The sequence below is a fragment of the Ambystoma mexicanum genome, chromosome 2p (genome assembly GCF_040938575.1).
Source record: "Ambystoma mexicanum isolate Mex_15411 chromosome 2p, UKY_AmexF1_1, whole genome shotgun sequence".
In the NCBI taxonomy this organism is placed as follows: domain Eukaryota; kingdom Metazoa; phylum Chordata; class Amphibia; order Caudata; family Ambystomatidae; genus Ambystoma; species Ambystoma mexicanum.
Window position 1 is genome coordinate 663,638,870 of NC_090923.1, and position 576,716 is coordinate 664,215,585.

The window sequence follows — 576,716 nt, forward strand, 5'->3', positions numbered from 1 at the left end:
CAATAATTGCCATTGAGGAAGGCTGCAGAGTGACTGATGTCACTGGTGAAGATTTGTTTGGAGATGACAGATCTGACGATTTTGTGATATTTGAAATGTGCATTACTTATTGGGTTAAGGTGATTAAGAGAGAGGTCCCGCAGAGAATGATGCTAGCAAAGAAGCATCCTCAATATTTTGATGAAGATATGGCAAAAGTGCCAATTTCATTATGGACCACTGGCCCCCATGGCGTAGGCTTATTGAAAGGTGGGGAAGTGAAGATTACATTGAAACCAGGAGCAATTTTGCCTCAAGCACTGCAATATCCTATGTCTCGAGACGCAGATGAGGCATTTTCAAGACAATTTCCGCCATGATGGACCAAGGTATCTTAGTGACGTCAGAGTCACCATGTAATACGTCAGTTTATCCAATTAACCAATGAAAGCGGGGGGTCTTGGAGACTAAAGATTTACGCCCAATAACAAAGATTGTAGAGGCCGAGTTCCCTCTTGTCCCGAACCCATTTACGATTCTATGTAATATACCTTTTGATGCCCAACATTTTACGGTGATTGACTTGAAAAATGCATTTTTCTCCATCCCATTGCACAAAGACTCACAAGATTTGACATTGTTTACTTTCAGACAAGTGCAATTAAAAAGCACAAGGTTGCCTGCAATACGTAGATGACATTTTAGTTTTCAGAGTGCAGAAGAAGAGTGCAGATGCAATTCTGTTCAGCTAATGATTATGCTTGCTGACAAAGGATATAAGGTTGACAAGGAAAAGTTGCAATATTGTCCACAAGAAGTGCTGTACATAGGCCAATTGATTTCACAGGAGGGAAAGAAGGTTACCCTTGAAAGAGCTGAGGCCATTTAAAAAACAGCTAAGCCACACATGATAAATAAAATGCAGATTTTTTTGGGGCGATGTAATTATGTCAGAGCATGGGTCTTTGACTATAGCTCGTATACTAGGTCGCTTTTACAAGCCTTGAAGAAAGCACAGGCAACGCAAGAGAAAATCGTGTGGACTGAAGCAATGGAAGAATGGTTTGATGAATTGAAAAAAGCCATTTGCACGGCTCCAGTTCTAGGGATCCCCAATTATGCAGAGGAATTATTTTTATTCTCGCACACGGATTGTAATTTTATGACTGCAGTACTCACACAGAGAACTACATTGGGATACAAACCTCTTGCATATTACAGTGGAATTTCGGACCCAGCAATGAGAGGTCACTTTCCATGTGAACAAAGTTTGGCAGCCGCCGCGTTCGCCATAGAGAAGGCTACAGGCATAGTGATGGGATGCCTAATGACGTTATTTGTTGAACATGCATTATTTGCAATTTTAGAAAAACCAAAAAGGTACGTTAACCACTGAAGGGGCTTCTGCCTATGAGGTAATTATATCGACTCCAGCGATCAAAATAGTTTGATGTAAAATAGTGAATCCAGCAATGTTTATAGCTGAGTCTATTACCAATGGAGAGCCTATACACGATTGTGCAAACTATGAAGAATTCTGGGATGAGCTCCCTAGAGTAAAGGAGAATGCACTCGGAGGGGGAGAGATTGTCTTTATTGACGGCTCTTCGAGAATCGATCAAAATGACGGACTAAGATATGCAGGCGCTGCGGTAGTGAAATATTTTTCAAATGGAGAATTTCGAGTGCTTGTGTGTACCCAATTGCCATCGCATTATTCAGCGCAGACTGGAGAATTATTAGCGTTAATACTCGCAATTGAGAATCACGCAGATCAGGAAGTAACAGCGTACAGCCTATGTGACGTAGTTGGTGCACGCAGGATTAGCGCACTGGAAAAGGAGGGGCTACCTCCAAGCAGACGGTACGCCAGTGCAGCACACAGCCTTATTGGACAGGCTCATTAAGGCACTACAACTCCCAGTGGGCATTGCAGTCATCAAATGCGCAGCTCACACAAAAAGGGACAGATTTTATTTCACACAGAAATCAAGCAGCAGACGCTGAAGCCAAGCGCATAGCAAATACAGAAATAGGAATGATGAATATTGAAACCATTGATGTGAATGAAAGAATGACTGACGACGAGTGTGGATGAACCATATAATCATATGCACAAATAGTGGAGCTTCAAGGAGAAGCACTGCAAGAGGAAAAGAATTTGTGGAAATTAAGAGGGTGTTTTTTAAACCCCTCTTAAGCATTGTGGTGACAAGACAGTACTGGCAAACCAGTAATGCTTATAGCCTTATTAAGGGTAGCGCTAGATCAGCTACACTACCCCGCGCATACAACTAGGGAGAATCTTGCTGTAACCATTGCTAAGGATTGGTTCGTACCAGACCTAATGGAGCATGTTGCATTTTTTATGGTAAATTGTATTATTTGCCAACAGTTCATGGCTGGGCATACACTGTGCATAGTGAGGGGGGTCATCCCAAGACCCAACAGCCCTTTTCAGCACTTACATATCGACTATGTCGACATGATACAAGTTTGTAATGGATTTAGATACCTATTGGTTGTAGTATGTCCTTTCTCCAGATGGATAGAGGCAGGTCCATGTACACACCCAGACTCTACCTGTGCAGCCAAGTTCTTGGTCTGCAAAGTGTTTCCTAGATGGGGAGTGTGTGAAGTAATGAGATTGGATAATGGACCTCACTTTGTTAATACAGTTTTCGAGTAGATCACTTCGCTGCTTGGTATAAAACACAAGTTTTCTTTGGCTTATCATCCGCAAGGAAACGGTATCTGTGAAAAGCTTGACAGCCTGTTAAAAGAAAGAATAGCTAAGTTGAAGCTTACTTTGAAAAAAGGGTAGTTGCACTGCATACCACTGGCATTGTATTCAGTAAAGAACCAACCAGGTTCCGATCACCATCTTACGCCACACGAGATTGTGACAGGCAGGCGAATGAGGACTCCTTTAATGCCTCCATCCCGAGTTAGAAGTGATGCTCAGCCAACATCAGAAATCTTACGACTTGAATTGCAAAACTATTTGAACTGTTTAACATCTAGTTTTTCTGTGATTTCAGGACAGTTGCAGAGACGAGGGTGTAAGGCAGTACAGAACACAGAAGGAGATGCTTCAACAATCCAAACTCCCGAATTTCTACGTACAGGAATCTACCCAGGAGATAAAGTCTTGATTTGTGATCACACAAGAAAAAAGTGGGACGAGCCCCGCTTTAATGGCGTTTCATTGTTGAAGACGTAATGCCATCTGCTGTCAAATTGCAGGGTAGGCGAGCTTGGATCTTCCGGGGAGATATTAAAATCTACGCTGGAGAGACTCCTCTGCTTACACCCCACCGCGAAGAAGCTACAAACATCGGGAAAGAACCACAGCATGTGCAGACAAGATCCATGATGAGGAAGAAGGACGCATAACCTGAAAAGTGGAAAGCGTGAAGAACTCTTTAGCTGGACTGTGGTTTGAATTGGACTCCCCCCTTTTGAGCTATAATTAAATGGGAAAAGGACACATTCAAACACTCTGTGCATCCTAGTTGCAGAGTAAAAGAAGATCTGTATGCTTAAAAAAGCCACAGTAATTATTGAGGCACACTTAAAGCCTTGATAAGAATAAGGATACGTGGACACAGCAATTGGAAAAGGATACAGTACCCAGATTACTTTTATACAGAGCTCTTGAATTGTCCTTACTCATGGTGTTACCCAGCGATGACCTTTGTAGGTACATACTTACGTACCTCGAGTGGGTGTTACGTTCTTATCCGTTGCTGGTGGGGAGAACTTGCTGCATTCCAGATTTTATTGGTAATTGTGGCAATGAAAAGATCATTAGAATATTGCTCATAATCATCACTGAAGATTTTTTGAAGTTGCCCGAGTTCAGTGAGGAAAACACGAATGCCCCAATCAACCGACGCAGCACATAGACTGGTCAGTGTGGTGTTCTTTCATCTAATTGAAGGATATCCGCATCTCGTCGGAAGACACACGGATGTGGTAACCTTTCTGAGGGATCCAAGAAACACTGCACATTTGAATGTGATCCTGGAAGGAATCATCATCCAGGTGGCAATCTATTCTGAAAGAAATTACAGAGCTGTGTAGAAACCTTCCTCCGAGGGACAGATCGAGGAATTGAATGAAGGACAAAACTTTGTTCATGCTGACTGGGAAGCTACAATGTCATTTGGACTGAAGCAGATTCGAGGCATTGATTGTGAACTAATAAATGAAGCAGATTTTGTAGAGGCCCACAGAGAACATTCTTCTTCACGATAAAGGAACATTTGCACCGCAACTGGTGAAGGAATTGGTTCCAGAAAGCAGCTAGTTGATCAAGGACGAATGCTGAAAAACACAGCAGCTTCCAGATGCAATCTAAAAAAAATACAATGTCATTAAAAGGTGTTTTTCCTTCCTTAGCATCAAATGATCGAGATGGGGAACCAAAGCAGCAATTTTGTGTTACCCCAAGAGGACAGGCGTACATACTGTCCCAAAAGCAGATGTTGTAGACTCACTTACCACTGCATAGTTTACACATGTATTATATTCATACTCATATTGCTTTCACTGACAGTTAGAACTGCATTCTATATAGGAGCACATGCAAAAACCCCTGTATATGTTTCTGAGCAGAAGGAAAAGGTGAGCATGGCAACTACGAAGCAGCCACGGCCATACATAGTCATTCCAGTCCCTAGAAAAAATTGGCAGATACCTGATCTCGAAATGCATGTTATTAGTAATACAGGAAGCAAAAATGAGTGCACACCACTGGAACATTAATCTCCTTAATGTCCTTATTACTTGGTAAATGGAGTCTCTGATGTATAATTCTCAATAGCAGGGTAGTTTGCTATGTGCAGGAGCCGGCTGTAAAAGACTTGGAGACACCCAAGTAAAAAAATAACAGTAGAAGCAAGAGACTAGGTGCAATACCCAGTCATACAGCCGCTCTCTGAATCCCAATCCGGGTTTTAATTAGTTACAATGTTGGTAGACAATTAGTGTAGAGATTAGAAAAAACTCAAAAGTAATGTTTTCTCAATGATGATTTTATCTATCCAATCCAGGTTCATATGCAAAAAATATAATAATGCGTAGTCACTAATAATTTTTAGTGAAGAAGAGTTCTGCCACAAATCACTTTTTCAACAGACTAAAATTGTGCCAATGCATTTCGGAATACAAATTCCTTCATCAGGGCAAGTCTAAACAACATAATCATAACATATATATATATTTTTGAAAGTAACAATAGCGTGAATATTATGCAACAAATTCAAGCCCAAGGATATGACAATTATGTGAAACATGCATGAAAATATGTCGAAATAGAATTAGCATCCAGTTAAATAGCATATGAAAATAAAATGAAATAAAACACATACCCAGCAATAATGTTTGTAGAAGTAGGAGGAGGACCAGAAATTGAAAAAAGAATGAAAACAATCAAACAGTGAAAAGTCATGCCTTCATAAAGTATGGCCATACAAAACGGAATATTGTCTGTTACCTGAATGAAGTAAATTAATGTGGCAACTCAACTAAGGGGCTGAGATCGTCAGAAAAACGAACCGCTCCCCAAATCCAATGTAAAGCAGTCTCTGTAAACATAGACACATCTTGTTGAGATTCACAACGTTCGTGGTAAAGAGTAAAGAATAAGCTTACCGTCACAGAGAGTATAGCGGTGCTGTTCTCTCTATGTCTGCCAGTAGCAGACTGACCGTGCTGCATTGGAGTGTTGCTTAGCAACCTAGCTAAATATGGCACGTGATCGCGGCTCCTTGCTAGAGGGCGCGATGCAAGTATCAAGGCTGCAATCAAGCCAGTAGGCTTGAATAAGAATGATTAAACTATTTTTGGAGACTAATGGGCTCATAACTAGAGAAATAAACCGATTTAGAAAATAAAATAGAAGTGAAAATCATAGAAAGTGAAGAAATACTCAACGCCAAAATTCCGGGTAATGTAACAAAGAAGATAGTAGCACATATAAGAGGGACAGAACAGAATTATGAAAAGAATAATGAAAAGGATGTAGTCATGTCAATATTTCACATCATGCATCAAATCGTAAATATATAGATAGGTGCTGCCAGTGGTGTCGTCATCAAGACGGCACCTTGGGTCCTGGATAAAAATCCAGGATATGCAGCATGCGAATCACACCTATGGGGAGTGTTACAAATATGGTTGGTATTTTGCAATTTTACAGACAATGTGGATTTATAAGTTTGTGTTAACAATAGTTACATGTAAATCATGGTGCCACTAGTACATGGATGTAATTCTAAACAGTCCATCCAAACAGAAAATAACATACAATCAGAGAAAACAATGAAAATTAATCTCCTCATTTAGTCCATTAGGTACCAAACTGCCAAGCCTGTCTATCCAGTAAGTTTCCCTGCGATTTAAACGTTGGCTTAGATCCTCATGAGGATTGTTCTTGGTAAGTACTTCCAAAATCACAAATCTTATCTGTGTCACATTATGTCCATTAGCCACCCAATGTCGTGCCACAGTTGAATTGGTGTTCGCATTACGGATACAGGACCGATGCTCACTCCACCTTAGTTTGGCTGTTCTTGTCGACTGCCCAACATAGAATTTCCCACATGGGCACTTCATCCCATAAATGAGGTTACTGCTGTCACAAGTCCCAAATGTCTTCAGCAGAATCTTCTGTCCTGTTTCCGGATGGTTGATGCTGTTGCCTTTGATAACAAAGTTACAATTGACACAATGAAGGCAAGGGAATGTACCAGTATGTTGGGTTGTAGGTCCTTTTATTGCTGGTTTAGTTTGCACCAATTCGTCCCTTAGGTTCCTACTACGTTGATATGCAAAAACTGGTTTTTCATTAAACAGATTCTGTACTCTAATGTCATTTTTGAATATCTCCCAGTGTTTCATGATAGTTTTCTTGATTTTATTACTTTGAGTTGAAAATTTGGAAACGTATACTGGTGACTTCAATTCTCTCCTTTCCTTGGAGTTCTGTACTGATAATAGAGTCTCTCGTGAAAGGGCATTGACCTTGTCAGATGCTACATCCAGCTCATCCTGCTTGTATCAACGGGCCAGAAATTTCTCCTTCATCTCCATCTGTTGCATTTTACAGTCTTCAGGATCACTCACTATCTTCTTTACCCGTAGTAGCTGACTGTATGGCAGGTTTTTGAGCAAACTTGGCTGGTGAAAGCTGAGGCGATGCAAGAGGTTATTGCAATCAGTGATTTTCCGAAACAGAGAAGTAGTATAGCTGTTAGTTTGCTTTCTGACCTGGACATCTAGGAATGTTATGGTGTCATATGAAGTTTCCTTAGTGAATTGTATCCTTTGGTCTATGCTGTTAAGATATTCAAAAAATATCTCAAAAGACTCTTTGGTCCCCATCCAAACTCAGAAGATATCATCTATGTATCTTGTCCATATCCGAATGTCCTTAATTCCATTCTTGTCTCTTCAATACATGGTCAGTCTCAAATTTGTGCATGAAACTATTGGCGCATGAGGGTGCCATGGTCGCCCCCATTGAAGTTCCTGCAATTTGTAAGTAGAACTGATTGCCATACTGAAAATAAGAGTTTTCTGCGATAAACTGTAGAAGGGCCAGTATAAATTCCTCTGGGCACGTATTTCAGGTGCTTCAAGCAAAAGCCATTCCACAGCTTCTATCCCTAGGTCATGAGGTATAGAGTTGTAGAGACTCTTCACGACAATTGTGAACATCAAATCTTCTTGTAAAGGTGTCAAGGAGTTGAGTTTTTTAAGGAAGTGGGGGTATCACGAGTGTAAGTACATGTTTTCTGGATTAGAGGCTGTAGGAAAAGGTCGATATAGATCCCTAGAGGTTGGTTAATGCTCTCTATTCCTGCGACGATTGGTCTGCCAGGTGGTTTAGTACCATCCTTATGGATCTTTGGCAGCGTGTAGAAATTTGGTATTCTCTGATGACTTTTGGAAAGAAATCTTTGTGTATGCTCATTGACCCATTCCAATTCTAGTGCTTTAGCCAAAAGGCTCTTCAAGTTCTGTTGAATAGAGAGGGTTGGGTCATGATCTAAAGTGGTATATGTAGTATGATCTTGGAGCTGGCTAATACACTCGGCATCATAGTCAGTTGTATTCTGGATGACTAGAGCTCCCCCCTTGTCTGCCGGACGGATGGATCATAAGAAGTATGTAGGAAGATGCATCTATTGCAGTCCAAGTGGACAGTGCATGCTCATGATATGGAAGGATGAGCATGTGAAGTCAGCTGGATGCTTGAAAGGAGTCATAAAAATATGGATCCCTAAGAGGCATTTCTTCAGACCAGGATGTCTAGGTATAGATGATGATGTGAGAGTGGTTGATAAATCGCCCAGAGGGGGGAGCCAAGTACCCCCTCTCCACCTTCCCTGCCTTTCTTTACCTGAAACGTATGAACCAAAGTATGGGACGTATACTGAACAAGTAAACCAGCCAAGAGAAGATAGAGGTCTCTGTGCAGTACCCATAAGAATACCTATACCTAAGAGAATATGGGAGGTGAAGTACCCATTGAGGAAAACATACTTGCATCCAATACAATATGATGTCCATTTGAACGAGATTCCTGATGAAGCAAAGAAACTGAAAGACCAGGATGAATGGTGACGTTATACAAAGAATCGACACCTAGATAAAACGATAACCAGACCAGAGAGGCAGACGATTTATAAAGAATGAAGAAATACCAAGGATAAGTGATATCTTGGGATCAAGATAGAGAAACTAATACCATAAACATGATGAAGATAGTTAGCTAGTTTAAACGTGTACAGATGTAATGGAACGCAAGCAGCAAAGCAATCATGAAGCTAGCCAAATGCTTTTAAATAGTTACATAGCGGCAAGCGCCAATATTATATATATATATATGTATATATATATATATATACACACATATACATACACATACACACATACCTCATAGATACATAAGGATTAAATAAAGAATGAATGCTTCCACTACGTATAAAGCAGTCTTGAGCAACAAGGAAGGCCTCAAGTCAGTGTTGCAGTTACAAAAAGCAATTGAATTAAACAGCAACTGGAACTGGAATTGGCTGATATCGGATACAATTTACATGAAACAACAGAAACTCTTATTCAAGAAGGTCAAGCAGAGTAAAGGACGTTAGAGGACTATTGAAGAATAAAATCAAATACACGAAAAGGCTCCATTCATGGTGTCCAGTCACGTGATGGAAGAAAGTTGGCCGCACAAGTAGATCACACCTGCACACGAAAGCCAGAGAGTAGCCATACTCCTTAAAAAGTCACAGAGAACAGTACAGACTCAAGGCCAACTTCAAAGTGCTAATTGACACTGAACCATTGAGGTGATGATGGATTGTAATCTTAATTGGTGGGAAGCTGGTATCAGGACAAGCTCACCCGCACATGGTTGTTCGGTCTGCGTGGTGCTCACGTAGGTGGAATGTTACTGACGGGGGTTAGAAGCCAACCATTTGTAAGGGACTACGTAGTTGGGGGTCCTATAGTTTGTGTAGCCAATGGGACGTCGTACATTTAGGGACGTTCATAGTGGCCATTTTGAAGGGAGGGCTTATTTGCCCCACCTTATGTTTAATATCCAATACTTTATCTCCATTACTCCATACAGATATAACACCTATACTTAGTTATTCACTTAGAACCAATCCCGCTTCCCGATAGGTTTTAGTAGTTTGCCACGTAGGATGATGTTGGTAATGACGCAGGTCAACACGTTTTTTATGAAATTATTGAGAGAATATCGAGCGATTGCTGATGTTCGTTGTGCTCCCTGATTTAAATACTTTCATTAAAACAGACAAACCTTTGGCAAGCTATTTGTGTCATCTGAATTATTGATGTTTGATTAAAATCTGCATCCCCATCTATCTCCAGGGTATTGCTACTCATCTTAAAGTGCTGGTAGACACCAGTTCAATGTTCCTTCTCTTTAACTTGGACTATGTCTTCTAGTACCACCTGTTGCCGTTTATGAGCCTTACCCCAGGCTACAGATTGTTCGATAATGACCTCCTGTAGTAACGCCTTCCCAGCATCCCATACCATCCAAGAATCCAGTTCCCCATTATCGTTATCTTGGAAGTAATTCCCTATAGCTTTCTCAATGTGGGCCCTCAGAGCGATATCTGTCTGTATAGAGTCGTTAAGCCTCCATGGGAGCTTATGCTGAGGGGTGGCCTGAAACAATCTAGTCTATGCCTAAGAGGGGAACGGTCCGACAGAGCCTTCGACAGAATTTCTATCCCCTTGACTACCGGAATGAGAGTGTTGGAAACCAAGAACATATCTAACCTAGGGAAATCTTTGTGGTCAGCCGAATAGAAGGTATAATCTTTTTCTCCAGGGAGCGTTCTCATAGTAATGTTGTCATGGCGTAAAAGTTTCGTTTGTCATTAGGGGTAGGGGCTAGCTATGTGTCCATGCCTGGGTTTACAACACAGTTAACGCCCCCCCCAGGGTAATTCCACCTACTGCAAACTCAGCCCGAGTATTCGAAAATCCTGCCAAGAACTCAGCCTGTTCATCATTCGGACCATATATGACTGCTAACATAAGCTTGCGGTCGTTCATGAGAGTATTAAGCAATGGAAATCTCCCCTCTTTGTCCTGCAACACCCCCACCACCCTCAAGTGCAAGCCTCTACGGAGCATGATGGTGACTCACCGCTTTTTAAGGCCGGTGGTGGCGAAATATGCCCTCGGGTATAACCTATTACACTGCCGCTTTTCATCAGCTGCTAGTGGGTGGGTCTCCTGCAGGAAAACCAAGGCAGCGTCCAAAAAGGAGAGTCTATGAAACAGTGCTTTACGTTTTATTGGCAAGTTAAGACCCCTCGCGTTCAGGGTCAAGCATAGAAAGTCAGGGGACGCCATCATGCTCCACTTCGGCGCAATATTCAACCAGGCAAACAAAATCGTTAGATACAAGCTTACCTTTAAAGGAGACTTGCGCGCTATTTATTACCAAGATTTTTTGTGTGATCAAACAAAAATAAAAGATGATAACCCTTTCATGAATAGTAAAATCGCAACAAGGCATAATAAACAATTCCTCACACATTTGTAATAACTTTGAATTGGGCGTAATTCCCTCATGACATCTGTTCACCCCTTCCCCTCCCACACCGTGCAACAAGAAAAGGAAAACAACATATGTTTGCCAACCTTGGCCGCTTCTAAGTGAAATTTAGAACTGATACCCTGTCAAGAGTATCAAAACCTCAGAGTATCTGCCCAGACATCAGGCATCTAACACTCAGATTATCAGGTTGTGGGATCGTGGGGAGGGCCCTAGATCAGAGTCAGTCAAGGTCTTTGCTGAATCTCTCCTTCTTCTAGGTTTCTTGAAGATATTTCTGGGTTCAGGACATTAATGAGTTTTCTTCCCTGCCTCCCCCAGGTCAGTATCTGGGGTGGCGTCCATTAAATCTGCTGCTTCTTCCTCTGAGCTGATAGTATATTTTTGATTCTGGAACTCAAATAATAGTTTTCAAGGAAAGCCCCAGTGATATTTAGTATTGTGGGACCGTAGCTAGGCCGTAACCAGATGAAGCCTCCTCCTGTTTGCGAGTGTCCGAGGTGAGAGGCCTTGAAACAAAGAGAGCTTTGCTCCTCGAAGCACCACAGGCTCCTTTTTTCAGGCCGCTATCATGATTTCCTCCTTTAGCTGAAAGTAATGGACCTTTGAGAGCACATCGAGAAGTATGTTATGCCGTTGTTGCATTGAAGAATAAACTCTATGTGTTCTATCGAGCTCCAACACTGCGGTATCCGGTAGGTCCAATATGGATTGGAACAGGTCAAAGACATATTCAGTTAGGTCTTGATCTTGTATATGTCGAGGCACTCCACATATGCAAACATTGTTTCTCCTTGACCTGTTCTCTAGGTGTTCCCGTTTAGCCCAGATCAGTTCTAGTTGCTCCTAGATGCCCACCACCCTGTTTGATAGTTCTGCATGGTCATGCACTTGCTCACACAGCATATTTTCCCGTCATTCACTCGTGATTCAAGGCCCATTAGGTGCGAATTAAGGTCTGCAACCGTTTTGACCAGTGCGCTTTTCGTAGATTTGATCTCCATTGTGAGATACTGTTTCAGGGTGGTAAGCATGTCCATTATATCTTCCTTAGTGACTGAGGGATTTCTTTGGGCAGCCCCAGGAGGCAGAGAATGGACCTCGGCACATCCCCTGGCAGCCCAGATTCACAGTGCTAGATTTATGACCCTGCAAGGCACCCACCTACTACCTCGAACCCGGGATCCTCTGGGGCACTCCTCAGAGCTCTTTGTCTTATTACTATGCAACAACAACTGATCTGGGTTCTGCAATGGTAATGATCTCATTTAGATGGATTATGGCCAGAGCACATGCACACTGTGGAAGGCCCGGAACCTCCTCAACTGCCCCCAGTGCCAACCTTCCATCAAAAGTAGTGGAGGAGGTATTCCCATAAATGTTGTCAATGGCAGTGCATTCCTTGGGGCTGCAACCCCTGCATGTAGGTAGTGGCAAATCAGATGACTTGAAAATGGCCTCCCAATTCAGGTATGATCGAGTGGTGGATTCTATGTAGTCAGGGCCATCACTTGCAATGAAGTTACCACCCTAGCTCCTAGGTAGTATTCAGAGACCTGGGAATCCCTTCAATAACTGTCAGTGGGAGAAGTATGCCAATGCCCTTACAGTACTGGGTGTGCCGTGCATACTGCAGGCATAATTCTACTGATTTGCTGGGCCGGGTGGAGCACCATCATTCATTCACCGCCTAACTGTTGCACATATCAGGTCTTCTCCAGCTTGCGAAATGCCGTCTCGGGTCTCTTTGATCCGGTAATAGCTGCTCTCTGCCTCCTGCAGGCCGGCCCCTATTCACACAACCCCGGGAGGCACGGGACCAACCTGCAAGAGCACTCCTTCATCTGCAGAGCATCAGAGGGAGGGGGGAAGAGATGAGGAGCTCAGACTCCAAACTGGATTGTTTGTATTATTTCCTGTTTAATCTCAGGGGATGGATCCCGTCTAAGTACCTGATAGCTTTCACTATCCTCCAGTAATTCCAAAACCAAATAATTATATTGGATCGTATTAAAATGACTACTCCTCCCCCCCTTGTCAGCTGGTTTAATAATTTACCCCTGGTCAGCAATAAGGGTTTGGAGTGCCTCCCTCTCAGAGGTCGAACTTATCGACCTCTGAGAGGGAGGCACTCCAAACCCTTAACTTGACATGTTATTTGAGTCTCAAGAGTATAAAATCATTAAGGACACATTTCTCATAAAGAATTATGTCGACCAAGGCTTCTCATCACTTTTTGCCAAGCATTTATTATTGCAAAATGTATTCTCTTCACTTTTTTTGTTTAATAAAACGAACAAGCATATACAACATGATCGACAATTGCTTGATATAACAACATACAATGCTTAACACAACACAAAGGACAAAAAAACAAAGACAATTAATCTAATAATTCAAAGAAAACACTACTAGCAGAAAAAAAGGACAGAATGGGGTCACAAGCTTCCTAACTAACTAGCTACATGTAAATGCACAAAAAAAAATCCCATTGACAAAATCAAGAACTTAGTGGAGCTACCCATTTTTTATCTTTCGGGTATTGACCGGATTCCTGCCTAAATACAAGTTCTAGCTAAAGGTCTATCATTCGTTCCTACAAACCAAACTGATTGGTTCATGGCTGAGATGGAATTTAACAAGTTCTTTATGAACCTCAGATAGAAAGCATTTTTTAGAGATCAGGAACCACAAGAACAAGGCACTGGATTACGTATAGCATCGTCTTTCCACTCCCATGGACAATCAAGTCCCCAAGGATATCATTCTTTTGGAAACATGTGTCCTTAATGATTTTTAACACTTGAGACTCAAAAAACAACAATTTAAGTACAACGTATCGGGCTCTAAGAGGTAGGCACTCCAAAACCTTATGGCTGACCAGAGGTTAGTTAGTAAACCAGCAGACAAGGGGGAGGAGTAGTCATTTTTAAAAAGGTCCAATATAATGATATGGTTTTGAAATTACTGGAGGATAGTGAAAGCGGTCAGGTTCTTAGACGGGATCCATCCCCTGAGATTAAACATGAAATATTAGAAACAACCCAGTTTGGTGTTTACAGGGGTTGGGTCACTAAAGAGGAATTTGAGTTCTTGAATTACTTAAAATGCATAAGGATGCATCTAAGCACCCTGGAATATAAATATTGTGGGGCTGTGTAAATTTGTGGATGTTTTCCTGGAAGTCATTAGCAGATGAATGCCGACATATATTAAGAACACAATGGCAACCAGCAAACATTTTGAAAGTCTTGAATTCGACAGTAGCTCTAGCCTTTTGTTCACCGTGGACATACAACAATGTATACCAGGTGAATGGGTGGTCAGCGGAGAAATGGAAAAGCCTGCATAATGCTGCTGAATCCAGGAAGGCAGAGAGCAAGAGGAGCTCAGAACTCAGAAGAGGACCATACCAAAGCCAAGCCAGAAGCTGCATGTTGGCATGCACAGGAGCAGACGCCAAGAGCACGTCAGTCCAGGACTGGAAGAACCGATGCCAGAAGCACGGTTCCACACTAGCCCTAGAGACTGTCCTCCACAACGATCACTGCTGCCGGATAGCAGATGCGCTGCACCAGTCGCGGAGTAGATGGAGGGCGATGATGCTCCACCTAGAGCACACCGGGCTGAGCAACAAGAAAAGCCACAAGGGGGGTAAGAAACCCAAAGAACCATCCTACTGGACTTGCTGAAGGCATCATGAAGCAGACACAGACAACAGATATGTGGTTTGGGTAAAAAAGTATTAAATAATAAGGGTTGGGAAAAGGCATATATTGCCCTATGCCAAGGTGGGATTTCCCTACCTAAAGAAAACTAAGTATCGTCTATTTCAGGAAGTCCAAAGTAATACATGTGTCTGTGTCCAAAACATATAGTTGCCCACCCAATTGACTACATGTAATGTGTATGGATGACAGCATCAAAAGAAATAGAGTTCAAACAGAGGTTTAAAGTTTCTTCCAGTTCTTGGCTTAGACTCAGTTTCCTCTTCCAAAAGTTTGTAACAGTTCCAAAAAGACCTCATGGTTTCCTTCCCAAGATTTCAATACAGTTTACGACTTCTCTGGATTACATTCCCCAAGAGTTCAACTTTTCTAGCTTTCAAAACAATATCAGTTCAAATCTTTGGACATCAAGACTTTCCAATAATTCACTTTGGTTTTCAACAAAGTTCACAATGTCTCAGGGTTCTCTTCCCCAAGCTCAAAATAGTTCACAGAAAGAAGACACTGGGGGTCCCTTCCCCCAGTTCGAAACAGTTCACTTTTCAATCAAAAACCACTCAGGGTCAACTTCCAAGTTCAAATCTTCCAGCTTTCAATATTCTAGTAGATTAGTAGTTCTTTCGTTCATGGGATTTCCAGTCTATGCGCAGTTGTTGGACCACACGTCCCACACATTACAAGTCACACAACTGGTATCCCCCTCTACTTGGTTTTCCATCCGAACCCGTTTCTCCTTTACACTTCAGTGGCATATCCTTTGGTAGGTACCCTCGATCTAGGCACAGTTGTTGGACTGCGCGGTCCACCCCTCACAGGTCGGGCAAACAACACACCTCTTTCTCTTCACTTCTTGTATGCACGTGATTACTGTTCAACCTCACAGTGATACCTGGTTTCCTTATCACTTCTTGCTTGGCCACTGTTCAATTGTTCCACTTTCACAAATTCGTATGGCTCTTGCCAGTGCTTGTTTTCCAGTTTGCAACTTTTCTTCATCAGTTAGGGAAATCCAGTTTCCCAATTGGCCCTTTTTGACTTCTCACAGGGTCTTTTTCAATTCTTCAACATTACTTTGCTATTTTTGTTTCTGGTCGGTATTCAAAAAGTACTTAGTTACTTCTTTTTATCTTTGAATGTTGCCTGTATCATCTTCAATCACACTTTCATACAACTTTGTTCGGGTTCAAGCCTTCTCTCAATATGTTTGGCGGCTCACCGGTTTCTTCCTGGCATATGCGGCGGTGTCGCTGCTCTTGTTCTGCAGCGTGTGCCGGCTTCGATTCTCCGTTCTCCGACTTCAGTCGGCAAGGGAGGCTGCTCACGCTGGTCGAGGTTACCCCTCGAGCTTGCCCTGCGGTTACCTACATACGCCAGGAAGCCTCTTGCTTGCTCCCAATGTCTCTACAGTAAGTCGCTCTCTCTGCACCTGTCAGTTTGGCGGGGCCTCCTACCTCGCCACTCCATCCGGCGCTAAGGATCTTCTGCATGTCTCCCACGGAGGCGACTTCCCCGTTTGCCACCAAACTGCTTCTCTTCACTTCTCTCATCATGCCGGGTTTTAAAGTTCCCGGATCCAATGATTGTGGGACAAACACTAGACCGCTCACGGCCATTGCTACAGCCTGTCTTTTCTGTCAGTCACATCTTCCTTGTCCCAGTACTAGAGTGGTGTCTGTCAAATTAGGCTTTTCTCAGCTCACAGACTTTGGTGGCTGCTCTCTGTATGTCAACTGCACCTCTATACGGTTGAGTAAGTTCTGCACACTTTACAAATTATCAAAATCAATGTCTTTGTCAATGGGGCCATGGGAAAGGGACTGGAAATAGCCCATAAAGGCATGGTGAATGGAGGGTTCATGTTCAAAGGGAAAAGGGGATACCATGTTTCACCCAAGGGTGCCTAACCTCCTCCTCCCGGGTGATCCACACTGGCATAGCTGCCCCCAGGGTTGGGATCCAAAAGCGATGGCCTTTCCCAGGCCATCCTGAGAGGAGGATTTAGGGGAAAAAGAAGTGAGGAAGCACTCTGGTTTCTCACATACCCTTCCCCTATGCTCCTGACCTCCCGTACAAGGGACATGTTTGAAGGGCGATTATGGGTCTTTGGAAGATAGATTCCCTTGTCTAGATGACCACTCCAAAACTACACATAGGTGTGGTGCTTATTTTCAGTCCACCAGAATGACAGAAAATGTGTTGGTCGTCCTTTGACACTAGGTTAAGAATACAAGTGGTTTCACGTTGAGAATAAGAAGGACCTTTCTTACAATGCTCAGCACATTGGCAAGGAAACAAGCTGGGTAAGTGTGCTTAGGTGCTATAGCAAAGATATAATGGGCATATACTGTATGTTAATTATGGCTCCCTGTAAGAGTGTGTACTTTGTTACAGGTTAGATTCTATATCTGCGAATTCATTTAAATCCAAGGTTAGTTTTACGTGATTTATCTTTACTATAGGAGCACGTTACCTTTGAAAGGTTAATGAAATAAATGACAATATATTACCTGTTGTAGGTTACAGATGAATGTACAAGATTTTTAAACATTTATGAAAGGACAGCTTATAGCCCTGAAGATGGATAAAATGGAATATCTGAAACGAATTGGCATTTAGATTTGAAATTTCATTTTTTTACATTTTCTTTATTAAGCTGTATTGTTGGTTTAAGTCCTTATAGGTTTGTTTACTAGCCTTTGAGTTCACAATTGCTCCTAAAAAACTGTCCATCTAACAGCAACATGAGCCCAAGTATTAGATATTTTGTTTAATTATATTTGTTTATGAGAGTTTGATTAAAATGATTAATTATGATATGTATACTATTCTGTAAAGATTTCTTTGAAGGACTCAGTCCATTATGAGTGCATGTGGGTTACCCGCTGGAAACAACAGGCTGTTCTATATTGTTCACAAGCACATGTCCCCTCAGGCCTGGGGTCAATACTCACGTGCACCTGAAATTAGAGTAAAGTTAGTACTTAAGAGCGTTGGGAGTGCTTTACAGTTACATTGATTGAAATTAGGCAGTTGCTCCTGCGCTCCACTTCTTGACACTCCCAAACTGGTCTCTTTGGTTAAAATGGTTCTTCTTGCTAACTTCTTATGGGAGTTTATTTTGGAATTTGTGGATTGACTTCGTGGATTAATGTGGATTGACTTCTTGGATTAATGATTGTAAACTAGGGAAGTCAGTCACTATAATGTTTTATTCCAGGAGACCTGGGATGATGGTTGTGGGGAAAAGGGTGGTTTTTCCTTGAATGGGAATGGGAATGGCTACTTTTCGGGTAGATTTCTTGGTCCCCATGAACACATGTGATTTTTACCAAAGGAACATTCTTTAATTTCTCAGTGTGAACCAGATCGGCTCTCACCGATGTTTGTTTACTGCCTGACTCTCCCAGGGCTTGTACAGGAATACCATTTACTAAGGCAATTTCATTCGTACATTCATTTGTTGTTCCGCAATAACAATTACTTTGTGCTTCAATGCCATCATATGGGTATGGTTCTTCCCATTCTTATCCTGTCATACATCCAATTTCCATAGGTTCTTCTTTTTGTTTTGTCTACAATTTCTGGCTAGATTTCCAGGTTCTTTAGAAGAGAAACATATGGGAATCATCGGTTTAATGGGTCTACTTTGCCCCCTCCTTATTTCCTCTCGTATCCTAATTTGAGGTTTTCTCTCCATCTTCTCTTTTGCCCCATTATACCGATTAGGCCTAGTGACAATATTACTCCTTTCTTTGGGTTGGACATTAGGACAAGGGGCCCTCGATTTTCTTCTCCCCAATGTAATAATTGGAAATGTTTATTAGCATCTGCAAAGTTTTGGGCAGTTTCAATGGCTAACTCGATAGTAGGTTTATTTAGGTGCAACACAGCTCTTTACAGAAAGGGAGGTAATTAACTGATAAATTGTTCAATATGCAAGGCTTCTAAACTTTGTGTACAGTTTTTCCTTCCTAACCACAGGGACATGGTGTTCTAACCCGCTCTCCCAATGTTATTGGTGTTTCCCCGGGGTTTAATTTAATGTTTCTACATTTTTGTCAATAAAAATTGCTTGTTTGCCCTATGCGTTGTAAGAGATCTTCTTTAATTTCAGCTAAGGTAGCTATTCCTGGGAGATTGAATAACTAATGGGAGATTTTTAGCTCTCCTTATCATCCCCCCCATCTGAATTGGGTAGCTAGCCTTTCAAAGTTGAGGAAAGAATTTCCTAGGTTGTCTCCTTCTTTAATCCGTTGGAGAACCCCTCTCGGAATGGTAGGCTTTTCCTGGGCGGCAATCAGTCATTCCCATCCTGTCTGGAACCTATTTTCCGCTTACATCTGATGTTCCATCAGTTTTGTTAGTAGGTCTTCTACCGTGTCCATGGTGTCTGAAGAAATAGGACTTCTGGATGGAAGCTCTTCAGAATCAGAGGGGGAAAAGAGGGAAAAGAAATCCGAGTCCTCTTCTGTTTCGGTATAAGATTCTGCTTCAGTTCCGACAGTTAAGGATAACCTCTTTTCCTGTTTTACCACTGTTAGTTCTTGAGATGTACTTGGTAAATTTAGGGGGTGGATTCGTTTCCTTGAAAACATTTTTTAAAGCCCCGGACTGAATGAATCCTTGGGGTTATCTAAACTATTTGTCCTTCTTATTTTAAATGGTACATTTCAAATGTAAGGGTATCAAGGAGGAGTTGAGAGTTATATATTAAATCCTGACACTTAACAGGAATCTGACATTGAATGGCTATTAAGGATTTGATTTTTGAAACTCTCTTCTGAGGCTGGACCTTTACAATGGTTTCTTTTCCTCAGGGGTGTTGAACAATAAGGATTATCTTATGTATTCCCCAATTTATATCAATTGAGAGCATACCATTACTGACACCATTTGTGAAGGAATCATGAAGCGCACACAGACAACAGAAATGTGGTTTGGGTTAAAGACTTTATAAAATAATAAGGGTTGGGAAAAGGCCCATCTTGCCCTATGTTAAGGTGGGATTTCCCAACTGTGAGGAATCTGAGAGCGTCCTCACGTCTTCTTCCCCAAAATCCTCCCCTTAGGTGGCCAGGATAAGGCCGTTGCATTTGTATCCTGACGCAGGGGGCGGATATGCAAAGGAGGATCACCTGGGAGGAGGAGATTTAGGGAGAGGATGGGAGGACCCCTTGGAGGAGACATGGTATCCCCCCCATTTCCCTTTTACTCTGAGGATAATACTTCACAAACCTTCATGGGCTATTGCAAATCCTTCTTGTATAATCCCCATGTTAAGGTACTTAAACACCATTATAGTACTGGGACAAGGAAGAGGGCCTCAGAGGAACACCATTACATACACCAGGCATGTCTCACTAACATGTCTAACTATAGTCAGGCAATTGAAGGAAAGGATTTACACCTGTAGCTTTTTAACAAGCCACAGGTATATAAAAGCTGGGAGATCAGGAGAACTGAGAGAAGGAGGGGAGGTGCTGATGGGGAGCAACCTGATGAGTGCTGAGAGATCAAAGTCTGTGAAAGCTGGTGGTCCGGATGGGTGTGGCAGAGGAGGAGCAGGAGCTCTGTGGAGTTGGTCTTCCTTCCAGAGAAAGGAAGGGGGCAAGCAAAGGGGCCCTCCTTTCCTTCAAACAGAGGAGTGCCCATTCTCCAGTGGTGCTGCGAGAGCATAGGAGCGTCTGAGGGGCAGATGTAAGGAACTCATGGTGGCAACAGTAAAGACACACACAAGTGATCACAGTTCAAGGCTGTTTATTAAACTGTCTACGTAGGTTGGAAAAATGCCTAATGTAAACCTAAATCTAAAATGGCAACAAGCTACTACCATCAAATAATAAGGCAGACTTAGTGGCATCTTGTCAAATAAAAGGACCTATACTAAAAAGCTATTGCCAATCCTTACAGCTAAATACAAAGAGTGTGGGATAGGGTTCATAAGAAAGAAAGAAGTGTTCACAAAATAAGTCAGGATGTGGTAGCCGTGGTCTCCCTTCTCCATGTTTGAGCACGGAACAAGGCGGGACTCCTGAGCACAGCACACTCTTGAGCTTTCCCAGCACAAGACTACAGTTCCCTTCTCAAGTATCAGGATCTTCGCTGGTTAAGTCTCTTTTATCCCAAAAAAAAGTCTCTTGCCTTCGAGGACCTGATGTGATCAAAATAACCAAACAAAAAGTTCCTTTCTGAATGTACGTTGGGTGATGATTTTTCACCCCTCGATCCCCCTCTTCCAGGTTCAGACCCTTCTCGACTGTTAGCCTCTCTCTGTCGGGTTCACTATGGCTTTTTCCTAAACAATTTCACCTGTTGCATTCACAAGTCTTAATGTCCTTTTAGACAATCCACTGTGGACATCCCGCTGTCAGGTTCACTCTTGTTAACAGAATGTTCATTGGGGCATCATGCTTCGCCCCGTTCTGCAGGCATACCTCAGTTGGGTTCATGTTTGCCAGCCCCACAGTTCCTTCTACTTTCGCACTATGCGGAATTCACTTCCCTTTGTTTTCCAATTACTTGTCGGTCAAAGACTTTCGACTGTATTGGGGTTTTTTCTAGACCCGTATATGACCATTTTGATCTTTTCCTTGCGGCTCTCCTAAGGCCTTACGGTATTGGTAGTTTCAACAATAAGGGAATCAACCGGAGTCTCTCGAGTGAGCACCCGCCTGGTGCTAGACAGCTCTGCAGCTGGTGTTCCCCTGAGGTGTTGATTTCCCCTTAATTTGCCATTCACAACTTTCTTTCAACATAGTTTGGTTTCTTATTGGTTCTCCTTTCGACTCACCAGATGTGATGAACCGCTTGGCTTTTCTTGTCTTTGGAGTAAAGGATGGTACCACAGTAGCAAGCATCTCTCCCTGTCCAGGTTATCAGTGTAGGAGGGCTCAGTGTACCGTCGACATCTGCTGCAAGACATGCTGCCTATTGTTCGCGGTTTTATGATTCCTTTCATAGAGGCTTCGTGGATCTGGCTCGAAAAGGGCAAGGTTGCTTCCCTCCTTGTCGCCCCTTCAGTTCTCACTGCCTTGATCCTCCTATTGAACTGCCGCCCTGGGATAGCTATCTCGTCGTGCGGTCTGCCTTGCTCGTAGTGTGCTCTCGTGCTCTACTTTTATCCGTGTGGGGAAGGGAAAGGGCTGTCAGGTGTGTATGGTTCTGGTCAATTGCCTGACCCTTGTGTTGGGACATGTCAGGTTAATGGCTCTGGTGTTAGTCCGTTGTATTTTGTGTCATGAGAAAGTGTTTGTGTCAGGAAAGGGGGCTGGGTTGAGTTTCTGAGTATCCTAAGTGGTAGGATGGGGAAAAGGTGTTATAAGAAGGGGTATACTGCGTCTCACCCCTCAGTGTCTCACTTCCACTCCCCAAGGACTCCCCATCCAGGTAATCCTCCTGCACTTGTCCACTCTCAGGAACTGGATCCAATAGCGATGGCCGTGTTCTGGACACCTGGATGACAGATCCCCGGGGACTAGTCAGGGAGGTACCTTCAGGTTTCTCACATACCCTTCCTCCATGCGATGTAGCTACATTTGTTTCACAGGGTAACCAGGAAAGAAAATCTACATTTCTCTGGTCTTTTCCTTTTTGGTGCTCCACAGTGAAACAATAGTGTTGTAGGTCTAGAAACCATCGTATGACCCAAGGGTTGGAGTCTTTGCATTGGCTAATCCAAACTAGGGGCGAGTGATCTGTGACAAGTGTGAACTTTCCCCCCCCAATAGGTAGTATCTAAGATGGATAATGGCACACTCGATGGCCAGGGCCTCTAGTTCCAACACAGAGTATTTTCTTTGATTTGGGAACAGCTTGCGTCTAGTAAATAATATGGGGTGTTCAATCCATCGCAAACCGGGGACAGGACAGCTCCTTACCCTGTAAGGGAGGCGTTTGACTAATACAAACTCCATAGAAAAGTCAACTACCTTCAGGATTGGGTCCTGGCACAGAGTCTGTTTCAAGGTTTTTAGAACATATCTCATCCACGTCATTCCAATGAAGTTTCTGGGGTTCGGCATTCTTAAGTTTGTCGGTTAGCCGAGCTGTTTTGTCCAAAGATTGGGGATAAACCTACGATAATATCCTATTAACCCGAGAAAAGCTCCAAGATCTCTTTTGGTGTTAGGGGTTGGTGTATCTAAGACGGCTTTTACTATTTCACGTTGAGGTTGTACATTCCATTCCCTACAAAGAAGCCAAGGTATTTTACAGCCGACTGTGCCAATCTGCACTTAGCTGGATTAGCAGTTAGGCAAGCGCTTCTGAGGACTTTCATGATGGTACAAAGATGGAAGAGATGGTCCTCACAAGTCTTAATATAAATTACAATGTCGTCAATATAAGCTTCACAGAAATCAGAATAGGGTTGTAAGATTTGATCCATGAGATGTTGGAAAGTGGCTGGCGTGCCGTGTAAGCCAAAAGGAAGGACTTTGAATTGGAACAGTCCTAGATGCGTTGAAAATGTGGTATTTTCCTTATCAGGCCCATACACAGGAACTTGCCAGTATCCTTTGGTTAAATCTAGGGTAAATAGAAAGGTGGCTGGTCCGAGTTTATCAATTAGGTCATCGATGCAAGGCATGGTATAGGCATTGACGTCAGGTTTAGTGACCAACACGATAGAAAGGACACAGGCTTGAAGAAGGCTCGCTAATATTGGCTTTCAACATTTTATTGGCTTCCTCAATCACTATCTGTTTACAGGCTTCTTGGAGTCTATACAGTTTAAATGAACCACTTTATCTTTAGATGTTCTAATATAGTGGTAGGTGCCTTTTACTCTCCCTGTCTTTTCTGAGACTACATGGGGGAATGAATCAACTACATCTTTTAGATCTTGTTGTTGTATAGATAGCTCGGGAGGAATTAAGTTAAAGTTATCCATCTCTTTGGGAACCAGACAGGCTACTACTTAAGCATCGGTAGCTTTCAAGAGATGCACGTGATATAAATGGCACTCCTGTTTTCTGTCCGGTTGGGCTACTTTATAAGTGCAGGTTCCCGATCGTTCTACTATCTCATAGGGCCCGTGCCACTTGGAGATAAGTTTCTTTTCTGAGGTGGGTAAAAGGATTAATACTTTTTGTCCTCTGGAGAATGATCTTAAGTTCACCTTTCTGTCATAAGTCAATTTTTGTTGGCTCTGGGCCTTTTCCATACGAGTACAAACTAAGCTTTGAACCAATTTCATATGTTCTCGCATTCTGGTGGCGGTTTGCAAGATGGGAAGGGAGGCCTCCTCTCATTCTTCCCAGGTTTCCTGGAGCATGTCCAGGACATCTCTGGGCTCTCTACCATAAAGAAGTTTGAAAGGAGAGAACCCTTTGATCAGCGCAATTCACCTACCTCAAAGGGGGGAGGCAGCAGCAGCAGGCACAGCCACGAGATGATCCCAGAAGATGGAAGGGTAGAACAGGGAGGAGAGGGAAGGTGTACTATACACGACTTGTGAAACCCAGAACGTTATTTATACCATCAAGTGTCTGTGCGGATTAACATATGTAGGACAGACTAGCCGGAAAGCACGCATAAAATGGAATGAACAGAAGTCAAACATTAGGACTAATAACTGGCATTCACCAGTTGCAAGACATTTTCAGGAATACAAACACCAACTTGCAAAAATCGGTTTCCAGATAGTAGATCAAGACCAAAGATCTCCAGACAAATTTGACAAAGAAGCTTGAACAAAGGGAGGCCTTCTGGATCCACAGACTTCACACCGTCTCTCCAGCGGGCCTTAACGAAGAACTTGATTTATACTGTTTTTTTGTGATGATTAACATGTCTAGGTACTACGTATTCCCAAATGCCTAACAGATGGAACGTAGAAGGACCTTTCACCACAGGGATGAGCAAAGGTTACATACTACACATCCTCACTTATCAACACTGGCTGTAGAGAGTTTTGTATGAGGAATGACACAATAGGTACTAGCATTCAACCATTAGCTGATCACCTACTTTGGTGTTTAGGATCATGAGTACCCAGTCTGGTTCTCTATCAGAAACTAGATCATGGCTGTAGAGATATTTGTACGAGTAATGATATAATAGGTACTAGCATTGAAAAGCTTCCACCCTACAACACAATCCCGGGTTCTTTCAGTTAAATTAGTCGTTAGTCGTTACAGTTTTAGTTGTTCAAACCTCTACCCAGATCTCTACATGTTAGATTAATTTGGATTAACAACCCACTACTATTAATAAACCATTTCTTATTGACATTATTCAACGAGCCAGGACAATGGACTCTGTCTGAATTATTATATGTAATCAATGAGTCTATTATAGCTTCCTTCACACTTGGAAGATAGGATACATGCAATGGACTGACTCACATGAGCAACAGTACACATTACCCGACTGCCCGGGAGCGGAGTCTATTTACAAGAATAGAGAATAGAGACACTGTAAACATTGTGCAGTCAGTGAACTCAGCAGCATTATCACAGCATTAACATCTCTATCCATCAAAAAGACTCTTCAGTCCGGGTCCGCGAGTATACTACAATCCCCATCCTTCTCTGCAAGTACATCGACATGCCACCAGGCTTGGTGATGCTCCCATACTTAATCTTGAGTAGGGTTGCGGAGTCCCGTTGTCATAGGCAACAGCTGTTGCTGCAGACGCGGAGACGTCGCTAGACCATCTATACATGCAAGGCAGCCCGCTTTACAGCAAGCGATTTTAGTCATTTATTTCAGCACAGCTTCACCGTTATGAATAGTATCACTACACTATAGACACTGACGTATTCTCTCCTTAAATAGGACGAGGGAGATTTCCTCTGTTCCCAGACAACACTTTCTCTACAGCAATACATGCCGAGTAATTACTTAACGCTCATAGAAGGTAAGCAAACCTCTATGTAATTATAACAACACAATCGATTACAGCAAGTAGAATATTATTTGTGCACTGATGTGTAATGACAAGTACGGCACATTTACCGACACGTGCCCTTTCCTTTGTGTGTCAAGGTGAAGCAGCATTACCTCCGATCCACCATATCACAGCTGCCATACAACTTACCTCCAAGCATAAATCATATCTCACAGAAGGTAAGCACTTCATATTAGATATGCTACAGCATATTTTGTTACCAAACAACGAGCGACATCAGTGAAAGGAGGTCATACAATGTATTTTAGTATACAGCATTTCTCACTTCCAGTAGGCATACCAGAGAGTGAAGGTGACCATCTTTATACATTACATTCTTAGCAGCCACGGTTTTCTACATCTAAGCACTAGATACAAGGTCTGGACAAAGACTAATATAATAAAAGTGTCATGTAGCGGGTCTTTTACATGTACATAGATTGGCACCATGGAATTGCTATTCTGTTTTCAATAAGCAGCCTGCATACAAGGATGTCTGATTAATCAAGACTAAGAATATTTTAAGGATATTGGATTTCGAAAGACTTATAGATAGGATTTCTAACCGACAGGCATGTTTTTTTGAGAGTATTGTTAATTTCTTTTTGTTTGTGATATACGACATTGGGATCACGAGTAATAGTGGTTTAATTAACCTCTTATCCGTTATTATGTTTTAGAGTCTGCCCGATGATGGGCAGAGAGTCCGAAATGCATTGGCTTGGGCCTCTGCTGATGAATTTTGAATAAAAACAAATCTGAAAACCCAAACAAACAATGTGAAGAATTTTTTTTTCAACCACGCATGGGTGATTGGAAAATCTACTTATTTAAAAAAAAAAGAAAAACAATTGGACATTAATGATTTAACTTTAGACATAGTATTTACTACACAATCGGGCGACTCCAAGCTCAGTGAGAGTCGCGCTGAGCAACCCCCTGCCTGAAGGTGTACTATAGACCCATGGCCTAATGGAGTATCATGACATCCACTCCCCAAGCCCACACGGTCCTTAGCATTGCACAGAGGCAAATCGGCCCAGAACCCGAGTTCCAAACATCTTAAGAATTTGCTGGAACACCCACGGATGCAGCTTCCTATGATTATAAAGGACATGCTCTGCACAGAAGGCATGTCCCCACATTGCCCAATTTCGTTGATATGCACTGATTTGCATATTTGAGGGAAATCCGGTTGCACTACGCACACTTAATTATCTCCTTCGCCACCATGTTCCAGGATTTTTAATAGATTCCCCCTGCTCTTTCACATATGCTATTCCTGACCTGTCCCCATTATTACAGACATTCCCTGGATAATTTGAAGGAGTGGGAGAGACTAAGTGCTTGCTGTGTTGAATAAATGCTCAGATACAACTAAATATAGTACTTTTATTAATCTCACCTCAGTAACGACCCCCAGCTGGAGGAATACATCTCAACTGACACCATGTAGAATTTGCAACTCACATGGCTGAGGATCCACATTCCACATTGAAAATCAGAGAACATTATGACACGCACTATGACACATAACATGCACTTTAAAACTATATACATATTAATGATACTATTTACAGAGGCTCAGAGCAAGCCCCTCTAATACCTCCCTTCTCATTTTTTCTCAACAAAAGGTCCACTCCTTCTCAAAATAGCCACTCTCTCTTTATACCAAACTTCACCTCTTTCAACAAGAATCGAAAAACCTAAATCTTTAATCACCCTCGGGTTCAGAATATAAAGAACATCCCTTCCTTACCATAGTGGGTAATTTGATCTTAACACATTCACCTGGTTTCACTTCCAACAATTCCTTTTGTTATAATGTATCTCAGACCTATTACCACTGACTGTCATTCTCTCGCTCACTCGCTCAACGTCCAACCCTACACATTGTGACCTCCCCATCCATCCTGTACACAAATGCAAATTGGGCTTTCTTCCCCTTCAATAATTCAAATGGCAAAACTCCAGTGACACTATGGGGAGCTAATCTGTACTGAAATGTCGTCTCCATCACTGCGAGTAACCAGTCACCACCCGTGGCAACCGCAATTCTGATGGCCTCCATTAGAGTCTGATTAAAGCGCTCCATACATCCATTGCCCTGGGGATGATACAATGATGTGGTGATTTGCTCAACACCATATCTTTCCAAAAAATCCCTGAACTCTTTTGACACCAATTAAGAACCATTGTCAGAGAGACATCTTCTGGGGAAACCCTCCCTCCAAAACAGATGCTTCAAAAAACATATAATACTGCTGCTAGAAATGTCTTTTAAAAACACATACTTAAGGCCACTTTGACAGCAAATTCCTAATCAGCAGCAAATACGAATCTCTCGACCCTCTAATATTGAATGGGCCCAAAAGATCTAATGCTACCTCATCCCACAGATCTTTCGGACTCTCCCTCACAACCATGGAAACCTTTTGTACTCTTAGTCCCTTGTCACCTTCCACACACTCCGAGCACATCTTCACCAGCTCTTCAATATCCTTGTCCACTCATGGCTACCAAAAATCGGCCCTCACCAAACATTTAGTCCTTGCTAATCCTAAATGTCCAACATGTGCCAATTCCACCACAGCCTTTCGCATCTTCATCGGGACAACTAATTTGTGACCTCTATACAAATACTCACCCTTGACACAAAGCTCTTCTCTCACTTTACCATATCCCTCCATTGTTACCTCCTTCCCATTTATGGCATTTTCAGCAACTATCACCACAACAGACTGATACAGTGCATCTTCCAAACAGGCCAAATCCCACTCAGACTTCTTTAAGCTACTGTTTACTTGAAAAACTGCACCCACATCTTCCTCCTCTTGTACCATGCTACCACTGCTCTCCACCGCTTGCTCCACTGACCTAGACAATGCATCAGCAATAACATTGCTTTTACCCTGCACATGTACCATCGAGAACTGCAAACCTTGCAGTGCACTAACCCACTTTATGATGCGTCTGGACACACCTTCCAGACCAACTTTAGAGAAAATGCTAACAAGGGGTTTATGGTCAGTGCAAATAATAAAATCACGGCCCCATAAATATCTCTTACATTTCTCAACACCCCAGACACATGCCAAGGCTTCCTTTTTGACAACAGAATACCTACATCCGCCTCTTTCAAAGTCCTTGAAGCAAAAGCCACTGTGTGTAGCTCAGAACCATCCTCCTGCATCAAAACAGCTCCCAAACCATAATTGCTAGCATCCACAAAAATTAAAGTCCTCTTCAACTCCTCAAGACTGATTAAAACAGGTGCATTAATGACAGCCTTCTTGACATCTTCAAATTCTCTTATGCAATAACCATGCCAAATGAACGACACATCCTTACGGGTGAGACTTCTCACTTTCCATAAAACTCCACTAATCCTAGAAACAATAACACATCACTCTTGCACTTAGGGGCCTCCATATTTCTTATGGCATCAACTGCATCTTCCTTCAGTTCGACTCCTTCATGCGAAATTTCATGTCCCAGATATATAACTTTATTTGCTCTGAACGTGCACTTGTTCCTAGCAATCGTCAAACCCGCTTCTCCAGTACTCTTCTCAATTGTACATCATGCTCATGTTCATTGCCCCCACAGACCAACACATCATCTTGATAGCATAAAACTCTTTCTCATTACCCAACAATGTATGCATGGCACTTTGAAACACACACGCTGTGGACACCAACCCAAACAGCATCCTCCTACATCTGAACAAGCCAATTGGAGTGATAAATGCTGTCAGATCTCTCGCGCTCTCATGTAATTCTATCTGATGATAAGCTGACTTGAGATCCAATATAGAAAATACCCTTGCTCCTGCCACCCCCACCAATAAGTCATCGATCCTTGGCAGCGAGAATCTATCTGCAATCACCATACTATTCAAATGTCCAGAGTCAATGCACATCTGATCGATCCATTCGATTTTCTGACAATAACAATAGGACTTATCCATTCCGATGTCTCCACCCTCTCAATGAGTGGCCATGGTGGCCCGACTTCACATGATTTCCCTGCATTGCAGCCCAATCTCTATTATTGCGATGGTGGTGGCGTTGGTTCTATCACCCCACTGTGCTTCTACCACTATTCTTGCAACTTGCCCATTTTCCGTACATGCCTGGTGCAGTCATTCGTCAACTTTGTGACATAACATATATGAGTGCTGTGATTCAGCTAGTGGTGCTTGAGGGGAAGCAGGGTCATGGTAGGTGTATGATAGTGTGTGTGGAGGTCGGTGATGCCACAAACGCAGCAGGCACTGCCCGAGGAGACCATTCACATACTCGGGAATTGCAATTTTAGGCGTTTCAGGATAATGCAGCGAATAGCCAGGTTTTGAGGAGAGGTTTTTCAGTGTGACGTATGTGCAAAGCGAGAGTGTTCCAGATCATGGCTGCTAGGGCAGAGAACGCAGAGCTGCCAACTCTGGTGCTGTAACGCTCACCTTGTATCTGCAGGGAGGCCACTTGACCTGGCTGGATTGCTTCCGACTTGGATCCGCCTTCCTCGGGTAACTGTTCTGCCAAGGATCTATTCTGGAAAACAGGAGTTCAGTTTTAGCCTACAATCTCCTTGCCTCGGGGCCCACCTCCCAGATGCTCCCAGCGACCCCTCAGAGTCTTCCTCACCTTGTGTTTAGGTAAGATGCGCCCTCTGTCCTGCCGTTCTGTGCAGGGGTGCGTTGTGGCTGGGCACCTTGCTGCCAAGTTGCTTCACTGGCGCTGGCCCTAGAGTCCACACCTGCTGCGACTCCGCTCTTGAAGTAAATCTATAGTTTTTAAGTAGTGTGTGCCCGTAATTGTAATTGCCCTGGTTAATCTCTTTCACTTGTAGACGCAGAAAGGATGGTGACGACATCGAGCTGATGGAGAGGGCAGTGCTCGAGATGGTAAGTGAATGCGCAGAGCACGGCGCTATGTGCGCTTTTGTAGTCGGGCTAACCTGTATTGTTCTTCCCTTGCAGGGCACCGTCATGTCCTGGATGAAGTGCGGTTGGAAGGACGTTGAACACAGAGTGGAAGGTGTCCGGACCGCCGTCGAGTACCAACAGCGCTTTGCAAGGTAAGCGCGATTCCGCAAGATGTTGGAAATGGAAGGCGAACGCTTACTAATGTTGTCCTCTTCTCTCTTGTCCCCAGGATGTTGCTTTTGGGCGAAGATGAACTCCAGAGATGACACGAACACTCGAGGAGCTGGATTGCCGGACAGGTAAGTATGGGTAATGGTGTTCTTCTTCTTCTTTGCAGGTGCAGGCCTGGAATGCTGCGGGCAGGTCACGGTGAACGTCACGCTGCGAGTGGAGAGCAACGCGAAGCACGTGCTGCAGCTCGGGCGTGGCTTAAATAGCCTACAGGTATCCCAGGTGCCTTCAGTGTGGACCACGCCCTACATGCTAGACCGCATGGTTCAGTTCTGAACTGAACCCAGTGGGGGCAGCCATGTTGATCCATTCCCCAATGGGAGCTCCATCTGCCATATGAGCCTGATGGCAAAGGCCAAAGGCGCCAGGGCTGACTCTAGGAGAGCCGAGAGGGGCATGATTGGACCCTTGGAGCCCTGTAGGAATATTGTGGTGCGGCCCAGAGACCCCGGGTCCCGAGGCCGGGGCCATGGTCACGACGGTGCAGTGGCGCATTGGAATAGCCAGGAGGAGGATTGAGTCTGATTGGATGTTTCTGGGGGCTGGTAGTGGATGATTTTGTTCTGAAGGAACTCTGGTTCCGTATTATGGAGGGCTCGTTGTGTGAAGCACCTGGCTTCGAAGGTTACTCTTAAGTTAAGTGGCATCCAGTGCAGAAGTCTGAGTGCAGGGGTGATGTGTTCTCTAGGCGAAAGGGCAAGGAGCAGTCTGGCTACTGCATTTTGGATATGCTGAAGTTTGCTGAGATGGCGTGTAGAGACGTCGAGATAGAGGGATCTGGTTTAGTCCAGGTGAGAGATGATAATGGCCAGAATTGCAGGGACTTTTGAGGGTAAGAGAGTTAAGGAAAGATTCATTTAAGGGTGCGCAGGTGGAAATGGCAGGTTCTGGATACAGAGTTGATGCACTTAGAGAGGTATACGTCTGCATCCATGGTGCATCCAAGATTTTTAACTGAGGAGGTGGCGGCAGGTGGGGCTCCAAGGGCAGCCAGCCACAGTAAAGATTAGGGGATCAGAGGCGCTGTGCCACATATTAGGATCTCTGATTTGCCTGGGTTGAGGACTAATAATAATAACAATAATTTTGCATTTATATAGCGCTACAAACCCTCAGGTATCTGAGCGCTGCTTATTATTACCCATGGTGTGTGGTGCTCATTTATCGACCTCGGAAGGAGGTCGGCTGAGTTTGGCCCTGCCGGGATTCGAACCTGCGTTAGCAAGCTCTGCATGGATGTCAAAGCGAGCGCTCTTCTCGCTGTGCCACTTGACCGGGATTATGTGCTTGTTAGTCATCCAATGGTCGATGTCCGAGACACAGGAGGTGAGGAGGCTTACATCTTGGGGATTTTGAAAATTACCTGCATATTATCTGCTTAGTTGTAGCAGGTATGGTTGTGTGAGAGGAGGAGTACTGGTAGTGGGCTTAGGTAGAGGTTGAAAAGGAGAGGTGAAAGGAAGGCTCCTTGCAGTACCCCTTTTGTGACTTGGCCCGGGGCAGAGAAGAAAGGGGGAAGGAGAATGATTTGTGAGCTATTGGAAATAAAGGAGGTGTTCCTCTAAAGGGCAGAGCCTTTGATGCCTAGGGTGAGAAGACGGTTCCTCAGAATTGTGTGGTCAATTGTATGAAAGGCTGTGGATAGATCCAGAAGGATGAGTGTGGCACACCCTTTTGAGACTGCAGTTCTTTTTAAGTTGTCCCAAATGGAGACCAGAGAAGATTCCGTTCCACTGAGGGGTCGGAACCCTGATTGGGCTGGGTTGAGGAGACTATTGGCTTCAGTGAAAAGGCCAAGTTGCTAACATGCAGCACTGTCAATTAGTTTGGCAATGAAGCGGGTATTGGAAATTGGACGGTAGCTTGATGGAGTGAGTGGGTGGAGGCTGGGGTTTTTGAGAAGCAGTTTTACATGAGAGGTTTTCAAAGCCTCTGGTAAAATGCCTGATGTAAGTGAGTTATTTACAATGGAGCGTGCTACGCTGCTGGCAAAGGTGGAGTTAAGGATCTTTTTTAGAAGGGTCAGTGGGCAAGGGTCTCCAGACGAGCCCAAGGGCCCAAATTATTTTTGTCCTTTTGAGGCCATGGCACATACTGCGTTATCCCTACTTCTTTATGTATTAGAGGCATCTGCATATCAGTTTTGTTTTCTAGCCCTTTAGTATTCTTCTGATCTTGAACTACCATGATTAAATCTGGTCTATTTCCTGGTCTGTCCCTCCCCACTGCCTCTTCTGGCAGGGACGGGTTTCTCGCCACCTCTTTTTGCCCTGCCTCTTCATTATTTCTACCACCTTGAGCTTCCCCTCAATTATCCCTTGCTTGTTCTACTTCTTGTCCGAGGACTGTCCCTACGCTCTGCCCATCATCTTTTTCAACACACATTTCTTATTGCCCCAGGGTTTAACCTGAACAAAAAATCTCCTGGCTTCCAATCCCCCGTTTTCTGCACCGGTACCCTTATTTCTGGTGATACTTCTTCAGGTTCTTGTAACCTGACCAATCTTTCCTGCAATGCTCTTAACTCGCTGTCTGTCTACTTGTGGACCCTCTGGGTACACCAATGCTACAGGCATATTAGAGCTTGTGGATGGGTTATATGAAGGTGCAAAAGCTCTCATGTCCCCCCTCCAAGTTGCTTATCCTGTTGACACTCTCTCTAACTCCTGGGACTTATAGATTGGGTTTTTATACCCTACTGCAGGTTTAGGCATTAGGGGGTATAAACCCCTTACATTGGATCTCTTTTTCACCTTCCTGATCTCCCATTTCCTCAACTAATTTACAGAGATCTAGAATCTCTTCTCTTTTTTGGGACTTGTTCATGCTGCAAAGATGGACATTTTTTCTAGCAGTTTCGGTTATGGGAGCCCTGCTCTGGTCAGGAACAGGACGTTCCTCCTCCTTTTGTTTCTACTATCAATTGTTTATTTATTCTGTCACAATACAGTGGCAGAACCCTATGCATGTATTTTATTGGAGTTTCTTCCTCCATAATATTGGACGCGTCCCTAATGCTTCACTTAAACCCTACTGCTATGCTGCACGTGCTTCAAAAATACAGATCAACCCACTTTTTTCCACCCCCTTTTACACTTTATTCACTTTGATTTCACCCACACGCACACCGCGACTCACCCACCTTCCTTCCTTTTTTACCACAAAAGACAGTAAGAGAAAATATAAAAAATAGAATACGATCCAGGCCCATTCCTTATACCGAGCCACTACGTAATACCACTTACTGCTTTTATCGTCATAAGAAGAATAATGTATGGTACTACCTTCGCAACCTGCTTATAGCAGCTGAGGATCCCTTACCTCCCAGTCCTTATAAGCTGGGGATCCCTTTCCTTGCCTTTCCATTATAAAAAGTAGAAAAACAAAAATACGTGACAATTTCAATAAATGACCCACTTTTTATCCAATCCTATTTCTTATCACCAAAAGTCCTATTTTATACTATATTACCAAAATTAATACTACATTACCTATATCACATATTACATCACCTATATTTGGTGGTATATAACTATATCACCAAAATTAATACTACATTACCAAAAAGTCCTATTCCATCTATTCCACTGACCTCGTATATCACCATACCATATACACATACATGTTCCCATTTTGTTATCACATGCAAGAGTACACTCATGTGGGCGTTGTTCACTTGAGTTTCCCTCTGTTACGAAGTCCCCATGCCTGTCGTTCTGGAGCCAAGCCCTGCTCCAGTGAGCAGAAAGGATTTCTATTAAAATGGCTTCCACTAAAGTCGCTCAAAATACATGGGTTTTTGAGTTAGGATCTTGATCACTACAGTTGGGCACGGCTGACCTGCCTGGGGCTTTGCAGAGTACAGATGAAGAAAATAAGGTCACGTCAAGGGGTCACCACTGAATGCAAACTCCAATTTACAGGGGTGCCCCTTAAATTATTTGGGGTACCCCCTGATCACCCTCAAATCAGAGTAAATGCACCCCTGTAGAGAATTAAAAGCCATGAGTCTATCTTGCAGGCGAAAACAAGACTAATCTTTACAGATGAGGATTGGGGAAATTACATGGACTCTGACATTTCAGGCCAGCATTCTGTCATTCTGACTGGCTCCCAGTGCCTGAAGACTGGTGCTGGACCTGGGGTTTAAATACTCTTGACTTGGTCACTGTATACCAGCAGAGCCCCTCCAAAATTGTCCTTCTTGCCATACAAGGGATGCTGCAGAGTCTCCAGTGTTACATGGCCAGGTTCCGTTGGGACAAGCTACATAACATTATGCTACAGTTCTTGGCTAAATGCAAATCCAACAGGATTTTACAAATGCACTAAATGCAAAGCCTGCAAGTATGCCCTAAATAGAACAAATTACACGCATCCAGTTACGAGACAAGTAATTGAATTGCAAAATTACATCACATGTAATACGGAGTTTGTGGTCTATGGACTCTTATGCCCATGTAACCTTTGGTACATTGGAAGCACTATCGGCAAATTGAAGCTGAGAATTTTACAACACATGCAAGCCATAAAAAACTCAGACCCCTCCTATCCTATGGCTGTCCATTTCAAAGATGTTCATCAGGGCAAACTGGACTGTCTAAGTTTCCTTGGCCTACATCATATAAAAGCCAATCCACGGGGAGGCAATAGAGAACTTGATCTGCGGAAAAAAGAAACCAAATATATTTTAGACTTTGAATCCAAAAAACCCAAAGGACACAATTTAGATGAAGAGTTATACACCTATTTGGGAACCTAGAGCCACAGGACCGATATAGCTTATCTTGTTGGGTGTATTGACAAGTGCTAAGCTCTCCATATGAAGTCTGTTCGTCAACAAAAACATCTTTTTAAATTTGTGTTGTGTTATATTGTAAAGTTTTATTCACTTAGATGGTTCTTATCGCCAGTTCTTCAATTTATGGTTGTCCAGTCAAATAGTCGAATTGAGAGGTTAATTTTTAAACATAGTTATGTCCCCCACATTGCATAATTGTTCTAAATCCTATTGTACTATAATGGTGCACATTTTTTTAATTGGTTTTATCGCTTTTGTACTGAGTGGTTTATTTTAAATATTCATGTTTGCATACTTAATAGCAGAAATTGGTTTTAGCCATATTTTGCACTTTATGCATTAGCACTTTACCTTTGTTGCTTTATATAGCAATAGATGCACTTTAGCACAGGACACTTTTAAGCACTTAGCACTTTATTACTCTGCTTATATTCAATCAGCTGCAAACATTTATATCGAATCATAGCCTGTCAATCGAATTCTTCAGGCATGTGCACTGTGCAAGTAAAAGTAAAAGCAAAAACGAAAAATGAAGAATTTTAGGATTATATATTTTCTATTTTAGAATTAATAACTTCTTGACTAATGTGCAATTTTGAAAGGGACATTGGTTTTAACCCTGGCAGATTTACAAAAGAGTTAACCCACTCGGGTTATAATTGCCAGAAATAAACCACCTTGTTAACATGGTTTAGGCTATAACACATCCATTATACAAGGCAAATTTGCCACTTACAAAACGGCCGCCATGTTTTTCTCTCCATTCACTGAAGCTATATATATAGCCGGTACTAGAAAGCGACAAAGGGCAAATGGCACAAAGAACCATAGAGACTGGTTAATTGTTTGTAAACCTATATTTACACAGTTGGTTGTGGGTTTCACTTGTACGTGAACAAGCTGCGAGTAGGCGGCGACGCGTTGTAACGTGCACTTTTTAATCTGGCAGATGCCTAATAAAACTGGATAATGAACTTAACCCTACACTGCATTGGTTTTTGATTCGAGGAAGCAACTGACACAAGCGGTTTGTGTATTGCGACGAGTGCCATCCCTCCCTGGGAGAACTGGAAATTCTTTTTCCTGGCTTTTGGAAACATTATGCTGCATATGCAGGAATACTTTGTGCTCTTACTTAGCATCATTTGCTCTGTTATAAACATTCATACATAAACACATCTTCACGCCATGCTCTCAGTACTTATCTCAAACTTATATTTGATCTGGTCCAGTAATTCCTACAAAAAAACCTGTTTTCCCATAGTATTCTGTCGTGCCTTGAATCTTTTTTAGTCTCCATTGGCTTGTGATTGACAGGAACAGCTGCTCAGCCACTTTGTGCTCTATACCAGCCTGCCTATAATCTAAATTGAGCACAGCCTGACTTTACTGTGTGCGTTGAGCAAAGCTAACTTAACAGTTTTACAAATTAATTCAACTAATAGTTAGGGATGAAATATAAAATGCAAATAACTATCTTTATTTAGTGACTGGCCACGCCTCCGTGTTATTATTTCTGCATGAAAAAAGCTTTCCCAGTGCTATAGTGCTTATAAGTGTTGCCTAATTGTAAAGCGCTTGAGGGGTGCAGGAAGGTGCTAGTCAAAGGCGCTAGCTCCTCCCCAACATTCCCCCCTTCTTTACTTCTACAGTAACAAACTCATCCCAACCCGACATATCTACAACCCCAGAAATATTAGTTTGAGTTTCGCTGTTTATTGTATGGCAAGGTGCTTTAGGTCCCCCAATTGATACCATCATCTTTGCACTATAGGAACACATCATCGGAGACCCCATTGGCACATGCAGAAAAGAACCAAGAAGAACATGATCAGAGGAACCAGTATTTTTACTGCTGTCCCCCCAGCCATGACAAGACCTAATCAAAGGCAAGCAATAGCCAATCTGTGTTCTGAACTCCAGCTTCTTTCTTCATTTGAACACCTAGAGATTGTGCACCGCCTTCATGACATGGGATAGTGACCCATTCTCAGCATCCTGCGGGGGTAGAAACGTGCAGCAGCTGCTTGTACCCCAGGAGCCAAAAAAAGTCTCTGCTGAGCTAAAAAGTCAATACTTGTCAGGTATTCCTCTGAGCAGAGCGGAACAGTCTTGACAGTTTGAGCTTTTCTTTCTTCCCCGCCGTTCAAATCGTCCTTTTTCTGGCAGCATACCAAATTCTGTGTGATCTGCGAGCTTCTTGCTAGAGTGGCTGTTGGCACCTCGATTTCTTCTCCCTTTAGGTGTTCATACAAGATTACTAGTAGCACTGAGTGCAGGGTGGCCAGTGAACACTTGCCCCTCCAAGATGGTAGGAGTTGCAAGTAGGCTTATCGGCCACAAACCCAGTAGTAATCAATCACTGCTGCTGTACCTTTTGTCATACCAGGGATCACAAGAGTGTGGTTGCACTGTGTGTTTGCGCCACCAGAACTGTTCCTTCATTGCTAAAACAAAGTTCAACATGTTTGGCCCTATCCATTCGCACTGGTTTCTTCATTGTTGCAATCCGTCAGCCTTCTGATGTATTGGGACCATACTGCGCACACATAGTCTCTATTTGGGATATTGCTTCTCCGGTGTACTCAATCAGCCCATCTGCCAGGCACATCACTGTGGTGCCCTGCCATTTGTCATTGTCATTTGAGTCACCTCCCAAGGAGAAATATGGTCCTTGTAGACACTGGCGGTATTTTGTGTTGCCATTGCATAATGCTGGGTCTAGATCAATGCTTCTCAACTGCACACTATGTGCCTGGAATGTACCCTTTATCACTTATAGTGCAAGATGTACCCAGCATTGTGCCTCTGTAATTAGGACTGGATGTGGACCTAAAAACCTTAGGAGCCTCTGATGTGTGCGGAATAAGTGCACACACGTAACATCTTTCATTGATTTCCTTCCTGCAATGCGCATATTAGAGTACCAGCTATTCAATGTTTCTACATTCTGGAAGTCAGAAATAGTGTCAAAGCCCAACCCCTTATGTAAATCATACGTCATTCATACTTCCCGTTTCATTTGTCTAAGAAAACTTGTAGGGGTGGCTGGCAAAAAGTGAGACATTTTGTATTTCCTTTTTTATAGAAATATTAGCATTTTTTTACCAACTGTCCAACCCCTTTGTATGGCTACCCCATATAACAAACATCCCTTCATCCACTCCAACAACCACAACCAGTCATACAAAACATAGTACTTTATTTTTTTTAAATGTATTTATTGCATTCAAATTGTAAAACAATTTTTTAGCAATAACATTTTTTTTACAATGTCATTCAATTGTAAACTGTGACAAACAGAAAAGAAGGAGAAAAACAGAGCAAGGAGGAGAAGAGTAGGAGGAGGGAAAAAAGCAAGAAAAGGAGAGTTAAAATAGAAGAAAAATTCACAGGATCATGAAGAACCGACGAAGAAAACTGTTTGAACCAATCAAGTAAGTGTGCCAGAGTCAAAAGATAAGCGCTCGAGGAATTGAACCAGGGCTATAACGTACTTGATTTTCGCACCACCAATTAAAAGTGACCACCAAGATTGAGGGTCAGAAGCAGTAAAATCAGAAAATAAATGCCTGAAATAAAATGCAACAGAATCCCTCCTGTACTGATGTTTATTTTCACTACATCCCAACCGATCATCCACATAGGGGATGATTTGTGCTAAGCACCTGACTTCAATGTAATCTGTACAGGGGTCACAGCTCTCAGTAACTGTCACGCTCACCTGGGTCTCTGTAGGAGCAATGGAGTCCTCCGGATCCTTCCCATCGTAACCCCGGGACTGAGAAGCAGACCTGCCAAGAGAATAGGTGGTTAGAGGGGTTTTGTGAATAGGCTCTCTAAACCTCCCTCCACCCTCCCTGTGTCCCTGTGGAGGGTCTTCCCTTACTGGGGTGTGGCGCACCTTTTGTATTAGAGTGGCACGCTCTCCATCCTGCATCTGCAGGGGCGCTGAAGTCTGGGATTCAGAGCTAATTGCTCACTAGGTTCAAGCAGTTGTGCGTGTGAGGTGCACTTTCCAGAGTTCGCCAAGTTAAAGCACTGGGTATGACCGTGAGTTCAATGAGGGAAGAGCCCACAGGTAAGTCCAACTGTGAGTGGCAAGTTCAACCAGTTGCTTCACTAGATTGCGTGTGCTTTTTTTTGTAAGGTGGGCGGTTGATTGGGGAAAAGCTGAGTGTTGTAACGCTGTTTATTGTCTTTTAGAGGTTTCAAAGAGGGCTGCTAACTGGTTGCGGGCGTAGAGAGAAGAGTTCCGCTAGCCTAGCCTCAAAAGGTAAGTTCTGTGGTCGCAAGGGAGACTGAGGCTTTATCTGCATGCGCGCTTGCTTGTTCTGACTTGTTTTCTTCTTTCTTCCGTAACACGGAAGAACTGCAGAGCGGGTCCGGAGCGCTGGAGAACTGAAGACCGGGTCCGGAGAGCAGGAGAACTGAAGATCGGGTCCGGATGCGCAGGAGAACTGAAGATCGGGTCCGGATGCGCAGAAGAGCGGAGATTCACCTGACCGCGAAGAAAAACAGCCGACGGTGATCCCAGGATATCCAAGAGAGGAAACAGGTAGGTTCGCTCCAAGCAGCAGAGCGGCTGAAACCGGCAGGAATCCGGGCGGCGGTGAACGTGTGCAAAAGGCAACAGAAGGCACACGAAGCATGGGCCAATTCTTGGGTGTGGCTTATATAGGCAGCCACACCCAAACACTAGAGCGTGCCGCAGTTTCTCACAGTTCCTGGATATCCCCAGGCATCCATGTTGGGAGCACAGGAAGTGGCTGGAAAACAAGGCCTATAAAGGTGGTGTCCATATTAACAGTTCCACTGTGCATGTTTTGCTTGCCAGGCTTTCACCCATCTAGCCCCTACTTGTGTCTCAGGCTTTACCCCATGTGTTTGTGTTCCCATGCTGGTACCCATGACAGTCCTCCCCCTCAAGGCCCCACACAATGGTGTTCTCCCTGGTCCAGGTTTGGTGGGGTTATCCCGATGGAATCTACACAGTAAGAGGGGGGCATGAATGTTCTCACTTGGCTCCCATGATCTATCCTGTGGCCCATATCCTTTCCAGTCAATTAGATAGCATAGGGACCCCTTTGTTATCTTAGAGTCCAGAATACTTTTGACTTCGTCACCTTCTACTACTATTGGGGCTGGAGGTGTCGATACTCTTTAGCATTGAAACGTGAAACACCGGATGTATATGCATGCAGGGTGGTGAGGTTAGCTTCATAGCGACTGGGAGATTACAGCTTCGATTGTAAACAAGCCTAAGAACTTAGGTTGAAATTTCCTTAGGCCTCTTAGCGCTATATATTTTGATGCCAGCCACACTGAATCTCTGATCCGATAGTTTGGGGCCTTCTCTTGGTGTTGATCTGCATACCTTTTTTGTGTTTCTTTGGCAACTTGTAATTGTGTCACTGCCTCCTTGGCGGCCTGGGTGATATGTTCATGTAAGGTCTTGACCGCAGGCATTGCAAATGCTTCCGATGGATCGTATTTTGAAGTGTGTGGGTTCCGTCCGTATAAAGTATAGAATGGAGTCAGTTGAGTAGAGGCATGTGTTGAGTTGTTGTATGCATATTCTGCCAGCCATAAGATCTCCAACCAAGCATGGTTTGTTTGGTGTAGCAGACAGCAAAGTTATTGCTCCAGAGTTTGGTTCGTGCGTTGCGTCTGCCCGTCGGTCTTTGGGTGGCGACTGGTGGATAAGCGGATTTCTACTACTGCTAACGCACAGCATTTCCTCCAGAATCTGGATATAAATTGACTCCCTCAGTCAGATATTACCACGGATGGGAACCCATGCAATTTCACTATGTGGTATAGGAAGTTCTGGGCTAAAACTTGAGCCAAAGGTATTCCTTTTAATGGTACAAAGTGGGCCATTTTAGAAAAGAGGTCAACTACTACCAGGATGGTGGTGTACCCAGAACAGGAAGTTAGATCTGGGACAAAATCCATCAACACAGTTTGCCAAGGAGCAGGAGGTATAGTCAGGGGTTGTAGCAAACCAGCTGGTCTTTGCCTTGAGGCCTTATTTTGAGCGCATATCCCGCATGAGTTCACAAAATTCAGTGTGTCATTCCACCAGGTCGGCCACCAATAGTGTCTCTTTACTTTGGCCAGCGTCTTAGCCCCTCCCGGGTGACCTTCCAGCAGCAAACTGTGGTAACTGGTTGAAGAGCACGTGTAGGTAGGTATAGGCGTCCCTTGAAATAGGGGAGTTTGTCCTGTATGGAGAAGTGAGTCCCCTTTTGGTCCCAAGTCCTTAGCTCTTCAGCGGGAATGCTATTCTTCACTTCTTTCTTGAGCGCATCCAGCGGTGAGAGAGTACTTTCGCAAATGCCTAGGATCTTTTCACCGGGGATTATGTCCACTGGATCTGGATTGTTGTAGGCCTCTTCTCCTTTGCCGATGCGAGATAACGCGTCTGCCTTGCCGTTCTTGACTCCTGGCCGATAAGTGATTACAAAGTCATATTCAGTTAGGAACAATGTCCAGCGAAGCTGTTGTGATGACTGGGCCTTAGCTGAGCGTAGGTATTGTAGATGCCGATGATCGGCTATGATTGTGATAGTGTGCTTAGCGCCGAGTAAATAGTGCCTCCACTCTTTGAGAGCATCCTTGATTGCAAGAGCTCCTTGTCTGTAATGGCATAGTTTAGTTCCGCTGGAGAAAATTTCCTTGACCAGAATGCCACTGGATGTAAGTGGCCTGTTGCCGGATTCCGCTGAGATAGGACAGCTCCCATGGCTACACTGGACACTTCTGTTTCTACGATGTAAGGGAGATCTGGTTGGGGGTGCTGTAACACAGGGGCTGAGGTGAACCTGTCTTTCAATGCACGGAAGGCCTCCTCGGCAGCTGGCGTCCACTCGAACTTTCGGTGTTTACGAAGAAGTGAGGTAATCGGATGCACCAGGTGTGAAAGCCGGGTATGGAGCGTTGATAGAAATTTGAAAAGCCTAAAAAGCTTTGTACCCCTTTTAGAGATGTGGGTGAAGGCCAAGTAAGTATGGCCTCAACCTTTGTTGTCCATCCTGATGCCTTGAGGAGACAACACAAACCCCAAGAATTCCACCTCCATGACATGGAACAAGCATTTTTCAAGCTTGGCGTAAAGATGGTTCTCACGCAGTTTACAGAGTACTGCTCGCACATGCGTGATGTGTTCTTGCAGGTTGGACAAACAGATGAGAATATCGTCGATATACACTACAGCACACGTCAATTAACTCCCGTAAAACATCATTCATGAAATGTTGAAATGCCGCCGGAGCATTACATAGCCCGAACGGCATTACTTTCGTATAAGCCGTACCTGGTGCGGAACGCAGTCGTCCTTGCAAATGTAAGGACAATATTGTCCCTGCCACCATCTCAGGTGGCACCATGGGTCGGAAAATAAAATCTGTAGGTACTTGCCAACACTGTCACAATTTGAGGCACTGCATTTGCTAATACCGTGATACCATAGAAAAATAAATATATCTAGGACCACAGGAACCCCATGGACTACTGACTCCCTTGCTATTGCATTGATTATTACCATTGCTTGAGTTACACACATCCCTGGAGTGGAACACACTACCCCTTGATCTGTGACTGATACATTTCTATTTAGTTTACTGAGCAGATCCCTACCCAACAAGTTCACTGGGGAACTCTCTGACTATAACAAGGGGGCTCGTACTACTTCCCCTCCCACTTTTATATCCAGTTCCTCAGTCTATGGAACTCTAGAAATAACCCCAGAGAATCCCTGCATGTATAACTGAAGGACACACATGAGCAGATTCTTTGTCTAGGGTAACAAGAGCTACTTAAACTTATAAAAACTGCTCTTATAAGAGCAAGCACTAGCCTCTGCAAAGGGTGGCAAAGAGCACTATCTTCTACCCGTCTCCTTTCCACTCCTCTCCAACTTTTCTATCCCTTCTCTACACTTTCTCTCTTATTCCCTAGATCAAGCATGGCAGCCTAGAAGTCCAGGACTCCCCACCTCCAGGACACTGAGGAAGAGATGCAAGATATGGAACTAGTCTGTCACAAGCAGAAGAATTATGCAAACGCATCACCAAGTTCAACAAGTTGGTTGCACCATCCGTTGCAGGCGTGAGCACCAGCAACAGGTATGCTGCTCTAGAGCATGAACAACAGAGCACAGAATCTGGCGACGCGGCAGGCGTTCCTCCCACCCAAGAAGATCCGGATCCCAGTGCTTGTAAAGAGCCTGCAGACGCACATGGACCTGGTTGACTTGCTCCAAGAGCTGTGCGCTGAACCAACCTTCACGACCAAGCCTCATGGTGAGCACATGAAGATATCACTCACCACAGTGGAGGACTACAGGAGCGTGACGGGCGCCTTCAATGAACAGGGCCTGTAGTATTACATCTTCCCACTGGGGCAAGCGAGGTCCCAGAGGTTTGTGATCCTTGGCTTCCCAGCAAACACCAGCATTGGAGACATCTCAGAGGAACTTGCAGAGCACTAACTCCCAATAAAGAGCGTTGTAGAGCTAACCTCACCAGCGGACAACAGCAGGAAATTCCCTAGTTTGTTGCCACACTGAAAACCGCCGACCTGACGAACATCACATGTCTGTGCAGCTGGACAGTCACCACAGAAGCATAGTCTGCCACACATCCGCCTTCTGCCACCAGGAGCCACGCTGCCTGCGATATGGGGAGAACCACACATCACAACACTGCCCTCGAGACGGAACACATTAGGAAACCTATGCTAACTGCAAGTGACCACACCCTCCCAGCTACTGCTGATGCCCAGCCCCGACAAGAGCAATGAGCAGCAGAGGAGTGCACCACGACTACTGCAAGCACCACAGAACCCAACAACCACTGCACATGACTTGCAGAGGAGCAGCAGAACCACCAACCACACCAAGGCACAGCACATCGCCAGGACTCAAACTGCCATGCAGAGGAACAACCCACCTCGCCTGCCACCAGGCCAAGGCCCAGCAAAGACCCAGAGGACAACCCACCACATCTGGTGTGAGCTACGCCAAAGTCCTAAATCCACCACCCAACCCGCTGCAAGCTGCCATCCAAGCGCAGGAAGAGGCAACAGCGAGCTCCGTCAACTGGAATACCATCATTGTGAAGATCGCAGCTTTTGTTGCAGAGATGAACATCAACCCCACCAAGACGATGGTAGCAAGGCTCGTCCTGAGCCTATTCCCAGGCGAATAACAAACCTATATGGCATCTAAACCCAGCTACGCCATTGTGATGCGGAATGCCAACAGTATCCAGAAGGCAGGCAAACTCCTCCACCTGATGGAAACGAGAAAGATGAGTGCTGCCTTGCCGGAGACCCACCTGCAAGGAAATCAGAAGCGGAGCCTGGGAAACCACAGAGTGTACCGGACCGACCAACCTGCAAGAGCCAAAAGGAGAGGGGACAGCAGTGATAGTGAAGACGGCGATCAACCACCATGAAATTGCACTCCCATCTCTCAGAAGCATTGAAGCCTCTTGAGTGCCAGACTGCGACAGGATCACTCCGGCTGATTGCAACTTACCGCCCTCCGAAAGCAAAACTGGACCTTGGAGACCTGGATTCCACTGTTCTGACAATCATTGGAGGAGACCTCAACGCCAACATCGATGCTGGAACTCCAGCACTGCCAACCAGAGGGGACGGACACTGCTGGCGTATGCCAGGAAGAACGACTGTGGTAGCAAGTGTATGGGAGGACTGGTCCAGGAGACCCCCCCCCCTCCCATGCCTCTTCTCCCCCGGTGAGGTTCATGGTTCACCGGGTGTCCTTCCTGCCACCACGGCCCAGGTGGTAGGTGGGGCACTGGCTGAAGACATTGACCAAACCTGTTCAATTTAGCTAGGCCCTGGAAACCATTGTGTATAATAAAAATGGCTTGAGCCCTGCGCACCGCTGCACGGCCCCCACCCGTGGAGAGTATCACTTATCCCTGTGGCCACAGCTCCCTGGCAGATCCGCTAAGAGCCCGTTCCCACGAGCAGACGGACATTAGCTAGTGTTAGATACCAACACTGTAACATTTCACCTTCCGCAGTGTATCGCTGTTTCCAGCATGACCCGGCCAGCAGGGCCTGGGTGGAAAAGAACTGTACAATGGTCCCTTGACAAAAACAAAATCCCCAAATACTAATGAGCAAACCACCTGTGATGAAAGCGTTCTCTCCACAACCTCACTGACTAAAAACCTGCAAAATATATGAAAATGGAAGGATGGGTGCTCATATGACATTAGGGATGAAGCACCCACATCCCTGTAGCTATGCGCAAATGGTAAAAGCGTCCCGGTGGTTTTTCATGTTATGAGTGTTATCGAGAAAACTGCACCCCACAGTCCCACGCCAAAACTGAACTAATGCTGCTAGAGTGCAAAGGAAGACAAAATGCAACCATACTGAGGGCTAATGTAAGGGGTGCACGAAAATGCACCATATGTGTGTCCGAGCCCAATATGTGCCACTGCCGCCAGTCTCAGTGGCGGGTTGTTCCTGCGCGCTCCACCAACCTTACTACTACCTCACTTACCGTGTATGTATAAGCATATAACAAAATGTTGTAGTTGCTAAAAAACATAATGTACAAGTAATGTGCTCAAATTGGCCATATAGATGGCACTAGCAATGTCAAAAACGTGAGCTTTCAGTCTTTCCAATGAGTATTGTATATTATATGAATGTTTATGTCTCTTCCTCCTGAAGTCTGCAACACACAAGGAAAATACCTTTGTGAACACATGCAAGGCCATCCCCCCTGCCCTCCAGTGAAGCCTACCAGACGAAAAAGCGGAGGCCTGTGCCGCACTGCTCTACCTCCCCCAATTCGGCTGGAGCCGCTTCAAGCATTCGCATTCCCCCGCAGCACCCAAGGCCACAGCCTGCCACCTGAATTATTTACAACCCAGCAGTAAACCCTGGCCTTAAAACACAGATCCAAAGGCGCCCTTTCTTAGACTCCACGACCCGCTGGCCCACCCTAGGTTAATGGCCCCTGTAAAATTAGGACACCCAATATTATGGCAACATCACAAGAACACATCCATAATGACTTCTAACAAGACATGATAACATAGACCGCCTGTCCCATGCCCCGAGACCCAACCCCACGACCTCTGATAACCGGTCAACAGGATGGTGGTAACCATGTATTGACGAATCGCCAACAGACCCCACTCCAGGTGCATTCCTCCTGTGTTGCATTAACCTGTAGAATAACCTATTGGAAGATTTACCAGGGAAGATAATATTGCAATGTTGAATGACTGCGGTGTGCGTGGCCCTAGGGCAGAAAGTCAGGAAAGACATTCATCTCTGACACTGATCACGGTTGGCACAACACCACCGCCCGGATGAGCCCAGCTGACCTGCCAGGCCCAGCCCAACCCACAAGGGTATCCAGTGACGTCCTCCCGCCGCGGCAAACCACATCGCAGCAGCACCTATAGCTAGTCGTCGCCACCCAATCCCCACAAACTTGTGCCCCCTATAGCATGTAGGTTCTTATGATGTTTTTTGTAAATATATATGCCTGTCTTTGCTATTGTCAGACAGAGCGCTCTCGGAGTTTGCAGAGTTCTTTGCATGCCCTGTTTGATTGATAAACTCCCATTTAAGCTCACCCGCACTTTGTCCTGGCCTTATGCCCATTCTGGGAGAGTCCATTATTGTCTCTCATTGCGGGGAGGATCGTGCTATTTGGGGACGCTTGCCTTCAGTGGTGACCCCGAAAGCGTGATTTTAACATATATATATATATATATATATATATATATATATATATATCTCCCTACCGTCCCCTTTGGCACGAAAATCTCCGGTCGAAAAGGGATACGCACAGTGCGCCGGCTTCGGGAGGCTGCCCGCCAACGGCGACCGGTACGCTCAGAAGTGCGCACTCACCAGAGAGGGTACGGGATCCCGGTTGAAAAATCCCCTTTGAGTACCGCTCGCCGGAGCCGGGGCTGACCGTTGAGCAAACGGCAACACTGCCGGGACGGACCCAGTTTCGGAGACTCTCGGTTCAAGACGGGCACGTGAGTATTCAGTGCGAGAGACCTTAAAGGGAGAAGGGGAGGACATATAGGACGGGGAACGAGGCTGGTTGAAAGGGGGGCACTTTTGGTCTACTAAGGACCATCCTAAACTTTCTTTGCTTTTTCTTTGCATATGGCCATTAGGATTAAGAGGTGAACAGAGATAGAAACGGGAACCTAGCTCCGCAAGGGGGTGGAAGAAGTGCCATTTGAGATAAAGGTGTCTGGTAAAGGAAGACACGGAAAATACATTAGTGACTGCTACTATTTCTATTTTTCTCTCTGGGTTTACGGGTAAATAAAAGCGGGGTAGTACAAACAAAGATAATATAAGTAGAAAAATAATTTTACATCAAACCTAGAAAGACAAATATATATATATATATATCGGATTAAGACGGACAGGGACAGTTGAAAAGGGAGGAAAGAGAGGACAAACTGGGCTGTGAATAGAGTGCTGCTTATGAGTGTGTATGCATCGTATATGTCAGAACATATTTGATATAATAAGTGTGTAAAGGTGGTGAGAAATACGTAATTATGGTATGGTTACGGTAAGTGTGGCCAGGAGAAACATCAGAAAAAAGAGTGTAATGTGGTACAGTGAGTGTTCATTTCTTTGATCTGCTGGGTTCAATTGTCACAGTTATTGATGGTTCGCTCTTGTATGTGCCCCCCAAAGAGTATAGAATAGAGGCTGTGTGCAGCCATTCTCATACTGTACAGGTGACGGGAAAACGCGCCAATGCTCAATAAGACATAAGTACGAGAGTTCACATGGTGACACGCTCAAAGTAAGAGACAGACATACATAGAGAGGTACATTAGCATCCAGTAAGTACGAAATATGGGGGCAGAAACACCCTTATCACATATTTGTAAGAGCCTACCTGGGTACGCAGAACGGATTAAGAAATAACATGACCAGTGGATCACAGAGTTGAAGGGAGAAGGGTTACCTCAGCTATGGCCAGAAGGGGGGTCATTTGACAAAAGCGTCTTAGATATGGTAGCCACATGCATTTGTTTGAAATATAAGGGGAAGCAACTACACAATAGGAGGGAAATATTAGACTTATGGAGACTGTTTGAAGAAATACCCCCTCCTAAGAAAAGGGAATCAGATACTGACCTACCATCTACTACTGACAACCCATTGCTGATACCAAAAGATGACAAGGTACTTTCAGAAGAGAATCCACCGATTGAGGTAACTAGGTTGTACCCAATGCTAAATAAGCCAGTGCCCGCAGAAGGATATAGCGACTCAACTTATGTACCCCCAACGACAACCACTACCACTCAAGGGCCAACTGCACCACCACCATATGAGAGTCATAGGGAACGAGAGCAGGTAAGTACGCCAAGGGTGGATATAGAGAAATTGACAGGGGATCTAGAATCCAGACTCTCTATAGCCAAAGATGAGCTCTCGAGAATTAAAAGCATATGTGAGCGGACTGCAATCAGCACCGCTAGATCAGAGCCTGCATCAGGAGCGCAGAGTGAGAATAGGACATTTGGAGAAGGATGGAAAAAAGGAGAGATACTGTTTAGGATAGAAGAAGAACCAACACGGATAATTGAACTAGAGGGAAGTGAGGGGTGTACTGGTGATGAGGTAAGGACCACAGGAGGCAGAGAGGAGCTATTGTGAGATATAGGGGATGACTTAGAAGAAGGTGAAAGGCTAAGTGTAGCAATGGGAGGGGGAAGCGAGGAGTTGGATGGCGCATGCTCAATGAGAACAATGGACGAGGAGTGGACAGGGCGACTAAGGAACAGATTGGCCATTAGGAAAATCGGGAGTAAGGATGAGTACAGCTACAACGACAAAGGGAAAGCTACAACTCCCGTTGATACATAGAGGAGGAGGGAGGCCGAATTACATACCCTGGGCTCAGATGGACAAGGCCAATTTGCTAAAGTTATTGCCCCCGCTATCAGGAGGGGCAAGCAAGTGGATATATGCCTTTGAGAAACACACAGCCGGGGTACCTCTAGCAATAGGTGACGTGAAGAGTTTGATAGTATCAGCAGTTGGGGATCAAGCTGACAGAGTATGGGTAAAAGCTGGCTTCCCGGGAGTAACGTTACACTGCGATCGTCATGATGGTGCCTCTTTCAATACAGTACTTGCCAGGGTGTGGGATGCCTTGCGGGAAACGTTCCCAGATACCCCAGATTTACAGTCAGTAATGCAATGTACAATGAATGACGGGGAGGAAGCTATGGATTACATTTTTCGAGTCCAAGAGATGTGGAGAACCGAAACGGGCACGCCCTGGTATCAGTCAACATCATTATTTTATTTATAATAAAGAGGGGGCTCCCAAAAGAGGTGCAAAAAGCACTTGACAAAATAGCAGGTATTGAAGCAAAAGGTTGGCCAGAAATTCAGAGCATAATAGTTCACCACTGTAAACGAATAAAAGAAAGAGAAAAGGAGGTGGCGCAGAGAAGATTGGCAGACGAAGCAAAACTAGTACAGACAAAGCTGGTGAAGGTCGCCGCGGCAGTAGCCGCGCTCCCACACAGCAGGGAGGGAGACGACGAGGAGGAGGGGCTGGTAGCAATACAAGGGAGGATGGCAACGAATTGGACAGGAACAGGACAGAGGCAGTGGAACGAGCAGGAGCAGAACGGAGGTCCGCAGTGGCAAGAGTGGGCCCCTCGAGGGGGACGAGGTGGGTACAGGGGTCGAAGAGGGGGTGGACAAGGGTATGGGGGAATGGGAGGAAATGGATGGCAGGGTCCCAGGGGTGCACAAGGAAGCTGTTGGAACTGCGGGAGGTAGGGGCACTTTTCAAGAGAGTGCAGAACGGGTTTCCGGAGGTAGAACACTATGGCCATCCTCATCCGGGGAGCCCATATGGTCTCCCAATGGGACAACAACAAAGGGACCCAGGGCAGGGGTACCCTGAACAATGGCAAGGACACCAATACAGAACACAGAATCACCCGCAAAACAATGCCACTATGCACTACACCCCAGGCAACCCTTTCGCGACAACAGCAAATGGAGCCCGAGCCCCAGCACCAGCCCCCTATAGCGGTGTATCAGTAGTTTCAGGGAGTGTGTTCAACCAAGGGGGGGGGGGCGGGGGCTATGGGACGCCCCGCATAGGACAGCCCACAGAGAACACTTGCGTGTCCTGCCCTATCTACCACCTACGATGCAGCAGAGGAACCATTGGTAGGGGCGCAGATAGGAGACAAGCAGTTCATATTCATGGTGGATTCGGGAGCGGAGAAATCATGTATTAGGGAGGGCCGGTTCCCGTTATATAACCGAAAGTTAGAGACGCAGGGGTTCTCTGGGGCTGTAATTGAAGTTCCTTATACAGAAGCTTTGGACGTGACAGTGGGGGGTAAAACTAAAAACACCCTTACTGTATTACGAACAATCGCCAATAAACTTGCTAGGGAGGGATCTTCTTAGCAAGCTTAACATGACAATATCATTCACAGAAAGAGGAATAGTGTGTTCAACACCAGGAATCTGCCCATTACGTGTAATGCTGGTAGTACAGGCGCAAACAACTGCTCTGGAAATACGTGGCCTGCCAGTGGATGAAAGAATGTTTATTGAAGGTTTGAAACCATTGGCCCAAGTAGTTCCTGAGCTACAAATGCTGGATTGGAGAATACCCGCTGAATTCATCTTCCGCCCAATAGTGCACCCAGACATAGCACCAGGGTCAGTGGTATCATTAGACTTGCATGCTGTACAGGTATCAGCAAAAAGGATTGCAGTAATTGGGATGGACATAGATGATGTGAATGGCGCAGTGTGCTGTGCGACAACGCCAATCTTGCCCTACGAGACTTATCTGATGAGGATCTCTTCTCTGATTCAGACAATGATGGTGAAATAATAATGGAAATAGCAATGCCCTGTGACATTTTGATTCAGGCTAGGCAAATTCCCATTCAATTGATGGCAGTAGTGGGAACACCACCGTCATTTTTTGACGATGACATGCGACTGGTGCCAGGAAATTTGTGGACAACAGGCCCCCATGATGTGGGGTTGTTGCATGGAGTGACGCCAGTGGTCATAAAACTCAAACAAGGGGCAATCCTGCCCCGAGTAAAGCAATATGCATTGTCCCGCGAGGCGGAGGAAGGAATAAAAGAGACAATAAGTACATTATCAGCTCAGGGAATAATAGTGCCTTCAAACTCACCATGCAACACGTTTATCTACCCAATTAAAAAAGCAAAGGGAGGGGCTTGGAGGATGATCCAGGATTTGCGCCCCTTAAATGATGTCATACAGAAAGAGTTCCCTTTAGTCCCGAACCCTGCTTCAATATTGTGCAGTATCCCAAAAACGGCATCACATTTTACAGTGGTCGATTTGAAAAACGCATTCCTCTCCATCCCCTTGGCTGAAGAAAGCAGATACCCGACAGCATTCACCTTAGGGGGAAAGAGATACGAACATTGCAGATTACCACAGGGATACTGTGAGAGCCCAAGTATATTCAACCGCATACTACACGAAGACCTGGGTAATTTATCAGTTGAAAGCACAATATTCAGTATGTAGACGATCTGCTCGTCTGCGCACAGAATGAAGAAACATGGAGAAAAGACTCAATAACACTCCTGTCACTGCTGGCAAACAAGGCGTATAAAGTGGACAAGGAAAAGCTACAATACTGTCAGAAAGAGGTCCTATACTTAGGGCAGCTGATATCGAAAGACGGAAAGAGAATAATCCCTGACAGGGTAGAAGCCATAAGATCAGTAAGAGAAACCACGACAGTGAAGGAGATGCAGAAATTCCTGGGAATGTGCAATTACTGCAGAGCATGGATACTAGATTATGCACCTTACATGAGACCATTACTGCAAGCACTCAAGGATGCACAACACGAGAACAGGAAAATAGAATGGTCAGAAGAGATGAGTGACTCATTCAAGTCACTAAAAGAATCGATTTCGAGTGCTCCAGTACTCGCCAACCCCGATTATGAACGTGAGTTTTTCCTATTTTCACATTGTAGGGGAACACTCATGACCGCTGTACTGACACAAAAGACTTCTCTGGGACACAAACCATTGGCTTACTATAGTGGCACCTTGGATGCGGTGATGCAAGGACACTTCGCGTGCGAGCAATCTCTCGCCGCTGCCGCGTTCGCCATTGAGAAAAGTGCCACAATAGTAATGGGATGCCCTGTCACATTGTTTGTGGAACATTCATTATTTGCAATACTTGAAAGATCAAAAAGTACACTGACCACAAAGCGAGCAACTGCCTATGAGAATATTGTCGAGCGCCAATATCAATGTGGTACGATGCAGGACAGTGAATCCAGCAACATTCATTACAGAAGCATGCACACTGGAGGACATGCAGGAACACAACTGTGCAACTTACACAGGGGAAACAGGGGAGGACACGGTGGTGTGCGAGAATGCCCTGAGCGAGGGGGAGGTGTACTTTGTGGATGGGTCAGCATCAATCGACATGGACACAGGAGAGAAACATGTGGGGTTGGTGGTGGTGAGGTTGGAAGAAGGCGAGTATGAGACACTAGTGCAGTATCGCCTTCCATCCCATTTCTCAGCACAGGCAGCGGAGCTCATTGCCCTAATAGAAGCACTACATGCCGCTAAAGTTTGTGCAGTAACAATATACACAGATTCAGCTTACATGACGACAACAGTACATGGAGGTCTGGCAAGATGGGGGCGGAGGGGGTTTCGAAGAGCAGATGGGACTCCAGTGCAGCATGCAGAATTGCTGAAGGAGTTAATTGAGGCCCTAAAAGACCCAACAGTGGTAGCAATAGTGAAGTGCCAAGCACATACGTCCAACACAGACGTTGTGTCTTTGGGGAACGCGGCAGCAGACGCTGCTGCCAAGGAAGCTTCATACTTTGAAAAACATGAAACAGGTGAATACATGCTGCAGCATAAGATAAACGAAGAGCTCCCAGAAGGATACAATGCGATGTCCATATCACAAATACTAGAATTACAGGAAGGAGCAAGTGGTGATGAAAAAATGATGTGGGAAAAACGAGGGTGCAGCCAATCAGCAACAGACTTACTCTGGCGACAAAATAACTCAGGAAAAGTGGTAATGCCAGTAAAACTATTAGAAATAGCATTTCAACAATTACACTTCCCAGCACACAACACGAAACAACACATTGCAGCAGAGATACAAGAGGAGTGGTTCGTGCCCGGTCTTCAAGAGCACATATCTAGATTGACAATGGAGTGCACAACATGCCAGATATACAACTCTGGAATGACATTATGTACACTCAGGGGAACAATTCCAAAACCTATTGGGCCATTCAGAGAGCTGCACATTGACTACGCAGACATGGGAGAAAGGTGCAATGGGGCACGCTACATGATTGTGGTTGTATGCCCCTTTTCGAGGTGGGTGGAAGCAGGCCCATGCGCACGACCTGATGCTAAAAGCGCTGCAAAATTCCTAGTAAGGGAAGTATTCCCGCGCTGGGGGATTTGTGACGTAGTTCGCTCACTTTGTGAACGAGCTCTTCAAAGAAGTAACGACACTATTGGGAATAAAACATAAATTGTGCTCGATTTATCATCCTCAGAGTAATGGCGTGGTAGAAAAGATGAACGGCCTGGAAGATTATCGAAATTATGCTTCTCATTAAAGAAGAACTGGATTTACTGTTTACCCCTTGCGCTGTTTGAGCTGAGAAATCAGCTGAGAAATCAGCCAAGCAAGGACCACCATTGGTCCCCGCACGAAATAGTGACTGGGAGGCGAATGCACACAGCACATTCCCCACTGCGCCAACATTCAGACGCGCTGCGATATTGGGAGATGAGTTCACCGACTACCTAAAAAAGCTAACTAGGGCAGGGCGCACAATATCAAAGCAGCTCTCCCCACCATTCACAAGGGAAGAAGGGAAGACAACAGAGTCTCTTACGGAACATGAAACACCGGTACAACTGGTGCCGGGAGAGTTTATTTATGTCCGGAGCTTTGTGCGTCGGTGGAATGCACCACGGATCATACGAAGTGGTATTTTGTACTTCTACGGCTGTAAAAGTGAAGGCCCTTAAATATTGGATACACTTGACGGATGTACGAAGAGCATATAATAGTGTGCGGGAGGAGGTGGATGAGGGGGCACAGACAACAGCAAACAATACAAATGAAAATAATGAGTGAATGTGAACATGTGTGTGACGGAAATGCACCCGATTGAGAAAGTTGATGACGAGAACCATTACATTTAAGGGTATCTATAAAGATGAAAAGATTGAAAACAAAAAAAAATAAATATATATATATATATAGACTTATGCGTAAATACTAAATGTGATAAAAATGTATAGTGTCTGCTCCCTTGTCTGTACATCCCCAGCCCCCTACCCACTTCAATTCCCCTTCCATGATATCTTGGCACTGGTAGTGCCAACAAAATGTTTACATGCATGCACTTAATGCACTTTTATATCTCAAACAGGAAATACGATGGCAACTAACGGGCAGCCTGCAACGGATAGATTTATTAGATATAGAGAATTTTTAGCTGAGAGATGTAGATATTCGTATGAGTGTGGATTGTCGATATGCATTACATTATTTTTTACAATGATGGTTGGCCTGGTTACGTATTGGTTCATAGCGTTCATCTCTACCGAGATGAACGAGGGGGGAGGGATCAACGGGACTAATGTGACAAATCAAACAGCAATTGTAAATACTAAAGAAGGTGATTTTTTGGTATGGGACGGAACTAAATTGGTATGGGGATATTACACACCATTCAATGTTGATAATGAAGGTCTGCAGGGAAAAATGCAAAACAGCACACTTTCCCCGCCAAAGGTATCTAATTACAATGCCCGCAGTCTAAATAATCGTAACCCCTCTGCTATATCCTGGTTATATAACACCCCCACCAGCAGGACCACTCCTGTTACCAAAAACACACTGCCAGATAGCATAAAGAAGGAGAATGAAGAAATGACAGTGAGATATGAACTATTATATGATAATTGGGCAAAGGGGGGGGGAGGGGAAGAAAGGGGGGCCCACACTGTCCATCGCCCACGAGGCCGGGAAATACCTTAGAAAAAGGAATAACAGGCGGAGAAGGGAGGCGGGGAGGAGGAAATATGATGAATATTATGGGTTAGGATTAGACAAAATGGAAGACCCACGACACCCCCACCAGACAAATAAATGGTATGCGGATATGAGTGCAACGGCTAAGCAAACAACAAACGAGAGCTGTTATGTCTGCTCCCTCATTCCCCATGCTTCAGGTACACCCAAAGTATTGTTACCGAAAGAGTTGCCTATTGTCGATGCCCAGTGTCTCCTTCATCTCACGTTGTGCAGAATTAAGAACACCTTCCAGGCACATGAGGTAACTTTCAGGATGCTGCAGAACGAAAAGACCGGCTACCCAAAGGCAGTAGGAGTGGTCTGTTTGGAGGAGCCATTTTTCATGATACAAGGGACACTTTTTTCGGTCAACAAGTGAAAGGACGAAGAAATAATGTGCAAGGCTGAAGCACTGCGGGGTGTGGCACCGGAGAAACTGCAATGGATAGAAGAGACATGCACACCCATTTGGAAGGAACACATCTCAAAATTGACTTGGGTAACGGCCATCGAAAAACCCTTCAAGCTGCAGAAAGAGATAAACTATGAACTGTGTTTCAAGGGAGACGGGAGAACCATCATGGGGGCAAACAAGAACTGTAACAAGACCCTCACCATCCCAGATATAAGAAAAGGGACAGCGGCCCTAATGGATACCTATTGGGTATGTGGCAACCAAGCATACCTACACCTCCCACAATCCTGGGGTGGCAGCTGTTCATTGGCCACCCTGCACTCCGCGCTAATGGTAATACCGGAAAGCCACATTGATGGGGGCAAGGAGACGCGAGGAAAATCTCAACAGAGTGGGGCCCCACCAACTGCAGAATCACAAGTATATGCCCTGTCCTCTGGAAACAAGGAAGGGGCGCTGTCCCGAAACAGACGGTCATCGAACTACATATCAAAAGCATCATCAGAACTGCTGGCACAGATCCCAGATAGATATCGATTATTCAGCTCTGCAGAAACGTTCTTCGCCTCACTCATCCCAAGCATCCAGGCGCGAGCAAACGCAAAGTGGCTCCAAATCACACGTTGGGAACTGATCCAATTGGCAAATGATACTGAAGAAGGGTTTAACGTAATAAAAGTAGAACTACGAGCACTGCAGTTAATGACCAGTTAATGACCATGCAGAACAGTATGTCTTGGACGGAGGTGTTTGCCGAAAAATTGGAAGTGCCTGCTGCACTTTCGTACCTTCTGAAGACGCAGATAACAGCTCCCTGTCCCATGTGATCGAAGCAGTACATAGCCTAGGAGAAAGAATGAGAATGGAAGGTGGAGCAGAAGAAAGTACATGGTTCGACAATATCTTCTCCTGGGTCCCATCATGGCTGGGAATGACTGTCAAGCTTTTGATGCCGGCTGTAGTGTTCCTCCTCTTCATTTTCTGCCTATGCCAGGTGGGTCTTCGATGTTGTGCCAACGCAGTGCCGAATGGTGCAATGATGATGGTGACAATGGGCAACGCACACGGTACAATACAAACTATGCAGGAAGCACAGGTACAAACGGGTACAGATTATACGTCAAGATTCCAGATGGTGCCCATGTACCATGACAAGGATATAGTAGATAAGCTATGGCACACGACAATTAAAGAGCCCCGGGTACTCTAATGGTACGAGGAAGTGTGGGTGGACCTAGAAGGGGAAAGCGGTTGTATATACCTGACCTGTACCCCAGATGAATATGCTAGGAGAGGTGAAAGCCTGCGAGGGGTGTGCAGGGCATGGATGCCCATAAAAGGCACCCCTGCATGGGATGACGCAATAGCTGATGAGGAAGAGTGCAAGAGGTTGGAGGATTTAAAGTATTCGTTACCTAAGTAACGAAAGGGAGGAAATGCATGGGAGGACTGGTCCAGGAGACCGCCCCTCCCATGCCTCTTCTCCCCCGGTGAGGTTCATGGTTCACCGGGTGTCCTTCCTGCCACCAGGGCCCAGGTGGTGGGTGGGGCACTGGCTGAAGACATTGACCAAACCTGTTCTTTAGCTAGGCCCTGGAAACCATGGTTTATAATAAAAATGGCTTGAGCCCTGTGCACCGCCGCACCGCCCCCACCCGTGGAGAGTATCACTTATCCCTGTGGCCACAGCTCCCTGGCAGATCCACTAAGAGCCCGTTCCCACGAGCAGACGGACATGAGCTAGTGTTAGATACCAACACTAACATTTCACCTTCCGCAGTGTATCGCTGTTTCCAGCATGACCCGGCCAGCAGGGCCTGGGTGGAAAAGAACTGTACAATGGTCCCCTGACAAAAACAAAATCCCCAAATACTAATGAGCAAACCACCTGTGATGAAAGCGGTCACTCCACAACCTCACTGACTAAAAACCTGCAAAATATATGAAAATGGCAGGATGGGTGCTCATATGACATTAGGGATGAAGCACCCACATCCCTGTAGCTATGCGCAAATGGTAAAAGCGTCCCAGTGGTTTTTCATGTTATGAGACTGCACCCCACAGTCCCGCGCCAAAACTGAACTAATGCTGCTAGAGTGCAAAGGAAGACAAAATGCAACCATACTGAGGGCTCATGTAAGGGGTGCACGAAAATGCACCATGTGTGTGTCCCGAGCCCACTATGTGCCACTGCCGCCAGTCTCAGTGGTGGATTGTTCCTGCGCGCTCCACCAACCTTACTACTACCTCCCTTACCGTGTATGTATAAGCATATAACAAAATGTTGTAGTTGCTAAAAAACGTAGTGTACAAGTAATGTGCTCAAATTGGCCATATAGATGGCACTAGCAATGTCAAAAACGTGAGCTTTGGAAAGACTCAATGAGTATTGTATATTATATGAATGTTTATGTCTCTTCCTCCTGAAGTCTGCAACACACGAGGAAAATACCTTTGTGAACACATGCAAGGCCAGCTCCCCTTCCCCCCAGTGAAGCCTACCAGACGAAAAAGCGGAGGCCTGTGCCGCACTGCTCCACCTCCCCCAATTCGGCTGGAGCCGCTTCAAGCATTCGCATTCCCCCGCAGCACCCAAGGCCACATCCTGCCACCTGAATTATTTACAACCCAGCAGTAAACCCCGGCCTTAAAACACAGATCCAAAGGCGCCCTTTCTTAGACTCCACGACCCGCTGGCCCACCCTAGGTTAATGGCCCCTGTAAAATTAGGACAACCAATATTATGGCAACATCACAAGAACACATCCATAATGACTTCCAACAAGACATGATAACATAGACCGCCTGTCCCATGCCCCGAGACCCAACCCCACTACCTCTGATACCCGGTCAACAGGACGGTGGTAACCATGTATTGACGAATCGCCAACAGACCCCACTCCAGGTGCATTCCTCCTGTGTTGCATTAACCTGTAGAATAACCTATTGGAAGATTTACCAGGGAAGATAATATTGCAATGTTGAATGACTGCGGTGTGCGTGGCCCTAGGGCAGAAAGTCAGGAAAGACATTCATCTCTGACACCGATCACGGTTGGCACAACAACACCGCCCGGATGAGCCCAGCTGACCTGCCAGGCCCAGCCCAACCCACGAGGGTATCCAGTTACGTCCTCCCGCCGCGGCAAACCACATCGCAGCAGCACCTATAGCTAGTCGTCGCCACCCAATCCCCACGAACTTGTGCCCCCTATAGCATGTAGGTTCTTATGACGTTTTTTGTAAATATATACGCCTGTCTTTGCTATTGTCAGACAGAGCACTCTGAGTTTGCAGAGTTCTTTGCATGCCCCATTTGATTGATAAACTCCCATTTAAGCTCACCCGCACTTGGACCTGGCCCTATTCCCATCCTGGGAGAGTCCATTATTGTCTCTCATTGCGGGGAGGATCGTGCTATCTGGGGACTCTTGCCTTCACAAGCCCGAATGAGCCCACGCACTACCCAGGTGTAGCAAGTCACAACCCAGATGTGCTGGACATCGTGTTACTGAAGGTGTAGCAAGTCACAACCCAGATGTGCTGGACATTGTGTTACTGAAGAACCCGCAACACTGTGGAGCTGGAAACATGGCAGAGCTGGCCTCGGGACCACAATCCAGTGGCATTCACTGTGGGAGATAAGATGGAAGCCTACCAGCAGGCTGAGAAGTAAAACTTCAGAAGAGCCGACTGGAGAAGCTACAAGGATGAGCTGACCGCAAAGTCACACCAAACCCGCTGAGCACCAAGGAAGACACTGACAAGGCTGTTGAACACTTGATAGCAGTCCAGCAGGCAACCAAGAGCAGCGTTCCAAAGCGGAAGACAAAACAGATGTTCCATCTACGACCTATCGACAGGCATCCAACATTCAATCACTGACAAAAGAACCAGGCCCAACACCAGTGGCAGAAGTTCCACACGCCTGATCTCCTGCAGAAGTACATCACGTTCACAAGACTCCTGCAGGAGCAAATCAAACAGGACCGTGGAGAGAAGTGGGAGGCCGCAACAGCCAAACTGAAGGAGGTGGACAACTCAGTATGGAGAATGACTTGTCACCTGACTGTGAAGGAGCCAAGCCCACCAATCCAGGGATGAACACACCTTGCATGCAGCAACAAGGACAAGGTAGAGGTCCTCGCCGAGACACTGGAGGCTTCATTCACCCCGAACAAGGCAAGTAGGCTCTCAGACGGAGTGGAGGAAGAAGTTGAGACACATCTTGCAGATAACCAAACCAGGATGGAGCAGACGATATCAAGGAGTGCACAAGCTCAGAGGTAGCAGGACTTGCAGGGAGGCTGGCGAACGGCAAGGCACCAGGGAGCAACAAAATAACCAACCTGGCAATCAAGAAACTCCCGCCGGCATCAATTGAACACCTCACATATCTTCAATGCATGCATGAGGCTCCAGCACTTCCCGAGATCCTGGAAGGAAGCAAGGGTCATCGTTTTCCCAAAGGCCGGTGAAAGAAATCTACTAGCAAAGGAACAGTTTGGATTTCAAAAAGGAGCATGCAACGACCCATCAGCTGCTGAGAGTGGTGGATATCACCAGCCACAGATTCAACATCAAGAAGTCCACGGGAATAGTCTTCTTGGATGTCGCCTAAGCATTTGACTGAGTCTGGCACAAGGGACTGATGTACAAGATGATTGGCCTGGGATTTCCGAACTACCTGGTGAAGACAATTGCAAGCTACCTGTGAGACCGCACCTTCCATGTCACCATGCGGTCTGACTTGTCCTCTTTACTTTAATGGATTTATATAGTGCGCAATGGACCCATAGGCATGAGGGCGCTTCACATACATAAAAGACAGCAAGGGGAGCGGCGAAGAGACCAAGGGGCAAGAAATTGGTCATCACATCCCATCCGAGCAGGCGTGACCTCTGACCCTTCCTGTTCAACATCTTCACCAACAACATCCCAACAGATCTCCACAAGACCAACCTGGCAGTGTATGCGGACAATGTTGCAGTCATCTCCCAGTCATTGAGTGAAAAGGAAGTAGCAAAGTACCTGCAAGATTCATTGGATACCATCTTGACATGGTACAGCGACTGGCAGATAGAACTCAACACCAGCAAGACTACTGCAATGCTACTAACCAGAAAGATGATCAAGGAGCACCCGCACATCAGCCTCAACAGGCAGACCATCAAGTGGGTGAGCAACAGCCGCTACCTCAGTGTGACCCTGGACAGCAAACTCAACTGGGGAAGCCATATCGAGAATACTCAGCAGAAGGCAACAGGAAAATGGCGGCGCTGTATCCACTCCTGAAGACCAAGTCCATGCCCCTCCAGACAAAGATCACTGTCTACAAGGCGATCATCAGACCTACCCTGCCTCCCCAGCATGGATGAACTGCCATGAGCAACACCGGAAGAGTCTTCAGATAGTCCAGAACAATGCCCTGCATATATCGTCTGGAGATCCAATCTTCACAAGGATAGCTGACCTTCACACAGAACTGGACATCGAGATTTTGGAAGAACATCTAACAAAGCTGAGTAAGAACTTCTGCCAAGGACTGGATCAGAACCTGAATCCTCTGATCAGAAGACTCACTGCCACCACTGCAAACCCTTTCGACCGCTACCCGCGGCACATCATGGCAAAGACCCTGTGAAACCAGCCCTACTGTGACAAGTCCACAAAGACCAAGAAGAATCCTAATCCACGACTTCATACACAACCTGAGAAGATGGCGCAATGAGGCTCAAGCCTCGGTATCCAAAAATGACTGCTGATGGATAAAATCTATCAGCAAGAAGAAGACAGAGCTTGTTCTCTTTTCACAGCCTCCCCCACACAAAGTCCCACCCTCCCACACCCATTTTAGGTAGAACAAGTGGAGCAAAGGTTGGAGTTCATTGTGTAGGACCATGGGATTCCATTATGGTATATGGTGCGTAATGTAATTGATGCTAACAATTTATTTTCCAGCAGATTGCGAAGTTGTGTAAAATAATGAATCAGTCTTGATCAGAAATGTTTACGGTTTGCTAATTTTTCTTTTTTGTCACAGGCGGAGTTAGGGGCCGTCCAAGCCGGGGAGGAGTTTGATGCTGCGGTTTCGGCCGTGGCCAGTTTCCAATGGCCAAATTCCAGCCAGGTTCTAGCAACGGGCACAGAGTCCCTTACGGACAGTTGAGACTCCTCGTCAACGAGATTCAGTGGTCCCGTGAAATTACTGCTTGTCAGTTGATAATCAGAAGCGGAAGTCCACTACTCTGCAAACTAGAAGTCCCTGAGAAATATAATATGATAAGCCAGACTGAACAAATGGCCACCGTAGAAGTCTAAGGATATGTTGCTTCACTTATGTGGCTGGGACCGACCCTCAAAATTGGTGCAGGACTAATCAATGATCTTGTGGTGCCAAATATACACTAGTTGTAGAATGTAACTATTGCACAGATGTGATAGTCCCTGGGTAGGGTTTGAGGGGCATAATGGGGGATAGCCCCACTAAACGAAAGAAAATATTTTGCTGGGTGGGAGAGGGGCTTGGAGAGCACCTGCAGAATTTTAGGTAGGCATGAGTGGATGCAAGTGCATATCTCAACTCCTGGTTTACACCACACGAGAGTGCTACGAAAAAAAAAAAACATAATGCTGAAGCCCGTTGGCAAAGGCATAGCATCCATCAACTACATATCTTCCAGGCCAAAAAAAAGATATTTTCAACAAACGTATTACGCAAGCAGATTCGAACACCAAAGAATTGTTCAAGATTCTGAAGGAACATGAATCGCCTACTACTCCCCCCTGACTCCTGCACTAAAGACAGCAAATGGTGCACAAACATACACAAAGCACTCTTGGACAAAATTGCTACCCTCCAAGTTAAAATCAAAACTAAGTAAAATTGTCTACAGACAGACCAGAGACTGAATACCCTCTTGAGCGCTAACACTCAGGCCACTCCTAACATAAAACCCTTCAGCTTCTCTCCACTCACTATCACTGAAGTTGAATGCATCATTAATAAAATTAAATCATCCAATTGTCAGGGTGACTCATGCCCATCCTCCATTATCAAGGAGGCTTCCAATGATCCAGCCCCATTCATTACTGCCTTTATTAATTCATCCTTTAAAACAGGTATAGACGCCTGGGTCATCCCTCTGCTCAAATAACCTTCCCCCGATCCCAGCCTACCAACCAACTATAGGCCCATCACCACTGTCCCATTCATGCTCAAAATACTGGACCAAGCTGCCTACCTTCAGATCCTCAAAGCTAACAATCTCCTTGGCTTAAAGCAATTTGGCTTCCGGCCTAGACACAGGACGGAAACCGCCCTCATTGACTTATAAACTCAGACTGAGGTGCTGAAATACAACGGGAAATGAGCTTTGCCATTATTATTAGATCTCTCAGCTGCCTTTGTTTTGGTTAACCACCAAATCCTATGCCAGCACCTTTTATCAGCTGCCCACTTCTCAGAATCTGCCACCGCCTGGATCAGATCCTTCCTAAGCAACAGATCGAGGCAGGTCTTTTCCCAGTCAGCATCTGCTGAGCCCGCTCCCATTCGCTGCAGTGTACCCCAAGGTTATTGTGTGTCACCAACACTTTATAATTTGTTCACCAAACCATGGTTTGATGTTCTTGACTATCTGGGTGTCTCGTACACCAACTATGCCGATGACACCCAGATACTCATCCCCATCACGGGTGATTATGCAGTGGACACTAAATCCTTGAATGACGCCTACATGGCTATTCAGGCATGGATGGCACAACACGAGCTCTGCCTCAATGACGATAAAACAGAACTCCTTATTCTGGTTTCCCCATCAACGTCTTAATAAACTTGACCCTTCCTTCAAGTCGTTCATCATTGATGGCAACGTCATTAAGGTTTCTAAGGATACCAAAACTCTAGGAATCTACCTTGATTCCACATTATCATTGTGTAGACAAACCAATGCTGTTAGCTCAGCTTCTGCCTATTCATGCAAACTTATTACTGCCTACAGACCTTTCCTGACCACATCCAAATGCACCATCCTGGCTAGAACACTCGTCATGACTAAGATAGACTACTGTAGCGCCCTTTATCTAAGGACTAGCCAATCCAACCTTAACAAATCGCAAGTCATTCAGAATAATGCCATCACAGCGGCTTTGAAAATACCTAGAAACCAGCACATCTCTAACCACAGACGTAGCCTACAATGGCTTCCTGTTAAGCATAGAATCCCCCTGTAAACACTTGCCCTGGCTCACAAGTGCTTGTCCAACCAGGCCCCCCCATTTACTTAGCCAACCGACTCTCACACCTCCACTCGGCCTATGAGAGCTTCCCAACCCCATAGTCTATCCCTACCTAGATTCAAGCTTAAAAAAGCTGGTGGAGCAAGCTTCCCAGTCTTGGCCTCTAAACTCTGGAATACCCTTCCTAATTCTATCAGAGCTGAGCCTTCTTTCCAATCCTTTAAGAGCAAAACCACACTGTGGCGCTCAGCACAAAACATTTGATATTGGGCGCTTTATTGCGGACACTGCCCCCGACTATTCCATTCTTCTGTATAGCTTACTTGTATATAATGTTTTTTATTCTTCATTGTACATATCTTTTGTATTTAGATAAATTATCTGCTTGTGTACCTCCAATTATCATTGCTTGTACTTTTAGCGCAAACTTTTGTATATCTCTCTTGCCTGTACTTGCTTTATTGTATATTATTTTGTACCTATACATGTCATACTGTAGCTCTACCCCATGTTGTATGTAAGCTGGTAGAGCCACCTATTTTTCCTGTATGTAATTTGCAACTCTGTATCCCAAGATATGCCCCCAGATGCCTTTGGGCGCGGACCACTATATAAACAAAATACAAATACAAGTAAGTAGGCGATGCACCCTGAAAACATAGCATTGTAATTAAAAAGATATGCAGTCAAAGCAATGGCAGCAAAATATAGCCAGTTTTCCTTTTTAGGCAAGTACACCACCGTTTTTTTTTAGGAGAATTGGCTTATCGAAGCAGTAAAGTCCCTTCTTGCATTCAAGTACATTGCTCTATACTACAAACTACCAACAAAACGGAAAGAACTCCAGGAAGGCACTGATAAATAAACTCATTTTTTTTCGGACACACTGCACAACACCGGTACTGAAGCACAGGCAATACAGCTGAATGTAGTCGCTTTCCAACCCCGCCTCGCAGTGAGAGCATCACTTGGCGGTAGCTGGCATTTGCACCAACTAGAAGTATAGCTGCCACCTAACGCACCCTGGCACCAATGTATTGTAAACAGTGGATCGCATGACACCACCCCCCCTTCCACCATACATGCCAACCCCCTCGATTCCAAGAAAACAGCTATGTCAACAAAAACAGCATGGGAAGGTAGCACTGCTTTGGTCACCCTCTGTCGGAGTCGTGCAAGGTTCAAGCAGCAGAAAAAGTAAGCAAGGACAGAGCAAAAGAGCAGAGGCAGCAACGGCAGCCCGGTTCAAGGGAAAAAAAGCAGGCGCTGTCCGTTACACGCAGCAGTGGCCCTGTGCATCCACCATTTTGCCATGGCCAGCACAGGCATGGCTGTCTGTAATGAGCATTTACTCTGACAATCACAAGTTCAGGACTTCTGGTCAAGCCACACCACCCCCACTTCAGCCACCCATGCTGGCTGCCATCCTTTGTGAACTGCTTCAGCCGCACAGTCGCTCTCCTTCCTCGGACAGCTGAGTTCTACACTTGCCGATCTGAAACCTGAACAGATGGCAGCACTGGGGGGGTGGGGTGGGGAAGTTTACTAAACTTGCTACATATTCTACCCCCAGGAATCAATGTCTTATTTGAAAAAATGTATACAGAATTTGACGAGTAGTGATGTCAGTATGGAAGGTTATCGTGGAACCCTGTGTGCATGAGTAGAATGTTGTGTGGTTGGAGTTCTGACCTAGGCAGTTGATCAAGATGTAGCCTGGGTGGTGGTGGGAGCCAGTGGGCTGATGATTACCTGATGTAACCTGATAACATGATGTGGCCCTGAAGAAATAAACCTGTGAACTACACTACTGAGCAAGCTTGGGTTATTATGAAAACTACATCAGAATAGTCATTCTGTGTATGCATTAATAAGTATTCATATATGTAGTTTCTATATATTTCTAACCTCGCCTCTGTTCTTCTACAGTATATTGATGAAAAGTGCTGCTTATTGGTCTGTTTTTGACACAATTTTAAAAGAAACTAACCTTTCCTTACAGTTTCCCCCCCAAACAGAGACACCTTCCTCGCTTTGCACTAAATGTATAGGTGTTCTACACTGCCACTAGGCCACAGGCAGTTCGCAACTATTGCTCTGCAGTTCTTTGTACAATGTCATGCCTTCATCCACCCCATCATAACCTCACAGAACAGCTGAGGGAAAGCATAGCAGTGTGTAGCTCTTTGAGCTAAGCACAATATCCCAAGTCAAAAAGGAAGATCTTCCTGGAATCATTCTGCAGTCATCCGGTGACTCCATTCTAGAGTCATCCATGGCTAGTTCAAAGGGATCATCCAAAACCATACCATCCTGCAGTATGTGTATAAAACGCAATATTTAAGCGAGGACTCTAGAGTTATCACAGAAACTACTCCAAGATGAGTTCTGATTACTTCCAGTGATTATCTTGTATTACTCCTGGATGACCCCATGACAACTTTAGGATGGGTTTGGAATTGTGAACGATTATTGCAGACAACTTCAGGAAGAGTTATTTTGTGTTGCTTCCAAACGATTTAGGAAAAGGGATTTGATTCCTTGTGTGTAAGACGGGTGGTATTATTATAGGGCGAGTCTAGTTAGACTTATGGATAGTGTACTGGAAAACCTCAAGGGAATTTGCAGCCGTTACTTTCCATCTTTGCCTTCTTTGCTAGAGCACTCAAATGTCATTAACTAAGTTTGCTGATTTAGCATACAAAACTACAAATCCAGTCTACAATGTCACAAACCAACCTGTAAAGTCCTTCATTTCAGTTCTCAACCCCTAGCTAACATGCCATCACACCCAATAAAATCCCACAATTACAAATCACTGCACTAAAATACACACTTTGTGACCTAAACAGAATCCGTTAAAGGTCTACCTGCATGACAGACTGCCGATCACTTCACCCAATATCACTATGAGCAGCTTGCAATTAGTTCGACCATTCACCACACCCAAGAAAAGACAAGCACCCCCCCAACAGATAGCACAAAACATGTACCATTTAGAAGTTGGCACCAACCTACAAACTCACCAGATCAACTATATAGTTCTACACACAAGAGCACTTGCATCTTAAGTTTCACAGAGCAGCGTGCAAGCTACAATTACATTGTCGATTAGTAGCAGGAGCGGACGTAGCAACCAAACTCAGTTGTGGGGATGTTCCAATTCCATTGCTTTTTTAAAGACCGTAATCTGAATGATTGCGCAGCTGTGTGGGAACATGTAGGTGTCACTTCTCTGTCCAAGCAGGCATGACTGTAACAAGGACACACTGTTGAGAGAGTTGAGCTTGTAGATCTGTCCAACAAAACATTTGTAGCAGACAATTGACTGTTATAGTCCAATATTTTGTAGTTGTTGCAGTTCAAGATGTAGCTGCGCAACATTACACAGAAACATCTGCTGATTCTATTGTCCAGCGGAAGTAACAGAGGCGGGTTCTGAAAAAGGAATGAAGAACACAAGACACCCCTGCCAAAAGAGCTCGGTTTTTCAGCTTTTGTGAACGGCCATAAATACTTTTTGGTATAGGCAGTTTCCACCCATCAGCTTTTACAATATAATTCTCTTGTTGTTTTACTGCATCTTCATGTAGTTCACTCCACATTCCACCAGTAGTGTTTTTGTTCCTTCTCTACCTTTCTTTTTAAAGACTCCGTTACCCCTGCATGACAATAAGTTTTCTGTGTCTTAAAACTGTTTCTTCGCTGCGGGTATGAAAAAGGCAAGTTTAAAATTCATAATGTGACCATCAATACAACAAACCTTTTTCTTGAGCCGTATACTGCGAGAAGCGACTCCCCTACAGCACGTTCCTATCCGTCTCCTTGGTTTTTTGCTTATTCCTGCTCTCCTTGGCGCTTTCCCTCCCCATGAAGCTACCCACAACTCAGTTTAGCTGCACACATACTGTGACCTGGACTATGGTCCCCGAGGGCGTTCAACCCATAGCGCTTTGCAAATAACTTTAAAGTATACTGATTTCTCTTGAGAGTTACTCTAGAGGAAAGAGATGCTGAAAAAGAGTGGTGGGCATTGTGCAGCACTCATCTGTATGTGTGAAAAAAGCCAATGCCTCCAAATAGGGACGTCTCACCAGGAATTGCCAAAGACTCAAATTCACCCATCCTTTCAAATACACAGAATTGTCAGAATCAAAGAAAAGCACAATAAAGAGTGCCATGATTTGAGTTATTGCCTAAAAGAAGAAATAAAAAAAATCACGTAAAAAAAAAAAAAGTACATTTAATATGTATTTGTGAACCAGGTCTGCACCCAAAACCATTAATTTAGAGTGGGCTTGCTACAGATGTTCCTGCCCGACGTGTCTCGATTTGTGAGTGAAGCAGACTTTCTACCAGCCTCAATGGGCTCATCCTGAACCTTCTCAGCGAAAACTCTAGTGAGAAAGAGGGTGTTCCTCTCCATGGTGCTTGGGTTGACCTGTCCGAAGCATTTGACCTAGTAGATAGATCACTTCTGTGGCAGAAACTCCATAGTTGGGGGGATACCAGCTTCTCTACTAGCAATGCTTATGGAATTGCATAGGAACACCACCATAAGAATGAGGCTGGATGATCTGGGTAACCCGTCAGATAAAATACAGGTCTTAAAGGGGTGAGGCAGGGTTGTCTCTGAGCCCCCCTGTTCTTCAATTTATTTCTGTCAGATCTTGGCGACTTTTTGGCATCTTCCTCAATGGCCAGCCCGAGGCTAAATGGGAGGAGAATGCACTGGTTGGCATATGCGGACGACTTAGTTCTCTTGGACAGTTCGGCGATGGGTCTACAGCGTCTTTTGTCCAAACTAGGGGAATATGCTACACAAAATGGGCTGCTAATCAACCCTTCAAAATCCAAGATTCTCATCTTCAAACATCCCAAAAAAAATCTGGGCTCTAGAAAATGGGCCTTGGACGGAAAAAAAATAAATAAATAGTCCCCCGGGTTGAAGAACTTACTTACCTTGGCTATGTAATCCTAGCTTCCCCTTCTCAGAACAAAATGTCTACAATCATTCTGAACAAAGCCACAAACATGATTTCTCAAATGAAGAAATTGAATGATAAATTCTGTAAATTCTCACTCCTTCCACTCGTCAAATATTATGTGGCCAAAGTAGTCCCGGTTCTCTTATATGGACTAGAAGCAAAGCCTCTTCTCTGGCATTACAACTGGGACAAAGTCGAGGGGCTTCTGTGGGGGGGGAAAGAAAAAAAAAAAAAAAAAAAAAAAAAAAAAAAAAAAAAAAAAAAAAATCACTAAACCTCCCCATGTGTACCCCACTAGTGAGCCTGAGTTGGGTCAGACTTCATTGGACCGTCGAGCCGAATGGAAACTCCTTTCCTTGTATCGTAAAATTATAACAGCCGGTCAGTCCACTCTTTACTTCGATGTAAATGAGCATCTCAAAAAAGCAAAATCAAAGCAACTCAACGGACTGAAGAATAAAGTGTGAGGCATTTTGATTAGGCTTGAAACAACGCCAGAAATCCTTATCTGTAACCCAATGAAAGTAAAAAAGCTTTTGGAAACGAAAGTAAAAAAGCTTTTGGAAACAAAAGATTGGATCACTACCATTAAGAAACCTTAAACCTCCAAACCTTTTTCTGAAAGTAGATAGAAAATTGGGTTCTCTTCCTCGTTACATCCAAAAGTATCCAGACAGAGCCATAAGAAGTAACTTCATGAGATTAAGACTCAACATCGCATATTTAGGAGAAGTACTGGCTAGAAGAAACCAGGGTGACAAAGCTATTAAACTTTGTAGACACTGCGATCTTCCAAGCCATCAAGCCCTCAAACATCTGTTAATGGAGTGCAAGGGCACATGCGAAACAAGATTGTTGCTGCTCAGAAGATTTGTGGCGAAAGAGGAGAGCTTAATGTATGACCCGTTTTGGGACAGACTGATCGCAGCCCAAGAAATTATGCTCACGGCTACAATAGTAAAAGTCTTGGAAAAATGTTCCATACTTTTGAGCTCAACAGGTACGAGCCAGCCGTAAGAGCAAAATGAGTGAGAGCCTTGGTGGGTCTCAGCTAGGTCACCCTTGGTTACTGCTGGTCATCTTTGGTTTTTATTCTTTGTTTTTGTACTAAGGAGATATTTATTTTTTGTAAAGGTTTTTCATTTAAAACAAAAACAAATAAATAATAAAATAATAAAAAAAATGTAAAAAAGTGAAGCGTCTCTTGGTGCTTGGTAATTTCTTCCAAGACTTTCACCCATTGTGGCATCAACTAGGTGCATCAGCTCGTTAATAAAATTAGAGGTGGGTGTTCTGGAGAGGCAATACGTTCCTTCACTGCAGAGCTCTTGTCCCTAAAATGCTGCAGCCATTTTTGTGTGTCCTAAGACACGCACCCGTTTCAGTTTCTTAAATGTAAATATCAACCATATAGAGTCCCAGCTTGCAGACAGCAATATGTACAGGAAATTATAGGCACCAGAAATAGGAGGGTATGTAGGGACAGAACCCAGGACCCAAGTGATCCTTACTGGAGGGGGAACAAAAAGTAAATATTACACCTTAGCAGGAAGGCCTTTGCTAATATGAGCCAGGCACTGTCCTCCAGAATGGTCAGAAGTCTTCCCCCCGCCCCCATTCGCTACTGTGCCCTAAATTATGCACTACAGCTGAACTAGTGCAGCGCTCATAGCGGTGGTAAAATCCTGCAAAAAAGTATACCAAGCCAGGGGTTAATGTTGGAGAGGCATGGTTTCTCACACATGCACCACAGCCTAACACATGTAGATAACTTACTTATTACTTAAGAGGGTCGGGTGTACCTATCCGAGGAAGCATGGACCTATTTGATTGTGGAGGCATTGGAGCAGCAACAGTGTTCAAGCCAGGGCGGGGTAGCCAGTAAGAGCATTTATCCCATACTTGGCAACGGTTTGAAAGTGATCAGCCTGATCAATAGAACAGTCATTGTGTGGAACTGGGAAGGGAAGGAGCCGCCCCACCCACGAAAAGGGGGCCTCTGTATGCTGAACAGCTAGGGTGTCTTAAGGCAGTGGCCTTCAAACTGGGGGACCCAAAGGATGCCCGGCGGTGGGGGGCTTGAAGGATTGTGGTGACCACCCACTTTCAAATAGCAAAGCAATTAACAGCACTCCTTTCACGCCCAGGTCAGGAAACTCCCACTACTGCGCCAGTCCTCCGATACACAAGGCTGCTGAATCCAGAAAAGAAAGAAAATGGCTCCAAGCTCCACAATATCCAACAAGAATGAACTGGTCCCATCACTAGAGAGGAAATAAATAAATAACCATCACCATTAAAAGCATTCACCAGAGATCATCATAAACAATGAACAAAAAAGATGTTTTCAAAATTAATGACAGTGATCACCAGCCCTAGCAAGCATTCAATAAAGTTTACAGGCAAACTATCTTCAATTAACTGCTGAGGTCAAGTGGTTGGAAAACCCAAACTGCATTGAAGGGGCAATAAAATCCCTGAGGAACCTCATCAAGGTATATATAGAATGTGACCTAGGTAGAACTAGAACATGCAGTAATCCCGAGTCCCTGAAACATACATTTGTATATTTTAAATCATGTAGTGATTCCGTTCAAGTGTTGTTTGTTTATTTGGATTGCGCGCCAGACCAGAGGGTATCAGGTTGCAGGGGTAAAAGAAGGCTTACAACTTAGTTACATACAAGGTTGGGGTACAGTGCATAAAGAATACAGACATAGGATACATAGACGATAGGGTTAACCAAGGTAAGTAGAGGGGATTTGTTAAGGGTGAATTTAAATAATATAATGCAATATAAAACAAATGTGTCCAGAGTATGTGACTAGCAACAATTATACATACAGAGATGGTTCTAGTTTAGAAGGTCGGTCGAGGGGTGATTTGCTGGTTGCAGTTGTAGTAAACACTATTCCAGAGATAGTTACTAGTCAGACTCTTTAACCCACTTAGTGAGGTTCTGCCTAAATTTAATGTATTTTTGGTCAGCTCGAAGAGGGTGTGGTAGGGAGTTCCAGAGCAACACTGCTTTGACTAGGAAGCTGCTGCCGCCTACTTTGGAGAGTTTGAATCTAGGCACAGAGAGGCAGTTAGTGTTCGGTGTTCTAATAGGCCTGGACGAGGCTTTTCTATTGATTGTCTCAGTGAGGTATTGCAGCACTGCATTGTTTAAGCAAGTGTGTGTGGGAGAGGCCTTTTTAAACTGTATTTTCTCACAGGTAGATAGCCAGTTATGTTGTCTTCTCAATGCTGAAATGTGTTCTTTTTTGGGAATATTTAGGGCGCTCTAAGGGAATTGTTCTGGAGTGTTTGTATTTTTTTGCTAATGTATTTGTTGGCACCAATGTAGAGAGAGTTACAATAATCCAGTTTGGATAGGATTAGGGCTCTAGCTAAAGTGATACGGCCGTTTATAGAGAGGAAGGGTTTACCTGCTCTGATAGGTTTGCATGCATACGTGGTGGAATAGGCCATGGAGTTTACTTGTTTGATGAGTGTGAGCGTGGAGTCGAGGTAGAAGCCTAAGGTTTTCACCTCCTTGGCAACTTTAATGATGTTGCTGTAAAATGCTGAAGGACATGTAGTCGGTGCTGAGTTTTTTTTAGGCTGGATGTGGTACTCAGGATGATAAGCTCAGTTTTATCATCATTCAGACATAAGTCATGCATGGCCATCCATGCCTGAATGATGTAGACTCTATTCACCAAGTCTGAGTCCTTGTTATGATCACCTGAAAGCGGTAGGAGAATCCGAGTATCATCAGCATAATTAGTGTAGATGATAACAAGGTGGTCCAGATTGTCGAAGAGGGGCTTGGTGAATAGGTTATTGAGTGTCGGGGAGACACATGAGCCCTGGGGCACTCCACAGGTGATGGGGATGGGGTCAGAAGCAGCCGATGGAGAAAAGACTCATCGTCCTATCACTAAGGAAGGATTGTATCCATACAATGGCCTCCCTGGAGAAGTGTACTTCTGAGTCCGGATGGTTGCATAAGACCTTGTGGTCTACCAGGTCAAAGGCAGCTGAGAAGTCAAGTCGAGTCGAGGAGGAGGAGGAGTAGGGCTGATTTACCATTGTCCCTGAGCTCATCAATTTGGGCTTTAAGATCGACGAGTGCCGTTTCCGTGCCATGCTGAGGCCGGAAGCCTGATTGACAGGTTCTTAACAGGTGGTTGACATCCAGATATTTTTGGATCTGGAGGTAAGCCACATTATCTGGCGATTGGCCTATAGTTGGTTGATATAGATGGTCTAGAGTATGTTATTTAAGGAGGGACTGTACCCAAGACTCCTTAAGGTTACTGGGGATGGTGCCAGATGAGAAGGAGGCATTGATAAGTTTGGTGATGAAGGGGGCTAGGTCACGTGCTGCATCTTTGACGAGTTGGGCCGGGCATTGGTCGCCTTGACAGTTAGAGGGTTTAATGGACAGTATAACTTTTTCCGTGTCAATAGTTGAGGTTTTGGAGAAGTTAAAACAGTGCAATGGTCTGGGAGGGGGTGTGGAGTTGTCGGTTTGTATCGGGTTTGTAGTAGTTAGAGGCTTTTTTTTGTTGCAATTTTGTCTTGAAGGGTGGCGACTTTGTTAGATAGTGCACCCTGGATATATCTTTAATGCAGTTGTCTTGTACCAGGATAGGGGACTCCAGCTCTTTTAGAATTACGAATAGTTCTTCCATACTAGATTTCGCTTGTGATATTCTATTGTTATAGATTTCTTGTTTTGCTAGGAGTATGTTTTTTTTTGTATTGGGAGGATATGTTTGTTAGGTTTATTTTGTTTTCATCGGATGGATGTAATCTCCATGAGGTTTCGCATTTCCTCTTTCAAGTCTAAGGTTTTTTAGGTGTGGTGTAAACCAGGAGTTGAGCTGACTCTTGGGTTTACTTGGTCTCAGTTTTAACGGTGTCAAGGCTAGTGGTCATGATTTTATTATATTAGTCTTTGAGCCGGTTGGGCTCTAAATTGTCCTGTAGAGAGTTGAGGGTGGGTAGGATGAGAGGTAGAAGTTTATCAACAGTGATGTTCTTTTTCGTTCTAGTTAGTGTAGGTGGTGCAAGTGGGGTTTTTGTGGTAGTGGGCCTTTTAGTTACTAAGGCAAAAGGTGAGGAGGTGGTGATCTGTCCAGATTTGAGGGGTATTGGCCATGATCATGGCATTGCAATTATGGTCTGCCACCCAGTCGAGTATTCTCCCTTTGCTGTGAGTATGTGATTCTACTCTCTGGGTGAATCCAAGATTTGCAAGGGTATGAGCCACAGAGGTGGCTTGCACGTCATTGGGGTTGTTAAAAACTAGGCTAAGGTCCCTGAGCAGTAGGACTTGTGATTCATTTTTTAAGTTGTCCGATAAGATAGTTGATATATCTTCATCAAATGAACCTATGCGGCCTGGTGTAACGCTCACCTGGTATCCACGGGGACATCACTCAGCCTGTTCTGACCTCTGCTCTGACCTCTAACGACCTCAAACCCTTCCCTGGAGTCTACTGGAGACTGGGCCTGAAACACAGGATTGGTAGAGTTTAACTCCCTATTGTCTGTGTGCTTGAACCCCTTCTTCCCCGGGGTCCAACCCTTCCCTTTGATCCACAGCTCACGTTGTTTTCTTGGAAAGTGTGCTCTCCGTCCTGCTTTCAGCGCAGGGGCGCGTTGATTGATTGGGCTTGTTGCTTCCCAGTTACTTCACTGGCAAGAGTCCGACAGGTAAGTATAATGAGTCTTTTGAACAGTTCTCTAACTTCGTTCCTTTCCTTCCTTAGATGATGGCCGGTGTCCGGGGATGGTGACGCGCTGCTGAGATGAGTAGCGCTGAAGGTGAGTGAGAGAGCGATGCACGAGTAAGCGCCGTATGCAGCGTCTCTAGATGTTTCCACGCTAACCTGGAGTGTCTTTTCCCTCTTGAAGATGGATGAGAAGTTCCGGAGACAGCGTTTCCCCCAGAGCGGCTGGGATTCAGGTAAGCGTTTGAAGCTCGTAGAGTATTTAAAAATAAGCGAAGATTTGCTGAATGCTTACTAATGCCTTTTTTCTGCCCTTTTCCCTAGGAAGCGGCGTGCCGGGATAGGAATGACACCGCCGAAGATGCCGGCAGAACAGAAGAAGCGATGAATGATGGGCAGAAGTGCTGCAAGATAAGGCTGTTCCCAACGGTGTTCTTGTTCTTGCAGGAGCGGAGCGCAGAAGAAAGATGCAGGCCTACTGGAGACCGATCCGGACACGGCGAGTGTCACGCTGCAGGTGCAGAAAACACAAAGCATGCTTCTCAGCATGGGCGTGGCTTAAATAGTCTCTGGGTATCCCAGGTGTCTCTGGGCTGAACCACACCCAAAAGACTAGACTGCACATGCAGTTCTGGGAACCGAAATATGTGGGGGCATCCATCTTGTCCCCATCAATGCACAAGTCCAATCCCCAATGTTATCCTATGGGAGTGAGTGAGTCTGGTGCCATAAGCGTTAAGTCTGACTCCAAGTGGATCTTTGGAGGGATGGAGAGGCCCTTGAGGGCCATGTAGGGGATCGTGGTATGGCTCCAGCCTGACATCTTGGAGGGCTGGCGACATGAGGGGCAGGAATCATGACACCTGGTGGTCTATATATCAGGTGTATGGTAAGAGTTTGGGAGTTGGCAGTAGGTAGTTTAACTGTCAGGGTTTCACAGGAGGTGACATCTGAGGAGTGGGCTAGTCTCATGCTAAGGTCCATTTTAAAGACGGGGGCTATCCCTCTTCCACGTGCTTCAGGTCTGTCTGTTCTCAGGATGGTATAGTCAGCTGGGACTGCTAGCATAATAGCTGGGCCTGCTGCTGCATGCAGCCAGGTTTCTGGGATGGCCAGAAAAGTCAGTTTTCTGCCGTGATAATGTCTGCTATCTCTGTAGCGTGGGCCACTAAGGATATAGCATTTATTAACGCTCCCTTAAGGTCTGTAGTAGGGCTATTTGAGGCTGGGGGGATGGGGAGGGGAGGACTTAGGCTAGTAGTAGCTTCGACTGTCTGTGGACGGGGTAGGTTTTAGGATTTTTACTGTTTTTGAGCCAGAGATTTTGTGAGGCGCCAAAAATAAGTGTGGCATTTTTTGCAGTAAGGGTTTGTCTCATATGGTGGAAGCTCCGGCTGCTTGAGTCAATCAGGGCCCTGGCAGGTGGTTCAAATAGTTTCGGCAGTCTGACACGAAGTCTGATATTTCTTGATGCAGTATTGCAGGTGGTGTTGAACAAACTTAAAAGTACATGGAGGAGAGCAACAGTCTTGGAGGAAATTAGAGCACCGTCCCCTGCGCATAAAAGGCTGGCACAACTAGCCCTACTGTGAACTGAAAAGGCAATGGAAAATGGGGGTAAACAAGCCCTCTGTGTTCTTTAAAATAAATGGCGTAAAATGCTCTGCCTCACGTGTATAGCATCTGTAACTAACAGCAGTGAAAATAATATTCAAAAGCATTACAATACAAAATTACAGTCTTTGAATGCCAGACAGTTTGCTTTTTATGGGGGGGCAGCTTTACAGAATCTCTTTAGGGGTGCTTTGACCTTGGAACTTACAACAGAGTATCCATCCTGTACACTTTCCACATTACACAAATATCAAACTGATGCACATACTGTAAACAATCTTCCCCAGTTTAAACAGGGCGGAACGGGCGGGCGATGAGGGGTAGAGACTCTCCTTTAATGCAAATTCAGTTGCTGGACAATTAATGGATGCCACTTTTTTTTTAGTTGGCTGGTGCTCAATGGCTTAAGTGAAAGCAACGATCAGGTTGCAAGCATTAAGAGAAATTAATAGATGGGCAGGGGGGAGGGGCATCTGTCCACTGTTGGTTAGGGGAGCCTTTTTCTCTCACTTCTTAGTGAGAGCTTGGATGGCCAATATCTGCAACCATTCTCCATGCGCAGAATCACAACAGCAAATCTAATTTGCCCTGTGCCACCAGAAGCAGGAATGAAAGAACACATTCATCAGGGCATTTCAACCATCCCCAGCCTGAGACTACACCTGGCGGTGTGTGCAGCACTCCCCGTACCACACAGCAGCTCAAACAGTCTACCAGACACTTCAAAACGTAGCCAGCCTTCAAGCCAGCCAAACAAAACTAGGCACACTGCTTCAGAATTGAGCAATATTAAAGATGCTGCGAAAGTCACACAAGGTTCCCACGAGCTACACATCAACAATCCACACACAAGGGAAATCTATGCCAGCGGGTGTCTGTGCACCGGCATGTATCTGTCTGGGCAACTTAAATTACAAGCACCGTGCCCTTTTTATACAATAGACACATTCTCATCGGGGCTATGTGACACAGCAATGTTCTTAAGCAGACGACAAATTCAAATCTTGGGCCCGTGCAACGCCATCCTTAACAATAAAGCACTGGAATGATCTTGCTCATACCCATTGAAGGTGCGGTCATGTGTACGACGTGTATATGCACCGTACCATACTGTACACATTGCGGGCACAGCAAGCACGTGGATAATGGACCACTTTAAAAAGCAACCAGGGATTTTGCAAAGGTTTGTTTAGTACATTAAGCTTCTGCTGTTCAAGCCCAGAAACAGTTAACTTTCCGTTCCGAAATACACATACCCAGAGCAACGTCTGCACATAGGAGCACAGAAGTGAAGGAGAGCAAGGAAAGCAATGGAAACACTTTCAAAGTGTCAGGCTCACGGACCTGAATGAAAGGAAATGAAAGAAAACAGCTTGCCTGCATTTCAAATTGAAATGAGGCTGACATGAGCTGCAGTGCAGCGTAAGAGGGAATGCATGGAGAACTTTATATTTACCAAGGAAATGGGAGGATATGTTGCAGGCACAGATGAATGTTCAGTGGAGCCTAAAAACGTCAATGGGGGAAAAGGGCACAGAAAGGTAAGTAAATGAATTGGCTGTTAAATGAATGTATGTTCATGTTGAGCTTGTAGAAGTTTATTTAATTGCATATTTGTGTGGAGTAGGTACTGCCTAACATTTGTGTAGTTGCCGAAAGGGGCAGGGGAAGCACACCTGAAGTAAAATTAATTGGAACAGTGGGCAGGCATACCCAGACCTGAATCCACTCTAGAACCATACTCCTCCCACCCTAGCAACTTCCACAACCCTATAAAAAAAATAAAAATGAAACATGTTTAATTGAAGTACAAAAAATGTCAGCAACATTATTTTGCATTTTTTTGTACTTCAATTAAACATGTATCATTCATCTAACTTTAATTAAACAGTAAGGGTGTTCTAATAGATTTATAGACCTGCAGCAAGGGCCGTACCGGGCGTTATGGTCCCTCATAACTCGTTAAAGGCCCTCGCTTCGCTCAGGCCCTTAACTCGGTCTTCAGGGCCCATAACGCCCAGTACGTCCCTCGCTGCAGGTCTATAAAGCTATATTGTTTGCTACAGAGGACTCGACTCAATTTAGTGTTGGATATTTATTTCCTACAGTAATGTTTGACATGTAACAATTTGTTTCTGAAGTACAACAACTTGATATCAATGCAGTCACTTGCAAGTTGGACAGAGGCATACTGGAGAACTAGTGCCTAGATTGGTCCTGTCTTTCAGCAGGCAGCCTGTCACTATTGGGTTCAATTTGCCCGATATCGAATCACAGCTTTGATTGAAGGGCTGCAAGTGTTGATAAACCAAGCTCGCAAAAGGTATGAGGTGCTGAAAGGTAACAGTACATTGACTGCACATTTGGATAAAGTTGGAAACTCTTCATTTTGCCAATTGGCTCACCAGTAGGCGGTCACTTTGAAGCTCCACTAGTTCCACCTGGAGGTGTATTGGGAGGTGGGCCCCTACGACTGCTAGGAAAGGCTGAAACGCTCTTGTTGATGCTACAATTGTTCTCCGGAAAGTGTGGGTGTTAGGCCTCAGCTAGTAAGTAAAAATTGGAAACCAGGACAGAGTACACAGTGCACTGTAAATGCAACTCCCACACGAGACATGAACTTTTATTACCACCCCAAACTGGACATGAGAAAGGAACAGCCTCAAAAATAGGTTTGAAATCCCAGATTGGGTTTCCTAACTATACCTTTAAAATCCCACAGCAAAATACAGTCATCATTACCCACAGCAAAAAACAGTCATTTATAAAAATGGCATTCTTACCGTCGGCAAGTAAAATTACAAATCTCAGGATTTTTTATGGTGCCATTGCTGCTGTGGACTTTGCTGTCCAATATGGGATGATAGAGCCAATTTGTGTTCCTGCAACTGTGCAACTGAAAAAGTACAATAAAAAAGGATTAGACTTACCAGATTGACCGTACCAATATTTGCGCACTACACTCTACCAGTCGGCTCACATCCTCCCCCGCACACAAAAGGGACTTAGGGTGCAGAGTCCTACCGGGAAATCTCCAAAGTTCACCATAGGCCAGTCCACTCCAGCTGACAGAGCAGTCAGAGCACATACCTGAAAATGTGACTCATATTCAAATCACAGGGATAAAAAAAAATGATAGAGCGAGAGAAAGAGCATCAGCATGTTATATTTTACCCTTTCTATTCCCTGCCTAGAATAGTTGAGAAGTCCAGGCTGCTGGCATTCCAATCATTCATCTACATATCTTACATAGAATCTGACACTGTAGTTCTTAACCCACCAAGCTAACTTTCGGAAACATCTGAGTAATAGCCATGTAGCTTTTACTGCAGCTCAGTGACGGCGCTGAAGTAGAAGCAGACTGCTGCGGCTACCGTGCCAGACACGAGGGCCCTGGGCTTCTCTGCAACATATGGTGCCCTATTCAGGCGAAGGCCTGGCACCCACAATCACTTCTATTGCAGTAGTGCACCCAAAGTACTGTTGGTAATGCAGTGATTTTAGTACATCAAGGGATGCACAGACTCGCTCTATAGTAGATGGCTACCGTGGTAGCTCAGCGGATTGACCGATCATTGCCGAGACCTTATATATGCAAAATATATTTATGTGTATTGATATATTGTTGTTGTGTTTAAGGTTGAACTTAACCAAAACAATATATGCAAAACTTTATTGAATGACTTTTTGCAATTACTTATAAAAAAGGAAGTGCTATAAAATTGACTAAGGGATGGGTTGGGCTATTTCTGCCTATGTAAACTAAACGTTGGCACCCATGATCCCAGTTTAATTTCCTAATAACTGCTGTCAGCACAACAGAAGCATTTATTTGTGATTAACCAGTTTGATAAACATAACATCTTTATAAATATAACCTGTGATAAAATGCAAAGCAAGTGGCACACAAATTACAGAGTATTAGTGTGGTACTCCGACAGCCGCGTTTTTTGAATTTGGAAATTACTCTTTTTTCTATGAACGTTTAAAATAATGTGTCCAGCATGTAGAATGCCTGCTTTCAACAGTCACCCCCACCGCTCCCCGCCACAGTGATGTGCATGGCCCATTGATTCCTGTGGTGTCCCCTTCAGGACAGAAGAAAACAAACGGAATGAGCAAACAGAGTTAGGAAAAGCTCAAGTGGCGGCTGGGGCAAGGAGCACGGCAAAGATTAGGTCACCAAGCCCCCAGCTTCCCTCTGCGAAGCTGGGGGCTTGGTAAAGCCTGGTCATATCTGAGTCAGGCTGGGTCCCCAGATCCGGCCATACATCTGATGCCGGACCTCAGACTCGGCCAGAGGGGTGCTAAGGTAGAGGGGCAGCCCAGGCAGGGGGGCCGGTGTTGTATAATCTGCCGTGGGGGAAGCCAGATATACAATACTTACAATGCATGCTTCTGTCCCTGCTCGCCTCCTCTCCCCCGCGGCACAGAGGGAGAGGGAGGCCAGCATTGCAGTGATCCGACCCACCTTGCTCATGTCCTCTCCCCACGAATTTCGCCTTCATGAGTCCAAACAGGGGGAAAGGCAAGCAGAGGGACCGGCAAAGGCCTGAAACGCTTGCTTCCTGTCACTGCTCCAATTGTGGTGTGGGGTGCTGAGCCCGAGAAGCAGCATCCCTTAACAGGCAAGAAGACGCTGGCGGAACCAGCAGGAAGCAACAACGCAGCGTGGACGTGTGATCAAAATGCAGGAAAGCGCATGTTCAGGCGGAGTTTTATTTCCCGTTTCGTGGCCACAGCACAGTGACTGAGCATGTGCATGGGGAGTTTTAAGCGAGACCAAAAAAAAGTATTTCCTCTTTTCTCCCAGTCCTGGATCACACGCCCCACAGATTGAAGACCTCCTACGGTATGGCTATTTTTAAGGCGAAATACTTAATTGTTATCTTGCTGGTAAGACTACATAGGAGTCTGCATTTTCATTGTATACTAGCAAAGTATACATGAACATGCAGGCACCTAATCAGTAAGGCAATGCAGGGAAAGAAAGGAACTCTGTCCTATACACAGGGCTTTAAGTGGGGTAAGAAATAGAGGGGTCCCTCAAAAAATACACAAACCGTAAGGTGTGCACACAGATATATATATATATACATACACACACGTTATATATTTGTGCGTACCTTATGGTTTGCGTAGTTTTCAGGCCATCTTTTTAAACATTTCGGGGTTTTATAAAAGATGGCTTGAAAAGTACACAATTCAAGCTCTCTTTTATAAACCTCGAAATATGTCGAGGAATCCCCAGGTTTGCCGAGGGTTAAAGACGCCTCTGCCACCTATGGAAACAAAGGGACAGTAACTGCCTCTGGTGACCCCTCATCTGAGTTACTATGACCGATGGAAGTGGCAGCCAGTCACAGCGTTGCTGTGGCTGGCTACCACTTCTGTCAGCTTGAATGACTTCATGGCGGGCGCATCTCCCGTAGCGGCAGGATAATGTGTCCCGCCAATGTTGCTGTGGGACCAGAGGGCCCTGGCTCAGCCCCACTTTTTGGAGACTGCCAGAGCCAAGACCTGGCAGGCCCTGGCCCACTTAAAGCACTGTCTATACAGATAGTGGAAGAAATTGGGGAAGGAGTTTAATCAAGAAAGACATCTTGTGGTACACACAGAGTCTGGCCGGTACAGCTCAAATGGCCGCACTGGTTAGTAAAGTTAGGCACATCTCCGTGCAATGTTTAAATCTCCCCCAGCAGCCCCAGATGCATCCAAGCCCTTGCGAGCCTGTGCAGCAGTGCATAAAAAGAAGCAAGCAGCAGTGGTTGTAAAAATGGAATCGCCATGGGGCTTACATTTCCAACTGGGTGAGCTCATTGCTGGTTTAACAGTTGAAGTCGTGTTGCGTAGATAAAGGTTAAGAAAGATGGAATATAATCCGACCTGCTATTGGCAGCCGAATTTGGGGAAAACATCTGCCCTGAAATCCCTCAGCATGCACGGCACGATCACAAATCACTTGTGTTTGGGGGCGGAGTGAGCCGGTATGGGGAGAACACTTACCAGCCAAGAAGACACACAAAGATCTGCTGTTGCTGCAACCAAAATCAAAATGGGAAAAACAAACCCACCCGCACCTAAATATACCTAGCGCTTTGAAACATTTCCAAGATGTATAAGCGCCCTATAATAAATACACAATAAAAAATAAATACCTGCCCGTGCACAGCATGGAACAGAGCGCTCATTCCTCCGTGATTCTCTCCCTAAGCACGTACAGTACAGACGTCCTACGTATAAACGTCAGGAGGACTTAACAGGAATACGTGAAGGGCGTCATGACGACGTAAAGGCATTTTAGAAACTATCGGCTAACTTTTAAAGAAACAATGCTATCGGGTCTCGTAGGAACTTTAAATGTGTGATTAATAATGAAAGCAATATAAGGCCTCCCTTTACGAAACGCTCATATCCTGATTCCAAGCTGCATCAGGTGAGTGCATGCGATCTAGCTCTTGTATGAATTTTTATATGCATTGCCTTTAGCATCCGTTAACTTGGACATTCTCAACCCTTTGTTACATTGTTAAGAGGAGCCCTTTTGCAACCTCTGGAAAAGCACGTTGAAGCTGGAATTCGTTGTATTGTACTTATCACATGTTGAAATTTAACATTGTAAGGACGTGACTTTCTAAACATCTGGTTTGTGTAATTACACAAGGCAGCCTCTTGTTGTTGGTATAGTAAACACAGTAGCTGCTCCGAAGCTCCTTTGCGGTACGTTCCAGGCTCTGGAATGCTCGCAGACACAGTAACAGCTGTGCAACTACTACACAGACCCTGCTCTGGTGTAAGTGACTACATATATAATAATCCCTGCGCAGGCTAATGATGCACACGTGTACTGTCTCTAGTTTTAGTGCCTACTCTGAAAGTTTTGATTCCCCACGGCTAATGGCTGCAGATCCGGTAGTCTTATGACCTTTCCGTGGAGAATAAATGTAGGCACAGTGCATGTTCTAGGTTTAATGGCTGCAGACACAGAAACAACACCCTGATGAATATTGGCAGACACTATCTTCTCTAGCCCTAATAGTGAAGGCCCTGGCTGGAGCGAATGAGTGCAGACACAATACCTGCTCTGGAACTAATGACTCCCGATTCAGTCCGTCATACCTGCTCATCAGCTATATCTGACAATACCTGCCCTGGGGCAAATAATTACAGGCACAGTACCGGATCTGGGACACCGATTCCAGACACAGTATCTGCTCTGAAGCTAATGGTATTTAACATAATACCTGCTCATGAGCAAATCTGGGGTTAATGACTGCAGAAACAGTAAAAACCCGTGCACCCTTTTCTTCTCGTGTGTCCTTTCCCAATCCTAATTGACACCTCGAACCACACTTTCTGAAATGAACTTACAGCGTAAAGAAGTGATCGGTAGGGATAAACCACGTGCCTCGATTTTCAAAACGTGTTTGCAACTGATGGGATGCTCATTCACTTCAATTGTGCCAAAAAAGTGGTGAACTATGTATCATAGTTGTGCACATTGAGGTGCTAGTTTCCCACCAAATTCACAACTGCGCGAGGCAGAGGGTGGAAAGAGGATCCTGGGCATTTCCAAGTAAATCCAGATTTTCATAAGAGATGCACTTTTCAAAGAGCAGGGGGGGACATTTCCCTGTGCCTATTTGGAATAGGTGCAGGGGGATATAAAATGTAGGGGTAGATCACTTATGGCCCTCTCATGCAATGAGTGAGTGAATGCTTTGTGTGAATAAACGAGTGAATGTTGAATCAAATAATGTAGGTGTGGGTGTGCTCATGCTGGCACAGGGAGCTGATGGCTGCACAGTATCAATGCACTTATAAAAAATATATATATTTTATTGCCATTTTTTAACAGTAAGAGCAGATGTAACCTCCCTTCTCGTTCCACACCTTCTCCCGCTCTTGATCCCAACGCATGTAACCAACAGCGCTTCCGGTCCAAGTTTCTGTGAATGGCTAGCTCTCTCGCCAGCCGTTGTACAGGCCCTTACACCATTTGAGGACCCCCCCATAGTCCTCATCTCCCTAGAAACTTCAGCCATATCTCCTCCCAGCTTCCTGTGAAGGCGTCCTCCCCAAGTGGAGTGAGTACTCACACCAGCAATCTCATTTTCCTCGGGCACCATGCAGCCCGCGAGTCCCGCTTCAGTTAATGCAGGACAATGTCCCAGTCTGAGAGAAACCTTTGGTGATCCCCTTGAATCAAATAGGTCACCCATTCCAGTGCCACAAAATTCCAGATTTTACTAATCCATTCGTGTTCTGTGGGGGCAGCTTTTTGTTTCCATTTGTGTGCCACCACAAGCGTTGCCTCCACTATCAGGATGATTTATGTCTTTCTTTGAGCTTTCAAGGATAGATTTTACTGAACCCCACCCATTCCCAGGATGTCCATCCCTATGTTGTCTGGCATCTGACTCCCAAAAACACTATTAATTGCTGCACAGGTCCTGGCCCAATAAGGCTGTATGACTGGGCATTCCCACCAGATATGGCTCCACAATCCCAGTTCCCCACATCCCCTCCAGCAGAGCGCTGACACAGTTGTTTAGAATGTATGTAGTTTTTCTGGGGTGAGATGCCATCGGACCATTATCTTAAACCACATCTCCTGAATCTGCATGGCCTGTGTGAGCTTGGGGATATCTGCCATAACGGATCCACTTTTTTTTTATTAGTTTCAACTTAATAATCATACAATATAACAACAATTATGCATCACAGTTCTTGTGTACAGTTTCCTATTGCTTCTTGCCTACCCCACACCTTAGTTCCACAACCCTTCCCCACAGGCCTTTATCCCTCCTCTCCACCTGAAGGGCTGTCTTCTTCTGAACTTGCCCAGTCGGACACTGATAGTGTAGCTACTATCTGTTTCCAAGCGATCAACGTGTCTGCCCCCCCCACCCCTCTCTGTTTGCAGCTTCGTTCCACACCATTGTCTCGGCATTGCCCATTTCTGGAGATCATGCTTCTGCTTCCAGTCCCCTACTCGCTTTCCAACTCATTGCTATCCTACGTTTAGCAAGTATATACGCCAGGTCTTTGAGTTTGCTCACATGTTTAAGTTTCCGCGGCCTGGGGAACCCTCCTAGCATGCATGCCCACAGCGAGTTCACATCCAGGTTTATCCCTCTTCTTGCTATGAGATGAGCCACCTCCCTCCAGAATCTCATTATTTTGGGGCATCCCCAGAACATATGTATCATTCCTGCATTCACCTCTCTGCATTTCGAGCATGCCTGTGTTCCAGCGTTTTCGTTTTTGAACTTGGCTATCTTCTTTGGTGTCACATATGCTCTGTGGGTGACGTATAACTGAATCTGTTGTAACCTCACGTTCCTTGATAGTTTCTCGTGGTATCCCTGTGCCCTGACCCACAATCCGTCTCCCATTGATTCCCCTGCTTCCTCTTCCCTATCTCTTCTCGTCTGGTTCACCTCCTTCTCAACTCTAGACATCAGTAGTTCATATATTCGGGAGACCTCATGGCCCCCGTCCGACCTGTCAAAAAATGTTTCCATGACCGCGTCGGACCAACTCTACCTCTGACCACGTACTCTTTATCAACTTCACCAGCCTAATATGTTATATATTGCCTCGGTGTAATCCTGCGCCTCCACCAGCGTGTCAAACTCTATTGCCTTCCCGTCTTGCCACACATCCCGAAGGTCGCTATGCCCACCGGTTCCCAATGCCCTCTGATGGTCCTCCTCATGTGCACATCCAACCCTTCTAGTGGCATCTGTGGGAAGCACGGACTGGTGTTCTCCAGTACTCGGCAGGCTCTCCACCACATCTCCCCCCCCCACATGTCTAACAGTCTCGTCCCCCTTTCTTGCTGCATTTTCGGCAGCCACATCCATTCATTCAGAAAATAAGGAGTACATTCGGCTCTCAACAGTTTGGACTCCGATGTAGGGGCCTCTGATATTCACCTTGCTACATATTGAGCTGGCTAGCCAGGTAGTATATTTCGAAATTGGGCAATCTGATGCCCCCCTGTTCATACGGGTTCTGCAACTTCCATAATGCTACTCTATTCCTGGAGTTGTGTCATATGAACCCCCTGCATACACTCTGGATTTAAGTAAAGAATCATTTGGGTATCATATATGGAATATTCGCGAAATAGTGTAGTAACGTGGGCAGTACCACCATCTTTAATAGTGCCCCTTTCCCCATCATGGTCACCGGTAACTTGGCCAAAAAAGTCATGCTCTTTTGGATTTTCGCCACAGCCTTCTCTGTATTATGTTTGTGTTCAACCTCCACTTTATGTCGCGCTATTCCTAAATATCTGCCCTGGGGGAATATGCTTGACTTCTTGGGGTTAACCGTTATACCAGACAGAGTCGCGTACCACTCCATAATCTCTAAAATATACTGTAGATTCTCTTCAGGGTACTTCAAGTACAACAGCATATCATCTGCATACATCGAAATAAAGTGCTGTCCTCCCTTCATCCTGATCCCCACTTCTCCGTATTGTTGCCTCAAGTATATTGCCAGGGGCTCAACTGCTAAGATTAAAAGCATTTGGGGACCTTGGACATCCCTGTCTGGTGCCGCTGCCCAATCTCCATTGGTCTGATATGGTCGCCCCGGTTGTAACTCGAGCCAATGGTTCACTGTACAACAGTTGGGCCCACTTCGTATGCACGTCAAAGCCATATTCTTTTAAAACAGCCATCCGCCAAGGCCACTTAACCAAATCAAAGGCTTTCACTGCATCCAGTGAGATTATTGCCACCTCTTGGGCGCTCCCCTCTGTTTGGTCTATCACGTGATGGAGTCGTCTAAGATTGTCGGATATGCTCCTTCGCGGGACATACCCCGTCTGATCAGGGAGTATACGTTTATTTATGACCGATCTAAGCCTACTAGCCATCACTGCTGTATTATTGTCCTGATTGAGCATTGATAACGGTCAGTAAGAGCCACAGTCCATGCTCGGTTTGTCAGGCTTTAGGAGCAGAATAATAATCGCTTCCCTCAGGGACTCTTGCAAACTGCCTTTGTCGAATGCCTCATTCAACATTGCTAACATCGGGGAGAGCAATTCTACTTTGTATGTTTTGTAGAACTCACTCGGGAGTCCATCTGCCCCTGGGACTTTATTCGTGGGTAGTAGTTTAATCACTTGTTCCAACTCTTCTAACGTGATTGGGGCCTCCAAGCTCTCTCTCGTTAAAGAGCACCCAGAGAACCAGTAATCTGGACCCCCATGTATCTAATGCCAGTTTCTGCCCATCTATAGGTTACTAGACCCCGCAATTCCTGAACCTTTTCTGAGGGTGCGGTCACGTTTAATAACTCTGACTTGTGGGCATTTTATTTTTAGCCCTGCCACACTCCCCAAAGAGAAGAAGTTCCTGTGATATCCCTGGAAATGAGGTGTCTGGCTCTGTGATCAAGAGGAGCATTTCATCAGCAAACGCTGTGACTCTATGCTCCTCACCCCCAAAGGGAACCCCCCCAATATCCGGGGAGGCCCTAATGCTGGCCAAGAGTGGCTCCAGGTGGATGGTGCATAAGAGCGGGGAGAGCGGGCAACCCTGCTTAGTGCTTCGTGAGACTGTGATCCTCTGGGAAAGTTACTTGTTGATTGCCAGGCGCAAGGAGGGAGTTCAGTAGTTAGCTCCTACAATTAAAAGGAATTTAGAACCGAATCCCATAACCTACATGGTATAGAAGAGGAATGGCCATTCAACCCAGTTGAATGCCTTCTCTGCATCCTACGCTCGTATAAGTAAAGGGGTTCTAGATTTATTATTTTTTCAATCCGATGACAGACCCCCAAATGTTATCTGAGGTCTGCCTATGCCTAATAAATCCCAATTGGTCGGGATCAATCAGTTTGGGGAGGAGCTTATCCAGGCGTGAGGGCAGAACCTTGGTGTAGATCTTTGTGTCTAGATTAATAAGGGCATTTGGCCGGTACAAATAGTGACATACTTACCCGGCTTTGGGAGCAGCAGAACCATAGCTTCTTCCATTGTCGGGGTGATACACCGTGCCCCCCCCCCAAAAAAAGAGTTGAAGAGCTGGACTAAGCGCGGTACCAGTGTCTCTAAAGGTTTTGTAGAAGCACGCTGGAAAGCCGCCCAGGCTCCGAGCCTTTCCTGATGGCTAGGCAGCTAAAGCCGCCCTTTTTTCTTCAGGAGTAATGTCTCCCTGAAGTTCTTCCCGTTCTTGAGGAAGGATGTTAGGGAGAGGGCACTTGGACAGGTATTCCCTTTGGGCTCCCTCCTCAGGGGAATCTGATGTGTACAGGGATGAATAAAATTCTGTGAAGGCCGAACCTATGTCAGGTAGATCAGTGCTTTCTTGCCCCCCGACCTTTATTTTTAGGATTGTCCTTGACACTTCTTTTTTTCCTAATGAACCTCGCTGACAGTCGATCCGCCTTATTGACTTTGACACAATACCTCTGTTGAAGGTGGGGCAATGAACGCTCTGCAGTTCTAGTCTGCAAATCATCTAATTGGCCCCTAATCAGCCGATATTCCCTTTGTAGCGTACTCCCAGTGTTATTTGCCATTTACGCCATTATTTGTTTTAGTTTAGCTTCCAGTTCCTTCTGTAAGAGACCTAGTTGTTTGTCCCTCTGGTACTTCATCGCAATAAGCTCCCCCCTCAATGTAGTCTTAAAAGCATCCCACAACACCTGGTCCCGTACACCCTCTGTTGTGTTAAGTGCAAAGTAATCCAAGATGTTATTCTTTATGTCCTCACATAGGACTCCGCCCTTAAGGATATGGCTAGGGAACTTCCACTGCTACAGGCCTGGTTCGTTCTGCCCCATATTTAACGTAATTGATATGGGCGCATGGTTTGACAAGGCGATCACTCCTAGCTCTATCCCTGTGACCCTACCCAATAGTGACCTCGAAATCCAGGAGTAATCTATCCTTGAGAAGGATCTATGAACGTGGGAATAAAATGTGTAGCCCCCCTCAGTTCCCTTCAGCCATATACCAACGCCAATTGGGCCATGTGTTCGGTCAAGCAGGTAGATGGCACTACCTGGTTGTGGAACACCCTTGCGCTCCTGTCTTCTCTTGGGTCTCAGGACAGATTAAAGTTGTCTACCAATATTATCTGCCCTTTGGCAAAAGTCTCCAGTTTGGCCAGTGTCGCCCTCAAGAACCTATCTTGCCCCGTATTGGGGGCATAGATTGGTGCCACTGTATATTTCCCCCTCTCCCATTGGAAAGAGGCCGCCAGATACCTGTCCCCTCTCTGTAGCTATGACTTGGAAGCCTTGGATGTCACGAATAACACCCTTCCCCCTCGCCTTCTTAGGGGCATTGAATTGGAATAAATGGAGGTACCCCTTGATTTTCAGCTTATGCCCGTCTCGCCTCCGAACGTGTGTCTCTTGGAGGGCTACAATTCCTGTGACTTCCCCCGCCCCAAGAATTGTTCTAATTTCCTTCTCTTAACTGGGGAATTAAGCCCCCTGACATTTAGGGCGGTGACCCGAAGCACTTCCCTCTTTCCCATGGTCGTCTTACCGTGCTGCTCACACTAATGACTTGCTGCCGTTGGGATCCCACCCCCTAGCTTCCCCGACCCATCATCTCTGGAATTGACCCATTGTAACAACCCAGAGTAAACCTGTGCAGGTCCCCCTAGACCCATGTAGATAAACCAAGACATGCTGTACCACCCACCTCCTCCCGGTACCGTTGCCCCAGACTTCAGTCTCGATGGGCGTGTGGGCACCTTCCACTCCTACCCCCTCTTCAGGGGCGGGGGGAGTTTAAACCGGGCCTCTTAGGCCCCGTTTATTTTAGTCCCTTATCGAAAAACTTTGTCAACTCTCACATTTACCTCTTGAGCAGTTCTCTCGCTGGTCTTTGTTCCTGCCTTGGTGACCCCTGTCCTCAATCTTCAGTACCCTCGTACCTTCCTTGCAGATGGTGACTCAATGCTGTTTCCCTTCCCATTCGAACAGTAGTCCAAAGGGAAAGGTCCATTTATAGTGTATGTCCGCTCTCATTAGGGCACACATCACTAGGCCCATCATCCTATGCTTCACCATGCTGGTCTGGGCTAGGTCCAGCAATAGCTGAAGTTCCGAGCCATTGTAGCTGATTGATGTGGCCCTCTTGGCAGCTGCCAGCACCTTCTCCTTTAGCACATACACGTGTAAGGCCACCCCTACATCTGTGGGTCTGGCCCCTGGCTCTTCCCTTCTTTGACCCCACTCTGTATGCGTTCCAGCTCTATTACAAACCAGTCTTCCACCTCCAGCAGGTCCGCAAACACTTGCTGCGCCATCGTGTAAAGATCCTTGTCCATCACCGCCTCAGCAAGGCACTTTTGAAGTTGGATCTTCTCGGGCGGTTTTCAAGGTCTTCGCTCTGGGTCTCGAGGTTCTGCGTGACCCTTGCTAATTGCTCTACCAGCTCGTCGATCTTTGTTGAGTGCGCTCAACCTCTTGTATGGTGCTCTCCCCTGCATCTGTCCACTCCTCTAGTTTCGTTATGTCCCCCTTCACCTCTTCCAACGATTGGGACAGTTCCGCTCCCATCATGCTCAACTGCGACTGAAAGGTGTTCGCTATCTTGTCCCCAAAATCCTGAAAACATTGGTGAAAGACCTCCTGGTTGACTACTTAATATTTTTCAGTGCCTGCCAGCGCCACCAAATCCTCTCCTGCCGTGATCTCCCCCAGCCGGTACCTTGCTGTCTCTGCACCAGAGTCTCTGCAGATTGCCTTCCTATGGTTTCTTCAGACTTGGGGACAGCTTGCATGTCCTTCCCCTTGTTTTTGGACATAGTGCGTAGGAAGGTCTGATGGGGGCGAGCTCTGCCCCTCCTATTCTCCCTGATGTTGTTGTGCATCCTTCGGACCTCTTTTGGACATTTTTTCAGGGCGTAGGAACCTCTGCCACTTTGTGGGTCCTCCCTTGACTGTGCAGGGTGGGGGGGTTGGAACTCCCCTTTAACTGTGCGCAGGTGAGCCATTGTTTGTCCTCCCCCTGGTCCCCCGACCGCCCCTCGGGTTTCAAATGACCTCCTCCTGGCCCTAGTGCCAGGATCACTCTGCCCTGAACTCAACCACATGGCCTCTCCCTTATTCTTCCTTGCCCACCACGGATGTAGATGGACTTTTTAGCCTTCTATTCCGCCTCAGGATTGGCCAGGGCCCCACCGGTCACTGTCTCCTATACGTGGTGCGCCTCTTGCTCCCTCGTCGCCCATGCTTTGCTTCTGGTTGTGGGTGTGCTGGCTGAGGCACCATATGCAGCTCCAAAATCACAAATTTACCTTAAATGGACCTCCAGCCACCCCGGCTATAATACCACAGGGCATCCCCTGGTCTTCTCTGTAAAGTGCTGGCTTCAAAGCTTGGGCAGGGGCCCTCCCGCCACGCTCCCTTACTCCTCAACGTCACTCTGCTCAAAGCTGGTGATCACTGCCTGCTGATCACTACCTGCACTGGCCAGCCTCTGCCTGCCTGCACACTTTCCTTGGGCCAGGGCGCACGCTGACCTGTGATGGTTCTCCCCCATGGGGGGGCAGAGGGGAAGTTGTGCCCCTCATGGTCTCCACCATCCTGCCTCTTGATGTTCGCTGTGCGGCCCCTGCCGGGCCTCTTGGCCGTTCCAGGTACTTTTCTCCGCTGCGCAGCCCTCAGCAGTTGGCTACAGGTATGGCCCCTCTTGATGCTCCTGATCTCTCCGATGAGTCACTGCTTCGCCGGCGCGAGGGTGGCTTGGTCCTGCCTCGATCATCGCGCTGGTGCTTGCCAGCAGGGGAGCCCCTGCTCCACGAATCAAGCCTCGGTGGGCCTCCAATATCGCAGGCAGCTCCTTCCTGATGGGCTCCTCCGCCGTCCGACAGCAGCTGCTTTCTGCCACGCAGCCTCGCAGCAGCACTGGATCCTCAGCCGCCCTGGGTCTCCCAAAGTGGTTCTTCTTGCTCAGTCTGTGAGCGTGTCTCTCAGCATGGCCTGTAATGGCTGCAGGCGCAGTGTCCCCGCCCCTCAGACACCACGGAGACGAAGGCTGCCCACCCACCTCTGCTGAAGTCCCCCATCGATCTGGGATGTTGCACTCCACCACTGCAGTCTGCATTGATAAATCTCCAACTGAGGAAGGCTTTTGTAATCTCTTTGTCTTTGGTCCTGGGGGCCAGGGGGGGAGTGAGAGCTTCACGCTGCTCTCCCCTCGGTGTCCATCTTGGAATCACAATCATGATGCACTTTTGAATGGGTATCTATCATAGATGCCAGTAAAAAAAATGCAGTTTTTTTACATTTTATTTATTTATAGAAAGGATGATCTGTGCTTTTATGTGGCTGCACTGGTATTTTGGGGTACCCAGTCTAGCCATTCTTTTCTGTGGCATTTTTTTTCTTTTTACTGGGATTCTATGACAAAGCAAGCATGATGAGTGGTATGTGTCTATTTTATTTATTTGTAGAGCGCGCCAAGCCCTGAGGCATTTGGGTGCTTAGCTTACAGGTTACATAATTACATTTTACAGAGTTGTATGTATACAGTTACATTTGACAGGACATCGGCCAGTTATGTATGTACAGTTAAAATGTAACAAAAATAACAGTGAGGTAGTTGAAGAATGCCAAGGCGAACTTGACAATCACAATTGCAAATTTACAGTAGTTATGTTGAGTGCATGTCTGTACATATAATTACAATGTCACAGGAAAGCTTTACAGGGTGGGCAAAGTTATTTAGATTAACTACATTCTTGCTCGTGCAGCCAAAGCTTGACATCTTTCCTGAATAAATGGTAGGAGGGTTTCGGATCTTAGTGTTATGGGGAGCTTGTTCCAACGTTTGGCTACTAGACCAGGGAAGCTAATCCCTCCTGCTCTTTGTTGGTTGAACCAGGGGATCTAGATGCAGTAAGTCTGGGCAGTTCTGGTCGGGCGGGCTGGTATGTTACGTATGAAGCTGTTGGACAAGAATTGAGGTGCCAAGTTGAGTGAGATTCTTTGCTTGACGGTAAGCCAGTTAAGGTTACCTGTGGTTTCCGAGATATGTTGTGATCTCGGGATATTCAGTGCTGACTTGATGGTGTTCTTTTGAATGACTATTTAAGTTCCTTGAGTGGTGCCTAGATATAGTTTATTACAATAGTCACGTTTTTAAAGGACTAAGGCTCTAGCTATTGTGATTTGCCAACGTTATGAATGGTCTGCAAGCAGTGATTAATTTACAAGTATAGGCAGAAGAGGAGGCAATAGCATTAGTTTGTCTAGTTAATGAGAGGGGAGAGTGGATATAAATGCGTAAGGTTTTTACATCCTTTTGATTATGTTTCTGTCAATATTGAAGGAGGTGAATTGTTAATCTAGTTTGTTCAATTCAACAAGTGATCCAAGGAGGAGCCGCTCTGTCTTATGATCATTAAGACGGAGTCCATGCTTGGCTATCCAGGCTTGTATAGTGAGGTAGATGCTATTGAGTATTTTGCTGTCAGTGGCATAGTCACCAGTGATGGGGATGAGTATTTGGGTGTCATCAGCATAATTAGTATAGGTGACACCCATATAGTCAAGGTCATCAAACAGTGGCTTTGTGAACACATTGTATAGTGTTGGCGACACGCAGGAACCTTGGGGAACACCGCATGTGATGGTTGTTGGTTCTGCGGAGGCTGATGGTGCAAAGACCCTCAAAGATCTATTGTTGAGGAAGGGCTGGATCCAGACGTTGGCTTCATCAGAGAAATACGCAGCAGACGTAAGATGGTTGCAAAGGACTTTATGGTTCACAAGGTCAAACGCTGCTGACAGGTCATGTAGGAGGAGCAAGGTCAGTTTGCCTTTCTCTTTGAGGACTTCAATTTGGGTCTTGAGGTCGATCACGGCTGTTTCAATCCCATGTCTGGGTCTAAACCCTGATTGTCTGAGACCAAGAAGATTATTGGATTCAAGGTGATGTTGAATCTGCAGATAAGCTGCTCGGTCCAGAATTTTCAACAGAAAAGGTACTGTGGTGATGGGTCTATAATTAGAAGGATTATTTGGGTCTAGAGTTGGCTTTTTTAGGAGTGGGAGTACCCAGGCATCTTTTAGGTTATTAGGTAGACTAGCATTTAGGGCAGCCAGTCAAGTCATTTCTTACTGTGGCGTGGCTTTTATCACTGGGTATCAAGGGTAAAGCAAACTTGGTAAGCATTATTACCCATCTAGACTCTCCTGCATTGTGCAGCCAGTTTGGACATGTTTTCTTGTGACATTTTTAAAGGCAAATCCAACAGTAGTGTGAGGCAGAGCCATGGTGGGCATGTGTTCTTATAGTATCATTACTGGCATTGTTATGTTCAGTTGATTTGTACCGCACCATTACCACCGAGGGGCAGTCTCCAGGTGGTCGCATGGATCTCCAAAAAAGTGGGGTGGGAACATTAGTGGGGGGAAAAGGGTGAAAAGATAGGTTCAGAACCAGGATGTGTGTGTTTTGCATGTGGTCACTTGTGAGCCGCCTCATTGTAACCGTATGGGTAAGATTCCATCCCTCGGGTGTGTGGTAGTGTTTTGTTTTGGTGTTAGTGTTGTGTGGTTATGATGGGTTTGTCGTGTGCACTGGTTAGTGTCCATAAGGGATTCATAGTCGCAGGTGGTCGTAGCTGTAAGGTAGTCCGGCATCTTGGTGCAGAGTTGCATGATAAGATCTTTGTTTTGCTCTGAACGCATTTTTTGGTATCCCCGATCTTCTTGCTTAAGTAGATCTAGTCACAAAGCCCATAACTGCAATTTATCATTTCCTTTCTTTTGGTTGCAGATCTTGAGAACATAAGCAACAGACTTTGCTTCTCTACAACCGGTCTTCTGAAAAACAAGTGTGTGTGTTCTTCACCAGCAATTTCAGTTTGTCTTCCAGAGAAAAAAGTAAGTTTTAAAAAAACGTTTTACTGCAATAAGAATGCATAGTAAGGCAGCCTCGTTCCTTTGCGGTGCTGGAACTTGCTTTTTAAGCAAGATTCTTAATGATGAGAAGGCATCTCCTTGAAAGTAGGTGGCCATGCATGGGGCCTTTATTTGCCAATGTTTCCAGTGATAATGACGCCGTGATAATGGCTGCCAGGTGGAAGAATGCACCCTCCTGACAATGCAGCACTTTTCCCCAAATATTCTAGGATTGGAGGTAATAATATATACACCTCCTAGAATATTTGTGGAAAGAATTTTAGAGGCCAGGAAAAAAGTCGTCTACCTAGGGACTACTTCACAGCGACATTATCACATGGAACCGCTTGCTGGTAGTGGTTGCCTCTAAATTCTTTTGCACACGAGTTTGCATCAATATTTCTATTGACTATTCTGGGTGCACTTGGGTTCTGAATTTGATCATTCAATTATTCGTAGTGTATGCAAGAATGCAACAGTAGTTCTTTTTCCTAAATACATTGTTGAACTAAACGGTTAATTCTTCTTCCCGCAAACACTGTTTTCATGTCTTCTTGTTTTGTAACAAAAATCAAACTTCTAGAAAGTGGAGCAATACTGACTAAAGGGCCACATAAAGACATATGCTGCAATTCTACTGAACACTGTCTTTGGCCATGGTGCAGAATTATTTTTTATGGTATGCATTGGACCGTGAGTCCTGCAGAAGGGGATATCCTGTGCTTGAACCATACCAGAGCAGGTACACAGGTACTTTACATTGGCTGGTTTTACTCACTTTCCAGCTTTTAACCTCTCCTCCTTCAACTACGTTCCTTTAGATTAAAACTCATTTTCTCCACTCGACAAAAGGACTTACCGTCCGTCTATCTTCTGAAAATGTGAATAGGTTATTGTAGCAGTATTTGTATTTTTTTAAAGCATCCTTTTGGATTTTTACATCTTTGTTTTGTTTCCTTTTGGGAGGCATTTTAAATCATTTAAAGCTTGCACATGTTTGCCCTGCCCCCTTCCTCATACTTTGTGCTCTTCTTTTTGTTGAGAGTATCACATCAGATTGATAGACTTCTTTGTTGTGCATATCCAGTTGGTAGTCCTTTCCACACAAACTCTTTCAGTTGGTCAACAACATTTGCAGTGCTCTCATTTTGACACTATTTTGGTTTAATTTGCAAACCGTTTTACAATTTGTTTAGGAACGATGTGGCTAGAAGTGGGATTAGTCCAGTGTCCCACTTCATGGTGGGTTGCACGGCTACATTGGCCTGTTAGGTGGCAGCAGTGCGTCCAAATGATCTGGAGGCATTACAGCGTACTGCCATGAGATCCTGCCCTAATGAGGTCCCCCATTTCTCAACCGATTGCCTCCCCCAACTAATTGTGTAGTTATGGGTCACCTTTCTTTACTTCCCCCTCGATCTATTCTCTCCTCTCCTATGCTACAATGAAGTCCCACAGCCAGCTCGATTCTGAGCTTGCACGGTTATTCTCATACAGTTGCCGGTGAGTGGCCTTGGTTATCTGAATGAAGAAGTGAAATTTGTTTTCTGTACCTGAAATGCCGAAGCCTAGCAATGTCTTCTCAAGTGACAGGGGAGCATGGAAAGCCATACTTTTAATTTAAAGAGCTCGTCTTGCTTTGGTAACTTTATTTATTTTTTAAATTTATTTATTGAATATAGTTGAAATTACATCAACTTTTTCAATTTATACAGATTAAAAAAAAAAAATCATAAGCATAAAATCCAATTAAGAAAACCATATAAATTCATAACATACTGTACAATCATCATCATTCTAGGTTCAAGGCCTGTAAAAAATTAATCGTTGCAATTCTTATACTCATACATTCAGTGGCTGCCAAGGCGACCCATCTATTTTTTGGATCAAGTTGTGCAAAGTATGCAAAATGATTAACAAAGTGCAATTTTCTTAATATTGGAATGTCCGGCACTTAAAGTACTAAGTGTTGAAGAGATTCTACAATCATAACATTTTTACAGAACCAACACCAGTTAAGGTCAGAGGAAATTTGTTTCCTTCTTGTTTTAACCTCACAGGTGGGCCAGATCTTAAACCTCAAACGAAGAATGGCAGTTCTTAAGGCAGCAGATGGTGCTAAGCATAAATAAGAAGCAATGTTTTTAAAACGTTTTGGGCCAAAGATTGTAGAATCAAAGTCTTTATAAGTTAGACACTGAGTTCTGGTGTCAATCCAGTCCATCATATACAACTTCTTCTTTGCTTGCTCTGGATGAGCAGTAAGGAGTTCAAGTGATATGTCGGCATGCACCATGATTGTTAATATTTTCGTAGACCAGTATTTCGGAAATATTTCTGTAGAATTGAGCAGATAGCTTGAAATGGTGGATAATGTGGAGTTACCATATGTAGATAACAGACAATAACGTTGGGCTGCCCTCAAAGATAAGGCCCAAATATACATAATTTGGTACCGTCTTTAAGGGAGTCCCCTCGATCTGCCAGTTCAATAAGTGTTTGCGTGAGCCTTTAGGAACATATGCGACAATTTGTGTTTTACTCGTGTTTACTACCAATTCATTTTCTTTGAAATAAGAGCATAGGGATGACAGAAGATTGTGTAAACCACGTGAAGTTTTTGATACCAACACAAGATCGTCCGCATACCATAAGGCACAAATTTTTACATTGTTCAATTTAGGAGCATCAGCGATTACTTTGCAAAAAATGTCACGTACATCATTAATGAAGAAATTGAATAAGGCAGCCGCTAAAATGCACCCCTGTTTCAACCCTCTATACATTGGAATTGGGGTTGATAGAAGCCCCTCAGAGTTTAGCCTTAAATAGACCTTGGTTTGTGAGTGGAGGGCAAAAATAATGTCAATAAGAGTGGATGGGCAGTTCGCTTTGATTAGCTTATCTATAAGTTTTGGTCTTGAGACTGAATCAAAAGCGGAATGAAGATCTACGAACGCAAAATATCTGGCTTGCTTCTTATGAATTGCTTGTTGTTTTATAGCATTTAAAGTAATTAAATTAACACCCGTGCCTAGACCTGCCACGAAACCAGTTTGTGCTGGGTCACGTTGATTTACTTTATTCGACCAAGCATTGAAATCTCTTAACACCAATCTACAAAAAAATTTTCCCGGCACGTCTAGTAACGTTATTGGACGAGAATTTTTAGGATTCATTCGATCACCTTTTTTATAGACCGGAATGATTACAGAAGAACGCCATGATTGCGGAATATTTTTAGTTTGGTAACTTTAACACACGGTCTGTACAATGCATTTGCCTAAGGTCATACGACTGCACCCCAATAAATAAGTGCTTGAGGTTTTCTTGTGTGTGTGTGTGTATGGAAAAAGCACAGGAAGTGACAAATTTAGGCTTCATCAACATAATCGAAAAGTTTGCTTTGCTAGATTTGATTTACTTTGCACTTAACAGATCATTAATTGTGTTTGTCTTGATATATGCAAATCACATACATTTTCTGATACAGCCACATGAAGCACCCATATAAATCCTCAGTAAATAAATACATGTTTATATATTTTTTGCTTATCAAGTGACTGCGCAGTTCAGAAGAATCTGCAGTCTAGTTTTAGATTGTCTCTAGATTAAGCTGGGTGTTCCCTTTCTTCTCCCAACAGTCTTTTGCGTACTTGTGGGAGGTTGGCGGGTTGGAGGGAAGAGGAGTGGACCTGTATTGGAACTGTACCATGATGTCTCCACAAGAAAGGAGAGCAGGTGGGGTGGGGGGGCAAAGCTAGCTGGCCATGGACTTCAAGACTAATCCCCATTTCTGGTTTATGAACGTGAGGTGCTGACTGGTTAGACTCAAGATATGTGGCCTGTGTTTTGAACTGCTCTGCAAAGACCAATGGGTTTCATGTGTTTTTGCTAACTAATGTTTCAATGCACATTTTATGGCATATTGTTTTAATGCACTCATATACTCCGATTCCTCTTATCGAGGCTCACGCCACAGTGATTGAAGCAGTGACCGGTATCTGCCACAGATAGGTGAACCGATGGGACATGACCATTGAATGCTACTGTCAAACCTATCTGATGTGCATTCAGAATTAAGATTCAAGATCTACACTGGAAAAATACAATAGATGCTGACTCTGGCACATATGGAGTAATGACGCCATCGGCTTAACAGCTACTAGCCAAGTACAAGTCTAACTCGGGAATTAACATCCCAAAGGTTCAGAACCTAAGACACCTTACCTCTATAAGAGTTTAAAAAGCAGTCCATAACAGGACGTTGAACCAAATAATGTACTTGTGACACCAGACAACCTGCGATCATAACTTCAGTAAAAGAAGAATGTGCTTTTTCTACATTGTTGGAACTCTACTCATTGTGGCTCCTCCTGATGAAGGTCCTGTAACAATCCCGAGGACAGAAACATGTTGATTCTTCCCTCTAGTGATAATCGACTTAGAAGTAGAGATTTAGACTAATTTAGGGTCAGCACAACAGAAAGATGTGTATCCTCTTGAATGTTGTCTTACAAAAGAGTGGATGTATTTAATACCCAGTCTATACTGTAGAAGTATTTGTTGTCACTTTTCTTAATATATATATGTTTTAGAGTTTTTAATGAACTTTTGTATTGTGTTGTCATCTCAGTAACGAGATTTGTATGAATAGTCTTAATAAAATATTGAATTGTTATGAATTGGTTTTCTTCGAGGTATAACTGCTGCCATTTGTGTAGTAGTAGCAATTTCTTTTTCCAAAGTTAAGGTAGACGATCACTGATGAGTGATCATTTGGGTTTTCCCTTTTTGTATTAGTATATTCTTTTTTTAATGCACATATGTTTTTCTTAGAAATAGGGAAATTGGGAGAGCAACCCTCTACCTTTCCCTTGCCCACAAATATTGTGTCACTCAAAACTACCATTTACTTTTTGCAGGAGGAAATGAGCATTAAAAAGATGCAGTAAAAGAAAATATTGGTCTGTAAGAACCCTGGTTACTGGTCCAAGATGATAGAGGATTGGGGTACATGTGGCTCTGCAGTGAAGGGCCAGAGATGCAGAGCGGGGATCCTGTTCTGAATCGTGATTTTGTGCAATGTATTGTGAATCCCGATAATTGGCTGTATGCAAGTCAGGGTGCGTCATGGCCATAGACATTGTGTTTTAAGGTCAATGGCACCTAAAATATTGTGTTTCCTACTTACCCCTGTTTGTAATGGTGCCACAATGGAACTAAAAGAATAAAGTAAAACCCAGAAAGACTTCTAATGCAATAAGAAGAGTACAGTGTGTAATCAATACCTCGAATTGAGTTTAGAAAGCACTATTGTGGTACAAATAAGCGTTGGATAATTTTTTATTCCGATGTTTCAATCTACCAAGAAGCTGTAACATTCCTATACACATTGTCTTTTTCTCGAAGAAAAGCACTAGCCACGATATCGGACGGGACCTAAGCTTATTGTATACTGCCCCTTCTTGTGGTTTTCTTAAAGGTTTGATACCTGTTCAATTAGATACTGGCTGCTTCCAAATGCTCGTGTTTTCACCATGTTGTTAGCAACAGTCCACTGAAGATCCAAAACACAAAGTTCTTAAAGTGCCGAAAAGAAAGCCAATGTATTTCTGCCAGATAGGGCCCTTCCCTTCCCCAAGATTTCTCCGGCTTTTCATTGTGGCTTTAATAAATGTCCACGTTTTCAAGGGGGGGGACCCTTGCCCTGAATTTCCTTCAGTTTAGCAGTTCACAAGTGTTCACACTCCAAAGGAGTATGGTTCTTCCTCTTTGCTCTGTTCACCTTCAGTTTAAATGCAGGGGACTCTTCCTCTCTTTTCCAATGCATGGTTCTCTCCTGCCAGGGCTTTTTAGATTCAGTTCAATAATGCCCATTCGGCAGATGGTTCCCCTTTGTTCCCCAATGCCTGGTTTACTCTCTTGGCAGGGCTTTTTCAGTAGTCACTTTCTCTTGCACCCAGTTAATTATAATGTTCATACACTGAGTCACTGACCCTTTCTAAGCAATTCTTAATGTCCCATCTCCCTTGTCTGGGCTCCCTTGAGGTGTTAACGGTACGCAGCATTCTCCCTGAAGCACCCCAGTGTCCCAAACTCCTTCTCTGGGTTTACCAGTCTCCGTTGGGGGCTTCGGAATCCCTATTGTCTCACCGTTCTCACTGTAGCCTGCTTGCTGGCTGAGAGCGCATTCCGTCTGCTCCTCTGTTCCTGTCTGGTCACTTCCTCGCTTGTCCTCCCTCATGTGGTCTTCCCACAGATAGCCGCCCCCAGGGTTGGAGTCGGATAGCTTCTGCCTTTCCCTGGCCACATGAGGGAAGATTTTCCCCCAACGAGTTGGTGACTGCTTCGCTAGATTTGTCACAGTGGGCAACATGACCAGCTCTACTACCCCTATGTACAAGCAACGTTCACTCACTGAGAGATATTGGTCTTGTACAGTGGAATTTAACTTGTACGGAGAGCCGGCTGCTGTTGAAAGAGTCCACTGTTCAAAAGGGTTCCGCAGACCCACTGTGTCTGAACCGATGGAGGAATGACCTGAACAGGTGTGCGGCTTCGGAACGCCGGATCTACAACGCACAGGGTTGCCCCCACAAATTCAGGAAAATATGGGACAAATGGCTTGATGCACAGTAAACCCCGCCGGTCGATACAGCTCAACATCTTGATTAACTTTATCTGCCTGCCTTGACCTGCAACTGTCCTTGGCCCTTGGCCCTGCGATGTCCCTCTTGCCTTTGATATTGTCTTTGATGCTGCTATGCTATGCCTTTCTCATTTGTTGTATGCCGATGATTCATGTTTCTTATTATGTTGTTATGCTTTAAAACTCAATAAACAGAGTTATAAAATTTTTTTTAAAAAAAAGCAGTGATAATCGACGTCGGAGAGTCTTGCGTAAATTCTATCCCTGTAACTCTAAAATTCATAACTATGACATGCAAAATGAACAGAGGCAGTATGAGGCAAAAGGTAATTCATGTTTTTAATGAACAAACTTCTATGAAATTAGCAGAGGACAAACCTGATGGAAGATTTTACCCCATGCACGGCTCCTTACATTTTATTTAATGAGCCACCAGGAAGACTTGCAACACCCAGCGGTTGATGGGTGGGCTACCTTTCTGGTCAGGGGAGGTACGAGATTAGTTTCTTGATCTCAGGAAATATTTGGTTAATCTCCTGGTGGAACCATCTGTCATGGTACGCAAGCTTGATGAATACAAGATTTTTCTAATAGTTACCATGCTACTTCAAGGGTATAGGGTCATGAAGGGTGGTTTCTGCAGGGTGGAAAGATGTAAGGTGCTGGCCAAGATTAATTTCCTGATTGGTGATGTGTAATCTCAGGTTATTGTCACTTTATATGTCAGGTCCCTCTGGGACTTTATAGGCAGGGCCTACAAGCGGATTGTAGGGTTGTGCCTTCGAGACATTCAAGTCCCACTCTTGTTTCTTCCTCTCACCCACTGATGCTTCTTTTCCTGTCGCTCCCAACTACTCTCCTTGTTCCAACTTCTTCTCTCCCAATACTTCCTCTGTCTGACCCTCCACAATGTGCCTTGTGCTCCTTGGAGGTTCTACCCTTATCCTTACCCTTATCCTCTGATGTTACTCGCGCCTACTCTTTCATATGACTCTCCCCAAGCCACTACTACTCTTACTCCCTTCTCCCCGCTTCTCCTCCCTCCTCCCCCTCCTCTCTCCTTCACACTACTACCCAGTAACCTTCCTTTCACTCTCTAAACTTCTCTAACATGCTCACTCACTTAGCTTACATGCATATTCCCCACACAGTACCACTTAATATGGTTATAGGTGATAGGATCTAAAACAAAAGGATTGAATGCCTTTTTTTCGACACCAAAAGGAGCGAAAAAAAGGGTCGTATATTTTATTTATTTAATGGGGGGGTTCCCCCCCAAATCCCTGTTTTCTTTTTTTTTTCGGTCCTTTTGGTTTCGGGAAAAAAAGGGGCATTCGATCCTTTTTTTTTTTCGATCCTTTGGCTGGACACCACTTGATATCTCCAACCAATACCTCACCTTTTCTTTAAAACGCCTCAACACTCCTCCCTCCTCGTCCTCCTCCGACCTCACCCGTATAACCAACATGTTCTGGTTTCCTGTCCCTCTTCTTATCCTCCCTGTTATCTCCCCATTGGTTTTTCTGACCCTAGCCAATCTGGTTCTGTCCTCCCTGCTTTGGAGGTGTTACAGGGGTTATCATTTACGAAAAAGGGGGCTAAGCCTGCCCGGAGTGGCCGTACTGTGACAATGGTGGCCCGTATTGGTGAATGTCCCAGTTCATGGTCAGATGGCGGAAATCTCACGTAAATATTAGAAAATTAAGTTTTGTGGTAAGCCCCACTGCCGCACAGTGATCCGAGTCTCTGAGCGTGCCCGGTTTCTGCTTACGGAGCATGACGTGCACTGCTGACTATTGAAGGTGCACCACATTCCCCAGGACTGTATAGATCTTCTGTCTCTCCGCTCGCTGGTTCTCTCTTCTGGCGGCGCATAGTACTCTGCTGGCTGGATCATTTGACTTGGAGACTTTGGTCTATGTTTATGCAGGTGGTCCGCACTGATTTCTTAGGCTTCAGGTTGCCTGCAATGAAAGAAATAAGACTGGCACGCATGTGTTTGCAGAGATATGGAGTGATGTGAAATGGTGCCATTTAGATGCTCATTAGGCAGTTGGGGCCCACTCATTTGCCACATCCCATCCTGGGGTAGGACTGGCTCTGGCTTCTGTCCTGGTAGGCCTTCCCTCCCATGCTGATAGGAGTTCCTAACCCCTCGTGTCAAGGCCAGATTACTGTCCTTGTCACAGAATTGAGATGTTTTATCACTGTGCCCGATTCATATCCTGACAACCTGCTATTTTGGGAAGCATAGATTCCTCACGCGTTGGTGGTTTTCTGAGGGTGTGCGGGAAATGGGCGCAGCAGTGGTTTAGTGAATTTGGGTGCCAAAGGATTCGGTGTCGGTGCTCTCTCAAGATACTTTTCTGGAGTTTTCAAAACCCAGTAGCACTGCGAGATTTTCTTTTTTGTATGTGTGCTTTTTTTTTTAGTGATAATGCTTGTTTTTCTGTGACCACACTGCAAGTAAAAAAAGATTCTTCAACTTCCGTATGACTCCTACGTTCGATTTAATCACTTGTTTGTGTCTGTCCAAGAAGAAGGCGGCAGCCCAGCTGTCCGCGATCCCGTTTCCCTAGAAAGCGACGCTTTCACAGTTGTCGGTGTTTGGCTGCTGCTCGGCGGCTGTGCGAGCAGATGGCTGTGTGCTGAAAGCTTTAGTCACACGGCGACTTCCACTAGTGGACAAGAATCGCAATGCTAATCCTTTAACCTCTACCTGGCAAGGATCCAGCGTTTGGAAAGTCGTTAAGGCACTGTCCTCTGGTTCTGATTTAGATGGCTCTATTTGTTGTTTGTTTCAGTCCTAGTAAACCTTGCTTGCGTTAATCAGTTTATCCCTGCTCTGCTGATTCTTGGCCAATATCCACTTCATTGAGAGGATGTGATGTCTCCATTGCGTATGATCCGCGCATGCACTGGGTGCCTTTGTAAAAACTCATACCGCAGTGTTGATCAAGGCTGTACAATGAGAAAACCATGCTTAGAAATATTCGCATGGCGGGGCTGGAGAGGGGACCCAATCTGTGGTGCTTTGAATACTGTATATCGTTTACTAGAAACTTGGGGAGCTTTGTCCCATGACGCGGCAGTGTAGGCGCTTTAGTTGTGGGTGTTTCCCACTGCTTGTATGCATGAACTGAGGGGAATTTGGAATGTTCTCCCAGGTTTATTCCAGAGAATGTTCAAATATTGAGCAGACGACCCTGATCTATGATTAATTCACCTCTGTGTCATATGCTTTTGAATTTAGTATACAGACTCATTCTGGCAAACTGCTGAACACAATTAAGGATTATGGTGGAGACTTTCCTTTATCTTTGCATCTTCTGTGCTTGTGTTGAGTAGGATTTCTAAAATAGACCGAACATTTCAGAGGAAAATGTCTCCTGTGAAGCTTTGGATTTTTGACTGGGATACCAGCCAACTATATTTGCGTTCGCGCCCACTTGTCCGTCGGTATTACCTCTGGATCACGGGTTGGCCGCTAAACATTACTTTTTCAGCGCAATTTCCGCTTGTTAAAATTGCTGGCAGTAACTGCGCTGAAAATTGGCATTTTCCTGTCGTGTTTACCGCCAGCTGCGAGCTCTGAGCTGTGGGTAAACACGCCAGACTCAAGATTGGGCGGAGCGGTTAATGCGGCGGTAAAGCTGTTACTGACGCATTTAAGGGCTACCGCCCAACTTGTGATCAGGCTCTTAGTGCCCACTGCTGCCTACTTTAGTTGCCATTTTATGTACCCCTCCAAATGCTAATTTGTTTGGAACAGGGCCTTGTTTTTCTGCTCTATTTTCTTTTTATAGGCACCTCATTTGAGATTTTTCCTAATATTCACTGGAATACATTTTGCTTTTGTTGTTAATCTAAGTTGTGCATCATCAACCCAGCACTGTGGAAGGAGAATCACACATTTTGATGAGCTTAAACTTTAGACTATGGCTCCAGCTATCCATTAACCAAAAGCAAATATGTTGCTGATTAATTATACTTAATCTATGCGTCATTAACCTCCACATTGTCACGGCTCCTCTGTTTTTTTAATTTACCCTTTTTGGTATTCGTGTCTGTTCCTTTTTTAATGTTAAGTTTTGTATCCAAGTGTATTTCTTGTTCTAGAAAGGAAGACCCCATTTTTACTACTCTACTCTGCTTTGTTGCTAGCTAGCTTTGGGCTACACACATTGCTGACCCTGGTGCTGGTTCTGGTAATTGAAGGGGGGATGGGAACTGGCCCTTCATGTTGGACCCTGGCGAGGGGTCATTGGTGTGGCGGCGGGTAGAGCTGGTCCTTGGTCCCAGCTTTGGTCAGAAGGTGGCTGGTGCCAGCCACGCACAGATCTTTAGATTCAAGGGTCATTCTCAGCCACCTGTCAGAATGGCAGCGGGCAGTGGTGTTGATCCGAATGGTCGAAATTGGTACCCAAAGTCTCAGTAGCAGGAAGCGGTCTACGGTTCTGTTGACTGGGTGGATTACAATGTCGGTATTATGAATTTGACGATGTCAATGTGAACAGCAGATAGTATGAGTCAGCAGCCTAGAAAAGTGTGCCTTCTGACTAAACAAGGGTTGGGACTGAGCCAGTTCAGCAGCACTGGCTGTGACGGGCACATGGACCTCTGGGCATGGTACGGCTCTGGCTATATCCGCAACAATTGAACACGAAAGGACAGGAGTTTATGGGCAAGATTCTGTGTTCAGTTCGTTCGCCCCTCCTACTCCCCTCACCGTTTGGGCAATACTCGGTGCCTGATGCGACACTCTGCGTTGCTCAGGTGGGTCTTATGAAAGTGTGTGTGTGTTTTTTAAGGTGATGGGGACGACATTTATTTTTTTGTTGATGGTAGGTTGCTTGATTTACAGTTCTTCAAAAACACAATCGTTCTAACTTCTAGCATGCTTGGAAAACCCATAAGTCTCTTCGAAGTACCAACTACCCCATAGAGATTTCACTGCAGCAAAGGAAATTCTGTTGACCATAGTGTGGGGGCCAAAATAGTGATCGAGCATTGCGGATTACATTGCTGGCATTAGGGTGGAATCTACATCGGGGTGCGACAGCCAAGCAAAGGAAACTAGGGCGAGATGAATGGGCTTGTTTCTCCAGATCACTGTGTGTTTGATGTGAAATGCAAAGTTCTTTCGAAGATGCACACTGTTTGATGGGGAACCCGTGGAGTCAGTTGGTTGTGTCATCCCTGCGGAGTTTGGTGAGCTCTACCAACTCCAAATTAAAGTAATTGTGGACACGGCCATCACTAGATTACCAATACAAGGATCCTGGGCCTGTATCTAAAGGTGTATTTATTTAGAACTTCGCATGATGTGAGCAATGGTTTCCTGTGTAAATTCCCATGTCCATGGAGGCGTGCGCATTTTCATGTTCTGCCCTGTTGTTGTTGCCCATGCAGTGAACACTTGAAAGTTGTTTTTGCCAGAGCGCAGCTCTGTCTTTTCCGGCCTGATTCCATCCCAGTAGTGCAGACCAGACTTGGCTTTCTCGGCATGTTCCACACCACTGTCGAGGACACGTGACTGAACCGTCCGTGCATCGTGGGCATGTGCCAGTGCCTTGGTAGCGCAGACATATGTGGCTTTACTTTGTTCTCGGCAACGTGGAGCAGCTGATTGAGAACAGTGTTCGGCTGCAGCTGTTTCGGCGAGTGGCCTGGACTGTGTGGGTCTGACAGAAGCGCGCAGGTGGCCGCAGAGACGGCTGGCTCCCTTGGTGTGTGTACCGACGTTGCTTGTGGTGGTGTGAGTGACTTGGGGCAGAGATGCCCGTTGTGTGAATGATGTCTTTGTTTTGAAAAAAGCTCTCTATCGTGTCGTATATACTCTCAGTTCAGGAGCATTGTGTTTGTTGGTAAGGTTTAGGTTTCAACACTACGAATTGTGCAAACTCATCGAAATAAACAATCCTGTTGTGCTAGGTGGTGAGAAACTACTGCAAACACCATCTTATGTTAAAACGGTAGGATGTGGCGGCGAGGGGGGTGGCAATTGTACTGGTTCTGCAGAACATTTTGGATGTGGTAGCACATCACAAGTGGCCGGTAGTGTGCGCGGTTCCAAAGGGTGCCGCGCCCATCTCTCCTCTCCCCGTTTTTTTGTAACATTGTTGGCACGTGGCATTTTAACGCACAGCACAAAACATATCAGAACTATTGGACTATTCTCCTTGCAGGACACTCATTCTGTCCCCAGGCCCTGTGGGGGTGATATGCAAACCTCTTAAATTGCAATCTGTTCAGACCACAGAAGTGATGTCACAGAACAGGGCATTGCAAGGATCATCGCCACTCTTTGATATTTAGTGGCACCATGGGATGTGGCATTACAAGAGGTTTCCGTGAGTAAGCTGAGAGGCAAACCATGTTGTGGTAAGAAATGCATGAATGGTCACTGTTCTTATATAGAAAGCAACTCTATAGTCCAGTAACCATGAGTGAGGCTTTTTCTTTATAATAGCATATAATACCATAATAACATAAGCTATGAACTGAATCACTTACAGGGACTCCACATGAGACCCAGTAAGATTAAATGATTTGCCCAAGATAACACAGTGATTAAGTGGTGAAACCGGGATGTGGGCAGTTTTAGCACAGGACCACATCTTCTCAGGTTTAGTTTATCAAAATATTTATTATGGTTTTGGTTTCATGTGCTTTAATAATGCTTGGTTTTATAGCAATGTCTTAAAAAGAAGACATTATGTAACAAGCTAGCCTTTCGTAATAGATAAACTAAACTTATACTTTATTTGTCATAGAAACATATTGAGCAAAAAGATTATGACTTAACCTTTTATTTTCCACATCCTGAATGGAAGGTCACAGTAGTATCATGCAAAGTAATAGGAGCCAAAATAAATCTCCCTTGGGGTTTTAAACCTTATTCATTATTTCACACATTATGCAGTCTTCCAATTTCTCATCCACCATTCACTTTTCTTATCGGACAAAAGTCCCTGCTAATAGTCCTTGTCCCTCCCATCAATGTCTAATTGCTCCCCATTTACACAGAGGAACATGTTAAAATGCTCCACAGGCCCCTTGGAAAGCTGCTGTGCTGCACTGAGCTCGAACTTTAAAACTGGAAAAACTTTGATCAGGTCTGAAGCAAAGCTGGGATTACCCCCTGTCCCGGTGATGTGTGCAGGACGTGGGATACAACCTATCAATTCGGCACCGTCCCGCAAAATACGGAAGGGTTGGCCACCCTAGTACAAAGACTCATGAGCTTTGGAGATCAATGCAACCTTCTCTCTGTCTGTCTCTGTGTCTCTCTCGGAGAGAGAGGTTGTTAAAGGCGCTTCACACCCCCTTCAGAGGTGTGTATTCATCCTTTTCCTCTGTGCGCTGTTCAATATTTACATCTCTTATTCGAGATGCTGCTGAGTCGAAAGCAAGATCAGGCACTGCGGAGCCCATTTTGAATTTGGAAGTATTTACCTCGGATAATAATGTCAAACTAGATTACCATTATCGCAGATGGTAATTACCGATCACCACTGGTTACTCCCCATTTTTGGAGTACCATTGGGTTCCATTGGTGATATTCCTGCGTGCAGTAATACCACCAACCATTACTGCCCATTTGACCTCCACTCATAAGCAGGTGATTTTACTAGGTTTGGGTTTCTAAAACCCAGAAATTGGGTGGAGTGGTAAAATGGGTGGTATTTCCAATTACCACTAACTCGTAATATAGTACATAATGTGGGTATTACTTAGTGGATTCTTCAGTACTTCTCGTCCTGCTCCTCCTCTTCGTGGTCCTTGCAGCAATGACGACTAGTTGCCTTAGCCCCAAGTGATGCAAAATATTTACTTGTATGCCTTTCTTACATCCAGGCGTAAAATAGCCGCCTTACCCACAATCCTCCTGTGTAGTCAATCCAAGACTGAGGATCAGCCACTCTGCCACCCCCCATACAGGGTGTAATTATGAGGGAAAAGGAAGAGTATGACTAGGAGTAAGCAATCCCTACATTACCCCCATTCATTGAGAGAGCGATGTCCACAATCCTCTTAATCCCTTTTTAAAGCGTCTGGATCCAATATTTCTACTGAAGGGGGGGGTGGAGGGGGCGGGTATGAAAATGTTTGAAAACCACTGACATAGTGGAAGTGTTCCTTTATGTGTGCCTCTGCTATCTGGATAGTCTCACGTGTTGTGACTGCGCATTGTGTAGTGGAAGCCTCCTTTAAGCTCTCTGCTTTGTTGGTGTGTTGCTAAGCTTGGTTTTGTTTCATGATGGGCTGGCCACCACAGGACAGAGGGGATTGTTCATTCCAAGTTCTAATAATCCTCCTGTTGATCCCAGCTCTTTAGAGGCACCGTTGTAGACATATGCCAGATCTCGAAAATAGGTTACATGTGCAGGCACGTGTGATTTGCCTTTCACAACAGATGCAGATGTATACACTGGATGAGGGCGCTCGGCCAATTAGGTGGCTGGGGATATTGGGCGGAATCTGGCAGTGGCACCCTTTGCTCTCCCAGCCGCTTGATTGCCTCTCATAGGTGTCGCGTTTTTTTTTTTACCTCCTTTTGGAGTGACCCCATTTGCGCGGATCCCATGTTCACCATCCCCCCCCCCCTTTTAACACTATTAGTACCCACGGGGCGCAAACAGCAATAACTACTGCTGTGGTGCGAGGTTGGGCCTAGTAACATCCCTGAGCCCTTGTGACCCCCTCGGGTTGTGTTACCAGTCCCCCCAGTTCCCCATATCGATATTTATCGTTATAGTCTTTTAGGGCACCATGTTTGCATTTGTCATGTTTTTTTGTCTTTCATAATGCACACATCATAAGCATGGTTCAAAATTGACGGGAGATGGGAGCTATTTAGCTCTTGCTTCTAGCCTAGGAGAGCCTGGTTACCTTGTCCCCAACAGAAACAGGGAGCTGCTGTGATGGGTCAGAAATAAAAGCCGGACACAAAGTTGTTGTATTTTTGGCTGTAGACTTTTATGCAACTTAAATGGGTTGGGAAAATGCCTCTCTGACCCCATTCTAAAGAGGAGTTTCCCTACCTAAGAACCAAAAACGACATAAATACTGTATATATGTAAATGCTAGAACACATCTAGGCAACATTTAAAGCATAAGGACAAAATGATAAGTTTGCCATCTTAATGAAAGTTAGGTTTGTGGAACACTATGTACTACCTCTGTGCAAGGCATAAATTAGTTTTCCAAAATGTATTAGCAGAGTTTGCTAATTAAAGTATTTTTGATTAGCAAATGGACCCATTTGAATAGCAATTTTGTACTAATATTGTTAATGTCACCAGAAGTTGTGTACCCAGGACATGAAATGGGCAACAATCCAGCAGTTTTGCGTATCGCTGAAATAAGATATTAGCGAGAGGAGTCAGACCTTACAAATTCTTTAAACTTCAACTAGACCTGCAGGTCAGGTAACTTAGTTTACCTATTCAACCTAAGAGAAATGCACTCGGCCCATAGCAATGGAGGACAACACATTTCAAATGCCATTTCTGTAAAATGGTGCATGTCACTACAAATCTACTTCATTTTGCACACTGCTGCCACCCAGAGGCCAGCCATGCACAGTGAAACTTTTATTTTACATTTACTGCAAACAAAGTAAATGTTAAATAAAAGTTAAAAACATTTTTTGTACATACTACTTGTCCTTCATAAAATCTACTCGACTATGCGAGTGGGTAAAAAGACTATGCAAGCTGTAGATGGTTTCTGTAAAATGTAAAACGGTATCTGCACGAAATGGACACAGATATGATAAAAAAGGCTCTGCAAACTATTCGGCCAGCTATCTCCTGTAGTTGGTAATAGTATAATACAACCATAATCATAAGCCAAAGTGAGCCCTGGAGGCTAACTACAGTGTTTGGTATTGCAGTAGAAAGTAGATGTACAGACTGGATGGAACTATTGATCACTACTTTGCATAAACAACTAGTTTGCTTTGTATTGCCATCACGTAAGTGGAGAGAAAGAGACTAAGCAGAGGGGATTGCCTAGCAGTCCCACACATGCCTTTGACACTTAAGAGTGGAGGAGATGATTACTGCTGCATTTTCTCACCATTAGCGGTTGAAGTGAACAGAGAAGAGGGTGAAGCGAGTAATTGGGGCAAGAGAGGAATGCAGGGCAAGCTGTGCTTTCATTGAAGAGGGCCGCTTAAATAGCTAACTTTGCTACACAAGTGTCCATTTGATTAGCAAACTTACAGAATTGCATAGCAAATTGCTATGTGACACTGCTTAATGTATGCCTTGCCTTGTTCCTCATTAGTAGCTCCTGGTCACTGGTTAATGCTGGATACCCAGGAGGTGGCTTTAGCTCCTGCTTAGCTAATTTTAATTTTGATCGCTCCCGTAGTGGTCTTAAAGAGCTCAGCCTCCTCAGTGTAGAGGTGAATGGTGACCCTGCCCAGGGTAGAAGGTTTTAGCTAGACTTTGGTCTTTGGGTTGTAAAGGGAACTGGGCCAAGGGTATCGTGAAAGGGTAAACGTGCAAAAAGTCAGGTAGACAATGCTTACCGACGTAACTTGCAACATGTAGGGAAATGAAAACATAATGCCCCTGATTCATGGATTATTTGTGCCAAAAAAAACGAGATTTGTGCGCCATTCTGCCCGCAAATCCCTGTGTCACTAATGGGGATTTGCGGGCAGAATGGCGCACAAATCCTGTTTTTTTGGCGCAAATAATCCATTAATCAGGCAGTAAATATTAAAAGTATGTGACCAACGCAATGAATTGTTAGTGCTGAGCAGTGCACTTACTCTACATGTAATATTTTGCATCACTGACGGCTGCCAGTTTCAGGAAGAGATTTTGGCCAGAAAGCAGATGCAAGGAGGATTCTGTCTGGCACACAGCTGGCATGATTGCTGCATGTGCTTTAACTGGTCTATTGGATGTTTAACATGGTGGGGAGGGGGCAGCAGGAGGAGGTTACCCACATGATTAAAGTGGAGATGGGGACTCTCCATGCACCTCTGTCTGCTGAGAGAGTTACTGAGAGAGTTACATCTGTGATTAAGCACCGCCATTCAGGTTCAAATACAGGGAGTGACTTGTTTTTGGTGGAAATTTGCTGAGAGCTCTTAGATATCCTGCCTTTCTGCCCCTAATTACTCCAGTGGGGCCTCTGATTAGAATATTTGCCTCAATCAATGAGTTCAATAATATTTGGCTATTGCCCAAACAGTAAAAGATAGGCTTGAATTTCATCTACCTATGATTGACCTAGAGCTATACATTCTCATTAAAATCATCCTAGCAGAGAGCCTCATGGGTGAAAGCAAGCTATTCTCATGCACATCAGTATAATTCCATCCAGCGGAGGAATAGAGCCATGAATTTACTCAGGATTTTCTTGATTCTGGATAGGACCAACCAGGGAAATGGCGGTATCTCGACTTGATGCACATTAGGCCTTTGACATGGGCCATTGTACATTCGTGGAGGAGTTATTACAACCATTAAGGTTAGTTGGGACCATCATTCGTTGGGTGGAATACTTAGCCCAGTAGCCACAGACAAAACAAATGGTATGTTTGAATGAGAATGTGCTTAACATTGGAGATTGTGGGGTGGGATGTACCTACCCTCAATAACTCAAGCTTCACCATGGCCAATTCATGGTGAGATGAGCAATGCTTTTAACGACTTACCACTGCAGTGTCTCTATTTCTCTGTACAGCTGTTGTGAGGTAGACATTTCTTACGATGCCGAGGCAACTGAGCAATATGGGCTGTTATAACAGGCTTAGCACAGTAGATGTACTGGCTAGATGTTTGCATATAGGTTGGAAGGATAGCAGGTGAGTTTCAGCACAGAAACATTCAGGTATTTGGCAATGATGGTCACAGAGGAAGAATACATATTTTGTGCGACAAAGCTACTATGGCCAAAAATACATTGAGCTTAAGCAGAATTCAAGACACGCCAGTCTTCTGAAAGATATAACTGTACAGCGTGCCTTTAATATTAAACTCTAAAGACACAGCAAACATGTTATTTAGAACTGATTTCTAAATCTGATAAGACTGAGGTGGGTCCTTCATACCAGTAGTTATGAAAGTTATTACACAAGCTTCTTGGCAAAGTATTTGTGTGGTCGACTCTGGTTGGAGTGCTTGCTACATGGCTATTTTTTAGATCTATGGTGCTGCAAATTGTTTTTTTATTTTTTTAAATAAAGGTAATTTTCCCCCTTTTGTATTCTGGGACTTGTAGTTTTCCTTTCCCATTTAGGAAACCTACCTGAACAGGTAAACTCTGGACTCTGAGGTCTACTTTCCAGTTTTAGAAACATCGGACTCACCTCTGCAATGGATACACATTTTAATAACAGTTCGTATTATTGCACACAAAACCTCTTTCCTTGCAAGTACTTGTTACTCCACCAGTTGGCAAGCTGTTCCAGTTACGCTATTGAGAAATCAGTGTTTCAGTATCTCTTCTGCAATAGGGCCAATATGGATCAATAACCCTCTAATCTCTTCTCTGGACAGAGTTCCACAGCTCTGGTGCTTCACCGGATGGAGGACCTATGGAGAGCAAAAGATAGAGAAATCTAGGACTATCCTACACTATCTCCCAAGCACATGTTCCTGTCTGTGTTCTCCTAAAGGACCCCTCCAGCCACTGTGTTCAGGCACACTTTCTGCTTGCCTTTCGAACCACCTTGATCCTGCATTGGACAGCAGCAATAAAAGTTTCTCCCTTTCTTTTCCTGCCCCATACTCCCCACGTGCAAACAGTTGGTGCCCGCCTAGTCTTGACCCCCCTCACCTTACCCTTGTGACCCTTTATTTAAGACTGTTTTCCAAATATTGTTGAATCTATCAAGGCCTTCGGCTGTTTATTCTTGTATGCATGTTCCAGGAACTGAGATGGGCAGCTCTTGCTACCTCAGAATGCAGATGCTAGTACTTGGTCTTCTAAAACTGAGTTGATGGTATGTACGTGCTGCTGTGTCATGCTGTTCATTAATACAAAATGCATGCTGCACAGGTGTAGTTGTATCTCAGTTCTGACCATACCAACTTGGCTCTGCCTATCGCCCATAAACTCAACCGCATAAGACACTTACATTGGTTACCATACATGTAATTCTCTACCAACATAGCCAAGACCATCCCCTGCATGAGATCCAGACCTCAAAACTCCAGTTACATGAAAAGCTGGGTCCCTTTCAGGCATCCGCTGCTTAAATATGGTACTATGCAATGGTGTGCATTGCACATTGCCTTTGTAATATGTGTCTCTGGAGGATAGCTTGGGGGCAACGTGCTCGCCCTGGAAATAAGATGACACAGCAACACAGGTCCGATCCCCAGGTCCTTGCTTAGAAACCTCTGGGTATTAAGAGCATTATAAATAACCTATCATGTAGAGTTATGTGTTGGGATCAGCTGCAATATGGTTAAACAACTCCTGAACTGGGGCTCTACGGAAGGGATTATTTTTTCCTCCCCATGAGAACTGCCCCCCTGCACCATATTGCCAATCCGGTGCAGAAGGCTCGGGCAAATGAACAACCGAGAAGCTTTCACCCAGGTTGAAGGAGACGAGAAAAAGCAATGTAACTGCAAGTAACCTCAGAATTAATAACCTTATTCCCCATCTATCCCCTTCTCCCATATAGCTTACCTGTAGACAGTCTTAATATCACGGTCTTGATACCTAGGAAGGGAGACTTGATGTGCCTGAGAAGTCCATCGACCAAGCACCCTCCGGATGAATAACTAAGCGGAGCGGGGGCCTGACCCGTGCAGGCAGCACATGGGCGCGACTACTGGAGAAGGAATATAAAGTCCCAGAAGGTGGCTCAAGTAGGGGTCGATGTAAACCTTTACAAGTCCAAACATCATCAAACAAAGTTCCAGAGATGGGAAGGGTATCCCAATTTCGGCGAATTTCAGAAATGGGAAGGGTAAAAAAAACAAAGAAGAAGGAAGAAGCCCAGCCTTACAATCAATCCTAAAGCAATGCACGGACAGGCAGTAGTTGGGAATAACCAGGCTAGATAAAACCGTCTTAAATGGAATCCACGGGCAATGCGGAGGTAGCACGAGTCTGAAGAAACAAGCGGGTCAGAGTCTGCAGGGAATCTGGTGCAGGCAGCCCAGGCAGCCGTCAGAAAAACATAGGGATGAAGGGGAAATCCGAAGGTAACAGCAGGCCATGGTCCTAACGTCAGGGAGTGAAAGCAAAGCAACATGATTCGGAACGCTACTCCAAGCAGATCTGCCTTTCACCCCGTTTTGTTACCCAGTGTGCATTTTGCTTTCTCTTGCATATTACCCGTTACGTCCACAGTGTTGGGTTTTGGTAGTGTTGTTTTATTTAGTTATTTTTCCAAATGGTGTGTTTAATTAAAGTAAACATTTTTTTTAGTTGTTTTTTTTGTATAGAACCTTAATTGGACATTGCTTTATTTTGTTCTGTCGTACTTTGCTGTTTGGGTGACCGCTGTTTCACATTCACACCCTTCTTAAGAGTCTAACTTGCCCTGTGACCCTTTGCCACAAAAGGCGTAGCAGATATATCTCTTACCTATGCATGTATCACCTTTTATGATTAGAATTGTTCTTTTATAACGTGCTTAGTATTAGAGATTGGGATTCGATTCTGTGTTGCACTGTGTTGTCTTGCTCCCAAGACAAACACGTTACCCCTGAGCTACCCCACCTCCCTGGCTGATCGCTCTGGTTTTGTAGAAGTGTGAGGGCTGAGTAGGCAGTTTCGCCACTGCTCATCCTTGTACTACTGTGGGCAGACGTAATTTCATCACACTATCCCAGCGCAATTAAATACATGTGCACGGTATTCTGTGCTGCCTGATCCTTGAACCAGTGCTCTGGGTTGGTGTGGGTCGGGTGATGAGGTACTCTGACTTACCTGCGTGTTCTTTCATGTGCTGGTGATATTCACGTGTGTGGCTGCTCATGACTCCCTGCTGAGCCTGGTCTGAACTGTCTGTCTTGTGGCACATTCCATCCTGCGACCAGTCTCTTGCAGCTCCTTCATTTTCTTTTACGCTTCCGCCAGCAGAGGGAGAGCCATGAGCATCTTTAACCCGCGCTTTCTATTCATAGATCTGTCCCAGTGCATAGACACAATCGTTTCAGATCACTCTCAACTTGCCTTGCATTCATCCCCAGCGCTTAGCTTTAATTCGAAGGTGCTCTAATCGATCGCATCGATTATTTGCAATTCCCTGGGAACAGACCTAGCACCAAATCCCAGATATTTGATGCACTGCAAGGTATCACCGTCGGCAGTTTAGGCCATAGGGCTTTACGCCAAAATGCTTTAAACTGGCGCTGCTACAGAAATGCCTCCATCTCCACATTGCATCCATCAGCTCTATATTGCCTTGTCTGCAAGTGCACTACACAGGACTGCTTGGTACCGACCCACTGCTGCACCGCAGATGCGAGTTGGGTGGCGGGTGGGGCGTGTTTGGTAGGCCTTCATTAAATAGATAGGTTGCTCTGAGATTAGCAGTGCTGGAAATGGAACTCATTTACTGTGTGATCCCACCAGCGACTTGCCTCTCAGAAGATTAATCTTGAACACAAGCAAGCAAATGATATTGCTGCATTCCTTTTGGTTGCAGGTGAGCGCAAGAGGTCTCTTCTGAGAAGACACTCGGGTGGCACCTATACATTTGAGCACAGTGAAGAGAAACCACAGAGCAAGACACATACCGTCCAATATTAACATAAAGCTTTTAATAATGCTCATAAACTTTGCAAACACTGGCCGTCTTACCTCCAGCACCAACCGTACTTTCTGAGGGGATTGAACTAGCTCTAACCAGACTTATTTCCCCTTGACCGCTTACTGCTAGTGCAATCCCCTCAGAAAGCAGGGATGGCGCTGGAGGGAAGACTTCAACCAACTGGAGGCAGCAGAACACGGGGGCTGTTTTGGCAGAACTCCAGGAAGGGCTTTTATAGATTCCATGCTCTGGCTTCTCTGGGTTTTCAATGATTGAGGAGCCGCAACACGTTCATCAATCTCAGTGGCCATACATGGGAATCCGTCTTTACTTCTTATCCATGTGCTATTCTTCTGGGTGCCAGATGAAGTGATTGGGAGAATAATCCGCTGTCTCTCCCAGGAGATGAGCTGTCCGGGATCTTTGGGGTTCGGGGGGGAAGAACGTCCCCAAAAGCACACTAGAGGGAGAGTTGGCATAAAGTAAAATCTCCAATACTGAAGACCAACTAGCCAAGACGCTGCTTTCAAAAGCGTTTAAAGCTCTTGGCGCGAGAGACTGCTGCCCGTTTAGAAGTCGCTGCTTTGAGTTAGCTTTGTGGTGCGCTGTGTACTCGCTCCTGGTTCCAGAGCGGTGGCTGCTGCCTACTTGGTGAAGTCAGACACCCAGGAGCTGGTTTTAGCTGTTGATCATTGAATTTGTGTTTCGAACCCTGTCCTATTGGTCTGTGTACATGTCCAGGTGCAGTGTTTGGGTGGGTATTTTCTGGTCTGGAAGTTGGGTGCCCTCATCTGTGTTGTGGTTCTCTTTACTGGTGGTTTGTGATCTTTTTGTGTTTAAAGTTGGGTTCGTCTCATGTGTTCTGTTTATCTTAAGTCTAATAGTTATTTGTTGCTGCTTCTTTTTTCTCTTTCGTATGCATTTTATTTGATCATCTATTTCCCCTTCTCAATTTGCTGATATGTGTCTTCAGTACACATATTAACGTTTTGATATATTTTCATTATATCCTCATTTGGCTGGTCTGCCATTAAGAATATATCTAATTTATTCCATACAAGTTCTTTGAATTCTGCTAAGCAGTCCATTGGGGTTACCTTTTTTTGTAGGGGATTCGGGGGATATGGGAGGGGTGTTTCAGGAATGGAACTTTGCAATTATACTAGGTTGTTGTCCCCAATTATTATTTTTTGGGGTGTTAATTGGATTATTACCGGCTCAGTTTGATATACGTGTAAATGCATAGATGTGTAAATCTGTAAATGGTGAGTATGATTGTATCTGAGCCTCCTTTTTATGTTTACACTTTGATCATGTATCTTGTCATTTCCTGCTATTTTAATGTTGGTTCAGAAAAAGCAAATTGTGGCTTGTACCAACTCTTGTAGCACTATGTGTGGAATGTAAAATACATTTCATACTTTTTTTGGGGATAGTCGGCTAGCACTAGTACTTATGGATTATTCCTCATTACTGTTTCTTTAAAAGATGATCAATCTTTTTTCACGTTTGGCTTCTGCAGAGTAGTCAGTCTTCCAGCTTACTGTTAATGACCCCTGTGTTTTTCTCTTTCTCTTTCTCTTTCCTCCTCCATGTTTTTATTTTAGTAGCTTTGTCCAGCACACGCATTTTTTTTAGCAGTGCCTTTGTCTCGGTTCGTTAAGTACTTTGATCTCTTAAGCAGTGTCTTTGTGTGAGCTCTTTTAGGCTCTTTTAGGCTGTTCCTATAAACGTCTATATTGTAGTGTTCTGTAGGTGCATGGTTCCTTCTCCCTTCTGCTCTGCATTGTAGGGGGGTGCATTTTTCCTAGTCTTTGCAGCTTAATTTGCGTTCATTTTCTTCTTGAATCATTGCATTTCAGCACACCTTTTATTTAGCTGCCAGGTTATGCTTTGGTCCTCCATCTGTTAATATGGTGCAGTGGGCATGGGGTGGGGGTTGTTGGCAGTGTCTTTGTGTTGGGCTGTTTCCTGATCTTTTCTCAAGTGATGCCTTCATATCAATGTATTTGCAGCTGCTCTGTTGCATTCTGAGTTTGAGAAAATTAGGTTGGCAGAAGGACGGGAAAAAGAATAGTGATTTGAAATTGTCCGGCAATTTATGGTGGCAAAGTGAGCTATTGTACTTTATGTGACGAAAATCCTAAAAGTTGTGGTAAAGTCAGCAATAGGCTTGTGGGGGGAGGGTGGTAAAGCCCTACCAAGCAGAGTGTCCAAACACTCATCAACAGGTAACTGCAACAGATGTGGCATGAGTGAGGGCCAAAACCATTCTGGCCATAGCTATATACTACACATGAAGCAGCCAAAGCCTTTACTTTTGTGTTCAAAGCATTAAATGGTTTGTACCTCCCCAAGCTTTAGCATGCCTGCATAAAGCTAAATATCCTCACACCCGTGTGAGAATTGTTCCCTAGACACACTGGACTGACAGAATGGAGTGTTGAGGGCTGTGAGACAGGCCTGGTATCATGAGATGGACACAAGGAATCAAGTTTCAAAACCAAGTAGAAGAGGGATTCCAAACGGCCTAACGTACGCTATTTCTACAATGGGAGTAGTCTCGACCATTAAACTGATGTCAAAATTAGTCCAAAGTCTAAGTGAAAATAATAAAACTGCCTGTGTCAAACCTATACTTGCCCTCACTTTCTCTAGAACAATAATGAGTATGTGACTGGATTAAAGTAAAAGCGTGGGTTGACAGAATATCAGGATGGCACTGGAACTGATCCACAGCTCCCTTCCCCAAGCTTGAGCTACTCGCGACTTCACGAAGTTCTGGTTCAAAATGTTCCTTCCAAACCACACAGGTTCTTTCAACAGTTCACAAAGTTCCTTTTGATTCAAAAACAAAGTTCCTTTAGGTGAGAAGAGGGTTTCCTTTCCTACAGACTCCAAAGGCCCTTTTGTCACCTCTCACAGGAATCGCACAAAGTTCAGTTTACAATCCTTCACTTTTGCAAGGCTCTCTAGCTCTCGTTTCCTTGATACTTTTGTTTGACTTATTCAGCAGTGGGGGGGTTCCCTTCACTCTCGGAGACTGCCTCTGTTCTTTTAGAGCCTTTTTCACAACATGTTAACGTACTGTCATGCCCGCGCAGCTGACGCACGCATTGGCAACCATCATGGATTACTTGGTACTCATTCATCCTCCTAATACTCTTTGAACAACTCCTATTCACGCCTTGGTCTTTAATTTCCATTTGCTCGACTTTGGTTCTTTCTTATTTTATTCAACTAACTACATTTACCACAATGCACCTTGCTACAGTCCTCAATTCCTGGCTATTCTCATTCATCGTTATTGGGACCACAATCCCCAGAAGCCCTAGCGGCCAGTGCTGCTTCCACCTGCTCAGGACCAGAGAGGGAGGAGGCAGATTGTCTTCAGGTGTGCTGCTCCAGGTGCTGTCAATAAGCCTGCCTCAGAACAGGGCATGGCTGTATGTAAGCAGCTGCCTGCAGGAGCACAGTGTCTTGCATCTTGAGATCTCCCCGCCCCTGTTTGCCTTGACCCTTTACTTTGTATGCTGTTCCTGTTGCTGCATTATCCTGTTTTGATCCAATGCCCTTTCCGGGCTCCTTGCCTTGCAGCCTGCCTCACTCCGGCTGCCTACAGTCCTTGTCCTCTGGGCTCCCTGCCCTGCAGCGCGTCACTCAGGCTGCGTACGGTCCTTGGCCTCTGGGCTCCCTGCCCTGCATCCTGCCTCACTCCGGCTGCCTACAGTCCTTGTCCTCTGGGCTCCCTGCCCTGCAGCCTGCCTCACTCCGGCTGCCTACAGTCCTTGTCCTCTGGGCTCCCTGCCCTGCAGTCTGCCTCACTCCGGCTGCCTACAGCCCTTGTCCTCTGGGCTCCCTACCTTGAAGCTTGCAACCCTCTGCTGTCTCCAAGCCCGTGTCCTCTGGGCTCCATCCTTGCAGCCTGTCTCCCTCCGCTGCCTACAGCCCTGCTCCTGTGGGCTCCCTACCTCGCGGCCCTATTCTTTTGGGCTCTGTCTGTCGCCTACTACTAATCTCTCTGTCCTGTTCTCCTGGACTCCCTGCCTTGCAGCCTACTACAGTCCTCCGCAGTCCACTACAGTTTGCCTGCATCTAGTCCCACTCTTGACTGCAGACCTGCGTCCTACTTTGCAACCCTCTGTTTTCCTGACTGCTGCTCCCCTGTTCTCTTCCTTGAGTCCTCTGTACTCCACCTTAGGTTATCTACTTCAGTCTAACTGCCTTTCCTTAATTTCCTTCTGCTAGATTGCTCATTGACTTCCTTTTCGCTGGATATATCTGTTCTTGTCTTCTCGTGTGTTTTATGTAATCCCTTTGTACAGAGCTCGCCTGTTGGTTTCCGGCAGGCAACCTCTGCCCCTTCCCTTGTCGTGTTTTCAGTGTTACAGACACCCACTGCTGTTGTTCCCAGCCATGAGCATACAGCGTGGGCCTCTGTTATAGCAATCTGTGCAGAAGGCTGGAGTTTCCTAAGGTTCGTGGAACACTCTTTCCCATTTCAGCATACACCCCAAGAGGGAATCCAGTTTGTTTGTACCTTTGTATATTTTGCCCCTTTTGGCTCACAGCTACAGTTTCCTACTCTTCTTTCTTGTTGAACTTCTGCTGTGTGTGCTTATCTGCTACCTTACTTCAGCACAGCCACCCAAAACCTACCTGGGTACCCTGTGCCACTCTTGACAGAGTGCCATTCCTGACACGTACACACGAATGCTCGTTAATTTGTTTCTCTCGTGTTACATTTATTGTCTCCACTTAAAATTTCCCACTGGCCAATTGAAGCTTTCTCTTTAGCGTGTCTCATCCTACGCGTCCTTGCAGTCAAACAAATCCATGCAACAAATTATCTCTCGGCTTTCACGTCTCATCAGCCGGGTTCCCCTTGCACTTTGAACTCACCGGTTGTGATTTCTTTAGCAAAGCTTTGGCGATCTAATGGAGGCTCAGGAGATCCTCGTCTGACCGTTAGACTCTTCTGGGCTGCTTCTCTGACCCAGGGGAACTAGCACCCTTTCACAGATTTTTTTCTGGAGAATTAGTCTGCATATAACTCTTTTGGCTCCTTGGAGACATGGCTCCCTCGCCACACATTCCTGAGCCTTTGTACACCACAGGCCCAGCGTCTTGGCGCTCCGTTCTCCACCAGCAGGACTCGGGTTGCTCTGGCATCCCAGCTTGCCTTGTGCAGCTGTTCTCCGTCTTGTATTCTTCGTCGGGTTCCAAATAGTTCTGAGAGTCTCTGTTGGTTACTCCTTTTGTACACCTGTGGAGTACTAACAGGTCTCGGGTGAACCCAGACTGTGCTCAATGCCTGACTTCGCCTGTCTTTGTTTACAGAACTTCCATAGAAATTAAACATTGCCTCTGACTGCAGTTTCTTCGTGTTGGTGACTGTGTTTTTTTGGATCTACAGCATACAGGGGAGCGGGACAGTCGGGTGTCAAATATGCAGAGGAGATGTCGGGTAGTGGGTTATTGGAAAAGTGGGCATACCATGTCTCGCTCTTGGGTAATCCCAAAGGACCCTCTACACAGGTGGTGATCCCTCGCTTGTCCGCCCCCAGGGTCAGGGTCCAAAAGAGATGGCCCTTCCCTGGCCATGAGAAGTAGGGAGGGAAAACATTCTGGTTTCTCACAGGGCTAAAAAAAAAGGTTGGGGAGGAGATCACAAAAAGATAAAAAAATTGCAACACAAGTGAATGCAAGAGCAGATAACCAAAGAAAGCAGGTAGGCTGGGCGAGGGCAGGGGTGGTTATTGGGTGATCACTGGTGACTGCTCTCGTGATTTAACCCCACAGCCCTTTTAAAGCTGTCTTTCAACGCGCCCTCCTTCCCCACAAAACGCATTAGAGGCTGACTTGACCCCCGACTGAAGGCAGATTGTCTTGGTCTCTTCCAACATGTTTATATCTTGTTAAAGCTATGGTCTTGGCAGTGGTTGATGAAGAGGGACATTACAGTGAGGTCGAAGCTATTCAAACTTAAAGCAATGTGGCCTATATGGAGCGAAACACTGACCTGATGTTGCTAAATGGTTCCTGTTTGAGCTACTAAAGCGTATGGTAATCGGACTGTTAATGGCTGTTAATGATTTGTAGGATCTCTGCCTACCTTATCATAGGGAATGTGTTAATGTAAATAAACCGGACCGCTTCAGGAAAGGAAAGCGAGAGCCAATCCAGAGCCGGAGGCGATCCGTTAAAAGCTGGGGTTAGTGGCAATAGTGGCGACGTTTGCATCTGCTGTCATCTCACCCGGCCAATGGGAAAACCCTGGGTCTACACCTGGGAGATGGCATTGCCTGCCATACTGTAGGTGAAGCAGACCGTCATCTCTGCACTTGAGTGGAGTGATTGCCTTCCCGCAGATGCACCCCTTCAGGTCCTGCTCACCCCAGCAGGGTCCAGCAGAGCATTTCTCTGCAGTTCCTGCTTAACCATTGGACAGGCGGGCATCACGCAGCCCTACCAATTTTCTTTCGTGGCAAGTGTGAGTAACCTGTGCAGTCGTCTTGATATTATATTCTGGGGCAACTACTGCTCCATATAAATGGGGAAAGCAAAACTACAAACCCCTGTATGTAAAGGACTTTTTTATTCAAACATGGCTTGGGACAACATGTGCAATGTGCATTTCTGCAGCATCCCGCCCCTTAGTCTATGCTGTAGAATGCATTCAGTGCTGCACCTTATCCGATAGGACACTAGAGTGGCATCAGTGCGCATCCAGGGTGGCCATATGAGTCATTGACAGCTTTGCACCATGGTTCCAGAACTGGTCAATGGTATCCGGATGACAGCAGCCATCTGGCCTGCATTGCTGCACTGCTGGAAACAAGAAATCCAATCAACACGTCCCTGCAGTAGAACAGACGGGGTCTTCTCAGTACCAAGTTGTCGAGGTTCTCATGAAAACATGTCCCTGCAACGTGTGTGTGTGTGTGTGTGTGTGTGTGTGTGTTAGTGTCTGTGTCTGTCTCCCCCCCATATCCATGCACTTTGTGCGTTGGGCACTCCAGGAGAAGAGCCGACCAGACTGCATGTGTGGATGTTGGCCTGGGCCAGGTGACCCTTGTCTGCTGGGGCTAGGCGGGGTATGCACAGACAAGACTTCCTCCCAGACTGTCTGTCAGGTGCACCCAGGAGGTGAAGAGAAGGAGGAGGCACCCAAAGTCCACCATGCCACATTGTGCGGGTCGGTTAAGCAAATGTTCTGTGCCATACACGTCCTGCCAGGCCAGATGAAGAGGGGTGCTCTGGCACGCCAGCCAGAGATCCAGGGAGTACACGGCCCGCCCCCTGTACCACACTAGTGCAGTGAACAGAAGGGCTGGGGACTGCACAGCAACTGGGGTGCTGTGGGAGCGGCTGTGATTGACTGTGGCATCTCCACGGCAACAGGGACACCACCAGAGGAAATAACGCTCCATGAGGTGTGGTGGTGATGTGGGCAGCCCCCTTGTGACCATCACAGACTATCTGAGTGCACTGCGGGTGCAGCAGTGAGTTCGGTGTGGTGGTGGTGGTGGTGGTGGTGGTGGCGATGACGGCCACATGGGGCAGCCATAATGAATATCTTGGCTGCTGCAGCGGTATGAGGTGGCTGACTGGAGTGCTTGAAGGATGTTAATTGGAGCCTGGGGCACACGTGTGGATTATTGTAATGGACTCTACATTGGGGCAAATAAACAGACCATCCACAAAATCCAAGTCCTCCAGAACAATGCCTTGAGAGCAGCACTCAAGATTAACAGAAATGGGCATATATCTTCTATAAGAAGAGAATATAAATGGCTCTCCACCGTTGATAAAATTCAACTCTAGATCTCCTCCCTCACCCACAAATACCTCAATAATAAAGCTCCACCCTACCTCATGGACAGGTTATGTAAAAGAACCTCTTCCAGACCAACTTGAACAGCTAAAGCAAACTGCCTCCAAGTTCTGCGCTTCAAACTCTCCAACTCTCCACTATAGGAAGAAATAGCTTCCCTGTCAAGGCTGCGCAGTTATGGAACACCCCCCCCCCCCATGACCTCAGAGAACCTCAGCCTTTCGCCAATTGTAGACAGAACCTGACTAGGTGGCTGAGAGCCAATGACAGCTAACTACTCTAACCTGCTTGACCTGATATGTCACTCTGTACATAACTGTATATTACTATCCTATGACTATGCAGGAACATGTACCTTGTTCCCCTTGTTCCTTGACCTTTCCTTGTACATACCTGCCTGCTGCAACATTGTTGATGTCTGTATTTTTTTTCCTACTTCCATGTACTTGTAACTAAGTTGAGCATATCTGTAACTAAGCTCAGCGCATCTCTGTATTTTTTCCTACTTTCATGTACTTGTAACTAAGTTGAGCATATCCTTGTCTGCTTGCGCCCTGATGCCCCTGGGTATGGCGCGCCATATACATAATAAACTAAACTAAAGGTGTGGTGAAGTAGAGGAGGGTGCACCACCGACAAGACTGCAGTGGAACAGTCCCATTTCCCAGCTTGGCCAGACTCCCTACACAAAAGGCAGCACCACTACAGGTACAGGAAAGGGACGACTGCACCAACCACCCTTATGTAGTTAAATATATTTTTAGGTGTTGGTGTTTGGAATCTATGTAAATGTGTCTTTTTATGGTGTATTTAAAAGTGTAGGCTTATAGTTACAAGGAATAAGATGATGCATCTTATTAATTAAGTGTGGGTTTAGAGTTAGATGGGGGGGTTAGGTAATGGGATGTATATAGATTTGTGTAGGAGGGTAGGTAAGCTTTGATCTAGAAAATAAAGTGTTAGGGAATCCCCTTTCCTGTATCATTCTAGGGTAAGTCGCAGCCTGCCAAAAGCCGTCTGGGGCACCGAGCTACCCACTGGGGCCGTCTCTTGGCTGTTTCTCACAGTGGGTGGTACCACGTAGGAAGTAGGAGCCTGCTGAAACAAAGGCAAATGAGTGAGGGAGCATGCTAGAAGATGTGAACGCGAGAAATAGATGCTATGAACACTGTGGGGGAAGTATGAAGCGAGGAAGAATGTTTTGTGATGTCATGGATGTGTGTCAGTCCTCTTGGGTGAGCTGTGGTTCTGCACATTGTGGAGCCTGAGTGTGCTTGTGCCCCTTACCCCCATGGCCCCCATGAGTGTGCTTGTGCCCCCCCACCCATCCCCATGGCCCCCCGTGAGTGTGCTTGTGCCCTCCACCCCCATGGGCCCATGACTGTTTTTGTGCCCCCCTCCCACCCACATGCACCTTGTGATTGTCCTGGATGCCCCCTCCTTCCCCTGACCTTACCTCCTCCTGTTAATTTCAGGCACTTCATTAACTGCTGTTAGGCATAGTAATCGTAGCCGCCTGTCTTTCACAGCCACCTTCCCCTCTCCACCTTGCCCGCCACTTTTTTTTGGTCCATTAACACTTACTCCTATCATTTGTCCCTTGGCCTCTGATAGCAGCATGTCTGTCCCCCATCCCTCCTTGTTTTCTCCTCCCAGCACTATTCTTAATCTTCATCTCACCTATTATGATAGTCACTTGTTTGTTCCTCTCCTACTCCCTCTCGCCACACCCCCCTGGTCCCCCTCCCCCTCCTCTTGTTGTTCATGCACTACATCAATTGTCATCAGGCATAGTCATGTTACTGCTGGTTTTGTCTCATTCTTCCCCCCCACCCCTTTTCTCCTTAATTGTTCCTTGCACTTGCACTATCTGAAATGTCGCCAGGCTGATTATGATAGTTATTTTTCACATTCTAAATTGTTTTCAAAGACTTTTAAGAATGTCATTGTATTCTCCCATGTTCCTTCCCTCCTTGAAGCGCTTTGAAACACATTGTGTATAGGTGCTATACAAATAATCAATCAAAAGGGAGGAGGCAGATATGTCCTAAAGTGTTGTGATAGTTGGGTTGTGTATCAAGGCACATTTGGTGAATTGTCGGTTACTACACAATGCTAATGCACAAATATCGGATGGTAAGGTTTACTGATGGCGGTGAACTTGCTTGTTCACGCTTGCTGGCTTCTGAGACCCTAGTAAGTGTAGGTTTGATAGACAAATGTACTATTTCCAATTTTGTCTGTTACAATAAACTTGTTCTGTTATTGTTGACTATAGATTTCTCTGTAATTCTTCTTTTCACGCTGTTTTGCACAATAGTATGCATGCCACTCAGCACACCACCCACAGGTTGTCCTAGCTATGCCCGTCCTATCTATGCCATTAATGGACAGTTTAAATAACATGCATGAAGCTGCTTCCACAACCTATCCATTTGTCAAGGATATCCCGTGGGTGCACAATACCTGAAAGACCGAGAACGGCTTGCTGACCTCTGAGTTGGGTAGGGATTGCTCGTTAGCAGGATAGGCGATGGTGAGGTCCCAACCCTTTTCCTCCTTGTGGTAAAAACAACCAGGACGAGACGAGGTCAGGCTCTCCGCACGACAGATGCGCCTCCCAGTATTTGCACGGTGAGGAGACAGTGCAAGCACTGAACTTGGAGGTGCAGATCTTGTAGCAGAGGGTCATAATGGCAGAGTGACAAGCAAGTCCAGGGAGTCTAGCTGGAGGGCTGGCGTAGGACCAGAGGATAGCAGTTAGCAGCTGGAACGGGTCAGGACCAAGAGCCAAAGGAAGCAGAAAGGGGGCTAAGAGAGCAGGCATGATGGAAAGGCAACAAGGAGTGAGTGAAAACACTGTCTGGGAACAACTCACAGAGATCGTAGAGATGCACAGTGCCATGACATTGCGTTGCGCAGGGAACCAGCTTGTTGATGAGCACGCTGTTATGGTAGTGTACTGCGGCAGAAGTTACAAAAGTAATCCAAAAAGGAGTGTGCAAGAAGTAACGCAATTTATTCTGGGCCCAGTCGCAGCTGGAACAGCAAGATTCATACAGCATGGCGGAACAGAACTGCGTGAAAGGCGCTGTCAGAGACCGCTCCTAAAAACAAAAGCTTTTATAATCATACAAATTAATTAACATTAAAACATTTTGCAACATTATGTTAGTCCTCCATGCAAAGCTAATTGGTGGGGCTACGTCATTCCTCTGTGGAGGCACATACATTACAGTTCAATAATTGGATCCTGCAAACTTCGCCCCACTACCCTCAACCACTTTTCTGTCGTCACAGATGAACCCACAATTCCCACATCAACCGCGCCAAAACATTGAGACATTTGAGATGATCAGCAGATCTTTATTCATCTGCAGTTGGCAACCGCCATCTGTTTCTCATGAGAATATTGTCAATCATGACACTGAAAGAGCCTTGAACCATTGAAAAATTACCATTCTAATGTTCTGCGAAACCCTTCCCGTGCCCACATGTGCCAAGGGGCAATTTGAAACTGCCATGGGACACTTTGAAACTGCCAGTAGACCAGTCTCACAAAATAATTAGCCAAATTCTAAAATGGTTGTGTATTCACTGCCCTTCCCGGCACGCATGAGCTTTACTTTCTGGCCTTGAATATATCGAAGTCTGTTATTTCTTGTCGTATGATCCTGGGAACGTATAACTTGCAATGTGCTGTCAACCTTTACAGCTACTGAGCACATTGGATATGTGAATTTTTCCCAATACAATGACGTGATCTGAGGCCTGTTTGCAGTGCCTCTACTTTGTGTTAAACCATGCAGACTTATCCATAGCCCATATGAATCACCTATACGTTAATACCTTTTCACTTGTGTATATGGATTCTTGGTGCATGATCATTTTGGGCATTCTTCAGCCTCATGCATAGAATGATAACACGCGGCTATGCATGAAACCCCATCCCATGTCAGCCGGCTATTCCGCAGCGGATAAGTTTGTCACTTTTTTACAGACAGAGCTTGCATTTTCACAACCTTATTCGCTCCTCGCAATCCCCCCACATTGATTGATCTATCAATCACTTAACTCTTTTTCCTTCTTCTTGTCCCCACTATTATCTTTTTAGGGATCCACACTCTTGTTTACCTTCACAGGATACTTCCATCTTCTTCATAGTCTTCCAATGATCCCTCTATGAGCACACGCCCCTTTCAATCTTTAAGGCATGCTATCCCAAAAACATCATAGTTGTCTGTATTTTCTGGTGGTACTGTGACTCAGTCAGCTTAATTATCAATTTTTCGCCCTTGGTTAGTTTGTTAGGGGGCTTATTTTTACTCTTTAACCCCAGGGGCATCATATATTTTCCACCCTTTTTGTCAGTGTAGAGCCTCAGAAGAGTTTTGCCGATGCAGAAGGTGACCAGCATGAAGACCAGTGCGAGGACAGTCAATTTAAATACTCCTGTGAGCCAAGCAGGTGCCCAGGCAAAAAGGATATTTGCCCAATTGTTCGATTGCACTCCATTAGCTTCATTTGTCATCTTCTCATGGAGTGTCTGTATTTCGTTAATAGCTTCACTCAGTGTTACATTGGATGCTTCTCCATCGGGGACCACGATGCAACAGCTGCTCTCTATATTTGCACACACTCCTCCCCCCATGGCAGTGAGGAGATCTAAAATGTACCTGTTTTGGAGTGCCACTAAACGTAGTGCCCTCTGCTGCTCCTTTACCGCATACAGGCCCTTGGCAGTTGATTTAGCCAGCTGCTGCAATTCGTACCTAGTGAGCTGCAGCCATTTTAGCATTAGCTGCAGTTTGCACACCTGGAAGCAGTAAGGACATGGAAAAGGCGGTTACCTTCGAAACAATCTGTATTCTGCAGGAATGGCTACCCGATTGTCTGCACTCTTCTCGGACCAGTAGCCATTTGCTCTCTTCTTTCTATTCAGCACTTCTTGCATTGTTTTGCTCTTTGTATTGGTCTACCACTTTTTCCTTCAGCAAGGTAGACTTTTCATTTGGCAAAGGCCCCATGCTGGTTTGAGGCACCACCAAGACGGGGCTGTGCAGTGTAACAATTGCACAGATACCAATGCAATATGGGAGAAGCTGGACATAGGCCTTCAATCCACAGGTCAATGATGATGTCAGAACGGCTGTCATTACTTTACTGTCTGAGTGAGAGACCAAGTGGAACTTTTCCTTGTTATTGGGCGTAGCCAATACTGGAGCAGATGGCAGCTCATTTTTGAGCTTGGCAAAATTTTCATTCACCACAGCGGTCTGTTTTTATGTTGCTTTTGTTTTCTGAGCTTCCTTTAGTGCCTGGAGGAGTGGCCTGTGTATATGGAATAATCAAAGAACCATGTTCTGCAATAATTGCTTAACCCAAGAACTGTTGGATCTCTTTCACTGTCTTAGGTTGAGGTGTTTTATGTATTGCTTCAACCCTTTCTGGTGTTATTCGTCTCCCGTCTGCTGATACCATCTGTCCCAAATACAATACTGCAATGTTTCTTTGTCAACTTTGTACCCTTTGTCAGCCAGCAAAGTTAGTAGTGTCCCTGAGTCCTCCCTGCACTGAGTTGTGCTGCACACTGAAAGGTCATCCACACTCCATTTCTATTACTCTGCTGAATATGCTGGGTCCCTCACAGTACCCCTTGGGCCTTCTTGTATGTTAAAATATGGTTCCCGGATATGTAAACGCAGTGAGTTGTCTGGATGCAGGGAAATGGAGAAGAACTGCAAAGTAGTGTGCCTGTGCTGGGATGCTGCAAAAGATTGTCGCATGATTCGGAGCTAGTGAAAATTCTGCTTCGATGATGTGCTTTAGTGGGTGGAGATCCTGTATAAATCTCCAAGCCCCACCCTTCCTTTTTGATCGGATATATTGCTGTATTGCATGGCGATGTAGATACTTGTATGATACCTTGCTGCCATAAGGCATGCAGCCTCTAATATATGCCCTTGTATGCTTCTCTGAAAGGGGGTATTGCTTCATCTGTGGCAGCAGTGCTCATTACTTTATCTTAATGCTCACTGCTCCCACCCCCTTCAATATTCCTACGTCATGGGGCCCCTTTGTCCATACATTTTCTGGTACTCTTTCTAAATCTTCCTGCATGTATTTTCTCTATTTTCACCAGTTATGCCATCTGGGGTACTGCTCTTTCCTTTATCTGCACCGGACAAGGTAGGCTCAACTGAAACACTATCGCGCCCTCCTTTTCTTCTGTAGTGAACAGATCCATGTCTATTACTCCTATCGGTGTTAATGTGGGATCAATACACAGGATTGTTCGCCACTCCATGTCGTCCTCATCTGTGCCACACAGTATAAACATATCTTTTCGTACTATTACCTCCTCTAGATGCAGCAATGTGTGTGTACCTGGTGTGATTGATGAGGGACATCTCAGTCTGAATACAAATTAATTTGATAGTTGAAAAAACGTTCATTTTATCGCTGGGACCCATCCTAGCAGGATTTAGACCCCGTACAGGAACACCTCCGTGTGGGTGGGTATCCCTCTGTGTGCTGTGAGCATAGTACTCTTGCATTTGTACTGCCACCCTGGCTGGATACATCCCAGGCGTGATACATACCATCCCTTTCTCTGAGAATGAAATTGTGGCATTCAGTTTGCTTAACACATCTCTTCCTAATCTGTTGATTGGTGTGCCTTTTGAGTACAATAGTGGTGCTACACTATGTTGCATCCCTATTATTAGTGGTAAATCTTTGGCCAGTGGAATAGCTTGCATGGTCCCCGAAAAGCCTTGTGTGTCCAATTTCTTGTTGGATAACGGGAACCCTTCTTCTTTGATACAGGATCTGGTTGCTCCGGTATCTATTAGAAAGGAAAAGTACCTCCTCTCTATTTGAACTGCTACCTCTGGCTCCTCTTAGGGGTCTTCCATTACTACTCAGTTACTGCTAGGACTGGACACACTTGTACTTCCCATGGGCACCCCTATTGGGAAAATATGTTGGACAAGGAAAATATGTTGGACAAGGACGTGAACGGGTTTCCACCCACCGCTGTCACCCCTGTGTAATGGGCACCTCATTTTGTCCCAATATTGTCACCTTCTCTTGTTCGTGGATCTGTGCTGGTGCCTGTAGTATGCTTACTGTACCCTGTCTTGTTGTCATCCCCCCTTGGGCTGGTACCTGTCCCTGGTGCTGCTTGTGTCTGTTGAGGTTGTAAGTGCATCTGTTGTTGTGGAATTATTTGCATCTTCTGAGGCTGTGTGGATACCTGCATGTGTGGCTGTTGCTGCTGTACTCCTCCTTGCTGCCCTGCTTGTTGACAGAATGGGCATGATCGGGCAAAATGGCCAAAATTACTGCAAATGAAATTCTATCCATGGAACCGGGGCCCATACCCCCTATATCCATATCCCTTTCCCCCCTTGCCTGATATCCTCTTCCTGACTAATATGGCCCTATGCATGTATTCACTCCCCCTGCATTCATAATTCCGGGCTCCTATTGCATCTGTAGTGCTCCCCATTGTGGGCTAAATAGCATTTGGTTGTATCCCCCTTGCTGTGGTGCGGCTGCTACTGGAAGTCCCCCCCCCCCCTCCTGCTGGGCGAGTGGAATGCTCACTGCCACTTCCATGTCTATTTTGGCCAGTTTTTTTCAGTATTAACTTATTTTCGTCTTTTGTCGCGTTTTACTGTCTCCCTATCTTTTTCCTGTTTTCGTTGGGCCATCCTTTTGCTTTTATTCCCACTATTTTTTTCTAGGGAAGCCTGCACATCTGTATGGAGTTCGCTTACTAGAATGTGATAGAATTAAGGTATTTTATCATCCCATGTCTGTTTATTTTCTTGTGTCCACATCTCTTGTAGTTTTCATATGTATTATGCAGGGTCCTCATCTGGCTTCATTTTGCGAGCCATTATTGACCCCGTATCAGTTGTGTCTGGGTATAGCTCTCTCTAAGCCTTCCATACATGTGCTTGATAATTGTTAAATGGTGCCCTGTCATGTATATTTTCACTCAATTTTACTCCTGCATATTTTGCCTGCTGCAAACGCTTGTCGCTTCCTTCCCCTTCCAACACGGCCAATAAACTCTTGATGTCCCCTATGGCCAGTGGTATCCCTGCTGTCTCCTTCTCGAATACATATATCCACTTGCTGGCCCATGCAATTAGTGAAGGTAAACGGTGGAACACTCTATCCGTACTTATTGTCTGCCAGGGTACGTAATGAACTGCCCCCTTTCGCCTGTGCCGCTGGGACTGCACTCCATGTTTAGCCCCCTGCCGTGGTCTTTTGCTACTGCCATCCTTGTTTTCCTGCTTCAGAGCCTATTCTCCCAATTACCTGCCTGTTCCTCACCCTCTTCATCTCCCTATTTCCTCCTCCTTCCTCTACACACGCTTGTTAAATTGGAAGGGGGCATTCGTCATCCCTTCTGTCATCGTCGCTGCTTTCCTCCCAGTTTGATGCAGTATTCTCTCCTTCTGTCATATCTAGCTCTTCTTCCTTCCTCATCCTGTCCCCAATGGTCAATTTTACATTGTATATGTCCTGCTGTCCACCCCTGCTGGTCCTTTCCTTTTCCCTGTTCCTTTCCTTTTCCCTGTTCCTTTCCTTTTTTATGCTATCTCTTTGTCCACTACCTTTTCAGCTTCTCTGAACTTTGAGAAAAACCTAAGGGTTTTCCCTCCCTACGCCCAAGGAAGGGCCATTGCTTTTGGATCCTGACCCTCGGGCGGACAAACGAGGGTCAGGATCTGGGTAGAGGGTCATTTGAGATTGGGGAGGGATTACCCAAGGGCGAGACATGGTATCCCCCCCCCCCCAATTCCAATACCCCCCCACCTGACATTCCCTCAGCCTATATGGCATCTGAATACCCCCTTTTCCTACGCTGTATATACAAAACACAGTATCACTAACATGCAGAAACTACATTCAGAGGCACTTTTTCATTTCTATGAATGTCCTATACACAAGGACAGGTGAAGACCGGCATTGGACGAGGATTGTGTTCACCTGGGACCTGTTAGTACTCCACATGAATACAAAAGGAGTGATCGCCAAAGACATTCAGAACGAGTTGGAGCCCGAGAAAGAGCACAAGTCGGAGAGCGAATGCACAGGCAAGCTGGGACGCCTGAGCAACATGAGACCTGCTGGCGGAGGATGGAGCGCTGAGACGCTAAAGGCCTATGGTGTGGAAGGGCTAGAGAAAGCTTGGCGAGGGAGCCATGTCTGCAAGGAGGCAGAAGAGGATTTTGTGCAAAGCTGTTCTCCTGAGATAAGTCCTTGAGAGGGTGCTTGTTCCCCTGGGCCAGAGTACAGCCCAGGAGATTCTTGAGGGGCTGGCAAGGAGTCCCTGACCTCAAACTGACAAGACCACCAAAGCTACGCTAAAGAAATCACAACCGGTGAGAAGGGAGCCTGGTTGGTGAAAGACACGGAGTGCGAGAGATGATTTGTTGCAAGGATTTGTTTAACTGCAAGGACAAGCGTAGGATGAAAGACTCGCTGAAGAGAAAGCTTCATATGTCCATTGTGAAGTATTAAAGCAGAGACAATAAATGTAATTTGAAAGAAACCGAGTAACAAAGCGCTCGTGTGTATGTTAACACGTTGTGAAAAAGGCTCTAAAGAACAGATACACTCTCCGAAAGTGCAAAGGAGTTGTGCGAGGTTAGAAGAAAGAGCAAAAAGGAAGGCAAGTAAAGGGGGACTGCGCTAGTGAGGAAAGGCGAGCCGAGACCCAGAGAAAACTTGATTGTGAAAGTAACAGTGCCTGGGTTACAAACTTGTTTGTCAATTGTGATACAGTGCCAGGGGCACGATCCAAGAGCCTGGGTATCAGAGTGGTCCCGCACAGGGATGTAATACTGTGCATTGTCGAAAGTCTCTGATATGAAGAGGTGTGAAAGTTGTTGAAATATTGGGTAAGGAAACCACACTGCTGCTTAAGTCAACCAACATATTGAGGAAACCTGAGCAAGCGAGCCTTTGAGAAAGTGAAGGATTGTGAACTATGAACTTCCTGAGAAAGGTGACAAGGAGGGCTTCTTACCTAAAGTAACATTGTGAACTTTTTATGCACTTTTTGAACCTGAGGAACTTTGTGAAATCACAAGTAGCTCAAGCTTGGGGAAGGGAGCCGCTTCAGTGTCATCCTGATCTTACTTTGGTTGTATACGAATTATTCGAATTACAATTGACCTTTGCACAATTGACTGAATTGTGAAGGTCAATTGTTACATATATGTGGGGGGAAACCCCCCGCAACCCTCCATTATGGTTTTCCCCCCGCATATATTAAACAATTGACCTCCACAATTCGTTCAATTGTGCATAGGTCAATTCGGACCCTTGACTTTCGGTCAATTAGGTAATTCGAACAATTGTGTTCGAACAATTTGGGCAATACCCTTACTTTGACTTACCCTTTTACTTTTATCCAATCCTGTACACATTATTGTTCGAGAGAAGGTGAGGGCAAGCAAAGGTTTGACACAGGCAGCTTTATTATTTTGACTGACATACTTTTGACTTCAGTTTAATGGTCGAGACTACTCCCATTTTAGAAATGGGGCAGGTTAGGCAGTCTCCATCCCCATTTCAAGTTAGTAAAGGTTTTACAAACTTGATTCCTTGTGTCTGTGTCTATCGCATGATACCATGTCTGTCTCGCAACATAGTCCAGTTGCTGTCATGTGCTTTCCTTAAATGTCCGATTGGTTTTGGGCTCTGCACTTCCCTTCTTTGTTTTCTCCTTGTCCAGAGATGGGCGCCTAGGATTTGTATGTCCTGCAGCTGGCATTAATAATGGAAATGATCCATAGGGAGGGTGCGGGCCCTAGTTTTCTACTCTTCCCCCTTCTCCCTTTTTGTCTCCTCGTAAAGTTTCCAGAGAACCAGGATGTCTTATCTGGTCCTTCTGCTATTATCGCAGCCACATTAAACATGAAGCACAATAACCTCACTTCACCAAAAGCAACTAATGCTGTTTCAACAAACACCAATGCATATGCCCCTTTTTCACTTTCTACGCAACTTCAAAACCCCATAAACCATATACAAAAAATTATTACTGGTTATCTATAATAAACCAATGCTTGTTAAGTGTCATTACTTGGCTAGACTGGCATTTTGGGGAAGCCAGTCTAGCCATTTCTTACTGTGGTGTGGTATTTTATTCTGGGAATCAAAGATAAAGCAAACAGTGTCAGTACGTGTCTAGACAGCACTCTACATTGTGCAGCCAGTTTGGAAAGATTTTTTTATTGTGGCATGACCTTTTTAAAGACCAAGCCAACACGAGTGTGGGGATACTGCCATATATTGGCAGTACCAGTGTGGACACATTTGCTTACTGACAATATGTGCAAATTAAACCGGACTATGTTCTGGTATAGGAATTCTGGCATATATTGATGCATCCAGCGTGGCAATGTATGGGCACAACCAGTGTGAGACATACTGGCATATATTCTGGAAAAAGGAATCATGAAAATGCATTGTGAAATGCTCCTGTGCACTGTTGGTGACTTGCATTTATTGCATTGCAGGTACCCTACCCTACAAAACCAATTGCTAACTGTTTTGCTTTTTACTCTGTGTTTCACAGATGTGTTCTGTAGTATAATGCACTATTTTATCCCAATATTAAAAATAATTCTCTGCACCTCGCTCCCTTGTCCTCATGATCTTCCCTTGGCTGTTTGGGCTCCCTCGCTTCACTCTGTCGCTCTGGAATATTTGTGGGAAATATTTACGTCCCTGCAATTTAAAAAATCACAGACAGCTACTGGCTGTGGCACCAGCTTTATGTATGTGATTTGAAGTGTCTATTAGTGGCATAGGTAGGTTGTCCCATCTATGCCAGTAATGGTCATTTTATTTTTTTAATTATTTTTTTAAATCTCTTTATTAGTATGTCATTAAATTAAATCACAGAAGAATCAAATATAGAAAGGAATAGAGAACCAGAGAACACAAATCAAAATTATTCAATTAAAGAACATATCAATAAACAAACAGCATAATCAAATGATCCCTCCAACATACTAAGAACATTTCCATTTTTGTAAACCATAAAAGAGCAAAATACACCAATCAATAAAAACATTTAACATAGAACATACACACAAACACCAACAACACACAGATACCAAACCAAATCCCCCAAAAAGTATAAAAGTGAGAAGAAAAAAAAAAGAAAAAATATTATCTTTTCCCCTTCCCTATCTCTTTTCCTTTCCTATTCCTTTTCCCACTACACCATTTCTACCCACTCCTCATACAAATCTGCGTCCTATATAGTCAATCATACAAGGCATTGAATGGACCCCAAAACAGATTGTACACTTCTTCCTTGTCTTTCACTCTAAATGAGAACTTTTCAAAATTCGATAAGATGCGCAAATGAACTAACCAATCTTTTAACTGTAGGCTTCTTCCTAGTTTTCCAAACTCGAAGGATCAGTCTTATGGCCACCAATAAAGCCTTATTAATCCAACCACTATATTTCAAAGAACGCCTACAGCTACCTCGATGTAGAAATAAGATAATGTTCCCACCTGATCTCTGTAAAGCTACATCCAAAATTAAATCAATTCTATCAATCACATCAGTCCAGAAAGTCCAAACTCTAGAGCAATCCCATAGAAGATGCATAAGGGTGCCAACATCATTTACACATCCCCAACATAGATTATCAGTTTGTAACCCCAGTTTATACATTTTAACTGGTGTCCAGTACACCTTACCCACCACCTTCTGTCTAATCAGATGCAAGTTCAAATCCGTACCCACATTGGCACTTACCCTAAGAATATCCTTCCATTACCTGTCCGTAAAATATATATTTAGATCATCCGACCACACCATTCTCAATTTATCCCACGCCGCAACATGTTTATCTTCCAATTGCATAAAGCTCATATATGTAGTCACAGAATATTCCTGTCCTGAAAGCAATTGACACAGTGCAGGTTTGATTCCCAATGAGTTGCCAATCATCCTTTTCCTAATATAGATTAGGGAGCTCAGGTTTTCATATTTTTGTCTTTCTCTTTCATGCAACCCATATTTCCTCTGTATGTCCCCAAATGCCAAAAGATCACCACCATCCAATATATCACCTATTGTCAAAACCCCCTTCCAAACCCAATTTTGCCAAATCAAACATCTATCGTTTAATTGTAAAACCTCATTGTGCCAAAGAGAAGCATCTTCACTAAAACCATACGACTGGCTATTCTCTCCAAACCATCCCTGCAAGGCTTGCCTGGTTGCCACTATAGACTTCAACTTTAATCTATTAACCAACATATTGCCCATGGTATAAAGGCTATTTAAACGATACGGATTGCAAACCCCTCTCTCCATGCGTAGCCATATAGCACCTGCAAAGTCATCATTCGTATAATAATAAGTACCCTTCTGGAGCAGGAACGCCTTACAGTATTTATATAAGTCAGGATATCCAAAACCTCCTTCATCCACACTTTGCATCGGCATAAATCTAGGGATCCGCGGCTTCTTACCCAACCCCCACAAGAAACATTGAAACATCTTTTCAATTTGCATAATCTTTTCAATTTGCATAATCTGTTTTTTGGAAATCAATAACTGAATCGACTAGATTATATATAACACTTTTGGTAATAAAATCATCTTTATCACATTTATCTTTGCCCATAATGATAAATGAAGTCTCCCATTGTCTTATTGGATATATAATTTTATCCACCAGTTTATCAATATTATATTGCATAATTTTCCTCAAATCACCAATGATATACACACCAAGATATTTAACATACTCGGGTAATGGTCATTTTAAATCATATGCTTGAAGCATGCCTTCGTGTATGTAATTTAAAGTGACCATTGCTAGCATAGCTAGGTTGTGGCAGCCTCATGAAAATAATGTGAAGTGCTCCTGTGTAGTGAACTGTTAGTGACACAACTTGAGTGATGCAAATGAATCGTATTATTTTTGTGTTGCTTTAGAGCACTGTATTGAAAATTGATACTTTGTTTGGTGCATATTTGCAAATGTTGCAAGTGCCACATTTGTAGGATACATTTGGTGTAGCACGTTTGTCATCTTAATTTTGTGAAGTGACTCGGACAAAGTGTGTAGCAAAGTGCTTTTTTAACCTTGTGTGTGTGATCTTGGGATTCTCAACTATATATACTGATTTGTTTTTAGCCCAGTTCAGACTCTGCCAGTGTCTAGAAAGAATTGCTGTTTAAAAAAAAAAAAAATTCACATCGCTTTTATAAATCTGACAGTACTTTCCTTGCTCAGTTTTTAGTAATTTTCTTCTTACCTTTTTTGGACTTTCTTTGGGGTTTCCAGTAGATTGCTCACAACCTTTTTCCTTAAACCATCTTCAGCTATAACATAACAATTAATTAATTCCGGCATTCATTTCCCTTTGGGCTTGTTCTTGATGATACTGCAGTGGTTGCTGCTGTAAGAATATAATATTGCATTTACTGCTATTGCTTTCTGGTGAATTTTCTTGTATGGTTTGCTTTCCACTGCTGCTCTCCTCTCGCCACCTGCTTCTATCCTCCTCACTGTTCTGAAATTAACCTGCCTACTTCCGCTCCTGACTTCCTCACTCTTTGGGTGTCTATGGTCCTTTATGTAGGGTACCAGGTCTGTTACAGCCGTTCCTAATTGTGTAATTGACTGCAGCAGAGTCGCCAGGCCTCAAATTGGCCCAATGTTGTTTGAACTGGTGCACTGAATTTCATTCTACATAGCAGTGCAGGTCTGTGGCCCAAGCCTTCATCGTATCTGCCCTGAGTCATCACTGGTCCTGACTCTGTGGGTGGCTAAATGGGGGAGGATCACATGGGAGGGGACAACCTCCGGCCGGGAGTGGTGGTTTCCACGGATGAGACCTGGTATCCCCCTTTCCCCTTGCAGGATGAATCTTCCATACAAAACACACTAATGGCCTATTGTGATTCTTTCCCTAATGCATCAAAGGAGAGTGCTGGATTTCTCTCAATATAATCTACAGAAAAACTCTCAAACACTGACTTGCCCTCGGAACTTGTTAAAACAATTCCTCCAATGTTTCCGTGCAAGTTAGTTTAAAGAAACTACTCAAGTTGTTGGGAGCGTGCACCTGTGCCCGGGACGTTTAAAACCGGATCGCCAGAGGGAATAGCAGACTGCTGTTTGGAGCGGGTTGCTGCTCTTCGTGCTACAGAAGTGCTGTGAGAAGGACGTTGGAGCCAACTCACAAATCGACCACAGGAAAGCTGCACAAAGAAGATTTCACGCAGGAATGCCAGAAGCAAATGCAGGGCTCCTGGGCATTCACTGGTGGAAACAAGCAGCAAGATACTCACTGGAGACCCGTGAGGAGACGCAAAGCCCAGCTGGAATCACAGGAAGCAGGGAAGCTGAAAGACGAGCAGCCACGAAGAGCTGTTGAGTCCCCGTTGGGACAAAGGGAACACCAGGGCTTATTGGCGAGCACAGCGCTTGTTAAAAGTTAAACCACCCAAAACTGACATGGAGAAGAAGCTGTTTAATAAGTGGGGAAGTAGAAGTACATTTACCACAGAAGGGAATCTTTTGAAGCTTACCCCTTTGTATGAAGAGTAAGAAACCGTACAAAAATTATATTTACTGGACAATGTATATTGGCCAAAAAAGTTAACGTGCTAAATTATCAAAAGTCGAATTGCAGAGACAGATAATTACAAGTGTGTGAACACAAGAAGCTCTGGCAGGAGAGTATACCAGGCAATCACAAGTGTGTGAATGAATGTAGGGGAGAAAAACCCTGCCAGGAGAGTATGCAAGGTATCCTGACCACTCAAGGCCAAAGATAATTATACAATTATCCATGACTTTGGTATTGATCAAGAAGAAAGACGAGAAATGTTATTTTCTAGAAACCAATCCAGGGGAAGGGAGACATCCTCTGGATTAAGGAGCAATATCTTTGAGAGACTTTTTATTGGAGTTATTTATTCCCATTCCCATTTGAACACTTTTGAAACACTGACAGGACAGGCTTGGATTTGATTTTATAAAGTGCAGAGTTCGCCCGGAGGCATCTTGGCGCTCCCTGTGGGACAGTGAAAAATAAAGTCTAGAAGGGGAGTGTTTTTAGAGCTTTACGAAACTCGCTGTGGGCAGGGATGGCTCTAAGCAAGAGAGAGGGAGAGCGTTCCAAGGAATAGCAGCAGCCACTGAAAAGGAGCGGCCGCCAATACCTCTATACCTCACTGGAGGGATAGTCAGCAGACCAGCATTAGGTGACCGCAGAGCTTGGCTCGGGATAGAAGGCAGAAATGTATCCCGATGATACTCTGCGCCTTGGCCATTGAAGGCCCGGTTGACCAAGCATTCCGCCTTGAACTGGATAGGTTTGGTCACTGGTAGCCAGTGACGTTTGCGGAGGAGAGGTGAGATATGGCAGCCACGTGGAGTGGAAGTCACCCACCGAGCTGCAGAGTTCTGAAGAACATACAAGCAATAGAGAACATATGCAGGCCTGGATAAGATACAGGGCATTACAGTAGTCCAACGACTGTGACCAATGCCGAAATTACAGATGCCTGTAGGTGAGCCGGAATGAAAGGAGTGCCCTGTCGCAGGAGCCTAAGCTGTATATGGCCCAGTTGACAGACCGAGTTTACCTGTGGCTCACTGGTAAGATGAATACTTCAGTGGTGTTTGGGGATCGGGCGAAAGCACAAAGGGCTGGGGAGATTGTAGCTAGTAAGAGCAGGTAGACGTGAGTTTAACCCGCAGGTCCTTAACTGTGGAGACTGGTTGAGGGAAGGGGCCCAAGGCGGCCGGCCAGAAGGCAGGTGTCCATAGAGAAGCAGCTGCAGGCTGGTCCACCACTAAGCCCTCAGTCTTATCACCGTTCAATTTAAGCCAATTATCAAGCATCCACTCCCCACGGTCTAAAGACAGGCATGAAATCTGGCAGATGTCTCAGGGCTGGAAAGATTGAAGCGAACCACGATTTGCATGTCTGCATATTAATAGCAGAGAAACCCGTGGGAGACTATCAGCCTGGTCAGGGGCTGAACATAGATATTAAATATGAACAGGGAAATGGCAGATCATTGAGGGACACCACCAGTGAGGTCCATGGCTGTAGAGAAGAAAGGATGAAGAGAGCAGATTTGGTGACTATCAGCATGGAAAGAGAAACAAGCCAAAATGGTCCCTGAGAGGCCAGACCCAGCCAGCGGACCCAGCAGGACATTGTGATCGATGGTATTAAAGGCGGCTGATGGGTCCAACAAAATCAGGGCACTAACGCTGCCCTGGTCACGAGTCCGTGTTGGGTTGTCCATGACTGAGACTAGGACACTCAGTCCTGCAGCCTGGATGGAAACCAGACTGTGAAGTGTGAAAAAACGAAGATTCCTCAAGGAAGGTAGTGAGTAAAGGACAGACCAGAGATTCCAGTAATTTCATCAGGAAAGGAAGAAGAGAAATAGGCTGAAAATTAGAGGGGATCAGGGGATCCAGGTAGGGCTTCTTTAGGAGCGGGATAACTGACGGCAGCTTCAGAGGAGCCGGGATCACTCTAGTCGAAAGAGACGTATTAACTGCTTCCGACAGCAAATGTACAAAATGGGGAAGGATATCCTTAATAAGGTGGCGAGAGACAGGATCAAGAGGGGAATATGTCCTAGGACTGATAACATCGGTGGTAACCTATGAAGCAGAAAAGGTCCGGACCACAGACCAAGATGCAGTAGGAAGAGGTTCAGGTGACTTCAGATCAGCAACAGGAGGTGAGTGAGAAGCCATAATGTGAGCTTGAATAGAGCTGATTTTGTCCATAAAGAATGAGGACAGGGAATCCGAGGGCCTGAGAGGTGGGAACCAACACCGCAGATGCTGTAGAAAGATTGCGAACCACCTTAAACAATTCGCTGAGATGATACAGAGGTTGAAATTAGAGACGTAAAATAAGTGAGTTTGGCGTCGATGATAGCAAGTTGATACTTGGAGGCAACCTAGGAATAAGCTAGCTTGTCCCTAGGCGCATAGGACCTCCTCCACTTACGCTCCATCTGCTTGCGTTGCAGGTGAAGAGCCCGCAGCTTGTTTGTGAACCACTGCTTGGCAGGGGGTGAGAACACTGTAGATTTTTTGAGAGGGGTGAGTCTGTCAGTGACTTTGTCCAGAGTAGCCGTAAGTGAACTTATGTCCACAGGAGAAGGCACTGAGTGATGGGCCTGTATAAGAGAAACCATATCAGTTTTGGATACTGAAAATCACCCGTGCCGCAGGATCAAGGGTACTGGGCATGCTGTATTCCAAGTAAAGGGGATGACAAAGTGGTCTGATCACAGGACTCGAAGAGCCGGGAAGACAGCAATCCTGGTCCCTGATGAAAAGATCAGGTCTAAAGAGTGGGTCTGTTCACTGACCAGCTGGTCATGGGAGAGCTGTTTGATAGAGGCCAGGAAATGTTGAACCTTTGAGTTCTTTACCTTATTCAGTTTAATGTTAAAATCACCCAGGATAAGGTGCGCATGCCTCGGAGGTAAATCTGCTGCAAAATCAAGAAAAGCATCCAGAAATAGGGGGTCCCGAGCTAGGGGGCGGTAGACCACTAATAGGTGGATGCAGAATTTGGAAGAGTGAGAACCGCACCACTATAGCCTCCATGCCTCCATGCCTCCATGCTTACATGGTGACTAATGGTAAGAAGTGAGCCACTATAACAGGTCTTAAAATTAATGGCAATTCCACCCCCAACCCCGCAACCTCCTTTTTGGGGGGGGAGGCTGGTCTACATGCAATATACTGTATTCAGGCGGTAGGAAGTGCCTCAGAACCCCTGATGTATCATGAAGCCACGTCTCGGTGATGCACACAAAATCAGAGGTGCAATTATCCACAGATCATAATGTGCGCAGTGCACCACCACTGAATGGGCATTTAGGAGTAGACACTTCAGTAGGGCAGCTCTGAGACTCCTTCCTGGTGTGTGCAGGTAAGAATAAATGACAGACTGACTGCCGGATCGAGCCCCGGCTGAGGTTATCCTTATCACCTTTTAGATTTAGTTCATTCGAATCTGAGGGTCAGAATAGTACTTTGGACACAGGACGGTTTTTGTTTTGGACATTCCGACACTGACAGATCCTTAGTTTTGAGTTTAGGTAGGGAAACGCCTCTAGTGCAGGGACAGCAAAGCATTTTCCCAACCCCTTTTATTTCTCTATTAAAGTCTTTAGCCAAAACAATGTCTAACTTGTGTCCGAGTTTCATTCATGATTCCTCACACTGCCATAGTTGTTTCCTTTGACAGTCGAGCATGCAAACTGTGTCACCATGGCACATTTCCCATCTCCTTGGCCTGTGCAGAGAAGGGGCGGGGCAAGAGTGTGGCACTCAGGTGCCATCTCCAAGAAACCATTCACTGACCGTTCCAGGGTTTAGCTTTCTGGAGACAATGGCACCAACACTGTGCCGTGCCTTTTCCCCAGTATTGAGCATGCCCACAAAACCCAAGCCTGGTCTCGGAAAAGTCCTTTTCGTACTGGTTCTGGATTTCTGCATTGATTGTTTTGAGAGGTGATCCATGTGCTTGTTTGCACAGCCCTGTCTATCCAGTTTCTCCATGGGGCGTTTTCAAATTGGAGGATGCGAGGGCCCCCCTCTCTTCTTCCATACCGTAGGAATTCTGGTCATTCCAAAGTCACAAGGGTTGGTTTATCAGTAGGGCTCCTGTCAGTGCTTGGTTTGCCAATCAGGGGTGCCTAAGGCTGATAGAGTTTGAATCGTTGTAGCAGTACTACCTAACAAACCCGGCTTGGAGAAAGTGAGGGTCCAAGTTGGCATTTCCCCCACTCAGAGGGAGCTAGATATCTGTGGCCCATCCTCTTCCCTCCCCTCACTACAGGACTTTCACTTCTCTGACAGGTTATTTCTCTTCTTGCCACTCCCTTTATCCCCATGCTTTTTATCTTGCTCCGAGTGGAATTAATCAGGGCCTGCGGTCCTGCCAGAGGGCCATGGGTTGAAAGCTTTAGGACAAAGACTGGTAATGGATCAGGGAACCTGGGTGATACCCCCATATACCGCCTCTGGGCCTGATGTCACAGAGTGAGTGGCGGCTCACAGGCCCCACTGTTTTCCGGCCCCATCACCCATCCTAAATTGTGGGGCTGTGTCACACATCACTTAACCAAAACAAAGGAGAATGCTAGATTCCTCCTCACCCCCAGGTTTGAGAAACCTTTCTCTTCTAGTGAAAATGGAAGGACAACCACATGCGAGCTTAAAAAGCTAGGAATTTCATTTGAGCTGCAACCCAATCGCTGGGGCTCTTTTGGTACGGTAAATGCATTCCTGGCAAGATCCTTTGACCCACTAAATAGAATAAATCTGCAAAGTGAGCAATGTCTCTCATTCTTCTGCCTCCTCCTTACTATGCTGAAGTGATCATTAGACATCTTAAACTTTCATGCTGCTCTGTGATAGGTCCCAGACTTATTCTGGGGCTTTCCAAGGGGACTATGGACCGCTCGTAGCAGGTGCATGATGACCTTGCGAGGGGAGTGGGGGAGATTGCCATGCCCCTTAAGGCATGTCACTGGGCAAGCGACAGTCATTCGCCGAGAAGACAATTCTACTGCTCCCTGTAAAGGACCCACAACCTTGCGTGGGGTAGTGCACCCCTCTACCCCCTACATCCCAAGCCAGATCTTCTGTGGAGTTGCAGCAAAAACCTTGATGCACTCCCCATGGGTCCCGCTGCAGTACACAGACGCCCGTGTGGACTTAACACAATCAAGGAATCCAAGATGGCGGACTCACTTTTTAAAGCCACTATACCCGCAGGGGAAGCAATTCCACAGTTACCAATGACATTGCCACCACGATAAGGATACACACAATCAAACTATATCCAAGACCATATCCAAGGGGAGGAGTCACTAGAGTATAAAAGGGTCGCTACCAGAGAGTGAGGTGTGAGGTGTGAGGGGTTTGGATAATTTTGTGGCATTAGTTAAGGAGCAAGTTGCTGATTCAGGAAGGTGAATATGGAAGGAGGGGGAGGAGGAGGCTGGAAACAAGTGGCAAAGAAGAGATACGAGGAAGTGTTAGGGTGAGGAAGACATCGGGAGGTAGGAGACATCAGGAGATGGTAAGATGAAGACTTCAGTGGTGGTTGGGGATCAGAAGAAAGCACAAAGGGCTGGGGAGATTGTAGCTAGTAAGAGCAGGAAGAAACAAGAGGGCACAGTTAGCTCAAGGCGGGGGTAAGGGTGAGCTCCTCATGAGAATAATAACTGGGTATGTGGCCTGTTGACTACGAGGGATCAGAGCAGGAGTAGAGTTTGCACAGAAGGAGGAAATCGGGACTCTAGAAAAGGGATGTGTTAAGGCCTCTTGATATCTTCTGTAGAAACTGGGATAGGCAAACTAGGCTGCCTCTGCAAGTCGAAGAGAAACTCCAGCAGCATCTTCCGTTTATGGGAGGGACGCAACATCTACAGCACCTACATCAAAGATCAGAGATGGGTTTATCCCACCAGCAATAGAGGGCAATCTGAAGAACATTTTAAGAGAACCCTAGAGACTGGTACGTGCCCCAAAGTCTTGTGGACATTAGAAGGTTACCTGTAAATGGTGAACCGTTGAACTGTTGACAAGGCTGTACTGAAACATTGCGTTTGATCCCAAAGATGAAGCCCATTTTACCTCGTATTAAGTTTGGATTCTTTGTGGACTTCACTCGGCTGTTTGGGTCTTCAAGAGACTTGACGTCCCTCGCATCTACTAGCTGCATTGCAGACCAGTGTGAACATCTGTGATGAAGCAAAACAAAGAAGCCAGGTTAGAGATGTGAAGGGTTCCGACAAACTGCTTCGGAAAGACCGAGAAGGAAACAAACACCTGAGAGGTCCAGCTTTGGTGTTAGTCAAAATAAATATTCCTTGAAAGAGAACACTGTCTCCACCCTCCTGCTACTAGAACATGTCTACAGATTGACATCTGAATGTTTACAATTCACCTTTGGAGCTTGAGGAGGACCTCCAGGTTGACACTGGTGTGTCTGTTGATGATCTGTGAGCCTGCTGCAGCAGAATGCCCTTTCTGTAATAGGGTGCCGCCTATACCAACACATCCGCTATCTGCTTTTTCCCTGTCATCTCGGCGAGTGGTTCTATGCCTTGCGGTGGCGCATCACTTAAGTGCGTTCTGCTGCTGTAAACCAGAAATGCCCCTAAAGTGTATGAAAGGCAGGATGTTTTCCCGCTTTCCTCTGGCATCTGCATTGCTGTTGCATGACATTGGTAAGCTGCTCTGTGCAATCACTTGCGTCTATCTTGGAATAGCTTTAACGGCCATCTACAAAATAATTCAAACACACACAGACACTCTGCCAAAAATGATGGACTTGCTGCCAAAATACAGTGACCTGCTTTAGAGCAATTTGGGTAGAAATCTGGTTTGGTTGCAGGCTAGAATACATGAACTCGCTCGGGGTGATATGAACAGCTAACTCAACCTATGTCCTGGCTGATTGTCTACAAATGCCAAACAACTTGAAAGGTGTGTATGCTAGCCAATATTGGCCTCTTGCTGGCATCCATCGTCTCATCCGTAAATATCTGTAGTGGGTTCATGTCATTGCTTGGCATGTAAATCTTTCAAACAAAGGTTTTATAGACCCCTTCCATTCTAGCCACTATTTGCCCTATCCCTATCCATCATTTTATCCCATTCCTTGTACATTGTCAGATTGCTGAAATTCCTTTGTGCTACAACTTACTTTGCTATGCACATTAGTTCCACATGGACATAGGAGCCTCCCCTTTGCTTAAACGTCACAGGGCAGACTCTGACCTATGCCAACTGTTGTCCAGGCTGTGGTTTCGGGTTGTGGAAAGATCGTGATCACTGTGAATCTTATCTTGAAATCCCCTCATGTGATTTTCTGATCAGTTACCGCTTAAATGGGACTGAATGCACAGCAGTGAACTCCAGCGAAGCATTTCAGCTTCTAGATGAGGAGACTATATTTCATCCTGTTTTTTGTAGCCTATGACCCAGTGGACTGCAGAATGCTGTGTTCCATCTCTCTGCGTAGAAGTGACTGATTGGGTATCACGGTTTTGCAAAGATCTCTTTCTAAAGCACTGTATACAAAAAGGGGCGCCTTCAGAGCTAGAACCCGCATGGTTGTGTGGTCACCTGGGAATCCAGTTTGTCTACAGCTTCGGCTAATGCTATTGCCAGACTGGCAATGCCATCTATTCGCTGGCACCCTAATCCAGCTCCAGATCGTAGTGGTACATGGGACCATGTCTAGGGGAGCATCTTGGCACTGCAGAATAATATACATCTCAATGGATTGCTTCTCAATAGGGAAAGTCTTCCAAGCCTCACTTCCTCCTACAGTAACTTGGACTCTGAACAAGTATTTTGCAGGAACCCATGAAGCCCTCAAAATGGCCATTGTCCAGATGTAAACGTGACCCCAGAGCGCCCTTCCTCTCTTTTGGTGACAGCTTGACAACTGAACACCTTGATACCTGGAGAATAGGTCAACTGCACTGCAAGACATGCCCCCAACCCTGCAAAATATTCTGCTTGACAATTATGCCCACTAACTATGGATCACTACAAACTATTTCCCACATTGAGAAAAAGTAACATGCCACTGTGCAAGCAAGCATAACCATTTTTAAGCAGTTTAACTGTGTTTTCCCCTTAGGGATTTTAAGCACATTCCTTGCAAGTGAATTGCCACATTAGATCGAAATCCATGCCCCTGACAGAGAAAGAATGTCCTCAGAAAGGTTTGGTTAGAAAGTACTTTAGATGCAATTGAGAATGGGGGCCATCAAGCCGAATCTACAACATTGCCCAGCATGGAAGAGATCTGTAATAGTTGTGAATGAACATAATGAGCTTTATCAGGATTAAAAATCTTTACAATTTTAAGCCACTCCTCTCAGTTTGTATTGTGAGGTAAACCCTAACCCCTCCTTCGTTAATGAAAGCCCAACCTTTATTGGCATATCCCTCTCCACAACCCCCATCAACGGGCCCACATGCACATCTCCTCACTCTGTGCAACCAATCACCCCAATTTTTCACACCTGCTTCTCCCATAGCCGTGATGGCAGCATGTGCTGTACAGGGCGGTCTTTCTAAATCTGTCACGCCCGTGTCGCACACAAGTGTGCGGCAGGGGCTGACCGGAGAAGAGCATCCTGTTCAGAAGCTGTCCAAATTGTATATATGTCTTGCAATTTACAGACCTTTTTTGTTGGGGTGAGTGAGTATTGTGACCAATGAAAAGAGCAGAGCAAACGGGTTTCTTGCTCAATCACCATCGGGCATATTTAAAACTGTGGGCATTCTAATGTTCCTAAAATACTCTTTGTTGTTATGCAAATCGCCAGTCTTGGGTGCCATCAAGAGATTCTGTGTTAGATGATCTGGCCTGAGGCCACAACGCCCCTAAAGAAGAGTGGATTCCTAGAGTACATTTTTTTCCATTTCTAGCATTGGATTCCCTGACCTGGCATGTTTGTCGATCTAGGCTCGATGTGTAACATATGCTTAATTTAGGCGCTGAAAGGTAACCTTGTTATTCAGCATCTCTGCTTGAGCAGTTACAGCCTTTGTGAAGTAATAAAAGAAAGAGCAAAGAAAACTTTACCCAAAAATGTTTTGCCCAACCCCTGCAGACCATTCGCTTGCAACAAATCCGTGTAAAGTAACATGGAAGTGAGATGGTAGTTAAATCCCATGCTGCATAGCTGATTTCAGAAGTTTGCACTTGGAAAATCTGAATGATGACACCATATGGCCAATGGGAGGTGCTGCCTTGCCTGTTAGGCAGAATTATATGCAGTACCCTTTGGGAACACCACGCACAATTAAGACTACAAGTGACAGTACAAATTCACCTTTTGTACAAGCCTGTACTACACAGTCAAAGTGGTAGCAGTAGCAGAGCAGCCAGACTTATCTCAAGAGTAAGTGAGCAGTATCAAATAGTTACAAAGGACAGCAATTACTATGATTCAGGCAAACTTTGACTCGAGGTTTTCAAGTAAAAGAATATACATTTATTTCACTCTTCAGTTGTATAATATTACACCATTATAAGCAGTTAAAAAAATCACACTCTCAATACACCACACCACTTCCCTTAAATTCCAGACAAGTTAAGCTCACAAAATGAAGTGAGAGCAAAATGGCACTCCAGCAATTTAAAAGGGGGGGAAAGACAAAGTTAATAGAAATTGAATCACACCAACAGGTAAGTACTCAGGGCAATAGAACAAGAGGAACTACAGTGATAGAATCAGGTAGAAAAAGCTTGGGGCCAAAGTCAATAGGACAAAAGTCTTTTGCTCAAGATCACACGGTTCAGGGTAGTTCGCGGTAAAGTTTGTGCCACAGATTTCGGACGAGGTTGGGTGGTAGAAAAGTTAGTTCGAAAAGAAGAGAAGGACAAGCCCTAGGATTGGAGAAAGATCTCACACACTTTCCCTGCGGCTGAACGAAACGAGCAACCAGGTTTGCACAGTACCTTTAAAACGGAGAGGAAGCTGTAGCTGAGGCGGATGTTCCTGGTAGTTCCTGCAGGCTCACGGTTCCTGAAGCGACTGTCGGACTGACACGAAGTAGGAAGACTGGAGGGTCCTGCACTACCCAGGGAAGAAACCAGCAGCAGAGCAAAGCAACAATAAAGGGTGCGCTCCTTAAAACCCAACCAGGGTCCCACCTTCCTGGCTATCCGGCCCACTGTAGCTGTGTACAGTGAATTCACCGGGCGGTTCAGTCATTGAAGTGGTCCTCTTCGGGCAGCTCCTCGTTGGTTCTTGCGTTCCAGTGGCGGCTCTGCCTTTCCAGTCCCAGAGACCTGCTTTTTATGCAGTTTTCCCTCATTCATTCAGCCTGGCTGTCAATCACACAGCAGGGTGGCTGGTCTGGCAAGGCCAGTCCCCTTAGCCAATCAGACAAGAGTGCGACTTGGGTTACCAAGGGAACTCATGGCAGGGGCCGAAGACCTGACACGAAGTAGGAAGACTGGAGGGTCCTGCACTACCCAGGGAAGAAACCAGCAGCAGAGCAAAGCAACAATAAAGGGTGCACTCCTTAAAACCCAACCAGGGTCCCACCTTCCTGGCTATCCGGCCCACTGTAGCTGTGTACAGTGAATTCACCGGGCGGTTCAGTCATTGAAGTGGTCCTCTTCGGGCAGCTCCTCGTTGGTTCTTGCGTTCCAGTGGTGGCTCTGCCTTTCCAGTCCCAGAGACCGGCTTTTTATGCAGTTTTCCCTCATTCATTCAGCCTGGCTGTCAATCACACAGCAGGGTGGCTGGTCTGGCAAGGCCAGTCCCCTTAGCCAATCAGACAAGAGTGCGACTTGGGTTACCAAGGGAACTCATGGCAGGGGCCGAAGACCCCTCCCTCACATCCTGCGTACCCAGACTTTCAGGCACCTTAAGCAGGGCTTCTGTGCAGAAGCCCGTGAAAAGACAGTCAACAAAGGAATCCACCCCGGTTTGGCGTGCAGAGAAGAACATGAGAAAGACTTTAACAAAAAGAAATGGCGACTAAACCCAGTCGGAGCCAAAATAAAATGTATTTGGTCAAGCGGGTTTATGTTCGAGGCTAATATAATTGCCTAAAACAATACCATGGTTGTATAAGATAACCGTAGTAGAAAAGTTAGGGTAGTTACCACTGCCACGCCAAGTCATAATATAAAGGGAGCAAAACAGTGCTCCAAGAGACAGACAAAAAGAGATAGGAATTAACCCTTTCCAATACTCCATGTAAGATGGGGTGTACTGGGTTTGTAGTTTAAAGAGACTACATAAAGTTAATGCAACTTTACAGGTTTCTGGGAGACGGTAGTCAGTCCCAGAAAAGTGGAGTAAGAGGGAAGTATAAAAGACAACCCTGTGTCACTGCACTGAAGGTGCTGTGTAACACACATAAAAATGATGCTCATGGAGTAGGTGAGGCTCCAGAGCCCAAGATCACACAAATGGTAAAAACACAGACCGCAAAACACAAGTGGGAAAAAGGCTCACACTCTTACCAGGTGAAGAAAAACAAATCCTAGGAATCCAGCAAAGCTTCTGAGGGACTCATTAGGTAAGGGAAATTAGCCATTTATCAGAATTCTCCCTAACACTGCCCATGTCCTGTTTTGGAACCTCGCCACCTTTGTGGAAGGAGTATAGAGCGGGTGGGGACATGGCCAAACACTGGCATATGTTTCCATTAGGTGCCATTCTCCTCTCTCCATAGTCGCATAGAATTAGTTTTTGCTCTTTTGGAAGCCACAGCATGAGCCACAGCTAACCAAGACCGTCCCGAACCCCTGACGGTTCCATGTAATCCTGTCCCCTCAAAAATATCACCATGCAAAAAAATCACAGAAAAATTGCTGTTTTTTTGTGGGGACATTATTACATGGAACATGCGGTGGACACCCCACACGCGCGCAACCCCGGCTGCCCCTGTCTATATCTATATCTATATATATATATAATATGGTCACCTATATAATGTCGCCACAACCTTTTCCCAGCGACACTATATACAGTGGATATATATATTTCAATGAAAAACCTTTGTTAAGGGGACGTTATGGGTAAGTTGCGCTACTAAAAACCTGTGAAAAAACGTTCTTAAAGGGACATTATGGTTCCAAGTAAAACCGAAAAACCCATGAAATTCACCAGTTATGATAAGCTAAGAAACCATAACTCGCGCCACCACCATGCACTGCTAAGACTAACACCCAGGACATCAAAGATGACATTGATGACCTCACTGATGACATCACATGTGTATTTACCTTTCATGAAAAGTCTGTTCAAGGGATTCTTATTGTAATGTTAATTAAAAAAGTGTCAAGGATCATTCGAATAAATATCATGAGGTACGTAGTGCATTAAGTAATGCGTTAATCCAAATATCATTGTGTTATGAAGTTTTTCCAATATACTAAGGTACACATGTAGTAACATAGGGATAGTGTGCAGCAGACATGATGGAGATGCAATATTAATAATCTTGCCATGTTAGATACTAAAATTATAAATGCTTTTTTATTAGAGTCTTGCATACTGTGAAACATTTAATAAGTACCTAATGAAACCCACTTACTACATTATTGCATTACTGCACACAAACAACAACACATACAAATAGAGCATATATAGGGAAAGTGAAGTAAACAAAAAAAAGCAGTATTACCTGACAATCTTCATAACCTAACTGATTATCTTCATGCACAGAAATGATTGCTGTGCTTCAAAGCTGCTACTTCCCTATGTATAACTATCACATATTGTGACCCTAAGGAAAGTATTGTAAGTGCAATGTGTACAAATATGAGCATATCCAGGGAAAGTACAGTAATAAAAAACAACATAACTATAAGACAGTGTTGATAACATTACTAATCATCTTCATACATAGAAAGCATTGCTGTCTTCCAGGTCTGTGTTTTCCCCTTTGTATATGTTTCATATGCTTTGAGTGGGCCCTAAGTGAATTACTGTAAGAACATATTTGAAGTATAAGTCTAGAAATATAGTACTTTGTACTATAGAGAATTTTTAGTTCCTGACTCTTACTTGCCTAGATATATCAGGAAAGGAAAAAAGAGTGAGCCAGACATGTGATGTCATCTTTGATGTCCTGGGTGTTAGTCTTAGCAATGCATGGTGGTGGCGCGAGTTATGGTTGCTTAGCTTACCATAAGTGGCGAATTTCAGGGGGTTTTCACTTTTACTTGGAACCATAACGTCCCTTTTAAAGTTTTTTTCATTGAATTTCATAGGTTTTTATTAGTGCAACTTAACCATAATGTCTACAAACATTTGACTTCATTGCAGACCTTCCGGAGAGTGCCACATGACCATATGCTGGCGCGTGGCATGATGACGTGTCTGAGAACCTGTACGCACTTCACGATAAGATCTGTGCTTCGCGGACAGTTACGAACTGCGTTTTCTACTGATCTAGGAACTTTCAACTTCAAAATTTCCCTTGCACAGCTCCAACACCTATTCCTACTCATCCATTAACAATCTAGTACACCGTACATACTTTCAGCAAAACTGCTATTTATCTTAAAATAGAATCAGCTAATGCCATCCCTCCTCCCTAAGAGACATCACCACTGCTATAATCAAGGAGCATGAGAAACACTGCCCCCTACCTTAGAAATAACACACAAGCAGCATTTTCGCCTGTCCGCCTGCCCCTCCATATTAGTGTTTGGTGCCTCTTCCCTTATTTCCCTCCCCACCTTTCGTTCTAAGCTCTCCTGCCAAAAAAAGATGCATCCAAAAACAAAATAAATGTTCCTTTTAGGAACCACCTTTCACAGTTAAAAAATGGAACTAAAAAAGAAATGTATAATCCATCTACTTTATATTTCTCAGTAAAGTACATAGACTCAATAAGATTTCCAACAAATCCCATTTGCATTTTGTGTAATGCTAATGGGAATATTGTGGCGTTCATCCTCCGTTCCAGGGACTAGAACGGTGGATACCGGCCCAACAGCCCAAGTTATTAGCCCAAGCGAAGCGAGAGTGGATAACAATGTCTGTGGACCATTATCCCCCCCCCATTACAGCCCCTGAAATGGGGGGATGAAGGCCATTAGCACCCTAGGTTCCCAAAGCGGGTACCCGAGGTGCTAAAAAATAGGATTTTTCTTCCAACACTGGGACGCCTGCGGTGTCCCTGTGTAGGAAGGAAAATCCTTTTCCAGGATGGCCACCATGGAAAGGGAAGGTGGGGGTTCCATACAGGGACCCTCTTCGCTTTCCATAGCAGCCTGCAGAAGGCAAAAAGAGAACCCTATGACCATATTACCACAAGCACATTTTTCTACCCTTTCAAATCTATCCTAATTTCGAATAACTTTACCACAAAGCCAGTCCCAGGTGGACATGGCCACTTTAATCCTATGTTTTGTCCCTTGTGGTCATGGCCAGTAGCCAGATTGTCCGGATCATGACCTTATTCCATGACCCGGACGATCTGGCCACTGCCCAGGGCCACAGCTACCCCTCAGTCTCTAAAGGTATACCGCAATTTTTTTGTAGCTACATTATGACACTTGTCAAATAATAAAACACTGCCACATTTGCAAAAACCATGCTTGTAGGTCCTTACCAATGCTCCTTACGCAAGTTTGCTGGAAATCCACTACTGTTTTATTTTTTAAAAAGTGTCAAATGTATGCACATACAATCATCATATAACCTAGCCCCCACTTGACAAAATCCATTCAGACTTTACAAAAACATCTTAATCTACATCTATAATCTTTTTGCAAACCTTTGTGTAGATTTGTCAAATGGCACCACGTTTATAAGCCTTTACAATATTTTGGGACCCCCCCCCTCTAATTTTGCCCCCTCCTGACAGAATCCCACCAAACTTTGCATACTCCCTCAATGAGCCCAGGAATATACATGCAAAATGTCATGCGGTTCCATTAAGTGGTGCCAAAGTTATAGGCCATCCAAGAACTGCATTTCACCAACCCTGTAATGCTGAGGTGTTCACAAACTTTTACAGGACTGTTCGCGAACATCCGAACTGTTTGTAGACTTTCGCGGCAAAAAACGTGTTTTTTTTTTTTTTGCTTCTTGCAGCCATATCCCCTCCCATCCTCATCACTCCTCACCTCCCCAGAGATTATTTGATAAGTTTGACAAGTGGAATGCGTGTTTTTTTTTTCCTATGTTTTTACCGTGATGTCCGCGGACATCAGCCGCTGTCCGCGAATCCAAGATGACGGGCGTTTCCAAAAATCTGACGCACTTCATGTTCCTCACCATCCAATCAGCGAACATGTCGCGTGTCCACGGACCTGACGCAAACCGATTAGGCAATCGGGACAATGTCCGCGGAGCGAACAGGGAAGTGTGTCCGCAGACCGGACATAGATATCACAAATTTTTTGTGACCTACTTTTTGGTAATTTTTTTAAAAAACGACTGGATGGATTTTCACCAAATTTACAAAAGCTTTCGGGACCAAGCCTCTGCTCCTGCCGCAAATTTGGTGAAAATCCGTCCAGCGGTTTGGGCTGTAGGCGTGAGCAAAGTTTCTTTTTCCCCCATTCAGTCTATGGGAAAGAAATACATTTTGGGACCCCAACCCTATAACTTTGACCGCCCCCCCACCCCGGACCAAACCTCACCAAACTTTGCAAAAAAATTCAGAGTGGGCCATATACTTTTTTTTTGCAAAGTTTGGTGAGGATTCGTCCCGGGAGAGAGTTATAAGCTGCCCAAAAAGTGCTCTTCCTATGGGATTAGCATAGATATATATATTCTCCTGATTAACCCCCCCAAACCCTCCCCTGACTGCATGTTCACAGAAGTTTCCCTGCCTAGGCTGCAATAGAAGGGTTTCTCTGAACATAGGGCATCCAATGTGCTTCCATTGTGCTCAGTGGCCATATGAAGGCATTACCCCTTAGGATATCAATGACCTATGTTTTTCTACGAGCAAAATAGCCATAGTTTTATTGTATGTTTGTGTCAGAAATATGGCACAGTTCTGGTTAGACTTCAGGTTTTCTTACTAGATGCTATGTTTACTGCATGTACTTTCAGTTATGTGATGAAAGAGCTATTTACTTCCAAAAGAAACACCACAGACTGGTAATAACACCCCACGCCTGCAAATTGCCCATCCTGAGAGCTTGTGCCCTGATTGGCTGTCCAAGGACACTACAGAGCAGAGTAAAAATGTCAAGTTGCGAATAACAAACCAGGCAAAAAAAAACGTGCCCACTCAATTCTCCACATGCACACAGAATACCATGTGTTACTCCCCAATGGCTAGTGGCGAGTGCACATTTTCAGGCCTGCTACGGAGTACTGCCTAACGCAATCTAACAAACCCCAGGGCCATAGTGTCCAGTGTCCTTCACCAGAGCGTGCGCACGCATTTCTATTTTGGAGTACTTGCTGCTTCCTCTCGGTACCAGAATCTGTAGAAAAGTTGGCCCTCGTCATCAGCTCGTTGGCGCTCGGTTTTTCCTGTGTACACCTGGTCATAGTCCGATCCCAGTAGAGAAGTTGAAGCTGAAGGATCTGAGCGTTCGGTTTGATTCTTGAAGGTCTTTTTTTTTAAACACCACATAAGTTGAGTGGCTAATGAGTCTTTTACTCCCCGAAGGGCTTTCATATGTACCGAAGTGTGTTGCGGTGGCAGGAGTGTTGCATGTGTGCTGAACATATGCTCTGGATTTTACACTCTCCTTAAATTGGGCGTAAAAATATGTTTTTTGTGAGTTGAAAAGTAAATGCCAGTTTTTTTTTTTTTTAATCTTAAAGTTCCTCTTCAAATCAGACGGTAATCATTCTCTGGTACTGTGTTGGTGTTCCCACGGATCTATGGAACGTTTTGCGTGTTCATGGAAGTTGTTGGGGGATGAGGGGTTCCCATGTGCCACGATTTTCATGTGTTTTTTGTTGTTGCGCGCGTAATTGTACTCCATTTCCTTTTTGGCGTATGTGCTTGTTTTTAGGTAGCAAAAGTGGCTGATATGTCTTTGTTAGGGCTGTGTTGAAACTATGAATTACTGAAGGTGTGAGTAATCGCGATGCACAGTTTGAAGATACTTTTCTTTCAATGCAGCCTGTATATCCAATTAATTTAAGCAATGATCTTGCATGTATACATTCCATTCCATACTAGTCTCTGCTTAAGGCGATAATCTGAAGTAGTAGACCACATTTTTTCCGTCACCAAAGGGCGCTTTCGGAAAGCTGGCTGTTGAGTCAGTGTTTTATCTGTTATGAGCCGCTTTTTGCCTTCGTGCTGGTCTCCTGCCTGTACAGACAGATTTGGCCATTCCAAGGTCATGCTCGACCTCGAAACTTCAGCAAGTGCAGCACCAAGCCATTCCTCTCTACGTTCTCAACATTCAGCCTAGGAGGCCATGTTACACCATAGCTCAACTGGCCACTTTCAAGCCCCTTTGTTAAATTCCAAGAGTTCCTGAAACGGTGCTCATGCCTCATTGCCAGATGTCTCGTGCACTGCGTTCCCTATGTCTGAGTTAAACTCCCTTTTTATGGGAGGATGGGAATGGTAAACTAAAAACACTATGTGTGCAGCCATGTCCCTCACCATGTTGTTAATTGAATGTCGTAAGTTAAGTGCCGTGCCCACAAACAGTCCACAGACCACATGTCCCTGTATGGTCGCATCATTAAACACAATAGGACACCTTTCGACTATCTGCATAGAGAGGAATTCTATGAAGCTGTTGCTCTTCATATTGCCATATCATTGACAGCTGTGAGGGTGTAGAAGGAGACTGACAAGGAGGGGTCATTCTGTGGGCTACACACTTTTTTTTTTTTAATTAAATCAACAAAGAAACCTATCCCTCCCTAATTCTAAGGGGCTTGCCCTGCCTCAACATAGGAAAACCATAGTGAGTTGTCAGAATGTCTGTCAAAATGTAAATGTTTTCATTCCTCCATCAGAAACCAACTAATCTACCCCTACAACTATAAACCTAAGTCGTTGACTAAAGTGAAGTTTGTGTTTCCTTCACCAGGTGAATGATTCCCTTCTCCTGGTTTCTTGCTTCCGTCTGATAGTAGAAGTAACGCCTTCAATGTTCCATCACAAAGGACCAGGGGAATGACTCCCTTCTACTGATCCTTCTATAAATGTTCTCCACAGTGGTCTTTAAGCACTCTTGCAGAAAACTTGATGTGTCTTTTTAACTCCTTCCAGGAAGTAGAAGAACTCCTAGCCTTATTTGGCTTCCATTTACCACTCTGATGAGGGAGATGGCTCCTGTGCCACTCTACTTGGGCAGCAGTATTGGGTAGATCACTGCGAGGGAGATGGCTCCCCATACACTCTGCTTGGTCAGTGGTATTGGCTTGGCCACTGCGACGAGGGAGATCACTCCCGATGCAGTCTGGCTCAATGGTATGGTTCGGGTTGTCGCCACTGTGATGAGACTCCTGATGCACTCTGGCTTCTTGGTTTGGCTTTCTGGAACCCTCCGGTCTTCCCAACAATCCTGCTACCTTGTTCTCTGGTGGGACATGGCTATGGCTTTTCCCAGGGTCGCAGGTTCCTTCCTCTGCGATTTCTGACACCTGCGCGACTCTGATGCAGGCTCCAGCTGTCGAGTCTCTGCACTGTTTCCAGACCTCACCGTCAACCTCGGTCGTACTCCTAGATTGCTTCTTCCATCTGGTGAGTATGCTTTCAGCTGGCTCCTGTGACTTTGTAGCAGCGTCACGTTCTGCCTCCGTCTGGAGGAACAGCTTCTCTGCGTCTCTGGTCCTCTCGATTTGAATCTCCCGGGCAGGAATTGTGTGTTGCTGGCTTCCACAATGAGAGCACACTAGTCCGTTCTTGATTTCTACTTCATATTGTTGACCATGCCCTTGCGCAACATCAACACCATCTTGGGAAGTCTCTTTGGCACTCTTCATGCCTCCAGTGAGCCACCTCATTGCAGTACTTGGCTGGCCTTGCATATGGCTCCTTCTCCTCCTTCTCCTTCTCCTCCTCCTCCTCCTCCTCCTCCTCACTTGGCAAAGACATCTTTAACCATAAGACCCTGAAACAATATCTTTTTTATCAAATTTAGTTTTTACCCAGGGTAACATTGAGACCCCTATTTTCCCAGTGTTAATATAGGCTTGGTCTAAGATTGGTAAATAGACCATTAGCCCACATATGGGGTAGAAGAACCATATAAAAAGTAAACCATACACTTCTGGGTACAAATGATTGTCATATGAATTTCTCTTTTTTTCTCTTTTTTCAACTCTCACTGTTCATTAACCACAGTATGAAATGTATGTTTTCGTTAGTCTATACTGCACACTGGATTGAAGATTAGGGCACCTGGCAGAGCCCTGAAAAACCTAGGTGGGTGTGCTTAAATTAACAAGAACTTCAGGGTGAGAGGTCACAAAGTTCCAACATTATAGCAAATATAATAGTCACTTCTTACTGCATTATTTTTCACAAAATGTATTTAATGACATCTGGATAATGTTGGTGGGGATAGAGCACCCAGAGATGTTTAGAAAAAACAATACATATAGGTATGATCCAGTAAAACAGGCTGGATCTCAATGCAATAACAACAGATAACTGCTAATTGGTTGATCATTTCAATTGTGCAGGCACAGGAATAAACATAAACCCACATCAATGGACATATATACAAAAATCACATTAACAATGCTTCAAATGTGCACTGTTCAAATGGTGATATTGTCGACACAAAGGTGTTTCGCCTCGAGGAGCTGTGTAGTGTAGCTTTATGGGCAGGCCTTCATTAGGACGTGTGTTGGAATGGATGGTCCCGGGGCCTCTATCTATGAACAACAAATGGGAAGGGGTAAGTGGAACAATGACCTCCAGTAAAATGATAATTCACAAAGCTCCCATCGGATGCTTCATTAAAAACAGGAGACTCCCTGGTAGAGGAGTCTAGATCTTACCAAAAACGTATCCAGTGTAAGGGTAAGTAAGATAATCCATCATGGGTATAGATATCTTTGGGGCATTCAATGTGTCGTTGAGGGAACAAATGTTTACCTGTAACGACATATAAAGATCTGTAAGAGTTCTATACAGATCGTGGTTTCATATGAGTGAGAGAAAATTGGGTAAAATCTTACTTCAAATGGTAAGATGTGTCTTCCTGGTTCAAAATGGTGGAGACACCCACTGTGAATCGTGGTTCCTATCCCAGATTGTCCAAACGTGACAGTATCTGTGTAGGGCTTTCTAGTACACAGTATAGACTACAAAAGGAACCAATATCCTCGAATCAAGTAAACCATGGATAAAGTCAATGTTGTTTCATACACCGAATATTTCCAAAAACTACTGGGTATTTCGACAGCCCTCGGACCACAGGAAGGTGTCCTAGCCCAAGGATCTAATAAAGACGAATATAACTGCATCAATTAACGCAAAAAGAAACTAATACGAACAGAGATGCATGGGACGTTCATACTTGAGTACCTGAGAGCGGGAATTATTCCAGACGGATTACAGGTCAAAAATATACCACGAGTATTCATTGACAATCCGAAATTCAAGAAGAACTTTAGTGACGTTGGGAATAAATGCAGCAGGGACTGGATTATTTTAATCATAGATACTGCCCAAGAAGAAGTTCTTCTTGAATTTCGGATTGTCAATGAATACTCGTGGTATATTTTTGACCTGTAATCCGTCTGGAATAATTCCCGCTCTCAGGTACTCAAGCATGAACGTCCCATGCATCTCTGTTCGTATTAGTTTCTTTTTGCGTTAATTGATGCAGTTATATTCGTCTTTATTAGATCCTTGGGCTAGGACACCTTCCTGTGGTCCGAGGGCTGTCGAAATACCCAGTAGTTTTGTAAGAAACAAGGAGAGGAGCTACTTGAATTAGAGAAAAAATTCACAGAAAACGCAACCATTCAAGACGCCAAGCAGAAACTAGAAGAAGAAGTCGCAAAATGTAAACAGATCACCATCGACCGAAACATTCAGAAGTTCAGAAAAGATCTAAGTAGCTACGTAGAGGAAAAGACCTACCCCTACTTACGAGAAACATATTACACTGATCTACAACAGCAGCAACAAAACAACTTCTATAGGCGTAACAAAGTGGTAAATTTCTCTGGCAGCTCAGCCGCGTCCAGCGGCAGTGACCCCGGTCTCTCCGGAGGAAACACGTCGGGCCCACCATCACAACATCCCCCTACTTTTTTTCCCCGAGGGGGAACAATGAGGGCGCCCCAAGAGACGGCCTCAACAACAAGGACAATACATGAGGACTCGACAGTGGTACTCGAACCAACCATGCGACAACAGATTCCCATTTTTAACCTATCATCCAGAACACTGACTCCGTCAGAAGAAACCCTCTTGGGGGAAAGGTTTGTCTTTCGTACCCTCAGCTCGAGCAAATCCTTTCCAAGCAGAAATTGAGGTGAAGAGATTCTTCCGGAACATCAGACTTCAGTACTTACCAGATCATGAAGACCCCACATCTGAGAGCAATGAAGCACCTGAGAATATCACTGGCTTCAGGCCCAAATCAGTTTTTATGCCACCACCACATATTATACCGGTCGAGTTTGAAACTTTTGAGAATTTGGTTGAAGGTTTGACACAAAGAAATGACTATCAGGACAATCTCACCCGAGATGGAAGGAAATCCCTAGCAGACCTCAACCAAGATCCCTGCATTAATTTGAAACCGGCTGATAAGGGAGGCGGGATTGTCATTATGGAGACAGCTGACTACAACAAAGAATGCTTGCGCCTTCTGGCTGATGAAACATCTTATAAGATCCTGGCGAAAGATCCCACTACCAGACTCCATGAAGAGATTACCAACTTAACCAAACATGCTGAACAAGAAGGGTGGATCTGCGAGGGAGAACGTCAATTTCTAAACAAAACACATCCAAGAATCCCTGCCTTTTTATATTTTACCCAAAATTCACAAGAACCCAAGACAACCACCAGGAAGACCTATAGTTTCTGTATGTGACTCCTTACTAGAACCTTTATCCTTGTACACCGATTTTTTTTTTTTTTTTTCTGAAACGGTTTGTGAGTAAGATGCCCTCTTACATTAAAGTCTCCACCAACGTCATATTGATGCTACAAGACCTGGAATAACCACAACATTGCATTTTTGCCACAATGGACGTTGAAGCTCTATACACTTCGATACCACAAAGAGAAGGCCTAGAAGCTCTCCAAATTTGTCTTAACAAAAGGGTTGATGTGACCACAACACCAACAGATTTCATCCTAGAATGCGTCTGACTTTCCATGTCGGAGAATTTCTTTCTTTTCAAAGATATACTATACCAACAAATCAAAGGTGTCAGCATGGGGGCTACCTTTGCCCCTGACGTGGCTAATTTGTATATGGCTCAGTATGAAACAGACCACATACACAATGATCACAACCCTTTCAAATCACAAATACTCCTATGGCGACGGTATATTGACAACGTCCTACTTATATGGACCGGTACAGAATCTGATTTGGGCCTTTTCCACCAATGGCTGAATCAATGCAATGATCACATCCGATTTACCATAGATTGGAGTTACCAGGCTGTGGACTTCCTCGATCTGCACATCTATAGATCAGGCAACCACCTCCAAACCGAACTTTACAGGAAGCCAACCGACCGCAACAGTTTATTGCATTTTTCGAGTTATCACCCTCAGGGTCTTAGATACAATCTTCCATACGGCCAGTTTCTAAGAATCAGGCGGAACTGTTCAAGCAAAGAGAAATACGAGCAACATGCCAATGACCTACAACATCGACTGAAAGAGAGGGGATACCCTAAAAAAATCGATTAGACAGGCAAGAAAAAGAGCATCAAATACTGACAGAACCATATGCCTGACACCGAAGGAGAAAACCGAAATGAACAGACTGGTTTGTGTCACTACATATAGTCCTCTAAGTAACCTTACCAAACAAACTATCAACAAACATTGGCACTTGATCAAAAATAAGGGTATCCTACGAGAAAAAGCCAATCATTGCATTCAAAAAGAACAAGAACCTAAGGGATACTTTAGTTCACACTTACGTAGAAGAAAAGAAGACACCAAACACATTGTGGGACCTCCCGAGTGTGGTGGGACACCATTGATGTGGTACTTGTGTGGCGTGTCGCTACACCAGTCCGACAAAAACTTTTGACTACAAGGAATACCATCGAATTCTATAGGCCCACACCAACTGCAACAGCAGGTTTGTGATCTATGGAATACAATGCCCGTGTCACCTACTCTACATAGGGAAAACGACTAGACCAGTGAAACAGCGGATTTCAGAACACAGATCCTGCATCAAAAACAAGGTACTGGACAAACCCTACACACAAATGATGACATTTCCTGGACTATCATACAGCAACTCACTCCGCAGAAAAGAGGAGGGGACAGGGATAAAGCTCTGACGAGACTCGAGCAACAGTTAGTCCATAAACTAGACCCTGTTAGAACAGGTTTAAATATATCTGTAGAATGGAAACACTTCTAGAGCCTGTGAATTTAAATACCACTGTCTGGTACCCATTCCGCACATGAATCAATGTGGACATGTCTTTATCTGTATTTATCATTGTTTGTTCTGAAATGTTATGCATAAGTGATTTACATGTCTAGATTGATTACAGATTGCAAGCCACACTTGACAACATTGGGCGGCTCCACACAAACTCCACCCATTCCATGACATCATCTCTGCTAAAATCTAGGCGTTTGCTCGCGGTTCCATTTACCCTGCATCTTACGTGCAATCAGCGCGCACCACACTTGCCTCACTTCACACACTGTTTTCGCCCCTAGCAGAGGCGTCCAGCGAGTCCGCCCCCTTGAGCCCCCGTGGCTATGCACGATTGGCTACTGGACGGATGACGCCCTACTACGGGAGTGCCACCACCTAACCAATCAATACGACTGACGGGTTTGATTACCCGAGGTCGTCATGGCTACAGTTTCACTTTCAAGGCGTTCGTGTCCAGAGACGTTTGTGTCCAGAGACGCTGCGCCCCCTCGCCTAGTCCAGACGAACACATTAAGGTACGAATGCAAGCTAAATCCCATGTGCTCTGATTCTAGGCCACGTAACAGGGCCCAGTACAGTACTTTGTCCTCACTATACCTATATTTTGCTCGCAGATAAGTTTCCTTAACTCATGCGCGTGTTTCGTACACAGATACTGCCACGTTTGGACAATCTGGGATAGGAACCACGATTCACAGTGGGTGTCTCCACCATTTTGAACCAAGAAGACACATCTTACCATTTGAGGTAAGATTTTACCCAAATTTCTCTCACTCATATATGACACCACGATCTGTATAGAACTCTTACAGATCTTTATATGTCGTTACAGGTAAACATTTGTTCCCTCAATGACGCATTGAATGCCCCAAAGATATCTATACCCATGATGGATTATCTTACTTACCCTTACACTGAATACGTTTTTGGTAAGATCTAGGCTCCTCCACCAGGGAGTCTCCTGTTTTTAATGAAGCATCCGATGGGAGCTTTGTGAATTATCATTTTACTGGAGGTCATTGTTCCGCTTACCCCTTCCCATTTGTTGTTCATAGAGACCCCGGGACCATCCATTCCACACACGTCCTGATGAAGGCCTGCCCATAAAGCTACACTATACAGCTCCTCGAGGCCGAAACACCTTTGTGTCGACGATATCTCCATTTGAACAGTGCACATTTGAAGCATTGTTAATATGCTTTTTGTATATATGTCCATTGATGTGGGTTTATGTTTATTCTTGTGACTGCACAATTGAAATGATCAACCAATAGTAGCAGTTATCTGTTGTTGTTATTGCATTGAGATCCAGCCTGTCTTACTGGATCATACCTATATGTATGTTTTTACATCTCTGGGTGCTCTATCCCCACCAACATTATCCAGATGTCATTAAATACATTTTGTGAAAAATAATGCAGTAAGAAGTGACTGTTATATTTGCTATAATGTTGGAACTTTGTGACCTCTCACCCTGAAGTTTTTGTTATACTGCACACTGTACATCCCAACATCTAGTTTGCAACAAGTGACAGAAATTAATTGTCAACCACTTACAATTGTTTTAATGTTAGTATGAGTATTAACTAATTGTAATTTGTATTTTCGTGCTTTTTCTTTATGCGGTTATCCTTTAGATTGTTTCTTTTGCTGCGAAGTAAAACAAATCCATTGACTAATCCTTCATTTTCCAATGTCTTTTTGGATGAAACTGTTGGAATGCTCACAAACTGGGGGTGGGTATTCATAGACCCAATCTCGTGGATCTCCAACTATGGAGACCCGACAACATACAATCTGGATAGTCTAAATAGCAGAACCTATCCAAACAAAACATTGCTTACTCCCTTAGAGAACACAGGGGTACACCTTCTTGTTGACACTGACTTTACAATAACACATGGTTCCATTATCAATGGTGGGAGAAAAGGGTGACCATGAGGGGTAGGGGGTTCTGCGATGGGGTTGTAGGGAGGCTTTTCCCCAGGTGGTCATCCTTCTTCCCAGGAGGCGAGTCCCTCCCTATAAGGTCATTGCTCATATTACCACCCCTAGGGGGACTATTGAGTAGCGGCATCGCCTCATCTAGCCTCGTAGGGGAGAATCATCACACAGCCCACACAGTCTCCCTCCCGCCTCCAGACTAACACAGATGAATTCCCTTCACATATTGCACTTGATGTCCCCTGTCCCCATTACCACATGTTTACCAAAGCCCTTCCCTTTGAAATGAGGAGACGGGACAATTCTTTACCGGGTAGTTAGTTGCCTCAGCTTGCTTTATTTAGTAAGAGTTAACTTACAGGGCTCTGTTTCACGCCACTGCCTCAGGTTTTGCCTGCCACCACCATTGTTTAGTAGGTCATCTCTCGTTTATTATGCATCCCGGAGGTTGCTGGATGTCCCTGGTTTTCGCGTCCAATGATGGACCACTGCTCCTTCACCTCTAGCCGTGGTAGATAGTGGAGCCATGTTTTAAGAAGCAGCTGTGAACCTTTTGTTGAGAGTTGGAATACGGTATGATTTAGGGAACTAGATGTTGTTTATCATCCGGGTTGGTGACGATATTTGAAATTTACTGTTTTCATGGTAGAAGGACGTTGCCAGCTGTGAGATCGGACCTAAGCAGGTTTTTGTGAGAAGGGTGCACCTACCCTAAAATTTTAGAGTGGAAGGGGGGCTAACCCTTCAAATGTTGTGAGATGCGCTAACTTCAGAGACTGTGGGGGAGGGGCAAACTTACTTGTGTGGGCATCTAACTTTTTTATGCATTCTAATGAGACTATTCTAGGATCGCTTCAATGTTAGAAGCAGTTAACTCTCTCCTTCATGTCTGAAACCACACACTTGGGGACTCCTGTGAGAATGAGCAGTCTTGTGACCTGCCCCTACCCTTCCAAGCACTCCCCTGGCATGCAAGTACAAAGGCCCATCACGATTTCAATTGCCTAAACATAAAAATTCTGAACAAAGCAGCCTACCTGCAAGTCCAGAAATTCCTTGGCTTTAGGCAGTCAGGTTTCCGTCCAGGGCATGGCACCAAAACGGCTCTTCTAGACCTAAAAAATCAAGTGGACGACTTCAGAGATGCGGGAAAACCTGCTGTCCTCCTACTGCTTGATTTATCAGCAGCATTTGATCTGGTGGATCATAAGACCCTTTGCCATCATCTCTCATCCTCCGCCAATTTCTCCCCGAAGGCCATTGCATGGATCGCCTCATTCCTCCAAGGAAGGGGTATGAAAGTCTTTTCTAACTTAGCCTATGCACATCCAAGCAATATTAAATGTGGAGACCCACAGGGCTCATGCTTTTCTCCTACCCTCTATAACCTATTTACAAGGCCATTGTTCCACATCCTGGACGCCTTGGGTATCACATACACAAATTATGTTGATGATACACAGGTCATTATCCCACTAACTGGTGACTGAGGCCAACAGAGCTACCCTGAAGAACATATACTCCACTATCCAATCCTGGATGGCAGAAAACTGGTTATGCCTTAATGGTGAGAAAACCGAGCTCCTGCTAGTTGGCTCCCCGGCTACCCTGAGGAAACTAGATGTACAATACAGCTCATTCATGATTGATAACACTGCAATCACTGTCTCGAAAGCTGTCAAGACCCTGGGGGTCTACCTTGAATCTGACCTTTCCATGAACAGGCAGGTCAACGGCATTGCGTCGACATCGGCCTATCCTTCTAAACTCCTTAATGCAGCCAGACCCTTTCTGTCGGAACAGAACTGTCTCACAATTGCAAGAGCAATAATTGGATCACGGCTGGATTATTGAAATGCCCTCTTTGTAGGGACTTCTTTAAAAAACATTAGTAAACTCCAAACCGTCCAAAACAATGCCCTGAGGGCAGCCACCTGTAACTCTAAGGGAGAAAACATCACCGAAGCCAGGAAGTTGGTGCACCGGCTCCCCATTAAAGAAAGGATCGTCTTTAAAACCCTTGCTCTGACACATAAATGTGTCCATAACCTGGCACTGTTAAACCTTACTCAAAGAATTGTCAAGCCAATCTCAACCAGACCCATAAGAACTGCTTGCACAAACAGGATCTCTGTTCCAAAAACACAGAGAATGCAGGCTGGTGGGACTAGTTTCTCAGTCCTAGCAGCCAAGCACTGGAACTCCATGCCACCTCACATGAGAAGTATCGAGTCACACCTAGCCTTCAAGAAAGCTCTAAAAACCATACCATGCTGTTTAACTAAGTACCCCCTAGGTAGAAGATCACTACCGCCTTACTATCATGTAACTCATAACATTTTTCTGTACAAATGCTCTATTAATTATATGTGTAACATGTATGTATATGCGGGAATGTACTTTCAACACTCTACCAAGAGGGTCTTACTGCAAGCTCACTGTAACCATGAACAAATAACTCTGACTGTAACGAAGACAAATTCATGTAACAGCGCCTCGATGCCTTTGGGCTGTTAGTGCGCTCTACAAATCCAAATGAATAAATAAAACTATGCATAAGAATGCAGGTGCTAACACTGAAACGTTTTATAGGGCTGTTCCAACTGCATGAATACTCGCACATACCCCCGATATACAGACTCTCCACGCTGCACCATACAACATTAGAATGCAGCTCCCCCCTACCTGCGCACATAATCTCAAATACAAGCACCGCCTCTGCTAGAATGCAGCTACCCCGTGACAACTCGGCCTAGATGCACACATACTACCAGTCTCACATAACCTTCACACTACTTCTAATATTGGAATGCAGCTAATCGCCACGAAAATTCAGCCTAGCTGCCCACATAGAGTGCACACACACTATTTACAACTCTGACTTGCTCCACTGACCTGGACTATGGCTCCTGAGGGCGTTCAACCGAGAGCGCATTGAGACCATACCCGAGGTACCAGGGTACTAATGGCAATATAACCCTCAGAGGGGGGGCATTACTGCTAGGGTAATGCCCCCAGGGGTCTTTACTTGGGCTTCTATGACCCCGGGGCATTACCCTACCAGTAATGCCCCCTCGCTCCCCTCTCCGAGGGTTATATTCATTGCCTGTCCTTTAACTGTGCAGCCACAGGCACTATTTATTGTCTGCGTCCTCTAGTGTTCTGCCATAGCTCTGTAGGGCAGCCAGATCAAGTCTACATAACCCGACATTTTGTGGGGGTGGGGTGGGGGGGGCTAAAGCCCGATCTGCCCAGTGGTTGTTGTGCCACTGTTGTGTGATGGGACTGTTATCCTGGATCTGTTTTATGTACTGTTGGGAAGAGGGGGAGGGGGAGTGGGATGGGGAGAGGGAGGGGGAGGGGGAGGGGGAAGTGGGCTTCTGCAACCGTTACTTGAACTGTCGAATGTTTGCAGTCAGGTTTCGTGGATCCTGTGCGGGGAGTTTTCCAGATCCAGTCCTGTTAGGAGGGAGGAAGGGAGGGGGCGGGGGGGCTGGGTGTGTGAGGGGCGTGTCTAATCGACAGTGCCATGAAGAGGGATGCTCTGGAGGGGTCGCCTTTGGAGCGCCTGCATTCTTCGCATTTCTCGTCGCCCCCCTCCCTTTGGGAAGTGGAGATACTCCAGATGTACGTTCTGCAGAGTCGCCGTATCTATGCAGGCAGGCGCCCTGCCGGCACAGGATTTCCTTAAGTTGTATATACACTTTTAAATATTGACGATTTCACTTTGCAGTGGGAAAGTATCCACATGCACTAAGACTTGGAAGCCTGCAATATCGGTATTACAACCTGGACATTATTTCCTTCTAAAACACCTTCGTTATCTATAAACGCCTATCCGCGATAATGTTAGGAAAATGCCATAACTACTCTTAAGTGAAAGTTCATTCATAATCTAGTGCTTGCTGCCAGAGTCAGCAGCACACTGTGTGAAAGGCAGTCTAAAGCAGTGACTATTACTCCATGTGCTGACCATAGTGAGCCTCTGGTGTCACTCCAGTATGTGGGTCTCCTCCTACTTGTATTCACACTGTCCTTGGCTCCAGTACTCTGCTGTCCTGCCCAATGCATTTTAGTTGCTTTTGACCATGTGTGCTTTACCCGCCCTTTAACAGTTGCATTTTAGTTGCAGCTCAGCACTCCGCCACAGTCACTTTTTTTTCTCCCTCTCCCTCCCTCCCTCCCTCCCCTGCCGCCCTCTCGCCCTCTACCGCTCCTGCTGTCCCCCTTTTCTCTCTCCCGCCCCCTTTTCTCTCTCTCCCGCCCCTTTCTCTCTCTCCCGCCTCCCGCCTCTCCCGCCCTCTTTTCTCTCCTTTTTGCTTTCTCACTCTTCTCTTTTCTCTCCCTCTTTTTTCTCTCTCCTCTCTACCTCCCTCCCTCTTTTCTGTCTTCTTTCTCCCTCCCTCTTCTCTCTCTCTCTCTCTCTACCTCTCTCTTTTCTCTCTCCCACCCTCTTTTCTCTCTCTCTCTCTCTCGCCTTCCCTCTTTTCGCTGCCCCTCCCTCCCTCTCTCCTCCCCGACGGCCCCCACCCCCCCCCCATGGAATCTAAATTTGACCAATTCTGCAGCACCCTCCCCCTGCTTCTTCACCTACCTCTAAGTTATACATTGATGCTCAGTCTCCCATTCTCCATACTTGGTGTTTATTCTGTCACACGGGGTGGGACTGGATCATGTTGCCAAGTATCATTTTACAAAGACCGAACTGGTAACGCGCTGGTGCACGCAAACTGCTTCCCGCACAGGATCGTCTCCTGGATATGCGCGTGGCCCACCCATCAGTTCCTTTCTCCACAGTGGAGGTCTCAAAAGCATCGCAAGCCGCTGTTCTTGTTTTCCCCTTCCGGTGCGTCACCTTTTTTGTGTGTACTGTTTCGGGTTTTTCTTTCGGTTTAAGCGTGCCGATGCAGGTTTCGGAAGGTGTAGGTTGATATGACACCTTTGCCTCCAGTTTCATAGGGTGCAAGAAGGCACATCATCAAGCCTGTGTGACTGCTCTCATGCCCTTCTCGCTTTCATATTAGGCTTTGGCGCGGGAGGAGCGTTTTCACAACTCGCCACAGAAATTCATGAACTTTGCACTCAAGAAGGTACATCTCTTTCCGCTCTCCTCAGAGGCTACCCTGGTGACGTGACTCCGGAGTAACTCACTGGTCTGAGAAAGGCCCTCCTGCCACATTCTTCTTACCCAGCGGTGCCTGAAGGGTCCTTGGACCTATACATAAAACATGTGAGGCTTATTAAAATGTGGCCTCTCCTATTTGGCTAGCCTCCCCTGTTGGGAAAGACCAATCTGCCATTCAGGTGGGTTTTTACTGCGCAGCATTACTGTCAGTGCCTTCTTTTTAGGATGGGCAGAAGCTAAATATTCCTTTCCCTCAAGCCTCACAGGGCTTTGCAGCTCCACTGGTCGCCACCAAAATGTAAGCAGTAGCAGCGCCTTGTAGATCAAAGTTTGCATAAGTCCCACCATCTGTTTTGTCAATGGCCTCAAAGTCACTAGACTTCGCACTTCTTGACTGGGCTACACCACATCCAGTTGGGATAGGGCTACCTTCAAGCAAACCTTCCATGTGACATAGTTTGCTGGACCCCACAGTCTCTTCTTATCATTCTCAGTGTCAGCACTCGGTATTCGTTTCCAGAACCCATCTCATCAATGAGGGTCAGCTCTCCTCCTCAAGAAGACTCTTTTATACAAGTTTAGACACGTTGATGGCCCCAACAACGAGGTTCTTCTTTGTGGACATACAGGAGGTTATACCTTCTCAGCCTACCCTGCCACGGAAAATAATTTCCCTACCTGTTCCACAGCTGGCACCAATGCCATTTCTTTGCCTACTGTGACAGCACAGACTTAACCTCTACTATTGGTGTACATCAACCTCTTTCGCTTCCACTTTCACAGGGCCTGCCAATGGATACTAACTTTGAACCAAGCTGTCCTGCAGCTCCTTCATTCAGGTGATGTATGTATTCCTCTGGTAAAGCATTTGATTAACCTGTGGTGGGTGTTCTTGAGTACCTAAACTATCGGTCCTAGAACCTTCATCAGTTGGGGTCTTATTCGCAGTTTTGTTTTTCAAAAAACCGAGTGCTGCCATCTCGATCCAGCCAGATGGGCCTAAGGAGTCAAACAATTTGTAGGAAGTTCCTCTGACCGCACTTCTCATTAACCGAAAATGGTATGCGCAATTCTGTTTATTACCAAACGAGACATTGAGTTAGCCTCTCACCCTCAGCACAGTTGGCTGTTGTGCTCACAGCCTTGCAACAGCATCCTGGAGTGTCTGGTTCTTCTGCTAGGTCTTCTCCTGCCCCCATCTGTGAAGGAGAAGGCTCTGGATGCAGTGAGGAGAAAAGTCTGCTCCATTTGCGCCCTCCACCTCGGACATGATACCACAGATGCTAACCTTGTGGCATGCAGCTTGTGCCTGTGGAAGGAGATTGCAGAACTTTCCACACCTGGCCAGAGGACAAGAGGCATCAATTCTGCTCCGCTGTCCATATGTCATGAAACTCGTCTGGCCATGTGATACGACGTGCAGAGGTATATACTGGGTATTGAAGATATGATGCTTGGCATGACTCAGAAGCACAAATTGCTACCCAGAGATGCAGAAAATGGGGAATTCTGTTCCTTTTAATAGGTCGCAACTCTTCAGTTCGTCTTCTGATGAGGAGCTTTTCAAGGAAAAGGCGACTTTAACAGCAAAGCCACTTAACACTATCTCTACAAAATCATCTTTTAAGTCATCCTCATAGTCGAGATCTGATGGTCCCAAAGCTTTTTGAGGATTCAGAGGGTTGCAATCCTGCTAGCATAAGAAGAGAGTGAGGGGGTAGTGTCTTCCTCATCCTCGTAAGGCAAGGAAAAACAGTCCATTTCAAAGGGCTTTTTCCCCCCTTCCTCTTCTGGTCCTACTGATAAACAAAACAGCTGATGGTTTTCAGCCCAAAGAACACCTCAAACCAGTAGAGTCTGAGTCTCACTTTCTTTAGCCAGCTTGGGAGCAAAGTACTTCAGATGCCTTTTACTCCCTCATTCCCCAACAACTTTCATACATTCTCTTGGTGGTGGTCAACAAGCTGCTTCATCTTGGGCCGTGAAGTCGGTGCAGCCACGTTCGGAGAAGGAGGGATACTATTCACAAACTAAGCTCTAAAGAACGAGAAAGCAGGTGTGCGTGCAAGTCTCTTCAATTTTTTTAATTCTTCTTTGCTTCAAGAAAGATGCAAGATGGTAACACCTGCCCACATACTATCCATGCTGCAACAGGGTGGTTGGCTTTGTGTTTCAGTATGCTTCTGGGTGCCTGCCCAGGAAGTTCCTCTGGTTTGCTAAGTTGGACTGCCAACCAATAAAATGTCCTCCCATTTGCTCTCTGTTCAGCCCCTCTGGTTTTCATGAAGGTCATGTCGGCAGTCACATCCTTCCTTTGGAAAGGGAAGATTCAGATCTACCTTTACCTGGACAACCGGCTTATTCAGTCGAACCTCCCCCACTGAGGTGACCCCTCTCTTCCTACAAAGGACTGTAGAGATTTTGTATTCCTTGGGCGTATCCATACATTTTGAAAAGGCATTGCTATTACTGACCCAGACACTCACTACATTCTACTGGGACACAGTACATGGCAAAGTCTTCCTGATTCAAGAGGATATGAGCCATTCAGGAGTTTGCAGCTGTTTTCTTTCAGTTGATCTTACTAGCTAATGTGTCTGAGATTAAATAGTCTGATGGGGCCTTGCATTTTAACGGCCCTGGACTCAAGTCGGTTCAGGAGGAACACCCAGTGGCATCTTGCTTCCAATTGTAAGCTGGACATTCATCCACAGTTCATGGTGATCTCCATTCCTTCTCAGGTCTAGCAGGGTATCTCTTAGTGGGTTCATGTGCCAGATATTTCCCACAGTCTTGCTTGTTGAGGTGTAACCCATGGGTTCTATTTCACTGGATGAGTTCCTCCGGGGATGGGGAGCCACATTGGGTCATTTACAAGTGCACAAGCTCTGAGGCCCAGAGGACCGGGAGGAGCACATCAACATCTTAGAGCTGAAGGCAATCTTTCTGACCATTGGGGCATTTCATCAATCTCTCCAGGGGAGAATTATATGGCTATGTTCAATATCAACAAACCAGGCAGAATGAACTAATCCTCAAGGTATATGGCACCGGGCTATACACGTGGCATTCATTTAGTTGCATCACATCTAGCCACATCTAGTGGGAGAGCTCAATCTGACTGCAGACTCCCTCAGCAGGCTCACGTATGCACCCAGCAAGTGTGAGCTTCTGCTGGATCTGAAGGATTGCATTTTCCAATATTCAGGGATTCTCCTGATCTCTTTTCCTCTCTGCCCAGCAGGAAGTGCCCACACTATGCATTGTGCAACAGCTGAGGCTGGCGAGGGGTCCTCTGGTGATGCCTTTCTGAAATGGAAGCTTCAGTACCTCTGAGTTCCCCTGATTCTGAGGGTGATCCACAAATTAAGCCTCGGCAAGGGAGTCAAAATTGTTCTGATAATCTTTGCCTGGCCAAATAAGTTTTGGATTTCGTAACCCCCTCGACCTGTCGGCACAACATCATTCACTCCTCCTTCTGAGCAACAATCTTCTACCTCAGCAGGATCGGGAGGGTTCTTCATCCAACCATTTAATCTTTTTCTTTAGCAGCCTGATTCCTGAAGAACTAATAGATGGTAATTTGTGTCCCAGCAAAATCTGGAAGTCTGTCACTAGATTGTAGTACACTAGCAAGTAGACCAGGTTCTGCTTCTGGTGTGTGTAGAAGGTCATTAGAACCCTATTGCAGAAGCCCGATGACGTCCTATCCTTCATTACCCATCTAACGCAATCGGGTATGAATCTAGGCCCTTGCAGGACCGATCTGTCAGCAGTTGGTGCCTATGCTTCTAACGGTCTGAGCAGCTTTTTGCTGGCAAATCCTATCGTTCAGAGACCTTTTAATATACTGGTAAAGCTTTTTCCACGCCTCAGATCTCCACATCCTCCCTGGGAGCTAAACGTGACCCTCTTGGCTCTGATGCACAAGCCATTCAAACCCATGGCCTTGGCAGATGTGAAAACAGAGACAACAACGAACTCTGTTGGATGTGAGCCTTATCTTGTGGAAGACGGCCTTTCTGGAAGTTGTCGTATCAGTGAGACGAATCTGTTAACTCCCAGGACTGTGCGATGATGAAAGTGATTCTTGGCACGTATCCTAGCTTCATGCCAAAGATAGTCTCTGACCTTCCCATTAACCAAGAAATCAATCTCTCAGTATTCTCCCGAAGTCCTTCATGGGATCCTGGACATGGCAAGGGTGCACAGTCTACCTGGAAAGGACAAAGGTGGTGAGGAACTCTGAGCTGTTTGTCACTTATGAGGTGCAAAACCAGGTTGTAATGCAGGCAAAGCCACAGTTTCAAGGTGGGTGGTGGACTGCATTCTGAAGTTGCAGCCCCTAAAAGGACTATATGTGCTTCTGGTGAGAGTCATGGCTGCCCCCTTGGCTTTTCAGAGACCCGTTTCACTGGAGGACATCTGCAAAGCTACAACATGGGCCAGCATTGACATGTTTTGTAAGTACTATCCTTTGGCTGCCAGCTCGTAGTCAGACACTGTTCGGCAGGCTGTCCTTTGCAACATCTTTGACTAAAGATGTTGCCACACAGACCTGTGAGGATTTTCTTTGTTTCTATCATTCAAATGTTGGATGCAATCCACCCAGACTTTTGGTTGCCTTGTAATCTCCGATAGGTATTGAGGAAAGGGGATGGAAGATACCTGAGAATGTTACTATTGCACCCTTAGTCAAGTCCTGTTCCTGCACAAGGCTCACCCTCCAGCAGTAGCGGAGTAGCTTGCTTATGCTGCGGGAAAAAATGTCTAATGGATCCAATGATGAAAACGCATACTTTATAGTCTCGTTTGCCTGCGGTTTTTGTAGTACAGACTGTTTGTTAATTTCTCTAGCGCTCAATCTTCTCTTCCTTTAGGCAGAAGTTTAGGATATTTTATTGAGACATTATAGAGCTGGGAATGTACCTCTCAAGGAGGTACCGCGTATTGGTGTCATATCACAGTCAAAGTTTGTTTATATGTGTATGTAGTGGTGGAGTGAGTGACATATGGGAGATATGTATGTACGCATTAAGGGATGACGTCTGGGCAGTTGGAAGTTGTTTATGCTGTAGAGTTAGTGTAACATGCATTTAGTGGTTTCTGGCTGCTAGTATAGTTTGATGGACTGTCATCCTCGGTGGGAGGTTGTTTGCATGGGTTTGAAGGAGAGTGGAAGGTATTGATCTACATGACACTTGAGGATGTGAAACACCACGTGCAGAATGTGAGAATTGTTTGGACATGGGCAGTCAGGATTGACATGCTCTACACTCCCAAATAAGGGTGCATCCTAGTCTAGGAGGTTCACGACCTGTGGTTCCCCACCCGTGCTATCGCCTAGTGCCTGCTGGTGCATTGGACCTTGCCCAATGCAAGTTGGCGAAGGGAAACGGTATTATTGGACTGAATGGTTGTGGTGTTTCGTAGGCGGGAGATGTGTAGTATAAATGTTGTCCTGTCCTGCTGGCCATCTATGAATGCTGATGGAATGTTGGTGCATGGAGTGATTGACCGCTCAGGAGAATGTTAATGAGTGTTTTCCTGTGAGTGTTCTGAATGTGCCAGTTGTGGGCCTAGTTGGGTTGAAGAGGATGGCCGGTGGGTGGTCTCTTATGTATATACTGAAAGAGTAACTGGAACTACGTAGAGCTGTATAATAAAGCATAACTGGTCTTCATACGAAGTGGCTCTCAGGTGGTCTGTGTCTGCGAAACATCTATGCCCATGAAGTTACAACACATCATGTTTCCCGTCCCGAGTTGAAGCCTACACGTTCCCGCATGCAAAGCAATGTAAACCTACACATTCTCCCACAGCCACAAGTGAACTAAAATGCCATGAAAAGGTAATTGTTTTACACAGCACACAGCTTGTTCTTTACCCCTGTAATTTCTTTTATTGCCCAACAATCACACTTGATGTGCCCCAGATCATAGACATTCCAAGTTACCTATTCCCACAACTAATCTCTGTGCAAATGGGCTGCTGCTGATGGTGGTGTTACAAAAGATAATTGTAACCTTGCTGGGAGACTGTGCACAGCCCTGCCTGTTTCTTCTGGAGGTGATGGAGAGAGTCAGGGCAGGGGGGCGTTCCGTCTGCCTGTTCCCTTCCTCTACTCCCTTTTTCTCGTCTCTCTGACCAAGGTGTGTATACCCTTGACGGAGCACAGTACACCACTCTCTGTATAATTGGACACCTAGAGTGATGACTGGTGGAGTGTAAAAAAACGTTGAAGATGACATTGTCTAGGGGAGGCAGGGGGGGGGAATAGCTGCAACGTGCTTGCCTTGGAAGCAAGACGACACTGAGCACCACAGGTTCGATCCCCGGGTCCGCACTTAGAAACCTCTGCAAAACCATGGACATTTGGAGGATATATTGGTCTGTGGAGTACCAGACTGAGCCTTGAAACTTAAGGGATGAAGGTGTGACCCACCGGCCATAAGTGAAATGGACATTGCAGGTGACCCTGAAGCTTGTGACCTAATCAGGATGTCTTGCACCCTTCTCCATGAAGCCCCCTCTTGTGTGAAGGGGATGGTGATTCTGCCACCTTATGAATCAGGCTTTTGTTGAGCATGCAAGGCATTTGTAACGTCTCCCTGGGGTCTGAATGTTGCCACCTAGTTCATGGCCTGTGATTCTCTGCAACACCTTCCACAAGCATGTTCTGCCAAGAACTGCTGGCTCTGCCCGCTCCCAGAGAAGCTAATTGCTGAAGCCGAACACTCCCTGCCCTTAAAGTAGTCTCATGTATTGATTCGACCCCAGTGCATCTGGACGACAGGTCTCTGCTTGAGGTTGGTTTACTTCTCTCACTGTGCGCTACAGCTGGATTTTCTAGTATTTCCTGAAAGCTCCTAGGTGATGTTTGATTATAAATGTAAGAAACGTGAAGCTTGTAATCTGAGTCGGCGATTCAGGGATGGGCTGCTGGCACACACGTGTGTGTGGCAGAAGTAGCTTGCATCTAGCCCTCAGTGTAACGTTCCAAGGCTGCTGGAACCACTTAGCATTAGAGGCACATAGGCGGCGGCTGTGGCTGCTGCTGCTGCACTGTACCTGCCTGGACAAGGAGCCCTGGCCGAGGAGCCCTGGCCGTGGCGAGGGGTTTATAGGCGTGCAGGAAGTTGCTCTAGGTTGCTTCTCACCGGCTCTGCTAGGGGAGCAGGCTATGCTAGTGCTTACAATTGGGTGATGCACCAATCCTCCCCACCCCCTGTCCGAGGAGCTCAGGCCTCTGGTTTACCGTGCATCCATTCCCCCGTCTGAGGATCTCCGTCTTCGGGTGTATTTGTGGGTCCATATAGCAACTCGTGCTAGCTCAGCCAGTACCAGGATCTCGAACCTCTGATCTAGCCACCGCTGCTCCCCCCCCCCCTTAACAACCTGTGCACTGAAGTGAGAATTGCTTTTGGCAGACGCTAGTTTAATAATGAGGGCTGATTGAAGCACTTGAAATATTGTGGTTTCTGGTTACCTTTGCCAGTTTGTAAGGACAGCACTCTGCTTCAATAAGAATCCCTCGACTATATTAAGCACACTAATGACGTGGCCGATTTCTTGACATGTGTGATGAGACCCTCTGCGTGCTTTGGAGATGGCGCTTACCGTTCTTCCCTTGTGGACCCATCACAGTCTACCTGATATCCTGATGCTTGTTTCTTTTGAATTCATCCTCTGGCCTTGTGACTTTGGCGGTCCCCAAAGATAAATCCCCGTGGTAGCAGTGACTTTCTTCATATTTGGGCCGGTCTGTGAGCATGGATCTTACTTGCCGACAGACGACTTTTTAAAATCTTTCTTTTTATCTTCGTTTTATTTTATTAACAAAAGTGCACTGACCCAATTGGGTGATGAAATGAAATCTGCACTCGCCACTAGCGAGTAATGATCGACTCTTGGCGAGTTCAAAATGGTGTGCTGTGCGCATGTGTAGAATTCAGAAGTTTAATTACTTTTTATGCCTGGCTAGTAGCTTGCAATTTGAAATGTTTACCCTATTGGTCATGATTTAATGTGCCCAGTGAGTATCACCACGTGTGTCTACGTGTTTCTAAAGAGGAAAAGGTCCAGATATCCTGTCACTGTTGGAAGAGCCATTGATTATCGCGCAAGATGTGCAGAACAGACTTCATCACAGCATTTCTATGCAGAGGATGGTAGTGAGTGGCCAAGCTATGGTGGTAAAGATATGAGTAGAAAGGAAACTAGGGGGAGCGCGAGAGACAGAGAAGTAGCAGAAAAAGGTTGTGTGATCAGCAGAATCTAGAACCACTATCCTTCCTGATACATGGCTTTAGGTTGACGCCATCATCTTCAGTGTATTCCGAGCCGACCGAGGTCGTTTCTCTGAGCATAGGGCATAGACCTATGCCAGTCTGTGTCACTCGCTCAGTGAGAGGTCGCTTCTCTGAGCATGAGGCATAGACCTGTTTCACTCGCTCGGGCATAACTTGCTTGTGTTTGAAGTTCTTTGTCACACACTCCTATTCTTTTGTGAAGCAGGTCCTTGTGTAGCAATCTTGAGCATTTCTTCTGCAGTCTGGAATCTTCCATATGTTAGGTCCGTTGCAAGCTTCTCCTCATGGGAGTCTCTCCGAATACTTAAAATGGTTTCATGCAGCACTTCATAACATGCGAGTAGTGTACGCACTCTACAGAGTGATGAATCACAGTGACGCAGAGCTCAAAATATACACTCTTTTTATATATTTTGTTTTTTCTATTATTGGGGTTTATTGGTAACTATACCATTTACCAAGAAGAAAAAATAAACAAAAAAATGGGAATAAATAATGATGTTGTATGCAGCAATGTGTATCTGCCACTATGGGGAAGCGGTTACCCAAAAGTCTGTCATTTTCGGAAACGTTTGCTTTAGGCCAGGGCATTGGAATTACTTGCCCCCTCATTTAAGTACGTGTCGCAAGAAAGGAAATGGAAACTAAGACATAATCACAGTCAGGTTGTGCCTAAATTGGAAGGTGGCCTCGTGACGTTGGTGTCTGTCAGCCTAAAGATCCGGCTGGCTGGGATCTTTTTCTCCAGCGACACTTTACTTGTGATAAAATTGATGTTTTTATCCTGTGTTCTAATTTGTGGTGTTAATCTTTTGTAATGCTATTAATGACCCAAAACATGTGGCAGTGTTTTTACATAAAAATGGTGTTTGTACATAAACATGCTACATGAGTCTGTAATTGAGGGAACATTTTGACTTTTTCTGTTGGGCTGGATTTTAATCTATGATCCCTTTGATAGTGGAGAGGATGCTGTGTTCGGTGTGCTTCCATGCTTTCTTTGGGATAACCGAAAGAACACTAGAGGTTTCGAGTTTCTTCTTGCATACACGACATCAGTATCGGGCAATTTAATGGCACTGCACCTTTGGACTGCCCGGGGCGGAACATTATCTTGCGCTCGAATGATACGAGGAGCACAATTTAGCCCCACTTCATTATTGGGTGAATGTCGTGGATATTAGTGTGGTGGGGTGACCGGAGGAGTGATCATGATCACTTACAGGCTTGTGCTGCTCACAGACTGATTAAGGATGGGACTGGGCCAGTGTTTTCCGAGTGTAGTGCCTTCAAACGTGTAGAATTGCGTTTTTGAAGCCCTGTGCCCCTATTCAAGATCAAGGTCATTGATGAGGTTGAACACCTTATGAGTCTACCAAATCCAAGTACCAGTAGAGATGCGTTTGGCCTACTGTTGGGTATTGGGAAATCTATAGTGTCAACAGGCAAATTCTTCACTAATCCTATAAACGGTAACAGAACCGACTGCCATGTGGTTTGACACCACCAAAATGGACCTGCTAGAGGAATTAAACGGCAGGAAATAAAGAGTGAGGTGTCTGCAAACAAGAGGAAAACTTTAAGAAAGTGATTACTGAGGCAGGATTGTATTTGGGAATCTTTGAATGATGCCATTAGGGATGGAGACAGAATATGTTGGGCTCTTGTTGCATTTGGTACTGTGTGTCTCTCAGAGCCAAAACGCCCGAACCCTAACCTTTGTGAATATGACCGCTTCCCATTTCGCCACACTTTTAAACAATAATCTGAGGTGTTTTTTTACTGAGGAGGCAGTGCACTTTATCTTGGTGCCACAGGAGAATGGTATATTTACTCCAAAATGTTGTTGACTGAAGTATGTATTGTGAAGAATCAACTTCCGGGGCACCAGTGGTCCAGGGATGGATATCTGTTTGTAAACGATCAGCCCCACACCTCTAGTACACCAGAAGGTATCCGAACAGATCGGAACAGTTATAAACCTTCTTGTCCAATTTTGGTAACCTGGACGGAGCGGCAGGCTTATCTCCACAAGGTCGTGGATCGTTGGTTAGTTGCAACACAGCATAAATGATGTTTTTACCCAATAATACAAGGGACTGTCTAGTCAAGGTTGTATAAAAATATCTACTTTATTATTACTATAACGGACAGTTCTAGCACACTACAAATTACAACCCACTCTGTAAAGGAACACCGAGGACAGACAGTTTCACGAAGGAAAGGAATGCACTCTGGATACTGACAGAAGGGTAGTTTGTAAAGTAATCAGTCTTACTGTTAAAGGTTATTTGGTTTCAGCACCAAGGGACAAAGGGTCGGGAATGTCTCAAGGGGCCTTTGGAGAAGGGCCAGGGGGACAGAATACAATGTACCTGGTGCTTAAGAAGTTCTTTATGCTCGACAGCGTCGAGGCGGTTCCAGGGTGCTTGGCAGCTTCTAAGTGGAGGCAGCTGCGTGTTTCAGGCGGCAGGCAGTTCGGCAAGCAAGGCTGGACGGATGGCTGCAGGCTGGCCTACGGTGGCTCGGGGTCCAGAATCGTTATCTCTGTGCTGGTTGGCAGATCCGGCATGCTGGTCGAGGGTTCTTAGATGGCTCTGGCGACTTGCAGCGTGACAACAATCGGCGGGGGAGCCGGTTGTGGTTCGAGGACTCAACTGTCTCGAAAATGTCCTTAATAGATGGATACTGGTTGATGCGTGTATGGCACTCCTCCTAGCCTCTTTGCAGGGCTTGTACCGTCCTTTCAAGGCGGACGGCTCAAAACCTAGGAGAGTGTTTGCAGGCAACGGCCTTGTCCTAAGTTCAGATACTCTCCAGCACTTCCCACCTAGGAAGCTTGCTGGTGGAACCTAGTAGTGCATGCTGTGTGCTGGCTGGGAACCGGTTTTGAAGCTGCTGGACGGATTCTCGGAGCCCGGTATCTCCCGCTGTTCCCTGGGAGATGATTAGGGGATGGATCTGGCTTCCCTCATGGAACTCCTGACCTTCCTTCACTGGCGGAAAATGTAAGGTAGATTGTACCTTCAGGCCGGGTCCAAATGAGTCCTCCTTCTTACATCTTTCAAAGTCGTCAGTTGATCTGCTAAGTGAGGGGTTCAGCCCTTTTTTAAAGCCAAATGGGCCCCAGGGTTTGGTGCAGGCTAAACCTACCTTAATGAAACAATCCTGGGTCCTCACCAACAACCTTCTGTTATGCGTGAGGTCAGGACCAGAGTGCTTTGCAACACGAAAGGTAGGGGCTGACGACATGTACTCCTAAGCCCCACTTATCTTCCTGTCTGTTGTAGATCAAAGTGGATCTCTGGTTAACTGAGCCCTCTTTGGCTCTTGATCAAAGCGCAGGTCTCCCTTGAAGTTTGTGACGAGAACAGACTCCTTGTCTCCCTTAAATCATCATACTTTATCATACTTCTCTCTCTGAAAGGGGTCCGTTTTGCAGGCGTTGCCTACCGTACTAGTAGACCTAGACATGCCATTCACTCTCCTTCATATAGAGGGGTGGGAACTAGCTTCAAGTTGACACAGTGCATATCAAAGAGGTGTTTGCTCTGCCTTCCTGTTGTCTGTCCTGCAATCAGGCCCCTTTAACAGGCTTGCCTCAATTATTTCTCATTAGTATGCACTGCCACCAGCTGAACTAGATAACAGGGAGGCAGATCCATAGGGTTTTTGAAATTTTAATTTGGCTGCCCATGGTCGCAGGAAGGTATGCCTTTCCCCTTCTTGAGATGCTTTGATGTACCTGTGGTTGTCACATTCCAGCTGAAAATGCCTGGGCAGGATGGTGCTTGTAGGCTGTGTCCTCCCAGAGTATACACATTTTCGGAGGTTGGTATCCCATCATTCAATTTCATTTTTTTTTTTTTAAATCAAGAAGCCCAGGCGAGCGCACCCCCCCGCGCCCCTCCCCTGTGTGGATGGTTGAATTCCTCAGTCAGTAGTCAGGGATACTCTGAGAAACCTGAGGGTATTCTCACTCCTAAACCCCCTAGATCATCTTCTCAGGTAGCCAGGGTAAGGCCATTGCTCTTGGATCCCTAACCTGGGGGTGGAGAAGCGAGGGAGGATCACCTGGATGGAGGGTCCTCTGAGTTTGGAAGTGGGGTGCACATGGTACCCCCTTTCCCTAATTGTGATCAACCTGAACCTTCCCCAATCTTTATGGGGTATTGTAGGACCTCTCCCCTCATTTTGCCACATTTTTATTTTTTATTTTTATTTACTTGATTATAACCAATATAAAGAAATTGATTTTTACAAGACAAAAATACAGATAAGGTATCTTCTTCGTCTGAAAAACTGTATAAAATGAATAATCAGGCCTCCTGCCTTTTATCTGCACTGAGTTTAATTTGTCTCGGTGGCCTTTTTTAGAGCTGCGTCCAGCATCTTTACTGTGACTAAAGCCCATTTCGTCTTTTCACCTGCAAATCGGTCTACACCACCACATAAATTCTTCTCTCAGCGGTGAATCGAAAAATTGCGGTATTAGATATGCTTCGCGCAAGTAGGTCGCTTTAGGACAGTTCAAAGTAGATGCCTTATTGTTTCTACTGATTCCGGATTTGAACATATTCTGCAAGTTTTAGCTGTTGTTCGGGTTCGAATCGCCCGAATTTCTCGAGTTGGCATCAGATTTAATCTAGTCCTTATATTCTGCAGGCTCTTGTTTGGGAATTTAATACAGTAGTTCACCGGAAGATTCAGTTTGTTTGTGGTAGGAGGTAATTGGCCCAAAAGTTTGTTTGCCATTGCCATATTGCAAGTGTTGATCCAATCTACATGTGCCACTTTGGTTTTGATTTTTTCCGGGTTTTGTATTCAATCTTCTTGGGTGCAGGCCAGGCTTTTTAGTTTTCGCATGAGTTGCTGTTCCCAAGAGATCAAAGCTTTGCACCGTCCACTCCGAAGTTCTTCCTAGATCATTTTGTAAACAGGAAGCGTGTCTGGGTTTATAATTTTCCTTAATGTTCTCATTTGGCTTTGTTCTATTGAAGCTGTCAATGATAGCAAGTCGAGTTCCCGTCGAATAGCTGCGATGGACGAGGATTTAGGCAAACCCAACACCGCTTTCCAAAGATATCCCTCCAATTTCGGCCATATTGAATCCTGAATATTGAGGGCTACGTCCATTCCGTAAATTAATGACGGTACCACCTTTTGTCTGTAAAACCGAATCGCCGGTATAAGGGAGACATTTCCGTATTTGCGATCCATTAATCTTGTTTGAGTGGTCAGTGTTTTTATTTTGGACCACAAGGCCGCGTAGGTCGATTTCTCCGTTCTTAGTTCATCAATCATCATCCACAAATATTTTATATTTGTGACTGTCTCGATCTTTGCGTTGTTTAAAAACCAGGTACCCACCAGTCTGGCTTTTGAGCGCTGATTTTCGAAGATCAAGATTTTGGATTTCTCTGTGTTTATTTCCAAGTCATTTGAAGATATGTATTTGGCGAAATTTGTCAACTGGGGCTGAAGACTTATTTGTGTTTGGTCCATCAAAATTACGTCATCAGCATAGAGCAACCTGGATACTTGGGTGTTTCCTACTTTAGGCGGGAATGCTCTTACTTTTGGTTGAGTATATTGAAAGTCCCCCAAAAAGGTGATGAACAAGGCCGGGGCTAAAGGGCAACCTTGTTTGACTCCTCTTTCTGATTTAAAGTCTTCGGATAGCATACTTTGTCGATTTAGACGGATTCTGATAGTTGTGTCTGTGTGTAAAGCGATTATTGGATCCAAGATTTCCGCTGGACAGTTCCAGTTGGTCAGTTTGGACCATAATCTTTGCCGACTTACATTGTCAAAAGCTTTGGATAAATCAATAAACGCTAGAAAAACTCTTGGTGCTCCGTTTTTTACATTTCCTTGATGATATTCAGGATCATAATGTTAATGCTGGTTGAGGCCATCTTTAAAAATCCCTTTTGAAAATGGTCTGTTGCTGGCGAGGTTCTTGCCCATTTTTGGAATCTAGAAAGAAGTAGAGTAGCAAATATTTTTCCCATGATGTCTAGAAGGGCGACTGGTCGATAATTTGCCGGGTTATCTCTATTTCCTTTTTTAAAAATCGGTACGATAACCGCCTCGGTCCATGTTGCGGGAATTTGTTTAGTGGTCTCACAATGCTCAAAGATTTTTGTTATCAGAAAGGACCAAGTTTATGTTGTTTTAGATCAATGTTAGTCAATCCATCTGGTCCCGGGGCCCAGGACGATTTTAATTTTGAAATTGTTGACTTAACATCGTCTTGGACTGCAAGATTGACCCATAATGATGTATTTGCAGGTATAGGTGGAATTACTTGGTAGTCGATAGGGGAAAATTGCGCTGAATAGAAAGATAACCATGTTGCCTCAGGTATAGAGCTTGCAAGTTTGTCGTCGTTGTAATGGCCTTTATTTTTTATTAGAGAACAAAAATCTCTTACACTCTTTGAGGATAGCGTTATCGGCATTTGTTCTGCATCTTTTTGTTAAATTTGAGCCTTCCACTGTTTTAGCCAGGTTCTATACGCTCTGGTGGCCGAGCTCAACAAGTATTTATGGTTGTCGTTCTTGTTTGCTCTACACATACGTCTTAGCTTTCTCAGCTCTCTTCTTTTTTGAACTAATAATTCGTCATATTCATGTTGACCAGTTGTTACTGAAGTAAAGTTCTTTTGTTTTAATCTGTGAGGCAAGAAGAGAGGGAGATAGTTCGGCCTTGTCAAGGCACCACTACAATTTCTCAGATCTTTGTCGTATTTTTCCGTGATAGCTCTGATGTTTGTTGCCGTAAGTTTGAGGCGAGCTTGGTTCATTGCCAGTTCCACCGTTGCTGTACAAGTCGGCCTCTGGACGTGGATAGAGTCGAAAGTCATTGCTAGGAGGTTGTGATCCCTTTCTTTCGTTTTATGAACCTCAAAGGCCTTTGCGTGTGGGATTAAGGCCTGGGCTATGAAGATGTAATCGAGGTTGCTGTTGGAGAAATTCGTTCCCTTGTCGGGAAAGACGGCAGTTGGCCTCTTACACTAGCCATATTTCAAAAATTTCTGGCATCCATCAGGTTTAACCAGAGGTCTCCTATCACGCTCGCTGCTGTAGTTGGCAAAGGGCGAGAGAATAAGTTGCATTTGGCATTCAAATCTCTGCAAATGATGATATGGTCAGTGCACAATTCCGCTATGAATTTATCTAATAAATCTGTCATAGTATCGCCACATTTTACATTTGAAAGTTCTGGGACGAGGAAGAGGAGACTAAGAGTGATAAACACTACACCTTTTCACCACTTAGATAACGAGACGAGCAAGATGCCTTTGTAGTTTTTCAAGGGCAGGCATGTCCTCTTAAACAGGGTCAGGCAAGTCTAATTAGAAGTCCTCACCTGCAGCCTGTCAACTGCAGGCCTGTAAAGGGAGCAGCAGCAGGGAGGCCTGGAGAGGAGAAACCAGTGGACCATTTCCGTATGGAGGCAGCCGCGGTGAGACCTGATGTGTGACCAGGACACTGGCAGAGAATCCCGAGGTGTGGGAGCCTCCATGGCGTAGTTGGAGCAGCTGGGAGCTGCTAACGAGCAGCAAGGAAAGAGCGGACGCTGTCCATGTCCATCCCATGGCAACAAAGTTCCCGGTGCCCGCAGAAGTGAAAGCGACATGCGAGCAACACTTGCTAAGGTTGTGGCGCAAACCTAGGAAGCTGAGAGGAGGAGCAAGAGCCACCGCAGAAAGATGCCGCAAATCAGCGAGTGCTGGGGGAAAGGAAACTCAGAAACCAGGTGCTCAGGGTGGGCTGCTTACTATGAATGAAGCTCTGTATACATTAACGCTTTAAAGTGAAAGGAGATACAAATTGAATACTGAAATGGAGGTTTTCCAAATAGCGCAAACCTAAATATATTGAATACCGGCATGGCACTAAACTGCACATCTTGAGTATCGAACTGAATGAAAGTCAAAACCGGCATTAAAACTATATACATTGAATATCGAACTAAGTGGAAGTTTGAAATAGCATTGCACCACGTATACGGAATGCTGAGCTGAATGAAAACTTACAACAGTGATAAATCGAACAGATTGAATACCCATTTGACTGAAAATACAAAAGTTACACCTATATTTGAATAATAATTAACTTTATAAACAAAACCAAGAATCAATACAGATTAAAAGGAGACTAGCCATATGAAAGTAAACTATGGGGAAAAGAATATATGTGAAGCAGTGCAACAAAAAGGTGGGCTGTGGGCAGGAACAGAATGACCACCAAATAAGACTTTGTGAATATATGCAGTGCGGCACGCCCAACAACTGGCAAAAGGAGTGTGACAAAGCCGAGAGAGAGTGTCTTTTCACATAGGGGCAAATGCAGAGAAACCTATGTGGGCTGAAGAACCAAGAGGCCCTGGTTGTGTGACATGTGATGGCTGGACCGTGTAGTCTGATCACAGCGCCTAGACCAGTGAGCCCGCATTGAAGAAGATAAAGACACTGCATAATCTACCAAGAAGGAACACTACGAGTGAGCTGGTGACGCAAACCAGAAGGGGGACCAGGGTGGCCCAAAGTTTAGTTGAACTTTCAAGAGAGTAAATCATTTGTTGGTTGCAATGGTGAAGTCTTTGGGAAGGGAACCCTGAGACGTAATTTGGGCAAGGCCTCCAGGCTCAATTTTGTTTGAATGGTGCTACGGTAAAGTTTTGGGTTAGGGATCACTGAGCCTTGATGAACTATCCCTACTGTCTTGAGGACAGGACCTGAGGACCTTTTTTTTTTTTTTGGTCGAACTGTATTACTTTGAACATGGGTAAGGGAGTTTGAACTGGGAGCCGGAAGAAGCTCAGCATTTTGTGTTGATCACCATTTGTTTGATTATTGACATCCCTATACACTGTTTAGCTTTAGTTGTGAAGGCAAGTATAGGTTTTGGACACAGAGCGGCCTTTAAGTTGGCCTCTTTGACTCAGACTTTCCTTAGTTTTGTTCAGGTTGGGAAATCTCCCCTTAGTGTAGGGCAAGTTAGGCCTTCTACCATCCTGACTTTTAAGTTAATAAATATTGTTTGTTTGAATTTAAGTCCGTTGTCGGTGTCTTACTTCATGATGCCTTCATAATACATACATCCATTCATTTTGCAAGAAGTTGCTTCAGATTACGCCTCAAGGGGGACTTAGTCCAGAAATGTTCCTAGAGGAGGTTAAAAAATGCCCCCAAAAGATAGCCATCCCACAGTCTGAGACTGGGGTTAGTGCCTTATTCCAGATATTTTTCAATTTTTAAAAAACATTTTACAGCATGCAAGTCATTTTGGATCACGTACCTAACAATTAAAGAGAACGATTCTTTTATCTTTAGGTCCAGCGTAATAGGAACAATAGTTCTTTGGATCACTTAACTTCCTGTCCTAAATGTTGGGAATTTCTGAACATTTCTTGCATTTGTCGTTGGGAAAGATCACTGCCAGTTCAATGTGTTAATTAGCCATAACGGTCCATAATATGAATTGTGTTGCTAGGATAAACTTCCTAGTTTACAGATGGATGCCGGATCAGCTAACAAATGTGACATTCAGGAAGACCGGGACATAGACTTTAACAACTACACTAGTTCATGTTGTATTACTGCCTGTCTACAAAATCTTATATCAGAATAGTCCTAATAAGGTTGGTGCCAGGGTAGCGCTCATTTACCCAGCCTAGGTTCATATGACTAGTATCATCACAAAATCTACATCATCCTTTGAGAGCCTTACCTGCACATCCCTATCCAACCTAAACCTGTGCCTGACCAAAATAACTGTCTCCGGGTGACTCGACTCATTTTGTCAGCGAGTGGACAGAACGAATAGCAAGCCACCTACTACAAAATCCTCATTGCTTCTGATTTGAATACATCTGTGCTGCTTTACAAATAAAGCAACCACACATTTTCTAAATCATTGTAACATCATGCACATCTCCATATGTCCAACTAGGTCTAACCTAGTTGGACATATGGAGATATGTCAAAGTGCGACAACCACGCAGGTTGTCGCACTTTGAATGCTTTTCTTTCATCAAACCTCTCCCCTAGTAACCAACCATGTCAACCAAACCTCCCCTGCCCTGGTCAGCGCATCAACTACCTTCCTCCAAAATGGCCAGAATAGGTAAAGTTTCTTTCCCACATCTGGCTTTGGTCAATGAGTTCCTTCAATTGAGACCCATGAAGTGCTCCAAAACACTCTTTACTGAAACTTTCAAGGGCTTATCTCAAATGGACTTACACAATATGTTCCCATCGGTTTGAAAGAAGATTGCTCCAGAACACTGGACCTCTCGGTTCCAACATCATTCATAATTAAAAATAAAATCAGTAAAAAAAATACTGGTTTAATACGAAGTTGGCCAAGTGCAAATTAAAAACTGCATGCTCTAATGTCTGATGGAAAACTGGCCTGCCAGAAGACAAATAGAACTTGCATTCTAGAACCATGCAGGCCCCAAACATGTCTACAGAAGTGTTCAGAGTCCACAGATTGACTCTACCACAAGAAAGACCTTCTTTGCCGGTTTCTTCCCTAGAGCTGGCAGATAACTTTATCACCTACTTCCAAGATAAGGTTAGATGACAACAAATAAACACTACTAGCCATCTACACTCCACTGCTTGCGTGCAGCACGTTCTCCGCTTCCCTACCACATTCAAGCCTTTGTGAAGGCACCATGAAGTAAGAGACGAACAACAGATTCACTTTTCTACAAAATGATTTATTTCTCTTAAATGTTAGGATGGAGTAAGGCCTAACTTCTATAAAAACGTTTGGGACAATAACGAATGATGATCTAGTTATCAATCTCTCCAGACGTTCATTATCTACTCATGAAACAACTGCCCTCAATAAAGGTTTATCATTTTCACCCAGTGTTGGTACTAACTTTGTCAACTTTCAGGTCGATCTGTACAAATTTTTGAGAAAACTAAAATTTAAAAAAGTTTTTGCCACACAGGTCACTTTGTACCATCCTAAGCACAAACCGGATTCCCAAGCACTCTCCGCATCGGAGAGTTTAAAGCAATTGAAACCTTGTTTTCCTTGTAACAGGAGGCCATCAGTGACTCCTCTAATGTTTATCATGATTTGAAAATTAATCCATTGCACTTGAATCTCAAGGAATTGAAACAGAAATCTAAATTCACGCCACAGTTCACTGGTGACAATGTCATTGAGACCTTTAATCAAGCAATAACTCGAGATATACATCAATACCTGAACAAGAGTTCTAAACCTCGTTTTAAAACTAACCTTACCAACAACCAAAAAATTGCATTGAGGGAGTTAACAAATGACACCACCATCGTAATTAAAGAGGCATATAAGGGGGGTAATGTTGTCATTTTGAACACTTGTGACTATATTTCTATGGGTCTGAAACATCTTAATACCCCTGGATGCTATCTGTTGTTGAAATCAAATCCATGTAAACGGGTTGTATCAGACCTAACTGTGTTAATTGACTATTGGTATTCCCAAGGTTACTTGACTGATGAAGAAAAGGAATTTCTATCAATCAAAGAACCCACTTTGCCTACTATGTACTTCTTACCCAAGATTCATAAAACCTTTGAGGTCCTCCCTGAAGTGAGGCTATTATGAGTGGAATCAACTGGGCTACAGAAGGTCTATCAAAGTACTTAGATGAGGCACTTAAACCATTTGTAGTGTCCATGACCTCCTACATTAGAGATAGTTCTCATATATTCTCTAAGACATTCTTGACATTACTTGGCAATCAGACTATTTGTTGGTCACCATTGACGTTGTCTCCCTGTACACTAATATCAAACATGATTTAGCTTTGCTCACACTTGACTGTGCTTTCAGAAATAGTTCGGCATCATTTTTAGAACATGTGTCCATGCTAAAGCAATTTCTTCAATTTGTTCTTGAGAACAATGTCTTCATCTTTACTGACCAATTCTATCTCCAATTACAAGGGGTGTCTATGGGTGCCAAATTTGCCCCCTCATTGGCCAATCTCTTCATGGCATTTTTTGAGGAAACCCATATTCTGAACCAAACTCATTTTGCTGCCAATATCATTACTTGGCGACGATTCATTGATGATATTTTTCTGATTTGGAAAGGTACAGAAAATTCTTTCAATTACTTTCTCAATTTTGCAAATACTAACACTTTTGGGATTAGCCTAACGAGTTCTTACGATTCTAAACAAATAGATTTCTTAGATTTGCATATATTTGTAGATGGCCAAGAGCTGTTGACCAGTACTTTTAGGAAGCCTATCGAGGCTAATTTGATGCTAGCAGCACACAGTAATCATCAACGCGACGATTAATAACATCCCAAAAGGAGAATTTCATAGAGCAAGACGCAACTGCACGCGTTCGATGGATTACGACAGTGAATGTAACATCATCAATCAAAGGTTTTTGAATAGAGGCTACTCAAGCGCAGTTATTGATGAAGCATATACAAAATTCACTAATGTCACTCAACTTGACCTCCTCAACAAGGTACCTAAATCTAAAGATTCCCTTTAATACATTTCTTTGGTTACTCCTTACACAACAGACTCCGCCATGCTATATAAAATGGTAGCTAAACATTGGCACATCCTGGGACTTGACAAGGATCTTGAACCATTTTTAACACCCAAACCGAAATTTACTTTTCTAAGATCATCCACAATCAAATCACAGGTTAGTCCGTCGTTCTTTGTTGTAGCCAAGAAGAATTGGCTACTTTATTCTCAATCGGCTGGTTTTCATAAGTGTGGGAACTGTAACCAGTGTCCTTGGGCTCATCCCAAATGTAAAACTTTCACAGACAAGTTTGGACTAAAAGTTGTTATTCCGGACTTCATCAACTGTAAGACAACCCATGTTGTTTATTCCATCATTTGTGTTTGTGGCAAACTTTATGTGGGAAGCACGATACGTCAATCATAGAACACTTGACCAGTCTCCGGATGTGCGAACCCAAATCCCCTCTAGCAGTTGATTGGCAGGCTGAACACCAATTGGATTTAACCTCTGACTTGCACTTCATAGGACTAATGAGAGCGCATAAGGGGCGGAAATCTTCAATTGAAATTGCGTCAAATGGAAGCCAAACTTATTTGTTCATTGCGATGTACCCGTGGACTGAATTCTGACCACGAGATGCATGTTTTTCTATGAATGTGGCCTGACTATTTGAACCTGGAATAATGATTGCATTAATGTGTTTTTTCTACTAATTTGTGGATTTTACAATGTATCATCTTGATTTGCCCTAATTGTACACCTTTGCGGGTCCACCATGTTTTTTCGCTTGCCGGTGCCACTTTGCCATTCGTGCCAACCTATTTGATAAGATCATTCACCATGATACTCTTTTCATTGGATTAAATTCCTGATTTGTGAATCATTGGTTATTTGAGAATAGTTCCATTTTTAGTGGTTCTCTGGTAGATTGTGTTAATTATTCAGCTATACTCAAATATCTCCCTAATACCGTGTTCACCCTCTTCATTTTTGCAAATGTTCGCCAAACGAGATAATACGCTGTACCACCTGCAGCGCTAGGATCAGGGATCAGCCTTCCCTCATTAGGTATGTCCTGATGCGTATGCGGCATATCGCTACATATTCTCATTCTCCTGACGCATTTGTTGTTGACAATTGTTCGTGTTGACGTCACCGTACTGACGATGCACGTCACTCGCGCTACGTCATCCTTCCGCGCCGCCGCCGTCATTTCTTTGACATGCTCGGCGGTTTTGCATTATATAGAGGAACTGAGCGGCTCAGTCGCTTGATTTGATTTACATATTTTGACTTCGACTCAATTTGCCGAGTGAGTTTTTCTAGCATCTTCCTCTAGTTTGTTACCGCCCACATCGGGCATTATGTTGTTCTTTCTTATATTTATTATGCTACCTCGCAGGTGATATGAGTCTCAGCCATCGGGCATGTGCAATTGAATACGAACTTATAATTTTCAACGGGTAATCACCCCTGCATCTCATATGTGGTAAGTTTTCGCTCATGTCATTATTGTTCATTCAAGTTGTAGCTTTGATTGCTGGTCTGTTTGATGCAGTATCATTCATTCATGATTGGTAATCGTTTGACACATTTTTCGTATACAGTGAACATTTCATGACGCATCGGTAAGACTACTTTTTATCGGCTACACTTTCTGATTGGCAATATTCGGCAAACTTATTATTTAAGCTTTGGAACATTTTGCCCTGGTTACTGCATGGAATTTGGTATCTACCTTTTGGATCAATCATATTGGTTTTGGATCCCGTATTATCTTTACTGCCATTAATTCTTATTGGTGTTTTCCATTGCCCTGATATATATTTTACTATTCTGTACTAGTTGATTGCACTAGTGGCATGGTGATGGGTGCGTGATTTGCATGGGGGCCTTGCACTGGTGTATGGGACATCATAGACACTTTAATGGAAATCAGTATTGACTTTTTAGTCCGCTTAAATGCAATCTCTATATTCTTGTCCTTTTTATGTTGGGCCAATCTGATCCATCAACGCTGCCCTACCCTTTGTACCGAACATGGTATGTTCTTTCCTTTTTCTTCTTTTTCATCTTTTTTGATGTCATTAATGTTGGATTATTCAATAATATTTTCAATATCGTTTTGTATTTTTGTCATTGAATGTTGCATTATGCATTTGTACTATATTTGATTGTGACTCCATCATTGAGCCTTGAAGACGACGCAAGTGGCGAAACACGTGTCGGCTGTTTTGTATTTCATTAAAATACTGTATTTTGACTGTTGTCATATAATTCAATGGTGTAAAGCGCAAAATCCACCCCCCCCCCCCATTCTCTTAACTTGTTTACACAGTGTCAACCTGTGTGGCCGGGTTGACTGGGTTTGGAGTGCTGCTCACACCACACCTTTGTTAAGACTTTTTCACCTCTTAAGTCTAATAGTGATAAATCACGCACAGGTTCTTGTAGCGTGTCCACCACTTGTGTATCTAGTTTACTTCCAAGATAAGGTTAGATGACAACAAATAAACACTACTAGCCATCTACACTCCACTGCTTGCGTGCAGCACGTTCTCCGCTTCCCTACCACATTCAAGCCTCTGTGAAGGCACCATGAAGTAAGAGACGAACAACAGATTCACTTTTCTACAAAATTATTTATTTCTCTTAAATGTTAGGATGGAGTAAGGCCTAACGTCTATAATAAGGTGGTATTTCCCGACCTAAAGAAAGTAAGGATAATCTTGTTTCATAGAGTTCAACTCAAAGGTCCCCCTGTGTCCAAAACCTATACTTGGCCTCAAAACTAGATATACAATGTGTAGGGATGACAGCAACCAAATGAAACAGTGTTTCAACATAAGGTGCTGAACTTCTTCCAGCTCCTGGCTTGTTTTCAGACTTCCCTTACCCAAGTTCAAAACAGTTTCACAAAAGGGCCTTGGGGATCCCTTTCCCAAGTTCAACACAATTCCAAAAGGCTTTTGGATTCCCATCCCCAAGGTCAACAACATTCACAAGGTCTATGGGTTCCTTCCCACAACAATGCAGCTCTTCCAGCTTCAAAACCTTAGTTAGTTCAAATCGTCTCAACTTTCCATAGGTTTTCCAAATCAACTTTGTCACCTTTCAGGCTTTTCACGAGTTCACATAGCTTGCTTTTTTCTTCACTCTCTTCAGTACTTAAAATTCAACACGGTTTCTGTTCTTGGATTTCCTTGGTTTATTCTAAGTAAGGGTTACTCTGTCTAGGCGCAGTTGTCAGAACACACGGTCCACCCATCACAGGTCACGCAACCGATAACCCATGACACTTTGTTATATTCATGTTTTCATTGGATTTCCTTGCCGACACAGGCGTTTCCCTCTGTATCTGTGTTGTTAGTCCACATTCAATTCTGTTCCTTCTTGGCAGTCTCTTGACCATGCCACAACTTGACTTGCACACAACTTACTTCATGGTGTTTATTCATTGTCCCCACCTTGCGTTTACACTGTGCTTTCCACAATTTATCAGAGTTCATTACTGACTTTCACTTTATTCATACTTTCACATTGTCCATCAATGCTCATTACCAGTTTTTACTATGCTCATCAATGCACATCACTTGCTTTTCATTCCTTCAGTAATTTCATATACTTTGCATATCTTTTCCTCAGTTTGATATTCAATAACTCAAAATGCTTCTCTTCGGTCTCCAAACCCATTCATTATCATTCTCTGTTTAATCAGCATTTCCATTTGCCCATTTCCAGCCCCTGGAGCGACCCCGACTGAGTGTTCCCTTTCTTTCACTCATGAGTGTCCAGCTGCTGTTCTGGGCGTCTTTGCGTTCTTCTCCGGCTTTCTCTCGCTTCCTGTGTGCTTGACAGGAGCTCAGGTGAAAGGCACTCGCCTCTCCTGAACCTTGCTGCTGCGGTCCGCGGCACACTGGAGTCTTCTGGGTCCCACAGCTCTATCTGTGGACATGTGGCACTGGGAACTACAGGGCTCTTGACCCTCTCGCGGCCCGTTCTGGCCCTGGCGTCTTCCTCACTCCCCTGCAGCGTATGGCATACTTTTCACTTGCCCCTCTCCAGCCTGCTCCTCATCAGGTTGCCACATCCTTCTCCCAGACAGCTTCTCTCGCCTTTCTTAGCTTTTATGCACCTCTAGGCTCTCAATTGGCTGCAGGTGCAAGTTCTTTGCCTGACCATAGTAAACTTCACTATTGGGACATGCCTGGCCATTGCAGTGGTGTTCCATAGACCTCTTCCTCGTCTCATTACCAAAGTGGTGTGCTCGAATAGAAGTGTACATTACTCCTATTCGCCTCCTCATCCCAGTCTTAAAGGCATATGAATGTGGGACAGTCTGTGAGTGCAAAAGAGGGGAAGACTGACAACCTACAAAGTTAGGGGGAGAGTAGGGTGTGTTCTGACAAGGGAAAGAGGGATACCATGCCTGACCTGAAGATCATCTCCCCACTCTACAAGATCTCTCCACCCAGGTGATCCTGCCTCTCATATCCACCACCAGGGTCAGGATCCAAAAGCAATGGCCTTTCCCTGGCCTCCTGAGAGGAAGAACCAAGGGGAATAAATGGGAGATTGCCCTCAGGTTCCTCACATCTCCCACAGAGATCACCTAAGCAGTCCGAAAAAGGAGAGCATCATCTGAGCAGGTACTTCTGTGCCATGCTATGACTATCAAGGAGAACATTGTCTCGACTCCCAGCCTGAATACCGACCCTTAAACTGCTCTGGCTACTTGAGTTTGCCGTGAAGAAAACCTGCATCTTCTCTTTTGATGAACCCATCCGATTTTTATGCTTTTTAGCAAGCTGTTGCCCCAAAACAATGCATCTTTCTTGGGCAAGATCCTGGAGAAATGTATGCAACACCTGTGGCACTTCAGGGAGTCAAACACAATTAGTTGTGTATACTGTCCCATCAGGGAGACTGAGCCTGCTTTGTTATCTAGAGTGTGCAACAGCTCATCCCTCATGAACAAACGATGGCACCCCAGCCATCCTTATCCTTTTGGACTTTTCAACAGCCTTCGACACCCTGAACCACACCATTGCTAAGTCGCCTTAAAGACTCCTTTGGCGTCAGGGGGGTTTACCCAAGAATAGATTGCTTCTTACCTACAAGAAAGGGAATTGCAACTAATTTTCTTTCTAAGCAGAGTCTTTCGCTGTAAAGCAACCCTTCCTCCCTCCAAACCCCTCAAGTCCAGCTCTTTCTCCTTGACTCTGTAATACTTACTTTAAACCGTTTGCCGACTTCATCTCTACTTTCTCAGACTCTTTCCAAATGTGTTCCGATTATGCTGAGATTTCCTTCAAACTTGGCTGCGTCAGCGCAGACGGCTATATGCTCCTTATCCGTCATGCATCAATGTCGGGCGATACACTGTGTATGCCTTAATGCATCCAAAACTGAGATTTACCCCTCCCTCCCTTCGTGGTTGGCTACTATTGATATCTCCGCCAATCTCATATAAGCTGCATAGAATCTGCGCTTTACATTTGATATCCTTTTTATAGACAAATAAATCAAACTTTTCCTTGTGCATGTTAAAACGCATTGTGCCGTTTTCTCAACTTACCCAACTAAGCACAAGTGACTAGGTCTTTAGTCCTCTTCTGCTGGGACTACTGAAACAGCCACTGGCTAGCTTTACCAAAAGGATTAACCTACCAGCTGCAGATCATACAAAACAAGGCACTTGAAAAGACTCCGGTTCAGTCCTGGCATGCACATAACTGCAGACCTTAAAGATCTTAATTGCTTTGTGGTGGATAAACATATCACCTGCCAAGCACTTTGTATCAACCACCATGCCTACTTTGGTGCTGGTACAGTCTACATTAAACAAAAGCTCATCAAATACTGTCCTTCCATGCTCTTACAGGCCTTAAAAATGCTTAAAAATTCCACTAGACTTGCAGGGTGAGTTACTTATTTTACATACTTGACCTAAGAGAAATGCGCTCGGACCATGTTAGAGGTGACAACATATTTACCAATGCTTTCTGCAAAATGGTCCATGTCACAATAAGCACACTTTATTTTTGGTGCAGTGCTGACACCCAAAAGGCAGCCATTAACAGTGAAACTTGTATTTGACATTTACTAAAAACCGTTTGTTTGCAGTAAATGTTAAATGAACGTTTCAAATCTCCCCATACTAGCCAGCAATGGCACTCGCCGTTCATAAAATCTCTTCACCAATGCCAGTGGGCTAATAGATTTTGCGAGCCCTGTCTTTAGATCTGCTGGCTCATTTTCTCTTACCACTGCTCATGCATTGAGGAAGAAATGTTGGGGCGGGCTGCTGAACCTTGTCCTTCGTAACAATCTTCCCTCCACCTTGAGAAATGTTGACCTTCACTTATTGTTAAGGAAAAGGATTCGACAATATGCTCAAGAAGATTTTTGATTCTTTATTGATTACTTGTAATGTGCTCACTTCAACTGATTTACGTAAAGCCGTTTCCTTAACTTTGATTTAGATTGGTTTCGTGATGCATTAAACAGTAGTAACAATGGCTCTTATGTGCACACCCACATGCACCCTCTTTGTGATTTTTGCTATTTTTCCCTTTTTACTATTTCTAATGTACTGTAAATTTTCCCTTCCTTATTCCACTTAACTGATCTGGCATATTCTAAGGCTGTGAATTGCTAGACAATTCCCGTCCCCCTTTCAACTCCCCCCGCCCCCAAATTGTCCCTTCCGAGCACTACAACCGCAAGGGAGGTGGCAAGTGACAGCATTTGAAACATACAAGTCTAATACTGATACTTGTGTGAAAACTGAGGATGAAAGGCTGAAAGATCTTGTGTGCTATATGAGGAGTCATGTGGACTACTGAATTGTGTGCAGAGGATTTCCCCCTTCTCCCCTCCACCCCATTCCTTGGAGGGTGCAGCCTAAATGTCCAGAATCACTCTGATATTGGTTACCTAGAGTTGTAGTTTTGACACCTAAACCTTTTGATGATTATCTTCTTAATATGTATATGCAAGTCTGCTTGTATAATCAAGACTTCTGATACTGGGGCTTCTGCTGTTCCTGTAATCCTTATTAATGATTAGTTTGCACCCACCTCTTTCCTCAAATCCTGATCCAATCCAAAATCCTTATCCTCGTCAACCTAACTCCTGATTGAAGACTGCAAGAGTTCATTGTTTGAATCGTATGGATTATAAACCCAATGGGGCCCTCCCGATACCACTATTTTGAAAAAAAGTGCTTACTTAACCCCCCAAAAAAGGGGCTAGTAAACAATCTGAGAACTCTCCACCTGTGCTCTCCATTCTGGCCCAGGCAAACAAACTCATTGCGTGATCAGACATTCAGGGTGACTTCAAGCACAAATGCCCACCACCTTTTTCTGCCAAAAAGTATGGAAGCCTTGAATTCTCGAATGAAGGCTAAATAGATTGTTGTAAACAGAAAAGATCCAGATCGCCAAAAGTTCCAACAGTGATACATATGACAAAGTTTCTCTCTCGCTCTCTCTCCCGCTCCACCCCTCCACCCACCCTCCCCGCCATGGAGCCTTCTCCCTAAACCAGTTGTCTGCAACACCTCTTTATTGTTACTGTACAATAACCCCCATTGTCTAGTTGTTGTCTTAGGCTAGAGATGTCCCCCTAATACAGGTTAACTCATTTAGGGACTACCTAACTGTCCCTAATCTAACCAGTTGTTGGCTGTTGTAAAGGGAAATTGGGATGGTGTCTTGCACTTGCTCTGTTGGATTCATGTGTTTTTTTAAACATGCCCACTCATATGTTGCTTTTATTACTTCCCCTCCCCACTCCACCCACCGATCCTTTATCCCCCTACTCTTCTCCTCCTGCTGCTCGGCTCCTCCTCCCGCTGCTCGGCAGAGGCGCTACTCCTCTTTCGCCCCCCCCCCAACCTTACCCTTCTTACCCCCAACTCCTTCCAATGCTACTACTCAAATGCCTTCATTTGGCTCTGTACCATCTGCTTCACAATTAATCTTTACTGTATCCCTCCTAACCCACTTGCAACACACACATGCACACTCGATCTGTATTACCCTTGCACTCACTAAGCCAGTACCTCACCTTCTCCAATAAACTCCTCCACACTCTGCTTCTCCTTCCTTCTCTCTGCAGATCTTTTGGTCCACCATTTCCACTTTTTCTGACCTCACCCAAACAACATACGCTTCCTGTTTCCTCCTTATATTGCCCCATTTCTGTGGGGTTTGGCCCTCTCTCCTATCCAATAATTTCCTGTCTTTCCATCCCGGGTGCTTATGGGTCAGGAAAAAATAAAAAGCGCTGGCTAATCCCCACTCACTTTCATTGAAACTTCCATAGTGGCCCGTGAGGACCAGTGTCCAAGTTCGTATTGGTATTTTGTATTTTTTTTTTATTTGTATAGCGCAGCCTGGCCCGTGGGCATCAGGGCGCATCAAAGTTACATGAGGTGAATCAAATGCAAGTATTACAACATATGCCAATTACAAGTGTTACAAAGTAAGACAGGCAGATATCGACAGGGTAAAGTTACATAGCGTTTCATTTAGGAAGCAGTTTACATCGTTACATATAGTACCATACAGGTGGTAAGCAGTTATTTACCCAGTAGTGCAGTTACAATGTATATAAATGCAGTGTGCAAATATGAGTAATTATAACTAAAACAGTTAAGCCTGCTCAAGGAGCCAATTCTTGACCTAAAGAAGGCTCTGTTCCCAGAACAGTAGGGAGGGTGTTCCATAGCTTGGCTGCAAGGACTGGGAAGCTTGACCCACTTGCCTTTTGTAGCTTATATCTGGGAATGCGCAAGGAGTGAAATTGGGATGATCTCTGGTCAACTGAGAGCCAATGAAGGTTCCGCCTAGTGTGGGGGGGGGGGGAGAGAGAAGAGAGAGAGAGAGAGAGAGAGAGAGAGAGAGAGAAACTCTCAAGCAAGGGTTAGTGAAAGAGTAGGGAGGGTAAGTGATTGATGATGAGAGGGGGAAAGCATGTGAATGCGAGTGATAAGTAGTGGAGAGCTGCAGCGGTGAGACCGGAGGGAGCATTGTGCTTGTGGGAAGGACCAGAGGAGGAAACTGAGATATATATATGGAGGGGGAAGAAAAGGAAAGACCAACTGGTGCAGGAACGCAATGGCGTGAAAGGGGGGTGAGCATGTGAAACTGCATCAGACGCCATTGTGGGGACGCAGACACTCCTGGTAGCTATTCATATAAACTCTACCCAGAAGAACTCTGGAGAGTGTGAGATGGAGAAGGCTGGGGCCTTTAGGCTGTGACTCGAGTCAGTATTTTCAGGCAGTAGCAGTTACCATTCTCTAGTTGCCAACCAAGGGGACAGGGAAGTCCATGGAAGACTAGAGAGACCGCACCGCCTGTGTATACCATACATTTAAACCATATTCGAGATCTGGAAAATAAAACTACTTCTGGAGTACTCTTAAGGCCATCTGTGACAATTTATCTAAGTATTTCAGGATCTCATTACTTTTCACTTGACATCTTTCGACTTTATAGTCTGAATTGAAATTAGTCTTCCTTCGGGTTCTGAATGATGACATGTTCCACTGTAGGGGGGCAATGTAACCCAGATTTCCTTGGGGTCCTGAATCATTGTGGCATCATTCAATAGGAGCTCTCTTTGGGCCACATTGGGTGTGAAAGTAGTCTAAAAACAATATTTGAGTGGGCTGCTTTGGTTGCAAAGGGCGTACTGCATGCAACAAACACATTTTGTACCGAACAGAGTTTTAATGATCCAGCAAAAACATTACATTCACCTTTTGGCTGATATCAAATTGCATCTTTGGATTAATTATGAAGACCAATCTAGTGATGGGTGCATAATATCCATCATGCTTGCTGGAAAAATCTGAGGTACATTAATTGGGGGCAGGGTGTTGTGGGGGTTTATTTGATCCTTCCCAATGGTGAACTTCCAATTAGCTGTAGGAAATGGACAAGTGTATAATTCAAAGTTTGGAAAAAACTGCAAGACCGAGTGAATTATTGGGGGGTGGGGGTCTGTAGTTAAAAAACTTAATTTACAAACGTGAATAATGGTTGGGGCTATCCTACGTTTTAGCTGGACTTCTTAGAGAGCTGGTTACCATATATCACTACAGGGCTTAATTTGAAGTAGGAGTTCCTTCGGCCCCCTTTTTCTGTGTTTTAGTTTCTAGAAAAATGCAAGGAGCGAGTTAGTGACTTTAACAAAGCTAACATTTCTATTCTCAGTGGGGTTCGGGAGACGTTCACCTTATTTACAGGGGATCTGTAATGATGGCCATCCTGCTTGTATTGATTTGGTAGTGTGGGCACTATTTACAGTGGCTCCCTAATAGCCTGCATCTGTATTTCTACTGGGCCAGTGCATTCAGAGCCGTTGGTCATCTTGGGAGGAAGTTGCTAACTGCTAAATGTAACAATTGACGATGAGTCTAGTCTGCCTTAATCCTGGAAGTGACTAGACCCGTGCACACTGTGGCCATTTTAGGAGGTACTGTTTAACAAAATGTTGGAGGTGGGGGCATTTAGAAGGTGTGTGTAGGTTAAAACCTCATGTCTGCATTACTCTTTTTGATCCCCCTAAAAAAATAATGTGCTGTCTTTCCCTTCCATTTTGCCGTCTTCTCCCATTTCCATCGGGAGCTTAGACCAGTCCCCCTGCCCCACACGTTGCCCCGCCTTACTTTATCTTGGATCCTGCCCTCTATTAGTTGAACTTTTGACACCTCCAGTTTGTCTCTATAACCATCCCTACGTTCCCCGCTTCTTCCTTCTACACTATTCCCTACTTTCTTATATTGCGTCTCCCATTCTTTCGTTGACCCTCGCCTCACTTTCATTCTCCTTTTCGTTGGCCCTTGACATGCTTTTCAATTGTTTCTACCGTTCTTGTATTCTTCTTCCCCTTTCTGTAGCGCCGCCTCCCGCAGCCACTCCTTCCCCGGCCACTCCTCTCTCACACTCTCTGCTCCCAATGTTCCTTCCCTCTGTTGCTCTTTATTTCCCCACCCCACCCCTCCTCTCCAGTTGCAGGGGCGGGGCGGAGAGCTTTCCCTTTTGAACTCCCCTTTGCCTCCCCCTTTCTCCACGTCATGAAACTGGCTTTGGTGAGAGTGGAGCGAGCAGAGCCCCGGGGGCCGGAGTGATACTGGTGGAATGTGTTTCAAGGGAACAAGTGCAGAGAAGGAAAGCGGGTCGGGCTGGCAAAACTCGGGCTGGGAACAAGTGCAGCGCGGCGGATCGGGCACGGACGGTGCTGCGAAACGGGGACCCGCCCAACTCTAGGGTACACCCTCCTCGAACCGAGCCCTAGTCTGCGATAGACAGTTTCCCAGTCTCCAAGGGAGCACCGGACAGGAAGGGAGCATACCCAGTACCGGAATTAATGCCCCGGCCCCACCTGACTCCTGGGAGCGCGCACGACTTCAACCGAACTGAAAAATGCAAGCGATTTGAGCAAGGAGCAACCCTGGGGAACTTTGACAATCTCCCATGACGGGAGCATCGGATTTCGGACAAAGAACACACGCTGCGCTTTGATTCTCTCCACAGCAGCTGCCGAGCAAAAGAGTAACCCCGCCTTGGAGTATAGGGGGCGCCACACCCGGCGCGGGCAAGTGGACAATCTGGAGGATCTGTCCCACTGGCAGAAGCCGGGGCGATTCGTCTTCCGCCCTCCCCAGACACCCGTCTGATTATTTCTTTTTTAGAATGCTGCTGGTGAGTTTGGTACAAGTTTCTTTACCATGTTTTTAGGTTGAGCAACGTTGTAATATCTTGTGTTCTTATTTAATGCGTTGTGCCTTTTCATTACTCAGTTTAATGGTACTCAGTTGTCGACCCCTGAAGTGTGAAGGGCTGAGTGAGCCTTGTTGTGTCAATTATACTTGTGAAGTTCAGGATGGGCCAATGTCTGTGGCGAGCAATTAACTAGTGAGCTATCCACCTGTACTAGGCTTTTCACGTTTCCTATGCGAATGCCCAGTAGGGATGCTTCCTCAAAGTTTTCACTGCTAGTTCCTTGTTTTCTCAGAGCTGTGGCAGGTGCTCCTCCATAATAACTCCAGGAAGCCAGGACACTTGTGATTGCAATGTTGAGACCATGAAGACGGGAAGTAGAGTTGGAAATGCCATGGGGTCCTAAACTGCACCAGAATCCTGCCTGGGCCACACATCTTGGGACCGACCTCCCCTGTTGATGGGTCAGTGGCCTATTTTCTGTTTGGGAGCAGTGTGAATACATAGAGTGAAATGGAGATGGCTGGGAAAATTGGATTTTTTATTTCTATGGAGATAGCGGTAGGTGGATAGGGTGGTGCTGACTGAACTGGCCGTTCTATAGAAATGGCAGGGCAAATAGTGGCTTCTCCTAGAAATATAACGCTGTACGTGTATAGTGATTTTGTAGAAGGCGCAGAGGGTTCTCAAAGTAGCTAAGGAGATCAGGGATTGCATGGCAATTCTTGAGAACACTGCTCTCCTCCTGGGAGGGTGAATTAGTAACATGCCTAACACTAGCATTGTGCTTCTTTGCAGCACCACAAACATGATTCCCTTCCTAGTTCTAGCATTGTAGACCCACGTTATTCATCCTAACCGCACGTGTAGATCGTGTTGCTTTTGCTACTCCTCCCAGCACTGTCGCAGTCGACCTGTTCTACCCCATGTCACCCATACCAGCACTTGATACCAGTTCCGATTTCCTCTGGCTTTGCTGCAGTGATAGTCTACAGTATTGAAGAGCATTGGTGGAGAGGGGTTCCTCAAGGGGCATTGGTCAGTAGCAGTTCGCAACGTTGCAGGCAGCGGATGATGGATTGGGATCTCAAAGGGGCAATAAATGGCGGAGGGGCGCCCTTCAGCCACTCCCTCTGCAGACATGTGCTGCTCTTCCTTCCAGCACTGTGACCCTTTTCCACTTTCTAAATCTCTAAACCCCTGTTTCTCACCTTACAAGCATTGTGCATATGCTACTCTGGCGGAATAAAGTTTTGGTGCCGGGAGGAGGGGGCTAGGGGTGAAGTGGTACTGGCCAATAACATTTCGCTACTTTGCTGGACATGGTGGGTCACCTGGATCGGAAAGAGGCAAGGGGCACACTGCCTCCTTCATCGCTCCCCCTTGGTCATGTACCTCACTTCCTTACAGCACTGTAGACCCGTGCGCCTTTTTGTCCCTTCGCTGTAGGCCCGTGCTGCCCTTCGTCCTTAGCTGTAGGCCCGTGCTGCCCTTCGTCCTTAGCTGTAGGCCCGTGCTGCCCTTCTCCTTAGCTGTAGGCCCGTGCTGCCCCTCTCCCTTAGCTGTAGGCCCGTGCTGCCCTTCGTCCTTAGCTGTAGGCCCGTGCTGCCCTTCGTCCTTAGCTGTAGGCCCGTGCTGCCCTTCGTCCTTAGCTGTAGGCCCGTGCTGCCCTTCGTCCTTAGCTGTAGGCCCGTGCTGCCCTTCGTCCTTAGCTGTAGGCCCGTGCTGCCCTTCGTCCTTAGCTGTAGGCCCGTGCTGCCCTTCGTCCTTAGCTGTAGGCCCGTGCTGCCCTTCGTCCTTAGCTGTAGGCCCGTGCTGCCCTTCGTCCTTCGCTGTAGGCCCGTGCTGCCCTTCGTCCTTCGCTGTAGGCCCGTGCTGCCCTTCGTCCTTCGCTGTAGGCCCGTGCTGCCCTTCGTCCTTCGCTGTAGGCCCGTGCTGCCCTCCGTCCTTCGCTGTAGGCCCGTGCTGCCCTCCGTCCTTCGCTGTAGGCCCGTGCTGCCCTCCGTCCTTCGCTGTAGGCCCGTGCTGCCCTCCGTCCTTCGCTGTAGGCCCGTGCTGCCCTCCGTCCTTCGCTGTAGGCCCGTGCTGCCCTCCGTCCTTCGCTGTAGGCCCGTGCTGCCCTCCGTCCTTCGCTGTAGGCCCGTGCTGCCCTCCGTCCTTCGCTGTAGGCCCGTGCTGCCCTCCGTCCTTAGCTGTAGACCCGTGCTGCCCTTCGTCCCTCTCTGCGTACCTCCATTGTAATTTTGCCTAGCCTGTTGATTGTTGCATTCTTGAAGGAAGGTGTCTGCAAAACACTGATCTTTCTTTTTGCTTGGCTCATACCTTCGATCCTGACCAGCTTTACCATCACAGCAGCACCTGGGTATCCATCATTAACCAGTGACAAGGAGTGACCCATGGGAAAGGAGGAGCTAGTAAATGGCATTCCGCAAATCTCATTTCCACATAAGATGCAAACATATCGCTATGTCCTATAGATATGTCCTAATATTTATTAATAGATTGTCCCAAACGCGCAGTTACGTTCACATAGGTGTTTGTTCATCCTCAATTGGCCGGAGGAGCCAAAAGTAGCACCTGGTAGCTGTTGGTTTCAAGCTAACCAGGCTCTTCTATGCTACAAGCAGGAGCTAAGTAGCCCCCAGCTCCCCTCAATTTCGAACCGTGTGTATGTGTATATGTGTGTAATATATGTATAATCTTTTAGCGACAAACAGGTGCGCACTTACTCTTTACCCCCACGCACATGCTCTTTTCCCCACACGCCGCACCACATTCAACTCGCGCTTTGCCTCCTCCCCTGCGCACACGTCCTCTGCCCATTTGCGCGCACACACACTCTTGACACATGTGGCAACCCTGATTCATACACAGATGCTACTTCAGTTGCCATTGCTACAGCTGGGCTAACGTAAACTCCAGCCATTGCTGCTGCTGCCGCCGCTGGCGGAATTGTTACTGTGAATTATTGGTTCCCTTTTAGATCCTGGTTATTCAAACATTCTTATATCCCACTATCATCTCAATATTGATTGACACTGAATGCATTCCTCCAAACAAGCGTGTCTTGTTGACCCCTAATTTTCAGTTGTATTCCTATTCATCAAAAAGTCTTCATAAGTCGCTGATCCTGACAACTTGTAGAAAACACACTCTACATGGTGTTCCAAGGCAATTTTAAATCCAACCAAATCTTCATAGTCCCATACAGGCTTCTGACCTGGCAGGCACCTTTTCGTTTTTTGACAAGCTCTTACCTTTGTATTTATTGAGGATATGATGTTTGTATTTTTATTTATTTTTAGAGCGCTTACTGTTAGGGAGAATTCTCAAAATGTGTTAATTTCTCTCTTCCTTAGAGACCCCCAGCTCTTTTGCTGAACTTTGTGACTCTGTACTTTTTAATTCTGTTTGTTTTCTGTGTTTTATTATCTTTGGTTATGGAGTTTTAACCAACTCCATAAGCATCATCTTTTTATTTGTGTCACACAGCACCCTCAGTCCGGTGACACAGGGAAGCCTTCTCTGGGATACACTACTGTTTCCCAGAGAATGTAAGGTTAAATTGACTTTACTAGTCTTTAAATTCCTAGACCCAGCACCATATTATCTTCGTATAGGGTGCTGGAGGGATTACCTAGTATACCCTGTGTCTAGAAACTCACGTACAAGTCAAATGCTACCCTTTCCTATCGAAATGGCTGGTGGCCGTGGTTTTAAACAAACGACCATGATTTTTCCCGAACACTGGTAGCTAAAAATCGCGGGAGCCATGTTTTTCAAGATGGCACCTTAAGCCCCTATGTTTAAACAGGTCCCGGTCTTCTTTTTTCGCCATTTCTTTTTGGAAAGGTCCTTCTAGTGTTTGTATCTGCGTGCCAAACTAGGTTTGGTCCCTTTGTTTCTATGCCTTTGGCGGGCTTCGGGACTGAAGACCGCCTCTAGCGTCTGGGGTGGGCAAGAAGTGAGGGAGGTGCCCGAAACTCCCTGTGCTTAGTCTCCTAGGAGACCCAAATGCACTCTGGCGTGATTGGCTGGCTGGCTGGCTGTCAGTCTGGCAAGGACAGCCACCCTGCTGGGTGAGTGGCAGCTAGGCTTGAATGTAAGGGAGAAAACTGTTTAAAAAGGCGAGTCTCTTGGACCGGAAAGCAGAGTTGACCACTGGAACGAAAGAACCGAAGAGGACGGCTGCTGCAACTGCTGGACCGTTGGTTTGCCTTTTGAAGCACTGCTGCAGGTCCGAATTGCCAAGTTCATCTCGACAGAGATGCCCCTTCAAGGACGACTTCTTCCTTTGAGTTGGTGGGACCAATCAATTCGTAAGCCACCTGGATACCATTTTTGGAGCTGGTTAGGATTAACCGGGGGGAAGGACACAAGCTTGTGTGCTTGATGACAGCTACTCGAACCAAAGCTCTTCCATTTTGCCAGCTTGTTTGACCCGTCGCCGTGCAGTGCAGGAGTCCCCCGATGTCCTCCCTCTTGTCCCCACGACTGACACTCAGGAACAGAAATCTGCAGGAACTGCCAAGAACCAACGTCTTCAGCTGCATCTTTTTCTTCATACTAAGGTACTGTGCCAACCCGATTGAGAGAACTTGCCTCTCGCGGTGAAAGTTCATGGAACTTTCCCAATTTACAGGCCTAATCAGCTTGTGACCCAACATACAATTCTTTTTCGTATAAACTACTTCTGAGAACTTTGGCAAAGTCTTTACCGTTCAATACAAGAACTCCTCTTTCCTATCCAAGACACTAGCCCATTGACTTTGGCCTAGAGTCCTCTAGTGAACTGAAACTATTTGTACTGCGTGAGAAATTATTTGTGATCTATTCTATTAACTTGTACCTTTTTGGCCTCCTATTTAAAGTGACTGAAATGTCATTTTGTTCCTATTTCAGTGGAGCCTAATTTACTTAGAAACGTATTGGTTTGGTACTGAACTGTATTTGTGTATGATATTAAGTTGCCTCCTTCTAGTGAATAATTTCTAAATGACTGTGTAATAAATTAATAAGTGTTTTACCAAGAAACCTTGAGTGCAAGTGTCTACTTGAACCACTGTGATAGTAAGCCCTCTGTGTAACCTCTTTTACTGCTCACATTCCCTCTTCAGATAAGCCTGGCTGCTTAGCTCGCTAACACAAACTGTGTAGTGCAGACTTAAACCAAAGGTTGGTTTTGCTTACACCTGTAGTCCTAATTGTATGTGGTGGTCCCAAATTCTGCCTTACACTTACTCCTACTGAAACAAATATTTCATCAAGAAGCACGTACTTTGATATGCAAACAGTAGCCAGGGTTGTCGCGCAGGCGGGGTGCTTGCCTTATAGTGCAATGGAAACTGAACAAGATGGTGTTCACTTTGAGATAGGGCATGGACTGCAGTGTGCCACAACAGTGTTGGGGGGGGGGGGGGATTATCCCCCCCCCCCATCTTGAATTTTGGTAGCGTTTTTTGATTTTGGGTGTAGGCCCTTATAGTGTTGGGGTGGAGGTGCATGCAAAGAGACGGAGCAGAATTGAGAGGATGAAAAGGGTTGGAGGGGGGGCACTGTAAAATTGACAGTTGTCTACGGAATAGAGGTTGCAGGGGGGTAGAAATGTCATACTAAAAGGGTTTTGTGGAAGTTAATCTCGGCTTCTCCGCTGTGCTCAACAAATTAACCCCTCCATTCACCCTAGACGGAATGGCACATCCTGCATGCCACATGGTCCCCTGGAAAGCCTTATTACGGATCCCAATGCATCGTTCTAACTCTAGATCATGTTTGGTCACTTCTGAAATTGCATATCTTCTACCTTCACCTTACATGCACACTGATAAAATACCGATTGTTATGAGGGTGGAGTAGAGCTAGTTGTGTCTCTCTTTCTCCACCCACCCCTACCCCCCCCCCCACCGTCTCCCCCAAACGGTCTCCCCCCTACTACCAAAAACGTTTTGGGATCTGTTCTCTATTATTCACACAAAACCGCTGTCGTATCATCTGATCTGAAAATAATCCACTTGTGCTTTCTCTGTCGGCCTATGCCTGGGCCTAGCTGTCGCAGTATCGCTACACATTTCTACTGATGCTCACCTTCCCTATTTGCCACAAGGCTTTCAACCCATCCCTAACATAACCATATCCTCTAAGAAGAAGAAGATGATCTTAATCCAGACCAGACAGCGTGGTCAAATAAATAAATAAAGAGGGAGTTGTGTACAGTACATATTAATCTTCTACCAATTTCCCGGGGTGGACCCATGGGCAAGCATAGACAATTAACCCCCAAACCCACCAATCCTCTTCCAAATAAATTGAAAAGAGTGGCTGATTTTTGGCTTGCTCTTGACAGGCCCATTGTTGGAACCCAAACCTTAACCATTGTCTCCTCATTCCTACAGGCAGCGCAGCCCCTTACTTGGTACTTTTTGCCCACCTGTGGTATGCGGTCACCTGGTATTAAAGTCTGTCTTACTGTTGGTTAAACTGCAGTCTTTTCCACCTTTGTCTGCTTTATGCGGCTAAAAGGAATACTTTGTTACTCCTAGTACTAGCATTGAGTGCCGTCACAAACACATACGGGCTAAGTAGCTAAGTAAATAAACCCGCTGATAAACCGGTAAAAAAAAGTTTTGTGCAAGTTGGGCCCTATAAGGGAGTCGTGAGGAAAAAAAGACCCTTTGTGGTCGGTCTTGTGTATGTGGAGGAGTATCTAGACCAGCAGAATGAATATTGGACTGGGATGAGGTTTTGCACTGGACTGGCCCAATTATAATGCCTGGCCCCTCCCCTGTCAAAGCAACGGGTGGAGAGGAGCATGGGAGGCCCTCTGGGAGCAACTCCAACATCTTTGGAATGCCACCGGTTTTATCCTGGTCTGTCTGCAAGATGTGCGTCTGTCAGGACACTTCGGCGAGGGAAGAAGCCACATCCCCGGAGAAGGTGGTTTATTTTTGTCTGAGAGCAAGACAGGAGAAGTGAAACCCTTCCCGTGAGTCATTAACACAGCCCACGTGCAGCGCGCAGGTCTGCCCAGTCCAATACAAGCTACTTTACTGGCATGGCACGTTAGACACATTAAGGATGCATACAATGTTACATTCTTTTCAGTAGTGATCCGGTTTTCCCACTGCCCATATCGTTTTATATTCTTTTGCTGCTCTCTGCGAAGTCTGGCAGTTGTCCAAGGATTAAGCAGATTTTTTTTCCCAGTCTCACACTAACTTGTCTCCATATGTTGGACACTGCACGAGGAAGTGCCGTTTTCTTCTTCTCTCCTCTTGGTTCCTAGTCAATATCCCACCCCTCCTAGCCCCTCCCCCGTGGTTTAATATGGCTTGAAGCTGTGGAGCATTGCTGCCGAATGGACAGAATTCTGTAGTATATTGAACGAGTGTTGATTTCGAGGGGCTCACAGTTGGGCCTTGCAGTTCCTGCGAGCGGAGGGAGTTTGGATTACTGCTCTTGATGAGGCACTAGAATAAAAACATTGGCGTTTGGATGTTAAGCAGCAGGGCAAATCTCCCTAGTTCTGCACCCGTGGTTTGGCCAGTTTGTATGCATTCCATGTACCCGTGTCCAACATGTTCCCTTCGTCAAATGTCCCTGCACACAAACTAGCAGAAATTACTGCAACCCCTTTTACTACTTTCACGCCCAGCACCCTCCAATGCTGTTGCTCCCATGTCCTGAATTCACCAGTGTGCATGTATAATGCAACTTGAGATAACGTAGGCAAGTGCTTCATTTGTAAAAATAATAATGATAAATGATATAGTTCCAGGACCCAGTATTTTTCTTAGGAAGCTGCCACTGCACGTTCCAAGAGGCATGGGCTCAAACTGCTTGCTACCAGTGTCCACTGTCTAAGCCGCTCCACTGCATTCGAGGTTACACACACACACACACGTTGGATTTGTGGCTAGGGATTCCAGGTGGAAGCGGTCGACATTATTCTGCTTTAAAACTTGGATTATCATGTTCTGCCTAGTTCCCAAAAAGTTAACCTTTAAAGCTGTAAGGGTGCAGAAGGAGGAGAATGACAGATGGCATGCTTGTTGACATAAACCATTTTATTCATGCAAAAATAAAGAGGAAAGCTAGCTCTGAGGGGGTTCCCTACCTCTACTAAAGAACTAAGGAATCGGCCAGAATGTCCCAAGTATGAGTCCACTGCCATGCCACAAAGCCTACTTCTGGCCCTCACACTTGTAGCTAATGCAATAGAGGTAGTGGATCTTCCTGGTCCAGAAGAATGACTTTCTTCTTCTGGACCAGGAGCCACAGTTCCAATCATAGGTGGGAACTTCACCGGAGAGAATGACTCCCTTCCCCAGTTCTCTATTCCTTGGCCAGGAAACAAAGTTCCAGGCTGTGATGCTGTAAAGTTCTCAGTTCCAACTCCAACATCATTCCTTTTTGTCCATAATTTGCTTTACTTTTGTGTTCCTGCAGAATGCCTCCCTTTTACATGTGTTTTGTTCTCAATGCCTCCACAGTGCCATGGGAATTGACTCCCTTTTCTGGGCCGCCTTCTTTTTGTCTTCACGATCTACACCACTGGGGTGGTAGGGCTTTCTTCTCCCGTTGTCTCTTGGCTTCACAGTTCACAAAGGCTGGGGGGGGGGGAATGACTCCCTTTCCCCATGCCCTTCTCAGACTTTAGTATGCACTTCACACTGCCAGCGGGAATTCCTTACTTCCCCTGGCTTCTTTGCACCTTTTGCTTTTACAGTTCAATATTACCAGGGGGCATGCCTTCCTTGCCTTAGCTTTGTTTGCACTTAAAAGTTCACGTGGCATCCCAATCCTATGGGTGCAGGTCCCAGATCCATGTGTTTCTCTTGTCTTTTTGCGGTAGCTGTCGTTCATTATCCTGCCAGGTACTGGGACTATGAAGATGACTGGGGTTGCTCTTCATAAAAGTGTATGGGTCCCAGACCAGTGGGATTCTCCCCCTTTGGTGCTGCAGACCGGGATCTCTATCCTGTTGGGTACTGTGTATGTCATGGGTTACTCTTCATTAAATGGTATGGGTCTCTAACCCATGTTTTGTCACGGTCCAGCCCTTCTGAAGGGCCACCAACCGTCCCAGCAACCCAGGTACCTGAAAGGGGCTTGCCAGTGTTCTTCGGTCACTCGCAGGCTCTTCTCTGTATCCGTTTGGGACTCTCACGGCCCCTGCTGCTTTCCTGTGTGCTGTGACTGCAACACAGCATTTGGTTCCTTATGGGCTGCGCATCCTGTCAACAGCGCATTCCTAGCTGCTTCGTGCCTGTACGCCTGCTTCTCCACGGCTCCGGTCAGTCTCTCCAAGACAGACTGGATAGGACAGCTCTGCCTGCAGGGCAGTATCCCCAGCAACGACCTACTCTGTTCTCAGATCCAGTCTGCATCCCGTCTCTCGGTTCTTCAAGGGAGAGCTTCTTTCTCCTTCCTGGCTTCCCTCTTCAGTACTGCATGGGTTCTGCCCATTCAGGTTTCGGGAAACACTAGACCGTCCATTCAAGTTCTTGTGAGTGCTCTTTATGCTTCTGTACTGCTTGGTCCCATTACTGATTTGGAGGTCTTCCAGTGAGTCAATTGGTCCCTCTCGTATCAGTACTCTGGTATACATGCCCCTTGGAGTTCACACTCTTCCTCGTCTCAGTCCTTCCTGTATTGATAGTGTTGGTGAGAGGGGGGCAGGAAGGTATGTTTGTTAGGGTTAGGTGTGCTATGGGGAGACCATATTCTCCCCAGGTCGTCCCTAATCCCATAGGCGGTTGCATACTTCTTCTGGCCTAGTAAATTGAGAGAAAACGGATACAGTTGTAAAATAAAATTGTCATATGGGTTTCCTTTTAATGTGAACATTGCTTTGTAGGTAGACAACCAATTTGAATGCCATTTTTATTTTTTGTGTTTTTTTTGTTTTTTTTTTATAATCCACTTACTCAAGGGCAATATTTGCAGAAAAACTGTAAAGAATAGTTTTCTTCGTTTGACCGTCTCCCCTAATACTCGCTTTCATTTGTATTTGTTTTATTTATATAGCGCAGACTAGCCCCAAGGGCAACCAGGCGCATATCTTAGTCGAACGTTACATACATGCATAACATATAATCACAGTGGTCAACAGAATTTTCAAAGAGTATACAATTGACGTTACAGGTCAAGGTGACAAGCAAACGCAGTAATGAAAGAGTGCAACAAAGCTAGGTCTCAGAGGAGGCCTGTCCGGTACAGAAGAGCTGTTATTGGTGAGATGTGGCTAACCAAAGATTGGCTTTGTGTTTGAATAAGTTGAATGAAGGTGGAGTTCTGATGGAGAGTGGTACGGTGTTCCAAAGCTTGGCTGCCAGGACAGGGAAGCTGGTTCACCCGGCAGTTTGGAGTTTGAAGCTAGGGATCGCAAGACCTTGTGATTGTGCAGATCTAAGTGCTCGCGAGGGTATGTACTGGGTGAATCGCGCGACTAGATATGTGGGGACCTGATGGTTTACACATTTGTATGTGAGGGCCAGTGCTTTCAGGGAGATCCTTTGGGCGACGGAAAGCCAATTGAGGTTCTTCCTGGTATCTGAAATGTGGGCAGATCGGGGGATATTGAGGGCCGCTCTAATGGCATTGTTTTGGATAGTCTGAAGTTTGTTGAGATTACCTTGGTTAGTGCCTTGGTACAGAGCATTGCAGTAATCCAATTTGGACATAATCAAGGTCCTGGCCAAAGGTGATGCAGTTCTGCGTGGTTAGGAACGGGCGACAGGCTGAGATCAATTTGCAAGTGTAGGCAGAAGCAGCAGCCACAGCGTTAGTTTGTCTAGTGAGGGTCAGGGAGGAGTCGAGGTAAATACCCAAGGTTTTGGTGTCTTTGGATACTTTAATTAGATTGCCGTCAATGTTGAAGGAGCCGAACAGGGTACTCAGTTTGTTGAGTCTCTGTTGCGTCCCTAAAATGAGAAGCTCGGTCTTGTCATCATTGAGGCACAGTTCGTGCTGGGCCATCCAGGCTTGGATGACAAGGTAGATGTCATTAAGTGCTTTAGAGTCAGCAATGTAGTCACCAGTGATGGGTATGGGTATCTGGGTGTCATCAGCGTAATTCGTGTAGGTGACGCCCAGATAATCAAGCACATCAAATAGAGGTTTGGCGAAGACATTGTAGAGGGTCGGAGAGACACAGGACGCTTGCGAGACTCCACAAGGGACTGGCGTACGATCGGCCGATGAGGTTGGTGAAAAAAACTCTCATGTGCCTGTTGTCGAGGAATGACCTGATCCAGTTGGAGGCATTGTCAGAGAAGTGGGCAGCGGACTTCAAATGCCGACATAATATTTGGTGATTGACCAAATCGAAGGCAGCAAATAAGTCCAATAGTAGTAAGAGGGCCAATTTGCCGTTGCCGTTAAGGTCATCGATTTGAGTTTTAAGGTCAAGAAGAGCTGTTTCAGTCCCGTGCTTAGGTCTGAGGCCAGATTGTGTTGAGCCGAGGAGGTTATGAGTTTCTAAGTAGTTCTGAATCTGCAGGTATGCTGCGCTGTCAAGTATTTTGAGTAAGAACGGTACAGTAGTGATCGGTCTGTAGTTTGTTGGTGTTTCCGGGTCTAAGGTCGGTTTTTTAGGAGAGGGATAACCCAGGCGTCCTTTAAGTTGTTGGGTACCGTTCCAGTTAAGAAAGAGGAGTTAATGAAGGTGGTTATGAAAAGAGCAAGGTCATGTGCCGCTTCCTTAATGATAGGTGCTAGGCAAGAGTCGCCTTGGCAATTAGATGGTTTTAGGTTGCGAATGATGTTTTCGACCTCAGGGATAGAGAGTGGGGTGAAGCTAAAAGGAGTGTGAGAAAAGGATGCCGTCGGAGTAATGGATGATTTAGTGGGAGGGTTGGTAAGTAAGGCGGTTTGTTTGGCGTTGATTTTCGATTGCAAGGTGGTAATTTTGTTGAGGAGGGCGTTTTGGATGTTATTGCACCATTTACTGTCTTTAATACAGGTATCGGGTGCTGGAGCGGGGGATTCCAGTTCTTTAAGGATTTAAATAGCTCCTTGTTGTTGGATTCTGCTTGGGTGATCTGTTGGTTGTAAGTCTCCTTTTTGGCTTGTAAGATCGCTTCCTTGTAGTTATGGGTGGTGATGATAAGGCGATCTTTGTTGGAGTCACATGGGTGGCTCCTCCAGAGTGATTCTGCCTTGCGTTTTTCTTTACGTAAAGTTCTTAACTGCGGGGTGAACCAGGAGTTCAGATGGGCTTGTGGTTTAGCTTTCCGTAGTTTGAGCGGTGCTATATTATCGATGGCTTTAAGCAGTGTTTGATTGAAGATATCTACTAAGACTGTGGGATTGTTATGTTGAGTCATCCTTCCCATCCTGGATAACAGCATAAGTGGGAGTAGTTTATCTCTGGTGATGTCTTTTTTTTTATTCCTTGTGGGAATGGCAGGAGCTAGCGGAGGAATGGTGTGCGGGTTGGTTGCTGGTAAGTGGAAAATGATGATGTGGTGGTCAGACCAGGTGCAGGCGTAGTTGGAACTTATGGTGGTGTTACAATTAAGATCAGTAATCCAGTTGAGCGTTCTGCCCTTAATATGGGTGGGTTCGTCAATGCGTTGCTGGAAGCCTAAATTAGCTAGTGTGGTAGCGACCTCAGAGGCCAAGTGATCCTTGGTGCCGGTAAGGCCAAGGTTGAGGTCTCCTAGAAGCAGTACCTGAGAGTTGGGTTTAGTGTTGACTGTCTGGATGGCTGTGATCTCATCTATGAAGGCACCGAGTGGTCCTGGAGGTCTATAGATGAGGTGGAGAGTTGCAGTGTTGGTAGGAGAGAGGGTGAGTTTCACAGAAAGGGATTCTGCAGAACTAAGCTCAGTGTTGGGGATGATTCTAAGTGTGATGTTGTTTCTATGTATGAATGCGACTCCGCCTCCTTTGGATGTAGAGTGTCTATCAGCTGTAATGATAGAGTAGTCGTTAGGGGTGGCGAGGGCAAGAAGTGGGCCTGAGGCTGCATGTAGCCAAGTTTCGGTGATGGCCAGGGGCGTTGCTAGGGGGGGCTAAGGGGGCTATAGCCCCTGATCTTTTGGTTGTAGCCCCGGATAGAATCTCAGGAGCTACAGCCAAAAGACTAGCTAGCCCCCAGTCCCAACAGTTCCGACATCAGCTTAGCCCCGGGTCTTTTTCAGACCTAGCAACTCCCCTGGTGATGGCTACAAAGTCGAGGTTATGAGTGATAATAAGGTCAGAGATGTCCAGCGCATGTGCCGTAATAGATCTGGCGTTAATAAGGGCATTGGTGAATCCAGGTGCTTAAATTGAGTAAATTAAGAGTTTGAACAGATCATACACACCTAGAAGGGGACCAAAATTGAGATCTTCAAGAAGGAGGACTGTAACTATAATCAAACCAAATAAAAAGAATAACCGCTTCATTACATGATGGAAATCATGGGGACAGATGAGTTTAAAAAATATGAAGCGGGCACAACTTGAGAACAACATAAGGGAAAAACAGGCAACTGTTATAAGTGCTACGGCCAAGTATGTTCCTTATTTTTGCATAGGAATGATTTGTAACGGCCTGTAAACCCGAATCCAATGTTCTGATTCCCTCGGAAGTGAGCACTCAAGCCATTAAGCTATCGCGTGTCTCCTCTCCGTCCGCCCCGGCAAAAGGCAGCCATTAAGAGCGGAGGGTGCATGTGGTCCAGCCAGCTATGAGGCTCGCTCCTAGATCTATTAGGGGGCGCTATCCTGGACTCCTCCACCACCCCATCCTTTATTTCTTCTTCATGGCGTTGTTTCCCTCTTTGCATTCCCCTTTCTGTCACTCTTTCTTGACATGATGGTTTACTCCTCATTATTTTCTCCACCTTATATTTCCCTAACACTTTCTGGCCGACTCGTTTGCTATCCCATAACGCCCTCACCTCGCCCTGGCACGCCAGTCTCCTGGGATATGCAGTGTTAATGACCTTCTGCTTGCAGACCTGCGGTTGGGATTTTTCCAAGCTGGGAAGGGCCATAATGGTTGTTGCGGCCAGCACAGCCGCCCGGACTCGTCATAAACGGGTCCTGGGGCTTGTAAATAAGCTGCCGTGCTGTGGCACAAATGAATCGCAGACTACCTTTCGCAAATAACGCACACAAACAAGTTGTTGCATTGTTGGCTCTTACCGTGCAATGTCTTATAGAACAATGTATATTGTCTAAAGCACAGGCGTGTGTGCATCGTAAACGTTTGGATCCAGAATAAAGCACGTGTCCAGTCACTAGTAAAGGCCCGGTCTGTACACATTCACAACTTGTTTTGCTGGCTGCCGAATGTACCAGACAAGGCCCATACAGTGGGCCAAACTACCCATGGGAATGAGAGGGTGGTAGGGGCATCGGTCAGCGAATTATGGTTAAAACATGGGTGCTGTGGTGTACTTTAAAAAACATTACGCGTTTACTGTATTTTCTACATTTGTAGTATGGGGCAGAAACATGTATTTAAATGGAAGTAAAACTGCAGGCATCGGCACAAAAGCTCGATCGACCACAGAGGTTTCGCACACCTGACATTACACACCTAGTTAGTGACTGACTGACATTAGGCCGGAGAACACCTCATCATTAGTCTCGTGTGACTTGGAGTGCAATAAACAATGTCCCAAAAGGCCACGTTCGGGCTCTTGATCATTTGGGCACTTTTGACTCCTGTGAAGGCAAATCTGTCCTGTTACTGGGAATTGAGCATACCCTGCACGTGCTGTGGAGGAACTGAAAGAGAGCGGGGTGGATTAGGTTGAAGGAGCGATCAGGAAAGTGTAAGCAGTAAATACATGACGCTCACTGCACATGTAAATCCTAGCAGCCAGGGTGCCACTGTGTGAAGAACGCGTTTTCGTGTAAGCTCGCGCACATCCCCCATTCTGCTGTCCTCGCACTTGGTGAACACCGTTGCACCTAGGCCTGCTGCTCTCCTGCCTAGATCGATGAAGCTATGTATTCGTGTAGGCTGTCTCTGTTGCGCGCTCGGCCCTGTGAGAGTCCTATGCAACGCGGGTGCTGCAGGGCAGGAACTGGCGTATTTTTCCGGGGCCTTGCTTTGTGCAGTCCCATTGTTGGCAGAGAGTTTCAAGGCTCGTGCCAGCATGCCTCGTGACCGCCCTAGTTAGTCACCTTGGTTCTAGGAGTTGTTTCCCAGGCCATAGCTTGGTGCTGAACGCTGAAAGAAAGTAACCCTTCCAGGCTATGTTTGCCTTTTGACCCTGACTAAATTGGAAAACGGCGCAAAACCTGTAGAAATCCTGTATGCTTTCTGGAGCACCTCTGCTCTTCTCCCAGGCGAGTTGCAGATGTGTGTGTTGTTTTTATTTAATTTTATTTTTTTTGAACCGTGAAGTGGTTTTAGGCAGCGAACACTGCTCAAGGCATGGCTCGCCTGCTATGCTGGTGTGATCATTGCTATTTTTAATTATAATTGGAAGTTTTCGTCTGTTCGTTGGTATTTGGGAAGTGGCCCCGTGAATAGCTGGAAATAATAGAATTGTTCTCTTGCACCTTGTCTGTTATGTGGTGTTCACGTGCCTTCAGTCAGCCCGCCAGGTATGGTATACCTCGTCTAATTCCTACTCCCGAAGGAGTATCAGCTGAACTGGTGTCGCAATCTTCTTGCTACCTGCCCTACCGTTTGGTGTGTATTGGACCACAGGATCCGGCAGCACGTGCGTTACAGAGGAACTCTAGACTTCTCTGTTCTGAAGAGGAACTAGAATGCAAAGGAACCTCTTTTCCTTTGTGGGAATCACTGGGCATAAAGAAAGCAGTCGACAGTGCTCCCCCCCCCCCAACTTTGAGTTAAATACTTCCACCTCAAATCTTATTTTGAGCCCTGTATCCCGTACTTATCTTGGGAACAGAGTTTTTGTATTGGCATGTACATGATTTTTTTGGGTTACAGAAATGCACCTTTGTTCTGTTTTTGACTTTTCCTCAATGGTGGCATATTTCATGGGTTCCAATATATAGGTGTCTGTTAATCAAATGTTTGTCCTTTTTATTATTTTTTAAAAACACATTTCATCCCAGAATTGTTCAATTTCAACCCATTTTTAAAAAACATGGTGTGCTATTCCCTTACCCTACAACTCGACGGAATGTTTTCAGCACGCTTGTATCAATTCGTGGGTCTTTTTTGTTGGAATAGTTTTTCTTCCCAGAAGAATCTGCGTGGCTGAATCGTTCCGACTTTTTACATTTAAAAAGCATTGCCATTACTTCTAAATATTTCAATCTTTTTAGTACCAAACATTAATGTTCCCTGTTTTACGCTAAAGGAAGATCTAAATATTCATGGGTTGGAGAGTCTTGGTCTGTCCTGCAATGTTGGAGTTTCATGGTCTCGTGAGCTTGTTTTGTCACAGCCTGTTTATATAAATATATGAACTTTGCCCCCAAGTGTCCCTGTCTTATCCTTTCCCAAGTACATCTCTGTGCTTTAATTGGGCGGGATTTTCAACATCCTCTGTCTGGTCCCATTCCAGATCTCCAGTGGGGAAAGTGTTTTCCCTGTTAACTTTCCCTTGTTTTCCCGTCAACAACGCTGTGCATACTGGACGTTGCTTCATGGTTCTGCTTTCATCTTGTTGGCATTCCTGTCAACTTCTTAAGTGTTTATTTCTTACCTTGATTACTCCTTTTTTCAACTATGATGGGTGGAGGCCTGGGGAGGCGAGACAGGCCTAAAAGTGCACAATCTCTCTCTCTGGTTCCTGATAGTGTTCCATGGTACACACCCAACAGGTTGCATAGGAGTTTCAATTGATGCTTTAAACTTGAAAAATAGAAAGTCACTGGTCTTTCTTGACATAGAATGGCTAATCCACTTAGCTATCATGAATGCAGGGTTTAGATTCTAACAAAGAGTGCGGCAAGTATTGATACATCCACCCATGATGTTTTGGTAACAATCACTGCATCCTTTAGGGTGAGTTTTGAAATTAAGGGGGTCCTATATAGCCTTTTTGAGATACGCCTGGCTCAATATGATTACAATATTGGAAATCTCCCATTTTCCCTTCTAAGGGCCTTGCATTTTCTTCCTATACTCCATAACCTTAAATGGAGGTTATATTGGTAGAGCATCGTGCACTAAAGGGCACTTTCTCCTCCCTCCTTTTCCTTTTTTTCTCCTTGGGTGTCAACTAGACAATTACAAATGCTCCCTTCTCCCAGATATAGCCTTCTTGTGCACCTGACTTTATGGTGCTTGTGAAACACCACTATTTTGTGGTGAGTGATTCGGTCATTTCTCGCTGTTTCTTTTAAGCGAGCAAAAGCATTCATTGAAATTGATCCTTCTTTTTAGTTTGACTTCAAGTCAAATAAAGGTACAGGTGATGGGAGGTGTCTTGGGTGGGGGGAGGATGTGGGGATGTTGGGAGGAGTCAAAGGATAAAAGTAAACTGATCCTTTACTTTCTGTTCTTGGGGCCATTGCCATAACCTTAACTAATAAGGGCCCACTAATGGCTCTCATGAAAGATTTTTCTCGGGATTTAACTCTTGACAATTTCGCTATTACTTTTAAAGTGTAAGATAAAGATTGATCTCTACTTTTAAAAGATTGTGTGTTCTCGGTTTTCTTTAGGTATGCCGGCTCTTCTCATAATCCTGTCCACTTGCCTTGAAGTTCTCATTAGTGGTGTGTGCTTTCAAGTATCCCATCTCAAACTCAACCAATAGTGATCTGCCACATTTACAGCTAGGGTGTTTTTTTCCCCCCGCTCCAGATGTTTTTCAGGAAAGTGAAATTGTGCAACTCTTTATCCCAGTTCAGATCTGGTTTAAAGTGAATGCCTCTCTTCCTACCCTTGCATGCACTTAGTTCCCATGCAGCAGATGAGGTTAACGCTGTTGTTTGTCTTGCTCTCTGGTTGGGTATACAGCCTTCTGGTGTTGGCATGGGCTTGTTCATCTTTTGCTTCGTCCCGTCTGGTGCTTAGTATGCCTCCCCAAAGTCTGTTTGTGTACATTGATTCACATATTTTAACAAATGCATTCTAACTCCAGGCTTTACGGGCAAAGCAAGAGAGAAGTACTGTATAGTGCCCTTGTGTTACCATGTTTATTAATCTTATCATTTGCGGAGGGTAGCGTGCCACTATTTCTCAAGGAGACTTGGGTTACTCCCCTCCTAAAAAAAAAAAGGAGTCTATTGACCCATTTGTACCGGATAATTACCAACGTGCAAATTCTGCAAAAAATTCTGGATAAGGTTGCACACCTGCAATTCCAGAATTTTGTAGAGGGTAATAACATTCTCTTGCCCTACCAGTCTGGTTTCAGGAAAGGTTTTGGTACTGAAACCGAAATGCTAGACCTTAAGTCTAATCTGTTACAGAACATGGATTAGGGGCAATTATCTGTGCTGATGCTGTTGGATCTATCCTCGGATTTCGATCCCATGGCTCGTACCCTCCTAGTGGAGAGACTCCAGTCGGTTGTTGGCTACTCCTACCCTCCCCCCCCACCCCAAAGCTACAAATTGGATCTCTTCTTTTCTGGGCCCTAGGAATTCGAGGGTGAGTGTAAGCAGAGTCACCTCGAATCCAACTTCTGTTACCTGTGGTGTCCCTCAGTGGTTTTGTATCTCCCCAACATTGTTTAACATTTATATGATCCCATTTTTGCATCTTCTTGTCAGCCTGGGGGTCCAGGTCGCAAATTACGCAGATGACACTCAGGTTATTGTAAAGCTCTCTGGCTCATATCTTGTGGACGCAGCTAATCTTAAGACCATTTATGAGGCTTTTCATCTCTGGATGGCTGCCAACACGCTTGCTTTGAATGCAAGCAAAACCGAGCTCCTGATTGTCGCCTCCGGGTCAAAATTGAAGTCTCTTCCCGAAGAGTACAAGAACTTCATTATCTTGGGCACCCTGATTCCGGTGGCCAGGAAAGTTAAGACCCTCAGCATAGTTCTAGACGCTGAACTTTCTATGGCCCACCGTGTAGCCCAGATTAGATCTTCCTGTGGCCCGATTTTAATAAACTTTTGTGCATAGTTCGACCTTTCCTGACACAACAGCACTTAGCCATCTTGGCCTCAGTCCTCATTAACACTTGCCTTGATTACTGCAACAGTTTACTTAGCAGCTGTTCACAGTCCACCATCGCTGCTTTACAGGTTTCGCAGAATGGGGCAGTGTGGGAAGTTATGGGTCTGGCTAGACGCACCCTTATTACCGCTGCCAGGCGGGGTCTACACTGGTTGCCAGTCAAACATAGAATCAGACATAAAGTGCTCACCCTGACGGCCAAGTACGTTGTGAATCTGGCCCCTGAGTACCTTAAGGGGCGTCTTTAATCTCATGCCCGGTCCGTTCCTTGAGAAACTGGTTCAACCTAGATTCAAATTGGTGAAGGCTGGTGGGCGCAGTTTCAATGTCAAGGACCCATTGCCTGGAACTTGATGTCTCTCGGCCTTGGAGCTTCCGAGACGCTGGCAAAGTTCAACAGTAAACTAAAAACATTCCTCTTTGACCTGCCGCTTGGCAAGGTTTTTGTGTCTGTTTAATTGGCTTCTCTTTTTCTCCCTGTTCTAAGAATCTGTCAGTGGTGTTTTGTCTTGTTGGCCTATGGGCATGTGGCGCGGTGTTATAAGAATTCTTAATAAATAAATCTGGTCCTCCAACTCCTCATGGATTAAAAAATGCATAACTAGCCGCTATGGCACTAATTCTAATACATTTATTCAGAAGTACAATGCTGTAGTTTACGTCAAGAAATGATTGGTTTAGTTCATCCTCGGTCAGCCAGGTTTAGGCTCCTAGGTTTAGATCCCTTTCAGTTTCAACTGTGCTCTGTCAATTTCTATTTTTTCTAATAACGTTTACATGTCATTTAATACTGACTTGTTTTCAACAAACAATTTCTTCACGAAATGTTAGCGTTCGTCTCTTTTGTGGTACCATATGCTTTACATATATTGTGGCTTTCTTTATTATAGATGGCAATATAAAAGTCATTAAAACTTTCTCTAGGTTTTCCAATGAGTTCATATAACTTTCATTGACCTCTATAACAATTGCCATGAAAAGTTATGAATTGTGGTGTTCCATTGAACTTTGAGACGGTTCTCTCGTTTCTAAGAGCTATAATAAAAATAAAAATGCTCGTATCTCACTGTATTGACCTTCTAACCTCTTCGGAGGATCACAGACATAGGAGTTGCATTAGCATTCGATCTTCCCTCTCGCTGACCCGGTTGCCTTTTTACTCCATTAACAGTGGCTGGTGACATGGCAAAGGAACTTTCCTTACTCTTATTGGTCTTGATACTGAATGACAATGGCTGATGCCATGGTGGGAACGTTTCTGGAGTGCTTCTTGGTCTTCATCCTAAGCACGGGCATCTGTTTTATTGTTCTGTCGTGGGGGCGGTGGGGTGGAAGGGGATAGATCTGTCAGAATGCTATCGTTTTTTCAGACTGGTATATAAGCAAGCCACTGATAACACTGCATTTTGTGTGATGTGATCTATTGTGACCGCAGCTCATTAAGGAGCTCCATTTAACATTGGGTTTCAAAATATATTACACTTTAAGAAATGTTTTGAATAATGTTTATTTATTCTTTGGTGCAGGATGATTAGATTTGTTGCCTAATACTTTAATATAGCCTTATAGACTGGTAGAAGGGTCATTAACATGACCTATGAGCCAACCCCATGTTATGGCTTGAGGCATAGTAGAGGGTCATAAGTTGGGGAAGGAACATTATCCCACGTGGTGACACCTCCAGAGGTCTACAGGGCAATTGGTACAGCAGTAATGGCAGTGCATTTTATTTGGAGTTGTGGTGGTGGTGAAATCAGTTTAGTTCAATGGTGAGTAAAGAACACAAAACGTCTACGTGAAATACATGCATTTAATTTTGTAATATTTTAAATAACTAGGGTGTCATTACAAGGTAATAACTTTAAATGTACTCTGGGATACATTAATGTGATGGGGGAATAAGACCCGATCTACTCCACATGGTACTCTAGCACTAGTGTAAAAGTACGGCTAGATAGAACGGGAAACTGTAGTGCATACTATCGGACTTCTTCAGGACTTAAACAGGCATGCGTACTGGCTCCCCAGCTCTTTAACATTTGCCTGAATCTATCACCAGAGTGAATAGCTTTCTGCCAAATATTAGCACTATACACACTCTGTGGATTGGTTACGAGGATGACATCTTGGTGGATCACACCCCCATTGGCCTTAAAAGATCATCAAATGCACTGACACTAGGTTCTAAAAACAACAAACTATGACAAAACTATAATCCTGGTTGTAGGAAGAAAGAAAAACTTGAGCTACCCTAACTAGGCAATAGGTAGTAGTGCCTTCATTCAGCAGGTATCTGGTTTCGAATACCTTGGCTATATTTTGTCGGATATGAAAAGTGACAAAATCATGCAGGAAAATATTAATGCAAAGATCAGGATATGCATTGCTGGGTTAAATAACTATTTCTGAAACATCTTTAATACCTTCAGTTAATTATGCACAAGAAACCTGCTTTGACAATCGTAGAATTTGACTTGACAGTTTTGAAGGAGCCTTATGGCAGTCTACAGTAGGACTGCCCCAAAGTGTCCCAATCCAAGCAATAAGGCTTGAATTGGGACTCCTCTCACTGGGCACCATGATTTTATACAAACGCAACACACTATTTATAAAACTTTACAAGGCCACTATACCCAGGGCACACTTGGCAAATTGGTTAGGAGTTCTAAGAATAAGACAATAAAGCAATATGTTAAACTGTAATTACTTATTTTCTATTGGTTGCCTGACTGGAATCCAGATGCTCACATGCTATGCACTCAACCCAAAAAATAAGCTCTATAACTGGGATTGGCACAACAATATTGACTACTTGTGGGCTAAAAATCCTATCTTGATTATGCAAGACAACCATTTCCGATAGCTATTTAATCGCATATCCCAGTCATAAAATAGGTAGAAATTTGGAATGCTACTGCATTCTAACTTTCTCCCATGCTGACTAATTACGGCAGCTAGGCATGGATTAGCAAGATCATTTGAAAGATTATATGTTGGCCAAAACACAAATAAAAATGAACTTTAATTGTAAACTTGTCTTTACAAAAGTGATGGGATTTGTGCTTTTTTTTTTTTTTTTTTTTTTTTAGCTTAAACCTTGGTGTAATGCATTATTTGGGGTAAATTGTTGAATTCAATCTTGATGGAAAAATGTATTGCTTTTGCAGATCGATTCTTGGTTTCCGGTTTGCTTCTGTAGTAAAAATGCCCTGATTCCTGTTAATAACAGTAGTTATTGACTGCATTCCGACTATTCCGATTGGCTGGCTGGAAAGAGGTCAATAACGATTTCAAAGTGCTATTAAAATCTATGCCCCCACTCAATATAGTGTGGGAGATTCTTGCTAACAATGTAAGCTTGTGACAAAGCCTTGCTGTGGTGTTCGGTTGGTTTGGAGCAGGTGGCGGCAGATGGGGGGGGTCGGGGGTGATGGGGTGGGGGGACTTGGGGGGGGGGGGGGGGGGTGGGTGGGGGGTGGGGGGGTGGTGTGTGTGTGTGTGTGTGGTCGGCATGCAACACGTGCTGGTGGAATAATGGCAGCGGCACGTGCTTACCCGCTTTCCATGTCGGTCACCACAGCATAAGTCACAGTGAGAGCCGTGCGTACACCCCCGACCTTTGCATCGTGCGTGCATGCCCTCATTTTAGTCCTCTTGCACTCATACTCAGTTCGTTATTTCATTTGAGGCTGCAGGCATCAGAAAACCTCAAAGCCAAAAGAACTGAAAAGCAAAGTTTTGTGTGGCATGAACGTGATTGGCTGGGAGGGAGTTCGGGCACCCATCCACCTTTCAGGAAGGTATTCAGGTATTATCCACTATTACTGTTTGTGCATTTACTGGCGCGAGCTGTAGGAAGCGCACGGTGAGGTGGCAGCGAAGCGTCGGTCTGCTACGTTATAGACGTAGATGCGAGGACAAGCACGCTATTGGTTTCTTATCACACGGAAGGCCCTTCACCGCGCTCACATGGCTTCCTGTTTGCTAAAGGTGCCACTGGAAACTGGAGCCCTCGTATAGTCACAGCACACAAAGTGCATGCAACGTCTATGCAAGATTCACCTACACTAGTCTCAATCAGTGGTCGAAGTGTACGAAAAGAAGTAGTGGAACTATGTTCCCTGCTGGCCTGCACCCACTCCCCACAAACCCCACCAACAAGCCCCCTCCAAAGCACAATACAAACTCCAAACACATGCACCTGCTTTTTAAGGGAACGTTCAGTTTAGTGCACTGTAAGTCCTTGAAGCCCAAGCAGCAGGGCACAACCTCAACAATACAGAGAACCAATAAAGCAGACAGCAATTTAAACCTCTTCCCGCAACCCCACAGCCAACTAGCCAGTACATGATACAGCTCTGCCTTTACAGACCCACACATGCAATCCAGACGAGGCCTTCTGTAAAGTTAGAGAATGTTTTGGAAGGCGACTTTTGAAACGACAATAAAAAGCTTCTGCTTTCAATTCAAGAGGGCAAGTGGACATAATCCAGCCGTAAATTTAGGTTGTTATATTCCTGAACCTAAAACCTCGTCCGACTGAATAATATCCAGCTCACATGAGAGCTGCAATCTTCTATGGCCGTTCTAGCCAGCATATCTGACCAGTCGAGGACTGGATCCAGTGGATTCCATGTTGCTTGTCCACCACCGATGCCTACTCGAGCCCCACCTCTCACCCCAACCATTCCCCCTTATCTAAAAATCACACGTAGACACTGTAAACAATCTCTTGGGGGCACTGGTTTCTGCCGCGATGCTTTCAGAAATGTGCAGGTACATTTGACCCCACTCAGGCCAACATTACAAAGCTGCCTAGAAAATCACCAGTTCGTCCCCAAATTCTATACGTGGAGGGGGGGTGTCACGTAGGAGTGGCAGAGGCCAGTCCTCGAGTGTACGCCGAGGCGGCAAGAGTAGATAAATGGCCTGCAGGCACCCACACCGCATTAGCCAGCCTTGCTGCAGTGTGGTGGGGACCGGTGTAGCATAAGTTCCGGTCAAGTGGCACAGCAAGTAGAGCTCTCGCTTTGACATCGTGCAGAGCTTGTTAACGCAGGTTCGAATCCCGGCAGGGCCAAACTCAGCCTTTCATCCTTCCGAGGTCGATAAATGAACACCACACACCGTGGGTTATAATAAGCAGCGCTCAGATACCTGAGGGTTCGTAGCGCTATATAAATGCCTAATAATTATTATTATTATAAAGATCCGACGAGTGTATCCACAAAGACAAGCAGAAGATACAACTAAAACGGGCCGACGAAGGCAGTGCAGGGTTTCCCCTCGGCTCAGCTCCAAGCGCTGAGAACTGTTGCGTGGATTCGAGAAATAACAGAGCTAGCCCCTACAGCCCTAGAGACTTTGATACCAAATGAGGGCTTGTTTGAACTTTCACGTGTGTGGTTAATGTCTGCTGTAAGTAATACTGAGGTATTAAAGAGGGAAACGTCCCATGAGGTGTGCTTTCACAGCACCAGGTCATCTTTCACCCTGTAAAGGGTGAGTCACCTGTCCACATGCAAAAAATAACTACAATGGAGGAAGTAAAAGATGTCTGCAACAAATTACAGCAAATTAAAATTCCTAAAGTTGAATAGAGAAGTAGAAGCCAAGCACGATCTCCTACAATTGTTCACCTTAGTGGAATCACTTCCTTTGCCCTCTGTGTTGTAGTGTGTTCTCCTCACCGTGATATGAGAGATGTGATTAACCATAGTGGCCACCGTGATCTGCTCTGGTTTTGAAAGTTGAGATTGAGTAGACTGAGGTCTGGGGAAAACGTGCAGAGCAAGGCAGAGAAAACGGATCCGGTCGGATGAGCTGTTGCATGAAACGGTTGACTCTTATTAGTTCTTATTTCCCTTTGCTTCTGTATAAAGCTGGTTACTATATGTGGAAAGTGTGACACACAGCACCCTCAGTGCAGTGTCACAGAGAAATCCTTTAGAATTCTCATAAGGTTTAAATACCTTTTCTTGGGCAAACTACTGTTCCAAAAAATAGTAAAGTGAAATTGAATTTACTTACCTTTTCTCTTTGTAGCTCCATCACACCCCGTTTTATGTGAAGTGCTGGGGGTTACCTAGTAGCCCCTTAACCTACGTTCTCATGTAACATTTTTTAGGATACCTTAACTACTTTAAATGGCTGGTGGCAGTGGTTTAATTTTCCTACCATTGTGCTTTTCTACCGCAGGCTGAATCCTTAGCTGCTGTACAGCACCCGTGGGTGACCGTTTCTGACAAAATGGCATGGTCTTCTTTTTTGCCATTTTCTCTTTGTGAGGCCTTTCTATGGTTTTACTCAGTGCGTTGAGCCAGGTTTGAGTCCATTGTTCATTTTGCCTTTGGCGGGCTTCAGCGCTGAAGCCTGTCTCTTGCTCCAGTGTGTCTGGAAAGGCAGGATGTGAGGGAGGTTCCCAAAACCCCCCTGTCCTTTTGTCTCTAGGAGTGCCTGAATGCAACCAGTCCTGATTGACACCCTGCTGTGATTGACAGCCTAGGCTGTGCATGAATGGGCAAAACCTGCTTAAAAGGCAATGCTTTTGGGACAAGATTCGACAGAGAAGCTCCGGATTGGACTTCTTCCCTTGGGTAAGTGGGACCAACTAATCCTGAGACGAACTCCACTGGACCCTCTTCCCTGATTGGCTGTTCTTCTTCGCTTCTGCTAAAACCGAGTGCCAGGGGTTGAGAAGTCTGTAGTCGAGTGCAAGGTCTGAAATCCGGGCATAAGCTCCAGGTGTCTTCTAAGGTCCCTCTAGAAGCAGGACAACCTGAGCTAGAGTCCCCTCACCAGAGTGCAGGACCCAAGGAGTGAAGGAAGCCCAACAGGTATCCGAGATCCGCAACAGTGCTGTTTACTGAGCGCTGAAACCGCAAAGTGCCGCGGAACTGAAAAGAGCACGTAGCTTGCAATGACCTCCAGATTGCCGCTGCAGAAGCCCTCCAGACGTCCGTCCTCCCTTTTGTCCCCACGAACGAGGCTCAGGAACTCTGGGTCTGCATTGCTGCAACTAGACATAATCCAGCTGGACCACTCTTCTTCTAACCAGAGGTACTGTTTAGACTTGGGGTTCTTACCCCCTGTGTATTTTTAGCTGTGTTCTTCTCAGTTGAGACTTGCATTAGCTTATCTTCAAGTTGATTTCAATTCTGCTTTTTACAGGCTTCACTGCTCGTGACTCTACAAACTCTCTAAATTTGAGCAAGACTAACTAAGAAGTGCCTCAGCTCCATAGACTGTGCTCCAATTGAGTTTGGCTATCCTGGCTCCCCGAAGACTCTTCTAGTCCATTGACTTTTACATCTCTGTCCCTCATAGGCGGTAACCTGTTTTAGACTGTTATTGCTGGGAAAGGCTTTTCTAGATCTCATTGGCAGATTTAATTATCCTCGTCTATACTGAGAACCTTTTTAACCTTAATTCAACCTTTCCTTTCTGCAACCTCGGAATCTGCAAGTGTGTTCAGTGTGATATATAAATGTCATTACTGTCCTTGTGAATGAAGTCACCTCCGGGTGTAGGAAGTGTGTAAAAAGCATATATAAAGAGTATCCACTAAACTTATGCTTACCCTGAATAAAGTATATTTACCTTGTTACATAAATTGCCTTTTAACCCTTTAAGTGCCATGGGTATTTCCCCCAAGTGCCAAGGCCTTTTTTTGTGATTTCGGTATGTGGCCATTCAATGCCTTGTAACATTTTTGTTACATGAGATATCTCAGCCAAATTTGGCCCCTTTTTCCCCACATGTAGGCGGTTGTAACGCCACCCAGAAATCCTAGATTGCTGTAGGGGGGTGAGAGAAAATAACCAAAAAGGGCGAAAATGTTGCATTTTTTCAAAAAATGTGAATAAAATGATGTACAAAGAAGCCTGTGGTTTTTTTCCTTGTAATAGCTAGGAACAAATGGTTTGCTGTGCTGAATTCCCCCATTTCGTGGCTTTCAAGAACAGGTTGAGTGGAAACCAAAAAACATTATTTTGATGTGTTTATCAACAGCTTTGTGAGAGGTAGACGATTTTGTCAATTTTTGCCAATTGGACATGCATGGACGGAATGGAAGAAAAGGGTAGGAAAGCCGAATTGGGCTTACCAACCGGGTGCGCAAAAGGAAAAGGGTAACCCACTGGTAACTCCAAGCCTTTCGGCACAGCACATTTTGTTCATGTGGGCAACCTACAGATTTGGGCCTAGAGTGTCGAAGCCAGCAAGGAAAACGGGGAACCCCATGCATTTCCGAAAAGAGGACACCCGTGGGAATCCACAGAGGTCTGACTTACGCAAATCGGCCCAGAATGTATTACCCAGAACCCCCGGCAAAGAACCACATGGGAGAAGGGTGCCCAAGGCCAGGGATTACCGCCGACTTTGCTGGAGCCCTGGCTGCCCTGCGTTACAGCTTCTCTCCACCAGGGAGTCTCGGCAGTGTGCCAATACCTCCCCGGAGGTAAAAGCTGTAATGCAGCCCAGCCGCAACTCCAGGACGGTTGGAGGTGATGTCCCTGGCCTTGGACATTCATGTACCATGTGGGTGTACCATCTCCTAAGCGCAGCAGCTCCAGGGAGCCCCATTCCTCCCCGGAGGTGACATCTGTAATCTAGCACAGCCAGAGGTGGAGCCTGGGCTTGCAGATGGACAACCCACATGGGAGGGATCCGCTCCAAGGGAAACACCAATGTTCTGCTGGCATGGGGGGCAATTTGTGGCCTGCCCCTGGAATTGTGTTCCAGCCCACCGACATACTTGCCCAGACAGCCCATTCCCACCCACACCACTAACCATCCAGCCCCAGTCTCACCCACCCCACTGACAGTGGGCCCTAACCATAGAATAATACAGTACTTGCATAACGTTGCAGCTGCTCGCGTAGAAAAAGCTGTACACAAAACAAAAAACATGCCTTACCTACAGTCACACCAGCAAAAACAAATAATTTTCAAGCATGCCCCACCCCTTGCAAGCCATCCCTGGTGGTCTACTGAACCTCACGCCCCCACCCCCCAACTGAAAACCCATTTGCCCTTTCCTACGGGCAAATATCTGCCTCCAGGGAGGCCTGCATGAGGTACCCCTGCCACCTATTTCAGGTGAGGGGGAGAGGGCCCCCAAAAATTGTGGGACAGGCCCCCCAGTGGGTGGGGAAGTAAGGTTTTGGTACCCTGGGGCCAGATTGGCACACCAATGTGCCCCTCTGCGCCAAGGCAAGTTTAGTAAACAAAGAAAATAATTAGAAATGGCTGGCTGCACTTTAGCGGGGGCTGAGGGGCACCCTGCACCGCTGGGGAATTTTCTAATGTTAAGGGGGGGTGCACCTCTCCACCCCCACACCAATTGGAGGGGCGGCGCATCTCATGTAGCCCTACCTGGGGGCAGATAAGTGGGGGGGCTGTCCTGCACCCCTCCCTGGGCTCGCGTCCCTTCCTAGGAGCAGATATCTGGTCCCAGGGAGGGCTGCATGACATGGCACCCACTCCATTGCGGGTGGGGGTGAACGCCCCATCCCATTAGAAAATTCTGCGTCCCTTTGGGGTGCCCCACAACCCCCCCTAAAATGCGTTCCACCTTTCTTCCTTTGGTAACCCAACTCCCCTTGGTGCAGAGGGGCACATTGGTGTGTCAATCTGGCCCCGGGGTGCCCAAACCTTATTGCCCCACCCACTGGGGGGCCCGTTCCACAATTTTTGGGGGCTCTCACCCCAAATGGGTGGCGGGGGCACCTCATGCAGGCCTCCTAGAAACAGCTGCGTGAGGACCACCCCCCTCCATTTGGTGTGGGGGGAGTGGGCCCCCAAATATTGTGGGACCGGCCCCCCCAGTGAGTGGGGCAGTAAGGTTTTGGCACCCCAAGCCATATTGGCACACCAATGTGCCCCTCTGCGCCAAGGCAAGTTTAGTAAACAAAATATTTATTTATTTATTTTTTTTTTTATTCAGTTTTTACAAACCTTTTAAAAAAGAAGAGAAAGAAAACAGCATACAGAAGAAAAGAACAGTTTAAGAATCTGCCGCCTCTTTTCTCAGTTCATCGTCTGGTTCACAGCCTTTGTCGTGAAAGTGCGGATAATAGTGCCACTATAGGTTAGTAACAGGCTTAGCGTCTAAAGTCTCTCTTAAAATACGCAAAAAGGTGGTCAGTGCGCATAAAACCGATCTGTTGGAGCCATCAAACAGTGCTCTTTAGCAAGGAACTGGAATTTGTTTGTGACTGGCCCAAAAATGGTGTTTCTTTGCTGCTTCAGTCCAGGACATGATATTGTCAAGTGTTTAAGGGTTTCATTTTTGGCACCCAAAATCGACACGATAGGTCCGAATCGTTGGACTGGAACCAAAAGTTTACACGCTCCTTAGTAGGCAACACATTAAGCCTAAACTGCATATATAATGTTCTTGAGCGTTGATCCGGGATGCGCGCTAGATATTCCGGTAACGGCCATAAGCTCTTGCTTCTCTGGGAGTGTATCTCATTGTCCGTGAATCAGATATCAATTTGCATGTATTAATCCAGTCGGTTCTCCACATCTTCAATTTCGCCGAATCTGGATTTTCAATCAGAGTTTGCACTGAAATGTCATATGTGTTCAACACTTCTAGGCACAGCGCATTCCATCGGTACAAAATTGTCCGAGTCTTTTCAGTCTCTGGGTTGTGAAGTATTTCACTTTGCTGTGGTGGATTCATTTGCACTGTTTTCCTAAATAAAACTAGGAGGTTCCAAGCGACTCTAGCTTGGATTGAGATATATCCAAGTTCGTATCATATGCAGGCCGTTGCAATTCCTCTAGGCAGGTGTAGAACTTTCGACCAAAAGATGTTCTCTAGCGAGTTCCATACATCGTACCCGCAGCCAAAAACGTTTTCACCACCATATATCAAGGCTGGTACCACTTTTTGCTCGAAGAAAATCGGTCAGTTTTAGGGAGAATTTGCCAAATTTATTGTTAATCAATGACGCCTGACATGCCGGCTGTCGACATTTGCTTTTTGTGAGCTCCACCCATGGTGCGTCATTTCTACTAGCACTAATTCTCAACCCTAGATAAGTGGTGTTCTTTACAATCCTGATCCGCTCCTTATCAAGGTGCCAATTGTAGTTTTTCTTGTTTCCGCTGTTACCTGTTAATTTTTCAAATATCAGGATTTCCCATTTCCCCTTGTTGATAAGGGCATTCAACGTTAGATATTTTTCCACAGCGCAGAGTTTACGTTGAAGGACTATGGGTGTCGAATCCAAAAGGATAAGATCGTCCGCGTAAACAAGATAGTCAATGTGAGTGCCATGTATTTTAGGGGGAACGTATTCAACTCCTTAAAGATCTCTTTGATGTCAGATATAAACAAGGTAAAAATGCTGGCTGCTAGGGGGCACCCTTGTTTCACTCCCCTGAACGTATCAATTGGTGCTGATAAATTTCCCTTAAGATCTAATCTGACTCTGATTGAAGTATTTGTGTGTAATTCACGAATGGCTGCCAATAAGCTAGGGGGACAGTTCCATGCACTCGGCTTTCTCCAAAGCAGATCTCTATTTATGCTGTCGAACGCTTGTGATAGGTCTATTAGAGCTAGATATACCTTTGAGTTTGATCGATGCGCTTCCATCTTTAGAAGATTCAACAACAGGAGGTTGACACCACAGCCCACCCCTTTCACGAAGCCAGTTTGTCTTGGATCGACCCGGTTACATTCAGTAGACCACTTCTGAAGTTGATGTTGCAAAAGGGTGGCATACACTTTCCCTAACACGTCCAACAGTGCAATGGGTCTATAGTTCTTAGGGTTTCGTCTGTCTCCTTTATTGAAGATAGGCACGATTACAGCAGATTTCCAAGACTTTGGAGTTTTGCAGGATTCGCCAATTCTGTTGACCAGGGTTGTACAAAAATCTGACCACTCTTCAGGGTGGCGTCTAATGGAAAAATTCGTAAGACCATCAGGGCCAGGTGCTCTAGAATCATGCACATTCTTAATAATTTTGCAAAATATTTTCTTTGTCAAATGCGTTTGAGGGGGGGCCTCCCATTCTTCAATTAATGCATCTTGACGGAAGAGGTCAGAATAGAACAATAGCCACTCCGCCTCTAGTACCAGGTTTGCCTGCAAAGCGTGTTGTGGCGAAAGAGTGTTATTAGTCTCCAGTAATCTGCTGAGTTGTGACTCGCCATTTTAGACATCATGAACTCAGCGTCTTTTTGTAGCATGATGGCTTTGTGCGACTTAAGCCAGTTTTTATAGGCTTGTTTGAGCTTTCTTCTTTTTTCGCAATTGTTTGAAGTAGAGATTTTTGGCACCTTTCTCAGAAGCTGTCGCAAGGTTCTTTTCTGTTTGGAGATTTCTAAATCATATTTGTGTTTGGGTGTAAACTCAGCATGTCTTAAGTTATTTTTCCTTTCGACATATTGGGACAAGAGGTGATCATACTCCAAAGATTTGGAGTTCAATTGAAATTTGGCTGAGATGAGAGTTACGTCCTTGTTGAGATTTAGGCGAATTCTGCCCCCTCCCGTTCTCACAACGTGGGCCCATCGCTCTTGTTTGTGATAAGTAGAGGAGTTGAATTTCAAGGTCACCATGTCATGGTCACGGAGTCATTTTTGTGACTTCAAAAGTGTTAGATCTCATATGGATGTTTCCACCTACAAATATGTAGTCAAGAATAGAATTTTGGTCACCTCTTCTCCACGTCGGTGCAGCCGGAATGTCACCCGGTGTTTGGCCGTTTAGCATTGTTAGTCCCCGAAGTTCCATTTCTGTACACCATTGATTAGTCAAAAGTTCTTCTCGATTGGACAATTTCTTTTTCCCGGGGATTAAGTTGAGGTGAGTGACACAGTCAATATTGAGATCACCGCAAATGATCAAGTCATTAGATTTGCCCGTTTCCATTAAGTCATCAATCACAGTTGTCACTTGGTCGATAAAGGATTTGGCACCTTCAGCATAATGATTCCAATAGAGATTAATGATATAGAGTTTCGGAACCTGTGCCTGTAGTGTCTCAGTACAACTGATCGTCACCACCTGAATAAATGGAGAAAGGTTAGAACAATTTTCAATCCTAAGGCCAGAATCTGTCTTTGCTGTCACCAATAGACCAGCCATAGGTCTCCCCTTGTTCTGTTTAATAGCTGGGTTGTGCGCTATTTCAAAACCTTCAAAAATTGGAGTTTCGTTTAGCCACGTTTCTTGCAAGCAAAAGAGATTCAGATCAACAGCCCAGCTAGCATTGAACAAATGCATAAAGCCCCTAGTGTTGCAAGATCCCAAGGTGTAATTTGGGCAGTGGTTTAGGGCCTGGCGTTACTTAGATTGATCAGTGTTCAGTGTACCAGCAACCCAAGACCTGTCGTTTTCGTTAGCCGCCTGAGAAGCAAGTTCCTGTAAATTGCCTGCATTATGGGTGACGCTGTTCATTCCTTGGATAGTTATCCTTATGCAGTCATTCCGTGACGTTTTAAGCAAGTTCTCAGAGTCTGAAAGCGCAGTTTGTGAGGCAGTCACTGGGCGTGTCACCAAGGAAGTTCGATTAACTGCGGATAAATCCAGCTGATGCGCTCTAGTATTGGGTGTTCTGCAAAAATCTTTGTCCATTTCTCTGGATGCAGGTCTCATCGATACTGTGGAGATGTCAAAGCCCAATGACATTAACACACGGCCTGCTTCTAGCAGTGCGTCAGCTATGAGTTTGGACTGCAGGTGTAGTATTACCGCGTCGTTTTTAGATTCACTGAAAAATTCCACTAGTTTCAGATCACCAGATTCAATAGCTCTGAGGCTCGGAACGAGATGACACAACTCCAATACGTTGTGGCGATTTAAGATTAAATCGTCCAAGGACTTTATGCGTTCCAGAAGTATTTGATGAGCCAATGGTGTGTTCAGTGTGTTACCTCGCTTCTTTGGGTCTTTTGGGATTGGAGGAGTATTTTTAGAGCTGTCTCTCCCAGTTCGTCTCAGTTCAATTATAGGATTGATGCTCGACTCTGGTTCTGTATCAAGTGTGCAAGCCTTTTTTTGATCTTTTTGGTTGTAGGATCTATTAGACCGTACTGACTCCAACTTACAACAGCTGTCGAAAGTTGTTAAGATTCAGTTGCTCTCAAATTACCATCCATTTTGTTGGTTTTTGCTACTATCTTACGATGTTTTTCATCGAGTGTCATAAACATGGACTCGGATTTGTCAAAGAGATCCTGCGATGTTGTGATTTGCTGAATCACTTCACACCGTCTTACTTCTTTACTATGTTGTGGGGGCAATATTATGCCGCATGCCTTCGCTCTACAGGGCAGAGCAGGCACAGGAGATGCTTTGGCCTCTTATTGTGGCAGGGCAGACAGTTGTGGCATTCGGGAGCCGTTCAACTCTCCGTCAGCGTTGCCAATCATTTAGTCGTTATTAGATGTGCCGGCCACTTCTTTGATTCCCACAGTCTGACACAGCTCCATCCCGTCATTGTCGTTGTAGGTTGATATGTTCATTAGCTCCTCAGAGATATTACAAGAATCATTTATTGACTCAACAACTTTGTCAAGCACAATTGCAGCTTCGTTAGTAAGGACTTTAAGTACTCCCCGTGTCTTTTCCTGATATTGCTGTTAACTGTGACGTTAACAGTTTTGATGTTTCTTAAGAATTTTCGTGAGTCGTTTCCACACTTTGTTTTCTTCAGGCGTTGATTTTTGGATTTTTTTGCACAAGTGTCTTTGGGGTTTTTTGGAGTTCCACTGGTTTTAGTGATGTTCTTAGAAGTTTTAAATATGTCAAAAAGATCAGGGGAATTGGCATCGGCATCTTTGTTTGTCGATACAGAGTCATTGCCAACCAGGGAAGGCTGAGAAAGCAGGTCAGAGGAGGACGCTGTTTGAGGGTCTAGAAGGGCCAAATTACTTGAAGATTGACTCGCCAAAAGAATATCGTGGAAAAGCGTGACTTTCGCCTTTTCATTTTCAGGCAATGAGAGAGCTCCAGCCATCTTTAGAGCACTTACTTCACCTTCAGGAATAGCAGGGGGAGGAGACTTGTGTGACGGGGTGACTCCCTCTAGAATTGAAGCTGTTGGATCCGTTATGACCTTGTTCCCTCTTGTAGTGTTTGAAGTTGGACTCTCAAGTGTTAGGTCTGTTGTGGGAAATAATTTAGTTACAACATCATTCGCCACGGGCAAAGCAGTTATAATGGAGCAATGGCCTCCAAGCTTGCGAATAGGAGTCGCGTCAGTACATATATTTTCCTCGATGTGTCTTTCACGCTTATTTTCCCATTCATAAGGTGTTTCGGACTTTTGTTGGAATAAGTTCAGTGCTTGTTTTGCCACTTCGGCTAGAAGTTTGTCCAAGTTTGCATTTTTGGCGATCTCCACTGATGCCATAGCCAGCTCAGTCTTTTTTTGCATTCGGACCAGAGAGTCTTTATGTGCATTGGTTGTGTTTTCGATGGTCAAAAGCTTAGTGTTCATCGTCGATACTAAATTTACAAGTTCTTTTATGTTGTCGTTAAGATGTTCATACAATTTGAGAAACGGAGCAGTTGTTAGTCATTGGCGATATTATAATGGCTTGAAGGTCTCTCATTGGGATGTCTTGTTCCACGTTAGCAGCTTCGTCCACTTCCACTCGTGCACAACGCTTTCTATTAAATGGAAGACGTCTGATTTTCAGCAATGGACGCTCCATTATAGAGGAGTCAGAGGATGATGAGTCCGATGAGGAGACAGCTTGCTCATGATTGGCAATTAGCCTTTCCTCACCCAAGAGTTGCTCGTTTAGTGGGTAATTTTGCAAACTTTCAAATAGAACAGCACCCATTTTGGGTTTTTTCGTTTGTGAGCATTGCAGGTAGGGGGAAATGCTTGAGTCAGCTCTCCTTCTTTTAGATAGGTCGTTTGCATGAGGTGTGTGAAATTTATTGTCTTTCACTAAAGCTGATGGACTCTGAGTTAGACGCTGAGTTGCAGGGAGCTTAGCAGAGACCTCAGACCTGTTAGATGCCACAAACTAATGTCAAGTGAAAGGTCTGTCTTTATTCATCCTGGTGAGATCGATTAATAATTTGTTAACGACGTCCAAGGAGTCAATACGAATTCCATCTTGTTTGGATTCAACACTCTTAAACTCACTCCTAAGGGATGTAGTAAGTAACAAGTGATTAAGAAGCACATCTTTAGTTGGGTCACAGCCTGAGTTTGTGCCCGCATGAGGTATCATGAATACATGATCATCGTCAACGTTATCATGAGTCAGTTCACAGGATTTCAAGGGCGACAACATCAGTTTTTCATATGCACTGTAAAATCTAGGTCGCGGGGACCCAGTACTTGGGCCATTACGTTCCCACCCCTGTAATGAATGTGTTGGTGTGGAATAGTGGGCAAGAGACCTGGGTCAGTGTCGTCGCATTTTGACAAAAAATCCACACTCTCCACGGGTTGTACAAATTCCACATTGTCCAGTGTTACCAAGGGCATCGCTCGCACAGTGCAGAAGCTTGGGCCGTTGTCCGCATCAAGTTGTTTGCAGTTGGGTATATGCGTTTCATTGGTTGTAACCGCGATAACACTCGTTTCACAGCGGGGTTTGTGTTGTAACAATTGAACAGACAATTGATCAGACAAGACTTTAGAGTCGACGCTGCTACTTTTGGAATTCATGGTTAGTGTTTCGTCACTTGAAGTTACTTCCCCCATTGGAAACAAAATATGTGATGCATGGAGAGGATTGACCTCAGTAGGCACATTAGGGGTGTTGGGGATGAAAACACTTACTTGGTGTCTGCTCTCGGCAGTCCGCAGTCCAATCGACTGACAGGGAGACACTGGTGTCGACGGTGACACAGATCTTGAAGCGACCAGTGTGGGGGACTCGGCTGTCGGCGAAGAGGATTCCACGACCGGGCTTAAAGTGTCATTCTTCCGTTGAGCCCGTGTTTTCACAGCCGTAATGTTTGCTTTCACTTTCGTAGTGACACGCATGATTTACGCGGCTTGGGCAAGATGCCGAAAGGGACTGGGCTGAAGTGAAGCAGATGATGGCCCAGGACGCCTCACTCTTACAGCGCCAAACAGCCACACAACAGTCAACGCCCTTTACCCCGACAGGCTTAATGCTGCAAGGGCGGCAGCCTCAGCGTTTTATCAGCGTCCTGGGTCACGTGATGAATCACGTGGCAAATGTGGCCCCGCCTCCTCCAGGAAGCGCAGGGATGCCGGCAAGAGCACAGTAGCAGCTCGTAGTGCCGGTCTAGAAGGCAAAGTCCTTCAGGGTAAACAAAACAAGTTCATTCACAGTAGCAGCACACACCGCTCGGGTGGCAGCCTCAGCGTTTTATCAGTGTCCTGGGTCACGTGATGGATCACGTGGCAAATGTGGCCCCGCCTCCTCCAGGAAGCGCAGGGATGCCGGCAAGAGCACAGTAGCAGCTCGCAGTGCCGGTTTAAAAGGCAAAGTCCTTCAGGGTAAACAAAACAAGTTCATTCACAGTAGCAGCACTGAAAATAATTCAAAATGGCAGGCTGCTCTTTAGCAGAGGGCTGAGGGGCACCCTACACCGCTGGGGAATTTTGTAATCTGAGGGGGGTGCACCTCTCCACCCCCACCCCAATTGGATGGGCGTTGCAGCTCATGTAGCCCTCCCTGGGGTCACATGCCCCTTCCTAGGAGCGGATATCTGCCCCCAGGAGGGATACAAGGGGTGCCCCCAGTTCCACTTAGGGTGAGGGGGAGAGGGCCACCCCCCTTTTCTGTAAAATAAATCCCTGGTGGCTAGTGGCCCCCCACTCCTACCCAAAATTCCCTTTTTGTTTTTTTTCCCATTTTGCCCCCTTCCCTAGGGGCAGATCAGCCATCTAAATCTGCCCCCAGGGAGGGCTACAAAGAGTGGCCCCCCTTTCCACTTTGTGTGGGAGGGGGAGGGCCACCACCCTTTCAGGGGGGCAAAAAAAAAATCCCCCACCCACCCCAGTTGTTTTTATTTTATTTTTTTGGTTTTTTATTTTGTCCCCTTTCCTGGGGGCAGATGATCAGCCATCTGCCCCCAGGGTTGTGCACATATGTGCCCCATGCTTTGGGGGCTGGGGGGGAGAGGGCTGCTTACTGTACGCAGCGCCCCCACATCCCAAACTTATCCCTGGTGGTCCAGTGGCATTGCTGGGCACGGATTGAGCGCTCTGTGCCCAATCCGCACCCAGCAATGCTGTCACAAAGGGTGTTGTTGGAAAGGGAGAATCTCCTCTTTCCAACGACACCTCTCTCGATCTCCAGCTTGAAATACAGCTGGAGATCGAGGGGTGGGGGGGAGGTGAACACTCACCTTGCAATTTCACCACAGCAGCCCGACATGGCTGCTGCGGTGAAAATTACTTTCACTTTCACGTCGGCGTGCTTTACGCACGACGATTTGAAACTGAAGGTAATCCAGCCCCCTGGCAGGGAGGGTGGACTTCCCCCTCGCATAGCCCGGTGGTTGGATTACTGTTTTGAGCGATACCTGCTTTACAGGGATCGCTCAAAACAGAGTGCCAAAAAGGACGAGCTATCTCGTCCTTGGCACTGCAGAAGTAATTCCAAGGACGAGATAGCTCGTCCTTGGCACTGAAGGGGTTAAACGAATGCTTACATAAAAATTGATGTTAACTAAATAATAATTTATAACTGAAACCTTAAGTGTAAGTGTTACTTGGTTACCTGTATTTACAAATTTCATTGCTACAGCTCTACAGCTCACATTTACCCCTTTTGAGATGGACCTGGCTGCTCATTCACACTACCAACTTGTGTAGTACAGACCTATACCAAAAGGTGGGTTACCCAATGCCAAGCAGATGAGTGTTATGTAGTCTCGCAGTGTGTTGCTACACCAATTCTTACCTAACGAGCACGCCTGCTGTAGCACTATACTTTGCTGTTTTTGGGTACTTGTCATCTCACATAGCTGAGATTGGCCAGGCAGGTTTCTTGGTGCCGGCTAAGTGTGAGCATCCTCCCTATACACCTTTTGTAAAATCCTTCAAATCTACTCTATTCAACTAGCTTTTCCTCACCTCCACACAGCATTCCTGATAACTAAGCTGTCTGCTTCCTAGGGAACTCTAACACGAAATATAACCGCTAATTGTTATGTAACCAGCAAGCTTTCTTTTATCCTCTGTAACCAGCAAGACTCTTTGTAACAGTGCCACGATGCCCAAGGGCTGCTGCACGCTTTTAAAAATGCTAATAAATAAATAAATCCTGACTTCCTCAGCAAGCTCCTCCTATCATCCAAGTCTCTTTTACACCTCATTGCGTGACCGATGCTCACTTGCTCCTGGGGATCTGTCTGTAAACCTCAACTCTACCACTGGAGCGGTCTGTCCACTACCAACCTCAAAGTTTAACAAAAAGCGTGTTCTTCCACTCGCGTCCCTCCGACAACACATTATCTGGTGTCGTTTTACGGTCTGGCTGTGACTGGATTTCTCTTCAGAGAACCTCTCAATTGTGGCTGTCTCCCTCATGTTACCTCCTGTCTTTGATGATCCCTTCCTCCAACCTCCGTACTTTCTCCTGATCTTTGATGTTCTCCTCATCCAACCTCTGTACATCCACTTCTCCCAGCCCCCTCTTGATGAACTTCAAACTATCTGCCCTCTTCTCTTGACTCGACCCACACCTCCACCATCTTCTTTGACTATAACTCTCTCTACTTCACCACCACCTCTTGTGTCCTCAGCGCTCTCTGCCCCATCTCATCCTACACCTTCAGCTATCTGTGTATTCCTCCCCCTGCACCTTCAGCTCCCTCTGTACCTCCACTTCTGCGTCTTCTTGCTCCAGTTCTCCAAACAATCACGCTCCCTAGGCCCTTCCCAGGCCTTGTGTAGAGTTTCAGCCCTTCCCCCTGCCCACGTTTGATAATGGATCGAGTATGGGGGATTGGCTGTGTGATAGAGACAGGTGTTTGCCATGCTGTCCTGATCATGTGTTCTGCCCGGAGCCTTTTATAGGGGGTCCGCCATCTTGGAATTATGTTTTCATACAGGGATGCACAGAGCTGCTAGATATGGGACTTAGACCGTTTCTGCTCAGCTGGCTGGTTGCGTATCCCATCCATGCAGAAACCTATGACAATTTAAAATTGGCAATCATTACTGTTTACTGGGCAATCATTACTGTTTACTGGTTAGTTTCTGTCTTGCTCGAACCTGCTAAACCATGGACTGTGGCAGTTCTCTAATGTATGGACACATTTAAAGGGCCAGCTGGTGTTGTAGCACCCCTGTGGTGACCCCAAGCCTCAGGCCCCTGGAGTTGTGAATGGGATGAGGAGGATCTTCCCCATACCACCATTGGGGCCACACAGTGTGATATTGACAGCATTCAGAAGAAAAACAAATGCCCAGTTGTCGGAGTGCTAAGTGTAACCTGGACAATAAGGGAAATAAAGCAGGCTCCTTTTGGTATGATGATTTTGGCTACAGGAGCCACCACCATAAAGGCATTTAATGCCTTGGTGATTATGGCACAGTGCAACAGAAATGTGGCATCAGATAGCACCAATTCTAGAACATTTAAGGAAAAAAGGAAGGCAGCATTGGAAATCCTCAAAGAATGTGAGGAGGCCCCTCATCACAATATCAACATTGTAGTGGACATGGCCGAACTAGTCTTTAAAATGATATCAAATGGGTTGGTACTGTGGCGTATGGGATGGCTCTGCTGTCCGGATTTCGGACCAGACATACAGGCCTAACGGTATTGGACATGCCATTCGATGGTGAGGAGCTCTTTGGCAAGACTATTGATGAAATGGCTCGGAACAGACACTGACACTGCAAGGTCCTTGGGATCCCTACAGGTAAGAAAAAATAGTCGGCAAAATAAATTTCTCAAAAACAAAATGTCAAGGTTATAATCCTGTGAGAGGTCATCAAATCGAACATGACTTCCTTGCATCTCTAGATCTTGAGAACGCACATTTTCATATACCCAGTGTGAGAAACCTGAGGGTATTCCATAGACTTTGGGAGTCACTTATTCAGGTGGCCAGGGAAGGGCTGGTGCTCTCAGATCCCTACCCTGGGGGTGGACGAGCGAGGGAGGATCACCTGGATATGCGACCCCAGAGGTATGTTTGGGGAAATGCCCCAGGTGAGACACGGTATTGTACCGAAGGAGGAGAGGAGGACAAGATACCTAAGGCCTTTGTAGGCTGTAATATATCTACCCCCCCCCCCCCTTCCTCCCATCAAACCTCTCGTGTATAAATATAACAAATCCCCTGGAATCCCAAACCCAGTTACATCCAGAAATGACCTCTCTGAATTCCTACTTTTTCACGTCCTACCCGAATACTCCCAGTTATTCTCTTTCCCGTCCCTCTGATTATCATCTCCTGCATTCCCAACCTGCTCAGATAAAAAACTACTGTTCCCACAAAACCCCTTGTTTATTTCATGATCATAATATCGATCATTCCCGTTTGCTTCACAGACCCTACCCACTCTTCTAAATTAACCAACCCCCTCCAGGACGAAGAATATCATTTCCCATGACAAAACCACCCTATTTGACACAAACCTTTCTTACTCCAGGGAAGACAGCAGACTAACCCTAGAGCAGTTTACCTGACCTGTCCCAACACAAGGGCCACGCAATTGACCAGAATCACACCTGACGAGCCTTTGCCTTCCCCACAGGACGAGCAAGGAAGACCGCACGACATGAGGACTAACTTAGCACAGCAGTTCAAGAGTAGGAGAAATACGGCGCAGACCGAGGGGGTGAACAGGAGAGAATCAACCTTGCCATTTCCAACCAATGCCTGTGAAACCTTTGCAGAAGGAATTGTAAGTCTGCCAACAATAGCCTGCGTGTGTTGCAGTAGATTACCAAGCCGGGTAGAGACACTTTTCTCTGTGGTCCCAACCTTGACTCCAAGGAGAAAGAAAGCCAAGCGGTTCATCACAGCCGGTGAGTCGAAGGGCGTGTCGCTAAGAAACTGAACTGTGGTGAACGAAAAATAGCCAACGGCTAATTTGAACTTGAAAAGCATAAAGATACTATTGATAAAAGAGGGGGAAAACCAGCAACAGAGGAGTCCGGCACCACGTGGGTGCTCCTGCAGGAAACTCTGGGCGACTATCCAATGGTAGAAACTACTGTAACCAGAAGACCTTGGGGAAAAGGCGAAGGGGTCAAAGGGGTCATAAAGGCATCTTGTACAATCCTCTGTACTGTCGATCTTTGACCGACAGATGATTGGGAAACTAAGAGAAATTAATCCTGCTTGGTGAAATGAACGCATGACCAGTGAACTGTTTCGTAAAGGTTGGCAAGAGTGAACCCGGCAGAGGGATGCTAGCAAAAAGGGGCGAAGCCTGAAGTCCCTATGAACAGTCTGTTGACCTGCCTAAACCCTACCGAGGGATGTCCACAATTAACTGTTTTGCAAAAGGTGGCCAGAGTGAAACCACCTGAGGGAGGCCGACAAACCAGGGTGAACCCTGAGGAATTGTTTGAAAAGACGTGAAGATTCATGAAAGCAAGGCTTATTGCAAGACCAGGGGAAGTGAAGTGTCCGCCTTGTCATTTGGGGTCCTAGCCCGGCCGGGGGAGCTCCAAGGGGGAAAGTCATCACCCAAAGTTCTCTGAGAAAGGAACTGTTTGGTTGATATATTGAATACGACTTCTGAAGGGTCTGCACCCAGAAGAGGGGGACAGAGGGCTGAAGCCATCACCCCAAAGTATTCATGGAACATAACTTTGTGTTTGTTTTGTTGAGAACGTCAGCCCCTCGAAGGAAAGAGACTTTTATTGAAAAGAGACTTAACCATCGAAGAACCTAATAGCAGATACGGAAGTGTTAGCTCATGCTGGGAAGGCTCCAGCATGTGCTGTGCTCCAGTCCCACCTTGCCCTTTGCTGAAAACATGGGGAAGGGAGACCTCGAGGCAATCGCATCCCGACTTATTATTTGTGAACACCTTTTTCTTTATTTGAAAACACTATCCCACACTCTTTCTGTAATTAGTTGTAAGGAATTGGCAATCGTCGTTTTAAAAAAAAACTTTTTTTTTTTAGTATAGCCCTTTTACTTTCACAAGACTTCACAAGGACTACCTTATTTTTTCATTTGATGGTCGAAGCTTGCTCCCATCTTAGGTTTAGGTTAGGCGTTTTTCCACCCTGCATTTACAGTTTAGTAAACACCCTTGAACTGTGATTATCTGTGTCCGTCTTTACTGTTGTCACCACGAGTTCCGTACACCAGTCACAAGTCACACAAAGGATCTGCGGTTTGTAGTTGGGGGTGGGGAAGCGAGGGGGTGGGGGTAGAAACACATCATCATTTCAGGGTTCTACCATTTGGCCAGATCGGCAAACGGGACCATCGAACATGTATGGCTGTGGTGGCGGTGCACATCAGAAGTGACGGCCATCATGGCTACCCCTACCTGGATGACTGGCTTGTCTGCGCACCTGACCGCCCAGAGTCAAGTGGTTTAGTCCATCCAGCACACCGTTTGGATGTTAGCCTCTCTAGGCTTTGCCATCAACTACAAAAAATCATGTATGCAGCCCTCGAGGGAATTGACCTCCCTGGGAGATTGGTTTTCCACATAGCACTCATTTGTCAAACCAGCTCACAAAAGATTTCAGACGATCCACTTCATGATTTACAGATTCAAAGCAACTCTGGCTCTTCCCCCTATTCCACATTGCAGGCTTCGAATGATGCCCTTTCAACAGTTTTTGCCTGACGGGTGGTCACAAGTCCAGGGCTGTTGGGCGGACAAGATACCAATTCCACCTGCTCTCCTGTGGCACCTACAGTGGTTGAGCCACAGTCAAAACCTTGCCCTGGAGGCAACGCTGCGACAACTGTACAATCAGGATGAATTAATTACAGATGCATCCCTAACTGGTTGGGCAGGACATCTGAGAAAACTGACCACAAACTGGCACTGGTCGGAGTAAGAAGCCCAGCTGCATATCAATGTCCTTGAGCTCAAAGCTGTGTGGTCGGCGCTTCATTCCTTCCTCTTCTCAAAGGAAAGGCATCAATAATTCTCAGACAATACAACAGAAATGCATTCGATAAGAAAACAAAGGGGATCTCGCTCCAGACAGCTGTCGCAGGAAGCGCAACAGCTATGGCACTGGGCCATTCAGCACACGTCCCTACAAGCTCACCACCTACTAGGTGCCCAAAACAAAAAGGGGGGGATGAGCTCAGCAGTACAGGACACTATCAGTGGCATGAAAGCGGACTGCATTTGCATGTAAGGTCATTAACAAGGGTGTTCAAATGTTGTGGGGTAGCCCAGATAGACCTGTTGCCACCTGATGAAACAAGATATCCAATGCCTTTGCAGCAGGTTTTTCCTGAAGGGTTCAGTAGCGGGCGTCACCTTCCTGTGGACGGGGATCTTCGCCTATGCGTTCCAAACAATACCGCCAATAAAGAGACTGATAGAGAATGTCATTAGGCACCTGTGCCTGGTCATACTTGTAGCCCTCGGCTTGGCACAGACAATTGTGGTACTCCAACCTTCTGCACGTGTTTATAGTCCAGTCGGTATGCTTGATGCCAATGGATCTTGTTAGGACCGTTTTTCTGAAGTCCAACTAAGGGCTTAGTAAAATCATTCAACTGAGCAGCACAAGACTCCACTCTTAGTATAAGGCTTTACCACCGGAGTACATGGTAGCGTGTACAGAGCAGCCAGGCTTTTCTTAGGAGGGGAGAGAGAACTGTAGAATCAGAACAAATGACATTGTAATACAAATGGTCCAAAGAAACACAAACACTATGTATGTAAAAAATAAATGTAGGCCCAGATAAATATATGGGTAAATAAGTACTATCACACATATGTAATCACAATTATAAAAACACAACTCTATACGGTACACAGACCAAAGTATAAACCTTATTTGGAATACGTAACAGTAGTTCTAGGGAAGTCAAAACCTTTTCATACACATTCAGTATAGGTCTCAACTATTCGTGGAGTAAAAACCAATGGTTACTTTCACAATTACATTCAGTAATGCAAGGGCAGTAGACCCTACCAGTTGTACACTGACTCTCCATACAAATCACATAACCACTAACTGGACAATATACTTTTTGTGAATAGTGCAACCCTTATTCCAGGTACAGTAAAAACCTACTTTTGTGATAAGTTATACTAGGTGAGTAAAACCTTAGGATGTAATGTTCAAATACAGGTGCTTTTGAGATCCGTGAAACACAGATTTCTAATGTATTGTTGTTGTTGTAATGTAAACCGCTATATAAAATGTACTAAATACAAATACTAATTGAGATAAGCAGTAACTCTGGTAACTTATTTTTGGATGGCACACAGCTAACTCAAGGTAAGTAAAACCCATATACTTTTTCTATCTCGCACAGAGTCAAGGTTAGATCTTTCCCAACTATACAAGTGACTGATGTTGGACCTATAAGGTACAGTTGGAACCACAGTCTTTGGGTTCGATAGCACAGGTAAAGTAAACACTATTGTTACACTTTACTGAATGACTCAATTATTTTAGGTAGGCAACAACCTAATACAGACTTATTCTGGACAGGCTAACAGGAATTCAGGAGAAGCAAGACCCAGTTGGGGGGCACTCGTACAATTGCCCTGCAGGAATAATCTGGTGAAACCAACACATTACTTTTGGGAAGAGACACAACCTAATCACAGGTGAGTAATATACCTCCACTCTGCTTTCTATTAGAATGGCAAAGTATTTTCTAAGGAAGAAAAGATGTTAACCATACTTTAAGAATAGTGCATCACACATCCAAGGTAAGTAAGAACTTTTGTAACTGTTCACTCTTAGAGTTACAGTTACTAAACAAGTCTTTCCAAGTAATTAACTTTTAAACACTTATTTTCTTTTCTAGGCAAAAGTTCCAATCCCTTAAGTCTTTCCCTTATTCTATGAGCATGAGTGTTCCCAGTGGCAGAGGGGGAGGGGGTCACTAGGGTCTAGCGTCCAACAGACAGTGCAAGTATAGGTTCTGAAGTAGCAAAAGTCAGAGTTCCTTAGAAGTAAAGTACTCACTTGTTTGCCCAGTCTTCCTGAGTTAGAAGAGGGCCCAGGGGCTTCGCAGAAGACACCCTAACAGGATTCTAGCAGTGGGACTGGGTGCACTGGATGAGAGGGCTCTCCATCACAGAAAACACCCCACAACTACACAGAAATCCTAAGAGACTTAAGCTAAGTACATACACAAGCCAACACAGTACCTCAGCATTGAAGAAGGTTTTGCAGCATGAGGACTTCAGGGTCTGCAGCCAAATAACCCGGTCAGTGGATTCCTTGTTGTGGTGACTGAAAACAAGACCCCAGAAGGAACTTTTCAGCAGGGATCGATGAAGAAGGCTCTAGGCAATGTGTTCCACGCGGCTGAATGCGGTTCTGTGGAGTTGGCACCTTTGCAAGGAGCACAGAAAATCGTGATTGAATTCTCGTTGTTACAAAGGTCCAGCACTCTGTTGAGGAGACTTGTGGACTTGATTCGTGTCTCTGGAGATCCACCAGGATGCCCACGAAGTTTCAGCGAGTTTCGGAATTCGTAAGACCGTGCACCGCACAGTGGCTTGAGGTCCCAGAGTATTGGAGTATTGCAGAAACGCAAGGTCGCAGCAACGCGTGGGATGGCTCAAAATGCAGGTGGTCTTGAGTCTAGTGGGCCCCACCAGGCTCTGGGTCACGGCCATCGTTTTCAGAGTCCCCATGTCTATTGGAAGGAAGGGCTACAGCAGGCTCCGGTTACAAAGCAGGCTCTCGGTCACTGAAAATCGTTTCTGCTGCCTTTCCTTAATCATCCTCTTCGGTTAAGTTTCAGTTCCAGTGGTAGACTTCTTTTCAGCTTCCAGGTTCGCAGTATTTAACAGGAACTACAGCACAACCTCTGCATTCTCTCCCTGCATTTTACAAGAAGGGGCGGTCTGGTTGTCCAATCAGGACAAGTAACATGAAACTGGCGAGAAAAGAAGACCGGGGTCGTTTTGGTAAAATTAGCAACCTTGAGTGCCTTTACTGCAGCTGTGCACACAGCCCGCGGTAAAGGTGCACCAAATTAATACATGGTATCACTGCCACCAGCAGTCCCTGCATGTCCCTGTAACAGAATGGTTAGTTTTTTTAATGTGAAAAGGGATATAATATCTCCCCATCCCTCCACATAAGGTGGGGGGTGCTGGCTTCACAGAATAACATGTAAAAGGGATCCAAAGATCCTTTTTACCCTTGGGAACTGTAGTTCTCGCACGGTTAGCAAAATAAAGTTAAAAGGGGAGCCCCTAGGGCAACCCAGCAACAACAGGCACTTATTGCCAATAAGTTGTTAAAGAGGATAACTTTTTAAAAAGACACCATAGAGAGTCAAAGAAATGACACCCATAAAGAGTAAAATATTCTGAGAGTGTGGAAAAGGGTTCCCACTAACAGAGGTATTAAGTAAAGCAAAACGTTCTGGGGTTCACCCAGGTCAGGATGATCTACCAGTTCTGTGAAAATCTTGCCCAACAGATCTGTTGTCCAGGAATGTGCACTGCATTTAGACCTCTAGTCAACTCGTGGCATGGCTCCTGATTTCGCAGAATTTGTCCATCTAGTCCTCATGCAGGGAAGTGCCACCGGTAACAAGACCATCATGGTCCACTTAATCCACTTAAATGGAGGCGTTTCTGCTCATGGGTGTACGTAGCAGGGGTTACAGCCCTTTAACGTACATCCCCATCAGATCCACGCGTATCTTCTGCCTTTGGCAGAGAATGTGATAACCTACACTTCAGTAAGACTACATTTGGTGGCCATATTGTGCTACACCAGAACACCTGCAAACAAACCCCCTGAGCCACTTCTTTTCAGTCTATTGAAAGAGAGTGAATCTATGAAAGATCCAATGCTGGAGGAGTTCTTACCTGTAACTCCAGTTCTCCAGTATTGGTGTCTTTCATAGATTCACATGCAGCCTTCACCAGCCCTGCTAAAGGCTCTAATGGGCTTATATTTTGTATATGAATGCCCTGAATAGAATCGAAACATGTCCTCAAGGGGTGGAGAGGAGTACTCAACGTTTCATTGGCTGGGATCTAAATGACCCAAAACAAGCTAACTAGTCGCAAAAAGCACTTTTTTCTTTACTCTGATGTAGGAAATAGGTAATTGAGAACTCTCAGCCAGAAGACGGGGCTCGGGGGGGAGGGGGTGTTCAAAGGATGTAAATTGATGAAAGATCAATGCTGGAGAACTGGAGTTATTGGTAAGAAACTTAATCTTCTGCACACTAGACTGTTTCCAGCAAGTAAACCTCTGTGCTGTCCCTGAAGCATGTCTTTACTTCTGATGTTTATATGGATCAGTTTCACTCCGACAGTCATGGTAGTCTGCCGTACCTTGTTCTATAGGGGATATACATGATTACACCGCAGCACGACATTACGAATAAGAAAATGTCGAATTTGAAAAGTGCACAGCGGTGTAATCGTGCAGGTATGGTTTGTACACATCCTCTAAACCACCACAGCCGCCGCCCTGTATGAATAAGTGTGCCACCGACTCCCCTGTCTCCCTGCAACACCGGTTCCCTTTGCTTACGTGCATGGGAACTTGCGCTGCAGGGTCCTTATTCCTTTTAGTTGAAAACTTTATTTTCCCCATTTTACGAAAACAGGGGAGACCCTGCAACCCCGATCACATTATAGCGAACAAGGGGAGCGGCCCTATAATGGGATTGTATGGTATGATTGTTTGACATTTTGGGATGTACGAAATTTTAGTACAGCCCAAATTCAAACAATGATACCATATGCACATTTATTTCTGAAATTGTATACTGCTACCTTCTAGAGGAATATTCTTTATAAAACTTGCTCCTATATAATCAAAATCCACCTTTTTTAGTCGTGGTGTTCTTTCACAACGTTTTAAGGCGTTGTCTTCTTCTTGGATCCTGTCCTGTTCCTTGAGATTATAAATGTTTCTTTCGCTTTTACAGGCTTGACCGTTTCGCTTCACCATGTTCAGCAAGAAGAAGAAACGCGTGGAGATCTCGGCACCCTCCAACTTTGAGCACAGAGTGCATACAGGCTTTGACGAGCAAGAGCAGAAGTTCATAGGGTTGCCAAGGCAATGGCAGGGCATCATCGAGGAATATGCCAAGCGACCCAAGCCTCTAGTGGACCCTGGCTGCATCACCACCATCCAGCATGGCAAACAGAAGGTACATTCGGGGCATTTGTTTCATTTGGGCTAATGTACTTACCTGACTCAATTGCATTTTGGAGTCCTTAGATGTAGATTAAACCCACCTTGAGAGCAGAAGTAGTTGTGAAAAACGTGCACATCAGGAAAAGGAGAAGAGATCTGTGGGAAGGGAAAGCACAATTGGCGAGAGCTGAGTTGGTGGTATTTAGAGGTGTGGCACTTATCCGGGTGAGTGGCAAGGAATGAAGGGAGTGGTGCAATGCCAAAAGATGAAAAGAGCGAGCGAGAGTGCAAGTCTCAGAAGCAAAACCAATGAGAATGACTGGGCAGGCAAAAATACCAATTAGTGATCATAAACATTATTTATGAACTAAATGTATATCAATCCATCAAACAGTTGAATATACCCTAGTTATTGGTGGGTATCTGTAAAGGACTGGCATGGTGGACTGCTATAATGTTGAAAAATATCCCTCGATAGAAAAGGGCGTGTAGTAGAGAGAAATGGCGCACATAATATGGTTTGGTGGCGGGGCGCTGGATGGTGGAGTGTGAGGTGAAATAGTGGCAAAAAGATCATATGTGACCAGAGAGCACAAGAGGTTAGTGAGGAGTATGTGTTAATAGTGAAAGGAATGCAAGCACCTTGAGTTATTGTAGAGCGGATGCCTTTGATGAATTATGACAATATGAGAATTCTGAATGCAGTGAAGATCCTGAATGGTGGCATGGATTGTAGAGGAGTGATTACTTACAAGCCAAAACTATTGACGAGGGAAGTGGAGACCAGAGAGATTGGATTTGAGGAGGGACACATAGCATGTGGGCTTTTACCCACCCATAGACCTCCCTTAGGCCATGCTAGTCCCTATGACCAATGCCACCTACTTCCTGCCATCCTTGCCCAAAACATTCCCCCTCCAGGATCTCTTTGAGCTAGCTCTGTGCTATTAAAAGAATGCCTTTATTATTTCTAAGCAATCCTCTCAAATGTAAATGCTTTATTGCAGCTGAAAAGGGCCCGTTCGTGTAAAATGCTGTTTTACGTTTATAATGCACCAATCACCTCCATAGTTGTCATCTGGCACTGGCACCTTGTCCGAGAAAATGGTGTATTGTGTCCCCAACATTGTAACCAGATGTAGTCTATGGAGGAAGAATAATTAAAATTGGGGATAGGGGAGAAAGAAGGGAAGAGCGGGCGTCCAGAAGAGCAGGTGAGATATGGGAAGGGGTATTTTTACAACCTCCATGACTCATTAAAGTCGATTTTTGCATTGAGCTCACTCAAAATACCACTTGAAAATGTCTGTCATTTGGGTGAGTACATCTGTGGGGTGCAACGTACTGAAACCAAACAATAGAGAAGAATGGTTCATTCAGAGAAAAAATGCGAATAGTCTAAACCATAGTTTCATTTGTTGATGCAGGTAATATAAAGTTGTCGGAGGAGTACAGAGCTCTGGACTCTGGCTAGAGGTGTGGTTGACCTATGTGGATGAACAAACATCTCATTTCCCATAGGGAAGATTAACATGTCAGTGTAGCAGAAGTACACTTGCTCTCTAATGAGTATTCCGTACAAGAATTAATTTCCAGGGTTATACCATGTCCAATTTAAACGTTCACAGCCCACATTACTGCTTTTATAACCTGTATCGTAATAATGAAACCTAAGATAACCTGGCCCAATAAGGCAATTTCTTCTACACACAATGTTTTATACTATAGAATGGTACAATAGATCCTAAATATCATTCCCTTATTCTTTTTGGTATGGCTTTGACTTGAGGCTGTACATGTTGGTGCCAATTATATCCCCCCCAGATGGCGCTTTGTGCTCACCCTCACTATGTGCAGAACTGCGTTTGCCTACCCTGTCTTCTCCCCAGCTAACATTCTCATTTTTAAATTCTCCTATCACCTTACACTAGAAACATAAATTGCCCCCTGGCTACCTCCGGCCTATCGGCTACCAGATCAACATGAATTGAGCTTTGACCATGCCCACGTCTTTGGCCCTACCAGCCAGACGCCCACATCAGAGGCTAGACTAGGGCGTGAGCGCTGTAATTTATCAGATCTTTGGCTCCTCCTCAGGGTAAACATATTTCCAAGTGTCATCGCCAAACGCATAGAACCAGAGGTGCACTCTGGAATCTGTTACTTCAGAATTTGATGCGCCTACTGTCACATTTGGAACAGTGTGTATTCTGCACACTGTAACTCGAGGTTGGAGACTCCCAACCTCGAGTTACAGTGTGCAGAATACACACTGTTCATGTTGGTGCAAAATAGCACTTTGTATTGTTAAACTCACTGTTTGGACTTTCTATTGTTAAACTCACTGTTTGGACCCTAGTTGCACCCAGATGCAACAGTAGGCAATGCATTGTTCACAATGTATGTAGTAATGTTCAAGTTGAATAGTCTTGATTTTTTTTTTTTGTTACAGTATTACTCATTGTCTGTATATCTGTATTTGATGGGTTTTCTGTGCTCTGTTGAAATTGGACAATCATGTCTGTACCTTTGTCTAAAAACCATTTGTTGAAACTATGATGGCGTGTCTCCTACATTATATGAAGTAGACTTCTGGGTATGATGGGCTGGTAGGATTGACCCTGTTCATGTGCGTTTAGTAACACCTTGGCCTACAACAATGGGCTACCGACAGAAGAAAAATGGCAAGGTAGTGGGTGATTGCTAATTTACAGCACCAATATCGGAGTGGGGGACGAGACACGCCCCTACCTATTGCACTAAGGTCAAAACAACACAGTTGGGAACGTGCCACACCATCACTCATAACAATTAGACGGACAGTAAAGGAAAATGTGGCAAATGGGCCTACCTGTAGGACAACTGGATACACAGAACAAGAATTGTTAGGACCAAGAGACATGTAACCCACTAACCCATGCTGAAATCTCTGCATACGTAACTCACATGAAAATTCACACAGCCAACTTCTCGCTCAGCATACCGCACACTCTTTACCACACCCCAACAACAATCAAACAACACATAAATCGCACCAACAGCACCCAAGATCTTGCATCGGTCTGATATTCACACCAAAGCTCAGCGCACAGTGAAAACTGAAGTGAATCTGTCAACAGCACACCACTTTCTCACTTTCCTATTCCCTCTTCACCCCACTAACCCATCCCCGCTGCCTTGTTTGCAGATCCGCCTGAGCACCTGAGGAGCAAATCCGTTGGTGACGGTGTGTGGTACAAATACCTTTTAACATTTGCATTCTGTCTAGTTATAAAATTACTGTGTGCTCACTTAGCAGATCATAGCCAATTTTCATTATGTCTATTAGTTTCCATTGCGCCCAATTGGCATATCATGGCCGTATTTGAGCATACCCACTTTAGCCAATCATTACAAGCTCATGTTATGTATGCCCTTATGAACATTAATTTTCAGTTAACGTTTACTGCCCTCTTCAAACTGGTCTTACCTTCTGTTGCCGATCAGAAGAGAGGCCAATAGTGTCCATGCTGGTGTATTGCCTCTACAAGACACCAAGGCTTCGGCAGTAGACGCTCCAGTAAAGACTGTGCCCCTACCCAAGCAGTATCTGCTTTTGGCTTTCTGGCAGGTTGGCATGTGCTGCACTGCTAGGCCCAGGCGGCTTTCAAGCAGCCATGTCAGAGTGAGGCCTCTGCCTACACTTCCTTCAGGGATCCTCTTCATGGCACATGTACCTTACTTGTTCTACCACCAATCGCTGATTGCACTACTCCACCTTACTGCTCCTTATGCTCTGCTCGCCTCGCCCATCCCAGCTACCCATGCACTCTACCTGTAACAGTCTGGGTGCATCCTCTGAGTGCAGTACTCTGCTTCCCAACTTTATCCCACACGTACATATCACCAATGCTTTGTCCCACTTTGCACAAGGCTTGTGCAGCAGCAGTGTTTGGATCTGCAGTGGTTGGAGTGCCAGTGAAATGACTGAATAGGACTAGTTTAGCATCAGTGCGATTTGAGTATTATCACTGGTAAATGCAATACCATATTTCCCACAAATGTTATTGCTATCCCGAACACATCACTCAGTTCCTGTTTTCGTGCCATTGCTGAGAAAATCGGTACAAATGGGTAATTACTTCGGTTTGTTAGCCCTAATGAAATATGGCTCATCTTGGCACTAGTGCAGTGACATGTTGACCAAAGTTCTCACTGAAACAAACACCAGCGCGGTGTTTGTGCCAGCCCTGGCAATCTTGAAAATACTTTCTGTGCCAGCACTAGGATGAGCAGGAGTGGATGTTGGCATTGTGATGGATCCACATGACTCCCTTAAAATTATCCACAGATGGAACCTTCTGATAAGCCTATTGTACTCCCAGCTTGCACAGGCCTGGTAGTCTCTGTTTGAACATGAAATGACATGTTATAACTTCATGCCATATCATTGTGTTAAGAATTGATGTAGTAACACTATGTCCGACTACACAACACTTATCTGGTATTCGGTAACCCACCTTTTGGTATAGGTCTGTACTACACAAGTTGGTAGTGTTACTGAGCACCCAGTTCTATTTCAAGAGGGGTAAATGTGAGCTGTAGCAATAAAATTTGCAAATACAATTAAAACTTACACTCATGGTTTCAGTTCTAAATATTTATTTAAAATCAATTTTTAAAGAAGTGTTCTTTAAAATGGGCAAGAGTTCTTTAAAAAGATCAGGATATGTAACGCTGTGAATATATTTTAAAATAATCTTCAGAATCAAACAAGTTGGTGGATACTCTTTGTATATGCTTCTTACACACTTCCTACACCCTGAGGTGACTTCACAAGGACAGTAATGTCATTTATATGTCACTAGGTATACTTTGCAAATTCTGAGGTTGCAGAAAGCAAATGTTTAAGGAAGGAAAAGGTTACAGTCTCTCAGTATATGGGAGGACAACTGAATTTTTCAATGAAATCTAGACAAGCCTTTCCCAGCAGTAACAGTCTAAAACAAGTTACCACCTATGAGGGACAAACAATATGAAAGTTAATGGGCTAGAAGAGTCGGCAGGGAGCATTGTAACACAGGCTGTGGAGCTGCGGCACTTCTTAGATGAAAAAGTCTTTCACAAAGTTAGAGGGTTTGTAGAAAAATCACTTTTAGGGTAACGAGAGTCGAAATCAACTCTAAGGGTAAGCCACTGCAAGTCTCAACTGAGAAAAGCACAGCTCAAAGAGACTGAGCTAAGTACCCCAAGTCTAAACAGTACCTCTGTTTTGAAGAAGAGTTGTCCAGGTGGATTCTGTCCTATTGCAGCGATGCAGACCCTTAGTTCCCGAGCCTCAGTCGTGGGGACAAAAGGGAGGACGTCTGGAGGGCTCCTGCTGTAGCAATTTGGAGGTCATCGGCAGCTACGGGCTCCTATTGGTTCAGCGGCACCTCTCCAGCATGGGGTCTGGCATGGATTCACATGCTCATGAATATTCCCTGTCGTCAGGCTGGGAATCCTTGGTAAAGAAAAAATCAGTTTAAGTTTTTGTTTCTGGACTGTCTTTCTCCTAATAACCAATCACTGGTCCCTGGGTCATACTTCCCTCTAGCTAAGCCCCTCTGGCAGCCATCTTCAGATTTTTACCGCACATTCAAGTGTTGGGAATCTTCGTGCTATAGCTCTCGAGCTTTTACTGCGCTTTGCGATTTTTTTCAAAGAGTTTCATCTAATTTTTTCAAGCAATCGAGCCTCAAGCTCCACCGTTTCTACTTCCGATCAACGGGGACACGTTTCAGAATTTTCTATGCCCCTCAACGGCGAAGTTTTCATCGAGTTCCGCTTCTTGGGGTATTCCGGAAGATCTTTGAGGCCTACCTCGCATGGACATTGCCCAGGACAAAGGGAGCACGTCGCCCGGATCCAAGCTGTCCAGGAGCTGCCCTGGATGCGGATTGCAGAATGTCTTCAAGGAGGACAAGCATTCTAGATGCCTCTACTGCCTTCACGAAGACAAAATGCACGTGGAGAAGGACTACGCGTTTTGCAAGAACATGTCGGAGCGAACCATGAAGGATTGGCGGATCCGCCTCAACAACTGGCTGGAGGGGAAGAGCCCAGCAACAAGTGAGAAGAAGAGGTCCGAGCGGTCTTCTAAGACCTTTGAGGGCGCCCCGGCGACGGGGGCCCAACAAAAGGCAAAGCGCAGTGAGTCTGCGGGCACCGGGAGTGCCGAACGGTCGGGCTCCTCGGCTGCCAGGCAGGGTGCACTTTCACCGACGCCATCAACCACGAGCCAACGCTCTGGCTCGGGGAAGAGGAAGTCAGAGAACCCGGGTAAGCTTCGGGAGAAGTCCCGGTCGATCCCGACGGAGATAGCCGAGGGGGAGCGAGGCGGCGACCCTCCCCCCAAGGTGAAGGCCTCAAGTGCGTCCAAAGTAGTGAAGGCCTTGATTCACCTGGCTAAGGCCTGTATCGAGGGAGTCGTGGCGGCCCTGGCAAAGCCTGTGGAGGCTACCCCAATAGAGGCGACCTCGGGCTCAGAGTTTCCCTACCACCGCGGAGGGAATCCTCTTTTCAACCCATCGATAAGACCCCCGTGAGAACCCCGGTGGAAAAAGAAGGGGGGGGGGCGGTGATCATCACGGACACGGATACAGCCTCTGAAGAGGAGCTGGTTAGAGTCGTGAAGATCCTGGACAAGAGGTTCGAGGAGGTCCGGTCCCACAGGAGGGATCCCGACGAGGTGGACGAAGAAATCGATGGTGGTGCCGAGGAGGTTCCCTTGGAGGTGGAGGATTCCACTCCCCAACCGCAGCTCCCATCGAAGTCGCTACCTGGTCCACAGGACAACTCAGGAGCAATCTTGATGGTGATCCAGGCCTTGTGTACAGAAATAAGGACAAGGTTGCCCTTACCCCCAGCGGACGACCCAGTGGAGCCTGGACCGTTAGGAAGCCCTCTTAAGCAAGCAGAGAATTCATCCCCCACCGCCCTTCCAGCCTGCGCGGCCCTCACAGCCTTCATCTCCTTCCCCGGATCCGAGGGATGACACATGAACAGAGACGGCCACGACGGGGACGGATGACGACGGTGGTGACGACGGGATAGGCCTTCCATCACCACCTCCTCGGGACTCCCTGCCCGACGAAAATTGGCTCCTTCCACGCCATGATCGGCAGGGCATCCGAGCTCTTCCAGTTCTGCCCCAAAGAACAGAAGAAGGAAGGATTCCTCTATCAACGGCATGAGGCCAAGAGGAAGATGGTCCTCTCTGCCCCGTTACTTGACGACATCTGGGACGAGGGGCTGGCGCTCCTGAAGAACCTGTCCACGACCCCTGCCAAGAGATACCGGTACGAGAAGAAGTACCGGGTCCCGGATTACGCCCCAATGTGCCTTAGGGCACAGCCGACCCCCGGATTCGGTAGTCTCAGTGGCGGCCAAGAAGAAAGCGGCAGGGGCAACTGTTTCAACTTCGACCTCCCCGCCGGACGGCAAAGGGAAGAAATTGGACGCCGGGTCATGTCGTCGTTGGCGGCGACGATGAAAGAGCCCAACGCCCTCGCGAATGTGGACCACTATGACTGGGAGCTGTGGTTTAAGATCGCTCCTCTGCTGGACTTCCTCCCGGATGACAAGAGGGCTGAGGCCCTGGAGATCCTGCAGGAAGGCGAGGTGGTGTCGGACCACGCCATAACGGTGGCCACGGACATTGCTGACACCGGCTTCCGCCAGATGGGCAACAGTGTTTGCCTTCGCCGGCGTGGTTGGCTCAAGGCAACCGATTTCCGCCAGGATGTGCAAACCAGAGTTTTGGACATGCCTTTCAACGGGAACACCCAGTTTGGCAAGACAGTGGATGAGTCACTGCAGGCCATCAAGGCCGACACGGAGACGACGCAGGCCTTGGGAGTTTTGCAGCAACGACGGCCGCCCTTTCGGAACTCTGGAGGCAAGCAAGGTGCCTCCAAAGGATTCGGCGGCGGCTCCTCGACGTACCACCAGGCGGCCTGCTCCTTGTCGCAGGAGGCCTACAGAGGACACGGCAAGTCAGGAGGATCTCGTCGTCAAGGAGGCCAAGGCGGAAAGGTCGCTACCAAGCAGGACTGAACTGGCCATAGCGTCGGGCCCCCACCTGAGCACCCCGGTGGGAGGCCGGCTGGCGGAGTTCGTCAGCATGTGGGAGTCCATCTCCACTGACCGATAGGTGCTGGATGCCCTGGCCCGCGGGCACATTCTCAAGTTTCTAAAGAAGTGCCCCCGCATTCCACCCGTGGCCAGGAAGGAAAATCGCATCCCTCAACTGCTGCTGGAGATAAGGGCGATGCTGAAGAAAGGAGCCATCGAGCTCGGCCCAAAGAGGCTCCGGGGCTCCGGAGTGTACTCACGATACTTCCTCGTAAGAAAGGAGACTGGCAGCTGGCGACCCATCCTGGACCTTCGTCGTTTAAACAAGTACATCAAGTCCCAGAAGTTACGGATGGTCACTCTCCAGCATGTGCTGGGGCAGCTGCAGGAGGGCGACTTCCTATTGTCGCTGGACTTGGAGGATGCCTACTTCCACATCCCCATTCTAAAAGGACACCGAAAGTTTCTTAGTCCAAGGACAGCACTACCAGTTCAAGACCGCCCCCTTCGGATTGAAGTCGGCGCCCAGGTGCCTAGCACTAGTGGCGGCGCGGCTGCGCCTGAAGGGGATCCACGTCTACCCCTACGTGAACGATTGGCTCATCCGAGCAAGGACAAGAAAACTCGCCGTCAAGCACACAGCGAAGACTGTCTAGCTGCTCACGGATCTGGGATTTTCCATCAACTTCACGAAATCACACTTGGTTCCGTCGCAAGTCGCACTGTTCCTGGGAGCCAGGCTCGACACAGTGGCACGATTGGCCTCTGCTTCGGAGGAAAGGACGAAGGCCATCCTGGGCAAGGTGCAACAGCTGTCGACCATGGATGTGGCCAGGGTGAGGCCCATCAAGTCCCTTCTCGGCATGATGTCCTCATGCATCTACCTCGTGCACCTGTGCAGGCTGCGGATGCTTCCACTGCAAGAGTTCCTCGACGCCCGTTGGATGCAAGCAGCGGGCAGCTTCGAAGACAGGATCTCGATCAACGAGACCTTCCGCCAAGCGATCCGGTGGTGGGGCACCCACGCGCATCTCGCGCCAGGTATGGACTTCCAGACCCCGGCACATCAGGTGACGACTGATGCCTCCCTGGAGGGATGGGGAGCGCACACCGCAGATCTCCACGCAGGAGGCCTTTGGCTCCCAGAGGTCACTACACATAAACGTCCTGGAGCTCCGAGTCGTGTTCTGGGACCTCGGGTCATTCCTTCCGTCCCTCAAGGGCAAGGTGGTGAGGATCTTCACCGACAACACCACCACGATGTTCTACATCCGGAAGCAGGGAGGCACCAGATCCCCAGCCCTATCAAGGAGGCCCAGGATCTGTGGCACTGGGCCGTCGCCGAAGGGATGTTTGTGGTACCCTTCCACCTGGCAGGAATAAAGAACACTGTCACCGACTCACTCAGCAGGGAGCTACGCTCGTGCCACGAGTGGGGAACTGCAACAGGATCAAGTGGATCTGCTATTCCAATGATGGGGCAATCCCCAGATCGACTTATTCGCGACGGCGATGAACACCAAGTGCCAGAGGTTCGCCAGCAGGTTTCCCCAGCCTCTGTGCGTTCCCACCATTGTTGTTGGTGCTGCGACTCATCAAACAACTCAAGACGGTCCTGGTGCAGGATGATCCTCGTCGCACTGGTGTTGCTGAGACCGATCTGGTTCCCGGACCTTCTGGACATGTCAGCCCCCCCCCCCCAGTCAAACTGCCGACAGATGCAGATCTCCTCTCCAGAGAAGGAGGCGCCATCCTCCACCACGACCCGGGGTCGCTAAACTTGCAGGTCTGGCTCCTGCAGCACTAGCGTTTGGAGGGTACGATATCCCGGCGGACTGCAAGGAGGTGCTTGCAAAGGCCAGGGCGTCCTCAACTCTCAAGTGCTATGGACACAAATGGAAGATGTTTTCTGTCTGGTGCCGGGCACAGAAGATTAACCCTCTGCGTATTACGCCCCCTCAAGTGCTCCTGTACTTGCTATCGCTGGCCAAGGCGGGGCTGGCCCATGCCTCCATCAAGATCCATCTGGCGTCTATCTCCCGCTACACCTGAACTCCGGGGCGCTCATCCCTGTGGTCCCATCACCTGGTGAAGGAGTTCATGAAGGGACTGTTCCGATCGTTCCTGCCAGTGAAGGCTCCGGCCCCGGCGTGGGAGCTCAACATGGTGCTGACCAGGCTCATGGGGCCGCAATTCGAGCCTCTGCATTCGGCAATGTTTAAGTTCCTGTCATGGAAAACAGCGTTTCCTGTGGCCATCACCTCTGCACGACGAGTGGGAGAGATCCAGGCCCTCTCCTGCAAGCCTGACTTTCCACGAGACAAGGGTGGTGCTGAGGACGAACCCCTCCTTCATGCCCAAGGTGCCGTCGGACTTCCATCTCAACGAGCCCTTGGTGTTACCTGTTTTCTTCCCGTTGCTTTTGTCGCCGGCCGAGAGGACTTTGCACTCGCTGGATGTAGCTAGAGCGCTGAAGTTCTACGTGGACCGCACCAAGAGTTTTCGGAAGACATCACAGCTGTTTATGAACTTTCGACCTGTGAACCAAGGGAAGGCCCTCTCGAAAGCTTCCATTTCCAGATGGCTCTCCGGCTGCATCATGCACTGTCAACGGTTGGCAAACCGACCGTTGCCTGGCCGTCTGAGAGCCTATTTGACCAGAGCGATCAATGCTACCACAGCGTACCTATCTGGTGTGCCCCTGCTGGACATCTGCAGGGCTTCTACATGGAGGTCGACGCACACCTTCACGAGATTCTACTGTGTCGACCAGGATTCCAGGGAGGAGTCCAGAGTTGGCCAGGCAGTGCTGCGCAACCTGTTCGCCTGAAGGTGGTCCTGGTGAGGAGGTAAGAGATGCTTAATGTTGAGTTGATGAAATGCTTAATGTTGAGCCTTGCCACCTCCCGTGGTTGTGCATGTGTGTACTGCTATGTATTCTTGTATTCATGAGCATGTGAATCCATGCCAGACCCCATGCTGGAGAAGGAACAAGTTCCTTAGCTGTAACTGTTGTTCTCCAGCATGGGTCTGGCATGGATTCACATGCAAACCCTCCCTCCTACCTCTTTGCGGCTCTTCACTTGGTCCTACTGCCACTTTACGTGCTACCAAATCCGAAGATGGCTGCCAGAGGAGGGGCTTAGGTAGAGGGCAGTCATTGGCTGGGGGTAGTATGACCCAGAGACCAGTGATTGGTTATTAGGAGAAAGACCGTTCAGAAACGAAACTGAAACTGATTTTTTTTCTTTGCCGAGGATTCCCAGCCTGACGACAGAGAATAATCATGAGCATGTGAATCCATGCCAGACCCATGCTGGAGAACAACAGTTACAGGTAAGTAACTTGTTCCTTTGTGGTTTCAGCGCACGGTAAACCGCACCGTTGCGGATATCGCTTGAGCTTCCTTCACGCCTTGGGTCCTGCACTCTATATGCAGTTCCAAACTACTTATCTGGACAGACCACTTTGCCATCCCTTTCTATATCAACACACCAGCCTCACCCCCTACAGCGTCCCCTACCCCCATTTTTGATCACAAATGCTGGAACAAAGTCAAGGTACTCCCCAACCTTGCCGAAGCCCTGTTACTCCGTCCTCCTGCAACACCGTCCTGTGGTAGACCCTTAACCATTGAATCCGTCGACTCCTGGCTTAAAGAAGCACTAACTCCTCTGAACCCCTGCAACCTCACGCAAAGGACTGTACCCCAAATGGTTCACGCCCCACCTGAGGACATTAAAAAAATACAAAATAACTCTCTTGAACGCAAATGGCGAGCATCTAAAACCGATCTCAGCAGATCCATGCTCGCCCTCCACCGTAATTACAAATCCGAGATCCGAAAAACCCAAAAGCCTCTTACAATAAACCAACTCTGAACTGTGGCAACAGCAACAAAGAACTCCCCAAGATCATCTCTGAATTCTTGAAACCTACTTGCACCTCTACCCAATGCACTCCCACACAATCACTCTGCGACTCCCTCTCGATACACTTCTACAACACTGCACTTGACAGGATGGCAACCCTTAACACCAAATTGTCCTCGATCAACCCCTACCCTACACCGACCCCTCCTGATCCCATCGCCCGACACCCACTTTACCAACCTTCAACTCTTTTAAACCCATTTCCAGAGACTAGTTTGTTGATCTACTATCAGCCAACAGACCCTCCGGGTCTCCCCTCGACCCCTGCGCCGCCTCCGTTCTGAAAGAAATATTCTCCTCTACCTGCGCAGGAGAACATGCAAGAGCCATACTAAACGACTCCCTTACCTCTGGCATCTTACCTGAAACCTTTAAAATGGCACATGTCAAGCCACTTCTAGAAGAGGCATCCCTCAACCCCCTTGATCCTAAGAATTACAGGCCGATCTCCAACACCAGATTTCTCATAAAACTCATTGACCGACTGCATACTCCCAGCTCAGCTGCTTTGTAGAATCCAACAAACACCTTGACCCCGCACAATCGGGCTTCAGACCTCGACAGGGAACAGAAACAACGCTGATCTCAATCGCGGATGATCTCATGGTCACAGCAGACTCTGAGTGTTGCGCAGCATGGATTCTCCTCTATCTCTCTGCAGCCTTTGACGCTGTTAATCATTCAATCCTCCCTAACCGCCTCCACTCACTAGGAATCCATCGCTCGGAACTCAAATGGATTGCCTCGTTCCTCAACAAGAGGAAACGAATCGCCTCCCTCTCCCCTTTTGTCTCAACTGCTCGCGCTGTGAACACTGGAGTACCCCAAGGCGCATGCCTCTGCTATTCTTTTCAACTTCTATCTGATCACTCTACTAGGAATCACCCACGCATGCAACCTCTCCTGTTACAACTATGCTAACATAACCCAAATTATCTTAAGAATCCCCAAGACAAGCACCAACCCTCGTCCTGACCTTGGACCTTGTCTCTGTGATCTTGACCGATGGATGACCAGTAACCACCTCCTCTTGAACTCTGATAAAACTGAAATCATGGTGTGCGGCAATACTGCCCTTCTTCAACAACCGGCCCCATTGCCCCCCCTTTTGCCCTCCCTCCGATAAAGTAAAAAACCTATGCTGTACCATGGACTCTGGCCTAACCCTCTCCCATCAGATCAACAATGTTTCAAACTGCTGTCACTATCACCTCAAACTTTTTAGACACATTTTTCCTTACCTCTCCTACCCTAACAGATTTGCCACTGTTATGTCTATTGTTATGTCGAGACTGGACTATGTGAACTCCATATACCTGGGAGCACCAGCATACCAACTCAACAAACTCCAAAAGAGCACAAAACGCTGCCACCAAACTCCTCACCCTGGGACATAGACCACACCTCACCCGCTCTCCACACCCTCCACTGGCTCTCAGACAGACAAAGGGCCACCATCAAGACCCTACGCATTACACACCGAGCAGGGCACAAGACCAGCCTAACGTACCTACAAGAGAAGATAAAACCCTAACTCACATCTTGCACCCTAAGATCAAGCACTGCCCTCTTTCTAGTGATTCCAACCTCTAATTCTGTCAGGATCATAGGATCCACCTTCTCAACCTTGGCCCCAATTCTGTGGAACTCCCTCCCCCCACATATTTGACACACCCAAGACTGCATGGCCTTCCGCAAAGCTCTACAAACCTGTCTCTTTCCATAATGCGGATTAAGACCATCGAAGGCTGCCGAGATGTTGCAACCTGCTGACAATTGTCCAAGAGACCCTGAGCAGTGACGCCACCAAATGTGCCTATTCAGTCGCTAATAAGTTTACTCTGAACGCAGCAATTGCAATTGAAATCTGGAATAGTGTGCTTGTTAGTTCAAACCTCCGCCCAGACACTCGCCTCTCCTATCACTATGCTCACTCTCTACTGTACACTATCTCACAATAGAGCGCAGCTACACCCGTTGATCAATTTTGGCCTAGCTGCTCACGTACGAACATTACTTCATGAATACCTAAACATTCTGATAAACACAGCTATACCCCATGAAAATCGACCTAGCTGCACACATAAGCCTCCTACACAGGCGTAACACAGCCAAAACCCAGCCTTGGTGACCAATCGCCAGACTGCTCACTTTCAACTGATATCAAATACCACCACACCTAATGCTAGGATGCAGCTACTATCAGGCATTCCCATCAGCTGCACACATAATCGGTGTACCCAAGCATCCTATTACACCTTAATCTCTCGACTGACCTGGACTATGGTCCCTGAGGGTGGTCAACCCACCAGCGCTTTGAGATCATACCAATGATCTATAGAGTGCTATATAAATAAATGCCAAATCACATAACATAACTCTGGTGAGGGGACTCAAGCTCTGGTTGTCCTGCTTCTGGAGCTTCTGGCCGAATTTCAGACATTGCACTCGACAACTGATTTCTCGACCCCTGGCACTCGGTTCCTGCAGCAGCAAAGAAGTACAGCCAGTCTGGGAAGAGGGTGCAGTGGAGTTCGTCTCAGGGTTAGTTGGTCCCACTAACCTAAGGGAAGAAGTTGTTTCTTCTGGAGTTTCTCTGTTGAAATGAAGAGTTTCAGCACAGCAGTAGGGCTTCACCGGGCAATTCAAAGGTCCATTAGGATGCAGCAAGCGTTGTTCAGTTTTTTTGGTTGGGTTTCTCTCCCAGTGGTCAACTCTGCCCCTAGTCCTAAAACTCTCGCCTTTCAACCAGGTTTCTCCCATTCATGCACAGCCTAGGCTGTCAATCACAGCAGGGTGACTGTCCTGCCAAGGACAGCCAGCCAATCGGGACTGGCTTTCCAGACACACTGACACCAGAGGCGGGTTTCAAGGCTGAAGCTCGCCAAAGACAAAACGAACAAAGGGCTCAAACCTGGCTCAACGCACAGGGTAAAACCCAAGAAAAACCTTGCAAACAGAAAATGGTGAAAAAAAAGGCCGGGCCATTTTCACAAAAGGGTCACCCTTGGGTGCTATACTGCAGATGAGGGTTCAGCCTGCAGTAGAAAACCACAATGGTAGGAAAATTAAACACTGCCACAAGCCATTTAAAGTAGTGAGGACAACATAAAGAAATCTTACATGAGAATGTAGGATAAGGGGCTACTAGGTAACCCCCAGCACTCGACCGAAGATGTGTGCTGGACCTACAAAGAGAAAAGGTAAGTAAAGTCAATTTCATTTAGTTCACACAAGAAAAGGTATTAATACCTTATGATGAATCTAAAGGATTTATCTGTGATGCTGCACCTAAAGGTGCAGTGTGTCCCCATACACAAAATAGATGCCTATGGAGTTTGTCAGACTCCAAAAACAGAGGAAACACATAATCCAAATCAGGTCAAAACACACGAGAGAGAAAAAAGTCTTACTCGCTCCAGGGTTAAAAAGTCTTACTCGCTCCAGGGTTAAAATTAAAAAGTCCTAAAGTCCAGCAAACGAGCTGGGGGTCTCTTAAGGTTGAGGGGAATTAGCACAGAACTGAGAATTCTCCCTAATGCATGTTGTTTTATGGCATTGCATCCTGACATGCACATAAAAAAACAGTATCCTCACTTTTAGTGTTGTAGGACTGGATCAACATTCAGATAGAACATGGGGGCTATTTGGCTTTTCAGACAGAATAATGTAGCATGTTTGATCTATATGATAATTCAGTCATACAGAATTACTTTGTATAAAAAACCGAATAGTATTTCAAACAGCCTTCTCTTGCTTACATGTGTTGTCCCTATTTTCATCTGTCGTCTAGTCGACACAAGTTGCAACATGTCGGCAGCGAGCAGAACCTTTTTTCCCACTCTTCGTCGTCTTCATCACTATATCATTTAAATGATCCTCCTCGCAAAATAATCAATTCAAGTACATGAAACAATCGACACAACATCAATGCTTATGTTACGCAAGATTGTATGCAGTACCCTGTGGGAGACTACATCAGCTTTGTCCTCTTGGCAATAGTTGACCCAACCTTTGCTATAAGCATGTACTACACAAGTTGGTAGAGTGGCTGAGCAGCCAGGCTTATATCAGGAGGGGTCAATGTGAGCTGTAGGGTTATAAGATAGACTTTCACAGTGACAAGTATCCAAATAACACTTCTACTCAAGGTTTATTGATTAAACAATTATTTATTAATTTAACCAGTCAGTTTGAATAAGCCCTCTTTAGAAGGGAGCAACACTTAAATATACTCATAAATGCACACTCTCAGTTTCAATAAATCAGTAGATACCCTTTTGGGATGGCACAAAGACACTCCCTACACCCTGAGGTGACTTCAGTAACTAGGACACTGTGGACATTGATATATCACGGGTACATTTAGAGCAATACTGAGTTTGGTTTCAAAAGGAAAAGGTGAAGGAAGGAAGGGAGGGAGGAAGGAAGGAAGGAAGGAAACCATGGTTAGCAAGTTTCTCAAACAGTTAAGCGCTTTTGAACCCCCCATTGCAATGTAGATTAACCCTTTGCTAGCTATACAAGTTAAGAATGTATGACTTTTTTGAGGGATAGTTAAAACACATTCAAAGGTTAGAAGAATATTTCAGGGAGTCAGGACAGCCAATGTCACGTGAGCAAAGTCTAGGGGACCTGAAGCACTTCTTGAAGGTAAGTAAAAAGTCTTGCACAAAAGAGTTTTGTTGAAAATGAAATCACTGTTGGGCCACAAGTTGGGAGGCTTGCGATGGGCAACGTTGCAAGCAACTCTGCAAAAGGCAGCAAATTAGTCTCAACTGAGAGCTAGCAAGCTACACAACAAGAGGTAAATACCCCTTACTTTACAGTAACTTAGGTCTGAGGAAATTGGTTCTAGCTGTCTTCTGTTCCTGTTGTAGTCTGGCAGATTCTGTTGTTCCTGGGCCTCCGTCGTGGGGACAAGAGGGAGGACGTCTGGCGACTCTTGCACTATGATTTGAAGGTTGGTGGCAGCAATCAGCAAAGTTCAGATCAGCAGCACTTCGCGGGTTCAGCTTCTCACGAATAGCACCACTGTGGTTCTCGGATACCTTGTGGGCTTTCCTTGCTTCTGCGGTCCGGCATTGTGGCTCAGGCTTGGTTAGTCCTGCTTCAAGGGAGTTCAGAGAATCTTCCTTGAGCTAAGGTCGGACTGAGACGAGAAATAGGCCTGGTCACCAAAAAGAAAAGTCCCACCCCTCGCCTCACGACCCTTGAACTGACATCACCGGAAGTGATGTCATGTGGCCCCACCCCAAAGTGACATCTTTGGAAGCGATGAACACGACCTTTCAACCCTTGACAAAACTGGAAGTGGCATCAAATAGCATTGTTCCTAGGTACACTGTGAAAATTGTGGTTATGATTTCACTAATGTGGTATACATTTCATACAAGAATGGATCACCATATGTATCATTAATATCTGTGTGTATGGATCCATATAATCAAATTACTGTGAATCTAAGCAGACGTCCAAGGCCAAATGATATGTTATTGTATAGCAGTTATGCTTAAGCTCTTTTATTTATTTTTTAATTACCTTTTTTTTTTTATAGAACAAATATGCATACAATATCACCCAACCTGTGTTGGTACTCATTTATCGACTTAAGAAGGATGAAAGGCTTTTTGAAAAGGAAAATAAAAACCATTCCTTTTTTTCCCTCCAACCGGCCCAGGCATGGCCAGAAACTGGCCCCCACTCTCCAGGGACGATTTCAGCCGGTCACGTGCCGAAAGTCCGACTGGCCAATCCGACCCTGCCTGTAGCTCATCTCCGACTTAAAAACAATGTACTCCATTCTGGTGGTCCTGCACCCTGCTGGCACCAGGTTCTTGCAGCAACAATGGAAGTCCAGCCACCAAGGAGAGGATTTCCAGTTGAGTTTGTCTTGGGGTCGATTGGTCCCACCAACCCAGGGTGAGAAGTAATCCTTTGCAGGGCTTCTCTAGTCGAGGCAAATTCAGAGCTTCGCCACTGCAGCAGGGTTTCACCGGGCAAACAACGGTCCAGGAGTTGCAGCAGGCTTCTCTTCCAAGTTCTTCTTCGGATTCCTTCATCCGGTGGTCGACTCTGACTTGCTTGCAAAAGACCTTGCTTTTTTATGCAAGTCTCTCCCATTCATTTGCAGCCTAGCTGTCACTCACACAGCAGGGTGGCTGTCCTCCAAGGACATCCGGCCTGCCAATCACCTTTGGGTGCATTCATGTAACCAAGGAGACTAAGCACAGGGAGTTTTGCCCACCTACCTGGCTTCCTGCCCTGCTGGACCCAGAGACGGGCTTCACTGGTGAATCCCGCCAAAGGCAAAAACGAACAAATTGACAAAACGTGGTTTGGCGCGCAGAGTAAATCTCAAGAAGGACCTTTCCAACAAGAAATGGCCAGGAAAAAAAGACTGGGACCTTTTTGAAAAACTGGGCACCCATCGGTGCTTTACTGCAGCTGCAATTGCATCCTGCGGTAAAAACACACAATGGTAGGAAAAAGTAAACCACTGCCACCAGAGAAAGGTCCCACTCTCTCCAGGATACAAATAAAGTCCCCAAGTCCAGCAGAAAAGCTGGGCTTCTCTAAGGTAGAAGGAAATAAGTACATTTCTGAGAATTCTCCCTAACATCGTACAAAATACTGTTAAAAAAAAAAAGAAAAAAATTGTAATTGGCCATGCCATTTGTGTAACATAAATCAAATGCATTTTGTCATCATGGTCTACAGGGTACAACATTTTAGATTAAATCACCCTAAAAACTGACTGTTTAATAGCAAAATGTCTAGAATGGATCATATTAAAATATGTGAGCATTTGTAGTTTATACATGTTTACACCTAGGACGAACACCTGGAGCATTAATCGGCGACACTGAGAATAAATGATTTACTTGCACAATGAATAAACATATTTCAGTGTACAATGTATCCATGAACATCCTGGCATGACAGTAATTCTAGGGGGCACCCAGTTTGACACACGGTATACCCCATTGTAGTAAACTGCTACAGTTATATAAATCACACATATTTCCAGTTTTCCCAATTCCAGTATAGGTCCAGTCTGCACAATTTGCATGCTACCAATTGGTAGCATGCCCACTTTTGACAACCCCAGTATATTCAGAGTTTGACCAACCCAGTGTACTCCCAGTTTCACAAGCACCGCACAGTGACAATGTTGACAGTTCAATTTTTTGCCCAGTTTTGCAATGCAACCATACACTGATTTGGCAAAATACAAGACTGACATTGCCAATATACCTTTTTGTTTTGTAATGCCTGTGTTTGTTATTGGGTCTTAGACTGAACTCCAATCGTTTGACCAACCCAGTACATCTTCAGTTAGACAACATCGGCATACAACCTGCTTTCACACCACAATCCGAGTTTATTCACATTCTAAATAAAATCAGAGTATACTCTGAGAACCCCAATTTATTCCCAGTTTGTATAATTCCAGTACATTCCCAGATGGCACAATACCAGTGTTAGCTCTTGGTGACTGGGATCATCGGAGCTGGCCCACTCAAGTTTAGCATAGCTTTATTTAGTACAGTTAGTGATAACAAAACAGGCTAAAGACAGTTTAAATCGAAGATGTCCAGTTGCTGCCTTGAACGCTAACTGAAATATAAGGAAAATCAAAGTTAGTAATTTTTCAGAGTGGGGGTGGTGCCGGTGTTCCTAGCCAGCTGTGAAAATGGAGCACCAAAAGAAAGTTCCAACCAAAGCAAGTTCTTTTTTCCAGGGGCTATCGTACTTTCGTAAAACATTCATATAATCAGCCACATAAAACAGAATTGTTAAAATGGGTTTAATCTTATTGTTTTAACAATTTAAATGCATCAAAAGCATTTAATGTGCAAGCCTTTTATTCTTGAGCTAAAAATTGAAAACAAAAATTTTAAATGAAAATATTAAAACCACTAAATCCAAATGTACTAATTTGTGCAGTGTAAATCTAATATTATACAAGTTACCACTCTATGTAGGTTGTTTTCGCTCAAAAGCATAGCAAAGGCTTTTCTATATTTTCTCTAATTATTGGTAGGACCCACCTTCTCATACCTTCATGGAGCAGGCAAAGCGGCAGAAAGTGCATGTTATCGTCCCTGTGTCCTAGTTAACATCGACAACAATCTGATGCATACTCATTAGGCCTCCACTTTGCCAAATTAGATCTTAAAGAAAACCTTTCCAATCTTGCTCTTGCATCTATGCCTCTCTCTGGTGCTCTGGTAATTGGGTCTAATTATACAATAGAGCTATTTACCACTGTATGTGGCAGATGTGCCCTTACCGTGCAATTGGGAATAGATTCTTCCCAACACCGCTGGATTCTATTTCAGTGCAAGCTGTATAACTGGGCTGGCATCTACGAGAATCTTTGGGCTCATTGACCTATGGACTAAGGCCTAACCTAAAATTCTTTTACTGATACTCCACACAATAGGTTTCTTGTTTAAGCCACAACTTGGCCCACCATTTCGATGCTCTGGGCAGCAGTATGTCCAACAGTGCTCAGGTTAAGTCCCCAATGTACAATTGCATTGTCTGCCACCTTTTTATTTTACTCCCAATAGTATTTTTAGGAAAACATTTTCCATACTTGTGATACTACCTAAACCCCCCCCCCATGCCGACTTGGTATGCCAGCTGGGGAAGGGATGTTGCTTCGTATAGCCATAAGGCGGAACAAAATGATACCCCTCCTAGCTTATAACACAATTATAGGATACCCCCCAACTGATTCTGCCTACATTTTGGCAGAGCTATATGTGGGTTCCATGATACATTGGAAGAAAAGTGAGCGCCTAAATACTCAAAGGTCGTATTACCTCCAAGCTACTTCCATACATTTTAACTTCAGTGGCTTGCAAGCTCCCATGATAATTTCTTTTGATTCATTTTCATAAACCTTTAATCGATCTAGATTTCATAGAAGGTTAAATCCCCTCAAACTGCTTATTTCTGCATGCTCAGTTTAGCCAGCAATCGGAAAGTTTCCCATGTTAAAAAGCTATCCAACCCATTAATGTGCAAAAAACTAAAAGGTGAGCCACAACACATGCTTGCCTGACCTGACCCTATACCCGGTAGGATACATGAAAGCTCACAGTAGCGTTACCTCTTCTATCAAATCTCGCATACATGCTACTGCCTGTGCCATTGTGCATAATGGAAGATTCTCTGCGATGCCTATGCTACTAAGCATTTGCCATACTCCTTGGCACTAGATCGAACGCCGTGCTAAGATCCAAACAACCAAGGATCACCCTCTCCCCCTTCGTTTTGCTTTTTGAATTAAAAGTCTTAGGGTTACATATTAGGCAATAGCGCCATCCCTTTCTGGAAACCTTCCTGGCAGGGCAAATATTATTTATTTATTTCAGCCCATTCATACAGTCCTCAGAGAACTCTTTAATGAAGATGAGTTATGGTAGCATGCTGGATCACTGGTGTGACCCTTTTTGAAAATGGGTATGCTTCAGGCATCTTTGCATGAAGCCGCAATACTTGCTACAGCACTTATCGCTTGGCATGATAACTAAACTCCAATTCCAAACTTGGCCATTTGCTTAGTGTGGTGGACTATAAGCAGGGTGGTGACCTTCTAATTTTTTTCCATTGACAACCTTTTTATTGGCCCTTCCCTGATTAATAAACCCTGAACATATGGCATCCTTGTTTCTTGAACTTGCGAAGTGATTATACCATAGAGCGGCACCAAGCCCACGGTCTAAGCATTTACTTATTCCATCCCTGTTTGCAATAATTGACCAAAAGCATTTTCTATTTTTCTCCATTGCTGCGTTGTTAAGAGCAGTCTACATTTTCTTTTCTTTAAGTTTGAGATTTTGCTCTCACCTCCACTCTTGTATTTCCTTCTAGCCGTCTTACTTTCAAGCACCTCATCTCCTTGCACCTCTTTGGCTCCTCCGCCTCATCACACTTCTCTCCCTCTTCCTCCTCATCCTTGCTCTTCCCTTCCTCCTCCTCATTCTTGCTTTTCTTCCCTCCCGCCTCTTTGCTGCTCTTTTCCTCATTCTCGCTCTTTCTTTTTACCCCCTCCTTGATTTTCCTCTCTGCCTCGTCATCCTCCTTGCATTGCTCTTCTCTTTCCTTCTCCCATGAGATTTACAATAAGAGACTACAGACTTTATTCAATGCAATCTGTAAAAATAGAAATGTACAAAGGAGTACAAATCGCGCTATATCCCACAACATTGTTCTTTTGAAGTTCCATCACACATATAAGGCATTGTTCATCGGGTCACTAACCTATTCTTCAACCACAACAAAACAATTTCCTCTGCTTAGCTACTGTGCTAGAGGTGTACAATTCCATCCTCGTTAATGGTGCGCAGAAACAAGATCAAGAAATTAGTTTTCTCTATGCCACCATTAACACAATCAAGTACAGCAAAGATATCTGGAAGAACACTAATGTCCGTACGAACATTACTGGGGTACAATTAAAATCAAACTACATTTGTTCCAGTTTCAAAACATAACATTGCTAACACCAATGAATAAACTCTACAACAGTATGCACTGAAGAACAGTATTTAGCTTACCTTGACACTGTCTATGGAAGACATCCTTTTAATTCCCTCCAACGTGCTGTTGCCTCTATTTGGGTTGGGACAAACAGTGCTTGTCCAGAAAACTTGTGCGCTTTATGTCAAAATTTCAAGCTTAAAACCCTTGGCTCCGGTAGGAGACAGCACTGGAAATAATGTGCGATGGAGACCAAGATATCAACACATGTCCTCCAATGCACGGACGTTGAGTTACTCGGAGGGGGGTGGCATTGGGGCTATGTTTTGGACTCTTAAAGGACAGCTACACCAGACTCCAGAGTACCAGTACACCTCTAAGCAGCCAGTCTGCATTTCTGGAGAACTTGCTGTTCACAAGGCATCCAAAAGGATGAATAAAACATCAAAATCTGTGGCTAGAGTCAATGGGCAAGCATAACACCTTAAGACCAGTGCCAAGTCCTCCTATTCCGAAACGCATGTGGGTGAGGGAGGCAGTGGCAGAGGGGCACTCCTGCAACAAAGAAGTATGTAAACCAAACAGAAATTACCATTAAAAACACTCCAAGGCGGGTATTGCGAGAACAGAGGGTTCTAAGCAAGGGTACTGAAAATATAGCTTGGGCGTGAAATCATGGCTTCGAAACAAATGGACCTGAAAGATGAGCGCACTCTGGGAAATGCACAAACACAGGACACCAATCTACATGGCATCAAATTGCAGAATACAATAGACTCGTCCATTTTACAAACCCAGAGGCACATCACAAGCTAAGTCAGCCACTACAATTTTACAACCACCGTAAACCAAATTGCACATGCATGAATGCAGAAGACACAAGATCAAGACATATTAGAGGAGGAGGTGGATAAAGAGGGTGAGGAAGAGGATTACTCTAAACTGGAAGATTACATTTTTGATTGGGCACAATTGGACAAACCCTCCTCGCAGGGGCAGGCTTTTACATAGAACTCACTTTACTTAAGCAAGAAAGGGGAAAAGAGGAAGGCATATTCCCATGTGAGCAAAGACCAGCCACATTCTAAATCAACTAGAGCAGGGTTGCACAACTGGTTTTCGTGCAGGGCCGAATGTGCATTTGAAGCTGTCTACAGTGGGCCGGACTACTAATGTGCGGCATGGAGCAGCTGAAGGGGAATCACACGGCATAAGCACTCTCTTGTATGTCTTTCTTCATCTTCCCTCTCTCACTCACTTCTTCTTAACTCTCCCTATCTCTTTTCTGTATCTCACTTGCTCCCTTTTTCGCTTCTCTCACACAGACATTGCTCTGCTGAGGGGGTCGGGGAGCATTTTGCTTGAAGGGCTGGGGTGCAGCTCAGCCACCCCCTGTAAGAAACACTCCAGGAGATTGCTCCCACCTGCCTCTCGGTTCCAACTGCACCCTCTTATAGTCCCCCACTTTCTCCCATGAGAGTTCTTCCACATGTGGCAGGTCTGCTGCAGTTCATGCACACCCTCCCTCTGCTTTGCACGACCACAGCATGACTGCTCCTCCCGGAGTGCCCACAGTTCTTTCAAGTCCCATTTAGGCAGACAATGTAGTCCGTTCAGGGGGGGGTCCTCATTGAACTGGGAGCCCTTCTTCCCTAGAGGGGTGTCCCTACCAGTGACGTCCCACTTGCCCAGACCCCTAGGGAAGGTCTTGCAGAGCAGGCTCACCTCCCTAGCCTCACAGGGATGGCCTCCCCTCTGGGGAGAAGGGACAAATTGTCCAGATTTAATGCCCGGGGTGGCCAGTTCAGGTGTGGGCACTTTGGCAGAAGTCAAAATGGCCCATGACCAGATGCCAACCCGGATATTTTGGTCCTGCAGTAAATATTTGAGAGCAGTGACCACGGTAATGTTTGTCAAGCTTGTTAATTTCAGGCAGACAAATCATAGGGGGTGGGGGAAGGCCCATCCCTGCCAGCGCTTCTCTCTGAGTGTCCAAAAAGGCACTGATTTCTGTCCTTCCTGTCCCACAAAGACGTACTCATTTGTGTGACATGCCCACCCTTCATGGTGAGGCCAGTGTCTGCGTGAAAAGGACATGGTCTGGGATGAGATGGCAGAAAGCATGAGATGTAGAATGCAAATCCAGTCTTGTTTCCCAGGCTGGCTGGCAGCAATGGGCCCAGCAATTGAACCCTGAGAGCAAGAATAACCCCATGAAACATGAAATCAATCTCTCTCACACATGCACTCTTCATCTATGCCCCCTCTCGCAGCAAAGCACCCAACCCCAACAACCTCCCACCACCTACCTAGAGCCCCCCCCCCACTGTAAAATGTGCGGGGATCGAGCTTCATTCGGGGCATCCAGCCATATGTCCATTTGAAGGGGCGTTTCTAGGCTTGGCTAACACACATCTCCTTCCACTACAGTGCGCTTTTTCTTTGTCCACAGGAGAGAAGACTTTATCAGGCACTGTAGGGAAAGAAGTGAAAGCTCGCACTGGAGGTGAGAAAGAGGGGTAGAAAATGAAGTGGAAAACAAAGTTTGCTCATGTTCGTGTCTGAGCTGAAGGCGGGATGCTGGCTTTACAAGACGGTTACAAGGGAGTCGAGGCCCTGCAAGGGGAAGCTCCGTTTGGATAAGAGCTGGGCGGTCGTGTTGACACGTGTAAAACAAAATAAATGCATGCAGGTAACTTTTACTGTGGGCAACCAGTGTTTCAGATGTCTGCTGAGTAGCCAAGAAGCCTTTTTTGAAATAAGGTGGCTGACCACTGACTCCTTGGCTTGAGATAATTGACAGCTATTAACCTTATCTTTAGCTTCCGTTATAATGATTGCTTCCCCCGGGCCTCCGTGGTTCAGACTGCTTTCTGCTCTAAGAAAAGGAGGGGGGGGCATACATTACAATGGAGATAAAGATAGTCTTAATAGCCGCTCTAATCAAGGTGCCGCCCTGTCATGAATGCATGAACCCAGCAGGGGTCCCAGGCAAACTGTTTACGTATGTAATGAAATGCAGCCAAGTGGGCCGTATCTCATTCCAAAAGTAAACCGTCTTGGAGGGCCGCATTTCACGGGATGGAGGGCCGCATTTGGCCCGCGGGCCGTATGTTGGGCACCCATGAACTAGAGGTTAGGAGCAGGTGCACACAGACTTTACTTTTAATGGCAAAACACTGTCTTGAATAGGCAGCCGAATTGCAATATTGTGTCCTGGCGGGCAGAGAACTGTCTACATCAGAATCCTCAAGAGGATACATTATTTTCTGGGGCATTATTAAAAAGTGCTGCAGAAAGATTTAACATCTCCTTTGCTGGGATATTGAAGAGAAAGTCTTCAGAAAAAGACAATTGAAGAGCCAACATCTTTGGCTGAATACTTTCCAGCCATCGAGTCAGAAAAGTGCCACCTGAAAGTCTCGTGGGAATTCCCTCTTAGGGTATGCAGACTTTCCACCCTGGAGTTAGAGGAGGGTGCGGTGTTGGACATGCTCTGGGGCTTCAGGTCTCTGTTAAGGTTCTGTTGACACTTGTTTTCAGAAATCAGTTGTCCACTTTAACTTCTCCAGCTCATATCAGTTTCCAGATCAGTGCAGGTATGTGATGTACAGAACAAGCCCAAGACCCCTCAAATGCATTTTTCCCTGAATTATGAACCCTGGTTAAGGCTGGGGGGCCTGGATCACCTAATCGGCTAGACTGAACCTACACTCTGGCCGCACAAGGATTCATCAGTAAGGTGATGGTCACAGCACACCATGAAGCTGTACCTGAGGGTAATACTCTCATAGGCACTCTCATAGAGACACTGGTAGCACAAAGATACATGCCTAGACATATTGGCAGCTTGTTAGGCAATTGAGGTAGTAACCCTGTGGGAGACTAGACCAGCCTTGTCCTCTTGGTGTTAGGTAACCCACCTATTGGTATAGGTCTGTACTACACAAGTTGGTAGTGTGACTGAGCAGCCAGGCTTATCTCAAGAGGGGCAAATGTGAGCTGTAGAGCTGTAGCATCGAAATCACAAATACAAGTATCCAAAAATGATTGGTTATTTATAACACAATTAATACCCAGAGGTTTCTAAGCGCTGACTCCCAGGGATCAAACTTGTGTTGCTCTGCGTCTTCTTGCGTCTAAGGCAAGCATGTTGCCCCAGAGCTATCCTGTCGAGATAAATAACACTTACATTCAAGGTTTTCTAGTAAAATATTTTTTTATTTATTTAACGGTCAATTTAAAATAAGGGCAATGTGCAACAATAAAAATACACTTCAAAATACTTTCTCAGATTCAAGGCAAAGCAAGTAGATACTCTTTAGAGATACTTCATATAAACTTCCTACACCCTGAGGTGAATTCACTAACTGGGGCAGTAATGGCATTTATATATCACTTTTGCACTTTGTAAAATTTGAGGTTGGTAAAAGGAAAGGTTAAAGAAAGGAAAAAGGTTAACAGGTTCTCGGAGCATGTGAGCACTTTTAAATCTTCCAATGAAGTCTAGATCAAAACCCTTTCCAGCAAATATTAGTTAAAACCAATGTATCATCTATGAGGGACAGTAAGAAGCAAAGTCAATGGAACAGAAGAGTCTGCAGGGACCCAAGAGTCTGCAGGGAGCCAGGACAGCCAAAGTCAATTGGGACAAAGTCTATGGAGCTGAGCCACTTCTTGGAGAGCAAAAAATCTTGCACAAAGTTAGTTTGTTGTAGAAAATCACTGTTGGGCCACAGGCTGGTTACACTTGTGGGAGTTAGGGCTGAGATCAACTCTAGAAAAAATAGCTACTGCAAATCTCAACTGAGAAGAGCAAGCTACAGACAAGTACCCCTTAGTGAGAACAGTACCTTATGTCAGAATAAGAGGATCCTGCTGGCTTCTGTCTTGTTTGCAGTGTTGCAGATCATGTGTTCCTGGGCCTCAGCCATGGGGACAAGAGGGAGGACGTCTGGAGGACTCCTGCACAGCAGTTCGGCAGCAGTTTCTGCTCGCAGTAAATGATATTACTGCAGATCTTGGACACAGGTTGGGCTTCCTCTTTGAGCCCAGCACTCTGGTGAGGTGACTCGAGCTTGGGTCGTCCTGCTTCGTGATGGTCCTCCAGATTTTGCTGGAGCGTTTGGCTGGCTCACAGACGTACTAGACTACGGATTCCTCGACCCCTGGCACTCGGTTCCAGCATCAGCAAGGAAGTACAACCAGTTTGGGAAGGGCCTCCAGCAAAGTTCGTCCCAGGGTTGGTTGGTCCCACTAATCCAAGGGAAGAACTCTGGAGCGTCTCTTGTTGATTAGGAAAAGGAGTATCAGCACAGCAGCAGGGCTTCACTGGGCAGTTCAAGGGTCCAGGAAGATGCAGCAAGCTTCTTTTCATGATTCCTTTGGACGTTTCTTCCAGTGGTCGACTCTGTCTTCAGTTCAAGAAGTCTTGCCTTTTATGCAGGTTTCTCCCATTCGTGCACAGCATAGCTGTCACTAACAAAGCAGGGTGGCTGTCCTGCAAGGAGAGCCAGCCAATCAGGACTGGGTGCATTTAGGTTGTCCTGTAGACGAAGGACAGGGGAGTTTCGGGCACTTCCCTCACTTCCTGCCCTTGCAGACACACTGGAGCCAGAGGCGGGTTTCAGTGCTGAAGCCCGCCTAAGGCAAAATGAACAAAGGGCTTAAATCTGGTTTGGTGCACAGGGAAACCCCAAGAAAGACCTCACAAGCAGGACATGGTGAAAACAGAAGACAGAAGACAGGGGCCATTTTGACACAATGGTCAACCATGGGTGCTATGCTGCAGCTGAGGATCCAGCCTGCGGTAGAAAAGCACAATGGTAGGACAATTAACCCACTGCCATGGGGTGTGCTGGACCTACAAAGAGAAAAGGTAAGTAAAGTCAATTTCACTTTAATATTCTTGGTAACTGTAGTTCACCCAAGAAAAGCTAGTTAAACCTTAAGAGAAATCTAAAGGATTTCTCTGTGACACTGCACTTAAGATGCTGTATGTCAAGATACAAAAAGTAGATGCCTATGGAGTTTGTCAGACTCCAGAAACAAAGTAAACTCAATCTAAATTGGAGCAAAACACAGAGAGTGAGAAAAGGGGTGCACTCCCTCCAGGGTAGAAATTAAAAAGTCCTAAAGCCCAGAAAGAGAGCTGGGGGTCCTAAGGTTGAAGGGAATTAGCACAGAAATGAGAATTCTCCCTAACGCAACTTTATTTCAATTAATAGAAATACAGTAAGTTATAACACATTCAAATATGCAGGTGCAAATTCATCACTTCCCCCTACAGAATTACATTTCATTACAAGTCAGATGTTTAAAGTAAGGATATTATTCATCACATCATATTTATCCCACTAACACAGCATTAGACACTGAAAAGCAAAATGCGGTCTATGAGCTATACTGCATTGAGATATTTAAATAATTCCAATAATTGTATATTAGAGGTTACGTTTTAAACATTAAGATGTGTTTTGAGAATCAATCCAGGTTGTGAATTCTGAAATGCCACACTGTTCTAGCGAACAGGGAGAAGATACCAAACTTAATCAAGATAGGGAAGCAGAGCTGTAAGGCTTGGGCTCAGGAGAGTGTGGGCGTGGTCTTGGGATACACTGAGACACATACCGAGCACGCCAATAATTGAAGTTAGACGATTTACAAAGATGCACACTTATTTATTAGGCCTTTTAATACACTCTAAACAATGATAACCCCATGTAAGTATTGCCACACACCATCCTATACATCTATGCATTCACTGTTGGGGGGGATAGGGGCAGGGTTAGAGGGGGGCTAGTTCTACTTCTAGAACACCAAAACCTTACTTTTTAAAACAGCTACACAATAGAAGGCAATGTTACGAACAACACTTTAAGTAACTGTGTTATGGTAAAGCAAGGAGAAATCGAAGAATACACGATTTGGAACCATTTGGAAACAGATAAGTACATGGTTACAAAACCGAGCACTGATATGAAAACTGGAATTAAGATCCCCAATTCTTAGTAAGTTCAGCCCTGCTAGGAATTGGGGGGGCCTAGGGCACAGAAATCACCAGTTCCACAATATGTATTTTGCATGAAGGTTTGCAATGTGATTCACGAATAATTGTTGCCAAAGCCAATGGTTACACGTTGATGTCCCAAAATTTGAAAATATAGGTATGTAAATTCTTACGGGTTGCTCTCCAGATTCTACCACTGTAGGAGAAGCCCAGCGAGGGATCCTTGACCAGACAACTGATTTTTGATTTTAGTCCAGCAAGGTAGAGATAGGATTAAGTCTTTACGCCCATACAATCCTATGACCTGGGGGTAGGTAGGAATAGGTATGCAAAGTCACCCCCCTTACTCCAATTTCTTGAGCAACAACTTCAGGGGTTACTGAATCCATGGGGCCCACTTACCTCTTGGTTTTGTCCGGCAGAGGAAGGTCTTTTTTGACATGGCTAGTCAGCGGTTCGGAGCTCTGACGAGACGGTTCTGGAGACTGGATAGCTGGACACATTTGGCATGACCGGATGAAGACCTCTGCGGCACAGGCACCCTCAGAAGGCCTCCTCAATCCTTAGGCAAGAAGGGGGGAGGCCCTGCACGGCTTCTCTTAAGTCAGAAAGGCTGAAAATGCAGGGCGAGGCATCTTGTACTACAAGTTGACGATCTACTGAGTTCCAAGGCTAAACTCTGAGCAGCGACCGGTGCAAAGAGGTATCCTAGGAAAGAGCTGGTCAGTCCACCTGCTGGTCAAGGGACACTGCACAAGGCTCAGCAGGCATGGATCCTTGAGCAGGGTTTGGGGCAGGTTTTTCCACCAATCCAGGGATCAAAGCATCGACTAGAGCCTTCTGGAGATCTGTAGAGAGGAGCAGGGCTTGATTGTGACATGGCTGGAGGCAAGGCTTGTTGGCTTGGGTTGTCAGTGGGCTGAACTTCCTCATAAGCGTCTTGGCTCCAACAATGATCTGTTGAATGTCTGCTTAGTACCTCCTTTTACCCAGGATTTGGTCCGGAGCTGACTCAAAGCTCACCAGTTTTAAGGATCTACACCATTCAAATTTGCAAGGGCTGTCCTATCGTGGACACATTTGGCCAACACATCTGCCCAGTGTAAGGGTGTCAAAGAAGGAAGCTGACTCAAAGGTGACATGGTGGTGGTTATAGATTGTTTTGCGCATTGAAAAGGCCCTCACTGTCCCCATCTTCTAAGAGGGCTTTCCCTGCTTCAAAACCAATACTAAGGGTCTGTCAGAATGTCAGTCAAAACAAACTCCACCATCCTGTGTCGCAACCTACTTCTATCCCTCGCACTACACCCATGGATAATCTAACAGAAAGTTCCTGCAGGAGAGTGTCACCCTTCTCCTGAGGCTCGGACAATGTTCAAAAGTATGTTTACTTGCACCAAAAATGCCAGGGGACTGTCTCCCTTCCCCTGTATTGTGGGTATCATACATTCTTGATCCAGTTCCACTTCCAGGACCATGGCTTCCTTCTCCTGGTATAGATCTATACAGTTTCCAATAAAACCAGGGGAATGACTCCCTTCCCATGGCGTCTTTAGATTATGTTCCCAGAGCTCTGGCCCCTTTTCCAGAAGAATGATTCCCTTCTCCTGGTATAGCTTCATGCAGTTCACAACAAGGCCAGGGGAATCACTCCCTTCATCTGCCGTCGTTAGAATATGTTCCTAGGGCTTTGGGCCCTTCTCCTGGTGTCTAAAACGTTCTTTCACAATCTTCAGCTTGATGCACACTGCCTTTTTGTTTTGGTGGAAGAAAAGTCCCAAATCTTTCTATGTTGGTTACTGGGCTTAGTGTCGCCCCACTGCAGCCAGGAGGTTCTCCTTGCTTGCTCAGTTCCCTTTTGTTGGGGTCCCAGACCCTTCTCTGGTGGTCAGTGGGCTTCTTACTGCCACTGCAAGGAGGAAGCTCTCCCCGGATGTTAGGTTTGTAGGTGTTCGGGTCTTCGACCTGTCTCTGGTGGTCAATGGAAGCTCTCCTCGGATGCTTGTTTTTTTTACTGATTAGGGTCCTTGTCCCATCTCTGGTGGTCTTATGGTCTCCAATGCAACGAGGAAGCTCTCCTCGGATGCTTGGTTAGGGTCCTGGACCCATCTCTGATGGGCTTATGGGCACCACTGCGACGAGGAAGCTCTCCTTGGATGCTGGGTGTACCAATGATAGGGTCCCCTCCAGGTCTCTCGCACCTCCAGTTATCTTTTGAGGGATTTCGGTGCGCCACTAGTTCTTCCTGGGACTAGATTTCTACTCTCCAATGCACCAGGCTTCTCTCCGATTTCTGCAGCACCACAGCGGCTCCATGCTCGGGTAAGCTGCTCGGCTCTTCTCTCCTGTTTCACATTCGGGTCAGCTTCAACTGGACCCTCGGAGGACTGCATCTGCACTGTTCCAGACGTCCTCTGCTCTTCTCCAAGACTGGTCTGCCCACAGCGTCCAAAACTGAGGTTTCCGGTCCTGTTGCCTCTCCCAGCTGGGTTTGACATGTTTGTTAGTCCATCATCTATACTTCAACAGTGTTGCCAGTCCTGCCCTGGCAGATTGTAAAAGTCCTTCGTTTCTGTTAATGACTTACTCTTCATGCCACCTTGAAGCAGTACTAGCACAGTCAATGATGCATGTCTCCTGTGATCTTCCTGGTACTTTTGACTTTGGCTCTACGCCCTATATTAAAACAATGCATAGTTTTACTTTCCATAAAATGGCTCTTAACATTGGGAAGGACTAGGGAATGTTGGGGAGTGGCATCATTCAATGGGATGTACCCCAGGTGATTGTCCTTGTCCCCAGAGGGGGAGTCCCTACCCACGAGGTCCTCCCTCATTAAACAACCCCTAGGGGGGACTATTTGGTAGCCGCCTCACTTGCCTCTTGGGAAAGGGCTCTCCCTTGGGGAGAAGCGACAACACCTTGTGAAGAGTCACACCAGCAACACCACCACTTTGGCTGGGAAATGGACTGAGTCCAGACAGACCCAGCCCCCACATCCGCCATGTATACAGACCACCATTTTTCCCGGGAAAACAGAGTGCACGGGTTTACAGTAGAAAACGCAATATAAATATATTCACTGCCACCAGCCCACACTGGACACATTGTGTCTAACAATAAAGTTACAAAAGAAATGTTATAGGCACATAAACGGGCTTTGTGGTAAGGTGATCTGTGCTGTTTAAAGAATTCCACAAAGGAGACATGATCTCCCAGTACTGATGGTCTTGGGGACTGATCAGTCTCCCTATAAAAAGTGAGCAAAAGCAAGGGTAGTTAATCTGAGGGCGTTACTCCCCTCCAAAAAGTTAGGTTAAGATGCAGACAGTGGCAACAAGATGGGATGCCATATTGAAGTCTATGGGAGGAAAGCAGCAAAAAGAAAATCTTTCCTAACAAACGCAAAACACAATTACAGTATTTCTTGAAAATATAACTCGCAGGGGCAGCGAAGACTGCTCAATAATGAATTTTAAATACCCCTCGCCCTCTTATATTGTACTTTGAAGTCTATGAACAATTTGTAAATCTCGATCAGATTCTTGCTGCTGTAGCTTTCAGAATTTGAAGCGACCTGGGAGAATTAATGTGCAACACTGAAGTCCAGCTTTCATCTTGCACAGTTCCCTTGTATATAATTTACTGGCCTACCAATGTCACTACCTTTTAACATTAAATTGATTTCAGAAGTTTTATTCAGATCACTTGATCACATATTCCCTGTCAACATTAATGTTCATTATTTCCACTATAGCCTTTTCTGCCCTAATGTATTTCTAGACCATTTAGCTCTAAATGTGCTTTGTCCTTTAGTTTTAATGGGAGGGCTCTTGATGTGACGCGTATGTTTGTTTATTGGTTTGTGTAGCAGGCGCTGAAAACTAAATTGCCTTTAGGCACTGCGTTACAAAGACTGGGTGTCGGACTCTGGACAGCAAAACGGAGGTTGTACCCTTCAGGGGCCTAAGAAGCAATACACTGCCTACCCCAGAGGAAATAACCCACAGGTAGATATGGGAAAACACAGTGGGGAAGTTCCCCCAAGGCGGGAGTGCTACTGGACACCTCCTGGCCCCCTGGTACCTTGAGACTGGACAGGCAGGAGCTGTAGCAAGGGACAAAGATAGAAGAAGAATATTAAACAATGAATATGGGGACACGCCTGACCATAAAGTTGAAGGGAATTAGTAGTACCTGAGATGTAGCTGCTGCCCCCTGGGAACCTACAAATCCAAATGGAACTGAATAAACTGGAAGGGGCCATGGAGTAACCGTAAGTACCTGAATCCCTAACACTGACCTGATTGCAGAAGTCTGCAACAAAGACTGTTGCAACAACGCTGCTTCCTGGTGCTGGGCTTCTTTATAAAGGAGTTTCTCCAACTTCCCTGATGGCTATGCAGGAACCCGACCACACGGTTAGAGGATGCTGGAACCCAGCTCCTCCATGCCGACCGAAATACCCATAGATGCGAGCTTGCCGCCAGCGTGCCTTGTGCGTGTGGCAAAGTCCTAGCAGTGGGCATGCAATAGGGTCAGGTGAAGTGGAGGAGAAGGTGTACAAACCAGGTGGGAACAAGTGAGTTTTCAGGTTTGCTCTGAAGTCCCAAATCAAATGGTTCTTTTGTACTTCACCATACCCCATTGTTGTTTATCTCCTCTCTTAGGGATAGGTTTTCACTTTGTCCATCCTTCTATCATGGCAGGGATGATGTTTCTCTTTAGACTTCCTCTTCCCTTCTGGAGCGTCCACTTGTAACTAGAGCTCCCCTGACCTCGGGCAGCCCTCCTAGTCCCTTCTTGTCTCCTTACTGCTTGGAGTACCCACATCGCCAGGACCCTCAAAGCATCCATCTGGTCACTATTGGTAAGCCAGATTTGCTATCTGTGAGACGGCAGACCTCTTTAATATGCGGATCTGTAGTGACTGGTTCTTGCGAGTCTCCGCATTTGTTTGCAGGCATGATAAACATTTCACTGCGGTTTTGATAAGTCGATATTTATGGCTCCATATTTTTGCCACATTAAAGGATACTTTGATTTTTATACGTTGCCAGCGGCTATTTTGATGTGATTTAAAAAAAATATATACTTTTCGGCATTCTGTAGTACAGTCAGGTGTGATTATCAAACCAATTTAGCACGTTAAAATAAGTACATGCATTTCCTCATTTGGTTCAATAACGTAGTTGAAATCCACAATCTCAGTAGCAACGCCTGGTGGCTCCTTTTTAATGTGGTACATTCTACATCAGGGACATGTTGGAATTCGCCTCTTATAGCTGTTTCTTTTCGCTGGTCTCCCGTACTGATAATGCTTCAGTTTCTAAGTTTGCCCTGATCTTCCTTCGACATATATGGAAAATTAAAGTTTTATTTTTTGCAAACCTGCGTTTTGAGGAGAGGCCCTCAATTTCCTTTTTAACGTGCCATTTATGATTTAGTTTTGATGACTTTGAATGCAATGTGCACTGCAAAATGGATAATTTGCCAATTAAAAAACTTGTATTTTAATTTTTGATACAGCTAGCCAAACGTTTTCAAGTTGCTCCTAGTTAATTAATGTATCCTTCTCGGTTTTCTGAGGGTAAATCCTCTACCTTTCTTTTTGAGGAGAGTAGCTGTGTCCTGAAGGTTATTTTAAAAGGTGATGAGGACAAGATAATGGGTTGCAGGGAATTTTCTGCTGTCTTTAAGGCATTTCGGGTTTTTCCCATTTTTTTTTTTTAATACCTAGTTTAAAGGTTATTTATTCTATGTCCGATTATTTTTTAAATTTGACATTTAAGTTGAATTGGAAAAGACCTTTGAAAGCCATTTGATACACACTTGCCACAAGTACTCTTTTTTTTTTTTCCCTAAATATATAGGAGTGTTTATCTCCACAGACCTTTCAGAATGAGCGTAGCAAAATGCTGCAATTGGTGAGCAACCTTCCCAAAGCTTCGCTTCTGGTGTGGGCGGTTTGCCTCCAGTCAGAACAGGCATTGTGCTGAGATCAGCAGTTGCGGATTCAACGTTTGCCAAGTGGCCAAAAAACATTGGAGAATGAAAAAAAGGAAAAACAGGCTTATCTGGTCTTGTAGGCTGAAATGTTATGGATCTCACAGCTTGGTCTCGAGTGAAAAGTAGAACTGTCATTTGTCAGTTTCTGACATAGTTAAGGACTCCTTCCATAAATCATTTAATTTTTCAATCCCCAAAGTACTGCTCTTGATTTAGCCCCTATTCCTTAGTTTGGATATCGTGATATATTAATGTACTTGATCGATTTACAGTTGTGTTATGTTCAAACATCGTACCTTTGAGGGAAGAGCGCTTTACACAAATTATGTTCCCAGTACTTTTACATTTACTGTATAAAACATAACTTAATGTGGCAATAAGACCCGAGGCGGCGGGCTGATATCGCCCCAGGTAATGCCCCTGGGGCCGTAGTTGCACGTAGCCGTGGGCAGTATTGGCCCACCGCTGAGGGTCTTATAGCCATTAGTACCCCGGTCTTTTAGACCGGGGTACTAATGGCATTCTTTTTTGTTTCGAAACGCTGCCGTGACAGGTGACAAAAAATGGCCGCCGGGAAAGGGAAAATGTAGTCAGTTTCCCCTTTCCATGGCGACCATCGGGAGCGAAAGCGCTGGGAACAGAAGTGTTTCCAGCGCGTTCGCTCAAAGACAGGAAGACAAAATAAGCTAAGTGGGGTTGGGAGGCCGGGGAGGGGATAGTTTGCTGGGGAGGGGAGTGGGGGAAAAAACTAAATTACCCGAGTCCACCGCGGGGGGAAGAAGGCAGCCTCCAGCCATGGGAAGGCTCGGAGCGGGGATTGCCCCGTTTCGAGCCACCTCATTGGTTAAAGAGCTGCCACGCCCCTCAACGGGAACCGAGTACCCGGCACGCGTGGGACGCAGTGGCATACACGGGAATACCGTGCGGTATGGCTCAGAAAAGAGCCAATCCACACGTTGTATTCCCGGTGCGCAGTGCGTGCCGGGTACTAATGTGGGGTAATGCATCCATCCCGTCTCATAACCCATCTGTGAATGTACCAAGTGCAAGACCACAACTCAAGAAAGCAGCCATTTTATTCGCCATAGGAGCCACATACTATGGAGGTGAAGTCCTTCCTTACGACCTTGTCGAATCCATCACTGGTTAAGCCTCTCCCCCATATAATCAAGGCTCCTCCCACAAGGTTTCTTCCCATAGGCTCTGAAGACAGCAGATCTTACCTTTGCTCAAAAACATCTGTCACCCGGATGACTGGATGACTTGGCCAATTAGTATCCCATCTTACACATGCCTTTCAGTTGTATTTAAGAACGACCATTTGACATTGTCAAGGCTTGAAATTGAGGGGAGCTGGGAGCTATTTAGCTCCTGCTTCTAGCATTGTAGAGCCTGGTTAGCTTCAAACCAACAGCTACCAGGAGCTACTTCTGGCTCCTGGGGCCAACTGGTGCCTTCCAAACATGTAAATGTGACATTAACTTTTGAGTATTTGAGAATGTTAATGAAGAAGAATTAGAACACTTCGAATACACATTTAAACAGAACGGTTGATACAAAATGGAAAGGAAAAAGTTACATAAGCATCTCTTGTAGGTCCTGGTCCCACTGCAGTAGCTTCTGCCTACTGGGTGGTGATGAACACCCAGGAGCTGGTTTTACCTCCTGCTCATTGAATCTCAATTTCGAACCCTGCATTCTGACCAAGAATTATCCTTTCTATTAATGTCTTTTTCTTTTTAATTGTAAACTGTTTTTCCCAATTTTGCGAAATGCAGTGGTCCTCACTCCAATCCTCCACTACTCTACTCTCCTTCTTTTTCCTCATTTTTGCCATCCATTTTTAGTTTTCCTCCTTTTTTACTCACCATTCCCTAAATCCCATTCTTATCCCTTTGTTCGTTAAGCAATTAATCAGAAAAAATGTTCAAGATGGCGACTTCTATTTTGGTCCCTTGGTCTGAACCAACCAAGGAAATCCTTTTCCCTCCAGTTACACAAACATCTGTTAACACAACTTCTGACATGACTAGCAATCCAATTTCTTGTCGAAATGCAGCACACAGGCAACCACCATACTGGCCTTTGATGGACCTCCCTTTGCATATTTGGTAACTATACCAAAGGATTACCACTGTAAAGAAAATCCACTCCACTAAATGAAGCACCCATTCCAGACTATAGCAATTCTCTCCTAGACAGGCTACTTAAATTCTTGCACAGTCGAAAGAAACTGATTGGGGGAACCATACTCTGTAACCCGTTTCCTTTGCTAACATAATCCTGTCCACTTGGAAGCCTGTACCAAGTTATTTACTCACATTACAAGATATTTCTCCACCACTTTGGATCAGGCAGTAACAAAGAGGAAGAGGACTGCTTTATTATTATTATTAATAATAATAATGTCATTTCTTCCTCTGGTACCGTGGAGCTGTGTGGATGAAAGCCGGGGGACGGGCTTCTTCCTTTGTGTCTAGTTCGTATTTTTGTTGGGTGTATTTTTACTCCCTATTTTTATTTTTTGTGATGCATTTTCTATTTTTAAGGAGTAAAAGTGACCGATGCACTTTTATCTGTAGGGCGCCATTTACCTCGGGGCATAGACAACTTTTTTGTCTGGTCCCTGCATTCTGCATCTCCTTGGCCCAGCGGCCATTAGATCCTCTCACACTCCATGCACGCACGTTGGTCATGCTGGGACACAGAATTGTTAATTATCGGCTGAACCAATGATTACCATTCCAGTTTCCCATCATCCTGTGCTGTTTGTGTATGAGCATTCGACTTGCCATTGTTATGTTATAGAGATTTATAAAGCGCACAGTCACTGTAGGGTATGATGGCGCTGGAGAGGCCAGGTATAAGATCCACTAGCCCACCCAGCATCCGTTATCTAAAACAAATATGTTTTTAGCGCCTTTCTAAACGCCAAGTGATTCTGCAAACTTTTCACTGCCAGTAGGTCATTCCATAATTGAGCAGCAGCTACCGAGAAGGCCCGACCACCAATACGCGGCTGGCGGAAGGATGGCACACAACAGACCTGCTGAGGTGGATTGCAGTGACCGATTTGGGAGATAGCAGATACATTTAGTCCATAGGTACTGCCCCTTGGTTATGCAATACCCGATTGACGATGCAAAGCGCTTTGAACCCAATGCGCTGTGCCACAGGCAACCAGTGCAGTGAAAGCAAGACTGGCGAAATATGGGCCCCAAAGGGGGAGCCAGTTGCTACCCGAGCGACCAGGTTTTGAAGGTGCTGCAGCCGTTGGACTATGCTCTTTGGCTGAGCCAAGTAAAATGAATTACAATAGTCCAAACGACTCCACACTATGGCCGCTAGCACCGGCAATCGCAGTTTAGCCGGTAGCATGGGAAGCACCTTTCTCAATATTCTGAGATGAAAATGGCCAGTTTGGCATACCGCCGATACCTGAGCATCCATAGAAAGAGTGGCGGTTCGTAGGGAGAATTCTGATAAATGTTCTAATTCCCTTCACCTTAGAGACCCCCAGCAACTTTGCTGGAGTTTGAGAACTTGATTTTTTTACCTGGCGAGAGTGTGAGCCCCCCCACTCTCATGTATTTTGATGTGTGTTTTTACATTTGTGTTCTTTGACTTTGGAGTTTTAAGATAACTCCATAGGCATCTTTTCATGTGTGTTACACAGCACCCTCAGTGCAGCGACACAGGGATGTCTTTTTAGACTTCCCAAAGGTTTAAATACCTTCTCTGGGACAAACTACTGTTTCCCAGAGAATGTAAAGTGAAATTGACTTTACTAGTCTTTCCAAATTACTAGACCCAGCACACACCATCTTACAATGGAGTGATGGAGGGGTTACCTAGTATCCCCTGTGTCTAAATACTCATGTAGCAGTCAAATGCTACCCTTTCCTATTGAAAAGGCTGGTGGCTGTGGTTTTACAATGAACTACCATGATTTTTCGACCAAATCACAGGAGCCATGTTTTTCAAGATGACCCCTTAAGCCCCTTTGTTTAAGGTGGTCCCGGTCTTTTTTTGCCGTTTCTTTTTAGAAAGGTCCTTCTAGTGTTGGTCTCTGTGCGCCAAACCAGGTTTGGTCCCTTTGTTCGTATGCCTTTGGTGGGCTTCAGGACTGAAGACTGCCTCTGGCACCTGAGTATCTGGGTTGGGCAGGAAATGAGGGAGGTGCCCGAAACTCCCTGTGCTTAGTCTCCTAGGAGACCCAAATGCATTCTGGCATGATTGGCTGGCTGACTGTCCGGCAAGGACAGCTAGCCTGCTGGGTGAGTGGCAGCTAGGCTGGAATGAAAGGGAGAAAACCGTTTAAAAGGCGAGTCTCTTGGACTGGAAAGCAGAGTCCACCACTGGAATGAAAGAACCGAAGATGAGCTGGAAGAGGACGGCTGCTGCAACTCCTGGACTGTTGGTTTGCCCATTGAAGCCCTGCTGCAGGTCCGAATTACCAAGCTCCATTCGACAGAGAAGCTCTTTCAAGGACGGCTTATTCCTTTGAATTGATGGGACCAACCAACTCATAAAAAACCTGGATACCATGTTCAAGGCTGGTTAGGATTAACCAGTGAGAGGGACACCAGTTTGTGTTCTTGAATCTACAGCGACTGAAACTGAAGTGACTCTGTCTTGTTTGCTTTCTTCAACGATCCTGTGCAGTACAGGAGTCCCCTGATGTCCTCCCTCTTGTCCCCCTTATTGTCCCCCCTTTTGTCCCCACGATTGAGGCTCAGGAACAGCGAGACTGGCAGGTCCTGCTTGAACGTCCTGTGTAACTACTTGTACTGCTCACATTCATTCTTGAGATAAGCCTGGCTGCTCAGCTCGCTACCAAAAACTGTGTGGTACAGACTTATACCAAAGGTTGGTTTGGCCAACACCTGTAGTCCTAATTGTGTGTAGTGGTCCCAGAGGGTACTGCCTGCAATTCTGCATAACAGTGGTCATAACCACTCCTAGATTTTTCACTTTAGCAGCCGGAACAGGAAGAGCACCAAGAGAAGAGGGCCAGAAAGAAGACACCCAAAATGAAGGATCGGGGGGGAGCCCACCATGAGTACCTCTGTCCTGTCTCCATTCAACTTCAGCCAATTGTGGGTCATCCACAGCAGTCAGGCACTGATGCAAGCACGACCACACCTCAAGCCTGATCAAGATCTAGGCGGATCAGGATCTGAGTGTCATCAGCATAAGAATAGCACCTGATGCCAAGGGAGCGGATGAGACGCACAAGTGGCCAGATATAGATGTTAAAAAGAATGGGAGACAACGGGGAGCCCTGAGGCACACCAAAGCCAAGGTGGCAGGAGCCAGAGACAAAAGGTGGAAGAGAGGATTTGGATTCTGTCTGCCAGGAAAGAAGAAAACCAGGCCAGCACATGACCGGAAATTCTAGGTGGTCAACCGGATACGATAGTCTACACCAATCCCGCCCGCTTCAACCCGCCTGGCCATATCATCCTGGACAGAAATCGGAACACTTTCTGTGCTCCGGCCAGGGCTAAAGCCTGACTGAGCGGGGTCAAAAAGTTAGGACAACAGTGGAGAGACCAGAGACTCCAAGAGCTTCATAAGAAAAGGCAAAAGAGAGATAGGGCGGAAATAAGAAAGAATTGAAGGATCAAGCAATGTTTTTTTCAAAAGGGGGATCACAGTAGCAACCTTAATTTCCGGTGGGATGCAACCAGACTGGCAGGAGGCATTAATAGCCATAGTGACCTCTCTAAGAAACCCATTGCACTCATTAGGTATGGAACATGTGATCGACAATCTGTCAGTGGAAACATAATAGGTATGTGGAAGACCATGCCTTTCAGGTATAGACTTCTCGAAGGATCAAAAGATTCATAGAATTAGAGAGGAATAGGGCACGCAAGTACTGCGGACGTAATGTGCACATAAATGTGCCCCACTCAGTGATACAGCTGATTCAGCTGTGGCAAACAACTATTTTGCAAAGTTTGAAAGTGTGGGAGCCAGATCAAACAGTTGGCCCAATCAATAAATGGTCTGTGTGAACTCTGCAAAAGAATTAATAAGCTGATTACCTCATAGTAGTTTGGTGAAAAGAGGACCTAAAAACAGCAAAGAGCAGCTTGGCCACAGCAGCTGGCCCTTCTGTGGAAGCACCTTATCTTTGAGGTGGGAGTGCTGCCTTCATGTTACTTACATTCTCTGAAGCTGCTTTTATTCAGTCATGGTTGAACACATTCCCAATGAATTCCACCTTTGGTGTGGTATCCGTACTCAGTCCGCCCCTTTGGCACTACCTGCAACCTTTGCAGGTACTTTCATTTGAACACTTATGAGCAAACATTCACTATGATCCTTGATCACAAACCCCTCATTCAAGTGTTCCAATGCTTAGCATGTGATGTCCTATGCAATTCAGCAAAAGAGTCGCCTGATTCAAGCAATCATACAAAAAGTAGAAGAGGCCAGTTTCATAGAGGCATAGAACTGACAATGCCAAAAGCCTTGCAGTTAAAGGATTGCGAGCAGGAAACTGTTTGTAATGAGTTCCTACAAGTGTTCATACAAGCCCTGGGGGCATGGCTTGGAGACACACCTGGATGCACGAGTAGCGTCATTGCCAGACTCCAGAAGCCAAAACTATGGTTGCTACGTGAATAACAATTCAGGGGAAGAGCCTGAGATCCGAAGGCTAGTTATTGCTCAATAGGTAAGAATGGTTGTACTTTCATCTCTTATGAAGAGGGCCATACTCTACTCCCAAGGACGGCACCAAGGAATGGTGAAGAACAAGGTCTAGCTAAGAGAAGGTTTCAAGAGATCGACAGCCTAGTGAAGCAAACTATCAATACCTGCCTCATGTGCCTGTCATCGGGGCGAGAGGCCGACTAGATTTCAGCTTTCTCCCAGAATGGTCATACCTCTGTGATAGTGGATGAGTATCCAATGTAGTACTGCCCAACCTAGGGACAATAATTTTAAATCCTGATAATGAAGACTGGCAATGGGACATTTCATCATTTTCTCCAACAGTGGGCATGAGACCTACTAGAATATGTTCTTCCCAGGAAAATGGTGACTCAAGGACTTCATAAAGACCTGAAACAAAACCATCGGAATTGCCTGCAAGAAAAGACAGGATTAGAAATAGAAATTACAGAACGACTTTGCACCAAGGACAGTGTGTTCAACAGCTCTTCTTCTAAATTAAAGTACTGCTGTCCATCATACCAGTTCATGCATCCTGGGGTTGGCCGAAACTCCTGTAGGCCGCATGAAAAGTAGCAATCAATTGGGCACTAAGAAGCTTGCAGGAGACCCGTTCTGCCGTCTGTCATTGATTAGATGCTGGTCAGAAATGCTATCACCGAGTTATAAACAATTTAGATGAAGGGTTTATTCCTCTGTGGTCCACTTCCCTCCTGTTCACATTGGGCCACAACAAGCACCACAGCTCGTCCTGTTGGCAATCAATTCTATGATATCTGGAGCTTTGATGAATATCGCCCTGCTGTTCCAGGCCTCCATATGTTGCAGCCACAAGTTGACTTCTGTAACTATTTAAATGCGCTGTGCAATTATTTCGCCATCCTTTTCATCGATTTATTGTTTGCTCGATAGTGAAGGAGCCCCAGGAACATCAACAGAATCGATGCAGACAGTAGCCCACAATCTTTTCCAGTTATCCTGTCTTAAACATGCTCTTTCAGTTCTTTTTATGTGGTTTTTATCCTCGGTTCTGGAAGCTGATGGGCTACTGCTACATAATTTACTCGAAGCACTAGGAACTCGTAATTGCCTATTGGCTTCTATCTAAGATTTCTTTCACAAAATATGCAAAAACCCAGCAAATTAAGCCGTCCTGTAGTGTACTCCACTTGTCTCGTTAGTTCTGTTTTTGTCTTGGGCGGTGAAGATAATTTCATTGAAATAAACGATTCTCATGCCCTTCTCTCTGAAGGATGCCACTAAGGGCTTCTTCACCATGGTGAAGAACCAAGGTGCTGATGACAGCCCAAATGGCAGACCCGAGAATTCCCATACCGCGCCTGTCCACATAAACTGCAGGCATTTCCTGTCCTGCCCTGTACCCTCACAGGTATAGTAATATAGGCATCCTTGAGATTCAGCCTCACTAGCCCATCTCCCTCTCTTAGAATGTTTCAGGGTTGGTGCATGCCATCCATTTTGAAATGTCTGTACACATGTCATGCATCAGCTCTTCCTAGTGTATTACTGGCTTCACTTTGTCCTTCCTGCATACCAAAAACATGTTTCTCAGAAAACTCCCTTGCACCTCTTGAGTGGTCTGTATACCATTTTCAGCTTTAAACTCTGCTAGCTCAGAGTCTAATGCCTGTGCGTACTCTATTGACCCCCTGAGGCTTGGGGACTCTCGTTTGTCTTTTGCTTCCCATAAGTCTTAATTCAAAGACTGATATTGCACATCTTGTGACAAACCTTTGCAATTCTGTAAAAATGTTCTCATTTGGCCACCTACTGCTGGGTAGCCTGCTACTTAGTTTTTTTTACCTGGTGAGGTTGATTTCCATATTTGTGATATATGGTACCAAGCGGCTTAAAGATTCTCCCCTCAGCACCACTTTGAACCTTACCAAATTCCCCAGACCCAACTTCAGTAGAAAGCATTTCCTTAAAGTAATTTGTGATCACTGATGCAATATCATCATGCAAAACTGGGTGCCTGATAATGGGATCATACATGCTACACAGAGGCCACTGGGGAGCCACCAATTTAACTACCCACAGTGATGGAAAAACGGGGGCGTGGAATGATGGTACACAAAAAAAAGAAAAGGCTATTGGAGTCTATTTTGACCTTGGATACACATGGTATGAGTGTGGGGGACATTAACAGCAAATCAATGTAGGAAAAACCCCATTGCAGAAAAGAGCAATCTGTATAGTCCTTTTCCCATGGATGTAGGTGTTGCCATGACTCAATAAACCCTAGCTTACGTAGCACTTCATCAAGGCCAATAGAATTTTATGTTCGCAAAGGGGAGACTAGTCAACTATTGGGCCAGACACCATATTGAAGTCCCCCACCATCATTCATTCTCCCTCCATAAAAGCTGAAACCTTCGAGAAACTCTTGGTCATGAATAAGTCTTGCTTTTCAGTTAGAGTTCACAAATTGTTTGCTTTTCAACAAATATCTACCTATAGCATTTTTATAGGGGATTCACTTAGAAATGGGACTAACATTCCCACCTCTTACCCACAATTCAGTTATGATACTGTAGCAAAAACCTCAGTCATAGTCTAAATTCATCCTTGGGGCAAAGGTGGGCATGGCAACTGTGGGCCGAGGTCCTGTAGCCACATTACAATAGCCTTTTCTTTTACTGATGGGCTGAAACATTGAACATTCAATGTTACGCTTTGAAATCTAGTTAGGGGCTCTATTTCGACCCTTCAGTTTTTAGCTTTAAAAAATAGACTTTTTAGCCCAGTAACACTACCAACCCTCCTTGCCCATAACAATAGCAACCCTGAACCCTGTGAAGATCCGAAGGCCCCCCCGCCAACTCCCCGCTTCACTGAAGTACCTCCACTCCTTAAACAGGGAAGAACCAGAGAGCCAATTGTCAAGCAGAACACTTAGTCCATTCTTGAAGGCAAAAGAACATTATTTATGACATGTCAACCTGCAAGAGCTGTGTTCGACCAAACTGACTAGACAAGCATGGATCGATGAGGTTTACTAGTATGCCATTTCTCCCGTATTGAATTACGATGCAACATTTTCATAGGCTGGTAATTTGTGTGTTATACAAGTCACTATCAAATATGCAAATAACCTTTTCCAAGGTTTTGAATGGGGGGAGGGGCAAGCCATCCTGGCCGATATTATCCCCTCCACCATCCTTCACCCCCACCATCCCTTCACCACCAAGTAATGACTATGCTGCATGTTCCCACATTGGGACTGGTTCCATTAACAGAGCTGAAGCACTCAATGTGACTGGCAGTCCTTGACCTGCACGCTGCTTGCCTTTCTGCCTGCAGTCCTGAAGCCATGCTGCGAGTTCCTTCCTACCTGCCGCCCTAAGACGTCCCACTCGCTGTTATGAAGCCCCACAATACGTGATCTTAATAACAAAATAAATTCTACCAAATGATTGCACAAACAAATAACACAGCAAAAGTGAGATGTCCCGGCGAGCGTAATTCATTTATGTCTTAATGAGGCCACCAACCAGCAAAGTTTCATGTGTAAAACCATTCCCTGCATGGGATTCCTCCTTAACACCTGTGAGACAGGGATGATGTCAGAAGATCGACACAGACACAAGGAATCAAGTGTGTAAAACTTTTATTAACCGAAATGGGGTTTGGAGACTGCCTAACTCGCCCCACATCTCTAAAATGGGAGTAGTCTCGACCATTAAACTAAAGTCAAAATTAGTCCAATGTCTGTCTGTCAAAATAATGAAGCTGTCTGTGTCAAACCTATGCTTGCCCTCACTTTCTCTATAACAATAATGTGTACGGAATTGGATCAAAGTAAAAAGTGTAAGTCAAAGTTCTCCAGCATGGTGTCTGGCATGGATGCACATGCTCATGAATTTTCCCTGTCGTCAGGCTGGGGATCCTCTGTACAAGAAAACAGTTTCACTTTCACTGACCTCTGCATTATACTGCCCTATCCAGTGACCATCCTCTCCCTAAACTGCACCCCTGGTGGCCTTCTTCAGAATTTTAACTCTCGCTTCGAGTCCTTAAATTGATCTCTGAGCTAATTTAGTGTTTTTTTGTAAATTGTTTTGCAAAATAGTTAGATTTTGACAGATTTTTGCTTCATCGTCTTCGAAGAAGGATACAGACCGTCAGTGGGGCTCCGCTACTGGCGAGAATCTTCATCCACCATCGGATCATTGAAGTTTTGAGAAGAAAAAAAAAGGACATATACAGCAGACTGTCGGCCTGGCTCAAGTCGAGCAAGGCCTCTGACGCAGCCGCAAGGCAGTTTCAAGGCTCATCCAGGATTGACCGGTCGAGAAGCGCTCTCCCTCCGGGAGGAGGTCGAGATCCTTTGATGACGCCCCACATGTGAGGGTCCAAGAAAGGCCAAGCTTGGCTAGCTCCGCTGGGTTCTCCGCTGATGTGAGTCCTGAATCGGGCATGAGGCATTCACGGTCACCCTCATCCTCCACTGTGAGCCTGCTGACAGGAGCATCTTTGAAGAGAAATCCGCTAACCCCGTCCAAACTGTGTGTCCGTGGACAGTCCGAGGGAAACGTCTGTGGAGGGCTCGTCAAAGCCAGCTAAGGCTTAAACCAAGGCCTAGTCTATGGAGCCGACAACAGCACAATCAACGAAGGCAGACATAAGCACTTTGTCGTCTAAATCAATGATGTCCACTGCAGCTCTGAAAGGAGTGGTCCAGGAAAGAGGCGGCGGCAGCCCATCGGGTGTCTCCTACCCCCGAGGCCAGATACAGCTGCGGAAGGAGTGGCAAAGGACCCACGCTAGGTAGAGACCAGGTGGCTGCTCTGGCCCAACGGCCTACTGAGAGGGAGAGGGAAGCGGTCCCACCTGTGGAGCCACCCAGGTATGCAGACCGGCAGGCTACGCAGCATAGACCGGAGCAGATCTACTCCAGTACCGATGAGGACGACGATCCTCATGAGGTAGACCTAGGGATGTGTCTCTGGACATTTTATCCACCCTGCACACACTAATCGCCGAAATCCAACTGAGGATGCCAACGTTGGGGCGGCACCTCCAGAGCCTGCAATGGTAAACTCTCCTGTGTGGAAGAGTAAGTCCAAGGGGGAGCACAGATCCTCTGCATGATCCGCCACCTCCACGTGTCAGGACAAGACCCCTACAGGAGCTCCAGACCCACACACAGACGCAGCTACCACGGCTACTGGTCCTGACGAAGACTACTATTTCATTGCGGTGGATAGGGAGACTCTGCATGCGTGTGAGCCCCTTAGGCCTTCCCCTCCGGACGAAGTAGTTTCCTTTCATTCCATCATCTCGAGAGCCTCTGAGCTGTTTCAGTTAACCCCTGAGGAGATGAAGAAGGAAGGCTTCCTGTACCAACAACCTGAGTCTAGGAGGAAGACCATCATGTCCGTCCCCTTCCTAGACGTGGAAAGAGGGCCTGACCCTTATGAAGAACCCAAGTATAGCCCTAATGAAACGGGACAGATTGGAGAAGAAATACAGGGTGCCTGACTCGGTGCTCAGGTGCCTAAGATTTCAGCCCTCGCCGGATTTGGTTGTCTCAGCCGCAGCTAGGAAACGCTTGACAAACCAGTAACAGGCATCCATGGTACCTCCGGATCAGGAAGGGAAGACGCTGGATGAGATGGGCAAGAGGATACTTTACACTGCAGCCTCTATCAAGGCAGCCAATGTGCTAGCAATTCTGGCCCGTTATGACCGGGAACTCTGGTACAAGCTGGGCCCTATCCTGGATTATCTACCTGAAGATAAGAAGTTTGAGGCACTGGAACTTTTTCAGGAAGGAGAGGTGGCCTTGGATCACGCCATCACGGTGGCGGAAGACAGCGCAGACAGGATTTTGCCAGATGGGGAACATGCTGTCTCTGCGCCATCAAGGTTGTTTGAAGGCTACAGACTTCAGACTAGACGTTCAGATGAAGGTGCTGGGTATGCCGTTCGACAGGGAAAACCTATTCGGAAAGACAGTAGACTAGTCTTTGCAGGTGATCGAGACGAAGACGGCACATTCCCTCTGCACTTTGCAGCAGCGAATCTCATCTTCCTTTAGCTCCTCCAGACAAAAGCCAGGAAGATCGTTAAACGGTTATGGTACCCCTTACAAGCAGCCCCTGCGCTCTTTCACTCAAGTGTACAGTGGGCGTTCTCAAGGCAGCTCAGGCCAGCAGTGGTGCCATCTGCAACAACTCCCCCCAAGCATGCCTGAACCAACCATGGCTCCGGGCCCCCACTTGCGCACCCCAGTGGGAGGCCTCCTGGCGAAGTTTGTCAGCACGTGGAAAAAGATCACCACGGACGGATGGGTGCTGGAAGCTCTCGGACAGGGACCCACTGTCCTCTTATCCCTGCAATTCAGTTCCAAGAACTAGATGGGTCACTGTTTCCGCAGGAAGTGCAGTCCATGTTACGGAAAGAGGCAATAGAGCCCGTCCCTCAGCGACTCTGGGGCTCCGGGGTATATTCCATACTTTCTAGTCCAAAAGATGCCGATTCTGGATCTATGTCATCTCAACAAATACTTGCAGACTCAAAAGTCCTGGAGGGTCCCGTTGCAGCACATGCTCAGCTGGCTGGAGCAGGGAGATTTTCTGACAACGTTGGACCTGGAGGAAACCTACTTCCACATCCCCATTCTCAAAAAGCACTGCGTTCCTGTGTTTCGTAGTTCAGGGTCAGCACTACCATTTCAAAGCTCTGCCTTTCGACCTGAAGTTGGCACCAAGGGGGTTTACGAAGTACCTGGCCCCAGCGGCGGCACATCTTCCGTCTACAGGGCATCCACGCATACACCTACCAGGACAACTGGCTGGTGTGTACCTCCTCGTGGTCCCTGTAAAGCGAGCACATGGCGAGGAGACAGTACATCTGCTAACAAGCTGGGGTTCTCCATAAACTATCCAAAGTCTTGCTTGAAGCCATCTCAAGACACTCTATTCCTGGGTGCACAGCTCAACAAACCATACAAGACAAGGTGCAGCGCTTGTCGTTGGCCCAGGCAGCAATGTTGCGATCCATCAAGTCGCTTCTGGGCATGTTGTCCTCCTGCATAAACCTTGTTCGCCTCTGCAGACTGTGCATGAAACTTGTCCACAAAGTTCTGACACGCAAATCCAGGAACTCCTTGAAAAGATCTCTCTCAACAAAGCGTTCCGTCAGGCAATACGGTGGTGGGGCGTTTGGCAGCATCTCGCCCAGGGAGCTCCGTTTCAGGTTCCTCCTTACCAGGAGACCGTCACCACGGGTGCTTCTAGAGGGATGGGGAGCCCACACTGGACAGTTGCACTCCAAAGGCCTCTGGCAACTGGAGGAGAAGGACCTACATGTCAACGTCCTTGAACTGCGGGCTGTATTCTGGGCCCTCAAGTCTTTCCTACCGTCATTGAACAACAAGGTGGTGGGAATCTTCACAGAACACCAAAACCATGTTCTACATCCAGAAACGGTGGGGGGGAGGGGGTCGGGGACTCTGTCTCCGGCACTCTCGAAGGAGGCCCAGAACTTGTGGCAGTGGGCCATTCATCAAGGCATGTTCCTCATTCCGTTTCACCTGGTGGGAGTCCAGAACACCATTGCAGACTTGCTCAGCAGGGAACTGCGTTCTTGCCACAAATGGGAGCTTCCCCAGGATGAGGTGGACCGACTATTCAACGAATGGGGATGATCCGAGATCGATATCTCTTTGCGATGGCGGCAAACACCAAGTGCCAGAGGTTCGCCAGCAGGTTTCCTCAAACAAGGAGCTTGGGGGGATGCATGCTCATTCGTGTTCCTGTGGGATGGACAGTTTCTATATGCTTTCCCCCTGTTTCCACTCCTCCTTCGTGTGATCAACACACTCAGACCGTGCCACTGTAGGACGATGCTCGTTGCCCCCGTGTGGCTGAGGCAGATCTGGTATCCAGACTTAATGCACCTGTTGGTAGTCCAATCCATCAGGCTACCGCTGCCCCCGGACCTACTCGCCAGATAAGGGGGGGGGGGGGCGATTCTGCCTCACGACCCAGGTTCCCTGAACCTGAGGGCACGGCTCCTGCAGCCCTAGATGTTGGAGGTTATGCTTTACCCGCACTCAAAATATAAGGACATTTTGGCCAGGGCCAAAGTCTTGTCTACGTTGAATTGCTACGGACCTAATTGGAAACGCTTCTCTGTGTGGTGCCAGACTCGGAGATTACCACTCTGCGTGTCACGGCTCCACAACTTCTGCTGTAATTGCTTTCCTTGACCAGTTCCCCAGGCAGACCTTCGCTGAAGTCTCACACACTCGTCAAGGAGTTCTTTAAGGGGCTATTCAAGACTTTCCCGCCTGCCCCGGCTTGGGAGCTCAATGTTGCTTTGAATAAACTCAAGGGAGCTCCTTTCGAGCCTATGCAACATGCTCCGCTCAAACTTCTCTAGTGGAAGATGGCTTTTCTCGTGGTGATCACCTCGGCCAGGTGGGTCGGGGAGATTCATGCCCTGCCTTGTAAGCAGCCTTACTTATCTTTCTAAGCTTCAAGGGTGTTACTGCATACACACCCCACCTTTTTATGCTGAAGGTACTGTCTGAATTCCACCTCAACAAACCTTTGGTGTGGCTTTTATTCTTTCTGAATCTGTTTCCTACTTCGGAAAGGGCCTTGCATTCGCTGGACATTGCTTATGCCTTGAAATTCTACGTGGCACAAACAAAGGATTTTCGAAAGACTTCTCAGTTGTCTGTCAACTTTGGACATGGAAATCAAGGAAACTCCTTGTCGAAGGCTTCTATCTCCAGGCGGCTATGCGGCTGCATCATGCACAGTCGTCATCGACTGGCTAGCAGACCGCTGCCAGACCGTCCAAGAGCCATCACAGCTAGGACAGCGTTTTTCTCTGGTGCGCCCCTGCTAGACATCTGCAGGGCTGCTATGTGGAGGTCCAAGCACACCATCACGAGGTTCTGCTGCGTTGATCGGGATTCCAGGGAGGAGTCCTGAGTCGGCCAAGCGGTGCTGCGCAACCTGTTTGAGGTGAGTCTGTTCCAGAGGCAAGTTTACTTCTGTTGAGCCTTGCCACCTCGCGTGGTTGTGTATATGTACTGCTATGTAATCGTTATTCACAAGCATGTGAATCCATGCTAGCCCCCGTGCTGGAGAAGGAACAAGTTACTTACCTGTAACTATTGTTCTCCAGCATGGGTCTTGCATGGAATCACATGCGAACCCTCCTGCCTTCCTCTCTGTGGCTCTTCTTGGTTCATACTGCCACTTTACGTGCTTACCCAATCAGAAGGTGGCCACCAGGGGTGGAGCTCAGGGAGAGGACTGTCATTGGATGGGGCCAGTATGAAGTGAAATTGTTTTCGGTTTTACCGTGGATTCCCAGCCTGATGGCTGGGAATATTAATGAGCATGTGAATCCATGCCAGACCCATGGTGAACGATAGTTCCAGGTAAGAAACTTGTTCCTAATATCAGGATAGCACTGGAACTGTTCAACAGCTCCCTTCCCCAAGATTGAGCTACACGAGATTTCGCAAAGTTCCGTAGTTCACCAAAAGCTTTCAAAGTTCCTCAGACTTAATAGTTCAAAAACAAAGTTCCTTCAGGTTACCAAGGACCAAGGCTACAGTTCAAAACTTTGGGGGTCACAAAATTCTCTCTTGCTCTGGTTTCTTCCAGGGTTTCCTTCTCCTTTAATCTCAACACTTGACTATTTGATAACTCTTTTACCCTTTAACGGGGTTCCCTTCCCCAACAATCCACCAACTTTCCACAGTTCTTTATATCAGAGACTTTTGACTAACGCACAGTATTCTCAGCCCTTTGCGGGACGACTCTTGACACCCAGGCTTTTACAGTATTGTGCCCTCAGCACTTTCTCACAGTTCACAAGTCTGTTTGTGCCCCAGGCATTCCTTAACTTTCATCATCACTTTTCATATACAAGTTTTCTCGGGGTCTCAGCTCGCCTTCCACTTATAGCTCCGCTCCGCTTCATTTGCTCTCCAATTTCACCCTGTTCTTGAACCCCGCACAACTCCCTTTCACTTTCGGAGATTGTCTTATTCGTCAGGGCTCTTTTCTCAACCTGTTAACGTGCACGCTAATGTTTGTTACTTTGTTTCTTCCACACTCAGTTTATCGTATTGGCTTTCAAGTTCAAATCGGACAATTGAAGCTTTTCTCTTCATTGCGTCTTTCATTCTACACTTGCCCTTGCTTTCAAACAATCCTTGCAACAAATTATCTCTATCGCTTTGAGTCGTTCTCCAACTTTGTTCCCTTCTCATTTTGAACTCACCAGTTGTGATTTCTTTAGCATAGCCTTGGCGGTCTTGTAAATTTGAAGGTCGGGGGTTCCTCATCTGCTCAGCCAACCTTCCTGGGCAGCTTCTCTGGCCCAGGGGAACGAGCACTCTCAAGGACCCTTCACTGGAGAACGGCTTTGCATGTAACACCCTTTTGGCTCCTTGGAGACACAGCTCCCTTGCCACGCTTTCTCTAGCCTTTCCATATCACAGGCTCTGTGTCCGTTCTCCTCCAGTAGGTCTTGGGTTGGCCAGGCGTCCCAGCTTGCCTGTGCGTTTGCTCTCTGACTCGTGACTCTAGCGGGGTCCAACTCGGTCTGAATGTCTTTCGAGGTACCTCCTTTTTGTACACCTGTGGAGTACTAACAGGTCTCAGGGGACCACAATCTGTGCTCAATGCCCGACTTCGCCTGTCCTTCTTAATGGGACATTCATAGAAATGAAAGTGCTTTTGACTGCAGTCTTTGAGTGTTAAAGACGCTGTGTTGTTTTGTACCAGTAGCATGCAGTATAAGGGGGCAGTCGGATGTCATGTATCCTGAGGGGATGTCTGGTAGGGGGTTATTGGAAAAGGGGGGGAATACCATGTCTCGCCCTTGGGTAACCCTCCCCAATCCTAAAGGATCCTCTATCCAGGTGATTTCCCCCCTCCCCCCCACCCCCCCTCACTTGTCAGCCTCCCGGGCAGGCATCCAAAAGTGATGGCCCTCCCCTGGCCACCTGTCGAGTGGATGCTCCGGGAGTAGGGAGGGAAAAACCCTCAGGTTGTTCACATACCCCATGCTGGCCACGGCCGATGCACGATAAAAATAATTTGACACAATTATAAATGTGAATGATTGTTTAGAGTGAATCAAAGCCTTGTTTGACCACATTAAAATCTAAAGCACATAGCTCAAGTACTTTTCCCACCTCTAAAATGTGTCCCCCCCACTTTGTTCATCCCACCAAGCCTGATTGCCTTAGACCAGTTTCTAGGATGAAGTCTAGGAACCAATCGGTGTTTCTCACTCGGCGGAGAATCAGATGGATTTTGTTGTTTCCCCGAGTGTAAAAGAAGGCCTGCTTCTTTCACCGGTGGCATGGACCATTGGTGCTCCTCAAATGAAGTACAACAAACAGCACCATCTGTATTTATTTCCTTGAAGTGCTTTTCTTTTGGAGAAGGTTAAAGGTGCCGAGTCTGATTGGAAGACCCCATAACAGAATCTCTGGTTGATGTCATGCGGCTTCCATGATTCTTTACTTCCTATTGAAGAAGTGTAACTGAGCCATAACTTCCAGGCCACAATTCTTCTGCTATTGAATCGTGAAGTAGACCCCCATGCGTCCTATCCTATTTAATCTCTGCATCATCCAACAGTTTGAGTAGGTTATGGACAAAATCTTGAATACATTTTTTCGAGTTTGCATCAGGTACTTTTTTTGGAATCTCATGTATGTGGATGTTATTACACTGATCCATTTTGTGCACCCGCTTGCTTTGCTATTGGTTCTTATTGCTCATAGATTTGATCACAAGAGGAGTCTTCAGCTTCACCAGTACTCTTCAAATTCTGACACTTGCTTGTCTGGGGATGTTACTCTTGGGGCCAGTTTAGTGATACTTCCCAGAATCTCTTCCCCTCCCCACCCCACTGAGCCCCCCCCCCCCCCCCAACCCTTTTTTTTTTTTTTTTAATAGGATGCAATCATCTCTTGTTGTGGCAGATGGGCCCAGCTCCTTGGCTGGCGGCATCTCCCATGAACTTGAACTGTAGATATTAAAACTGGCTTTTTATTTTCTTTCTTTTGCATCCATCTGTCATCATGTGATTACTGCTTTGAAAGAGTACAGTGATGAGCTGATACAATTTAAACACAAACAGTACGGTGGTACAAAATAAAAATCTCCAATCGAAGTTCCATAAAAAGAGGGACTTTATTAAAACAAAGTATGTAATCAACTAAGAGAAACCGAGAATGCAGACGTTGGTAAAAAAGTGCACTTAAGGTTTATAAGCGACTGAGTTCAGACAAAAGATTTCAGCAGCAATATCCATGTTCATGTATATGTCTTTAAAAAGGCAGAGAAGAGGGGCTTTACGTCATTATGGTCCATTAAGACGGAACAGGAGCTCTACACAAATACCTTTTGCAGGGTTAAAACTTCAAATTTTAAGGTATTAGCAATCAATAAAAAGGTTACCTGTCACATCAATTCTGCACATACACACGCCAGTAGTCATTTATCACTAGCCAATGGCTAGTGGGGAGTGCAAATGTGGAACCCTGCCTTTTTGTATCTTTTTACTCCGCGGTTACCACTGGATGTCAGTCTATATGCACAGCTTGTGAATCTAAGCAGATGCAATCATCAGAAATGCTATTACGGTGAGTAATACATGTCATCTTGTCTTTGGGGCTCAACAGTGCTGTGCCAGGCTTTTAGGTGCTTTGCTGCAAGGGAGCTGTTGTAAAGATAATCCAGTCGTGCAGTCTCAATGGCAAGCCGGCATTGACTCTTGTTGTTCTGGGTCTGTTTGAGACTGTTGAAGTCAGTGACTTCCAAAAGTATGATTTGGCAAGCGAGCCGTGGTGAAATTATGCTTCTGTGGCGTTGATATGGCATTTGAGGCAGCAAATCTGAGGTTTCCAGCAGCACATTGTGTCAGATTTCAATCAGTTGCATCCTTGGAGTTGAGCCGGCGATTGGGTTTGTTCGATGCAGTATTCTGCAAAGAGTTGAGCAAGCCGTCTGTATAATTCGAAGAGCAGGTCAGCCGTTTGACGAACATAGAGTGCCCAAAGCAGCCCCGTATAATAGCTAGCTCGAGATGTCTTGTAGTAAAACAGGGTTCAATCTGCTTCTGAACTTCTGAGTTACCAGGAGGCCGAATCCAGGGTCTCCATGGTCAAGGTGAGTTGTAAATTTCACACTTCCTGTCCTAAATGTTTGTCTGCAACTAGCAGGATTCTGGTTTCAGTACACATGCAGCAGAGAGTTCTTGGTCTACAGCAGTTTAACCCATGCTATTCCCTTGGGGTGTTTAGGGAGCAGAGTTTCTTTCTTCTGCCTTCAAGCTCTGTCGTCAACTCCATGGCAGAGGACTTCAGAATTTGCTGTACAGCCAACAGAGCTGCAGATTAATTTGTCTTGATCTTCTTGGAGTCAAGAGATGAAGAAGTCTGTCAGGGATCCAATCCAGGCTGCTGTAACAGATGTTCTGTACCCTGTAACATCATAAATAAAGTGATTTATCTGCATGAAGTGAAGGGGGCAGGAGGTTGTAGTACTCTGAGGACACCAAGATGGTGGAACTCCACTCCTGGGCTCCAGTCTCCTCTGGGCTGCTCCAACTCCACCCTCTTCCCATGTCTGCTGCCATCAAAAGGACTCCGGTGATCAGCACCCTGGTGTGTGAGAGTGGCTTTATTATGCCAGGGCACCATCCAGGGAGGGCTCCTATACCCTGGTAGGAAGGTGTTAGCCGTCCTCTGGGAGATCAAAGGCAGCTTATTGGCCATTGTACCACATAGCTGTGGTGGAGACAGCCAAGCCAGGCCGCAAATGCACATCTGCCCTGTTATGGCTAAAACACTGCTCACCAAGCAGACACAGTATGATATCCCGATGCTCTGGCTGCATAATTGTGAGCTCAGTTGCCACCATGCCACAACCAGGCATGGCTTATATTTACAGTTTACCATGCCACCAGCCTGAGTAGGCTAAGCAATTACAAGTTGCATGAGAGGTACAGAAAATGAAAAAGCTGACTGGTTTGTTGCAACTTTGTTTCATCAGCTGTCACGTATTCACATGTGACATTGAACCTGTCAAGTTGCCGCTGTGGAGCAGTTGCTGTACCCGTCAGGTGCCTGGCACATTAATGCACTATGCTTTTGGCATGAACCTTTATGAAGTGAGTGGGGAGTCTTATTAGCAGACCTCCCTTTCAGAAAATAAATTATGCGATTTTATTTTGTATGTTAAAAATAAAAAAGATCTCCGGCTATCCTGCCCTCTTCTGATGGCATTCTGTCACACCATGCGGTAATTTGGGCCCCTTTCTCAGGGTTTGGCTGCTTGGCAGACATTGTGCTGTTTGTAGGGCTACTCGTGCCAGAGAACACGCAGGGCAAATTGCAGATTGAATGAATGCAATGTGTTTCTAGATTGCCCCTTGTTCTCGACTGACTAGCTTAGGGATTTTGGAGGCTTTGTCAGTTAAGCGCTTTAATACTATACCCGAGGTCTACATGCAATTGTGAATTGAATTTTCAAACCAAAGTCATACCTTTGTGAAAGCCACTGGTATAGGACAAATATTCAAATGTCACAGCGGCTGTACAGCAGGCGATGCTAGCTTGAACACCAAGCCCCAGAGATTTAAAAGCTGGTTTGACAGTGGCTCAGCACCTTCCTGGGCTTTGGTCCCCCCCCAGCTTGATCGGTCATCCAGGCCCTGGTCTCAATGGGGGAAGGGGGAGGGCTCACTGCAAGTTATTAAGGTTTAAACTTGGCTGCTTCTAAATTTCACCCACCAGCACTTCGAGGAGGAGCCTAGGCCCCGTGGGATAAAAGCAGGGCTTTTGGTCTTCTGTGCCCAGGTTCAATCACTTAGATGCAGATTCTGTGAGGGTCCTTTTCCTGTTAATACATTTTTTTTTAAGCTGGCCCACTGTCGATTGCTACTACCTGAAGCACCGCAACCACCCCTTTAAACCCTGAAGCACTCCTCTTGCAGCTGATGCCACAGGCAGATGGTATAACTCTGGATGCAAAGGGAAGAGCAGATGGCCTGTTCTCTCAATGCAGGTGGGTCCCCGGATGAAAGCGGGCCCTCTGCGTCCCTTGGGACACCACAGAGAATCCTGCACCTCAAATCGTTCTTCTTGCTTTGCCCACTCCACTTGCTGCAGCAGTCCTCCAACACCCTAAACCAACATCCACCACAATCTTGGGCTTAGTGTGCTGGCTGCCACCAGTTATGCTTGTAAGGAGCAGCTCCTACAAGGCTGCAAAGCTACCATCTAAGACCCCTCCAATTCCTATATCATCTGTGACTTTGTTTTCTCAGGAAGTAGAGTACTGCGCTGTTCCAGGTGATGACTTCAACGAAGCTACCTGAAGGCACTTCTCACATGATTGCCAGTTAGGCTACCTACACCAGGCCTACGTTCAAGGAGAGGGTGAAGTGGTACAGCACTAAAGAGGAGTTTATAGGCAATGAAAGGGTCTCATGTTCCTGGTGGTGAACTGCTTGTTCTAGTCAACTGAAGGCCTTAGACATACAAGAACTGCAGGAGAGCAACTTTCCGCCCCCTACTAAGAGTAGCACTCCGTGGCAAGCAGAACTACCCAGGTAAAGGTCTTATCTCAATGTGGATACTGTGTAGTACGACACCTTTAGAATTTAACGGTCCAAGTTGGGGTCGGGGGTTGGGGTTGCATCATTCCAAAACAAATACAGTAGGAAAAGTTGGCTTGGTCTGAGGGTTAAGTATCTCGGGAGTGCTTAGAGGGTGAGTCTGGGCTTGCCACTTTCTGGCAGAGGCCATTGAAAAGTGTTCCTGGGATGAAATCTAACTGGATCTGACAAAACACAGCCCATGCCCATTCTCTCTCTCCTGGTTTGCTTTGCACAATAGCATTGCTCCCACCCCCCCCCTTCAAATCCCTACACCTATGAGAGATTTCCCCTCATATCCTGGTCTCCTTTTGCTCACTTCTCCTGAATCGCCAATCTTTCACTTATAAGTATTTTTTCGGCCCTCTCTTCCGTTACTAAAATTATTTATGATCTACATTGCTGACTTGAGAACTCTGTCAATGTGTTCTTGGCAAAGCTCCCTAGTTTCTGTTGCTCCTCGAGATTGTAATTAACATTCAGGTTCTGCATGAATTGTGTTCTAGGGGCTTCTACAACTTTCTCCCATACAGTTCTTAAAGTATCTTGTTAATCTGCATTCCATTCTAGGCAGAAAAGGATCTGTCGCTAGAGTAACAACTGTGTGAAGGTTATTTGAACAAAAGTAAGAGCAGCACTCTCAATGTAACAACTATACTTTATCCTCACCGCTTGCCACCAGTGTTGGGCAGAATTGCATGCAGTACCCTCTGGGTCCACCACATAGAATTAGGACTACAGGTGTAAGCAAAACCAACCTTTGGTAGAAGTCTGTACTACACAGTTTTGTGGTAGCGAGCTGAGCAGCCAGGCTTATCTCAAGAGGGAATGTGAGCAGTACAAGGATGTTGCACAGAGGTCCTACAATCACAGTGGTTCAAGTAGACACTTGCACTCAAGGTTTCTTGGTAAAACACTTATTCATTTATTACAGTCATTTAGAAAACATTCACTAGAAGGAGGCAACTTAATATTATACACAAATATACTTCAATACCAAACCAATACTTCTGAGTAAATTAGGCTCCCCTGAAATATGAGCAAAATGGCATTTCAATTACTTAGAATGGATGTAAAAAGGCACAAGTTAACAGAATAGATCACAAATACTTTCTACTTTCTTGGGCAGTGCAAATAGTTTCAGTTCACCAGAGGACTCGATTCAGTTCAATAGGCCTAGGCCAAAGTCGATGGGCTAGTGTCTTGGATAGGAAAGAGAAGTTCTTGTAGTAAATTGTAAAGTCTTTGCCAATGTTCTCAGAAGTAGTTTGCACGAAAAAGAATCCTATGTTGGGTCACAAGATGATTAGGCCTGCAAGTTGGGAAAGTTTCACAAACTATCACCGCGAGAGGTAAGCGCTCTCAATCGGGTTGGCACAGTACCTTAATATGAAGGAAAGATGCAGCTGAAGACGTTGGTTCCTGGCAGTTCCTGCAGATCTCGCTGTTCCTGAGCCTCAGTCGTGGGGACAAGAGGGAGGACGTCGGGGGACTCCTGCACTGCACGGGGATGAGTCAAACAAGTTGGCAAAAATGGAAGATCTTTGGTTCGAGTAGCTGTCGTCAAGCACACAGGCTGGTGTCACCCCCCCAACGCCCCTCCCCCCTGCTCACCCGGTTAATCCTAACCAGCTCTGAGAATGGTATCCAGGTGGCTTACAAGTTGATTGGTTCCACCAACTCAAAGGAAGAAGTCGTCCTTGAAGGGCCTTCTCTGTCGAGATGAACTTGGCGATTCTGACCTGCAGCAGGGCTTCACCGGGCAAACCAACGGTCCAGGAGTTGCAGCAGCCGTCCTCTTCCAGCTCATCTTAGGTTCTTTCGTTCCAGTGGTCGACTCTGCTTTCCAGTTCGCCTTTTAAACGGTTTTCTCCCTTTCATTCCAGCCTAGCTGCCACTCATCCTTGCCGGACTGTCAGCCAGCCAATCCTGCATTTGGGTCTGCTAGGAGACTAAGCACAGGGCCTTTCGGGCACCTCACTTACTTCCTGCCCACCACAGACACTCGGACGCCAGAGGTGGTCTTCAGTCCTGAAGCCCGCCAAAGGCATGGAAACAAAGGGACCAACCCTTGTTTGGAGCGCGGAGACAAACTCTAGAAGGACCTTTCTAAAATGAAATGGCGAAAAAAGAAGACCGGGGCCTGTTTTTAAACAAAGGGGCTTAAGGCGCCATCTTGAAAAACTTGGCTCCTGCGATTTCTAGCTAACGGTGTTCACGGTCAGGAATAATCATGGTAGTTTGTTGTAAAACCACTGCCACCAGCCATTTCGTTAGGAAAGTGTAGCATTTGACTACTACATGGTTTTCTAGACACAGGGGATACTAGGTAACCCCTCCAGCACTCTATAGGAAGATAGTGTGTGCTGGGTCTATGAATTTAAAAAGACTAGTAAAGTCACTTTAACCTTACATTCTCTTGGAAACAGAAGTTTATCCCGGAGAAGGTATTTAAACCTTTGGGAATTCTAAAAGGACATCCCTGTGTTACTGCACTGAGGTTGCTGTGTAACACACATGAAAAGAGGCCCATGGAGTTATCTAAAAACTCCATAACCCAAGAACACAAGAGTAAAACACGCATCAAAATACATGAGTGGGGGAAAAAAGGCACACACTCTTTCCAGGTAAAAAAAAATCAAGTCCTCAAAATCCAGCAAAGTTGCTAGGGGTCTCGAATGTGAAGGGAATTAGCACATTAATGAGAATTCTCCCTAATAGCCTGTGCACCTGTGACCCCTAGAGTTCTCTTGATGGGACCAAGCACAGAAAACTGTGTCCCCAATGGAATCCGAAACCTCAGCAGTGGCCTCTGGAGAAATCTAAGTCCAGGGGATAAGTTAACATACATGTTTTTGTCCCCCCTCCGCCTCATTTCGGTTTCCATAGTTACATGGATGTGAAGTCATGTCCCTAAATCACTCTTGCCTGACTTTGGTCAATGGAGGCCTGGTCAAGAAACCGTTCCTAGGCCTATCCTAGTGACTGTGATTGAGTGAATTTACTTACCTGCACTTTACCCAACTTTTCAACACTTTTAATCATAACCACTGTCATCGTCAATCTCTTAATACCTGTGAAGTATAACTTTGGAACTGATGACTTTTGGGCACAAGGCCCAAACCCATGTTAGGGTTGGACTTTGCAAGAGATATGGAAGCTGTGAAAATGTATTCTAAGGTATATTTTCTAATTCGTATGCATCGGAGTACTTGCCTGTGCTGCACTGGCTGTTGAATCACATTATTTATTATAGCTCCTAAGGGTGAATGTATATGTCTGCTTTATGGTGTTGGTGTGACAATATTTGACTTGGCGGTTTTTATATGTTTGTACTTTCCTGTCTAATTGGAATTATTGGTGGTGTTCTGTGTGGACTCATTGTAGCCCTAGACCACTCCCTCAAACCTCCTGAGATTAAGCCATGCCGCTTTACTACCTTACCATAATTGGGTTTGGCTAAAATCTCTGTCTCCGTGTTCAGCATGATAGTGTTCTCCCCAGGGTTGATTTTGGAAACCATTTTAACACCGGTCTGCAGGTCCCGCCAGACCTTGAGAGCCGAACAATCGTACTGGGTCTTCCTCAAACAACTGAAAACGGCTCTTTCAAAAACACTGAGCTTAGCATCACTAAGACAATACATTTGCTCACTCAACACATTTGACCAGAGTAGTACGCAATCCTATGTAGTCATGTGTAACCTCTGCAATGCGTAATCTCATCCAACAGTACCTTCATGCCTCAGGGCTTAGCATAAATATAAGTGCATGGCTTGTTAGGCTGTCCCTTGCAAGTCAAATTAATTAATAATCATGCAACCTCAGAGTGGAATTTAGCTATTGTAGTGCTATATGACAGGGCAGTGTATGATCTACAAATGTGGGCGAAAAGCATGAATAGGATTTGTTGTTTTAAATGCCGTGCTTGCAGAAACTCTGTCTTCAATGTGAAAGGGCATGGTTGTAGTTCAAATTGCAGAGAGAGAATAAAGTATCAACTGGCTGTTGTATGGGTAATGGCATTCAACACACAGAGGAATGAATGCAAGGCAGATAAAGCTTATGGCAACATTTCAGTGAGTGTGTGCTTTAGTTGGCCACCCTCTGTAGGGCAGTAGGTCTGATGGTTCAACTTGTAATCTGCACAACATCAGAATGGTGTGGGTGTGAGGGACACATCATTTTATAAGGAAAGTGCCTGGTGTGAGGCCCAGTCCCTAAACAGAGATTAGAAAAATTGATTATCCGCAACAGTGGATACGATTTTGAAGTGAGTATTTTACTCCCTATTTCTGAGAGTAAACATTTTTTTTAAAGAGTAAAAATGTAAGTCCAATTCCCAATGGTAGTATTTTATAAGCAAGGGGAAAAATGTTTACCTGGGAAAACAAATGTTTTTGTAATAATTATTCCTTTGCACCTTCCATTCATACACATTAAAAGATGCAGGTTTACTTCTTCCAATCGGACCGTAATAATAGTTTCTTCCTTTGGTACTATGTTCACTACTGGTCCAAACATATCCATGGATCTGTGTGGGTAAAAGCAGGAGCACAAAGGTCCTATGTGTTCGTTTCCCATTTTTTGTTGGGATTATTTTTACTCCCCATTTAAATTTTTGGGGAGCATTTGCCTATTTTTAGGAATTAAGAGTGGCCGATAGACCACTTATATAGGGCTGATCCTTGAACACAATTTTGGAGTGCCATGAAAATCCTTAGAAGAAAATCATGACATCCACTTATATACAACTCTTGAGCCTATTCTTGGCTCAATTTTCTGCAGAACTTTCTTTACAATGCATATAGTCCCTTTACAGTGCCATTATTCGGCTACATTTAAAAACGATTGCAAGGGACTGGCCACCAGGGGGCGCACGGATGGCAAGCTCCTCCGCATGAGCTCCGTCCTGAGGTCCTCCAAAGTGGCTTGAGCCCCCACTACTGGACCCCCCTGGGGTAAGAGTCCGATCTGGGACACAGAACCCCCCCCCCATACTTCGAGCCAAAACCCTACGAAAAACAGAGGTTGCTTCGCTGAGTTTCGGCCTGTGGGATTTGACCGAAACCCTTCAGGCCTCGGAGCTCCCGCCTCCCACTGTTTGTCGCCGGCCTGCTAACCTGTGCCTTCGGCCCGCATCCATACTCCAGTGGCACCGACGGGCCATAGCCCTTGCCCCACTGCTGCCGTGCACTGTGTGCTTTCCCCCTGGAGCATCTGGAGCGGGCCCGAACAAGCGCCCGTTGGAACCTGCATCAACCCATAAAAGGCGCGAACTCCGGCGCGCCTGCCAGCCTCATCACAGAACCCCGTCGCAGGGTGCCTCGCCGTTGATCCCAAGGCGGACTTTACCTCGCACCACCAAGGTAAGGTGCCATCAATGCGGAAAGAGAGACGGAGCAAGGCCACCGGACTCGGCCTGTGCGTCCCGGGCGGCGCACCATCCAGCACCCTCCAGGCCCGGATCAGACTACAAGGCCTTGCGCCCCACTTCCGCGTAGGGATCACCTCCCCCACGATCACGCAGGGCATCCATTATAAACTGAAGAGTGGGGAGCCGGCTTGGAATAGCCTTCAGATACACAACTCAAGTACAGGAGGAATCCTCTCCACAAGGAAGGGACTAATCTTCCTCCCTGACGGCGCAACCTACTCCGAGAGCTGGGCCCCTGCACTACAGGGCGTGTGCCCTTCTCGGATCTTCCATCTCAGGGACTTCCCGCTCCACGAAACTCTAACGCTGCGGTAGGGTCGACCGCTAACTTACTTAATCGCTATACGAATCCTGGCCCCCCCAGCACTCCGGGCCCCCCAACAGAGCGCCCCCCAACTGGCAAGACATACGCTCTCTGGGGACTGTAATGCCGTGAACTGACCCTCCTAGCAGATACTTACGATACCCTTGTGAGGTTCGCACAAATATTACTAAATACAACGCATGAATGCCAAGGAGAGATTAGCGGCATACCAGTTCGCACCACCGCAAGATAGCAATCGAGCTAGCTATCGACCGTATAGAGCTACAAATATGGCATCATCGAAGCCTGAGGCAGCCTCAACAAAAGCGGACGTCGCTGATATCCTCAACGAAATGAGGAGCATGAGAGCAGACAATGGCGGCAAAATTGATCAAATCATCCAGAGGATGGATAAAATGGATGACAGGCTTGAGGAAGTCGAGCACAATCGATCATCCTTGAATACTCTGGAGACACAAATGGACATGCGAATTGCCGAACTTGAAGCCAGAGAACAGGAATTCCGATTAAAGATTGATGACTTAGAAAACAGAGAACGGCGCAATAATATACGCATTTTTGGAATCCCAGATAAGGAAGGCGAGACTGAGTCGGACCTAAAGAGAACATTGCACGGCATAATGAAAACACTCTTCAATGATGACTCGGTTGACAAGCCCAAAATTGACCATGTCCACAGAGCGGGTGGAAGACCGGGAGGTCCCAGAACGATGCTCGCTCGCTTTCATAATTATGCAGACAAGGCTAGGGTCCTAGACAAAGCCAGAAATGCCCCGCAAATCACGCTGGGATCGACGCACGTCTCCATCTACCAAGACTTGTTATCCCTCACACTTGCAATGCGGAGGAAGTGCCTCCTTCTCACTAAAATGCTAAAAGAGAAGGGCGTGCGATACCGCTGGGGGTACCCCGTCTCACTCTCCTTTGAGTGGGATGGTAACACCATAAAGCTGGTCACCGAGAAGGACATCCGGTGTTGCATTGCTGACTTACTGGGCGCTTCGGAAGATGAACCGAACCAGAGCCAGAAAAGATCAGAGACAACAGACAGGAACACTAAAGGCCCGCGTAGAAAGAGGATGCAAGGCTCTAGGAAATATAGAAGGATGAACACTTCTCAGGAAGCCGAACACTAACTTCATCATGTCTCCTTATCTGCCCTCTTCCTGCTGGTGCACCGGACGACTTACACCGGGCTGACCGGCGGCCCTTGGTGTCGTCGGTCGGTCGCTTATTGAGCACCAGCGGGCAGTTGTCACACCATTGCCCCCCCCCCGCCCCCCTCTTCCCGCCCCACCTCACGCAGACGATGCACTCGCGAAATGGACAAGGGTAAGAGTATGCATGTGCACTGAGGGACATTCAGCTTTTGCGATCAGTAAAGAGAGTGGAGGTGGGCGGACAGTGGGGGCAACTTATGGAACGCAGAGACACAGGTGATGACCAAAAGTAACAGAGAAACATTAATCACCCATAAGGTGACATGTCTGAAGCCTGGAATCGGGATTGCGAGTTTAAGAAACAAATGTAAAAATGCAGTTCAGTTTGTTAATGTGTGCCTATATTGTAGGGGGAAGTTGGGGGCTCATGGTTACGTTGTATATGTACAAGAACGGGACCATTCTAGGTACGGTTCCCGCTGGTGGTCTGAGAACGACGGGGTGAACATAACCCAGCCGGATCTGATGCCGCACAGTTTTGGGGGCTTGGAGGGAGGGATAATGCAACCTAAAGGGTCAGAGGGGATAGATGTGTACTGGGAAGAGTGGGCAGGAGAGACGCCCTTTAAACCGCTGAATGCATAGCACCAGAGGCGCTTAGCGTCTCTCTCTCAAAGTCAGGTGAGACTCAGTTTACTAATATGGAGGCAGGCATATGGCAGGCGCCTAGAATAGAGGTAACGAGGCAGACGTACCTAGAATACCACTCCACACTGGTTGACCGTAATGGTGACAAAACTTAGACAGCAACGGCTACGTGTTTACACACTCAATGTAAAAGGCCTCAATTCCCCCAACAAGCGCTCCCTAGTAGCGAGAGAATTCAAGAGGTCCAATGTCGACATTATGTTCCTACAAGAGACCAACTACCAGAGGGCCAGTGAGAAAGGGATCCACAGCAGAATGATTGGGCACACTTTCTGGAGTTTAGGTATCTCCAAAAAGGATGGGGTGGGAATCCTAATTCGAAAAAGCATCCGTATAAAGATTTTGAATTCCTGGTCCGACACAGAAGGTAGGGCCATGCTGATAGTTGGATCCATCAGGGACACAATTGTAACCCTCGCCAGTCTACGCACCTAATCGGGGCCAAAATAGATTCCTACACAAGATAACCGAGTGGATGTTTAACAAAGCACAAGGCCACACCATCCTAGGGGGCGATTTCAATACATGGATGGACAGCACCATGGACAGGCAAACCACACCCGACCCCTCCCAACCCTCTGAGACACAGGCACACGCAGAAATCAAAACCACCCCTCCCCTTTACGGCCTCGCTGATAGCTGGCGTCACTTAATCCCTTTAGACAAGGGATTTACTTTCCGGTCCATCCCCCATGAGACGCTCACAAGAATAGACTATGTGTTCTTCTCCGAGGGTCTAATGAGAATACTCCCAAGGTGCAGATATACACCCCGTTTCATGGTCTGACCATGACATGTTTGTGGTTGATCTGGATTGGGAAGATCTCCCCCACCGCAACACGAAGTGGAGGTGTAATGAGACACTATGGTCGGACACGGCCTTCAGAGAGGAACTGAAAAACAAAATTAAACAATTTTTCATTACCAATGATACGGATGAAGTCACGAAAGTGAATGTATGGGAAGCGGATAAGGCCACCTGGCATGGGATTTTGATCAGGGAAGGTGCAAGGAAGAAGAGGGAACCTACCTTAATTGAGACCAATATTAGAAAGAAACTAGTGGCCGCAGAAAGCTTGGTCCAGACGTTCCCGCAGAACAGATCCACACATCTCGCAACAGTCAAGGAATTAAGGGATGAGCTAAAAACCCTGGGCAAGGTGTCACAGACCTTACAATATCTCAAGCAAAAGTACTATGAGAAAGGAGACCAGGCTGATGCCCTCCTTGCAGCAAGGCTCCGCGCACAAAGAGCAGAAAGATGGGTGGACATGATAGAAAGGACAGATGTCGAATCTATCCCCGAAGGCATACAAGAGGCATTTGCCTTCTTCTATGAAGACCTATATACCTGTGACCCCCCTTCCCCAGTGGGGAGCGTAGATGCCTACCTCAGAGGGGCAGAACTCGCACACTCTGAGGCTGGAGCCCTTGACGCACCAGTCACAGGAGATGAGGTCTCAGATGCCATCAAACGCCTTAAGTCTGGGAAGGCAACAGGGGACGATGGTTTCACCCCCGGCTTCTACAAAAAGTTAACCACTTTTCTTACCCCCTTCCTAGTTACCCTGTTCAACAGTATATTTGACAAGGACAAGCACCCCCATCCTTCACCCAGGCCCTCCTAACGGTCATCCCAAAAGAAGGTAGAGACCCAAAGTATTGCGCATCACATCGCCCCATATCTCTCCTCAACATAGATGCCAAAATCTACGCGAGAGTAATAGCGGCCAGACTAGAAGCACATCTCCCCAAATTGATTCACACAGATCAAGTCGGCTTTGTAATAGGACGGCAGGGAGCAGATACAATGAGGATAACACTGCATTTGATACACGAGGCACAAAAGGAGTGATGACCCAACCCTCCTGTCTCTTGATGCCGAAAAGGCTTTCGACAGGGTGGACTGGGAGTTCCTGGAGAAAGTTTTAACCTGGATAGGCCTTGGCCCTAAACTCTCCCGCGCTATTAAGGCTCTATACTCCACCCCCAAGACCTCTGTGGCCGTGAACGGTGGCTACTCAAGATGGTTCACACTGGAGAGAGGAACCAGGCAGGGCTGCCCACGATCAGCCATTCTATTCGTACTGTCCCTTGAACCACTTGCGCAGAAACTAAGGCTCGATAAAAGGGTGGAAGGGATTAAATTAGGCGACCAGGAATACAAACTAGGCCTATATGCAGATGACATCCTCCTGCACACAATCAACCCCCTGAGCTCGATACCAGTGGCCATGGAAATAATTGAGGAGTATGGTCAACTGGCAGGCCTGAAAATCAATACGGGGAAGTCAGTCCTTCTACCGATCGACAAGAGCAGGGACCTAGATGTAGAAAGATTTGCATCTCCAGGGATGAAGGTCAGTCTTACCACTCTGCGGTATCTGGGCGTCAATGTGACCCGAGACCTGGGCGGCCTCTTTGAAGCCAATTTCCCCCCGATACTACACACGATCCAGAAAGATACCGAGCGATGGACAAGACTCACCATTTCCTGGATGGGTCGCCTCAATACCATTAAAATGGTGATCCTCCCAAAATTACTCTACCTATTCCAGATGCTCCCTATCCAAATACCCCAAAACTTCTTCACAACCACCAAAAAAATCGTACATACCTTCCTGTGGCAAAATAGGAAACCCAGGGTTCCCCTGGCCCTACTACACCTGCCTAAGGATGATGGTGGGGTAGGCCTCCCAGACATAGAGCTTTATTACAAAGCTGCCCATCTCCGAGTGCTAATCCTGCACTTCAGGCAACAGAAAGAACCCCAATGGATAAGTCTAGATAACTACCATCTTCGACCTTTTATTGTGGGAGAATGGTTATGGGTACCGGGCCCCCAATTATGAAACAGTATTAAAAACCACCCCATCCTTGGGACTATATGGGCGATATGGAAACCAAACAAAGGAATGAAAGGAGTCACGACATGGCCCTCCCCCCTAACACACCTGTGGGCGCCAGGCATCGGGGATGATATCCCTGATCCAGGCAGCTTCGAATCATGGTACGAAGCCGGGCTTGAAAGGACAGGGCAACTGCGTAGAAATGATGCATTCATTACCATCCACGAGCTAGAAGATGCCCTAGCATAGACCCACTCTGTCTTTCTGTATCTGCGGTTGAAAGGCGTGATGACCTGAGAGGTTTGGAAGGGGACCTTACAGAGAGACCTCACACCGTTCGAGAGAATTTTAGACCTGTACGTGGGTTCCAGGGGCCTCATTAGCACAATGTACACAGCACTAATTGGTACTAACACAACCCCCTCAACCACCCTGAAATGCAAATGGGGGGAAAAAGACCTTGGAAGAAATTTTCCACCAAAGACATGGCTCAAGATATGCAGAAGGACCTCCAAGTCATCTGTCTCCTGTCAGTACAAACTGCATGGGATCAAGTTACTGTTTAGATGGCAGTATGACCCGATGAGACTAGCCAGGATATATCAAGATATGAGCCCGCTCTGCTGGCGGGGGTGTGGCCAAAAAGCAGACTACTGGCACAAGTGGTGGGGTTGCGGGGCAGTTCAAGCATTTTGGGACGAGGTACTCAGCTGGATCAAAGAGCTTGATGGGGAAGGGAGGGAAAAGCAACCACTATTGATTTTGTTTGGTTTGGAGGAAACGGAAGAACATATACTTAAAGTACCCAAATTGATACATGGACTCGTGCTGGCGGCCAGGGCCTGCCTCACTTCCGTCTGGAAAAGAGCAAGTTTACCGACAAGATCTGAGTGGATAAATGTCTCCCGCAATATCTATACTATGGACAGGCTGACAGCTGCCATTCACGGTGATCGCACCTCCATTGACACTGAATGGTCTGAGTTCCGAGCCAAGTACAGTAACTGAAGTTGAGTATGCACCACGACATAGCAAGAGTACTAACCTGTTAATCTGCCATTAATGCTTTTGTTGATCCAAAAAAATCCAGCGAATTAGCCAATGATCTCCTCCCATGCTCCAAGTTCAGTAAGGAGATCACCAGCTGCCTCAAGGGTTGCGGGGTGGGAGATGGGGGGTAAAGTTTGGATTGGAGATAAGTTATTTTGAATTGAACGCATTGCAGCTAAAATTGTGTTATGTTGTATGTAACAGAAAATGCTATACCCATGTTGAAAATCAATAAAACCAATTTTCAAAAAAAAAAAAAAACGATTGCAAGAAAAACATCGAATTTATAAAGGTCTATAATGTATATAGCTGCAGGTTTTTAAGTTAATTCTTTGGCATGGATTTTGCTCTGGAGGAGCGTCTTTGGGTCTGATTGACTGACCTTTGCTCCTCTGTTTAGTGTGTGCCAGTTCTTCTCCTCCTTATCCCAATACCTCGCCCTGGAAGCGGTGGCTGACTCTTAAGGTTCAGGTAATCTATTTGCCTCTGGCAGTATAGAGCGGGCACAGCAGAAGGAAGGCAAATGGGGTATTGGAGGTTTTATAACCTCTTTCAAGGATGTTTCAAAACCCCTGTTTAGAATGGTATCACTATTTCGACAAATCTTCTTGGCATAATGCACGTTAAAATGCATCTCTTGTCTCCCTTTCAATGGTGAGTGACAGACGAGCTCTACTTTTGCAACCTCAAAACCTGTACATCAATTCTTACATATTTTGGGCCTGCAGCAAAGAAACGTCCTCATTACAAAATTAATCTTTTGTAAGCCGCTCAATACCGGTGACCAGTCTCCAAGCATGGGACTGGGATTCGAACCAGTGTTGCTCTTTGTTGTCTTGCTTCCAAGCCAAATGTGTTCCCCCTGAGCTATCCTCCCATTCTGGTGTTGTGTGAGGTTCTTTTGGTCCTTATTTCAGCATCCTTCCATGGCAATGTTTATTATTCCTTACCAGTGTGCATTTGTCTTCAATAATAACAGCTCATCTTCTTTCTGAATACTCTTCCTCCACCTCTTCTACATATGACTTTGTGCCTTTATTTACTGCTTATTATCAGAGCATCATTTTTAAGCTCTGTCAGAAAGCTGATCAAGCATCATGTAATGAGGTTGGATGGGAGGAATTGGTTGCCACTTGACCAGTCGAATCACTGGACTTGGGCATGGTGTTGTGCTGGTCTGTGAAGAAATCGCTTGCAGAATATCCAGAACATTGGTCAAATTCTTTTTGTGTGCAAGTAACAGAAATGACTGTCCATTGGGTAGTGGTTAGATTAGGTAGCGATGGTAGCATATGGAATAGCGAATACCTAATTGCTATAGTGATGGTTTGTAAAAGTGTGACAAACTCACTGTGGCCTCACCAGCCAAGGTAGACTGAGGCAATCTGGGGTCCACGGGTTCCCACTAGCAACACACTGTTCTGACCCCTGGAGACAATAAATAGGGGCTCTTCATCGCAAAGCATATAAGGATCTGCATTGAGCCAGAATTGAAATGTTTTTCCCCACAGGCCTTTATTGTGGTCAAGAAAATGTATAAAGGTAACTGGATGGTTGTGCATCAAAGTAAGCATAAGGCTCTCTCAAAAGGTGCAAAAAGGGCTAAAGCGATGTTCAGTTCGTGTTAGGACCTGCCTCTGTAGGTATGTGCTCAGTATCTCAAATCCAGCATAATGAGTTCCAAGAAAAATCTCTTGCAGGATCTTGTCATCTCGGTCTGTAGAAAAAGATGTCTTTGGGAATCTCCCTTGCAAACATCATGTGCAGCTAGCGTACATGGTGCACACTTCACCTGTATATCAAGTGTGTACTGGAGCTTTTTGTTTGATTCTGCATTGGTATTGTGCTGGAGCTGGCCCTAAACTGAGGTTTGGGGTCAAAGGTAGACGAGAGCCCTCCCCCACCAGCACCTCCTTAACATGGGGTCTGGGTTCTACAGCCTCCCAGCCCAATGTCACTACTCTGCGACTTCCTTCTAGAACGTGCGGGAGGCAGATCATGTCTTCTTTCTTTCGCCTTGTACTTTACCTGCACCCTCTCAACACTTAGCCTCAGGCTCATTCTTCCACCTATCCGAATCGTTGTCTTCTCGCTATCTCCACCTCCTTACTCCTGCCTCAGTATATTCAATCTGGTCATCCTTCCTCTCATCTCTCGTACTTCTGTTGATTCTCTGTTGTCCACTCTGATCACTGTTCTCCAATTTTCTCCTCACTGTTCACTGCCTTCTATTTAGACACTCCCTCCTTAGATACATCTGTATTAAAACCAAGATTCTGATGCTTGTTAATCTGCTTGGAATCTCACGCTGTGGATATGGTCTGGCATCCAGTGGTAACCACAGAGTATTGCATCTTGTCTTTCGAGAATCAAAAGGGGACGTTGGCATAAGTGTGTCTGTAACACTATCCCAACCGTGACGTGTAGTGTACCCAAAATCCCACATGCGCCGAGGTCCATCTGATTGATTTTTTTCCACCCAGACTACTGGTCGTCCTAATGCAGAGCTCTTAGATAGAGATGGCGTTATTGTCATTATTATCAACTTTGCCGTTATTCCCTGTTAAGTCACTTTGACAGTTGAATCCTGTGAAACAACACCGAAGACTGCTGCAGACTTTCAACGCCTGTTGATCCCGGCAGCGCTGCCGTTCTTGTGGCCGGCCTATACAGTAGGGACAGTGGGGTCGGGGTGGACATATTCTTTACAAGTATGCCTTTCCTCTTTCACCCTCTCTGTTCCTTGGTTTTGTCATTGCTATAACTGTCTTTCACTATGGAAAAGACGCCATTTAGATTTTGTCCCTCGTGCAGGGCCAAATATCCGTGGAAAGACAAGCACACTCGGTGTAACAACCGTCTTCCCCTCGACCACAACTAAGCGAGTTGTGCGGCCTGTAGTCTCATGTGCCCTTAGACGCTTAAGGAGCGCTGCTTGAAGCGGTGGGCGGCCTACGGCATGTCGCAGGCCGAATGGTCTTCTCCCGCTATTGCAACCGCTGAAAGTGATTAGGGTAACTAGCGATGACCAGGCCTCAGTCTCGGAAGCCATTGACCTAACGGCGGACTGCTCTCGATCCGCGGCGCCTGTCCCCCACCCCACCAGGCCTGACGCGAATCACGTTATGGGGAAAACACCTGGCGACAGGGGCGCACATGATCATAACACCAAACGCACAACACAAGGTTCTGCTTCGGCGGCACTGTCGAAGCGTACAAAAGCGCCAACAGAACCGCTGAAATCTTAGATGGTGGTATCTTATGATCGGCAGCCTTTGCCGCAGATGCGGCCTGCGACTGGGCAATCCAAGGTAAAGGGCGCTAACACTAAAAGACACGCGGACGTCGAGACGCTCCAGGAAGATGCGCAGGCACTGCTTAAGGCCCACATAGTGCCGAAATCTACCGATCAACCTTCGGTTCACCCGATGGTGTCAAAATCTACCGCTCAGCCTACGGTTCAGCCGGTAGACCGCCTAGATTCTCTGACCATCGCAAGGATTACTTTGGCAGTTTGACTGAAGGAACGGTTGAAGGAGGCGGCGAAGCACAAAGAACGGCCTAGAGACTTGCCAAAAGACACGCCACAGCGCCCCGAACCCCGCAAGGACTATGCTGAGAGTCCTGTGCCTTTTGTCAGGCACATTAGAAGACACACCTCAATGTCACAGGGAAGAAGATGAACCCTTTCCTCCCCTGTACCCCGCTGGTTCATCCTCATGGACCAGGGAGATATTTGAGGGATGTTCGGATAGATTAGAAAAACGTGTCTCTTATTCTGAGACACTTGCTTCCAAGAGGCCTCGAAGACTTTCCTTCGAATCCTGTATCCAAGTTTCAAAGGGCCTTGGAAGATGCACATAAGGAGTTTACTTGTGTCCTCACAGATGATGTTATGGACACTTATGATCAGGATGAAGATTGTACCTTTCTGGAAAACTGCATTATGGATGATCAGACAGGTTTTATGGATGATTGGGAAGACAGCCGTTGGGTTGATGCTCAACCCTGGACGTCCCCTACTCCCATCCAGGACCCCGATTTCCTGTGTATAGATCCCTCCCCCCACTACGGCTCGGCAAGCCTTCCCAGTGGACGACCAGATGGCGTGCAAGGCCATCTTGAAGAAGGCGGCTGACCATTTTCAGATCGCCACTCAAGAGGCCTTACCAGATTCTGATTTTGTGGAGCATATACTCAACGAAAAACCTTCGGACAGCCAGGCTATCCCTTTTGTTGAGCTCAATCAAGAGGAGATTGGCACCTTCTTTGTTGACGTCAGACCAGGGCGGTGAACCCTAGGGTGGAGAAGCTGTTTAGGCCTTTGCCAACTGACCCTGCCTACATCAGGGGTCATGCTACTCTACATTCGTTAGTGGTTGCCACTTCTTGAAAACGGGCAGGTGTTCCCCTGTCAGGAAAGGCACCACTCGATAAGGAGACCAAGAGACTTTATGCACTGGGGAAAAGGGTAACAACTGCTGCTGCATTTACCACCTGTATAGCCAATAACACCACGCTATTGGCCAGCTATGCAGATGTCCAGTGGAACCTTCTGCAAGAAGGCCTTCGCGAAGTGCCCAAACCTACAAGGACCAAGTTGCTCGCCATAGTTTCCGAAGGCAAGCAGATGTACCAGAATGTGCTCAAAAACACCCTGGACGCTTCTGAGACAGCGGGGAGAACCCTGGCACAAGGTACCTTGCTCAGGTGACATGCATGGCTGAGGAACTCTGGTTTCAAGCCAGAGACCCAAGCAGCACTGATTAACAAACCTGTTGAGGAGACCAACCTGTTTGGCAAGGCAGTGGACAATGCTCTTGAAACATCCAAGAAAGAGCATGGGACACTCGAGTCTCTTCAACAGATTAGCCAGAAACCCTCTCCTCAGAGAGGAAGCGGCTCCCGCCGGTCCTTTCGTGGGCAATCTCGTTTTCCCAGAACAAGTATAATGCAGGAAACAACTGGAATTCAATGTTCCTCTTGTCCCAACATGTTCCAGGGGAACTCCATCTTCTGGCAGACCTGATCAGTAGAGATTTCCCACTGCCCGTAAAGTACGAATGGCGACTACACAAAGAAATTGTCTCCAACGTTTTCCCAGAATAGGACTTCCCAGAGATAGACTTGTTCGCAACTGTGGAGAACGCTCAATGCCAAGTTTACTCCTCCAGGTACCCACATTACCGCTCCAAGGCAAAAACAGGCTCTGGATAGCATGGTCAGGGAAATTTGTTTACGCCCCTCCCACCCCCGACTCCCTTACTCAACAAGATTGTGCATAAGATGCACCAGGAACCAGTCACCATGATATTGGTGGCCCCCATGTGGGCCTGCCAACCCTGGTTCTCATTTAATGGAGATGTCCCTCTCCCCTCCTATGAAATTTTCCTGCCAGTACAACATGTTGTCTTCGGACAGGAGAGAGACACTGCACCCATGCCCACAAACTCTGAACTTAGCGGCCTGGCTCCTGAGGTCCTAGAGTTGTTACACCTTCTACTCCCTCAGAGATGTAGGGACATTCTCAGGGAGGCAAGGAAACCAACACCTGATACTGCTATTCCAGTAAATGAGAACGCTTCCTTATATGGTGTAATGCCAAGGGCGTCGATCCCATTGACTGCTCTCCTACTCCCATTTTATTGTACCTGACCCACTTACTAGATTCAGGCTGGTTTTTAATTCCCTAAAGGTTCACTTAACAGCTCTCTCGGCCTACACTACGTCACAACAAAAGGCATCTTGGTGGAAAATACCAGTTATCAAGACTTTCATCGAAGGGGTTAAGAGGATTCATCCCCCCCATTTCAAACCCAGCTCCCGGATGGGACTTAAATGTGGTTCTGACTAGGAACTCATGGGGTCCCCCTTTGAGTCTATGCGCAAGACAAGTCTTAAAGACCTTACCTATAAGACAGCCTTCCTAGTGGCTATCACTTCTATTAGAAGGGTTAGTGAACTACAGGCCAACTACAGGCCCTTTCTGTACTAGATCCTTTTGTTACTGTCCACAAAGATAAGGTGGTTCTGCGCACTCGCCCTCAATTTGCGCCTACATTTAGGTCCACGTTCCACATGAACCAGTCTATAGAACTGCCCACTTTCGTCCAGAACCCCACTAACATGGCCGAAAGGAGCCTGCACATGTTGGATGTGCACAGGGCAGTCATATTTTATCTGGAAAGAACAAAACCACTGAGGAAAACAAACCAATTTTTTGTTTCAGTGGCAGCTGACAGAGAAGGAGATCCTGTCTCTAAGTCAGCTATCTCAAGGTGGATAGTTAAATGCACCACACTTTGTTACACTCTTGCTAAGAGAGAACTACCCTTCAAGCCTAGAGCACATTCTACGCAACGCACTGTGGCTTCCATACTATTCATTGCAAATGTTCCCCTAGAGTCCATTTGCAAAGCAGCAACCTGGAGTTCTGTACACGTCTTTACAAAACACTACTGCCTAGACACTCATTCTAGGTCTGATTCTCAGGTGAGACCAGCAGTACTAAGACATCTTTTCACTATTGTTCCGTCTCACAACCCACCTCCAACTCCGTGTACTGCTTGCTAGTCTATGCACAGCATGTGATTCTAAGCAGATTAACAAGCATCAGAAGGCATGTATTACTCACCTTAATAGCATTTCTGATGATTGTATCTGCTTAGATTCACATCTGCCCACCCTTCCTCCTCACTCGGGTGGAAGGAACATAGACGTCTTACTACTTTCTCTCTTTTATGTACTCACTCACGATGGGCCTTGGGCTCCCCAATGGCAGAAAAAACGCAATCGGAGGGACGTTGGCGCGTGAGGGATTTTGGGTACACTACACGTCACGGTAGGGATAGTGTTACAGACACGCCTATGCTGACGTCCCCTTTTGATCCTCGAAAGACAAGATGCAATACTCTGGGGTTACCACTGGATGTTGGACCATATGCACAGTATGTGAATCTAAGTAGAAACAATCATCAGAAATGCTATTACGGTGAGTAATGCAGGTCTTCTTCAGCCTTACTTCATGGTTCCTCCCACCACCTCTTCCTTTGCTTCTCTTAACACCCCCTTCTGGTTCTCCCTCTGCTCAACCTTGTCTCATACTTTGCGATGGTCTTGCCCCTCTTGCCAGCTCCTGGGATTGGTATCTTGCCTTTCCCAGATCTCTCTCGGCCTCTTCCCGTTTTGCTCTCTCTCTCGGCCTCTTCCCGTTTTGCTCTCTCTCTCGCCCCCTTCCCAGCTGTCTTTCTCTCGCCCCCTTCCCAGCTGTCTTTCTCTCGCCCCCTTCCCAGCTGTCTTTCTCTCGCCCCCTTCCCAGCTGTCTTTCTCTCGCCCCCTTCCCAGCTGTCTTTCTCTCGCCCCCTTCCCAGCTGTCTTTCTCTCGCCCCCTTCCCAGCTGTCTTTCTCTCGCCCCCTTCCCAGCTGTCTTTCTCTTGCCCCCCCTCCCGGCTCTCTTCCTCTCGCCTACTTTCTGTTCCGGCTCTATTCCTCTCGCCCCCTTTCTGTTCTGGCTCTATTCCTCTCGCCCCCTTTCTGTTCTGGCTCTCTTCCTCTCGCCCCCTTTCTGTTCTGGCTCTCTTCCTCTCGCCCCCTTTCTGTTCTGGCTCTCTTCCTCTCGCCCCCTTTCTGTTCTGGCTCTCTTCCTCTCGTCCCTTTCCGTTCCGGCTCTCTTCCTCTCGTGCCCCCTTTCAGGCTCGTTCTGGCTCCCTCTCGCACCCCCTTTCCGGCTCTCTCTCGTGCCCCCTTTCCGGCTCTCTCTCGCTCCCCCTCGCGCCCCCTTTCCAGCTCTCTCTCGCCCCCTTTCCGGCTCTCTCTCGCTCTCTCTCGCTCCCTTTCCGGCTCTGATCGGTTAAAATAACCACAGAGTGGTGCAAGTCGTTAAGATTAATTCATAAACTCCACTTATCACATTATTTGTCTACTTTTTTCTCTAAGTGGAACAAGGTATACTGCACCATAGCAGTGTTAAAATACCCCCTTTGGACCAAAGGTTTGTTGGAAGCAGGACAAGTGCAAGAGAGCAGTGATGTACTGTTGGCAGCTTGTCACGGTTCGCTGAGCATGGGGGGTGCTTTCCGGTCAGTAGCCTTTGTGTGCTATTGTGCGAAGCTATGTGTGGTTTGTTTTGGTGTTTTGTTTTGTTTTGGTGTTGCGGTGTAGTGAAATGTGCGCTGTTTGTTGTGCTTTTGGGTTGTGGTTGTGTTTGGTTAGAGTTTGAGAGGTGTATGCAGAGGGGTGGAATTGTTAGTGGTTGGTTATTGGCCTCGCTTTCTAGAAGTGATATGTGCTAAATTTCCATGTTCTTTCTAGATGTGGCGCATGAATATCTCTGTGTTTCAATCTAGATCCGGCACTGGCTAATATTCACAATCCTGTCTATGTATCACGCATGCCAGTATTCAAAATTCTATCCAAATGTGGCACTGGGCCACCTTCAAAATCCTGTCTAGATGCAAAGCAAGCCAGCATTCACAATTCTATCTAAGTGTGGCATTGGTAATATTCCCAAAGCAGTCTAGATGTGGCAATCACTAATATTCGCTATTCTATCAGATGTGGCGCTGGCCGACATTCACAGTCCTGTGTAGATGTGACGCAGGCTAATGTTCACAATTATGTGTTCTAAATGTGGTACTTGCGAACATTCTCAATTCTATCCAAGTATGGCACTTGCTAACCTTCACCATCCTATGTAGATGCGACACAGGCTAGTGTTCACAATTGTTTCTAGTTAAGCAGGTTAGTGTTAATATCCTGGTCTGCTATGGTCTGAGGGCAGGTAGAGTAGCAGGGATTCTGGAGTAGTGATTGCTCTACTCCCCACCCAGGCCACACCTAGCTTGATGGTTGCTGCTGGTTGACAGCTGGCTGCTGGCCTCCGCTGCTGACACCTGCAGACACAATCTGGGGTCGCCCCTGTGAGAGCTTCCCTTTGGCTTGGGGCCCTTAGCCGCAGGGGCTGCACGGGCAGCCGGCTGCCCAAGGTCAGTTATGATCAGGTGGATGTACCACTCGGGGGAGGTGGGTGGGACTGGGGGAAAGCCAGACACAAAAACCCCAGGGACTGCACACTCTAGATGCAGGCCAGCACAGAAAAACAGGGTCAGAAGCCACAAAAACCTAAGAGAATCCCACCAGAATAGCACAAACAGGCCAAGAAAAACGATTACAGTAAGCAATGTATCCTATATTTCTGAGGCTTGTGGATCTGCTTAGGTCACATGCTGTGCATAGGCCGATGTCTAGTGGTAATCGCCGAGTATTACATGATTTGTTTTTGAAACTCAAAGGGACGTCGACTGGGCGTGAAAGTAATAATCTCCCTAGTGTGACATCTACTGTACCCATGGGCCTTCATGTGTTGAGGTTCCTCAGATTGTTTTTTTTCACCATCATGATCAGTCGATAGTGTGCGTAGTTCTTCTGGCTGACACCTTTTGTTAGACAAAGTTTAATTTTAGACATTCTTGCTATTCTTTCTACAACCGCCCAGTGCCCGTCGCACTACCAACTGCTTCGGCACCCATCGATGGACGGCTACATCGTCGACAATGCTCAAATGCTTTGACAAACGATGACTGCTGCCTCACTGGACCTGGCCCTTCACAGTAGGGAGAGCGGGGGAGGTTCATACACTTGTAACCTTTAAGAGAATGCCTCTTCGAACCCCATTTCTTCCCTTTTATCGCTGCAAGGCACTTTCCACTAGCAACGTAAAACACTCATTTAAATGTTGCCCTTTCTGCAACAGGAAATACCCTTGGAAGGACATGCACAAGGTGTGCAATCACTGTCGGCCATGTGATGACCCTGAGAAAAACTGCAAGTCCTGCAGACTTTCCCCCCAAAACCCTAAAGCACTGTTGAACCACGCTTGGCTGCCCACACCATGTAAGCTGAGGCCTCCACAGACATGGGGGAATACAGTGAGGGCAGCATCGACATCCTTTGTGACACCGAAGGCGATGAGGGTTCAATGGAACCCCATGTGTGAACCCCCGGCTCCAACAATCAGGCCAGCAGCCCTGTGACGGAGAAGTCACCCTGTGGCTCGAGCACACACACACACTTAACGCCACACTAAACACATACCCCACAGCCAACCGCCGACCACGGCTGTTCAGAGCAACGCAGAGTTGAAGGAGGGGTCCTCTAAGTCATCCCTGTCCACTAGGCCATCATGCTTGCGTTCGCTGCACGTCAGACCTCTGAAACAGACGTTGAAAGCCGCTTCAGACACTGTGCCTAAAAAAAGAATAAATAAATAAATAAAACACATTTTTAAAAAAGCACTAATTTCAAGCACAGAAGGGCACTTCGGCGACCCCTGCCTCCACGTCCAAAATGAAGGAACTTCTCAAAAAACCCATTCCGGATACACTTTTAAAATAAAAAAAATGTTGAAAATGGCAAAATCTTCAACTAGATAGCAGCCTCTGAAGACACAATTTCAAGGGCCATGCATCACAAGGACCCTACACCCTTGTTAAAAAAAACTACTCCCTCAGTCTTTGCAAAATTAACTGAGTGGCCCCAGAGTGCTTTGACAGGTTTATGAGGACAATGTCCTGCTTTATGGACTTCATGGACCAGCACCTTGAGGAACTCCAGAACCTTCAGGGCCCTACGCAGAAAGGAGTGGCCAGGGATGAGCCCTTTGCTGAGAGGTCATCTGGATGCTTCACAGCCCAGCACTTCCACCCAGGCCACCTCACAGTACCTTCATCCATCGTGGGTTCTTTATACTATACACCCCTCGGGTTCCTGGATCTCCGGGAGATCAAGGGAACCAGTATAGCCAGGACCAATACTGTGACAATGAGGACATCTACGTCATCCAGTTACCAGACCATCAACATCAGCCAGTGGCTGACTCTCCATTTGACAGTCGGTTCCAGTATAATGAGCTATTTCTCAGGGCAGCCCAGCATTTTAAGATGGACACCCAGGAGGCGTATTCAGCCTTCTGTTCTTACACCAAACCTTACAAGAGCGGTCAACCCCTGCATCGAGAAAACATTGAGACCAGCATCCACCGACCCTCTATACATCAGAGGTCAGCTTAAACCCGATTCCCTGGTTGTAACCACTACAAGGAAAAGAATGGGCCTACCTCTAGCCTCTGTGGAGGCCCTGCCTGATAAAGAAAGCAAAACATTTGGCAGAAAAGTCACTTCCCTGGCTGCCTACAAAACTAGAATAGCAAACCATACCACCCTCCTGGCTAGCTATGGTTGCCATAAGTGGGACGAGCTGGAACAACAAATTGAGGCAGTCCCAGAGCCCCTTTAGTCACAAAGACTGTGTCAGAAGGCAAGTAGGTGGGGGTTCAAAGTAGAGATGCAGGACACGTTGCTCAACATGCCCATTGAACCTAATGTCCTGTTCGGTAAGGCAGTCGAAGATGCCATGGAAAGCGTAAAGAGGAATATGACACTCTAAAATCTCTTATTCAACTATCCAACAAACCTTTGGTCCAAAGGGGGTATTTTAACACAAAAAGGTTCTGTGGCCAGGGCCCACAATGCTCCCCTGGTTACAGTCAAGGCAGTGCATCACCATCGTGGGGCACCTCACAGGGACAGTGTTAGGCAGAATTTCATGCAGTGCCCTCTGGGACCACCACATACAATTAGGACTACAGGGGTAAGCAAAACCAACCTTTGGTATAAGTCTGTACTACACAGTTTTGTGGTAGCGAGCTGAGCAGCCATGCTTATCTCAAGAGGGATGTGAGCAGTACAATGATGTTACACAGAGGTCTTACAATCACAATGGTTCAAGTAGACACTTATACTCAAGGTTTCTTGGTAAAACACTTATTAATTTATTACATAATCATTTTGAAAACATCAACTAGAAGGAAGCAACTTAATATCATACACAAATAAACACCAAACCAATTTGTTTCTGAGTAAATTAGGCTCCCCTGAAATAGGAGAAAAATAGCATTTCTGTCTCTTTAAATGGGAGGGCAAAGCACAAGTTCATAGAATAGATCACAAATACTTTCTTAGGCAGTGCACATAGCTTTAGTTCATAAGAGGACTCAATTCCAGTAAATGGGCCTAGGCCAAAGTCAACGGGCTAGTGTCTTGGATAGGAAAGAGCAGTTCTTGAAGTTAACAGTAAAGTCTTTGCCAAAGTTCTCAGAAGTAGTTTGTATGAAAAAGAATCATAGGTTGGGGTCACAAGCTGGTTAGGCATGCAAGTTGGGAAAGTTCCACAAACTTTCACCGCAAGAGATGCGTTTTCTCAATCGGGTTGGCACAGTACGGCATGCAAGTTGGGAAAGTTCCACAAACCTTCACTGCGAGAGATGCGTTTTCTCAATCGGGTTGGCACAGTACCTTAATATGAAGCAAAAGCTGCAGCTGAAGACGTTGGTTCCTGGCAGTTCCTGCCGATCTCATTGTTCCTGAGCCTCAGTCGTGGGGACAAGAGGGAGGACATTGAGGGACTCCTGCACTGCACGGTATTGTCGGAGAACGCTGACCAAATGGAGTCACTTCAGTTCGAGTAGCTGTCGACAAGCGCACAAGCTGTGTCCTTCCCCCTGATTAATCCTAACCAGCTCCGAGAATGGTATCCAGGTGGCTTACGAGTTGATTGGTCCCATCAACTCAAAGGAAGAAGTCGATCTTGAAGGGGCTTCTCGGTCGAAAGTAGCTTTGGCGATTCGGACCTGCATCAGGGCTTCACCAGGCAAACCAACGGTCCAGGAGTTGCAGCAGCTGTCCTCTTCCAGCTCGTCTTTGGTTCTTTCGTTCCAGTGGTAGACTGTCCTTTCCAGTTCTAGAGACTCGTCTTTTAAACAGTTTTCTCCCTTTCATTCCAGCCTAGCTGCCACTCACCCAGCAGGGTGTCTGTCCTTGCAGGACAGTCTGCCAGCCAATCACACCAGTGTGCATTTGGGTCTCCTAGGAGACTAGGCACAGGGAGTTTCGGGCACCTCCCTCACTTCCTACCCACCCCAGACACACAGACGCCAGAGGCGGTCTTCAGTCCTGAAGCCGGCCAAAGGCACGAAAACAAAGGGACCAAACCTAGTTTGGTGCGCATAGACAAACTCTAGAAGGACCTTTCCAAAAAGAAATGGCGAAAAAAGACCAGGACCTGTTTAAACAAAGAGGCTTAAGGCGCCATCTTGAAAAAGTGGCTCCCGTGATTTTTAGCTACCAGTGTTTGCGGTCAGGAAAAATCATGGTAGTTCATTGTAAAACCACTGCCACCAGCCACTTCAATAGAAAAGGGTAGCATTTGATTGCTACATGAGTTTCTAGACCCAGGAGATACTAGGTAACCCCTCCAGTACTCTATAGGAAGATGGTGTGTGCTGGGTCTATGAATTAAAAAAGACTAGTAAAGTCAATTTAACCTTTACATTCTCTGTGAAACAGTAGTTTATCCCTGAGAAGGTATTTAAACCTTTGGGAAGTCTAAAAAGACATCCCTGTGTTACTGCACTGAAGGTGCTGTATAACACACATGAAAAGATGCCTATGGAGTTATCTTAAAACTCCATAATCTAAGAACACAAAAGTAAAACACAGATCAAAATACATGAGTGGGGGGAAAAAAAGGCTTGCGCTCTTTCCAGGTAAAAATCAAGTCCTCAAAATCCAGCAAAGTGTCTCTAAGGTGAAGCGAATTGGCACATTTATGAGAAGTCTCCCCAAAACAGTCTTCCTCCTCCAACTTTCAAAGAGGCTACAAAAGGTCTAGGAGAAGGAGTAGAGCCGCCTCTGCCAGAGGCTCCACTCCACCAAGCAATGACGCCCTGCTCCAGGTCCCCTCCCATTCTACTCCAGTAAGAGGTTGCATCTCGCAATTCACCCACGCATGGGAGAGGATCACTTCGGACAAGTGGGTGTTATCCACCGTGGCGGGCAGATACTGTATAGAGCTTCTACAAAAACCATCCAACCACCCGCCAAGACACAGAATAATGACACCAGAAGAAAGGCACATATTACTGGAGGAGATGAAGGTCCTGTTGAAAAAGGACTCAATGGAAATCTCATCAAACCAGCTAAACACAGGTATTTATTTAACATACTTCCTTGTGCCAAAGAAAGACCTAACAAGGCACCCGGTACTAGACCTGCGCCCAGCGAACATGCCTGTCTTTCATATTTCGAAAAGCATACTTTCATATTTCAATGTTCCCAGCACACAAAGTATCTACGCTTTCAAATAGCGGGAGAACACTAAGCATTAAAGGTGCATTCTTTCAGCATACCCTCTGCACCAAGGGTATTCTAGCAGTGGTAGCGGCGCACCTACGCAGAGAGTCGATCCCAGTGTACCCTTCTCTGGACGGCTGGCCCTCAAAGGTCCTCTCAAATTTGCAAACACAACACCAAAAGAACACTCAACCTGCTATTCCAATTGGGATTCTCCATCAAGGAAATTTTTTTCTCGTACGCAGTCAAGCAAAACAATTGCTGGGGCCAGTCATAAGAAAATGCATTTACCTAGTTCCACACGCACGATTGCAGGAGTGGAACAATGGTCACAGGCAAGCGGTCAGTGGAATGATCTAGTGGTTGTTTCGCTAACCCTAGTACAGTCTCTTTGGTGGTGGTCCAAGGACAACTTGTTAAAAGGAAAACCTTTTTGCACTCCACGAGGTCAGGCGATACGAACTACAGACGCCTCACTATCTGGATGGGGAGACCATTACCTTCACCACACAGCTCACGGCCAATGGACACACACCACAGCCCAAGTTCACATCAACCTTCTAGAACTTCTGGCAGTTCTCAAGGCTCTGCAAGCTTTTCAGCAGCATCTACTAGGTAAAACAGTGCAAGTCCTCGCAGACTACACCACTGCCATGTTTTACCTAAACCAACACTGAGGCACACACTCTTGAAGTCAGTCCAGGCTATCCCCAAAAATGTAGAAGAGGTCACTTAAGCGGAACATGTTCCTAGTCTCTCAACATGTTTCAGGAAAAACTCAATGCTCTAGCAGACACTCTGAGCAGAAATCCTCTCCCTGAGGAACATGAGTGGCAATTCAACAGAGATCGTCTAACCTGTGGGGTTATCCTCCTTTACACTTGTTCGCCACAAGCCAAACCGCACAATGCCCAGACTTTGCATCCAGGTTTTCCCAACCAGGGTCCAATGGGAATGCCCTGTGGATGAGCTGGCCAGGGAAATGTGCTTGCGCTCTCCTCCGCCCCATACCACTCCTCAGCAGGATAATGCACAAGATGCACCAGGAACAAGCCACCTGTAGCTAGCTCCGATGTAGGCAAGACAACCATGGCTTCCACATCTGCTCAAACTGGCGATGTGCAAACCAATCTAACTTCTGTGCCCCTCCAACATGATGTCCCAGAACAAGGGGACAACACTCCATTCTCAGTCTATGAACTTAGCAGATGGCTCCTGAAGTCTTAGAATTTGGGCACTTAAACCTTCCTCAAAGGTGTGTATCAAGGAGGCACGGAAACCCAACACCAGACACTATTACTTCGAAGTAGAATTCGTTTGTAGTATGGTGCACATCACAATGCTTCAATCCAATTGAATGTTCACCATCCAACATTCCACACTACATGGTTTATCTACTAGACTCTGGCCTAGTATTTAACTCCATCGTACACCTAGTGGCCCTGTTCGCGTACACCACTTTTCAGAACAGTGCGTCTTGGTGCAAAGTTCCTGTTAACCTCTACCAGGTTGGGACCTTCATGTTGTGCTCTCAAAGCTCATGGGCCCGCCCTTTAAGCCTATGCACAAGGCCAGCCTAAAACACTTAACCTACAAAACCGCCTTTTTGGTAGCCATCACCTCGATAAGACTGGTTAGTGAGCTACAGGCATTTTCTGTACAGGACCCTTTCTTTGTAATCCCCACGAGGTCATTAGAACACATCCTAGGTTTTCACCAAAATGCATATCTAAGTTCCATGTCAACCAACCCATTGAACTGCCTACCCTTTTCCAAAATCCAGCTAACTCAGCTGAAAGAAGCCTCCATATATTAGATGTAAGGAGGGCGGTCCTGTACTATGTAAACAAAACCTCTAAGGAAAACAGACCAGCTCTTTGTTTCCATAGCACCTGGTAGGGAATGTGATCACATTTCAAAAAACGCCATATCCAGATGGATAGTCACAGCTTTGCTATTCACTATCAAAGAAGACTCTGCCTTTCACAGCAATAGTTCACTCTACCAGAGGTTCAGGAGCTACTTTAGCATTTATTGCAAATGTCCGCATGGATGCTATTTGCAAAGCAGCTACTTGGAGTTCCATACATACCTTTACTGGGCACTACTGCATTCACACACATTCTAAAGCGGATTCACAAGTGGGACAAGCAGTGTTTCTATTTACCACTATACCGTCTCACAACCCACCTCCTTCTCCAGATACTGCTCGCTAATCTATGCATAGCATGTGATCTAAGCAGAGCCACAAGCCTCAGAAGGCATACATTGCTCACAGTAATCATATTTCTGATGATTGTATCTGCTTCGATTCACATGCGCCCACCCTTCCTCCCCTCCTGTAGTCAAAGGTGCACGGATGTTCTTGCTCTATCACTTTTATTTGTGTGTGTGTGTGTGTGCGTGTGTGATTGTGTGTGTGTGTGATTGTGTGTGTGATTTTTGTATGTACTACAATGTGAAATGGCTGCACAAGACCTGTCCCAATAGCTGCCCATTGGCCACCACCCCCAATCCATGACTGTTCATTTCCCCTTCATCATTGCACAATATCCCCCCGCCCTTTAATTTTTAGCCCTCCATCCCATATAGCTGCAGTTTTGGCTGCTACGCCGCCCATCTACTGCACTGCAGAAAATATTCCCCCGATGGCTGTCTATTTGTCCCTCTTCCCGTTACTTCATATCTGACCTTCCTTGCTTGAGCCTGCATAATGGGGTATAACCTGCTTGTGACTGCCTATTGGGACATGCCTCCCTTTAACTGCACTTTGGTATGTGCTGGAAGTCCGAGGTGAAGGTTCCAAACTCCCTCATGGTTGCAGCTTTGACCTCCTCCCTCTTTCCTCCAAGACTGCCCTTTACAGCTTTTCTTTTTGATTATATTGTTGATTTGTACTCATGACTTCACATGGAGGATGCCATGTGTTAGCTTGAATATATGTTATGCAATTATGAATGTGCTTCCTCCCACTGCAAGATTTTTCTTTTAATTTCCATATTTGCTGTTTTTATTTTTTTCAGACCATTGTGCGGGGGAATAAGCTTGCAAGGGACGGATCGTTAACGTGGCTGCTCGATGAATTTGAGAACATGTCTGTCACTCGCTCCAATTCTCTTCGGAGAGACAGCCCTCCGTCTCACCCCCGGCGAGACTTGATCCCCCAGGAGAATGGCCTGAACGAGGTGTCCCGAGCCCGTCACTTTGAGGATGCAGGAAGAAATAAAGAGCACAGGGATCGGGGGCGACCGGGTGCCAGGCCTGAGCCAGAGCACTTGGGAAGGGAGCGACCCCGAGAGGAACAGCGTACACACCCACAACAACCACGAGGACAGGAGCCCAGCTCCAAACCTCACCCTCTGCGGCTGCCCCCACCGGACTATCAGAAGCCTTCTGACAATCGAATAAGACCACACGACCGGTCAGATGGGAGGAGAGCGCACCCTGCAGACCAGGGATACGATGAACCTCTTGACCGTGTTGTCCGGAGGGAGAAGAATGATGGCTCAGACAAAAGACCAAAGTCTACATACACAGGCGATACAAGCCCACAGTCTCCAAGGGAAAAGCGACCACTTTCTGGGCCTAATATCCGAACACCCAACATCCCCATCAGCGATGGAGTGATGAAGGCTACACAGCAGACTGGGAGACCTTTCAACACCTATCCACGAGCAGAAACTGATCCCAGTCGAGGAGCTCTACCCCAGGTAAGATGCCTCCTCCCGCCTAGTGTCTGGAGTCATGATCTTTCCTAAACTGTCAGAATGGTCTTACTAGTATAAATGATAATTACATGTGAGCGGAATCTGAGCAGAACTACCTTCTGGACCCAAATAGGGACTGAATTGCAAAACCAGGAAACTGAGTGTGTCTGCCCAGGCACAGAAGTTTGGGCCTGTGTTTGCCAGCAATGCTTGAATAAAGCCTTGCAAATATTGATTAATAACCATCTCTGAGTGCACCTTGCGGACATGTGCCCTTCTGGCGTAATTATCCCATTTCCTTGCAGACCAGTTTGTTCGAGGTCCATTTAGTGTTAAGTATTTTACCACATTTCACTGCAGATGTAAATGGAGGGGGGATTGGGCAAGGTATTTAGAAAGGTGGGGGGGATTTGAAGGGGTTGCAGTAGGTCTCCCTCTGGATTTTCAGCAGTTAAATGTGGTAAAAGATGCTAACAAATGGTCCCCGTGCAAATTGCGGAGATGAAACCTCATAGACCCCCCCCTCCCTACTATTTATTTTCTTCTCCAATGCTTTGTGTCCTTCTCCTCTGTCTCCATTTCCTTCGTTCAGCCAAGCATGACCCAATTGCCTTCCAAGAATCCCATTTTTTTATTTTTCCATTTCCCATCGTTGTTCCTCTTTACCCCAACCCTTGCACTCCATTTCACCCTCTCTGCACATCATTTCCCTGCACTGCCTTTCCTTGCCTCCTATTTTGCATTCCCCTGCCTCCATTAGAGCCCAATTTTTCCATCCTTTGGCACGCTGTGCCTTGCTCGCCCCATTCCTCCTTCCTTTGACCGCAGGTCCCCCTGCTCCCTTTTACCTGCCCGGTTGCAGACTTTTCACTGCCTCCTTATTCCTTACCCATTCTGCATTCTTTTTTTTCTTGTTCTAGAACACATTTCAGGGAATCGATCAGCATTCCATGGGAATACTTATTATAAATTGTTGGCCGCTCGCATAATATTCAGAAATTGTGGTGGTGTTAAAGACTTACAAATCAAATTGCACTCACTAGAGAAAATATCACATGTATGTATATGTTGCTCAACATAAATGTGCATTATATCTATTTTTATTAAAATATACTTTGATGTCCCATATACAGGCGCACTGTGGCATGGAAGTGTTACATTAATATTACTTTTATTTATTTCTGCTGCTAACAATACTGCACTTCTTCTTTTCTCCATGCTATGGCTTTTTTAGATGGTGCTTCCATGTCTCATGTTACTCTTAACACCCAGTTATTTCCATTTCCAATGCTACTAGGGTGTTTGAATGTGGACTCACTAGCTTGTACATTATCAGTTTTTCCATGCTGTCTCCTCCTGTGCAGTTGCATACTCTGCATGCCCTAACTTTTCTTTTCAGCCAACCAGCTTACACTGGAACTGTACCACAGTACTGTTTATTTGATTGGAAACCACATAGTTGACCGATTTTTCGATGCTTTAAGTGAGCAGGTTTTCTTATTTTTTGCTGTACCATACATTCTCTCTACAGGGCCTGATCCTTTTAGTCTTTCCATGCTATAGCGGCACAGATTCATATAGTGAAAGCGCTACTGGAGTCCAATCTGTGTGTCGTTTCTTCCCCATGGTGCCTGCGTAAACGCCCCCCGCTCCCCCACCCCCGGTACTTGCAGCCTCTTTCAGCTACCATTTAATATTCTGAGATCTTTGGGACTCATTCCATAATCGCATCGAGTGCAAAAGGGAAATGCATAGTGCATCTGTTCTTTTTAAAGGTGTTGCCTTCTCCCCCTAGGAAATGAATGCCCGGGCACTGAGCTTGATAACTGTATAGGAAAGCACCTTCCATGCCGAAAATTTCTACAACTGTTTCTCACTTCTTTCAGACTCTTAGTTTACCTTCACAGCAGGGCATGAAACTAGATGAAATGAATGCAGTCTCCATGTGTATACGCTGCATGCAAGCCCTGCCCTCTTCTTCCTCAGGCTCCTGTACCAAGGCCATTCTGCTGTTGGTGGGTACTGAATGGATTTGCCTATTTCCCCCCCAGAAAACGTAGTGTTCTTTAGTCCTCTACTTCCTCTAAACGACTACTGTCTGATCTTTTTCAATACTATGGGCTTCAAGTCAGGCTACTGTGGTGAGTGCAGTCCGAATTGCACTGAGAGTTGGATCTTTTGCCGTCACTGTGTTTCTCTATGGACGTTTCTTGCTGTAGCACCTTGCTTCCAGAGACCCCCCCCCGCGGGCGCAGAGTTCCGTTGAGTGCAAATAGCACTGCAGACGGCCTTGAGGCCACATCTTGTGAGAGGCAGCTGGGGCTCCCTGCTGAACTAGGTCCCTGTACGGCGATTACAGTGTGTATCTTTAATTTAGACCTATAATTGATGTAGTATTTGTGCAGCAGTATCAAAGGGCCAGCTCAGGCTAACAAAGTGTCGGGTACTCTGGACTTAGCAGTTTTGGTGGAGCAAGCACATACCCTTGCATTACCAGTCTCACCAGTTTTACAGGGTGGACTGGGGGCAGGAAGGCCTCCAGATAAATCTGCAGAGGAGGAACCTGTGGTAGCCTCTACTAGAGCCTCGTGTGTGAATCTACCAGTGACGGCAACAGCAAAAGCGAAATTGAATGAGGCTAAGAGTGCTTCCTTTTTTATTAAGAATAATATTGATTCAGTGGCACGGACTTGAGAGCAAGAGGCTGTCCGTATTGGATACAGAGTTGTTGGATATTCAGAGGGCTGAGGAACTGACAATGTGTGATGTGTTGAATCTCATACAAGATTCCTCCTCCTTTTTTTTAGAAAACGGATTGGCGATGAAGGATTTAAAATATCATGCCAGTGTGAAAGGCTCTACTCTGAGATCAGAAGTAAGGAGTACAGCTCTTTTGAAAAGAGGTACAGTCAACTAGGGGAGGATGTGAGCAACTGCCACGATGGTTCCGTCTTGCACGCATTGAATTACAAACATAAAAATGGAAGTGAAACTACACAGTCATCCTTGATTCAGTTATCTTGAAATTAGACTCACTAAGGCCGATGAATTATGTGACTGTCTTAAGCATTGCATGCACAAAAACAACTTGGCATCACAGCCTGGTCTGCTTCTCTGCACATTGGGGGTCCAGGCCCCCCTCTCCCCTTCTGGCCCTTGGCATATGGGATTAAAGGGTTAGCCAGGGTGAAATTGTGATCTGCGCAAGACGAGGATAAGGTGGATTTAACTACACAACCAACAGGTGAAGTAGGGAAGAATGCGCAGGGTACAGTACCTAGTCAGGAACAGCTGCAATCACAGGAAACAAATAAATAAGTTGAAAAGAAATCTAAAATAAAAACCTGAAATAGAGAAGGCTAAAGAGGAGGCATTGAGGACCTTTTTGAGAACTCACGATAGGTCTCATGGCTGGAGGTAGGCATGAAACACCACTAGGCCCCTTCTATATTTCCTCTGGGTCCCTCTTCCAATTTCCCTGGTGCATTGGGGATGTAAATAAGAGAAGATGTGTCTGTTGCAAACAGCGATGAGCAGAGGGTCATTGGTGTTTTGGGATTATAGCCTACGTAAGCCAACGTAGTAAAAAGCCATCTGAAAGATACAAAGTCATTGGTTGATAAACTAGGAAGGAAATTATAGGATGACCTGGTGACAATATTGTCACACTAACATAAAGAGCATTCTCTCTTGACCGGCACTAGTAGTGATGGGGAGGCAGGGGTTTGGGGGGAGGGAGGAGTGGTCTGCTTAACAATAAACGGGTCCTTGATCCACAAAGGGTTCAGGAAATAGTTGTAAATAATTCCCAACAACGAACTAAGCCCCATAAAGAGACTGGTGTGAGTGATGGTGCTCAAACCAATACACTGAGCTCTAGCCAAGGGAGTCCAACAAATTCTATTATGAGGCAGGTTCATGAAGATAGACTCAAGAAACATGCGTATAGTGTTTTGAAAGGTGCCAGATCCTCTGACATTCAAGCCAGCAAATTTCAGCCTACGCAGCTTCGAGAAATTAGCTTGAATGGAAACAGTGGGCCAATGGATAATCTGAGTTCGGGCAGGGAGCTTAGATTAAAAGAGGGTTTATTCAATGAATCTTGTCCTGTGGTGATGAATAGAAAGAACGTATTACTCCTTTTTGCAGTGATTCCAAATCTGTGAGCTATGTCTGCTAAGGGCATCTCAAGAGGTGGACTTTATTGACGAAGTCCAGGTTGATTTAGTCACACAAGACATAAAATCCAAAATTGTCTTTACTGTGATTATTTTATTTTATATAGTTGTATTACATGCCGAAAACCCGACGGGCATCAGGGCTTTCGGTCACGATTAGCGAGCAGTATCTGGAGAAGGTGGGTTGTGAGAAGGTATAGCGGCAAATAGAGGTTTTAGCACTGCTTGTCCCACTTGGGAATCCGCTTTAGAATGTGTGTGAATGCAGTAGTGCCCAGTAAAGGTATGTATAGAACTCCAAGTAGCTGCTTTGCAAATAGCATCCATTTGCAATAAATGCTCTGGTAGAGTGAGCTATTGCTGTGAAAGGCAGAGTCTTCTTTGATCGTGAATAGCAAAGCTGTGACTAAACCTAAAACATACAGAACAAAACCAGTTACACTGAGCCTGGAGTGATATAGCAAAGTGAGGATATGTTAATAACTATTCAAACAGATGCATTTTCAATCCCTTTCAAAATAAAGCCAGGTTACTGTCCAAGCGTAGATTCATTTTAAGCGTGTTCCCACAAAGCTCTCTTAATGCGTCAATTGGGATATGTTACACCATATCTTTCCCCTCTGAAGCCAGACCCATTGCAGAAATCACGGGTTGGGATACCACACTCCAGAGACTTGTTAATTTTTGGCATAAAAATGCCTTTAAAAAAGGAGATCAAATATTATACTACAGTTTATTCACTCTTCTCTCCTTAAATGGCCGGGTAGCTCTCGTCTGTTGACACCTTAACATCATGAGTTTGTAAGTCGCATTCGATCCTTCGCCAGTTGAGAGCCTCTTTAATGCGATCTCACAGTTTTGCCCTTGTTTTAGGTGTTATATCAGTAGTTTTTCCAACAGGCTCAAAAAGCGAATTAACGCATAATTCAGATGTTTTTCCTGACTGTCGAACAGTGCTTGCCATCAGTCATCCGCACTTGGCGTTTGAAATTTCGTTAATTGAGGCCCTAATGTCAGTGATCTCTCCCGATGTAGGCTTTTGCAATGGAGTGTTAGATGTTTTAAAGTTTCTTCCTTCTGATTGCAAAATCTACAGGCTGCATTGAGTTCTTCTGTTTTGCGTTGCTCTCTAGACCACTCTCTTGTTTTAAATGCGTTTAGTCTGAAGTGTAGAAACAAGGCTCTGCTGCCATTGTCTGGGAACAGATCGATATAAGGCTGTAGGGTGTTTAGATTTCTTGCTTCACACGGCACCGCCTTCATTAAGTTGTTAGCTGATCTTAAGTTCCCAGTCACGATCCAGTCCAATCGCCAGACCTTAATTTTTGCAGCGTCCGGATTGTCGTGTAGGGTTTTTAGGTCGATGTCATAAAAAGCCAAAATTTCCTCGCAGCGTTTATACCACATTGATAGCAGACAGTTGGGATTTCCTTTGCTAGGATTTTGTAGTATTTCAAATTGCAGGGCCACTTTCTTCATGGTTATCTTTCTGAAGAGGCTCAGCAGGTTCCAACTAACTCGTGCATTAATTGATGTTAAGTTTAGCTCGTATCTTATACATGCAGTTGATGTACCCTTTGGTAGTTGCAGAACTCTTACCCAGAAGATGTTTTCTAGGGTAGACCAAACATCCGCGGAGCATCCGAGGGCATTTTCAGCACCAAAGATCAGGGCCGGCACTACCTTTTGGCAGTAAAAGTTCCTTACCGGTTTTATTGAAAATTTTCCATATTTCTTGTGTAATACGCTAGCTTGGCATGCAAATTGCCGGCATTTGGATTTGGCTACCTGTTCCCATTGACTGTCGTTCAGGCTTGAATTAATTTGCATGCCTAAGTATCTTGTGTTTGTTGTGTTGTTTAGCCACTCTTTTCCCAAGTGCCATTTAGGTTTTTTGTGCTTTGTTGTTTTCAAGTTTTGCAGTGTTAGCACCTCACACTTTTTTTTGTTGATTTGTAAGCCATTAGCTCTCACATATAGGTCTACTGCATCGATCTTTCGCTGTAGGCCTATGGGTGTTACGTCTAGCAATATTAGGTCATCGGCATATAGCATCCAGCTTAATGGGGCTCCGTGTATTTTTGGAGAGAAGGAGCGTACGCTGTCAATTGCTCCTCCAATGTCCGATAAAAATAAATTGAATATTATAGCAGCCAGTGGGCAACCCTTTTTAACCCCGCAAAAGGTGTTTATCGCTTTGGACAGGGTGCCTTTATGGTCCAGGCGGATTTTGATGCTTGTGCCAGTGTGTAGCTCTTTGATGGCCGCTATCAGATCTTCCGGACATTCCCACGTCTTCATTTTCTCCCATAGTAGTTCTCTATCTATGCTGTCGAAGGCATGTGAGAAGTCTATCAGTGCGAGGTACACCTTGGTTCTTGTTCTTATGGCTTCCATTTTAAGGAGGTTGATTAAGAGAAGATTCAGGGAGCAACCTACACCCTTGACAAAGCCAGTCTGACCTGGGTCCAGATGTTTTGAATCAGCTGCCCATTTCACAAGTTGTTGTTGTAAGAGAGTCGCGTACACTTTGCCTAACACATCTAGCAGCGCAATGGGTCGGTAGTTTGTTGGATCAAATCGATTCCCTTTCTTGAAAATAGGAATGATTATTGCGCATTTCCATGAATCCGGACTTTTGCAATTAGCTGCTATTCTTTTGAACATCATGTGGCATAGCTCTGCCCACAGCTCTGGATTTTCTTTGATTGTGTGGTTTGTTAGACCGTCCGGGCCTGGTGCTTTAGAGGGCGCTAGCTCTTTTTATTATCCCCTCGATGTCGTTTTTATCAAATTCTAACTTCCATCTTTCTAAGGTAGATGATGGTGTCTCTGTTGCGGTTGTTCTTTTGCTGTATAGCTTCGAGAAGTGTTGTATCCACTCAGCTTCAGAAATTGCGTTTGTCAGTAATGCCATTTGCGGGGCTCCTTCATTGTTGATTATCTTCCAGAAAGCAGAGGAGTTTTTGTTTTGCAGTTTTTCCCTTATTAGTTCTGAATCGTTCTGCATCATATCTGCTTTGTGTGATCGTAACCAGTTTTTGTACTTTTGTTTGCAATTTCTTTTTGCAGTTAAGTAACTATTGGAGTCAGTTTTCGGTAGATGTCTTATTTGCGCTCTTAATTCTCTTTCTTTTTCTCAGCTCTAGATCAAATTTATGTCTTGCAGCAAAGCCACGAGCTTTGGATCCTTGATGTTTTTCTTTGTAGTCGTCTAAGAGATGGATGTATTCTGTCTCCTTTTGCTCATCTACATATGTGGTTAGTATGTTTTTAACCTCTGTTTTCTTTAATTTCAATCTCACCCTGTTGGATTCAATCATTACCGGGAATTTCCATGTTATGGGTTTGACTCCATAAGCTGTGATGCATGACAGAATGACTAAGTCATGATCACTATTGGTCATAGGGTGCACCATGAGTGATATTGCATGTTGATGTATTTTCTCACTGACATAAAAGTAGTCAAGCGTCGATCGTTGGGTGCCTCTAGACCAGGTAGGTTGAGCTGGGATATCACCTGCTAAGTTTCCGTTCATCAGCATGAGGTTTCTTAGCTCCATCTCTGTCGCCCATTGACTGGCGAGATTTGTTTTGTTGGTATTTTTTAGGTTCGATTCATTGTTTGCTGTTAGGCAGTTCATATTCAAGTCTCCACAGATCACAGTATCAGCACCAATGTCTGCTTCGAACCAATCATCTATGACAGTTGTAACTAGATCTATATATCCATTGCCACTTATAATCTTGTGGTTCCAGTATAGATTCAGGATATGGATTTTCTTGTTTCCTACATTGCTTTGAGCAATAGTCGTTGCCTGAATGTATGGAGTCACGTTTTCAGTATTGAGGATTTGATATCCAGAGCTTTTTTTGATCATAGTAATAAGGCCTGCCATGGGCCTACCCGTCAGTTGTTTGATGGCTGGATTAAAAGCGATCTCGTATTCTCCGGAGATGGGGCAGTTATCCAGCCATGTTTCTTGAAGGCACACGACATCCAACTCTGGGAAGCAGCTCTCTTGGTACAGATGCGCAAATCCTCTGGTGTTCCAAGAGCCAAACTTGACTGTTGGGGGCGAGTTTTCTAGTTGGCGTTAGCTTTGAGTTGTTTTGTTCAGGGCTTTTGCGAGCCACCCCCAGTTATCCGATGATTCGTTTTCGTTGTTTTCCAGTTCCACTGTGCAGTTTTTCTTGTTGAAAGCTTGGGTGCCAGCGACTGTGATTTGGATTTGTTCCACCGAGTCGTTTTGGACGTGTTCCACTTTTCTCAGGCCACAGTCACTTTTGATGCACTGATTTCTATTGTGTTGGCCAACCTCTTGCGTTTTCTCAGGGCTCTTTGCTTCGTTGCTTTTCTTCCAGAAGGATGAAACTAGCTGTGGTTCTGTAGTTTTATTGAAGTGGCTTTTGTGGTTATCTTCGTTGGTTAGTTCCAGAATGTCGAATCCGAGCGACAACAGCTCTGGCGTTGCATCCAAGATACTGTTGGTTATCATTTTTGATTTCAGATGTAGTAGAACGAGGTCGTTTTGGCCTTCTTGTGGGAATTCCACTGTTTTGATGTCATACGATTGTATCGTTCTCAGACGCGGGACGCAGTGGAGTAGTCGTAGAACATTATTGCGGTTCATGATCACGTCGTCTTGACTTTCTAAACTTTCAATCTTTATTTTATAAGTGGATATGGCAGTTTTATTGCCTAGCTGTTCGTTTTGGTGAGGGGCATTTCCTTTATATTCGCCAGGCGCTTGTTTTATTGCGGGAGTTTTGATCACCGAGGGTCCTTTCCCATAACACTTGTTTGGTGCAAACTTTCGAACATCAGCATAAGGCTCTCGATTTTCGTTCCTGCGATCTGGTTCTGGTAGGCTTTTGAGAATTTTTGTCTTTTGACAGTCTCTATCCTCGTTTTTCTTGAGCAGCCTTTCCCGTCTTTCTGTCAGAGTGAGGAAGATAGAACTAGCCTCCACCGGTGGGGCTTATTCGATGTTTGCAATCTTGTTGATCATTGTACAGGTTCCTTGTAGCATTGAAACATGTGAGGACAACAATGTAGATGTTGATTTTTGTTCTGTATTCCTATTTACTGTGTCTCGTGAAAGATCATTAAGACTTGAAGGTGACCCAATTGAAGTCTTAGGGTCGATTGGCTCCAATTCGTCAGTGTCCTCGTAAGTTGACATATTTATCAGCTCGTTCATTTGTTCAGCTTCCTTATCAGGTTCCTCGCTTTTTTGATTTGAGAGCTCGCCTATTACCTCCTTTTCTGTGCTCTTTTTATTCAGGGTTGGATCCACGGATTTTATGTTCTGATTTACAGTTACATTTACTGTTTTTATGTTACGTAAGAACTTTCTGGAGTTGTTTCCATGTCGAGAGTTCTTAGTGCGTTGATTTTTTGTTTTTTTAATTTGAGGTTCCTTTCTAGTTTGGTTTGGATGTGTCCCCGTGATCTGATTAGTGTTTTGCTTGGAGATCGCAAAGATGCCATTATTTCTTTCAGTTTCAGTGTCAAGATGCCCAGAGGCGCAGTCTTGTAGTCTGGCGCATTTCTCGATGTCAGTTGAGGTAGTTGGTGTTTGTGGATCGAGGGAGGCTGGATTCAGTGTCGATCTTGTTTTATCTAAGATTGTTTGAAAGCAAGACTTGTTAAATTGATCCTGTGGGTGCATGTTGGATGGAATAACTTTTGTTGCGTTATCATGTACTTCAGGATTTCTTGGCTCCTCCGATCTTGTGTCATCATATAAACTTGTCTGCTGTGTGGCGTCATCTTTGGTTAGATCTATAGGTGGAGGCAGGGGGCTAGTCACCCCTTGGCTTTCGATTGTTGTGCTCTCGAATTGTTGCAATGGAGAAACTCGTTTATTCAAATTGGGCTCCAGGTTGGTGCTCGCCTGAGGACTTGTTTTGTTGTTCGTACAAGTCAACTCTTGAGAATCCGGACGGATACTTATGCATTCATCATTGGCAGACTGCGTTGGAATTTTCCTTGTTTTTAAGAGATTGAGTGCTTCTTTAGCAATTTCTGCCAGTAACTTTTTTTCCGATCCGTTAGATTTCCTTTGGTCCAGGGGAGTATTCAAGTGAGCCTCAATTCTTTTGTTGGAGTCTCGTTGCACTTGATTTGTTAATGTAATTTCCATGTCCAGACCTACCAGTTTTGAATTAATCATTGCAACTAGTGTGGACAGGTCTCTGAGGTTCCCATCTACTTGCTCATACAGTTTTAAAAACGGAGCTATAGATATTGCAAGAGAGGACATTACAAGCGGTTGTATCTCTTTCATTATGCAACTGACTATTTCAGAAGAGAACTCCTCATACTTATTTTGTGGGAGTTGGTGCATTCGAGGTTTGGGGCAGCTTGGTTTGTTATACTGTGACTCTGAGTAAGAAGAGTCCGACGATGATGACGAAAGGGGGGTGGGTGATAGTGTCGTCTCTGGGAGGCCTCCGTGCCTAGATGGGGGTGTTGATGGTCTCATTAAAGTTTGTGAAGGGATCTTTGTGCCTTTTCTCTGTGAACACGGTAGGGTAGGAGATAGGCTGTGGTCAATGCGCCTGCGTTTCCCATGAGCGTTTTTCCATTGTGATAAGGACGGAGCTCCCAAGGTCTCCTTCATTACATCTACAATATTTTCAATGGCCTCGGTGACACTGGGCTCTTTGATCGAAGTGACCAGTTTGTCTTTTACTGTGGCGCCTCGTGCTTTATTTATTAGTGTGATGTCGTTTAGTATCTTGTTAACGACCTCCATCGAGTTTCTCCTGTTGGGTCCCGTAGCGATTGTCTCATTGATGCGAAGGGTCTCAATTGTGTCGTGATGTGCTTGGTGGAAGACCTAGTCGTCAATTGAGGCACCGACCCGATCGTCCATATGTCCCGTTTTTTGCTTTAAATGCAGATGCTCTTCTCCATTTGCTGGTAAGCTCTTCGGGGAGGTTGTGGAGGAGCCGTGTCTATTTATGTATGGGCTTTCCTTCGTCGCTTCCATCTCAGTGTCCTGTGGTAGGATGCTACATTCGTCGTGGATCGAGACCTGGCTCCTATCGCTTTGTAGAGGTAATTTGCAAGGAGAACCGTTCGTGCCTGACTCGGCGTCACAGATATCGTTGCTCAGGGGCACGCTTGAGGGATCACTTTCTGGGACTCCTTTTGTGTTAATGAGAGCGAGACCTATCGCAGCTGGGCAACTTGCTATCCGGTTTTGACCCACGTTCTGCAGACTTATAGTGTGTCGCTGGTTATTGATCAGATCATCAGGAATTTTCAGTAGTTCTTCTCTTGTTTGTATCTGATCTAAGTCTTGGTCTAGATCTTGTCTATTTTCGGGGTCAGATACTGATGATAAACGGTTTGTCTCCCCCGTGCAGTCACCGTCACAGTCTGACTTGCATTCGGGTTTGCGATAGAGCTTGGTCGACTGCCGCCGTAGGGGTTTACATGAGGTGGCCAGCGAGTTCCATCTTCGTAACTGTGATCTTGTGTGTGGGTGTGTCAAGCTTTCCACGTGTATGCGGCCAGCAGTCAGCGTTTTAGTCGGTACTGATAGGTCCGCATTAAGTTTTCCAATATGGCCTTGTGTATCAGCCATTCTCTTTTTGGTGTGAGTGCTCGAGACTCTACAAATGTGTGGTTAGCTCAGCTCAGTTTTAGAGTGTTCTCTGAGCTGTGGGGGATTAGGGATCGAAGGGATCAGGCCTCCCGCAGACTCCCGGCAGCACCCACCCAGGTGGTAAACTATTTGGATCTGACGTTGTACGCTTATTGATTGGTGTTCAGAAATAGATAGAATTGAATATCTACTAAGGGTGCGGGATTAGCTCACCTTGTTTGTCCGGTGCAGTGAGTTCAGCCGGTCTCCGAACTCAGCTCTGGGTAAGATTACCCAGGTGTTGTTTATCCGTCAATCTGCTAACATTGTCTTGTGCGCCTCCAGCGCCGAACAGCCGCACAACAGCCAGCGCCCTTTACCCCTCCGGGCTTATCGCCGCAAGGGTGGATTGGGCTGTGTTTTATGGTGAGAAAAAGGTCACGTGACTGATCACGTGACAGCCACGGTGCTCCGCCTCCTCCTGGAAGCGAGCGTGTGACTTAGCGCGAGTTGTTGTTGACTCCCAGCGCAGGACAGCAGGACACAGCAGCAGGCAGCAGTAGGCAAGAAAAGCGTTTGTTTTTCCTTCAAGGGTTGCAAAACACACGCCGCTCGCCTGGATTGGGCTGTGTTTTATGGCGAGAAAAAGGTCACGTGACTGATCACGTGACAGCCACGGTGCTCCGCCTCCTCCTGGAAGCGAGCGTGTGACTTAGCGCGAGTTGTTGTTGACTCCCAGCGCAGGACAGCAGGACACAGCAGCAGGCAGCAGCAGGCAAGAAAAGCGTTTGTTTTTCCTTCAAGGGTTGCAAAACACACGCCTTGTTAATTGCGCTTCATAAGGGTGATTAATCGAGGCATGAAGTGAGTTTGCTGTCATGTGCTCAAACCATGAATATGACAGACTGGTCTTAAGTTTCACATGCTTTGCGTGTCTGGCTCAGGGGAAGGACCTAATGAACGGCCTCTTTAACAAGCATGTGAAATTTGTATGCTGGAATACTAGCGGTCACTCACAATTGTATGAGAATAATGCCCTAGAGAAAATGCTGAAGAGCTTTGACATTTTGTTGCAATAGACGTGGCTGGCGTTTCCTCTGGTTTTGGCTGGTTATTCAATGGCAGTTCAAAATGCCTAATACAGCTCAGTGTCCTTCTGGGGGCCCTATTGATTGCGGTGAAGTTCTCTCCGCAGTGGAATGTGGGTAATTTGCATGATATTTCTGTGGGTGCCCAAGGACTGGAAATAATTGTGAAATCTGCCACGCATGCTATTATTCTTATTATCAATATTTACTGGCACTCTAGGGTGGAGAATATAAGTAGCTTTACTGACTCATTACGTGAGTTTGAGGGTTGGTCTGCAGCACATTTGAATGGTCATGTTATGTCATGGTAGGTGGAGACTTGAATCCCTGTTTATATGGCGGGCTCTTGTTATGAGGATACTGTTTTCTTAAGTGAGCATGATAATACCTCCCAGAAAGTGGTAAACAGAGGTAGTGTGGTTGGCTTGTTGAACACGGATGGGCCTACTGAACATGGATGCACCCTTAGTAATAAGATAGAGACCAAAGTGGATTTGAGACATGGGTGCGTGCTTACGCTGTGCCTTTTTAACCTATATATGGCATATGTCGATGAACACCTGAGACCTGTAGCATTTGTTCCCCCAAAACATGGCAGACAGAGGTATACTTCGCTGTTTTTTGCAGACGATTATCTATTGTTCGACTGCACTTGCCTAGGTCCCAAAAAAGTGATTTAAAGCCTTTTCATCATATGCCAGTGAGAATGGTCTTCAGATTAATCCAAAGAAAACCAACATTTTGGAGGTGACTGCAAGGTATTGAGTAGGAAAAGGGAATTGTTTAGTCAATAATGAGAAATTGGCTCAGTAGACAATTTGATTTATTTAGGACTTCCTGTTTTGAGTAAGCCCACTAAGCATTGTTTGTGGGACTATTTCAAAAGTAAAGCAAAGGCTTTGACATCTGTTAGGCGGAAACCTGTGCAGTTCCCTCTGGGACCACTGCAAAAGATTTAGGACTACAGGTGTTTGGCAGTAAACCCACTTGGTAGCAGTCTGTACCACACAGATTCACTTGGTAGCTGTGGCTGAGCAGTCAGACTTCCCTCAAGAAGAGTTACAGTATGTAGAGTATACAATATAGGATAATCCGCACAGTAGAACAAGCAAACACGGAACAAGGCTTTGGTGTAAAGATATAAGGGTATTTATTCATAACAACACATCTATAGAAAACACTTTGGCACTAATACGGCAAACAACTTCAATCACAATTACTATACGAAGAAAAAGATCACTCCCCTTAACAATAGTTCGCCAAGTCTAGGTTCACCGGCATCACTTTTTTTCAGACAGAGGTGTATGCTTTAACCTAGGTGGCACTCTAGTATTCGTTAGGACGGGAGAGAAAAATACGGCAGGTTATGAAATCAACTCGGTACCAATACTTTACGGACAAATGCAAGGCAAGTAAGGCAGGGTCTACTGCAGATCACAAAGTTCAGAGGCCAGGCCCACTCGGAGAGAGGCAAGGCGATATGTCCCAAAAGGGTCTCAGTGGAAATGTGCTTCGAGTCTTTATCGCAAATTGTTATGGAAAGGTTGGACCAGTTCAGAACAGAAAGTTAAAGAACGCTTGGAGGCGACCCAATGGAAAGGCGAGGATTCAAACACCTCGCTCTATCCGGCAGAAAGGGAAGCCAGGCGGTTACGGTACCTTGTTTGTGGAGAGTCAGCTCCGGCGGGGGCAGTTGTTCCTGGTGGTGGATGCACGTCGGGTCTTTGCCAAGAGTAGAGATGATCTCGTTGTCGAAGAAAAGTGAAGTCCGGTGCACCACCAGGGAAGAGACCAGCCGCGGAGTGCTCCGTCACAAGGCACCACCTTTTGGTCGCAGTACAGGGGTAGTGGCTATCCGGTTGCCGAGGTGCTCTGCACGGGCAATTCGACCACTGCGTCCTGGAGCGAAGAAAAAGCAAAGGTGACTGGTTGTTCCCACCAGTCAGGGGAAGAGACTCTCCGGCAGGGATATCTCCTCTGTCGTCGGGAAGTGGTGAGTCGGTTCAGCAGGGCTCCACCGGAGGTGTCGTCGTTGCAGGTCGGCTCAGCGTTACCCTCGTCGGGTTCTTGGGTCATGTGGCGACTTCTGAAGATCCAGTCCCAAAAGCCCTGCTTTTATGCAAAAAAACCCCATTCATTAAGCCTAGCTGTCAATCAAAACACGCTAAGTGGTGAGCGGGGGGCCTCACCACTTGGGGCCAATCGCACCAGAGTGCCACCGGAGTTGGCAAGGCAACTCGGTCCAGGGTGCCTAAACCCCCTCCCACACCCCTGTGGTAACCCAGACAGAATGGCACCACTTTGGAGGGTCTCTGTACAGAAGCCCGCCAAAAGTGGAACAAAGGGCTCAACCTTTGGTTTAGGAGTCAAAGAGACGTGCACAGATGCCATTTTAAAAACTGAGTTCTGGCAGAAACTACCATCCGATAGACTTATTTAAGATAAGTAAACCGGTGGTAGGTTAGAGATTAACGAGAAAAAGTATCAATCCCCAAAAATGGGAAGAATCCCATAGGGTTATATTCGGGGTCGAATATAACCAGTAGTTTCCACTGCCACCAGCCAAAACTCGACAAGGGGGGATGGGACAGTGCCCCCTCGAATAACAGACTCCGGAGTAATCGAATTACCCCTACTAGTACGTCCACAATAGGATGGTTTGTACTAGTTCTGTTAGTAAATTTAGGTCTAGTAAAGCCAATGGTGACTTTACATGCCCGGGGAGACAGTAGTCAGTCCCCGGGTATGGAGTCTATGAAGGAGTTCCGCTAGGACGCCCCAGTGCTACGGCACATAGGGTGCGGTGTAACACACATAGGAAAACATATGAGACACTATAGAGTAAAAGACCCCATAGCCCATAGAACACATTGACATTGCAGGAATTACACACATTCATGTCCAAGAGTGGGAGAAAGAGTCTCACTCTTGGCAGGATGGAAAAAAACAAACTCCAGAAATCCAGCAAAGCTGCTGGGGGACTCGCTAGGTTAGGAAATTCAGCCTAAACCGAGAATTCTCTGTAACAACATCCCAGCTAGTGAAAGTTAATAATACATTTGGGAAGTTTTCTCGAAGTCCTGCTGTGAAGTACCATGAGGGCAAAATCGTACCAAAATTGCTATATGACTTTGAAACTATGCAGCCTTGGTATTGGGAGAAGCTCCCGGTATTGAAAGGTGTGGTATGGAGGCGAACTTTGAGATTACCGAATTGTACACCCAGTGTATTAATTAGTTTGGCATTGGGTCTGAAATCGCCAGTGGCCAGGGTTAATTGGAAATTGTCTTTATGCAAAATTTCGCAATCCACCAGGTTAGTCCTTATGAGTATGTGGCAATCCTAATAGAAGAATCCCAGAATGCTAGTATAGGGCAGTTGGTTGACTATTGTAAAGCCGTGTTGGGTAATCTGATTTTGAAAGAGGCACATCTATGTGACCAACCAGGTTATGTATAATGTGTATCGGGCTGACTGTATAGATACAATTGAGAGGATGCATAAGTACGAATCAATTGCCTACCTACTAAATGAGCACAAAGAATTGGGCGTGTTAGCCCCTTATTTACATCGCTGCCCGAATAGCTTTATGAGAAAAACACTGATGCGCTTTTGATTTAACCTTTTATTGACCAGAGAGATTATAGCCCTTAGAGGGTTAATATCGAAAGATTATTCTCATTGTAGGCACTGTGCAGATTTGAATACTCTAGAAAATTGGAAAAATATGTTTCTGCACTGTCGGGCACTTTGATTTTTTAGAATGCTGCTCCTGGGATAGTCTGTTTAATGCCCTATTAATATTGATAGTGAATCTCTTTGGCAAATGCTGGTGAGTTTAGGTGATGCGAAAATAGCACCAGCAGTCTAGAGCTTCATTAATTGTCTTAAAGTGAACACCAAATATGGTTAATGATTGAATTGATGTAGGTTTTATGATAATGTTTAGACGAGTATGTTTTTAGTGTGGTCAAATTCTTTTTAAATGGAATAACTTGCGTAGGAAGCAAATTTAAAGATGAGGAATAGATTTGATGTTTGAATGTGATAATGTATTTTGACTTAAGAATTATTTTCCATCCTTCCTTCCTTCCTTGACCTTACAGAGCAGCTGGCTTGTTCTAATTTAATAAAGAAGCCTCCTTGAAATTATTCCTGATTGCTTGACTCACAGTTTGCACGGTTAGAGGTTCTTTCCTCTTGTAATCTCTCCTGACACGAGGGAGACGAGAGACGGAGCAGGAGATTGCAGCGGATGGGGCCAGCATCCTGCAGCTTGCTGTTCTGGAGAGATTCTTGCATGTGGATGCAAGTGACTTACCAGCTCCCACCAGCCCTTGGCCGTTCTTGTTTGTCAGTAAGTTTGCCCCTCTATCCGCCTCTGGTTGGAGTCTGTGTCTGTGTGTTGCCCTGCCTACTTGCTTACCCTGCTCCCTATTGCCCTAGTGTCAGCAGTAAGCACAGCCGTAGGCAGGCTTATCTTCCCGTTTTTTTGTGATGGAGCGGTGCCGGTAGAGGGAATGGGGGGCGCTAACTTGGCAGGATTATGTACAAGAACGTGACCCAGAGTTGGAGCTTGCACAGAGGGGGCTGGAAGACGATAAGACCTTAGGCGTGGTTGGGGGTGAGGAGAGTGCCCTCGCTACGCCGATAGCAGTCCTTGCCTCTGTTCAGGGGCCAACCCCTCTTTAAAAACACTGATTTGACCAGGGAAGGGCTTGGGTTTTTTACCATCGAGCCCAGCTCTGGTAGCGTGTTTTGCAGAGGTTATAGTTTGCGCACCCACAGCTGCTTTTCTAGGAAATTATGGCCTTATTAACACTTCCTCTCCAGCCCCCGGTCCGTGGCAGTAACCTGCCATGTAAATGCCCTGTGTCTAACGCCGGCTCAGTCTGAAAGTGAGAGGGCACCTGTCCACAAGCAGACGCAGATCAATGCGTCTGGTTTAAAAAGGAAAGCCGATCCACTTGGGGAAGACACTTGCCAGAATGCCCAGCCTGAACAACTCCTCCAAAAGAAAGCCATTCATGGTGGCGCTCCGATTGGTGAGTGCCAGAGTTGTACAAAGGATGGAGCATATGTGGAACACTGCGAATGTCAAACAGGGCCTCCGTCTAAACTGGCAAATACACCTTAAAAGGGGAAAGCCTTGCCACCCCCTACGAGTGCACCAGACATCTTTATCTTTAAGCATGGACTCGGGATATAGACTTGTAAAGAAGTTCACTCACGGTTGGCCTCCTTGAAAATATCAACGGAGGATGTTAAAGGGGGTGGGGGTGGAAGGTGGCTACATTACTGAGCACTCTTGTCTTCAAAAGGACCAGACCCATAGAAACTGGGAATTACTGCTAGGGTCACCCAGAGATTCCATTACAACAATTGGAAACACAAGGCATCAAGGCCCGTGCCCTCTCGGGACCCGGGATACTCAGTCTACTAACAAACTCTATGCCCAGAGCCGACCTAGACCCGTAATTAGTGTGGAATCCTTGAACCTGACTCTCTTGGAACCAGGAAACCAATCCGGGTTGAGGTCCCAACAAAATGATCCCGAACATCAAGATGATGAAATACCTCTTGAAAGGTCTATAGAGGGTCTGACAATAACACCAACCTCCTCCCCGCCCCTTCCCCTCCCCTTCCAACTCCAACCCTCTCCAAACCAAATAGGGTTGCCGAAAATATTATGGCAATAAAGGAACCTGCGAGTTTGCACAACGCGGCTATAAATACCAGCACAGTTGCTACATTGTCACTTGTGATGGCAACCTTTACCAGAATATATAAGACAATTAACGACCAGCTAAAAGATCAAAATACAATGATGGCGATGCTTCACTCAAAAATTATCTTTGTTGAAGGTTTTATAACGGCAGTCCAATACAAACTTGACAGAAACAAAGAAGAGACTGCAAACGTCCTTCATCAGATACTGGACCCCATAATTGTAGAGAAAACTAGGACGCATGTCCATGGAGAAAAAGGAAACTATATCTGAAAAGCTGCGGCTAGAGGTCTCCCATACTAGCCCTGGGCGGCACCTAGACCTTCTATCACAAGTGTATGAACAAAGGGTGCAGAAGACAAAGAAGGGAGTCTCCACGTATGCTCACAACAAACCCAGCAAGGCCTCCGTTGAGGTAGAAAAAACTATTATTGTTGTGGGGGATAACGGAAACGGCGAGAATTCACCATGTGCAACTATAGGTGACCCGAGAGTTCTGGACTGATGACTGAGGAAGAGAACCTGGAACTAGTGGAGGAGGTGGTAGAACTGACTGGGGGCAGAAGGGGAGGCTGGACTCAAACCACAGCCCCTTTTTTTTTTAGGAATCTAGTTCTTTAAAGGTCTGACAGAATACCCCCCGTTTGTAAGGCTCAAGAACCCAAAAACGGTACTTGGAGGTGGGTGGTGGAGGGGGCAAGTCAGTGGCCACAAAAAATTAACCAATGGTAAAACAAAAGGCAGGCGATACTGCTACAAAAACAAAATCTAACAATGCAAGACAATTATTTAAAAAACTAACACTACCCAACCTTGCTGAAGAAAATAAAGGGCAGGGTAGGGAGGGGGGGACTACAAAGCGAAGAAAGGAAGCAAAATGGAAGTGACACAATCTTGTGCTCTGGGCAATTGAATAGTAAAACGATGGTAGAAGTGGAAATAAATGATAAACTCTTGGAGGGGTCAGTTTACTCAGTGGAGGTTGACAACGATGCACCCCAGGAAACCCTATCCAGATTGCCAGGTGATGAACAGGAAGACTAACTCCCATGCTTTTCAAACACTGAGGCCAAAATACAACTGAGTTAGGATAGTCTGCTTTCTCCTGACTAGTTCAAAATGCTGGAACAAAGGTGGCTGAACTCTAAAATGGATCGAAATTTCCAGAATGTTGTGAACCGGGACAACAGCCCTGTGAAGACTTCAACAACTTCAAGGAAATGCGACCGAGAGCGAATTCTGTCATCAGTGGGTGGAATTGCCGCTTGAGGTGGGGAAACCTTGAGCAGAGGAATCCTAAGGGAAAAAATGTATAAGAGGACTTCGACTGGACCCTTGCTGCTATGCTGGAAAGGATCAAACAATCAGACCATAGTTTGTTTTAAAGATCAGCTAATTCGGGGAGCTACACTAGAAGAAACATCAGCAATTGTGGCGCTGTGATTTACCCTGCTGGGGATATCCGACCCAAAAGAGATAAAGCTATCCATGGGCCTGAAGCAAAAACATAATGAGAGGAGAAAGACGGAAACCCCAACTAGACCTATAAAAGCGGCTGACCTCACAGGAGAAGGAAAGAGTAGAAGGTGGAGAGTGGGAGTTTTTACTCTTACGTATAATGGTGGGAATCTTGAATAACGTAGAAAGGAAAATAATGTGCTGAAAAGACCTGGAGTGTGAATGACAATGGTTGTCTGAAGCCCTGGTGGTCAAAAAGAAAAGAGCTTAACCACTAATTGAACAGGGTTAAGGGGTCATTGGCTAGAGGCATTAAGCACCTCTTTGGAAAAGAGGCGATCACATGGGATAATCATGAAATTGTTTGCCTCCAGGAGACGTAGCTGTGATGGGTTTACTGTTCTTCTCAATCCTGCTACGAAGGGGGATGAGGGAAGACCAGCTTTGGGCCTCCTGACTTTGGTCAAAATAGGAGCTTCATTTGAAATCGTGGCAGCTAAACCCATGCGCTAAAATTGATAAAGATCAGATGCAACGGGCTAAGGTCCAACAAACCAGAGTGGTTGATATTGTGTAACATCTATTGGAATTGAGCAGGTATTGGAACCTCAACTTCGTTAAGGCCATTCTGGGAAAACTGGGCGGATTGTGGGATGACCTTGAAGATCCTATAGCCATCATCTGTGGTGCCTTTAACATGTCTGCGACGCCAGAAGCTGAGGAGTCCCAATTCCACTAGGAACACGGACCCTATGCATCAATGGACAAGGCCAACGTTGGATGGAGGAGACAAATCAGTGGGACCTACATATGCTAAATGGACAAACTGCAGGGGCCATCCCAGCACACCACATTTGGTCTCGAGGCGTTTCAAGCAAGGTGTTGGACTATGTCTTTGTTTCTGGAAACCTCCTGCCATGGATCTCTGTTGCAAATCATTCAGACAATTAGCAGTGACCATAACATAGTCAATGTACTGACTAGCAGAACATCTCGGCCACTACAAGGCAGATATGTATGCCCTTTATCCATCACACAAGGGTGTAATCGCCTAAAAATTGACGCTGCAAACATGTAACCGCTGAAGAACCAGATAAAAACTAATCTTGGCTGATAAGAATGAGGAAAACACCTGGGAGTATTCTCATCTTCGGCCTTTATTGAAACAAGACCTTCGGGTGCAAAAGCATCCTGTAAACACAAACATTGCTATGACCATGACCTAGTAGTGGAAAAACGTAGGTTGAGGAGAGACTTGGAGAGACTAAAAAGGGTGAGTAGCCCAGATTCCTTCGTGTTGATGAGCTCTAGAAGAAACAATACAAAAACTGGATAAAGGGAAGGAAAGGAAAATAGTTGCAGGAGGATTCCGAATTGAAGATGCAGAATATATCAAGTAAGCAAATGGGAGAGTTGGAACCATCTTAATGCCCTGCACACCCCTCAGGACGCTCTTCTAGGAAACTCGGCTGTTGCGCAGGACTGGGTGCAACATTTCGGAAGAATCTTCAATATGAACCAAGAGATGCCATCTGAAGGGGGAAACACCATGGGCCAGGAATGGTCATTTCCAACTGAGGAAGAAGACATAATTATCCACAAAGCAAGTGGCTCAAGAGCTCCAGGGCCGGATATGATATGGAATTTATAACGCGCCTATACACAAGTGTTTCAAGGCGCGACGAGGCAAGGGGGGGCAAAGGGAGGTGTAATTCAGATCACGCAAGTGCATGGGAAAGGGGGAAAGGCAGAGTGCAAGGGGGGAAATGGAAAGGGGAAAGTGCAGTACATGGGAAGTGGAATAAATAAGATAAATACAAATACATTTTAAAAAAACAGGCAAGTGCAAGGAAGTGCGGACAAAGTGCTGGAAAGGGGACTGAAGGGATACAGAAAACAGTCCCCAAGTGCAGAGGTTGCCAGGGAGGCAGTGCAGGTGACAGGGCCTGGGCCAGAGATCAGAAGGGTGGCCAGGTAACCAGTGCAATTTCAGTCAGGAGTTCAGCAAGGGAGGGGATGAGAGAAAGCAGAAGCAACAAGGAAGGTTTTGAGGTGTTTCCTGATGGGCTGACAAACGCTCACCTAAAAGAGGAACCTGAACTCTGGTCCACATTCCTGGCAACCTTGTTGGACTACGTCAAGAAGCAAAAGAAAGTACCTCTGTCCTGGAAGTCCTCCAATGTTGTCCCCGTCTTTAAAAAGGGAGACAGAAAAGACCCCAGTAACTACTGCCCTATAGCCCTTTGGGAAGTTGGTGGCAAGGTCTTTGGTAAACTAATGCTGGTGGGCCTGAAACAATTGACTAATGACTCTGCAGGCTGGACCACTGGTAGTCCGGCTTTGTCAAAGGAATGAACATGTCTTTCAACCTATTTGTGATCAACCTTCTGAAGAAATGAATAAGGAAATCTAAAAGTAAACTTTTTTTGTGGTGTGCATAGACTTGGTGCAAGCCTTTGACTCAGTCGAAAAAGCAGGGTGTTGTATAAACACTGCCCTAAGAGATTCCCCTCAAGACTGTATGCTGAGGAATAAAATAAATTCATTAAGGCGGATCCAAAGGAAATATGGGAACTATTCGATCATACCAGCACTAATGTTCTACAAAGCAAAGTTAGTGCCGATAGTAACGTATGCAGCAGAAACATTCTTGGCTCTACCTTCAGAAATCTGGGACTCAGTGGGAAGTTGCTATTGGAAAAGCTTGTTGAACCTTCCTAAGTTTGTCCCTATAGCAGTAGTAGGACAAGAGCTGGGCTTAATCTCACTCAAAGCGCACATTACTTGGAATAATCTTACATTCTTATGGAGGGTTACAGCAATGGACTCGATAAGCGGATTTGGGACACTGAAGAGGGCATTACTGGGAGGAGACAATTGTGGGTTGCAGGACTGGAAGAGTGGTTGTATGGGGGCATGGGATCTTGTAACATCAACTGATGACCAACCAAGATTCAGTGAAAATTAGGATCTGGCGACAGGATTGGATCCTGACGGAGGATAAAGCTACTAAAGCAAATCTGTGCGTCCAAGAGGATGTAATAAGGGGCCCATACAACGTACCTCCTAAATACCTGTCAAGGTGCCCAAGATATGTAATAAGAACAAAGTTCATGAGACTACGTCGGAACCTATATCCAACTCGGGAGGTCTTGACATCTAGAGACAAGATGCCAAAGACATGCTGGCTGTAGATTATGCAAACCGAAGTATGGTTTTGCTCTCCACCCAACATCTGGTCCTATTCTGTAATGCACTCACAACTTTAAGAACGCGTACTGGGTGTTGTTTTTTTTTTTTTTTGAAGAACGGAAGTCATACAATGCAAATTAGTGGTGGTCCTCTCCTGTTTGGAGAGAGACCCACATTAATCTAATTGACTGTCTTCTTGGATGGGACTTTTAAAGAAATAGGCTTTGCTGGACAAAAAGGTGGGGCAAAACCTATGAGACTGTGACCTGGCGGGAATGATGGACTGATAAGGCTTTTGCTCCGCCTTTATACTGCTTCATTTAATTCTTCTCATTTAACATGGAATGGAGTTCTATTCATAACATTACATTGAAGTGGTGCATACGGAAGGTATAACACTTTTCCAAATGAAAATGATTCTGCGGGGTGTGGCTAAGTGTTGGAGAGAATTCTCAAAAATGTGCGAATTCCCTTCACCTTAGAGACCCCCTGCAACTTTGCTGGATTTTTGAGGACTTTATTTTTTTACCTGGAAAGTGTGCGAGATTCCCTCCCTCCTCCTCCCCACTCTTACATGTATTTTGATGTATGTTTTACTCTGGTGTTCTTTGATTATGGAGTTTTAAGATAACTCCATAGGCATCTTTTCATGTGTGTTACACAGCGCCTTCAATGCAGTGACATAGGGATGTCTTGTTTAGACTTCCCAAAGGTTTAAATACCTTTTCTGGGATAAACTACTGTTTCCCAGAGAATGTAAGGTTAAATTGACTTTACTAGTCTTTTTAAATTCCTAGACCCAGCACACACGATCTTCCTATAGAGTGTTGGAGGGGTTACCTAGTATCCCCTGTGTCCAGAAACCCATGTAGCAGTCAAATACTACCCTTTTCTATCGAAATGGATGGTGGAAGTGCTTTTACAATGAACTACCATGATTTTTCCCGACCGCGAACACCGGTAGCTAAAAATCACAGGAGCCATGTTTTTCAAGATGGCGCCTTAAGCCCCTTTGTTTAAATGGGTCCCGGTCTTCTTTTTTCGCCATTTCTTTTTGAAAAGGTCCTTCTAGTGTTTGTCTCTGCGCGCCAAACCAGGTTTGGTCCTTTTGTTTTCGTGCCTTTGGCGGGCTTCAGTGCTGAAGCCCTCCTCTGGCGCCTGAGTGTCTGGGGTGGGCAGGAAGTGAGGGAGATGCCCGAAACTCCCTGTGCTTCGCCTCCTAGGAGACCCAAATGCACTCTGGCGTGATTGGCTGGCTGACTGTCCGGCAAGGACAGCCACCCTGCTGGGTGAGTGGCAGCTAGGCTGGAATGAATGGGAGAAAACTGTTTAAAAGGTGACTCTCTTTGACTGGAAAGCAGAGTCTACCACTGGAACGAAAGAACCGAAGACGAGCTGGAAGAGGACGGCTGCTGCAACTCCTGGACCGTTGGTTTGCGCGGTGAAGCCCTGCTGCAGGTCCGAATCGCTAAAGCGCCTTTCGACAGAGCAGCCCCTTCAAGGACGACTTCTTCCTTTGAGTTGATGGGACCAATCAACTCGTAAGCCACCTGAATACCATTCGCGAAGCTAGTTGGGATTAACCAGAGGGAAGGACACCAGCTTGTGTGCTTGATGAACAACTACTCAAACTGAAGTGACTCCGTTTTGTCAGCGTTTTCTGACAAACCTGTGCAGTGCAGGAGTCCCCCGATGTCCTCCCTCTTGTCCCCACGACTGAGGCTCAGGAACAGCGAGATCTACAGGAACTGTCAGTAACCAACATCTTCAGCTGCATCTTTTGCTTCATACTAAGGTACTGTGCCAAACCGATTGAGAGAATGCTTCTCTCACGGTGAAAGTTTGTGGAACTTTCCCAACTTGCATGCCTAATCATCTTGTGACCCAACAAATGATTCTTTTTTGTACAAACTACTTCTGAGAACTTTCGCAAACACTTTACCATCAGATTCCGAGATTGGCCCTATGCTGTTTTCGGACCATTCTATGCAGGGTTCGAAATGGAGATTCAATGAGCAGGAGTTAAAACCAGCTCCTCGGTTCAGGCATCACCCAGTAGGCAGGAGCTACCACAGCAGAACCAGGAGCTACAAGAGATGCTCCTTTAACCTTTTGTCCATTTTGTATTCACCATCGTGTTTAAATGTGTATTAGATGTGTTCCAATTCTTTTTTACGAACATTCTCAAATACTAAAACGTAATGTCACATTTGCATGTTTGGAAGGCACAAGTTGGCCCTAGAAGCCAAAAGTAGCTACTGGTGGCTGTTGGTTTCAAGCTAACCAGGCTCTAATATGCTAGAAGCAGTATCTAAATGGCTTCCAACTCCCCTCATTTTCGAACCCTGCTACGAACTCGCAGTTGAGGATTGATGCAAAACTGTTAGTTTTCTCTTTTAACCACTTTCTCTCCATATTCTATGGACCCCCAAACGTTTTGCTTTTGTTTTTCATCCTGACCTGACTTTATACAGTGACGTGAAGCCTCCTGCTTCACTCCACTGGGCTTTTGCTCACATGTTATGGGGACTCTGACTAGTCCTTCAGGCTGTCCGTACTGTGACACTGTTTTTCCCTTAGTTGTTTGACTTTGTTACTTTTTCTGGTAACTTTTTATCATTGCACAATGCATCTTACAATGCAGTGCAATGGAGTTTTTTGTATGACCCTAGACTACATGCAAAGCAATTATTTTTTTTTGTTTTGTTTTTTGGGTTACATAGGGTGTACCTAAGGACAAACTGGTGGCAGCAGCTACTTTTATTGACTTTTTACTGTACTTTTTGTTAGCCTTACTGCATTTACCGCGTTTGGCTACTAACAGTGGCTAGTGTCCAAACATGGCCGTGCCACAAGGTTTTTGTTTGTTCCTTGGCCATCTTGTCCTTTTGGTCTTTTTCCTGCCCTGACAGGTGAGGAAAATCTTTTTCTGGTCATGCACTTTCCCAGGAAAGCCTTGCTTTTTGCAGGCTAGTGCATACCACGTGAGTGGGGCCCCAGGAAGTGGGCTGGGACTATCTGGTCCCAATCCACATACTGGTGCCTGAGTGTCTGATGTGCATGCCTGCCTGAAACCCACAGTGGTTCCTGATCTGACCACTCACTAGTGGTATGCATGTGTGGGGCAGATTTTGCCATTGGAGGGCTGAGTCTGATCACTCACCTTACTTTGGGATAAGAAGTGTCCTGCAGCCGTTCCAGCAGATCTGAAAAGGAGCCAAGTATTCTGTAGTAGCTGAGAAGAGTGAGCCAAGTATTCTGTAGTAGCGGAGAAGACCATGGAAGACCTGTGGACGATCCCTGAAGAGGCAACCGAATCTACCAGGGTCCCAGTGAAGCCCTGTCTGGCCATTGATCTCTGATGACCCTCGCTGCTGGTTCAAGCTTCTGGACTGGACTGGGAGGAACAACTGGTCCCAGCGTCTTTGGGTGCCCTAGCAAGTTGGACCTCTCGGAAATGTCCCTGGAGCACCCAGTGGACTGACCAGCTTCAGAGTGGGGTACCGTGACAGAATCACTGTTCCGAGTTTTGTCCCGGAACTCCAGTGGTCTTCGACAAGAGGTCTTCCGGGGAAATTTCAGCTCCTTGCCATCGATGGATCGTCGGATAGGAGGCTTTCTTCAATCATGATGCCTGGTGTCGCTGTGCAACGGTGGCCATCCCTGTAACCTGCTTTCCCGCGCCTGGTCGATTGTCCTGAGGAGTTCTGTAGCAGTGGTTCTTGCATTGTTCATCAAAGAGGTTGCACCAAGCTTCCATCGGCGACCAGAACTCTTCTTGCACCCGCAGCTCCTGGGCACCAGCGAATGGAACCAAAGGTGGGAAACCAACACTCAGCGGACCATCTGACGACTCACCAAGTCTGAAGAGTATGGGTGGTAAATTGTAGTGATACATACTCTGCCCCCCCTATGTCCACCCGTGAAAAGATTGCCTAACTTTTTGAAATTTTACACTTGTTTGGCTTTAGCACAACGTGTTGCTAAAAGCCCTCTAAAAGCTGACAACTGTTTTACTCACTAGAATACTACTTCATCTAATTTGTGGACCCATCTTCATGTCCCCAGGACTCCTCGCGTAATTTTTTACCCAATTCCTAAACTACTAGAACTCTTCGGCACAAGGCCCCATACAACTTAGGGTTGAACTTTTAAAGTTAGGATTGTAAATCCTGTGGACAGTTGGTCCAAACTTAATCACTTACCATCCTTACAAGTATTGGAGGAGGGGGGGGGGGTTACAGTGACTATATATGTTTTGTTATTATCTAGTATTTGTGATATTTTTACCTGCCAGTAGTGCTTTTCATGTGTTTTATGGGCCTATAATAAATGTGTTCTTTTTTTTTGTAACTGTCTGTGTAATCCTTGGTATTTAACCGGGCCTACTATCCGCCGCTATATAAATCTGGGACCTTGCGAGATGGACGGGCCAAGATATTTTCTGTCTGACTTGCTGCACTGTGGCTCTGAAAATGAGCATCCTTCCAGGCTTTTGTACCGTGCTCTTGCCCTTCCGTTACAGATCCCATGCCCTTCCCTTAAATAATTTCACTGGAACATTGTGAAGTTAGTTTCGGCGGGTAACCAAGAAACCCTTACACTCCAACAAACACAACGGGAGCCTGGGTCTCCTCATCTTGCAGAGTTACATCATGTCAGCGAATATCTTGCACTCGATGTCTTGGCAAGTCGGCACTGACAGGGGTTCTCTGGGTGGAACTCGAACAATCTGTCACTCGGTTCCCCATGTTGGGAATACTCACGGGGGTGGGGCGGACGATCGGCTCCTGCCATCCACCCCAGTCTCCTTGGCTTTTTGGGATAAGGCATTATGATTGTGGATGGTCCCATGGGTGGTTGGCCCGTATCCCCGGGCTTCGAAAACCTGATTTTCTCACCTGGCTTTAGGGGAGAGGGACTTCCATGTGTGGCAAATAGGTGGCCTTTCTACACCTCCGACAGCTTTACTGCTTGGGTGTCCCCCCTCAACTTGAAAGAGTGTAAGGCAGCTTTCAGCATCCCTGAGTCCCAATATTTGAGGTATTTTCAGCTCCACCACTGGATCACTAATCCAGGGACAGTTGCATCCGGGACTCGTCCTCTTACTGCTGTGGAGCTCACTGTGGAGGAAGGCTCCTAATCATAGCATCTCCAAGCTGTATAAACTCATGGATAGATCTTACTACTTTGTCAGGCTTCCTTCCATGACTCATTGGAAGATGGATTTGGAAGGCTCCATTCCAGAAGATACTTTGGGCAAGAACTGGGCACGAGCTGCCACTGCGTCCCTTAGCATGATCAATAAGGAGAATGCCTTTATAGTGATGTACCAATGGTACTTGTACCCTTCCCCCGACTGCGTACAGGCGGTACTGGGAGGCTGGCAGATGGTGATGCGAACGCAAGAAGCAGCGTCCATATGGTCACTCCAAGGGCCGGGCAGGAGATCTGCAAAGGAACCGAGATGCAGAGAAGCCCACCCAACACTCGAAGAAGGAGAAGGACCCCAAGAAGATCCAGCCATGCATCCCGGGTGCAGGAAAGGTAACTGGCGAGGGCGCAGGGATCGGTAGAAGCCAAAAGGTGCGGGAGTCACAAACCCTGTACCGAGGTTACGAGCAGGGCTATCTTCCTTGTGTCCGTACTTGGCAAGTGAGGCATCCAAGAAGAGACAACGAGAGGGGGAGAGAAACCGGTCTCGAGGACCCAACCCAAGAGTCAACTTCCTTGTGGCAGTACTGGGCAGGGAAGTGAACCAAGTGGTCCAAACCAAAGAAGAGAAACAAGTGTCAAGGACCCAAACCAAGAGCGCAATAAGAGTAATCTTCCTTGGGGCAGTACTTGGCAGAGAAGTGGACCAAAGAAGAAGCGAGAAACCCGGTTCGCGGACCCTCACAGCACTCTGAGGTGGGTGTTGTAAGTGTTAAACCTAATGAGGAGAAGACCAGGAGAAGGGAGTAATTCCCCCTGCTTGTAGGAGGCTGTGTCAGAACTACCAGGAGAAGTGAGTCTTTATCCTGGTAACGTGGACCAGGAGGAAGAAGAGTCATTCCCCTGGGCTAATTTAAGACTGAGACCAAATGCCCGGGGAAGGGAGGCCTTCTCCTGGCTTACGAAGTAACTGTTACATTGTAACTTTATGACCTTGGGAAGGGTATCGTTATGGAACTTTATTTTGAACTGATCTGGGTGTTAGGGAGATTTCAGTGTTATGCTTTCTGTTTCACCTTATTCTATGCAGTCCCGCTTTCCTCCATATCTCTTAAAGGCATCTGTGTGACACCTTTGCAGCACACAGCACCCTATGTGCAGTGTTGCTGGGAACCCTTTGTATTCTTTCATTTTCCCTAAGAACTACTGTTCTCAAGGAATGAGAGATACTTTGTAAAAACTTTGATTTCTCCAGCATGCGGTCTGGCATGGATTCACATGCTCATGAATATTCCCCGTCGTCAGGCCGGGAATCCTCGGTATAGAGAAAAAAAAATCAGTATCGGTTTCATTTCTGATCTGTCTTTCTTAGTAGTAACCAATCACTGGTCTCTGGGTCATACTGCCCCCAGCCAATGACTGCCCTCTCCCTAAGCCACGCCTCTGGCAGCCATCCTCAGATTTTTATCGCACGTTCAAGTGTTGGGAGTCCTCGTGCTGTAGCTCTCGAGCTTTTGCTGTGTTTTCGCGCTTTTTCAGGAGATTTTTCTCATTTATCGGTTAAATAGAGCCTCAAGCTCCACCGTTTCTACATCCCATCAACAGGGATCCGTTTCGGAGTTTTCTACGCCCCTCACGGGTGAAGTTTTCGTCAAGTTACGCTTTTGGAGGAGTCCAGAAGTTCCGAGGCCTAACCCGGACATGGCCCAGGAGAAAGGAAGCTCGACGCCCGGGAAGCTGTTCAGGACCTGCCCTGGATGCCAGCTTCAGAATGTTTTCAAGGAGGACGAGCATTTGTTATGCCTCTACTGTCTCCATGAGGACAAGACGCACACGGAGAAGGACTGTGCGTTTTGTGGGAACATGTCGGAGCGGACCATGAAGGATCGCCACCTCCGTCTCGCCAACTGGCTGGAAGGGAAGAGCCCGTCAGGCGAGAAGAAGAAAAAGAAGTCTGAGCGGTCTTCGAAGTCCTTTGAGGGCGCCCCAGCGACGGGGGCCCAACAAAAGGCTAAGCACCGCAAGCGCCGAACGGTCGGGCTCCTTGGCTGCCAGGCAGGGCGCATCCTCCCGTGCGCCATCAACCACGAGCCAACGCTCTGGCTCGGGTAAGAGGAAGTCCGAGAACCCAGCGAAGCTTCTGGAGAGGCCCCGGTCGATCTCGAAGATTCCGGCAGAGGGGGGAGCGAGGCTCAGACCCTCCCCCCAAGGTGAAGGCCACAGGCGTCCAGAAGGTGACGATGGCCTTAATTCACCCTGCTAAGACCTCGATTGAGGATGTCACCGCGGCCCTGGCTCAGCCTGTGGAGGCGCCCTCAGGACCCAGAGTCCCCCTGCCACCGCGGAGGGAGTCGTCTTTCAGGCCCATTGAGAAGACCCCCACGAAGTCCTCGTTGGAAAAGGTGGGGGAGGGGTTGGTGGCAATCGTGGATACGGACACGATCTCTGAAGAAGAGCTCACCGAAGTCGTGGAAGAGGCCAAGCCCATCGGGAGGGATCCCGACGAGGGCGACGACGAGAGCGACGGTGTCGCCGACAAGGCTCCTCAAGAGCCCTCGCGCCCGTCGCTTCGGGTGCCGCAGGACACTTCGGCGGCCATTTTGTCAGCGATTCAGTCCTTATGCTCGGAGATAAGGACAAGGTTGCCCCTTCCACCGACGGAGGTACCTGAGCCAGACCCGACTGGGGAACCAGGACCTTCGGAAAGTCCACCGCATAAGAGGAGGAGGACGACGCATCCTACGCCACCTCTGCGGCCTGCTCTGCCTTCACCCCGGTCTACTACCCACGGGGATGATACAGGCACGGACACGGCTACGACAGGTACAGAAGACGACGGAGGCAACGACGGGACGTGTCCCCCGTCGCCCCCTGCTCGTGCGTCCCCGCCCGACGAGATTGGATACTTTCATGCCATGATTTCCAGGATCTGTGGCATTGGGCATTGGGCCGTCGCCCAACGGATGTTTCTGGTGCCTCTTCATCTGGCAGGAATAAAAAACACGATCGCCGACTCACTCAGCAGGAAGCTGCGCTCGTGCCACGAGTGGGAACTACGCCAAGTGGATCGACTCTTCCGACGATGGGGCGAACCCCAAATCGATCTCTTCGCAACGGCGACGAATTCCAAGTGCCGGAGGTTCGCCAGCAGGTTCCCCCAGCCGAGGAGCATGGGCGATGCTTTCTCGTTCCCCTGGGACGGCCTATTTCTTTATGCATTCCCTCCGCTGCCGTTGCTGCTCCAGCTCAAGAGGTCCCGGTGCAGGATGATCCTCGTCGCACCGGCGTGGCCGAGACAGATCTGGTTCCCGGACCTTCTGGACTTGTCAACGTCCACACCAGTCAAGCTGCCGACGGATGCAGACCTTCTCTCCAGAGAAGGAGGCGCCATTCTTCACCACAACCCAGAGTCGCTGAACTTGCAGGCCTGGCTCCTGCAGAACTAGAGTTTGGAGGGTACGACATCCCGGCCGACTGCAGAGAGGTTGTTGCAAAGGCCAGGGCGTCCTCAACTCTCAAGTGCTACGGACATAAATGGAAGAGGTTCTCTGTCTGGTGCTGGGCACAGAAGATTAACCCTCTGCGGATTACGGCCCCTCAAGTACTGCCGTACCTACTGTCGCTGGCCAAAGCTGGACTGGCTCACGCCTCCATCAAAATATATCTGGCTGCAATCTCCCGATATACCAGGACTACGGGACGGGCGTCCTTGTGGTCTCATCGCCTGGTGAAAGAATTCATGAAGGGACTATTCCGATCATTCCCGCCGGTGAAGGCTCCTGCCCCTGCGTGGGAGCTTAATGTGGTGCTGACCAGGCTCATGGGGGCCCCATTCGAGCCTATGGATTCGGCGCCTCTGAAGTGCCTGTCATGGAAGACAGCTTTCCTCGTGGCCATCACCTCCGCACGGCGAGTGGGAGAGATCCAGGCCCTATCTTGCAAGCTTCCATACTTGACTTTTCATGACACGAGGGTGGTGCGGAGGACGCACCCCTCCTTTATGCCGAGAGGACTTTGCACTCGCTGGATGTAGCTAGAAAGCTGAAGTTCTACGTGGACCGCACGAAGAGTTTTCGGAAGACATCCCAGCTGTTTGTGAACTTTGGACCTGTGAATCAAGGGAAGGCTCTCTCGAAGACTTCCATTTCCAGATGGCTCTCTGGCTGCATCATGCACTGTCACCGGTTGGCAAACCGACCGCTGCCCGGCCGTCCGAGGGCCCATTCGACCAGAGCAATCACTGCTACCACGGCGTTCCTGTCTGGTGTGCCCCTGCTAGACATCTGCAGGGCTGCGACGTGGAGGTCGACGCACACCTTCACAAGATTCTACTGCGTCGATCGGGACTCCAGGGAGGAGTCCAGGGTCGGCCAAGCAGTGCTGCGCAACCTGTTCGCCTAAGGTGAGCCTGGGGAGGAGGTAAGAGATGCTTAATGTTGAGCCTGTTGCCACCTGCCGTGGTTGTGCATGTGTGTACTGCTATGTATTCTCTTATTCATGAGCATGTGAATCCATGCCAGACCCCATGCTGGAGAAGGAACAAGTTACTTACCTGTAACTGTTGTTCTCGAGCATGGGTCTGGCATGGATTCACATGCGAACCCTCCCGCCTACCCCTCTGCGGCTCTTCACTTGGTCATACTGCCACTTTACGTGCTACCAAATCTGAGGATGGCTGCCAGAGGTGGGGCTTAGGGAGAGGGCAGTCATTGGCTGGGGGCAGTATGACCCAGAGACCAGTGATTGGTTACTACTAAGAAAGACAGATCAGAAACGAAACTGATACTGATTTTTTTTTTCTATACCGAGGATTCTCGGCCTGACGACGGGGAATATTCATGAGCATGTGAATCCATGCCAGACCCATGCTGGAGAACAACAGTTACAGGTAAGTAACTTGTTCCTTATGGGAGTTTAGCACACACCACCCTATGTGTACCTTTCTCTCAGCTCCTGTGACTTTTTGCTCACAGTGACAACCCCATAGTTATGTCTGGGAGTGGACGTGTTCCACCAACTTTTGTGCTATTTTCGTCCGCAGGATGTATCCCCAGCCCAGTTATGCGCAGAAGGGTCACCTATGTTCTAACATGGTGGCTCCTTTCTTTTTTTTGCCATATCTTGTGTGGTTGTCCTTTGTTAGCCCGTCTTCTACCATTGTGGGCGGGGAAAGTCTCAATGTGTGCTTTGCCTTTGCCTTTGGCGGGAACCCTTTGTGTAGCCTGCCAAGGCTTTAGTGTTTCTGTGAAGACGAAGTAAGGGAGGAGCCCCAAACTCCCCTGTGCTTTGTCTGCTGATGTGCCTGAATGGAACCAGTTCCCACCGGGGGGCTGGCTGTCCTGATAGTGCAGTTTACAGAAAGGGGCGGGTGGCTGTCCAGAGTTTGCAGAGGAGTGAATGGAAAATCCGAATAAAAGGTAAGGTTCCTGAGGCAGAAGGCAAGTTTACCACAGGAACAGAAGATCCAAAGCTGAATACGACCAGATACGACGGCAGACCCTTCCAGTAACTGTGAAGCGACCACTGCCTTCTTATCGACAGAGGAGCTCCGAAGAGGACGACTCCTTCCCATTGGCTGGTGGGGCCAACCAGCCCTAATACGAACTGCAGATCGAGCCATCCCCCAATGTGCTGTGACCTTCCAGGGCAGCAAACCGTGAATACCAGGGGACCTCCGACCCAATGGCAGTGCAACGTCATTGCATGAACGAATCTTCCCCGAAATTTGATGAGCTCCAGTTGGACTTCCAGAGACATGATCCACTCATCCAAGTCCTCTCACCAGATTGCTGGACTGCAGAATCGAGGCAGATTGACCGGGCAGTAATCGTTCACTGTTGGAGCTGATAAGGCACGAAAACCACAGACCGACGTGGGAGACTTAAGAAATCATTGCTGAGGGACCTTTCTAGCGACTGCTGCTGTGACATCCATTTCAGAGTCCTTCCTTTCATCACCAGACCGAGGAATTAGGAGACCAGGTCCGTCGCTGCTGCACAGAAAAGCATCCAGCTGCACTTTCTTCAACCACCCTAAGGTACTGTGGGGCTCAAGGTAGAACATGCCTCAAGCTGAATAGTTGCTCCAGTGGGACTGGAGTGCGATACTAGGTGTTTGGGTGTCCCCCCATACCTCTTGCCCAGGTCTAACAGCTTGTGCTCTTTTAGGGAGTCCTTTGCAAGGTCCCTATTAATTTTGTTATTCTGCTGAAGCATTTTTTTTTAAGTGACTAAGGTATCCTGTTGAACCTTGCCTTTTCTACTGGTACATAAGACTTTCTACCCCTCCTTAACTGACTTTGATGAACTCTTGACTAGTTAGGGTTTGGACTGCCAAAGCATTTGAATCGTAGAAAAGTGTTACGAAGAAGTATCTTGCTGTTGCTAGTGTGAATAACCCTCTTTTTCCTTTCTACAGACTTTGCCTGAGTGACTTTGTAAATGTATGAAACTGTCATTTCACTGTAATAATTGCGGGTGCGTGCCACTACTATTTAAACAGTCACCTGTGAAAAGTATTGCTTATGTTTCCTGTGTGTATTGGTTAGTCTGAAATAGTATTTACTTAGCTTGACTTGAGTATATAAAATCAATGTATATTTTATTATAACTTCCACTGTGTAAGAGTTTTGTTTGGGCTAATGTATTGACTGGGTTAATTGTACTTACCTATGGCTCACATCCTCCTCGTAAGATAAGCCTGGCTGCTCTGCCATTCTACCAATCCTTTGGGTAGTGCAGGCTTATACTAAGCATTGGGGACTTGTACACCAAGGGATAGTTTTATAGAGTCTCACCTCCAGGTAGACTTTAGGAAAACTCCCCTAACACTGGGGAAGGGAGTCCTTCTGCCAGGTTGTTTGAGACTGAATGCCAGGAGAAGGGAGACATTCTCCTGGGATCAGCAAGTTTCTTCATTATGTATTCGTTTATAGTGTAAGGGCCAGAAGTAGGCTTTTCTTGACACATGACCGTGGATGCTTTTACTTTAACAGACATCCCGACAGTCAATGTAGATTTTTTTGCAGCAGGGAAACTCCTCTTAGAAATAGGGAGAGGTAGGTTTTCTCTTGCTTTACATCTACTAATAAAGGTCTACAGCCACAAATACGCCACAGTTGTGGTCCTTCTTCTGCACCCTTACAACAGGTAATGTATTGGAGTTAGAATCACTGCATATAGGGAACAATTTACGTTCGAAACCCATTGAAATGACGCACCTTAGCAACACATTTTTCACATCAAACTGGTGTCTCATTATTTTATTTTTTATTGTCACAGGGAAGTAGATATGAAAATATGCAGACGCAAAATACATACACGAGCCTAACTCTTGACAATTGAGTGACCCCTGATTTTACTGTGGTTACATTACTTGTTTTAATTTCAGCACCTTTGCAGGCTTCATAAGTGGCTGTTCATGTTCGGTTGTAGCGCAACATTTTTCCTAACAATAAACACAAGTAAACAGCCATTATCTTGGATTCTCACCTGCACTTAGTGATTGGTCATTCACCTAAAAGCTGCACCTGCCTGACTGTTCCCAGGTTTAAACGTTCCAAAGTCGGTGGCTCCCGTTTTCCTGTATCTGCTGCCACACTCTGGAACCCACGTCCTCCTGCCCCGAGGGCAGAGCCGTCTTACAATGTGTTCCGGAAACCACTAAAAACTCAGCCGTTTAACATTCCACGCTGTTAGTTACCTGCCTGTAACAAGTGCCTAGACTCCCAAGGGATTTGTGCGCCCCTATAAATGCAAAATAAATCAATAGTTGATCTTGGTAAGGTATTGCTTCTCTGTCATCTGCTCTGGGTCAGTCTTCCAGCAGCTATTAACAACTGAGAGCTAAAGGGTATTTCTATGATATATAAAGGAGAGGGAGTCGCGTGCTTTCATATGGATGCATACTGTTTACTTAGTATTTAAGACAAATCGCAAGATGAGGCTTTTCTCAAAACCTTATTAAATGCCTTCTATTCATTTCAGCTGTCCAAGCGCCTTGAGAACTTATGGTGTATGAGAACTTTATACATTTGTTTAGCACAAGAGAACATTTTTTAAACCTGAAAAACCTAAACTGATTATGGTCCTTCATCCAGTTTGTACCATTTCCTAAAAGCTGGTGGTAGGGGTGAACCCATATAGTAAGAATACCCAGGCCACCCAGAGCTGCCATTAGGTCCCATTTCATGAAGGCCACCTTCAGGCACCTGCACTCTGAGCAATGGGTTGTGGAGATGTATATGCGCATGCATATGTCGTCAAAAGCAAAACTAAAGTCCCATAATCCAAGGTGCTTTTGAGTAAAGTGCCAAAACTGGCTGAAGGTTACCCCTAGTCCCCCATAACAAAGGGACCAGCTGGTAGCTATTGTCGTCATAAAGGTATAACGTCATTTATTTGTATTTGCATCCCTTTCTTTTTCAAGCATTAACGTTTATTTGGCTTGCTGGTTGATGAAAGTAAATGTCTCTTTGCCTCCTCTGGATAGTAATCATTAGATATAGCTCTGAATACCCTGGATTGTCAATTGAACAAATGTCTGCTTGCTGTAGGTTGTCAATTTGAAGGAGTGAAGGCAGATGGTGGCACAGTGGGAGGGTGCCCTGGAATAGGCCTTTGGTCGAATGAGTGTAGGACCTAGAAACGAGAGTCTAATCTTCTATTGTCCTGTTTTATGATCAGTGTCTAGTATGGCGGCAAGTTTATGGGTCAGGGAGATGGCAGTTCTGGAAAGGGCTTGCTGGTGATTGTAATCCCATTACAGTTTTGCGCAATGCAGAATTGTTTTTACTCTGTCAAGACTGTCAAACTACAACTCTCAGCAGCCCATTACTAATTGTCACATTTGGCAGCCATCTTGCCACAGTATTGTCTTTCACCTGTGTGCACCCTTGGGAAGTCTATAGCTTGCTTTTGTTTCCCGTGCTTCTGGTTTCAGCCCTTAGTATTTCTATGGGCTCCTTGGCTTTGCTCTAGAATTATATAACGTGCACCAGTCTATTTGCTCCTCACCCTACTGCACCGTGACCATTGGGTTTGGTTATCAAGGGTAACAGACTTATTTTCTCTTCTGACCCTATTACTTCTGAATCTATCTACCAATAGCTGAAGCCAGTCATATTCTATTTCATTGGGGTCTTTACATTATTGTTTGCAACTGTCCAATTATTTGAATTGTGGTCACCAGCTATCTACTGTTTACATTAATGACACTTACTTGTCTTTTATTTGATCCCATCAAGTCTTTAACTTTTTGCACTTCTGATTGCTACCAATGTTCCCATTCCAACATTGGACCTTACACCCTGGCCTCTGCCCACCTCCTAACACATATTTGGTGTGGCTGCCCGCCACTTGATTGGCCCTCCATCACCATGATCACACATTCTCATCCTGTCCAGGCCCTTTTTACCCATCACCTGGTAGCTCCAGCTGCCTTCAATGCTATTCCCCCAATGCCCCATTTTAGTCTTAGTTACCCAGTCTGCTCACTTACCCTGAATACAATCTATTCACTATTATCGTACCCACTGCAATCTAATGCATCCCTCTCATTCCTCTTGTACTGTTGTCACATCCCTCCATGCCCACTGATATTACCCTGGGACGGTGAGATGTCCAATCTCTATGTAACAAGTCCTTCTATGTTAACTATTTTAATTTCCCTTCACCTCAGTTCTCACTAATGGCCCTCACTGAAACATGGGGATTACCCCCCCTCAGCTCCCCATGATACAGCCACTCTAGTGCCCTGTCACACTAACTCTTCTCTCACTGCCCCCTCCCCAAAGTGCTGTGGGGTTGGCTTCTTAATCAGCATATCCACCGGTGCACCCTCTATCAAACCTTTTTAAAATGCAGTGCAGTCCAACTCTTTGCACACAACCCCTTACTGTCATAACTCACAAGCTGCCTCCTTTTAAACTCTTTCATGACCTTGACCACCTTCTTGAATCTATACCCACGGATGTCCCAGTCGTACTCATGGGAGACTTCAACTTCTCAAACATAACTAAGGCATGCCACTTTAGTTGGATTGTGCTCTTGGTGGCCATTACCTGTCCTCCCTCTATGATAAACCTGCCATGGCAACAGACTTAACCTTCTATTGATCTAGCCTCAATTCTTCAGCCCTTGCCATCCGTCCCTCTCCCTCTAACCACTCCTACCTTCTCTTTACTGACACTGTCCCTCCTACACCCTCTCCTCCGTTACCTTGCCCCTGTCTATCACAAAATGCAAATGTTCTCCTTACTCTCCGGCCCCCTTGTTAGAAGTACGTCATTATACCCTAAGGTTTGGGTTCATGAAGACCAACCCATACTTCATTTGCAGTGCTACTCAGTATATTGCCTGACTCAAGGGATAAGTATGGATGAGCAGTGAAATCTATACTCTCGGGGGCGTGGGTTGCAGGGGGGGGAAGGTCATGGGTAGCAAACACACAGTAAGTGAATGTCTGCACAGTGTTCTGTAAAATTTCCTCTTTACAAGCTATTGTCAAAAAATGTTTTATGAACCATTGAAGGTAAGTAACATTATAGGGAAATGTCTTTAGGAGGAGTGACTTATCCAGAAGTTAATCAAATTTCCTGAATGTACTAGAGATCCTGGTTTGCAGTGTCGTTGGGTAACGTATATAGAACCTGTCAGTTCCATTGTTAGCCCACAGTTATAGAGAAAAGGAGCTGTCAAACTATAGGCCGAACACAAGATGTGGCTATTCACAGCATATGAGCAATGGGTTTCTTTGGGTGCAGTGTTTGTTTAGGACATGGGACTGCAACATTTGCCTCTCCAGATATTTTGGACCACAACTCCCAACAACCCATGTCAGGAAACCTAATGGTGAGAGATCATGGGAGGCGCAGTCCTAAACATCTGGAGAGCCGTAGGTTACAGACTCCTGGTCTTCCAGACCAGGCCAATTGGCAAGCCTCTAGTTCTGGGGAAAAGGAGCTGGTTTGTCCTGGGGTTCAGAGTATAAAGACGACAATTCCCAGCCGCGTAGCTTTCTGAGAAGGGGTAACTTAAATCGCAGAATATTAGACTGGATACTCACTCTGAACTCCCAACTAATTATAGACGACAATTCCCCAATTGATTGGACGGACCACCTCATAAGCTTTTCCATATCTATAAAGAAGACACTCCTTCTGATCTCAACGTTCCTGGACACCATTGAAATAAGAAATAAACTGAACCTTATGGTAGACCACATCACCCTCCTTCTGAAGGATGCCCCGTCTTCTCTTCCTACCATGACACCTAACCCAAGTAGTCTTGCAGACCTCTACCATAACTGCCTTAAATCTACCATAGACTCACTAGCACCACTTACAACCAAATCCAGACGCCCTGACAAATGCACCTCCTTCCGGTTCAATGAAGAACTTAGTTCTCAGGTGACACACGTCCCGGGAGGATAGCTCAGCGACAAAGTGCGCGCCTTGGAAACAAGACGACATGAAGCAACACAGGTTCGATCCCCGGGTCCGCGCTTAGAAACCTCTGGGTGTTTAAGCGCGTTATAAATACGCAACTAATACAAAAACAATTATGCAACTAAAATGCAAACAAATCCTGTAACAGCGCCTCGATGCCCGTGGGCTGTATGAGTGCTTTAAAAATGCTAAATAAATAAACAAGAGATCGCTACAACACATCCACAAAAAATCATTATCTGCCGGATCCAGATACTAACCAAAAGAAACTTCCTGGCCCAAAAAAATACCCCTCCACCCTGTCAAGCTTAGACAACTACAGACTGTTAGGCAAAGTTTGTATGCAGTACACACCACTAGGACTACAGGTGTAAGCAAAACCAACCTTTGGTAGAAGTCTGTACTACACAGTTTTTGGTTGCGGTGCCAAGCAGCCAGGCTTATCTCAAGAGGGGAATGTGAGCAGTAATGTTACACAGAGGTCTACAGTCTACAGGTGTTCAAATTAACGCTTACACTCAAAGTTTCTGATTAGGCCTGCGACTTGCAAACGTTTCAAGCACGTTAACCACGAGAGGTAAGTACTCCGTCTTACATGCAGCTGAAGACTTCTGTTCCTGCAGATCTCGTTGTTCCTGGGCCTCAGTCGTGGCGACAAGAGGGAGGACATCAGGGGGACTCCTGCAATGCACTGGGACAGTTAAAGGCTGGCACTTGGTAAACTTCAATTTCGGTTCCTGTGAGTAAAGCACACAAACTGGTGACCCACTCCCTGGTTATGCGGTTTCCTGCAGCACTCTGAGGAAATTCAACCAGCTCTGAGATAAAGTGTCCAGGTGGCATATTGTCGAGTTGATTGGTCCCACCAACTCAAAGGGAGAAGTCGTCCTTGAAGGGGCTTCTCTGTCGAGGTGAACTTGGTGATTCAGACCTGCAGCAGGGCTTCACTGGGCAAACCAACGGTCCAGGAGTTGCAGCAGCCGTCCTCTTCAAGCACGTCTTCGGTTCTTTAGTTCCAGTGGTCGACTCTGCCTTCCAAGCCAAGAGACTCGCCTTTTGTTCAGTTCTTTCCCATTCATTCCAGCCTAGCTGTCACTCACCCAGCAGGGTGGCTGTCCTTGCCAGACAGTCAGCTATCCCATCACCTCTGAGTGCATTTGGGTGTCCTAGTTTCGGGCACCTCCCTCACGTCCTGCCCACCCCAGACACTCAGGCGCCAAAGGCGATCTTCACTCATGAAGCCCACCAAAGGCGAATGAACAAAGGAACCAAACCTGGTTTGGCACGCAGAGCAGAACTCTAGAAGGACCTTTCCACAAAGAAATGGTAGTAAAAAAGACCGGGACCTGTTTTTGCAGAGGGGGCTTATACGCTATCTTGAAAAACATGGCTCATGCGTGTTAACACTACCGGTGTTCGTGAAAAATCATGGTAGTTCGTTGTAAAGCCACTGCCACCAGCCATTTCGAGAGGAAAGGGTAGCATTTGACTGCTACATGAATATCTAGACACAGGGTATACTAAGTAACCCCTCCAGCACTATATTGTAAAATAGATTGTGCTGGGTCTAGGAATTTAAAGAGACTAGTAAAGTCAATTCTCCAGCATTGGATCTTTCATGGATTCACATGCTGTGAATATTCCCCGTCGTCAGGCTGGGGAACCTCCGTCAATTTAACCTAGCGTTTTCCTATGGAAAGCTTCGACACTTTAGTGTCCTATGAACATCCTTTGTGGGTGCTTTAGTCCCCACGAATAGGACGTAGGGTATAAATAGCCACTCTCCCGCGGCTTCCCTTCAGATTTCAACTATCTCCAAACTGTTAGGATCACCTTGTGTTTTGGCACATGCGCTTTGGTACTCGAGGGCTACAATGTCTTCAGGGGCTCAGAAGAAGTCTCTTTTTCGGCCCTTTGCTACTTTTGGCTTGAAGGTGTATGAAGGTGACGGATTGCCTCTACTGCCCCCATCACTCGGCAGACTCCTGCGAGATTTGTCAAGGGTTCTCACAGAAGACTCAAGGACCGCAATCAGCGGCTTATATGTTGGCTCAATGAGGGCACGTACCCAGCTTCAGAGGTGGGGTCAGTCCGTAGTCTGTCCTCGGAGCAGGCTGTGAAGTCCGCAGAACATCGCTGTGCTGCGTCGGCCGAGCCTCTGGCGAAGAAACATCGACCGGCTTTGCCAGCGTCGGAGGTGGGGAAGAGCAGTAAATCTTGGAGTAAGCAGCTGTCGAAGGGTGCCTCTTTGTCCAATCTTGGTCGGTCGGACCATTCCCGGGGATCTGGTGGTAGGCCCGAGAAGTGGACGGCGCAGTAGAAGGGCTTGTCCAAGCCGAAGGAATCGTCATAGAAGTGCTCATCTTCCGGGGACCATCGCAGGTAGTCATCCAGTGGGGAATCTTCTAACCACTGGTCCAGTGCTTCCAAGAAAAGCCGGGTCTCCCGTGAAGTCAATGCTGAGGGAGGCGGTGCAATGTAGTCTACAATTCCGTCGTCGACTGTGGTGTCGTCGGCTCCGGCGACAACAGTGATTGACAGTGGATCGATGCTGTTCTCGTCCACCCGAGTGGAAACGGACGGATTGTTGTCGACGAGTGGGCCGTGGCAGTCTTCCGCCTTTGATTGTCTACTTCCCGACAACATTCTGCTTCAAGATCCGGCGACTTTTTCGGTGTCATCGGAGGTTGACGATGGTCAGGATCATGTGCTGGGTCCGTCGGCTTTGGGGCTACCAAGTGTTGGCCCTTCGACGTCGAGTGGAATGGGAGCTGGGCCAGCCGGTTATCCGCTGGTTAACCAACAGTCTCTTTTGTCACTCTAAGTGCTGTCCGCACTGCAGTCGTCGTTGGGCCAGCTGGGATGCAAGGTTGCCTCCGAATGTGAACCCGGTGGTGCCAGTGGTCGAGGTTCCCGGTGTACCTCCGAGGAAGACTCCTCCGGCACAGTTGTCGGTGAGGGAAGGCTGTCCTCTGTCGTATCCAGAAAAAGGCAAGCTGCCAGAGTCTGAGCCAGAGAGTGTTCCGCGGGACACTTTGCTGTTTCGTCTTTGCCCATGAGGGACGACACGTGGGATACAGATGTGGAGGTGAACAGCTTCGGAGTCCGGCGCAACCATCCCCACCAGATGATATTGGGGTGTTCCACGCCATGATGTCTAAGGCGTGTTGGAGTTTGAATTTGCACCAGAAGAAGAGCGGAAGGATTGCTTCCTGTTCGATTACATGGGCAAGAGGAGGAAGGCTGTCTTCTCTGTGCCTATTCTTGACCATGTGTGGCAGGAGGGCCAGCGCACGATGCGCCATCCATTTTCAGAGCAAGCTGTCAAAGGTCGGCTTGAGAAGAAGTTCAAGGCCCCAGAGTCTACCCCAAAATGCTTGGTGTCACAGCCCACACCTGAGTCAGTGGTGTCGGCGGCGGCCAGCCAGAAGGCCAGAAGTCAACACAAGTGTGTTACTCTTCCGGACAGTGAGGCCAGGAGGCAGGATGCCTTCGGGAAGATGGTTTTGACTGTTGGGGCGACGACTGTCAAGGCAGCAAATTCCTTGGCGATCATGGCCCACTATGATCGCGAAATGTGGCATAGGCTGGCTCCTATTCTGGAATAGCTGCCGAAGCAGCACCGCAAGGATGCCATGCTGTTGGTTAGTGAGGGTGAAGAGGCCTCCAAGCACAGCATAAATATTGCTGTGGACCTGGCAGAGTCGGGGTTTAAGCAGATTAACAATGGGGTGGTGCTTCGACGACAGGCCTGGCTAAAATGCACCGACTTTCAGCCGGAAGTACATTAAAAATTCATCGACATGCCCTGTGAAGGGGAGCACTTGTTTGGTGAAAAGATTGATGAAGCCTTGAAAGGGATGAAGGAGGACACAGAAACAGCTAAATCCTTAGGTTCCTTACAGAGTGGTTGCTCTTTTCACTCCTTTTGCCTGTTCCGGGGTGCTTCAGGTAATGCCCGGTTTGCTTCCACCAGGGACTGTGGTTACAGTCGAGCCAGTTATTGCTTGCAAGGGTATCGACGGTCAGCCCAGTCGGTGCAGAAGAGTCAAGACTTCCAGGCTCAGTGGAAAAGGGGTTTGCAGTCCTCAGCCTCTAAAGGGAGGCAAGCTAAACCGCAACAATGACTGCCTTCCGGACAATCTACTGTGGGACGGGGGTATTCACGTGGACAAGTGGAGAAAAATAACATTGGATTGTTGGGTGTTGGACACGGTTCGTCTAGGCCATTCATTGGAGTTCAAGTGTCCCCCGGTTCCCATTCCACCGGTGTATGTCTTACAGCCGCATCTTCAAATCCTATGGCAGGAGGTGGTTCTTCTGCTGGAGAAAGGGCTATAGAACCGGTGCCGGTGGCAGAGTGGAGCCAAGGGGTTTATTCCTGCTACTTTATGGTGAAGAAGCCAACGGCCAGTGGCAGCCCATTCTGGATCTTCGGTTGTTGAACAAGACTCTGCAACGCCTGAAGTTCAAGATGCTCACTCTTCAGGAGGTCATCCGGTCGGTGCAGCCGGACACATTTCTGGCGTCGTTGGATCTACAGGACGCATATTTTCTCATTCCTGTGCGTCAACGGCACTGCAAGTTTCTGCTGTTTGTAGTCGATGAGGAACACTACCAGTTTCGGGTCCTCCCGTATGGCTTGAAGTCGTCTCCCGGGATGTTCACAAAGTGTTTGGTACCAGTGGCAGTGTTTCTTCAACGGGCAGGTCATCATGTATACCCCTACCTGGACGACCGGTTGGTGAGCGGTTCGTCTCCGGGGAGGGCGCAAGACCGTCTCGGAGCTACCATGCAGCTTTTGCAACAACTGGGATTCGCCATCAACTTCGAAAAATCCTTTTTGATGCCGTCCAAGGAGTTAGTGTTTCTGTGGGCGTAGTTTCTCACCCGGCACAATCTGGTGAAGCCCTCCGGCGATCGTGTCAAGAGGTTGCTGCAGAGGGCAGGCGAGTGGAAGGTAAGCGCAAGGGTGTCGGTCCGAAGCTACATGTCGCTGCTGGGGGCCGTGACTTTGTGCATTCCGCTGCTGCCAAACTGTCGTCTCTTCATGAGGCTGATGCAAGAGTTCCTCGCGGACTGGTGGGCACCGAGTCGCGGGTCTTGGTCCGACAAGTTGGTGGTCAATGGCAGTCTGGTGGATGCTCTGCACTGGTGGACATGCACAGCCAATCTGGTAAGGGGCATGCCGTTGCTAGAGCCGGAGTTAAAATCTACGATTGTGGCAGACGCCTCTCAGACAGAATGGGGGGGCTCATCTCGGTGATTCACAGGTGCAGGGCCTGTGGTCTCGGGCGGAATCTCTGTTCCACATCAATGTGCTCGAGTTGAGAGCAGTACACTGGGCCCTCAAGTCGTTTTCTGCCGCGCATACGCGGTTCGGTGGTGAGGTTGTTGACGAACAATACCACCACAATGTTTTATCTGAGGAAACAGGGGGGCACACATTCCAGGGTCCTGTCGAAGGAGGCGCAGGACGTTTGGCATTGGGCACTGGCTCACGAAATCAGCATTCTGGCCTATCATCTGCCGGGAGTGTTGAATGTGCAGGCAGACGCACACAGCAGGGACGCCGGCCATTTGCAAGAGTGGAAGCTGAAGGAGCAGCAGGTTTCAATGATCTCCCGGAAATTGGGGCATCCCCTGTTGGATCTTTTTGCAACAGTGGAAAACAAGCAGTGCCTAAAGCTTGCCAGCATAAGGACTCATCCAGAGTCTCTGGGGGGGATGTGTTCTCGTTTCTGTGGACCGGCCAGTTCGTGTATTCATTTCCCCCGTTTCCGCTCAATCGGCAGACCCTCCAGTGTATTTGGAGATACCAATGTCGTGTGATTCTGGTGGCTCCATTCTGGCCCAGGCAGACGTGGTTCTCTGATCTCCTTCATTTGTCGCTGGAAGAGCCGATTTGGTTGGGGGCGGTTCCGGGGTCTCCTGTCTCAGGACGAGGGCAGAGTGTGGCATCACGATCCGGGATCTCTCAGCCTGACTGCTTGGCTCCGGACTACTCTGAGTTCAGCCATTTAGGTGTTTCCCAGGACTGTCGACGAATTTTGGAGGTAGGGGAGGGCACCGTCCACAAATATCTCATGCGGACGTAAATGGAAAAGGTTTTGCGTGTGTTGTAAGGCACAGCCTGGGGTTGACCCTTTGAGCATTTCCCTGGAGCAGGTTCTCCTGTACCTGTTGCGTTTGGCAGAAGAGAGCCTGGCATTGTCCTCCATTAAAGTACATTTGGCCGCGATATCCAGGCTTACTCGGAGGCGTCATGCGGCTCCTCTGTTTAGTGATCGGTTAGTGAAGCACTTTTTCGAAGGGGTTGTTTTGAACTTTTCCTCCTAAGAAGTTTGCGCCGGTATGGAGCCTTAATGTGGTACTTTCCGTTCTGATGAAACCGCCTTTTGAGCCGATGTCGTTTCTGACATGGAAGGTGGCTTTTCTTGTGGCAATTACTTCGGCCAGGCGGATATCAGAGTTGCAGGCATTGGTCGTCGCCCCTCCATACTTGAGATTCCTGAAGGACAAGGTTGTTCTGGCCACTAACCTGCACTTTATCCCCAAAGTGCCAACTGCATTTCGCAAACTTCTTCTGTTTTGCCCTTGTTTTTTGCTTCGGCATCCACGCCAGCAGAACGAGCTCTGAATTCTCTGGACGTTAAGAGGGCGTTAAAGTTTTATTTGAATCGAACTCAAGACTTCAGGAAGTCAAAGCAGTTGTTTGTGGCTTATGGTCCGTCCAACAAGGGACAGGCTATCTCCAAACAAGGCCTCTCATGTCGGGTGTCCTCTACTATTTCGTTGTGCCACTCTAAAGCTGGGAAGCCTTTAAGGAGGGATCCTAAGGCTCACTCAACGAGGTCCATGGCTTCGTCGGCGGCTTCCTGGGCGGTGCCGCATACCTTCACCCGGCATTGCTGTCTGGGGCAGCAGCATGGTGATGTACAGGTTGGACGTGCGGTCTGCAACGCCAGTTCCAATAAGGTAAGCCCTGCAGCGTTGGGGTGTTTATTTTGAACTTTATCACTTTATGGGTTTGTTGACTCATTTATGTGATTACATTTTGTTCATTGGTTTGCCTTTTACACTCCGCCATGCATGGCTAGTACTGCTATGTAATCTATTCACAGCATGTGAATCCATGAAAGATCCAATGCTGGAGAAGGGAGTAGTTTCTTACCTGTAACTCCATTTCTCCAGCATTGGTATCTTTCATGGATTCACATGCGCCCGCCAGCCGCCCTGTAGGCAAACCTGGTTCGTGTTCTCTCTACTTTGGAGGTTAAAATCTGAAGGGAAGCCGCAGGCGGGCTATTTATACCCTACGTCCTAGTGGTGGGAAGCCGCGGGCGGGCTATTTATACCCTACGTCCTAGTGGTGGGACTAAAGCGCCCAAAAAGGATGTTGATAGGACACTAAATTGTCAAAGTTTTTCATAACGCTAGGTTAAAGTGACTGAGGTTCCCCAGCCTGACGATGGGGGAATATTCACAGCATGTGAATCCGTGAAAGATACCAACGCTGGAGAAATGGAGTTATAGGTAAGAAACTACTCCCTTTCACTTTACTTACTCTGGGAAACAGTAGTTTATCCCAGAGAAGGTATTTAAACCTTGGGAAAGCCTGAAAAGGTTTCCCTGTGCCATCTCACTGAGGGTGCTTTGTGACACACATGAAAAGAGATTGCCTATGGAGTTGGTTAGACTCCATAACCAAAGAAAAAAACAAAGTAAAACACGTTTCAGAACACATGAGAGAGTGGGGAAAAAGGGTCACACACTCTCCAGGTAAACAAATCAAGTCCTCATAATCCAGCAAAGTTGCTGGGGGACTCTAACGAGAAGGGAATTAGCACATTTTTGAGAATTCTCCCCAACACAGACAAACCCCTAACACTCAATTTAAATTCACCCTAGTATCAGAAGAACAAGTGTTAGACCACATCTGCAAACTCAAACTATCCAACTGCAAAGGAGGCAGTTTCCCAGGCCACCTAGCAAAGCTGTGCGCCCCTACCCTCCCCACCATCATCACCAACTTATTTAATGCCTCATTTAGCACCAATCTAGTCCTACCAATTATCAAAGAAGCCTGGATCACCCCGCTCCTAAAAATAAAATAAAAAATAAAAAACTCATTGGACTCCACCATCCCCACTTATTATCGTCCCATAACTACAGTTCCCTTTTTACTAAAAATCATCGACAAAATAGCATATACACAAATACAATCCCACTTTGAAGAAAACAATCTTCTAGGAGCAAGACAATCAGGTTTTAGGCCCAATCACAGCCTATACCAAGCTATTCGCCACCTTGGATGCTATGGGTGTCATCTACACAAACTTTGCTGATGACACCCAGATCCTAATGCCCTTAACTGGGAATTACGAGCAAGACACTATAATGATTAATCAAATATATGCGGTTATTTAAAACTGGATGGCAATAAACAGCTTATGCCTAAATGACGAGAAGACAGATCCTCATAGTAGGCTCCTCTACCAAAATCACTGCTCTCCCCTCAGAGTATGCCTCAATCACCATCGACGGCACCCAAATTCCAGTCTCCAAACACGTCAAAATGTTAGGTGTCTACTTAGAAGCCAACCTAACAATGTCTTAAGATGTCATTGCCCTCTCCTCAACCACCTCATACATGTCCAAACTCATTGCGCTTAGGAGACAATTTCTGACACCACAAAACTGCACAACACTGGCCAGAGCCCTCATATTATCAAAGCTAGATTATTTTAATGTATTATTTATTTATTTATTTGGATTTATAAAGCGCCCAGCGGCCCGAGGGCATCGTGGCGCTGTTACAGAATATTCACTTATGACATGGTACAGATAATTAATTTGTACAGGTAAAAAAGAACAATGACAGCATTCCAGGGTTACATAGGAACAGTATTAAAGGCAGTACATTTGGCAACAGACTAGTTGAAGAGATTAGTTTTTAGCACCTTCCTAAAGGTTGTGAGGGATTGTTCATTTCTTAGGTTGTGTGGGAGCGCATTCCAAGCTTTTGGTGCTAGGACTTCAAAGCTTGTGCCGCCAGCTTTGGCTCTGTTGAAGGCTGGGACGGAAAGCAAGCGAGCGTATTGATCACGTATTGGTCTGTGCGCTGGGGCTTGGTGAATTCTTTCTGCTAGGTATGCAGGGGCTCTCAGGGCAAGGCATCTGTGGGTGATGGTGAGGGCCTTAAATGTAATGCGTTCCTTGATAGGGAGCCAGTGGGCGTCTTTCCTTGCCTGTGTGATGTGCTCTCTTCTCGGGATGCTGAGGGCGGCTCTGAGGGCGCTGTATTGTGCCATTTGAAGTCTGTTGACTTTATTTGCGGAAGTGCCTAGGATTAGAATGTTACAGTAGTTGAGTTTTGCCCCAATTGTAGCTCTCGCTATATTAAGGCAGTTTTTTTGGTGATAGGTGAGGTTTTACTGCATTTATGATTTTGGTAGTAAGTGCGGCTGAAGATGAGATGGCACGAACATGTCTGTCCATTGATAAGGTGGAATCTAAATATACACCAAGAGTTTTCACCGCAGTGGCGGCTCTGATGATAGTTAATGGTGAAGGAACTATATTTGTAGTCTAGTTTTTTTAGGGATTCTTTTGGGCATACTAGTAGGATTTCTGTCTTTTCCCCATTTAGACAGAGACCATTAGCTGCCGTCCAGGCCTGGATGTGTGCATAAGTCTTCTGGAGGGTGTCAAGATCTTGTTCATAGTTTCCTGTCAGTGGGAGAAGAATTTGAGTGTCATCGGCATAGTTGGTGAAGGCTATGCCGAAATCTTCTAAGTCACTGAATAGAGGAAGGGTGAATAGGTTCTAGAGAGTGGGGGAGGTACAAGACCCTTGTGGCACTCCGCATTCGATGGGTGATGGCGAGACTGAGGCCTGGTCAGAGAATACCCTCATGGCTCTACCCTCTAGGAACGAGGTGATCCATGCAGTGGCTTCTTGTGAGAAATGGGCAGTGTCAATGAGGTGTTTACACAGGATCTTGTGGTGAACCAGGTCAATGGCCGCCGATGGATCCAAGAGTAATAGGAGTGAGGTTTTGCCTTTGTCCATGGCTTCAAGTAGTTGGTTCTTGAGGTCTAATAAGGCCGATTCAGTACCGTGACGGGGCCGGAAGCCGGATTGCCTTTTACCTAGAATGTTATGAGTTTCCAGGTAGGATTGGATCTGTAGGTAGGCAGTCTTGTCAAGAATTTTCAACAAAAATGGTACAGTTGTGATTGGCCGGTAGTTGTTAGGGGAGGCAGGGTCAAGGGTAGGCTTCTTTAGAAGTGGTCGTACCCAGGCTTCCTTAAGGGCAAGCGGGACTGCGCTGTTGGCGAAGGAGGCGTTGATGAAGGTAGTGATGAAGGGGGCTAAGGCGGTGGCACAGTCTTTGACTATATTAGCTGGGCATGTGTCCCCTTTACATAGAGGGGGTTTGGTCTGTTTCATGATCTTTAGGACTTCTGGGATGGTGACTTGTCTGAATGCAAACGGTGTGGGTTTGTTTGCGCCCTGCGGGGTGTCTGGAGTTCGTGATATTGCCGGAGGATTTGTAGTGGGTGGTGGCACTTTGGGCAGTTTGTCAAATTGGGACTTGATTTTGGTCTGAAGTGTTTTGATTTTGTTTAGCATGGCGTGCTGGATGTTGTTACACCATGTTTCGTCTTTCTCGGTGGGTTGGATGTGGGGGGAATTGTCAGTTCGTTGTAGATGGAAAATCGTTCCTTCGATTGGGAGTTTGCTTTTTCAATTCTGGAGTTGTAGCTGGCGGCTTTGGTTTTGGTGATGGCCAGTTTATATTGTTTGGCAGCTGTGAGGTACGTGTCTCTAGTGGTGGTGGAGGGGGTTGTTTGCCAGGATTTGAATGCTGCTTTTTTGCTATTCGAGCAGCATCTCCAAGACCAACGTAGCCAAACTACAATTGTTACAAAACAAAGCATTAAGAGCAGCCATTGGTCTAAAAAAAATCTGATCACATCTCTGTCAGCAGAAGGGAAGCCCACTGGCTCCCGATCAAAGCAAGAATAATCTTCATTTTCAAAACACTTTGCATCACGCACAAATGTCTTGCATAAAAGGGCGCTCTATACATCAACTCTGTTACCATGAACAAAACCACCAGAACTTTAAGATCCAACAATAAGGCACACCTCTCCATCCCACGCTTCAAATACTGCAGGAAGCAGCTTCTCAGTAATTGCCCCTAATCTCTGGAACACCCTCAGCATGTCAGGTCAGAGCTGTCATTCCAGTGCTTTATGAAGCTACTTAAAATATGGTTATTCAATAAATTTGAGCCCAATGGTCCACTCGGACAGTAACTGTGAGGTAGTTCCTTTGAGTAATGATCACTCTACACTCCGATAATGCTTAGAACACCTGGAACCTCTGCTACACCATAAGATTGTATGGTTTGTTTTGTATACGTATCTTAAACTGTTACGATTATATCTTAAGCTGTCTGTAACAACGCCGTGATACTTAAGAGTTTGGGCGTATTATAAATGCAATAAATAAATAAGGTGGTGAGGATCTTCACGGACACCACCATGATGTTCTACATCAGGAAGTAGGGGAGCACTCGATCCCCCAGCACTCTCCAAAGAGGCGCAGGACTTGTGGCACTGGGCCGTCGAACAAAAGATGTTCCTCATCCCCCTTTCACCTGGCAGGAGTCCAGAACACCATTGCTGACTCCCTCAGCAGGGAGTTACGCTGCTGCCACAAGTGAGAACTCGGCAGCACCAGGTGCACTGCATCATCAAGTGGGGCAGGCCACAGATGGATCTTTTTGCGATTGTGGCGAACTCCAAATGCCCGAAATTGGCCAGCAGATACCACCAACCAGGGATCATGGGGACGGTTTCTCCTTCCTGTGGGAAGGCCTGTTTCTGTATGTGTTCCCTCTGTTGCATCTCCTGCTGCGAGTCAACAATCAACTGATCATCATCATCGCCTCAGCGGGGCCGAGGCAGATTTGGTACCCGGACCTTCTCAGCCAGTCGGCGTTGCCTCCGGTCCAGCTGCTGGTGGTCACGGGTCTACTCACCAGAGAAGGAGGCGCAATCCTGCATCATGTCCCAGGATCGCTGAACCTGAGGACTTGGCTGCTGCAGCCCTAGAGTTTGGAGGATACGAGTTGCTAGCGGTCTGCAGGGAGGTCCTTACCAAGGCCAGAGCGTTGTTGACTCTTAAGTGATACAGTAACAAGTAGAAGCATTTTGCTACATGGTGCCGGTCGCAGAAGATCACCCCTCGAGTGTCATGGCCCCTCAGACTCTTCCATACTTGTTGTCCTTGGTCAAGGTGGGACAGGCGCATGCCACTATCAAGGCGCATCTGGCGGCTATCTCCCGGTACACCAGGTATCCAAGAAGATCTTTTCTTTGGTCCCACTGTCTCGTCAAGGAGTTCCTCAAACGATCTTTCCCGCCGGTGGAGGCTCCTGCTCCGGTGTGGGAACTCAACGTGGTGCTGGCGAGGCTCATGGGTCCCCCCCCCCCTCCCTTCAAGCCTATGTATCAGGCCCCTCTCAAGTTCCTCTCGTGGAAAATGGCTTTCCTTGTGGTGATCACCTCTGCCAGGAGCAGGGGTGAGATCCCGGCCCTATCCGGCAAACAGCAATACCTGACTTTCCACAAATCGAGGGTGGTGCTGCGGACACGCCCCTCCTTCATGCCAAAGGTTCCATCGGAATTCCACCTCAACAAGCCTTTGGTGTTACCTGTGTTTTTTCCGAAGCCTTCGTCACCGGCTGATGGGGGGCCTTGCACTCGCTGGACGTTGCTGGTGCTGTGAAGTTCTACGTGGCACGCACCAAGTGGTTTTAGAAGACTTCTCAACTGTTCGTGAACATTGGTCCTTTGAAACATGGGAAGGCCTTGTCCAAAGCTCCCTCCCAAGGTGGCTTTCCGGCTGCATCACGCAAGTCATTGGTTGGTGAACCGACCGCTGCCCGCCGTCCGAGAGCCCACTCCACCAGAGCGATCGCTGTGACGACAGCGTTCCTGTCTTGTGTGCCCCTGCTGGACATCTGCAGGGCTGCTACATGAAGGTCCACGCACACCTTCACTAGATTCTACCGTATCGACAGGGATTCCTGGGTGGAGTACTGAGTCGGCCAAGCAGTGCTATGCAACCTGTTCGCTTGAGCTGAGCCTGTTCCAGAGGTAAGAGTAATTGCTTCTGTTGAGCCTTGCCACCTCCCGTGGTTGTGTAATGTTGTACTGCTATGTTTTTTTTTTTTTTTTTTTTTTTTTTTTATGAGCATGTGACTCCATGCCAGACCCGAGGCTGGAGTAGGAACAAGGTTCTTACCTGTAACTATTGTTCTCCAGCATGGGTCTGGCATGGATTCCCATGCGAACCCTGCCTCCTACACCTCTGTGGCTCTGCTTGATCCTACTGCCCCTTTTCATGCTTACCAAATCTGAAGATGACTGCCAGAGGAGGGGCTTGGGGAGAGGATTGTCATTTGCTGGGGGCACTATGACTGCGAGTACAGCGATTGGTTTAGAGAAGAAATACAGTTTGTAACTGAAAGTGAAACTTTTTTCTTTTACCAAGGTTTCCTGGCCTGACTGGGAATATTCATGAGCATGGGAATCCATGCCAGACGCATGCTGGAGAACAATAGTTACAGGTAAGTAACTTATTTCTTCAGTCCCTCTCCTCCCTCCTTTCCCCCCCCCCCCCCATCAATCCCCACTGCTTACACTCTTTTCTTTCTGATTCCCTTTTCTCCACATGGCCCTAGCTGAACTGGCACACATTCAGGGATTGGTGAACCTATCCTGTGCTCTTGTTGACTTTTGTTCTACAAAGAAAGATCTGGCACACTTTACCTGCCCCTACTGTCAGAAATGGCCTTAATAACAAACCAACTCTTAAAGAGGCTTCAAGGGTTTTTATGGAAATCTTGGCAAAGGGCCCCCCTAAGGGCCATACTTTTCCTCCCTAGCCCAGGCATCCCTAACTCTCAAGTTGGTCACTAGAGATCGGTAACCACTATTATCGAATCGGTCACTAACTACCTAGTCATGGCAGCCTAGATTCTATCCTCCTTTGTGCTTTTCTAGGTGATTCCTATCCAGGGCACCCATAAAAAAGAACAATCATTTTAACATTTGGAATAGGCGCCTTCCCATGTTCCACTTTTGCTTCCCTCTCACACCATTGTGTTCCCAGCCCTGATCATCTGTCTCCTTTCCCTTCCTCCTACTCTCCTCCTTGCTCTTCCTCCCATCATCTCTCTTCTGTCCTTCTGATTTTTTTTCTCACTCTTTCCTCTACTTCTTACTTCTATCCTTTGCTCTTTTTCTACTAATCTCTCCTCCCACTACTCTCTCCTGCCACTTCCCTCTCCTTCCCTTCTCTCCACTACCCCCCCACTACTCTATACTCTTCCCCCACATGCTCCCACAATCATCCTCCTTTTACTTTCCCAGTCACCTTTCCCGACCACTCTCACACCCCTACAATCTCCCCTAGTCTCAATCACTCCCTTTGCAAACACTCTCACACCCAAGTACCACATTCTTTCACCAACTAATACCACACCGTGCATATTTCTACAATCCTGCTCTGCTGCACTGTACTTTCTCCGCCTGGTCTCTTGGTCACCCCTTCTCCTCCCTTGGCCTCACTGGAACAACCCGGAATTACCTATCTTTTCTGGCCTCCTTTATACCGTCATTTTCCCCCTTTATTGGTCCTCGGTGCCAGCAGGCTCCCCAGGCTAGTGGCTACCCTTTTTCTCCAGTTGGGCTGGGTTACATGCATCAGAGTACATACAATGGTCCTTCAACCCTGCTCCCTTTTCATGCGGTTCACTGGCTCTCTGATGGTGGCCCTCTGCAAAAAGTAAATTCTAGAGTTTGTGTTTTTGTCTGTGTCACAAGGCGCGTCAGAACTGCTGGTGTGGTTGGCGTGGTATTTTGCTGACTTCCTGCTCATCGCTGCTTTTCTTCCATAAATTCTGAAGTTGGGTCTCCACCACAAGAACCTTTGGTAGATTAGTTGCATAGTTCTAAAGAGAAATGCTGGCCACCACTGTGCACAACAGGGATGGGCCAAGAGATGGTACTTTCCACATTTAGCCAGGCACAGGTAGAAGGGACAGTGACTGGACCGTCTAACTCCCACACATCGCATCTGTGGCAGGACTGGCTCTCTGGTCAGCCTCACGGTGCGGGTTGAGAGGGGACCCCATCCCCACGGTCTGGTTCCTGACCCTCTCACACTACCTATCACCTCTCTAATCTATTTTGCTTGCTAGAATCTTCTTTACCTGATTCAAGGTCTCTACAGTCATACATATTCTAACGAATCACACTGCCAACTCATGGATCCCGTAAACGATGCCCCTACTCACTTCTGCAGTGCTGTAAAAAAAAAAAAAAAAAGTTCTGAAACATGTGCATTCGACCACCACAACTTTGCCTAGCTGTTGGGTAACAAACTGAGTGACCCATTACACTATGGGTTCCAGAGCATGCACTGCATGGAAACAACTCATACCATTTCTCCAACTTCTTCCCTACTTTTTAACACAGTCCCATCTAATTTATTCTCATTTTAAATCTCTTGGTTGCTTTAGATGCCCTTGACCGTCCTTCTCTCCTCTGTACTCTCTCCCATCTTTGCTTCCAGGACACTGGCAAGAGGTGATTTGTGTGAGGGCAGTTTAACCGCTCACTCTTTCTCTGCCGAATTCCTCCCACTGCCACCCTCTTCCTTTATGGTAGCACATTAAGGATGTGTCTGGAGGCCTCGTGTATTCACACTTTGTACCTCCCCTCTTGGAAAACTCATCCCTTGGATTCTCTTTTCTTTTTGCTGATAACCAAATCGTCAAATCAACCTTTCATCCTATATTACCAACAGTCTTTCTGATTTCAGTCACTGGAGGTAATTGCGTTGCCTAATGCTTACATCCTCAAAAGTGTAGGTGATCGTTCTTCTCAACCCATCACCTAGAGTTGCCACATGTGGGTCCTCTTTGACTGCATCTTCAACTCCACACTTCATTACCTCTTCTTCCAAACCTGGCAGGATCAACTATCTCAACATCTGGAAGATCCGTCCCGATCTCATTTTCCACTCCACCAAAACCTTGATCTTTACCAGGATCCTCTGCAACCTGGACTACTGCCCACTCTATTCCTTTGCCCTTTGACAAAGGAGTGAACTTTACCACCCACCTTACTCACTCCGCCTTGCTCATTGCCACCTGCTCACCACTACCATGTCCCTAGCCTCACCATGCACAGCTGCTGAATTTACAGATTTCTCTTGGTTTTCCAGTCTAATAATGGTCTCTCGACCCTCAACTCCTTTACCTAGCTGACTCTCACCACTCTCTGGCTTGTACTTTTAGATCTGAAGCCCCCCCTTCCGCAACCCCAATTACTGGAATACCCGATATCAGGAACTGTTCTCTGAAACCTAAAATGCCATAAGTCCTCCCCGGTAATAATGGACCACAATGTCAACTAAAAATTATATATTCCATAAAATATTGTTAGCCTCACCATGGCTTATGGCTATTAGGTTGTCAAAACCCCCATGTCAGTGTTCAGCCCACACATTTTTCATCCCCAGCCAATTTATGTACCTTCCGTTATACTTTGCTATCACTTTGTAACACATTCAGTAATGGGATTGCCACTGCTGCCACTTTGTTCAGTATTTCTCTCAAAGTGCTTCTTAATTAGTATAAATTGTCTCTTACTCTGTAGAGATTTTGCTTACAAGTGTAGACGCAGATCTGCTTCCTCTGTGTTAGTTATAGATATTTATGTGCTCACTCTCCTTGGATTGTGATTCCCTTATCTCATTAGCAGTATCTCCATTCCTTTTCAGATGGATCACAGGCCGGTGAAGCCCCAGGAGATTCCAAATGGACCTGTAACGTGCAGCAGTAGCTCTTCCAAGGTTCAGCCAGGACAGCAGAGACCCAAAAACCCAGATCAACCTCACCCAGGGCTGTCTCCCCATGCCTCGGACCCTCACTTAACCCGGATCCCCACCACAAACTCTCAGACACCATTCTCCCCTCCCGCCCAGGTGCCTCTGCCACCACGCTCCCCACAGCGTGAGCCGCAGCGGGTGTCACATGAGCAATTTCGCACAGCACTTCAAAAAGTGGTAGATCCCGGGGATCCCCGAAGTTATCTGGACAACTTCATTAAAATTGGAGAGGGCTCCACCGGGATTGTCTGTATTGCAACAATCAAGACTAGTGGGAAGCTTGTTGCAGTGAAAAAAATGGATCTACGGAAACAACAGAGGCGTGAATTGCTCTTCAATGAGGTAAGTGTCACATCCATGCCTGGATTTATTTTAGCAGTTTCTTCTGTCCCATCCCTGACCTGTGTCATGGCAAGGGGAGCCTCCTTGCTTTCACAAGAGACCGGAGCTTTCCAAGTCCAAGATAAGATCAGTGTTCCCTGTGATGTTGGGTTTTAGTGGTCCTCCATGTTTCCGGAGCTTAGCAGGGATGGGTGGGGGACTGGGTGCGGGGAGGTAAATCAGTGTTCCCTCTGTTCTTGGTGAATAGCCACTCCCCCTATGCTCCCAATTCATAGCAGCATCCACTCTGCCCCCAGCGAATAGTAGCATCCATCCTGCTCTAAGAGAGCAGTGTATTCCCTGCTGCGTGAGGGAGGCTCTAAAGCCTTCACCTTTTCCCATCTGGCCCAGGCAGAATGAGAAGAGGCAAGAGGCGTCATCCAGTGCCCCAGATACTATTTTGAGGTGGGAGTATTTTACACATGATTTTTCAAATTGGAGAGTAAATGCAATTTCAAGAGTAAAAATGAGTTTTCTCCTCTGCAAGAGAGTAAAACGTATCCAACATACACCCAATGCATATGTAAAACCAGACCCTTCGCCCAAAAGAGTTGTAGATCAAAGTTGTATGGCTTGGCTTTAACCATTTTATCACACTTGTGGAAAATATTCTGCCATAAAATAACTTAAAAGTAACTGGTACTTACACAGCTTCATTTTCGAAATTCTAGAGCCTAGAAACTCTGTTAAGAACTACTATAGATTGAGACTGACGTATTGCCTGCAGGGGGAGTGCGAGTAAGCAATTGTTGGCATATGATTTACTTACAGGAACTTGCCCACATAGGGCCTCATTACACGGTAGGCGGTAAGGGCTTACCGGTACTGGTAAGGGCACTGGCACCGGTAAACCCTTACCGCCTTACTACGAGGTCCCTTTGCGGGACCCGACCTTAACGGCTGGTGTAGACCAGCCGTTAAAGTTGGGACCCGCAAAGGGACCTTGGTGCTAATTACGGTACTGCAATTTGCGGTACCGTAATTAGCTCCTTCCCCATTCCCATTATGCCCTATGGGGCAAAAATGGGAATGGGGAAGGGCCATGGAGGAAGGGGGGAATTACCGCCCGCCAACCTTGGAATGGGGTGGTAATTCCCATGTCCTCCATGGTGGTACCGGTATGGTACCGGCGGCAACCATGGTGCTAGCAGCACCATGGTTTACCGCCTTCCGTGTAATGAGGCCCATAATCTTAGCAAAAGTCAAAAACTGCTAATTCCTTTCCCGCTGTCTGCTGCAGGAAATGAATGTGGATCGCCAGACACTAGTTAGCAATATCACTTCAAATAACCAAAAAGTGCATGGAAGCTGAATTGCATTATGGTAGGCATATTTATAGTTTTACTGGTTTATTGTTTGTGTACAAAGCCAAAAAACATAATTCTGGCAATTACAGTTACGAAGAAATGCAGACAAGGGCATAAGTTGAAGACTGGTCCCAAAGACCTGCTTCCAGTGCTCTAGATAGGATTTTGATGTGGGAGTATTTTACCCCCTATTTTTAGAATTGGAGAGTAAATCCAATTTCAAGAGTAAAAATTAGTTTTCTTCTTCGCAAGAGACTAATAAGTATTTTCATCCTCCCAATGCGTGCGTACATTTCGAATTGTGTATAACGTGTCAGTAACAAAAGACTACATCCTATTGCTGTTATTTCGTGAGTTGCAGTCTCACTTGCTGTAAATACTCTCTCCCGTTAACCCCATTTCCTTCTCAATTTCCTCTCCTGCGTTATTCCCTCTTCTTTGCTTTCTTGTTAGTACTCTAGCTCTCTACGATCTAAATTTTCCCATTATCGTCTGTCTCCAGTTCATGATCTTTTTCCTTTGTCACATGTCATTCGCCTGCCTCTCTCCTCACTTTTTCAATTTCCATCTCTCCAATCAGCTGTTGGTTTTTCCCGATTGTCCTGTGTCTCAATTTCTGATTTGCTTCTAACACTTACACCTGTTGAGAGAACACAGGGGTGGGTTGGTGTGTGTGTCCGTGTGTGTCCGTGTGTGTCCCTTACCTCAATTTCCTTACTCTCACTATATTTCTTCCTCCTATAGCTCCTTGGTCTCTCTCCCTCTGTTTTTGCAGTACCTATTGACTGTTACGTTCACTATCATCACTGCCCCATTCTTCCACCTTTAGTGCCATGTATATCTCTTTACGTCCTGAGATACCCTTCTTCTGGCTGTAGCCATAGCAATACTAAATCCTACCGTTTCCATGTAAGAAAACGGTTCCACTTGAAAACGGAAAGTCCTTTTAAATGTGAGGAAACCTATTTTTGTGAATTTAGCTACATAAAAAAGATTAGATTATTTCCCAGTCCTATAGCAGAGGAAACATCCCAACGCCAGCAGTTTGCTGGTGTTCCATCGTGAACACAGCAACCCAACACTATTAACATGTTTTAAAAACGATTGTTGCATTGATTCTTCTTTGATTAATGGAAAGGAGTGGTGGGGGTAGGGGGTTTGGATGTAATGCCACAGATCACTGGACAGCGCTATTCCTGTTTTTAATTGTGGACATTAAACGCTTCATGAACATTCACAAGTAACGTGGTCTATTTCTGGTCTGACCATTCTGCTCATGTTACTGCCACCGTCTTTTCACAGTTTGCAGCTGAGACTCTAAAATGGACTTTAAGTGGGAGACTAGGCAATAGGGTCATCTGTGCTGTGCCTTTGTTAGCAGAGTATTAAGTCTCTGCCACAGTGCAGCAGTTGAATTCACTTTGGGCTCGCCACTCTACGCCAAATGCAAAGTAGCCTTGCAAACATGGGTCCTTTCAGCTGGGCTTGTTTATGCACTTTAAGATGATCATGATTCCACACACTTCATGCAGTGTACACTGGAGTCTGCCCTAGATAATGACATCTTCACACTGGGCCACGACTTACATAAAATAGTAGTCACAGCCATGGAACTTGAAATATCAGCTTGCCATTGCCTCAGTTCTTGAAAAGGGGGCCTAGTCCACCGGAATTGCTCCCTTGTCTGTAACCTCCAGTAAATACCTACATTTTGAAGAGTCCTGGCATACAGAGTGCTTTTTGCTTTGCAGCCCAACAGTGAATGTGGCACTTCAGAAATCTCGTAAAGGACTGCTGCAGTGCCATCTACTGGATAAAATATGGAATTCATTCGCACAACTGTTATGAATAGCTGCATAAATGGTACGCAGTAAAAAATTAAATTGATCATAAAATTTTAAGTGCATAAAAAGGCATCATACGCCCCTTATCTGGAAGGCTGGCGTCATCCCCCTTAATCCAGGGCATTCATTTAAGTGGGGAAGATTAGCAGCATCTTACCTGTGCGAGGGAAGGTATGGGAGTACATAGCCCCATATTTTCTGTGGGGTTGCGGAGGAATGGATAATGGAGGGGGAAAAGGAATTGTAACATAATCTCTGCTCTAGTGATGGAATAGCAGCCGTGCCCCCTCTGTTTGACTCAACCGGTTGTAGCGTGCCCCTCTGCTCCAGTGAGCGAATACCTGCTGTGTCCCTTTTGTCTGGGAATGCGTATCCACTGGTATCAAGCTCATCTGGCTGCACGAATAGAAATGGCAAGAGATGTGGGCTAATTCTTGCTACAGAGTCTGGTGTACAGTTTGCTATAATGAAATCACATTAAAGGTGTATTTGCTTGTACTGATGTACCATATTGCTGGATGTACTTTCAAAATGTGGCTGAGAGTCACAGAATGAGAATACAATTTCATATGCGACGCCAGCCCTCTCACGCAGTAAAAAACAGTGTTTACCTCTTAGTCAGTCAGTCCTTCTTGTCAGTCCATGTGCCCTCCTTTTTTTTCAAAACTTAATTTGAGCATTTTCCTGACATGAGATTCTCAACTATCACATTCATACGTAAAATTCAAAAAATAAAAAAACGTTTTTTAGATAAACTTTTTGGTCCAACTTAAACTGCCCTTGTGCCCCCCCCCCCTTTTGAGACAAGACGAGTCATGGGTGTTTTTCTCAGGGATGTTTACACTCCTTTCCGTGGGGAACAGTGTCCCCGGTTCCGTCTCCAGTCATTTATAGGCATCAAACTAGCTTTGTGTGCTCTGTTCATATTCTGTTCTTCATTGCAGGTTGTGATCATGAGAGATTACCAGCAGGAGAATGTGGTGGAGATGTACAACAGTTACCTTGTTGGAGATGAACTCTGGGTAGTGATGGAGTTCCTTGAAGGAGGAGCCCTGACTGACATTGTTACGCATACCAGGTAATGGTCGCCGTATCCACCATGTTCTCATAAAACCCAATCTGACTTTACTCTAATAATACAAATTAGGTAAAATCCTGGGGATCTCCATTTCCTCTACACTTCTCTGACCAAGCACAACTGTTAATATATCAGTGGTCTTCCATTTCTTGTTACACCCAGGTGTTAGCCCACTCTGATAACATAAAGCAGTTAGCATCCGAGAGGCCCCTATTCACTTCTTGCACTCATGGTTTCTCTACTTTAAGAAAGCAGTTGATGTATGAGTAATCATCAATTTTCTGACTAGACCTGCTCCCTGCTCCCACTAGGTAATGTTCAAGATAACACTTTTATTAGGCGCCACCTTTTTTGTCACCTTATGGGCTTGTAGGTACGTAATGTGCCAGGGTATTTGCAAGGCCTTGCCTCATTGTGATGAATCCTGAGCCTCATCACGTTGCTTGACATTCTATTGTATGGTGTGTAGGGACATCTGCTAGCTTTCAGTTTGGGCTGCAGACTGTCTCAAACTGCAGATTGCTCCACTTGATATTCAGGGCTAATTTGGGATTTTTCAATGGAATATACTGGAATTACTAACTGGGAGCTTCCTGAGAATTTTCAACTCACTTGGAGCTTACCGGATGCCAATCTTACTGGGAACTGCCTGAGAATGTCAAACTGGCAGTGTATTGTGAATGGCCTGACCTACCATGACAGCATATATCAAGACATGACAATTGACTCGACAAGATGTTGACATGTCATGACCTGCATATTATGATGTGTTGTGCATACTGAGACGCCGGTACTGAAATGCTGGTGGTGAAGCAAGCTGGGAGGGGTGGGGGACGGGGATTTATGCTGCTCTTACCACTGGCCCAATGAAGAGATTTGCAGGAGCGTTGCAATCAGCCAATAACCACATATGCACTGTTTTAGGTCAATTGTCAACTTTAGACACAGACAGCCTGTCTGCACTTGTTGGATGCTGAGAGGAGAGGTCCCAGGCCCTGCTTCATTTGGCCTGGGAAAACCCCCTCAGCAGCAGGCAGATGTGCAGCACACCTCGAGGCAGGAGCCTCGCAACATTTCAAGGTGGCGGACCCCACCATCGCCCTTCCAACAACCAGCTTCATTGGGTGTGGTGCTGACCTACATCCGACCTGATTGGACACTTCCAAGATGTGTCCTGCCCCCCTCCAAGTCGACCGGTCAAAGCTGGCCCATGTCCGTGCCAGACAAGCCGCCTGCTGCAGACTTGACCCTCTTCACGGGATGCCCCTCTGCTTCCTCCTCCTCGGAAGCCACCCTTCACTTGCTGGCCATGTCGGTTGCCTTCATTGCATCTTTAGGTAAGCCCTGTTGCTGGTTACTCTGTCGACCACCCATCACTTTATCCTGTGCTCCTTTCAAGGCTCTGAACTTTCACCGCCCCTCCCCCTCGCCCACCACACTTCCTTGTCCCACCCATCTGTTAGTGTTATAAGTGCCTTGCACTCTTCACTTCCGCTCTCGTGGTCCAACTGCAGACTTGGGCAGACTGACATCCCCTCAATCTGACTCTGCACAGCCTTCGTACTGTGCCGTCACCCCTATCTCGTCAGCCTGGTGGCCTCTGCAATCCTACCTACATACTATTCATTGGCTTCTGGCTCTTACTTGGCTTGTGCTGACAGTCCCTCGTACCATGGGGGGAGGCTGCGCCGGTATGTAATGCCTACCTATTAGGACTATTATGCCTTTTGGATGGATTGTGTCCTTCCACGTATTCCTCGTCTTATATTTCTATATCCAGCTTTAGCTGCTTCGGAAATGTTTTCCAGCAGGCGGGCGCTGCATGTCAATGCCCGTCGACTCTATGTTCACGACGGCCTCGGTGTCGATGCCATTGATGGTGTATAGCGCGCACAGCGACCGTTGGCTTCAGTTTAGTTTTTCCGCAAGAGCTAACGCTTCGGATTATCGGCACACTTCGGTTGCTTGACTAAGAAACCTTTCATTTAGTGAAAATGGCATAGTCGTCTGCATTATCAACTCTTGAGATCGGGGTTCAAAACATTTCACGACTGTGGGGCGAAATGTGGACCCCCATTAGTTGTTGTGCTGCCTGTGATCTCTCATTCAACTTTGGAGTGTAGGTCCCGCCTATCGATGACAGCGAAGGCCCTGAAAGAGTGTAAAGGGAAGCTACCTACAGGTAGGTCCCATAAATCTCCTTAGACATCCCCGTCAAAAAGGCGATTCCCCCGACGAGTCGAGAGATGACACTCATCAGACGTAACCTAAAAGGTCCTGATCACACAGTGGCTCACACCACTCGTCATCTTCCTCACGGCGGTTGAAGAAAAGGTGTCACAGATCGCCATCTTTGTCGTCGAGCTCCTCCTCGGAACGGGTCTCGTGCCCGACCAAATCGGCCTTGCCAGCCGAGTTGAAGTTCAGACTAAAGATGCTCCAAGCATTTGAGAAAGCGGCCTCAACCCCATCAAAGAAAGATGAGAGCCATGCCAGTGTCGACAAGCAATACAAAAAGAAGGTAAGGGACAAAACCTGTGCGCCCTCGAGCCTGGGTGTCCATGAGAAAACTCCTTGAACCCTTGGAGGGTCCCTCGAGTAGAGAAAAGACTTCTTCGAAGTCAAAATCATCGGCGCTGAAAGACTCCACGTCGATACCTAAAATAAACCTTGACACCACAGCCGTCTAAGCCCTTGACGTTGACGACGTCAAACTTTGATGCCATTGTCGACGCAAGTTCCAAAATCCTCGAAGGATGTCGAGAAAACATTCACTCCACTGCCAAGTAAGGATTTTTCAAATCCCTTTCCTCAATTTATGAGAATGATGAACCATCGTCCGATGAAACGCGTTCATATGGATTGCAGGATGGGGCACCAAATGTTCCAGAGGACTCAAGAATAAAAGATCTACATGACTTCTGCAACTGGTTTGGACACTTCCCCAGAAACAATTGGGCAGACCAGATCCCTTGGACCATGCCGATGGATCTTACAGACAACTGATGTCTAGCGTGATAGAATATCTGGTATGGAGTAGGCCTGCACCACTTTTTGAGCAGGACCACTTAACTGATATTTTAGACAAGGGACCCCCGGAGGACCCTATTCTAATATTCCATATAGCTCTGCAAAGGAGAGTTATTGGCAACTAGGAGATGCTGGAGTTAATTCTAGCTTGAACAAAAAACTAACAAGCAAGTACCATGAGACAAGTAGTGACCTGTACTATCTTAAACATCCAGCTCATGAAAGCTTAGTAGTTCAGACTGCCACTTCTACATCCAGACAACAGGCATACCCAGCTACCCCCCTCCGGACAGCGATGACAAACGTTATGACACTTGGGCTAGAAAAGTTTTCACTGCAGGGAGTTTGGCCCTTAAATCAGCAAATGCAGCGTGTGCATTGGCCAAGTTCGCTTTCACCTTTATGGGATTTTATAGCGATGGCGGCTGAACATATCCCTTAAGGGGAAGAACGAGACAGTTTTTTAAACATTGTCAAGGATGGGAAAGATGCAATGTTCAACTCCCTCCAGACTGGTCTCGACTCTGCGGAAAGTATCAGCAGAGCAGTGGTGGTTAGCACTGGAGCACACAGATTTGCATGGTTGAGGAGGTCTGGATTTGCTCCAGATGTGCAGTCTAGACTTCTTAACATGCCCTTTTGCACTCATATATTTGGCAGCAAGGCTGATAAGAGCCTAGAGAAGCGGCAGACCTCCAAAGCTGTAGCCAAATCCCTTGGCGCAGCAATCGGACAGCCACCTGCTCGCCCCACTGGTACAGCTTGGAGGGGCAGGTCTTTTCGCTATTACTCCTCAGTTGGGAGAGGGAGAGGACTGTCGGATCAAAGAGGTCAGAAAAGATTCCCCTGTGGTGGATGGGTAAGCGGTGTTAAGAACGCCCAAGCAGGAGCTCCTTTACCATCAGCCTCAGCATCGGCCGCCTCAAAACCTCTCTGAGGCCTTAGTTCACAAGACCCCGGTGGGGGGGAAGGGTGGGTGGACTCTCACAGCATCTGAAAGAATGGCAGGGCATTATTTCAGGTGCATGGGCATTGGAAACAGTGGCCCGGGATTACTGCCATCCCTTTATAAAAAGGCCTTGGGATCATCCACCGGGGAACTACTTCCAGATCTGCTCCTTATGCAGGAAATCTTGACCTTGCCAGAGAAAGGTGCTATTGAACCGGCACCTGTAGCTGTGAGGAACAAGGGTTGGTACTCCCCTTACTTCCTAATCCCCAAGAAGGACGGAGGATTGAAACCCATCTTGGACTTGAGACTTGAACAGGTTCCTCAGCGTGGACAAGTTAAAGATGGTTACCCTTTCTCAGCTACTACAGGCTCGCCAGCTTCAGGACTGGATGGTATCATTGGACCTCCTTCAGGATGCTTACTTTCATGTGCCAATCCATCACAAGCACAGAAAGTACCTGAGGTTCGCCATTGGCGGTTTTCATGATCAGTTTCGAGTTCTGCCTTTTGGGCTGACCTCCGCCCGAGGGTTTTCACCAAGTAGATGGCTGTGGTGGCAGCGAGTCTCGGAGAGGGGGGGATTTACGTCTACCCCTACCTGGACGATTGGCTGATCATGGCACATTCTCCTGAACAGGTCCTGGAGCATCTCAGCTCCACCTGTCACTTCCTTCACAAACTGGACGTCTCTCTCAAATTCAAGAAGTCCCACATGAAACCATCTCAAAGGCTCTAATTCATCGGGCTGTCCTGGAAGCATCCTTTGGGAGGCGGTAAGCATCGACACTCGAGGTGAGGGCGCAAGACATTCTGCAGATGGTCAACACATTCCAAAATGCCCAGAGTCTTCCGGACTTTGAATTTCATGGCATCTGCATTTTCCTGGTGCCAGAGGCTCGCCTGACAATGAGATCCCTCCAATGGGCTCTCAGGATTCAATGGTCACAATTCTCAAACGAAATGTCAGACCTCCTTCAGGTTCCAATCGGAGTAGCACAAGATCTTTTGTGGTGGACCTAACAAGAAAGCATTCTGAAAGGAGAACCTTTTTGGCAACCATGGCCAGAGATAATTGTAGTGACGGACACCTCGCTCAACTGTGGGGAGCCCACACCAACAATCTGACAATCCGTGGTTGTTGGTCTCCATCGGCATCCAAACTACACATCAATCTTTTGGAACTGAGGGCAATCAGACTAGCGCTGTGAAGGCCTTTCTGCCTTCTGTACGGGGAGCAAATGTCCTGATAATGATGGCCAACAGTGGCCCTGTACTACCTCAACAAGAGAGGAGGCGTAGGGTCACTACCACAGTGCAGAGAAGCAATGCAGCTATGGTTCTGGGCAATTCAAGAAGGAACCTCTCTATCAGCAGTTCACGTAGCTGGAGAGTAGAACACGGCAGTGGATGCTCCGAGCAGGGAACTAGCTCAGGAAGTCCTTCAAGAGATCTTCATCCTTTGGGGAACCCATCAAGTGAATCTTTTTGCGACCAGTGTCAACCGGAAGTGCGAACTGTACTGCTCCAGGGAATTTCACCAAAGAGGAGCTCTAGGGGACGCGTTCAAAGGAGAAAGGAAATTTTCAATCCTGTACGCATTTCCTCCAGTCGCCGTCATTCGTCACGTGATTAGGAGGTTGAGAAAGTTCAGGAAACCCATGATACTAATTGCTCCGGATTGGGCCAGGATGGCGTGATACCCAGAACTCTATGGACGTATCCTTCTGCACTTCAATATGTCTGCTACAAAGAGAGGACATTCGATCACGAGAGGAGGGTCGGGTTCTCCATCCAGAGGTCAAGACACTCCACCGTCACGCATGGGTTCTGAGAGATTGAGATAGAAGTATTGGGACCTCCCGGTCGACGTAATGAAGATTTTGCTTTTGGCCAGAAACAATGTCTTTGTATCGCCGTTGGAACAAGTTCTGCAGCTGGTGCAGGGACAGGAATGTGGCCCCTCGTACATGCAGTACACCTATGGTGTTATCGTTTTTGTTACACCTGGCTAATTTGTGGCTCCAGGTTGGTACAATTAAAGGGTATCGGGCAGCACTATCTATTTTTAAGCACTCCTCTGAAGAGGTATCCTTCAACATTCCACTGGTCTTACAATTCTTCAAAGGATTGACAAATGTCTTTCCTCCGGTCTCTTTTCAAGCCCCGGTTTGGGATCTCAACCTAGTTCTAAAATTCCTAACGTGTGCTCCATTCGAGCCTAGCCACTCCTGTCCATTAAGATTGTTGACTTTAAAGGGCATTCTTTTTGTGACAATTAAATCACCATGCGGCGAGGCTGTGCCAGTATGCATTGCCTACCTATTAGGAATGTTATGCCTATATGCATGCGTGAAACAGTCCCCCGTACCATGAGGCAACGCTGCGCCAGTATGCATAAATGCAATTTTTTAACCTATTCGTGCACTTTGTAAATTATACTATGTACTACACACTTTCTGTAACTAGTGCCTAGATGCCTCAGGGCTTTGTGCACTGAAATAAATGCAGATAAAAAGTAAAAAAATAAAAAATGCACTAGGGCTAAGGCCAGACCTATTTTGCTATTGTGCTAGAGCTACAATTTACCTTTCCAAGTACAATGACCTAAATGAGCTGTCTGGCATTAAAAAGGATTCATGATGATCCCCCCCCAACAATGTAAATTATGACATTGAAGTAGTACTGTCAGGCTCGACTCAGACCTGACTGTTTGCTTGCTTGCTTGCTTGCTGGCTGGCTGGCTGATGCGGGCATAACCTCGACAGTTAAGATAATCGGAGCCAGCCTGCAGGCAATTACCAGACACTGCCCCATGTGCTTCAGTGTCTTTACTGTTCTGAACTGTTTGGAGGTATAGTGACTCCTTTTGGGAGCAATGTAGGATGTTTTGTCCAACAAGTCCTTCTCATTTCTGTTCATACCTCTGCATGTGAAAATAAACCTTTCTTAAAATGTCTTTCCAAACATCTGGATTTGGTAGGTTTTTAAAAGGCAGTTTGCCCCTTTTGGCCTCTATGGGTGGGGGCAGGTCACCATCTACATCCCTTCACCCCCGCTGCTCTGCCTCCTCTTTTCCTTAATGATTTGTTTAAGCATTTTCCAATTGTTCACTCACTTTTGGGGTGCAATAATTGAGAAAGGTATTCAAATGATGTTTTCACTGGATACCGTTGGCACCTGTTTCAGGAGAACAGGCTATGTTCAGTGGACTTAGAATACATACATTTCCATATCCAGATCTAGCAAGGCTACATACAATCTCAGGTTGTTAGGAAGAATTCTCAAAAATGTGCTAATTCCCTCCACCTTAGAGACCCCCAGCAACTTTGCTGGATTTTGAGGACTTGATTTTTTTTTTACCTGGAGAAAGTGAGACCCTTTTTACCACTCTCTCATGTATTTTAATGTGATTGTTTTTTTTATTATTATTTTTTTTTTTCATACCTCTGTGTTTCTTTTGGTTATGGAGTCTGACAAACACCATAGGCATAATCTTTTACATTGTGTTACACAGCACCTTCAGTGCAGTGGCACTGGGAAGTCTTCCAGATTTCCCCAAGGTTTAAATACCTTCTCTTGGATAAACTGATCCCCAGAGCAGGAAAGTGAAATTGACTTTACTTAGCATTGGAACTTGCTAGACCCAGCACACCCTATTTTACAATAGAGTGCTGGGGGGTTACCTAGTATCCCCTGTGTCTAGCTGCTCATGTAACATATTTATGTTACCCTTTCCTCACTGAATGGCTGGTGACAGTGGTTTCGTTTTGAAATCATTGGACTCCAGATTGACTTTTATTTCATATTAACTTGTTGGTAAAATCTGCACATTTTCATTTGATTGCCTTGAGATCTGTGAAATCATTTTTTTTTCTCCTGACCATTTTTCGTCTTTTAGTGCAAACACTGGTTTTAGCGCGTATTGATTTTGGAAAATTCGATTATAGTCTTTATTGTAATTACCCATGGCTTTGTTGAAGGATGTTTTTAATGCGACTGCCCGTCTGGTTTCTGGGGCAAGGAGATTTGACCAAATTACCCTCCTTTTGGAGTCTCTTCAGTGGTTGCCACTGAATGTCGGGATCATTTTCAAACTTGTTAGTCATTGTTTATAAAGTCATGTAATGTGAAATCCCTATTTATCTGGCGGATAAACTGAACATTTCTGGAGGTTCCGGAGGTCTCCGCATCTGGGAGTCTCTTCTCTTAGAAGCGCCAAAATGTAGGCATGTATCCTGTATGAAAAGTTGTTACATTGGAACTCATTACCACCTAATGTATGCAAAATTTCCCATTATCTGATATAGAAAAGCTCTGAAAACCTGGCTGGGGAAATCTGCTGCTTTGGATTACTCTGTTCATGTGCATTGCTTTAACTGTGCATATGTTTTATTCTTTGCATTTTATTCTTTTTTTAAATGTTATTGTATTTAATATATGTTAATACTTTGTGCAGTGCTTCTGATGCATTTGTGCCTTGTTCACGTTCTATAACTAAAATTGGTAGCCCCTTGTACTTTTTGCTAGCTTTACTGGAATTGGACTTTTGTTTTTCTCCAAGCCATGCTTGGCTCGGTTTTATGTGCTCTGCCTTAAAAGTCCTTGTGACTCCTAAAGCAGGGGTAACATAGTCTTCCAAAGAGTGCCCACTAAAGCATAGTGGCTCAGCCGTTGATGGCTTGTTTGCCTGTGTAAAATGTTTCCATGTTGTGGAATCCATTTGACCTCTTTTGACTGCTCTATACAACAATGTGGAGGAGCAGACTTTTACGTCATTGATATACCCCACCCCCTCACCTCCGTTATATTGGAAGAAAAACAAGACCATGCCTGCATGACACAAGCTGTAATGCCAATACCGCAGCAAATGTTTGAGAGGCATTTTCCACTAAGACAACCATACGTACCATCGAATTGATGCAAGAGACATAGGTTTGCAAGAACCATTGATCAAAGAACAGCTGTAAGCAGGGTCAGGTAAAAGACCAATTGATGTCATAAGAAGAGAACATGAGGACGCACTGATGGTGAGGCACAATGACCTACTAAGACGATATACGAATAATGAAGAAATTAAGATGCATTAATGTTAAAAGATATTTGTACCAGAGTGGTCTCCTGGCGCTCTGGCGGTTCTGAAAGAAAGGAGGGGTGGGGAGAGTTAGTGGAGTGGAGATGAGCTGGAGAAGTGCAAGAGAGCAGTGATGTGCTGTTGGTGGCCTCAGCCCGGAATTCCGTTGGCTGGGGTTGGGATGTTGTACTGTCAGAGGGCGTCATGTGCTGTTGTGCGGGTCTTTGCATGCTTTGTTTTGTTGTTGCAGTGTGGTGAAGTTTGTGCGGATTGCTGTGTTGTAAGTGTGTGGTTGTGTTTGGTTAGAATTTGAGAGGTGTATGCAGAGGGTGAAGTTGTTAATGGGTTGGTTAGTTGGCATTCAAGGCTTGAAGTGAGGTGCAAATTCCGTATTTCTAATCAGGTGGGGTGTTGGGCGTCTCCGTGTCCATGTCCAGCTTGGGGGATGTACGACACTCGCGGTCCCTTTCCAGTATGGTATCCATTCATATGCATACCCTTGCCCAGGTTGGGCAACCGGCTGCCTATGTGGCCCCTGTTTGTATGCGGGGCGGGCTGGCATTAGTGCGTCTCTTGCAGTCTAGCCCAGGGAGCATTCCTAATCTAGTAGGAGGATCGGCATTAGTTAGCCCGGGTTTACTCCCTCCAGGTGTTGAGGCCTGCTCAGCATTCTTCATCTTATTTGGTTGCTCATTCAAGTTACCGCTTCTACCCCCTTTGGTATGTCGAAATGCTAACGCGTGCACTTATGTTAAGGGCGGAGTCTGCCTGCATTCACCACTCTTTGGTCCATGCCCTGCCAATATCTATAGCTTAATTAGTGTGGCAAGTGCTAATGTTCACCGAACTTTATAGAGGTATGGTCTATTGTAGCATTTATCGAGCGGGTGACGGTTGTTCACTGGGAGTTGGCTAGGGATGCTGGATTCTGTCCTTATGGGTGTAGCCTCTCTTGTTATATTAAGAGTTTCTTTATTCAGTTCTAGATGTTGTCATTGTCATCCTAGATTAGTTCGCTGGGAGTTGGCTAGGGACGTTGGATTATGTCCTTATGGGTGTCGTCTGTGTGCTATTAGACATAGTGTCGGCTCCATTTTGTAGTAGGAGTTTCTTTATTTGGTTTTAGATGTTGTCATTGTCCTAGATTTGTCATCCTTTCCATCGTGTTTCTCGTTCGGTCTTTTTGGTTTTTCAGTTTCCATCTGTGATGTTGAAGAGCCAGGTTTTTATTAATTTCCTGAATTGTAAGTGGTCTGTGATGTTTCTTATTTCTTTCGGGATGTTGTTCCAGGTTTTTGCAGCTAAGTGGGAGAACGAGGAGCCCCCAAGTTTTTTCTTAAGGTATGGTTTTTCTTGCAGGCAGATTTCGTTGCTTGATCTGAGGAGTCTCGTTGACTTGTAGATTGTTAGTTTCTTTTGCAGGAATTCAGCTCCTTGTCCGCTGATTGCCCTGTATATAACTAAAGAAACAAAGTAAAAGCACATGTGAATGTGAAGAAGTACTACGTGACAAGAAGATGAATGGCAAAGTATAACTGGTGTACGTATGCTGAAACACAAGGTAATAAGACTATAATAGGGGCCTGTTAAAGTAGTAAGTAGAATACAGGCAAAGTTGCCATTTTGTGAAGATGCACGTGTGTTTTGTATAAGCAAGCAGGAAACCTTGGGCAAAGAAACCAAGCTTCAGGAACAGACAGGCACTCGAATACTAATTCGTGCAAGAGACCGAGGAGAGCAATAGTAAGGGTTTATGCAACAATGGACTATACATTGTTGCACCAGCCTATCCACTGCTGTAGTTTTCTGTATTTTCCGTAGTTGGGGTTGTCCAAGGCGTGCCTACCCGTTAGGAGGCATCCAATGTTATCACTAACATATATATATATGTATGTAGATGTATCCATTAACCAATCCCCTCACCCGATAGGTTTTGCTATTTGCCACACAGGATGACTTCATAGCTGACGTACATCGAGGTATAAAGCGTTTTGTGTAACTGAAATGCATTGAATGTGTGTGAGCTGCCGTTGGTAATCGCCAGAGTTCCCTTTTTTATTTGGAGTGATAATAAAACCGTGTTTTGCCAACTTCTTTGAGTATGTTAGATTATTTAGGCCAAAGTTATGTTATGTTAATTCCATCTGGCTCATGACACCCTCCAAGAGTGTTAGGGAGTATTATCATTTTTGTACTAATTCCCTTCAACATTAGAGACCCCTAGCTCTTTTGCTGGACTTTAGGACATTTTTTAACCCTGGAGAGAGTGAGCACTTTTTCTCACTTTCTCATGTATTTTGATCTGATTTGGATTATGTGTTTCCTTAGTTTTTGGAGTCTGACACACTCCATAGGCATCTACTTTTTGTATGGTGACACACAACACCTTCAGTGCAGTGTCACAGAGAAATCCTTTAGAGTTCGCATAAGGTATAAATACCTTTTTTGTGTGTGAACTACTGTTCCCAAGAATAGTAAAGTGAAATTGACTTTATTTACCTTTTCTCTTTGTAGGTCCAGCACATACCATTTTATGCTGAGTGCTAGGGGGGTTACTTAGTAGCCCCTTTTCCTACTTACTCATGTAACCCTTTTTATTACCCTCACTACTTTAAATGGTTGGTGGCAGTGGTTTAATTTTCCTACCATTATGCTTTTCTACCGCAGGCTGAATCCTCAGCTGCAGTATAGCACCCATGAGTGACTATTGTCAAAATGGGCCCCGGTCTTCTTTTTTCACCATTTCTTGTTTGTTAGGTCTTTCTTGGGTTTTACACTGCGCGGCAAACCAGGTTTAAGCCCTTTGTTCGTTTTGCCTTTGGTGGTCTTCAGTACTGAAACCCGCCTCTGGCTCCAGTGTGTCTGACAGGGCAGGAAGTGAGGGAGGTGCCGGAAACTCCCCCGTCCTTTGTCTACAAGGTTACCTGAATGCACCCAGTCCTGATTGGCTGGATGTCCTTGCAGGCAGACACCTGTTGTTTAAGTGACAGCTAGGCTGTGCACGAATGGGAGAAACTTGCTTAAAAGGCGAGGTTTCTTTGATTAAAGATAGACGACCACTGGACGAAACATCCGACGAAGGAATCGTGAAGAGAAACTTGCTGCAGTCTCCTGGACCGTTTAGCTGCCTGGTGAAGCCCTGCTGCTGTGCTGAAACTCCTTTTCCTAATTGACATGAGAAGCTCCGGAAAGATGATTTCTTCCCTTGGGTTAGTGAGACCAACTAACCCCGAGATGAACTTTGCTGGAAGACCTTCCCCAACTGCCTGTACTTCTTTGCTGCTGCTAGAACCGAGTGCCAGGGGTCGAGAAATCCGTAGTCGAGTGCAACGTCTGTAAGCCGGCCAAAAGTTCCAGGAGTCTCCTGAAGACACCCTCCCGAAGCAGGACTACCCAAGCTAGAGTCACCTCACCAGAGTGCTGAACTCGAGGAGTGAAGGAAGCCCAACCGGTGTCCAAGATCTGCGGTGGTGCTGTTTACCGCGCAATGAAACGGTGAAGTGCCTCTGAATTGAATAGAGAGCCTGTAGCTGCCACTGACCTTCGAACTGCTGTGCAGAAGTCCTCCAGACATCCTCCCTCTTGTCCCCACGACTGAGGCCCAGGAACACAGGATCTGCAACACTGCAACCAAGACAGAAGCCAGCTGGATACTCTTCTAACCTAAGTTACTGTTCTAACTAAGGGGTACTTGTCTGTAGCTTTCTCTTCTCAGTTGAGATTTGCAGTAGCTGTATTTCTAGAGTTGATCTCGACTCTAACTTCCACAAGTGTAACAGCTTGTGACCCAACAGTGATTTTCTACAACACACTCTCTAACTTTGTGCAAGACATTTTGTTATCTAAGAAGTGCCTCAGCTCCACAGACTTTGCTCAAAAGGACTGTGGCCGTCCTGGCTCCCTGCATGCTCTTCTAGTCTGTTGACTTTGATTCTAACTGTCCCTCATAGGTTTTTAACTAATATTCCTGGGAAAGGGTTTATTTAGCCTTCATTGGAAGATTTAAAAGTGCTCACATGCTCTGAGAACCTGTTAACCTTTTTCCTACGTCTAACTTTTCATTTCCACCGACCTCCGAATTTACAAAGTGCAAAAGTGATATAAAAATGTCATAACTCCCCTACAGCTCACATTGACCCCTCTTGAGATGAGCCTGGCTGCTGAACACGCTACCAACCTGTGTAGTACAGGTTTATACCAAAGGTTGGCTTCCTATTGCCAGAAGGTCAGGGTTGTTGTAGTGCACCCAAAGTGTACTGCATACAATCTTGCCTAACAGAAGGTGCTGGGGACACGATCCTGTGGAAGCTTTAGTATCAGAGTGGTCCCGCACAGGGCTGAGGAATACTATGCGTTTGTCGAAAGTATCTAATGGGAAGAATTGTTGAAAGTAATTAACTGTTCGGGAAGGGAACTCCCTTGTTGAATACGTGAAAATGGTTATTAGAGTTATTGAATCAGAAAGTATTGAGATTTAAGGGGGAAGGAGACCCTGGAAGAAACCAGATGGAAGGGGAATCGAATAATCTCAAATGTGTGAAATGTAAAGTATGAACTTCCTGAACGACGGTAACAAAAAGCGCTGTTGAAGGAAGATAGCTTTTGTTAACATGAAGGAACTTTGTTTTTGAGTTATTGAATTCTAGAAACTTGGAACTTTGTGAGACCCGAGTAGCTCCAGCTTGGGGAAGGGAGCTGTGGAACAGTTCCTGAGCCATCCTGATAGTACTTTGATTTACACTTATCCAATCCTATACACATTATTGTCATATAGAAAGTTAGGGCAAGCATAGGTTTGACACAGACTGCTTTATTGTTTTGACAGACAGACATTTGACTACTTTTGACTTTAGTTTAATGGTCAAGACTACTCCCATTATAGAAATGGGGCAAGTTAGGCAGTTTCCAACCCCCCCTTCTATTTAATAAAGGTTTTATAAACTTGATTCCTTGTCTGTCTATCTTCTGGTGCCATGCCTGTCTCGCACAGAACTTTAAAAAAAATGATAGCTTCCCTCTGCATAAGCAACCCACTAGACACCCTGGGAAGGGTTGGGGGTGTCTAACGACGATAAACACTCGAATGACAATTGCACTGCAGCCCTAGGTGAAGGCCCTCAATTGTTTTTCAGACCGGTATAAGCTGACCAGCTAGTGATTATGGCAAAATAAATCTTGTATCTCCAGGCACTGTCGGTCTTACCTCGGTGCTGCAATTAGGCTAATCAATGTTTCACATGTGCAGAAAACATCCAAATTTGGAGATGGTAAACATTGACAGGTTATAGTATTAATTATCCCAGATAACTATTAACACATTTCTGTCATTTTCTTTCTGTCTCTGCTTGCAGGATGAATGAAGAACAGATTGCAGCAGTGTGTTTGTCCGTCCTGAAGGCGTTGTCTGTCCTGCATGCACAAGGGGTCATCCATCGAGACATCAAAAGTGATTCGATTCTTCTGACACATGATGGCAGAGTAAGCACTATTTTTATGAATGTGTATTGGGAGCAAGAATGCAGATTAAGGGGAAAAGTCTGATCTGCAGTACTAGGGGTTTATGTAAGAATGAGACCAAATGCAAGTGACCGGGTTGAAGTGGGAAGAAACAATCATGAATGGGAATGTGTTGGGGCAGGAAGATGTAATTTGGTATTTTGAAGAGGTGCAAGTATAGCTATTGTGAGGAATGGGGTAGGTGTGAGTATTTGGTCTATGGTTTATTGAGATTAATGTGGTTGGAACAAAATGTAGGTGGGGTTATGGAAATGGCGCTGAGTGGGGTGGGGATGGTGCAAACTACGTGGGGCTCTGAGTTTGATGTAGGTGGTGCTGTGTTGTATTGATGCAGGACTGGTGAACCCATCTCTTGAAAATGTTTGCAAATCTTCTCAATAGCAGTGTCAAGCCTCCTGCGGTTCAGGAGGATCTTTAAACTGCTCTTTTCAAGTAGGCCTGTTTTGAAAGTGTTTATCCTCACTCTGTTCGACCCCTCCTTCTTAGATTACAACTGGGAATTGATTTTTATTGACAATATAGACGGAGGGCTGTATGGAGAAAAGAGAATTATTTACTAGTAATACTCTACAATCTATTGGGAGATACTAAATCGCTCTGCGAGATGGAGGTGACTGCACCAAGAAACCTAGTTAAAGGATTTTAAAGATTGACTGTTCCTCTGAGTTTAAGCCATGAAGCTGGATTACAAGGACTTGTGCATGTTAAAGGCATGAGCATGGACCATGCTTCGTCCATGGAACGTCCTGGAAGCTGATAATGTATACCCTTGAACTGGTTGCTTTTTAGGATCACCAGGAAATGAGTTGAAGGGGTGTTGTTGACTGCAACTTCATTCCAGTGCACTGGCATCATACCTGAATGAGCCACACCCAATAATGCATATATGGCCCGCAGGCAAGAAGCAGTCTTGGCGCTTGAAGTGCTCAGAGAATATGTCTTACAGACAAATCAAGCATATCATTTGAAAGACCTAAACACTATGGAGGAAAGTAAACCCCTTCTTGTGAATCCTGTCCCAAACACAATCGCTGAAGGAAATTGTCTAGGTTGGTTTGACAGTGTACCTCCTACTATTGATGGTCTGGCTAGAATGTGAGATTGAACGGGATCTGCTGGGCCTCCCTGCAACACTCCATGCATACTGGTTGAACAAACAAGAGCTTGATATATGTGCATTCCCTCCAAATGTGGCCGAAATGTTGCAGACCATATGACGTTCGAATATCCAGTTGGCTGTGCTGTTGTGAAAGGGGAAGACCTTGTACGGAACTCCTTTCCATATAAACCAAAGGACTTTCTGGTTGGCAGACCATATTGGTATGTAGAAATGAGCATGTTTTTAAATCGAAAATGCAGAACCAGTCACCCAAATGTTGGAATCAAATGATCTGGGCTAGAGTTACAATCGTGAATCTCTTGGGCAGGAAAAGCAAAGGAAACAAAAACCTACTAATCATGCCTCAGACGCACAATCTTCTTTTTCCCTTCCTAAACGTACCTCAGGAAAAATACTGGGGGTCGAATGGGGTGGGCACCAGAGGGGCAACTGTTGGGACATGCTCTCCCTCAAAGCCTGTCATTTGTCAGTTGCAATCCTTCACCCGAGTAGGAAAGATTTTCAAACAGGAACATGGCTCCGAGTATCGATCTTTGATGTATTGAGCTTACTATTGGTTAATGAACAGAATTGACTAGATCCCATCAAATGGGAGGACCAAGATGCCCCAGAGGTTCTTGGCATACTGGAACTTTGCCATTCTTTGTATGGAGTCTAGCCCCATACATATTCCTCAGACAGCTGTGTCCGTCTAATGTACTGCTGCCTCAGGCATGTCCAGTGCCACCTGCCTTGCATCCACAAGACCAGACTGGAATTGATTGTTTGGGGTTAGGTCTGCAGAAAATTCCAGCCTGTTCGTATAGCTTTCAATTACATTATTTTGTAATGGATTTTGTCCTCCTACAGATTCCATAGTCTTAAATTTACTTCTCCTGCTTTAGCAGATCGCAAACCTTTTCCGACAGCAGGGAGTGCTGTGGGACATTGGCTTTGAGGTCCCTCAGTGCTCTTCGATGTAAGTAGCTGGCATTGCGCCCCATGACCTCAGTTCAATTGTTTTTCCACGTGCTCAGCCTCCTGAATTATTGTTCAAAGCCTTATTTACTATAGAGACACTTGAAGAGCAAAATGGAGAGCAATCTCCATATGAGGGGCAGGATGGGAGATTGATGAGGCATCCGTTGGAGGAACATGAATCAGAAAGAATACTACCAAAGATAAGTCATTCACTATTGTAATGGATTGGGTCCTCCCACGTATTTCTCATCTGAGATAGACTCCAATAGCTGTACCATTTTTGAAGGAGGAGGGAAACGAACTCACATTGATATTAGCCAAATGCATTTTGTAAGACGGCACTACCAGAATGGGTGTCCGCACATGACCGAGCATCTAAACAATCGTGTTTTCTGAAAGTGTAAATTTAAGACCATGGTTCAGCCTGACAAAGGCCTAAACTCGATACTCCTCTCTGGAGTGATGACGTTGCAGCTCTTCCTCTAGTAGAGTGTGCTCTCAATCCTTAAGGGATGTCTTTTCCTAGCATAGTGTATCATTCTGAGATGCACAAACTATCCATCTTGAATAGTGCTATGCTTTGTCACTCCTTTTGCCAATTTAGGGTCGGTGTAACAGACGAAAAGCTGGTCCTATTTTCTGAAATGACTTGTACTGGCAATATAAAAACGTAAGACCCTTTTTTGGATCCAACCTGCCGAGGACCTTCTGTAGGCTTTATTTTTTTTAATAAATATTTTTTATTTTTTATAACCAACACACCAAACATTACAACTTAGAGGACGTTTACATTCAAGTCTGTTGCGATATAGTCATACATCAAACATTACGGTCCTCCCCCTCCCTCCCCATTACCTCGAGCCCCTATTTCCATGCCGCCTGCCAAAATATCTCATTGTGCTCTCACATCTCCTGCGTGGAGTCCCCATCGGGACCCGCCTTGGGGGTGCCTGCTAGTGTGGACACCAGTTGCCTCCATTCAATCAATGGTCCCACTTATTCCTCCCCACCCCTGCTGATTGCTTCATACCAGACCGTCGTTTCAGCGTCCGCCCATTTTAGGAGGTCCGTCCATCACGCCTCTATTCTGGGGTGCTGGGCGGCCTTCCAGCACGTTGCAATTCTACGTTTGGCCAGAATGTAGGCCAGGTCCTTCATTTTGCTAACATGCTTCAGGTTACACGGTCTGGCGAACACCCCCAGCAAACATGCCCACACTGATTCCACCTCCAATGTGATCCCTTTCTCCGCTAGGCGCAACTTGATCTCTGTACAGAATCTGCCCACCTCCGGGCAAACCCAGAACATATGTACTAGCCCCGCTCCCGCCTCTCCACATCGTGGACACTTTTGCGCCGCTTGGTTCCCAAACTGGGCAATCTTACCGGGGGTCATATATGCCCTATGTGTGACCTACAGCTGTATCTGCTGAAACCTTGCGTTGCGAGACACCTTCTTGTGGTACCTCTGAACTCTGTCCCATTGTCCATCTAGTAGGGGTTCTCCCGCCTCATCCTCCAATCCCGTCTCAATTGCAACACCTCCTTACCCACCCTGGACATCAGTAATTCGTATATGCGAGACACTTCATGCCCACCCTGCGAGATATCATACATTGTCTCGATGGCCTTATCTGGTTCCTCTGATAACTCTTCCATAGACCATCTGTCCAACACCAGTTTAATAATTCTAGTATGGGTAATGTGTTGGCCTGCATGCACTCTGGTGTCTTCCATCAGCCTACTGAAATCTAGTGCCCCGCCCTCTTGCCATGCATCCCCGAGGGTCACAAGTCCCGTGGAGTCCCAGTATTTACGGACCGCCATTATCAATTACGGGTCCTCTCCGCATACCGCTGGCACCTGTGGGGAGCACAGAATCGTGATCCCCACCAACTGCCACGTTTTGTTCCAGATTTCCCAGCCCAGTGTTAGGAGCTTTGCCCTTCCCTGCACCTTAGCTTTGGGCAACCACACCACCTCCCTCAAAAAATAAGGGGCGCAGTTTCCCTATGATGCGTTTAAGCCTGTTTGCTAACATGGCAATAAGGATCTTACTATCCTGGTTAAGCATGGACAAGGATCGGTAAGATCCGCAGTCCAAGCCTGGTTTGCCTGGTTTCAGGAGTGGGATTATTATCGCCTCCCTCAGGGACATCGGCAACTCCCCTTGTTCATACGCCTCGTTTAACATGGCGAGCAGTGGGGGGAGCACCTCCTGCTTGTATGTTTTATAAAATTCACTTGGGAGCCCATCTGACCCTGGGGCCTTACACGTGGGTAGGTGCTGTACCACCATCTCTAGTTCTTCAAGAGTGATTGGGTCGTCTAAGTCCTCCCGCTCCTGATCACTAAGCTTGGGCAGTCCTATATCCTCCAGGGTTTCCTGGGTCTCTCTTCCCATCTCCTCCCCCATGTCCTCGTATAAACGCCTGTAGAATCTGAGAAATCCCTCATTGACTCCTTGGGTAGCCCAGGTCTGGCCATCTTCATCCTTTATCTCCCTATTCACTGGGAGCGGCGTTTCGTTCTTGTAAAGCCACGCTAGCAACCTACCCGGTTTAGCTCCTCCTGCATGTTGCCTCTCAATGTACTTTTTGTAATTTAACTTACAGAGCCTGTCCCAGTGCCCACTGCTAGCCTGCTGGATTAGGGCCACCCTCGCCGTGTCTTCCTGTGAGGTGCATCCCATGTGTATTATCTCTTCAAGCTCCCTCTCTGTCTCCTGTAGCTCCTGTTCAATGCCCCCTTGGAGCTCTCTAGACTTAGATATGGCCACGCCCTGCACTACTACTTTAAACGCCTCCCATAAGGTGCCCTCCGACTGCACACTGCCAGTGTTAATATCGAAATATTCAGTTATGGCCTCCCTTAGGTCCTCTTGAAATCCCGTATCCTGCAAGGCCTCAGCTCTTGAGTTTCTACTTCGGGATTCTCGCCCTGGGGGGCCGATACCTCCACTCCATCAGTAGGGGGGAGTGGTCCGAGAGCACTCTGGGCTTGTATTCCGAACCTGTCATTTCCCCGGCTATTCCCAAGGACACAAACATGTAATCCAATCTGGTGTACAAGTCATGGGGGGCCGAATGATGCGAGTACTGCCTGTCCCCCGGGTGCAGCAACCTCCAAATATCATCTAGATCAAAATCCTGCAGTAGGGCCGTTAGTGCCTTCGACGCAGGGAATGGTCTCTCGAATTTCTTATCGGCCCTGTCCATCTTGGGATCTATTGTACAGTTAAAGTCTTTCCCAGATGGTAGCGCTGCCCATTAGGGGGCTAATTTTGTCATATAGGGCCCTGTAATAGGCCGCTATATCGTGATTGGGAGCATATGTATTCACGATGTTGACCTCCCTATTCTCCAACATCCCCTGCACCACTAGCATTCTCCCATCCGGGTCTGGCATGGATTGGAGCAGCTGGAAAGGTACATGAGGTGCTACCCACGTGACCACCCCCCTTGCATATGCCGAGTATGTAGCTCCTGAGGTAGTTCCCCTCCACTTTCTCTTGACCACCTCTAATTTGTCCCTAGTAAAATGGGTCTCCTGTAGTAATGCTATATCGACTTTCAGCCTTCTCAGATACATCATTACTTTGTTCCTTTTCAGGTAGCTGTTGAGACCTTAGATTCCAGGTTACAATCCAGAGGCTATCCATAGCCATGTGAAAAATGTACCACCTCCCCCCTGCCCCCTGGGTCACCGTTCCAGACCCGGCCAGCATGAAATTGGGCTCGTTCCCCACCCTCCCCCAACTTGGTCTCTCCAACTAGCCCGCTCCCCACCCCCCACTCAACTATTCTCCACTGCACACTTCCCCTTCCCTCGCGCCCCCAACCCCACCTAAACTAATGCCCAGCTCCATCCCTGGATCTCAGCCTCCCCCGCTTTTGGTCCAACCTTGAAATGCCGAGGTCGGGAACCCGGCAAGGTGTCACCAATATTAGGTGACCTAACTAATATACTAACTATTGGGGTCAAGAGTGCTTCTCACTCGTCTCCTGATGATTACCGTGGTACATTGTGCATCCTTCGTAACGCAATAAAGTACTTCGCCCCTGAGAGTCGTCAAACCGCTACACTATATTATAATCAAGTCCCAGAGTCACAATATGTACAGCACCTCGGTCCCATGATCGAGCCTCACTTGTCCTTATCGTCCTTCTTGCGGCCGTCCGCACCCTCTGGGCGATTCTGGCCATCCAACCATTCCAACGCATCCTCCGGACTCTCCAAAAACAAAGCTTTGGTTTTGTGGAATACTTTCAGTTTAGTAGGGTACATCAACATGTATTGCAACCCAGCGGCTCGTAATCTCCTTTTCACCGTCCCATAGTTCAGCCTCCGCCTCTGCACTTGAAGTGTATAGTCAGGATATGCCGAGATGGTCGCGGAGGCCCTTTGTATGTTGCCCCCCTTCCTGAAATACTCCAGTATCTTCTCCCTGTCCTGATAGTTTAGAATCTTGGCGATGATCGGCCTCGGGGGGGGGGGGGGCTTCCTCGTAAGTGCTGAGTGCGCGCTCCACCGCGAAGTTTTGCGTGAAGATCTCAGCCCCTATTTCCTGAAGCAACACATGTTCTCAACATAGTCCGTCGGGTTAGGGCCCTCTTCACCCTCCGGAAGGCCCACTATGTGCACATTGTTCCTTCGAGCACGTCCTTCGGCCTCCTCTGCTCTATTCTCCAGGTTGGTCACCTGCTGCCTCAGGATATGGATCTCCGAGGCGTGCGAGGTCCGGGCAGTCGTGTTTATGGTCACTGCTTTCTCTAGTTCATCTGTGCGTTCTGCCATTTTCCGCACGTCCAACCTGAGCAAGTTGACCTCCTCCTGCACTGCGCCGATTTTGAGCTCCAGCGCTGCCTTAAGCTCGGCAGTGGCTGCCTCTAGCTTGCTTTCCCACGATGCCTTAAGGTCTGCAATTGCCTCCAGGATCTGCCGGTTGACGCGTGTAGGAGTGATGTCCACTGGTAGATTCTTTAGGTGTCGTCCCTTCCGACCTGTTGCGGGGTCTTGGTGAAATCTTCCATTGTAGGCTGCTTCGTCTTGGATTTGAGCAGTTTGGACGCCGTCCTGCCGTCTGGCATTCCCATGGTCACAAGCGAGACCTGCTGGCCCCTTGTCGCCATGCCGTAGAACGAGTAGGCCCGCAGTCTCGCCGGCCGGCCGGCCAGCCGTATATTGGGGGCCTGCTATTGGCCCCTGCCTCACTCCAGTCCTGGAGGATGCTGCCGCTGTATGTGCAACCTCTCAGGGCCCCTCATGAGTATCCTGTGTCGACTGCTTCAGGTCTACAGGGCGCTTGTGTGCCGCCAGTTCTATGGAGCGCACGTGCACTCCCGTTTCCGATGATTGCCTGTATAGGCAGCGCAGCTTGGGCTCTTCACGATTATCCTCTAAGCCGCCATCTCGGCCGACCATGGACGCTGTCCCTCAGGATGCCCAGCGAGGCCTCCTCCTCAGTCCTTCCGTTTCTTTGTTCGGAGAGACTGTACGGCTGCCATCTTTGATTCCGGGCGCTGTCCTCCACCGCCAGCACAATTTTCCGCGGTAGCCGCACTAATACTTGATGAATTTTGAGCGGAGTGCCGTCATTCGAAGCAGCTAGCGTTCCCACCTACTCTGGACTGTCTTTGGTAGCGAATGTTCAGGATTACAGTGCCGATGCACCCAAGGATCATTCCGGATCGGCAGGAGACGGTCTGAAGTGCATCTTACGCCATGGCCGCCTAGCTACGCCCCCCGACCTTCTGTAGGTTTGGGGTAGATTGGTGAGTTCAGCAGTGGTATTCCTGAATGGCTTCTTTCCCAGTAAGGCAAACAGATGTTAGCATGGTCTATGTGAATCCTGCTGTGAAGGAATAGCCGGTTCTGGTGAAGAAGACACTGTTGTAGACCTGGTCTGCTTTTTGGTGCCTGGAGGCAGGGAATGTTTGTGTTCACCTCTTATGCAGTTTTGCAAAAACCTTAAGCTAGTCATCATGGCGTGCTGGGCATGCATTGCCTCCAAGCAACAGTTTGGGGGTCCATTGGCAATCAAAAATGGTATTGAGTGGCCCTCCAAATTGACAATTTGGGTAATCTATCTGAGCTTTTGTTTAAGTTGCAGTCGAAGGTTTGTAACCTGGATGGCTCGACAAACCCCTAACCTTTTTCGATGTTGATAAATTCCATTAAATTGGATAATAAGACACAGCCGTTAGAAGTATGAGGAATTGGGCATGAGGCAGGGATTGAATACATGATATTATCACAAATAGCACTTGCAGGTCCCCAAATGTGCCCACGCCCCTCACCATTAGGGAGTAAGAAATGCTGTCCCGGGTATGTGTGTAAAACTGAGTAGGTGAGTTACGTTTTAGGTCTGCATAATAGTTTTACAACTTGAAATGTGTACCCTTGGAAAGTTTGACAATCAATTATCACATGAAAACAGGCAAGTAGAGCTTTGCCTCCACCCAGGACATACAACTTTTCCTAAATGGAAAATGATTCTTCTCATAGTGAAGCCTGTAGTATATGGATGCAGGTATCCAAAGACCTAAATGTGGATTTTGCTCTAAGTGCAAGGGGGGAAAAAAGTGAAAACCCAAGTTAAGATGGCGATGTCTTGGATCTAAAACAAAGACATGGCTCTCGAATTCGAGCATCTTGGGAGCGTGCAAGATCAAAGAAAAGTTGCCTAGGAACGTAGGCACTTCCTTGTGCATCCGCTCCTCAAGAAACCCACAGCGGATCCCTCTTGTCTGGCCAACTATAGCCCAATTTCCATTAGCCCCTTCTTGGGCAAACTCCTTGAAAAGCTGGCCATCTCTCAGCTAAACCTTCATTCTGATTCTTTTGGCTGTCTCCATGACCATCAGTCTGGCTTCAGATCTGGCAGAAGCACGGAAACTGCTCTCCTGAACATCCGTGATGATCTGCTTTCCAACCTTGACTCTAGCATTCCCTCTGTTCTCATCCTACTTGATCTCTCCTCTGCCTTCGCGGTCAACCATACCATCCTGCTCAACTGTCTCCGGGATAACTTGGGCATCACCTATCAGGCTCTGGCCTGGCTGACCTCTTTCCACTCTGGTCGACCCTCTCAGGTCCAACTTGGGTCCTTCCTATCATCTATCTTCCTCTCCACCTGTGGTGTTCCCCAGGGGTCTAACCTCTCGCCCTGGCTTTTCAACCAATACCTGGCAACTCTCGCCCGCTGTATTGCCATTTTCTGCTCAAACTTCCAGTGCTACGCAGACAACACTCGACTCATTTTCAGGCTGCCTTCGGCCCCCTCCTCCACCTCTCTCATCACTGATTGCCTAATTGCCATTCAAGATTGGTGTGCCGCCAACGATCTTTGTCTTAATGCCAGCAAGACGGAGATCCTCCTCATTGGCACACAATCGCCTTCCTTTCCCCTCACTCTCTGGCCGGCCTCCCTTGGCCCTCCTCCTATCCCCACCTGCGAGGCCAAGAACCTTGGTGTCACCTTTGATTCCACACTCTCCTTCTCCGCCCACATCGCTGATGTATCAAAGTCAAACTTCCTAGTGCATCTCTTCAGAGGTATTCTTCCTTTCCTCTCATTCCCCCAGAAGCTCACTGGCTCCCAAGCTCTGGTTCTCTCTAAATTGGACTATTGCAACAGCCTCTTTCTTAATCTACCTGCCTCTACTCTACGTCCTTTATCCAGAACAGGATTGCAAGACTTGTCCTTGGCCTCAAGCCCTGGGATCGTTTCTCTCCAGCTCTGAAATCTCTCCATTGGCTCCCAGTGGATGCAAGGATTAAATTCAAAACCCTCTGCATTATCCACAAGGCTTTCTGGGGCCTGGGTCCAACATACCCCTCTGCAAATACCCAGCTATCCCTCTGCAAATACCTCCCATCTCGAGCACTCCGCTCCTCTACCTCTAACTCCCTCAGGGTCAGTTGTTTCTCAAAGAAAAGAGCTGGGGGTAGATCTGTCTTCGGCTGGGGCCTCCCTCTGGAACAGCCTCCCTGCAACTCTAAAACTTGAGGAGAACCATCTCCGGTTCCAGAAGCACCTCAAAACCTTCCTCTTTGCTTCTGTCTTCTCCTCTCCCCGTTGATTCTACTCTCCCTCGGCACCATGCACCTGGCCACCCTCTGTCCTCCGGGCCCAGGTACCGGCTATTCTTGCCACCCTAACGCACTGCCTCCGGGCCACCCCTTGCACTCGGGTCTGTATCTGTACACATACAGCCCTCCCCTTTTCTTCCTGCACTTTCAGACCTACCCGGCCTGCTGCCATAAACCCAGCACTTGCTACTTGCTGGCTGCACTCCCATTGGTGTTTTCCTTTTTATTTATTATTTTATTATTATTTTTGTTTTTTCCTTCTTACTCCACACTCTCCTTTTGTTCCCCCTTCCATGCACTTCTCCCCTTCTCCCCCTTCCCCCTCTACCTTGCACTTGTACGTTCTCAATGTCACTGAGCCTAGTAAGATAGTTATTTTTGTTCTCCCCTGTTCCCCTTCCCTTACCTTGTCGTGCTCTGAAATGTATGAGCGTGATAGAAATAAAATATCAATATCAATGTAAACACTAAGGGCCTCATCACGAGTTTGGCGGTATCCCGGCGGCATTACCGCCGGGGCTAATAGTTACTGCCAAGCCCCCTCCACCCCCCGGCGCTATTAGCACCGGATCACGGGTTTGGCGGAACAGGAATTTCCCATTGGGCCCATTTTGGGAATTACCCATTACCCATTGGGCCCAATGGGGAATTTACGGCACGCCTACCGTCGGCGGTATTACCGTGCTGAAAATCATTCGCGGCAGATTTACCCCCTGCCTTGAGCTGGGGGTAAATCCTGCCAAACCCGTGATTTGGCGGACCCTTAAATGCGGCAATAATAGTTACCACCGCATCTAAGGGTTACCACCAAACTTGTGATGAACCCGCAAGTCCTTTATGCTTATAGGGACCACTTAATTTTTCGCCTTATTTACACTTTTTATATAAACCAATGTTGCTAAATGTTTCAGAGTGTATCATGGCAGCAGTGAATATTTCCAAATTTCTGAATCGAGGAAGAATCCTGTGGTGGAAACTATATATAATTTCCTTTACTTTCTCAAACTCGGTGGGATATTTTTTCGAGACTTACTGCACCTGAATTCATGGTAACTCCTATTTATTTTGTTTTTTTTATTCATAAGGCGCCGTAGCCTAAAGGCATCAGGGCGCACATATACACATGAGACCACAACAATCACGGGACACAGGAGGTGGGTATAAATGAAGGGGGCCAAAATTACTCAAAGAGGGATGTCTTCAGTGTTTTACTGAAGGTTCTGATGTTCGGATCAGAACACATGGTTACAGGGCGACCATTCCAAATATTGGCTAAGCAGTTTGCAAAGGTCCTACCAAGTCCTTTTGATCTAAAGGGGGGCAAGTAACACGCTTAGTGTTCGTCGATCTAAGAGATGGTAAGGGTTTATACCACAAGGTAGTTGATCTCCGGTAGCTTGGAGATTTCCGATAGAGGCACTTGTGTAGTAGAGTGTCCGCTTTAAATTGACATCTAGTCGCGTCAGGGAGCCAATGTATGCCCTGCTAGTAGGTCGGTCGAGATGTGGCACCTTCTCTGGACTTCTTTGACTATCTGGACAGTGTCATTCTGGACGGTCTGTAGTCTCTGGATACTTCTTTTATCAGCACCCACCAATGGGGAACTACAATAATCTATTCTAGATAGAATGGTTGCCTGGGTGATTGTGGCAGAGTAGTCCTCAGTGAGGTACGGGCAAATGTTCCTGGCCAATTGTAGGTGCTATACACAGTTTTTTGTAACCAGGCTCACATGGGATTTTGCACTCAAAGCACAGTCGTTTTGCACGCCAAGTGTTTCAATTTTCTCTTTTACTTGGATGTTACAATCCTGGATGGAGAAAGATTGGTAGTAGTTGGTGAATTAAGCTCTTGCTTGGGAGGAGCCAAAGATGAGTGGCTCGGTTTTGCCCTTGTTAAGGCACATCCAGTCATCTACCATCCAGGAGTCCTCTAGATTGTAGATGTTTTGAGGATTTAGGCTGTCTGATGCGTAGTCCCCAGAGAGCTCCAAGACAACTGGGCGTCATCTGCATAGTTGGTCCAAAATACTCCAGATTCCTCAAGGAGACTGCATAAGGCTATTATATAAGATTGAACAATATCGGGGACATACAATTTTTTCTTGAAAAGCTAGTTCTATTCTGGTACAATCTGTGTTAGAGGGTTGAATGGCATCAGTTGAGCTTTGGGCTTTTCAAGAAGCTTTAGTATTTCAAACAATTTCTTTGGTTCATTATTAGCTTCCGAAATGTGTTTATTGTAGAAGTTCGTTTTTGACTCTGATCATATCCTTGTAGGTTTTCTAAACGGTCTTCAATGCATGCCTATTGCCAGATGATGGGCATTTAAGCCAGCACCTCTCTGCTCTTCTTTGTTTGGTTTTCATGGATCTAGGTGATCGGGAGAATTCCCATTTCTGTGCTAATTCCCTTTAACCTTGGATACCCACAGCTCTTTTGCTGGACTTGGGACTTTTTAATTTTAACCCTGGAGTGAGTGAGACATTTGTCTCTCTCTCTCGTGTTTTTACCTGATTTGGATTTTGTGATTTCACTGTTTTTGGAGTCTGACAAACTCCATAGGCATCTGCTTTTTGTATGGTGACGCACCTTCAGTGCAGTGTCCCAGAAAAATCCCTTTAGATTTCTCATAAGGTTTAAATACCTTTTCTTGTGTGAACTGCAGTTCCCAAGAATAGTAAAGTGAAATTGACTTTACCTACATTTTCTCTTTGTTGGTCCAGCACACGCCATTTTATGTGCAGTGCTGTGGGGGTTACCTAATAGCCCCTTATCCTACATTCTCATGTAACATTTTTATGTTACCCTCACTACTTTAAATGGCTGGTGGCAGTGGTTTACTTTTTCCTACCATTGTGATTTTGTACCACAGGCTGAACCCGCAGCTGCAGTACAGCACACATGGGCGACCATTTCGTCAAAAAGGCCCCCCGTCTTCTTTTTTTTGCCATTTTCTGTTTGTGAGGTCTTTCTTGGGTTTTACGGTGCGTTAAAACCGATTGGAGCCCTTTGTCGTACCTTTGACGGGCTTCAGCCCTGAAGCCCGCCTCTGGCTCCAGTGTGCCTGGAAGGACAGGATGCGAGGAAGGTTCCCAAAACTCCCCTGTCCTTTGTCTCTAGGAATGCCTGAATGCAACTAGTCCTGATTGGGTGGCTGGCTGTCCTTACAGGACAGCCACCCTGCTGTGTGATTGACAGCCTAGGCTGTGCATGAATAGAAGAAACCTGCTTGAAATGCGAGGGTTTTGGGACTAAAAGGGAAAGTCGACCACTGGCTGATACCTTTGGGATTCTCCAGAGAACGTTACCCCTGGATAGCCCCTGAAACACACGTTCACTGGCCCTGGTTCCTGGACCTTAGGATTCCTCTTTCTTCTTACATTGACGGAGACAGGACCCCAAAATGAAGATCAAGACAAAAAAAGGCATCAGAGTCAAAGTGTCTTCCATCCATGAAATCGGACTAGAACATTGGGACTGCAAATATTGTACTTTTCACAAAGGTGAGTTCACTGGTTTTCCTCAAACCTTGTCCCCTTTGTCTTCCCTTTAGCTACCGTTGTTCCCTTTTCCTAAAACATAGAAAAAGCTATTCTTGCCTTGCATCAAATGGTCTGTCATCCTCTTAAAAAAAGTTCCCCGAACAGCCAAGAACCTTTAGAGCTGTTAAACCAGGAAAGAACAAATTGGCAGAAAAAGTCACGATCCTCAGCGCTTGTAAGTATAAATTGACAAAGAGGTTCAAGGCTGCAGGTATCTGGGTAGTGCGGATATACTGCCAGTATAATTCCACTGAGGTAAGTAGCAGCTGTTAAACCAGGCCTCAAAATTTGCACTTTCCCCATGTCATTGATGAGTGAAAATTGTTGCCTAAAGTTACTTTGATCTTACTTAGTTTTACTTAACCTGTGAATGGAGTTATTTTCCATTGGCCTTATCTATATAAATATTTTATTTTCTTATGACAATAGCGTGCACACAGTCTTTTATTGTGTGTTTGTCAAGATGTTTGCAGTACTTTGTGACCACTCTTTCTGAAACATAATAAGAAATGAGGTCTTCACAGGCGATCTGTGAATTGTGGCTTGAATTGAATTGTGTTATCATATACTTGTATACCTGTTTAAGTGCCGCATCTGTTGCTGTGTTTCTGTGCGTTGTGCACAACAGCTAAATCAATTTAAAAAAAAAAAAATGTTGATCAGTCCTTAGAACTGGAAGTGAAGTTCTTTGGGAAAGGGCAGTGCTGCATGAGGATGTGAGTGAATATGACATCGAAGGTCTGCATCTTCCGAAGATAGAATGAATCGTTCCATGTGGCGCTTGTGACAATGATGATTTTTTGTGAAGTATATGAAAGTATATGAAATTAAAAATGTGATGTATAAACAGTGATTTCGACTGAGTACCTATTTGTTAAAAGTACTTAGTTGTTTGTTGACTTGGCAGACACAAGAGGGAGTAACAGGGTGATGTGGTGTAACCTTTGGTGTTAGGCTTCTGACAATGATATACAGGAAATAACTAGGAATTGTAATCAAATGAGCAAAGTAACCCGTTACTCAGATTTTGTGATCTATAGTATGAGTTTAAATAAATATTAACATATTTGAGTGATTTTGAACATACCACTTTTTTTTTCTTTCTATTCGTCCGAAACGGTCCTTTCATGAACATACCTAACTGCTATTTTGCCCACAAGATATCCCTGATGCACGGCTGATGCGGCTTATCTGTCATTTCACCACTTGGTGTCTCCTTTTCATTAAGCAGTGGCGGAAGTGCCTGTGCATGCATGCACTGTCCACATTGCACACAGACGGGTTATTCTTAGGCACTTAAGCATCCTGGAGAGTGCCTTGATGGTTTCAAGTTTCGAAAAAATCTGCTGGCAGAAGTGAGCACCCACAAGTGCAGCGTTCAAGCCTCATCCCAGAAGCTCTCCATGTTTTGGGTGTTTTCTTACAGATACATTTGACTTTCAGCCACATAACAGATATATTTTGTCTTTTGAATGTTTTGCCGGACAGGCTTATTTTATGGTGCACTCAACTCCTGCAACTTTCAAAGTATAAAACATTGCCTTAAATGTGTGGCTAAGCACTGTAGCCTAAAAATGCATATATTATGATGGAAATTGCACTTTTATTGTACTTTTAAGAATGTTGCGCAATATAAAATAAGTGCTTCCTTCTAGTGAATGCATGTACAGTACATATTTAAAGCCTTAACCATACTTTGAAGCAGGAGAAATATCTCACAAGTTGTAAAGCAGAAAGAATGAATGTGGTCTAAAAGCAATTTACTTGCAAGCTTGTCATCTAATAATCCGATATAGGCCATCTGAAAGTTGCAAATCTACACCGTGCAAGTGGTCACAGGTAAGAGCACACCCACGCCTCAATGCAGTACTGTGCACTTTTCAGGAGATTAACACATATATACACATATCAGCAGGGCACACCTCTCGGTACTGGAGTGGTACACCCAACAGACATCACACCAAGGACCCTGAGACAACACAGACTGCAACTTACTGTGCATTACATGATACCTGGTCTTCCGAAGAAAGAGGACAGGCGGAGTTGGTTTATCAGAGCTCACATGTTTAATTCTAAGCCATTGAAAGCAACAGTACAACAATTAAATGTTAAATAGCTGAACGTCCTTTCATTTAACGTTGAAAAAGATACTTTATACAACTGATTAGATAGTCATTTGGATTTAACTGCGTGCCATTATAGACTATTTTAGGCACTTCACATTTCAAAAATAAAGTGAGGTGTATTGTACTAGCTGTTGAAACAAGCACTCAAGGCGGCTGCCTTTTTCAAGTCAATTTATCAAACCATTACACTTGCTCATGAAGTGCGGACAAGCGTATATAAGGTTAAGCGTTGCACATACTTTGCTAGGCACCCTGTGCCATCTTTCAGATGGCTTTCAGTACCTTCTCTACAAGACAGTAGATCATATAACCTGTTTGGCATCGATCTAACCTTTCGCATGAGCAGTGTGGTTTGCGTATAGCACACACTGTCTTGAGATAGTTTTCCTTTAAACATATAGGGGGTAGGCAGCATTTTTGCATTAATGTATTTTGGGGGGTTGGCAGTGTATCTCGCTGGAGGTATTCTGAGGGTGGCCAATGTGTTGAACCACATTATTAGAAAGGTGCCCATTGCTTCCGCTCTTAGATGATTTAGAAGTGTAGCCACGGTTTTTGCCCTGTGAATATTCATTACTGTAGCTAACATGTTACAATTAGACTTGTGCCGTTGGCCTTTGTGCTGCACTTGGAATAATTCTGGAATGCGACCTGGGTGTTGCTCTCAGAGGATTTTGTGAGGGTAGTCATTATATTGCACAGACCGTATGTAGCCTTTGCACCAGAGGATCTCTTGTGATGGGCATTGTATAGCACTTGAAAGGGTTGTGCATTTGATCAGGGTGCCACATTTAGTCGCGTGCATGAGGGTGACCATGTTATGGATTCTAGACGATTGCAGAATTAGTTCCACTAAAGGGAAAGCAGGTGTGGGCAGAATGCTGCCTTTACGGTTAAGTGGTGTCTTGAATGTAGTCACTCTATAATAGCTGTAAGCAGACAGAATGTATCCACCATAATTCATCAACCAAGATGTCTTAGAATTTTGCCAAATGTACCAATTCTAGGCTTTCATTTCACTATAGCCAATGTATTTTTCGTCCCGCACTGCACGCTTTTGGAATTTACCAAAGGTACAGCCACACTTCTGCTTTCCCATACAACAGGTATGACACTATGCATAACACTTCCGCCATAAGAATGTACCTACCTTTCACGACAAATCCAAATTGTAGCTACACACATAACTGACTATCCTCTTACACACTTTCTCCAGCTTATTTTCTCCAGCTTATTTCACTAGTGTACATCTCTCCACCCATACACATTCCAATTAGACATGGGTGGCTAGCAGGGACTCTGCCAAGCCCTTGTATCCTTTAATGGTCAATATGCACACATGCATGCTAGCACCTCCTAACTGTCCCATAATTTGGACTTCGGTCCCTCCGAGGCCTTTCAACCGATGGTGAAAGGCGCTATACAAATAATGAAATTTCTAATGCTTGTTAATCTGCTTAGAATCCCATGCTATGCATATGGTCCGACATCCAGTGGTAACCGCAGAGTATTGAATCTTGTTTTTCGGGTACGGAAAGGGGACGTCGGCATAGGCGTGTCCATAACACTATCCCTATCGTGACGTGTAGTGTACCCAAAATCCCTCACGTGCCGAGGTCCCTCAGATTGTTTTTTTCCGCCCAGGTAACTGGCTAATATAGCGGAGCTCTTTCTAGAGACATTGTTTATCTCACCGAATTGTCGGTTATTCCCCATTGTCACTTCAACTACAAGAACATCTTCGACAAAGTCTATGGGGATTCGTCTACGGCTGTTGATTTCGGTGCCTAAGATCCGTCAGCTGGATTTTCCACGTGGTCGGGCCTTCTGGCCGACCTATACAGTTGGGAGTGTGGGGTCGGGGTGGCCATATTGTCGGTAGGTCTTTCCTCCTTTCCCCTCTTTCCCCTCTTTTCCCTTTTGGTCTGGTCATCCTTCCCTTTAGCTATGGAAAGGACTCCTTTTAGATTCTGCCTTAAGTGTAGGGTTAGATATCCTTGGAAGGACGAACACAGGACGTGTAATGCTTGTCTCCCCCTAGAGCACAACGAAAAGCGGTGTACGGCCTGCAAACTCCTTTGGCATAAAACCCTTAAGGAGCGCTGTGTAAAGCAGTGGGCTTGTCGTGGGTGGAACCCCCCTTCCCCCACCGCCACACCCGCTGAGAGTGACGGGGGGACTTCGGATGACCAAACATCCGTTGCGGATGTTATAGACCTTGAGGCGGACGCTTCTAGGCCCGCCCCGCCCATCCCGGCCCTTTAAGGCCTGACTCTGGTCACGCTATAGGGACAACACCCGGCGACAGGGGCGTAAAAGCGCATCGCACTAAGCACACAACCCTTATACCGATTTCGACATCTTCGTTGAAAAAGGTGAAAGCGCCAACAGGGCCGCCGAAAACTTCGCTGGTTTCCTCGGATCGTTCTGATCCAAAGCCTTCCCCGCATCCGCAGCAGCGTCTTGCGACTGGGCAGTCCAAATCAAACAAGGGCGCTACTCCAAAAACTGCAAACGATGACGCGTGGAAGTCCGGCGCTTCGACGGTCTCAAAGGCTGCGGTAGGCCCGAAAACTACGGCTAGGCCTCTACCCGAAAAACCGACTGCTAGGCCCTCTAGTGCCGCGGAAGGGAGTTTACCTGCCGGTTAACCATCGGAGCCTTTGTCTCACGCCGATTCGGCGACTATCGAAAACAGCATTGAAAGAATTACAGCGGCGGTGGGTCTTACCCCAGTTCCGCCCAAAGTTATGGGACAAGCCGCAGAAAAGGTTTCAGATGCGGATTGGGATCCAGATTCTTACGACGCTTACCAAGATAATCGGGAGCCTCTCTCCGACACCCTAAAGGACTCTTTTCGACGCTCTAGGGCGGAAAACGTCATTTCTCCACCCGCAGGCCCGTTTGGGTCCTCCAAATGGACTACAGAGAAGTTTGAAGGGTGTATCGATCGGCTGGGGAGGATTATCGGATTTTCTGACCATCCTCCGCTGAAAGGGGCTCGTATGAACCCTAATCTCCAGATTGAAGACCAGTCTCATGCCTTCCAGCAGGAAGACGTTGTCCACATGGGCACAAATGGGGACATTTATAATGAAGAAGAGGAAGCTTCATTTCTTCAAAGTTATGAGGAAGAACAACCGGATACTACGGACAACTGAGAGGAAACCCAGCAGGAAGGTCTAGACCCATGGACAGCAAGATCAGGACTCTGATGTTTTGTGCCTGGATTCTCCTCCATCCACCCCGGCTCGCCAGGCCTCTCCTGTGGATGACCAAATGGCATTCAACTCCATGTTGAAAAAAAGCAGCTGAATACTTCAAAATTTCTACTCAGGAGGTGGTGCCTGAACAGGATTTTGTGGAGGATATTCTTAAGGAGAAACCTCCATCTAGCCAGGCCATACCCCTCCTCTTCTCTGTGAAGAGAAGGGTGGCTTCCTCATTGGTATCACCAGCTCAAACCCGGGCAGTGAACCCAAGAGTCAAAAAATTATTTCGGCCTCCCCCTTCCGACCCTCTGTACATCAGAGGGCACGCCATCCCAGATTCATTGGTAGTGACTACCACTCGGAAAAGGGCAGGGGTACCCTTTGCCACGGGGGAGTCACTGCCGGACAAGGAATCTAAGCGACTGTATGCCCTTGGCAAACGTGTCACATCAGCAGCCGCATACACTATGCGGATTGCTAATAATACTACACTATTGGCAAGCTATGCCTACGCCCAATGGAACTTGCTCCAGGAAGGCCTCCAAGAGGTTCCTTAACCCACAAAATCAAAGCTTCTCTCCATTGTAACGGAGGGAAGACAAGTTAACCAGCATGTGATCAAGAACACTCTCGACACTGCAGAAACTGCAGGCAGGTCTCTGGCCCAAGGGACTCTGCTGAAAAGACACGCTTAGCTGCGTACATCTGGTTTTAAACCGGAAACTCAAGCCTCCCATATCAGCAAGCCAGTTAAGGACTCGGACCTCTTCGGGAAGGTGGTGGATGAGGTTTTGGAAACAGCCAAGAAGGAGCATGAGACTCTGAAGTCTCTGCAACAGATCACACAGAAGCATTACACCCAGAGGGGTAATAACTCTCGGCAGTCCTTTCGAGGGCAAGCCCGTGCTGGTCATAACATCTACAGAACAGGAAACTTCAACTCAGGACAGACTTCTGGAAACACCTCATACTACCCAGCAAGGGGTCAGAAACGCGGCAAAGGCAGAGGCTCCAATCCCAGAGGAGCCGCAGCCTCTGGTCAGAAATGACCACCAAATCCAGGTCCCCTCCCATGTCACCCTGGTCGGGGGGTGATTAACATCTTTCCTCATGGCATGGGAGGGAATAACTTCAGACCAGTGGGTCATAAAGACGGTCGCCCACGGTTACTGCGTGGAATTTGCCCAACCTCCACAATTCAGACCGCCGCGCTCATGGCGCCTTTCACTGGACCATCTCGAGATCCTGAACCAAAAGGTGGAAGCGCTGCTGGGAAAGGACACCATAGAAGCCGTCCCTATTCTTCAAAACGAGGGTATTTATTCAGTGTACTTCCTTGTACCGAAAAAGGATCTCACCATGCACCCTGTTCTAGATCCGCGCCCAGCGAACAAGTTTATAAAACCCCAGTAGTTTCACATGGTAACACTGCAAGAGGTGATTCCATTGCTGAAACAAGGGTATTACATGGCAATATTGGACATGAAAGATGCATACTTTCATATTTCAATGTTGCCGGCGCACAGAAAATACCTGAGGTTCATGATCCAGGACAGGCATTACCAATTCAAGGTACTCTCCTTCGGCATCGCCTCGGCGCCGAGGGTGTTTACCAAGTCCTGGCAGTGGCGGCGGCGCACTTGCGCAGACTATCAGTCCCAGTTTACCCTTACCTCGACGACTGGCTCATTACGGGGACTCGTTCGACGCTTGTTTTTCGAACACCCAAAAAGCAGATCTCCTCTTCAGTCTGGGTTTCTCAATCAACTAAAAGAAATCTAGTTTAGTCCCCAGTCAAATAAAAAAATGTCTGGGAGCTCTAATTCGGACGAAGGACGATCTCGTCTTCCCCCTCCGAGGGTTCAGAACATGCTTTTTTCAGATCCCTCAATATGTAGCCAGTCGGGAGGTGACGGTGCGCAAAGCCATGCGCTTATTGGGAATGATGGCGTCATGCATATACTTGGTTCCCCACACGCGGCTGCGCATGCGTCCCACGCAAAGTGGATCAACAGCCAGTGGTGTCAAGCCAGCGGACAATGGGAAGATCTGGTAGTTGTCTCGCCAGCCCTCGTTCTCTCTCTGCAGTGGTGGTCAAGAGAAAATCTCTTGAAGGGGAAGACCTTCACCACCCCTGCAGTGGAAGCCACTCTCACAACAGATGCATCTCTCATAGGGTGGGGGTGGAGGGGGGCTCACCTGCCTCAGCAGACAGCGCACAGAGTGTGGTCCCCTCAAGTAGCGTCCAACCATATAAACTTACTGGAGTTGTTAGCGGTGTTCAAAGCACTGAAGGCCTTTCAGATGCAACTGCAAGGGAAGAAAGTGCTGATCCTAATGGACAGCACTACAGCAATGTATTACCTGAACAAACAAGGGGGCACTCACTCTCCAGGGCTATCCAAGCTGTCCCAAAACATTTGGATATGGGCTCTCAAACACAAGATTTTTGTTGTCCCAACATGTTCCAGGGGAACTCGATCTACACCGAAACCCCCCCTCCCTCAGCCCCCCCTACCCCCCCCCCGACTCCCCTTCTCAACAAGATAGTGGACAAGATGTACCAGGAGCCAGTTACCATGATACTGGTGGCCCCGCAAACCCGGGTTCGCTCACCTGATGGAAATGTCCCTCTCCCCACAAGTAAAACTACCCTGCACGCACAACATGTTGTCTCAGGACAGGGGGGAGACCCTACACCCGTGCCCAGAAACCCTGAACTTAGCAGCTTGGCTCCTGAGATCATAGAGTTTGGACACCTGCAACTCCCTCAGAGGTGCATGGACATACTCAGGGAAGAGAGAAAACCGAATGCACGTTATTGTTATGCCGGCAAATGGAAACGTTTTGTCATCTGGTGCAATTCCAAAGGCGTCAATCCCATTGATTGCTCACCCACACACATTGTGCTGTATCTAACCCATGTGTTGGACACTGGGTTAGTCTTCAATTCCCTAAAGGTTCATCTGGCTGCTCTGTCAGCCTACACCACTTCACAATAAAAGGTGTAGTGGTGGAAAATACCAGTGATTAAAGGCTTTATGAAGGGGTTAAGAGGATTTATCCTCCCATTTCTCACCCAGACCCTGGATGGGATCTGAATGTGGTTTTGACCAGGCTCATGGGAGCTCCCTTTGAGCCTATGCATAAAGCAAGTCTGAAAGACCTCACTTCTAAAACAGCCTTCCCAGTGGCTATCACTTCTATCAGAAGGGTTAGCGAACTACAGGCTCTTTCTGTTCTAGACCCCTTTGTTACAGTCCACAAAGATAAAGTAGTTCTGCGCACACATCCCAGATTTGCGCCTAAATTCATCTCAAAGTTCCATGTGAACCAATCAATCGAACTACCCACTTTCTTCCAGAACCCTACTAACATGGCCGAAAGAAGCCTACACACACTGGATGTGCGCAGGGCAGTCATGTTTTACCTGGAAAGAACTAAACCACTAAGGAAGACTAAACAGTTCTTCGTTTCAGTGGCAGCTGGTAGAGAAGGGGATCCTGTCTCTAAATCAGCTATCTCAAGGTGGATTGTCAAATGCATCACACTATGTTACACTCTTGCTAAGAGAGAACTGCCCTTCAAGCCTAGAGCACATTCTACTCGAGGCACCGGGGCATCCATAGCATTCATTGCAAATGTTCCTCTCAAGTCCATTTGCTAAACTTGGAGTTCTGTACACACCTTTACAAAACAAAACACTATTGCCTAGACACTCATTCTAGGTCTGATTCTCAGGTGGGACAAGCGGTACTAAAACATCTTTCTCTACTGTTCCTTCTCACAACCCACCTCCAACTCTGTGTACTGCTTGCTAGTCTATGCATAGCATGTGATTCTAAGCAGATTAACAAGCATCAGAAGACATGCATTACTCACCGTAATAGCATTTCTGATGATTGCATCTGCTTAGATTCCCATTCGCCCTCCCTACCTCCCCGCTCGAGGTGGAAGGAACATAGACGTCTAACTACTTTCTCTCTTTATGTACTCACTCGCTATAGCCTTGGGCTCTCTCATGGCAGAAAAAATACAATTGGAGGGACCTCGGCGCGTGAGCGATTTTGGGTACACTGCACGTCACGATAGGGATAGTGTTACGTACAAGCCTATGCTGACGTCCCCTTTCAGTCCCCGAAAGACAAGGTGCAATACTCCACGGTTACCACTGGATGTCGGAGGACCATATGCATAGCATGTGAATCTAAGCAGATACAATCATCAGAAATGCTATTACGGTCAGTAATGCATGTCATCAGAGATGTTTGGGGCAGGGTGGCAGTATTGGAGGCTGCTTGACGAGGCAAATGGACTTATGATGGCAAAAACGTGATAAGTTAATTTGAGTTGGCTTTGAAGAAGGGGTTCTATTGAGAGCGTATTGATGTTTTTGGATGTAATTATAGATTGTGCAATTGATGGGTGTTGGTGAATGTAACTGGTGGTCACTATGGTTCATGAGACATTACTAAGGAGTGTGCTTATGATGGGATTCCAGGGGTGAGTATCAGTGGATGGTTGGTGGGGAAAGGGCATTGAAGGTTCCCATGCACTGGCTAGTGATCAAGGGGTGATTGTGATGGGGACTGAGGTTGGATTTTGTGGTCTTTGTATTGGTTGTTGAATTTATTTAATTATTTTGTCACCCACCTCAGGTGAAGCTCTCAGACTTTGGATTCTGTGCACAGGTGAATAAGGAAGTCCCACGAAGGAAATCTCTAGTTGGTACACCCTATTGGATGGCACCAGAGCTCATCTCAAGGTTACCTTATGGACCAGAGGTAACTATGCCACCCTTCCACTTGCTGATCACGTCACAAGGAGGGAGGAAAAATGTGTGGCTAGGGTTTTATGTCATTGCCATATCTGTTTGGAAACCTTTCACTTTTTCTCTCTCTCGAAGGTGGACATCTGGTCCCTAGGAGTGATGGTAATAGAAATGGTGGATGGAGAGCCCCCCTACTTTAATGAACCCCCTTTGAAGGCAATGAAGATGATTCGGGATAATCTGCCCCCCAAACTAAAAAACCTGCACAAGGTAAGGCAGTCCGAACATACTACCATGGGCTTGCAAGAAAAAAGGTGTAGCTTGCTCGAATGCCCAGTACTGATGGAAATTGATGGATTTCCTGTGTAAGAACTTGAAAGGTTGAAGAGGTTGGTCGGAACCAGGTTGCTGTAAACAAGTCTTGCTTTCCCTGTGCCAGCTGTTCATTCTAGACCCGCTGTCACCTTTTTCCAGCTCATGGGGCAAGGACCATGGCTTAGAGCCATTGATTTCCTAATTTTGAGTCTTACATTTGTAAATTTTGTGACATTTATGCTGAATTAAAAATGTTCATGGAGCTGCTAAACTGAAAGAATTACATTTCTAGTAACCTTATTGTGTCTTGGGATTGAAAATAGTCTCTCACAAAAGGTATACCTTCACTTAATTTGTGGGGCATGGGCCTACTGTGCTTATGATACATAGTTGATGGGTTGATGTTAGAGCTTAGGGTCCCAGTGATGGCTTTAGGAACTTACTGAGTTGATCATTGAATGATCCATTGATGGCCTGAGTTATTTCTGAATAAAATAGGTTATTCCAACCAGTGGCATCCGTTTTATTAAGCAGGCTCTTCTACCAGCGCCCCCTGCCAAGCTATTTGCCCCCCCCTCTAAAGTAAAAAATGTGGGAGTTTTGAGACAAGCTGATCTTGACCTTTCCTCCAAAATCCGAGCTGTGGTGAAGGCCTCTCAAGCTTTGCTGTGTTTTCCCTTTCCTTCCTAAGGAGGTACATTCTGTTATAGTGGGGTCGCTGATGGGTTTTGAACTGGATTATGGAAACACATTGTATGCTGGCGTTCTGGTCTAACAGATTAAACGCTTTCAGCGATTTCAAAATGCTGCTGTTCGGTTTGCTTGTGGCCTCTCCTATTGTGACCCGGTCACCCTGCCCAGCCAGTCTCTTCATTGTCTTTCAGTATACTGCAGAATTTTCTACAAGGTGCTCTGTCCAGTTTTTAAATGTCTCATGGTTTAGCCCTCAAATAAAGAGTAAATCAATTTTACAAACCTACCAAGCACTCCGGTCAGAACGATTCCACAAAGTCGTCTTCAATCTGGGGCAAGCATGTATTTTCGGTCCTTGCTCCATAGTTCCATTGGATATTCGCAAGTTAGGATCTTCTCTTGCCTTTCCGGAGAGCTCTAGAAACTCACCTGAATCTGCTGTTTGCTTTTTTTTGGTATGCTACTTTGTCCGCAGATTGTTTAGTAGTTTTGGTTCTAGCGTATTGTAAATATTGAGATATAATCACCAGATATCAGAAATTGACATGGATTTGTTGAATAGACAATTATACTAGGCGGCAGGTAGGTGAAATACTTTCCTGTGTCACATTTTAGCAGCAGTCAAGATATTTTGCATCACATTAAAACCATAAGATGTTTTGCAGGATGAATGCTTCAGTCACATGCTGCAGATATGTCCCCATCAACTGGTTTGGCTCAGGTTGCAGGTTTCTAACGTTTTGTCAAAGTAAGAACATTTTGGGAGTATTTTATTTTAATTTGTTTTAAAACAGGTTTTACACTAGGGGAAGAGTATGGGCTCCTGGCTAACTTCAGTAAAGTACCCAATATCACATAAGCCTAAAATGGCTAGCACCCATTAGAATTTGCAGAAGACATAAAAGTTGCTCCATCAAGGTGAAAGTACTGCTGGCAAACGACTGGAGCAGGAAAGAGCGATGAGAACTGCTGCTATTTGGAGGTGATGCACTTTGAGCTAAGCGGCAAGAAAGCCAAGCAGATCTAACAAAGCAATGGCCTGTGTGAGACAGGCATGGTACCAGAAGACAAGGAATAATGTTTTATGAGAACCTTTACTGACTGATTTGAAATGGGGTTGGATACTGCCTACCTTGCCCTATCTCTATAATGGGAGTAGTTTCAACCATCAAACTAATAGTCAAGCCAGTCAGTCAAAATAATACTTCTGTGTCAAACCAATGCTTGCCCTCGTTTTCTCTCATTCAAAATGTGTATAGGATTGGACAAAATAAAGGGGTGAGTCAAAGTAAATATTAGGAATGCATTGGAACTGCTCCACAGCTCCCTTCCCCAAGTTTGAGCCACTCAGGATTTAGTAGAGTTCCTTGGTTTCAAAGACAAGTTTTTTTTTCACAACTTCAAAGTTTCTTTCACTAAGTTCAAAGTTCCTTTTCCTTGCTGATTATCCTTTTAAACACTGGGGTTCCCTTCCCCAACCTTTCAACCATTTGTATCAAAACTTCATTTCGGAGACTTTCTACAAACGCATAGTATTCTTCAGCCCTATGCTGGACCACTCCAATATCTTGGATTTTCTACAATGCTTTCACAACTATCAGACTTTCGACAAACACACAGTATTATCCATCCCTGTGGGACCACTCTGATACCCAGGCCTCTCTCCAGCTCGTGCCCCGGCACTTTATCACCGTTCACACGAAGCTTCTTGGTTACATTACACAGACAAGTTTTCTCTTGGTCTCGGCTCGCCTTTCCTCTCTGGCACAGCCCCCCTTCACTTGTTCTTCTTTTTGTCCTTCGCCGGCACTTTATCACAGTTCATAATCTTTCCACTTTTTTAATACTTCACAAAGTTTGTTTTCCAGTGGTTTCACAAAGTTCATGGTCTCCTGGCTGAAACAATGGGCCTCATTACGACCCTGCCGGTCTGGAAAGAACGGTGGTGGTTCTTTCCGGACCGGCTGATTAGGAGTCCAGCAGGCGGGAGTTGTCACTCATGCCAGGTCTGACCTGGCGGGTTTAACACCACCCGCCTGAAGGCGGACATGGAAACACCGGCTCTGTCATAAACGGAGCCAGTGTTTCCATGGTCCCCATACTCATGGAGTCCTATGGGGCTCCATGGGAATGGGGACTTACACAATTCCGCCTCTGGAATTACCGGGTCACCGGGGTCGTAATGCCCCGGTAATTCCGAGGATCACGGTGGCGGAATGGTAATAAAAGTCCAGCGGTAACCTGCCAGTTTTTCCGGCTCGGTTACCGCCGGACTCGTAATGAGGCCCAATATGTTTAATTTTTTGGCTGAGGCAATGCTTGGGGTTTCAAATCTTTTTTTTTATCACATGGTACCCAGATCCCTTACACTTATTCTCGGTTCCCAGACCCCTTTGACTTAATCACTCAATTTGGTTTCTCACTACAAGTCCCACAATGTCCTTTTCCCATAGCAAATAGTGGTCTGTAATTACACAACTGATTATTCAATAGGGCTTTCCTTCCCATTCTTTACACTTTCTTTCTCTTTGCTGCCCTCAGTGTTCCCACTCCAGCTACCCGCATGCTACTGAGTTTCTCTTTCTGAAGAAACTCCCCCATAGCGTGGCGCTGGCGGTCAGTCTTCCCGGGATACTTGTGTCGAGGTCAGATCTCCGCTGCCCCTCAGGCATCCCTGGGACCGTCGCACGTCTCGGGAGAATGGGTCCTGGCCTGGACAGAGCCAACAGGCAACGGCTAGCTATCCCCAGTCTGGCTCCTTGGAGACACGTCTCCCTCGTCACGCTGCAACCACCTTTGCACACTGGGTCAGCGTGCTGGCACTCTGACCTCCGCCAAACTCCTCAGGCTCTTCCTGCAGCTGCTGCTCGTCTCTTGGCTTCCACGATCCATCCATCATCCCCAGCTCGCTAGTGTGATGTCTGGCTCCACCTCATACCTGGTGGGAAAATCAATTGGAGTCAGGTGTGAGTAGTTGGCATCAGGTGCCTGACTCTATTAGTGGGACAACCTAGTGTTGGAGTATAGGAAGTCTTTCCTTGCATCTTCCTTTTCCCAGTGTTATTCCAAGAGGTAATCTGTATCACTCCTGGTTGCCTCCTCCTGGTCTCAGTAGTTTGAGAGTTCAATGGTTAAGTGGAATTATGGGAGTAGTAGTGTCCCATAGGGAGTATGGGTAAATCTGTTAAATTATTAGGGCAGGAGGGACAGCTATGTTGTAGGTAAATAGGTTCTCTTATTCTTTTCCTATTTTCTGCACTAGGTGTAGGGATCTGTTGGGGTCTATTAAGGTAGGTGAATGATGTTTTCCGTCTTTCATTTCTTGAGGGAAAAGTGCTGGGGTAGGATGGGACTTGAGTGGCAATGTCCCATGAAGACTGAGGGGATGTCGGGTGAGGGGTATGGGAAAGGGGGGAGGGGAGATACCGTGTCTCACCTTTGGGTGTTCCTCCCGCAATTCCCAAGGCCCCCGTTCCCAGGTGATCCTCCCTCACTTGTCTGCCCCTAGGGTTGGGATCCAAGAGCGATGGCCCTCCACATGCCACCTGAACAAAGGATCCCTGGGGATTATTATTGAGAACACCCTTGGGTTTCTCACGCCTGTTAGGAGGCAGAATACTCAGCAAGATGCAGTGCAGAGCCATGAAAGCAGTCCAGAGACCCTTTTGAAGAACTGAGGTACTGATCTTGCTCTCACTTTCTCACGCTCTTTCTCAGAGAAGTAAAGTTGTTGGCCTCTCTCATGTGGGAGCGAGCAAGAGAAAGACACACACACAGATGGGCCAATGCAAGAGGGCATCATTTTGTAGATGAAATTAGGTGGGAAACAAGCTGCAATCTACAAAGCTGAGTCCCAGTTCCTAGAACAAACTGAAGTACAAATCTGTTGAGAAACCCATATATACTGGGCACTGAGCGTTAAAGGCCCAGAGTTGAACCGAAAGCAGAGCTGGTAGAGAAATTGCTGCAGACTGGGAGAGTTAACATAAACTTTAAGAGCAAATCGAAAAGATCATTGCACATGAAACTGTTGCATGTTGGGGCGTTTGAGGTTATCTACCCATCACAAAATGAAACATTGTACTACTGCCTTTGTTGCTATTGAGTGGACATTGAATAAAGGTCACCCCCACAAACTGGGAAATAACATGGACTATCTCCTGTGTATTGGGAGATTGTGTCCAGTTTTGTGCAAGAACTGAGAAAGAAACAACCATTGCCCACAGCAAGGCTTTGACTCATTTCCCAGAGCAATCCCACAAAGCCAAACTTGCCCATCTCATTTGTCATTCTTTTCCCAAATGTGTTATAAGTTTATAGCATGCAAAGATGGGGAGTGGATTATTCTGCAAACCAAAATTAGGATTGTTGTAAATGAATGATACAATATCCACCATGAATGCCACTTCGTATAGCCTGCTGTAATCCCCCACTCCGCACCTTTGTCTCTATATGAAGGGCACGAGAGTCTGGGAGTTGCAGGAATTCTGATGTAAATCTGAGTGAGCAAGAAAAAACTATTGGCTTTTGCATCTGTTTCCTTTATGGCTGCTGCCGGGCAAATATGTCTCTAAAGCTGTTTTTTACACCACCTCTAGGAAAGTGGTAAACACTGGGTTTGGACATATTGCACTGTATGCAGTTCAGCCTCCTCTGTACATGCTCATTCAACCTAGACAAGTGTCTGAACTGTCCATTTAGTACATGTCAGAAGTTGCATGTTTAGCCATTTCTGACGTCCTAGCTTACATCAGTTTGCATTGTGGTACCTCTAGGTATACGTTTAATTTTGCATATGCAGGTCTGCAAGCCTGGAATGAAAGGTTATCTGAAATAAAATGCCGGAGCAGCCCGGGTGCCACCATCTGCTAGCTCTGCATCTGTTCAAAGTAGCAACGTGGACCTCCAAGTAAGGCTGCATGCTTCTCATGCTGGGATGCCAAGTGGGCAGGTGGGGGCTGTTAGGGAGATTTATCCTTTGTATGCTTCATCCTCTCTCCTAGTGAGACCCCCAGCACTTTTTGCTGGACTTCTGGACCTTTTTCTTTCTATCCTGAATAACTGGCGCTTTTTCCACTCATTCGTTCTTATGTTCTTCTCTTTTTGGAACTCTTATGGAGTCTACTTTCTTATGGAGTCTACTTTCCTCCATCTCTTAAGGCATCTGTATTATACTTTTGCAGCCTACAGCACCCTTTGTGCACTGTTGCTGGGGACCCCTTGGGGTGCTCCTTTGAAATCTTTATTACTATCCTTAAGCAACTACTGTTAAGGATAGAGGGAAACTTTATACTATGCGAGATTAGCAAACGCCACCCTATGTGGAGTGCTAAGGGGATACCTAGTGTCCCCCTTCTCTCTGCTCCTGTGAAAGTTTTAGTCACAGACAACCTCCTAGTTATGGCTGGTGGCAGTGGACGCATTGTCTCGGCTGTGCACAATAGGGTCACCTATGTTCTAACATGGTGGCTCCTTACTTTTTTCCCCATTTCTAGCGCGGTTGTTCTTAGTTGGCCCTGCTTCTACCGTTCTGAGAGGGGCAGGTCTGTGTGTGTGTGTTTGGCCTTTGGTGGCAACCCTTGGGTGTCCCCATCTATGCTCCAGTGTGTCTGGGCAGGCAGGAAGTGGGGGAAGGAGTTTTCCACTCCCCTGCCCTTTGTCTGCCTGAGTGCCCAAATGGAAACAGTGCCCACTGGGGGGCTGGCTGTCCTGATTGGACAGCCACCCACAAATTTCTGTAAGCTGCTGAGTGAGATTGCAGAGAAGTGTGTGCTGAAACTGAATAAAAGGTGAGGTTCCTAAGGTGAAAGGCAAGTCTACCACTTGAAACTGAAGTAACTGAGGGAGACGATGACCAGAGACGTCTGCAGGCCCTTTGCAACATCGTGAAGCAACCACTGCTGTCCTGGCCCAGTTTTCTATGCGACAGAGGGGCTCTGAAGAGGACTCCTTCCCTTTGGCTGGTGGGACCAACCAGCCCTGAGGTGAAATACAATCTGAGCCATCCCCGAGTGCTGTCTCTCCGGAGCTGCGGACTGCGAATACCAGGAGACCACTGACCCATTTGTAGTGCAGCGTCTTGCCGAGGATAAATCTGTCGCAAGTCTTTGCTGAGCGCCAGGTGAACCTCCAGGGACACAATCAGACTCATCCAAGTCTCCTCACCAGAGTGCCGGTCTCCAGGAATCGAAAAAATTGACCGGACAAATCATGTCCTTGGTTGGTGCTGCAGAAAAGGCTCCAAAACCGCAGACTGACCAGAGAAGATGAAGAAATCTGTGCTAGAGGGCCTCTCTTGAGACTGCTGCTGAGACCTCCCCTTCAGAGACCATCCTTATCACCGGACCGAGGAATCTGGAGACTGGGTCCGTCGCTGCTACAAAGAGGTGAATCCAGCCAATAACATTTCTTCTAACCTAAGGTACTGTGGTGTGAAAAGGTATTGCTTGCCTTTAACCAAGAAGTTGCTCTGGAGTATTGGAGTGCACGAAGAGGTGTCCAGGTTGTCCACTCTTGCCTCTGACCCAAGCTACCGGCTTGTAGCCCTTTTTTTCGAGTCCTTTAACAGGGTCTCCAATTTAAGTCTTCAAGTATCCCTTCCTAGAGATTACAACTTTTACTGTTTCCCTGCTTTGTAAGACATTGAGCCCTCTCTGATCTGACTTTAGCTGCTAATTAGGAATTTTACTTTAAAAGTTGTAGTTTATTCCGAAACTGTCTCTAGAAAGTTAAGCTCTGCTACTGTATGACTAACACTTTTCTTCCCTAAAAGACTTTGTGGTTTTGCTAACTAAATACAATTACCGTTTTTCTTCTGTCTAACGCGAGTGCGCGGTAGTCCCGATGATACGGTACAACTGTCATTAGTGTTAAATTGCTGTAACAATTATATCCACAAGCAACTATCAACTAAGCAGTAGCCTTTGAAAAGTATTTATAAGTAATCCTATGTGTTTGTTTAATGATCTAAGTATATTGGGACATTTCTTGTGTGCATATATAATGTATATTTTAGATACATTTATTGGTGTGTTTCTTTGGACTGCTTTACTAACTAGGTTTAGTGTTCTTACCTACAGCTCACATCTTCCTCTTATGATCAGCCTGGCTGCTCTGCCACTCTTCCAAGGTTCCATTAGTAGTGCAGACTTATGCTAAGAGTTGGGGACTTGTATGCCATTGGGATATTTTTACCTCAAGCAGTCTTTAGGAAAACTCCCCTAACCGGGGCAGCACAGAATTCTACTTGCCTGAAAATATATTCTCCAGCATCAGGCTGGAAATCTTCAGTAACATTATTTTCTGATGTTTGTTAATCTGCTTAGAATCACATCATGACTGCATCGGACAAACGTACAGCTGGCCTAATATAATTCATAAGACAATGGCTCCCTCTAGCAATGACAACAGGCGTGCGGGCAGTCTCTTCTGCACATGACTGCATCAGGCAAACATACATCTGTTCTTTTATTATATTTTATGATTTTCTTCCCCTTCACGTTAGTAGCTCATAGTTGTCGTTTTGCGCGCTATTTGCCCCAACCAATAGAATGTCGAGTATCTGGCTCCACCCAGGAGGCCCTCTTCAGATTCTAACCAAATGTCGTGCTGAGGAATCCTGTCACCTTTCTCCAGTTAGAGAACTGTTAATTGGAAAGAAAACCGTTATTTGGAAAGAACTTCAGCTTGAGGATTTGGTTTAGTCTGCTTCTCTAAAACAGATAAGTGGGAAGGGTGCCAATAAGTACAAGAAGGCTCTTTGTAAACCCTGTACCGACTGTGGTTTTAAAAATGTATATGAGGAGGTACAAGCACTTAGAGTGCATCTACGCTCTCTACACTCAAATCATATACCAAAGGAGTGTGATGTTTATATCACTTTGTGCCAAAACACTGAGAAACCATCCTAGACGTCTCATATGTTGGCTGAATGAAGTAAAAGTCCTCCTTCTGAACCTGTACCAACTACTAAAGGCTCAGAGACGTCCACTCCACAAGAAATCAGAAGAAAGACGGCCTTCGGGTTCTAAAGGCCTAAAAACAGCAAGGCTGGGATTGCCTGCCAAAACCGCCCGCTCAACTACTTCATTTGGGGTAACAGGTGGCACTGCGTTAAAGATGCAGTCGCCGTTGAGGCCTAAGCCTTCATCGTCCGGCTCCATGACCCCAGCGACGAAACAAAGGTCTCCGTCCACGGTGATGACCAAATCAACGACAACCCTCTCGACCACAAGACAAGTGTGATGAATCTGATGGAGTCATCACTGATTTTCCAGCGGTGACCACCTCCCATGTGGCCAGGGGACGGCGGCCACTACCTCATCCTGACCCTGCGGGCGGCTGTATGAGGGAGGAACACCTGGGGAGAGACGCCCTCCTGGGAGATGTCATGGCTTAATCGGGTGAGACACAGTATCCCCCATTTTCCCTTGCAAATAACCTTGCTTCTAATGGCCTATTTTCGTACATCTACTCATTCCCCTGTGAAGAATAGGGAAAACCTCTTCTCCAGACGTTTGGGCCAACCTTCCAACATTGGTCTGCCATTTGAAACTTATTAAGCCACCTTCACCAGTTTCACCTTTCGATCATCCAGGACTGATTTGCCAATTAAAACCATTCAAAATACTTTACCAAGTTCTTTAATCCAATCCTCAAAAGTGAACTTACTTTCCCAGAATTACCAAAATAGTGGGATGAGGACGAGGGATCTAGGAATGGAGAGCGAAGGAGGCCAGAAGCCAACAAGCGCTCTAGTTGTTGCTCGCTGGGCTGTGTCTGGGAAATTTAAAGAACTGAATTAGAGAGTGCAGCAGCTACTGCTGACTGGAGAGAGCTGAACCTCTCCACACGGACCATGAAGCGAAAGGCTAAGACCGGCGTGGTGGATCTAGGCGGCTCACTGACTAAGAAAGAAGCTGCTGCAAGAGCAAGACACGCTACAGGAATGCCAGGATCCAGAGAGAGACTCCTGGGGATTCCCAGGTGACCGGAATCAGCTCTTCACTTACTGGAGTCCGAAACAAAGCAGACGTGTCAAATTAAGGTTGCAAGAAGGAAACGGACAGATAACTTTCACCGGCCGAAAGCCAGGTTTTAGGTAAGGATTGGTGTAGTCACACACTCCCTGAACAAAGATGTTGCCGTTCAGATAGATATTAATGGTGATCTTTGAGGAGTGGAAGGGGGCCAAGAGGACCTCCCACCCAGTGCCACCATTAATGGGAGAGGAGGAGAAAGGAGAGAGAGGGATATAGGATAAGGGATAGAGTAGCAGTTAGCGAAGATGGGAGAGGCAGAGAGCACCATAGGGGGTGCGAAGAAGGTAGGTGGAGGAGAAGAGGGTGAGAAAGGAGAGAGATGCACAGCCCATGGGACACACAACTCTGAATGCGCAGGGGGGCCGGGGTCACAACAAAAGAACAAGTAACTTGCAATAATGAACGGAACTCCTGGCGGGGGGGGGCATCTAGGTGGGAGCCTAGAGAGAACTGGCAACAAGAACTGGCCACAGGAATGCGAAAACACCCTGATTCGACTTTCCCACAAGGGGGGGGACGTTTTTTGAGCACAGCACAATACAAAACACCCCGATTAGATTTACCTGATAAATCGCAGCAGGTCGATGGCTGCAGGCTACATACTACCATGGCAGACACCACTGGAGCTGTCCTTGGCCTCTGCTCCTTGGCAGAGAGGGCTGCCACGGCAGGGGGTGCCTTGTGTGGCCAATTTAAAAGGGCCTGCCACCCAATGGGAGCACGGTGGGAGGGAGGGCCAACAAACAAGTAAGCAACTGGGACAAAGGGGGAGCAGGCACACGTACTGCGGCGCGTGAATGAAACTTTTACAAATGCACAACTTACTGTGCCATGGAGCTGTCCTCACCTCCTCAGCTGTCATAAATGTGCTGGAGCTCAGGACCGTGCTCCAGGCATTCCAGCCGACACTCAAACATCGGGTAGTGAAGGTGTTGATGGACAACTCCACTACCATTTATTATAAACGGAAACAAGGAGGAACTCGCTCTAGTGGGAAGCACAAGCGCTGTGGAAACCGATGATCCAGAATCCGATATCACTGCAATCCTTTCACCTGCGCACAGCAAGCAAAACGATACAGCGGACCGACTCAGCAGAGAAACAAGTCAATCCCACGAGTGGCAGTTGGCAGACAAACTGGTAACAAGAGTATTCAAACAGTGGGGGTTCCCACTGATGGACTTGTTCACCACAGAGGAAAACAGAAAGTGTCCAAAGTTTGCCATGAGAAATTACAAAGCAAACTCCCAGGGAGATGCCTTCACGCTGTCATGGGGACAACACGTACGCCTACGCATTCCCTCTGGAAACTCTGGTTCAAGTTACATCCTATATTTGACTTTCTGCCAGTGAGACATGTGAGGAAGCACTTGTGCTTCTGCATGAAGGGAGGCTGCGTCAGATCATGCCATTTCCATTGCGGTGGACATCGCAGACACAGGATTCCGCCAGATGGGTAACGCGCTATCAGGGTTGGCTCAAAGCCACCAATTTCCACCTGGAAGTTTAGTCCATGGTGGTGGACATGTCATTCAACAGCATGGATCTATTTGGCAAGAAAGTGGATGAGACCTTGCAGGCCATCAAGGGTGATGAGGACAAGACTCTGCTCGTTCATTAGGTGCTCTGCAACACTGAGGCCAGTCCTTTCATTTTGGAAAATCCAGATTTCTAAGGACATTGAGGGATTATAGATCCTCCTCCCCTCCGCAGATTCCCCGCTCTGTCAACGCCCAAAAGGGTTACAAGGGGAGATCACATGCCTATTATGGAAACTAACATCGATGCTGCATTTCCTACAGATGGCAAGTTCCAAAGGCAGCAGGAAAACACTCCAAGAGCTGCAGTTCTTGCTTGCAAAGGGAGCAATCGAAATCATAGAAGCGCATCCGTGAGGCACCGGAGTGTACTCCAGATACTTTCTGGTAAGGCAGTCCGGAGGCTGGAGACTCATATTAGACCTGAGAAGAGACTGCAAATTCCTCAAGTGTCAGACCTTTCGCATGGTGACTCCCCAGCACAGGAAACATTACTAGGTCAAGGCCTTGCCCTTCAGCCTAAAATCAGAGACACAGGTGTTAACCAAATGGCTTGCTCCAGTAACGGCCTACCTCCTTTGTTCAAGAATTCACGTTTACCCATATCTGGACGACTGGTTGGTGCAGGACCCATCACTTCCATTAGCAACTCGGCCTACAAAAGGGACGCATGCTTACTGCATGCTTCAGTGTTGAGAGTCCCCGAGTTTGCTCTGCAAGCTACTTCTACGTTGTTTTGGGTTTTTCGTCGGAAAAAAGTTTCTATTTTTGTTCCGAAAGAGCCTGTGTGCCGACTGCAGGGGATCTGTTGTCGGTGAATTTCAGCAACCCTCAAAGGCGAAGATCGTCGAAGTTTCCAGAAGGCCATCGGGCCTTCTTCGCACCCTCTGACCATGACAGAGGAGAAGGAAGGAAGGTCTCTCTTCAATTCCTGCACCAAGTGCGGGCTAAGGAAGCCCCTGCAATGCCTGCATCCGGACCACAAGGAAGAAGATTGCGAGATATGCTGCGGCTTCTCCAAGAAGACGACAAAGGACAGGTATAGTAGACTGGCGGCGTGGCTAAACACCAAGGCCTCTGCCCCATGCTCAGAGCAGGGTCATGCCTCACCCAGGACCGGTCGGTCTGAAGAGCGGTCTTTTAAGTCCTGTGAGGGCACCTCATCCGTGAGGGCCCATAACGAGGCCAAGAACTGTAAGTCCGGGTCCACCGGGGTCACCTTTGAAACGGGTCCCACAGCAGACAGGGCACGATCGACATCACCCTCCGCCTCCATTGGCAGCTGACAATCAAGCTCCTCCTCGAAGAGAAAATCGTCCAACCCGGCTAAACTGCAGGAGAAGCCCGAGAAGCCTCAGACGAAGGAGAAAGCTGAACTGCCCAAGAAGGCCCAGGCAGCGCAAGACAAGTCTTCTACGATAGAGCTAGTGGTGGCTGCTCTACTGAAAGCTAAGGGGCTGACCCTGCGAAGGTAGCCCCCACAGCAAAGAAGGTCCCTCCCTCCCTCCTTCCCTCCGAGGTGCAAAGCCGCCAAAGTGACTTTGACATGGTCGGCTGGCACGCTGGTGAAGGGTACACAGAACCCTGTTAAAGCCCCTAAGGGTGGGAAAAAGAGAGGGGGCGTGGGGTCAGGCTGTGTACCAAGCCATGGAAATTTTGTCCACGGACGAGGACCTGCAGTCCTTACGCATGGTCCACAAGGACGAGGACAGCGACGGCACGGGGCATAGTGTTCCCATCACGCCAGCTCAGCTGAGGGATGTGTCTCTGGACATCCTGTCAACCCTCCACATCTTGGTCTACTTACCAACTTCATCACGCAGTGGAAGTCCATCACTGATGAATAGGTGCAATCCTTCTTTCAACGCTGCCACACTCTGACTATTCCCTCCTTTCCTCCCATTCCGAAGGCAGCAGGAAAACACTGCAAGAGGTGCAGTTTCTTGCTTGCAAAGGGAGCAATCAAAATCATAGCAGCACATCCGCGAGGCACCAGAGTGTACTCCAGATACTTTCTGGTACGGGAAGTCTGGAGGCTAGAGACCCATATTAGACCCGAAAAGACACTGCAAAATCCTCAAGTGTCAAACCTTTCGCGTGGTGACTCTCCAGCACATCTTGAGCCAGCTGCAAAAAAGGGATTTTCTCTCCTTTGGAGACCTGAAGAATGCATACTTCCTTATCCCCATTCATTGGCGACACAGCCACTTTCTTCGCTTCAAGGTAGCAGGAAAACATTACTAGTTCAAGGTCTTGCCCTTCAGCCTCAAATCAGAGACACAGGTGTTCACCAACGGGCTTGCCCCAGTCACGGCCTACCTCCTTTGTTCAAGAATTCACATTTACCCATATCTGGACGACTGGCTGTGCAGGCCCCATCACTTCCATTAGCAACTCAGCATACAAAAGAGACGATGCTTGACGTCCCTGTTTCTCAGAGCTCGCTGTTATTGGTGTCGCGTCTAAAACACTAGCGTGTGTCGCTTTGCCTTCAGAGGAGAGCATGAAATCTATCCTGATGAAGGTCCTCCAGCTTTCACGCCTGTCAATTGCTTCAGTTAGCACGCTCAATTCACTCCTGGGAATTAGGTCTTCATGCATCACATTGATCCCACATTGCAGACTGAATAAGACTGCTTCAGTAGTTCCTGGACGCTCATTGGCTTCAGGTTTCGGGAGCCTGGGAAGACTAGCTTTATCTTAAACGTCCCTTTCGTCCACATCTTGGTGTCGGAGATCCAGAAGAGGATGCCACAAGGGCAAGTTCCAATGGTCCCCCAGACCCCGATTAGCCGCCAGCAAAGAGGAAGCGTCATCTGACGTCCCCAGTTCAGCCTCCACATCCGCGTCCGACCCCCAGCCGACCCAGACACAGGGATGGATACGGCCACGACGACTATCGTCGCAGTGGGTCCCCGCAGCCTATGTCATACCCACCGAACGAGGTGGGGTCGTTCCATTCCATGATTGCCAGAGCCTCAGAGTTGTTCCAGCTTATACCCGAAGAAACCAGGAAGGAGGGTTTCCTGTACCAAAGGTGCAATCCTGGCGGTGCCCCCCCTGGACGACATGTCGAAGGAGGGCCTGGCCCTCTTGAAGAACCCTTGCACGGCTCCAGCCAAACTGGATAGGCTGGAGAAGTACCGAATGCCGGACTCGGCACCCAAGTGCCTGAGGTCACTACCATCGCCGGATTTGGTGGTTTCGGCAGCCGCAAGGAAACTGTCAGCTAACCCGTCCTCATCGTCTTCAGTTTTTCCAGACAGCGAGGGTAAGAAGATGGACGCCATGGGAAGGAAGGTGATTTACACAACGGTGTCCACCATCAAGCAGCCAGCGCAGTGGCGATCCTAGACAGGTATGACAGGGAGCTGTGCTACAAGCTGGGTCCGATTTTGGAGTTCCTTCCGGATGGCATGAGAATGGAGGCAATAGCTCTCTTCCAGGAGGGGGAGGTAGCGTCAGATCACACCATCATGGTGGCGCTGGACATCCCCAACACAGAGTTCCGGCAGATGGGAAACGGTGTCTGCCTTTGTCGCCAAGGCAGGATAAAGTCCATGAATTTCTGCCAGGATTTCCAAGTGAAGGTACTGGACATGCCTTTCGACAGAGAACCTTTTTGGTGAGGTTGTCGATGAGTCCCTGCAGGCCATCAAGGCGTATACAGAGACGGCCTGTTTCCTGGGCACCATCCAGCAGCACTGCTCTTCTTTTCGCTCCTCCAGAGGAAAGTCGAACATGTCTGCAAAAGGTTTCTCCTCATCCTACCATCAGCCTTCCAGATCCATGACTCAGGAAGCCAAACAGGACGTTCCCAGGCCTACGGTGGCGGAGGATTGTGCTGCCGCTGCCCGCAGGGTCCCGGTGCCCAAGCAAACCTAACTCGACCAGGCCGTTGGGGGCCCACCCATGCACACCCTAGTGGGAGGCCGGCTGACCAGGTTCATCAGCGAGTGGGTAAGAACACCACCGACAGATCGGTGCATGACGCGCTCCCCCAAGGACATACCCCGGAGTTTCAGCACAGGTGTCTGTGGATCCCTCCGGTGGCCCATAAGGAGCAGCACATCCCTCCGCTCTTGGAGGCGGTTCGAGCCATGCTATGAAAAGGGGCGACAGAGCTGGTTCCCCAGCGACTCAGCGGTTTTGGACTCTATTCCAGATATATTTTGGTCAGAAAGAAGGCAGCGGAGGGGAGGCATGAGGGGGGGGGGGCAATTGAGGCCCATTCTAGACCTACGACGTCTGAACAAGTACCTCAAGTCTAAAAAATTCAGGATGGTCACGTTGCAGCACGTGTTCCGCCAACTGGTAAGAGGTGATTTCTTGACGTCGCTGGACCTGGGGACGCTTACTTCCACGTCCCCATTAACAGGAAACACTGAATATTTCTACGCTTTTTAGTGCAAGGACAGCTATACCAGTTTGACGCCCTACCCTTTGAGGCCCTATCCCACATAGATGCAGACGGCCCCCAGAGTGTTCATGAAGTGTCTGGCACCGGTGGCGGCCCATCTGCATCTATGTGGGATACACTTATACCTGTACCTAGACGACTGGCTTATCCGGACCCACTTGCCAGAGTTGGCCTTCGGACACACGAGGTGGCCGTCAAGCTGCTGACGGATCTAGGATTCTCCATAAATTATCCAAGGTCCTGCTTGACACCATCTCAGAAGGCGCTGTTCCTGGGAGCTGGACTCAATACACTGTCCTGCCTGGCATCACCTTTGGAGGAGAGAGTAGCGGCCATTCAAGGGAAGGTGCAGCAGCTGTTGTCGATGAAGATGGCAACGGTGCAGACCCTCAAGGCGTTGCTCGGCATGATGTCGTCCTGCATCTACCTCATCTGGCTCTGCAGGTTACAGATGCAACCTTTTCAGTAGTTCCTGGACGCTCGCTGGATACAAGTGTCTGGAAACTTCGCGGACAAGCTCACTCAAGACGGCGAGTTCCATCGGGCGAAAGGTAGTGGGGCGTCCACTCCAACATCCCGGGCCACGGTTTCAGAACCCACCATTCCAGGAAAGAGTCACCATGGACCCTTCCCTGGAAGGCTGGGGTGCCCACACCGGGCGTCTGCACGCCAGAAGCCTATGACTGCCAGAGAAGGAGGACCTCCATATCAACATTCTGGAGCTACGGGCAGTGTTGTGGGCCCTCAAGTCATTCCTTCCGTCTTTGAAGGGCAAGGTGGTGAGGATCTTCATGGACATCATCACAATGTTCTACATCGGGAAACAGGGGGGCAGTCGATCCCCGGCGCACTCCAGGGATGCGCAGGACTTGTGGCGCTGGGCCGTCGGGCAAGAAATAAGAAATGTTCCTCGTTTTCTTCACCTAGCGGGAGTCAAGAATACCATTGCGGACTCCCTCAGCAGGGAATTGCTCTCCATGACATGAGTGGGATCTTCGGACGAATAGGTGGACCGCATCTTCACCAAGTGGGGCAGGTCCAAGATCGATCTGTTTGCGATGGCGGCAAACTCCAAATGCCAGAGGTGTTCCAGCAAATGCCACCAACCGAGGAGCCTGGGGTACGTGTTCTCCTTCCCGTGGGAAGGAATGTTTCTGTACGCGTTTCTTCCATTGCCGCTCCTGCTGCGAGTCAACACCCTCACAGTGTCAGTGCCTAGGCAAATTTAGTATCCTGACCTTCTCAGTCTGTAGGCGTCGCCTCCGGTCCAGTTTCCAGTGGTCCCGGATCTTCTCACCAGAGAAGGAGGCGCAATCCTGCATCACGACCCAGGATCGCTCGACTTGATGGCTTGGCTCCTACAGCCCTAGAGTTGTGAGGATATGTGTTGCCTGCGGACTGCAGGGAGGTCCACGCCAAGGACAGGGCATCTGTCATGGCCATTGGGCAAGGGCCCATGCCTTGCTCACCCTCAGGGTCCAAATGGCCTCTGGCGCCAGGCTCATAGAAAAATGTGTTTTGCACACTCTGTGCCTAAGGCACGTACATCAGGGCCGGGCGTGGCCATAGAACATCATTGGGAGGCACGTGCAAGAATCTCTGGGAGTGGCAAGGTGGAGCCACAAGGCGGGGCCAAAGGGAGGGGCCAGAGCCAGCCTATTTAAGGCCAGCCCAACAACATGCCCCCGCTTCTCGTTATTCGGCTTTGCAGCGTGATGCTTACCTCGGTTCCTCAGCTCGGTTCCTGTTACTCCAGCTCTGAAGACCATCTTACCTGAAGCCTGCAATTCCATTGCGGATGGTGCAACTTACCAGATTTCAGCCTCTCCATCGCTGAAGGCGCACCTTACCTGATTCCAGCCGATCCATCGCTGTGCTCGTACCCTAACTGCTTTGCATCACCGTCGGAGCCTTTCCTCAACCGATCCGGACGTCCAGCGGCGCGGGATCTCCCCTTCTTTTCTTCATCTTCGCTGTATCTTCATCCGGGGCCGCGGAACGGCCTTCGAGCATCCAGTCTTTGCTCCACGCCGCCAGACCACTCCTGCAAGGGAAAAAGAACACAACATTTTAGAAATCTTATAAATAACAAACACTTGACCGCTCCATACCTGAGTTTAGAACTCCATTATAACGGCCAACTTACCTGTTGATTTGAGAGTGCCATCATCCACAAGGGAATCTCCGGAACCATTCCACGATTCCGATCTACCATCTTCACACCTATTGGGAAGAGAAGAGACATTGCAAGAATGATTATTATTTTCCAATCGAGGCAACAGACTCACTGCCAAAGACATTATGATAACCGAACAATAATCATAACAAAAGACTTGCCTTCGAAGTGGATTGGTCGCAGCCGGTCTGGATCGCCATTTCCTCGGGCCAGTGAAGAAACTAGGTCCACTCTATGCGCCCCTGCTGAAGGAAGCAGGACGGAGAGCTCAGCATTACAAAACAGGTGAGCTTGCATGGGAAAACTCTTGCGCACTACATTTTGGCACGAAAGAGTCTAGGGAATTCGCGACACGCCCACGCCATTCTCATTGCCTCATATTCTCCAATGGGCAGTAACAGCATCCAGAACACCATACTCCGCAGCAGCTGGGGAAGATAGCTGATACAGGGGAGCCAAGTCGGGGGAGGGCTCCAACTGTGCTCCAACGCCTCCGCAGAGACCAGGTAAGCGTAACAGAACGCAAAGCCTCTCCGAATCTCTGCCTGGGCGTAATGGAAACCTCTGAAACTGACCAGTTAGCCCAATTACTGGGGGACCTGCAGGCTGAAGTGCATGCCTCAAGACAGGAGACTAATTCCTTTAAGAGACCTAATAGTAGCCCGAGATCGGACGGAAGAGTTGGCAAGGCAAATGCTCCAGGCACACACAGGACAGGTTCTGTTACCCAGGATTACACCAACTCCTTTGCCACCACCTTCACCTCCAGTGCAAGTGGTACTTCTGGGGGCAGTCCCACTAGCTCCTGCAGAGCACTTCCTCGGAAACACGAACAAATACGCTGTGTTCATGAGCCAGTGCCGTCTCCACTTGTGTCGACCAGGAGCCTTCCCTAACGACAGTGCAAGGGTGGCTTTTGTACTTTCCTATTTGGGAGGCTGTGCAGCTGATGGTCCATTCCATTAGTAACCCAGGATGATCCAGTACTTCGGAACTTTGGGGAATTCCAACGGGAACTGGAAAAACTGTTTGTCAGGCACACCCAAGGACAAGCATTAGACAACAAATTACTATCTCTTAGACAAGGCAGCCATGATTTATTGATTTACATTACCACCTTCAAACGCCTCATAGCACAGACTAATTGTCCGAGGAGACAAGGACCACATTTTTTACGGGGGCTATGGGGTGAGTTAAAAGATGTACTAGCTCAAGTGGTCAATCCGCCCGAGTGTTGTACGGAATAAATCAACCTAACGATGCAATTGGACCAACGCTTACAAGACTGAAAAATGGACCGCACAAGGGCGGGAAGGGAGGTCGGTTTACATGCGACCTCGGGACAATCAACCAAGGCTCAAGAAGCTACTGAACCTATGCAAATTGGGGGATTGCGAGTTCCCATTTCCCAGGCTGAGAGGTAAAAATGGAGACAACAACAACTTTGTTTATATTGTGGAAAAGCTGGAAATATTTTGCGAGATTGCCCTATTAAACCCCCCAAGAAAATGGTAGGTGCCACGGAGAATGGTAACGAAGAAAAGGAACAGAAGTTAGAAAACTCGGACGCCCGGCAAATACAGGGGTCAACTTGTCGAGCGGAATTAAGAAAATTGTACAGACCTCCCACCTGGTCATCCCGGTACTAACCGTCAAGAGTCCATGCTCTAGAAGCTTACAAAGATAGTGGTGCGGTGGGAAACTACATCCATCAGGATTCGGCTGCACGGATAGGCCTTCCACTTCAGCAAAAACCACGCTCGGAAAACGTCACTGCCGTGGATGGCTCGCAGCTGTCTTCTGGGCCAGAAACTCAACACACCGATAAGGTAATGCTGACATGTCGGGATGGTCATCAGGAAAGCCTTTCGTTTGATCTTATAGGGGCCCCCCCAGTTCCAAATGATCCTCAGAATGCTGTGGCTCGAAACCCATAACCCAAGGATTGACTGGCGCACAAGGAAGCTGACCTTCCCTCAGGAATGTGCAAAAAGCTGCTACCACAGGGACAGGAGGAAACTACAACTCGAGGAGAAACCCAGCCTAGGAATTGTTGGTTCATTACCTTCCGAATATCAAGATTTTCTGGACGTGTTCCAAAAGGAACAAGCTAATACCCTGCCTCCCCACAGAACTTATGACTGCCAAATCGATCTGGTCCCAGGAGCACAAATTCCCTGCAGCAGAATCTACGCTCTGACTGAGCAAGAAAATCAGCACCTAAGAACATACCTAGATCAGTACTTAGCTAATGGGTTCATCCGTCCATCCAAGTCCCCAGCCTCTTCAGCGCTCTTCTTCGTGCCAAAGAAGGAAGGGGACCTCAGAACTTGTATAGATTATAAGGCATTAAACTAGATTACTGTGAAGAATATGTATCCTCTGCCTCTCCTTCCCGAACTACTTGACCAAGTAAAGAATGCCTGAATCTATACAAAATTGGACCTACGGGGAGCTTACCATTTGGTAAGTGTGAAAAAAGGTGACAAATGGAAGACGGCATTCCGAACCAAATACAGACTTTTTGAGTACCAGGTCATGCCCTTTGGGTTATGCAACGCACCAGCAGCGTTCCAGTTCTTTATGAACGATGTACTCCACAAATTGTTGGACGTCTGTGTCCTAGTTTAAATTGACGACATCCTCATCTATTCAGCATCCAAGGAAGATCACATGGGCCATGTAAGAGCCATGCTGGAGAAACTCTGCAAACATTGGTTGTTTGCTTAATTGGAAAAAAGCTTCTTCCATGTCACGGAAGTAGAGCTCTTGGGCTTTATGCTTACCACATGAGGGGAGCACATGGACACTCGTAAGGTGGAAGCTATTCTTCAGTGGCCATCCCCGACATCAATCAAAGGAGTGCAGAGCGTACTCGGATTTGCCAATTTCTATCGGCGATTCATCCCAGGATTTTCCCAAATCGTTCATCCTATCGCTTCTTTATTAAAAAAAGAATAAGAAGTTTTGTGGTTTCCCGACGCTGAAAAAGCCTTCCTGGAATTGAAATCGGCTTTCACCTCCGCACCCGTCATTCGGCATCCCCGACCTGATCTGCCCTATGTAGTAGAGACTGATGCCTCCAGTGTGGCCATGGGGGCAGTGTTATCGCAAAAGGATCCGGACACGGGGCAGTTACATCCCATAGCATTTTGGTCATGTAAGTTTACAGCACCAGAAAAGAACTATGCCATAACCGACAAAGAATTGCTGGCGATCAAAGAGCTCTTATAACTTGGAGACACTACCTTCTAGGAGCTAGACATACTGTCACCGTTATCACGAGTCTCCGTAATCTGCAATATTTGAAAACTGCCAAGGCCCAATCTTCTCGTCAGCTTTGCTGGGCTCTTTTCTTCGCAGAGTATGATTTTGTGATCACGTACCGACCTGGAGTGCGTAACGGAAAGGCCAACGCTCTGTCGCGAATGGGAGAGGATAAAGACGCATTCATATCATCAGAACCAGTACCCATCATTCCAGAGGAGCGAATTCAAAATCAGATCGTATTAACCGCCTGCTGGAAAGATTTGAAGATCGACCCCCCCGCCCCCCAGTCTCTCATAGACCAAACCGCTCAAGAATGGTTAAACAAGGGGAACCAGTACTCCATCAAGGACAATTTACCCTATTTCCAGGGGAGACTATACATCAAAGACAAAGAAATTCAAAACAAGATTGCAAATTACCACGAGTCATTAGTGGAAGGACATCCCGGGATTACTAAAACACAAGCCAAAATCGGGAAGAATTATTGGTGGCCTACCTGGAGAAAGGACGTGGTCCAGTTTATTACAACCTGCGCAGTTTGTGCACAACAAAAATCCCAAAAGTCAAGTCCTGCAGGATTATTACGTCCACTGGCTATACCACCAGTCCCTTGGCATACATTATCCATACATATTTATTACAGATTTACCTCCCTGCGACGGCTTTAACACAATCTTAGTGGTGGTAGATTTATTCTCCAAGATCTCACTCTTCATTCCCCTCAGGGGACTTCCTACTGCTGGAACCCTGGCTACTGTATTCCTAGAACAAATAATCAAACTACATGGTTTCCCTTCAGTATTGATTTCTGATCGGGGAACGCAATTTGTCTCAGCATTCTGGAGGAGGAGTTGCAAGATAGCGCAGATAGATCTTTACCTCTCCACCAGTCACCATCCCCAAACCGATGGTCAAACTGAGAGGACTAATCCGACGCTAGAGCAATACCTGAGATGCATGCTGCAGCAGACCGAAGGATCCTGGAAAGACATTCTCTGGTTAACTGAATTTGCATACAATAACTCACTCCACACTAGTACTGGACAAACCCCATTCTATATCATGAATGGTCGGCATCCCCGGACGTCCTCCTTTGACCCGCTTGATGAACTAGAAATGCTGGTAATCACCTCTCTACGTAAAACTATTACGCAAACTCTTAAAGAAGCAACCAAGAATTTAACTAAAGCCAAGGAACAACAAAAGAGGTTTGCTGACAGGCATAGAAGGAAAGCCCCACATTACCAAATTGGGGATAGAGTATGGTTGGCTGCCAGAAATATACCATTAAAAGGACCTTGAGTCTTCCGTCCCAGATATCTCGTACCTTATCCTATCTAGGCCATCATCCACCCGGCCGCGGTAAAACTAGACCTACCTGCCAACATGCAAATTCATGCAGTGTTTCACGTTTCCCTTCTGAAGCCCGAGACTAGGTTCAAAAAGCCACCGGAACCAGAACTTATCGAAGGAGAACCGGAGTGCGAGGTCAAAGACATCCTGGATTCGAAAATGGTACAATCAAAGTTTTACTACTTAATCGATTGGGAGGGTTATGGACCTCAAGATTATACTTGGGAACCTGTGGAATTTGTCCATGCACCTCGACTAATCAGGCGGTTTCACCGTAACAATCCCACCAAACCTGGACCAGGAAGAGGGACGCTCGTGAGAGGGGCCTTGCAGGGGAGTGCTGTCATGGCCATTGGGCAAGGGCCCAGGCCTTCCTCACCCTCAGGGTCCAAATGGACCCAGTCCTGGCGCCTCTGGCGCCAGTCTCATAGAAAAGTGTGCTTTACACACTCTGTGCCTAAGGCACGTTCATCAGGGCCGGGCGTGGCCATAGAACATCATTGGGAGGCACGTGCAAGAATCCCTGGGAGGGGCAAGGTGGAGCCACAAGGCGGGGCCAGAGCCAGCCTATTTAAGGCCAGCCCAACCACATGCCCCCGCTTCGCGTTATTCTGCTTTGCAGCGTGACGCTTACCGCTGTTCCTCAGCTCGGTTCCTGTTACTCCACCTCTGAAGACCATTTTACCTGAAGCCTGCAACTTCATCGCGAAAGGTGCAACTTACCAGATTTCAGCCGCTCCATCGCTGAAGGCGCGTCTTACCTTATCCCAGCCTCCATCGCTAAAGGCGCACCATTCCTGATTCCAGCCGCTCCATCGCTGTGCGCGCACCCTACCTACTTTCCATCGCCGTCGCAGCCTTTCCTCACCCGATACGGACGTCCAGCGACACAGGAACTCCCCTTCTTTTCTTCATCTTTGCGGTATCTTCATCTGGGGTTGCAGAACGGCCTTCGAGCATCCAGACTCTGCTCCACGCCACCAGACCGATCCTGCAAGGGAAAAAGAACACAACAGGTTAGAAATCTTATAAATAACGAACACTTGACCGCTCCATACATGAGTTCAGAACTCAATTATAACGGCCAATTTACCTGTTGATTTGAGAGTTCCATCATCCTCAAGGGAATCCCCGGAAACACTCCACGATTCCGATCTACCATCTTCACACCTATTGGGATGAGAAGAGACATTGCAAGAATTATTATTTTACAATCAAGGCAAAAGACTCGCTGCCAAAGACATTATGATAAACAATAATCATAACAAAAGACTTGTCTTCCAAGTGGATTGGTCGCAGCCGGTCTGGATCGCCACTTCCTCGGGCCAGTGAAGCAACTAGGTCCACTCTATGTGCCCCTTCTGAAGGAAGCAGGACGGAGAGCTCAGCATTACAAAACGGGTGAGCTTGCATGGGAAACCTCTTGGGCACTACATTTTGGCACGAAAGGGGCAATACCAGCATCCAAAACAGCATACTCAGCAGCAGCTGGGGAAGATAGCTGATACAGGGGGAGCCAAGTCGAGGGAGGGCTCCAACTGTGCCCCAACGCCCCCGCAGAGACCAGGTGAGCATAACAGCATCATCGACTTTGAAATGCTATAGTGTTAGTCAAAGTTTGTACCCTCTGGTAATACTACAAACAACTCTGACTGCAGGTATAGGAAACCCAACCTTTGGTATAAGCTTGTACTTCAGTTTTGGTAGCGTGTTGAGCAGCCAGGCTTATCTCAAGAGGGGTCAATGTGAGCTGTAGTGGAGTTGCACAGAGATTTACAGTTATAAGTATTCAAATAAACTTACACCCAAGGTTTCTTTAATAAACAATTATTTATTTATCAGTTAGAATAAGCCTTCTTCACAAGGGAGCAATATAATAGTAACACTCAAATACACTTCATGAAATATACACTCTTAATTTGTAAATCAGTAGATACCCTTTTGGGATGGCCCACAGACTCTACCAACACCCTCAGGTGACTTCAATTGCTAGGGTGCTGGGTGCATTAATAGATCACTGTTGCATTTAGAATCATATAGTAATAAGTCAAAGGAAAAGATTATTATTATTATTATAGTAGTGCAGATGAAGAAAATGAGTATTCAAAAGAATTTAAGGTGTTGAAAATTAACTGATCCACTCAAGTCGTCTTTAGTGCAATTTGTATAGGTTGACCTAAAAAGTAGTAGATGGTGAAGTAGTCACTTTTTCAGAATGGAAGATTTGTTCTAAGATTTTGGTTGTTGCAATTGCCCATGACGTCTTCTCCCCACCAATCAAGCAGGCCCACCAGAGCTCTTATTCGTGGTTTCGTGTTGTGGCCAGATGTTCTATCAGATATGGAGTTCTGAAACTTCTTGTGCCCGGGCACGTCAAAAGGAGATGGTGTATTGATTCAATCTCATAAGGATTGCCAGAAAATCTACAACTGTTTGTCTTCGAACGGCCTCCGATCATTAATATTTTGTTTGAAGGGAGGAGATTGAATCGTGCTCTTAAGAGTATTACAAACTCTTCTGTTTGGATGTTTCTTCAAGAAGGGCTGGGTATCGTTAAAACTGCCAGCAGCGGGAGGTGTGAGGTAAGCTTGTATTTTGAAGCTTTGTCCAAGGTGAGGATCCAGTCAGTTTCATCCAGTTTCTTTTTTATTTCTGTAGGGTTTTGGATCAGTTCATCAGCTGAGTTTCCAATCGCCGCAAGTTTGTCTTTGCAGTCCTTGTCTCAACGATTGAGCATTTTGCAGCGTCCATTCCTGATCTCCTGATTATTTAGAACATACAAGAGACCACAAATATTCTTAAGCAGGCAAATACTTTTGGATCCCCCAGAAAGTCATTCAATACAATAGGCTAAGCCAAAGCCAATGGGCCAAAGTCTTATATAGGATGCAGCACTTCTGGTTGGTAAGTAGAAAGGTCTTTGCACAAGTTCTTAGGAGTCTTTGATGAAAAGAAGAATCAAATGTAGGGCCACAAGCTGATTAGACTTGTGAGTAGTAGAAGATGCAAGCAACTCCAAAGCAAGAGATAAGTTCTCTCAGAATTTACAGTACCTTTTGAAATGAAGAAAAGATGCAGCAGATGACTCCTGTTCCTGTGCAACTCTGCAGATCTCACTGTTCCTGGGCCTCAGTCGTGGGGACAAGAGGGAGGACGTCGGGGGACTCCCGCACTGGGAAGGTCAAAACTCGCAACCGGCAAACTTCACTTTCAGTGGCTGTTCGGTGTTTCAGCTCCTCGCGTTTACTGCAAATAGCAACGCCGTGGTTCCTGGATATTGAGATGGGCTTTCCTTGCTTCTGGGGTCTCGCACTCTGAGGGGGCTCCTGCTTCCTGAGAGTCCAGAAGATCTTCCTGGAGCTCTTGGCCAGCTTAAAAGCAACTCACACAATCTGGTGTTAATCTACCTAGCTATATGGTTTCCAGCAGCAACTCTGTGGAGATTGAACCAGCTCCTAGATGGATGTCCAGGTGGCTTACTTTGCAGTTGATTGGTCCCACCAACTCAAAGGGAGAAGTCGTCCTTGCAGGGGCTTTTCTGTCGATACGAATTTGGAGTTTCAGCACAGCAGGGCTTCACCAGGCAACCCAACAGTCCAGGAGATGCAGCAGGTGTCCTGTTCATAGTTCCTTCGTCCTGTGGTCGACTCTGCCTTCCAAGCCAAAAGACTTGCCTTTTATTCATTTCCCTCCCATTCATTCCAGCCTAGCTGACAGTCACCCAGAGTGCATTTGGGTCTCCTAAGAGACTAAGCACAGGGAGTTTTGGGTACCTCCCTCACTTCCTGCCTACCCCAGAAACGCTGGAGCCAAAGGCAGGCTTCACTCGTGAATCCCGCCAAAGGAAAAGCGAGCAATGGGACCAAACCTGGTTTGGCGCACAGAGTAAATCTCAAGAAGTACCTTTCCACAAAGGAATGGCAAAAAAAGACTGGGCCATTTTGACAAAACAATGTAAATGTACACACCATGGTAGTTGAAACAAAACCACTGCCACCAGCCATTCAATGAGAAAAGGGTAACATAAAAAATGTTACATGAGAATCTAGACCAAGGGGATACTAAGTAACCCCTCCGCCCCCCCCCCCCCCCCCCCAGCACACTATTGTAAGATAGTGTGCTGGGTCTAGAAAGTTACAATGGTAAGTAAAGTCAATTTCACTTTACTGCTCTTGGAAACAGTAGTTTATCCAAGAGAAGGTATTTAAACCTTTGGGAAATCTGAAAGACTTCCCTGTGCCACTGCACTGAGGGTGCTGTGACACAATGTAAAAGATGATGCCTATGGAGTTTTTGAGACTCGCGACCAAAAGAAACAGTATTAAAAATCACATTAAAATGCATGAGAGAGTGGGAAAAAGGGTCTCACTCTCTCCAGGTTAAAAAAATAAAGTACTCAAAATCCAGCAAAGTTGCTGGGGGTCTCTAAGGTGGAGGGAATTAGCACATTTCTGAGAATTCTCCCCAACGTACGGTCACAAGTGGAAGCGTTTCACTACATGGTGGTTGTAAAAGATTACCCCTTTTAGGGTCACAGCTCTACAGATTCCTCCATACTTGCTATCCTTGGCCAAGGCCGGACTTGCGCATGCCTCTATCAAGGAACATCTGGCGGCTATCTCCCGCTACACCAGATCTCCAGGAAGGTCTTTACTTTGGTCTCATTGACTTGTCAAGGAGTTCCTCAAAGGACTTTTTCGATCTTTCCTGCCGGTGAAGACTCCTGGCGTGGGAACTCAACGTGGTTCTGACGATGCGCATTTGGGGGCCCCCCTTTGAGCCTATGCATCGGGTCCCACTCAAGTTCCTCTAGTGGAAAACTGCTTTCCTTGTGGCCATCATCTCAGCAAGGAGGGTGGGTGAGATACAGGCCCTTTCCTGAAAACAGCCATACCTGACTGCCCACAAATCAAGGGTGGTGCTGCAGACACACCCCTCTTCCATGCCGAAGGTTCCGTCAGAATTCCACTTCTACGAACCTTTGATGTTGCCTGTTTTATTTCCCGAAAACCTTGTCACTGGCGGAAAGGGCCTTGCACTCGCTGGACGTTGCTCGTGCCCTTAAGTTCTATGTGGCACACACAAAGTTTTCGGAAGACTTCACAGCTGTTCGTGTACATTGGTCCTGTGACCCATGGAAAGGGCTTGTCCAAAGCTTCCATCTCGAGGTGGCTCTCCGGCTGCATCATGCACTGTAATCGTTTGGCGAACCGACCGCTGTCTGGCCGCCCGAGAGCCCACCCCACCAGAGCGATCACTGCGTGTGCCCCTGCTAGACATCTGCAGGGCTGCTACGTGGAGGTGCATGCATACCTTCAGGAAGTTCTACTGCGTCGACAGGAAATGCAGGGAGGAGTCCAGAGTCTTCCAAGCAGTGCTACTCAACCTGCTTCTGGTGAGTCTGTTCGAGAGGTAAGAGTTAATTACTTCTGTTGAGCCTTGCCACCTCCCATGGTTGTGTAATGTTGTACTGCAGTGTATTCGTTATTCATGAGCATGTGAATCCATGCCAGACCCCATGCTGGAGAAGGAACAAGTTACTTACCTGTAACTATTGTTCTCCAGCATGGGTCTGGCATGGATTCACGTGCAAACCCTCCCTTCGTCCCCTCTGTGGCTCTTCCTTGTCATACTGCCACTTTACGTGCTTTCCAAATCTGAAGATGGCTTAGAGGGAGGACCGTCATTGGATGGGGGCAGTATGACCCAGAGCACAGTGGTTGGTTTAAAGGAGAAATACAGTTTGTAGGTGAAAGTGAAACTGTTTCTTTTACCGAGGATTCCCAGCCTGATGACAGGGAATATTCATGAGCATGTGAATCCATGCCAGACAACAATAGTTACAGATAAGTAACTGTTTCCTTCTCTTCCATCTACCAGGGAACCACAATATAATAGCAGACTCGGATCTTGCCACGAATGGGAACTTCGGCAAGACCAGATTCTGTTTCCTCTCCAAGTGGGGACATCCAGAGATCGAACTATTGGCAACAGCAACCTACAAGAAATGCCCAATGCTAGCGACCAGGTTTCCTCAGACTGGGAGATGCTTTCTTGTTCCTGTGGGAAGCAATGCTACTCTGCACTGAGAACTTGAGGCACATGCGAAATCGCAGGGAAAACTGTACTTTAGTAGCAACAACATTGCAATACGATCCTTGTAGCTCCGGGCTGGCCAAGGCAAATTTGGTGCTCAGACTTGCTTCAACTGCCAGTGGGTCCTTACATCAGGTTGCCCACGCTCTCTGACCTTCTCTCCAAAGACTGAGGGACCTAGCATCTCTCAATTTGCTGGCCTGGCTCCTGCCGCCCTAGAGTTCGTAAACGTACCGCTACCTCCAGACTACTTTGGACATCTTGGTCATGGCCCAGGCACTGTTTACACTGTCTTGCTACAAGAGCAAATGGAAATGCTTCACTATCTGTTGTACAAGTCAGCGACTCGACCCACTGCACGTTCAGGCATCAGATGTCTTACCATACATCCTGTCTTTGGCCAATGCTCCTGTAGCACACTCTTCCATGAAGGTGCATTTAGCAGCTATTTCCAGCGATAAATATTCCTCATGTACTCCTTCTCACTGGTTGGTCAAATAATTACTCAAAGGATGGTTTCGCGCTTCCCTTCTGTTAGGGAGAATTCTCATTTCTGTGTTAATTTCCTTCAACCTTGGAAATCCCCCCCCCCCACCCCCCCAGCTCTTTTGCTGGACTCTAGGGCTTTTAAGTTTTTATCCTGGAGAGTGTGAGCCCTTTTTCTCACTCTCTCGTGTATTGTTGTTTTGAACTCTGTTCCTATGACTTTGGAGTCTGACATACTCCATAGGCATTAACTTTTGCATTGTTACACACAGCACCTTCAGTGCAGTGTCACATTGAAGTACTTTGGATTTCTCTAAAGGTTTAAATATCTTCTCTTGGATAAACTACTGTTTCCAAGAGCAGTAAAGTGAAATTGGCTTTACTTACCTTGTGTTACTTTGTAGACCCAGCACACACCATCTTATGTGCGGTGCTGGAGGGGTTACTTAGTATCCCCTTTGTTTACTTTCTCATGTAACATTTTTATGTTCCCCTTTCTACAATTAATGGCTGGTGGCAGTGGTTTATTATTTCCTACCATTGTGCGTTTTCACCGCAGGCTGAATCCCCAGCTGCAGTATGGCACTCAGGGGGCCCATTTTGTCAAAATGGCCCTGGTCTTCTTTTTTCGTCATTTCTTGTTGGAAAGGTCCTTCTTGAGATTTACTCTGCGCACCAAACCAGGTTTGGTCCCTTTGTTCATTTTGTCTTTGGTTGGGTTCACTGCCTCCAGCGTGTCTGGCAGGGCAGGAAACGAGGGAGATCCCTGAAACTCCCTGTGCTTAGTCTCCTTGGTTACAGGAATGCACCCAAAGGTGATTGGCTGGCTGGCTGTCCTTGCCAGGACAGCCACCCTGCGAATGAATGGAGGAAACTTGCATAAAAGGCAAGGCCTTTTACAAGGAAGGTAGAGCCGACCATTGGACGAAGGAACCACAGAAGAAACTGGAAGAGAAGCTTGCTGCACCCTACTGGACCGTTGGTTTGCCCGGTGAAGCCATGCTGCAGTGCTGACGCTCAGAATTTCTAATGGACTAGAGAAGCCCGGAAAGGACGACTTCTCTCCTTGGGTTGGTGGGACCAATCAACCCCAAGACAAACTTGCCTGGCACCCCTCTCTCTGCTGGATGTACTGCTTTGCTGCTGCAAGAACAGAGTGCCAGGGGACAGGAACATCAGGACGAATGCATCGCCTTTAAGCCAGACCCAAGCTCCAGGAAGATCCTCCGGACTCCCTCGAAGCAGGACTGCCCAAGCCTGAGCCACCTCAACAGAGTGCTGGACCCCAGAAGCAAAGGAGCCCATAAGGTGTCCAAGAACTGCGGTGGTGCTATTTACGAATAGCTGAAACCGCAAAGTGCAGCTGATCTGAAGTGTGCCCATTGCTGCCGCCGACCTTCAAACCGGTGCAGGAGTACACAGCAAGACGTCCTCCCTTTTATCCTCACGACTGAGGCCTAGGAACACCAGTATCTGCAGGACTACAACAGGAACAGAAGCCAGCTGGACCTTGTTATTCAGACTCAAGGTACTGTGTCCTCGACGTGTGAAGGATCTTGGGTACACTACACAGCACATTAGGGATAGTGTTACAAGCACACCCATGTCGACGTCCCTTTTTGATCCTCGAAAGACAAGATGCAGTACTCTGTGATTACTACTAGATGTCGGACTATATGCACAGCATGTGAATCTAAGCAGATATAATCATCAAAAATGCTATTACAGTAAGTAATGCATGTCGTACTTGCCTCTTGTTGTGTGTAGCTTGCTTGCGCTTGCATTTTGTAGTTTCTTGCAGCTTTATTTCATAACTCTTACAGCTTGTGGCCCAACAGTGATTTCTGATGTACCAACTCTCTTTTAACATTGTGCAAGACTTTTGTGCTATCTTCGAGAAGTGCCTCATATCCCCTAGACTTTGCTCAATTGACATTGGCTGTCCTGGCTCCCTACTGAGTCTTCTGAAACTTTGACTTTGTGTTCATCTGTCCCTAAAAGGGTTATACATTGTACATAAGTTACTTGTATTGCTGGGAAAGGGCTAACCTATAGTTGATTGAGGGATTGTGAAAGTGCTTACCTGTTCAGGAGAACTTGTTAACATTTGTTTCCTTCCGTAACCTCTTTCCTTTTTGACCATATCTCCAGTATTGCATTTAGTGTCACAGTGATATATCAATGTCCACAGTGTCCTAGATATGGAAGTCCCCTGAGGGGCTAGGAAGTGTCTGGGTGTCATCCCAAAAGGGTATCTACTTACTTAACTGAAACTGAAGGAGTGTATTTTTTAAGTGTATTTGAAAGAAAGCTTACTTAAAAACTGACTTTCTTGAGCGACCCCTACCCTGTACTTGTGATGTGTCTTTGAGAGATAATGTGTTGGTCCCTGCTGGTGTTATAACTTCTTGAACCATGGTGTGGTAAAGGGAGGGGGGAGGGGGGACTGAAAGGGAGGAGGGGATTAATGGCTGTGATTGTTCTTGTTCATTCATCCTGTTGGTTGAATCATTGGATTGTTTTAATACAAATCGAATTTTTAAAAAAAAAACGGACAGTTAAATAAATAATTTTAATAAGAAACCTTGAGTATAAGTGTTATTTGATTACATGTCACTGTAAATACCTATGTTGCATCTCTAAAGCTCACATTGACCCCTCTTGAGATAAGCCTGGCTGCTCAGTCACTATACCAACTTGTGTAGTACAGGCCTATACCAAAGGTTGGGTTCCCTATTGCCAAGAGGACAAGGCTTCTGTAGTCTCCCTCAGGGTTACTACATACAATCTTGCCTAACACCTTCTAGCAGATCTCCAGCCTGGGAAATCAATGTTCTCTCGAAACAATGGGCCTGCATTTTAAGCCTCTGCACAGAGCCTCCTTAATGTTTCTCTCCTGGAAAACTACATTCCTAATTTCCATTACTTCTGCCAGACAGGTAGGCAAACTACAGGCTCTTTCCTGCAATCCTTCCTACTTGACTATCAGTCTAAGGTGGTCCTTCGAGAAAACCCTTCCTTCATGCCAAAGGTTCCTTCTTCATACCACCTTAATGAACCCTTGATCTTGCTGATGTTCTTTGGTTTTCCCTCGTCTCCTTCGGAACAATCCTTGCATTCCCTGCATGTAGCCCGAGCCCTCAAGTTCTATGTGGCTCGCACTAAGGAATTCTGCAAGTCATCACAATTGTTTGTAGATTTCTGACCTTTCGGCAGGGGTAACACCTTTTCTCTTCCCTTACAAGATGGCTATCGGTGTGTATTTTACACTGTCATTGTATGGCCCACAGGCCCCGTCCATGCAGACAAAGTGCACACTTGACAATGGCTGTGGCTTCTACTGCAGCGTTCTTGTCCGATGTCCTGCTCGACAACTGCAGGGCAGCCATGTTGAGATCTTTCCATACCTTCATAAGGTTCTACTGCATCGATCGGGATTCCAGGGAGGAGTCTCGGGTCAGCCAGGCAGTGTTTGTTCCGGAGGTGAGCTGGTTACTTCTGTTGAGCTCTGCCTCTGCCCGTTTTGGTTGTGTATATATGCAATGCTTTATAATCTCATTCAAAAATGCAAATCTATGAACAATCCAATGCTGGAGAAGGAATTGGTTACTTACCTATAACTCCTGTTCTCCAGCATGGTTATCTTTCATAGTTTCACATGCGGCCCTCCCTCAACCCCTCTTATGGCACTTCTTGGCTCATACTGCCACATATCTTGCGCTGCCAAATCTGAAGATGGCCTCCAGGGGTGGAGCTAAGGGGACCTTTCTAATTGGCTGTGGGCAATATGCCCCAAAATGACTCTACTAGAGCAAGTGACAAGCAGATTAAAAATGTAAAGGTAAAGTGCTTTAATGTTACTGAATGATTTCCAGCCGGGCAAGGAATATTTAAACAAATAGCACTTGAATCTAAGAAACATACCAATGCTGGACAACAGGAGTTACAGGTAAGTAACCTATTCCTTATTTATGGAAGTTAAAGGGAAAGCAATGCATTTTGGCACAAAAATGCTTACACAAGTTTTAACATTGATTTACAGAGCGGAGGAACAGTGCCCTTCACAATGCGTGCGAGGATGTGGATATAAAACCAGATGGTACATCGCAGCATGATATAGGTAGTGTGTAGTGGGGGAAGTGCTAAGTTTAGGATGATGGGGTGAGGGATAAGTGCCATGGTGTTGTGGAGAGGACAACTGGGAGATGTGGTGGCATAGAATGCTATGAAAGTGGTTCTTCAGAAAGGAGGAGCGCTAGGAGTTTGGATTTAAATAGTTGAGTAGTGCAGATAGGGAGAGGACGATCATTGTATAGTGAGAGCTGAAACGCGAGGAAGTGCAAGTGCACAAGAGCTGGCAAGAAGGTTAGCCAAGAATGATTGTATGTAGCGAGGAGGCGAGTAGGCAGTGAGATGGGCCGATCAGTTAGGGTGGGGTAAGTCCGTGTATAGTTTTGAAATGATGAGAATGAATATATACTTTGCCCTCTCTGTGTCTGATAGATAAGCAGCCTAACTGATGACAGGCTGTGAAGGTTGGAGAGTGTACAGATGACAAAGTTGAGGGGGTCAAAAAGTGTAGTTGGGAAGACCATAGAAGAGACTGGCAAAGTAGTCAGACCAAGAGAGTACTAAAGAGGAGAATTAGGTGCGTAGCAGTGTTGAAGTCTTATTTGTTTGAAGTTGAAGACATGAAGCATGGCCACAGTGGCAGATTTGGAGATTAAGAGTGAGAAGTTGTGAAATGGGCCGAAGACAACACCATGGTTTCGAGCAAACGCAGAGTAGGGAAGGTGGTCAGGAAAGAATAGAAGAGGGTGAGAGGAAGAGGGAGCCTGTTTGAATGGCAAGTAGAGAACTTCAATCTTAGTAGAATTGAGCATAAGCGAGTCAGATGCCATCCAATATTTGACGGCAGAGAGACAGACATTTTTTTTACCTTAGCTTGTCAGATAAGGAGCTGAAGATCTGATTGTCATTGAAGAAGAGTGGATAGGAAAAGCCATATGAGTAGATCAATGTGCCAAGAGCAGAGTTACAGAGAGTGAATATAAGTGGACTCAGGACTGACCATTATGGCACCCCAACAGTAAGGGTGGGTGAGTGGGGAGGAAAGGCTGTTTCAGGACACGTGGTAGTGTCTGGGGTGAAATATGAAGCAAATGAAGCGAGAGCTATTTCTCTGATACCTACGAGAGATGGTGTTGAGAGAATGTCAGAATCTTTGACTGTATCAAAGGCATCCAAGAGGTCCAGAAGAATATGAAAAGATTAATGATTAGCAAGGCGAGCAGAAGAGATGTTGGTTTTGACATTGAGGAGAGCTGACCAAGTAGAGCCAAGAGGTCAGAAGCTAGATTGGTGAGGATCGTGGAAGTTGTGTGCGTCAAGGAACACAGTTCAAAACTACACAATCTAGGATTTTGGAATAGAGGAAGAAAAGTCCAGACAAAAGTTGGCAAGACAGTTAAGATTTAGGCAAGGTTTCTTAAGGATAGGAAGGCAGTAGCTGACTGGAGCAACACTGGGAGCTATGAGTTTCTCAATGTGCAGGGGTAAGAGGGTATATGGGGGGGGAGGCACATGAAGGGTTGGCCCTTAGGAGAAGGGAAAGAATCTCATCCGGGTTAGTGGGGGCAAAGGAAGACCTTGTCGCAGGAGAGGCAGGGTAGAGGTGTTAGAGACAAGTGAGCAGGTGGGAGGGGCTAGAAAGTAATTTGCGAGGGTATTTTGATTAATGTTTAAAGAAAAGTAAAGCGCGTTGGCACAAAGAGGAGATGGAGGAAGGTTTAGGAGGTGAGAGAACTGAGTTGAGCGATTTATTTTGGAGGCAAACTGAGCCGAGAGCAGAGGAGTAGTTTTGAAGAGCAGTAGCGGGTAGAATAGGAGACCGAGGAGTGTCTCGATCTTTGCCAAGTGCAAAGTTTTTTTCTCATTGTTATTTTCAGGGAGTGGATGGTAGGTGTAATCCAAGGCTGTCAAGACGAGGGTTCAGGAGTGAATGTGGGAAGTGAGAGGAGAAGGGAGCATTAAGAATGTTAAAGTTGGAGAAGGCTTCATCAGTGGATGGAACACTCAATTTTGCATTGGAAGAGAGAGAGTGGTGTAGGTCAGAGAGGTAGATGGGGAATTTTGACTAGGGAAACTTGCCCTTGGTAATGGAATTGGTAGAGGAAGAGGGGTGGAAGTAGGAGTGGAGATTGAGGCAAAGACGATGGAATGATGAAGGGAAAAGGAGCAGTGGTGAAATTAGATGTGGAGAGATAAGGAGACGAGAGTAAGGTCAACAGTTACCATTTGAATGGGTGTGCAGAGAGTGGCCAGAGGAGAGTGAGTGGGTAAGGAGTGGAGAGCTAAAGTCCATGGATGGGAGGGGAGGTTAAATTCACCAGTGACATTGAGGTGATGATGGGGAGGGACTCGATCAGTTTGGAGAGGCAGTCTATAAACTGACCAGCGGGACCAGGTGACCGATATATGAATGCCAGGAGGGGCAATGATTGTGGAGATGGTGTTTCTAAAGGGGGAGAAATTGCGGTAGATGGGAGACTAGGAGAGATGGGAAGTTTGGGAGGTGAGCACAGTTTTATACCACCACCCCTGCCGTTGGGCAGGGAGAGTGGGTGAAGATGTTGGCAGGGATTTGAAGGGCAGCAGGGATTGCAGAGTCTGAATGGGATATCCAGATTTCTGTAATGGTAATGAGGTCAAGAGAGGGAGAATGGGCAATGTCCAAGATAAAGAAAGTCCTGTTGCAGACAGAATGTGTATTCCAAAGAGCAATTTAAAGGGAGTGAGATGTAGAAGCATGGTGATGTTGAGTCTTTGAAGTAGCGAGGCGCTGGGGGGTAGTTAGGGTTGTAGGTTTTGTGAATGGATTAAGTAATCTAGAAGAGGGGAGAGGTTGAGGAAAAGAGATGATGGGGATGGGAAGAGAGTTGAAATAGTTTGGAGCAGAGGAGAATGAAGAAAGAAGTAGAAGAGAAATGCATAAATAGATAGTAAGAGCGGTGCATGGTGAGAGCTGGGCTGAACAGTGATGTAGCTGGTACTTGCAAGCAAGTAGCAGGACACAGCAAAGCGGTTGCATGCTACGGTCATTGGCAGATATGATGCTCTCTTCCAGACAGTGAGAGAAACAGAGCCTTTGCAGAAGTTCTTGCTTTCCAATTCGAAACATTTGAATCTGAACCTGATGAGCTAAGCATTTGGCAAAGTTTCAAATGAGTTGGGAAGCCCACCAGATATGAGGCTGAACATTACTCTCTCCATTACCTTGCTAGTTAAGTGTATCCATACCATTTTGATTCTCATTATAAATCTTAAGCCTAGGATAGCCCAAGGAGGCCCCTAGGGTCTTTCACACAATCAACTGAAGGCCAATGTCCTAAACCAGAGATAGCTTTGCTTCTAGCTTCTGACCCAGATGAAGAGGAGCAGAAGGGGGAGAGTGAGCCTCACTCAGAGCTTCTACAGACTCATCTGACGGGTGTCGTTTTAGAAGGTGTGAACATCTTTATTGCAGCAACAAGGGGAGTGCAAAGATCTAAGTCAAGTCGGTTTGCCCCTCTGTTTTCACTAACACCAGGCTTGACCCCTTGGGGTCAGCATGACATTGACACTGGTGGTAGTGTCCCTGTGAAAAGTGGGGACTACAGAATGTCAGATCATGTGATGAATCACATTAAAGAAGAGGTCAACAAGATGGTTGACCTTGGAGTTATTGAACATTTCACAAGTCCATGGGGTAGCCCAGTTGTGTTAGTACCAAGAGCAGGGACCAAAGAACTAAGATTCTCATGCCCATCCTTTTCCAAGAACTGATGAACCGGTGGATAAGCAGAGTTCCTCCTTAAATTTGACTTGACAAGTGGCTATTGGCAAATTGCCAGGACTGACCATGCCAAGGAGAAAGTAGCCTTTTCTACTCCATAAGGCTTGTACTCATTTAAGGTCATGCCTTTTGGAATGAAAAATACATCTGCCACTTTTCAAAGAATGGTAAATCATGTTCTGAATGGGTTAGAGAACCTCTGCATGGCATACATGGATGACATAGCAGTGTTCAGCCCTACCTGGGAAGAACATCTTATTTATCTTGAACAAGTGTTGCAGGCTATTCATCAGACCATACCCACAATACGTTGCAAGCAAATCCAATTGAATGCCTCATGATGATATTATGTGCAGTTTAAGAAAATGTCAAATCTGCATGAGCACAATTACTATGACGTGCATACAAGATTGTTTGCAACATACCCCACCTTTCAATTGTTGATCAGGTTTCGACAAGTGCTCAGTGAATCCATTTTTGTATAGTGTCTGAATTTCTTGACAACCACATCAGTGAGTTTTTTCCCCAAAGGTATTAAACAGTTTCTGCATTGTCTCTGTGCAGTGTTGACAAATGAATAGCCACAGCTAAACATATTGTTTATCCTCGGCATGCAAAGCTTTTTTGTGCATCAACGTTTTTCTCTCTGCGCGGGAGTACTTTTGGTAGGTGCTATGGGATATCTTGAGGTATTGTACTGGTTGATGAGCTCTCCTCATAATCGCATATAACAGAGTTGTAAGATGCTTCTTTTACACTGATTTGTAAAGAACTGGGGTGGTTGGGAAGGGGAAATTTCCTTCCAAACTCTTCAGAGATGGTATCTCACTAACTACGCATGCTCACAAAGTGGCTTACATCGTTATTCAGTTGCGCACATGGAAAATAATGTGCACACGAAGGCTAATCATTTCCCACTTACGGAAAAATAATTAGAGGGAACATTGATTAGGACTCCCAAAATGTATCCCCAGTGGGTGCCATACTTTTGGAGTTGAAACTGCAATCTTGATCACTGGTTACTACCAGGAAGGTTATGATATTGCAAAAAATTAGACCTACCTAATGGCTCCCTGTATGTGATCCTAATAGAAATTATCCAAAGATAATCTTTAGTGGTTTTGAACACCTTTAGAAATGAATGTAAAGAATATTTAAGGGAGGCAGGTTGCAATTAAGATCTGTTGGAGAAAAACCCTGTCGGCGTAAATATACGTGAACTTGACTGGGTTAAACAGTGTGACTTAATAACTACATAAGTTTCTTGGAAAGAGTATGTTAGCACTGGAAATTAATGATAACTTGCCTAGTTACCTAGTGCTTTCCAAATCACATTTATCACCTAGTGTTTGAGGTTTCGATTAAACCAATTGCACTCCTTGGATACCTGGGGCCCGTGAAAAGGTTTGTCAAGGTAAACGAGAGGTTGTTGCCTCTGTAGAATTCAAGGAATCTAGGAAACATTTCATTTTGGAGTGTGTACATGCTTGTGACTTGTTCCATCAATGTGTTTGCAAGATTTGTCTGAGTAAATCCTTGTCAATTAATGTTTTAACTCCAATAAAATTATGGCTACAGTTGCCGATGGGAAACCAAATAACATAAGCATTGCACTTAGACACTTTATTTAAAAAAATGTTTGAGGCATGGGGAGAAAGTTGGCCATTTGGATAACCAGTTGGATGATCTGTTATTTTCTCTGAATATGAATTTCGTGCTAGAGTAGGAGGCTGTTTAAATTTTAAAGGGGTTTATTGACTTTTGGGAGATCATTGAATGTGTTTGTAGTGGTAGTGATTGTTGGTGTTTTTTGGTGTTTTGAAGTTTTTTAATGAGATGTATAGTGATTATATTCTTGTATAAAGGATTTAATGAACATATATACAATTAATTAAAAAAAGTGTTGTTGTAAAGGCTTTGTAGAAGGCAATAAAACAAGAAAAAAAAATAGCACGACTGGCCCCAGCATGTTCATGAAATGTTGTTTCAAACAAACGTATGCAATATTTATAATAGCAATATTATTTATAAGAAGAGTAAGTGAACTAGCACACCTGTCAGTGAAGGAACCTTTTATTAGTGTATACACGGTTATACTTAGATAGCACCCACCTATCTCACCTAAAGTTTCATTTACATCCAAGCATTGGCCTTTTGTTTTTTTCAAAGCCAGAATCTGAGGCACATAAAACAGAAGGCATATTAGATGCTAGAAGTGCTGTTATATAAGGTGAAAAAAGTATTAAGATGAGTCAATTGTTTAACCTACGGCCATCAAAGGATTGACTAGATTATGCCCAAGGGTACATTTCTAGATGGTTATTAAGATTCTTTTATATACTGTAATATCCAGCGATCAGAATACTCCTCAATAGCTCAGAGCCCACTCTATAAGAATAACAGGTGCTACAGTGTCATACATGTCACATGTACTCTGCACAATCTATTCAGGGCCACTACATGGAGCTCAACTTGTGCATTTATCACAGTTCTATCACCATGCAATAACAGCATTCTAACTGATTTGCATTAGGCACTTGCGTGCCTGGGGACCTTGCAAATGGCAGATATTTCCATCCTTGCCCCTAGGGGTTCCTTCATTTGCATGGAGCTGAAGTAGGTGTGATGTAGAAAACGTGTATGCGCATGAATGGTCCTGCGCACAATTGGCTGCACTCTAGATTGATCCAGCAATTTTGGTTTTATTTCATGATTAGTATTTAGTAGCAGGATCAACCTTACCATTGGGATTCCCTGTCGACTTTAACTGTTTATAATTTGTAACCTTAACTTAAAATTGGGGATAGGATGCTCTTGTGATGTGCTTGGAGTTGTGCTATGGGATTGTTAACTTTGAGCTATGTGGATGTATATGCTGGATTTTCTATAGCACGAAGTACATGCTGAAGCAACGGAGGGATGTACAACAAGAGAATATAGTCACAGGGTATGATAATATAGATACAGTTAGAAAGATAGACTATTACGGGTAAATGGGGAAGGTCGTACAAAGATTACATATCAAGGGTTACAGGCTGCAGATACAGATGTGGGAGAGAAAAGGCGTACCCATTCTGGTTTACTTTTTTGATCGGGTTGGTAGCTGTGCTTCTGCTGAACTATATTCATGAGTTTAACACCTTCTGGCCACCCTTGCTGCACGGCTGTGTTACTCGCTCTATCCTTATGCTATAAGGGATGCTGCCACATCTGTCCACATGTTTGGTTCCGAGTGCCAGGGCTTGTGCTCTTAACTATGGATGTATGGTTCAGAAAGGTTCTGATGAAGTCTGCAGTATTTTAATGTTTATTCACAATATATGTGGTCTAGCAATTCTGACTCTGAGATTTACCTCCCTTCTAGGTGTCTCCAGTGCTGAGGGGGTTCTTGGACAGAATGCTCGTAAGAGACCCCAGCCAAAGAGCAACTGCAAATGAACTTCTCAAGCACCCATTTTTGAGCAAGGCTGGTCCCCCATCCAGCATTGTACCTCTCATGAGACAGAACAGGATGAGATGAGTGATCTTGTACTAAAAACAAACATCTCCGGAGAAGAAGGACCATGCTGTGGAACTGATGACTGTATTGTCACCTGACTGTATGCCGCAAGTGGACATCTCTGCTGAAATCGTCCAGGTGTACCTGTTATCCTGCCGAGAGGGTATCCCTGTTATAAGATCCTATAGATGCACCTGCTATTTTCTGAGATCCTGGTGCCCTCCAGTTGTTATGCAGGCATGCTTCAGTCCCTGCTGTGGATTATTTTAGCATTCCTGCTGACTAGTTGGGGCCATACTGATGTCCCATCTGTCCTTGTCTCGTCAGGCATTCCTATTATTTTGCCTGGATGGTGCAGGTCTATGCGCTAGGGCCCACTATGCATCTCTCCACTTTTATTGGAGGTCATGTGCAAATATCTACAGTTAATACTGACTGCTGCTGTTTTTCTGAAACCATTTGGTAGTGGAACCAATTTAATATGGAGATGATTTCATGCATAGGTTCCAAGAAGCGGTTGATGCTGTCCGATGCGTTGGGCTGACTGTCCCTTTGGAATCCCAACTATGACTGTGCTGCCTCTTATGTGGGGCAAGAACAATCCTGCTGAACCTGTTTTGTCGGTTATTTTTAATAATTGCTTTGACGTTTTTGCAATAGACTTGTGTTTTTACACTAAGATAGCGTTGTGCTATCTGCTAACACTGGAACTTTATACTTTCACCATGGTGCTGCGATCTTGCACTAAGTGGCTCCCTTTTGGTGAAAGAAAGTACCCTAGTGCATCTGGGGGCTGACGGAAGCCAGACTGTATGTAGACTGCAGTGATGGCACACGATTTAATCCTTTGATATTATATGCATTTTCTTTTTTTTTTTTTTTTTTAATGATGAACTAGTTCCAGATATATATGTTGAATAAGAGCATGTAAGAGATTGTGGATGAATACTAAAGGATTATGTAAGATGCTTGGGATTGAGCTTGAGATCATGGTGCGCAGTTGACAGTGAGGCATATCTGTTAATGAATCCCTCCCCTTGTGTACTGCAAATGATCAGCATTGGACTCCCTATTCTTAGCTGTAATTCTCTCTCGTGCCCTGTGAAAAAGAGCTATCAAAGGTGGTTACCTCCAGTGCCCTTTGTAGTAGAGTGGGTACCCTACCCTTTCTTAGCTGTAGTTCCCCTTGGTATGCTATATAGTAGTGAAGTTGCATATATTGATCCAAAGTTCTCTTTGGTGAACTGTGAAGGAGAGTTGAGTGAACTATGAAAGAGAAGGTTGGGACTGCCTGTTTGTAGCTGCAGTTCTATCTGCTTCACTGTGAAGGAGATGTTGTTAGGCTCCATTGACCTAGCAATAATTCCTTTGAGTTCACTGTGAAAGAGATTGGACATGTGGGGGCGGGACTTGGGCTTCCATATCAGCAATGATTACTGTTGGTGCACTTTGATGGTAAAGATGTTTTTACCAGCAATGGTTGCCTCTACTGCACTGTATAAGCGGGGGCTCTCCTCTTAGCAATTGTTCCCTCAGGTACATTATATGAAGAAGAGGGGATTGGCTCCTCAGTGATAGTTCTGCCTGATGCACTGGTGCATGGAGTTTTTAGGTGGCTCCGTGGGGAATCCCTCTGGTTTACTGTGAGGTAAAGAGCTTGTTTGAGCTGGGTTTCTCTCAGGGGCACTATTTTTGAGGTACACTTGACCTTCCACATGCTCATCACTGGTTTCCTCTGATGCATTGTAATGGATAGAGGCTTGGTTGTACTGTGAACCTGACCTTGATCCCCATTTCCATATGCTCAAGTTGGCAACCTGTTGAATATCATCTTCAGATTGCTAGCCGTCTTTATCCAATGTAGGTTGAAGGCAAAGGGTGACTTTGAATGCACAAGGCAATTCTGATTTGATGTTGCCCTTGTATGCTCATGGCCCTGGTTAGCATTTTCTGGCAAGGTTCCCTTCTAGTAGTTTTCTCATGTTTTATTATTTAATATCCTCAGCTGGGAAGATTTCCCATCACCAACTGGAAGAGAACAAGAACCTCAAGATTAAGAAATAATCAAATTTAGTACTCTGGAGCTAAATATGTAATTCCCACCATTGCCATACACATTCACCTTCATGTCGACTGATCAGGCATGATTTCTCAATAGATAACATCCTACCCAGAGACCATGCAAGTCGATGATTCACAGAGCTATTGCAAGGTTTTACAACAGTGCGGCCATCTACCCTTGCCTCCCTGAATTACCACAATGTCTCTTCATAGTTCAAGACTGTTACAGTGCAGCCGTAAACACCTGTTGTTGAAACGGGCCTTAAGTTGTAGTGCTGTACTTATCGTCTCTGAGGGACACCACAAAGTCTTGTTCAAGCACAGTACTCTGTTGCCTGTAGCCACTACAGTGCCTCCTTGTAGTGCATGGCTAATTTCTGCCTGTAATTGGCATAGGTTCTTTTGCAGTACTTATTAATACAGGGGAGCTGGTAGCAGCTTTGTTACAATGCAACATCTGTTGCCTACTGAAAGCTGCTCTTGGCTTTGAAGTACCGATGACCTTATGGAACTGGTGCGAAGCTTTGTTACAGTTGGAACCCCATTCATTGTGGCAAAAAAATGGTACAAGGTCCCACAAAGCGCTATACCCGCACACATCTTTGACTCAAAGCTGTAATGCAGCTGTTTACTGTAGTTTGTAAAACACTTTTCTGTTATTTGGTGTTATAGACCATAGATGTGCTTGCATTCCGCAGTCAAGTACCCCCTTTTTGTATTTGTGTAGGAAATTGAGAGATTGCTCTATGAACTGGTCAAATACTGTATCGAAAAAAATAACAAGGAGCTGTGGCTACTAGACCCCTTGCAACGTAAATATTCAGAGTACTTTAGGACTTCAGCTAAGGAACTTCTGCTGCAAATTCATCTTCCTGCAATTGGTACCTGACCTGGCTGCAGATCCCTAGGTCTTCTTGGACAATGCACCACGTCTCACTGAAATGGCATGGGAAAGCCCTAGAGGTGGGTGCTGGTCCTGGTGGTCTGCAGCTCTCCTGTGACTACTAGTTTTCTTACTTTAAGAAGAATATATATAAATATATATTTATAAAGCGTAACTTTGTAACACTACACAGTATTCAGGATTTTGTTTTTGAGAAATTTTTGCTGTAACACTAATGATCTTAGCAGAGATTCTTCCATTCACCATACTGAATTGTACATAGGAAATGAACATTTTCAGATTTTTGGGGAAAGATCTAAATAGTGCAAATGCTAGTTTTACAATTACAGTTTTTGAAAAGAATGGTTTGTTTTTGTGTTTTATTGTCTGCCTAAAACATTTGTGTGGTGAAGGATAAAGAAGAAAAAGGAGCGCCTAAAAGTGGCAGAACAACTTTGTGGCGTACCCTGATCCTTTATAGACCATATACTAAATGTTTTCACCACAGAATCAAGAATGCACATGTAGTTATTGTCATGGCCGGTGGATCAATAGACAACCAAATCAAGAAGTGTGGCCACAAGGGTTTATTAAGGACAAAGTACTATGTGATAACTGAGGTCATGGGGTGGGTGTTCACACACGTACACGTACACGTACAAAAAAGCAAGTTGTTTTAGGAATGTGGTCCTCAGTCTTCCATGGCTTTGGTAAATCTGCCCTCTTGGTAGGAAACATGAATAAAGCATAAGGTCTTTCTTGGCTTAGTTGGTGGTTCTAGAGGATATTGCCTGGCTTCTCCTGGACTGATGCAAAAAACCTGGTACCACCACCCCAGGTGCCTTGGATCATCTTGACTGGGGAAGGCATCACATTGAACCCTGGAATTTGTCCTTCCAGTTTAGAAGCTGTCTAAAATGCTTTTTCCAGGTCAACTGCCTACAAGCTCTTTCCCCTACTGTATGATATGATGTGTGATCAACCTTCCTTCCTCACTTGCTACCTTCTTCTTCGCCTTACTTCCCTTCTTACTCCTCTCTTTTTCTCTTCCACTCTCCTGTGGCTCGTTCCTCCACCTCACCTTTCTTCCCCACTACTACTCCTCTCTACCATCAACCTTTCTTTCTTGGTGCTCTCCTTCTGCTCCACCTGTCACTTTTCTCCTTTCTCTTCTGCCCTTGTCACCTTTTCACTACCTATTTTCTCCTCTCGTACGATTTCTTTTTTGCACTCATCCTTCTAGCACGATTCTGTACTGATTCTTCCACCTCCTTTATCTACTCCCCCCATCTTCTATCTTCTTACTCCGCTCTGTCCTCTCTGCTGCTCCTTCTATCTTGTTTCTCCACTCTGCACCACTAACCCTACTATTCTGCCCTGCCACCTCCCTTTAAACACTTTTTCCAAATTTTAACTCCCACACTGGTGTGCAACAGCAGCCCACTTTTATTTCACCTGGTGTGGAGAATGTGAAACTGGGCATAAGGTATTGGCCATTGTGGTTTGCTTCCTCAAATTCTCTGACTAAAAGTTGTTTCACCCTCAACATCCATCTTGGATCCAGTCCGTAGCCTACGATCATCACTACCAGTTGACGGAATGGCCTTCTGTCCCCTTGCATGTCTTGGCTTGAATTTGGCTTTCTCATCGACCTGTGGTCTTGTAAACGTTAATACTTTGGGGCTCCCGAACAGTACTGCAAGTCTCTGAAAAAGCACACTGTCCTTATAGGTAGGAGTAGCTTCGTGGACACCTGAGCTGGTAAGTTAATGGAGCACCTGAGTTTCTCATCCCCTTTTGCATTTTCAGACTTGTTCTTTTCCTGCTTGGTATGTTTTTGGGCAGTGTTGTAGGCAGGCCTCCAGGTAAGTGTCATACAAGGCATTTTATCTGTCTATGCACGCTATTTAGGCAACAGTTGAGGGCAAGTGACATTACCGAAACCAGAACACATCTTTTGATTCTTATCTGCATGGAGTAAACTGCGCGCCATGTGGGAGCGGCTCAGGCATTTTTCTCTGAGCTGTTTGAACTGAGTCTGTCAGATGAAGCACACACTGATTTGAGGAATGGGTTCTTTCTGTTTAACCTCTAGACACAAAACAAAGCAGAAGTTAACGGACAGGAGCTTCACACATGCATATTTATTTTCCTACCATTTTAGGATTGTAGCAGTAATAAGATGGAAAACCTAGTTACAATTGGGAAGTATCCGTTTAATAACCAAATAATGCCTTTTCCGTGAATTCTTGCTTGCATTGCACAAATATATTCCTCTGTTGTGTGCATTTATCCTAAAGCTGCATCTATTTGACATGGTCATACACATTTATGTGTATGAGAACGCTTTCCGCAAATGTAATAACATGTTTGAAGCCAGACCTGTTTCCTACACAACTGTTTTGGTTATGTTTTCTAGTCATTTTCATGTTTAGTCATGTTCTGGTTGACGATTGCATACTTTTCACATTCTTGCTAAGGCAAATAATTTTGACTTTTACAATTACATTTCCACTTTAATTACGATAACCATGTATAAAATACTCCCACCTGAAAACCTTGTGTTGGGCATGGATGAGTATGCAATGTCTAATCTAAACATCCATTAACCCTTAACTTAGTATGGTAACTAGTACTATTAAATGGGCAGCTGCCATTTTTATAGTACCTTTTTAACAGTCACCTTAGGGGAGAGTATATTCATTACACCAATCGCTTGTTTACAACCGTACTCTCCAGCCAGTGCAAGCACTGTTAAAAAAACAGTAACATGTTTGCATTTGCAAAGGAAATGAGAACTCGGCAAAACATGTTCCCTTAGTGGTAATACAGTTGGCTATTTAACATTTTTATGTAGTGCTTCATCCAGGATTCCTCCAGCTTCTAAGCACTGTGATTAATATTAGCTAAATTGATAGTTTACTGATCTGTGAAGGATACAAGGCTAACTCGGGCCAACTACCATTTGACCATGAGATTAGACATAGCTTTTAGCATTGAACACTTACATCTCTGCACGATCATGTCACAACACTGACCTACCATTTAGTAGTAGTAATTCCAGGAAATCAAGACTTTCATTAATCATCAACAGACAATTCTGCTATCAAACCTCAAAACACATAACACAAGTCATGTTTGCTTTACTGTGTAATTGAGCAGGCTTGTTTGTGTCTTAAAAATTAAAATATATACAGAGGAGCTCAAATGTGCAAACCTTCGTACAGGAACAATAAAAGGCACATTGAGTGACTTATCCTCCTGTAATATTAACATCCCCATCTGCAACAATCTTAAGGGAGTAGGGTTATCCTATGTATTAGAACCAGTCACTATCATTGCTATATTAGATCTATCTGTGTGGAGCTTGAACTACAGATGCTATTAACTGCACTTTTCCATGTGGGTGGTTCTCCCACTGCTGTTATGCTATTGCTATTCTATGTGAGGTTCTTTGTGATGGAAACTTGGACTGCTGGGGCGTATGCTGTTCTCATTCTATGTGAGTAGCTTGCTTTTCTGAGTCCCTTTATGTACCTGTTCAGTGCGGGGGTGCTTGCACTGCTCCATCCCATTCAGTTCCTTCTCTGAGAGTGGAACCTCTACTGCTGCGATTTATCTGTGGTAATCTTGTATTGTTGAGAGATACGTTTCATTTCTGTAAGTGATTTCAATCCAGCACACACCCAAGTCAATGCATAGCGTATAATGCACAACTGAAATCCTTATTTATTTTTGTCTAAAAATTCTTTATTCTGAACGATGTACCACTCATATCACGCCCCATTCCTGGAACCCCTGAACCAGGAATCAGGCTGGTTTGCAAAGTTAAAATATTTATGTATTTACAATTTAATCACACTATGTTTTAATGGGTACACAATAATCACCAATGGGGTGATGTAACACTGAATAATCTCTTTAATACACAAGGAGTAATAGCGAGCATGCAATTCAGCTCAGAAAGAATACGTGTGTGTGTGTGTGTGTGTGTGTGTGTGTGTGTGTGTGTGTGTGTGTGTATCAGAATCAGATAGCACTGTGGTTAAAGGTTGCCCCTGCGCATCCCTCAACCCCCAATAGGCAATATAAAGAGATAGGAGGAGAGAGCAGTTATTCAAGAATGGCAGAATTCACACATAATATCAATCCCGCTTTCCCCCAGCAAACACAAGAGAAAAACGGAATTGAATGTCAAGCTGTCAGAATGGCTTTTAGAGTTATCTTAGAATTAACTGGGTAAAACACTAAATATGGTCAAAAATGCTGAAATGACTATAAATTCTTATGGGAGCCACTTTGGATGGTTGCACACAAACACAAGCAATGATTTAATGCCAAGAAACAATTCGAAATCTTAAAATCGGAAGCAATCAAAAGCTATTATACACGTGTAAGAATTTCCCTAAACGAAAATTCACAGCAAACTTTTCACTGCGCGATAATCACGATAACGGGAGACCCCTATGGATTTGGGATGCGGTTTTAGATGCGATTGAAAGTTGTGAATTTTAGCTACAAGCAGAAGTTAAAATTTGTTTCTAGCACAAAAACTGAGGAAGTTATGGACATTTTAGTGGAGGTCGTTTTTTCGAGATAGGCGCAAGAAGGGAAAACAGGAATGCACTTTTAAAATGACAAAAAGGATTTCTTACACTAGAGGATGACTATGAACAAAACGAATGCCCCACAGGAACACAGCCACTTCATAAGAATGACTGCCTGCAGGACTCGCCTTCTTCAGATGAGAAAAGATCAGCGCAGAGATAGTTTTAGCAATACTAGTACAAAGGAAGATGGGATGGATTGGATAGAGACTTCAGACAATTCATAAATACTCCTACACAGGTTCTGAAGACAAGAAAGGATGGGTTTAAGATGGGGATTAACTAAGCAAGGTACATATGCTAGTGACACAGTTCCATCTATAGGTACTCACTAGATCTGTTTTTAAACGGAACCGTCAGGATTCTGGTCCATCAAGATTCTGGTCAGGGAATTGGATCTGGTTCTAAGACAGACGCCTTGGCACATCGGATTGGCTCTGCAATCGGCAAGGTGCTCTGGTCACGGCACAGGACTGGACTGGATCTGCAATGCACTCTGGTCACAGCACGGCACAGGACTGGGTTAGATCGGCCCTTCTTGGTTCTGATGATAATTCTTTCAGCAGGCAAGCAGTACAGTGCAGCCCGGCTGTATTTTGATGCTTCCCCTTAGGTTTGTGGGGTTCTAGTTCTGGAATTTGAGGCCTAGCTGAAAATGGTTCAGCTATGCAATGGATTTCTGCTTTGCCAAGTTTCTGGTGTCTGGAGCAAGGAAGATGTAAAGTTCATTAGCAGGGTGCTCCGCCAGCATCGGGATAGTGAGCGAATCTGTCTTTCCTGTTGAGTGGTGAGCGGAGTCTATTTATGCTATGATAAAGGGGTGTGTGGGCTGGTTTATCCTAAGCTCGCCCCTTTGACAGTTGATTGGGTCAGAGTCTCCTCTCTGCCTTGATAGGAGGGGAAAAACAGGGTGTCACCTTTATTGTGTGATTTTATGAGGCTGAGGATCCACCCCTTGCCCTTTGAACACAAAATCTACTTTTGGCACCATACATATTTACACATGTGCAACCTCTATATGAATCACATATACAGATTACATATTTTATATAGCAGCTATCCCTCCAAACCCGTAGCAGTGGGATCTTGTCTCGGCTTTTCACAGCATTTTGCCCTTTTCATCAGGAACACAATGTCCAATTTTATAAGCAAATTTCTACAAGTGTGCGCGTTTAACATGAGCATAAGTGTATAAAGTTTCATACTTCTAGCAGCAATACATTTTGTGTAAAATCACATTTTCTGCCGTTTCTTTGAAGAACATGTCACGCGATTTTTGCCGCCTCTTGAAACGTGCAGCCAAAATTGAGATTCCCAAATCTATTACTGCTATATTTTACACAATTTTCACCGGCAAATTATAAGCCTTTTAAAAAGTTTTCTTTGTGAAGGTCCAGCCACAGATGGTTGTTTGTCTCCGCCTCCTTCTGTCTCCCTACAGTTCAGAAGCAGTCTCCTCCCTGTTTGCTCTTGGCAGAGGCCATTTACGACTGTCCTCACAACCTACATTTCCTTAGTGGCAGCTGTTTTTATTGTTCCCTTTTGCCTCTGCAGACCAGGTTCTTTCCAAACCCTATAATTTTCACTTTGCTGTGATTTCCTGGTGGGGGAGGAGGCCATCCTTCTGTGGAGAAACCTGATATTCCAGTTTGGTAGCTTTTAGCCAGGCTTGCTTTCATTGTTAATTCTGTTGCATTTTCCCTTAGCTTAAACAAACTTGTGATTTCAAAATAGCAGCTAGAATTCTGAGTCAAGATTTTATAAACTATGTGTCAGAATGCACCAAAGTATCAACTGAAAAGGATACAATATTCAAAAGGATACAGGAGGTAGGGTCTTCCGGATCCCTGTTCACCCGACTTGATAGTCGTGAAGTCAACAAAGACCTTCCAAATGATACAACCCTCTGGCTGATAAAACAGGCAGAGCGATGGATCACTGGAAAGGGCGTGGGTAAGGTATAGTAATCCAGCCTAGGACAAATTAAAGTATCATGAATAACTGCTCCAACCTGAGTATGATGAGTTAGATAATGACAGGAATGATCACACTGACCTGTATCACTGGGTAGAACAATCCAGAAGTCTCTTGATGGATTTGAAATGAAGAACAAAACGACAGGGAAGGGAAAATTAGTAAGGGAGACTTATCCCGGACGGAACGAGGCTCACGCTAGATACGGGTTGAATTCACCACAGGATAGCGTCCAAAGTTCAGTTCAAAGTCACTTCCATTAATCCTTGAAAGGCTTCCTTCCCACTTAGGGATCAATCCTTCTGTTAATTCCACAGATGCAGGAGTTAGAAGAAAATAGTGTTTGAAGACAACGTGAGCGTGTGGATTTACACGCGGGCAGGAATCGCGCAGCCTGGGCCAGCCGCGTGTGAAGACAACGTGCGCGTGTGGATTTACACGCGGGCAGGGTTCGCGCAGCCTTGGCCAGCCGCACTTGAAGACGAAGAGCGCGTGTGGTTTTACACGCGGGCAGGATTCACATAGCCTTGGCCAGCCGCGTATGAAGACAAGGAGCGCGTGTGGATTTTACACGCGGGCAGGATTCACGCAGCCTTGGCCAGCCGCGTATGAAGACAAAGAGCGCGTGTGGATTATCACGCGGGCAGGATTCACATAGCCTTGGCCAGCCGCGTATGAAGACAAGGAGCGCGTGTGGATTTTACACGCGGGCAGGATTCACGCAGCCTTGGCCAGCCGCGTATGAAGACAAAGAGCGCGTGTGGATTATCACGCGAAGGGATAGCTCCAGGAATCAGCGTGTGGCGGAACACACGCTATCGAAGGCCCAAAAGTAGCTGTAGGAATATACCAGGATGTAGATCAGAGGTTCAGCTACACGACGCCAATAGAGACGATCAGAAGCAGCGAGTGAAGTTTCTACGCTGCTTAAATACGTGATATCGTAGTACACGTGACGAAGCAAAAGTCACGTGAAGTTAGCGACGTGAAAAGTGTAAACGTCGTTTTCCTGGTAACGTATCGAATAGCCTCCATTTGGAGTAGAACGGTCTAGCTGTTCTACGAGCGTAGCGTCCAGCATGCATGACAGTGCCATCCCCCAAAGGGACAACCTCTCCCCTTCTTGTGTGGAAGCGCTTCAATAAAGCAGGAGCATGAATGTTGGAAAGAGGTTCCCAGGACCTATCTTCGGGTCCATAGCCCTTCCAGTCCACCAGATAATATGGTCTACCAGAACGGAGTTTCATATCCAGTATGTCTTGCACCTCGTATTCATCAGACCCCCGCACAGAAATAGCAACAGGCCGTACCGGCAGTCTAGTAGTGTCAGAGAAAGGCTTGATGAGCGAGACGTGGAATACAGGATGCACCCGCCATCGTTGTGGCAAAGCCAGACGTACAGCAGCAGGATTAAGAACATGGAGCACAACATACGGACCGATGAATCTAGGCAACAATTTCTTTTTGCCCGGAATTCTTAAGTTCTTAGTGGATAGCCAGACTTTCATCCCAGCCTTATAGACAGGTGCGGACACCCTATGAGCATCGGCATAGAACTTGTCACGTCGTTTGGCCTGCTCCAATTGCTGCTTCACCTTTCTTTGTAATCTCTCCAGATCACGAAGCGTACGGCCTGCGGCAGGTGTGTCCAGGGATAGACCGGAATCTAGAGGTATTGATCGGGGGTGTTGTCCATAGAGAGCATAGAACGGTGAAGTGCCTATGGCACTATGATAAGAGTTGTTATAGGCGAATTCAGCCGCCGGCAGTACCGTGAGCCAATCCGATTGGTATTGCAAACACAGACACCGCAGATATTGTTCCATAGTACAATTGACCCTTTCAGTCTGTCCGTCGGTTTGAGGATGATAAGCGCTGGACATTCTATCATCAATTAGTAATGCAGATGTTAAGGCTCTCCAAAAGCGTGACGCAAACTGCGAGCCCCTGTCAGTAATGATTACTGATGGTAGACCAAAGAAACGGAATACATGTTGGATGAATAGATCAGCCAGAACAGTAGCAGTTGGTAAACCAATACAAGGGATAAATAGGGCCAATTTAGTGAAATAATCCACTACGACCCATAGGGTATCATATCCTTGATTTGGGGGGAGTTCCACCACAAAGTCCATAGATATCATGTCCCATGGTTTGGTAGGGACAGGCAGGGATTGGAGTAAGCCCACTGGTTTACCAGGAGTATTTTTACATTGGATACATACAGAACAAGAAGATACGTAGTTTATAACGTCTTTTGCCATGGATGGCCACCAGCACCACCTTTTGAGCAGGTCCAGTGTTTTCTTCTGTCCAGGATGGGCTGCAATCAAGGAATCATGATTCCATTTGAGGGCTTTATCCCGCATTGAAGGAGTTGATAGATAAAGCACCCCCTGTGTGAATGGTAAACCGTTATGCACGTCTAGATTCATATCCTGGACTACTTGTGGATTATTTTTTACCCACTCTTGTATTTCGGTTTTTAAGGATGGTTGAACCGAACAACCACAAATCACATGATCTGCCAACAGCTGGATCTGTCCTTGTTTTTCTTCCTGCGCCTCTTTACTCATACGGGACAAAGCGTCCGACTTAACATGTTCTCGGGCAGGACGATAGGTGACCTGGAAATCGTATTGGGCAAAAAAGACATGCCATCTGGCCTGACGGGCCGTAAGGCATTTCATGGATTTGAATGCTTGGAGATTTCTATGGTCAGAGTACACCAACACCTGTTGTTTGGCCCCAAGAAGATGATGACGCCATTCTCGGAAGGCATCTTTGATAGCCAGTAGTTCCCGCTCAGTAACGGTGTAGTTCCGTTCATATGAGGTGAGTTTACGAGAGAAGAAAGCCACTGGGTGTTCCTCCTTGGTTTCTGTGCAGACTTGTGAGAGCACTGCGCCAATAGCGACACTGGATGCATCCGCTTCAACGACAAACTGGCGATCAGGATCCGGATGTTGAAGCACGGGTGCAGTGGTAAATGCTTCCTTCAGTTTTTCGAATGCTGCTTGGGCATGTTGGTTCCAACAGAAAGGTACTTTGGAACTAGTTAAAGCCGTCAAAGGAGCTACTGTTTTGGAAAAGGAATGGATGAATCTGCGATAGAAATTCGCAAAGCCCAAGAAAGACTGTAGCGACTTGACGTTATGTGGAATTGGCCAATTCAAGACGGCCTTTACCTTGGAACGACTCATTCGAGCACCTAGATTGGTAATGTCGTAACCAAGGAATTCCACTTCCTGCGAATGAAAGACACATTTTTCGGCTTTCACATAAAGGTGGTTCTCCCTAAGTCTTTGTAGGACTGTAGAAACATGTCTGACGTGTTCCGATAGAGATGAGGAGTAAATCAAAATGTCGTCCAGATAGACAACCACAAATCGGTCCATGATGTCTCTGAATATATCATTCATGAAGAATTGAAATGTGGCGGGAGCATTGCACAGACCAAAAGGCATCACCAAATATTCGTAAAGACCATACCGTGTCTTAAAAGCGGTCTTCCATTCGTCGCCTTCACGAATGCGAACCAAATTGTATGCACCTCGCAAGTCCAGTTTGGTGAAGTAACTGGAAGTGCCTAACTGATCCAAGAGCACGTTTATCAGCGGTAAGGGGTATTGGTTTTTGATGGTGATATCATTAAGTGCCCTGTAATCAATGCAGGGTCTGAGGTCTCCCTCTTTCTTAGGAACAAAGAATAGAGGAGATTGCGAGGTTCGTATAAAGCCCGTGGCTAGCGCCTTGTCAATGTATTCCTTTAACACGACATCTTCTTTAGGTGTTAAAGAATAAACGCGGCCTGTAGGAATTTTGGCACCCGGAATCAGTTCGATAGGACAGTCGTACTGTCGATGAGGAGGTAATTGTTCTGCCTGGCCTTTATCAAAGACATCAGCATAATCAGCGTATTCGCATGGTATGATATTGTCGCATTGATGTACAACGCTGATAGCCGAATCCTCCACCACAGAGGCCAATATGTGTTGTTTATTTGACACCTCCTGACTGGTAAAGCAATGTTCGTTGCAATGAGTCGAAGGATATTGGAGCGATCCCGAAACCCAGTCAACAGTAGGATTGTGAAGGGTTAACCATGCAAGACCAAGTATGATCTCGTACTGCGGAGCAGCAATAACATCGAAGACGATTTCTTCTGAATGCTTATTTGATAACGTCATCCGAACAGGTACCGTCTCCTGGGTTACCATACCAGAAGTTAACACAGATCCGTCCACGGTATTCACCGTTTCAGGTTTTTTTTTGTTTACTAGGGGTAAGGAACGGTTCTTGGCATAGGTGATGTCTATATAATTGCTGGTGGCTCCAGAATCAACCATGGCCTTGGAAACCACTTCTCGCTCATCACAATGTAACGTCACCTGAACTATTACAGGTGCATGTTTAGGAATGTTACTGGAGTCCGATGAAACACTCGACATAGGGACTCCTGCTAATGTCGAGTTTTGGCGTTTCCCGCACGCTTGACGGGTTTTTTAGGACATGTTGCCAATAAATGCTCGGAAGAACCACAATACATACATAAGTGGTTTTTTCTTCGGTTCTCCCGTTCTGTATTGGACAATCGGCCTCTCACGGCGCCTATTTGCATGGGTTCAGGGTCGTTAGAGATGACTGCTGGTGTCTCTGACCGCCCCGAGACTGGCATGAAGGGCTTTTTCTCTCCCTTTCGAGCATTCCTTCGGGCGTCGATTTGTAGAACCAAATCGAGCAGCTCTGGGAAACCCGTAGGAACCACAGGAACAGTAGATAAGGCGTCTTTCAGTTCTTCAGAAAGACCCTTGTAAAAAACAGCCGTTTTCTTGCTGTCAGGCCATTGGGTTTCCGCCGTCAGTTGATTGAACCGGGCGACGTAAGACATAAGGGGTTGGCTGCCTTGTTGTAGGTTAAGCAACTCTAAATCTGTGGCTTGAGTAGAGTAACGCATGTCAAAGACTTCACTCATAGCAGTCAAGAGATCGTCACAATCGTACAACAAAGGGCTATTAGTTTCCAACAAAGGGTTAGCCCAAGCAGCAGCCGTGCCCCCTAAATGGGAAAGCACGAAGGCTGCTTTTGTGGTTAGGTCAGGAAAAGATGTAGGACGGCAAAGGAAATGGAGTCGGCACTGGTTTACAAAGGTTCTGTAGGTTTTGGGATCACCCGTGAACCTTTCTGGAGGGGCCAAGGGAAACTGAGTGGGCATAACCACGTTAATAGTCTCCTGTGGGGGTGCCGTAGTCCCAGATCCGGATGCGGTAGCCATCGGCGCTTGTGTTCCCTGAGGACTACCATGTAGGGCGTCTTGCATAACGTCCATACGGTGCCGTAACATGTCCTGTGCAGTAACCATTTCGTTTCTTAAATCGTGGATCAACTGTGTCAAAACAGTTAAAGGATCCGTACCCTCCATGGCTTCTGATTCTGTCAGAATGCACCAAAGTATCAACTGAAAAGGATACAATATTCAAAAGGATACAGGAGGTAGGGTCTTCCGGATCCCTGTTCACCCGACTTGATAGTCGTGAAGTCAACAAAGACCTTCCAAATGATACAACCCTCTGGCTGATAAAACAGGCAGAGCGATGGATCACTGGAAAGGGCGTGGGTAAGGTATAGTAATCCAGCCTAGGACAAATTAAAGTATCATGAATAACTGCTCCAACCTGAGTATGATGAGTTAGATAATGACAGGAATGATCACACTGACCTGTATCACTGGGTAGAACAATCCAGAAGTCTCTTCACTCTTCCTCACCGTGGGGCGAGGGCAGGAGCCCCCCCAGCACCCCAGCCCAGCAGAGAAGCCACGAGACCACGAGCAACACGGACAGGGCCTGCCTGACCCTGTCCCCACACGCCGCCTGACCCACGCATGCCGGGCGCAGCGCGGGCTGAAACCGAGGCTGAGCCTCGTGAAAATCAGCTGTAACCGCCGGCAGGCGGATCACGCCGGCGGCCAGCGCAAAGGCCACTCTAAGGCCTGTTGAGAGCCTGTTAGGAGCCAGCCACGGACCCTGCCCTCACCATTCCGGCCGCAACAGCACACAACGGACTAGCCCCTGAGCCGAGGAGCATCTTCTGCTACACACGGTTCGGCCGTGCTTAGATCACCCTGCCTCATCGACCTCCCTCAAAGGCGAGGGTTGACATCTTTTCACAGCCAGGTATGCCCATCGTGCACACTCATTATTGCCAGCTGTACGGCGAGTTCTGAGGCGTAACGCTTCTTGAGTCTCGCCCGACCTCGTCAGATTCTTCCGCCTGGCCCAGCAATGGCGGGCGCATAGCGGCACCAGAGCGAGGCTCTGGCGCCCAGAGACCACTGTATTATTGCGTAGTGCCTTTTGGTCGCCCAGAGACCACTGTATTATTGCGTAGTGCCTTATGGTCGCCCAGAGACCACTGTATTATTGCGTAGTGCCTTATGGTCGCCCAGAGACCACTGTATTATTGCGTAGTGCCTTATGGTCGCCCAGAGACCACTGTATTATTGCGTAGTGCCTTATGGTCGCCCAGAGACCACTGTATTATTGCGTAGTGCCTTATGGTCGCCCATAGACCACTGTATTATTGTGTAGTGCCTTATGGTCGCCCAGAGACCACTGTATTATTGCGTAGTGCCTTATGGTCGCCCAGAGACCACTGTATTATTGCGTAGTGCCTTATGGTCGCCCAGAGACCACTGTAGTATTGTGTAGTGCCTTATGGTCGCCCAGAGACCACTGTAGTATTGTGTAGTGCCTTATGGTCGCCCATAGACCACTGTATTATTGCGTAGTGCCTTTATGGTCGCCCAGAGACCACTATATTCTGACATCCTCTAGGCAACTAGCGCCTTGCACTACTAGAACCATCGCTGCTCAGTCTCGCCTCCCTCCACGTGCACTACAGAGTATTCCAGCATGCTACCAGGGCTGCACCACCAGATTAGCACACTACTACTCATAGGCGCACTCCTCGCCAATGCAATATATGAACGACACTATCTACACTCGTGCTTACCTAGCTCCAGCATCATGATGCAGTCCAACACAAATTCGACACCTCACCCCAGCCCCAACACCGCGCATCCTCACACCTCTACACCTAATAGCTGCACCAGACTGTGCAGACTGAGGACACGCACACTACCTAGGTCCTTCTCATCGCAACACATCCCAGCATCACTCAGAAACTATAGATTAGGTTCTCGCACATCTGTCTCTCACAACTTTGTGGGTAGGATTCCCCACATCCCCACACCGTGTTCCAACCTCACACCCACCACTATACCATCCACCCCACCCAACTTCAAGCTGAAAAAACAAACGAAACAGCGGCCTCCCAACAGAAGTCAGGTAGCACCTACACTCAAATGCGCATTACTTAACACTCGATCGCTCACTGCCCATGCCTTAGAAATCAACGAGCTCATCTCCAGCTTCGACCTAGATCTGCTAGCCATCACAGAGACTTGGCTGCATGAAGCCTCAGGCCCCGCCATTACCCTAGCTGTACCAGTAGGCTACTCCATCCTTAGACAAGACAGACCTACAAAATCAGGGGGAGGGGTTGCCATAATCTATAAAGACATCCACCATATCAGGCCCACACCCCACACATGGGAAGGGAATGCAGACATACTATCGGCCAAACTATCCCTCTCTCACAACAACACCATTAACATTCACGTCATCTACCGGCCTCCAGGACTCCCAACCGATTTTCAAGGGCAAATTACGCATATTCTCAGCGAAAACCTAAAAAAATCCACCAAAACCTTACTCCTAGGTGATCTTAACCTAGGCTATAATGACCCAAAGGACAAAACAGCAACCTCCTTCCTCAAGGACCTCTCCAACCTAGACTTCACACAAAAAATCCTGACACCCACCCACTCCAAAGGCAGAACTCTTGACTGGCTGGCCGACCATAACTGTAACTCCTCTATCACATCCAACACATTCCTCCCTTGGACAGATCACAGCTGCATACAATTCTCTATCCCTACGTTACCTACCAGAAAAACACCAGTACATAAATCCGCCACCCTAGCCAGAAGCTCCAAAAAGTTAACTGCAGACAATCTACTCCCCCTTCTCAACACCCCATGCCTCGCCCCTCCTTTCCCTCAAGATCCTAACATCCTAGCAGACATACTCAAGGATACGCTCACCAATGCTATAAACTCCATCGCTCCTCTAGAAGAGAAAAAAGAAAAAAAATCCTTCCACTCAAACGCATGGTTCACAGAGGACCTCCAAGCTCTGCGTGACAAAAAGCGCCAAGCACTTAAAAACTGGCAGGCCAACCCATGCGACATCACCAAAGACTTATTCAAAGTCACTGCAAAAAAATACAAAACCGCCATCTTCAATGCCAAATCTGAATCATACAACCGTCGAATACTAGACTCAAAGTGCCACTCAAGAGAACTCTTCTCTATCTTTAAAGAGCTCACAGTGCCTCCCACTTCCTCTGACGAGATCATCAAGGATGAAGGCTGGTGCAACAGTATCCAAGCCGCCATGCTCAACAAAATAGACCTCTTACAAAACAAAATCCGCGACCACTACAATACCTTGCCAAAACAGAGTCGACACTTAGATTCCCAATCCCATAGCAAAACCACTAACATTCCCAAATTTGCCTTTAAAGAAGTTTCAGAACTAGAAGTCCTGGACATACTGAAACATCTGAAACCATCGACTTGCAAAGCCGATACATGCCCCCCTAAATTAATCAAGGACTGCGCTGAACCACTTGCCCCAATCATTACCGCATTCATTAATGCCTCATTCAAGTCCTGCTCTGTCCCAGACAGTCTTAAAGAAGCCTGGGTGCACCCACTTCTAAAAAAGCCCACTCTCGACCCCACGATGCCTAACAATTACAGACCTATAACAACTGTCCCCTTCCTTCTCAAGATTCTAGATAAAGTGGCACACAGCCAAATCCAACTATACCTCGAATCTAACTCCATCCTAGGCACCAGACAGTCAGGCTTCCGCAAAGGTCATGGAACAGAGACTGCTTTGCTGGACCTAAAAAACCAAATAACCAAGATATTGGACAAAGGTAAACCCGCCCTTTTACTTCTCCTCGACCTCTCTGCGGCATTCGACCTAGTGGACCACAAGACCCTCACCTCACACCTCTCCCACTCCGCACATTTCTCTGACCAAGCCACCTCCTGGATAACCTCATTTCTTGAAGGGAGGGCCATGAAAGTCTTTTCAAACATTTCGAGCGCAACACCATCCATAATACACTGCGGTGTCCCTCAAGGCTCCTGTACAGCACCTACGCTTTACAATCTATTCACTAAGCCCCTATTCGAGAAACTTGATGCACTTGGGATTGCCTACACCAACTACGCCGACGACACCCAAGTGCTCCTCCCTCTATCAGGCTCATACCACAAAGACGCCCTAGCTCTAAAACTCATATATGCCACCATTCAAGCCTGGATGGCCACTAACGGCCTATGTCTTAACGGGGATAAGACTGAAATCCTTATCCTCGGCCAAAAATCCACACTGGCCAGGCTAGACAGCTGCTACGCCAATTTCAACATCGACAACTGCACTATCCCAGTCCTATCCTCTGTGAAAACGCTAGGGGTCTACATTGATGCAACCCTGTCCATGGACAAACAAGTTAGTGCCATTGTCTCCGCATCTGCACTAAGCACTAAACTCATCAACGCCATTAAACCATTCCTTTCCAAAGAAAACTGCCTTTCAATAGCAAGAGCTACCATAGGCGCTAAACTTGACTATTGCAATGCACTTCTAGCCGGCACCTCTGAAAAAAACCTAAACAAACTCCAGGTCACCCAAAATAACGCTCTAAGAGCAGCATTAAACATCTCCAAAAGGGACCACATCTCACTGGCAAGGCAATCAGTTCACTGGCTCCCTGTCAAAGAACGCATCACCTTCAAGGTACTGACTACTACCCACAAATGTATCCACCACACTGCACCATCATATCTCTCAGACACCATTCTCAGACAGACCTCATCCAGACCTACCAGACTCTGCTACACTAACCAACTCACTGTACCACGCATCCACAAGATTACAGCCGGGGGGCTGGGTTTCCCCTACATAGCACCAAAACTTTGGAATAATCTCCCCCACGCTCTAAGAGCAGAAGGCTCCCTCACAGCGTTTAGAAAAAAACTCAAAACCTCTCTCTTTAACTAAAATTCCTCTACCTACTGCCATTCAGGCACACACTGCTAACTATTGCTACTGCCCAAACTGTATGCATGTATGCCTCTGTATGCTGTAACTAAGACGCGCTTTCCCTGTAACCAGCGCTATTCTGTAACCAGCGCCACGATGCCTCAGGGCTGATTCTGTGCGCTTAACAAATGCGAATAAATAAATAAATAAATAAATCTCTTGATGGATTTGAAATGAAGAACAAAACGACAGGGAAGGGAAAATTAGTAAGGGAGACTTATCCCGGATGGAACGAGGCTCACGCTAGATACGGGTTGAATTCACCACAGGATAGCGTCCAAAGTTCAGTTCAAAGTCACTTCCATTAATCCTTGAAAGGCTTCCTTCCCACTTAGGGATCAATCCTTCTGTTAATTCCACAGATGCAGGAGTTAGAAGAAAATAGTGTTTGAAGACAACGTGAGCGTGTGGATTTACACGCGGGCAGGAATCGCGCAGCCTGGGCCAGCCGCGTGTGAAGACAACGTGCGCGTGTGGATTTACACGCGGGCAGGGTTCGCGCAGCCTTGGCCAGCCGCACTTGAAGACGAAGAGCGCGTGTGGTTTTACACGCGGGCAGGATTCATGCAGCCTGGGCCGGCCGCACTTGAAGACGAAGAGCGCGTGTGGATTTTACACGCGGGCAGGATTCACATAGCCTTGGCCAGCCGCGTATGAAGACAAGGAGCGCGTGTGGATTTTACACGCGGGTAGGATTCACGCAGCCTTGGCCAGCCGCGTATGAAGACAAAGAGCGCGTGTGGATTATCACGCGGGCAGGATTCACATAGCCTTGGCCAGCCGCGTATGAAGACAAGGAGCGCGTGTGGATTTTACACGCGGGCAGGATTCACGCAGCCTTGGCCAGCCGCGTATGAAGACAAAGAGCGCGTGTGGATTATCATGCGAAGGGATAGCTCCAGGAATCAGCGTGTGGCGGAACACACGCTATCGAAGGCCCAAAAGTAGCTGTAGGAATATACCAGGATGTAGATCAGAGGTTCAGCTACACGACGCCAATAGAGACGATCAGAAGCAGCGAGTGAAGTTTCTACGCTGCTTAAATACGTGATATCGTAGTACACGTGACGAAGCAAAAGTCACGTGAAGTTAGCGACGTGAAAAGTGTAAACGTCGTTTTCCTGGTAACGTATCGAATAGCCTCCATTTGGAGTAGAACGGTCTAGCTGTTCTACGAGCGTAGCGTCCAGCATGCATGACACTATGGGAATCAAAACAATTAGATGTGTTACTCTCAGTAACAGGCCTCTTAGATTGCAAACATTTGATTTCAGTTCATATGCATGTTTAAAGTTTAATCAGGCAGGCTCCTGACAGCTGTCATTCAGGCGGCCCAGAGTACTGCACCCCGAATTTTGACAGATCCACAGACAGGCCACTTTTGCTGTGAAATTTTCTTTATGCTCTCAGCTTTTCAGGCCCTTGCAAGTTCACAATGATTTCTTAAGCTAAGTGAATTGTAGCACCCAGCAAGAATTTTGGGCGTTTTGAGGGTGTTTTGCACCGGCATTCTGCAGTTTCAGTAACAAAGAAAAAAGTATTTAAAGCAAGATTTTTGGGGTTTCATTTAGCAACACTGCTTTTTCCTTCTGTACTCCATTTTTACTTGTTGTGGAGCCCAGTGACCTATTCCAGGAGTGAGATCTCTGTTCCACCACTGACAACATGCGTGGCAGATTGGGCAGCCATCTTTTTGGGCGTTGCAAAGCGTGATTTTCAGAGGGTTTGGCGCGCACAAGGGTTTTGCAGCCATTTTTGATGTTTCTGGCACCATCATAACAGTGCTGGAGCATAGCAGAGCAGAAAGTGGGTTAAAACATCCCACAGAGCCCCCCCTCACGACTTGAGTTTGAGCGCCCGTCAAGGGGCAGTCGGGAGATTAGGATGTTCTTTCTTTGGTCCAGGTAGAGAAAGTAGTCTGCCTCTCCCGTCAATGCTGGTTCGACATGCTCTCCCCGCCGGTTCTGGATGGGCGTATGGAGCGATATTCCGGGCTCCTTGGGTCTTTCCTCCCGGTCCCCGAGTGGTCCTCCTTGGTAATTAGAAGTTCTTGGTTCCAATGCTGTGAGACAGAACAGAGCATAGTTATGGAAATGTCCCCACTACTACTCCTGTAGTGGGGCAGATGCATACGTTTGAAATACAATTTGCAATATTCCCTGCCTGTATTTACTAAGGGTTTTAACAGGTGAGTTCTTCTAGGTATCCGGAATGTCTCCCTCTGGGTTTCCGGTTGGCTCCTCTATTTGCCACAAAGTATGCCTGGGTTGGCAACTCTTCAGCTGGTTGATGTGGACCCACTTGTCTTCCCCTTCTGCCAAACTGCCCTTGGGGATGCAGATTTTGTAGGTGATTGGTGAGATTCTGTCTACAATTTCATAAAGACCCCACCAAGTCGGGAGGAATTTGCGCTGCTTGGCTTGGTTCCTTTGGAAATTGTACAAGTAGACCCGGTTTCCTACTTGGTATTCTTTTTTAGTTGTTTTAAGGTCATAGTGGGTCTTCATACTATCTGCAGATCTTTCTAGATTCCACTGAGCATAGGCAAAAGCATGTTGAAGATGTCTTCTCAGATTCTCAATATACTCATGAGTTGTGGAGACATTTATCAAGGTCTGCTCTTGTGTTCTGTAGAGCAGATGCTGGGGTAGCGCCATCCTCCGTCCAGTCATCAGCTCAAACTGAGACATTTTTGTTGCAGACGAAGGGGTAGATCTGATGGCCATCAGGACAAGAGGTAATTGAATGTCCCAACTTGGCCCAGGGTCTGCCACAAACTTATTTTTAATATGCTCACAATAGTTTTGTTGTATCTCTCAACTCCACCACTAGAGGCTAGCCGGTAGGCAATGTGTAGTTTCCTTTTGACCCCAAGTATCTCCCACATCTTTGTCATCACTTTGCTAGTGAAGTGGCTACCTCAGTCTGACTCAATCCTTTGGAGTTGTCCAAAATACGAGAAGATGTGATTGATCATCAGGGCAGCTGCTGTTTCTGCCTTGCAATTTGGGGCCGGGAGACCCATTTAGTGAACAAGCATCTTACGGTCAACATGTACTTGTTCCCCCTAGAGGAGCGAGGCCCAATAAAATCGACTTGCAAATCTGACCAAGGCAGTGTCATCCCCCTCTTTTGGAGGGGAGCATGGTGTGCGAGTAATGTTGGCTGAAATTGTGCACACACACAAGGCACCCCTTCAAGTATTGGTTGAGGTCCTGCCCCATGTGTGGCCAGTATTCAACCTCTCGCTAAATTTCTAGTGTCGTATGAAACCCCCAATGACCGGCTGCGGCCGCATCATGGGCGTGACTTAGCATCAGGCTTTGGAATGAGGTAGAGACCACCCAATGGTCATGGCCAGCTATGGATCTCCTTACCAGCAAACTGTCTTGGATTCAGAACATTTTTTGGACATTGCATCAACACTCTGAGGTCCTCTTTCCCTATGTAATCGGTATCCGTCAGGGGAAAGTTCTCAGGGTCCTCAATGTGTTGATAAAACTTAACAATTATTGGATCCCCTTTTTGAGCCATAATCAAATCAGCATCTGGGGTCTCCTTACTCCATTGTGCAGTTGAGAGTTCATTGTGAGCATTTGTCTGGAACCCAGTGATAGCAGTGACCGGGATTTCCCCCAAAAGGGACTCGATCTCAAGTAGATCCGTTTGGATGGCTCCGGTTTTGGCCAGCTGATCAGCTAGGTCATTTCCAGTTTTGTCTGGTCCCTCTACTTTAGAATGACCCTATCTTTTTCCAGTCAATGGTCATCTCATTTGAGGTGACAAGATCGTCAATATTTTGGATTAATTTTCCATGTTTCAATGGTTTGTTATTAGCACATAGCATGCCTCTGGTTTTCCAGTTAACCAGGTGCTCCACGAACCCGTTCCGTACATAATCTGAATCAGTGATTATGACCAGTTCATGTTGGACAGCAGTGAGGATGGCTTGATCCACAGCCATCAATTTTTTTTTTTTTTTTTTTTTTTTTACCCAGCGGAGGGTTCTGGGGCATCATTCACCCATGCATTCCCTACGCCGGCCTCAAGTTCCTTTTCCCCGTTGTCAACATGGTAGGAGCACCCATCCACATACACAGTGGGCTTTACCTCACACTGGTCTTCTTCATAGGCTTTGTGTGGGGAATTACGGTAGGCCTCCATGTTGTCCTTGATTTTAAGACTTTCGTCCTCGAGACAGTTTTCTCTGGCACAATCATGTAAGTCAGCCAGACCTTGCACGAGGGGACTCTTCTTGTTTCGGCCATATCTAACCTCCACAGGAAAGCCTTGCATTGACAGAATCCAGGAAGAAATTCAGAAATTACTCCCATTTCCTGCCCGGATTCTGTCACTTTGAAGATATTGCAAAGGTTGGTGTGGAGTCTCCACTATGATGTGTTCCCCCTGGATAAACGGGCGGTAATTCTTCAATGCCCACACCGTTGCCAGGAGTGCCTTCTCACAATTGTTGAATTTTTCCTCCACAGAGGATAGTCTTACTCGCATAGGAGATTACTTTATTGACCTTGTCATGCTTTTGATATAATACTGCAGTCAAGCATGTAATTGAGAACCCTGTCTCCAAGAAGAACTTGTTTATGACAGGGTAAACTAGGCAAGGTGCTTGTGAGAGGCTTCTTTTGAGTTGTCTTACTGCCTCGGCTTGTTCTGGACCCCACTTGACCCCCCTCCCCCCTTCAAAAGATGGATCTGGGGTTTTGTGATCGCTGTGTAATCCTCAATGAACTTTCTGCTGTAATTAGTTGGTTCCCACAGAGTTGTGGGGTCTTTTATTTTCTGGAGGGCTTCTACTTTCTTTTCCTGGGGACAGAGACCCTGAGGAGTTATCTCATTCCCCAAGAAATTGACACGGGTTCTGCACCACTGTGCCTTTTGAAAGGAGAGTTTTGCTCCGGCAGCCCTTATTTGTGTCAGGACATAACGGATCTTCGCTATGTGTTCCTCCACAGTTGAGCTTTTGACTAGAACATCGTCTACATAGGTCAGGTTACCCCTTTCACCCAGGTTGGGCATGGCCTTATGTGGAAAGATGTCAAATTCATTGCCGGAGCTGATGTATCCGAAGGAAGTCCGGGTTCAAGTGTACAACTCCCCCCCCGAAGGTGAAGGCCAGTTTGTATTGGTCCTTGTAGGGAAGAGGCCATCGGGAATATGGACCCGTTTGTTGAGCTCCCTTAGGTCGGCACAGAGTCTCCACTAGCCGTTAGGTTTCAAAATCCCCAGCACCGGATTATTGAAGGTGATGTAGACTGTACGAATTATACCACAGGACTCCAGGTTCTTAATTATTTCAGTAAGGGACCCGATTGATGGAGAGGCAAGCGATATTGCTTCACAAACACTGGAGTCATACCAGGGTCCATGGGAATTGTTGTGTTGATGTCGGTGCGACCACAGTCATAGGAGTCCACCGCTCCAGAGTCTCACAGGCATCAGCTAGGTTGAGACTCTTCAACCATCTGCCTGAAGCCTGGAAAGACTTTCGGTTTGGCTATCTCAGCGGCCTCCTCCAGCTGGGTGGAGAAGTCCCTGGTCAAAGTGCTGATTTGGACTGATGGCTTCAGGTGGGGAAGGCAGTCCTCGTGGACTTGAAATATCACCTCATCTCTCCTGAAGTCGCAGGTCACATCTTCCTTACCATAAGGGCAGGAAGAGTACACCAGGAAATTCCCCACATGCCGGGTGAAGATCCTGTCTGGTGTTGCGTCATCGTCGCTATCACTGTCAAAACAGTCCTTGGGGATTGATCCTAACAGTTGGTTACCTTAATCTATGGAAAATGTCGGTCATCAACCGCCATTTCAATAATGGTGCCAGCGCCCAGAGTGATACTCTTTAAGTCGCTGTTATCCACCACTATTGGAATGGTGTCGTGTTCTGTGTTGACTAATGGTGTTGGGTTTACCCCCAACCCTTGCTGTTGTAAATGAGCGTTACGATGGACAGAGGTGTCAGGATTTTTCAGTTTCTGTCCTCTTTTAATTTTTACTTCCAGTGAGAATTGTCGATCCGTTCTGGGATGGTGACTTCCTCTCCAATCTGAATTTCAACTGCATATGGCAGCAGTTGAGCTGACCAAAAGGCTTTCTGTGGGTCATCAAAGTCCATGAGATTACCCGCTAATCAGGACCAAGCTTTGAAGTTGATTAGGTCCAAACTAATGGCAAAGCGATTGAGAATGTCACTGCCTAAATAAAATGCAGCAGGGACATCTCGCACGACCCAACAATTATGGACTATGCTCTTGTTGCCTATGGAAATTTTGAGCATACACCTGCTAGGCAGGAGATGTTTGGAATTGGGTGTTTCCAGGTCCATTTCACATTTGTCTATCAGTTTAAATGTGGGAATGGCTGGATCTTTTGGGAGTTTGCGGAACATGGCCTCGCTGATGAAGCTCTTACCGTTGTTCACACATACTCGGGCGAGAACAGAGTCTTTCCCCTCATTTAACTGAATAGGGATGAACAACTGCTCTCCAATTTTCTGAAATCAGCCAAGCTTTGAGCTAATTTCTCATCTTTGTGTATTATAGGAATGGGATTTTCTGATTGTGAATTTGTATAGAATTTCAGAGTGTTTCCTTCCAGTGTGGAATGCCAATTTATACTGGAAGGAAGGTTGATTTTCAGAAATAGAGAGGACTCCCCATCACCAGTTTGTTGTCCTACTGCAATTACTGTCACGTCTGAGATTTGATTATTCTGGAAGTGAAATTCAATTTGGTCAGGTTTTTGTTCAACCATGTGGCATGTGCCATTTAAACTAACCTGGTTGACACTCTGTTTTAATTTTATTGGTTGGTTAGTCTGGGTCCAGAGGACCTTGTTTACACAATCTATGAGGGGAGATGATCTACGCAGGATGTAATTCCCTAGTAAACAAGGTGTGCCCTCTGGAGTCACAACTATGAACGGGTGCTTCACCTTGTGTCGCCCAATTTTAATGTCTAAACCCGCAGTCCCCTCAACGGGAATTTCCTTCCTGTCGAAGGTCTGAAGTTGTCCAGGAAGAGGGGTGAGAGGAATTTGGTATTTCTCCCCACTTCCCGAATTCAGCTGATCAAAGGCCCTTTTCGACAGAAGGGTAGCTTGGGATCCAGTGTCCACCAGTGCCAAAATTGTACATTGCCCCTGTATTTGGACTGGGGCATAAACTCTTCCCTCCTTTTCCTCAAGGGGGCAAAGATAATGCACATTTTTGGCCGACTGGTGGGTTAATTTCCTTGTTTTGAATACCGACAGAGAGGTGATTTGGGCAGGATTCTGCTTGGGATCTTGGGAACCTGTAAGAAAAAGGTGACAGCTAGATATGGGGGAAGTTTTGGGTTCCCCTGTTTATGATTCAGGGCTGCTCTACCCCCTCCCCCCCTTTTTGGAGGCAGTCACCAGAATGGGTTAGCACCAGGGGATTTTCGTGCTGGTCATTCTGGGTACTGCTGATGGGCGTTTTTAACTCAGTCCCCGCATCTACCCGGTCTGGATTTAGATCCTTTGGGACCCATTTTTCTTTGGGAGGAGTTCCCCCATCCCTGAAGGAGAAGATCATTTTCCCAGGATCCTCTGAGTATCCCTCTCCTTCAAAGTGGAAGATTTGTGCCTCCTCCACAAAATGGGTATTTTTAGGCTCTTTATTTCTCATCCCCACCCACTGCTCCTTGGGTTGCAGACTTTCGGGGTCAAGAGATTTGAGTTCCGGTTCCTGGGTTTCCAGGGGCTTTTCACAAGTGAGGAAGGAAGCTTCCTCTAAGGCTTTACACCTGTTACGCTCACCTGGCTCCCACAGAGGCGTCGATCTGAACTGGACAGCTGCGGTCTCCACCAATGTGACGCGTAGGGCTGAGATGACGGACTGGACTGGCCCACCTAGCTTCGTTCTGCTTGGCCTGTAGGAATATTCTTCTGATGGTTTAAAAAGATGAGCTCTCCATCCTGCATTGAGCACAGGGGCGCGTTAATAACCAGTTGCTTCACTGGCTCGAAGGAATTGGTGAGTTCCAGAACAATATTGACTCCAAAAAGTATGTAGTTCATAAGAGTTCACATGTCTGACTTTCACTCTTGTCTGATTCCTTGCAGTTTGCAGCTTGACCCCAGCGAAGAGTTCCTCGTGGTAGCTGACGAAGTTCAGGTAAGGATTTGGATTATCCTACACAGTTCAATAAAATAAGGCCAGAATGTAACCTGTTGCTTGCTCCCTTATTCAGGTGTGGAAAGAAAATAGGAAGTTCGGGGAATAATGCCTCCGGTGGTAAAATTGGGTAAGTCTATTGTGGTGAGAAGAGTTCCCCTTGTTTGTCCCTTTGTCTCACCTTGTTGTCCTTTTGTTCCCCTTAGGGGCCGGGGTACGACGAGGTTGCAGTGGAGACTGCGCCGACCCGTGAAGAGGAATAGTACCCCCGGCGGTAATCGGGTAAGTCTATGGGGGTAGTTACTATTGCCTCTGTTTATTCCCTTGGCTCACCTTTGCTGTTCTTGTTTTCCCCTTAGGTGCCAGAGTGCAGCGGGAACATGCAGAAGGATGCTGTGGATCGTGAGGATGCTGCGAAGGCCGGTGGGTAAAATGCTTTTTTCTTCCAGCTCGAAGGTGCGGTAGATCCGGAATTCAGGTAAGGATTGAAGGTTTTGCTCTTATTCTAACCTCTTCTCCTTCTGTTCCTACCTTTTTCTAGGAGCTGCAGACTCGAGGCGGGCGTGGCAGAAGACTGGATGCAGGCTTACAGACACGGTGAGCGTTACGCTGCTGGATGCAGAATAACGCGAAGCGTGTGCTGCTCTTCGGGTGTGGTTTAAATAGCCTCCAAAGTAGTCCCAGGTAAGTATTCCTCCCCAGCCCCACCCGAGTAAAAAATAGTCCCTAGGTAAAATAGTCCCTTCCAAGCCTCGTTTGGCTTGGAGCTCTGCAGCATGGTCTGCATCAGGCAAGTTCTACTCTATGAGCCTGGCGCCTATGGCGCCAGGACTGACTCTCCATATGAGCCTGGCGCCAGGACTGCACCCAAACAGCCCCTAGCAGGGGTTTTTGGGCTTGCTCAAAATAACTTGATCCCTGCTTCCGGGGTTGCTGGACCTGGTCTGGTTCCCTGGGGGTAGGCATCGTGATAGTACCCCACCCCCACCTCCACCCCCCTCCCCCAGGCCCCTCCTAAAGTCGTTCTTCCTTGTGGTTTTGGTTTGTCTGGGAAATTTCGGTGGAATCTTTTCACCAATTGAGGTGCATGCACGTGGTCACTAGGTTCCCAAGACCTTTCCTGTGGTCCGTAACCTTTCCAGTCGATTAAATAAAAAAGTTTTGACTTCACCATCTTGAAGTCCAGGATGTTCTTAACTTCAAATTCGGGTTCCCCGTCTATAAGGATGGGGTCTGGTGGCTTGGTTAATCTTGTCCCTGGTTGCACTGGCTTCAAAAGTGACACATGAAAGACGGGGTGAATTCGCATATTAGCAAGTAAGTCCAACTTGACGGCCACCGGGTTGATAATGGCCTTAATAGAGTAAGGTCCCAAATATCTAGGGTTAAAGGTCCGCGTTCCCTTGAGAGGTATGTGTTTTGTGGCCAACCATACTTGGTCCCCTATTTGGTACTGTGGAGTATCACTTCTATGCCGATCAGCATCTTTTATTTCTCCTTCGCCTATTTTAAATGTGCAGTTGCCTCCTTTAAAGGCTTGTGTAATAGTAGCGTGTAGATGGTCCACTGCGGGCATTTCTAAGTGTTGGGGTGAGTCAAGGTCTGAGGTTCAAGGGTGGTGCCCATATAGGGTATAAAAGGGGCTGTGTCCAGTTCCAGAATGTACTGAATTATTGTATGCATATTCGGCGATCCAAAGAATGTCCTTCCAATTACTCTGTCTGATGTAACATACAACCCAGGTATTGTTCAAGAGTCTGGTTGGTCCTCTCCGTTTGACCCATCGGTCTGGGGGTGGTGACTGGTCGATAATCTCACGTCGATTTGCACCAATTGACATTTCTTCCAAAAATGTGAAATGAATTGACTGCACCGGTCATAGGCCAACACGGACGGAAATCCATGTTTGCGAACAATGTTTTCGAGGAATTCTTCGGCCAGGATTGAGGCTGAAGATAGTCCTTTTAAAGGAATAAAGTGGGCCATCTTGGAAAAAAGATCCACAATATCTAGAATGGTGTTAAACCCATTACAAGGAGGTAGATCGGTAATAAAGTCTAACGATGAGGTGTGCCATGGTGTAGGCGGAATGTCCAAAGGTTGTACGAGTCCAGCTGGTTTTGACTTTTGTTTTGGGCGCAAATGCCACAAGACATCACAAATGATTTAATATCCTTTCGCCAGGTGGGCCACCAGAATTATCTTTTAATTTTAGATTTAGTTTTTGCAATACCTGGGTGCCCCTCCATTAGGGTATCATGATAACGGGAAATGACTAGCTCTTGTAGTTCCTTGTGTGGCAGAAATAGCCGCCCTTGGTAATAAGGCAGATCATTGGTGACAGAGTAGTCTGGGCCTTTCTTTACCCAGTCCTGCAGGGCTGTACGATCAAAGAGTTGCTGGATCTTTACCTGAATGTCCTCTAGTGTCTGTAGAGTAGTCATGCCAAGAATCCTTTGTTCGGAAATTATAGGTACTGGTTCTGGGTTCACTTCTGCCTCTCCCATCCCTATTCGGGATAAGGCGTCTGCTTTACCATTCTTAAAACCTGGTCGATAGGTTATCACGAAATCGAACTCGGCAAAGAACAATGCCCATCGTAGTTGACGTGACGATTGGGCCTTTGCTGTTTTTAAATACTGTAAGTTCCGGTAATCGGTGATCACAGTAATGGTATGCCTGGCACCGAGAAGATAGTGCCGCCAAGCCTTGAAGGCAGATTTAATGGCTAATAACTCCTTGTCGGTAACCGCATAGTTTAACTCGGGTGCCGAGAACTTTCTGGACCAAAATGCTACTGGGTGAAGCTGGCCAGTTTCAGGGTCCTTTTGAGACAGGACAGCTCCCATGGCTAGACTGGATGCATCAGTTTGCACTATGTATGGAAGTTCAGGGTGCGGGTGCTTTAACACTGGTGCAGACGTGAATTTCGCTTTCAGCTCTTGGAAGGCTTTTTCATCTTCTTCAGTCCACATAAAGCGTTTATTTTTTCGCAAGAGTGGTGTGATGGGATGTTACGGCATGTGAAAAATCTGAGATGAATCTGCGGTAGAAATTGGCAAAGCCGAGCATGCATTGTACTCCTTTAACTGAACTTGGTGATGGCCTCTTAAGGATTGCGTCCACCTTTCGTGAGTCCATTCGGACTCCCTTTGGGGTCAGGATAAACCCAAAGAATTCAACTTTTGTGGCATGAAAAACGCATTTTTCTAGTTTTGCATATAGTTTGTGCTGGCGCAATTTCTCAAGGACTGCTCGGACGTGCTTCACATGGTCAGATTCTGAAGAGGAGTATACTAGAATATCATCGATATACACGACAACACAAGCGTCAATGCGTTCACGAAGGACATCGTTCATGAAGTATTGGAAGGCTGCTGGTCCATTGCACAACCTGAAAGGCATCACCTGGTATTCGAATAACCCATACTTAGTGCGGAAAGCAGTCTTCCATTCGTCGCCCTCTTTTACACGTACCAGATGGTATGCCCCCCGGAGATCTAATTTAGTGTATATACAAGCGTCCTTCACTTGGTCTAGTAGTTCAGGGATCTGAGGCAATGGATATCGTTTTTTAACAGTTATCTGGTTCAATGCGCGGTAGACTATGCACGTTCTGAGGTCACCTTCCTTTTTGGGCACGAAGAACAAAGCTGAAGATGCAGGGGACTTGGATGGACGGATAAAGCCATTGGCAAGGTACTAGTCTAAGTATTGTCGTAGGTGAAGGTTCTCAGGTTCCGTAAGGGCATAGATCCTGCTACAAGGGGGTTGTGCACCGGGTATGAGATCGATTTGACAATCGTACGATCTTTGAGGAGGTAAGGTGTTTGCCTGTTCCTTTTGGAAGACATTCTGGAATTCTTGGTATTCTGGAGGTAGTTGCATGACTGATGTGGTTACTGTGGCCAGACCTGTGTTCTGATTTTTCTTTGGGTAACAGGTTTGTGCACAATCCTGGAAGGTTATTCTCTTCTCTCACCAATCAATACAAGGATTATGTGTTTCCAACCAAGGTATCCCCAGTATTATTTGCAACTGTGGGGCTTTGATTAGATCAAATACAATATTCTCTTGATGCCCATCCTGACCCAATAGTGTCATCTCTGCGGTGGAATGAGTTACAGGCCCAGAGACAATTTCAGTTCCATCGACTGTGGTGATGACATCTGAGGTGGTTTTTCGGCAGAGAGGTAGATTCATCCTGGAAGTCAATTCATAGTCCACATAGTTTCCTATGGCCCCGCTATCAATGTATGCCCTTACTGCGTGCATACGCGATGGCTGTCCTGGATCTACGAGGACCATTGGTATGATGAAATGCGAGGTCTGAGTATCCTCCTTCAAGCTCGGCAAGTGGACCTCTACGCTTGTCGGTTGTGGTCGTTTCCCGAGTCTGACTCCATATGGCTTTTATCAGCAGCTCCTACCACCTTCTTGGGTGGTTTTACAGGGCAATCCCGTAGAAAATGCCCAGAAGTTCCACAATATAGACACAATTGCATTTGCCGTCTACTTTCTCTTTCCTTCTAGGTCAAGGGTCCTTTAACCCCTCCGATTTGCATGGGTTCTGAAGCATCTGCTGCCTTTGGGGTTAGCGTGGGTTTTGACCAACACCCGATTCTTAAACTTGGCTCGATCCGCCTTTCTTTTCTGAAGTATGTGATCTAACTGGACCACTAAGTCTATATATTCAGCGCAGTCTTGAGGTGGGTTCACGACTTGAGCCAAGACATCCTTGAGTTCTCCTCGAAACCCTCGATGAAATAACGTGATTCGTTTTACCTCCGGCCATCCAGTTTCCACTATCAACCTATTAAAGGTCACGATGTAGGATAGAAGGTCCTGTTTACCCTGTCGTAGGGACAAAAGTTTGTTATCCAGGGCCTGTCCATGGGAGTGCCGGGCAATTAGTCTTTCCATGCTAGTTTGAAAGGCCTGAAAATCCCGAAGAATTGGGTCATCCTAAGTAACTAGTGGAATTGACCAATCGGCTGCACTGCCGCTGAGATATGACAATACAAAGGCTACCTTGGCTTGATCGTTTGGGAAGGCTCCAGGTCTGCATAAAAAGTGCAAGCGGCATTGGTTTCTTGACGGGCGGAATGCACTTCAGCCCTCAGTTCCCCTAGTAATTGGGCCAATTGGTCAGTCTCTGAGGTATCCATAACGCCCGGGTGGGAATTTGTGGGTAGGCTTCGCGTTCTGTTACGCTCACCTGGCTCCCACAGAGGCGTCGATCTGAACTGGACAGCTGCGGTCTCCACCAATGTGACGCGTAGGGCCGAGATGACGGACTGGACTGGCCCACCTAGCTACGTTTGCTTGGGCCGTAGGAATATTCTTCTGATGGTTTGAAAAGATGAGCTCTCCATCCTGCATTGAGCGCAGGGGCGCGGTGATAACCAGTTGCTTCACTGACTTGAAGGAATTGGTGAGTTCCAGAACAATATTGACTCCAAAAAGTATGTAGTTCGTAAGAGTTCACATGTCTGACTTTCACTCTTGTCCGATTCCTTGCAGTTTGCAGCTTGACCCCAGCGAAGAGTTCCTCGTGGTAGCTGACGAAGTTCAGGTAAGGATTTGGCTTATCCTACACAGTTCAATAAAATAAGGCCAGAATGTAACCTGTTGCTTGCTCCCTTATTCAGGTGTGGAGAGAAAATATGAAGTTCGGGGAATAATGCCTCCGGTGGTAAAATTAGGTAAGTCTATTGTGGTGAGAAGAGTTCCCCTTGTTTGTCCCTTTGTCTCACCTTGTTGTCCTTTTGTTCCCCTTAGGGGCCGGGGTACGGCGAGGATGCAATGGAGACTGCGCCGACCCGTGAAGAGGAATAGTACCCCTGGCGGTAATCAGGTAAGTCTATGGGGGTAGTTACTATTGCCTCTGTTTATTCCCTTGGCTCACCTTTGCTGTTCTTGTTTTCCTCTTAGGTGCCAGAGTGCGGCGGGAACGTGCAGAAGGATGCGGTGGATCGTGAGGATGCTGCGAAGGCCGGTGAGTTCAGCGCGGCGCTGCAGCAGGCGAGGTGGCGCGCGTAAAATGCTTCTTCCGGTGGATCCGGAATTCAGATAAGGATCGAAGGTTTTGCTCTTAATCTAAGCTCTTCTCCTTCTGTTCCTCCCTTTTTCTAGGAGCTGCAGACTCGAGGCGGGCGTGGCAGAAGACTGGATGCAGGCTTGCAGACATGGTGAGCGTTACGCTGCTGGATGCAGTATAACGCAAAGTGTGTGCTGCTGTTCGGGTGTGGTTTAAATAGCCTCCAAAGTAGTCCCAGGTAAGTATTCCTCCCCAGCCCCACCCAAGTAAAAAATAGTCCCTAGGTAAAATAGTCCCTTCCAAGCCTCATTTGGCTTGGAGCTCTGCAGCATGGTCTGCATCAGGTAAGCTTTCAGCATGGTCTGCATCAGGTATGTTCTACTCTATGAGCCTGGCGCCTATGGCGCCAGGACTGACTCTCCATATGAGCCTGGCGCCATAGGCACCAGGACCGCACCCAAACAGCCCCTAGCAGGGGTTTTTGGGCTTGCTCAAAATAACTTGATGCCTGCTTCCGGGGTTGCTGAACCTGGTCTGGTTCCCTTGGGGTAGGCATCATGACAACACCTCCCTTCCCCTTGTGCCTCCTCCCTGGGAACCGGTGAGTTGTCAGGGTTCTTCTCCTGTCATTGTTCTGGAGCACCAGACCCTGGATTTGAGGAATTCTGAGCCACCATGCTCATCTGAGGGTTCTGTTGAGCCCTCAGCATGCGACTCAGATCCTGTGCCATGTTCTGGACCTGGCGCTCTAGTTGGGACACCCGCTCTGGCTGGTACGGGCTCCTCAAGTCTACCCTGGGTTGATCTCGAGAAGGGTAACTATCCCTTCTCGCAAAATACCCCTGGTGAGAAAAGTTTGGGTACCTCTCCACCCTTGGCCTCCCCTCTCCTGGATTGGGCTGTCTGGGCTCAGGAAAGTGGGGAAAGAAGGATGGTTTGTTTTGGGGGTTGATGTTTGGTGGGTACCGGGGAAAGAAATTGGTCTGGCATTTGGGGGATTGCTACCCTCCTGAGGAAAGTGAGGAGGGAAGTTTCCTGGGTTTCCAGCTGTCTGGTTGCCCCCCCCCCCCCCCCTTGGGCTGGAGGAGTCCACACATAGCCCAGGATGGGTCTATTTCCCTTGTAGCGTGGGCTGATGTAGTCAGGGGAGTTAGGGGTCCCATTTGTGGGGTTACCTCCCTGGCTCCCCATTTGGGATTGGCCCGAGGGCCTTCCAGGTTTGGGGTTGGTCAGATTCTGCGCTGGAAGGTTTTTAGGCCCTCCCCATCTCCACATCTAAAATGGGGCAACCTTCACCTCCGCCACCTTAGCAGCAGCAGGGGTGTTGGTTGGTTTGGGGCTTTTGCTAATGTTTTTACTTTCCAACGGCTTCTGTACTTCATAGATGCGCGTTGCTTGTCCAGTCTAGTGATCTTTTCTCATGAAAGTCCCTCACTAGCTGGGTCATAATGTATTTCAGGAGAGCATGAAAGAAGGTGTTCACAAATTCCTTACTGTCAGTGCACACCCTTCTAGTGGTCTGCGCAAAGGCGCGTTTCAATTCCTGAACAAATTCTTGTGGGGCCTGGTCTTCCCCACATTGTAAGTTTTAGGCTGCCTTGCGAGCCTCTTGAGGGTTCCTATGAATAGAAACATGTTTCAGGAGGGCCGCCCTATAGGTGGACCATCTGGAATGGTTCTGATCCTCCAGCCCCGCAAAGAAGCTGGAGTACTCAGGAGAAAATGTCAACTTTACCTACTGAATACAGCTTTGGCTGTCCTTCAGGTGGAAAGTCTCTATCACGTGCTCAAATAATTCAAGGTGCTCCCAAACCAAATATTTGGCATTTATGTGGTAGGGCGTGATGACGCTCCTAATAGCTTTTATTTGTTACAGGGAATCCTTGAGTAAAGCCCTCTTAACTTTGTTGGCCTTTTCAGTTCTGGTCACCCTGGTCCACTCATCCTCTGACTCAGAGGCACTGCTACCAGAGGTGGCTGTCTGGTCCTCTAAACTCTCGCAGATTCTGCAAGCTTGGGAATGGCTGGCAGAATGTGGGGGCCTAGTCTATTGCGACCTGTGGCACTCAGAAGAGTCTTCTGACTCTTCCTTGCTCCCAGGATTGGTTGAGTACCCTCCCTCCCCCACTGTCCTAGCTGGGAAGAGGTTTTTAGTTTGCTCTTGGTGGGCCTACTCTCATGGAATTCCCCACCAAATTTTACCGCCTGATCTCTTGGTAAGTAATATTTCTGAGGATCCATTTCTCTGATTCTCCCCTCACTGGAGTCTCCCTGATCAGAGAAGATGTCCCTACCACTTGGTAACCTGTAAATAGTTGCCCGCCCATCCATTTCTGGGAGGCGCTGACCTATTAGCCCCATATTTCCCATTGGGTTGAGGTCTACCATCCCCGTGGCCCTTGGCTCATGTGAGCCAGTGGACAAGGGGGTGGCAGAGTCCATGGAATCGAAAGGATTAAAGTCTCTGGTGAGAACAGAGTTCCTGAGGTTATACTCCAGGGTTTCCCTCTCCCATCTGACCTCATCCCTCTCAGCCCCTACTCCCTGATGGCATGCAAGAATCTGACCCTTTTGTTCTTCTGTTAAGGCCTTACTGGTCTCTATTAGTTGTTCCTGCATGGCTGTCTGTCTATGGAGCCCGTCATGTTTTTTACAGAGGGCCTCATTGTCTCTGTGCTTTCTGTCTGCTTTGGGAGTATTTGGCCAACTTTTGCTGCGGGATACTCACCTCCTGAGTTCTGTCCTTACTGGCCTGATCATTCTTTGCCTGAGCATCTTCCACCCTCCTGGTGTGCTCTAACAGCTTTTCGTAGTCCATTTTGAGTTCACCCAGTCCCTGAAGGGCCAGGTGATTTTCTTCCACCTTGGTTTTTAAATGGCTGACTTCCTGGCCTAAGGCGTCCCTTTCCTGAATTAGAGTACCCCTCAGTGCAGCCAGGTTGTCCCTTTGTTTTTTAAATGCTCCAGCTTTCAGGTGCTCTTCATCAAACTCTGTTTGGGATTCAAGGTGTTTGATAATCAATTTGTTATTTTCCTTTTATTTGGTCTATCTGGACTTGTAAGACGTGGAGCTGTTCTGCACAGGCCCTGTTAAACGTTAATTGTTGCGCCAGTTTTTGTTGGCTCTGTTTTAAAGAGTCCAACCTTTCTTGACACTCTTTTTGTAGTGGCAATAATTTGGTTTCGAGGGGATTGGGTCCTCCGACGTATTCCATATCTTTGACAGTAATCACCACAGCTGTGCTGCTTCTGAAAATTTTCAGTGTCTGCGTCCTACGTCGATGCGCCGTCCCTGAGGACCTCCTCCGACGGCTGATGTCACCCGATGTGATAAGTAGGACGCACAACGCCCGTAGCCTCAGTTCCATTTTTTCCGCGAACGTGTTCGCTTCGTGAATCTCGGTACGCCTCGACTCTTTGGAGTTTCTATTGTAATCTTCTCTGTTCTTTGAACCTGTTCGGTTTTGTGATAAAGCCTGTTCGTGACGATGTCTACCTAGTCTGCAACCCCGTGTCCGGGCTTAAAAAAATGCAGGGACTGTGGGTCCAAGATGTCGGTAACGGACTCGCACCACGCCTCCCTCTGGTGCCTCGGGGAGGCCCACGACACAGATGACTGTGTCGACTGCCAGTCGCTCACGGCCAAAGCTTTGCGGGAGCGCAAGAAGAAGTTGTTGGTATATAGGGTGTCTAAGCCCCGGAAGTCGAGGTCTGCGCGGCTTTCGACGGATGATTCGAGTGGCGACTCTACACGTCATCGTCGGCAGTCCAGTGAGTCTCCTTCCAGGAGTCGGTCTCGCCACTCCTCTGCCTCTTCGAGACATTCCCGGAAGCGCCGGCATCGGTTGCCTTCCCCGTCCTCTTCCAAGGACTCCGCCCGTTGGCGGGTCGCTTATCCCACCATGCAAGCGACACCGGAGGAATGGGCTTCCTTCGGGAAGAAGATGTTAGCGATACTCGAATCGCAGGGCACCGGTCCGTCCGTGTCTCCGAGTGGGGTCGGTCGTGATCGGTCGAGAGACCCCACTCACACGCCTTCGGGCTTGGGTGGTCGGCATGGTTCGCGGGAGAGGTCCCACTCGGACAAGGGTAACCGTTCTCGCCATGCCCGTTCCAGGTCCCGGTCCTCGACGCGCTCGAGACCGCGTGATCCTGTGCAGTCTTCGAGGAAGACGTCGACGCCTGTGGCGCCGAGGTCGTCGACGTCCTCTCTTGAGGCTCCTCCTCTGAGGGGGTCATCTACACTGTCGGCACCTAGGTCGTCGAAGGACATGCTCGGAGCTCTAGCTTCGAGGCCTTAGTCGACGCCGTCGATGCTGGTGGCGCTGCGGCTGACGTGGATGCGGAATCACTCGACGCCGATTCTCTTGGCGCCTTTTGAGGCGGTGGTGTCAGAGGGGCCCCGTGGCACGGGGGAAGCCCTTAGAAAGACTCTGGCTAAGGTCAGGCATAGCATTGGTCCCCAGGTGTCTTCCTCTCACCGCCTGGAGCACATTTCAGAGATTGATGAGGGCTCTGATGAGGGCTTGGTTCCGGTTACGGTGCCAGATGAGCTTCTCTCGGGCCATAGCCAATTTGAAGACCTGAGTCAGTGACTGCATGATGCCAGTGGACTGGACACCTCTGCGGAGGTGGAGTTTTGTAGGCCTCAGCCTGGCACTCATGCCGATTCTTCGTACCAGCGCATTATGTCTCGGGTCACCGAGTACTTGGGTTGGTCGGCTCCCCCAGGAGAGTTTGTTCAGGATGATCTTACGGACATCCTCGATCTTGCTCCCCCCACTGACCCGGTACTGCCGTTTCATATGGCTCTACAGAGAAGGGTGGCGGCGGCTTGGACTGCTCCAGAGAGTCTTCCGGCAGTGGGCAAGTCTTTGTCGTGAAAATACCGTCCAGCCAGTAGCGACCCTTGCTACTTGTCCAGGCACCCAACTCCGGAGAGTTTGGTGGTGCAGGCGGCTACGGCCCCGGCAAAGCAGGCGTCGTATCCTACCATCCCTCTGGATAGGGACGACAAACGTTTTGATGGCTGGGCGAAGAAAGTGTTTTCTTCAGGGGTTATGGCGCTTCAGGCGGCCAACTCCGTATGTGCCTTGTCTCGTTTCAGACACACTCTGTGGAACTGTGTTGCATTAACAGCTGAACATATTCCCGAAGGGGACGAACGGGATGGTTAACTTGCTATGGTCCAGGATGGCAAGGTTGCCATGTGTGAGGCTGTTCAGTCGGGTTTGGACATGGCAGATTGCGTCAGCCGGTCCATGGCGGCGAGCACTGTAATACGCAGGTTTGCGTGGTTGCGGATGTCTGGGTTCGCTCCTGATGTCCCGGCTCCTCAAAATGCCCTTTCACGGTGAACATCTTTTGGCAGCAAGGCTGACGAGAGCCTTGAGAGGTTGCAGACCTCCAAAGCTGCAGCGAAGTCGTTGGGTGCTGCAGTTCGACAACCTCCACCTTTTCGTCCTAGGGGACAACAATGGAGGGGAGGTTCCTTTTAGTTATTACTCATCCTTCAGTAAAGCGAAAGGAGCTGTCCGTCAAAGAGGCCACCATAGGAGTACCAGAGGTGGAAAACAGGGTACTCAAGGTGCCAAAGCCGCTCGGGCAGTTGCCTCTTTGCCCTCAGGCAACACCGCAGTCGCTACCACTCAGTCATGAGGCCATGTCCCATGGTTCGCCGGTTGGGGGAAGGCTGGCGCAGCATCTTGTAGAGTGGCGTGCCATTACTTCAGATGTGTGGGTTCGCGAGATCATAACCCACGGCTACTGTCTTCCCTTTCGGGACAATCCACCTGGGAACCTCTCTTTGAAGAGTCCGGATCTGCTCCTTGTGCAGGAAATTCAAGCCCTGCTGGAGAAAGGCGCCATAGAACTGGTGCCTGTAGCGAAGAGGAACAAGGGATGGTATTCCCCTTATTTTTTGATTTCGAATTAAGACGGGAGGTTGAGACCCATCATGGACTTGCGCGATTTGAACAAACTCCTCCGGAAGGACAAGTTCAAGATGGTTACTCTCTCTCAAGTCCTCCAGGCCCTTCAACTTCAGGACTGGTTGTTGTGTCTCGACCTCAAGGACGCTTACTTCCATGTGCCGATCCATCCCAAGCACAAGAAGTACCTGCGGTTCGCGGTTGCCGACTTGCACTTTCAGTTTCGGGTCCTGCCATTCGGATTGATCTCCGCCTCGAGGGTTTTCACCAAGCTCATGGTGGTGGTGGCAGCGCATCTCAGGAAAGGGGGGATTCACGTCTACCCCTACCTGGACGATTGGTTGATCAGGGGGAGCTCTCCCGAGCAAGTCCTGGGTCATCTGTCGGTCACCTGCCACTCCCTTCACAAGCTGGGCTTCTCCCTCAACTTAAAGAAGTCTCATTTGACACCTACCCAGTGGCTCCAGTACATCGGAGCAGTGCTCGACAAATCCCTGGGCAGTGTTCGCCTCCCCAGGTGAGGGCTCATCACATTCTGCAGATGGTGGACAAGTTTCAACATGTCAAGAGTCTCCCGGCGTTCGAGTTCTTGAGGTTGCTCGGCCTCATGACATCCTGCATTCTACTGGTGCCAGAGGCCAGGCTGCGGATGAGATCTTTGCAATGGGCTCTTAAGATCCAATGGTCACAGTCCTCCGGCAGGATGTCGGATCCCATTCATGTGCCCCCTCGGTCGCCCAGGATCTTCTGTGGTGGGCTGTCAAAGGCAATATGATGAAGGGGGCTCCGTTTTGGCTACCCTGGGCGGAGGTAACAATTGTGACGGACGCATCCCTCAAGGGATGGGGAGCTCATGCCAACAAGTTGACAGTCAGCGGTCGTTGGTCTCCGTCGGAGTCCAGACTCCATATCAATCTGTTGGAACTGGGAGCCGTCAGGTTAGCCCTGAAGGCTTTTCTGCCGTCTGTGCAGGGGAAGAGTGTCCTGATTATGACGGACAATACAGTGGCCATGCACTACCTCAACAAAAAGGGGGGGCAGGGTCTCTCCCACTGTGCAGAGAGGTGATGCAGCTCTGGTTCTGGGCCATCCAGCAGGAAATTTCGATCTCTGCAGTTCATCTGGCCGGAGACGAAAATGCGGTGGCAGACGCTCTGAGCAGGCAGAGCACGGTCTCTCACGAGTGGGAGCTGGCTCAGGAAGTTCTTTTGGAGATCCTCACCCTTTGGCGGACACCACAAGTGGATCTCTTCGCCACCAGTGTCAACCGGAAGTGCGAAAGATTCTGCTTGTGGGAATTTCCTCCAAGAGGAGCCTTAGGGTACGCGTTCATAGTGGAGTGGTCCTTCCCACTGCTGTACGCGTTTCCTCCAGTCCCCATCATTCTGCTAGTGTTGTGGAGGTTCGGTTCCCGAATGATCCTCATTGCTCTGGCATGGGCCAGGAGAGCGTGGTATCCGGACCTTCTCGACATGTCCATCTGCCCTCCAAACTGTCTTCCCTACGGAGACGATCTGCTCTCACGGGAGGGGGTGGTCGGGTTCTCCATCCAGAGGCCAAGTCCCTCAGCCTTTATGCTTGGCATCTGAAAGGCTCAGGTATAAGGATTGGGACCTCCCTGAAGACGTGATGGAGGTGTTGTTTCGGCCAGAAGGCCCACAACAAAGTCCCTGTTCCGTTACCGTTGGAGAAAGTTTTGCGACTGGTGCAGCGTACAGAATGTGGATCCTTTTCAGTGTTCAATTCCTGTGGTTCTGTCCTGCCTGCAAGTGGGTACCATTAAGGGTTACCTGGCGGCGCTGTCCATATTTAAGCGCTCGTCTGAGGAGTGTTCTTATTTTAAGATTCCTTTGTTTTCTCAGTTTCTGAAAGGGCTAACTAATGTGTTTCCTCCGTCACCTTTCCAGGTGCCCGGTTGGGATTTGAACTTGGTTTTAAAGTTCCTGATGGGAGCTCCGTTTGAGCCCTTACATTCTTGGCCATTGAGACTGTTGTCCTTTAAGACTGTATTTGTAGTTGCGGTTACTTCCGCTCGCAGAGTGAGTGAGTTGCAGGCACTATCCGCCAAACCACCTTCACGGTGTTCCATAAGGACAGGGTTGTCCTTGGGGTTCGTCCTTCTTTTCTTCCGAAGGTTGTGTCGGTATTTCATTTGAGCCAGAAGGTAGTTCTTCAGGCGTTCTATCCTCCTCCACATCCTGGTAAGGAAGAGGAGAGGCTCCATACGTTGGATCCTAGGAGAGCTTTAAGTTTCTACATCTCACGCATGTCCCGGGTCAGAGTGGACGATCAGTAGGATATGCTGGAAGGGTCAAGCTGTTTCTAAGCAGATCTTGTCCCGTTGGATCATCTTGACAATCTCTGAGTGCTACCGTCTGGCAGGTAAGGACCCTGCGGTGGGCTTACAGTTCTACTAGGGGTGTAGCTGCCTCCACCCCTCTGCTTAGGGGTGTTCCCATTTGTAATATTTATGAAGTGGCAACATGGGCCTCTGTCCATACCTTTGTAAAACACTAATCCCTGGACTCAATCCATGGGCAAGATTTGGCCTTTGGTAAGGCGGTCCTCTATTCTGCAATTTGATTGGGCATTCTAAATTCATTTCCCACCTGCATACATTGGTACTGCTTTGGGAGTCAGTCATAGATGTGGAATACATCGGAGGACACAATCCCCTCGAAGAACAAGTTCTTTCTTACCTGGTAACGTTTTTTCGATGGGATGTTCCCCTGACGTATTCCACATCGCACCCTCCCAGCCTGCCCCTCTATAGAATTTCTTATGCGATTGCAGCTTAGGTTTCCGCAAGCCTTTCTGTAGTCATACTAGCAGAAGATCGGTGCCACACGTTCTGGGAAAAAACTACAAATGAGGCTACGGTCGTCGTGCGTCCTACATATAACATCCGGTGATGTCGGTGCTCGACAGAGGCCCTCGAGGGACAGCGTATCGACGTAGGACTCAGACGCCAAAAAATGTTCCGAAGCAGCACAGCTGTGATGATTACTGTCATAGATGTGGAATAAGTCTGAGGAACATCCCATCGAAAGAACGTTACCAGGTAAGAAAGTAACTTGTTCATCTTGCTCTACCTTCTCTTGCTGCAGGAGATCAGATCTTCCTGTACTTTTATCAGGTACTGTCTGGTTTCTCTCTCTGAATCTTGGCTCTTTTGTAGCCTTTCCTCTGCAGAGTCCAAATCAGTTTGTGTTTTCTCTAGGGATTGTACTTGCCTCTTTTCCAGATCTAGATTTTCGGCATATTTTTCCTGTATTACTCCATTGTGGAGGTATGGATAAGCCTCTATTCTGGCAATTTTACATTGCTCTTCTTTTACTCTTGGGGCCATATACAATTCACTTAGTGCCTGGTGTAATGGACCCTGGTCCTGCCATGTATCTAATTCTATGGCAGTGATTTGTTTGATTTCCTGCAGCCAGGCATTCTCATCCTGCTCTACCCATTCACCCCTGTGCAGTAGGTGGTCTTTTGCCATATTGATTTCCTCCGGGGTTGCCATTCCGGAAATATTAATTTCCTTCTGACTTATCTCAGGGTTATTTTATTTTTTGCAAACAGGCCCAACTCCTTTGAGTATTTCTATTGATGGGTGTTTTTACAGTGTAGCACAGTATGGTAGCCCAACAAGGTGTATGTACCCAGTCAGTTAGCATGCTGTGTTAGACTGTCACAACAAGCCCCCAAGCTGTAAGTGATTCAATCCGGCACACACCAAAGTCAATGCCTAGCGTGTAATGCACAACTGAAATCCTTATTTATTTTTCTCTAAATGTTCTTTATTCTGAATGATGTACCACTCATATCACGCCCCTCTCCTGGAACCCCACCGGTCCCATTGAACCAGGAATCAGCTGGTTTGCAAAGTTAAAATATTTATGTGTTTACAATTTAATCGGTACACAATAGTCACCAATGGGGTGATGTAACACTGAATAATCTCTTTAATACACAAGGAGTAATAGTGAGCAAACAATTCAGCACAGAAAGAATACTTTTGTGTGTGTGTGCGTGCAGCTCACATGGCACTGTGGTTAAAGGTTCCCTCTACGCACCCCTCAACCCTCAATAGGCAATTTAAAGAGATAGGAGGGGAGAGCAGGTATTCAGGAATGGCAGAATTCACTCAAAATATCAATACCACTTTCCCCCAGCAAACACAAGAGAAAAACTGAATTTTTCAAGCTGTCAGGATAGCTTTTAGAGTTATCTAAGAATTAACTGGGTAAAACACTAAATATGGTCAAAAATGCTTAAATTACTATAACTTCTTATGGGAGCCGCTGTGGATAGTTGCACACAAACACAAGCAATGATTTAATGCCAAGAAACAATTTGAAATCTTAATCGGAAGCAATCAAAAGCTATTTTACACATGTAAGAATTTCCCTAAATGAAAATTCGGGGAAAACTTTTCACTGTGCGATAATTGCGATAACGGGTGAACCGTATGGGTTTGGGATGCGGTTTTAGATGCAATTTTAAATTTTGTTTCTAGCACAAAAACGGAGGAAGTTATGGATGTTTTAGTGGAGGTTGTTTTTTCGAGATAGGAGCAAGAATGGAAAACAGGAATGCACTTTTAAAATGACAAAAAGGATTTCTTACACTAGAGGATGACTATGAACAAAACGAATGTCCCACAGGAACACAGTCACCTGATCAGAATGCCTGCCTGCAGGACTTGCCTTCTTCAGATGAGAAAAGATCAGCGCAGTGATCGCTTTAGCAATACTAGTACAGAGGAAGATATGATGGATTGGATAAAGTTCAGCAAATTCAAAAATACTCCTAACAACACAGGTTCTGAAGACAAGAAAGGATGGTTTAATATAGGAATTAACTAAGCAAGGTATGTATGCTAGTGACAAAGTTCTATCTATAGGTGCTCACTAGATATGTTTTTAAACGGAACCGTCAGTATTCTGGTCCGTCAAGATTCTGGTCAGGGAATTGGATCTCGTTCTAAGGCAGATGCCTTGGCACATCAGATTGGATCTGCAATCAGCAAGGCGCTCTGGTCACGGCACGGCACAAGACTGGACTGGATCTGCAATGCACTCTGGTCACAGCACGGCACAGGACTGGGTTGGATCGGCCCTTCTTGGTTCTGATGATAATTCTTGCAGCAGGCAAGCAGTACAGCGCAGCCCGGCTGTATTTTGATGCTTCCCCTTAGGTTTGTGGGGTTCTAGTTCTGGAATTTGAGGCCTAGCTGAAAATGGTTCAGCTATGCAATGGATTTCTGCTTTGCCAAGTTTCTGGAGTCTGGAGCAAGGAAGATGTAAAGTTCTTTAGCAGGGTGCTCTGCCAGCATCGGGATAGTGAGTGAATCAGTCCATCCTGTTGAGTGGTGAGCTGTCTCTATTTATGCTATGATAAAGGGGTGTGTGAGCTGGTTTATCCTAAGCTTGCCCCTTTGACAGTTGATTGGATCAGAGTCTCCTCTCTGCCTTGATAGGAGGAGAAAAACAGGGTGTCACTTTTATGGTGTGATTTTTATGAGGCTGAGGATCCACCCCTGGCCCCTTGAACACATAATCTACTTTTGGCACCATACATATTTACACATGTGCAACCTCTATAAGAATCACATATACAGAATACATATTTCAAATAGCAGCTATCCCTCCAAACCCTGTAGCGGTAGGATCTTGTCTCGGCTTTTCACAGAATTTTGCCCTTTTCATCAGGAACACAATGTCCAATTTATAAGCCCATTTCTACAATTGTGCGCATTTAACATGGGCATAAGTGTACAAAGTTTCATACTTCTAGCAGCAATACATTTTGTGTGAAATCACATTTTCTGCCATTTCTTTCTAGAACATGTCACACGATTTTGCCGCCTCTTGAAATGTGCAGCCACAATGTAGATTCCCAAATCTGTTACTACTATATTTTACACAATTTTTACTGGCAAATTATAAGTCTTTTAAAAAGTGTTCTTTGAGAAGGTTCAGCCACATATGGTTGTTTGTCTTCGCCTCCTTCTGTCTCCCTACAGTTCAGAAGCAGTCTCCTCCTTGTTTGCTCTTGGCAGAGGTCATTTACGACTGTCCTCCGACCCCACATTTCCTTAGTGGCAGCTGTTCATTGTTCCCTTTTGCCTCTGTAGACCAGGTTCTTCCAAACCCTATAATTATCACTTTGGTGTGATTTCCTGGTGGGGGGAAAGGCCATCCTTCTGTGGAGAAACCTGACATTCCAGTTTGGTAGCTTTTAGCCAGGCTTGATTTAATTGTTAATTTTGTTGAATTTCCCTTAACTTAAAACAAACTTATGATTTCAAAATAGCAGCTAGAATTCTGATTCAAGATTTTAAACCATGGGATCAAAACAATTACATATAGGTTACTCTCAGTAAGAGGCCTCTTAGATTGCAAACATTTGATTTCAGTTTATATACATGTTTAAAGTTTAATCAGGCAGGCTTCTGACAGCTGTCATTCAGACGGCCCAGGGTACTGTACCCAGATTTTTGACAGATCCACAGACGGGTCTCTTTTGCTGTGGAATTTTCTTTATGCTCACAGCTTTTCAGGACCTTGCAAGTTCACAATGATTTCTTAAGCTAAGTGAATTGTAGCACCCAGCAAGAATTTTGGGTGTTTTGAGGGTGTTTTGCACCGGCACTCTGCAGTTTCAGTAACAAAGATAAAAGGATTTAAAGCAAGACTTTTGAGGTTTCATTTAGCAACGCTGCTTTTTCCTTCTGTACTCCATTTTTACTTCTTGTGGAGCCCAGTGACACATTCCAGGAGTGAGATCTCTGTTCCACCACTGACAACATGCGTGGCAGATTGGGTAGCCATCTTTTTGGGCCTTGCAAAGCGTGATTTTCAGAGGTTTTGGCACGCACAAGAGTTCTGCAGCCATTTTTTATGTTTCTGGCACCATCATAACACAGTGCTGAAGTATAGCAGAGCAGAAAGTGGGTTAAAACATTCCATATTTCCATGATGGATAAGAATGATCCACTGAGCTTTATGGTATAGCTTTTCTATATTGGGGTAGTCTGCACTCATGAAGCTCATGTTGCACCTGTTGTATTTTATTATATTTTATATAGTGATTTTTAACAAAAGAACAATCAGCAGTACAATGGAATCAGCATTAACAATTGTGTTCAAGATCAGCCAGTAACAATCAGGCAGGTGACTGAAGTAAGTGACTTTTTAAGGAAGAGAAACCGAGAGTAGGAGGCTGTAGAGCGCAGAGAAGGAGATTCCAGTGAAGAGGGGCAAGCAGTTGATGAGCTCGAAAGCGAGATTGTGCTCAAGGGGCATGAGGAACAGTAAATGGGAAGAGTCCAGCAGAGCAGAGAGGCCAAGGAGTAGAATAGAATGAGAGAAGAGAAGTAAGGTAATCGGGAGCAAGACCATAAAGAGATTTGAATACTAGACAGAGGAATTTGAATTTGAGCTGAAAATACAAGGAAAGCCATCCAAGAGAGTCATCCAAGAGAGTCAAGAGAAGAGGGGATTGAGTCGCGATAGGAAAGTAGAGTAAGCGAATGGCGGAATGATAGATTGATCTTAGAGGGGCGAGGCGAGAGCAACGAAGACCAAAAAGTAGAACAGAACAGTAGAAAATCAGATAAAAAATTAGTGAAGAAACCAGGAGCTTCGTGGCATGAAAAGTAAGAAAAGGGCGAATTTGACGAATATTGTAGAGGTGAAAACGACGGGCGCGAGAAGTGAGTGAGATATTGATTGATTGATTTATTTATTTATAAAGCGCTTTACACCAAGGCGCTGAACAATGGAACAACAAAATACAGAGTAATAACAACAAATAACAATGTGAGCATAGTGGCAACTTGAATCATTCAACAACAAAACAGTGCAAAGAGCAATTTACTAAGAGGGGGGAGAAGTGGAGTGCGAACAGGGGAGTGAAGGGAAGGGCAGGGAAGGATTGAGTGAGAGTAGAAGGAAAGGAGAGGTAGTGTAAAATAGAAAAGGGGAAGGTGGAAAGGGAGGGGAGGGATTAGAAGAGGGGAAAGACGGGAGGGAGTAGAGAGGGCAGGGGGGCTTCAAGGTGGGGAATGGAGGAGGAAGGATTTAAGGGAAGTGCGAAATGAGATGAGGGTAGTGGAAGAGCGGATTGAGAGGGGGAGAGAGTTCCAATGCAGAGGAGCAAGAAGTTGGAAAGAGCGGAACCGGGAGGAAGCGCAAGGGGAAGGAGGTACAGAGAGCAGGAAGTGGTCAGCAGACCGAAGGGATCGAGAGGGGGAGTAGAAGGAGAGAAGGGAGGAGAGATAAGGGGGGGCAAGACCGTGAAGGGATTTGAAAACAAGGCAGAGAAAGTGGAATTTTAGTTGTAGGTGGAAAGGTAGCCAGCCTAGTCAAGAGAGCGAAGAGGAAATGGAGTCGCAAGAGGTAAGGAGACAGAGAGTTCGAATGGCAGAGTGGTATATAGATTAAGAGTAGCAAGCTGAGATGAGGGAAGACCGAAAATTATAGAGGAGCAGTAGAAGAGGCGGGAAAAGATGAGTGAGGAGCTTAGGAGCTTGGTAGCATGGAATGTGAGGGAGGGATGGATTTTGCGAATATTGTAAAGGTGGTATCTGCAGGAGCGGGAGGTGAGCGAAATGTGTTGCGAGAAGGTGAAAGAAGAGTCAAAAAGAACACCTAGATTGCGAGCATGAGTGGAGATAGGGAGATTGGAAGGAGGAAAGTGGACGAACGGGGGAGGACAGGGAGCGGGAAGAGAGTTAGCGGGGAAGAAAAGGACTTCAGTTTTATCCGTGTTAAGTGAGAGAAAGCGTGAGGACATCCAGTTCTTGATGGCTGTGAGACAAGAGGAGAGTTTAAGGTGGTCAGGTGTGAAGGAGGAGAAAGAGTTGGGTGTCATCCGCATAGAAATGATGGGAGATGCCAAAGGAGGAGATCACAGGGGCAATGAACGAGGTATAGAGAGAGAAGAGGAAAGGGCCAAGTACAGAGCCTTGAGGAACACCGTAAATCAGGGGGAAGGAAGGAGAGGTCTGGCCTCCCCATGAAACAACAAAGAAACGAGAGGAAAGGTAAGGGGAGAGCCATTTTAGAACAGGGCCTTTGAACCCGAAGGAGGAGAGAGTGTGGAGCAGGAGAGGATGATCGACAGTGTCAAAAGCGGCAGAGAGATCAAGCAGAATAAGTATGGAGGATTGCTTCGCATGGCGAGCAGAGAGGAGCGAGTTGAGAATCGAGGTGAGAGCAGTTTCAGTGGAATGTTTGGGACGGAAGCCAGATTGGAAAGCAGGAAGGAGAGAGGAAGACGAGACAAAGGAAGAGAGCTGAGAGTAGGCAAGGAGTTTAGAAAGGAAAGGCAGAAGAGAGATAGGTCTGATATGATGGGAGAAGGAAAAAGTCAAGGTAAAGACCGTGATTGCGGGCAGTAGGGTAAATCAACAGATTTGAGGGAGGAAAGAGGATAGAGGGAGGAGGAGGAGTCGGAGATGGAAGAACATTAGCACGGAAGAAAAGAACTTCGGTCTTTCCGGTGTTTAAGGTGAGAAAATTAGAAGTCGTCCATTACTTAATAGCAGTAAGGCAGGAAGAAAGAAGGGAGCTTCTACTGTAGAGTCCCATTCCTTATCGGTTTTGTGTGGATATTTTCTACCCTTGCTTTACCTTGCAGTGATCTACTCCACCCAAAGCTTGTATTACTGTTGCCCTAATTCATCTTTTCTGTTTGTGAGAGGGAAGCTTGAACGGCTCCTACTCAAGCTGACCTGTTCATGAGTGAAGCGTTAAAAAGGTGTTGATACTGCTGTACTTATTCTTTGCATGTGGGGGGCTCAGTGCGTTAGTGCTCATCTGTTTCATGTGTGAGGGGGTGTTTGTTCTACTGCACACTGTGCTTTATCTGTTTTTGTGAGAGAAACCTGCTTTTCTGCCATGATGTGAGCCGCTGCCACATGAAGATTTCTATACAGTTAACTGCTTGGATTCATTGGCTAGATGTCACATACCTTTTACTCTCTTCAGAAGGCAAAATCTTATTTTTCACTCCTTTGAAATTGCATTGCCCCTCAAAGTTAAAAAAAGGGAGTTAAATACCCCCACTTCAAAATATTATATATGTAGCACTAATTGTATGGCATGCAGACCGGGCTAGGGATGGGCTGGGGTAGCCCCCATATACCTCCTCCAAGGCCTACATCACAGAGCAGTTGGTCCCAGCCCCAATGTAGCCCGAACACCATCCTTTAGGCTTACACCTCGGACTTCAACAAAAACCTGCCCCCCACTCCACTTCAAAGAAGTGTCCCCCCTGTACGGCAATCCCCCTCATGTTTGTTTTTTCAAGTGGATGGCCACTCAAGAAGTCAACATTAGCCTGCTGGTTCCCTTGCCAATGTTTGATCTTAAAAGTGTACTGTTAGAGGGAGACAAACCCCCTCAAAATACAGGGTTTGGGTCTCTTGTTTTCGGCAAAGGTGGTCGGAGGGGCCCAATTAGTAATCTGTTGGATATGTATGCCAGTAATTCAGTATGATTTGCTTTCAGTGTCCACTTAATGGAAAGGCTCTCCAAGCCAGGAAAGGTGTAATTCATGCAATGAGAAAAACATGTTTTTGCTGATGTGGAATGGTCACTCGCTAACCCTTGTTCTTGGAGGGAATGATCCCTCATACTCACTCGATTTGTTGATCTTTAAAATGAACTGCTGAGAGAAACCAAGTAAATTGAGCATTTGGTGGAAGCATAGGGAATGCTTCAAAGGCCTTTTGAGTTTGACTAATACATCATAGCCTGATGTGCCATCATAGGCCATTAATCAGTCTGGTTCAGCCCTACTGGAAAATCATGGAATAAACATTTGATAATACCAACCAAACTGAGGAAGACATGTAGTTCCTCCTTGGTGGTTGATGTGGGAATCCTCTTCACCACTTCTGCTTTCCCTAACTGTGCAATGCTTTTCTTGACCAAGAATCCTAGGTAATTGATGGGAGACAAGGCTAGATGACGCTCTGTGGGATTAGCCTTTAGTTCTACCTTCCACAAGGTTTGGGCTGCCAAATAATGATTACCTTATGCGCGCCATCCAGGTCTTACTACGTTTTGGTAAGTGTAGGCTCCAGCATATATTCCTGATGGGATCGGAACACCTGAATCATCAATCTATGAAATGTGGCTGATGCTCTTTGGAGACCAAATGAATACAACGTGAACTGTAACCAACCTGATGTGTGATATGATGGTTTATTTATATAACGCAAATACACAATGTGTTTCAAAGCGCTTCACGACAAGGGAGGGAACAAGGGAAAATAAAAAACATTCTTTCATGCCATGAACAACAAGAAAGTTAAAATAACTATCATACTCGGCCTAGCCACATTTCAGATAGTGCAAGTGCTAAGACACAAATAGGAAGGAAATGGGGGACAGACCGGCAGCTACCGTACTGGGCCTGATGATATTTCCGGTAGAGCTGGAGGGGGAGGAATAACAAGTAAGGAGGAGGGGGAGACAAACAAAGTTACTATCGTACTAGGTCCATGGACCATTCAAATAGTGTAATTGCATAGAAAAAAGTAAGAAGGGGAAGGCAGAGGAGAAGAGAACAGAGAATAAAACAGTGAGAAGAGCAGAGAAGCAGAAGGGAGACTGAAAACAGATTGCAAAGGTCAGTGAGGCACACAATGTTGTAAGGGAACAAAAACATGTAGGCAAGGAATTCACAAAGACAATGGGCACAGCATGATCCAGGGCCAACCTGAGTGGGAGATCCAGGGAAGGTCCAGCATGAGAGTTGAGGTGGTGAAGCCCAAAAGTCCATATGTCCAAAAGTCAATCCAAGCGTTGGCAAAAGTCATTGATGGTGAACCCTTTGTGAATCAAGACAACTCCAAAAATGAAAAAAGGGGGGGGGCATACACATGCATCCCGGGGGGCAGAAGGGGGTGGGGGCATACACACTATCACGAGGGGGACAGAGGGGATGGGGGCATACACATGCATCATGGGGGACAGAGGGATGTGGGGGGCAGAGTGGCGGCGTACTGGAGCCGGATAGGCCTTTGTTGTGGGCCTTAATGGTCTGGTGCCGGCTCCCGCCTCCCAGTTGCCCTGATTGGCCAATCTAGGCCGGGCGACCAATGGGAGATGGAGTCGGGGCCTGGCCACAGAGAAGGAAGCAACAGTTAAAGCAGACCGGCCATCTTGGAAAGGCCAATCTGCACGTGGAAGATGGTGCGCTTTTGTAGAAGAAAAGCGCAAAAACCCAGCAAATGGGTTTTGTCCAAGTGTAAAATGTCACTCAAGAAAGCATAGTTCATCCCACAGCAAAATCAGATGATTATTCAAAATAATGCACAAAACCGTGCATCAGGCGCGATGACAGCCATAACTGCCAGGCTTACCTTGGCAGAGTGTAGGGATCCAATGAGGCATGTAGATAAAGCACCTTTCTCTTTATCCCCAGGCACCTGTGCATCTGCCATCCCCTTTATGATATGGTGGGTAGATATATAGGTGAGACATACATATCCTTTATATCATTTTGTCAATTCAGGGCATTTAAGTGGTATAGCTCATTTACCATCTTAAGTTGATATAGAAACAAAAACTGCCATCAGGATTTCCACCAAGCCAATGGGCAGGAGGCCAAATGACTTTGAGAGAGTGTGTTCGCTGAACCAGAGATTAAGCATCTACTGGACTTCTTTTTTTCACTCGTTACTTTGCCTTGGGAAGGCAATATGGTCTAAAATGGAGTGACTTTCCAGGTGAATGTGTTGGACAAAGTCCTTCACCTTTTCTGGCTTGCCTGAAAGGACCTCCTGGAAATGACCCAAAATGTCTTGCATATGATATTTCAGCCCTTCCGCATTATAGACTTATTGCGGACTGTGAGTATACTCCTGAGGTTCGCAGTTGGCTACAGCCATGGCACAGCCTTGGCGCCACTCATACCACAGCCCCACACACACACACATCCCTCCACTCCACTCTCCTCAACAATTACAACACCATCATCACACAGGCACTCAACAGAATTGCCTCCCTCAAATCACAAAATCCTTGCAGCCACCCGCATAAATCAGTTCAACAAACCCCTCTTCTCTATCAAGCAGGAAGCCACACGTTTAGAAAGAGCCTAGCAAACGAGCCCTCGCATCTCCAGCAGAACACCACTCAAATTCTGCTGCAACTAATGCAAACGGCCATCCACAATGCCAAATCCGATAACTCCAATCTGCCAACAGTCCTACATGAACTATTCAACATTGTTAAATCCAAACCACCATCCACACTACCATCCACTGTAGTATGCAACTTCTACTCCAAAATATACATTAGGGCGAGCTCTCCCCTTTGCATTCACTACCACCTTACACTCCCAAACATTCCATGATTGGGGCACTATCAACCTGGGACACTATCAACCACATTGACACACAACCTTGTCACCCTTACTACTAAAACAAAACCTGCACACTTCCTGGATGATGAATGCCCACCTCAAGCCGAATCCAATTGCATCACCACCTACACTCCCCACTAGCTCAATGTCATCAACTAATGTCTTTTACATTGTACTATCCCGTCTGCCCTCAGAACTGGACAAATCCCGCCACTCCTCAAAAAACCATCTCTTGACCCCACACTCCAAGAAAATTATCACTATCCTGCCATAACTCGTCAGAATCATGGAACGCTTAGTCATTACTCAACTGCAACAAGACATCATCACAAACCACCAACTCAACTTCTTCCAATCTGGTTTTCAACCTGGACACAGCACTAAAACCGCTACACTTCGCATCCTTGATGACATCTACATCATTACTGGCAAACGATGCACTACATTACTCACACTCCTCGACCTCTCTGCAGCCATCAACATCATTGACCACACCATTCTACTCAACATTCTATCTCACAGGATGAAGCTCTCGGGCACTATCCTTGGCAGGTTCACCTCCTTGCTTACTGACAGGACACGCTTTGTCTCCATGTCCCCAAGCCGGTCAAGTACAAGGTCCCGCAAGGCTCTTTCCTGTATCCACTCCTCTTCAACCTTTTTGTTGAACCCCTTGGACAGACCCATAGCAAACACTAGATCCATTTCCACCGATTTGCTGATGACATGCAAATATACTTCCAAATCATATCCCCCTCCGAACTCCGCATCCTCAAAAGCGGTCTCTCCACCATCACTATCTGGATGACCACCTTCTTCATCAAGCTCAACCCATCCAAAACAGAATACCTCCTCATCTGCCCCCCAGACTGTTAAGGAGAATTCTCCAGAATGGCTAATTTCCCTTAACTACTGAGTCCCTCAGCAGCTTTGCTGTATTTTTAGGATTTATTTTGTTCACCTGGTAAGAGTGTTAGCCTTTTTTTCCACCCTTACATGTGTTTCGCTGTGTGTGTTTAACATTTTTGTGTTCATAGACTGTGGAGCTTCACCTACTCCATAGGTATCATCATTTTACTGTGTGTCACACAACACCTTTAGTGCAGTGACACAGGGTTGTCTTTTTCAGACTTCCCACTTCAAACTCCATTTTCTACTCACTCATTTTCATGGACTACTGTCTCCCAAAACATGTAAAGTTGCCATTGACTTTATTAGTCTTTTTTTTAAAAAAAAAAGCACAGACCCAGTACCAACTATCTTACATAGAGTACTGAAAAGGGTTAATAGTTATCCTTTTTGTCTGTCTCTCATGGAACATTATTTCGTTCCCCTTTCTTTACGATTTGGCTGGTGGCAGTGGTATCTACCCTATTTTTCCTACCGCTGTCTATTTAAATAGTCTTGGTACTGTTTTAGGCTAAGTTAGTAGCCTCAAAATTAAATCCGCTGGACCCCATTTACTTTTATTTGGTTCCAGCTGGGTTTATTCGCCATTCCTTTTTGTAAAGGTATTTCTCGTGTTTTACTCTGTGCACCAAGCCAGGTTTGGTTCCTTTGTTCGCCGTCCTTTGGCAGGCTTCTTCACAGAAGCCCTCCTTAGGCGCCTGAATGTCTGAGGGGGACGGGATGTGAGGGAGGGGTTTGAGACTCCCTGCACAGGGTCTCCTTGGAGAACCATGTTGCACTCTGTATGATTGGCTGTGGTGACTGTCCTGCCAGGACAGCAACCCTGCTGTGTGATTGACAGCCAGGCTGTGCGAATGGGGGAAACTGCATAAAAACCAGGTCTCTGGGACTAGGAAGGCAGAGTTGCCACTGGATCGAAAGAACCGAAGAGCAGCTGAAAGAAGAGGGCCACTACCATGACTGAACCTCCCGGTGAAGCCCTGCTGCGGGTCCGAATCTCCAAGCTTCGACGACATGGAAGATCTGCAAGGAATCTTCTCCCCTTGAGCTGGTGGGACCAACCAGTTTGCCAAACTGCAAGCCAGGCCTCCCTCCTCTGGTCAAATTTCCTGTGCACAGCTACATTGAACAGGATAGGAGGATCGGACTCTGCTTGGGTTTTAAGGAGCGCACCTTTTATTCGTTGCTTTGCTCTGCTGCTGGTTTCTTCCCTGGGCAGTGCAGGACCCTCCAGTTTTCCTACTTCGCGGCAGCCCGACAGTCGCTTCAGGAACCGTGAGCCTGCAGGACCTGCCAGGAACTGCCAGGAACATCTGCCTCTGCTAGAGCCTTCTTCATTTAAGGTACTGTTCAAACCTGGTTGTTCGTTCTGTCCGACCGCGGTGAAAGTGTTTGAAATCTTTCGCCAATCCGAGGGCTTGTCCTTCTCTACTCTTTTAACTAACTTTTCTTCTGACCAACTTTGTTTTGAACTCTTGGCAAAGACTTAACCGCGAACTACTCTGAACTGTGTAATCCTCTGCAAAGGCTCTGAACCATTAACATTGGCCCAGGCCTATTGATTTGATTCCTCATTGTAGCAAGCCTTTTCTAGATGTCCCGGCCTACTTGTTGGTGCTGCTTAATTTTGTATAACCTTGTCTTTCCCTCCCTTTTAAATTGTTGGAGTGCCATTTTGCTCACACTTCATTTTGAGCTTAACTTGTGCAGAATTCATTAGGTGTTGTGCAGTGTATTAAGATAGTGATTTTCTGCTGCTTTACTTTAGTGAATTGTTTTACAACTGATGTGTAATAAATGTATATTCTTTTACTCAGAAACCTTGAGCCAGTGTTTGTTTGAATCATAGTAATTGTTGTCCTTTGTGCAACTATTGATACTGTTCACTTTACTCTTGAGATAAGTCTGGCTGCTCAGCCATCGCTACCACTTTACTGTGTAGTGCAGGCTTGTACCAACAGTGAATTTGTACTTGCATTTCTAGTCTTAATTGTGTGTTGTGTTCCCAAAGGGTACTGCATATGATTCTGCCTAACATGCATTCAACGGTTGAAGGTTATTTTTGAAACCACAGTATCCAGCGAGAAGTGAATCATGATCGGCCACTCGCACTTCTGGAATTCATTTGTGTGCAAGTGCAGAGGAGGGTCCTGCACTGCCCATGGAAGAAACCAGCAGCAGAGCAAAGCAACAAATAAAAGGTGCGCTCCTTAAAACCCAAACAGGGTCCGGTCCTCCTGGCTATCCGGTTCACTGCAGCTGTGCACAGCAAATTTGTCCATGGGAGGGAGACCTTGCTTGGTGTTTGGCAAACTGGGCCGTCCCACTAGCGCAAGGGAAGAAGATTCCTTGCAGATCTTCTCTGTCGTCGAAGTTTGGAGATTCGGACCCACAGCAGGGCTTCACCGGGAGGTTCAGTCGTGGTAGTGGTCCTCTTTTTTTCAGCTTCTCTTCGGTTCTCTCGATCAAGTGGCGACTATGCCTTCCTAGTCCCAGAGACCTGCTTTTTATGCAGTTTTCCCCCATTCACACAGCCTGGCTGTTAATCTCACAGCAAGGTGGCTGTCCGGGCAGGACAGCCACCTAGCCAATCAAACCCAAGTGCGACTTGGGTTTCCAAAGGAACCCTGTGCAGGGGGCCTAAAACCCCTCACTCACATCCTGTCCCCCCAGACTCTCAGGTGGCTAAGGAGGGCTTCTGTGCAGAAGCCTGCCAAAGGACGCCGAACAAAGGAACCAAGCCTGGTTTGGTGCACAGAGTAAAACACGAGAAAGACCTTTACAAAAAGAAATGGCGAATAAACCCAGCTGGAACCAAATAAAAGTAAATGGGGTCCAGCGGATTTAAGTTCGAGGCTATCAAGATAGCCTAAAACAGTACCAAAGCTATTTAAATAAACCGCAGTAGGAAAAATATGGTGGATACCACTGCCACCAGCCAAATTCTAAAGAAAGAGGAACAAAATAATGTTCCATGAGAGACAGACAAAAAGGGATTACTATTAACCCTTTCCAGTACTCTATGTAAGATAGGTTGTACTGGGTCTGTGAATTTAAAAAGGCTAATAAAGTCAATGGCATCGTTACATGTTCTGAGAGACAGTAGCCAGTCCCAGAATATGGAGTTTAAAGTGTGAAGTCTGAAAAAGACAACCCTGTGTCACTCCACTGTAGGTGCTGTGTAACACTTATGTTAAAAAGATGATTCCTATGGAGTAGGTGAAGCGCCACATCTATGAACACAAAAATGGTAAACAAACACAGCAGAACACATATAAGAGTGGGAAAAAAGGCTCACACTCTTACCAGGTGAAAAAATAAATCCTAGAAATCCAGCAAAGCTGCTGAGGGACTCAGTGGGTAAGGGAAATTAGCCATTCTGGAGAATTCTCCCTAACCATGCACGTTTCTGGTGGCCCACTATGAGCAAGGATGTGGAACACTATGTGTGGACATGCAGAGTATGCACCCAGCATAAAACCCCACAACAAAAACCTCAGGGCCTCTTTCAACTGTTACTAGTGCCTTCAGCGCCATATCATAGATGGTCTTTAGATCTAATAGTGGACTTCCCCAAAAGTTAGAGGTACACCGTGATCCTTGCGGTTTTAGATCATTTAACGAAAATTAATTTTTTTGCCAATAATAGGCATACCCACAGCAAAGGAGTTAGTGGTCACTCATCAATGTGGTGAAGTTACATGGCTTAGCTTCAATAAGCAACAGTACACTTTACAGAGGTATAGACCAATACAGATACATGATGGAGCGCTTTACAGAGGTGCACAACATTACAAATGCATAACGGAGTGCTTTACAGAGGTAACAGAACAGATATACAGCGGGCGTAGGATACAGATGAGGGGTACAACTGTACTGGGAGGTGGAGAGGAGAGCGGTGGGTGGCGTCTAGTGAGGCAGGTGGCACAAGGGTCGACATGATGGACTAGGTGTTGAGGAGGAGAGTCTCCTTGAAGAGGTTGGTCTTCAGTCCTTTTTCTGAATTGTAGGTACGTGGGGGCGAATCTGGTGCAGACTGGGAGGAGGTTCCATAGTCTTGGGCCATAGACAGAGCAGGCTTGTTTTCTGGTCCTTTCTTTTTACAGCAGCAGATTTCAAGTCTGCACGTGTCCTTTCTTCTGGTGGTGTGTGGTGGAGTTTCTCAGTGAGATAGCTGGGTGACTTGAGGGAGACTATTTTATAGATGATGTAGCAAGACTTGAAGGTGATTTGTGCGTGCAGTGGGAGCCAGTGAAGGTTGATGAGGGCTGGGGTGATGTGGTTGTATCTGCGTAGACCCTTGATGAGGCATGCGGCCACATGTAGGACACTTTTCGGCGGCACAAGGGAGGACGACGGGAGGCCTTTGTGGAGTGCATTACCACCATCAAGGTGCGATTGGACTAGTGCTTGAATGGTCTATCTAAAGCTGTCCGGAGAGAGAAAGGACTTGACTTTTCACAGGTGGGAGAGCTGATACAGAGCTGTCTGAGTTTTCTTAGCTATGTGTGTCTTGAAGGAGAGGTGTTTGTCGATGTGGAACCTGAGGGACTTGGTGCAGGAGGTGAGCTCAGGTGTGAAGCACTCTGAGTTCATGGTTGATTGCCAGGTATGTATGTCTGGGTGTTCGGTAGTGTTGGTGAGGAGTAGGAATTCAGTTTTGGAGGGGTTGAGCTTCAAGTGCGCACTGGACATCCAAGACTGACTGGATCAGCGAGAGGCAGGTTTTGAGCTTACAAGCTCTGGCGTGGCTGACCTCTTTCCTTTCAAATCGACCCTCCCAGGTCCAACTGGGGCCCTTCCTCTCCGACATCTTTTTCTCCACCTGTGGTGTCCCCCAGGGATCTAATCTCTCTCCCTGGCTGTTCAACCAGTATCTGGCACTCCTTGCCCACCGCATCGCCGCTCTCTGCCCTAATTTCCAGTGCTATGCGGACGATACCCAGCTCATTTTCAGGCTACCCTCAGCCTCCCCCTCTCCTTCCCTCATCTCTGACTGTCTGTCTGCTATCCAGGAATGGTGTGCCGCCAATGACCTCTGCCTTAATGCCAGTAAGACTGAGATTCTACTCATCGGTACACCCACTCCCTCCTTCCCTGCAGCTCTCTGGCCTGCCTCCCTTGGCCCCCTCCCTGCTCCTACCTGCAATGCAAAAAACCTTGGGGTCATCTTCGACTCCACACTCCCCTTCTCTCCTCATATTTCTGACGTCGCTAAGAAGTCACACTACCAGCTGCACCTCCTCAGAGGTATTCTTCCCTTCCTCTCCTTCCCCCAGAAGCTCACTGTCTCCCGAAGCCCTGGTTCTCTCGAAGCTGGATTACTGTAACAGCCTCTATCTTAATCTGCCTGCCTCCACTCTCCGCAACTCATCCAGAACAGAACTGCGAGACTTGTCCTTGGCCTCAAGCCCAGGGACCGTATCTCTCCAGGACTGAAATCTCTACACTGGCTCCCAGTGGCTGCGAGGATAAAGTTCAAAACCCTCTGCATTGTCCACAAGGCCTTCTGGGGCCTGGGTCCTAAATACCTTCAACTCTCTCTTCCCAAATATCTTCCTTCCCGAGCCCTTCGCTCATCCGCCTCCAACTCCCTCAGGGTCAGCCGCTTCTCGAAGCAACGAGCTGGGGGTAGATCTCTCTCCGCGGCAAGGGGCCTCCCTCTGGAACAGCCTTCCTGCCTCCCTGAAACTTGAGGAGAACCATCTCCGGTTCCGGAAGCACCTCAAAACCTTCCTCTTTGCTTCTGCTTTCTCTCTCCCTCTCCCCTGCTGAACAGCTAATATTCTTCACTGAAACTGCACTGATTCCGCAACTGGACCACTCTTAACAGCCTTGGTCCTGGGCCCAGTCACTCTCCACTTGCACTGATGCCCTGGAACCCCTCTGCACTGCGGGACTGTCTCTGTATCCCTACAGCCCCCCCCTTTTCCAGCACATGTTCTGCACTTACCTTGCACTTGCCACCAGCTGGCCCTATTTATTTATTACTTTACGCCACCTACCTTGTACTGCACTTCTCCCCTTCCCCTTCCCCTTGCACTTTTCCCCCTCCCCCACCCCTGCACTTGCGCGATCTGAATGACACCTGGCCTAGTAGGATCGTTGTCTGTCTCCCCTTGTTCCTCCCCTCCCTGCCTCGTCGCGCCTTGAAACACCTGTGTATAGGCGCGTTACAAATGCCATATCATATCATATCAGATGCCATTGACGGAGTTGATATTGAGGTATAACTTTGTGTCATCATCGAATTGGTGGATGTGTACGGTGTGTGGCTAGGCAGGCTCCCAGCTAATCCATGTATAGATAGATCATCACTGGGGAGAGGATGGTACCCTGCGGGACTCCACAGGTGATTTTGTAGCATTGGCAATCTAGAGGAGTCCATCTGAACAAACTGCGGTTGGTGAGGTAGGGATTGAACCGCCGTAGGACAAGGTTGCTGATCCTCATGCACCAATGTAGGGTTTCCGTAAGCACCTGGTGGTCTACTGTGTTGAAAACGGCCGAGAGGTCGAGTAGAACCAGGAGGCGGGGATGGCCATCGTCAATGATGTTGAGGGAGTCGTCAACCACCTGTGTGGTTGCTATCTCTGTGCTGCATTTGGGTCTGAATACTAATTGGTAGGATTGGAGTAGACTGTCAGTGTGGATGTGTTGTTGCAGTTGTGTGGCTACCACTTTCGCAATGATTTTACTGAGGAAAGGAAGATGGGTGATGGGGCAATAGTTACGTAGGTTGTCAGGATCCAGAGTGGGTTTCTTTAGTAGAGAGAGGATTTATCCTGTTTTCACGGTCGATGGGAAGGTGCCTTGAGTTAGGGAGCTGTTTATGATCTCCGGGTAGAGAAGGAGAGCTTCTGCAGGGAGGGTCTTGTGGATGGATGCTGGGAGGATGTCATCTGTATACGATGTGGCTTTGAGGGAAGCCAGAGGTTCTACCAGGTCCTCTGTTGAGAGTATCTTCAATGTTGTCCAGGGTGTGGAGATTTCATGAGGAGGGACGTGAGGTGAGTCTGTAGATGCAGAGCTGGTGTCTATGTGCTGGCGAATCTTGCTGCTTTTGTCGATGAAGAAGGTGTTGATGGCGGTGGATTTTCCAATGAAGTCTGGTATAACAGGGTTGTTTAGCTGGTTGACTCAGTACTTCACAGCTTTGAAGAGGGCTCTGCACTTGTTGTTGGCTTCTGCTCTGATGTTCTGATAGTAGGAGGGCTTGGCTGTGTTGATTAGTTGTCAGCGGGTTGCTCGGAATTCCTTGTAGAGAGTCACGTTGGATGCGTTCCTGAAGCGGCGCCAGGGTTTCTCTTGTCTCCTGATGACTCTTTTGCTGAGGTTGAGTTTGCATGTCGGTCAATGGAGACTGAGAGGGTGATGTTGAGTGCTTCCAGTACAGAGTCACAGTTCTGTTGGGTGTTCTATCCATGTAAGCTATAGGTTGGTGAGTTCGTATGAGAGGGCTTCCACTGGGAAGTTCTTGAAGGACCTGAAGGTTTGTCTGCTGGGTTTCTGTTGGGAGTGCTTGACTCGGGTGGTGTGCAGGATGTTAAAAGGCACAACTAGGTGGTCAGACCAGTCAAGCAGGTGAGGGGAGCTGTAGTGGAGGGAAGGCAGTGATGTAGGTCGAGGATGTTACCTTTCTCGTGTGTTGGGTCTTGCGTGAGCTGTGTGAGGTTGATGGTGTCTACAAGGCTGAGGATAGCTTCCTTCATCAGGTTGGTAGCCTTGTTGCCTGGGGGGTGGCGGTTGAAGTCACCTAGGAAGATGCTGTTTGCGTGCGTGAGGGACCTGGTGGTGTCCAGGTCGATGAAGTCTCTGATGAAGGCAGTGTTGGTTTTGGTTGGTCTGTAGATGAGATAGAAGGTGACTGTGTCCGTCAGGCAGACCGGGAAGTGACAGGAGAGGACTTCGGAGGAGCCAATGTTGTCGATGTTGAGCCTGGTTCAGGGCCACAAGGTCTTGTATATGACTGCGAGGACTCCGCCTGTCTTGTTCGGCCAGTCTCATTGTTGGATGCTGTAGCCGTTGGGGACATAGATGTCTAGCCTGTGGTTGTGGGTGGAGGTGGGTGTCAGCCAGGTCTCGGTGATGAAGATGGTGTCAAGGTCGTGTGTAGTGATGAGGTTGTGATGTCTGCTGCATGGGTGATAGCTGAGTGGACGTTGGTGAGCATCATCATCCGTGTTGTGGGATGGTGAGGGGGTGTTGATGGGCTTGAGGCTGACACAATGGTTATAATTTGTAAAACCTTTATTGAAAAGGTTGGGGTCGGAGAAACTCCTATTTTGCCCTATAACAGAGATGGGAGTAGTCTCGACCATCAAACGATAAACAAAGCATTCCAAGTACAGTCCGCCAAATCAAAATGGCCTATGCTAACAAAACCTAATGCTGGCCCTATCTCTTGTACAAAAAGTGTAAAAAGGAGAAATCTGTGTTCAAAAGAATGGTAGTTAAACCAGCTCTCCTCTTCACATGAAACCTCATGGAGTAAAGCCGCCCTTGCAGGCAGGATGACACACTCTGGCTCGGTTTCTGACACTCTAAGCAGTTCCAAATCGTTGATTGAGGCCTGCTGGCCTTCCACATTAAAGTTTCTTTCTTAACTTCTAAAATTGTATTCCAATGTAAAGTTGAAAAAGGTGCCCCTCTGCCGGGCTCAGACCTCTCACGTCACAGTTCAACACAAACTTACCGGGGCTCCCTTCCCCAAGCTTATTGTACTTTGGGTCTCCCTCAATTGGGCTCGGAGCCCTTTCAGATGTCGAAGACTTTCAAATGTGCGTGGTTTTCTTAATAGACCACTGCAGGACCGCTTTGACTCAAAGTTCACATTCACTTTCACATAATTCACTTTCATTGCTTTATAACTTCAAACAATGTACCTTTCACAGAGACTTTCGAATGGCCTACTTCCTTTAGCTGAACCACCCCTTTACTTAGTATCGCTGATCTCACAGCTGCCTTTTACTTCGAAGTTCATTAACAGGTCTGCCTTTCTTTGCATCTCATCCACACGAGTGCAGCCTTCACTTGTGATATAATGCTGTTACTTCATTCGCTATAACACACACCGGTCTCTCAGGTCGGTTGCCAACTCACCAGCTGTGTGCGCTTATTTCTTGTTTTGCTATTTCCAATTCATGAGTCATAGTTAGTATCACAGGTTTGGCCTTGACTCCCCAACTCTACCGTTCACCCGGGAGGGTTGCTGATGTCCTTGAAACACAATGCAATCTTCACTTGTGGGATCTGGCCTTCTCCACATGTCTTTCGCAGTCTGTCAGAGGCAATGACCTCCAGTAGGGAACCCTTTGGGTTTTTGGCCCACTGCTCTCGTCCCTTGGTCCGTTATGCTGCTCCAGTAGGTGTGCCTTCATTCCAGAAGTTCTGCTCGTACTCGTGTTCCACCTTGCTCAGAGTGTGTCTTTAGGGGTTGCCTTTTATTCATGTGAGGAGAGCTAACTGGTATCGGTGTATGCACTTAGTGTAAAGTGCCTGACCTTGCCTGACCCAATTGATGGGACATGTCAAGTACGATGTGAGAGAGTTAGTCTGGTTACTCTGTCACCCTTTTCCTCAGCCCAGGGTTTCTGTAAAAAAAAGGGGGGGTTGGGACTTTGGAAAATCCTACAAAATAGGATGGGGTTGATGAATAAAAAAGGGGGGAATATCGCATCTCACCATCGGCTGTCTCACCCCCACTCTCCGAAGACCTCTCACCAAGGTGATCCTTCCGCACTGGTCCACCCAGAAACTGGATCCAAAAGCGATGCCCTTGTCCTGGCCACCTGGATGACAAGTCCCAGAGGACTAACGGGTGAGATAACCTTTGGTTTCTCACAAGGGGCAATGATGTTGGCATTGCCCGATGATGGTGGGGATGGCCTGTGGGGACGGAGGGAGAAAACGCATATCGGCGCATGCTTAACTTTTCTGAGCAGGGGTTTGGGCCCTAAGTCTTCCCAGTCCGAATAGGAATTGCCCTTTTCTCCGTCTACCGTTTTCTTTGCCTGTCCGGGTGAGACACCCTTGATCTAAGTGTTAAGAGCAGAAAGGAAGAGGCAGGGCTAAGAAGGTGAGTGGGGTTTAGGCCAGTTGTCCTAGATCCACTTGTGCCTGCTCACCAACTGCAAAGCAAAATAAGCTGGAGGGCTGCTTAAGTAGGGAAAAAGGGTGGCAAAACAGGAAGGCACCAACAGTTTAAGGTGACTGACAGGTGGGTGGGACATAGGTCGAGGGACCAAGATCCACTTGCACCTTTTCACCAACTGCCGGTGAGTGGTTTAATTTCATAACCTCTATTCCCTACATTCTGGGTTTTTAATGTTAGGGCAATTTAGGAAGCACTTAAAAATGCCAAGTTCTCTTTTGGGGGCATGCTGGAACTTGTATTTCTGGATCATATTTTCATATTTTCATGTAAAGATGAATCCTTCTGAATAAAGATGATGCTTGTTTCTGAGGGAAGGGCTTGCTCAGGGAATTGCCCCATCCAACCTCTGGGAGGTACATCGGGTAGCAACTGGACTAAGGCAATGCCCTTTGGCTCAGCTCCCTAATACAAAAAATCAGTTTCTTCAATTCACCACACAATACACTTTTGACTGTTGAAACTAATGGGCCATTGGTCAGCATAATGGCTTGGCAACCCAAGACAATTTTAGCCTTATCTACCATCTTGGATCGAGACTGTAGCCTGAAGTTATTTCTACCGGCTGATGAAATTGGCTTATCTCTCTCTTCATGACCTGGTATCATTTAGGTGTGTTCATTATCTCACAGCCGCACAAACATTACCACAAAGGGATTGTGCGCAGTTTTGTGATGTATGTGAGTTTCTGAACAAAACTGACTGTTCCCAGAGGCAGGACTTGCTTTTCAGATGTCTGTGGTTGCAGGTCCACAGACGGTCTCAGTCTCTCCTCCCCTTCTACTCAGTGTGTTCTGTTTGAGACTGATTTGTAGCATGTGCTTCCAGTTTCAAATATCCTAGTGGGCAGGGGGAGAGAGTGAAGCTTGTGCAGTGTTGGAGAGAGTCGAATTTGCAGGCACTTGTAATGGAGTAGGCTATGGCATGGTGCGCTGTCTTGAGGGGTGTGTAGTGATAAGCAGTACCCGCACCTCCCTGGGATCCAGCCCTTTGTGCAAAGTAAATCACTCCCAATTACCTTCCCACAGAAATAAGGTTTAAGACGCACGATGATCTCAGTCTGGAAAAAAGCCAATCACACAGAATATATGATGCTTGCATTTATTATCTACAGTGGCTAATGAAAACTAAGCAGCAATGTATAATAATGTGGAAATAGAAAGTGCAAGCTATATAATGCCAATTATCAATCACAGATGAATATGCAATTATTTGGTCTTACGCTCCTAATGAAATGTAGATGAAGGTACGATCTGATCACACCCAGGACCCTCGCCGCTACAGGTGCCCGGCACACCTCAGAAGAGGAGGGGAGGACTGGCCAAGCCCCCACAGTCCTACACCAGAGCGGGGATGTGATGTTAGGAGTCTCGGCCCTGATAGTGCACAGCTGGTCGTCCAGGCACTGTTCTTCTTGATATGCGCGTCTTTCCAACAGCCCAGGATGAGTCCCCCCTTCCCTGGTCCAAGTATAGTTCTCTTATTAGGAGCTGCACGTCAATCATCATGACGTGTCAGCTCTTCGAGAAGCTTCTAGGCTCTCCCTTCCCGGCAGTAAACATGTTTTTTGCTTGGAAAGTTACAAGACTGGAAACAGCCAGTCTTGGCTCCCAGGCTTCGGGCACTGTGTTTTGAAAAGATCAGACATTCTTGCCTTATCAGTGCACCTGACTCGCAGAACGATGACGAGCAAAGCTGTGCCTGGCTCCCAAGGGCTGCATAGAGCCTCTTGCAAATGCTAGATGTTTTATGTCTTCAGAAAAGGCCTTCGCAATTAACCCCTTGCAAGTATGCAGGCTCACCCAGTTCGAGAGTCCTGGTTGATGTCAGCATTTTCCTCCACGCTTCAAATAGGCTCTTATACACACAAGATAGCTCAGTGGGTTAGTGCAAATGCAAGTTACTGCAAGCGCCTAGCAGCTTATCACGACATTCCACCCCTTTCGAAGCGAGGCCTGAAAATGCTGACTCAGTTCCATGATCTGGAAGCATGCACAGTGTGCTGTAGGCCAATTAAGCGTTTCTCTAGCGCAGTCATTCTAGTATAAAGGAAAGACATTCTGCGCAAGAGCCCAATGAAGACGATAAGTATGAATATTAGGGAAATCAGCAACCACAGCAATGGGTGCAGTATTATATTAAGCAGCTTAGTGGAGGAGGGAGACCATCCAGTGAATATATCCCACCAGTGGTGAGTAGTAACTGATTGCAGATGGTCAGTAGTTTTGATCACTTGGTTTCTGTCTATTATTAGCTTGTACTCTGCAGAAATAACTGAGGTAGCTAGCGTCTGGAAATCTTTCCAAGCAGTTTGAGCAAACTGTCTAATAGCTTGAAGCCGGGCAGTAATCACTCCATAGGATAGAGTCCAGTTAAGCAAATGCGTGAGCTCAGCATGCAGAGTAGTGTGAGACCACTGGGTTAAAGAATATAGGGTATGAGTAACAATGTCTAAGATAGTCACAACTTGATCTACGCAAAATACTTGAGGATTCCCTAATAACCTATAATTGTTAATAAGCAAGGAATGATTAGTAACTATGCAAGCTTTATGCTGATCTATCTGGAAGATGTCAGTCCCATTTATGCGGTATTGCATCCAGGTGCACTCCCCTGCTACGGGATGTATGCATGGGTCCGGAACCCTCCCAGTTAGGGGACACACCCACCCCTGATCCCAGGGCATGCAGGTGTGACTGTGGATGGTGTAGTTTTGGCTGTCTAACCATTCCCCTCGTATTTGCGGAACCCACCAGGAACCATTGATTTTCATAGGCAATACTATAAAAGGGCACCATATTTCTAGAGCATAAGCGGTCCTACTAACTTGCATTAACGCATGGCAGGTGTTATTCATGCAATCAAAAGCAAGCGGCTTAATCCATATGTTTGCTGGTAACTGTAGCTCTGTGTGCCAGTGGGTTGAAGATAATCGCCCCCATTCGGAGCGGAAAGCCAACACCTGCTGATTTAGCAAAGTTTGCCATAAAATGCATCGTGTGTCTTTAGCAGTTTTGTTGACCTGTCCTATGGCAGAGAAATTGTCTTCATAGCTGAAATTCTGCCGCTTCCAATGGTTGCCAATACTTGTAGCAGTGTTGCGCAGGGTAGGACTTATCAATGGGCCCCACTGGGCCAGAAGTTTTATAGCGCCGCTGGCATCAGAACCCATAGTGGCTAACGTGTTGCGCACAATTTCTATGTCAAAAGCATTTAAAGCCCCCGTCCCCACTCCCGCTGCACCCGCAATCAATGAATCTAAACCCCTAGCTACGTGCAATTTGGTGATGGGCCATAGAAATCGACTCCATTTATAGCAGCTTGGTAGTACTAAGGAGACATTGCCCCGTGACAAGTCTATGTCTAAGTGTACCTCTGAAATGATGGAAGCGTGCATCACATGTTTGCAATTTAAATGTTGTCTTACTACTGGAAAATCTAGCATGTTCACAGTTTCTACTTTGTGTGATTTGAAAAACACCATCCTCCAAGTGGGATGCCTACCATGTACAATATTGGTTTTTGATACAAACACCATACTACCATCTGGTAGAGGCTGTTTCAACGTACAATTGTATGAAAGGCATTTGGTCAAGTTATAGTCCAGAAAATCTTGACGAGTACACTCATTGCAGTTCTTGGGGCAAAAGAAACATGAAACAGCAAACAAATTATTTGATCCATTCACTGAAACCTTTGGACCTAAGATTTCATAAGCGCCAGTCATATGAGTTAGTGATAAAAGGTGTCCGACAATGTGCCAATCTAGAACTCTTGCAGTTCCATGTGGATACTCATTTGTAACGCTTTTCTCACAGGTTACGGTGCGGTTGTAGTTATCACGCAGGACTGGAGCATCAGGTGTAGTGCATGCGATTCTCAGAGTCCATGTAGTGTCTTGCAATAACCCACTCTTTACAGAGAAAGCGTTGGTTTGGCAGGCCAGGAGCACCCACAGCAAGGCAAGTCCCATCCCCTTCATACTGCTCTACGTTCGTGGTGTGAGCCTAGTAGCGGGAATATAAACAGGCACATCAGAATTATGCAAAAGTACAACATAAGTACTTCCAACACCTTGACTTAACACTTCCCTAGCCTCAGGCTTTTTGTTAGGATGGTGCACCCACACCTTTTTTCCCGTGCTACCGAAGCCTCCTTCCCCCCTCAATGTAGTGTCTGGGGATTGCTTGCTTTCTACTACTAGGGGGACAACTGCTCGTTCACAAATCAATTGTGCAATTCGGTCATATTTGGTTAATGGTACTGCAGATGCACCAGCATTATGTAAAAGTACCGAAACAGTCCCTCTATAATCAGGATCAATCACACCTCCCAATATGTCAATGCCTTGTTTTGCCAGGCTGGATCGTGCAGCAATGCGTCCATAAGTGCCAGCCGGCAATTTGATGCCAATACCCAGCGAGATGGATTTGGTTTGCCCCGCCAGTATAACATCATCTTCACAGGTAGATAGATCAAGTCCAATGCTGCCTGCAGTCGCTTGCACAGGCAGCTTAGCTTCTTTGTCGGTTTTCCACACAACAAGAGTCTTTGTAGATTCCACTTTCGCACTTGTCAGTCTCACAAAGGGTGTCTGGCGATTTCCCAGTGGACGATTGTTCAGTTCAAACAGTGCTTGTGCCAGATGTTTGGACCACCCCTTGAGAATGTGAGTCTTAGTCAGCTTCTTTATTTGTTGCTTGAGCAGCCCATTGCTACGTTCCACCAGAGCAGAGGATTCTGGGTATCGGCTGATGTGCAGTGTCCATTTTATGCCTTGCTCTAGTGCCCAGTCTTGCACATTGTGTCCAGCAAAATGGCTGCCTTGGTCTGATTGGATTTCATCCGGGATGCCATAGTGTCTGATGAGGTATTCCATGCCTTGCAAGGTGGCCCGTTGATCTGCATGGGCGACTGGATAAGCTAACAGCAGTCCAGAGTATGTGTCTACCATGGTCAACACATAATGCTTTCCATTCTCGGGCGGTAAAGGGCCAATGTAGTCAACTTGCCATACGCTAGCAGCTCTTTCACCTCTTCTCAAATGGCCTTGAGGCTTCCTCTCCAGAGGGTAGTGCTTCACTTCACTGCACACAGAACATTGGGAGGCAGCTTGTATGGCTTGATCCATGGTAATGGGCAATTGTCTCTTTTTTGCCCATTGATAAGTTCCTGTTTGCCCTAGATGCCCTGAGGTTTGGTGTGCCCAATCTGCCATCCCTTGCAGCACCTCAGCTTCTTGCGGTGTTGTCACTGGGCAAATCTTTGCCATTTGGTCCACTTCATTGTTGAACAGGGCAGCCAGTGAGGTGTCAGGGGGCATGTGTGCATCGACATGCCCAATGCAGATTTTGCACCTCTCGCCTTTGCACCACATCTCTTCCCAGATGTCTGGCCCTCCCCAGATCGGTGTGTTCTTGATCTGCCAACCATCTCTTCTCCATGCCGGTGCCCAATGTGTCAGGCCTTGATATGTGGCCCAACTGTCTGTGTATATGTATGCAGTCTCTGTTTCCTTCACCTGTTCAATCACGGAGGCCACTGCCTGCAGTTCAGCATACTTACTTGATCCTCCCACACCTTCTCTCATTAGCAGTGTTTCTCGGTGGGGCTGGAATGCGACAGCTTGCCAGTGTCTTTGCCCTTTATCATACTTTGCGGTGCCGTCCGTGAACCATGCAGACTTTTGTTCTTCTTCTGTCAATGTATCATAGGCGGGTGCGACTTTGAAGGGAGATTCTGGCAACGCCACAGGGGTGTTTGGTTCAGGCATCGCTTCCAGATCTACCGCCTCCAGCATTTGTTCTTGCAGTCTGGAAACCCCTGCGCGGCCAGCTTTCGCACGTTGCTCTAAATACCATTTCTATTTGACATGAGTGGCGTCTTGTGCTCTACCACTTTTCCCATTTGCAGCAGTGTCACGCACCCAGCCCATGATTGGAATTTCTGTGCAAATTGTCACTGGTTGCTCGCCTGTGATTCTTTCAGTTTCAACTAGAGCCCAGTACACTGCAGCAACTTGTTTCTCAAGCGGAGTGTATCTTGTCATAGGATCTGTGAGTTTCCTTGACCAGAACCCCTCTGGCACTCTTTTCTGTCCTTGCTTTTGCCACAAGCTCCACACAGCCACGTCATTGTAGACAAGAATTTCCAATTCAAAAGGATCCGTTTTTGTCAGGGGCCCCAGCGTGATGTAATTTTGCAATGCGTCTTTAGCCTGTTGGAAGGAAGTCTGTTGCTCTAGGCCCCATGTAAAGTCATGTTTCTTTCTGGTGACTTTGTAAATGGGTTTCAGTATCAGGCTTAAATGAGGTATGTGATTTCTCCAAAACCCCATTAACCCAAAGAATCTTTGTACCTCTTTTTTATCTGCTGGTGGTGCCATCTGCTGAACCATATCAATTACCGGGTCAGGAATTTTCTTAACTGCCCCAGACCAGTTGGCACCTAGAAATTTCACCTCTTGAGCAGGCCCCTGTACCTTTTTGGGATTTATGGCCCACCCCCGATTTTGCATGTGTGTGATCAACTTTTCAGCAGCGTTTTCTACATGTTCTTTCTCAACACTGGTCAGCATGATGTCATCAATGTAATGAGCAATAAATACATTATCCAATTGCACCATCTTTAAGTCTCTGGCAATTAATCCATGACACAGAGTGGGACTATGCACATACCCCTGGGGCAATTTAGTAAAGGTAAATTGTCTGTCTCCCCACGTGATAGCAAATTGGTCTTGTGATTCAGTGTCAATATCAATGGAGAAAAATGCATTGGCCAGGTCAAGGACCACATGCCATTCACCCACTTCTCTCGTAAGGTTTTCAATCAGGGTGATGTCTGGCACCGCCGCAGCTAAGGGCGGCACCTTCTTGTTTAAAATGCGGTAATCAATTGTCAGACGCCATGCCCCATCCGGGCGGCGGACAGGCCAGATCGGCGAGTTGAATGGACTGACTGCCGGCCTCATTATGCCAGCTTTCACCAATGACTCAATAGTTTCACCAATCTCTTTACGTCCTCCTGGCAACCGGTACTGTTTCACGCACACTGGGTCAGCAGGAGGAGGTAAATGCAAGAGGGACCATTTGGCATGCCCAACCACAACAGGGTTAATAACTCTCACATGGATTTTTCGATTGCCAAAAACAAATTCGCCTAAATCTGTAGTCACACTTTTGCCCAACAACACATCCATGCCAAGGATGTACTCCGGTATATCTGCTATCAAAACATTTGCTGTGAAAGGCAATCCCTCGCCAATTGACATTTTTACATTAAAGGCTTTTGCAACAGTTTCTGCTCCCCCATAACCATTGACCAAAACTCTGGGACCAGATAATTTACTGGGATTGCCATTCAGAATGGTTACCTCAGCTCCTGTGTCTAGTAGAGCCAAAACATGTTTTACTTTCTCATCCAAGTACAAGGTAAGTGGCACAAAAGGGCGTCTGTCTCTGGGACTAGTTCTCTTTATTAACCGTACCTCAAAGACAGAGCCAGCCCTTCAATCAAAAATGGGGTCTTGGACCTCCCACTTGTCCTTTGCCAAATCAGGGTAACCTTTTGCTCGCACTTTGGGCTTCAACACCTCCTCTTCAGAGGGTGCAGAGGGCTTAGTTTTTTCCAATCCCTGTCTTTTTAATTTTTTCCATTTCTCAAGCAGCACAGATGTGGGTTTACCATCTATCTCTTCCCTTGGAATTCCTGCTTTTAGCAGGTCCACCCACATTTGTCTGCGTGTGATCTCGACAGCATCAGCTTTCTCTTTAGACTTTACATTTTTACCACGCTTTTTCTCTGAATCATTGTTTGCAGCCACTAGGCGCGCTGCTTTACGCACATCCAGCCCTTCTAATTGCCCTAACAGAAGTGCCACTTCACCAATGGCTTTGCCCTGCGCTGGACCCAGCAATGAAAGCAATGCGCCCTTCATGTGACTCGGTGCATTTCTTAACAAACGTGCGCGCATGCCAGCTGTAAACAACTCCATGTCAGGCCCTGCAAAATTTGCACTGTAAACCCATCTCTCTAAGCTGATCTGTTGCTTCAGTTAGTGATTGCCAACCGCCCCAACTCTCTTCCATATCCATTGGACTCCCATACAGAGTCATTTAGGCAGCCTGAAGCCAATTAAACAAGGAATGATAACCTTGCTGTCCGAGCGCACCGCGCACTATCTGTCCCAACATCACATTAGTAGTGAGTGAACCCATCTTTAACAGTTCCTCTGGGGTTAAGAAGATACTATCGGCACCCTTGTCCCAGAGGCGAAGGAACCATCTCAAAAGTGCTTCACCTGGCTTCTGTCTAAATAACTTAGCAATCTCTAAAAGCTCTGTCTGTGTATAATCGCGGACAATCCTTGTATTCTGAATATTTGCACCGCCAGCTTGGCCTTTTGACTTGTTAGTGATTAACGGCCGCGCTGGATAAACACATTTCTTTGGAGCACATTCCAGCTCCTCTTCATCAGAACAATTTAATTCAGCAAGTCTAATTTCAACAGACTCATTCCAGTCATATGCTTGCTCAGTTTCACTATCACTGACTTCACCTGACCATAAATTTGGGTCCTAGTTATCTTTCCTAATTAGCGCGCGAATCCTTATCTTTGATGGATTGCCCCGCCGCTGTCTGCGCTTGTGTGTGGCTACACGCACAGCTAAAGAGGCACACCTGTCCTCCATCTGATCAGCCCGTTTAACGGACGATTCAAGGGTCTCTCTCATAATAATTTGTTGCTCTTGGAGCAGGGAAATCTCATCTGTTAATTTGCGAATCTGCGCATCTTTAAGCAATTCATTCTCATGCACCTTTCTGAGCGCCTGCAGGAATAACCAGCCTATGTTTCCTGCTGCCTTTAGCTCCCTTCTGCATCTCTCAAGCGGTAAACTCTCCAAGCACTTACTAATTACCGCCGGGGAAACATCATTTTCAAGCATGTCCCATGCCCTCGGTGCCGAGTACCGATGCAAAATATCTGCCACACCCGACCAAGCATTTGATGCCGGCCATCCTGGAATGTGACAGAGTGCACTATCTTCCCCATTGCAATCATCTTTTGCATGTTTTTTCCAGAATGGCATCGTGCTCGTAAACCCTGCTCACAGCGCCAAATGTAGTGATAAGCAGTACCCGCACCTCCCTGGGATCCAGCCCTTTGTGCAAAGTAAATCACTCCTAATTACCTTCCCACACAAATAAGGTTTAAGACGCATGATGATCTCAGTCTGGAAAAAAGCCAATCACACAGAATATATGATGCTTGCATTTATTATCTACAGTGGCTAATGAAAACTAAGCAGCAATTTATAATAATGTGGAAATAGAAAGTGCAAGCTATATAATGCCAATTATCAATCACAGATGAATATGCAATTATTTGGTCTTACGCTCCTAATGAAATGTAGATGAAGGTACGATCTGATCACACCCAGGACCCTCGCCGCTACAGGTGCCCGGCACTCCTCAGAAGAGGAGGGGAGGACTGGCCAAGCCCCCACAGTCCTACACCAGAGCGGGGATGTGATGTTAGGAGTCTCGGCCCTGATAGTGCACAGCTGGTCGTCCAGGCACTGTTCTTCTTGATACGCGCGTCTTTCCAACAGCCCAGGATGAGTCCCCCCTTTCCCTGGTCCAAGTATAGTTCTCTTATTAGGAACTGCACGTCAATCATCATGACGTGTCAGCTCTTCGAGAAGCTTCTAGGCTCTCCCTTCCCGGCAGTAAACATGTTTTTTGCTTGGAAAGTTACAAGACTGGAAACAGCCAGTCTGGGCTCCCAGGCTTCGGGCACTGTGTTTTGAAAAGATCAGACATTCTTGCCTTATCAGTGCACCTGCTCGCAGAGCGATGACGAGCAAAGCTGTGCCTGGCTCCCAAGGGCTGCATAGAGCCTCTTGCAAATGCTAGATGTTTTATGTCTTCAGAAAAGGCCTTCGCAATAAACCCCTTGCAAGCATGCAGGCTCACCCAGTTCGAGAGTCCTGGTTGATGTCAGCATTTTCCTCCACGCTTCGAATAGGCTCTAATACACACAAGATAGCTCAGTGGGTTAGTGCAAATGCAGGTTACTGCAAGCGCCTAGCAGCTTATCACGACAGGGTGGAGGGTGGGCATGTGTGCAGTCGGACGTACAATAAGGAGGGCGTTTCTCTTCAATGTGTGAGATATCGATGGCCTAGACTATGCACAATGAAAGTTGTGATTTTGTAGACTGTGGAGATCGGTAGCCACAAGGTTTGTGCCTTTTAGGCTATGTGCTTATGGAAGGAAAGGAAGAAGCCCATGGATTTGGTTGAGTTTCACATCTGAGGTGTGAATCCTTCCAGGCACATGTCATCCAACCTTTGTTGCATGAGCTGTTGTTTGGTGGGGGACTGAGGAGGATGAATTCTGTCTTGGTGGGGTTCATTTTGAGGTAGGCATTCGACATCCATGTGTAATTGGTATCCAGACATTTGCAGAGATGAGCAATGTCCTCAGAGGGCACTGATTTTAAGCGCACTGATGGAGGACTTTGGTAGGTTCATTTAGGAGAGTTCCCAAAGGTTCCATGTGTAGATTGAAGATGATTGGGGAGAGGATGGAACCCCAGACGTAACTGGGAGTTAGTTGGATCTGAATGTGCACATCAGTATGAAGGCTTGTAGGAGACCCATAAGATCTGGGGGCGGGGGACACCTTGGGGACTTTGCTTTTTTTTTATTTATTTATTGTGTTTTAGTCAAAGAACTTGACTTTTCACATTATTAAAATAGCAGAATAGCAGTATGTATTAAAATGCATCTATCATCACTGTATAAAACAAGAGAAAAGAAGAAAATGAAGGGAAAAAAAGCAGTTCAGAGTATAAAATCCTTCAATTTGGCGTCTCACTTCAGAAGGCCTAGTTCACGTAAAAACGTTACCACTTCCCAAGTCAAAAGGCTTTCATGGCCTGAGCATAGCTGGTCCCAAAAAGATTGGGTGTCTACCCACCATTCCTGGCTTGTCCACAAATATCACAAACTTTACAACCCTCTTAACGGGGGCTTTGCTGCAGACACAAACCACAGAGTAAAATGATCTGTGAATTATTTTGTAGTGAGTGATGATCATGAGCATTTTTTCAAAAAACCAAATATATTTTTCTGGCGTTCGGGCCGCATGATTAATAGTTTTGCCATTGTTTGTATGTCAACCAAATCTATTATATTTGTGTGTACATTGCACACACAAACAATATTGAGTCTTTTCTGAGTCATAGTTATGCACAGCCATGTTTCCAGTCATCATAAAGCACTAAAGCTCCTCTCAGCCTCATAGGAATATACTGGAACAGTTAGGAGGATCCGCAGTAGCTTCTCAACCTGTGCAAAGAAAGCTCTTTATGTCGGAGTCATCCATCAAAAGATCTCTACCAATTCAGAGATGGAAGAATATTTATGAACGCTTGAGAATGTTGTTAATTGTGCGGAGTGGAGGAGATATTCAATTTCTGGATACTTAACAATATTTTCAGCGCTTCTGCCTGTAAGAAGCAGCTGTTCAATGTGTTCATACATTTAGATGCCTTCCTGGTCAAAACACTGCTTAAGTTGAACAGAAACTGTATCTAAAAGTTCAAAATACTGTGGTCTGTAGTAGTCCTTTATTGTTCTTGGATGAACATTTTCAGCTAATCCTTCATCAATACGTTTTGGAATGTGGCGTCTGGGCAGTTCTATCTCCTTCAGTTCATATTTTGCCACCATGTGGTTATTTTACATAAGTAGACTGTCAAAAGATTGTTTGTTGCGAAGCTTTAGGGTGGCACTGTGTGTGTGATTCACAGCTGCAAGTAATCCGGATAGTGTTTGTTGGTTTCCTTGCATGGCAATATTCAAGCACTCAAGGAGCTGCATGACTTGGACAACAACCTGCAGACCTAAGAAAGTTATTCCCTCTTGAAATTGTTTTAATAAGCCACGGGCACGAGCGGGCACATCACCACTATTCTTGGAAACTGCCATTTTTTCTGATGTTTCCAGAATAGCCTCATAATTATCCATTACTTTTTGTACAGCTTTTACCCGAACCGTCCAACGCGTGGGACACATTGCCTTGATTTTGGCAACCTTGCCTGGACCTTCAGTTGAATGCTGGACAATATCTGCAAATTTTGTACAGCATGTCATCGATTTCCCAAACAGATTACCAAGCTCTTGAACATAGAGTATTACATCTTCCATTACGGGACACTGTTGTGCTGCAGCCTGAATGACTACATTTGTGCAGTGAGCGCCACAATGGACATACAATGCAAGTGGTTGTTGCCTGTGCAAAATGGTACTTCCCTGCCATATTTGCTGCACCATCCTAAGTTTGTGCTCTAAGCTTTGACAAAGACAGAACCTGACGACATAAAACATCCTTTACAATGTTAGCAATTGACGCTCCGCTGTATCTGCTTGGTATAGTCCAATAAAATTTTCATGTGGCCAAAGATCCTGGTCAACATATTGGATACAAAAACATTCTTGTTCTTTACCAGATATATCTTGTGTGCCATCAACTATAACAGCAAAGGGATTGCCCCCAATACTATTACGGATTATATGCAAAATTGCATGTGACAATAACTGCAGAACTTCATTTTGGATGTCTGGACTCAAGTATTCAGCTCTGCTTGATGTGATCCATTGTTTCAGACAAGACACATCATCTGCTCGTCCATCGAGAACATGCCTAAAATTCCCATCTTTGTCATCATGCCCTCGCAGGGCAAGACCTTGTTTTTCCAGAAGAGCAATCGTGTGAATTCTCTTGTTAAGGCACACCAAAGAATCTAGTTTTTTTTTACTTGTTACCAAAGTTGTGAATCAATTGGTTTACTTCCTTTATGGTGCGCCAATTGCTTTACAGAGTATTCATGAGCAGAACTATTTCGATTTGTTGAACTTTTCTACAGCCTTTTTCCAATTGTTGAAACCAATAGTAACAAACGCTTGCTCTTGGAGAGATCAACCAGTTTCAATGCAGCAGACTTTGCACAGGGGAAGCAAATAACTCATTCCAGTTTGGTACTGTAGTGCAACCATGGAAAATCTTTGAACCAGCTTTCCTGAAAATGCAATATGCGCATCTTCTGATTTTGTGACTGCACTACAATGGTTTGAACAGGTATACATTTCACAGATGAGTGATTTGGAACCACCGTTATCTGAAAGGCTTTTTTGTTGAACAAAGATTTCACAGTTGTTCTGGTCATCCGCATTGCCAATAGTTGCCCCAAGGATATGTTCTGCTCCACAGATCCTTTTGTTATATTCATTTGTGGGCGCGGCTGGGATACCGTCATGCGAAGTAATTGCAATGCATTCAATTGGAACCTCATCAGTACATTCAACTTCTGATCCTAGCTGTTTGTCAGTAGACTGCAACACAAACATGTTCTCTGCTTCAGTGGACTGTTTTGTAACAAAGAATTTACGAATGTCCATTTGGAAAAAGAAAAAAGGAGACTATACAGCTATTGCAATTCAGCCAGACATGAAATGGGCAATGCAATGTTACCATTTATAAAAAAAAAGTATTTGTTGTGTACAGTACAGTGTACCTATCCAAGATGCCCACTCCTGTGACTTTCTCACAGATATGTCGATGCCCAGGGTGGATGGGGGTGGGGGAGGAGGAGGCCGTTTAAAAGGCACACTGAATGCCACATTGAAAGTTGATATAGAAATGCAATAATAGCAGGTTTGCAGTTGCTTTGAAAGAACACTGACGGGCACTTCAGTGCAAACTTTGATAGTAAGGTTTGAATAAACCAAGCACAAAGAGAGGTGGTGTGGGCAGCAAGGGAAATAAAAACAGCAATACTTCCAACCAAAAACATCAGTACACACAGGATCGGGACAAAAAAGGATTGCAACATATATGCCATTCTGTTAATCAACTTTTCTCACTTATTATGCTTTGTAATTTGTCCGCTTTCCTGTGTGAGGTTCGGCTGCTGCAAGTAATCGAAAATCAGCTCTGGCTTTGCTTTCCTCAATCACATGAGCTTCATTTATTCAGGTCTTCAAAGTTCCTTTTTGAACCAATGACATATGAAGCACAATGTTAGATGCGCACAGCACAACATATTTATTTATGAAGTTTTGTAATATGCACATTGCTAGCTTTCTAACACCTGACACTTGCCTAACACTGCAACGGGCACAAGAGATTCTCAGAAATATATATTGTACATTTTTGAGTGCTAGGCTCTTGTTAACATCTCTGGCTCTAGAATCAAAGGGCTTGAAGCATTTTAAAATGGAGCGAACCCATTAAAAAACGCTTTGTAAATCAGGCCCAAAGAGAGTGCTGCTGAACAACATAGGATGGTAGATAACACGTACTTGAAATGATGCCCTTCAGGAGTTTCATCAACATTATGGAAGTCTTGAAGAAGGCAATTTGTTAGTGTGCAGGGTTTAATGTGCATTATGTTACTACATATGCCCTAAAGGAGTGCTTTAATCGAATGTGAATTTTGGAGAGGTGGTTCAAGACAGACACCCAATGACGTGAGAGGCCTCTATGTAACTATACTTAAGTGTCTGAATATGTATAATATAATGTAAATATAGCTACCTGGGCCTTATAACTAAGTGGCTCTCGCACAACTGGTCTGTGTCTGGCCTATATCAATACTCACCAAATGCAGAGTGGGCTTACCACCACGCCATATATTAACGTGCATCCACTGTACCCCTGTGATAAACTCAGCGAGTAGACCGTACTAAATCCAAAGTGCAGCGCAGCTTCAAGACAAGCCCCTCTGTGCTTACACTGTCACCCTGCCACTAAATTGTCAATGTGTAGTGCTCACCAAGAATGTACAATGCATGATCATTGAAAAGCAATTGCCTCCACACGGATCTCACTCATTTTTATGAAGGGGGGAGAATGCCATAGAATTCAGAGGCTGCAATACCATCTAATGACCATCTAATAATTTCTTATTATGCAGACCTAAATTACCAATACTGGCACCGGGCAGCATGCTAGGGATCCGTTGTCGATTCTGCCTGAGCTCCGATTTAACCCCCACCCCTCAAGATGGATGGACTCGACACTGCGACCAGCAGCCATATCGGCTGGGAGGATAGCTAAGGGGCAACGCATTTGTTTTGGAAGCAAGATAACGCAGAGCCACACAGGTTTGAATCCCTGTCCCACTCTTGGAGACTGGTCTCCAGTATTGGGTATTTATTTATTTATTGGATATTTATAATGCGCTTATACAACAAAAACAGTGGGCGGTGCGAGGCAGGAATAGCCTGCTCGAGATACTCCCTTACATCTTTCCCCCGTCACTGACATATGCAGTAGATTGTGCAGGAGCTTACCCAAATCGATGGAAATACTCTGGTCTTAATAATATTTCCCCCCACGGGCCTTGTTTTTCTCTCCCACCTCAGTTGGTCTGATGATCCATTTCACTTCTTGTGTTTCTCGACGTCTCCCTCGATGGACCTTTAGAGAGATCTTTTATAATAATCTCACCTGCGCTTTAAGTGCAGATGCTTTATGGAGATTCGTCAACCTATACTATCCTATTCCACTTGAACCATCCCTTGGCCCTCCTCCTACCCCCACCTGCGAGGCTAAGAACCTTGGGGTCATCTTTGACTCCACCCTTTCCTTCTCCGCCCACATCTCTGAGGTCTCTAAAAAGTCAAATTTCCGACTGCACCTTCTCAAAGGTACTCTGCCTTTCCTCTCCTTCCCCCCAGAAGCTCAGGGTATCCCAAGCTCTGGTTCTCTCTATCTTGGACTATTGTAACAGCCTCTTTCTAAATCTACCTGCCATACTCTCCGCCCTCTGCAACTAATCCAGAACAGGACTCCAAGACTTGTCCTTAGCCTCAAGCCCTGGGATCATATCTCTCCAGCTCTGACATCTCTCCACTGGCTCCCAGTGGATGCAAGGATTACATTCAAAACCCTTTGCATTGTCCACAAGGCTTTCTGGGGCCTGGGTCCAAATTTCCTTCAGCTATCACTCCACAAATACCTCCCCTCTCGAGCTCTTCGCTCCTCTACCTCCAACTCCCTCAGGGTCAGTCGTTTTTCAAAGAAACGAGCTGGGGTAGATCTCTGTCTTCAGCTGGGGCCTCCCTCTGTAACAGCCTCCCTGCCACTCTAAAACTTGAGGAGAACCATCTCCGGTTACGGAAGCACCTCAAGACCTTCCACTTTTCTTCTGCCTTCGCGCCCCCTCTCCCCTGCTGATCTGTTCTCTCTTGGCACAGTGCACCTGGCCACCCTCTCCCTCCTTCCATGCACTTTTCCCCTCCCCCTCTCCCATGCACTTGCGCATTCTCAATGTCACTGGGCCTAGTAAGATCGCTGTTTTGTTCTCCCCTGTTCCCCTCCCTTGCCTTGTCGCGCTCTGAAACACTCGTGTACGAGCTCGATAGAAATAAAATATCAATCAATCAAAACCCTCAATGATGGAACATGAGTGTGCCCCTTTACAGCAGTGTATGAGCTGCAATCATACCTCGGCACCACGGTATTCACTGGATTTACATGGATAGCGGAACAAGTGCTGTTGTGAATCTCGAGGCTCTGCTTTATTTTTGGATGTGTCATCCAGATGATTTATGGTGGCCTCTATTAAAACTTGTCTACAACTCATTATTCAGCTGGTGGTGGGTACCAAAAATGCAGTTGCATCCCTATTTTAAAACAAGCCTTGGCAACGCCAACCATTTGGGCTTTAATGTAGGCATAGAAAAGGCCCTTGCCAGGCACCGCCATAGTGGTATTAGGTACCCACTGATGTTAGCAGCTGCAATATGGTGCAAGTACCTGGACATTTAATAGCAGTGCCTGGCAAATGCCCAATACATATACACAAACAAACACTTGCCATTGCTGGTTTTTAGCAGGACTTCAGTGAAGGAAATGCATAGTGCTAATAGAGTGGTTGAAGGCATCCCTGGATCAGACATTTGTCTTACACCAGTAGTATGTTCCCAGCTCCAATTAAGTTATTAACTACACAGGGCTGTGTAGTAAACATCCCTAAGTCAATGGCTTTATCTAAACCAGAACTGGCACTTTACATACCCTTTATAGATCATTCTAGTGTTTTTGTAAAGAAATAGGTTATGGCGTAAAATGAGTCTGCAGCCCACGTGGCATCCTTCCACCAAAAACCCATGAAAGTTGCTAAGATAACCCAAGTAATAACATGATGCTGTGTCACAAGCCAAGATGACATGCACCCTGGCACCAGCTCCCACTACAGGACAGGTCAGAGGTGAATGTATACCTCATTTAAGGTTAGTCCTGACTTCAGACCTAGGCTGCAGGTAGGATTGAGTGGAAAGGGAGTTGATGCAGGAGCAGCCTGCTGTGACTGTCTCTTCCTGGAGAGGAACCAGACAGGGGCGCAAATGACACTGGAACAGTGGGAGAGCGCAGAGCCCAAGCTCCCACGTTCCCTCTCATAAATCCTCCCCATGCCGGCCTGCACCTGGGAGAGGGGGGCCACTGTGTGTATTATCAGGCCCAATCAATGCGCAAACAGATATGGTTTAGTGTATATATCTGCAATTATTTTGACAAACGACTTCTAATCATCCTCATGCAGTAAAAAAATGGCTCTGCCAGTCGAGGAGGCATTGTTCCATGGAAGCGAAGAAATGATGTGTGTGACTCGAGCTAAGCTTGCTTATTCTTTTTTAATCTGCTCGAAGTGCCTTCTTCTGTAATGACGCATTAAGAATTCTGTTGTAGACTTATCTGTGCTCTGAAGAAGTGTGTATCCCAGGATAGCCTCACTTTGGAACACATTTTGCTCGCATGGCCTCATGAGCATGGATCAAGCGTTAGAAGAAGATGCATTTGTGACTGCACCCTTTATCTAGGAACATGAGGCGAGGCACCATTCTTCTTTGTACAAGTCTGCCCTCTGTACCCATCTCTACTCCACATTCTTGTCTGCTGTACAGCCTTTTCTCCAAAGTCCCTTCCGTGCACCCCACACCAAGTCACTCCTCTGACGCACTTCCCTCTGCACTTTCTCACTTTTCTGCACTTCTCTCTCATTTGTAAAACCTGAAGCACCTCCTATGCCATTTCTGCCCTACACCACTCTCCCTGTGTTCTGGTCTTTCCTGCACTCCTCTCTCCCCTGCACACACTGGTCACCCCGTGCTGCAAACCATCCCTGTCTTTCATCTGCGCTCCGTTCTTATTCCCATCTCTCCCCCCCTTGCTCCTCTCTTTTTCTGTCCTCTGCACCCTTTCTACCCTTTTTCACTTTGCAGTCCCACACTCTACTGCACCCCAGTCCCTCGCTTCCCATTCCCCTATGGACAGCACTCACAACTCTCATCTGTACACTTACTCTGCACTTTGTATTCAGTCTTCAGAGCACCCTCGATATCCTTGTGTGCTTTTCTCCAACTATTAGTCATGCTCCATTGTTGTACCTCATTTTGGAGTCTTCTCCAGGTCACTGTCCAGTGAAGGCCCAGCCAGTGCTGTGCACACAAGCTTGTATTTATTATTTACACTATAATGCTGCTTGCCGGATGCACCCTCCCACCCCCTCCATTCCGGACTGCACTGCTCTGGTCGGAGACCACATGTTTGCCTCACCTGCACTGTATGCAGTGTCAGCATACATACGCTCTTCGCTCTGTGGTGATGAAGTCCATGTATGGACCCAGCAGGGGGCGGAGGGGGGCAAGTGGCTAATGGGGATTATAACTGCCACTTGAACTTCCATAAACTATTGCACTGTTCTGGATGTGCTAAGGGAATGGAAGGGAAGATGGCAACATGCTTCTTCTCACAGCAACAGCATTAATACTGAATATACCCTGGTGAACCCCTCGGTGCACTGGGAGGCAAATACAGAACACAAGGGAAAGGAAACTGCAACAGTGAATGGACAGGAATGCGCACTGGCACGAAGGTCCACCGGGAAAGAGGCCCCCTAATGAGGCCATACAGTGCTGTCTCAGTTCACCGTCACCAGGTAAGTAGCACGATGTAAGTGACCTGCACTTATTTTCGGGGTGTTGAGCTGTAGGGTCTTTGTAGTATTTACACATTAGCCTGCAGTGCAGGTCCAAGTTATTTCTAATTTCTAATTAAGCTTTCACGTAATACAGACTATTCTTTGTAGTCGACACGATTTTCAAACGGTCATCTACACCCTCGAATGGCTTTTTTATTCCCACAATGCGCAGGTGCTCTGACCTCACACTGCACTTATGGTTCATAAATCCAAATTCGAGCTCTGCAGAGCCTAAACAAGCTCCCTCTGGGCCAACCACTCCCTGCGACGCACACTTCCCCTCAGCCACAGTCACTCTCTTTTCCTGTTATCATGAAATAAAACGATGGTTCGACCCTCAGGTTTTTCAATTCATGAAACATTAAGAGGCCAGGATTCCCTGATCAGTTTGCAACGCGCAGCACGCGTTTAGAAACTGTATATGAAGATGGCACGTTCCCTCTAATAAATCCTCCCCATTCCGGCTTGCACCTGGGAGAGGGGGGTCCTCTTTGCTTACCTTAAGGTAGGTAGCTGAGGTCTCAGGAGGTCGAGTTTCAGTCGGAGTCTCACTCTGTCCCTCTTCCTCGATAAACACACTCTGTCAGTCAGTAATTCTCAGCAAGAGCACACATTGCTGCCTTGCTTCTCCTTCGTTCTGGAAAAACGAAGGCTAAGGCTGCGCAGCAGTGCATTGTGCAGGGGCACGTGCAGTTTGTTCCCTGGCCTGGGCACGTTCCAAATGTGCAGGCGTGGGGCACGCATGAGCGAGCAGCAGAAATTCTTGTTTTAGCCCGCTGCTGCAGACAGTCTGAAGTTAACTTGTACTTTTACACACCGACATGACCACTGCAGCCTGTGTTATTTGAGTAAAGTGCTTTCACAAAATATAATACTTGATTATGTAGTTTTCCTTCTCTCATTGTCTCCATAAAATGTTGATTGACCAAATCGCAGGCCTTCGTAAAATCAATAAAACAAATGTACAATGCCTTGTTCTTACTCAACAATTTGCTATGAAAAAAATTCATTAAAATCCATACATTTAAAGTTGTGCTAAAAGATACTAAGAATCTTCTCTTCCTCTCTCCATTTATTAATGTACCATAGTAGTAATTTACAAAAAACCTTAGCCCTAGTGTCAATCAAGAGCAATATCCTGTAATTTGCAGGAGAGTCTCTTGAGCCTTTTTTTTATAAATCGGGATCATTGGTGACTGATTCCAGGACACTGGTAACTGACCCGCAAACACAATTCTTTGAAAAATAATATACAGAATTTGTGCCCATATTTTAGGGTCTACTTCAAATAAAGCATTTGGCAGACTATCTAGCCTCGGTGCTCTGGATGGTTTTAACTCTTGTTATGTGTAGTTCTCCCATAACTTATTCAAAATAGGATTAATTTCTCTCACAGTTGTATGGCCAGAATTATGTTTATAAAAGATATACCAAAATTGTTTAGTATCCTTACCCTTTAAAACGGAGAACCTGGCTTTCCATTGTGCTGAAGCAATGGTACCCTTATGCATTTTTACCAATTTCTAAAGCGAGATCTCATTTATTTTATATTGCATACTTGATCATGCCCCTCAACATTCTTCTTTACCCATCAGATCCCTTTCTTCAATTGCTTTTTCTTATATGCAACTTTTTCATTGTAAACCTTATGTACTTTGTTTACAATGCCAATCTTTTTCCTCTGTTTATTAGCCAAATTGCAGATACATTTCTCAGTAATCTGGTAAAAATTCTCAACATTAGTCAAATTCAATACATTTCCCTTCATCAAGAGAGATAGTAATTCAGAAGTAATCCTAATCGCATTACTTTCTGACACCTTATTCCATTCCCTCCATTACTGATGGCATGATTACCGGACAGCTGTTCATAAGAATGAATTGAGTCATGATTAAGAGTAACTTCAATTACCACATGGTTGCTTAACGCATTTGATACAAGGCCAAAGTTACTAACATTTATAAAACCCTGCTCAGCATTCATTGCAATACCAGTTAAGCTTAGAGATTTTGCCAGGTCAGAAGACGGAATTGGGCATGCATTCTCTAACAATTTACTTTGTTCAGCCACGAGTGTTGCCTGATTAACACTGCTTGAAGCTGCCTGAAAATTCACACACAACATTAAAAGCGAGTTGTCAATTGGATTATCCACAGACAAATGATAGATGTTGTAGTTGTTCCTTCTGGAATTGTATCTAAAATAGGCTCAGTGGTAGTTATTTATTTTGTAGGTTTGAGAAAAGCAGTGATCTCGTTCAGATCAAGAATAGAATGTGCAACTCCAATATGCCTGTGGGCTATCGGCGCTATATAAAAACTAAATACATACATACATACAATATTGCTTTGGATTGCTTCTTCAAATTATTTGCATTCCCTTTTTCTTTTTTTCACATCCAGCTAGCAGCCTCGGGAGCGTGAGGCTCGTTCTTTAGATCAGAGTAAACCGCTACGACTAATAGAAGGCATCCTTGCACGACTGCTGCAAATAACACCAAGCCATGAGTCCGTTTTTTGTTGGCGTGTCAGCGTTTAAAGGCCAAAACAGCCCACAAGCACCTCTTACGTATTTGTATTTATAAAATAAAAATGTTAACACGTGTCGAGGTTCAAAGGCCAAGGGCCTGCAGTCACCTTTTTAAGTATGTGTATCTAAAATGAGGAAAAGGTCTTTGTATAAGATTATCAACAAAGTTAATCGATCATTTCCTTTTGCCAAACTGATGCATCCAATTCTTTTATCACTTAGAAAACTCACCTAATCGATTAAGAGTAGTTCCAAAAAAGTTCAATTACCAAGGTTCTGGAGCTCCCCAAGAATGACCAAAGACACCAAACACACCAAACACACAGCTCTGTGCTCCGCACCCCACGCCGGTTTAAGCTTTTTTGTAGTTGAAGGACCTCCTCCTCGGGGCAGTGGAAAGGAAACCAGGCTTCCAGCTAATTCCAGCAAGAAAGCACTGTGCAAATACTGCAAAACACACAGCGCTGTACATCGTGCCGCGCTCTGCGCCAATTTAATTATTTTGTAGTGGAAGGACCTCCTACTCAGGGCAGTGGAACGAGAAACCAGACTTCCAGCAAGAAAGCCCCTTGCAAATACTGCAAAACAGACATTGCTGTACCCCGCCGCTTTAGGATTTATGTAGTGGAAGGACCGCCTCCACAGGGCAGCGGAAAGAGAAACCAGACTTCCAGCTTATTCCAGCAAGAAAGCACTGTGAACATACTGCAAAACACACAGCACAAAACACACTCACTTCATGATCGTTCTCAATACCCTGACTAATTCTTTAGCTGTGAAAGAAAAGCTGTGGCTTGTGATCTGTTTTGATTGTGAACCACAGATTCCACGTGTATGTGGGGAATTTATTTATTGGCCAAACCCAACTCATCACCTGTTTTTGTTACTGAGTTAGATATGTTCAGCTTTTCTTTTTCTAAATGTATGTATACAGTTCAAAGAACTTTTGCATATTTACAATAGAACAATACATTAAAATAATATTAAAAAGATTAAAAGGGAGGGGCGTGGCCTGGAGAGCCGATGACACTGTTGCTCTCTTGATGGCCTCCGTGGGGTGCCCGCTGTCTTCGCGCCCTGGGGTGATTCTAATGAACAACTGCATGTCCTGATGGCTGGCAGCGACGTATAAGAGCATGGGGCACTGGCCGATGCACTTTTGGGAGCCATAGCTTCAGGGGAAAAGAAGATATGACTGAACGATTCCGCGGCCTCCCCGCCGCAATACTAAAGATGGCGGACGGAGCTGCGCGCTCTGCTGGCCGGCGCCGAGGGGGTTGTGGAGGTGGAGGTGCCCGTGACTCTGGTGGGCTACCTGCAGCATCTTGGCATGGACCCCCCCCTACCCTCGCCACCTGGCTTCACGATTCTGCCTTGGTGGGCGTCTGGGGAGGAGGACCCGGGGGGTTTCATGGCGACCATCTGCCCGCGCCCAGGCTTCCTCTGCCGGGGCACTTCCAGAGTCAGTGGCGGGGGGGCCAGGCGGGCTTGCGGTGCCCCTGCGACCGCCTCGCCGGATGATCCCGGCAGGACCGTGGCCGCCCTGCGAGGAGAGCTGTGCCTGCACTCACCACTCCACAGCCCTGGGCCTGGAGGCACTGGGGGGCCCGCGGCTGAGGAGGACACTCGAACGCCCCCCGGTCGCAGCAACAGTCAGCGGCGGGTAAGCCCCCCCCTCAGCTTCTGTGAGGATCACGCCCACTCTCCACTGGGCTCACTTGAACTGTTCTCCCCATAGAAACTCTGCAGCCTAGCACAGCAGTGTTTCCCCATAACTGTTGCTGAGAACATAAGCAGCACTGCAGCCTGTCCTATCATCAGGGGCCTTGCTGGCTCCTGGACCCTGATCTCGCCTGCTGGGTCCCTCTTACCTACCCTGGACACTCGGGTGGGGGCCTCTACCCCCCCAAACCCCTACTGCAGCTCCATTCAACGGATACCCTGGGAATACAACTGGGACTCTGGCCAGAAACCCTGCAGCCTAGCACAGCGATGTTTCCCCATTACTGTTGCTACGTTTGAGGACATAACCAGCACTGCAGCCTGTCCTATCATCAGGGGCCTCGCCAGCTCCTGGACCCTGATCTCGCCTGCTGGGTCCCTCTTACCTGCCCCGGACACTCGGGTGGGGGCCTCCACCCCTTCTCCCCCGCTGCAGCTACATACAACGGATACCATGGGGAATACAACTGGGACTGTGGCCGGAGACCCTGCAGCCCAACACAGCGGTGTTTCTGATCCATTAAGACCTCCCCCTCTACTACAGCTGGGAACCCTGTGCCGGGCTGATCATAACCACCGCAAACAAGCAGCTAAACCCAGCGGCCTCACTTTGGCCCAGGTCTTCCTCCATTCCCCCACCTCACCTGAGCGACTCCTGGGGTGCCCCGGCCCACTTTTTGACCCCACCTTCCCTCCCACTATGTGTGCAAAGACACGAGGGCCAATAAAAATACGGACATAGCCACCATGCTGCTATCGACGGATAAGGGGAAGAGGCAGAACCCCCTCCGGCTCAGCACCACAGGTGACCGAGGATGACAAGGGAACCTTAGCAACCAGAAGTGACCTACTCGCCTTTATGGCTGATATCAAAGCCGAATTTAGGTCCTGCATGACTGAACTCTCTACAAAACTAGAGCACACCGACCAGAGGGTGACGGAAGCAGAGCAAAGATTGGGGGAAGTCGAGGACCAGACCCAGGATCACGCTGCTGCGCTGGGTGAAATTCAACACTCTGTTAGAGCCTTACAGGACAAATGTGAAATTCTGGAATTCAAACAAGAGGACCTGGTAAATCAAGCCTGACGTAATAACCTACGAATTCGGGGCATCCCTCCCTCGGTTCCGGACCAAAACCTAACCAAAACCTAACGGGGTGGACCTCTTCCAGTCCTTGCTCTCACACTTGGACAAATCCCAGCTCTTGTTGGATCGCACCCACAGGTTACGCCCACGCCGGAGGGTGGACTCGGATTCCCCCCTGATGTCATCACCAGGGTACACTTTTTCACTACCAAAGAGGCCATTTCATCAATCTCTCGTTCCCGAGATAAGCTGACTTTCCAAGGCTCCCCCCTTCAAATCTCTCCCTCCTCACACTGCAAAAAAGAAGATCCCTCCGGCCTCTGGCCCTTTTCCTCCAGAGCCAGCAAGTCTGCTATAGATGGCTCTTCCCAACAGCCCTACAATTTACGTACAAGGGCACTTTAAGGAGGATTAGCCACCTCGAAGACGCCGCACAAATCATGCATCCAACTCTGCCTGGAAACTCCTCCCCTGGGTCTTCCGAGTCCACCACGGGCAAAGATCCAACACTCCCTCCAAAGGAGAAGTGAACCACATGGACAAAGGTCCTGAGGGACAGGAGGAAGAAATAACCAACCGCTAAGGGAGGGAACACTGGCAAGAGGACGGGAAGCTGACACTTTACGTAAAGGGAACCCCCGGCTCCCGCTCGGCTGTAATCATAAGCGACACGACCCTGCTCCCCCTCTGGACGTGGACCTCCTCTGCCCTGATGGAACGCCGCCCCCAGAAAAGCTAAAAATTAGTCGTTCCAGGCTCATGGCAGCGGGCCCCCCCACGGCTCATGCCCACTTCCGAGGTACAATCCATCTACAAGTCCTTGGAATGCTAGACTCTGTCTGGCCTCAAGTTTCAGCCATGTTGGCTGCCTGCAGTTACCTGGCCCAGTTGGCCTGGGGGTGATGCCAGCCTTATAAAGCTGCCCCCCCGTTAGTTTACACCCGACCTCCCCGTTGGAGGCAGGGACAAAAATCCCAAGAGCAGGATAATAAACAGCTTCATTTACCCAAGCAATGGCTGACTCACACCCAACTTATGCCCCCAGCTTGAACACAACGGCAACTTCCCCCCACCCAGGAACACCGGACTCTGAGATTCATCTCCCTTAATGTCAGGGGGTTGAACTTCCCCCCCACCCCCAAACGCAAATCTATCTTGCAAAAGCTTCAGGATTAAAACGCAGCGGTGGCCCTACTCGAAGAAACACATTTGCTACCAGCAGACTTCGGCGCCTGCGCTCACAACAATTCCCAAAGCAATTAATTGCTTCAGGCGGCAACAAAAAAGGGGAGACGGCAGTTCTCTTCAGGAAGGGGTTGAACCCCCACATTTTGGAAACTAAACTTTGCCCAGAGGGAAGATTTGTGGCAGTGAAATGCCTCCTGCTGGGCCCAGCTATGCAACTTTATCTCGGTGTATGCCCCAAATACAGGACAAGTTACATTTTATGACGCTCTGAGCACCACACTGATTCCCTTCATAGAGGGTCAAATCGTGATGGGAGGTGATTTCAATGGCCAGACCCCACAAGGGACAAGTCACACCCGGCCTCTTCTGGAGACTTTACCCTCGCCCTAGGATTGCTACGACTATTCAGGACCCTGGAGGTGGTGGACTCATGGGGGGTGCTTCACCCCTCGGAAACAGATTTTTACTTGTACTCCTATGTTCACAGAACATTTGAGGATTGACCTTCTCCTGACCTCGCCGCAGGTCCTCGCCTTCACCAACGAAATATCCATCGGATCTAGGATACTATCCGATCATGCGCCAGTAACCTTGGAAATCCGCATTCACGATACAACCCCCACAGCCCAACGCAGATGGTCATTGTATGACCCAATACTAAATGAGATGCCAATAAGAGATGCCATAGCAACATCAATTACAAACTTCTTTCAGGAGAACCCCAGCGAGGATACCTCCCAATACCCGAGACACTATTAAGGCTGTCATCCGAGGAGAACTAATAGCTCAGGGAGTGGCATATCATAGGAGCAGGAGGCAAACTAACCTGTCCCTCGAGGAAGAACTCTGGAAAGCAGAGGCCATCCATAAGAAAAAAGGATGGTCCCCTAAAACACAACGGACTGCACGGAATAAACTCGAGGCGCATTACACTGAACACACGGCACAACTACTAGCAAAAGCCAAATATTTTATTACGTAAGAAACAATAAAGCAAACAAGCTACTGGTGGCAAAACTTGCCAAAATCAAGAAGACCAACACCATCATCGGCCTACGAGACTCACAGGGCAAAATTCGATACTCGGAACTAGAGAAACTACAGCTAGCAACTAATCACCTCACCCAAGTGATGTCCGCCCCACCGCGAAACTTGCAGGAACAGATAGAAAACCTGCAGAAAGCCGCCCTCCCCCAGCTGAAGGCATCAGCCCGAGATATCCTGGACGTGCCGATCTCCTGTGAAGAAGTGGAAGAAGCCATAAAGGCCCTCAAAACCCGAGTCCCTGGACCTGATGGATATACCACCAAATTCTACAAAATCTTCAGGCATCAACTAGTGTCACCACTGCTGAATCTTTTTAATTCCTTTCAGGGAACGAGCACAATAACCCCCTCCATGCAAGAATCCATCACTGCCCACCTACCTAAATCTGGGGGGGACCCAACAAACCCAGCCTCTTACAGACCAATTGCATTGCTGAATATTGATGCCAACATAGATTCCAAGGTCCTGGCAACGCGCCTTTTCCGCATCCTACCCGATATAATCCACCTGGACCAGACCAGATTCATCAGGAATAGAGCAACAAGCGACAACATCCGCAGAACACTGGACCTGGTGGACCTGGCTACCCGGGACCCACAAGACCTGGCACTCCTGGCCCTCAACGCTACCAAAGCATTCGACAAGGTGGACTGGAATTTCATGAATTTCATGCAGGTGGGATGGGTTCTGGCCAGAGTTCCGTGCCATGGTCCTAGCGAACTACAAATCACCAAAGACACTTCTGAGGATCAATGGCACCCTCTCCGTCCCGATCTCTCTGTCCAGCGGGACCAGACAGGGATGCCCGCTATCACCACTCCCGTTTGCCCTGATCACGGAACCTTTTGCCCAAAGAATCAGACTAAACAAATCTATCAATGGACTCCAGGTCGGGCCCTCCCAACACAAAATTGCTCTATATGCAGATGAGGTCTTACTATTTCAGAGATCTGCCCCTCACTGAAACATGCCCTAGCTGAGATAGATGACTACGGAAGAGTCACTGGCTTCTCCATCAACTTCAATAAGTCCACAGCCCTTGGAATAGGCCTGACTCCATCCGAAAGAGAAGCCCTGATCCCGCTATGCCCCATCGAGTGGAAGGCCGCAGCAATTCCCTACCTGGGGGTCCAAATCCCGGCAAACCCAAAAGACGTTTATCGTGTAAACTATCCCCCTCTCTTTAAGGATTTGGAAGACGACTTGAAGCGCTGGAAACTTCAGGAAATCTCAATAATTGGGCGTATCACTGCCTGCAAGATGAACCTCCTTCCCAGGTTTTTATATGCTTGCTCATCACTCCCAGTGCTCATTCCACCGCCGGCCTTTCGGGACCTTCAGAGGAACATGTTACGGTTTATCTAGAGGGGAAAAAAACCCAGGATCCCCCAAAAAACAATGCTAGGCAATGCGAGATTGGGTGGGTTGGGGGTACCCGACCTACAAGGATACCAGATGGCAGCACAATTAGCAAACGCTCAAGCGTGGCGGATGTCCTCTAACCGCCCAAGATGGGTGGAACTTGAACAATCTCGCCTATCCCTCCCATTACGCTTTCTCCCGCATATTTCACCACTTACGCGGCAGACAGGAAGACTACTGCTAGCTACTAGACACACTATAAATATGTGGGACAGAGCTCTAAGGAAAAAAGGGGTTCCCAGAGGACCGAGCCCCTCATCACCGGTATTCCATAACCCAACCTTCTCACCTAGTATGAATCCCCGGAATTTCAAGAATTGGATTGCAGGGGGCCTAGAGTCTCTGGGCCAACTATTCGAAGGGGGGGGGGAACCCTGCACTTTTATCCAATGCAAGGAAGCCTTTCAGCTTCAGGAGACGGATAGATTCTCCTACATCCAGCTTTGCCATTGGTGCTCCCACCCACAAACTCGTCACGCAGCGACTCGCCCCCCCATGGCATTGGAACTCACACTGATGAATCTCCCCGCCTGAGGTAAGATCACTGCCCCATATAAACGTTTCCAGGGAGACTTCCTCGCCTCCAAAACTCGCTCTATGGCACAATTGGAGGCAGACCTAGGTCATCCCATGGAAGATCAGACATGGGTGGACGTATGGACTCGAGCCCACTCATCCTCAGCCTGCGTCACCAACAGGGAATGCGCCTACAAGATATTGCTGCTGTGGTACTATTCCCCCCCCCTGAGGCTCCCCCACATGAACCGAACTCTTGACCCGGCATGTTGGAGACAATGCAGACACAGAGGGTCCTTCTTCCACATGTGGTGGACGTGCCCAAAAGCCCAACAATTTTGGAGACAGTGTTTAGATGCCATTGAAGGGATTACTCAAACGGTGCTCCCACTGGAGCCTGAGCCCATCCTCCTAGGCGCTCCGGTCCCCGGAATATACTCGAGGTCGGGAGCCAAAGCCAAGCTGTTATCCCCAATGCCTCCTTGCAGGACGAATAACGATTGCCCGTGCCTGGAAATCTAGGGAAGGCCCACTCCTACCCCTTTGGTGGGTCAAAATATGGGACAACCTCATCGCAGAGAAGGTGACAGCGGGTAAGGCAGGGCTGCTACACCCATTTCTTGACTATGCCCTAATATTCCCGGCACTTACATACAAACCCCAAAAGGCTAAGAGGATTCTATGCAGCAGGAGTGCACCTGATGAGGGGGACGAGAGATAAATAAATACAAAAAAGGGAAGGGGGAAGAACCCCAGCTTCTGGGACCTTGGCCCGGGCCGGCACCCATAATAGGGAATGAGGGAGGGAGGGGGGGGAGAATTTGATTGATATGCTGAATTAATGTATGCCTGTGCTTGTTTTCCTGCCTTGGTTTAAAATAAACATATTTAAAAAAAAAAGATTAAAAGAAAAGAAAAAAGAAGAACAAAATAAAAACGTCATTAGAAAGATATATTAAAAGTATATGTCCTTAACATTTGCAAGTTTACTAAAACCTAGCAAATTTGTTTCCATCATTAATTCATTTACCATGCATGTTACAAATCAGTGGCAAAATTAAATACCTATGATGCTAACTGTTGGTATATTGAAGCAAACCACCAGTCTCAAGAATCAACGGGGCTCAGGTCTATCTAGCTTCCCAGTTGCACGCACTCCTTTCCACTCCTGGTATAGCGCTATTTGGAGTTGCTTACTGTCTGTATTCAGGCAATAGTGCCAGAAGGGGTCACTCTTTATACTGTCCAAATTTGCTACATACTTACCTAGGAATCGAATGTTAAGTGGGCTATGTACACTACATTCAGTTAGAATGTGGGACGCTGATTCCTTTTTATCTGCTATACCACATAAGCAGCAATTTCTATTTTCCTTGAAAATATTCAGTTCAGGCCCAATGGTTTCCAACACTGGTAGGTTGTTTAGCCTGAGCAATAATAGAAATCATTGCAATGTCGGGGATTGGCAGATTCTCAAATACATTTGCTGAGTTTTGAATGTATGTACCAAAGATGGCATCACAGGGCTATAGCTTTTTAATGTAGCCATATGTGCTTGGGTCCTCGTCCAATCCCATCATTCCAATTTTAGGGAAACAGACTTTCTCAACAAAAAGAAGCCATCATCACAATCTGGCTCCGAATCAATGTCTGTTTTAACAGTGGGCAGGTGGGATGAGCGCGAGACTTAATGTCTAGGAGCGAAAAAAATTGGGGGGTAACTAGTCTCCTGGTGCGCAATGCGTTCAACCAATTAAATTACATGTGTTTGATCTGTTGGGTCCTTGCAGAAGGTTAGAAAAAGGTTCTGGCTGTGGTTACATGCGGAAAAGAAGGGCTACTCCCACCCAACTCATCTGTGAAACAGTTATAGCAAAGTTTTCCCTGTGCAGCGCTGAACTCTTCTATTTGATAAATTAGAAAAATGATATAAGCGACGATTGTCGTGCCTCAGAACAGTTGATAATTTATTTTTCAACAATTCCAGACAGAGCATTAGCCTTCTCAGTCTCACTAGTCTCAAAACAATTAATCTATTATAATTAGTTGCTGCATATTGAACGTGAACCTTCTCAGTCAGAGTTCAAAAACCCAAGCATTAATCTGTGACCAAAATACTTTACAGACAGATTTTAGTCAATATTTCACAATACATCATTTTATGATGCCATTTTACAATGTGTGATTTTTTGATACCAGTGCCATTTCACAATGTATATTTTTCTGCGTCCACAATATGTGATTTTCTATGCCAATTTTTTGAAGCCACAATGTGTAATTTTTTAAATGCCAACATGTATTTCGACCCATACTGGTCCTCTTCAGGGCATGTATTATTATCGATACAATCCTTGGGTCAATTCACATTAAACAAGTAAATGATATTCTAATTGACAAATTTCTTAAATGAACAACAGTTCCATTATTCAATAAATATGTCACCCACAATGTCATTCACAGGAAAAGAGTAAGGGTTAGAGGAGGGGAAACAAAGGGACAAAAAAACAAAAATTAGTATTAGACATTCATCATTTCCTGGTTGAATGCAGTGCATTCATGAGAAAAGCCCACCTTATTTGATCTGATTCATTGGTTTCACATTGATTACCATATATTAAAAAAATGCTCTTATTCTAATCCCTCCTTAATTGAAACACATTGATAACTATGGTGGCAAACTGATTCTTACTTATTGAAGGAATTATTTGTTCCATTGAGTATGTGAATAACAGATATGGCCCAGTGATTAGTACTTTAGAGAGCATAAGGCAAGCATAGTCCTTCAGGTATGTCCAAACCCGTGTTATTGTGATGGCTAGCATTTAATGTAATGACAGTACTCTTATTATTAAGATAACAGTATCTTATATCTATGGTTGCGACATTCAGGTGAATTGAGTACATTGATCG

General features: G+C 46.2%; 1 protein-coding gene across 2 annotated transcripts; it reads left to right on the forward strand.

Annotated features, from left to right (window-relative positions):
* The first annotated feature begins 83,160 nt into the window (after window positions 1-83,160).
* Window positions 83,161-484,210, forward strand: PAK4 (p21 (RAC1) activated kinase 4). Of its 2 annotated transcripts, XM_069644235.1 has the most exons (10): window positions 83,161-83,270; window positions 95,608-95,714; window positions 252,818-253,042; window positions 339,670-340,356; window positions 397,069-397,518; window positions 401,653-401,786; window positions 416,191-416,317; window positions 440,070-440,195; window positions 440,318-440,452; window positions 480,769-484,210. In XM_069644235.1, the coding sequence occupies exons 3-10, from the start codon at window positions 252,839-252,841 to the stop codon at window positions 480,922-480,924; spliced, it is 2,019 nt and encodes a 672-aa protein (XP_069500336.1). In that variant the 5' UTR covers window positions 83,161-83,270; window positions 95,608-95,714; window positions 252,818-252,838; the 3' UTR covers window positions 480,925-484,210. The 2 variants fall into 2 exon arrangements, with proteins under 2 accessions (XP_069500336.1, XP_069500337.1); XM_069644236.1 differs by lacking the exons at window positions 83,161-83,270; window positions 95,608-95,714 and adding an exon at window positions 204,085-204,719.
* Window positions 484,211-576,716: the final 92,506 nt, after the last annotated feature.

What these genes read in the sequence shown, in the direction of transcription:
- PAK4 (XM_069644235.1), top strand. Translation starts at nt 252,839, where the DNA reads ATGTTCAGCAAGAAGAAGAAACGCGTGGAGATCTCGGCACCCTCCAAC. An exon ending in GTCGAGGAGCTCTACCCCAG is followed by an intron (nt 340,357 to 397,068) that starts GTAAGATGCCTC and finishes ATTCCTTTTCAG; the next exon opens with ATGGATCACAGGCCGGTGAA. An exon ending in TTCTGACACATGATGGCAGA is followed by an intron (nt 416,318 to 440,069) that starts GTAAGCACTATT and finishes CACCCACCTCAG; the next exon opens with GTGAAGCTCTCAGACTTTGG.